The sequence below is a fragment of the Equus przewalskii genome, chromosome 15 (genome assembly GCF_037783145.1).
Source record: "Equus przewalskii isolate Varuska chromosome 15, EquPr2, whole genome shotgun sequence".
Taxonomy (NCBI): domain Eukaryota; kingdom Metazoa; phylum Chordata; class Mammalia; order Perissodactyla; family Equidae; genus Equus; species Equus przewalskii.
The window spans coordinates 27,634,871-28,122,457 of record NC_091845.1 but is presented as its reverse complement, the minus strand read 5'-3'; the positions used below and the strand labels follow the sequence as shown (position 1 = coordinate 28,122,457).

The following is a 487,587-nucleotide window of genomic DNA, read 5'->3' as shown; positions in this document are numbered from 1 at the left end:
TTGGGCAAGTTACCTCAAGCTTTCTGACCTCAACTTTCTCCTCTATAATGAGGACAATGACAGTCCTCTCCTTTTAGGGTTGTTTTGAGATTTAAATGAGGTGACCCATACCGAATGCCTGGCATAGAATACTTGCTCAATAAATAGGAGTTATTCTTGTAAATCCGCTGAAGGCAGGAAGTACTGTTGATTTGCACCTGCAGACCTCAAGGAGTAAACAGAGTGGGCTGTGCTATTTAGAGGTGTTGGTTTGTAGAGAACAACTGGTGAGCATTCTACTTGATCCTATTGGAAAAATAGGCATTTCTCTAGAACCTCATTCAGCCTCAAGGACAGGTCGGCTTGATTTAGTGACAGACACAAATAAAACAGCTCAGGCTACAAGCTTTTTGATTTCTTTCAAACCTAGGTGATTATATTGCTGACAAGGACTGGGGAGAGAGAAGAGTACTCCATGTCTTCAAGAATCGTGTAAAATGCTTTAACAAATATATAAGAATCATATATAATTGGCACACGCTTTGTTTGAATACAAACACTGCTGTTAAAGCGGTGCTTAAAAACAGTTTGTTGGCCTTCTCTTCGTACAGGAGAAACATTTCTCTCGTTTACACTACTCTCTTGCTTAGCAAACTCTTATTTATCCTACAATGCAAGCATAATCCGCCCAACATGTCCCAATGCCCACAGATTCTGAATTAGTGGAGTCTGAATTAATGGAATTTTAGGCTGTGTCTCGTGGAAACAAGCATTTGAAAACTACCCACTCCAACAGTTTCAAGAACACTCTAAGGAAATTATCTCTTCCCTCCTCTTTCTCATCTCTTCCTGCTTCCTGCGTTTTAGTTCTGGCTTTCAAAGGAGACAGAGGAAAAAAGATCAAAAGTGTATTCTTAGGACATTTGAATAGTTGTTTATTGAGAAGCCACAGTTTCCCACACTTTCATAACTGTAGGCTTTATATAAGGCAAAAGCAAGATGGATCCACTACTTTACACAGAAAGAAAAAGCTGTGCAGAGGACCCCAGGGTCGTGCAGTTACAGATCAAAATGCAATGTACATGACAGATATAAAAAACAGTGTGGAACAAAATAATTTAAACTATGGTTACAATCTACTGAAGGAAATATCCATATCTTATTATAAACATTTATAGTCTAGGGTTGTAATTTAAATATTCAGTTTTTTTACATACACAGTTATTGAAACGTAAAAGCAAAATGTAACATTTAATAGGATAAACTTTGACAGAAGACAGTTGCTCTGAACTGTGCTTGATGTTAAATCATGATAAGATTGCCCTTGCCGTGGCAATTAAGAGGATCAATCCATTGGTATGTAGCCATCCTTTTTTGGCTAACTAGATGGATAAGTGAAAGAATGGGTTAACAAGGACACCAGGGGTTGATTTTTAGTTTCAGGGGAACAGAAAGAACCAAAAGTTGGTTGTTGGAAAGTTGCCTTTTGATTTTCAAAAAACAAAGCGGATCTATGTGTCTTAATTAAATTAATTTATAGCACTCATTTAAATAACTGGCATCCACGTATGTGAACCAAAGAAGTGCAAGTACTTGGTGTACTCACCCTCACATCCATTTACCGTCAATGCATACACAGTACATTAATGAAGCATCATTTAACTTTGCTGATAACAGGGACACACTTAGCAGTTGGACTATGTATTCTCCATGAACGGTATTTAAAGAATGGTGTTCCATATTGCTTGTAAACATATAGACATGGAATCAGGAAATTGTGGATTTGAAGGTCTTTTGCTAATCTTGGTACCACATAGCTAAAATGGCAATTGTATTGGTAAACATCTCATGGGCATGGTAGTTGACAGAAAATTCCCTAATGGGGTTAACTAACAGACTAAGGACATGCATTGATTACAGACTCCATCCTAGTGGACTCTAGGCTCGAGCGTTCTAATCGTCTTCTTCATCTTCCTCATCACTGTCCTTCATGCTGATCCCCTGCAGGCCCCCACCCTCGCTCACTGATGCTGTGGCTTCCTCCACAGTAAGACGGTTCCGGATGGTCTCGTAGGTCTTGCTGTTTAAGGTCGAGTCCAGGACCCCTTGCAATCGGAAATCTCTATAGGTTTTCTAAGGAGGGAAAAGATGCAGTGATAAGAGAGCTCTCATCTCCATGAAGGGGAGGGAAAGGCACAAAGCGAGTGTGGGGGTAAGAACACTGACCTTCAGCTAAGTGTCACACTTCATGCATTGTCAAATGAAAAGCCACCATGCTCAGATTTCACTTGTACTGAAAACTGAGATTCATTGAATGACAGAAAACGAGAAATTGTGACAGGATAAACTGTATTAGATGAGACAAAGCAAAGAACATAAGCTTGTGTTTATTCAGTTCTGTAAGGGAAATGTTCCATAATTGTTTTGGTTCTTTTTGTTTTTTTTTTTTTTTTTTGATCTGGTTCTTTCTCTTAGGTTAGTATAATATGATAGACAGTGTAAGGGGCTATAATGCATAAATAATGGATCAGCGATTTTGGTTTTTGCGATTTCTGTTGCAGTCTGGTCTTCAGTATTTTTAAGGCTTGTAATTGCATACCCCTCTGTCTCATTCACAAGACAGACATATGTATGTCGGTATATGAAACCTATTACGGGCAGCAACAATTAAGGGGGAGATGGAGTGCTAATGCTTCATCAATATGTTGCAGGCATGTGACTCATTTCTCCTCTCCTTGGGAAAGAAGTGTATCTATTCAGTTCACAACTTGGTCTCAAGGAAGAAATTTGGCTCTTTTTCAAGAACAATGGTTTGGGACTACTGTACCACAAATTCTTTCTTTGTTCCTTCAGGCGATTTCTCTCAGATTTCTTTAGGTATCCCAGGGACTGTTTTTCTAGAAATCCCTTAGTGTTAATTGAACCTGACCGGAAGCATCTGGCTGTTGTCTACTTCACAAAATTTTTTTTTTTGAAAAAGGTCTCTCTCTAACTACAACTCTTCTCATCACGCTGCATATCATTTCAGCTACTGATTCTGCTGTTTGCTTCTCCTATTGATATGGGAAACTTGCTAAGGGAGCAAAAGAAGGAATGTTAACATACTTCAATACCACTCCCATAGTGATTTCTATTTTTTGCAGTCCGTCTAATGCAGTCATAGTGTCAACAATCACAATGTCAATCACTCTTGAAGGTCATATGTTGTAATGACTGCAGAGTTAGCTAGTGAATGTAGTTCAGCTCAATGACGTCCAATAATATAAGATTATGGATAGGGTGACCACATATTCTCTTGGCCAGTTTATACCTGTTGTCCCAGCATGATTATCCAAAGCACCTTCTTCCCCTCTTAAAAGTAATTGGTTTTGACACTAAATTAAAAGGTCCTCCTAATTATGATCAAGCTGCAAGGCTTTCCTAGGTGGCTAGGTAGCTACCTGAGGGGGAAGGGTAGGAGGCTGAGTAAATGCTAGGCATAGTGTAGACCAGATATCCAGATGATTAACTTCATTTTTTTTTTGTACCTTTCAATCAGTTGTTCTGTTGCCACTTAGAATAACGTAATTGTTGCCAGAATGTGATGGGAAAAAGAAAGATAGAAAGCACTTGAGTATTTTCCCTTTTATTCAAATTCCAGAGTGGTGCATTCCCCAACTAGACTCTAAATGCCTAAGGGCATGGGCCAATATCTAGCCATGTTTAAATCCTTTATCTTGTAATATACAAGTAGGGGCTCAACTAATATTTATCCAATGTTGGATGAATGAATCAGTGCTTGCTGAATAATGAATTAATGGATGAATAAACAAAGCGGACATAGAGGGAGGAAAGAGAGCCAATTATCTCTGGAAGTTTCCCTCAGAGAAGGAGATTTCTGGGTAATGTACTTGGTAAAAAGGTGATGAATTCTGCTTCATCCCTCAGTGTTCTGGCACTAGGTAAGCTGGGCCTACCTTTGACAAAAGTAAAGGAGTTCCTTTGGCAGTGAGGTTTCTGTGTCCCTTCCCTGTGGTTCATGTCTGTAGTTTTTGGCAGAAGGCTAAGAATAAACCTCGTCTCTGACATATTTTTTCTTAATAAAATACTGCTAATTCCAATATTCTCAACAATGATCTGGAAACATCAGTAATGACAAGATATTTAAAAATATTAAAATTAATGTCTTCCTTTCATATCTACCCAGTAAGGGTCAAACAGAAAAATTCCCCCAAAGAGTATTTATACCCAGAAAATGGAATTCAAGTGATCAGGCAATGGCTAGTGAGCTAGCCTTAAGAAACTGAAATAAAAAATATGAAAATTAGACTGGGTCCATAGTCCGAGTGCATACATTTCTTTTTTAAGAGCTGCAATATACTGCTGTCTGTAACCTTCCTGGGAAGACTCTTTGTGAGATCAAATGCAGACGATAACAATTCTCTTTAATTACACTCAACGGAACAGTAATTGGGTTCAAGTCAGCGCTGGGGTAGAGGAGCACCTTCAATGAGATGGTGCTAATCCGAAAAAGCCTAAGAAATGGGGCGGAGCGGGTGGGTGGGGTGGGGGATGGCAGGGATGGGGGGCACTTTTGGCAGACTGTTAAGAAAGAGAAATTCAGCTACGTTTTATTGTTAAAATATCTTAAAAGAGACTTTGTACTTTGAATGAGATTTCTGCATACGAATGTTTTAAAACCCTCTATGCTGAAGCATCAAATGGAAACTGAAATGATCAAAAACGTATTTACCCCCTTCTGTGATCTTATTATTTCATGTAAACCACTGAGATTTCACACTGAAATAATTATCATTAGTCCAAGGCGCACACACAAAAACAGGGAAAAAAGCTACTTTCAGGGTATGTTATCTCACCTTTGTGATCCTGTACATTAGACTGTATGCACGCATTGTAAGAGAAACTACTTCAATTAACTAGGAGAACAATATTGATTTGCATCCTGATAATGATCACAGGACATATTTAGAAATAGCTGAAGGTAAATATTTCTATTAAATTAATTGTGGTAAAATTTTATTCAATTAAACCTTAAATGAAATTCGTAATTGATGTCATTAGCATAGTGGTACCAAAAGCCAGCTTTTGAAAGTCTAATGCAAAGGGCGTGATAGCCCCTGCAGTATTTTTGCACAGCAAATTCATGAAGTCTTTTTCCAGTCTGGATAAAATATCAAATTCCTTTTTATTAAATTTTCCTTTGACGTCTGAGCAATAAATTAACCATGCATCCCAAAGTGATTTCGTAGGTTTTTCTTGCATGAGATACTGTTTTAGAAATCATCTTGTTTTATATGTAACTAATATTCTTTGTGTTAAGGCAGTTCTGCAGCTTGCCAATGAAACGTATTTCAATAAGCTATTTGCAAAGAAGAATAATTATTTTTTTCTTTTACCTTTACCATCCTAATTAGTGTTTTCAACTGATAAATGTGAAGCTGTAAGTCCATTCGGTCCGTCAACCAGGTGCAGATCACGTTCATGGAGCTGTTGTACCATTGCTGAAAAAAGAGACAAAAGTTCTCCAGCCAACACATCATGGAGCATTTATAGAGCAGACAGGGAACAGGCCACATTTGAGCACCTGCTCTGTTCCAAGAGGAAACAAAATGGTTAAAGAGGATTGGAGAGCATAGAGATCATGAATGCTAATCAGCCCCAAATCACAAGGTACCAGGTCAGCCTAAAAGAGATCCGTTTGGACTTGGAATCTAAAACAGAACTCTTCCACTATAGACATCTCATATACAATCATTTCATTAAGATCATCTTCTGCTCTTCTGATTCTCCTTTTTGTTGGTTAATTGTACTCAGTTGAGATTCAACTCACTGTTTATTTTCCCAATACCATTGTGTCAGGTGCCCAGGAAGATGGCCACTTGCTACTTACCTTTTGAAAAATCCAGACCCCGTCTGCTAAGGACAATTCTGAGAATCAGGCTGAGTGCCTTAGAAATTTATGGGGACGTTTACCTTCATTTACCCTATTGGGGCGTTCAGATAAAGACAATGGAGGAAGGCTTCTCTTTAAGGGCCAAATTATACTCTGGGCAGCTTATATGCCCTTACATTGGCTGTGCAATCTGTTTTAATCTTAACACCAAAAAATTATGGAAGATGAGAGAAAAAAACCCATCTACAAATGAGCTCATTTCAAGCTGTTGAAATCATACTTCCCCGTAAGGGGGTTAAATTTTGCTTCTTGTCTGTGAAAAATGCTTGAAGCTGTGTCACTTTAGACTGCCACCCCTGTGGTGCAGGAAGTCTCTGGTGCGGTATAATTTTGCAGTACTGCTCATATATTCATAAATCTCGGAGACATATGAACAGTGTTATGAAGTGTCAGTATGAAAAAAAAAATCTAATCTTTTAAACTTCACCAGGTTTCATTACGCATTGCCGCTTATACTAAACAATTTACAAATAAAATGAAAAGGTGTGGATGGACCTATATATTTATTTATGGGGCATCTACATGAACTGTGCACGGAAAAGATGTAACAAAAAGAGTGGTTAGAGAATTGAGACCATGCATTCTCTCATGCTAACCAAGACACACACAACACATGCACACACGCACACGCACACACATTGCACACCAGTGGGGATTTGAAAAGCATAAATAAAAACATGTTTCTGATGGTAACTCCACCCTTTCTCACCTAAAGATCATCCAAAATCAGTTTATGCCTAACACTCACAGTTTTTCTGAAGCCTTGTTTCTGACTTAATTTCTTTAAAAAAAAAATTAATTTGGGTTTTTACTTGCAAGGTAGAAGTGCCAAGTTTCACCTTGCAAGAAACGACACAGTCTCAGCCACGGCGTTCAGAAGCCCTCTTTGCAATCTTTCATTTCTAGGCTCCCTCCTCATCAGAGCCAATTGTGGCTCTCCTTGGAGCCAGCCGCAAACAGAGACCACACTACCCCAATCAAGGCAGCATTGCAGCCTCACAGCCAACTTCTGCTCTTTTAAAGATCATGGAGGCAAAACTGTCAGTTTTAGGAACCTTCTGTCCCTCCCCAGGGAGCAGGCGTGGTGGGAGGTGGGGATTTTTTCCTGGAGATTTGCAGTTCACTCGTGGAGGGAGGGGGTTTGCCCGGGTCAAGCTGCTTCAGGCATGGACAGGTTTTCCCCTCGAGGAGTGAGAACATTTTACTGAAACTTTTGTGTGTGTGTGTGTAGTGGTGGTTGGGGGATGTTTTTGGCACCTCCTGCCTTCGGATTCTGGGGCTGTTGCTGTTACTGCATCTTCATTTGTTAAGAAGGGCTCCGGGGACAGGAACAGCATTGGGTCATTTGTGTTTCTGCAGCCCTACCTCCCTCTTGGCAACTGGGGGCTCTCTTGTGTTCACCCCAGGCCTCAAATTCCACATTTACTGGCTGGATCTGACACAAAATCTGGGGGCTCAAATAACCAATTTTGAATGTCATGAGCAAACGCCACTCCCTCCCCCACCTCCTGGGGTTGGAAGACGACCTTCGAGGAACCTGGGTGACCTCCTGGCCAAACCTATAAGCCCAGGGCCTCATGATGGGTGCATCTCAAGGACACAAAAGAGGAATGTGGCACGCTGGCTTCTAGGCAGAGGTGGCATTTTGCTTTGGCTGTGACAACAGGCAAACCGGCGCTGGCTTCTATCATTGCCAGCAAGCCTTGTGCAACATGCCTTTTTCTCTTTGCTGAGAGACGTGCCACCTTTCAGGGGAGAAAAAATAACAACCCTCCCCGCCTCCCCATTTTATATAAGTAATTCCCATCCTTGTAAATGGCTATTGGATAGTAAAAAATAAAAATAAAAAGGTAGAATGCTATCGCTAGTCTTTCCCTGCTGCTGAAAGGGTTAGGGAGGCAGGAAATGCATGGAGCAATGGCTCAGTGTGTCACACACACAGATTCCCACCCCAGGAGAGCAAGAAAGCCCTGGAACATCCATGCCTTTCCTCCTGGATCGCACATCTAGCAAAAGAAGTGTAAAAAATGTATGATGCCCCATTGGCTAAGCATTTAAAGAGGCAAAAGGGAGTAAGTCACTCCTTTCCAAACCTTATGCTCAGTCGATGAAATTGGAGGCACTGTTGGATACAGCACAGCGCTAACTTGGTTTTCCATAAAGGCGCTTAAAGGCATTTGGATGTTGGAGAAAGCAGGAGTCACTGCCTTCTAGAACTTTAAAATGTTGAGGGGAAAGGGACCTTTCGTATTACCCTTTGTAGAGGAGGAAACAAAGGTGCAGAGAGGTGAAGTGACTTGCCCAAGGTTGCACAGCTAGCGAGTCCAGAAGTGGCATGGCACTGAAATAGCTCATCATCTAATTACTCCTCCCTAAGAGGGTCTAGTAGTGTGCTGGTCATGAGAGCTGATCTGTGCATCTCTTCCCAATTCTACATTCAAGGATATCACACCGATGGGTAGAAACAGGCCATAGTGGGAGTTTTCACACCACGGAAATTGGCCATCACCACAAACCGGGCATTCTCCCTCCCAGAAAGCCAGTTGTTCAGCATTTCTCAGTGCGCTCCTAGCTGTCTGGGTGTTCCTGCTCTTCCTCATGCAGTGCGCAGTGCTTATCAATCAAGTTTGTTTCATTCGAGATCCGTGCTAATACAGCAGATTTGTTATGATTCGTCAAAAGAGGAAATTAATAAAACATTTTAAGTTCTCCCCATTTTGTTTTCTCTTTGGTTCTGATATGCCTTTTCCAGAGATATCCTAACACCTGGGCACTAAAATTTTGATAAAATGTACTCTAAAACCTTAGAAATAAAAATCGTGAGCTGATGACATGTACTAAATAGTTAAATATAATCATGACTCATTTGCTGCTTCCCCTTAATTCAGGTATATTAATTGGAAACTTCCCAAATAAGGTTACTTTAACCTTAAAAAAGTCCTGGAGAAAAAATCCCCAGTACCCTTTAAAGGAGGCCCTCTGGGGATAATCCTATAAGGGTTTTGGGGTTGGAACCCAAAGGATGCCCATCACAGCTATGGCCTGCAGGATAATAGGGCTCTTGGAAAGCTGGGAACTTCTCCAGTAGCTGCAACCAGATCTGAAGGCTCTATTTAAGAGGAGCTGGGAGACTGATCTCAAACTTCGCCGTTTAATTCTTCTTTCTTTCTTTCTACAATGGAGTCATTAAGAGCATAGGCCTTACCTGTGCTTTTCCTGGGTTTGTGATCTTGGGCAAGTTACTTACATTCTCAGAGACTCAGTTTCCTGATCAGACATGGGGATTAATCAGCCTTTTATAGGCTTTTTGATGACTAAATGAGTTAATACTAGTAAAGCTCTCATCACAGTACTTGGCACATGATAAGGCCTCAATAAATGTTAGCCACCACTGCCACCATCATCATCATCACCCATCACCATCAACTCTCCCCTCTTTACTCTCTCTCTCAACCTAAGAAATACCACGAAACAAGGGAGAAAGCAGAGCAAGGGACCCGGGAAAGCCATGTGGCAGTGGAGGGAATTATTCCTCTCGGAGTGTCTCTGGAATGGTATGCCTCAGTCTTACAGGACACGTGACTAGCTCTTAGCAGTGCAATTTGGTTGTAAATTTGCTTTTTCGTAGATCACCACCCAAAGTTATAAAACCATCCTGGGTGCATAAAGCACATTTTAAACTGTATTGACCTAGATTTAAATGTCGGATTAAAAGGATTCAGACAAATAACGGGTGATTTCTCAAACCCTGTGTGTATAAGTTACAGCTTCAGCTTGGGTTGGCCACTTACTAGCTGGATAACCTCAAGCAAGCTACTGAACTCTCTGACTCTCAGTCTCCTCTTAGGGTTAATACCAGTACCTACTTCGTAGGATTACTGTGAATGTTAAGTGAGATAATTATATAAAGTGCTGAACAGAGTGAATGTCGCATAGCAAGCACTCAATAAAATTTAGCTACTATTGTTATTATTACTCCCAGAAACATAGCAGATACACTTTCAATATGCAACACAAAGGAATTTTCTTGACTCATTTCTAGGAGAAGCTTCGGTAATTAATATGCCGATATACTCAGGTCACACATTCTGCCCTGCAAAGACACTGACTTTATGTAGAGACATCCTTATACATTACACGTCTCCTCTGTAATATCAAGGTTCACTAATCCTAATCACTCCAGGATTAGCTGGAGGCAATGGGGCAGGATCTTGCAAGTGCAGGATTGGAGACTGTCTTTAATATTTTGATCATGTATTTTTTTGCATTAATTCTGATTTTTTAAAACATTGTATTAAAATATTATCTACTTTGATTACTATATTTTTTGGAACTGAGAAGTTTCAAAATTTTGCAACTGAGAAGTGACTCATTCACCTCTCCCTAGTCCCTACCCTTGGGTGGACTGTTCCCCCGGAAACTATATCTCCTGGAAGGTTGCAGGACGTAGAGATAAGATAAATAATCCCCACTTCACTGGACAGTATAGAGTTCACAGAAAATGGACTTTCACTTCGATCTGGATAATCCCTAATCAGCAAGATTGAGCTTTCCTACAGTAATCAGGTCATCTCCACCTAGATGAATCTCAATTCCAGGCCCACCCCTGCATCTTGATGTTAATTTGAGGTCCTAAAGAGACCTTAGTGTTAATGATTCATCTGTTTTCAGAGCCAGCCACACATCACACATGCGCGGCAATGGAAAGAGGGAATAGGGGCTGAAAGGAGACGGAACTTTCACTGTGTTTCCACCTTCACTGATCAGAAGGGTAACCTATCCACTTAACTTATGCAGCCCTTCATCAGACCAGAACATTCTATAAGACTTTACAGTCTACTGTTTTAAACAAATACTATTTCGTCCAGGATTCCTGACGTATACACACACACACATACACAATTATTAAAAATAGTTACCTACTCATTGAACGCCGAGCCCTTACAATGTGCAGCCACTATGCATAGCATTCTACAGGCATTATATAATTTAATCATTGAGTTGAACTCTTAAGAGGTTGACGCTATTAACAGCCCAATTTTATACATGAGAGAAAGGGGCAAAGTTAAGTTAAATAAGTAGCCAGTGGTCACACAACTAGTAAGTGGTGGGACAGCTTTCATGTTTGTTATTTACCACTAAATCTGTATGAGTTGTGGCATTCACCTCAATAATTTAAAAAAGTAATGGATTGTTTATATAGAAACAGCTTTAATTCTAGGTGTTTCCTAAGCAAAGTCATTCAGCTCTGAACTTCTCAAAGGAGAAGTGCGTGGGTAGGATAATGCTGTGGAACCTATCTCAGAGCCTGAGCTCAGCTTAGTGTTGATAAAATTTCTACTTTTTATGAGCTTAGCCAGTTGCTAAGCAGAGTATGGGGAGTCAGGAGTATTCCCATGGAAAACCACTCAACAGCCTCAAAGAATTGATGGAGGAGAGTCAACTATTACTCACTCTTAAGGGAAATGATTAGAAAAAGTTGGATGGGGATGAGGGATGCCATTTCTTAGATAGAATCAATGTTTTTTTCTTCTCCCCTGTAGCTCTACCTGACCTCTTCTTCTTGTCTTTGGGGTTGGTAACTCAGCAATTGATACTAGGAGAAAGTTCTCACTGTGGGCGGTTTGAGTTATCAAGGCGAAATAGAACTAGAAAAGTTGCCTTTATCACAATAGATTGAATTTCCCTAACAGAGTTTTGGAGATAAAAAAGTTACAATATTGATCCAAATTTCAGTTCTTAAAAATTATACATCATAAGCTTTAAAATTTTCAGTGAATAAGGAGAGTAAAAGAATAGAGCCTTGGGTAAATTTGATTTCATGTGAAACTAAAGAAGATGTCATCAGGAAGTACTATAAGAGAAACAATTTTAGGCAGGGTCATAAATCCGATGAAAATAGCCTAGTACGAAACTCACTTCTTCCTGTGTTGCTTTTTTCTTTAAAGAAAAATTTTATTGAAGTGTAACATGCATACCATAGCATATCACTTTTAGCAAAACAGATGCACATACACACACACTCCCAATGAGACATGTTGCCCCATGCATTGTTACCAAGGGTAATATTTAGCCCAGTATGGTAAAAATGAGCTCTTTTAGAAATTATGGCGTTTGGCTTAAGGACCAATAACCACACCATGCACAAACACACATCTTCACACACCTTCTTTGATTAAAAACTTGTGACTTAGTCCAATATATCCTAAAGCATGGATGATAGTTGAAATGCACAAGGATCTGAGTTCTATGGTTAGTTCATTTTTAAATATGTATTTCCTTTGAAATTGGGATGTTCAAGCCATATATGCCAGGCAGGCAAAGCACTAAAGGCCTGGGAAGTTCATGGCTAAATTCTAAACAGTTGAGTCTTTATCATCATCTATAGTCTCACTTCACATTTGAGGAAACTGAAACTCAGAGAAGTACACTGGTCCAGCAACTAGCATGAGATGGAGCCTGTACTCCAGAGGCTGAGAGGCAGTGAAACCTAGTGGTTAAAAGAATGGACTTGAACCAGACTTCTCCTGTGTTTGAACCTTGATAAATCCCTTAACCTCTCTGGGCCTCAGTTTTCTTATCTGCTAAATGGGGATAATAATAAAAACTACTTAGGGTCATTATGGAGATTAAATGGAGGGCTTACAACAGCGCCAGGCACATACTAACTGTTAGCTGTTATTATCTTAGCCACACTGTCCTACCCAGCTTCACAAATAAGAAACCACATCTCTCTAAGTGCGAGCTATTCAGGGTTGAGCAAAGCTTTCTGAGCAGCTTCTATTCTTCTAAAAGTGTCTGAGCAAACAGGTAATTTCTAACCTTGTGGTAACCGACCTGTATTTCTGGACTGAAGAAACACAGGGAATGTTGGCGGATTTTTATCTTTTCTTTGGAAAGTACCCTTTCTCCAACTCAACACAGCCGTACATCAGAGAAAGTGCCTCAGCACCTTGCCTAGAGGGTCTGGTGAAGAAAGGACATTGTGTTTGTTGGCAAGGAGTCAAAGTGGAAGATAATATTTTGACCACACCCATGTAACTAAGTTCTTCACCTTGCTTTTTGTGACAAAAGTGGGTTATTATTAGTTAGGAAAAGAAACCCTATAGCCTATTTAAATTGCTGCATTGAAATACTGTAAGGAAACCTTTTACATTTGAAACTTTAAATGCATATTTCCTCTTTACAATTTGGGTAATTTAAGAGCATGTGAAAAGCATCATCCAAGGTTTCTTTATACTTCTACCAAAGTATCTGTAGCTTCGCCAACCTGAGCTACAATTCCACAGTCCTTTGGGTCTCTCACGTCCAAGGATCACCAGTTGTTGAGCTGGCGATCCTTGGAGCTGGTTGTATTCAGTGTTCTAATCCAGATTCAGAGAGGGTTTGACAAAGAAACTGGCACGTTCAAGCCATCGACGCCAAGTGGGCAAAGCACTAAAAAACTGCACGGAAGTGTCAGGATTTGTCAAAGCTCCCCGAGGGCTGAATAAACACTTTCTAAAAGGGCATATCATCTGAGTGGTTTAAAAAATGGGTACATAGTTGAAAGATGGATCTTTTGCCTTACTTGGGTGTTACTGTAATTCAGGAGTTGATTCACCAAAACAACCGCTCCTAGAAATGGGTATTTCCCAGACACAGCTTCAGGACGCTCAGCTAAAAGCACAAAGACGCCAAAATAACCACACACCGAAATCACAGGATATAAATCATCAGGATGACCTTCCAGTTTGTCCCAAGTATCATTTTAGTTGAGGGTGAGTTTTTTTTTTTTGAACATCTGTAATTCTTTGGATACCTAAAAACTCATGTCATTGAAGTCTTTGCAAAGCTGTCTTAGTGCTGTAGCTCTTCAAGGTTCTAAACTCTGGGGCATCCCCCTGAGAGTCTGATGCAATCCAGGCTGATGGAGAAGTCAGAGGCATCTTGCTGAAACCATGGTTCCAGAGACTATAGTTACCTACAGCCTGGTGCCGAGAGCATTCAGCTACTCTTTTGCCTTTAGTGTCCTCTCATAAGGAAGAGAGAGTGTGAACGAAATAATAATTTTTTTAAATAGTTCAAATTGTTGCTGCTTAAAAGTTTTGCTTCTTCTATTGGAATGTGTACAGAATTTAGCATTGAGAAGCAATATTATTTAAACCTCTTTAGAAAGGGCTTAAATAACACATTAATATTCATTTATTAGACTAAGGAGTTATCTATTCAAGACCAAATTTCAACTCTCTAAACCTGAAATGTGGAGAAATACCCAGCAGCGAGTGTCTGCAGTGTTGACATTTCAAATGAATGATCAAAATGATGACTCCACCCCCGGACTCCTGACCTAACGCTTTGCAGCCTTCTAAGTCAAGTCAGCCCCAGCTCTGTTAGTTGCCTGGGGGAAAATACAAGGGAAGTAGGAGTCCTGAAGGATCCTTTCTGAAAACAAATCAAGCAGGAGGGTTTAATTCAAGGCTTAGCTTCCACAGGCTATACAGGGATCTCTCTCTAGAAGACAAACTCTTTGCTTTTTTTAACGGTTTGATTAACTTGTTGGCAATCTCAGTAAGATATCCAAACTATCAAAGCCAGAATGGAAATGAGTTTGTTGCTTCTGAATCAAGCAGACTATGTGAAACACAACAAGTCACCAATCCCCTCACGTCCTGCCCACCCCCATGTCTCAATATGGCAGCGAGATGTGATGGTCTCTGAAAGGCTTTCTTTCCTAATACTTATAAGATATGGCTGAAAATAGCTTACCATCTCTGAATGAGAAAACTAAGTCAAGATCAACTCATCGATATTTACCTAAAGACAGGAAGGCATATGATGGGAAAGCAGAGGCACGAATGTGAATTTTCAGTTGTGAATGCTATCTCAACTCAAATGCAAATACTCCTCTTCCACCATTTCCACAACCTGAGTAAGTGCTCCTACAAAAAGATGGAGATCTAGCAATTCCACTTTTGAGTATAGATGCAAAAAAATTGAAAGCAGGATCTCAAGGAGATATTTGCACACCCACATTCATAGCAGCATTATTCGCAATGACCAAAAGGTGGAGGCAACCCAAGTGTCTATTGACAGATGAATGGATAAACAAAATGTGATACATACATGCAATGGAATATTAGCTAGCCTTAAAAAGGAAGGAGATCCTGTCACATGCTACAACATGGAGGAACCTTGAGGATGTTATGCTAAGTAAAATAAGCCAGTAAAAAAAGACAAATACTCTATGATTTTACTTATATGAGGTATCTAGAATAGTCAAATTCATAGAAATAGAAAATAGAAAGGTGGGTGCCAGGGGCTGGGGAGGAGGAAATGGGGAGTTATTGATTAACGGGGCTAGCATTTCAGTTTTGCAAGATGGAAAGAGTTCTGGAGATGGATGCACAACAGTGTGAATGTACTTAACACTAACAAACTGTACACTTTGAAGTGGGTAACATGGTAAATTTTTTTTCACCACAATTAAAACCAAAAGAAGGGAAATGAAAAATCACTTCTCCTAATGAAAAGGAAACTTTGCTTAAGAAAGCTCAGATACGTAGCAATGTACATATTCTAATCTGGAACACCAAACCGTGTTTCACAAAAAGCCAAAAAATTCTTTGTAAGATGAACATGGGCATTTCATTTAATACCAGGACTGAGACAATTTCTCAAGGCCGAGTTTCGAGACTGTGAAGAACAAAGAACAAATCTGGTAGCATTTGCTCAGTCATTTATTTGGTTTATTTAAAACATGCCACGGGGCCAACATTTCTAAATCTGTGAAATAGAATTAAATGAAGCCCAGAGATGAGAACTGAGAATCCTCATAGAGGATTGGGTCCAAACAACAAAAAAAAGGATGCATTTTTCACACTGCATGACACGTCACCCCATATGTTTTCACACAGACCTCCCTGGCCCCTCACCGACACCCTGAGCCCTGATTTTCCAACCCCAGATTTGATCAAGCTGCTCTCAGCCCTGAGACCCGGGTCCCTCTGCCCAAAAGGGCAGCAGCTCCCGCATCCAGAATCGCTCCCACCACAACAGACTTATTAAGGTTTGGAATGTGTGTTCAGGAAGCCCTTATTTTAGGAAACAATTAAGTGGAATTAGGCTAATAATGCAAAGCAGGCAAAGCTTTTGCCCTTTGCTGAGAAATAACTCCTAGTGGAACAGTTATACTAATAAAAATCATGTATTTCTTAAGTGCCTCAAAATGATCTTTGCACCAAGCTTGGCAATTAACACTGCCCCACTGAGGAGCATTTATCCCCCAGGCTAAGGAGGATTAATCTCTATGTGCTCAACCAATGTCTTCCTTTGGTGAAAATACAGTTATGAGGCTTTGGGCTGGGAACAGAAATTTCTGTAAGCAGAAATTTCACAGGAGGCTTAATTCCCTTCTCATCTTAGAGGGTGGGAAGGTGGACAGGAAAGACTGGACGCCCCCTGCCAGGCCCAAATGGAGGCCCATGCCTAGGATCTCCTTGGAACTACCTGTTCTTGACCTTGAGGGAGGATGGAAGGCCTTTCTTCAGATGGCCATGGGCCTTATCTACAGAGGGGATTTTCCCCACCACCCCCAAGCCCACTCTCCTCCTTAGAGTAGCCATTAATGGGCCTTCTTCTGTGCCCGAAGCAATAGATTTCCCACCTCCTAGCCTGGCCAGGAAGTGACCGCTGGGCAAAAGGGGGACACAAACCCTCCCGTCAGACGCTTTGTCTCCTTGACAACACCCCAGCTGGTGGCCCGAGGAACAGACTTAATTTCTTTTCTTTCTCTCCCCACCTTCCCCGCCTCATATTTCTTTCCCTCTTTCTCTAGACGCAAACGTACGACATCCAACATAAAGTTGCCGAAATAGCAATCTTGTCTCTGAATATATAAATTGCAAAAATTGATATGAATAAATCTGCAAGTAGCACACTGATTGTGGCACATTTTATCAAAAAACGGCGCTCAGTTGCTCAGTGGCTGGGGTGGGGGGTGGTGTCATTACACATACAGAAAAACATCTGCAAACTCCCAGTTTCTTTACTTAGAACTGAATGGAGGCATGACCTCCTGTTCCTTGCCATGAACCCTGAGTTCACACTCATATTTTACATGTTACAGGAAGCCACAGCTCGCCCCAGGGGTGCTGCAAACAGACACGCAGAAGCCAGATGTAGCCCCCCCTACTCCTTAATGCACCTGAAGAAGCCGGCAACTCGACATTCAAAAGCTGACATGCTCGTAGCTTAAGGTCACTTCAGATTTTGTAAAGAGGAGGACAAAACCAGGAATGCTTCTAGGGCCGGGCTGTCAGCGGGGAGGCGGAGGGATTACAAGAAACCTGTGACTCTGCCTCTTTCTGCCTTTGCTGGTAGTTTTTTTGTGTGTGAACAAGTGCCATACAACAGATTGAGCCTCGTATAAAGGCCTGAGACTGTGCAAGGGCTCCCCGCTGGGCCTCAGCTGTGCTTGCAATTAGCAATAGGCACGGAGTGATTATTGTTGGGGTAGCGGATGGCAATGCGAAGTGACAAGTTTTATGGGGGAAGTTGGGAGTGGGGATGCTCTGCAAGTTTCTCTTTCTTTCTTTTTTTTTCTTCTTCTGCAAAATCCCTTCCTTGGGAGGCTGCGACCTCCCGTTTCGGTGAAAGCTACTTTTCTTCTGTCGTCATTCAAAAGAGTCTTAACAAAATTGTTGAAAGAAGATTTTTCTCCATGCTTCAGAATGCGGGTTTTCTAGGTCAGAGCTTCCTTGCTGCCCTATTTAATGTCAGAAATACCCATTTGCCTCAAATTAGCAGAGATCTTGGAGTTGAGGGCAGGAGATTAAGCATACAAAATTACTCAGCAGGTGACAGTGGGGTGGATTTGGGGGTTGAGAAGTCTTTAAAACTGACTACAAGACATTATATACTTCTGACAAAAGAACATAGTAATCCTACCTGCTTGCTTTAACCACTGTTGTTTGCCTATTATTATGTGCTTTAATGCTCATGAGAGCAAAACTATTGCTGATACTACTCAATTACCATAGTAACTCACACCAGTGACCTCTTATCGCAGGGCTCCCAGCCCAGCTGAACCAATCCAGGGAGTTCATGTCTTTTTATTTACTGAAACGGTGACATATACTTGGACTGGAAAGCTCCCGATTGAGGCTACTCCTCTCTTTGTCCAGGATAAGAACTTGTTTTGAAATTTTGAGTGAGGGCCTTTCCCCTTTTGTATCCAAGGTGGTTCTGAAGTTTATGGATTTGGGGCTGTGGGCTGCCTTCAAAAACATGATGAAGACACAGAACAATGCCCAATAAAAAAGAAAAGAACATGTGTGCATCAAAGGCCAGCAGCCTCCCAGCTGCGGGGAAAGGCGTGTTCCCCACTTGGGCCTCCAGCTACGGTCTCCAAAGTTTGGGAGGAGGAAACTTGGAGGCTCTTCATGAGGAACGGTCACTATTTTATCCTCCCATGGGGGCTAAATGCAGACAGGACAAAATGACTACCTAGAGGAATTTAATTGCAAATTTTTATAAAAGTAACACTAGCATAAACTTTTCTAGCTTTGCATTTTTCGCTGGCTTCGAATGTGTATGTGAATACATATACACATACAGTCTATACTGAGTACTGTTGGCGACTCTCGTTCATAGGGTTATATTAACATATTAAACGCTCTGAGAAGTTCTGTCATAAAGAAACCCATTTAACTCTGTTTTGGATTTTCCAAAGATATTTGACTAAAGAACCACTTTTCATGAGCCACCTATTAATATCTCTCAGGGTACATATGTCCCATTGAATCCACTTTGGAAAAAAAGTTCTATAGTGACATTAATAATAATTAGCAACAAAAATAATAAAAATAATGAGAATAAACATTTAGTGAGCACTTCTTACGTGTCAGGCACCATTCTAAGCAGTTTATATGGATTAAACTCACTGAATTCTCCTAAGAACCTCAAGAAATAGTTACTTTTTAAACCCCATTTCACATTTCTATAACAATATTTATGAGTTCATTCTCTATGAAAAAGAGAGAAAAAGAAACGTAATAAGCCATATGTAATAAACAGCTTTTAATTTTCCTTCTGTTTTCCTGCTTCTGATGCTCCACAGATCCTGAAGCCCATAGGCTCCCTAAATAAATAATTTTTTCTATAACTCCATGCCCTATTTAATGTCAAGTAAATGAGGAGCGAGACAGGACTTCCTGCAAAATCCTTCCACCTTTGAACTTCAGGTACCCAAATAGCGAAATATACCTTTCCCCTCTATCTCTTTTGATTAGCCACCAACGCCCTGCTGTCCTGAAAGAAAGAATCCAATTTAGGTATCAAAATTAGATCTGTGCTTGCCTGGACACAACATGACTTCTGAAACTGCTGGGCGTCTAAGTAATTGAATAAAAATGTAACTAGTGGTCAAACCCTGAATGAAAGATGGAACCTGGCCCCAACACCTGCTGTTCTCATACCCCCTGGCTGATCAGCAGGACCTATCGCAGCAAATCAGGACAAACTCGAGTTTGTGACTTCTGTTAAACGGACAAGTTTTTTAGCAAATGTCAGAGGCTGACACGTAACTTTCGGCAAGCTGACTGGGGAACTGTGATATTTAAGAGAAGGGGAATGGCTCTCTTAGGTACCTGGATTTTCTCAGTTCAGACTCTTTCTTTCTCCAAGAGACATAAATAATGAGCCCAATGTGATTAAGCCCCAATCAGCTTCTAACCGGGCCCTTTCTGCCACCTGGGCCTCTCAGGGCAGGTGTGCAGTTTGGGCATTAACAAACTGACCACTGTTAACAATACCTTTTTCTGGGACCTATTTTTCTCTGGATATGTTGGGGATTTAGTCCTAGGCCTCCCTGTGCATTGAGAAAATGGACCCCCATGCCTTCAGCCTCTATCCTCTCAAAGGAGCCTACTGTTTGAGAAAATGTATAGTTACAATCCAAATTCACACTTTCAAGTCATCTCAATCACTTAAAGCTCAATTATGTTGAAAACGAAATTCTAGTTTTGGTGGCACATCCTACCACTTATTATCCACGTGAGAAGTGTGAATAATTTATCTGAAGACTGATCTCTGATATGCATACAAGGACTTTAGAGGTAGGAGAAGGATTCATCCTATGAACTGAATTCAGATTATTCATGAACAGCATCTGCCCAGCCCCAAATGCTTCTTAGGTACGGGAAGTGCATTTAGAGTTAACTGCATTAATTCGCAAGCAGATTGACGTAAGCAACTGAATAAGAAATTTGCATATCATATAGAAATGATTATAGAAATCATACTCTAAAATAAGGATTGTAACTCATGTACGGAACGGAAAGATAAAGTGGAGTGCCAACTTTGTCTTTTTAAAACAGGGTTGGTTAATCACATTAGGGCTAATTTCATAATGTGCACATATTCAACTTTCTATAGTCATGAATCATGAGAGTTTTATGAGTCAAAGTTGAAGTTCTTATGCAGGAAAATTCGCCTTGACTTCAGGGAGTTGTTTTCCTAGGCTGAGGTTGTTTTAATCATTATTCTCAATATAAAAAAAACATGGTCTGTACATTCACATAATTTCGACGCTGTTACCTGGAAAGAAATCAGGTAAACAGGTAAATTGGAATGCTTTAGGTCAAACCACACCACCAGTTTCCAAGCAGATGCTGAGAGGACACTAATATACCAGACAGGAGGGACTGTCCAGAGCCCCAGAATTCCAAGAAAACAAAGACCAACAGCTATAACTGGGTCCAGAACCCTTTTCCAAAGTGCTCTAAGTGGTTTTAAAATTACGTCTATGTCAACTTAGCGAATGTGGGCTCTATGGGGAATGATTTCTCACAAGGATGGGGTATGATCTTTTCAGGAGCCAGAGATGGCATTGAGAGATTTCCAAAAAGCAGTCAACAAGAAGGCTTGGGTGCAGGGACGATACTCAGATGCTGACCCAGGAACTGGAAGGGAGTATTGGGTTTCAAAAGAGAAGGCAGAATGGCATGAAGGCAGGAGAAAAGATGGCAGGAGATCGGGCAGAGCATGGTAGCACAGGTGGACTGGTGAAGGCTTCTTAAAATCCTAGGAGGAAACATTTGGGAGTGTGTAACAACTGCCCCTTTAAAGGAGGCCAGAAAACAGGTTCTGATGCCCGGGGCTCAGGGATGAGGAAAAGAAAGATGAAGTGCTGCTTTTTCAAAGTTAACATGTGTTCTCACCATGTACAGCTGGGCTCTGCCTCCCAATGGCGCCCTTTCCTCTTGCTTTATTTTTAATCTCTGGAAACCATATTCCCCTCTTACTCCTTCTCACTGCGTGTGACTCTAATTTCTTTTCTCTTTCCGGGAGGGGGAAAAACCCTACAGTTGCCTCATCACTTACCCAAACCTTATCCTGGGGAGCCCGCTGCCCCATCTCTGGAAAAGGTGTAAACCTCAGACCATTATCCTTACACAAGACACGCATTTGACCTTGGTGGATGCCCTTGATATCTCCAGATGATTTTGGATCCACCAGCCAAGAGATAAGAAGTCTGCATAAGGTCCCCCACTGAAGCATTCAGATGGCTCCAGGACTTGAGCACATAGATTTAAACCGTAAATTAGCCATGACTTAATATGTGCGCCCTGGATCACCCTGCCTCGCCATTAACACTTCCCGTCCACAAGCCTCCCTCCCCCGGCTTCTCCATGCCTTCCCCCCTTTTGAGGCGACAGAATAAGAAATTAAACACTTGTGGGTTCATTCGAAAGAGTGAATGAAATTGAATAAGCTCTCAGTACTTGAGGCGCACAGCGAGTGCCTGAATGGGGCAAACCTCCTAAGTTGAATGGAGTGTCTTTTGGGACCAATTTGTCTCTTTTCACTCTTTATTCTTCCCTTTTTGCTGACAGATGTACAAAGGCGGAACTGCGCCGTGCAGCTTATCCGCATGCACCCACAGCAGCTGTCACTTTTGTCGAGCAAGTTAATCAAGCAAATGCCACCATATCCCACTTTCTATAAGGAACAACATGTTATAGACAGTAGTCTTGCTAGAAAGAGACTTTATTTTAACTTTGATTGGCTTGGTTCCCTTGCCCCTCCCAACACTTCCCCCTTTTCCCCCCAAAAAGGAGGGGGAGTGGGGGATTGTGCCCCAGCCAACGATTTGGCTATGATCATGTTAGATTTAATAATAATATTGTGTGTGAGGCTGAAGACTCATTTGGAGTTCTTTCCTAGGGACTGAGGGATGCCCCGGGGCTGGGTTTTTTTTGAGTGTGCTATTGTTTGTGCTGGACTGTTCGGCTGCACGTCTCAAGTTATAAAAAGAAAAGCTGAGGGCAGAAAATAGTATTACGCCACGGATGTCTTGGATTAATTTTATTCTCTTTTCCTTTGTAAAGCAGGTTGTGTTATTTACATATTTCTTTTGATAAACTCCCTTGCCTGGCCACGCTTACAAAGACTGGGCTAAACACATGATAGCATTTCTTTGTACATCTTGCCGTTAGTGAGTTCTTTAAGCTGAATGCACAAATTTATTTCTAATGTGCACCAACAAATGCAAACAGGCCTCCATTTCTCTAATTCCGTGTAAGCCAAGTGGGGAGGCTTTAAAAGAATTCCATCACGTCCATATCCATGTCCCCCTGTGCCACGGTCACCACTATTTGATGGTGTTCAGAAACCACAGGCAGGGGTGAGCTTCATTATACGGTGCACTGTGCTGACCTTACTACTGCCCCGAGCCCCCACTCGCTTAGGAAACTGAATGCCAAAAGCAGACATATTTTGAATAAACAAACTCTTTAGAAACAATACATAGGGACCACTTTCCACTGGCTGAGGGATTTGCCACTTTCAAGGGTCGCTAACAGCTCATGTTCTATCCAGTAAGCTCTTTAAAGCTTTAAGAGAAAAAAACAATTCTTTTTTTCTTTTTTCTTTTTTTTCTGTCTTTCCCTTTCTTTCTTTCTTTCTTCCTTCCTTCCTTCCTTTCTCTTTCATCCCCTTGTCACATTGTTTATTGTAAGCTTTGGGTGGAAATAAATCAAGGAAGGACTTTGGTGACACCTGATCGCAAATTTTCCCATCGCTGACACCCTAGGCATGATTGGATAATGACCACTCAATGATTTAGTTGCAACTACATTTGTATTATGCACAGATTGTATAACCATGTCATTCTGTAATTTTGGATTACTTTTCCCCTCCTGCAAAGTATTGCCGATTTGTGAAACCTCATAGTGCAATTGAAAACTTAGCTATGTGGGCAGGTTAAAAGAGTCAACAGAGCCTCCTAGGAAAATCTTGGGCATTGATGTTTAATAATACCACTGTGTCGAGTTCTGCTTAAGGAACTAAGCTGTCACCCTAAACCATTTATCAACTGTCTGGGATGTAATGGTATTGTGTTACCATCATTCCTCCTGCCTCTAATAAACCACAAAACTTTATTCTTATGCGATACAAGATCTTAGACAGAACGCAGAGGGAGAGAGAGACTGAAAGCTGAAACGCACCCCTTAGTTGGGCCTAGGTAGATGTGGTTTCTGCAGCACATATGGTGTGCAAGATTCCCCACTGTGCTGTGGGCCCTCTCTGCCGAGGATGGGGTTTTACCCTGATGTGGGTAAAGTAGCGCTTCCTGAGATCTCCCACTTTTAGGTCTAGGTTCTGCTGGTGTTTGTGGAACTCCAGCCCAGTGACAATGTCCTCACGTTCAGAAGGAGGCCTGCCCTGGTGCAGTTGAGTTTTCATTCAGGCGTCTGCCGGATTAGCTGTGCAACTCCCCTCATTGTTAGTGGACCAGCCATGACTAACAAGCCACATTCTACCAGCGGGGCACAGAATCTCAACTTCTGTCTCGTATACTGCTGGGGTGCCATGTAGGAAACAGTGACTCTGTTACAGGAAAATCCCCAGGGGATGAATTTGGGATGCAGAGCACTCAGTGGAGTGGGAGTTTTGGGCCACATATTTGAACAGTGTAGGGTTTTTTCTAAGACATTATGGTTTGGTGTCCACTCTACATCAGAAAGAAAGGAATTTGATGTAAGATTGATCACTTCCCAGGCTTCTGAATTTAGTGAAGTTAAATTAACTCTCAGGGACCCAACTTCTTTATCTGTAAAAACCTGCTTCACAAGGAAGTTATGAGAATTACAGGAGTTATTACATTTATGTGCCTAGGAGAGGACCTGGTACAGAGACAGTACCTAATAAACATTGGCTCTCATCAGTTTCCATAGCTATACGATGGGAATCACTAGGTACCTACCTCTCAAGGCTGCTAAGAGGATTCAAAAGAAATAAGACCTTGAACAAGATAATGCTATCATCTCCGATGTACAGTCAGGAAAATATACATAAAAGAAACCCTAAATGTCATCATTGTTGTTATTATTAAATAGCCATGTATTAAAACCCTCAAGTAATGGGAATCTTTCTCCCTGTTTGCATTTCTTTTTAGGAAAAAGCTGCCCTTGGGCCTGCCCAGTGGCTCAGCGGTTATGTGTGCATGTTCTGCTTTGGTGGCCCGGGGTTCGCAGGTTTGGATCCCGGGTGCAGACATGACACCACTTGGCATGCCACGCTGTGGTAGGCATCCCACATATAAAGTAGAGGAAGATGGGCACGGATGTTAGCTCAGGGCCAGTCTTCCTCAGCAAAAAAAAACAAAAAAAAAGAAAAAAAAGAAAAGGCTGCCGTTTTCCCTCTCCCTAAAAGTCCTCTTTGGGAGTGAATCAAAGAGCAGCTTTCAGATTGTGCTTTGGGCTGACAAACATTTCAGCCTCGTCTTCCTGAGGCATGGGGTATGGCAGAAAGGATACTGTATTTGGAGTCTGGGAAGTTATTAGCCATGCAATCCTGGATAATTCACTCTTTGACATCTTCGTGAGTGGATAGCGACAGTTGGGGTTAAGGAGGGTAAAGTCAGAGCCCAGGACAGTCTTGACCCGAGACTTAGATTCTGTTTCATATGCTCAGTAAGGCTGAAAACAGAACTGACATTTTAGAAATTGTTTCAAAAGTAGAAGTTGAAACAGAAATGGCTTTCCAATAAATCTTCAAATAAACCAAAAAGTCAAATGGACCAAAACAATTCATTCTCCATTAAATTAACCAGAACACTATATATTCAAGGCTTCCAAAAAAATCAGGTAACAATTGTAAAAATTCATAGTGAGATACTTAAAGGCCTTAATTACTATTTTTGAGTTACAATTGGAAATATAAAATATCCTTGAGAAGGTACACAAGATACTACGAGGGGGCTAGGGATTCATCAGGATCTGTTTAATAAACAGTTATTAAGGGTTGACACATGCCAGAGACTGGGGATGCAGTGATGAATAAAATAAGACAATATCACTGCTCTGGGGTGGTAGGGGATGGAAAAAACATAGTTTCAGGAGATGGGGCCACTGAGGCTTTGGGGTCCTGGGCAAGCTCTTTCTGGACCTTAGGTTCTTGTCTTAAAAATGGAAATAATACGTTAGCACTTTTTTCTATCTCTTTGTACTGTCACTATTGACATAAAAATGAAAAGGTTGGGGGCTGGCCGGCCTGGTGGCCCAGCAGTTAAATGTGCATGTTCCGCCTGGGCGGCCTGGGCTTCGCTGGTTCAGATGCCGGGTGTGGACATGGCACCGCTTGGCACGCCATGCTGTGGTAGGCGTCCCACATATAAAGTAGAGGAAGATGGGCATGGATGTTAGCTCTGGGCCAGTCTTTTGGCAGCAGTTAGCTCAGGGCTTATCCTCCTCAAAAATAAAATAAAATAAAATAAATAATAAAATAAAAAGGTTATAAAGTTGTTTTGTAGGACACAAAGTAGGAAAGGTATTAAAAGAAATAACAGAAATAAACATGTCTTCAGTATCTTTCATGCCCTAAATCAGGAATCATCAATCTTACCACTATTGACCTTTTGGGCCAGGTAATTCTTTGTTGTGGGGAGCGGTCCTGTGCAGTGTAGAATGTTTACTACTACCCATTAAATGTCAGTAACATCCACCTCCACTTGAGCTGCAACCATCAAAAATATCTGCAGACATTTCCAAATATATCCTGGGTGACGAAATCACCCACAGTGGAGAATCGTTGCTCTAAATCGATGGTTCTCAATCAGATTAAATGCTTGGACTTGTTTAAAAAAAACAGATGCCCGAGCCCTACTTTAGATCTATTGACTCAGAATTTTTGGTATACAGCTGGGATGAGTACATTTTTAAAATAAAAAAAATATGTAAGTCATTCTGATGCACACCCCTGGTTAAGAAGCACACATCGAAAGACTAAACAACACATATTAATAGGAGAAGAATTTAGCCTTAAGTTTATGGAGTAGCTCATGCCTATAAAGCAAATATCCTGATGCCTAGATTGGAGTCATCACATAACCCAGCGGAAGCGATCCCTTATCTAAATGCTGGAAGGAGCTCTCCAAAGAGAAGCTCTGCTAAGGCTAATGAAGACGTGGTGTTGGTGAGTCAGGGATGCTCCCAGAGGAAGCAATAACGTCTCCTTGCTTGGTGCCTGAGCACAGAATCCTCTCTCTTTCTCCTCCTCAAATCCTAAACATCTGTAGATCTGGCCTAGGACTGCCTCCTCTGGGGCACCACTGCTGAGGCTCCATCCCATTGGGATCTTGTTCTACTCTAAAACAGATTTTCTTTAGGGATCCTGCAGCACAACTGGGCTTTTTGCTACTTGCTATCATGTTCTCTGACCAGTTCTTCTCTGGCTTTTGTGTGAGGAAGATGGGCCCTGAGCTAACATCCGTGCTAGCCTTCCTCTATTTTGTACATGGGACACCACCACAGCATGGCTCGATGAGCGGTGTGTAGGTCCATGCCTAGGATCTGAACCTGCGAACCCTGGGCTGCCTAAGCAGAGCACACGAACCCAAATATTATGCCACTGGGCCAGCCCCCATCTCTGGTTTTTAAAATGCCTGTTGGCATGGAATATATCACTACTTTTCTTCTCCCTGCTGCAAAGCCTACCTTAGCATTAGACAAAGGTGTGTGTTAGTTTTTACACTACAACCACTACTGATAGAGATGACAACAACAAGAAGAGACATTTGTGAAATAATTTCCATGTGCCAAGCATTGTGGTTTGTGCTTTACAGGCCTTGCCTCATTTAGTCCTCCTAATCCAAACAACTGGATACTATTTCTACTTCCATTTTTACGGAGGAGGAGACTGAGGCTTGGTAAGGTTAAGTAAGTTACCCAAAGTCCCACAGCTATTAAGTGGTAGACCCAGAAATTGAACTTGGGAGTGTCTCACTGCAAAGCCGATGCTCTTAATGTCTGCTTGATATAACGGAGCCAGTCCCTTAAAAACTTGGAGAGGCGCTTTCTAGTAGAAGGATGCTGCTGTGGTTCATTTAACTGACAAGATCAGAGTTTTGGTTGAAGTGCTGGTGCTCCATGGGAACTACACATGGGTGAGTGTCAAGTTCAAGCTGAGAAGGGTTAAGTGTTAATGATTACTTGGTTTTAATTTTCTAGACCCTGAAAAGATGTTTTTGGATGAAGTGTGTCAAAATGATTTTTTGAGACTAGTTTCTGAGTTTGCCAAGTAGAGAATTCTTTAGAGACACTCATTGGAATCCCTTGGTGAGGAAACTACCCACAGATAACGCTCAAGATTGATACCAAAATTTAAACTCAAATAGCCTATACCATTAAAGACAAAGGATTCTTTTAACCTCCACACTATTGACATTTTCAGCTGGATGATTCTTTGTTGTGGGGCTGTCCTTTGCGTTGTAGAATGTTGAGCAGCATCCCTGGCCTCCGCCCACTAGATGCTAATAGCACCTTCCAGTTTGTGACAACCAAAAACGTCTGTGGACATTGTTGAATGTCCCCTGTGGGTCAAAATTGCCTCTAGGTGAGCAACACTGACTTAGTTCTCCCAAAACTAGTGAGGCACCTCATAACTGGGTTTTTTCTCTTTAACAGGATGTTTTCCTAAGCCAAATAATGAATTTTCTGAACAAAGGGAGTGATAGTTCTCTTCCTTAAAAAGCGATTTAGAGAATGTCATGAGAAAACTCATGAATTCAACTTTGCTTACTTTACATATTATTTTACTTTTCAAAAAAATTTTTTTACACAAAAAATGAGAGGGGCTTTATAACCTGGTTGGCATGCAGATCTGGTAGTTAATAATACCCCCATCCTGGGCAAGACCTAGAGGTTTGTTGGTATAGACTGACGTTAGTCCAGGGATGGTTGGAGAGAAAAATCCTGCCAAAAGCAGTCAAGGCTACCCAACATGGCAAGTGACACCATCACTGTAAGCCTTCTGATGCGGGAAATTCATAATAGAGGCGAATCACCAGATTCCATTAACCGGGTTTTTAGTCAGCTCGGCAGGAATTTAACAGAAGAGGAGGCTGTTAACTGTTCTCTTCTGAACCGGGAATTTAGAATGAATGAAGTATTCAACTTGAGCCTTCTTTTCAGGTTTTTGGACACACAGAAATAACTTGTAGCCACCTGGTGGAAGCAACAACTTTTTTTTTTTTAACCAAACTCCGGGTGGAATTATAAAAAGATAAGAAAAGAAAGGCAATTGAGGGAGGCCAAAGCGGGAATCTGTACTGCTGATCCAAGGCACCACTCCAGATCCTTCCCGTGGCCCTGAGTGGGACTACTCTGGGGAGATCCAGTGAGAGGGGCGAAGAGGCTTGGATGTCGCATAAACTTTTCTTGTGATTGAATGAAGCTCCCTAGACATAATCTACTTCTGAGTCTGGCACCACTCCCAATCTAAATGCCGGGGTGATAAATGGACACTTTGTTGCTGTTGCTATGATACACTCATCACCTGTGTGTGGTGGTGGTGGCAGAGGGACATCTGACATGCAGAGAGGTAGGACTCCTTAGCATTAACCTCTTTTCTGGTTCATCCAGATCAGTGATTCTGCCCCCCTCCCCCAGGGCACATCTGGCCATGTCAGAAGACACTTTTGGTCTGTACAACTGAGAGGAGGTGCTACTGTCATCTAGCGGGTAGAAGCCAGGGATACTGCTCAACATCTTGCAACACATCGGCTAGCATCCCACAACAAAGAATTACCTGGCTCAAAATGTCCATAGTGCCAATGGGAAGAAACTTTGCTCTAGGTGTGCTTTTAAAACTGAAGGTTGTGACCTATTAGTGTGGGGTGAAATCCTTTTATTGGTTACCACGGATAGTTTTGAAAGATGGAATAAAAAATATCAGGCTGCATCACAGAGAGGGTAAATATTGTTTCATAAACTTTAGTTTCACATGTACGTGTGTGTACACACATAATGGGTTGCAAAGTAAAGCTTGTTTCTCACTGTGAGCTGTGGGCAAATAAGTTTGAAAGTCACTGATCTTACCCAGTACTTGCCAAACTTTAGTCTGCATTTGAATCAGCAGAGGATCTTGTTAAAATGCAGATTAAGATTCATTTGGGCTGGGGTTAGGGCTGAGATCCTGCACCTCTTACAAACTCCCAAGTGAGGCTGATGCTGAGGGTCCACGGACCACACTACGAATAATAAGAACCTAGATGACATTTTAAATTCATTCATTAAAAAAAATCTTAGAGCAAGTGACTGACTCTAGGCATGGATAGACAGTGAAATCTTTTGATAGTAGCCTCTACAGAGCCTGGCAGCCTCTCTCTGCCAGGATGTACTAAATTTGAGGATTTAGTACATCTCGTATCTTGCAATGCAATGTGATAATGTTTGTTCCACAAAATGTGCCTTGGCTACTCTGTGTGTTTGTGTGTGTGCGTGTGTGCACGCATGCGTGCACGTGTGGTGTGTGTAAGAGTCTGTCACTTACTGCCTCCATGCCATAAGTCTGCCACAAGAAAAAAAATAAAAACCTTTTCTAAGACACAAAAGTATTGTGTGGGTCACGTTAGCAAGGATGCTGCGACCTTCATGTAACACAGCAATCAGCCTAGCTTCTTAGAATGATTATTGGAACATTCTCCTCTGGAAAAGAAAACAAATTAACTGTATTCACCAAATGTCTCCTGGAACACAGAAAGCTGTTCTGATAAAGACACTTAGCAAAACTCTTCGTTGCACACAAGCTCCAGAGAAAATTCAAGACTGGTTTTATGTAAGCTTTGCTGAAAGAAAACGAGACCTATTTCTATGAATGGCTTTAGAAGGAAGCTGCTAGATTAGAAAAGAACTACTTGAAGAAATGCCACTGAAATATAAGTCTGTAAGGATGATGCTAACCAAAAATAAACAATTTCTTTTGGATAGTAATAACCCATTTCACACAATTAATACAAAGATTACAAATCTACTAATGCCCCCTTATATTTTCTGCATGCAGGATTGCTAAAAGCTCAAACCACCCATGCTCGGAAAGAAGCATTACTTTGTCCGTGTGGAATAGAAATGTGTTTCTATACCTGAGACTCAAAAAGCAAAATAATTAATTATCATTCACTGGCTGTGATGAAGGCCATGCGGCAAGACAGGATTCGTATTTGAATCTGAGATTCATTGCAATAGGGCTTCAGAGGCCTCAAAACACTCTCCTTTTGATGCCCTCCCATCCTAATAGAGCTGCCTTTCTGTCCTATCAAAGAACAAAAACCTCAATTATTAATGTCTTATTCTTTTGGCTAAATACTCTGTTAAAATTGCAAATATCCCAACAAGGGCAGCACTAAGCCTTCTTCACTTTAACAGGGGAGGAAAGAGCAAATCTGCTAGAGGCAGACTTGGATGGTGAGAAGTAGGTGGGGGAAATCATGAAGACACTGAGTCTTTGAGGGGCACTGGAGGGTAAAAGCCATGAAGACGCATTTGGATTGTTTTATAATTCCAGATTGGAAAGTTCTTGAGTCTCAGGTTCGCTTCCAAGAACCTAAACCCAAATCCTATGTGTATGTGTGCGTGTGTGTGTATCTGGTAATATATATATATTAAAACGTCATGACTCATGGTGAGAGGGCTAGGTCTTCCACTTCTCTTTTCCCTCTGATTCTGTGTCCAAGTTTCCGTACTCTTGGGAAATGACCCTCCTCTACCGCCCTAAGGCATGGCCCAAGACATGGCTTAACTGCCAGAATTTACTTTGGTACTCAAAATTAGGTGGAAAAATCATCTATCTCTTCTTTCCTAACTCTATTTCCTGATACATTTTGGATTAGTTTTCCTGTTCCAATATCTATAATCACACAGATTCTACAGGCTATCCTAGTTGACTGGAGGATATGCTCTTTACCCTATAATTGAGGATGATAGGGACGAGGTCATAGTTCAATTAAAATTTGATCTGAAGAGTATTGAAAGCTCAGCTTCAGACTGATTTGAAGGGCTTAATTTCAGACTGATAACCTCAGGGAAAATCCTAGTAGAATTAACAAAAGAACCTTCTTAATGGTCTAGGGGTGAGTATGACAAGACTTGGTGCGTAGTCCAAGATTTCACCAAAGCAGTTACAGTGACATAAGAAATACTGGACCGTGGACCTCAGATTTACCCATCTAGCTCAAATCTCTATGACTACATGGAATAAAATCCTTGTGGCTCTTCACATCGTCAACTTGTACCCTGGTCTCTGGATTTCTTGCTGTTTAAATTTTTTTTTAAAGTAGCTTCAGAAATTTTCCTTACATACAGAGAACAGCTTTAAAAAACCCCGATTGAATTATGCTGAGCTACTAATTATGTCTAAAAGAACTACTTGGTTGAATTCAGCTAGAATTTTTTTTTCCCACCCCAAATCAGTTCTATGTTTAGATAGTAATAAACTCCTCCAGTCTGCAGAACAATTCGCACGGCGATCCCTTTAACAAGTCAGGATCGTGAAAAAAGGGCCAGTGCTGGGAAAAAGAAACTCAGCGTGCAGCACAGCCAGATGTAGTGTGTGGCCCTGCATCCGATCCTCGTTTGCACAAACCAGTTATAAAGAATATTTTGAGGACAAGTGGGGAATTTTGAGTATGTGCAGTATATTAGATGAACATTTCTTGACATGGAAAACGAAGATCATTAACTGAAAAAAGCAATTTTGCTTACTTACTTTTGTAAAAAGTACATAATGTTTATAAGTACATAGAAAAAAGATCCCCAAAAATAAACACTCAAGGAATAATCTCTGGGTGCTGGGAACATAATGTTTTCCTATTTTTGCTTCGACGTGTTTTCTAAATGTCTAGAAAGTACACATACTACATCTGCAATAATAAAGGGCATTAACCATTCCCCCCTTCCCCTCCAAAAAACCTCTCAAGTTCAGAGGTTGACTCTGATTTATTTGCTAATGGATTGCGGTTTCATTGAGGGGGTAAGGCTAGATCATTTCAAAATCACTTGCAGGAACAAATAGTTCCACGAGATGATGATGATGATGATGACAATAAAAGACCTGCTGAATTTTTAAGTATACCAGTCTGCAGTCACTACATTATTTAGTCCTTACAACAACTAAGAAGCAAGTTTCCTTATAGATGGGGAAATCGAGGTTCAGAGAGCCTGAATAATTCCCCCGAAGTTAGAGAGCTCAGAAGTGGCAAAACCAGGATTCCTACTCCTGTCTGGTTCACTTCAAAGCCCCAGTTCTGACTGTCGCTGTTCTGCCTATTTCAGAACTATGTTATAAAAAAAGGAAAAAGGTACCAGGCTGCTGTAATTCTAAGAAGCTTGGGGTTAACGTCTTAAAGTGATAGCGAGACTCTTACAGCACCTTAGGACGGATATGGAGTTTTGTTTAACAAGAAAAAAAGAGATCTTGGAAAAGCAGGTCCACTTCAGTGATGATGATGAGGAGGAGGATGTGATGGTGATGATGGTGGCCGTGCTGGCTAACTTACCTAGTGCTTCCTCAGAGCCCGATGCTTGCACCTGCGCACGGCATTTCACCCTCATAACAATTCCGCGAGAAGGTTCTGCTTATTATCATCTCTGTCATATAGATGAATCAGCTGAGGCTCTGAGAGATTAAATACCTGGTCCAAGGTCACCCAGCTTGTGAGGATCAGGGGTGAAGTCTGAAGGCTCCAGAAGCAAGGCCCATGACGACTACACAACAGCTCCCGTTTGGGGCAGTGCAACCTGCTTACTGCTTATAGAGGACATAACTCAGTAGCTCAGGGTCTGGAATGCCATACGCCTTTATTTTCTTTAATCAGTCCCCTAGAACTGCCACCTGTTATTCTGGTGAGTCTTGTTCCCCTCTCCCCACTTTGTACTTTTGGAAGGCGTTTCCCTCACCTGGACAGTTGGTGATATACCTTCCAGATATAATAACAATGCTTTCCTTGTAGACTGTTCTTCAGTGCTCACTTCCTCAAGGAGGATGAGTCCTACTCTGATATATGTTCACATGTATAGTGCTTTTGTAATTTAATAAGGTTATTAAAATAAGGTTATCTGCGTTTCATATATAAATATAGCAAATATATTTTAATAGGTAGAGGTTTCATTTTTCAAATTACCCCTTTAAAGGGAAATATTCACACTCAATTATTGGGCTGACACGTAAAGTGGACAAATATATGATTTGATAATGGAACAGTGAATTAAAATCTGTGCAAAGCAAAGAACACAGAGCAGCAGCCTCAGCCGAACCCGCCCGCACTGCCTGATTAAGTGCTTACGAGGTGGTTTGGGAAGGGGCCCTTTGCTGATCTGATAACTGCCACGGAGAAGCCAAATGCAGAGTCAATCTGCAAAAACTTAATCCTCCAGAAGGCAGATTAAGTGTATAATTGACCTATATAATCCATGTATCATCTCCAGTCCAATGTTCCCCGGGCCTGGTGCACAATGACACGGGGCCCAAAGAAAGCCAGTGCGGATGCGGCATTACCACCAATGTGGATTCCGTCCAAGTTCGAGATGGCTTTTTAATCACTCATCTCCGAGCCTGTGAGGTTTAAGCAGATGAATTCACCCTAAGCACATCTCTTTTAATCCCGATTTTCTTCTCAGTCTGTGTCTTCAAGAAGTACAAGGAGGAAAGAAAATAAATTAATTTTTGTTTAGACCTTGAAATCTTAGGTGTTTCTCTTGATGATCTGATCTCTAATTTCAAAAAGCATGTTTTTGTTTTGGGGAAGATGTTGAATTAATCACTAGAGAAGGGGGGAAAGCCATCTGCATGATTTATGGACACTCAAGTTAAAACCACCGTCTTCAAGTTATTTCTTGGGTTTCTGTGTTCCTGCTCAGCTGCTGCTTTAGGAACATGGAGATTATTTCATATCCATGCTTTATATTTTCTTTAAAAGTCAGCAATAATTTTCAAGGAGGCCAAGCTTCCACTTGAGTCCTCCAATAGCATTCTGATTCTCTTTTAAAAATTCAGCATCTTTAATATAATTTAAATTCATTGTTATTGTTCGTATTGGAAGATTCTCTAGCTTTAAATCTCTGAATCTTTTGTTTCAAAATATTATAAACTGTTACTTGGTAGGAACTGAAACCAGTTTGTAACTGCATGTCAGTTTCTGGAAAAAAATTGCAAAAACGCAGATGAAAAAATGCACAGCTGCATATCTGAAATCCTAAGGGAAGAAGTTTGAGGCTTCTTTTCCAATCAGCACTTAATTTTGGACTGGTTAGCTCTTTCTTGGGTGCATTACCAAAATGTTGATAGTATCTTATAGACGGTCTATGGAAATCAATTATATTAATAAGCAGAGAAACTTCCACTGTATTAAAAAGACCTGGTTAGGCAACGTTATGCCTGAATGTATTTCTTCAGTAAACCTAGAGAAGGCTTGTTTGAAAAAAAAAATTTAGTGAAGATGAATTTGGAAAGCTGCTGTTAAGTTACATAATAAAATAGATAAAAATGCAGAACATTAAATATAGAGCCCCAAATCCTATTGCCGATAATCTCCTACAAGCACCCGATTCCAGCCAAAAGTACAATGACGAGGCAGAGAGAAAACCAGCTCAGAGAAAGCGCCGAGGTAGCGTCCTGGTTTACAACGGAAGATGCACTCATTAAATGACCAGCTATTAGTCCAAACATTCTCAGACGCAAACATGATCTAACGCCATCCAGCCTTTTTTATAAGGCACACTCAAAAAGGCAAAAGAAAGGGAACAATACTAAATAGCAAGAACTTAAAGGATTTATCAGGTAAGTAAAACGGAGACTTTGAAACACAGCTAAAAACACAACAGGAACTCTGAGAATAAGCCTCTGAATGACAGATGCCAGCAGGAACTAAAAACCAGAGAATGACACAACAACCAGAATCAACAACCCCCAAACAGCAAACAATCTCCGAGAGATATATATTTTTCCTCATTCAAAATGCTAATTTTCTATTATTCATTTTTGCCATTTATCAAAATGCAACAATTTGGAAGAGAAACTTCTCAGATCAACAAGTTTTTCTCAATAGATTTCTGCCAATTGTTTAGAAACCTGCCCTAGGACCACGATCACTAAGGAATGGTATTTAAAGAACAAGTTTATTGTAGCAAGAAATTTAGGGTGGCAGGTTTCACAGACCCTCCTGCCTTAATATTTCTAGTCCCTTGTTTAGCCTGGTGGACACGAGAGCCTTGCAGAGCATCTACTCAAAGAAATAAACACCATGCTTGAGGAAACAGAAGCCGAAAATAATCAAACATGTTGGTAATCTGATGTTTTGCTGCGAGATTATAGAAAAACAGTAAGTACTGAATTAAATTACTGAGACTGCATGGTAATGAAGCTTTTTGAGAAGCTCTGGGTTTTTCAAATGACAAATGTTTTAAATCCATGACAGATTCAATAACTTTTTTTGCACTACATCAGTTAGGTTGCCTAGCACCAATATTCTGTAAATTAGGGGAGCAGGTTATTTGGAAAGTAAGAAAGTACATGGCAAAGAAATTCATTATCTCTAAAGAAGCTACTGAAAAATTTTTTTGCACAGGGGTGGGAGAGACATTCAGTGAATGCTTGTAATGGTTAAGTCTTTAAAATCAGATACTCAGGGAAGTATAACTATGACTCCCTTAGGAAAACATAACTGTGATAATAGGAGCCTGAATTGTGGCATTTACACAATTTACTGATGACCGTTTCATGCTGGTCAGTGTAATTCAACAAGGGACTAGAAATAGTTGTGAAGTTTTGAACGACCCTAAAAGTAATTTGCTTCCTGAAAAACATATTCTTAGTAATATCTCTTTTCGTTATTAATTCACATTAAAGGCCAGAGGGCTTGAATTTGCTTGTGTTCTTCAAAGTCAGACAAGGCCAGTTTTGCCATCTGTGCTAGTCAAGATTGTACTCTTGCTTTTTAAATAAAGATTCAGTTGCACTTTTCCTTTAAAAAAAGCCATAGAAGTGGACAACTTCAACAAAGCTACCTTAAAAATTTTTTCTTTCCTCGTACTTCTAATTAAAAAAAAAAGAGGGAAGGGTGGGTTATTTGTCAATGAAGCCACAGGCTAAACTGCAGATTAAACATCAAATTCAGCAGTGGGTATCTTCAAGTTTTAGAAAGCACGAGGTTATTCGCACACACACTCACACAGGAACACACACGCACACGCACGCAAGGGCCACACAAAACTGAGAATCAGAAGATACTGATCAAAGGGAAAGAAAAAAAGGCAACCTAGGCATTGAAAAGAACAATCCACAGGCTTCTTGAAAATTTGTGGTTTGGAATTTAATTCAGCGGAGATGGGCAGGACGTCCACACTCCTAACTGCAGACCGGCGGGTGCTGCCTGTCTGTTTTCAATGCCTATTGGATGGGTGGTTGTGCCCAGACATTCTAGGCTTGGTACTTTCATAAAGGCACGCATGCAGAGAAGGGAGAGGCCCCGCTGGTGAGCTTTATGCATGTATGAGGCATTCTCAGTGGATGTGGGTCATGCTAGAAGATGTACACAGGAAGATTATTTGATTCTAATTCATGCCACTTGATATAATGTGATAAAACATTTGACATGAGAGATAAGTTCCATTTTAATCTGAGAGAGGACGGGTGGGAATTAAAAAGTAAGAAGGGTTTTCTCGAAGAAAGGTGATGCAGAGGCAAGAGCGATATTGAGCACAGAAAGGGGATGACTGGAAGAGAAAAAAAGAAAGGAGCCTTTTCAACACACGACGAAAGCAAATGAGCTGGAAGACAAAGCATATAAAAGTCAGAAGCTGCAGACTCGTAAGCGGTGCCAACAATGAGCTCACTTAGCTATGGAACAAACACACACACACACACACAAACTCAATGTAAATTGCTGAACACAATCGCAGAAAAAATATAGAAACACGGATTCCATAGTAGACCAAAACATTAATGTTCGGGCTGGCACTAAAAATACAGAAACCTGGACAGGAGGAGCTCACGCTTCACGAGACAGAAGTAGGCTGCACAATTAGAGCCACACAGAGACAAGTACGTCAGCTTCCATGCACTCTGGCCAGGTCTACACTGGCAAATTCAGTGGAAACTTGAAGGAAAATATCTGGCTAAATTAGGCAGCCCCATCTGCTTTGGCCTGAAAGAGGCAGGCGATTTGAGACCAAAGCAGATTCCTTTTTTTTTTTCTTTTTGCCTCAGTGGCTTGCTTTGGAAGTGCAGATGTAGTCACAGTGGAAATAAGATGGCTTGACAACTATTAACCCTCAGAAATTTGCATTGTCTGAAGTTCCATCTGGGTCTGGCAGCCTGGTATACCTGCTCTCTGTACATTTGCTGCTTCTCCCAAATTTTCAAGTGGGTGGGTGGGCAGGGGGCACCTCAGTTTAGAATCACTACTGACCAAGCAACTCTAACTTAAGTGTTTGCCAAAACCCAGGGCTAACTAAAGATTTCTAGTCTTCCAGAAATAGAATCATCTTTGAAGTGATAACAACGCAACATTTACTGCACATCTGCATTCCACAGCTGGCGTCAGGGAGGTACCACCCCCAGGAGAGGGAGCTGGCCGCAGCCTCCCGGACAAGAACATCTCTCTAAAGCAAGGCCAGATTGCAAGGAGGAGAACCATGACCAAGAAGGGTCTTTGCCAGTTAGAGAAAGCTGCCTCACAAGCTTCGTGCAGGAACGAGCCTGCTTGCTGAGAGGCTCTGCGCCGTCCCACGGATCACACAGATTGGGACTGAGACACGGCCACACCAAAGTGGGTTCGGAACAGACACACAACAGATAAGAGCCTAAGGCAGAGGGAGAGGGAAAGATTTTGTTTGAATCAGGACCAATCCATTTTCTCAAAATGTGACTTATCCTCCTGTCTCTTATTTTGTCACATTTTGGAGGGTCTCCTCCTTGGTCTTCAAGGAGGAGAAGGCATTTACTTACATCAAATAACCTTTCTATATACATCTCCTCATTGACCTTATCACGAAGGACATCCTGAGAGTGGCGGACGAAAGTCACATAGGCGTCGGCCACGTCCATCCCGGGTTTCTGCAAAGAAACAGGAAAACATGAAAATGGAATTTTCAGACAGTGACTCTTCCTTGACCACACATGCATCTTTGTTTTCCCCACCCCACCCCACCCCATCTCACGTTGCCTTTGCTGGTGTTCGAAGCTATCCACAGGAGCTGGAAGCTGTCCATGGTAACAGTATAGCTACCCACAGCCCGGACTGGTAGGAACTGATATTCAAACCTCCTGCTCTTTCCAGAAATAAAACCTGGCTAAGAAGGCAGTTGGGATTATAGGGTGTTATAGATATTTTTTCTAGTATTAATTTGTTTTTCCAGCAAAGACATTCTAATGGATAAATCTTCACTGGATAACTCACTGACATTTTCTGGCTTTTCTTTGGATTGAAACCCCCATTTAAGAATATTCAAACATACCCTGTCCTCCATAGTCTGTCCTTAATATAACATTAGGAAGGTGACAGCCTTCCCCGATCCCCTTTTCCTCTTTAAAAAATAGAGAAAGTGCTAAGTAAAGAAATCATATCTCAATCTACACGCCCTCTTACCCAAGTCACATTTTTTTTGGTTTGTTTAACCTGAGTATGTAGTATTTCCTAATCAGTTTACTCAGAGGAGACGTTCAACCATTTGTCTCTTTGCTTCCCAGCCTTGTAGCCCAGGATTAAAAAATCGGGAGAAGGGAAAGGATTTGATTTTTAAATAAATTAAATTTTCTGGAAAGGTAAGCAGGTGGTTCATCCAGTAGTTAGGAAATGATTTATTGTAAGAAAATAAAAAAAAGAAACTCAGAATGTACACTGCTTGAGATGTCGCAATCAAAGTTATATCCAAAGAAACCAATTAAAACACTATAATGTGGGTCATTAGGAGAGCTGCCACACACCCCTTAAATTTCCGCAGTAGATATGTATGTTTGCTAATAACTGAAAAGATTAGTTTTCATTACTGTGATTTACCTTAGATCACAAAGTATCATTTCTCTACAAGACGTGACTGTCATGCACTGCAAATTGAAGTTAGTTAACACTGCTGTGTAATTTCCAGGGTGAAAATGAGGAAGGTTTGGAAACAGTAGGACTGTATTTTTTTTTTTTCCTGATACAAAGCAAACAATTATCAAGCAAAGGGCCAATGCTTGGCCCCTGGGATGCTAGTAACATTTCTTAACACCTGCTGAAACAATGACAAGGTATTAATTTGAAAAACAATGAGGACAACTCAAAGCCACAGTAGTCAACTGTTACACTTTCAAGCAATTTTCAGCAAATGGATTGAGCAGGTTCGGTGATGGTCCCATAATTGTTGCAGTTTTATGATACGAAACAATGGAGTTTCTCCAATGAGATGTAAGTGATAGCTATCAGTTCTAAACTGGCACCTCTCTCCTTCTCTCCCTTTGGCAGCCGCACATCAAAGGGTATTCTCAGGAGGGATGGGAGCCCTACCTGGGGGACGCGAGAAACTTATTATTATTGTTTCCATTTCTTCCCTGGTGATGTTTGTGGTGGACACAGCCTTTTCCTGGACACATGCAGCCATCTTAGAGCTGAGATTCAAAGCCAAATTCAGCAGGCCTATTAGTAATCAGCAATGTTAGAAATGGTGATCCACAATAATGGTTACTTTCACCACTCCTCTTTCCACTAAGTTTGCTGTCCTCAAGGGGGCATTTAATTTAATTTTTAAAAACTTTGATTAAAAAGAATATATCAGTGTGATTCATCTCATCCAGGTAGTGAAAAAATTCCATGATTCTCTATCTTTTGACTGTTTTACTTTTCTTCGTAGCACTTACCAATATCTGACACTGAACTTTATATTTATTTGTTTATTTTTTGTCTGTCTTCTTCCACTAGAGCATAAGCTCCACAAATACAGGGACTGGACTTGATCTATTTTCTATTGTATCCTCAGCACACAGAATGATGCCTGGCACGTAATAGGTGCCAGTAAAGATTTGCTGAATGGACAAATCCAGGAATGAATAAGCCCCTGACCCACCTCCTTTTTAAGCTCCTTAGTCACACCACATGGGTTTTTATTGGATCCCTCACAAATTGGAACTTGTGAAAATCATTTAAATATCTTTGGGCCTTAGTCACACCGTCTGTAAAATGGGATTAATAATAGCTCCCCTACTTACCTTCAAGGATTGTTATGATCGTCAGCTAAAATAATGTATGCTAAAACACCTTAAAAGCATAAATTGCTATACAAACATGAGCCACTGTGATCCCCCCCACCCCCCACTCCCAATGTTATATTACTTCATAGCCTTACCTTCCTTTGGAATTTACTTTGGAACCAACAAGAAAAAAGAGGTTTCAGGGAAACCAACATCAAAATAAGACAAAGTCTCTGCATGAAAATGTGCACAGTTTTCTCACAATAGAGCCCTCAGGCCCCGACTCACAACTGTCTTTCTTTTTAACCAGCTTTACATCCAAATCCAACACGTTTGCTTTCCATCCTTTGATGGACCAGGAAGGGGAAGTAGGGACTTGCTCGAACAGGCGCACTGATAAAAGATCGCCATCACTTCTCCTGATGCCCTGCGCTTCAGGGGACGGATGCCAGATTGTAGGACCAGACATGTAGACCAGCTGACCGCTGCAGCCTGGGACTATCAAGGGAAGAGGCAAACTGGCTCTAGGCCTCAGGAGGCCCCGGGGAGAGGGGTCGCTATGTGGCCCCTGGGGAAAGACATAGTCACAATGGTGATCCTCAGTTATCCAGAAATGGTTAAAGTACGGTCAGTTCCCTATTTAAACAGGCAGCGAAGGATGTGTAACGCAGTCTAAGAAGATTTCCAACCAAAATGGTTAAAATAAAGACTGTTCACAGACAAACTACCTAACTTGCAGTTATACGCGGAAAATATTCTTGGCTAAATGACTGGTTCTATTAGACAAATTAGGCTTTATACCACATTGCCATCTACACACAGTGGAAAGGACTCTAGGTGATTGTTTTAATATCTCACAATTACATTGTTTATTTTAAACATGGCTTGGGCAGACTGATGGAATACGATGTAGATTTTAGAAGCATATTAAACAAACAACAAATAAATAAATCTCTGCATAGTTAACTCCATCCACGTGTAGAAGACAATTTGTGAAGGGGCCACTCTGTGGCTTAGGAAAAATGGGACATTTTAATCACAGGTTGCTCCTACCAGGATACTGTCAAGCTTGAAGAAGACAAATTTAAATTTTCAGTATCCTAAGCAAGCCCTAATTAGGGATGCAAATCTGCTACATATACCAAAGAGTTGAATACTACATCTAAGAGAGAGATACGCTTTGGGGATTATGCAATGTTCTGAATGACTGGTAACAGCACTGCTCTCCATTAGTGTGGATAATTAAGAGACAAATCTCTAAGGTTACTAACTACTAGTCCCCACAGGGAACTAAACCAATAAACTGTATGCCAAAAACCTCACAGGGCAACACAGATGAACTCAGAGTCTTCAGCGTAGAAACAACTTGAAAGATGATTTTATCCAATGGTTCTTAAACCTGGCTGCAAATAGAAAGGATCCTGGGAGCTTTAAAATGCTGATGCCGAGGCCCCACACCCCAGAGATTCTGTTCCAATTTGACAAGCAAGCTGGCACTAATTCTTATAAAAGCTCCGCAGGTGTTTCCAACAGGTAGCCAAGGTCTCGAATCACTGATTTAGTCCATTGGTTCCCAAACTTGCACTACCTATCAGAATTACATAGAGAGCTTTTTAGAAAGAGATTTCCAGGCTCCACTCCAGAACTACTGAATTAGAATCTCTGGAGGCAAGGGGCTGGAAATCTCTATTTAAAAAAACAACCGAAAAAACCTTGTCAAGTGTTACCGCTACTCATTCTGGTTTGGGGACCTCTGATCTAATAGGTGATAGTTCCTGCTGTGCTGATAAACTGGCTCTTCAAAACAAAAAGCACGGACAGCAAAACAAAACAAAAAACCTTGATTTGTAGTGCTTGCCCATTTCCATGGTGTAAACGCTCCCTCCATGGCTGTGTTTGAGCTACCAATGTGCCCCCACTGAAGGCAGAGTTGGAAAGAAAGTCACACAAGTGACTGTTGTGAGCCAGCAAGCTCTATATAGTCAAACTGCTAGCACTTTTCACTCCTGCTTACTCACCAGGTGACCTTGGGCATGCTACTTAACCTCCCTGTGCCTCAGTTTCCTCAGCTGTGAAACAGGATGATCATATTACCCCCTCACAGGGTTGTTTCGAGAAGTAAATGATTACTATTATTATATGTAAACAAGGTACATATAGCACATATGTGTATTATGTACTATTATTTTCTAAAATATATTTACTAAAACCTCTATTATAATATTACTATAATATTATTTGCTATAAAAATCTACTTTAATCAACTTAATTTTAAAGTTTAGCTTTGTCCTAAGCCATAATAATTGGTGAAATCATGGGTTTGATGGACTACTCATATTTTTTCTAATACTTACCATAATAATTACTCAATTACCCAAACAAAGATGTTTGTCTATGTACTAACTAAAATCATCTTGCAGATGGCAGAGTGTTTAAGAGCGTTGGTTTAAATCTCAGCTCAGCCACTTACCAACTGTAGGACCCTGAGCAAGTTAACCTCTCCGTGCCTCAGTTTCCTCACCTTTAAAGCGGAGTTGTCGTGAAGAGTAAATGTAAAGTGCTTAGAACAGTGACTGGCACATAGTGAGTGCTATATAAGGTTTGGCTTATCATATTGTATATCATCAGTGGTAACTGTACCACATTTTGGGACTTACTGCATCTTTTTCTTCTGCCTCCCTAGAGGGTAGAAACTCTGCTAATTCATTTTTGTTCTCTCAGAGCTGAGAAAGGCATCTGATACAGCAGAATTCATCCATAAACATGCAATGACTACAGATCAGGGTACCTTTCATGTTGATGTAGAGTCCATTTTTTTCCTCATCTTTACAATAAATCTAAACCTGGCTTGCAGAAATTAGGCTGAACCACATGAAATTGCCCATATTTGACTTTTTGACCTCCCCCCAATGCCAATTTCAGTTGCTCATACCAATTGCCAGATGAAATTTCTCCAGATATTTGGGTCTTGCCTACTAGTCACCTGTTCCAGCCTTGCTGGTGAGCTCTCCCCTCTGCTTTGAGATCTATAGAAAACAGACCTCAGCCACCAGATCTTTGGGTTGGGAGCCTCAAATTTCAATTTCTCTTACTGTTGAAGACCAGTGCAGGCCAGGGCAGATGTCAGCAAATTCATCCCCCTCCCCTCTTGTGCCATAGAGTGTGGGTGTCACCTCTCTCCCCACTGTGCCCTGCTCCTGCCTCTGAAATGTCCAGTGAGTGCCAGATATGGTGAGGAATGTTCCATATATGTGTGCCATTTAATCTGCATGGCAAACCCATGACTTGGGTATTATTGTCTCTATTTTAAGGAGGGAGAAACAGGCCCAGAGAATTTGAGTCGTTTGTTCCCTGTGAACTGAAAGTTTATACTTTGGGGGTTGGAAAAATAAATTACTTAACTTCTCTCCTTGCTGCATTATGTGAGTTTTTTCTCTTCTCCATTATAAGCACTATCTACGTGAAGGAGTCTGAGGTCCCTCGATGAGAAGTATTATATAAATTCAAAGCACAATTATTGATTGTACATTCTCTCATTAAACAAACAAAATATATGCTAATGCTAAATTCACTCCAATTTTCCATTTTGCCATCCTTTGAGAAATAAGCCAATAAACCATTACACACTTAGCTTCCTGGGGAAATGAATTTAAATGTTAATATAAATCCTTTTAGAAAAAAACAAATTTTAACAAATAAGTATTTGAACAAGGAGGGTACTTAACCACGTTCAGAATGAGAAACGTTCAGTACAAGACCCTTGGTGGCTGTTGAGATAAGCTCTCTAAATTTAATATTTTATAATAGACTCATACCTCTTTTGTTAGAAATGGAGAAACAGAATCATTTTCTTTTCCCCTTTATTGGAATATATTTAAATCTCTCCAATTTTATTTTGCTAATAGGCAGGGCAAAGTCTGTCTATAAATGTATCCTGGTTTATCACAGGTAATCCCACACTCTAGCATTCATGTGTAGTCCTTAACCTCAATTTAAATGTAAATTTTGGGCAACTTCGAGGGCTTTATCTGTGAACTTTGAGAGCTCTCTTCATTAATGAGGTCTGCACTAATTATAAGCAGTTTTGTAAGGTTTCCTTAAAACAATTGCAGAATTGACCCCAAAATGAACAAATTCAGAATTTATTTGTTTTTAAAAAATACTGGCACCCTTGTGCAAATTTCCAGCTCACCAAACTACTCCCAAGGTGTGCATGCTGGAGGCGAGGTGAGCAGAAAGATAACAATGAAACATACCAGCGAAACCAAGGAAAATGAAAGTGAACCGGGTTTACCCTCAAACAGGATCTCTCTTCCTGATGAAAGAAGCCATACCCTCTTCTCATCTCAACAAAACTTTACCACGAAATAGTCTTGGCTTCCCTTCTCTGGTGATTAAAGTCAGGAATATACAATTGAACAGCAACTAATGAAAACAGCACCCTCGGAATTTTCATGGAAGCAAAAAACCCCACAGAAACAATTTTCAAATACTCACGGGTACATCCACATATTTGGAAGCTGCCTTCACCTAAGGAGGAAAGAAGAGGATGGCAGTGAGGCTGGTGTTTATGTTTAATTGTTCACAGCTCAATGCTGTAGCACTAGCAGAGTTAGAACAATATGCTGGCACATGGAGCTGACCAGGAAACATAGAAAGGTACTAAAAAATAAAATCTGTTTTGCTATTTTTTCCCCAAGCCATAGCACTGCTTTGGAGAGAAAGAGAGAGAGAGAGAGGAGGGAGGGAGGGAGAAAAGAAAGAACAGAGAAGAAAGCAAGCAAGTGAGGTTTTACCGACTGAGATTCTGCTTCTGTGTGGAAGATGTGCATTTTCCTCCCTGTCTTGAAAAGGGAGGAAAATGACCGTAGCTAAACCCAAACTGACTAGTGGAGGGCTCACCAGCCCAGAAAAGAAACTGAGGCTGCTGTCGCTTCTTGGACTTTGGGTCTTTGTGTGATATGGCTGTAGGTTTGTCCTAATGGCAACTTCAGTTCTCAGTTTCAGGCTCTTCAAGAGGAGGGATGGGCATCCTTAACTCAGAGGGAGATAGGTGTCTGTGGGTGGGAGTTGGGAGGGTACCAGAGGCTTTCAGAACTATCCCAAGGCTGCTGTTGTGTCACCTGGTTTTAAATACTAAAATACCCAGAAGGGAAGTGCAGGAAGTGGTTATGAAGCTATTTTCAGTTTTTGGAGATGGATTGTGGTAGAGTATAGTGTTTGAGAGTGTGGAGTTTGAGTGAGACTTGGATTCAAATTCTGACTCTACAACATACAAGCTGGGTGACCTTGGGCAGGTTACTTCATCTCTCTGAGCTTTAGTTGTCTAATTTGTGAAATGGAGATACTAATAGTGCTTACTTCAGGAATTTGACATAAGGGTGAATGTGCGTCAAGTCCTGGGACATAATAAGCATGGAACAAATGGTAGCTAAGGTGATAAATTCATAAGTAAATCTGAGTGGACTCTGGGTGCTGTAAGAAGTCAATGAACAGCTGGGTTTGAGGAATAAGACCTATGGGAGCACATCTGCTATTCTATGTGTTTCATTTTGACTCAGGTCACACAGGTTCCTCTAGGCACAGGCAAGACAGAGGGGCTACATTTGGGGTCAGAGAGGAGTTCCCATTTTGTTGGCAACTACAAAGACTGCGATGCACACAAAGCAGTTAGGATGTGTTTTCACATCTCAGGTGGGCTTCCTCTTGCCATTTGGCTGAGGCCAATATTGGGAATCACAACCTCTACCCACATGTCTCCCAGGAAAGTGTTCAGGGGAGCGTTTTTCCCTATTGCTCTTTTCTCAAAGGCACCTATCAAAATGTCAGTTCTCAAGGGAGAGAAGCCAGTGAACCAATAGGGTGAGGTGGAAAGAATCCAGGATACAGAGTCAGAAGTTCTGTAAGTGACACAACTAGTTGACCCTAGGATAATCACTTCAAGTTCCTTAGCATTGGTTTCTAGATTTCTAGAAGAGGGTGACAATACTGTGTACTTTACAGGGCTGAGAGCTTGATCAAGTGAAAACATGAGAAAATGATTCACAAATTTTAAAGGGCTGAACACACATTGATTAATTATTGAGAGGGTAATGCATTCTATCTTCTGGAATCATTGCCAGCACCCAAAATGATTCCTAGATTCACCTGTTACAGATTCTCTTAGAACCCTACATTTTTTTCTTTGCAGCACTGATTGCAATTGCAATTCAGTAATTTTTTTGCAATGTCTGTCTCCCACTGAACTTGTTCATGGCTGTCTCCTCAGTGACTCACTTGGTACCTGGCTTAGAAAAGGCCCTCAGGGAAAAGTTGTAGAAGGAAATCAAGCCAGTGCCCAGTGCTGGCTTCAGGATGGTTGAGGAATAAGCAGAGGAATGACCAGTTTGAGAAGCCATTGCATGAGTTAGTCTGAAAGCCAACATAGTTGCACACAGAGCTGACCACCTGCAAAGGCTGGTGGGCAAAGGAAACTACTCTGGGCCATCAAAGGGATAGAAGAAAACTTTCCAGATTTTGTGCAATTAACATTTCTGCTAAATGATTCCCAACCTGAAATCTTTCTTCTCCATTCCTGTTCTAGAATTTAGTTTGGGCAAGAAAGTCTTTCCTTTCTTTCAAGTCTCCCACACTTAGAATAATACCTAACATTTGTATGACTTTTTTCACTTTGCAAAGCACTTTCATGTACAGTTTCTTCTTTCAGCCACCCTGCAAAATGGGGGCTATTGATCGTATCTACTTACAGTTGGAACATCACAATGCATAGAATTTAAGAATTTATTTGATCATGTTCTGAGCCAAAAGGCAGAGAAGCCAGGACTCACGTGTAGGTATCCTGAGCCCATATTTTTCCTTTTGAACTCCTGATCTCCTCACCAATAATGGAAAGTATGAGGAATTCAAGCATCAGTGGTCAGAGCAAGTGCTGGCAAAATAATTCTTCTCAGCTAGAAATTGCCTCCTTTGCTCTGTAGAGTTAGTGCTTGGCAGTTGGTAGGAGTTTTGCTACAGCTGAAATGATCAACCTTTAAACACGCCTACTCTCCGTTTACCACTAACATGCAGTTCCAATTTGGAGAATGATACCAGTCAAGTTCTATTCCTTTCAAGGCAATTTGGGAAGATGAGATAAGCTGTGTGTCATGAATGAAAACCATCCACTGTCCTACACGCACCAGCCTTCAGTTTGTTAGGCTTGTTTCTTTATCTGTGAACTGCTGACTTGCACTTAGTCTTATTGATCTTCCTCCCATCTCATAATAACAGGAAACAAAAGCTCAGAGTAAACTGCAGTCCTATTAGTATTTAGAAACATGTGGTGTACCATTTTTGGTTCTGGCCATTGAACTTTAAGAAGGATGTTGACAGTGAGGATACAGGGGAGTCTGGAAGTGTCTTCTACAAGGAAAGTGAAGACAGAGATATCTTGCCTGGAAGAGGAAGGGCTAATGGCAAAGAAAATGACAATCTTCATATAGTTAATAAAGGAGCTTCAATGTAGGAAGATTGGACTTTTTCATGGTGGTTCTAGAGCATGGAATAAAGATGAATGAGTAAAATAACAGGGCCCCAGAAGAAGGTCCAAACAGTAATCTGAGTCCAGGTAGGCACTGGCCGTCTCTGGTGGTTGAGACCTCCTCGCTGGTGTGGCTCAAGCAGAGGCTATGTAGGATGCTCTGGACGTGAGCCTTTCCACATGGGACAGGCGACCTCCAAGGCTGCTTCTTGTTCTCGGATTCTAGTTTCCTTAAGAGGTAGGAAGCTGTCACTGGTTCCATTTTTCATAGTAGACATGTTGAGATACAGCAGAGTGAATAAACTTGCAAAGCCAGGGTCAGAACTCTAGTCCCTGAATCCTTTCCTCCCTAATGCCAACAGTGTTACCTTTAAGCATCACATTCCTTTCAAGCATCCATAAGAATATGTCTTTTTGCTAGCTGTACTCTAAGTAGAGTGGAAGGACCAGATCCTCCCAACTCACTAGGGCCTTGGAATTATTGCCAAGGGCCAGAATATCCAAGAGCACACCAGGCACTGTCTCTAGATCAAATAAACAACAGGCCTTACAACATACACAAGACTATTTTCCATTATATGTAGATGTTGTTTTGATGAATAAAAAAAATTTCTTTAAAAGTACTACCTATTTTATAGAATTTTGTCATTACGTATTTTTTACCATCAATAGTTCTCAAAAGTGTATCTATGTAACTTTCTTTTCTTTTTAACTTTAAAAGACATCTTCCTTGTGAAGTGGCTAAGAGGATGGGCTCAGGATTGACGGAGTTAGAAGTCTGGCTTTGCCCATTTTCTAGCTTGGTGACTTTGAGCAAGTTACTTAACTTTTCTGCAAATGGGACAATAAAAATGTTATTCAAAGGGATACTGTGAGGACTGAATGTGGTAATCCACCTAATGTGCAGAACAGTGCTGGGCCCATGGTAAAAGATACTAAAGGTACCTGTTCTTATCGATTACTAGAAATATTGGCTACTTGATAGAGATAAAATACACGCTCCTCATCCTGATGGCAGTCAGTTTTACTTCCCACTTCTAGCCCACAGGCGATTTCTTGCCATAAAAAGGATGCTGGAATCTCCCCAGGTTACCAGCAGGTATTTGAGGTGATTCTCAGTCTCATGCACTTTCTTCCAATTCTGCAAACACCCTACACATTGGAGAAATCACCCTCAAACACTGAGGCAGGCAGCAAAGACTTCTGTTCCCTAACTCAGGATGGCTGAGTTAGGCATGAGTGAGAGGGCAATTCCCCAGGCCAGTGTGCTCAGTTATATTCAATAAAACATACCTACTACTCTCTGGGACCAAGCCATGGTGCCCTGGGGCACAGGAGACGAGGGTGAGGGAAGGGGTTTGCCCCAGACACCTGGTCTGGCACCCTTTCTAAGCAGGGACTATCTGCTTTCAAGGGAGAGGCAAAAACTGTGACTTCACTTCCTGAGAATCCTTGCATTCTGACCGTCCCTCTCATGGGACAAAGAACACTCCTTCTCTAGCAGTATCCGTGAGCCTCTCTACTCAACCTCCCAGACAGAGCCAATTCTGGGAAAGGAGGTTAGAAAAAGAGACACAAAATAGGAGAGGCTGATGGAGACCGAGGATGAAGGGAGAGAGACAAGCTTTCAGCGAGCAACTTCTTCATGTTTTCACATGTTTTCACAGTTTCTCTGCCCGAAGCAGAGAACGCTTATTATGTATGAGGTGCCATATTAGGGGCTGTAGATGAAGGCATTTGCTCCTTGATTCCTGGCCCCTTTCTTAGATGATGTCTAAATACACAGAATGAGTCCAAATACTCGGAAGGAGTCACATCCATTCAACAATTTGTAACTGTAAGTAACATTTCTGGAGAGATCACTCCTTGCCAGGTGACAAGTTAGGAATACTGCCTTTATTACATTTAGTTCTCACAAAGCCTTTGGAGGTGGTACTATTAATATTCCTATTTTACAGTTGAAGAAACTGAGGCTATGAGAGATAAAGCAATTTGGCTTAAAGTCACACAGCTAATAAGTTACAACTTTAGACCTCACATCCCCTAAGCTGCCTATTATTCAGTTTTAAAAAAACTAACCACCTATCAAACCACTTTGAATGACCAGTCATATTTAAGTCTTGTTTTCTTTTGTGTGTAGACACAACCTGAAACGGCTTCTCCAGGAAAAAGGTATGAGAGATTTGAATAATTATCTGCACTGACTCAGTCAGGGCAGAAGGTCCAAAACAGTTTCTCTGGCCTGAATGTCCCAGCTAATTACCTCGACCCTCCACCTGACTTAGTGAGCGTCGACAGGCTTAATGGTTTCTCTGTTGAGCTCTTCCATTATTTTTCAGGTGCCCAAGGTAATCTTTTCATTGAACACTCACCATTCCGGGATTTCACAATGCTGATGACTAAGGGATTTTCTTCTGCCTGGTCCTAATAAGGGGACCTGCGTTAATCATTGTGTAGCTTTGATAGGGAGCACGGCGGGGGCTTAAACCACTTCTCTTGCTTCATTAGGGGAAAAAGCAACCCAGGTGCAGACCACGAGGACCTCAGGGTTTGATACTATTAAATCAATGCACAGACAAAAAAAAAAAAGTGGATTAAGCCCTTTTTGCAAACAGAAATCTGGTGGGTAAGACTCAAAGATGGAAGAAAAAAGAAATCTGAACAGATACCAGTGCATTAGTGACTGCCTGAGCCTTCCTTTCTCCCCATGGTCTCCTAAAAAGAAACCAACCAAGGAAACAATTGATTCTCTGCACGAGCTGACTCCACCCCTGCCTCTTTGACTTCACAAGAGCTCCGAGCTGATTTCTCTGCCTTTGCCTAGAAACCGCCGACCACACCACCATTTCAAGGGGTCAGCAAAATTTACTTCCATGTTTGGCTTTTGAAATTTCTACTGTAAGGATAACGATGCTATTTTGTTCCTTTATGCACTTCTCTAACCCTTATCCATCTTAGAGATCTGGATTTTTTTTTTGAGATTTGAGACAGTTTAGTATGTAAAAATGATAATTAGTGCTACTACTATCCATAAAATAATTTTATCTCTATTAGTTGAATTTCATCATCTGTCACCATCCTCACATCTAGAATGTAGGTCCTAAGGAATGATATAACTTCTCTCTCTCTCCTCAGTATCTATAATGCCTGGTGTATAGCAGGGGCTCAATAAAAATGTGTTGAATGAATGAATTTCTGAGTATGGAACTCTTTACTTAAGGTAGAGTACCCAAGGTAGAGGTTTCTAGTGCTTTCCTGAAGTTGGTTTCTAAGTTATAAAACTCTTAAAGGGATATTTAAGAAAAGTGCAGCCAGGCACTATCAATTCAAAAGGAACTGGTGTTTGTTGCCTCTACGAGAAGAGCTTAAGAGATGTCTTGTTTCTCTACATCACGGGCAGTACAGTGTAGAGGTAAGAGCTTGGGGTCAAGAGTCAGACGCCTGGGCTGGCATCTGGTTCTATCACACACCAGCTGTGGGCCAGGTAATTAATCTCTCTAAGCATTAGCTTCTTCCGTGGAAAATAGAGATAAGGACAATAATACCTCCTCACGGGGTAGTTGTATGGATTAATAATAAAGACAGATGTGCAGGAAACCATTCTAAGCATTTGACCTGTATTAATTCATTTAGTGCATGTTCAGGATTAAGTGAGTTAAAGTACGTGAAACCCTTTGCACAGGGCCTGGCACACAGTATGTTTTCAATAAGTGTTGGCTATTATTTTTACACTCTCTCTTCCTTCCACTTCCGAAGCGGCTGATTTGATTGGTCTTGTTCCAGGGCACTGGTTGGGCTATGCTTGCTAGTGGGTGGGCTCATCAAACCTCAAATATCCTCACACTTAAGTACGGTGCTTCTGTTTCATGGTTAGAATACTTCAGGTGACAGCGTGTGACTTATTCTGCAGTGAGAGGTCTGGTCATCTTACTTCTTCTCTTCTTGGCTGGCCCTGTGCCAGGTTGTGGTCTAGATCCTCTCTCTGATTCTATTTCTCCCTGACTTTTCAGACCTAACCTCTTAGAAAGAGATCCCTGGACTGTACAGTATAACACTGTAGAGTTCTCTGCATTGGAATGTGGGCCCCAAACCCAGTTCACAATTTGGTAGCTTGTTTCCAGAGATGCTTGCCATCAATTGTTTTGCTCCCTGCATGGGCATGCCACTCCCTCATTGAGAAGTAGAGTTTATTCCTCCATCCCCCTTGAGTATAGGCTGGTCTGTGACTTCTTTGACCAAAAGAATATGATGGAGAGCATGCCATGCCAGTCCTGAGCCTAGTCTTGAAAAGGGCTAGCAGCTTCCACTTGCTCAGTCTTGAAAGCCAGCTGCCCTGTAAGTGTGACTACCCTGAGACTACCATGCTGCAAGAAGCCCAAACCACGTGGAGAAGATCAGTAGAATGAGACCCCACATAAGGAGAAAGAAGCCACATGGAGACACATCAAGTTATCAGACATCCAGCCCCAGCCCAGCTCAGCCACCTGCTGAACGCAGCTAAGTGAGTGACCACAGTCAGCCACACGGAACCAAAGAATCTCCTAGACGAGCTCTTCCCACATTCCTGACCCACAAAATTGTGGGCAAAATAAAATGATTGTTTAAGCCACTAATTTTGCCATAGTTTGTTATGCAGCAATAGGTAACCAAAACATTCAATAAGGCACTAGTTTGTCTCATATTCTCCTAATGTTTTCCATTGCATGCATTTCCCTGGAGGACACTGTGGGGAGGGTGGGGAGGTCCCTGATGGTTCCTTAATATTCTAGGACAGGATTTGGGTAGTCCTGGGTCTCTCGGCTATAAAAACATTAACAAGCAACCTGATTTTCACCTGATCCTTAATGATATTTATTGAATGAGGTACTGTGCTAAGCACCTTATGTATAATTAGTTCAATTACTCATCACTGTAGAACCTAGGAAGGCTCATTTCACCAGCCCTGCTTCACAGAAGAGGATGCTGAGGCTCAGAGAGCTTAAGCAACTCTCAAGGGGTGAACCAGCAAGTGGTGGAACTAGAGTACAAGCCAAATCTGGTTATAAAGTGCAGAGTTCTTTCATGACATCAAATTGTTGACATGCTGAAAATGATGTGTCGTCCTAATGCTATTTCTTACCTACTGATCACTGGGGATCTGGGAGAAGGGGAGCCTACTTTGAGGGAGGTATTGTGTCTTTGGGTCAGACGGCTCTTGATTTGAATTATGCTCTGTCACTTACTAGTTGAATGACCTTGGGAAAAATTATTGAACCTCCCACAGCTTCTATAATCTCATCTGCAAAATGAGGACAGCAACAGAATCTTCTTCAGAGGGTTCTTCTGAGGCTGAACAGGTGGATATCATATCAAGTGCTCAACACAGTGCCTGGTATGTAGTAAGAGCTCAATAAGCATTAGCTAATATTATTACTAGTGTTTAATTCACTTGTGGTTAGCTGGGAGTCGACTGTACCAAGTATGTTCCCATCAATAGTTAACAGACTAGAACAAAGGTTGGCAAACTATGGTCTGTGGGCCAATTCTAACTTGCTGCCTGTTTTTGTATGGCCCACGAGCTAAGAATAATTTCACAATTTTAAGTGGCTGAAAGAAAATGAAAAGAAGAATAATATTTCCTGATGTGAAAATTACAGGAAATGGACATTTCAGTGTCCGTACGTAAATAAAGTTTTATTGGAACACAGCCATGCTCATTCATTTACATCTTGTTGATAGCTGCTTTCATGCTGAAAGGGCAGAGGTTGAATAGCTATGACAGAGACCATGTGGCTTACAAAGTCAAAAATATTTACCAACTGGTCCTTTCCGGAAGAAGTTTTCTGACCTCTGGACTAGAACATGCTTAAACGGGAGACAGTGGAGTGGAGGTGGGGGAAGAATCAAAAACACAAATTTCTAATCCTAATTTGACCATTAACTAGTTGATTGACTTCTGCTACTTGCCTAACTTGTTGGTTGACCTCATATCCTTATGTATTATAATAGGGCACTGGGCTAAGTGTTTTCCTGTTTTCTCTTGATTCCTTCCAGAATTAAAAAAATGTCTGTGACTCTCGGGTGGTGTATGAGGCAGGTTTGTTCTAGGAAGAATGAAGGATGGAAACACTTCCCGCACCTTGAAAAGGTTATAAATACTCAAGCAATAAAACAAAGGGTATTAGTATTTTAGTATTAATAAGAGCTCTGGAAGTGAGGCTCCAGGAAAAACTATAGTAACAGAGAAAGGGAAAAAACGTTAGAGAGAAGTAAAGACCATTCACACAGGTACCAGATAATGTAGCATGGCCCGGAGGGTAGACGTGGCACAGAGACGAAAGGACTGCAACAGGGAGCATGTGCTGAGTATTTACTCTATGCTAGGCACTGTTTCCAGTGTTTCTCATGAACCACCTCATTTAACATTCCCAGCGCCCTTTCATTGCACCCTCCTCATCTGTATCTCTTCAGGCTGTTGTGAAGATTAATGAAGATGACACACATGAAGGGGCATAATGAAGGGACATGGAAGCCCTCCGTACGTGCTGGCTGCTATACTACTGTTGTTGGAATCACCCGGACAAAGGGACAGCCTTTCTGTGACTGGGCAGTAAGCCCTCTGCTAATTTGCCCTGAGTCCCTACATCTGCCCATACCTTCCCTCAGCCTCCAGTTTTTATGCTCTCTTTTTGTGGCAGAAATGGGATGGGGCAGGGTTTACATCTAAGTGTAATAGCCATTACGATAAGCATCGCTCAGGCCCATAACATGGGAGAAGCCGTGACCACATCATGGATCAGCAGATTGGAAGTATCTGAAGAAAGATGTGGGAATTTCTAATGGGGACTAGAGGCAGTATAAGGAAGCGGTTCAGACCATAAACTCTGGAGTTGGATCTCATGGGGCCAAATTCTAGCTCTACCACTTACTAGACAAGTGACTGAAGTTTTCCATGCCTCACTTTCCTCATCTATAAAATGAGGATAACAATACTCTTCATAAAGTTGGTGGGTTATTAATTAAGTTTCTAGAACAGTTTCCAGGGCATAATAGGTAAGAACTGTGTGTCAGCTATTATTATCATTTCTGCTGGAAAATCAGGTTGTTCTAGGTAATCAGACTTGTGTATTAAGCTTGGTCTGGCCCTGCACTATGCAACAGCTATATGTGGCTACTTAAATTTAAGTGAATTAAAACAAAATACAATTAAAAACTTGACTTTTTAGTTGTACTAGCCACATTTCAAGTACTCATGAGCCACATGGCTCATGGCTTTTGGATTGGACAGGTCAGATATAGAATATTTCCATCATTGCAGAAAGTTCTATTGGACAGTGCTAGTATAGACTCAAGAGACATTCATAAGTACAGTTCTTACATTTTTAAATGATAAGAATGAAGAGATGTGTCATTCAATTTCCGAGTTAGAACAAGAGATCCATTGGAGGCGGAGGCAGGAGAAGGGCAAGGGCATGGGTGTCAATAGCCTCCACTCGTGGATGAAACAAGAGCTCAAGGTGGACGGGCATTACTTAAAGTTATAAAGGTGCCGTGAGGAACAATAATGCTACACAACGTCACAATGTTACAACTGTCACGGCGGGGAGGGGAAGTGGAAGATGGTGAAGTGGGCTAGAACTCTGTGGATTACAACAGGGAGTGAATCTCTAAGGTTGATAAATCAAGAAACAGCAATATAAGAACAGTGCTTAGAGCTATGAAGACAAAACATAGTTTCAAAGGGTCCCTTCTGGGGTAAGAGATCCAGGGTGTAAAGGGGTAGACAGACAAATGTTGCTTTTCAAAAAATTATTATGAATGTCTCTGTACTATTTCATTTTTGAACCATGTATATTTCTTTCATAAAAGGCTATTAAAAAAAGAACAAAACAAGTGATAGAATTTTCAACATGCTAGCGCAGAAAAGCATTTTGCAGGAAGAATGGACCTTCTCCTGCGTAACTTCTTCAAGGTTTCTGTTTGACTGACATCAGGGTTCTGAGCCATGTCCTCTACAAATGGCAAAAGTAAAACCTAGCAAAAACCTCCCTCAACACATAATCTGGATACTCTAAGTGCATCTTGGGAAGATGAATAAATTGTAAGTGCCAACTGGGGGACTGACTGCTTGGGGGAGACAGAATGTGCCAGTGGGTGGATGTACTGGGACTGTGTGTGCGGGTGAGCAGTTGAGCAAACCTCAGTGGCTCCTGCTTGAGGCCAACTGACAATTACAGTGACAGCCCCTTCCAACACTTTCTGAGGATGGAGAAAAACATAAACCTTGAAGTATGTCTGGAATCATAGACAGCATGATGGATTCTCAGAGCTTGGTCACTTGAGGGCTGAAATGTCTTCTTTGCTTGCCAAAGATCAGTGGGATTTCTGGCCAGTTGTGAAGCCCTGTGCCCACTAGGCACCCTGTAAATGCTACATTGATGCACACTGGCACTCACATTTTTTTTTTTAAGAGGGCTCCAGTTTATAAATGCTGTTTTTACAGATGTGGGAATTGTGACACCATAACTTTTTTATGAGAAGCTCATCAGATGTTCATTGCTCAGAAAAATGATCACTGGCTTTCAAAATTTGGTTCATGTTCAAAAGAAAAGAGTTAAGCATTGAAATGTTTTAAAATAAGGTTTGCATAATTTGCCAGCATCAAATGGAACGAGTGTCAAAAAAATTTCAGATAATCAAAAGAGAATACTTGATTCCAAGTCTGGGCCCTCACTCCTGCTCTCTCAACCAGTGGCTATGTGACTTTGGGAAAAGAAATTATTTAGTTTTCTCATAGACAACACAGAAATATTTAACACCTGATACATGGTCATATATAAAAATATAGTGCTTTTACCAACGATTGAATGCCTATTTTACGCTATCTTATTCAATTCTTATAAGAACTTGTCTTCTCATTTTACAAATGAAGGAACTTGGCTCAGAAAGGTTAAGTTGCTTCCCCCAGGGGACACAGCTAAGAAGTGGTAGAGCTACGATTTGAACCCAAGTGGGTCTGACTTCAAAGGATCTGCTATTGTCTTATGCTGCCCCTACACTCCCCTACCTTTTTCACAAGATAATTTACCAAAATCTGAAGATAAAATCCAGACGATGACTATGGAAGTATTTTGAAAAACAAAAAGTGTTATATTATGATGATATTCATCTATTACCACAAACAGGACCTCACATATAACTATCTATGTACCCATCATGGATATTCTGAAATGACTCTTGAGGACCACTCTAGAGCTTTAGAGGGGCGGGGGAAGGTGGGAGAGAGCCCAGACTTTCCTGGAAAGCGCCCATAGGCAAGAACATGACAACCCTGAGTTCCAGGGCTGCTGGTTGATTGCACGGCTTCTGTGCATGTCCATAAATATTGATTGTGATTAAACTATTATCATAGTAATGAGGGTAATAATACCTCCTACAGCCCATCCCACCACACTACTCAAAGTCTCTACCTTTCATTAAACAAAGAGCTGCTGGCACTGCTGGGGAGTTGGGCAAGAGGCAGGGAAATGATCTCTATTAAGCAAAAGCATTCTGTTCCATGCACCGATTAGGAGCCGCATCCTCATTAATGAGGAGAATTGTTCGCATCTCCTGTTGCTCAGGGTACTGTGCTCCAAGACTGGGTCCAGGAAGTGTATGTTCTCATCTCTCTTCCCCTCCTGGGGCTTCCGAACAGATGCCCAATTGAAGGAGACCTGTTTTTCCTTCCAGTTTTCCTTGTTTCTGTCTCAACACTTCATTCTCAGGGAGGATTTCTGCAAGGCTCAAAGGCTCCTTCAAACCCACCCTTTTAATGCTACTAAGACTTAACTATGGTTGCATGCTTATTATTTGCCTGGCATGAGGCTAAGCAATTTCTAAGTCATTAACCCTCATAATGGTGGGCATGAGGATTATCATCATTTACAGATGAGGAAACTGAGGCTCAGAGTTTTGTTTGTTTGGTTTTTTTTTTTGAGATAGAGATGAAAACATTTATCAAATTTAAACATTAAGTTTGAAGTCAAATGGGCATTACTCTTTAATCTTACAAACTGTAAAATAAGATAAATCAAGTCCAGGAGCTTCAAGCTGACACAAAAGACAGGTTTCCCCGACTCCCTCAGTGAGGTTTAACGACTTCCTAAAACACCCAAAGCTGGCGGCATCACGGAGCTGGTATGTGACCATGGGTGTGTTGGACACCAGGGTTTGCCCTCTTAACGACGCTGTACTGCTTTTCCATCTGTCTATTTACGTGGCATGCTCTCACTTTAGGAGAAACTCGGAAGCGCAAATTGGAAAGTTTTAAATTTGTAAAACCTCCAAGAAGGCATGAAGGCTTATTTTTGATTCTAAGTGGGGGCTTCTGCCCGCCTCTGGCATGTTTGGGTTTCGCTTTGCCTTTTGAACATCTCTCAACACTAAGAAGCTCAATAGAATGCAAGCTTGAAGAAGGCAAGGGCCACGTCTTCCTCGTGTCTCTGGCTTCTGCATGGCCTTGGTGCTGAGTCAACGAGGGCTGCAATGTCATTACTGAATAGTCATGTTTCTCCACGAAGGGCTCACCTGACAGCCCTGAGGGCCTCCCCTTCTCCCTGCAGCTGCCTCGGCCTGAACTGGAGGGTACAGATTGTTTACATCAGTGCTGCCAGTGACAACTTGTCTATCAAGAGTCAGCCTAGGTCTACCACACAGTGGAGAGGTTTCTTTTCTTCTTCTTTTTTCTCCCTCATCTCAGATAAAGAGTGAGGAAAACAAACAAATGGATGAAATAGGAAGTCTGGGTTCTGTGACCTAACTAGCTGTTCAAGTCATTTTCCTTCTCTGGTCTCAGTTTACACAACTGCAAAATGGGGCAGTTAGAATGTATCACAACTTCCCAAACCTCCGGCATCAATAGCACCTCCCTGATTTTGGCTATTGCCCTTGTGCCATCAGTACGATACTGACTTATTTACTTAATATTCTTTATTGGCTCACTTTTTAAATACTTAATTACAAAAGGAAACTTTATATCACTGCCATAAATGGAAAATCAATATTACTCTCAATAAGAGAAGGCAAGGGTAAAAATAAATGCAATATAAATAAAATAAAGTCATTCCATTCTAGGTAGACAGGGTTGCCTGCTCGCTCTTTCTCTCTTCGTTACACGTGAAGACATGAAATTTTAGAGAAGTGTGAGAGACAGACAAGCACTCAGTGGAAACTTTCTCCTTGATATAAGGATAAGGATGAAAATAAAATTAAAAAGGGAAGAACCCTCTCACCATGTGATTGGCGTTATTTAATGTTGAGTTTTTGCAGCATCTAACATCACCTCAGGTACCATGTGGTACATAGCCTAAGCCTGGAAACTCAGTGATATGTTGGTAAAAAGGCTTTCAAAAGGCAGCAGCAGCCCCCCTGGTTGGTAGTGTTTGTGATTTCCGTGGTGCAAATACTTCGATCGTAGTCAATTTCAAGCTACCAATGGGATATCATTAAATGTGGAGATGGGAAGAGATGTGGAGAATTGGTTCTCAACAGCAGGTAGAAATTGAGCAGACTCCAGCACTTCACTGAAACACTGGACCAGAATATCTCAAAAGTTCCTTCTGTTGAATGGACTCTGGGGAGTAACTTCCAAATTAGAGATAAAATCTTTTCAAAAAAAAATCTTTCCAAATCTACTCAATAATTTACATACAGCAGTCATTTAAAATACGGTGGCTGATTAACTGATTCTAATATTCAGTATTCAGTGACATAAACATAGTAACAACCACAACGAGAACAATATCTAACAAGCATTGAATCCTTACCCCATCCCAGGTATATAACATTTTCTCATCTAATTCTAATAATACCACATAATGTAGGTCTTATTATTATTCCCATTTTATAGGTCAGTAAACTAAGGTCAGAGGTCAGTTAATCTGTCCCACATTATACTCTAGTAAGGGACAGAACTGGACAAACAAGTAACCTAGATGTATACTGAAATAAACCTGATTCAACCCAAAATATGCTTGGACAATGGAATATTCAATTCTGGCTAAGCAAATATTTTGACTAATAGGTATTCTAGAGAACATGGATGAATGAAAAATTCTTGAAGAATTAAAATTAAACACTAAATGCTAAAAATATACGAAACTTAATGGAAAACATCTTTGATGAATCAAATTTTTGAATATAAGAATGTGCTGAAATAGAAATCATAAGTGAGTTTTGGTTGATCCTGTTATGGATAATAGTTTGGGTTGCTTAGGAGAAATGATTGCTGTGCCAAGAACTGAACGAGTGAGAAAATGGTTGGTTAAAAGCTCTAGGGTCATTAAACTTTCTTACAAGTTTAAGTGGAAGGTTAGGTTAAGAATGGCTATTTGTGGAACACCCACAATATGCCAGTGTCATGCAAAGCCTACGGCTCATTTTATTTCTAATTGTCCCCTCAGCTCTCTGAAGCAGATATTAGCATTCCCACTCTACAGTTGAAAAACAGAGGCCCACAAATGGTCAGTAACTTGCCTACATTTTGGTTGGTGTGGGCTTCACAATCATGTCTTTCTCTCTTTCTGCTCATAAGCTTCCCACTGCATGTGGCTCAGAGGTCAGGTCAGAATCTCCGACTTTTCATTTCAGAGCAATTATATTCTGTTTGAAGCCACATCCACGTTCATTAGGTATTTCTGTCATAGCTGATGTTTCTGTGACTCGGTTGCTCAGCCCCTCACAGCCTGAAGAAAACACTGTGTCTGTCTTATGTTCACTTTGAATGATATTCATCTGTCTCCCAAAGAATATTAAGGGAAATGGTTAACTTTAGATGCTTATTTTTTTCTTCTGAAAAGCTTCTGAAGAGTTGCTCTGGACAGCAGGTATGTTAATTGTCAACTGTGTTTTCAAGGCATGAACTGGAAACGAGGATGATGTCCTACTAGGTGATAAAATTATCTGTCATAGACCTCAAGGTGGATGTCAGGTTCTGAAACGCTGGGGAGCGGCTGATGAAAGAAGTTGGTAGAAGACGCGGCAGGTCAGTGCTTTACAGTTCTTGAACATTTCAGAGCATGTTGTTTTTGTTGGTCCATGTGAACAAAATACATTAGATAGAGTAAGTCTTGCCTTCCAATGTGGCTCCCGGTTTCAAAATCAGAAGACCGCAAATCCACCACTGGCTTGTAGCAGGAAGCTGGTCTCTCTGTGACCTCTCTTAGCTTCTCTAGCTGAATCAGTTTTGATAATGTCCCTGTGTAAACCCCTAAATTCCGTAGCCATGGGCAAGCTCCTTTCTGACCAGGCTGCTGACCGGCTCCTTAACCCTATCCCTGTCACTTTCTTCCTTCTGCTCTGGTCTCCCCTGAGTCACAATGAACCTCCAGTTCCCAGAATGTGCTAGACCCTCCCTTTTCCCTCCAAGTCCTTGTACCTTGGAACATTCTTTGTTTTCTTCTTTACCAGGTGAAATTTTACTTATCCGTTAGATCTCAGCTCAAATGTCATTTCCTTCATGGCCTCCCAGATAAGCTTGGGTCCCTTTGGGCTATGGTCCCACTGTATCAGCTACTTCTCTCTCTCTCTGAACAGCTGTCACCCTTGTATATTACTTGTTGAGAATATTATCTCCCACATGGGAATATACAATAGGAGCCATTGTCCTTCTTATTTGTTGCTAAGCCCCCAGTGCCTCGAACATAGTAGTCACTCAGTAAATATGTTTTGAATGAAGGAGTAACATGAAACTGAAGATTATCTGGAAAGGACGAAGGATGTGGGGGATTTTCGATGTCCAATTCCTTCGGTTTTACTACAAAACTGATTGGCTGGTGGGTAAATTACTTATAAAATATTTTGGTGGTAAGACGTGAAAAATAGATGATTCTTTCTCCTAGGAATGATATCAGTCAGTGGATGGTTCCTAGAAGAGTCGCTAATTGACTTCATTTATGGGTTTCTGAGCTTCTATGGGGAGTAACATTCTGTGATAATAAAGCAGTAAATCTAAGGTGGGATTTTAGTACCTGTGCAACTTTGGACAAATAACTCAACCTCCCCCATCTGTAAAATGGGGATAATAATTGTATCTATGCATAGGATGATCGTGAGAATCAGATGATAAAATGCATGTGAATCATTTAGCACAGTGCCTGATGCAGAGTATGTGTTAAATAAACATCAGCTATTACTACCACACTTGGCACCTCCACTCTGACATGTAGAATCCAATTGACTTGAATCTCATGAATTCAGCATCTGATAATTTGATGGTGGTACCCTCTGAGATTGGACCAAGACTTCTCTGTCTGCACCACCATCACGAGCCCACACTATAAACAGCCATCTCTCCCATGCTGGCCATTCCCTGAAGCCAAAGCCAAAATGGAACATCATCAGAGATAACACTAACAAACTGCTATGAACATTCACCCCACTCTAAAGTTTGAAACGCTTCATGACCAAAATGTTCTGGGGACAGAAGTGAATTCCCTTGAGCCAGTTCCGGCTTTTGACCAAGACTGTGGCCTTGTTCTCTGGCGTGACAGCAAGAGCTCTGCATAAGAGCATTCGATGCTGCTGTTTGATCTACGCTGGATTCTAGCAGGAAGAACCATGTCTACTTTGTTTCATTTCTAAGGGGCAAAACAATTACCATGCTGGCAAAAGGAAAAAAGGGTGAACGAGGGTAATTTGAGACCTGTGAGACTGGACATACAGTAGGGTTTTGGTCACTGACAGCCCTCAAAAGGGCCTCATGCTTCCTGCCCCGACTGGCTTCTATGTTATAGTGTGACCATCTCAAATGGATTTGGTTCATAGGGGGATCTTGGGTGAATTCTAGGGGGCTTCAGAGGATTTGATGTAATTGTTCTGTCTGCCAGAGGTGGGGGTGGGCTCCTCCTACGTCTTCACTCCTCCTTGGAGGCTCCAGAGTTTAGAGGAAGGGAATACACTGGTCCAGCTGGAGGGCTTACCCTCTCTGAGCCTTGGTTTCATTATCTGCAGAAGAGCGTTGTTGGAATGGGATTGTTCAGAGGATTCAAAGAGAAAAATATATTTAAAGCAGTTAGCCCTGTGCCAGGCACTTAGCAAGTGCTTAAAGAATAGGAGCTGTAGCTATTTTAGACTTCTGAATTCATCTAATATAACTGTCGTCATATTACACTGAAGGGAATTAAAAGCCAAAACGTGGTCTCGTGTTCCAGGTCACACGGCTCCCGGGTCAGGGGCAGAGCTGGGGTCCCATGCCAGGTCTCCCCACTCCGGGCTTTTTTGCTGTACCCCATGGACTCTCAGGACTCATTCAGCACAGCTGAGCTCTTCAATACAGCACGGTTCTCGGGCCTTCCACCTTTGCCCCTTCCAATCAAGTCTCCACCCCCAACATCCACTCAATCGCTAAATCCTGTTCATGCTACTTTCAAAATATCCTACAAAAATGCTTTCTGCTTTCCTGCCTCATGGCCAATGCAGTTGCTGTTTTGTCCAGAAGATCCTCCTCTCCTCTTTACCGGTGGCTGACTCCTCTTAGTTTCAGGTCACGTGTCTCCTCCTCAGACAGACCTTCCAAGACCATCCTAGCTGCAGTAAGGCCACCCTCCACTTTCTCTCTTGTGCTCGCTCCAGTCTGTGGCCTGTTGGTGCTTTCCCCACTCTGTAATTTTCTTTCCTTTATTGTCTGTCTCCATTCCTAAATGCAAGCTCTAAAAGGACAGACAGCATGTCTCTCTTGCTCATTGCTGTGTTCCTAGCACCTAGCACAATACATGACAATAAATGCTCTGTAACATTTGTTGGGTGAATGAATGAACGAAAGAATGAAAGGATTTCAGAAGCAGCTATTTGTTTTCACCTGGATAGGACCAAGGAGAGGAATTTAGCTTGCTGGGAGAGGGACCGGGGCACCTGCTTGTCCCCCTTCTTGGCCTCCTAAAAGAACAGCGCGAAGCTACCCACAAGACAAGGGCTGCTTCCAAGCAGACAACCCACACAAAAGCACATCTTGTAGTCAGGGGAAATGGGCGGATAGTTGCTAATTGTGACTTCCAACTGGGCTGATCTTTCAAAAGTTCGAAAGGCGCCTGCCTCCATAAATCCTAGGCTGCTACTGCTGCTGAGGCTGGGGAGGGAGGAGAGGAGGGGTGCGCTTGGGCGCTTCTCGGGCTGGCACGAAGAAGCCACATCTCATCCTCCCTCCTCCCCCCAGCTCCTCTCCAAGAGAGGAAGCAATGCAGATGGAGACGAGAAATAAATATTCCTGCCTGCTCTGTGCCACTGCAGACGTTTTCCAAAATGTCTGGCTTGGACCATGAAATCAAGCCCACCCAGGAAAGGAGGCGCTCAGCGGGAGAAAGAGGGGGAAAGGGTGGCATATTTGTCGATACTTGTCAGCTTTCTGGGGGGCAGAGCACATGGCTCATACTTGGCAGCCCTGCTGAGGTGGGGACGTGGTAAGTGCACAGTAATACTTGAAGAATTGAATCAGAAATGGGAGCAGAGTTAAGGAAATCCTGCCAGGGTGTCGGCACTATCACCGCGCCTTTGTCCGGCCTCCCAGGACTCACAGCTGGTTCTCTCCTGATTGATTTCAAGTATCTTTCCACAATACCTGGTGCCTCTCCTCAACCCTTTGACCTCCACTCCACTCTGGGATAATTAACACAACTGGGCTGCGGGAAGTCTTCGAAGGCCCTTTTGAAATTTGGGCAGGAGCTCAGAATCCACGTGTGGAGATATTCTCTGCCACCTCGAAGCACAGCTCGTGTTCTCCAACACTGGAATACCAGCAGGAGATGAGAACATAGGCTGCAAATGATAAGTGGGTGCTTTTGGCCTTGGGGTGGCCAAGTGTGTGGGAGAAGTGTCACTAAGGAAGGGAAGTTACGGGCCCAGCAACAGGCACTGAAGCGTTCTGCAGTTACGGGGACTTCACTAGGCATGCTGTGTGGCTGCAAAATGTCTCAGAAAGGGGAGTGGAGAGGATGAGAATTTCAGCTGGAAAAGTCCCGCGTAGGATACACTAGGTTTCTCATCCTCCCACGAGAATCTCCTGGTACCATGTCCTTGCTACTGCTGCCACTCGACCACTTTCACTAGTTCTCTTGGTAAGTCAGTAAGTAGGGTGGGGCGCCTGGTGGGTTGAATTCTGTTCCATAAAGAGCAGAGGGCCTTTCCTAGTTTTCACTGGTTCAAGTCCAGTGCAGTCAAAACCGTTGCTCAAAATGAAGACTCAAAGAAAGTTATATTTTTTGTGGGTGTCAAGGGAACGTTTTCCAGAAATGTTGCATTTAATTCTGCCTCTTTCCCCATTTCCGTGACTTCACTGAGGAATGAAAGATTATCTAATATTTCCCACTCACGTGCCCTGAATCCTTCTTTATGAATCTTCCCCACTCATTTGCCCATCTGCCTTCTAGTGCCAGGCAATTGCCAGCTGAATCCCACTCTCTTCAGGAAGCCGTTCAGGGGTGGGGGGAAGCTGGCAGAAGACCTGGGTTCCTGTCCCTACTCTGCCCATTGCTGTGTGACCTTAGACAAATCACTCCCCCTCTCTGGACCTTGGTTTCTTTGTTTGTCAAAGGAGTGGGTTGGATAGGTTTCCTTTCAGCTGTGACACATTATGGGTGGTTCTACAGAGTAAAATCAGATAGAATTCCTATTGTCAGCATGCTCTTCCTACCCCACCTTCGCCAATAAATTCAGCGTCTGGAGTCATCACCCTCTGGGGCTGAGTTCAGTCCTTGTACCTGGAAAGTTTAGAGCTGCATATGAAAACCAGCAGGGCACGTAGATACATGGATGTTATCTAAAAATTGTTTTAAATGTTTTCTATCTACATTTTCCTTAAATCCCAGGAAATCTAACATATGGGCTAGGGAAAGACCAAAGTAGGGTATATCTGGAAGGAACTCCTGTGCGTGTATGTTTGCATCGTGTAGTAATCATATTAGTTATCTTTTATTAATAATAGCTGCCATTTAGTGAAGCCTACTATGCACTAGGACTATGCTAAGCTCTTTCACTCATGTTGTTCTCCTCACAACAGCTCATTATGGGGGACATTATTTTACTCTCCACTCCTGGATGACATTGGTATTCGACCACAATTAACACACACACACACACACACACACACACACACAAGCAAAAACCAAAATGACACAAGGGCACCCCTCCCCCAAACCCAAACCAAAATAAAACTGAGGCTCAGAGAGGGTGAGACACCTACTCCAGATCACAAATCTGGTTAATATTAGAAATGGGATTTGAACCCAGTTTTGTGGGATTCCGAAGACAATGATGTGCTGCTCCCTACCCTGTTCCAGGCCCCAGTCCTGCATTCGCTGCCTTTCTAAGAGATTCTTCATGCAGTAAGGCTGTTTCAAAACTCGTAGATAGTGGGTCCTAAATTGACTGCCTTTCCTATGGCATTGTCAGAGGAAAACAGCTGGTCTCAGAGCCAGCAAGAACCCTTGCTGTCAGAAATGGGGAGAAAGCATGCAGCTTCAGTGTCTGCCCAGCAACAGGAAGGTGGGAGAACCAGGCCCCCGAAGCAGCCTATTTACAGTGACCATCTCCACTGATCATTTACCTACAGAGAATTAGGCCGGCTTCCGCCCACCATCTAACTCACTTCTATGCCGGGGCCCAATTCTGGCACAGAATTAGAGCCTCTCGGAATCTATACAGTCTCGATCATCTGCTCCAGAGGTTGTAAACTCAAGTGTCCCCAAGCCCAGACAGGTACGTGAATGAGCAAAACAGCCAGGAGGGGGCTACAGTAAACAGGCCAACACATGTCTGGCCTGTTGGTGGGCTGACTGGATGAGACTCAGCCCCAGCAGCACACTGTTGCTGTGCACAGATGCAGGCCCGGTGCTGCCTACCGTCCACTTTATATAAAGTCCCTGGAATACGAACTTCTCTGTGAATTCGCCTGATTTTTAACCATGGGCAACTAACTCAGTGAAGAAAAGTGTACCTGACGCAGGAAGGACCAAAGGAAACACCTTGCAAGCTCCATCTGACCTGCAAGTCTCCGTTTGCAACCTCTAAAATTAATTTCCCTCATTTACAGATGAGGAATTGCTAGCCCAGAAACATTAAGTGATCGGCCTGGGAAAGCTGAGTTGGGCTCAGGCCGGCAACAGCTTTGAATACACACATATAGAGAGGTACAGGTGCGCGTGTGTACGAACAGCTAGATACATACATACTGTATATTCACAAACGAGATAGAAATGAGCTTGAGTTACCTGCCGTTATGAAATGTCCTGCGTATTCTCCTAGTGTTATTATCACACATTGGTAGTTGACTGCAATTAACATATATACACAAACCAAAACCAAAATGACACAACAGCACCTCTCCCCTGAAACTCAAACCTAAACCTAGACTGAAACAAAAACTAGGAAAGAAAGAAGATCTTTACTTACGGTAAATGACAAAAAAGAAGAAAACAAAGTCCCTTCATCATATCTGGATAATTTTGCCAGGACTCCTTCCAAGATAGTGACAAACTAGTAAAACAGCAAAAAAGAAAAAGAATTATTATTTCGAACTGTAACTGTTCACAATAAAAAGCCACATTTCCCGACCACATAGAGACCAGCATTGAGCCCTCAGCTCATTTTTGCATTCTATTATTTGATTCCTGCCTCTGGGGAAAGCAATAGACTGCCTTTACACAGAAATATTTGACTTATCCGGCTTTCTCTTCATTATTATGTGATTGCAAATATAGAGTGTTACAGAAGTGCAAAGTGACAAAATATTATTGAGTTGCATATAGCATGCGATAATATTAAATGCACTTTTCAAAATCCAAAACTGCGCAAAGCAGTTTTTACGTTACATATTAGCACTACATTTAATCCAATCTATTTTTATTTGTATTTTATCAGTAATTTGGGGGAAACAGAAGTTTCGCACTGGCAAATATAAATGTCTTCCCATTCAGCATTACTTAGTTAAAATTCTATAATTCATGAGGGTGACTGAAATAGCTTTATCTGACTTTTCTGTTTTATTATGACTCTCACTGCATGTGAAACTAGAGGAAAGGGGGTTTTCATGATGGCAGAATTCCTTATTACCGTTTAACTTTCTCTATTTAAAAATCTAACTTTGTCAGTGCTGGAAAACAAAACAAACATTTTCTGCATAACCTAGTGCAACGTTTGGGGACAAATTCTTATTAAGTCAACATATGCCACTTCATCAATTCATCTTCACGCGGCTCGAAATCATCAGAAAAATCACTCTGAGCTGAGGCTGGGTGACGTACAATCTTGTTTCCTGAGAAATACGAGGATCCAGCTCAACTTTTTAACGTGTTACATTTTAATGGGAATGCAGACATCACAAAGCAATGTTCACAATGAAACATTTCACCTGAAGCTGAAGGTTACCTTTGCAACCAAGAGTGTTATCATTTCTTTAACAGTTTCTTCAATTAGTTCGTCTATTTTTGAATGGTATTGATGCTAAAGAACACAGAAAGACAAATATTAGCATGTTTGGGAGGTGATGGCACTGCATCCGTCAGTAATTTTTAGACGATGCAATTTATAAATAAAGACTGGCCTGCAGACCCAGTGTATTCCCATCGTCCCCGAGGCAGCCGTAAGATTCTGACTCCATGTCTTTGATGACAAGAGATCTGAAGCTCTTAAAAAAATTACCAGGTGCATTGTTCCCCACCCAAGGCTCTCAATGGCTTTGATATGTGTAGACACAAACACACATTTACACATAGCAAGCATGGATGGCTTAATGGCTTAGCAGTGTGTTGTGTTGATCTGGGTCTTACAAAGCAGGATACCACAATAATTTAATACAGGGCATGAGAAATTACCTTTGGAAAACTGCTGGGGGAACGCAGCTTAGGGAGTGGAATCCTTCCCAAGGGAATTTGACCAGGACACTGTGACTAATTTTGCAAAAATTGTTCTAAGACCTTCAGATATTTTGGGTGAATGACTCAGAGCTCCCCCAGGGATTGACTTGGTGTTGAGGCAAAGAGTCTGTTTCTGAACCCCTGTGGCAGCCACTCGTTTCCTCCATGCATGGGTAAGCAGACCCAGGTTTAGAGCCTCTCCCTAGACCGCTGCTAAGTTTTTCAATTTTTCTCACTGCCGCTGTCGATTACATTTAAACAGTAAAGTGAAAACAAACCCCCACACAAACAAAAATCTTCTGCAAATGCCAGGAAAAAAGGAAAAGTGATTTCAACAGAAAATACTGTATGCCAGCTCCTTGACATTTATTAGATCATTTTACTATCCATTTGAATTATTCCATATTTCCTTAATAAAAAATAACAATGCAAAACACTGCTATTTGAAAAGGAAAATGCACTTACCCACTCTTTAGCAAACTTTCAGAAGGATGATTAATTAGGAATAGAAAAAAAAGGAACAGTGCAAATAAAAATTAGGACAAAAGGACACATGACAAAATAAAAATTAAACAAATCATCCAAAAAGCTATGAAAACATATAAAAATAATAAGCCATAGTAATGTGGTTTGATATTCTGATAACTGGCAATCAGAATTATTGAAAGAGAACCATTGGATGTGAATTAGGTTAATTCATTTAGAGTCACAGGGGAATTTTGCTTGTAACTGGAAGATCTGGGTAAAGTCCCAATGCAAAGCTGGGAAGTAATGTTGCCTAAGAAAATATAGCTCAGTTTCCTCATCTGTAAAAAAACAGTTAATAATCCTACTACCTAGGACCAACGAGGTGGGAGGAAGCCAGAACGAATTACTAATTTTTGAGAGGGAACGATGCAAACCCTGTATAAAGATTTTTAGCAGGTCTGTTCTATTATTATTATTACTATTATTATTATTATTTAAAAACCAGGGTCAAGTCCTTTCCTGGTAGTCCTCCTCCCAGACTCATAGATCTATTTTGAAGATTAAGTGCGGGTCTAGAGGTGAAAACATTTTGTCAACTCTAATTGCAACTCAAATAGTGTTATTTGTTCAAATTCATAAAGTAGAAGATAAGGGTAGGGAGAGATGGTCTTATTGCTCAGTCATCTCATTTTAGTTTCCTTTCAGTTGATTAGGGGAAAAACAATAAAGCAAATGGCCCATGTTGTATAGCCCTGATGAATCAGAACCCATGTTGGCTTCACGAAACGATTTACTAGTAAGTGGCATAAACCTGAAGCTAAATGCAAAAACTATCTGCAGAATTCTGTGCTAGAAACACAAAGAAAGATGTCAGAGCAAAAGAATTCAGGAATATTGACAGGGCTCCAAATTCATTTTTAGGTCTTGAGATAAGATCCAGAATCACAGGCTTACTTTCCTTCCTCATGTGACTGCCTCACTCTGCTAGCTTTTCTTTGGATTGCTATAAACGATTCACATTTTATTAAATTAATTACGAGATTTAACTCACTCAGAAAAGCTAGTTGTAGGCAAAATAATACAATATAAAATATTAAATGAGGGGCTTCTAACCAAACAAAGAACATCATTGAGGATAGAAACATTCTCTTGAAAAACTTGGCTGCAACGGCAGAGTCAAGAGTAATTGTTCTCTATGTATCAAGAAAGATTTAGACTCTTGGTCTGAGGAGTTAACAATGTCATTCTTTCTTGGAAGACAAACAAGCTTTCTCTTCAGAAGCAGGGGACCTCAAACCTTTTCATTCTCTAAGGCATCCGAACTAAAGTATATGGAGACGTGGTGGTTTATGGGAAACTCTTCCCATCTTCAATTTTCTGGGCCAAACTTGGCCCTGACTTCTCTCCAGGTAGTCCCATGGGCTCTCCCTTTCACTCTAGATGAATATTATGATCTCCACCCCTGTCCACAATTCTTTTTTTCTGCTTATGAACAAAAGGGTTTTGATATGATTATTCTGCCTGTTACTTCCAAGGAAACTCGAGCATGTCAATCTCTGTTGGTCTATTTCTTCGTCTCCTCAATGGGGCTAGAATTATCCCTGTTGTGAACACAGAAATCACATTCACCTAACGAAGTATGACACGTGCATGGAAACATAGCTTAGAAACTTAGAAGCTATATGGTAGTATTACTGCTACTATTACTAATTGATTAGCATGGTGGTTACACGTGTGTGTACATTTCTCTAAACTCATCTAAAATCCATATACTTTATTGTATGTAAATTATAATCTGAATTAAATAAAACCTACTTTGGGAAAGATAGTAGGGCAGGGTAACATCTACTCTGCTTATCATGTAGGAAAGGCGTACGTATCCTATTCAAGCTCCCTTTCCTATTCAAGTAATTACAAAATGCATGAATTGCTTTTACCAGACTCTCCTGAGACTTATTTGATTAACTTGCTTTTCTGGAGCAACAGTGAGTATTCCGCCTTAACTCTGCTCTTTCTGGGGAGATACATTGTTCTATGTAGGTGCGAAGCTCCACGAAGGGGTATAAATACTACCAGGGCATCTTTTAATTACCATCCTTTCCAACTAGATTATTTTTTCACAAAATTTCTTGCAGGCAGATGTATACTGTCCAATTCCAACTGCATCTCACAATGGGTACAAAGAGGGACCTTTCCTATATTTGCATTTTCTAGTTCCCTCTGCTGGTCTTCTTGGACTGGCTTGACCTTATTAATAATAATCATAATATCCTTAAATTATATTCTGGGGCACTAGATCATGATGAGAGCAAGGGAAACACTAATCTTCAACAGTATGGAAAGTCTGGGGAGTTCACTTTTGCTTCGGATGAGCTACATTGCTGCAAATTCACAATCACTGCGTGAAAATCATTCCACTCGACTTCCTGTGCTGCACATTTTGCCTTGTCATGGAACAGATTGTGTGTATGTTGTCTTTCTGTTAAGACCATCTGACCTTGGAAATGAGATGAAAACACACTAGACCAAGTGAGAAACTATTTAACACACAATTTCCTCTCTATTGGTGCTTCGCAAATTTTAATGAAAAAAATAAATATTTAAGATGGAAAAGTATGGTTAACAAATGTTTCAACAGCTGCCTTTAGATGAGACTTTACGCCAAGGATGGAATTCAGGAAGTGATCTTAAAATTGGAGAATATTGTATCACCTGGCCAGTATCTCATCTAAAACACCTTGAAAGAGTTGGAATCCAGGTGGAAGCAGGTATTAGTAACTAGATCTGTAATATAAGCTTAATAGCCAATACTCACAAAGTGAAAACTGTATAAAAACGTTGGACATCTATCTATTTTTCTCCCAATTTCAGGATGTTTCTAGTCATCCTTGACCAATCTCTTCTTTTTTTGTGTGAGGAAGATTAGCCCTGAGCTAACATCCATGCCAATGTTCTACTTGTATGTGGGATGCCTCCACAGCCCGGCTGATGAGTGGAGTAAGTCTGCACCCAGCATCTGAACCTGTGAACCCCGGGCAACCAAAGGGGAGTGCAAGGAACTTTAACCACTTGGCCACGGGGCTTGCCCCTTGGCCAATCTCATTATAACAATTCAGTTTTACTTTGGAGTCAGTCTACAAAGTGAGAAAAGTTAGGGAGAGACTATTTGCATGAAACTTCCCATGGAAGTTCTACCCAAGGTCATAGCCATAGGGCTTCAAGGTCCCTCAGAGGAAGTGTATATTTATAGACAATGATGTCTGGCTTCATTCTGACTGTTCTCAGTCACTTGGCACTCTAAGGTCAGAAGAGGCCTCATTTCCCACAAGCTGGTCCCTTAGGTGTCTCTGATTCAATTATACTAGGGAGGAATAGCATATCAGGTCTCTCTAGCATGGCTTGGGAAACTGACAATCTTAGGATAAGAATCATAAACAAGAATACAGTGTTGGACGAGCTTTTAATAAAGATCATTTAGTTTGGGGGTGTGTGCACCAGTTAAGGAAAAAAGGGAAATGTTTACAAACCTCTGTTATTGTTTTCCTTAAAAAAAGTAATGTTGAATCATTCGTAGGGAATACATGAAGTCTTTTCTACTTTATCAAATAGAACAATGTCCAGAAAGAAGTAGGCACTACTGGTTAGCCTCAAAAATGTTACGATTTGGGCATATCCAAGACGACTTTCTAATCTTATGTCCAGAAATTAGGGAGCTTTATCCCTAATTTTGACGGGCTACATAACTCTCAAAGGTTGTGTGTTGCATGCTCTGTTTCTCATTTGACACATGATGACAGGAAGGCTATAAGAGTAAGTGACTTGCTCAAGGTCACACAGTTTGGTAGCTAAGGGGTGGGGGGTCCATAAGATATAGTTATTAAGGTACTAGAGAACTTGTTCTTCTATGTAAACAAGACTTGAAGGTTAAACCAAGGTCATTCTATTCTAGTGTAGAAGTGATTAATTGTAAAGATAGGAGAAGTGTCCACTGCGACAAAATCAACTTGTTATTTCTCATCATACGTCTCCAACTGGGGTCTATAGTTTGGCCTAACAAGGTCCACAGGTCCCCTGAAATTGTATAATAAAATTGCGTGAGAGTATTTTTCTTTCATAGGAAATGGCTCCATAAATTTCAAGAGATTTTCGTTGAGGTCTGTGACAACATCCCCCCTCTCCCATGCCCACTACTCTCCCCAAACCCCAGTTCAAACAGAAGAAAATTAGGGGTTGGCCTGGTGGCATAGTGGTTAAGTTTGCACACTCCACATCAGCAGCCTAGAGTTTGTGGGTTTGTATCCCAGGCACAGACTTGCACACTGTTCATCAAGCCACACTGTGGAAGCCTCCCATATATAAAATAGTGGAAGATTGGCACAGATGTTAGCTCAATCACAATCTTCCTTAAGCAAAAAGAGGAAGATTGGCAAGAGATGGCAGCTCAGGGCCAATTTTCCTCACAAAAAAAAAAAAAAAGGAAAGAAAAGAAAAGAAAAGAAAAAATTAAGATCAGAGTGACTTGGCTTGTTTGGAAGGATTATTTAGCCATCTGACCAGGTATGTAGGAGTTCTTTAAACATGGCCACAACTGAGTCAACCTGAAGAGGGACTGCAAAAGCCAGTGAGGGAAAAGAGAGGCTGGTTCTGATGTCACATTTCTTCCCCACCCCGGAAGGGTGTCATTCATGTGAAATTTATTTAAAATGGACATCTCAAGAAACTCCAAGGGGAAATAGATAAATCGGACTTCATAAAACTTAAGAAAACTCTTAGGCTTTAAAGGATACTATCAAGAAAGTGAAAAAGATAACCTACAGAACAAGAAAAAATAGACGCAAATCATATACATTGCAAATATATGGTTGCAAATCATGCTAATGGTCTAGAATCCAGAATATATAGAGAACTCTTACAACTGACAATAAAAAATAATAATAATAACAATAAAAAGACGATTCAATTTAAAAAATGAGCAAAGGATTTAAATAGGCATTTCTTCAAAAAGATATACAAACGGTCAACAAGCATACAAAACGTGGCCAACATCACTGCAAATCCAAACTACAATGAGACACCACTTTACACACACCAGGATGGCTATACTAAAAAAGACAGACAGTAAGAATAATCGGTTAAGTTGTGGAGAATTAAGATTTCTCATCCATTGCTGGTGGGAATGCAAAATGGTACAGCCACTTTGGAAAGCAGTTTGACAGCTCCTCAAAAAATTAAACATTGACCATGTGACCCGGCATTTCACTCCTAGGTATATATCCGAGAGAGTTGAAAATAGGTATACATGAAAACTCGTACACAAATGTTCATGGCAGCATAGCTAAAAAGTGGAAACAACTCAAATGTCCATCAACTGATGAACTGACAAGCAAAATGGTATATCCATATAACAGAGTATTCTTTAGCTATATAAATGAATGAAGTATTGATACATGCAACAACATAGATGAGTCTTGAAAACATTATGCCACATGAAAGAAGCCAGTCACAAAAGGCCGCATATTATGAGATTCTATTTTTATGAAATGCCCAGAAGTGGTAAATCCTTAGAGACAGGAAAAAGAGTGTGGTTACCTAGGGCTGGGGTCGGGGAGCGTTGGGGAATAACTACTGATGGGTCTGGGTTTACTTTCAGGGTGATGAAAATGTCCTGCAATTGACTGTGGTGATGCTTGCACAACTTTGTGAATATACTAAAAACTACTGAATTGTACACTTTAAAAGGGTGAATCTTATGGTATGTGAATTATATCTCAATTCAAAAAAAGGAAGTTCTAAAGGGAGAAGAATTCAGGAGAGAAAGGATTCTGGAAAGTTTGAACTCACAGGGATCTTAACGAACGTTAGAAATCACCAAAAACAGGGTTTTGAAAGTGGGCTCTGTGAAGCCTAAGAGATTGTTCAGAGTCCCCCAGAGAAGGGTGGGCGGCGGGTAGTGGGCAGTGAAGAAATGCAGAGGTGAAGAGGAACATGGTAGCTTGGGCTTTGGGCTCCCTCTTCCTTGACCTCTGCCCCCGACTTCATCCAAAGCAGTTCTAATTTTATTTGTTTCACATGGTGGCCTTCTAGGTAAGGAATAAGGAACCGATTCTGCAGTTAAAAACAGCCTGAGTAAAGCTAGAATAGCGCTATCATTTTACCAACGAGGAAACTGAGGTCCAAAGAGGCTGAGTGACTTGACCAGCTCCAGTTTGCGGCAAAGACAGGGCAAGAATCCGGGTCTGGACACCCAACCCAAGCCTTCCTCAGGAGGCTGTCCTTTGTGCCTGAGCCCTTCTCCTTAACCCATTTTTGCACACGGATCCTCCAGACCAGTGGTTCTCAAAGTGTGGTCTCCAGACCAGCCAGCAGCCTTAGTATCACCAGGGAATTTGTCAGAAATGCCAATTCTTGGACCACACCCCAGACCTATCAGAAACTCTTGGAGTGAGACCCAACAATCTGGGTTTTAAGAAGCTCTCTAGATGAGTCTGATGCACGCTGAAATTTGAGAACCGCGGCTCCAGATCATTCACGTGCAGCAAACGGAGCCAGGTAAGAGAACTGAGGGCCGCTTACTTTGACCCTCGTGCCTAGAATGTAACCCCTGGAGACAGGTCCCCAACAAGAAAATCAGTCAGGAGTAGAAGTAACAGGGGTGGCTGAGGAAGCTGATTTGGAGGGGAAAGAAGGTTAGAGATGATCTTGCCAGAAAGAGAATACCACCAACCCACATTTAAAAATGGAAGGCGCTGAAAGAGAAAATAAATAACGAATAAGGAGCAAATATAATTTAGTGAAAATTCTGAGCATGTAAAGCTGGTATCGAAAGATCTGATTTAGGAGCAATTGATGCCAATTGGCAACAACATGAGAGTTGCCAGAAATGTTTCTGAATTAATTCTAAATTGGTATATGAATATCTAGCTGGCTTAAGGCCATCGGAGAAAAATGATCATGATAGTCTTTAATCAAGCCCAAGTTGCTGTTTCTTTCTCCTTTACATTTTAAATACCACTTTGAAATTGGAAACTTAGCAAAGGACTAAACTTTTGGTCAGGGAAGATTCACAATCAACTCAATCTAAGGGAAATCGAAAGTGTGCGATTTCTTGGAAATTCGGAACCTGCTGGCTGCCGGGGAGTGGATAGCAGGGTGATCTAACATTCTATGTCCTGGAAGATGCTTGAGGCAAGAAAGAGAGCTCTCCTGCCATCCAGATGTTCAAAATGATAGAAGGCACTTCAAATGTGAAAATGACTTGCATTCTGGCAAACAGATCTGTTGGAGATACCAGCCTAACAAATAAGGTCATTAAATGTCATTTGATTTAAAGGAACTTTACAGCCATCCCAACTCCAGCCAAGAATGATTTCCAAGTGATTGGCATTCTCATCAGCACAGGCCTTAGAAATTTTCTTAACAAACAGATACCAATATTCATCTACGGCTTAATCTACAACGTTAGAGTCTATTTCTGAAACTAGCAGACCAGTGTAGATGGAAGAAATTTGCGAAGTTTTCTTCTACATGATCAATGGAGGGGTGAAAAAAATCTGTACTTTTTTTTTTTTTTTTTACCTCTTGGCCCATTTCCATGCTGCAAAGTTTTGTTGATTGAGCTTTGGCATCAACCATAACATTAAACATGGTGCATATTGACTGTGGGACTCGAAAATCTGTTGATCGACTGGTTTTTTGCAGCTTAACTTCAAATGCAATCCTGGTTCTATTAAAACAAAGTAGGAAAAGACCAATTCAGCATTCAGATGGCAGCAGGTGGAGAAGACATTTTCTGAGAGGTCAGTGAAAAAGAAAATTGAAGGCTGTAATCAGTTTCAATCGACAATGACTTCACATGTGTTCTTTTTAAAATGACTTTCCCAACTAAGGAAGGCCTATTCATGGAGACAGCCACGCAAACCCTTCCTTTCTCACAGTACACGAACACCTGTAGCTCGGCGTATTTCTGTCTATAGTTTATATGCTATGGAGAACCCTAATTGCAGGAGAATGAATGAATTAACAAAAACCCAATTATAGCATTATAGCATATGTAAGTTCTCTCACATCGGCAACTGCCTACCTTGAATCACTTCATTAAAAAGCCAAAAAACAAAAAAGCAGTTTCTAATCTTCAAAATCTCATGGTGGGGAAAAATCTTAAATGACATTTATTGTTTTTTTTTTTTCTTTCTGGTTTTGAGAGACTGAAGTAAAAAAAAAAAAAATCCCACAAGCTTATTATATTGCTTTAAAGACTAAAAAAATAAGATGGCTTCCTTTGGGGAGGAGAGTGACACTGGGAGGGGAACTTCCACTATGTTTGTTTGGCTTTTTTTTTTTTCAATGTCAGTGTATTATTTTGCAATAAGAATCTATTATTTTCATAATTAAAAATGTCATCCTATACTTACCAATTCAAGAATTGTGTAATGGTGGAAGCTTAATGTAACATAATTCTGATACAGGTCAAATTATGATCCCAGCAATGAGCTAACCGCTCACAGGAAAAACCTAGTCCGACAGGGCCAGCTGGTAATCCAGGTGTGAGATCTAATCCTTGATATCAGCATTGTAAAGGGGCCCAGTTATGTTTTAAAAGGTTTCAGAGAAGTGGGTCACATCATCACATGTCTTTAAAGAAAAGCACCTGGTTAGCAAGTGGTTTTATTAAAGCTTCTTTCATCCAATGCATCTTTTCAGCATTGTTCACTGTCAGGTTCTGGAGCTCATGCAGCCACCAGGAAAGCATTGCTTTAAAAGGTATTTGTAGCAGTTTTCTAACAGCGCTTAGGAGGACCACACAGCTAGTTAGCTCAGGAAAGGATGCCAGCTTGCTAACACACCCTGGGTGCATGCAGGGAAGCCAAGTATAATTTCTAAGGTTGGAAGCCCAGTTCTTAAGAAAAAAACTTAAAAAAAAAAAAACCCTTAAAACACTCCTATATATTATGTGATCATGTTAAAGATAAATGTATCTTGGCTTCTAAAGACTCGGTGCACTGAAGTAGCTTTCTAATCATGATGATCATTTTAAGCTATGCTGAAAATACATCATTTTCTGGTTTTGTGAAAAGGAAGCCTGATGGGGACTGAGTTGGACAGGGCCCTGTGCTGATCTTCTGAGGCTTGTGTGCCAGTTCCGGCCCAATTTGAGAAATGGAAATGCTAAATCGCTCGCTTACAATGAAGTAATCGTCTTCTGTTTTCACAGGAGAACTGTTCATAGCCCTTGGAGTGTGGGGCTGTGAAAAGAGGAAGCTGAATGCAAAATTAATGTGACTGAGAGGGCTCTGTGGGACCAAAAAGCCAGGAATGGAGAGGTCACTTAATCCAACTGACTCCCCTTGAGGGCAGAGTTAGGGTGCCTGAATTTGCGTGGAGCACAGTGCCTGACATAGACTAGACTAGAGGCTTTGTTAAGTCTGTCAAATGAATGATTTAAATTTCTTCAAAACGTAGAAATGAGGAGTGCCTGATTGACTTTCTGGCGTTGCATATTTACATCTGTGAAATAATGTCCTTACTACTTTCTCCTTCTAGAACAAGGGCTATTTATTCTGTCCCAAAGAGGAAAGTAATGGTTCTAGCCTCTGCTAATGTAGACTCTAGGTCTTAAAACATCCAAGGATTTCTTCATGTTTTACCCTCTGAATCTAGAGGTCTGGGGATGAGCACATGTCGTGTCTGGGGCCTTAACTGAAAGGCTGTCAGGAGATTTAAACGTCCAGGACCAGCTGCACATGTGCAGTTGGCCAACTTCTGTTAATAAATGGTTACTTAACAGCTACTATGTGCCAAGCATGATGCTGGGACCTGGGGAGGACAACAAGCTCAAAATGAACAAGATACACTCCCTGTCTCTGAGAGGCTCACACTCTTTGACGTGGCTGACCCATAAAGATATGTGGTAAGAGGTAAATAGTCATTGTCTACCTTTCACATTATATGTCTTCCCTTTTCCTCCCAGCTTCTCCGTATCTCTTACTCCCTACTCAGAAGACTGGCTTCTCAGAGAAGGGCATATGTGTCTTTCTGTATAATTGTGTACACAGACCAGAAGCCAGTAAGTGTTAATTTGAATGCATTGCAGCCCTTAGTACAGATCAGGGAAGAACTTTTCACCATAGGGGAAATGCCCTGCAAGAAATTTTTGGTGGAATGGTTTGGCCATAGGAAAAGAGTTGCTTTTCCTAAAACTGATATAGACCATGTAGGAAATGGTGGAATTCAAAATCCTAAGGAAACATTTTCACCTTGGGTTTGAGAAATACACCGCCTTTTGTTCTAAGAGTGGGAAGAAAAGAGCAAAACACAAAATCTGGATCACCAGGACTTCAAGCTTCCAGAAGTGCTGTTGAACACCTGCGCAGATGCTCCACGACACCCAGCTCCCTTCCCAATTCCTGTTGAGACGCTCACCTCCTTGGGGCTGTGTTGTTTTTTTGCCCTTTTGGCTTCCAGTTTTGATGCTATTATTTCTCTTTTCCTCTTCCAAGATATAAAATAATGAGTTCAGATCACTCCAAGCCAGACCCAGCCCCCATCACCCACAACTGATCCATCAACTAAACTGCAAAACATCTGGCGATCTGGAGTGGCCCGAGCTGCTTGTGGTCTTTTTTATCTTTTTTTGAGTGAGGAAAAATAATGGAACAGTTATGAGCTGGAAAAGGAACTTGGATGTGTGTCTCGGGATACACAGGCTGATGATAATGATGTCAAATCAGAGGAATTTCATTTCTGTATCTGATATGCAGATATAGATACGCCACGAGGGAAGGGATGCAGTCTCTCATTCTTCATGGTATGCGAGAACTTAGCACTGTGCCTGGCATACAGGAGGAGCTCACACAATTTTTGTTGAATGGATGCATATTGTTCTCATTTTCTTCTCTTCACCTACTCAAAACAGTCTACTTGGGAACTTCAAGCGCAGCATTCACACCTCAATCTTATACGCCACAGTGACAAAACAAGCAAGTCATAGGAAATCAAAATGTATATTTAATGTTTCATGCCCCCTTGTTGACATCTAGTTACATTTTGGGCAAGACAAGTAATTCTTGGCACGTCATACGTGCTCAGTTCATACGTGCAGAATGAACGATGCTGCTGAGGTTCTGCCTACATTGTTGGAAAGTTATTAGATTCCTGCTACCTGCACCAGATACGCCTAGAATTATATGTGTTTCTCTTTTTTCCTTCAGCTATCCACCCATGCATTCACTCGTACATTTAACAAATATTTATTAAGTAAATATTTGTGCCAGATACTGCTAGATATTGGAGATACAGAGACAAGAAGGAACACAGACCCTTTCCTCATGGAGCTAAATGAAAAAAAACTGGCAGCCTTATTGTGCTGGGTTTGGGACAGATGTGGGGCAGGTGAACAGAAGCTAGACTTGGGTGGCCATACCTGCTCCAAAAGAATCCAAATTACGGCCAATTGAAAGAGTGGCCATCTACCCTCCCGTGAGTCACGCACAGCGGGAAGGCATGCAGAGCCTGTCCAGCCACTTATGCTTACCTTTTGACACAAGATTCAATCATGTCACTTGCCATCAGCTTCAGCCGTTGTTCCAGGTGCTTTCCAAACTCTTCTTCAGGCCAGTGCAAGTCCCGAATGAAGGTCTGAAGGGCATCGAGTTTCCAGAACAAATCTTCTGAAGTGCCTGATCCATTACTGGCAGGATAAAAATGAGAAAACAAGAGTCACCCACTGGCCTCGGGTTCTGAAAAAGCTGACACAAAGACATCTGGGCACTTGAAGGCTTAAGGCAAACAGTGGCTTCAACATACAAAACGACGCGTGTTGGCGGTGGAGGTGGGGGCAGTCTCCACCGGCAGATTTTGAGTTTTACCATACATGAGCTAGTCGGCTTTGTTCAGCCAATTATTCCAGATCAGGGAGAAGTCTGAGGAAGGTATTGCCCCATAATGACCAGGAGAACGATGTATGGTAAAAATCAGCCTTCGTTTAATAACCACATTAACACATGTGATGATTCAGATGAAGGCCACGAACCAGAAGGAGAAGTAAGTCTCAACGGATAATAACTACATGGCAACATGCAGTTATTAAACTTCAGGGTTTCATGCATTTCCCCAGCGCCCCTACAGAGGGGAGGCCTCTTGGAGATTGCACAAGACTTTCAGTTTTAAAAGGACAGTGCTAACAAAGTGGTGAGCGAGGACCTGCTTTCTCTCTTGAAGAGCTGGAAAGAAATTGGGGTGACTCAAATCGAGACGAGTACACCTGGATACCTTGAATCCAAGATTCTTGTTCAGTTTGGTTATTATTCCAATTTTTATAGACCAGCCCGTTGCATAGGCAGCCCCAGGAGGAGGTGAGGTGTGGGGGGGGGCGGTGAGTGGACAAGGGATATTTGGAAAGCTTTAGGGCTCAAAACCTGAGCTCTTTTACCATTGCACCATCTTACCCAGTCCTCTGTACAGATGGAGAAATTGATCTTGATTCCTTTCTGTACAATGACATCTAAGCAACTTTTACCTGGGGCATCCTCGAAAGCCTGTGTATGGGAAATGCTCCATCTCTCACCCTCTTGCCCTTCTCTGGCTGGCTTTCTCTTTTGTAACAATCCCATTTGGAGCTCTGAGGAGTGGCCACCCTCCACCCCCTTCCTCGCATACCACTAATGCTAACACGGTAATTTATAAAATGTCCAACACACCATGCATTACCACTTGTTCTGACATCGTCTATAGAAACAGATGAGAGTGGGTGTTTCTATTGTGACAGATGCCAGCTGCATTGAATTAATGCTTCAGAGGGAAATATAGCTAGTGCATAAATGCGTACACAGCTACTGCGGGGTGGGGAGGGGGCGAACTCCCAACATGCCGAGGGGGAGCCTACAGCCTGGACCAACAGGATAATGTTCTCAAGGACAGACCAGTCTGAGGTCAGTACGTAGATGTATCTGACACGAAGGAGCAGGTAACATGGAAACACGTCCTTAAAATGAAAGGTGGCAAAGGAGGAAACTGGAATTATGAAAAGATATAGAATCAGGCATTTCCTGGTGGGTGATTGAAAATCTACGCCTTCTTTTCAGATACTGCTATAAGCATTGTTCAAAAGTGGGAGAATGCATCGTTTCTCCATGAAAGTTTAGCCTTCCGCCTGCCCCATCCTATGCTTGGGAAAAAGAAACCCCAACTTTGTCTAGTCTAAACCCCGTTTTGGAACTGCATGGTTGTATGTTTTAAATCATTAAGTACATATGAATGCAATAATTGGTATTTATTACAACAACATTTTGACACCCATCTGGTTTCAGAGTTTCAAAAAAATTCTTCTAGGGTTTTTTTTTTTTCTTTGAAGAGCTTATTATTAAGTTTTGACATGAGGAAAAGAATATTTTCTTTTTATTTTTAAGATAAACTGTTAATGTTAAGGCAATAGCACCAAGATTATTTTGATTGCTGAGCAGTTACCAAAATGTGTTCCCACTCCTGCCTTAATTAATTGAACGGAGACCATTATCGGCTTCATTGCAATGTCTTGATTCATATCTTTTCAAAAACAATGTCACAGAGCATGCACAGGAGAAGGTAAGAGAAGCTTTCAGATATTTATTTTTAAATTTTTAACAGATACTACCTAATCTAACTTTTAATACAGTCATCTTAGCATGAATATGATCATTTTTTTTAGAAGGTTTTTTTCCAGATACAAATTTTTGGAGGTTTTCATTCGTCTTTAAAAGAAAATCAGACACGTTGACGATGTGATTTCATCAGGAGCTTGTAAACGAATATAGGCTTTTAAAAATCTCAGGCAGCTTTGGAGGAGCCAAGTAGAGCAGTCATTTAAATGTCCTGTTCTCTACCTGGATTACTGTAAAAATAAAAATGTTGAGGGCCATATTGATGAATGCGATTTCGAGATTTCAAAACATCACTGCCAGTTTCAGATCATTTTTTATTCCTTTGATAATAACACTTCCCTTTGAAAACGTGCCAATTTATTCTTTCAAGTAAAAGCTTATCTGGCCTATAATTAGCTGCGGTCTAAGAAAAGGATCAAAGGAGGGTTTAGAACCGCTAACCCTTATTTCACTTATTAAATCATGCACGTGGTTCTAATTCACTTTCCCTGAGGTAGGATTTCGGGGTGGAATCTTAGCTGGATCTTCTTGCTAAGGAAAAAAGGAGAGAGATTCTTTTCTAAGCTCGAAGGAATGGCTACTCAACCTCCACGCCCCTAAACTGCTGGCTTATTTAAAGGGGTGGCCCAGCCTCAAAGAACACTCAAAACTATGCCTTCCTGGCATTTGCATGGATGAATGTAAAGGATGACCCTACACTCAGACTACAGATGATACAGCTACCAAATAAATTTAATTATTTGTGACTTGAATCTTGCATTCTCAAATTTAGATTCGAGATCCTTGCTACCTAGATCCCCATGCTCCATATGCATTATAACCTTGGAAAGTGTCTTTACATACCATTTACATTGCTAAAGCTTGATCCATTCAGAAATTTTCACTTAGCCCTGAACATACTGCTACTATATTCTGCCATTTGCTGACACCAGAAATATGCTTTATGGTTTAAACAGTCTCTAGACATTTTTTTTATTTAAAAACAAAACAAAACAAAACCCAGCTTCTGGGTAGGTGTACTTCCCTCTTAGATTTGGATCAGGCCAGAGATAACTGGCCAGTCCATCAAAGAGGTTTCTTGGACTGTTTTTGGATGAATAACTCCTAAAGTCATATTACCTGCATTGAGGAAAAAAAAAAAACACCAAAAAAAAAAACCCCCCAAAACAGAACATGGGCAGAATTCTCTTGCGAAAGAATTGAGGAAGTGAAACAGTCCTCAAGCGCTCAGTGGGCGTAAGACAAATTGTTAGTGCTGTATATATAGCAAACGTTGTACAAACACGCTGCATGCCAGAAATAAACAATATTGTCTCTGTATGATCAGCAAAATATGTCTAATTATCCATCTCCATCTCTGTTATATAGGATGTATAGAAATAAACAATACATATCCATGCCAAGATCACTTAAATTTAAATTAGATCTAATGTGAACTGAATACACACTCAGCATCATATATAGCAGCCATCCATGACGGTGCCGAAAAAGTAGGCATTTGTGGGATGCCTAGAGGGATGTTAACTGGTAGATTTGGTACTTTGGGAAGGTTCACATTGGGTAGGTTCACATTGGGTAGGTTACTGGTTAAACTCCTGTGGAAGAAACAGACAGAAAGAAAAAATACCATCACAGTGACAATGCAGATGTGGCAGAAGCACATGACCGTTGTAAATAAATTGGCTAAATCCACAGCAAGACAACAGCAAAAACTCAAGCAACACACTTCAGAAAGCAGCTTACGGATGGGGAGCTGTGATGTGGCTCAGTATTCAGAGAGAAATGATAAAAGTTAACGGAAAAAAATTAACCAGAGTGACTTAAAAGTGTGGACCCTCATGGACACCTACACATAATGATCACATTATTTAAATGCATTTGGGAGGGGCCTTCCGTTTCCAAATCCACTGCATGAGAGTCTAGAACTTGTCTCATACTAACAACTTGAAGTTCATGGAACTCTTGGCATTGCTGTGGCCAGGGCCGTTGCGAAGTAGCTGGGATTGATAGCAACAGCGGAGCACTTCAATTTTCTTACTTTTACTTATAAATTATTTCTGACAGAGGCACATTTCTTAAGTCAGAAAGTGGATACAAGATGGAACACGAAATTCACCCACTTGAATGCCCACATAATAGTATAGAAACGGAATTCTTCCCAACTGCTACTTCTGGAGACAGGTGTGTGCGCGATGCAGTGTCAGAGTTGATGGCGAAGATGAAGGAATTGTATCAAGAAGAATGGTCATAGCTTTGAATAACTTCTAGAACACCTAAAGAAAACGGAAACTTCCCCTCCCAAACTAAGTCCAGTTAAAATGGAGAGATGTCTACACACACACAAAAGAAAACAAAAGAATCCTAAATTCAGCTCTTCTAGTAAATTCTTCAACCACAATTGGGTTTAAAGTGTGGCCTCGTGTTACAGTAATTACCATTGATAGTGAGACAGAGACGGGAAGAAAGGATGACAGGGGCTTCTGGGGTGGTTGGGGATGTTATGTTTCTTGATCTTTGTGATTGTTACATGAGTGTGTTCCGTTTGCGAAAATTAATCAAGCTGTGTGCTTTTCTGTAAAAAGTTAAAATTTAAGTTAAAAATTCATAAGTAGTTAAATTTGACCTTGTATCAGCTTTTTGTTTTTGAACAAAGACTGATCACCTGACGTGATGAAAGAGAGATGAATGGCTTCCTGAGTAAAGAGAGAAAATAAAACAAAACAAAAACCCCACCTCAAATCAACCATATCTCTTTGGAGGGACTGTGTCATATACTGCTCCACAAGCTGGCACCGTTTGTCTCTGTAGTGGCATTTGAAGGGTGTTCCATCCAGCCAAAGTCACTGGCACAGTAGAGCCCAGCCTAACTCTGCATCTGAGAGGAGCCTTCCTGTTTAAGTGGAGTTGACAGCACTTTGGCAAAGGAGTTGAGGTTTTCTTTTTGGATCTTGCAGGAGAAGAGCAAGTTTTGCCAAAGCAGCTCTGCCCCGGGCAAGCTGTGTTTGACTAACAGAACTCTTGCAAGGGCTGGAGCTGCCTCTGGGCTCGCTTAGTGGGGACAGGGTCCCTGAGAAGTCAGAAATTCTGGACTGTGTAGACAGTCTGGACACCTGTCTCCCTAGAAAACAAGTTACCCTTTCACGATGGCAATATAGCCCCGGCTCGTTCATGGAAAAACCTAGAATGCAAAATTGCCAACCTGGCATTCTCTTCCTTAAGGGAAACAGGTGTCTCACAGGTTTCTCCTTTATACTTCACATTTTGGGAAAGCCAATTATACTTCTGACCTTGGGAATAAACGGTGCCCTTGTGAGAACGGTCAAGAGAAGATTAGCTAAATATGACTATTAAGTAGAAAGGAAAATGGAACTTTTCCTTCCATGTTTCTCTGTTTGCTGGGGAATTTGCCTTTGAATTCAGTCCCTGGTGGTTCTCAGCCTTAAACATTGCCATGTAACAAAACCGTTGGCGATTTCCACTGAGACATGTGTAAGCCTATATAAGCAAATGTGATCATTAAATGATACACACACTGAATAATGATCAAGGCATTAGGAGATCTTTAGAGATGGCAGCCTAGAAAGTTAAAATGTCAATTCTGAGCAAATTAAAAGTAGCTCGCAGTGAATAACATACAAATGTATGCAAAAACAGCTTAAACATATTAGTGGATGATGGGTACACAAATTAGAAACGAGCTTCGTTTTGCACACGAAAATTAAAAAAATACTTATATTAATCAAAACATATTGTACTTGTAAAATATGACATTTTGGCTGGACTAGGGCACTGGACTCATATAGAAACATTTCCTTCACGTGACATATTATCTACTTTTAAAAGGCTGAAGCATGCTTGATATTCTGCTTTTAGCAAAATAATATAGTGTATTACTAATGCTACTAATATTTCATTTGGATATTATATAACTTATATTAATAATCAAAGAGGCAATTCCAAGCATTATATTTCACTTCTACACATGTGAAAAGGGGGAATTTTCTAGTAGCACTCAGGTCAGATCTCACTCCTGGAGTGGCTGATGGATAAAATGAGGGCCCTTTAACAACTACCTAAAAACAAGTCCCTCATGCTTCTCTGTAAGAATCATAATTGGATATCACTGGATAGTATAAGCAGTGTCAATTGCAATCCTAACAACTGATATATGTTAAAAATCAGACATTCATTTTGGGGACTCTGCTGAAAAAGGATAGCTCCCATTCAAGTCAAAGGGCCCATCTCTGGAGCACTGGATTAAAAAATTCTCAGCTGCTCAGTCTCACATGGATGAATGTTACAAATGTGTGTGTGCCTCATCTAGAAATTTCTACTGATGGAAATAACTAGAGGCAGAGTCATTTCTTACTTCTAGAATTAATTCTAAGGAAGACTGTGCCTCCATGCAGAGAGGATATGGTTGGGTCTTCTCTCAAAAACCTCTGCTTTAGATTTCTGAATGGGATTAGATTTAAGACACCAAATGCCTTCTACTATATGAGCCATTTGCTGCATAAATATACGTAGCACATCTTAGCTTCTCTTGGTGCTCTGGGCACTACAGCCTCTCTCGGGGCTTATTCTTAGGGCTGATTACTACTTTGGGGCATAGGTACTCTTTGCTGTCTTCCTCGAGTTTAGAGCAGTGTTTCTCAATCTTTTATTCATTATCACCACCAGACTCCCCCACCCCTACCCCAACTGCCTTCCCCATGAAAATTTCATACCACCAACATACTGTATATCTGTTTGTGTACCGCAGAGAGATCTGGCTTTATACACATACATAACAAGACTAAGATTTTTTGTTTTGGGCCTTCTCCGCTCCCAAGAACCAATTTTCACTTTGGGCTTTGGCATCTGTAAGGCCCCTTTTAGAATGCACGGCCTAGAGAATAAAGTTCCAAACTTCTTGGGACTTTAGAACCTTCCAATCATCTCTCCAACCTCATGGCTTGCCTCCTTTATAATCTGTGCCGGCCCAAACCAAGTGTTCACTGTTTCTATGGCATATCTTACTTGCTCCCATATTTCTATTTTTGCTCACGCTTTTTCCCAAGCACCCATATCCCTTTTGAAATCTTACTCTCCAATCTTATTTCCTTCATGACTCCTCTGTGGAAGTTCATCGTCTTCTACTCTATGCTCTCATAACTCGTCCTTAGGTTATTTGTACATTTGTACATTGGCAAATATTTAAAGTCATTTTTCTTGTGTGTATGTTTCTCAGACCCAACTAGATAGAAACCCCGATCAGGGGAAGGTATCTTTTTCTCTTTCCCCTCCCCATAGCTTTCCTATTATATCCTTCCCATGTTCAGCCTGTATGGCTTCCTTAATAAATGTCACTTACTTAACACACATTTAGTGAGCACCTATTATGTCCAAGGCCCTGTTCTAGGTGCCAGGGAGGCAGTGGTGATCAAATGTGGATATGAGGTGAATATGGAAAATCACATTTTCTTGAATGTTAGTGTGGGAAAAGTCTTGGGTAGTCAAAGTCCTTCTTTTACAAAGGAGGATACGAGGCTCAGGAAGGTGTTCTGACTTGCCCGAGGTCACCTAGCATATTACTGGCAGAGTCATGAGTTCTGACTCTAAGTCCAGTACTCGTCTCTTTCATACCAGCTACCTACATATTGCTAAGGTGTCTTTGGTCTGACAGTTTATTTTCGTTAAGATAATGATGTTGACAATCTGGAAAATGACATTATTTTAAAAATACTTTTCATATGTATATCTCAAGCAGAGAGAGATAAAGTGCATTTTGAAAAACGAGAAACCCAGAGTTTTCAGGGTGCATATATTAAGAAGCAGTGTTTACTTCTGCCATTCAGAGCCATCCTATCCTGAAATGGGCAACAGGGATTCCCTGTGCCTGCAGGTGATTAGATAGAGATTGAGAGATGATCTGTCAAGGAAAGAGTAGTCCGGAGAGGGTACTAGACTTGGCAAGCTTTGGATTAGACACTTTCTAAGTTTTCTTCCACATTGAAGGTCATGATGACTTGACCAGCAACAAACTGACTCTAAAGAGCTGGTAGAAATGTCCATCAGCTAATTAGGACCAAAAACTCACATTCAGGGCGACTGGGAGGATTGTGAACAGCCTGCCCGGCTGTGGGTGGTGGCCCTATGACATGTCCTGATGGAAACCATGAGAGGACTATAGGCTCCAGCTTGGACCTGACCTGGAGAGGCTGACTATCTTCAGCTATGGTTAGAAGGTATGTGATGACATTTTCCACCAATGCTTAGAGAGTCTGATCATGCCTATATCTGGCTTAATGGAAACAGAGATGCAGCCTCCTTTTTCTCTCCTTGCAGACATGGAAGGTCATCTTTCCAGAGAAAGGCAACCATAGGACTTAGCCATTTTACCCTTTCTGTCAAATAACTTCAGTTGTGTCAAACCCAAATGATGATTATATCTCTATTTTCTTTCACATGGCCATATTTTGAAATAAGATAATCTGAAGAATAAAACGTATTTAAAATCTTTTTGAGCAAGCTCAATGTATTGGTAGCATTTTGCCAAAGTGTTGTTTTTCTTGAACATTTTTTTTGAACACTAGTTTTTCTTTTACAACGCATTTCTCAGTCATTTTATGTATAATCACGTGCCTATACACATGACTTTTGAAAAGTGGAAGAAGAGAACTATTTGAGTATAACAATTGTTTGAGAGAAAGGCTGTGGTGTGTGTGCATGCGTGCGTGTGAACTGAAGGTTCATGTGGCAAAATTAGAGAAGACTGAGCAAACTAAATCTATTTATCTGAGTCAGTTTCTTGTTTTTGCGTAAGTTTGATGAAAAACATTCCCCCCTAAAATCATTCTATTTTTTTTTTTTTGAGGAAGATTAGCCCTAAGCTAACATCTGCCGCCTATCCTCCTCTTTTTGCTGAAGAAGACTGGCCCTGAGCTAACATCTGTGCCCATCTTCCTCTACTTTATATGTGGGATGCCTGCCACAGCATGGCTTGACAAACGTTGCGTAGGTCCGCACCGGGGATCCAAACTGGTGAACCCCGGGCTGCTGAAGCAGAACATGTGAACTTAAACCGCTTCGCCACCCAGGTGGCCCCCAAATCATTCTTTACTTGGAAAACAAGTCCAAAAAGAAAAATGAATCTCTGCTTCTTTACCAACTAGTTAGTTTTATCTAACTAGTGGTCAGATAAAAGTTCATACTCTGCTTCTCTTCATGTGGTAGGAAGCATAGAGAAACTCATTCCTTTTAGCACATAAGCATGTCACCAAGCTCTTTGTACCCTTCATTTTGTGCCGGCCATGCAAATCTGTCTCATGGTATCCACATTCTGTTTACAAATCAGCTAATAAAATGTGTGCAGTTTCAAAGAATTTTAATTTAGCTTATGTTTTAGTTGGCACTTTCAAACATCTCCACATACGCCGAAAGGCACATACTATTTATCATGAATTGAACACACCACAATCATCTTCACAAACCAACAGCACAGTTTGGGACAGGAAAAAGCTATTTAAGAAAAAACACATCTACATAAAATATTCTCAGGTTATTGTTTGTGACTATTAATCTTTCATGAATGTTTAGATCTTTAAATTACTGACCCAAGAGTTCAAATTTTATTTTTTCAGTCATTCAAAAAATCTTCCACAAAACCTTCTGAGACTAAGACTTCCAGTTGTGAACAGGATTTTGATTCTAACTATACTTCAGATGACATCAAGAATATTTAATGCTTCAAAAGGAACAGCAGTCACTTGCTTGGTTTTTGAAGAATTTAACAGATTATAAAATGACTTGAGTGACATTGTCACAGAGCTTTATGACGATTCTCAGACGCTGAGTGGGGACATTTTAGAAAATCAGTTTTGTAGATGAGAAAACAAATTCACAGAAGTCAAACCCTCGTCTTCGGGCTAAAATGGTGGTCAAGGCCCTAATTCAAGGGTTCTTTAAGAACTAGTGAAGGAAACCAATCATTTCTTCCCATGTGTGTTGGTAGCAGCAGCCTCCACTTTAAACCCAAGTAAGTAAAGGCTATTTCAAGACCACTGCTATTTTCAAAATGCGAATATTACTCATTTTAACCTTTTCCTTTTCACAACTGTTCTCCACAGTACAACTGTCTTGATTACAGTGATCATTAAAAAAAGAGTCCCTCGTTAATGCCTTATCATCAAGGGACACAGTTTCACTCATGAGTTACAAGTCAGCAGGCCATATTAAGAGACAAGTTATAAACCTGAGAAGAACAAGCTAAAATTTAGATCTCTTGGTACTTGTAAATGAAGAGTTACTTCCTATTAACCTGCTTCCAGTAGGGTAAATCCAGAAACTTCTCTTGTGGTTCAGATGTGGAAAGTGGGCTGAGAAAGCTATTTGGCATTAATTTCTTTAATCAGTAGGAGTCTTATACGATTTAGCATTAGAGGGAGGGTCTCAACTCAGAAGACTGCTCAACGACAGGGCACAAGTCAAGGCTTCCAAACTGAGGAAAAGTCTCCTGAATATTTGTTCTGGAGTGCCTGGAAAGTCGGCTGGTCCATACCCCCATTTTGCTCCTTACTGGTTGATACATCCCAAAGGTGTAAAGGACTAGAAAGAAGAAAATGATTTTCTTATAGAAAAAAAAAAAGAATCTAACATGGCAACGTTAATACCAGGCTTTATTGAGGCTGTTCAAACCACACCAGAGAATTCTCTCTGTCTAGGAGCCCTCTACTTTGCCTGAAAGGGGAGTCTGAGATCGACCCTCTGGCACCTTGAGTCACAGCCCTTCTCCTTGCTGGGGGATGGAGATGGCACTGAATCTGCTAAACATTTTCAAATAAGATCTAAGATTTGCCAAAGTTGTGGAAATTGCCAAAGTCACAACTCACAAGATTTCCTGTAATCGTCCTACAGGATAAATAACTCATTAAAAAAATGAGTACCGTAGTGGAATACATTTAGGAAACTCTGGTTTAAGCAGAGTTAAACAAGGTTCTGTATTACTATTTTCTCAGAGTTTTGAAATATGCTGGCGTGCTCTGTGGCTTTCCAGGAGACAAAAGTGTCAGGTGGATGAGTGGGTATACAGGCATACCTCGAAGATTTTTGTGGGTTCATTCCAGACCATCTCAATAAAGCTGATATCACAATAAAGTGAGTCACATGAATTTTTTGGTTTCCCAGTGTATATAAAAGTTATGTTTATACTATACGCTAGTCTATTAAATGTACAATAGCGTTATGTCTAAAAAAAATGTACATACCTTAATTTAAAAATCTATTGCTAAAAAATGCTAGCCATCATCTGAACCTTCAGTGAGTCATAATCTTTTTGCTGGTGGAGAGCCTTGTAAAAAACTCAGTATCTGTGAGGCGCAAGAAAGTGAAGCACAATAAAATGAGATATGCCTGTATAGAGTTTCCTAAACATATTTGGCTATAGAGTCCTCTTCTTGAGGTGTGACTCAAAGGCCTAGACCAGGGAATGGAAAAGCACGGCCCACAGGCCAGCCTCCTGTTTTTGTAAATAAAGTTTATGGGAAGACAGCCACACTTGTTCCTTTACGTATTGTCTGTGGCTGCTTTAGCGCTACACTGGCAGAGTTGAGTAGTTGTGACAGAGATTGTGTAGCTCGAAAAGCCTAAATATTTACTATCTGGCCTTTTATAGAAAAAGGTTGCTGACCCTTTGCCTAGACTCCTACGGAACACAATTTAGGAAACATTAATTTCTAAGGACAACACCACTGCAGTAAGATACACAGTACACATAGCACAGTTAGGTTTATACCCCTTATTCCTTATTTATCTTGTGCAATGAAACAAAGATTTCATTTCATACAACATTTCTCAACCTCTTTCTCTCTCCCCACTTTGGACAAGGAGCCTTTGAGCATCATAGTTGGAAATACGTATGGTGTTTGCTCTCTGTCCATGCTAACAATGAAAACCATAAGATGCCATTAATCCATTTCTGTATGACTCTCCAGCCATATGCACCCAAACTCCGATGGTATCAAAAGAGGTTTCCTTACTTGACTGGTTCCCATGACTCCCGCTCAAAGCCCCTGTGAATGGATTGTGCAATTGAGGACTCCATCAAATCCACATATCTAACCACAAGTGGGGCAAACAGGTCTTGCAGGTGTTTGTGAAATTTTCCATTGCACAAATTATCTAGAACAGATAAGCAAAAGCCTGGTAAGAACCCACAGTTGCTTTATCAGCATACAATGTACACACAGAGGGGATTGTCTTCTACGTTAAATATACTGCCTCTATGGGAGCCAAAAAAACAAAGAGAAGAAAAAAATTACATGAACAGCATCAAAGCTCATGCTTAAATCTGTGTGGAAGGAAAATGGAATTTAAAGACATTTTACCCATTTGTGTCTCTTGTCTAAAAAGGAAAAATAATCAAGCCACTTTAAAACAAAAATCAACACTATTTTTTAGGTTTGTCTTGCACCCACTCCCCTTCCTCCCATTACATTACCAGGAAGAAAGAACATTCTGTGCCCCTCCCCTGTCATCACTCTCTCTGTGGCGGAAGGTCTATTTTATGGCTATGTGTTGCTGTAAGATACTCTGAAATGCTTGGGACGTATTTAGCTAGAAATTCTTTTTCATCTAAACAGCATCTTTTGATAAAAATTGCAAAACGTGAAGAGATTAAGTTAATTAACTTGTTCAAGAGCAAATAAAACACACAGGTACGGTATGGACATCACTTCTCACGCTCTCTGGGGTTCTTCTGCCTGGTTAAGACAGGGCTTTCCTGCAACAGGACACTTGTTGGAAGAAAGAGAATGTCCATCAGCTATAAGTCTGGTTTTTTTTTTTTTTTTTAAGTAATAATAAAACTATCAAGAGATATAACTGGCCTGTAGTCTGCCTGGGATAAAGATGGCTTAAGCAATCTGTTTATCTGCACACGACTTAGGAAAGTCTAATAGTCAAAGATGATACATACAGTCGGTACGGAGAAAATCATTCAGCAGCTGAAACAGTGGAAAACTGTCCCACGTGTCTGGGGGCTGCACCTCTAACGCTGCATCCATGTCCACTGCAAAGAGTGACAGGAACGTCTCGGCATGCTCCACCATCAAGTCTGACCACCACGCAAAGGCCTTTGAAATTTGGCAGAAAAACAACAGACAAAGAGCAATGAGCTTCTCTCTCCAACATAAGACATGAAGTCAAGCCCCCACTGTTCAAGATTAATTGTGCATCCAGCAGGGTTTGGTCATTTTATTGTAAAGAGAACAGTATTTTTGGTACAATTGGGCCTCTAAAGTGTCCCAAGGCAATGCTTTTCGTGATTCCAGGCCTGCCTTAGAAAGTCTTTATTCTGACGTGCTGGTCAGAGGGTGCAGCTGTAGAAATGACAGACATGGAACTTCTGTTCAATTTACAATAACCTGGTATATTTTGAGTCATGCTCTTTATCACTGTTGTTGGCTAGTTCTTGCTCTAAGATATTAGAATTTGGGAGTTTCTTCACTGTGTTTGTGGGTTTTCTGCCAGTCTAACTTGAAAACTTGTAATTATCATTCACTTATATCCAGACCTCCGGGGCTTAATTGTCTGTGGTCTCATACAAGCTCAGTGACTCATGTTTCCCTACACATTGGAAATGTTACTGCTATTTCATACCAAGGAAAAGGAAACCATTGTTGCAATTGTCATAAAACTTTTGAGTCAAAATCTCTTTAAGCAAGGAGCCTCTGGTTTTGCATCCTGTCTATAAAAAAGATCAGGCTTAAGCTAGGAAACACTCTGTGAGATTAGGACTTACGTTTCTGGGGGTTGGACACATATGTACATTGAAAACCAAAAAATATCAGTGAAGTAACTCATTTTCATGCACGTGGGTCCTTGGAAATCATTGTGCAGGGTCTCAGGGGCGACATTCACATCGGACTGGGCCAGATGTGAATGGAATTCAAAGGCATGCATGCATGTTGACTAATCATTTCTGGCAGGGAGCATGCAGAATGAGTGGCAGTGTCAACAGGCCCTTTTTTTGTTTGCTGATTTCAAAGAGAGCAGAAAAACAAAAACAAATCGCCAGCCCCTTCTTATTCCCCACCTCCCCACCCAATGCCGTAAAGTATTTACATTGGAAACACTTTCCGGAGCATTCACCGAAAAAAAGATGGGAAGGCATTGGAAACATGAAAGATGATTATGGAAATAATTCCATAAATGAAAGAGTTTGTTCAATGACCAAGCTCTTCTGTGATCTATTAGTTATCTGGGGATATTCTAACAGCCACTAGGAGGCAGAATAGGGGTCTACCCCTCTTCTTTCATGAGATTTCATTTTACTTACTTCTCCTTTATCAACATGTGGCTGGTTTGCAAATTAAATGGAAAAGATCAAGTCATGGACCATTCTGCAAGGTCAGCTTGGCTGGAAATAGACACCTGCTGTTTCCATTTTAATTTACAGTAAAACCTCACTAATTCAGAGTAATGGGAGATGAGAGACACTAGTCTGGCAGCACAAAAGCCTAAATTATTGGATTTTCTAAAAGGAGATATCATTTTGCTGCTTTCAAATGCAGTTTGTAATTGAGCACCAAAGCAAAAGGTTACTGGTTATCATAGAGATATATCATAAACGTAAGAGTTTTTTTTATCTTCTAATAATAGATAGATAGATTACCAGTAGATAAATTAACCTGTAAAATGAAGTCACAGAGATAGAAGCTTTAATTTCATAGGTTCTGGAATAAAACTTGTAAGAAGAGCCTTTTGAATTTGCAGAGAAAGTTGAGTTCATGTCGAACGTTTTACTTAAGAAAAATTAAAAGAGACACATCATTAGTTGAATAGTCACAAGTATTTGGGTCTGAATTGATGAGGTTTTATTGTAGTTTGACCACCTGGGCATGAGAGCCCTGGGGTTTTGGGTTTGCTCCGCTGACTCCCTGGCTAAGTCCTGCAGAGGAAGAAATCCTCCATCCCACCCCCAGAGCTCTCCCAGCCACCTGCCTTTTAGGCAGAGACCTAAATATCGGAACTCGCTAGAGTCCCGTTCCCATTCCCCACCCCTGTATGGAAGGATGACTCATCAATCTGATGCAGATATTTGCAAAATTCACAAAGGAGCACCAAATATTGGCTGGTACTTATTCCTTAGTTATTTGGTTAACTTTATATCTTCACGGTGACTCCCAGAAAACAGTTACTGGGGAGACTGAGTTAGTTGCCTTCCCAGACATGATTTTGTTCTAGGATGACAGGAAACAAAACAAAACAAAACATCAACGCTAAATGCCTGAAATAAAAAATCCCTTAGACCAACCTCATACCTGGTTCTTACCAGCTTTATTTAAAAGTTGCAAACCAGAGGCCATGAGACATATTTACTTTTACTATCTATAGAGAACTTAGTCCTTTGGAATTTAATAAATTATTAAGCAATTATCTACAGTTGTTGCATTAAGAATCCCGTAGATAGGTAGCCCTACAAAGGACAATGACTATTGTGATGTGAATTATTGCCACTGAAGTCTGGCAGAGGAATTTAGGATTCTAGTAAACGAAGAGAATTTAAATATGGGGGCTGGAGGAGAAGTGAAGACCAAATCTATTTCTATATACCCAAGGCAACTCTTTCAGAACCTTGTAATGAAACCTGACTCTCTGAGAAGGAGAAAGAGATTCTGGCAAAGGCGGTAACAACCAAAAGCCAAATCATAACTTCAACCAAATGAATAGAGTTTGTGTGACTGGGTTGGGCAAGGTAAGGCTTCAAAATTAAAAAAAACCCCAATACTATATTTATTTATGACAAGTGAATAGAGGTGAATGCTATTTTTGTACACGTGCTAACTCAATGTTTGTGGGCATCTAAAGTCTTTAGAAATCTTTTCCAAAGACAATAAGGAGTTATATTCTGGCTTCTAAATACTTACCCAGTGCTTTTCATTATTTAAAGGCAAAGATATATACTTTAGGGGTACAGTCAACCACACTGAACACACTGTATATTTTGTACACAAACTACATGTATATATGTACCCCTCTGTATACCATAATACATATATACATATACATACGTATACATAGAGAGAGATTAGGAAGGTGAAGCAACAATACATGAAAGCATAAGTCGTGTGTGTGTGAATATCTTAGGCTCTGAGAACAGAATTAATCTGCAATTAAGAGATAAATGTGACAACTGCTACCATACACTGCATGTGTGTATATATGATGTATTCTAAGCTGATGGGAATTTTTTCTCTTGGGGGCATTTAATTACTTTACATTGGAATTAAAAATGGCTTTAAGGATTATTGTTTTTTGGCGGGGGAGGAAAATCTACTTGTCACTTTCATTTGTGTGGTGCCACGAAACAGCATGGCTGCGTAGCCAAGATCCATGCTTGGGATTTAATGATTTTCTAGAGTTTACTGAGCACCCAGAGAAAATGGCAGCAAGTACTGGCCAGTAGAATAAAATGTTCCTACTTCATCCTTTGGGCAGCAAAACTTCATCTTCTGTGTGCCAGGGCAAATTCTCCCTCTTCGGCTGTAGCCAGTGGTCTTGGTGTGGCTCTACACTGAAATCAGCTGGGCAGTTTTAAAAATTTACCAATTCTTGGCCCCTCCCCATGAGAGTCTGATTCATTGAGGTGGGGTGAGACCTGGGCATCAGCAACGTTTAAGAGCTTCCCAGGTGATTGCAATCTGTAAGTGAACGTTGAGAACAGACGGTGGACCTCTCCGCCTGGAAACAAACACTTTCTCCTTTCCACATATTCATTTGGTACTTTCCACATAGGTTTTGTACTTTTTATGATCATATATTCATATATTTTGCTTCCTTAGCAATTTGTTCCTAATAATACAAAGGCCAAGCTTTGTGGAGTGCATACTATGCTCCAGGCATAACACCGGATGCTTTACTTAAGTGGCCTTCCGTCCTACCAATGACCATCTGAGGTAGATTCTATTATTATCTCCAATTTACAGGGTAAGAGAGGTTAAGTAACTAGGTTGACATCACAAAGCAAGGAGGACGCAAAGCTGGAATTCAAACTCCAGCTTCTCTGGCTCAGAGGCTGAGCTCCTGGCCACTCTGCATTGTATTGCTTGAAGGCCCAGACTGCCTTATGCCTCGTCCTTCAGAAAAAGCACCGAAGTAGTTCCCTTAGGTCTCAGTAGATGGACAGCTTTGGATAGATTAAGGAAATTTTGTGATTGGGTGAAGTGACTAATTCAGGAAATAATCCTGTACATTTATCTAAAATCAAATTGGGTCTCCAAGTCCCAAAATGTGCTGAAGTTTTCATTCCTAACTTCTAAAATTAGTAAATGAAACCAGAACTGAATTTATTTCTCCCCTATTTATTTACCCAGAATGGCTTTGGACATGTAAGATTAAAATATTTTTATGACGTTGGTTATTAGGGCAGTTTAAGCTGATAATTAGCACTTAGACAGTACTTTATGGAAAAGTGGGAAAATGTCTTCTTTGGAACATCACCTTTCCTTTGATACCTCTTTTGAGCAATTTGGGAAAATATCCATCCTTTCTTAGCCTGTAGCAGTCTCAGAAAGTAACTTGATTGTTAATCAAGTGTATCTCTCATTTTTCTTCTTCTATCATTCACTTAAAAGTACGACAGCGACTGAGGAAAACCATCTTCTGTGTAGCCACGTCTTCAGAACTGTGTAGATTCTGTTCAGTGTTGTGGGAAAAGCCTCACCATCCAATGTGGGGGCGGGGCAGGCCAGAACCCCTCCATGCCTCTGGAGACAATTGTGTGGACGCCCGGAAAGAACGTATATACTTACCATCACTTGAACCCCAAATGCCCCCAATCTGAAAAGACCATCATGTATGATGAAGTGGAAAAAATGATAGCCCAACCTAATTTTATATGTCTGGAGGGTAAAGGTTTCCATGTTCAGAGGGGCTGAGTTTGTCCCTCTTCTCACTCCTGGCTGTGCACTGCTGAATGCTGTGGGAGTTAGTTACCTGCCTCAAGGGGTCTTCACCCCATTCTTAGAGCATTTTCAGGGAAATAATGGTTCTTTGGTACTCTCTCTATATATAAATACTGTATATATGATTCACATACAGACAGTCGTAGAGGAAGATTAGTATCACTCTGGGTAGCTACTGGTTACTATGTTTGGTTCCTCTGCTGTAATAAAGGTAAGTACAGACAGACATAGGAAACTACGACAGGCTGAGGACAGAGTCAAGGCAGGTAGGAGGCATGTGTCGGATGTAACCGCAGTCCTCGTTAAGTCTATCAGTTGCTTCATGCACGCACAAGAGAATCACCCACATTTACCCTGCCGTGGAGGGCCACCCATTTCACAAGCAGTCCATCAGAAGTTGCTGTTACATTCCTTGGGTCAGTGTTAGAAAGCGGGAGCACTGGGGGAAAGTCTCATTAGAAGACATGGTACTGGAAGGGCATGCACAGACTATGACAGCGGGTGGCTGGCTCATTCGGTTTAGTCACATACCTCTTTCCCCTGCCACGATCAGCCAAGATTGAGTGGAACAGTAGAAAAACAGGGAGGAAATTTAAATATGCAATCAGGCATTAGTCGGGACGACTGGATTTATGGTGTATTATATATTATTTAACTATACTGTCAATTTTCATTTAGTCATGGGAATGATCGTTTTAGGTGCTTGAGAAATTACTTTTAAGGAATGCCTTCTTTCTCCCTTTTGCTGTAGAGTCGAATGGAGAGGAAGAGTGAGAATTTGTGCGATTTTCAAAAAGGTTATTTTAAGAGAGATGATTTTAAATCTCAGTTTTGAAACAAGCAGTGATAAAACAGTTTGACCATAATGGAATCTTGGAGCCATTTCTTGGAAGGTTTGGGTTGTTTAAATCCTTACAGGTTTGGGATTTAGTTAGCCTTGAAATCCCTTGGTTTATAATTATTATCAAAACAATCATTTTGACAGTGGTTTGTAAAAACAAGTAAGCTCTATTTACTTAGATGTATGTTGGAGAATCGACAAGTTGAACAACACAGAATAATCTGCCTCTGTCACTGCATTTAGCAACCCGGGTCATGTGAGGTTTACAAATGAAGACCCTAGTGTAAGCAGAATAAGTTACAGAGATAAATTCAAAAACATGGCCTGTGACCCATACACCAAATAAAATAAATAAAAACAACAGTGGCGGCAACAAAAACAACCACGAAAGACCAAAAAGCATTTCATGTGTTCCGGACAATAACCATATGCTGCTTGAATAATTATCTTTAAAACACACTCACCTCTTTTGCTGGTTGTTAGAAACATCTGAAAACTTAAGCTGAAACGTACAACACGTAACCACTTTTTGGTTGTTTTAAACAACCTTCCAAAAGCTTCTCCTTGCAAAACTTCCACTTTCATTCTCTTTGCAAGGCCAATTAAAAGAAAACGGGTGTTAAGGCATCTTATTCACAACGTCGCCGGTAGATTGGGTTCTGCAACCTCAGCTAAGGAACACCAAGAGACATCTGCCCCCACGCCTGCTCACCTCTGCGTGGTGCTCCTCATTTTGCTGAAGAACTTCAATGACTAGTTCGGCAAGACGGATTGTGTCTTCGAGCTTTTTGGCAGGAGTGATTAACCGGCCTACATTTTCTGTAGTACAAGAATTTGTGTTAAAATTCAGCGAAAGCATCAGGCTAGTTTTGTGGCCATTAGAACTAGTGGATAAGAAATTTTGAATAGTTACCAATTTTTAAAAAAATTTCATGCAAATGTTAAGTGCCACGTAATTAGTAGTGAGCAAACCATAAAGCTGTTTAATTATTATTATTATCACCATCATTATAATACATACTAAGAAAAAGCAGTGCTCCAGCTTCAAATTTGCGTATTAAGCTATATTAAGTCTATGACAGCCCATTTCAAATTTAGTGACATTTCGTACACACGTTCTTTAAAGACAGCATAAACGTACTATCTTATATCACTCTCTAGACTGTTGGAGCTACCTGAAGTGAAAAGATGGAACAGAAGCTTAATCTTGATTGCTGCTATATTTGTTTCCTGGATTTGTCTCTAAACATTCAATACTACAGCATTGTCTTTCAGTACCGGTCTGCACGTTTAACAGGTATTGGAATGTTCATTTTAAAAAAGCAGAGTCAAAGGTCTGGCTGTTTTAAGTTGTCCCGGGAGGAGACTGAAAATTAATGGACATTCCTGGGCCATTAGGTAGAAGGCAGGATAGAATTATTAAAAGGATATTGGGGTAGATTATTGGTGGTAGTTTGTGCCACTGGTTGGTACAATGGAATTTTATCAGTTAAGTGGCATTGATGTACTTAAGTGTTTTCTTTGTTTTTAGTTTTTATTGTCTTGGAAGTGTTGTCTTCTTATCTGGCTCAAGAACAAACTGAACCCTGGTTTATGTTGCATCCTTTATAGAGCTGAATTCATGAATATTTGGCAATGTCATTATGTTACCAAAAATTACAAACTTTTTTCCTGGGGTAGAAAGAGTAATATTTAAAATATAAAGGTTTTCTTAGCCAATGAAATTGTCTGAATTCAATCAGTTGGGACCCACAGAGGATCTTGACTTTCATACTTAGACTGCTTCAAACTTTGAAGACTCAGAGTCATTGGTGCACATGGAGTATAACGACAACAAGGAGCATTTAGCATGATTCCAGGGGTAGGTAAATATGTACGCAAAAGGACTTCAAAACTTATTTTCTTCTGTTCATCTGAAGTAGATTATGTTTAGGCTTCAGGATTTTTCTTGCTAAAGAAAATTGCTTAATACTCGCAAAAAGGTTTTATTGTTATTGTTGTTTTTGGGGGTGGGGTTTCAACAAAATCGTAGGCAATTGCTAATTTGCAAAAAAATTTAAAAGTACCTTATAATTTTTCCCTTGTGCATTTGTTAGATAGGCGATGAACATATCAGATGACTAGTGATTTAGGATTTTAATAATGAAAAACAAATTCAGTGAAACACTATGCAAAAAGAGTGTTCTAGCCAATGGGAGCTAAGAGTGATGATGGGACAGGGTGAGACTCTTGAGGTGCTGAAGGTTTCTGTCCAGTAAGGCCTGATGACTTGTGTGAAAATGGGCTTTCTGGATTCAGGCCAATGGAATGTTCCATTGTCTCTGCCATGGTCAGGTGGAAAGGTGGTAGGGTATGGATAGGGCACGAAGGAGGAGCCATGGGGAATATAAATACACAGATCAGGCTGAGCATATCCAACATTCAGAGTAAGGAGATGTGCAGAGTTTAGGGGCTGACAGTTCCTTGCCTGGTCCAGAGCAAGAAATATTTGGAAAATAATGAAAGAAAAGATTGATTTCTTTGCTTTTGGGGCACCTGGCCTGTTTATAATTTCATAAATGGACTATCATAATTTCATTAGTAGGCTTTCAGGCATTTCTACAAACATACTGTGTATATATGTTTGGGTAATATATGTAGAGTGAGGTATTTGCATTTTGATAGTAAATATGCACAGGCTACTGTTTTTTTATTAGTTGATATTCACATTTACACATCAATTTGCAAATTCCTCATCCTATGCTTTTTACCCATTCGACACATACACCCACATACACACATCACACACTTACATACATTTTCTAGTAACCAGACAAGCCTGCACATTAATACAAATCTGCAGGAAATCCCACTTGGGGCACATCTTTGAAATCTCTTTAAAAATAGAGAGCATTGTCCTTTTGGGTGGAATACTTACCAAATGTAGGGGAATTCTAGCTGTACATGACACATGATATAGAAATGAAATAATTCCCACCATATTATTATGTACTTTGATTTAAAAACTGTGAATGACTTTTATGTTTAGAGAAATCCAAGATGCTTAAGCCAGGACCACCTGAAGATTTGTTTTAATATGCAGTACTCTGAGATTGACTACAATATATATCAATAGATACACATAGAGTGTATATATGCACGCAGCCGTTCTACGAGTGTGTGCACATGTACTCAGATATGTGTATGCCTGATGTATATATACAGACAGTATGTTTAGTAAAACCTTTTGCAATTTTACTTTAACACGCAACCATTAAAGTATGCAGGTTCAGGATCCTTTAATCTAGAATGGTTGATCTTCCAATTAACCCATGTAGCCAGACTTTCATTTACTATTAATTAGCTGCAATTCCATTATCTGTAGATCAAGCTGCTTTATTGAGACACAACACTATTTTCCTCTTCATTTGTGTAAGTAACTTACTAGCTGAATGGCAAAAATGGTACTAAAGCAACTACCCTAAGATGTTGTCTTTAAAGAAAATATTGTGCAAAATCTTCCAGCACCTCCTCCCTCCCCCCAACAGAGGTCAACAAGAATTCATGCTTAGAAATGATTTTTTTTGTCACTTCTGCTGTCTTGAAATGTATTGCAATATTCCTATTCCCCAATCTTGTACTAGCTGGAGCACTGACAAAGGGGAACTAAAAGTACAATATACTTATTAAACATTTCATACGATAGAATTGAAGCTCATAAAATAGAAAAAAATCGTCATGCAAAATGTTATGCAACAACAATGTTATTTTGTGCTGACATTGAGATTTGAAAATGTTGCATATGTCAGACATAGCTAGACAAAAAATGTGGACATTTGGAAATAAATGCTCTCTTTTGAGTCTCTCAAAACCTAGTGTCAAACTCGAGAGCCTGAGCCTCAGCTTCGTATTCCAAACCGAAACAAAATTTCAAGAAAAATAATGAACAGAAAAGCAAACTAAACTAGAAAGCTGCCAAGTAAAGGAATGGTAGGAGTTTACAGTACTTGATTTTGGCCTAGGCATGCCTTTGAGCCTCTGATACAACATGCTGGTCTGCGTTTGGGTGGGTGGAGGAGGCCCAGGAGGTGGCGGGGGAGCTGCTCAGGTAGGTGAAGAGAGACATTAAAAAAGTAAAAAGACAAAGTGACTTTCACAAAGGGTGACAAGTAAGATGACAAACTCTGAAAAGAACAACCAAACATGCAAAAACAATAAAACACAAATGGAGAGCTGCTGCTTTGTTGGCGTTACTGCAACATTACAGAGGTGTGACGCCATTTGACGAGGGACGGGACTCTTACCACCATTACCAGCATCACCTCACAGAGACACTCAGAGGCTGGATGCAAACACTGGATATCTTTATCCAGATGAGTACACATGAATGATGGTGGCAGCATCATTGACGGAAAGAAGGTACACTTTTTGTGCAATAAAGAACACCTAAATGTTAACAGCTGCCTCCTACTTCCAGATGACCAGAGATAGGACTTGTATTCACAGTTGGAAGATCTGGCTTCTCACCCTCAATATGGTACCTAACTTTCTATGTAACCCCGCGCCTTCTACTTAAATGTCTCTGTGCTTCCGTTTCCTCATCTATAAATTGAGAACATTAATACTTTTCCTGTGTACCTTGCAGGGCTGCCAATAAGACTAAATAAAACAATGCATGAGATAGATCTTTACAAAGCCTAAGGTGCCTACAAATGTTTGTTGTTATCTCCAACATTGTGAGAAGGCAGGAATTAATTGCTTTGCAAAAGCAGATGAAGGGCCATTATTAGTTCAAGTGAGCTAGGGAATATTCTTGCTCCCTTTGTGGAATTTCAACATGTCAAAATCTGTCATTTGGGGGAAAAAAAATGTGTGGTATCTGATTGTTTCCAGCTCATTTAATTATTTTCAATTTGGAATTCTCGTGGCTTTTATATTGTGGGTTGAATCATATATAAAAACTTGCCAGCTTATCAAATATGTTACTTGCTATTCCAAATGTTAGAATACCGTAATCAGCACTTGACCCATCTGTCATGTGGTTTACAATATCAGTGCTGCAAACATCCTATAACAATAGCCTCTCCTTCAGTACAGGCTCGGAGCACGATCAGCTTCCACAACTCTCTCTCTTTAATGAGTCTCTCATTAGCCTTGGACCTGCTCCTTTCTAATAGTTCTCGTTTACAAAGCAATCTGTATGGTGAGGGGGACGCACTCCATTGCCAAGTTTGCTTCTTGGTTTGCTTGAATTTTCAACTGGGAAAATGAATTTTACTGCAGGCTTATAGGAAATGGGATTCTAGCGACATTAATAAAAAATATGAGAAATTAGGGTAAATTTAACATTCTGACAAAACCATCTATTAAAAGCAAAAGATGATGAGATCCTTTTCTTACGGGACCTCCTCAATGTTTTGAATGCAGGGCTAAAAAATTAGTTATCAGTCTCCTCTTATTTAAATCTTTTGTTTGAGAAAGACTATGTAAATAGAATTTGAAAAAATCAGTTTTAAATGATAGCTAAAGGAAGGCAACTACTGATCGTTTCTTAATAAAAAAGCACTCTATATTTTACATAGTGTTAAAATCTCATTGTCTACCTACAGCTGTGCCAAGTGAGGTACATCTCTGGTAACACATCCTCGTGGCTCCTTCAATGAACGTGTGTTACCTGAGTTTGCAATTCTCATGGAAACTCCACACTCATTCTCACCCAGATAACTTGAACTTGTTTCGAGAAACACTTGATCTGGCGGTTTATAAAACAATGAAATGTCCCCAGGCTGATCCATAACCCGTGAAGCAGCAGACACATATTTCAGCTCAATGGGTCTTGAAAATTCGTAAAGGGATTCCCTCCTGCCAACTGTCTGTCCAGAATTCTGACAGTGAGGTTTGCCACCATAGAAAAACAAGCTCCCTATTTTTTTCCCTCACAGAGCAAAACAAAAACATCATACCTTGGTTTCCAACTTCATTTACCCAATTACCATTGCTCATGTTTACACAATTAAATCTGTTTGGCTTCCAGAGAGAGAGTTAAATGTGACTACAGAAAAACAAAAAGAGAATTCCTCTACATGCTCAGCTAAGCCAAGGAAGAGAAGCATCCAGGAGCAAGAGACACTCCAATTAGCCCTTAAATAACCTGACCAGCTCTGGTTCCAGGCAGCGAATTGCCAGTCCCTGAAATATCATACGAAAGATGGATATGGTTGATGGAAAGCCCACTTAGTACCAAGTTCCAACCTATTGATGTTGCTGAAGATGCCAGTGTTTGTATTATGTTATTACTGAAAATAACTAGCCTGTAGCAATTTGCTATGATTTTGGGGTAGGGGTGGATAAAAACTAGAGTAGGAACAGAAAGCTAAGCAGATAGCCACATCATGCTTTCCAGAGTACGCTGCCTCCCTAAAATGATGGTTACATGAGCCATACATTTAACGGAGGGTTACAATTCAACATAATTTCTTTAGTGGGGCTGTCCAATATATATATTTGATCCCCTTGCATCTTCATCACTCCCTTTCAGAAGATTCCATCTTTAGGACAGTAGAAAGTATAGGGTAATGAAGATTGTTGGATGAATCATGGATCGTTTTCTCTACTCTTTTCACTGTAGCCATCTTTGTCTCTTCCCCATAAGGACTTGGGTGGCATGGCCTGTCCATTCTACCTCCAAAAAGGCTCTTGATTTTATCCCCCCCTGTACTAGGTCATGTGCGCACACTCTTGCCAAGGGGGTAGATGTGCAACTCAAGTCTCATCATCTCCACCTCAACTGTTGCTGGCGACTCCAAGCCAGCCTTTAGTCCCTTTCCTCCTCGGCAATTCATTGTCCATGCAACAGCCAGAGTAATTTCCACAAAGAATACATCTGAACCTGTCACACTTCTGCTCAAAAGCCTTTCAGATATTCCCTTCATAACAAGAGTTATACCTTCATATGCCATAACAAGAGAGCATCTTAATAACAAAGGCCCAACTCCTCTGTTGATATCTCTAATTGAACACTGATGGCTCTTAATAATAGCAAATTATATACATGTCTCCCCCTATGCTCAGTGAGTTCTGTATTTCTAGGGGCTAGAACAGTGCCTGGCCCAGGGTAGGCCTTCAAATATTGGTGGAAATCCTCAGTGGGTCCTGTCCAAAGCCATGCTTTCATGGAAAAACAAATACTCTGTGGTTGCAATATGCATATAAACTATACAACAACTTTTATCTTTTGCCCAAAGCCCCTTGTTAGTTAACAAATCTACTAAGCTGAACTGCTGAATAGTCAACATTATAACTTAAACTTCCAAACCAGAGAACAACTTCAGGTGTCTTAATGCAATTAAAAATGATTTACGATAATTAAAAATACTTTTTATTTAAATTAAATTATAGGCACAAGGAAGAAATAATGTTATGATAGTTTTCTTCTCCAATTTCTCAGCTTTATATCCCAAGTCAGGCTTTGTCCTTAAGGCTAACCTGTCGCACCAAAGAAAAGTGAGCTTAATTCTGGAAAGACACAGTAGTGGATATCTATTATTCTTGTATGTGCAGTACCCTTTCTCAAGAAAAGTTCCTCTCCTCCACTCCATGTGGTTCTGGCAGGAATGTCAAGTAATGAATCCTACAGGGCAGTCATGTGAGCCAAGCCAGGCCAGCCACAGCACCCCACACCACCATGCGTATTATGATTCGCTCAGAGATTAACATGTGACCCAAGCTGGGCCAATGAGACTCTTCTCTGGAATTTTATACAGTTGCTTGGAGACAAAAGCTCTTTTTCCTCTAGGATCATTAGCTAGGATAAAAGCCCAGTGCTATGTATAGCCATGTTGCTCTCAACTCCCTTACCATGACCCCCAGTCACATTAAAGAAGCCTGTCAGCAGTTGGAGAGATCAAAACACACTAAAATTCTTTATCCCTGAGTCCATTTCCTTCATGTATTTCCTAGCTACATGGGTCCAAAATTGCCTTGTCTTGCTTTTGAGTGTTTTGTTTGTTTGTTTTTCTTTTTGTCACTTGCTCCAGCAAGAATACTGTTTTAATAGTACTATTAAACATCCACCCAGTCCCTACGTCAGTTTTCATGTATATGGCCACAAGCTCTCTGGGGCAGGGTCCTGGGGCACCTGGAAGGATGATGACTAGAGGAAACACTTCAGCAAAGCCAGGGAACACCCCAGACAGTTCTTCCTGGGGAGCCAGCCCTTGACCACCATGATGTCCACCTCCCTGCAATGCATCAAAGACCCTGCCCGAGGTGAAATCCCCTTGTGCTGCACTCCTGTAGCACCTTCATTTCCCTTTACCATGGTCACCAGAATGTAATTATTTGTTTTATGCCTACGTTCTTGATTTTATTGTAAGCTCCCCGAGGGGAGAGCCCACAGCTGCTTTTGCTCATTGCTCACTCCCTCGGTGCCAGGCACAGCTCCCGGAAGTAGGTATTTAACAAATATATGTAGAACTATATTGTGATGTTTTACTTTGAAATTTATGATAAAGATAAATCAATCAGTATTCCATTGGCATCCAAATTGCAATCCTGGATCCACAGTTTCAGTATGACCTGGGAATTTGTTAGAAATGCAGATTTCCAGGCCCCACCCCAAACCTACCGAATCAGAATCTACGTTTTAACAAGATCCTCAGGGATTTGTATGAACTTTAATGTTTGAGAAGCATTGTTTCATATTCCACGTCTGAAATCAAATAACACATCTAGACATATTTGGATTTGGAAGTTTCCTTTTAAATAATAATAAACAAATAATAACAGCCTATATATATATATATATATATATATATATATATATATAAAATATAATGAGTGTTTACTGCATGCCAGGCTCTGTGTTAAGAGTTTCATTTGGAAGATGAGTTTTAATCTTTGCAACAACCCTTTGGGGGAGGAATCATTATTAGCCCCAATTACACGAAATAAAAGTGAGGCTTAAAGGGGTTAAAAAACTCGTTGGAGCCAAGATAGTGATTTAAATCTTTTGTATAACAAATCCTGAGTGCTCAGGCTGGTTCTGAGGTGGTATTTTCTGGGAGCTGTACATATAGGATTCTGACATGTGGATGCTGGACAGCACCAGCTGTCATATTGGAAACTCAGGCGAGTTAATGGATTATGGGGGGGGGGGCATTATCTCTTGGCTGGAAGGTAAGGCAGCCCGGTTGGGGGGTGAAGGCTCCTGAAGAGTGTACAGGACCCCAGACTAGAGTCACTAACTGCCCATCTGATTTTGAAACTGGCTTCTTTTCTCTTGGCCTCAGTTTCCCCATCTGTCAAATGAAGGTTTGGGATTAGATGATCGAGAAACCCCTTTTTTGGTCTTACAATTTTAACACTAATAATCACAAGTGCTTCACAGTATGGAAATTGAAAGTGGGAGCTTTGAAATTAGGCTCGTATTAAAATTCTGTCTGTGCAGCTAACCAGTGTATGACCTTGGGCAAGTTACTTTACATCTCCCTATTTCTATCTCTCTGTATTTCTGTGTACATAAGAAACACTCTTATTTCACTGAGTGTGAGAGGCACATTTTAATGTTTCTGAAATTGGATGCATCGTACATTTGATGGCGTGTCACAATTTAGTTGGCAGCATGCTTTGTTCTTAGGAGTACATAATTAATGGCACATCTTATAATTTATGGCCATTTAGATTCAAGGAAATATGGTAATAAAATACTTATCTCTTAGAGTTGTTGTGAGAATTAAATGAGATATGTATGTAACTACTTAGCACATAGGAAACTCTCAATAAACGACACCTGTTAGCAGCAGCAGCAGTAGCAACATCATTTCTTTTTTCTGATAGAAGAGACACCGATTTCATATTTTTTGGTTCAGGGTATATTTTTAACACAACCTCTCTTCCTCCAAGATGCTCCCTGGTGACAGTGTTTGAAACCTGTTTCTCCTTACCCTCCTCACTTTTCATAAAGTATAGATGAGGTAATAGTCTACAGAATAATTTGGACTTGGAAACCCCCATCTACACTTCACTAAAACAAGAACGATGAAAAGAGAAACATGTAGCCCCTCATGTATAAGACACAAAGCATGAGATGGTCCCCATTTTAGCATGACCTGGATCTTGCTGAGATGGGATTTTCTCTCACTAGTCTCCTGGGTTGGTGGCTCCACATTACGTGTTGCGAGTATTGCAAGTTTGGTTGTCTCTTTTTTTCCTTCAACTGGCCTTGGACCTATAGGAAGTTTGACTGGAGACAGAGAAAGACACAACCTCAACACTACGGAATCTGCTTGGAAGTCCTCTGAATGGATGTGACCTGCTCTAGAAGGTTTCAATCAGTTGGGGAGAAAAAAAGTTCTAGGTTCTTTGTCAATCTCAGGGAATCTCAACTGCCCTTGGGAAGCCTTCACAAAAGAAAGATTTTGACAATAATCTGGTCCCAGAAAGGACCGCTCTGTTTTGTAGTGGTCTTCGTGGATTAAAAGTTGTAGATTCTTTTGAACTTATCCATTGAATGAAGGGATATTGTCCAAGTGCCCTCCACATCAGCTGGAAAGGCTGCATGGTGGAAAGAGACAAAAAACATTGTGTTTGAATTTAGAAAGATCTGGGTTCAAAACCTGCTTGAGAAAGTCACTTATCCTGTCCAAATCACAGCTCTGTCATCTGTAAAAGAGGCAATAATAAAGCCTTCTCCATGGGACTAGGTAAAGATTGAGTCAGATCCTCCACGTAAAGTCCTTAGCACAGTGCCTGGGCCCGTTGGTGGGCTGGCTATCTACCTACCTATCTATCTATCTATCTAATTTTTCAAATTCTTGGCATATTTGAAGGAAAAATTGTTTTATTTCAAGTTCCAGCAGAATCGTTATGATGCTCAGAAAATTATGCAAGTATTTAGCCAAGAATTGAGGCAAAACAGCAATAGGAGCGTAGACGTTCTCAGAGCTTGCCGGGTTCAGAACGTGTGATGGTTTAAATGGAAATGTATTTAAAATAATAGAATTCATTTGCAGGAGGCACAGCTTTTCTTTCATAGAGTAGCAGCCTTTTACATCTTTTTTTTAAGATACTGTAATTAAGCTGAACATTTAATTTTTAATAATGCCACCAGACAGAAAGCATAAGTCCACCAAAATGCCATCTGCAGAGTCCCATAGCCTCTCAAAGCACAGGCTGACTAAAGGACTCCGGAGCTGACTGTATTCCACCCCAATCTGCACATGTAACTCCAGCTGTGCCCTGCCACCTCCATGCAGTTGGTTTTGCATATCCATCCATGTATTTGTGCTTCGTTCTCTCTAAGGAAAATTGAAAGGGAGGGGAAGGATAGGAAAAAAAATGTAAAGGTCAAGAAAGAAGCAATTATGAGTGATTGTGATTGAGATCTGCTTGGCCTAGAAGAGGCCTTGGACACAACAAGCTTCAAACCCATCTCTGCTTTAACCTTAACTTTTAGGTCCAGTTTTCCTCTACTCCTCCTCCTCAGTCCTTTCTCTCCATCACTGCCAGTACGATTTTTCTGGAGTGCAAATCACCAAGCCATCTCCTTGCTTGAAGAGCCTTCAATGGCTCTCTATCACCTTTGGAAGTGAGACCGTGGGATTTTTTCCTTTGAAAAATCCATAGGCATGTTGGCACAGATTCTAGGTTGAGAAACTTTGGACCATGAGAAACAGTCTGAATTCTGTATTATTAAGGCATATAAAGGCCTTTGAGATCTTGCCTCCTGTTTACATTGCTATCATTAGCACTCACTACTGCCATCGTTCCACCCTGTTTTGCAACCACATTGAACTACAGAGTAGTTAAGAGTGTGGCCTCTGCTTGGGCTCAGATTCTGGATCTACCACTTACTTATCTAAGAGCATGTTATTTACTCTCTCTGTGTCTCAGTTTGCTCATCTCTAAAATGGGAATAATAGTAGTATCTACCTCATAAGGGGTTTTGAGGATTAAATGAGTTCATACATATAAAGCACTTAGAGTTGGACCTGGCACATAACACACTTTGAAGAAGCATTCACTATTTTTATTAGCTATATGGTTTTACATATTTGCACACATTACTCTCTCATCTAGGATGTGTCTCCGCTTTCCAGTCCCAGCTCCCTTTCATTGATTCTAATTCATCTTTCGAGATGCAATTCAAGCTTACCACCCTGGTGAAGACTTCCATGGTTTTCTCACAATGCTCTCTTACACTTAACTCTATCAATTGGTGCTGTTGTGTACTGAATTTGTAATGTACACTTATGCATCCATTTGCACATATGCTCCATGAGGTTAACAGCTGTTTCCCTCTTGTTTGCATAGTTTCTGGCTTTTACCACTGTACCTGGCACGTGATAGGCTCCCACTAAGCACTACTCAATGAATGAATGAATGAATGAATGAATGAATGAATACCTTCCCTTCTAGGAAGAGAAAGGCTTGTGTGTCTTGAATATAGGTTTATGAGTTTCCAAATACTTATTTGCTAGCCTGTTGCTTGGCATGTGCTCAACAATGCTTTCTGAATTGGTCTGAAATCATTCAACTTTGATTAAATGAAATTATCTTTTGAGAATCCTTTAGACCTTAAAAACAAAGACCAATACCTATATATTTATTAAAGTTTTAAGTTACAGCCTTCCTCAAAATGTGCTCAGAAGTGTTGGGACCAAAGAAGAAGAAAATTTCAAAGCCAGGGAACTTTCTAAGAGCTTTCCTCTCACGAAACTTCCAGCAATGGCCCCCATTCAGCCACTCTATGCATGTATCCTGCCTCATCACACAATACATACAAGAACAACATGGACACAACTTCTTTCTGTCTTGACTGATACACATTCATTGAAGAACACAAACTTCTCAGTCGGGCAGAAAACAGAAAAAAGAAATGAAAAACAAAAAGGAAGATTAGTTTGGTTCAACAACTTTTTTTAAAAAAGCACATGAGGCCAAATTACTGGAATCCTGAAACCAAAGATGAAATGAAACTCCATAGCAAACCAGAATTCTGTTCCTTCAAAGCTTATGCCTTTACGGAAATTCTACTCTATAAAGGTCAACATCTAATGGGCAGGAGGTATATTTAGACAGCACAAATTAACTCCTTAAGTATTATTGCAACTCCACATCAGTCTTTGGGAGTATATACATTAAGGAGCTATTAAAAAACAAAAACAGAAACAAAAACTAAATATAACTCAACAGTCCTGATAGTTTATAATGCATATACAATTGGTTCACCTGCGTCCTTTTGATTCTCTATTTGAAAGAGAGAGCACAACAAGGAGAGAAGAGAGAGAGAAACAAGAACACATATGCAGGATTAATGAGCAAGTGGACCAAAATGCCCCCCACGTATGTGTGATACATGATATTGGAAAGAAAAGGTTGCCCTTGGGTTCCCACCGCCCCGAAGTGTGGGGGCCAGCAAAAAAAGGCTCCTTCACAGAGGTGGAAAATGCTGCACAAATAGAAAATTAGTCAAAGTAATTTTAATGTGAAATCAAGCTATGAAACATACACGAACTCTCCAAGTGACAATTAAGTCATGTGTTCTAGCCAGCACTTAGAGGACAAGGACAAGTCAAAATCTCCAGAAAGAACAAGGAAAAGCTTCCCAGCTTGAGAGAGAACAGACAGGAGGCATATGAGATCTAAGTTTTATGGAGAATGGACCACCTTGTGTGATCTTATACTCACAATAGTTGGATATCTTAAACATGGAAAAGAAGGCATGATTTTGCCCCAACTGTCCTTTTTCTGACACCTAAAGCATTGTTCCCAGTCTAGCTGCTACCTTTTGATTGTGTACCAGTGACAAGCACTTTACAAATTGGGGTTACACACAAGCAAAGTAAAAATGCATTCAGGTCACAGACAGAGAATAACTGAAAAACTTACAGACAAATCTGAGTTTATCACAAACAAATGGCTTAATTGTCTAACCTGTTTTAGGCTGATAAAAAGTGACTGGACTTCTCACACTGGGTTTCACAGACAGAATCAACAGACAAGCCAATGCTAAAAAACTTGAAGCAAGGAGAGTGAGTTGGTTTGGATCTGGATTTTCTTGAAATAATGAAAACAGAAAGAGTGAAGACAGCATGGCGAGGAGGTGGTAGGTACTCACGAATGGTTAAATCCATCACTTGGGAGGCCAAGCAGAAGACAGGATGCTCATACATTTCTCTCTTTTTCCCTATAAAAGAGGATTTGGGCATGCAAGAGGCTTAGGTCAGAGGTAAAGAGGTTAAAGGTCATAGGTTAGAGGAAAACGTTACATTAGCTCAAAGGAAAATAGCCACAGAGTATTTTGGGATAAACACAGGATAAAAGAAAAAGGAGCTTCAAAATTGGAGATCTACTGGATTAACCATTCAGCATGCCGTGAGTCACGAGAGAAATTGTGACCATGATTTTACACGTCTCTTTAGAATTGTTTGCAAGAATACAATGACCAAAAACATCATGGGTAAAGGGAAACAGAATTTCATTGATTTAAGGCTCCAAGATACTAAGGATTTCAGACTTTAGTATCTAAGGCTCTTGAGGTATTTCTTCATAAACATAGTCTCCAGCAATATTACTACAACTTCTTTCCAAAATTCTCAGGGAACTAAGCTGTTAATGCTCACAGAGGAGCTCAAATGCACAAATGGAAGATTTCTTTTCTGAGCATAGGATCAGAGCCTTGTAAAAGAAAGGTGTCTGGTAGTAATATCTTTTAAGCTGCAATGTGGACTATGTTCATGAAAGAAAACCTGATACATGCAGCCAGAGGATGTTGGGTTGTCTGAATTAACAATCCCAGCATGCTTTGAAATTGGTGTCACAGCCACTTTTGCAGAGTAACATCAAAAAGTGGCTGAGCCAATCACGGACAAGGAAGGAGAGAAGCGGAAGAGAGCAGGTAGTGTGGAATGAGGTACTTCTCTGAAAAGAGAGTTGGAAAAAAAAGATTGGTTTCTTCAAAGAATCCCCAGACCTAAAAGTCACAGTGCAAAAGATAATTAACACAACCAAGAAGAATTGAGGCACAAAAGGAAATTACAGACTAGCTGATCTACTTTGGAAATGAATGCATTTTTACTTACAGATCTTAAAGTTTGTTTTTGGATATATTTATCTGAAAGAAGAGAGCAGATCTTACCAAAAGACTAATAATAGCTAGACCAAGACCTACGAGGCAGCAGCCATGGCAACCGAACGTTTCTTGATTCCATCCCATCTCTGGCCTTGCCTAGAATTATTAGGTACCCGGTTGACTTTACCAAATACAACCAATCATTATGTCCTGGGAAGGTAAATGCTGGAACAATTATTTGCTAATATATCCCTTTAACGATCTTCTTGTTCCTCTATTTTTGTCACTCATTACCAAGTCAAGAGTTGATAAACATCCTTTTAGTGCCCAATTCTTAAGTGTTTCTCCCTGGATGCATAACAATGAATTCATTACCACTGGTACACAATTTGCATTGTCAGACAGACAAAATTGAAAGAGGGAGGACATGTAATGTACAGAACACTGAGAATTTGACATGATCTTAACCTAATTCTCTAAGGAAACAAGGACTTTGGCAGAGTAAGTGATGGGGTTTTGGTGGTGGTTAGGTCTTTTTTTTTCCCAGTCATGTCCTGAAGGCAGACAATGGGCATTTGCTGGTTCGAGTCAGGTGTTTCACATGTGAGAGAACATCGGATTCCAGAATGCGGACACACTGAGTTTTGCACACAAAACTTCCACATTTATACACTTACACCACTGGTCATGTTGGGTGTGGTTTTCAAATCACCCTATAGCAGCCAACAGGGTAACAATGAAAAGTGATTAATACCTTTGCAGATGAATAGGTCCCAAAGAACCATACCTCCTCAAGTAGAGTTTACTCAAAGTGTCTTTTGGGTGATTACTTGGTCATCAGTGACCCCTTCCCTAATACTTGAGAGGGCAGTGGTAACAACCATCCTATGACTAGAGTAACAAGAGTGAATGAGATCTAAAGCAAACCAGGAGCCATCAGAGTCAGGGGGACATTAACCTGCCATCAAGTTTGAAACGCTACCAGAAGACAAGATACTTTCAAGGGGCAAGAAAGAGTTAAGAAAAATCTTGACGTTGCTTTATTCAACTCTTGTTTTACTTCCAATGCTAGCAACAGTGGACCACAAACTGCTTTGTTTTCCTCTATTTAAAGAAGGTAGCAATTCTGCAGAACTCTTTCATAGGAAAACATTAGCCACAGAGCAAACTTAGAGCCAACACAGACTCTCAGAAGGAGGTTAGTTATCTGATAACATCCTATATTCAATACTCTTCCCCCACAAAGACTTTCCTGAGCCCCTGTTCTTTCATGGATTAATTTGGCCACAGCCAAGGAAGCTTTCACATTTCAAGAGCTTTCAAGTTTCCACTTAACATATTCAGATGGACCACTGTTTTCTGGTGCCCATCAGGAAAGAGAGAGACTTCCCCAGGGAGGTATACCAAAACTTAAATGAAAAATCGGGGGCAGAAGGGAGCCTTACCTTCGATTTTGGCATACTCTGACAGCCGAGAATAGTTGACTAAGGCAGCCTGCTCTAGACATTTACGGATGACTGTTTTTACCTCCTCTTGTGGCACGGGGGTAACAATATCTTTCATCAAAACCTTTAGGTGGAAAAAAAGATTATTAAGATAGCTCAACCAAAGGTGTTACTCATTTATCCATCTTAAGAGCTCAAGCTTAAAATTGGTTGTGAATGCCTCCTTGTGACGTAATATTGACCAAGAGCCATCGTTAAAGAGAAAACACAGAAAACTGCAAAGCACAGTTAGGATGGCAAACCTTGTTCATGAGTCAGGGATGGGTGAGGAGCGTATCTTCAATATCGCCTAAGTTTTAGGGAGTCTGGAGAGAAATTATCTAGAATTTTGGCAGTTTCTTCACGTTTATTCTGATATTTGATGAATGGTAACAAAGCCTTAAAGAATTCTCAAGTAGGTCATTTAACCACACTATTTCATTACCATTATGTTCATGTCTTGGCATCTATGTAATCTTTTACTTCCATTCTTACCCTTTCCAAGAGTGAGAGAGTAGCTTTCAAAGCACCTTCAGGTCGACCAAATGGAAAGCAATACCTAAAAAAGACAGAAAATTCTTCAGGTTGCCCAAATCGATTACATTTTAGCATGAAATATGCTGCAGTTTGATTCCTATAGCAACTCCCTCTGAGGAACAGAAAATGCTTTTTATTTTGTCACGTTGTGTTATGTTAATCTGAGTTCACACCATATATGTGTGTATATAATGTATATATGTGTATGTGTGAATAATGACTAAAGAGAGACTCTGCAAATGTCTGCAGCAGCAAAGAATATTTAGAGTCATGACATAAGGCTCTGTTTAGATTTCTATTGTGGAGAAGAACCATTCCCTAGCTGAAATGTGACCTTATGTATTATTATAGAGATCATCATTAAAAAAATATTAGTTGAAACAGGCTAAAATTACCTAAGACACTGACTTAAATCCCCAAAGGATTAATACAGGAAATAAAGGGTGTATTTTGAGCAAATTCATGATTCTGCTAACTGTCCTTCCTTGATAGTGGTAATTGCTGTTGTATCTTTTGTTAGTGGCAATGCATCTTGCATATAGTGTATGAGCAATAAAGATTTATCCAGGAAGATTGTGATGACACAGATAGAACTATGTCAGGTACCACCAAGAATTCTACTGACTGTCTCAGGCTGTCACAAGCCCTTGGGGATGCTGTTCCTTGTGATACAGAGGGACCAGCAGGGGCTACTTAAACTCAGACAATCCTATGTATTTGTCCTACTTCTTCCACTTGCCGGCTGGGTGGCCTGGGGCAAGTTCCTTACCTCTCTCAGACTCAGTTTATTCCTTGTTTAAATGGGGATTATAATAACTACCTTACCAAATTGTTTTGAGAATAAACAAGTGAGTTAATGCTTATCCAGCCTCTAGTGTGGCACATAGAAAGTATTTAATAAAAAGGAACTATTTATTTTGCTATTATAAATGCTCTTACTATCTTTGAATTACTATTTTAGTATCACTGGTCCAGAACCACCAGAGTAGCATGAGAAATGTCTAATGCGCTCCAAGGCAGAAGTGGGCTACGTGGTGCAAGGCTCAAACATCAGCCCTGCTGCCTGTGTCGCGTGTGTGGGGAAGAGTCAATGTGCCAAGGCTGGTCCAAGTTTTTCTTTCTCTGTGTTGCCAGCTCGGCCTGTTTCTGAGGTAACAGAGAAGGTGGAGGCTCTCCTGTGAGGACTACTGCCTCCTTCCCTGTTCATGTGATCTGATTCACAGGACTTTTCAATATTTTACTTAGGAATCTTGAAGTAGCTTCAATTCAACTTTTCAATATATTTTTAAAAAATAAATTGATGACCAGGGTCATCTTGCATAAAAGCAGGGCTTTGTTCTTTTAGAGAAATAAAAGGAACTTAGGATTTCAAAGTCTGCTAGCTATTGTGGAAGCCTGTCCTATTAGTTTGCTTTTCCATTCAGTTATTTCTAAATATCCAATGCATCTCTGATAGAGTCACAGTTTTAGAAAATCAAGCGTTTTATTTGTCCCTCCTCAGTCTTACCCTCCTAATTAGCCCCTCAACCCCAGGTCCTTACCTAAAATGTGTAATCTGATTCTCCAACAGAACTCGGAGTCTCTCTTTGATTTCTTCAAAACGTTCCTTTTCTTCAACAGTCACAGTTCCGATTCCATCGGGCCTGAAAGAAGACATGTCATGAAGTGACGGGAACCTCATATGCTGACACCATCAAATCAAATCTCTAGCAGGAGGAAACTGTCCATTGCAGAAAAACTACTACAATGATCGATATGACCTTAGGAGAAGTCCTGCTTTTCAGTGCCAGCTACTGAAGTGGATGGGGTATTTTGGGGTTATCGTTCAGAGACATTTGCAGAACTGTCGCTCATTTATTGTGAAATGGTAAAATGTACAAACTGGTGGCTTGCAGGTCCAGCTTCGAGACCTTCTGTTTGGCTCATTGCTTCTTAAAATTTTGAACTACTTGCCAACATTTTAAACATTAGGTAAGTTTTATAGTACAATTCTTTTGAAAATTTGGAACAACTGGCATTAATTGGCGAGAGTCATCTAACAGCTTCTTCCTCAGCTGGGGCAGGCACTCACCCGGTCCACATCTCTAATTTGCATTACCTATCTCTCTAATAGGCACTCAGGTTTGGGAGCCCTGAATTGTATGCACGAACTCCTAAGAAAACCAGCTGCCTTATAAGCACTTGTTTTTCCCAGTGTTAAATGTTCTTAAATGATTCAATTTCCAGCTTATAATTATATACGTTCAGATTAATGTAAGCACACATGTACTAAATGAAGAACAAATTACAAGACATTGTAAAAATTACAAGACATTGATGGAAGAAATTGAAGAAAACACAAATAAATGGAAAGATATCCTGTGTTCACAGATTAGAAGAATTAATATTGTTAAAATGTCCATATCACCCAAAGCCGTCTATAGATTCAATGCAATCCCTATCAAAATTCCAATAGTATTTTTCACAGAAATAGAAAAAATAATACTAAAATTTGTATGGAACTAAAAAGACCCGAATAGCCAAAGCAATCCTCAGAAAGAAGAACAAAGCCGGAGGTGTCACAATTCCTGATTTCAAACTTTATTACAAAGCTATAGTGATCAAAACAGTATGGTACTGGCATAAAAACAGACACATAGACGAGAGAAACAATATCAAAAGCCCAGAAATAGATATTTACATGTGTTATATTTTCTTGTTGGATTGTTCCCTTTATCATAATGTAGTGCCCGTCTTTGTCTCTTATAACAGTTTTTGATAAATCAAAGTCTATTTTGTCTGATATAAGTATTGCTACCCCGCTTTCTTTTCTTTGCCATTTGCATGGAATATCTTTTTCTATCCTTTCACTTTCAGTTTGTGAGTGTCTGTAGGTCTGAAGTGTGTCTCTTGTATGCAGCATATACATGGATCTTGTTTTTTTATCCAGTTGGCCACCCTATGGCATTACTAACATGTGACAAGGGAGCCAAGAATATTCAATAGGGAAAGAATAGTCTCATGAATAAATGATGTTGTGAAAGCTGGATATTCACATGCAAAAGAATGAAACTGGACTCCTATCTTACACCACTCACAAAAATGAACTGGAAATGGATTGAAGACTTATATAAGACCTGAAACTGTAAAAATCCTAGAAGAAAACATAGGGAAAAAGCTCTTTGATATTGGTCTTGGCAATGATTTTTTCAGATATGACACCAAAAGCACAAGCAACAAAATAAAAAATAGGTGGGACTACATCAAACTAAAAAGCTTCTGCACAGCAAAATGAAAAGGCAACTTATGAAATGAGAGAAAATATTTGCAAACCATCTTTCTGATAAGGGATTAATACCAAAAATATAGAAGGAATTCATAAAATTCAATAACAAAAAAAACAAACAATTCAATTGAAAAATGGGCAGGGGACTTGAATAGACATTTTTCCAAAGAAGACATACAAATGGCCAACAGGTACATGAAAAGATGCTCAAAATCATTAACCATCAGGAAAATTGCAAGTCAAACCCACAATGAGATATCACCTCACACCTGACAGAATAGCTATCACCAAAAAGATAAGACAACAAGTGTTGGCAAGGATGTGGAGAAAAGGAAACCTTGTGCACTGTTGGTGGGAATGTAAACCAATATAGCCACTATGGAAAACAGTATTAATGTTCCTCAAAAAATTAAAAATAGAACTACTATATGATCCAGCAATTCCACTTCTGGGTAAATACCTCAAGGAAAGGAAGTCACTATCTTGAAGATATATCTGCAGCTCCACGTTCAGTGCAGCATTATCTACAATGGCCAAGACATGGAAACAAACTAAGTGTCCATCAACAGCTGAATAGATAAAGGAAATGTGATATATACATGATGGAACATTATTCAGCCATAAAAAGGAAGGAAATCCTGCCTTTTGTGACAACATGAGTGCTAAGTGAAATATGTTACAATGGCAAATACGGCATTAGGCTAAGTGAAATAAGTCAGAGAAAGAAAAATATGTTTTTTTTTGTATATGTTCTCACTTATATGTGGAATCTGAAAAAGTCAAACTCACAGAAATAGAGAGTAGAATGGTAGTTGTCAGGGCCTGAGGGGTGGGTGACATGGGGAGATGTTGACCAAAGGGTACAAACTTCCAGCTATAAGATGAGTAAGTTCTGGGAATCTAATGTACAGCATGGTGACAATAATGAATAGCACTGTATTATACCTGAAAGTTGTTAAGAGAGTAGATCTTAAATGTTATCACTATGCACAAAAAACAGTAATTATGTGAGGGCATGTAGGCATTACTAATCTTATTGTGGTCATCATTTCACAATATACACGTGTATAAAATCATGACATTGTAGACTTTAAACTTACATATGTTAAATGTCAATATCTCAATAAAGCTGGTGGAAAAAAAAGAACAAACCACATATGATGTTTTTCAATCTTAGTGAACTATTGCTCATTTTAATAAAAAGAAGGACCCTAGCATAAATAAGTGAATTTCAGTTTAATCACAGTATTCTCATACTTCTAATCACCATTAGGTTCACACCCATTTTCCCTAGTTGCTTTGAACCATTCAAGTCGAAAGTACAAAGGGAGGCTGCATATTTATGGCTCAAATTTATCTGTGCCAAATTAGGATAATCTGACCCATTCAAAGACTTCAGCTTCCCAGATCCCATAGTGGCTTGTTTTGACTACTGGCTGAGCCAGTTTGCAGATTGGTGCGTCACCATGAAACTTCTATTGGAACATTCTCCAGTTTGCAAATGCAAGTCATCTTGAGACCAAACAAATGGTCTTATTTATAGGCCTTCTCAAGGATCCAGCATAAGTTGGGAAAATCCTGTATACTAGACCAGTCTGACTGCACAAAAGACTTGGCAAATGATAGCAATGTACCTCCTGTTAGGGGTTAATTGGTCAGCTTCCCTTCCTTTTAAACATTAGAAGTGCCCTACTCTAAAAAAATGAGAAAACTTCCCCTCCTCCACTTTATAAAAAATACCCCTAAACAGTAAAATCCTATATAACCCATTTCTTCACACTCTCCTGAACTCAAAGGAAGTTTAAGAAGGCAGAATGGTAAATATCAGGTAGGCTGTTGGAATTTATGAATGTGCTCTTATTTTCAAATTTTCTGGAAAAATCTCCAATGTTAATTTACAAAGTTTATTAAAAAGATTTTTTTTATCACGAAATGTCCCTGAATCTGTAAATAAATCTCAGGATGAATTCATTGGCCCCCACAAAATACATGTGACACTTTCTATGATAAATTCTCATGTTTCTGTTATAAGCTACAACTTCCTCTAGCTCTGGCTTTCGGATTTTGTTTATACAAAATTCAGCTTGCTAATGCACTGAACACACATTTATAGGAATGCATGCACACACTCAATTTGGGAAAAAGGGAGCCATTTTAAGCATTTCGTTTCTTAGCAGGGACTTAACCCAGAGAAAAATGCTATTGAATATAAATTTAGAGAGGGCTTTATAGATCACAGGGAAAAGATCATTCAACATGGGCAGCCCAGAGCTGTCTGTGGCCATTAGTAGGAGATAAATCTCTCCAAAGAAAATCATTCATTCCTTGCCCAACAGCCTTCTAAAGCAATTACACAATTAGGAAGCAACTTTTAGATTTGTGTTTGAGATGATAAAAATGAAACATTTAGTATGTACCTGGCCTTCTTAGTTAATTCTCACTACAAACAGTATTATTACAAACGTACAATTTGATTATCTATTTTTCCTTTTGTTCTGATGATTCCTGTTTGTAATTATTAAAGGCATCAGACAGCAGCTCCCACTTCCCCCACAAGCCCGCCTTGGACTACCTTCTGAACACCATTAACCTCACCATTCAAAAACAAGTAAATGACTAAAAATTACTATTGCAGTCTTTTCTTAAATTTGCATCTTGATCGCCCATGTTAGTGTGAATAGTTTTATTTTAAAATAAGTGAAACTGACTTTACATCTATAAGGCACATAGTACAGAGTTCACCAACAAAAACAGGTGACAAAAAAAAAAATCACAATTTTGACATTGAATGCAAATTTGTTTATAATCGCCAGAATTCCTCTGAAATGGTACTGGTAATGGGGGATGCTATTTCACAAACTGAGGAAGAGACAGACAGGAATAATAGTTTGTCAAAGATCACAGGTTGTAACAATATCAGTTAAAAGGCAAAAATATCCTTTTTTTGGTTTGATTTCACTTAATTAGTTTTGAAAATTTTGTCAATTTCTTTTCCACTGACCCCTATAATTTGTTAATGCTAATTGTACAGGTTTAGATAGATTTCTAGGAAGCTACTAACTGAAAAATCCTAGTTCAGTATTTTGGGGAGCATTGTTGTCATCACAGAAGCAATCAAATACTTTTCCCGGAGCAGTGGTTCTCAAATCAGAGCATGCCTCAGAATGACCTGGAGGGCTTGCCATGACCCAGATTGCTGGACCCACCCCAGAGTTTCTGATTCACCAGATCTGGGGTGGGGCCTGAGCATCTGTATTTCTGACAAATTTCCTGGTGCTGCTAGTTCTGCTGGTTCGGGGACAATACTTAGAGAACCACTGCCCTAGCGCAAGAAAATATTTGGTGGGGGGCTCTTACAGTGGCTGAAAGGGTCTGTTTGGTTCAGCGTTCCCATTTCCCTCGGATTGGAGTGAATTTGCAACCAGACATCTTCTCCAAGTCTATGGTCCACTTATAAAGCTAGCAATCCCTTCCAAAAGTGGTGTTTGCACTGTTTCCAAGGTGCCATTCCAAGCAGTGCTGGTTGCAAAATAAATACAAGAACTGTACTGGTGTCGCTCAGAAGCCATACTTTTGCTTTTGTTTTTTTTTTTTTTCCTGGAAACATTTAGGGGTGATTCTATAATTGTCATAAAACTGGCTCTGCATCTTGTTCCTTTCTCAATACTTTTAACACTTCAGGAGTCACAAGGAACTGAGAGAAGAGGAGGGAGGAAGCTGGATTTTAAATTCCTAGCTAGTAAATCCTAGGCTGAGCTGAGCCTTTACTCAGAACATGTGTAGGAGCCTGAACCCCCTATCCTTTCGTGTCCCGACTGGTGCATTTTCTGCCCTCTTGTTTTCTGGCTTCTTGGCATCCACTGCCACTTCCTAACAGCACCTGAATATCGTTTGGAGGAATGACCTTGGCCACATTGTTGGCCACATTGTGGGTTCTCTTGGGGGAAGGTAAATTCAGGTGACTATTTTCCCTCTGTTAATGCTGAAGGGTTTCCTACAGACCAGCTCCTCCCTTTCATGGTCACTGTAAATCTAAGCTGGACTATGACCTAAGCTCAGCCAACTGAACACTCTTTTCCAGAAGCTTTGTGTGGAGTATGTGATGCAGGGATAGAAGAAACAGGTGGAATTTGCTCGCCCCTGTGGCTCTGCCCTGACCAGATTGTCCTCCCAGGTCAGTAGTTCTCAATCTTTGGCTGTACATTAGAATCCTGGCAGAGCTTTGAGAGGTCCCCTCCTCAAGCTCTGATTCAATTTGTCTGCAGTGGGGCCTAGACCCTGTCATGTTTAAGGCTCCCCAGGTTACTCTAATATGCAGTTAAGGATCGACAAGTGCTGCTGTGGTCCTGTTTCCTACTTTTCTGTAGCTGCCTTGATTCCAATTTTCCCCTCCCTGTCTTTGAGGCTCCCAGCATCATCCCACTAAACTCCCTTTTGCTTAGATGATCTGGAGTTAGTTTTTGTTACTTGTAATGAACTGATGTAAGTTCATAGGCACATATCCCTCCTTTCCCACGCTCCCAATTTCAGTAGAAGTGGCGATGGCTTTAAACCTAGCTTTAGAAACACACACACACACACACTTGACAAGGAAATGCGGCCCCTGGTCTCTAGTTCCACCTAACTGCACACTGGCTAACAACTCACTTCTTGTATATCATGATCCCGAAAACTTGAGACAATATGCAGGTCAAGTGCAGTCATTTTTGGAGCCCTGCTGAAGACTGGAAGCTCTCCCACCTGCAGGCCATCATGGGAGCCAGAAGTGGGTCTCTTCGGCCACAAGAGACTATATTGCATCTGACACAGCAGGCAGCTCTGGAATCCACCTTTCAAGTTTTCGGCAAACCATTTTCTCACTGTCCTTCACAAAGTTGACATTTTCGGCAGCATGATAGGAAAGATGTCATGTCGGCTGCTCTTCAAGTTCTTGTCACAGTGGTTAGCACCAGTTCTGTCATCTTTACTCTCCTCACAGTCTCCCATCTTGAGCCATGTCACAAATAATAATATATCTAGAGTTGTTTTTCTTTTTTTTTTTGTCAGATTGAAACTACCATAACCCAGTCGCCCAACCCTTAAGTTACTAGTTATGCAAATTGTTCTTCCTTTCTTCAAATGCTTCTGAGCTAGACCTTATTGATTACTGTCTATTTTAGGATTAATCCAATATAATTAATTACTAGGCTTTTAGTGTGAAACATCTTATTTTGATATTTGAAATTAAATGTGAAGAATCTGGTCAAAGAAATTAAGCTGCTATGTGTTTTGTGAAAGTGAATTTATCTCTTTGAGGTCGTTAAATTGTTCCTACACACCCAGATGAGCACACAGTTTCCTAGAATTTAATCATCCTGCTAGCACAGTTTTCCATGTTATGTTGAAAGCTGGGCCACAAAACCCTCCTTTGGAAGATAAGAGATCTTTTCAAGAAGGTCAGGTTGCTAAATTAATTCAAAGGTTGTAATGATTGATGTGTTCTGATATTGCATTTATTTGGTGATCAAGTGCAGAATCCAGGTGCAAAAAAAAAAATTATGGATTCAATAAAAGAGGAAAGACTGTCTAGTCCACTTCTATGCATACAGCTAGCTTTAAGCTCCAATCACTACCAACAAGGGGTAAAACTCCAGCTGAAGTGGGAATATACTCTCTCTCCAAATGCAAATGTCCACATATGCCGGTACAGGCACCGTAAACATGATATATTCTCTCTCTCCAAATGGATGCATGCCTGCAGACCGCATTATGGATCCACGAAAATGTCCTTAAACAAGCATGATAACTGAATCCTACTTGCTACTAAATTGTTCCAGCCCAGAAACACGAGAGCTTAAAGGGCCAGAGTGGGACAGAATATCTTAGATGTTCCTTGCAATGTTCCCTAAATAGAACATTTACACCAAACACACTCTCTTAACCTCTCTCTCTTTTTTAACTGGCTTCTCCTAGCAATTCTTTATCTTGACAACTTTTAGAACGACACCTTTGAATTTAATTCTATTAAATTCAAAGTATTTCCCTTTGTCTCTTTCACTGGTTAATAACTACAAATTCAAGATAGCACCAAAGCATTATCGTCTCAAAAAGAGACATCTCTGCTTGCTCATCTGGATGGTTGGTATAATCTCTAGGTTAATTATAAATTGTAATTAGGACTCTCACATCCCATAGTCACTGCTTCATTAGGAAAGCCCAGTCTTAGCCTTTCCTTCTCTCGCTCCAGCCCATGGCCTTTTCTAATTATGCCCTGATGCCCTGGGGCTCAGACACGCTGCTAAAACAAATCTATCAAAGTGTTTGTATCACAAAGAGTAGGATTGGAAGCAACAACAAGCAGTTTCCACCACATTACAAATGTGCATTGGAGCTTCTTGAGGTTGGCTATTAGTCCATTTGGAAAAGAGGCTCGGAGAAGGCAAAAATATACCAGTGAGGTCTTTTCTGACTTGTTTATTATTTTTCTAAATATGTAGCTATAACCCAACAATATCAGAAGGTGTCTTCACTCTGTTATAAGGATGGGAGTGATTGAGAAGTCTCTCCCTACTGAACAATCTCAAAGATATAGATTCTATTGACATAAGGCCATTAGTCAAAGTGGCTCAGTCTTGGTCCTGGTGCTGAATGAAGCGAGAACCTAACAGTGATTAGAGAAATGGTACAAAATGCATGCACTGCAGGAAAGCATATATTTCTTTCCCCAGAGAAGGACCAATTTCCAAAATTGGTACTACATAGATTTTTCTCTTTGAGGAATAAGAGGAGACGAGATGGGTTCCTTTACTTCCAGACAAACACAGAAAGTTAGGCTTTAGATGCCACCCTGAACACCATATTTTAGACTTCCAAGTGGTCAGGCCACTCAGAAGTAAGGTTTTTTGGTATCATGCCCATCCTGAAAAGGGTATGACATCTGAAAATACATTTTTGCACCAGTTGAATCCAATGACCACAGGATGAGGACACACTGTGGAAATTTTAAAAGGAAATGCACGTTACTTGATGGTTTGTTGTGGACCAGAAAGACTACACCAATGGGAGAGATAATTGAGCACATTTTACAAGATTGTACGTCTGAGTTGAAAAATCTGTTGTTCTCATGAAGCAAATTTCCTTCAAGAAGACAGTCACATGGGTTAAAAGTTAGAATACAAGTTCTGAAGGGAATTTTTCCTTGGGATGCAGACTTTTACTTAAAATGTGTTTGGACTTTCCCTTCTTCTCTTTCTTACTTCTCATTAGGTGAAGCTGGTTCTTTAGAATTTAGGGAGCATGATTCAGCCATATGGAGGCCAACACCTGCTCAGAGCTAGAAGGCCAACCAGCCATGTGCTCACGTCCACAACTGCAATAATGTCTTGTATCAGTGTGTAACATGAGACCAAGAATGTGGGGGTCACTGTCATCTCCCATCCATGCCTGCCTGCTACTAAAGCGCTGTATACAGAGGTCAGTAAAACAGAGCTATCCCTGCTACACAGGTTTTTTTCCTCTCTCTTTTGGGGAGGAAGAGTTAAAAAGCACCAGACATAATGTCATAATGAGTGTATGTGTGTGTGGCAGAGACAGAGGGAGAGAGGGAGGGAAGGTGGGATGGGAAAGAGGGAGAGAAAGAGGTGAAAGGTGAGACTGGAATGAAAGGAAAAAAATATACATATGCAAAAATTAGTCATTTACTTCCAGGTAAGCATTCATAAAAGAGAAATAAAAGAAACCATTATGTGACATGGATTGGGGATGAGGGACCAACATTGGAAGCAGAGATGTAGTCAATAAGGCAATAGCTGTGGTCTTGGGGAGAGAAGATAGAGATCTGAACTTTGGTAGTGGTATTGAAGAGAGGGACAAGGGATGGACTTGAGAGATACTTAAGGGCATTGATACAGCACAGTCATTGAATCCTTGCGATGTGCTGAGAAAGAAGGAGGAGTCAAGGGCAGCTCCCAAGGTTTTATCTTGGGCAACTGGGTAGATGGAAATACTTATGACTTAGGGACCCTGGTGGAGTAACAGAGAACAGTGGGTTCCATCTGATAGTTCAGTTACTCAAATCTAATCCACAGGGATCACATGGTTTCTTGCACACAAGCAGCACCTTGGCTCCAAACACATCTCCCAAAAGACTTCTTGGACACATTTTCAGAGATTTTTAGGACTCATGCCCTCTTACATCTGCTTGCAGACTCATTAATCTATGCAGCTTACTTTGGATTGGGGCGGTTGGCATTATGGATTTGTTAATTGCTGATACAATGTACTTTCTACACAGGCCATATGTGAAGAGCAGCACTGGCATTCAAGAAATGTTAAATAATAATGTAAATGAGAAAAATTTCCAATCCCAATAATAAAGGATCCAAGGAACATTGACGCAACTTGCAATCATCAGAGCTGTTTGATCGCCTTGTCACTGTGGGATAGTGACCAAAGTGATGCTAATCTAAATGTCATCTAGAAAGAATGCTAAAAATATTGTGGTGAAAATTAAGTACTGCAACCTTAGGAGCTGATTTAAAAATTAGAAGATATAGCAATTTACATCTGTGGATTTTATGATCGCCAAGTGCAACCAGATGAACGTACTCACATTTTCCTTTTCTTTCCCTCTCTCTTTGAGAAAATGGGTTCAGTTTTAAAGAGCTGGCTCAAACTAATGTTCCCTCAATCAGTGGTTCTTAAACATTGTTACATTTTAGAATCACTTGAGGAGATTTTTAAAACATAATACTTAGGCCATATCCCAGATTAACTAAATCAGAACCCCTGCAGGAGCCAAGACATCAGCATTTTTCAGGCTCTCCAAGTGATTCCAATCTGCACCAAGTTTGACAACCAAGGTGTTAAATAAGTGGGATCTGAAGATCAAATGCCTTAGAATTACCTGGAAGGAACAGATTAAAAGTGCAGCCCAGCTCCATCTAAGACTGGCTGAATAAAATTATTTGATGATGGAGCCTCCTACTCTCCATTTTAACAAACTCCCCGTGTGATTTATATGCACACTAGAGTGTGAGAACTACTGCACAAGTTGAAAGTCAGTGGTGCTAACTGTTATGCCTTTAGACCCAGAATAAGTCTGTGTAAAAGACAAAAAAAAAAAAAAAATCCAAGTAAAAGGGAGAAATTTCAGCCCATCATTTGGGACTTTGGTTTTGGGGGCTTTGTTTGCACGTGGCTGTCCTCTGCATTGTAGGAAATTCAGAAACATTTCTAGCCTCTACCCACTAGATGACAATAGGACTATCCTTCCCCAGTATGACAATCAAAAATGTCTCCAGATATTGCCAAATGTCCCTTAGGGGAAAAGATCACCATTAGTCAAGAACCACTATTCTAAAAGACGCCAAACATGTGGATGGTTCTGTGTCTTTAAGTACTTGGAATTATGCCAGCAAACATCTTCCTGATTGACCAGATGTGTCTACTTTTGATTAGGCGTTTTGGATTCACATAGGCATAGTTTTTCACAGAGATGTGGCACAGGCTTCCAGAGAAGGTGGGGGAAACTGGGTCATCAGCATCTGAGCGGTCACTAACGATTTCCAGCTGCAGCAGAGCAGGGCTCTGCCTCCACCTCTGGAGCTGCTGAGTTATTAATAGGTAAAAAATTAATAAATTAGGTAAAAACCTATTTTTTTAACCTAATCTGAAGCTGGTTGTGAGATGACAATAGGAATGGGCTCTATCATTCAGTTAAATTTAGGTTAAAGGGTGGAATTTTGTTTCCATGAGTCATGAATTCCTTAATAATTTGGGTCAAAGAATAGATAATGTCTCCACATGAAAATAGTGTTTATTCTGGTGAAAGAGGTTAGGAAAATGGTTTGTCCAATACCAAAAGGCTGTTAGTGTTCAAAGGAGACTCTTCCCTCAGTGGTCTAAATCTCCAGATAGACTATGGGTTCCTCTACAAGGCCAAAATTACCAGGAGGGCCAAACTGATTTTGGACATTGTTAGGACAAAAATGGAAAACTTTTTAATTAATTCAGATGACTGCTATAGTATTTCACCTTGAAATGTTGAAATTCGTATCAAATGGCTGAATCTGGCCTCTCACATCATACACAAGTGCTACTATTGGTCAGGCAGTAAGGCAGAGAGGTTGTGAATCTAAGCTCCAAAGTCAGAATCTCCATGTTTGAATTAGGCTCACACACTTATTTGCTATGGAGCAAGTGACTGAACTTACCTGAGCCTCAAACTACTCATCTGTTAGATGAGGATAATAATACTTATCTCATAGAGATGTAATAAGGATAAAATGAGAGAATATACGTAAACATCACTTCACACAATGCCTGGCATATAGCAAGCACTTATTAAATGGTAGTGATTATCTTTATTTTAATTAAACTTTACGAAATCTGACAACGGATGATTTCATTTGTTATTATAACCCATAGAAGATAATTTCTGATGTTGATGGAATATTAAAGATGTTATGATTCTATGTGCCCATTTTGCAGATGAGAAAATTGAGGCCCAGAAATGAGATATGATAATCCTAGATTTATGCAGAATAGGCTCTAATACTCAGATCTTTAGAATCTACGTATAGCGCAGATATAGTGCAAAGAGGAAGAGCTTTGGACTCAGAATATCTGGGTTTGCCACTTAAATGTACAGATATTCAGTTTCATTATCTGCCAAATGGATATAAAAATAGGTAACCTGAAAATGTTATAGCAAATGAGACAGACGATATGAAAGCACTTTGTAAACTGCAGAATGCTCCACAACTGATACTTAATATTATGATTTCTTCTTCATTAAAAAAATTCAACGCAAATAGACCCAGAAACACACATAATCCTCTCAAAGTACCATTCAAAATCCTTTTGGATAGTTTTTCAGGCACAGGAAATAGGTCAGGCTTGATCAAGTGTGGCCATTTACTCTCTGCTCTGTTTCAATGCCAATCACACCAAAAGCAGCACCTTGGACAGCAGCCAGAGAGGCTTCCTTCCTGCGCCTATGACATTCTCTCCCTACTTTCTTACTGGCTGCCAGTAACCGTTGCCTTGTAGTCTGACCCTCACAGGGAAACACAAACAGAAACTCCACTTCATCTTCATCTTTACATACTCCAGGCTCAGAAGATGGTTGTGCACATAGAATCAGGGTTTTCTTTGACCTTCACTGTTCGACCTGTATACACTGACAGCCTGCCACATTCCCTAGGAAGTGAAAGCTGGCATTTTCATTTGGTCTCCCCGCAAGTGAACTCCGTATATTTCAGAACTTAGAAATATTCCAGTGAATAAATTCATATTGAAGCATAAAGCATACCTGCTTGTGAACTTTGTGTAGCTTGACAATGCCAGGTCAGAGCATCAGTTTCAAAACCTCAACAACAAAACTTTAAAATGTCAATGTTAATTTGGGGCAAGAGTAGGGAAGATGAAGAAAGACATAAGGATAACATTAGAGGTAATTGTAAATCTAGTTTAAAACGGAAAAAAGCCACCAATTTGCCATTTTATCAATTCCTGAAGACAGCATTCTCAAAAGACCCAGGAAACAGGAGAGGATAAACATAATATTAGAACTTAAAAGAGGCTTCAAAGTGACCTCATTACGTAAGTGATTCTGTGAGGAGCCACGAATTTAGTGATAGGCTTTATTTTGTGTCTTTGTTATAAATCATTATTTGAAGATAGATTTCTTTCATGAGATAAATGTGGAACTGAGGGGGATTTGCTGAAAACGATGAAGTTACTATAAATGTATAGACTCATCTATGCCAACCCATTTTATTTGCTCTTTAAACATAATTTCAAAATTATAAAGCACAGGTTGCTTATTATGAATGACTTGGTAAGGTACCAGGCTCCTCACTAGATGCCACTAAAAAAAGCAATCTGACTCATGATTCTATTTACATACTGCTCAATTAGTTTTTTCAATATGAACATGTTTTAAGAGTCACTAGACACCTGACTCAAATTCAGTCCTAATACATGGTATTTTTGCCCATTGCTAGGATTTTTTTTTAAAGTGTGCCATTGAAAAACCTTAAAGAAGCAGAGACTCCAAAGCTTGCTGTTTGTTAAAGTGGAAGTTGTGGTCTGGATGAGGGGATAAGGCAAGGAAGGTCACAGACATTGAAAAACACAAGCCAATATACACGTAACTTCTTACCTTTTGGGCTCTGGATTTGCCTGGGTTTTGAAATCTTTTCTTTTTTTGGATTCCTTTTTGGTATCTTTTTTAGCCTCTGGTTCAGATGGGGAGGGAGTTTTGTTCCCTTCAGGGTCTGTATTTGGTGGCAGCCCACTAAGGTACACATGCATTTGTTGACTTTGGAGAGGGGGTGGTCGCATGGGGCATGCAGAGAGTGTGGCCAGCCATGGGAGAATCAAGAGCACACATACATGCACAAACAAAAGAAAGAAAAAGAAGGATGCATCAAACAGCAAAAGCAAATGCACTCAAACTAAAATAATAAGCAAAAAAAAAAAAAAAAGATGCAAACTTGCATAAGGAAAATCAGAACTGAAAAGAAAATAAGAAATCCAAAACTGTTTCCATGACAAGATGTATAAACCTAACTGTGAATCAAGTGGCAGTCTTACAATATGAAATCCAGACAATGTGTATCATAATTCATGATGATGTTTACCAGGGAGTTTACAAAAACACTTCATTATTTTATAACACTTTCTTATTCAGTAACATATGTAGAATACAGTGTGACAACCCAGAGAATATAATGCAACTTCTCTCTCTCTCTCTTTAAAGAATTCAGTCCAAGAGGCTGTAACAGATAGTCATCAAAGTGTACATATTTATAAAAAGCAGAATTATGCACAGATACTCCCCAGGTATTAGAGTTTTCATGAGTATCTTTTATGCAAATAAAAGGTCATGTGCTGGGGTAGTGAACCTTATAACAATGGGAGGTGATGAAAACCTTGTTGCCTGATAAATATTCAAACCTACAATGCTATTATTATCTAGCTCTAAATGTTGAAGTTGCATTTCATAACATCCACCAGCACTAGAGAGAGGAAAAGCACAGAACAAATCCCACAGATATTTCAGAGTTGTATAGCTTGTAAAGGTGAAGATGACTGACACAATTCTGATTTAAAATAAATGTAATCAATTCTGGATTCTCCCACATGTGAATTTGTCCAGAGTAGCAACTTTTGCATCAAAGGCTGGGTTTCCGAAGCCACTTGGTTTTTGCTGGGTGTGCCTTCTCTGGTTATTGGTTCGGGTGCTCTGGGGTAATGTAGGCTCGTCTTTATAGTAATGGGAGGCTGTATTCATTGGGGATAGTAAACTGGCTGCGGCAGTGTGGAAATTTATTCCATGTCTTCAGAGCCAAATGATAATGTTCCTAAATTATTTGCTGCTTTGCATTATTCAGAACATGGATCTTTTCCTCCAGGAGCTGGGCAAAGTCTAAAGAGAGTACTTAGTACAGAGTTAGGAGAACTGATGTTCTGGTCTTGTCTATAAAATTTATAAAACGATGGGGTTGATTACACTGTGATCTCTGAAGTTCTTTCCAGCTCTATGGTTAAAAGATAAGTGTTATGATTATCTTTGCCTTCCAGCTTCACCTAGCCTGTTTCAGCTCTTAAAATGTACTTGGCTTCCTCCCTCTGCAGGGCATTTGTACATGCTGCTCCTTTTGCCTGGAACCACTCAACTCCTACACATGCTTCAGTTCCCAGCCCAATCATCACTTCCTCAGGGAGGCCCTCCCTCCATTCTGCCACCCCATCTGAGTCCTGTTCCTTTATTAAACGCTATCATGGAATTGTTTCCTTTTCCTCAGAGCCCCAATCTCTATGGTGCTCTGCCTTTGTTTGGGGCCTAGTGTTTGCTCACCACGTATGCTGAATGTGTACTAGGGTGCCTGACACTCAGGATGTAATCATTACATATTTATGGAATGAATAATAATAACAACAAAGGCAAGCATTTATCAAGCTTCTGCCATGGTCCAGGTATTGTGCTGAACCCTTTAATCCTCTCAAAAACCTCATGAAGACACTATCGTCCCTGTTTTACAGATGAGAATACTGTGGCACAGAGTGTTTAATTACCATCTAGGCTCGTTGCTAGTAAATAGAGGAGCCATGAGTTAAACTTAGATTGCTCTAACTTCAGAGATCACTCTAGAAGTCCTGTTTGCCATTTCTTTTAAAAGGAGAAGAAATTAATTTAGGCCTTTGTGCTCTTTGTGTTTGTGTGGCTGCTGTGTGTGTGTGCGTGTGTGTGTGTGTATTACTGAAGGAATGGGAATGGACAGAGAGTTAGAGATGATCCTAAAAGCACGGCCAGTCATAAAACCATTGCCAATGCGTTAAAAACAATTTTTTTGAGGACTACCTCCAGACATGTGCTTACCTGTTCCCGTGGACATGGGATGCACAGAAGGCAAAGCTATAGTGAAGGAGGGTGGGGTCAATCATGGCGCCGTTTTCTGCCCGTTCAAGCAAATCTCTGAGGTAGCAGAGATGTCGGTGACACCCTCGGACTCCATTTCGGGCGCAGTACTCGTCGAGTACAAACACCTGGCCAGGACTGAACCAGCCCTGTTGGGGGAATAAAGGAGAGACTTTCTTTTAAATACGGGCTGTTTTTTGGAGAGCTGCTAGGGTTGAGGGTGTGTGACTGAAGAAGGCGGTTAAAAAGCAGCCAGAGCGAACACTTACTGATTGCTTCTTAAGTGCGAGCCACTGTGCTACACGCATTGTGTGCGCTATCTGGTTTAACACTCATAATAGCCCTCTGAGGTGGGTACTGTTATCCCTATTTGATAGATGGGAAAATCGAGCTCAGGGAGGACATGGGATTTCCCTAGTAGCCCAGAGCTAGTAAGTGGTAGAGTCTGGTTTAGCAGACTCCATGATTCCAGAAGCAGAATCTCACTCCCTGCTCTAACACTGAACCACCTTTACAAAGTATTGGAGTGGGCAGGGCAAAATCTTAGTTACTGATGAGAGAAAAGAATAACATTAATGCCTTAAACTGGTGTAGTGCTTTACACTCCACAAAGAGCTTTAGGTTGAGCCCCATAGCAACCTTGTGAAGTCACCAGGGCAGGTTTATCTTCACTTCACAGATGAGGAAATGAAATCCGGACTGTTATGAGACTCACAGATAATGCAAAACACAGGCAGGACTCAAACCCAACTCTGCCTTCCTTCAGGTCTTCTGTTTTTTTCTACTCTGGAGCATTAAGAGATATTAGGATTGGCCTACATACATTCTAGGATTTCATAAATCCTTTCACTTTCGAAGAAAAAATTTTTTAAATTTTAAAATGGCGATAATAACATAACTTTCCAAGGAGAACAACGTGACTCAGTTTTCAAGTTGTGAATCAGATACGATTCAACAAAACCGACAGGAGCTTCTTGTGCCCTGGTTTAGCATTTTATTTTTCTCTTGGCAATTATTTGTTTTCTTATTATTTATTTGCCTGCTACAGGACCCGATGAAACTCTGCTATAAAAGAGAACCTGGGTGGAATCTCCGATTCAGAGCAGATTGGGAGGCTCGATGGGATAGAAACTGCTGCCTCCATTGCGCACTTAAAAAAATAGATGCTCAGAAAGGCCAAGTGACTTGCCGGTCAAGGTCACCCTTGGGCCACGCCTGATGTCAAATCACTTCTTTTGGTTTCAGCGCCTTTCTGAAGCAAGAAATAGACCAATTTAGGTGGTACTTTGTAAGCTGGGAATTTAGGATGTGTTAAACACAAATTTAATTTTACTTTGAGGGTCTTCTCTGAGTCATCTTTTGAATATTGCTCCATCTTGGGAGAGAAAAGGCAAAACGAGAAAGTGACTGGGGGGCAGGTAGTGGCCACTGAAGTGCAGGGAGGGAGGCCTCTGAAAAACTCTAACCTCGTATTAGTGATCTGGGGAATCTTCGATTGACAACACGCAGCTCAGCAATGCATCCAGCGAAAGACGGCATCTTTCCTATTTCAAATTATAAGTTACTGCAGAGGGCGGGAGAGTAGTCGAGGCAGTGGGCTGCCCCTATAGGCAACTTCTTTGCCACTCCATCTGCTACCCCAAATGCTAAATCTTAGAAACAACACTGCTGTGAAAGATTAAAATATATTTTCTACGACTCAGATGACACCAAGTCTTTTGTAGATGCCAAAATAGCTGCTTTGAAAAGAGTTGAAGAAATATCAATTAGGAACTCAGTCGAAGACACAGAAAAATTTATGTATCCCTGCTGGTCGGTCTCCAAAACTAACTGAAAAAAAAATTGTAATAATGAGAAAATGGAATATATAGAGGCAGGAGATAAGGTCCTTTTAATTGCTGTTATTTTCTGAAATTTTCAGATGATGATTAATAGACGCAGGTATGCAAATGGGGAAAGAAACTATTTTATGCTATTTGTAATTAATTTTGGATTTTGGACGATATTTTTAAGCCTATACAAGACTAATAGGAAGCAAGCTTCAAAATTTACTTCTGGTTTAGTTTTTTAGAGGGCATTTACTAACTCTCCTTAGTGATGAATTTCTTAGTGAAAAAGAAAATTATTTTAAAAATGATGATGTGAGAAAAATCTTGAAAATAATATACCTCAAAAAATTCCTCAAGAGAATAGGAATTACGCATAAAAGGGAATGATTTAAGGTCAGAGACATATTCTTACAAGTTTAATGAATGCAATTTATAATTACGTGAATAATCACATAATCATAGGAAACACATTTGAGAAAAATTGCCTTGCAATGCAAGGTAAGCTTTTTTTTTTTAAGTCAAAGTGATGTGTTTCTTTCCAATTTGGCAAAGTTCAGATGCTTCTGATAAAGTGATTCTAAACCTGAGATAATCAATGAATCTTTTATGAGATGAAGATTAATAAATTATTCTACATAATACCGCTTCTGTTTTTAAGAATATTTTATCTACTATTTTTAATATTTTGGCTTCTGGTATATAAAAAGGAATTTAAAATAAAAATTAGTCAGAATAGATTTAGGATGTAGTAATGTCATTTAGAAAAGAAACAGATTTTCATTATATTTATGTTAATATCACTAATATGTTAACCATAGTTAATTATATAATATTAATAATACACAGATATCAGGGATGAAGCTTTTCCTCTGTGTAAAGTCATTTCCTCATTCTCCCCCACCTTTCCCGTCTATAAAGTGGGATTAAATCATTTACCTTTAAGAAATGAAGTAATAATTTACGGTTTACAGAAGGAAATAAATTGAATCTTTTACAGGTTTCTGGATTTAACAGTATAAAGCCCAAATGTGTCTTTAAAAATCCAATAAAGACATAATAGCAATTCCTTGAATTTAAATGATTTAAATCTAGGCTTAAAACAGGATTTCAAGAAATGTTGATGCTCTTGCTAGAGAGCTGGACTTCCGAACATCTAAAGCACCATAAAAAATTCCCCCAAAGGGTGAAAATGTTTTGAATACTACAAAGAAAAAGAAGCCACCCAAACAAACCCAAACCAGGTCAGCTTATGAAAAGTGAAGCGGAGTTTATTTACAAATCATTTTAATATTCAAAAAATAGACAAAAGGAACATATTTGTATCTGAGACAGGAGAACCGAGTCTTATCATCTGGAGTGGAGCGGGAGGGGGATCTTAAACTCTAAGAAACCGAGGCGATTTTTACAAGTTCTCCACAAGCAGGTGCCAAACTCGATTACCCTCTTGGGAATAGTTCTCGTGTAGCAGCTGAAAAGGGGGAAGCTCAGATAGGGCAGCTGGGGAGTTGGAGCCTTCTCTACTGATAACTTCCTCCGCTCTGTCTTCTTTCTTTGGTAAGTAAAACTATCTCAACCCAGGAAATGCAGAAACACATTTATAATTGTTAAAGGGGCTCTGTAACGGAGAAAAGAGCTTCTGACAGAAAGGTAGAGAAACATTCGATTTTAAAAAATGTTATCATGTTTAAATTGCTGTAGACCAAAGAATATACTTGCCAGGCAAGAATAGGAATCATTAAGTCTGTGATCCAAAGTAAGGCGTTGCACCATCTCAAAGAGGGAAGCGTGGTCAAAGTTACAGGGGTTGGAAGAGATAAATTCATCCATGCCATGTTTTTGAGCTCTATCTGCGTCTGTTCATTTATACATGTAGAGAGAGACACAATTTAGAGAAACACATCACATTTTCTTTGACATTTCAAATACACAGGAATTCACTAGGCATGACGAACGCTAGCTGTTTTCCCGTTGCTTCCCACCAACATCCCCAAGATATTCTTTTTACCTCCCATTGTCAACTTGCATCACTTACTGGTGAGTTTATTGCATTTAGGCAAAAATATATTGGCATCAACATGTTTATCAAATGATCACAACTCCAGTGCATTTATGTTGTTCTTTAAAAACTAAGCACACGCCGGTAACTTCGCCTGCATTTCACCAAACACTGAAAGCAGATCGGATCTTTGCTTATAAAAGCCTATTTAGCTTTTTAGGTTTTTAATAGATTCTGCCATTCCAGTGGTTATGTCTAGAGCAATTTCTCTACAATTATTGGGGTTATCTGGAAAAAGGGTTATGCTGATTTTCAGCAAAGTGACAATATTCGTATCCTCCCCTTCCAAATCCCCATGGCCAATTTGGTTTCACAAAAGGTTTGGGTCCCCGCCCTCTAAAATTAAAAAAAAATAATAACAAAAGATTTTCATTGAAACCTGGAGAATAAGTTAAATGGGAATTTAGTTTGTGATAGCCAAGAACATTGCCTTATAGTGTGCTTACTCAGTCAGCAAAGCTTATGAAAGAGAGAAATAAATTTACTCAGCGAGGGCTATGATCTGCCATTTATTGTGCATTAATAGTCTCAATGTATTCACACTTTTCCTTACAGGGTGAAGGCTGGAGGAAAAACCTCCTAAGGGCTAACTAATTAAGCTCAATATGTGTAACTAAAATACTCTATACTCAATCGGCAAAATAACTCGGAGGATTCAACCAAACAAATCCTGAAGAGGTAGGAATGAACGTCCCAGACATTACAGGAATCGGCTCACTCCACCTCATATTTACTCACTCTTTTGATGTGCAGACTGCAAAGAAAAGGAATCTTATATCAAATCAAGCAAGAACTTATGCATCCCCTTGCATGCAATACTCTTCTGGAATACGGGGACCTGCCAGGGAGCAGCGATGCTGTCAGGTCATGGGGGAAATCAATTTCTGACTTGAGAGAGTGTTTGGATAGTATTTTCATATGTGGCCTTCAGCCCAGGCAGCTTCTTTCCCCCCCATGCTTGGGGTATGGCTGAAAACTGGGGTTATGGTCACAGTGTGACCTTAAGATGATGAATTCTCCTCAAACTATTGATTTTGTGTATCATTCAAATATAAATGCATGGTTGTCAGATTTATGCCCCTTTATTGTTAGATTTTTAAAATCTTCAGTCATTTTTTATAGAAGCAGCAAGTGGTCAGTGTTTGAACAGGATGTGTTGTTTATGCCCAAGACACACAGAAAGAATGGTTTCCAGAAGGCAAGCTGAAGAATGTGCATTTTAATAGCCAAATCGCTCCATTAGGATGATAAAACACAAGCTTTTGGAAGGGATGTCACATGTGCAGGAATTATTTTAGAGAATCTGAAAGAATCCTTTGGCTTTGTTAATTGCCTCAGATTTGTCTTCAGCAAAGTGCTTTCAATTTGAGGTTAGGTGCTTTATCTCAGAGGATTCTTTTGTTGGGTTGTTTGGTCTCCAAGCTACATTTCTCCTTTGACTCAAGATGGCTAGTAAGAGAGGTGGCCAGGAAGATGGTGTTAGGGGAAAAATGTAGCTGCTTCTAGTGTGTGTGTGTGTGCGTGTGTGTGTGTGTGTATTGCCTTTGGTCCCAGGCAAGTGTCTTAAACCTGCTCCAACTTGAGGTCTCCCTGGGCAGAATGGGCGCCCCTCCAATCCAAGAGGCACCTCTCCATCCCTTAGGACAGATTCTGCCCTGTCACCTCCATCCTGTCAGTCCAAGGTCAATTTAATTCAGGAAAATCTAAGAGTGGGGTACACGAATTGCTCATCCTGTTTCATCTTCATAAAAAGCCTCACCCACCCCGTGCCTCCCAATTTGAACAGATAGATGAGGCATTTTGGCTAGCACTAGCTTCTTGCTCTAGGATTCTCAGAATAGGCTGCAAGCTGACAAATCGGCCACGGCCTTCTTTGCCAGATTGGCTCGGCTATTTTATTGCTCTTCAGTTACGATGGTGCAACCGGTCATTTAGCTCAGAGAGAAAGGGGCTCTTTTGTAGCTGCTAAAAATATGGCACATGTTTCAAGTCTCTTACTCTTTCTTTGTTTGTTGAACCTCTTGAAAACTTTGCGATGAACTATTTTGCCTGGCTGCCCACTCAGGAAATGGATCTGAAAAGGCGACTTGGCGCCTCTGTGGAGACCTGGATGCAGACCCACTCCCCGCCTCCTCATTCCATCACAATACAGATTCACCGTGCTAATTTTTGGCTTAGAGTAAGTCTAAAGAACAATTTCATTTTCACTTACGCTTTAAAGCAGGCTCACAGAAAAATATGCTTCAAATCAGCCTGTTTTCCTTTTCAGAAAGTAATCCTATCAACATCAAAATTCCTTTTCCCTTTCTTCCCTCTCTCTCGGTCCACATGTAGACTGAGCCTGGTTCTGATTTAGGTCTGGATTCTGGTGTGAGCTCTGTTTTTAAATGGCTGTGGGATGCTGGCTGAGTCGTTGATCTCTCTGAGCCTCAGTTTCCTTGTGTGTAAACTGAGCTGATCTTTCAGTTCCCTTTTCGCTGTCACCGTCACTTAATGATCCTTACAATCCCTTGCACACCTTCTATTCGTGTGGGACAGAGCTTAATGCAGTGGGAATTGCCAGCAAATAAAACAAGCAGCCCCTGGATTTTGCTTCTACAAAATCAGCATTTACTCAGAATTAGGCTCATTATCTTAATGGTTCCAACAACTTAAGAGTGCTTAAAAGGGTGGCTGGCTCCCTTGAAATCTTTGAGAGTTTCATTGAGCTTATTATATTCAGAAAAAGAAAGAGGACTGGGAGGCCGGGAATGCTATTTTAAGGTGTCAGTGGAAGGGATATGATTTTTCAGCTCCATCCAAGCAGGGATTTTGCTATTTTTGTTCTCTGCTATATTCTCAGCATCTAGAACGGTACCTGGTACACAGCGGGCAGTCGATACATGTGTTAAAATAACGAATTTATTTCATCAAAATGCATAAATTCAATCTTTGAACAAATATTTTCTATTTCTTGATTTTACGGAATGTTGATATACCAAATTCAACGGGAACAATTTATTTTGGCTAGAATAGCAGGTGCTTAAGTGGGTGGGCTTAGGGGATCATAAAGACTGAATTTGAGGTTAGCTTTGCCATTAGTAGGTATGGGACGTGAGGCAGGTTGATTCGTATTTCTGAGTCTCATTTTCCTCACTTGTAAGTCGAGAAGAGCATTCGAGTTTACCCTCAGAGGTTTGTTGAGAGGGTCTGATGAGAAGTACCTGCACAGCCCCTGAGCACCTGGCACATGGTGAGTGCTCAGCAAACCTGAGCAATGAACAGGCAGGCTTCTCAATGCTCCCAAAGTCAGTTTGTTTAATGTTCTTAGGGATCCAAGGATGTTTCTACATTTATAGCTAATGTTAGTCGCTTCTCAAACCATATTGTTTCTAGGAAGCTGGGAGTCCTTCCCAATCTCTGCTTTATGCTTCTCCTCTGCCCCTGTGTAACCAATTCCTACATCCTCTCCGTGTTTTTGCTGGGTTATGTTCCAATTTCTCTGTGGTCAGAACACACACATACAACTGAATCCCTTGGTAGATAATATGTTCGTTGAGGGCAAGTTTCTGATCTGTTATTTCCCCTGCCAGCTCCCAGAGGAGCCAGGTTCTTAGGAGTTAGTTATTAACTGACTTACTCTGACACCTCGATCCCAGGAAACTTCCCAATGACTTTATTAAGGAGTCACACACATGGGGATTCAGATGGTATCTTGCAAATCCAAAAGTGGGAACATGTGCTCTTAGGGGAAAAAAATCTTATAGAAGGAAACAGAATTCTAGGTGCAGGTGTCTTTGGATACCATTCAGATTGTCTGCCTGTGTCTCCATACATGTCTAGGACCATATGCAGTACATATGTTGTCTATTTTAAAATAAAACACTGCAGTGGTCCAGCTGTTCCAAATTCTGTTTCAAAGAACTTGTGGGTGCTTCCCAAGCAACACCACATAGTCATTCTTGCACTGTCCCAGTCTGTTCTTCTGCAGTGTTGAACATTAAAAAATAAATGCTCCTCACAACCCCATTTTCCCTTGTACAAACAATTGGAATGGATTGGTTAAAGAAAAGGAAACTCCAATGTTGACATTAGCAGGGGGCAAACAGCCCAGAGCAAAAGTAGGAGAAAGGCAATTCCTGAATTCAGGACACCTTGGGATCACTTCCTTTGCCAGTGTTTGGCATGTGTCAAGAGAATGAAAACGAATTTGAATTAGGTCGAGCAAAATAGAATTAGGAGGGTAAAGTGGCTGCTTAAAACTCCACTGATGCTGGGATTATCCTTTGCTTTGGGAGACACATCCCAGTGCTCTTTTTCATTGATATATGTGTTCCTTTTTCTTTGGAAATCAAGGATTGACTGCATTTTAAAAACTGACTTCAACCCTTACCTTTTCTAGACCTGGCTGAATAGTTCCTGAAGGCCTGCTTGGTCGGCAAGGGCTCCAGATGCACTGAAAACGGCCTGCATCGTTTTAGAAATTCTGCAGGTAGGGCATAATTCAACACATCTTCCAAACAATGCTACTTGTTTTACTTCTGGGGTTTAATTGCATAAAGATTTTGAAGTCTTTTCTAGCAATGGGCGGAAGAGACTAACTTCAGACTAAGCTTCGATGAATAAAACTTATACTTAAATGGACCTAAACTACATTAAGAAACTTAAAGCACTATGAGTGGTACCCATGACACAAAAGTGGGCTGATGGACACACAGACATATGGAAGGCTGGGACACTTTCAAGTGGAAACTAATCAAAACCTTTACCTCAAGTTTGCTCAGATATCATTTTGATTTGGCATTGAAGGAATGTTGGCAAAATACCAGTTCCTAAAGTCATAGGTTTATGTGGGTTGTATACTCTCATTTAATCTACTGCATTAAAGTTCAAGCGATGTTGCTAATTGACCACCCTGCCACTAATGTTGTTCTTTAATTAATCATGATGTTTGGGTTCAGTTCATGTTTGATATTCTTTTTCTTCTTCTCCCTCACAAGGGGAAAAAATATATAATATTTTTCATGATCTCTTGTCTTAATAGCAAGCACATTTATGTGATCTTGTTTCAGATATGAAAATCTTTAGATAAGTTTACAATAAGGTCTACCAAATAAATGTAATTTTCTTGGGGGTAACAATATAGCTTTCAAATTATCATTTTATTGAGATTTCCCTATTATTCTAACAACTAAGGGAATGAAGACAAAAGGTCAAATCTCTCTTTTTATTTTGTAATATTACATTTTGGAACTTTTTATAGGCTAGGGAAAAAGAAATTCTGCTGTTGAAAATGACTATGATTGTATTGTTAATAAGTTGTCTGAGCGAAGCTTCTTTCTCTAATGAATCCCTTTTATAATAAGCTAGAGGTAGCTGTTTTATCACTGAAATTTAGAGCACAGTCATCGTTGTTGTTACTCCTGATGGATGCTAGAGGCAAGAGAATAGCTGATGTAACTCTAAAGTCATTGTGAACTCAAACTGCAAATTAAAAGGTGACTTTGTATCTTTCTTATATGGAAAATGTGTGCTTGTCATATCTGCTTGACAGTACAAGAGTGAACGTATGGTTTGGACAATAACGAACAATGACAGTAGTCAACCTCATCAGAAGACATGAAATAAAGAAATGACAATGATTGATGGCAGCTGGCTGTTTATGGATTTTTCTAGAAGAGTTTTTCTTGGCATGATCAAGTAACCAGGGGATGTTGTCCCCTGCCTAAGCTTTGCACAGCAAGCAAAAGACTAGGCCTCCTCTGCCTGCTGCCCTTGAGAAACAACTTAATTCCTCCACAGTCCCTTTGACTAAATCAAGCTAACTTGCATGGCTGTGAGAGGATGGCGTCTTCAGAAGCTACCAAGTGCCACATTGTATATTGCAGAAATCTTGAACCTAAAACTATTATAGCAATACACTCAAGGGGATAAAACACATGATGTTTATTTCAATGTTAATTTTATAATTCTTTATAAGACAGCTGCTTTGAGTAAAAATCTTAGAGATTTTGTCAATGATCTCAAAACAAATAAGTGATTTGTAATTTTTCCTGCAGTAGTTATTATATTTTCAATTAATTAATTAAGAGTACTTGATGATGCTTTTATGTTCCCTGCAACATGAACAAAAATAAATTTTCTTGAGTTGACTAATAAATAATGTATCTTACTGTAAATCACTATATGACATGAAAATACTCAGATGATCAGTGAATAATACGTTAAATGTGTTTGAAGTAGTTAACAAAAATATAAACCTTCATTTAATATGGTCTTTAGATCATATCATGGTGTGTGGAAAATTTTGGACCTCATTGTGGGAGTCTAGTCTTTTAAGAAGTTACTTACTTTTACAATGAGAAGGAAAGTGATTTGCAGTGTGGTTTGGGGCCATGGAAATTAAGTTAATGTTGAATTAATTCTTTGATATTGCATTCCTGCAATGTAGCAACTGCAAGTTGACAATACAAGAAGATATAGCAAAAATCTCATGAGATAAAATTACAGAAAGGAATTAAGGCAAACGACTACTTGGAAATCTACTAGGATAGCAAGGCGTTGTTGTGCAAATACATGTAAATTCGCTCAGAACAAAGTTCATTCAGTCATCTCTTCATCCACCCTTCCCTTCATTCTTTAAAAAAAGTATAGCAAAATCCTAAATTCCCACTAAGTTCACATTCTATGGCAAGCTTTTAAAAATGCCTCATCAGACATTCAAAGGAAAGTAAAGTTAAATTAAGTATCTGCTTGGAGTGGCGAAAAAAAATCTGTCTGCTGGCCAGGGGTACATTTATGCAAAGTAAAAGAAAAGAGAAAGAAAGGGGAAAAGAAAGCAGATTAAAGAAAGAAACAAAAAGAATTAGAAGAAAGGACTATTATTAAACGGTCAGGAGAAATGATACAACCTACGACTTCTAAATTAGCATTCAGAATATTCAAGTACATATTTGCCTGCTCTCTTGACCAATTTTTCTAGCTCCGTCCAATGTCAAGTCTTCCCTCAGCATGTTTTTGGTGGACAGCTTTTTCCTACATGAATAAAGGAACTGTATACTCACTTTTATTAATAACTCAAGTAGTGAAGAGAAAGATTTTTTTTTTAAATTCAAGTTTCTTTTTTCTCTTACAGGTGTATTTTTAGAAAAATTAATACAAATACAAACGATGCCAAAAAGTTATTGTTGTCATTGTTCTTGGGGGAGTAGCAGAGAGACATTTGAGACCAGAGGTCAAAACCCTCCATGGCATTGTGAGATTGTGAATCCAAAGCTTTTGTGAATAAGCTACATGGACTCAATCATGTCCTGAATTCCCTGTTTTTGTGTGTGGCGGTCCCATGTATTAGAGCTCTCCTTTTAAAAGTAATCCTCTATTGGGTCTCACTTACAGCATATCCTCAAGCCAGGTAGAATGAATTCTTTAGCGTTCAGATAATGCATTTATTTTATTAACCGTATTCTGTAATTTCTTGAAGTCTTGCTCAGTTAACATCTTTGGGTTTCCTACCCTACCTTTCTATTTGTTAAGGTATCCATGGTTACCACACCTTTGGGACATGACCATTCTAATCTTTGGAATGGGAGAGGAAAAACAACAACAACGCATTATCAGAGTGCAAAATGATCTGTTTTCAGGCATTAAGCAGTCGGGTAGCTGTGAATTCCATGAAACAAAGGCATTATTTGCCATTTCGTTGTAATGTTAATTAATATTCTTGGAATGAAAAAAATTAGGAGATGTTACTGGTTGGCTTTACTCAGAGGATCATTTGATGCCAATATGAAAGCCAAGGAGAGGAGGCAATTATGCACACATCACATGCATCCTAGTTTCAGTATGGAAGCTTACATTTCAAACCTAAGGTCAGGAAAATAACATGAAAAGTTTTACTACAAAGTCTAGACATGAGGAAGATTTAAGAGGAGAGGGAGGAAGCACATTGCAGGTGTCAGATAATCTAGTCTGATTATCTGAGCTGTGCTAGCTATGGGGGAACACTTACCCTTCAGTCCAGCTAGAAGTTAGCAGGGTAAGAAGGAACAAACCAGAATAACATAAAGACTAGCAACAAGGCTCAGGAAAGCAGACAGGAATCGAACCTAGCAGCTAAAGTTCTTGGGTTCGAGCAAAGATTGAACAAGGAAACTTAAATGAAACAAAACAAAACCAAAACCAAAATCAACCCCCCAAACCAACAGTAACCAAGACCCCCCTAACTGTTGAAAACTGTTCAGGTGGTAGCAAAAAGAGAACAATTCTCAAAAACATCCAACTTTGGGGATCTATGATGTGATTAACAGTTATTAGTTGAGAAACAGACATTAAAATGAGACTCATTGCAGGTGATATATCAAATAATCATTGACCAAATAGCAAAACTTAAAATACCCCTTCCCCCAACTCCAAATGAGAACAGAGGTACTGATTGGACTAGGACCAAGGGTCTCAATGAGAGGCCACGTGGCATAATAAATCGTGGCGACTCTCAACTACAGATTTGGACATCGTTTCCAAGGTAAGCAACATTGGCCTTAAAAATTGGAAAATTGAAAGTATTTGTTTTAAAAAGTTGTATAGGTAGGCACTGACAATATTTTCAAGTTTTCACCAAAAAAAGGGAAAAAATTAAATCAACAACAACACACACCTAAAAAACCACAAAAGAACATAAGTTTTAAAGTTTGGTGGAACCCTCCCAAAATCATTGTAGAGTCACATAGAAACGAATGAATAGCAGGATCTATTTTTTGTTTGTTTGGTTTTACAATTCCATATAAATACTCCACTCCACTCTTTCTTAGACGTGTCTTTTCATTTTGAAATTGAGCTTTTGAAATCCAAGAAATAAAAGCTGCACCCAGAAGTCTGTTACACTGAATTTAGAAAGACTCAAATAAACTCACAATTACTCCCAAGCTTCCCAAGCTGTAAAATATTCCATTCTCAAGGTCCCCTTGAGCAGACAGCGACATGACAAGACTGGAGTGTTTATTTTTCTCTACCCAAAAAACCTCTCCCATTTCTCTGTAGTTTCCCTTTGCCATGGAAATACTAATAAACTGATTGCAAAGCTGACTCATTGAGAAGTTGTTAAAAATTATTCACTTGCGAGAATGGCAAATATTCAAAAACAGGATGTCATGAGATACGTACAGAATTAAGTTTTTGAAAATGACCCTTACCTTTTGGAAGTCAAGGTAACCTTTTTAAAATGCAATACTTGACTTCGTTTTTACTCTTTTTGTTAGAGAATCGTGGTGGACTTAATGTTTGCGATGTGACAATGAAAACAAATCAATGTATAGACTGAGAACCGAAGGGAAGTGAGGGATCAAAGTTTGTTATTTATTACTATGTTGTGATTGTTTTTTATATTTCTAGAACCTTGCTTTGTAGTATCAGGTGACCAAGCTATCCCAGTTTGCTCAGGACTGAGGGCTTTCTGGGGACACAGGACGTGCAGTACTAAAACCAGGGAAGTCACAGGCAAATCTGAATGAGGTGGTCACCCTAAGTATGAACCGACACTGTAAGTTTGATTGAGTTACCATATAGAAGGCCTCATCTGTTTAATCGTGGTAGTTTGAACTCAACAAATTAAATACAGCTGTGAACTAACTGTGCCATAAGCACCATTCTGTGGCAGACTCCACCAAAAATTATGATATACTCCCTTCCCCCCAGCCATTTTTTGGTTGTTAGGCATAACTACTCAGGGACACCACAGAATGTAAAATTCCTGGTTCCTTTTTTGATCTTTCTCATCATTTTTCCATATCCCTAACTGCAAATGATCAGGTGCAGAAGGTTGGGTTGGTTAAAATCGACTGGTTTCTTCTCCTGGTTTCTAAATTACTGGAAGAGAAATCTCACTTGCTGGCACGCTGGCTGCAGTTTTTATTAAGTGCCTAAACTAGCAATAGATAGAATCTGGAGCAATATTGAGGCTCTGTTTCAGGGGTAGTAAAGTAACCATGGGATTATTGGGTTCAACACTATTGGATTGAAGCTCTGGGTAAGGATTGTCATTTATTACAGGATTATGGTATACAGTTGTGCAGACTGGGCACTGCACAACTCAACCAGGCATCATTCCCATTTTTGTCTATGTGAAAAGTGCCTCCTGCAGTGCACAATCTGCAGAACTGAAAGTGGTGGCCTTGGTCTTGTAGAATCTGGTAGGTGTACCAGGGCCTCACACTCTCTGGAGAACCTCTGTTCCTGGGTAGTGATTAAGGAGACAATAGAGAAGAAGGTGGCTCCACCACGAGGTACTGGTAAATCCCAGAGGCATGAATGATCTGACCGTCTCAGTCATCTCTACCTCACACGTTCTCCATGGATAGTATCACTCATACTTCAAATTCTAACCCCTAGAATTTTGCTTTGGACACCCCGTTTAATAAAAGTTCCCTATGTCAATCAGGGTAGTGACATACATCCAGCTTTAGTGTACTCAACTGACTCTTCCTGTTGATGGTTAATGACTGGTATTTTAATTTCATAGCTAAATGAATCCTGTCCACAGAGAAAAATCTAAATCAAGAGCGCTTATGTATTTCCATGAAGAGACATCCATCCCCTCTTCAGCAGCCTCTATCAGTAGTCTCCTTTTTGTTTTTTTGCTGAGGAAGATTCACCCTGTGCTAACATCTCCTGATAATCTTCCTCTTTTTGTATGTGAGCTGCCACCACAGCATAGTCAAGTGGTATAGGTCCATGCCTGGGAACCAAACCTGGGCCGCCAAAGTGGAGTGTGCCAAACTTAACCACTAGGTCACTGAGGCTGGCCCAGTAGTCTCCATTTTTTAATCAGTGTCTGGTCTCCATTTAATTTTACCCCTGAATGTCCTTCCTCTTCCCTATACTACTGAGGAAAAAGTGGGGCCAATCACAAGCTACATAGTAATTTCTTAATCTGGGCAGATGGTCGGACAGAGACACTGAATGTGAGCTGAAATGACTTCAGAGGAAATGGAGATTTTTTGGAAATAAGACTAGTATTTTCAAATACCACCTGAGACATGTTTTATGAGGTTGATTTGGATGGTGATTATAATTAGGAATTTTTCCCCCTGATACACAGATCCATTTCAGAGGGATATGATAGGAGGTATTGTTTCCAAATTTATTAAAAAGGAGCCTTTCAGGCAAGGTGAATGGCAAGATTCCATCACAGAATTATTTTTTTTAAAAAATTAAATAAATACAGTCATGTGTCACTTAACGATGGGGATATGTTCTGAGAAATGCATCGTCAGGCGATTTCATTGCTGTGCAAACATCACCAAGTATACACACACAAACCTAGATGGTATAGCCTACTACACACCTAGGCTCTATGGTACTAGTCTTATAGGACTGCTGTCACATATGCGGTTCTGTCATTCACTGCAATGTTGTTATGTGGCAAATGACTGTATTGGGTATGCTTTATCTCAACCAATGACTAAACCATTAGAAAAGAGATGTTGCCTTCTTTCTTTATTGCTCTCAAATAAACCCACATGCCACAAATGTTAGAGAAAACAAGAAGAGTGGGAACTTGGTGGCTGTGGTCAGGAAGGCTGTCCCTTTTCCCCTGAGTCCCTCCTCAACCTCTTCCTCATTCTTTCAGGGCTTTCTGTGTGGAAACCCATGGTAATCGCGTGATTGTCTACAACGTTCCAGAGGGAATGCATCTTGCCATTCACCTTGCCTGAAAGGCTCCTTTTTAATAAATTTGGAAACCATCAGTACTGGTCAGGAATTCCTGGGAGCTCCTGATAGACAGTATCACCCCAAAGAGTTTTTCCCCATCAGCAAGGGTGTTACAGGGTTTAAAATATAGTCTGGTTAGACAGAAATGGACATGGCAGTGGAATTCATTGAAAAGAGAATTTACCTCTGTTTAGTTGCTGTAGCTACAAAGCTACATCCATCTCCATATTTTGTTTAAGAGCAGCAGGAGAGAGGCCATGTGAAAGCACTGTGTTAAGGTCAGGTTTCTGCTGCGCGGTCTTTGTACTTGCTTTCCCTTCTGCTGCAGTTCTCCTTCTGCAGATATTTGCGGGGCCAACTCCCTATGTTTTGGGCTTAAGCTCAGATCATCTGTCTAATATCCCCTCTCCCCACTCAGCGACCATTGCAAGACATTCTTTATGGTATTTCTCAATATCTGAAACTTTCTCTTTCACTTGTTGACTTGTTTGCTGCACCACTGGGGTGCAGGTGTCCTGAGAGCAGGGACCTCGTCTGCCCTCTTCACCAGTGTGTCTCATAGCCTAGAGAGTTGCTCAATGAACTAGACTGAATGAGTGGGTTCCATGCTAAAGTAAGGAACCACCATGATTACTGCTAAAAATTATTTGTCCTTGAGTTATCGCTAATTGACTTGATGTTCAGTCTGAGGCAATGTCTCTATTTAGGGTTAATGTTTGTAACTAAAATGAATGACGTTATTGGATGCTTTATGTTTCCCTTTTCTTCATGTTAGCAAGTGTCTCCAAGGATATGCTAGCTTTCACCTTACATTGTGTCCCAAAGTGTTGGGAGATAAAAACCGTCCTAGGTAGGAAGAAGACGTGGCAAAGGGGCCAGAAATTCAAACAGACACAGAGATAAGATGAGAAGAAACTGGAATATGATTAAGAAGATGGTTTCGTATTTGGGTCCTGGTATTTTAGCTCAGAATGGGATTTTAGGTAGCATGTGAGTTTTTTTGTTTTTTGTTTTTTTCCCACTACATGTGATAATGCCATCATTTATTTTTAAATCGTTCAAGTTGCAGATTTAAATTTATTTCACATCAATCCCTATTTTAAAATTACTTTTAATAGGAAGAAACGAGGCAAGGACATACATAATCTACTATATTTGAAGGACTCAAACAAATATATGTCTGGCTGTGAATTCCAAACTTTCGCCAAAACCAAGAGAGCAAAATCCACCTAAATTATACTTTCCTTTGTTTAGTCCTTGGGGGAAAATGTCAAGTATTGCACTTTAAAATTACTTGCATCTAACATTTTTGTCCCAACTTTTCCCCTCTGAATTCACTATTTTTTTTTTTTAGCAAACACGATTTTATGAATCCTTAATATATAAAAGCAACTAGATTTTCTAATTCAATTTTGGAAGAGTTACTTTACTCTACAGAGCTATTTCTAACAAATGGCATATTTACTTACAAAATTGGGAGATGGGGGCATCCAGCTGAGGCACATTCCCTCCCTTGGCGTTGAGTTTCTGGACTTGGGTCGGGGGCACCGGCTTGTGTGACTGCCCGGTGGCCCGATACATGGCCTGGACCCACAAGATGCGATCTTGCTCGTCATCACTTGCAAATATCACTGTGTCTCCTTCTTTGACTGCATTGAAGAAGGCTCGGCCACCCTCCAAACCTAGAATAAAAGGGAATAAAAACTACTAAGCTGAGCAGCAATGTTCTCGGCAGGACTGAGCCCTGAGAAAGGTGGTTTCTGCTGCCTTTCCTTGGGCAGGAGAAGGGAGGAGCAATTTATCTGACTCTAGGATGGAAAGTCTGATACCCACTCTGATCCACAGAGTGGAGCCATGATGTGATAAAAGGCCTTTTGATTCTTTGATTGGCTCTTGTTTCTGTCTTTGTCTTGCTGGGGACAGAACTGTCCGCCAGGCTGCTACTGGCTAGGTAAACATCTGCCTATAAACATACTATTATTTTTCTCATCTTTAAAAACAAACAACAGCAACAAAAACATCACTTGACCCTACCTCTCCCTTCAGCTACTGTTCTACTGTTCTTCTCTCTACGATATAAGGGGAATCTCTGCCAGGGCTTCTCAAATTTTAGTGCACATGTGAATCTCCTGAGCATCTTGTTAAATTGCAGCTTCTGATTCAGTATGCCTGGGGTAGAGCCTGAGATCCCGCACTTCTAACAAGCTCCCAAGTGATGCAGATGGTGCTGGTCTGAGGACCACGCTTCAAGTAGCAAGGGTCTCTCTCCTCCTATTCTGCCTTAAAGCTCTTTCAATCAGGCTGCTTGCCCCACTGACACCTGTTAAGGTCACCAATGACTTCTACGTTGCTGACTCCAAAGATCAATTCAAGTCTCCGTTTGATTCGATCCATTGACCTATCAGCAGCATCTAACACTCTACTCTCTTTGAAATACTTTCTTCACTTGGCTCCAGGTCACATGACTCCCTCCTCCCTCCCTGGCTGCTGCTTGTCACTCTTGTATGCTGGTTCTTCCTCCTTCTCCTGACCTTTGAAGGTTGTAGCATCCTGGCGTTCCATCCTTGGACCTCTTCTCTTCCTCATCTACACCCTCTCCCCCAGTGATGCCATCCGGTCTTAAACACCACGAATCTGCTCATGCTCCCTACATTCCTATCTCCACCCTGGACCTCTACCTTGAACTGCAAACCTGAATATCTAATGGTTTTCCTGACTTCTCCACATGGATATCTGATAGACACCCCAAGCTTATCATATCTGACACTGAACTCCTGGTCTTTCTCTCAAACTCCTCTCCATCTCAGTAAAGCTGAGCTCATCGCTCTAGTTGTTCAAGTCCACAACCTTGGGGTCCTTTTTGACTCCTCTCTTTCTCTCACTACCCATCCAATGGAATTCTGATGGCTCTGCTTTCAGGACATAATACCAGAATTTGAACCCTTCTTCTACCTCCAGGCATTCCTATCACGGGGTTATTTTAGCAGCCTCCTGTCTGATCTGTCTGCCTCCATGCTCACTTTCTATAGTAGATTCTCAACACGGCAGCCAGAGTAATTTCTTTAGCACAAGAATCAGGTCATGTCACTCCCCTGCTCAAAACCTGCCAGTGGCTCCTCACGAAATAGTCAGAGGAAAAGTCAAGGTTTTGACAAGGCCTGCAAGGCCCCACATGAATTGACCCTCCACTACTTCTACCCTCATCTCCTCTTCCTACTCTCTCTCCCTAGTGTGTACATACATGCACTTCACAGTAGCCACACTGGCTCTTGCTGTTCCTTGAACACTCCAGGTACGTTCTCACCTCAGGACTTTTGCACTTGCTGTCCCCTGTGCCTAGAATGCTCTTCTTCCAGATATCCACATGATTCACATCCTCACCTCCTTCGTGTCTGCTCACACATCACCTTCTTGTGGAGTCCTTCCCTGACCTCCACCTTTTGTTCCCCATCTCTCTTATCTTGCTTACTTTCTATCCATAGCTCTTATCACCTTCTAACAAACTATATAATTTACCTTACTTCATGAGGACGGGCAGTTTTTGTCAGTTTGGTTCACTGCTGTATCCCTGGTACCTAGCCTAGTGCACGGCATTTAGCAGGGGTTTAGCAAATGCTTGTTGAATGGCTGAATGCTATACAGACCCATCTCTCTTCATAGGCAGTTCTCTAGGTTAAAATGTACAGAGAGGAAGATGGAAGCTTCTCTTTGGGCTCAGGCCAAAGCTACATCATATCTGTCAACATATTCCAAAAGCCTGTATTTTGGGGTTACTAGGTACTCTCTGGCCAGAAACAAAGCTTCACATCTTTATCAGGTCCCTCATCATTCTCTCAGTTATCAGTCAAATATTGAGAGGAGAAGGAGTGGGATGATTAGCATCCCCAAATTTTCAGCAAGGTCCAGTCACTAACCTGTTTGACATTTGGCATTAGAAACCAATTGTGGTGACCTTAGTCTCCACGTGCTGATAATATTAATTCAGGAGTCTATTCCACAAGAGTGGGTGTGTGTTATTGTTTCACACAGAATTGCCAGGAAGTCTAGAACAGCTACTTCGTATAAACAGCTGCTTCTTGATATGGAGGGTCTAGCGGTACAGCATTTTTAATAAAGGCTTTCTGGTGGTTATGATTATGAGAGGATATTTTGCCTAATTTCTTAGGAAAGGTTTTAAAATGTGTGATTTGGGTAGGGAAATGTGCAGTTAGCAAGCTGGGAAAACCTGAAGAAACAAATGGATGGTATGATAACAAGGAAAGTTCTGGAGGGAAAAGGAGGAAGAAGAAGAGCTCTGAGGGATGCTTTAAGCCCTGAAAAGTGAGCACTAAGGAGATAATAGGAAGAGTGGGTCAATAGACCTTCTGTAGTCTAGCTTCATGGGAACCTTTGGGATCAGCTACTTTGATACTGCCAGTGAATGCCAGGCTCAACATCTCTGGGTGGGTACCATCCCTCGCCTCACCCCTGCCCCCTCCCCCAGGGCCTGCAGCTGGGACTGGGGATGCTGTGTTCCTGGAGCTACTGTCAGAAAGTCAGTTCATGGGGTTGCTTCAGAAAGTGAAAGGTAGAGATAGAAAGATGCTAAGAAGTTTTCAAATGTTTATTTAGTCCTCCCAACAGCCCTATGAAATAAGTACTATTATTCTCATTTTATAAATGAGGAAACTGAGTCACAGAGAAGGTGGTAACTAACCCACGAACACAGAGTAGGATTGGAAGCATCATTCTAACCCCCGCTGTCTGGCTCCAGAGCTGATGACCATCGAAACCACTGTGCTACACTCCTGCAGAGCATGGAACAGCATGGCCCGGCACACGGTAACAGCTCTCTGAGGGTTAGTCATTAATACCTTAATAAAGCCTAATCACGGGGTGAGAGGGAGGCAAAGAGACACATCTAAAGCAGCAGAAGCCATGGTAATGACAGCAGTGGAGAGTAACAGAGCCTTTTCAGAAAGCGCGGGAGACCAAGGACACACCTATGAGAGCAAGAAGAGAGCAGAGCAACTCAGCTGAGAGGAAAACAAGGGAGGAGAAAGCAAAGTGGACAGTGACGCATGCTTCAAGGTAGCAGGGTCTCAGACAAAGCAGCAATGCTAGGAACCGAGTCTGCAGAATATGATGTGTGACAGTGCACAGGCTCTCCATCAAGAAAGCGGAGCACAGCCCCACAGGGATGACCTGGCAAGAACAAGGGGACATGTCTGGGAATGGACAGAGGCAGACCAGGCAAGGAATGTTGGCCAGCTCCCTGGACGGGGGAGGAATTGCTGTTTCAACAACCTGCATGGACATAGTTGACATAGTTGATTCATAATGGTAAAGTTGTCTAAGATATAACGTAGTCATTTAAATTGTGTAAGTGAACTATTTTGAGTGAATATCTTTTTATTTAAAGCCTTAATTACTTAATCCAGTGGGAAGTGAGAGATTGTCACATACTTTCCAAACCATACCGAGGGGAAGGGAAAGTGAAACAGTTTCATTTTTAGCTTAAAATGAGTTGCCTGTAGGTAAAACTTACATACAATTATTTACCAATTCCCTAAATTAACATTGCAAAGACCCTAAACAGGTAGAGTGGTGGATTTAGTACAATTGCTTGTATCTGGGTGACCATTTGGATCCCAGGCTGGCACAAAGGCAAGGACATCCACGGCTGCGAGGCTACCTACTCATAAACATTTCCACCAGGGGGTTCCATTGACAACCCGGACAAAGCCAGCACAGGAGGGGCAAGATGGACTCAGAAGTCCTTCTCCATTTGCACACTCACCTCTCAGGGAGCCGTTGGGGAGACTCCTCAAGTCTCTGAAGACATTGGCTAAACTGTGCATTGCTTCCATCTCCAGCTGGCAAACTTTACCGCACAGGAGAATCTCCCACCAAGCTTATTTAACTAGGAGGATTCTGCCCTGCCCCTTCTGCTTCCTGGGTTAGGAGCAGGGTCCAGGAACTTCTATTTTGAACAAGCACTCTTTAAGAAATTCTGAGTTAGACTTTTCTTATGACAATCGGGAGTATTTTAATCTCCATTTTCAATCAAACGTTACTTTGGAAATAAATAGGACTTGGCACATGGAAAAGCAGAGAAGAAGCTGCTTGTTATTCTCAAGAACATAATCAATTTACTTTTCATTTACATCTTCGGTAAAGGAATTCATAGATGCTATCCCACGGGATCAATGTGAAATAAAGGAAAGGAGCTTTCATAGTATACATGCACAGTTACTCCTCTTGCATAGAGAGAACAGCTTTCTCCCGCTCCTGCCCTCCCTGCCATAGGAAGAGAATTCTGCTTTCATATGATAAAATAACAGCTCGAGCTTTGCTAGAGCTGTACACACAGCTATGTTTTACTATAAGTACCAAAGGGTGACATGGGTTAGACCCTGAGTCCCAGCTCTTTTTCCTCCTTTACAAGGCGAGATGGTAATCCTGGTCCTGTCTACTTGGTGGGATTCAGTAAGGTCCACATGCAATCACGTAGAGGAAAGGAGGAGTGAACAGGCTTAAAAGGAATTGCTGTCATACAATGCTATTGTTTTTCCTTCTCCTACTGGCCCTTCAGCTTCCCACTTTAAAACGCAGGTCTGGGAAAGTGGAATCTATTTCTCTGAAGAGAACTTAATGCTTTGAGAAGAATGCAAACCATCACAGAACACCCTGAAGGGTGTTTTATTAATGCAGGAGCCACATCCTTTCAATGAGATGTTGCATGAAATTATTTCAAACTTGTAAGCTCTATTTATTATGAAGGATTTCCAGGCAGAGCCTTTAATTCACGCCTTACATGGTCAGCTTTGTACCACGGTCTGGCAGGATGCTAATTACCTGTGGAAGTCCAAGGGGCTGGTCCAAGTCACTCAGGGCCGAGATTCCGGAGATGCTAATTTTCCTAAGTGGGCTGGGGCTTAGGCCTCCTCTGCCCCACCTTTTCAGGTTAACACTCCGTCTTCTCTCAAACTCTGTTTTTCTTTTATGTGTATTTTGTTGCATGTGGAAGAGCAATATGGGAGTAGAAAAAAAGGTTTTGGGCCAAATAATGCAGTATGGTTGGAAATGCTTCCCTTGTGCAGATTTGGCATAAAAATAAACTTCTCTGGGAGAGGGCTGTTGGTGCTTGTTGTTCATTAATATGCTGAAATGATTTCGCACCCCCCCCCTCCCATTTTGAAGGTTCTTTGAGGCTGATTTCTATTCATTTTTTTCTGGGAAAAAGATAAGATGGGTGGAGGGGAGAGGTGTGAGGGGGCAGGATATAGAACTCATGCAATGTAGAACTTATGAGAAATACTACCATTTGTGTGGGTCTCTTAGTTACATAAGGCTTAGGAGCTCGGATGTCTATGCTTGTGGACTGGTGTCTTCTTAGGAAAAAAGACTTTTGGGGGGCATTTCTTATCAGGTGCCATCAGCTAACCTTGAATTGTAGTTAGTGGATATGGACATACAGGGCGGGCTCATTTGGACTGGAGACAAAATATGTACCTGCCAAGCTCAGATATCACCGATGAAAAACAACACACACTAACACACAACACACACACGCACACACGCACACACACACGTGGTCCTTGGTGTACATACAGAACTTCTTTTTCAGGAATTTCTTTTTCAGTATTCTAGGGTGGGGCATATACTTGATGTGGGCACAGCTATGTAAAAGAAAAATGTATTATATTTTCATTTGGGTTTTACTAGGATCCCTTGAGTAAAACCGAAGCTCTTGGTTGGGATGGTATTTACTCAGCCAGGATAGAAATTCCATAAGATCAGGGACCGTGGTCATCTGTGAAGCCCCAGTAACTTGGCTTCATGCCTAGCATGGGGTACGTGCCCAGCAAATACTAGCTGTGTGTGGATTTGGAAAGGGGGGGAGTTTTGTGAGTTCATGGCCTTTAGGATGAGTGGGTACCTGGCTGGGGGTCGGTGTAATCCACAGTGTAGCCATCCAGCTGCAGAAGTTCCTGAGGCTCCGCCTTTTTCTCCCGATAACTGCACATGGCAAACGTGTACTGACTGACCTGGGAAGGAAAAGCACAGACTGTGAAGTTGGTCCCTGAGAGCCCATCTTCCCTGAAGAAACCCTCCCATTCAACCAGATCCCTTTCCCTGAGGCCCTGCACCCAGGAGCTGGGTTCACATTGAGTTTGGCCACCTCTAAACTGTGTGACTTTGAGCAAGTTACTTAACCTCTCTGGTCCTCTGGTACCTCATCTGCAGACTGGATATTATCTGCAAACCTACCTCCTCACTGGCTTATTCTAAGGAATGAATGAGCTCACAGGTGGAATGTGCTTAGACTCTTTTTCTGGTACTTGGTAAGTGCTGGATAAAAGTTAGCTATTATCATTATTGCTGCTGTTTTAATTGGCTTAAATTACATGAAATCGCCATTTTTGTAGGTCAAAACTGATGGAATAATGGCATACTTGTAGGTTCTACCTAATATGACCATGTCTTTGTCTGAGACTGCCACACTCACAGACACAACACAGGCTTTTTGCTCAGAAGTTGAGACTAGCCATTTATTAATTTATGCCCTGTTTTTTTTTTTTTTTTTTTTTTAGCATTTTATGCCTTGCAGGCCAATTCTCAGCATCAAGCATACACTTTATTTTCCCCCCTCTCTTCTCCTGCTGAAGGAGTGCTTTTGGTTGCTTTGAAAAGTCTTCTCTTCATCTCAGACAAGTGCAGGAATGACATGCTGTCACAAGCAATGAGTGCTTGATCGCTAGGTGCCAGTCATAGTAGAGCCATCCTCAGCCCCTAATGGCACAGCCGTTGTCACTGGTGCCGCCCTGAATACCAGTACGCACATCCATGCCAGAGCCAGGTGCGTGCTCCGCAGCTGCAGGCCGGCCTGCAGGACCCTGTCGTCATGGTGCATCTAGACGCAGCATCGATACTTAGCATTTCTACATCTGGCTTGTCTGCAAGGAGCCCAGGGAAGAGCAAGCATCCTTCAGGCTTTGGGCTAAAAGCTCATGGGCATATTTACCATCCACGGATGTCAAATGTCTTGGCGAAGGAGTGCCACATCCCTCATCTCTTAGTTCCCTTTATTACAAATGACATTTTCTAAGTGAACTTTGATCCTTGCTAGGGACATTTTTAGTTTCCTTCTCCATGGTGAAATTTGTCTTTTTTTTTTTTTTTTTTTATGGCCATAAGAAATTGGCACTCTCAAGTCCTGCATGTATTTCCTGTGCTATCAGTGGCCTGAACATCCCAGCGGCGAGATAAAGGGAGTTCAGGGGAGAATGTTTTACTGGTTGGTTTATCTATTGCTGCCCTCTGTTGGTTCCTGATGAAAACTTTCTGCCTGACTTGGGTTTCTTTATAATGCACATGCTTTGTAGAACCTGCTCCTTAAATTACAAGACCTTGATGGGCGTCAACGGAAACATAAGGTCAGATCACTGAGTACTTTCATAAGTGGACACGTATTATTCTTTGCAATAAGTACAACAACCAATGACATACTCTTTTCCTAAAAAGGAAGGTTAACAGTGAGTGCAAGCTTGGAAGTCACATAGGCCTGGGGCCCCATCTCAGCTCTGATAAGCTGTCACCTATCTGAGTCTCAGAGTCCTCAACTGTAGTTTACCTGTATTTTATTGTTGCTGGGGGATTAACTGAGCAGTGGAGGGCTGCGCACAGCCTGCATGACACTCACCTCGCAAATAATATATGCAGTTATTTAAGCAGTTTCCTCGCATGTGGCACTACTATTGTAATATAGAGTAGCTGAGTAGGTGTGTTTGCCTACTAGATTATAAATCCTTTGAAGGCAGACCTAGGGAGTCATACATCTTGGTTATACGCCCCTCTCCATAAGCAAAATCTACCTTATAATGGGATTTCACTAATTGAGTCCAATTGGTTCTACAAAGTTGAGTATGTAGAACCCAATAAAAAGAGGTTTTCTCCCAAATTTACATGTTACTCCAAGCACAGCACCAGGCCTTTCCACCCTGTCACTGGTCCCATGGAGAAGTGATCCCCCAGGCCCCCGCATGATAGTGATCACAGATGCCACTGGAAGGGTTTTGTGGTGATTTTTAACTGTCTCTGGCAACCCAAGAGATGACATAGTTGGTTAATGTGATGATTAGCTAAACAGATAAGAGAGTGGCAGACAGTCACTTGAAATCAGAAAAATATCGCAACAGAATGGTGTTTTTCAAGATTCATGCATTTACTATCACTACATGCTTGGGGCTTTTGTATTTCTCCTTTTCTGTTTCAGGTGCTACTTTTTAGAGCGCTGTATGCTGCTGCCCTCTTCTGGGAATAATGCTGAAGTTGTTCCTGACTAACTTTGGGCTAAAATAAACTTGGTTTGGTTTATTAGGACCATTTTAATTTGGGATTTGGCAACTTACTTTAGGAAATAAAGGAGAGGAGAAGAAATGATTTCTGTTTGAATAATTCTAATTATGGCAAGTTTTTGGGGAAACTCAGTTTTTCTAGGGTGCTTGAAGGGTGGGGGAATAGCAAAGGTTTGGAGCTTCATGGTTTTCTTTTAAGCTTCTGCAAGACATCACTAAGTGAAAGCTATTTCCAATGAAATGCATGTTTCTTTGTCACAGCAGAATTCTATTTAAACTGTATTTTGAGGAAAAGTTGAGATAGTGAGTGCTGTTGTAAGAACGGCATAGAAGAGCCTAGAATACATGTTAGAAGTCAGAGAGTTGGCTACCTGTGCCAGAGAGGCTGGACTAGAACAACAGAAAACAGAGAGATTTGATGATCTTGAGTGACCAGCAGACATCTGTGATGAACTTTGGAGAGACGGGCTTAACCGACTCCAGTTTTTACTCTTCGGGATTTTCAGCTGGTATGTAGCTTCTCATGGAATCAGGGGACGGGCTGTTGGGACTCCTGAGGGTCTCGTCTTCGAGGTTTTGTTTGAATGGTGGCTGGACCTCTGATATACAAGCAACCCCCCAGCTTATTTCCAAAGACTATTTAAACTAGAAAAAGGTTTGAAATAATGTTTCTTAAAGAGCGGACTGAGGCCACTTTCATTAGAGTGTGTGTATGTTGGCGGGGGGGAGGTTATAAATATGCAGATTCAGACCAATTGAATCAGAATCTCCGGTCAGGGAGGGCCTCAGGAATCTATATTTTTCATCATTGCCACAGATACCTCTTAAGGAGCATTAAAGTTTGACAGCTACTGTTTTAACATCGACGAACTGTCTAGAAACTTTAAGGCTGCCTGGAGTTTCAATTATATTTAGGAAACGAGAGTCCAGTTATGAGATAAGAAGGTCAGTCCTTTCCTGTCCCTGACTCTACTCTCTTCGTCCACCTACCACCCGTGGAAGACCAAAGTACCTGGACACGTGACTAGCGATAGAACACATTTTGTCTAAATCCCCTTTCCTTATCTTTCTTTAAGAATGACTTAGCTATTATTTTTACCGAGCCCTAGTCACTAATCTTGTCCAAAGTTAGTGGCATATGTTTTAGAAAAGTTACATACATTTTAGAAAAGAGTTCGTTATTTATGACAGATTCATTCATTCATTCATTTAACAAAAACTTAGGTAATGTGTTTGGTGTTAGGAATATAAAGATGTGCAAAACCAGATATGATTCCTGCCCTCATGTCTTGTGAAAAGTTGGACCTTAATCACATTATCTCAGGAATGTGTAACTTTAATGGTGATAAGTATAAAAAAGAAAGATATATGGTAAGGTAAGAACTTGAGATTTGGTCTAGCTGGGTGGTTGGGGAAGGCTTCCGTGAGGCAGCACTGACTGATGAAGCCAAGATCTGAGGATGGAGAAAATTTTTATGATGTGAAGCACATAATTCCTGGAACCAAGGGTCATTTTCAATGTGATATGGTTGTGAATGCAAGATCACAGAGTCTAAATCTCAGACTCCTGATTGACATTGACATCAAGGCCACTTGGTGGAGCAGAGGAAGAACAGGTTTGGAGCTATGCAGACTTGATTTGATTCTCAGATCCGTTATGTTCTAACTGAACCCCAGGCAGTTCGGTTAACTTTGCTGGGACTCAGTTTCATCACCCTTAAGTGGAGATCATGATAACAACTGTGGGACATTTCTTATGTTTGCATGCAGAACATTCATTTCGCTCTGGTAACTGAATCCTGATTTTCCTTGGGGAATCACCCTCCTCTCCACTTTCAGCCCATTTAGTTTGTGGAGGGCTAACTGTGCCTCTAGCTGGAGGTAGGGTGGGTGGGATATGTAACCCTGGCCTGGCCAATTGGCCTCACATCTCCTTGGCTACAGTGATTGGTAGAGGGATGGGCACATGACCACATTGGGCCAATGAAAGCTGAATCAGGGCCTCTGCTAGAACTATTGGGAATGAAAAGCTGCCTTTCCTCTGGGGCTGCTAAACTGACCAGCCAGAGCCCACTGCTTGGAGAGACCTTGCTAGAGGGTGAAGCTAGCTCAGAGGACAGCTCAGGCAAGGGATGGTATAGATAGAGAGAGTGAGTCTTGATAACTTTGTTTAAGCCCTGGACCTACCATGCCAGAAACTCTTTAGTTAATTACTAATTTAATTACCTAACCAATACAAGTCTTCCCCTTTTAAAATTTAAGCTAGTTTGGGTTGATTGCTGTCATTTGCAAACAGAATATAAACATAGGCAGTTGCCTTAAGGGCAATTGTGAAGTTGAATGGGAAAAACGGACATTTGTTCAGAGTTACAAATCACTCAAATACTTACGACTTACAATTGACTTTCATGGTTAACTTATTTTAATACTGTTTCCTGGGTGACAACTGTTCTAGTACAAGGCATTTTACATTATCTGACAATATTTTATCTTGTTCAGATTTAGTGATTTTTCTGAAAGCTGGAATAGTCAGAGTTTTCAGTCATTATATTATCTGTAGGGAATCAGAAATAGGATACGGATTTAGGGGCCACATTAGTTCTATCTGATGCAAGGTAAGTGAGTTCTAGAACATTGTACATACATAATCTCTTTGAGCACCAGTCCCACCTAAGTGTTTGGAATCATGGAAGGCATTCGGAATCAGAAGACCTGTGTTAGCTTTCACCTTGGCTGCCTATGAGCCATTGACCTTGGGCAAGTCATTTAACCCCTCTCAGCCTCAGTTTCCTCCAATGTGAAATGGGGATAAGACGTGTCCTCACTGTAGAACAGAAAGGTTGTAAATACCAGCTTGATGACTACTTAGTAAACTCTGAGAGACCATATAAGTACAAGCAATTATTGGCATTATTAGAGGAACCATAGACTATTATGATTCATATGGTACTAAAAGGGTAAAAGTATCTCAGAAATACTTTGGCTGAAGACCAATAAAAAATTGATTCTAACTAGAAATCTTTTAGCGTAGAAGAAAAATATTTTAAAATAAAAAGCTGGTAGAGATGAGATTTTCTAGCCTGTTACAGATGATGAGTTGGCTGTTTCCACTCCTCCCCTTATACACCCAAGGGAGGGGCTCAGGGGGAGCAATATGGAACTGGCACCTTCTTCATTAGCATTGGTTTGGTCACAGTTCCTGACAATGGTGATCAATGTGTTTGGTCCCTACTATGGCCCCTGGGGTTTAGAATGAGTTTACCCAGAGATTTCTTGACTTCGGGTGCTAAGGACCCATTGCCCTTTAATCCTCGGGTCAGAGTCTGAAGGCACGTTCTTAGGGCATATACTGGAATTTCAAGGAACACGATGAGGAGGCTTTGTCATATCATTTGCATACAATCACCTGTTTAGCTACTCTGATGCTCAGCCCCATGGAGAACATAGACTCTGAGAGGCTGTGGTCCTAAGGAAATGGGAGTCTTCACTTTAAAAGGGACAATGACCACTGAGGCAATGTTTCTCCAAAGGTGGTCTCTGGACAACCTACATGGGTATCTCCTGGTGTGCTTGCAAAATATACAGATTCTTGGGCCTCATCTCAGACTGCCTGCATCAGGGTCTTCTAGACGGCACCCTGGGATCTGTGTTTTAAACAACACCCAGTGCAGGGGGTCCAGGCCCCCACTTGGAGATTACCATCTCATGGTGTAGGACACTTAAGTCTCTGGCCCAGAAATCCCCTGCAACTGCTGCATTCCTTTCACAGTCAGTGGGGCGGACTCCAGCTACAGCCATAATAATTTAAGCCCTGATCCTTAAAAACGGAATTGCCGCTTTGGTTTAGCACCCCTCTGAGACTGTGCTTTGTCCCTGGCTTGTAGGAAGTCCATTTAAAATCTATCTTTTGGTAGTAGCACTAAAAGGAAATCTCAGGGAGAATTTGAACAGTTCTGCATTACAGACAAAAATGTAGACTGTGTGTGTGTGTTTGTGAGAGAGAGACAGAGACAGAGACAGAGAGACAGGGGTGGGAGGGGAGAGATTTTGAGCAGGCTGGTGATGGATGTGTTCTCCTCCTTTTAGGACTTTCAAACAATTTCAAGCATTCATGAAAGCAAAGATTACCTCTTGCTTATAGCCAGAGAGATACATTTTGCCTTAGTGGCACAGCAGAGACTTGAGTGTATCTGTAGAAAGTCTAGTCTTAGGAGCTCAGGGTGGGTGGAACTTGCAAGACCATTTAGACGAAAGAGGTACTTGCTTTATAGTGAGCGTTCAGAACCGATAGCGCTCTAAATACTAGTCAGTGCTTATAGCCAACACGCAACCCAAGAAATACCTTTAGTCACTAAATTACACGTTGACTCACTTTGTGATGTCTTTCAGAAAACGGCATAAATTAAATTTTTGAAAATTGTATTATAGTTTACATGCTCTGGTGGAGCCTGCAAATTAAAAAGAGGCAATGGCAAATTCCTTTGTAAACTGAAAAATCCTGATGCAAAAAGCAAACAACCTCTCCAAAAAGTGATGAGGGGAGATTTTCAAGGACAGCTACTACTGTTTCTGGAAATTTTTTCTTAAAGAAACACTCAAGAGAGCAAAGATACTATTTATATATTTCTAATGTATTACTAATATCAATATCTGCATCTACATCTACTTCCGTGTATACATAGGTATTCCATGCTGCTTGGTTAATAATAGTCCCAATTGGGGAAGTCTAGAGGCCCACAAAAAGGAAAATTCTAGTTGTTAAGCAGTTCAATCATAAAAGTTCTCATCACAAGGAAAAAAAGAGGAAAATTCTACGGGTATTAGAGCCAGAGCTCTATGTGCAAACATAGAAAAATGTCTACAATGAGCCATTTCTTAAAAAAACCTGGTTGCAGAACAACACGAGAGTTTGGTTATCTTTGGCTAAAAAAAAAAGAGTCTATCTTGAAAGATTCCAGACATTAAACATAGTTATAGGAGGTCAGTTAAGACTTTTGAAAGCCCCAGGCATCAAGAAGAGTGGAATGCTCTTTCACAGGTAGTTAAAAATCAAGCATACTAAATGACAAAATAGATGTAAAAAGTCCAACTAAATTGACTTTTCTCATATTAACTATCTTAGTGCCTTTTAGAAACAGCAAGTTCTTCTACAACAATGTTAATGTCCCTATTGCCCTAATCAGGCACAGGCTTGCTCCCTCCCCGTGGTCCTCCATCACTGGCAGGGGTGGGGGTTTATTTCTCCTACCTATCTCATATAATTCTGTATTCTTAGAATTAAAAAATAATGAGCATGCACTAATTTTTAAAGGGATATAAAAATAGGAAGGGGAGCACAAGGGAGCTCTCTGGGTGCTAGAAATATTCTATATTCCTCTGAATGGTGGTTCCATGGATATATAACCTAAAAATTCATCGAGCTGAATGCTTGAGCTTTGCGCACTTAAGTAAGTTATACCTCAATTAAAAAACATTAACCAAACCTATCAAATCTTTAAAATTTATGGCTCTTAAGATTGGCACTAGAGTTGAAGTTACCTGCACCAACACAAAAAATCTTTTCTTCCATCTCTTCCAGACATTCTTACCGATGGCCCATAAATACCTAAGGAAAAGGAAAAAGACCAGAGTCCCATTAATGCTTGAGCGAGCATGTAGTTTAATACACTTTACCATGAAGCTTGGTACTCCAAAACAAGGAAATGCACAAGGCTCAGAAGCTGAAAGCAGATCCTGAAGCTGTGGGGTTGGGAATAAGAAATAGCGGGCAAGGTTCATTTCCACTTACAGAAGGAACTGTGGCCCATTATCAGACTTGACTTAGATTCCTTGACTGACTCCAGAAAGTGCCTTGGAAAATGTTACACTGTGACTTAATTTGGATATGTGCTAAAAGTCTTTCAGGGAGGGAAACTCCTGAAAGGTGTTGCACAAGAGAGAAAAAAGAGTGCTAGATCTCGCAACTGCAGCTCTTTCACCTCTTGTCAAGTCTCATTCAGTAAAACATTCCCTCACTTCCTTTTGTTGTAATTCTGGCAAATGCAGGTGTGTTACAGGGAGGAAGTTTCAAGTTGACATAGACGGTCCTCCCCACACCCCTCCCCACAAATGCTCTTCTGTTGAGGGGAGTTAACCTTTGTACAGAAAAATGAAGTAAAAAGCAGGGTTAAGAACTACAGAGGCACAGCTCGAAGCTTTCTGGGGATTTTATGATCAGCGTTACTAATTCATTCATGAATTACCCCTTGGCTTTGTGGATGGCTACATGTTGAAATGGCCTTGATCAGAAAAGTGAGGCTGGTGGTTTTTACTCTGTTGGACCAAGTGAGGAGAGATGTGGTCATCCTCAAACGCACTCAAATACTCAAGTTCCCAAACTGGCTTTCCCTGCCATCAAAACCACCTGGACAACTTCCGAATCCTCACTTCACCTACAATCAGACAGAATTTCCTCTTTGGGACATAATGAAGAGTGCGTCTAATTAAAATTTATCCTGTTTGATAAATTGCAGGGCTCTTAGGAGTGGCTGGTGATCACAATCTTTCAGACCTTTGAGCCAGAAGCCCAGGAGTCATCCTGGGTCCTTCTGCGCATGCTTCTTCCTCAATCGCCAAGTGCAGTTGATTTTTACCTCCTGGAAAGTTCTTCACTCTGCTCAGTCTGTGCACTTCACACCTCCACTATTTCAGTCTCAGCCCACACATCTGCTTCCACGGATAACTGCAGATGACCCTCTTAATGGGTTTCAGGGATATCAGGGTGATTTTCCTCCTCCTCCTGGTCATGAGATGGACCGTACCATCTGCAAGTCCTATCATCCTTTCCCTGCTGAAGTTTTCAGTGGGTCTTCCTTGTTCACATGAAGGGAGCCCCAAACTTTGGCCACTCACATTCCACTTTCATGACTTGTTCCATATCTGTCCACCTATTCTATGATTTACTTGACATTTTTCTTCAAATTGACTTATTTAACATGAGCCAATTTATTTTGAAAGGAAACTTTATATTATAGCTGGGTATACTAAATACACATTATGTAACACATTAAAATACACTCATAACTATTTAACTAATACATGCTTGTCTGTATATCACTAAAATGATCTTGTGTACCATCAGCGCACTCGGGGAAATCTTGGCCTATAGAGAGAAAACCAGCATCTTGACCTGGCCTAAAAACCTCTTCATCTTCTGGCCCAGCTTAACCACACCGTAACGTTTTACATCTCTATAACATTGCATGTGTTATGCTGCCTGGAATGCCTTCTCTTGGCTGCTGAGGTTTGAATTTGTATTCTTCCTAAGTTTAAATCCTTACCTTGACGTCACCACCTCCTGGGCTCTGCAGATAATTCTGCTGTTGCAATGATCACACTGCTATAATTTATTTGTTTTCATATTTATTGTACCTATTGGACTGTGAGCTCCTTGAAGGAAGGAACATTGTTCCTTCTTTCTGAATCCCTGGCATAGGACCTTGTTCTTCTTTTATATTCCTAGCACAGTTCCTTATATATGGTAAGTGGTCAATAAATATTTGCTTATTGCTATATTTCAATTGCTTTTTTTTTTTTTTGAGGAAGATTAGCCCTGAGCTAACTACTGCCAATCCTCCTCTTTTTGCTGAGGAAGACTGGCCCTGAGCTAACATCTGTGCCAATCTTCTGCTATTTTGTATGTGGGTCACTGCCACAGCATGGCTTGATAAGCGGTGTATAGGTTAGTGCCCAGGATGCAAAACCGCGAACCCCGAGCCACTGAAGCAGAGCATGTGAACTTAACCACTATGCCACTGGGCTGGCCCCTCAATTGGTTTTGAATGCCACGCTCTTGGGAAACCAGAGCATCTTTATAAAGATTTCTGATGAAATTTTAAAACATTGCCTAAAGACATGCAATCCATCACCAAATTCTTTGAGTTTTCTTTCCAAAATATATCCCGGCCATCTCTAGCTGTGCTGCTACTCCTCAGGTAAACCACCGTCATCTCCACCTGGGCTATGGCAATAGGCTCCTAATTGGCCTCCCTGCTTTCACTCTTCCCCCTACACTCCATTCATTACACAGCAGACAGGGTGATCTTTTAAATGGGTGAATCAGATCATTAACACACTCATTCTAAATAAAGATGGAAAACTATGGAAGGGTTTTAAGCAGGAGATTAACATGATTGTATTTCTATTTAAGATCATCCTAGTGGCTGCTGGGTGGGGAATGTGCTATAGATGGAAGGGGCAAAAGAGAAGTCAGGGAGACCAGTGAGGAGATGGGTACAGTGGTACAGACAAGAGAGAGAGGATGGTGGCTGGACCGAGGCTGAGGCCATGGAAATGTTTGGATGGCTGGTAAGTTCATCAGCCCTGAGGTCAACATGGTCAGCTCTGTTGTTACGTGGAACATCCAGCTGTCTTGGACAACACTCCAAAACTTCTTGAAATGATATATTAATGTATTCATGGCAGAAATGCACACAAAAGGGAGGCTTAGCCAGGACTAAGGAGAGAGAGGGTTATTGGCTTGTACTGGTTGAGAGTACTGTTTTCCAATTCTAGTTCTGCTGAGATGTTAGGTAAGATGCTTAACCTCTCGGTGCTCTGGAAAAAGGGGCCAGGAATGGTTCCTCCCTTGCAGGGTTGTTGTGGGGATTAAATGAGATGATGCTTGTGAAGTATAAGTAGGAGGCATGGCAGGAAGTAGATGCACAATAAATGTCAGGCTTATTATAAAATATCTCTGTGTAGAGAGGAAAACGTATCATTATAATAGTGAACAATGGCTAAATATGTGAAAAGAAATCTCCTTGGACATAGGTACATAGGGAAATAGATGGAACAAAAGATCAGATAAAGAAAGTGGGGGGCTGGCCCCGTGGCCCAGTGGTTAAGTTCACGCGCTCCACTGCAGGCGGCCCAGTGTTTCGTTGGTTCAAATCCTGGGCACGGACATGGCACTGCTCGTCAAACCAAGCTGAGGCGGCGTCCCACATGCCACAACTAGAAGGACCCACAACGAAGAATATACAACTATGTACTGGGGGGCTTTGGGGAGAAAAAGGAAAAAAATAAAATCTTTAAAAAAAAAAGAAAAATTTTTTAAAAATTTAAAAAAAAAAAACAAAAAATTTTGTTTTTTTAGTAATGACTGGCAAGGTTCTCACAGTCTTACACTTTCCTGGAATCATATCTGGCACTACTACCCATTTTCTCTTTCCTCTTAACTTGAATCCACAGAAAGACATTCGAAACAATGAACACAACTACTACACCTAAAGTGTTTATAGTTTTAATTGACGAGAATGGAAGTAGGAAAAAAAGAATTCCCTAGAACTCATAGGATGTAATTCATATTGAATCATTCATTTCCTTTCACAATAAAAATACTAATTACTACACAGTGAGGTTTTACCAGGCTTCTGCACTGTGCCAGACACTTTACATGAATTTATTATACCCACCTGGAGGGGTTAAGAGCTTGAATCTGGAGCCAGGCTACCAAGGGTGCTGTGTAACTTGGGCAAGTTTCTAGATTTATCTCGACCTCAGTTTTCTCATCTGTACAATGGGGATAATAATCATGGTATCTACTTCAAGGGTTCTTGTGAGGATTAAAGAAGTTAAGGAAATATGAAGTGCTTAGAACAATACCTGGCACAAAGTAAACATTTATTATTAGGTATGTCACTATGCTATTATTCCTACTTTATAGTTGAGGAAACCAAAGTCCAGAAAGTTCGAGTAACTGCTGCAGGGCTCCTCAGGTGGTGAACGACATGGCCAGAATTTAAACTCAGAACAGTCTGGTTCTAGAGCCCTCTCCTCACTGTGCTATTCTTCCTCCATTCTAGGTGACAAAATGTGTTTTCTTTATTGAAATAAGAACATGAATTGCTACTCCAACTGATCAGAGAAGATTTCTGGTTAAAGGCTTCTGAATAGGAAAGCCCAGTGGAATCAGAGAAAAATTAACAATCATCTTTTGGAAAGTATCACTTGGTTTGTGTGAAGGAGGGGCTTTCCCGCTGAGGTTTTCCTCAGAATTTATTACTAATTTGGCACATACCAGAAGGTGTTAAAACCGAGAAAAACTGAGGGCAGCCATGTACGGTTTCTGTCTAGTCAGCTCTGGCTCTGTATTTTCTGAGGTTGAAACATGCTCATTAAACAGAATGCAAAGTACCTGGAGCAGATGGAAGTTCTGTCATTGCAGACATACAGGTGGCTTTCCCTCCCTCTAGCTCCTCACACTACAGACAGATCTATGTGTGTGGGCATTAGTGGCCCTCAACTCTCTCTTCAGGCCATCCAGAGATGCAGCCATCTGGATTTACGAATAGATAAATCAGCTTCTAGTGTAGGGAGCAGAAGTTTAGCCAAGTGGTTATATCTCAGACTCAGAGTAGAAACATCTAGGTGGAAATTCTGGCTCTGTCATTAATTGCCCTTTGGCTTAGCTGCCCTGTACCTCAGTTTCTTCAGCTGTAAAATGGGGAAAACATAGGATCTACTTCATAGAGTTGTTGCGAGGACTGATGGAGATGATGCATGTGAAGTGTTTAGCCCAGGACCTGGCACATAGTAAATGCCAGATAACGTTAGGCATTATTGTTGTTTGTTGTTACTCTTAGTAGTCATAGGAGTAGAAGCCATAGGTCCAGGATAAAGACTATTAACTACTAACTTTGCAAAGGATTCATCTCTGATTCTTTATTTGAATTTGCATTCAGCTTTGGTCACACAGCTTTATATCTGCTGGGATATAAAGGGAGGTACGCACGTCTGGGTTTGGGGCTCCAGGTCATATTTTGCATCATGATTCTATGTATCCTTGTTTGTAGTGTTGTTGCAAAACCCATGCCAGTGGGTCACTGACATCCCTGTCATTTGCTGGGGATGTTTTTGTTATATGAGAGGCCAGAGTGAACTACAAAGGACTAAAAAGATGAGGAAGATGCACTTGGGTTGAACTTAAGTACCAGGGATCTCAAACAAATGCTGAGCCATGGAAGACCCCCTGGCTTCAGTGTCCCTCTGCCCTGAGTCTACTTGGCAGGGCAGCACCCATAGCGATGCGTGTAACTTGTCATTTGATTAAAAAAGGACCGTCTTCCTTCATGCGGTATTTGTGAATGTAAATGAATTAGTAACTGAGCTCTGTTTATGAAGTATCTTCTGTGCTTAGCACTAGGGGTGCATATGGTGGGTGCTCAATAGCTAGTCATGGGGAAATTTTTTATTGTGTATCTTCTCCCAGGATGCTTGGGGATGAGCATCCAGTGCAGGGAGAAGAGTCCATGCTCCCTCAGGATATAGGCCAGAATCACTTGCCGCTGGACACCTTACAAAGGGGTAAGGATGGCTGAGAGGGACATGGAAACCAGGGACAGGCCAAGGTTTCATCTTGGAGGGCTGTGGAGCCAGAAGTCACTGAAGAACCTAGAAAATGAGGAGTTGGTGCTGCTTGGGTCCAAGTGGAGAGTGAGGCTCAGCCCTAAGGGAGGAGGTGCCGCACTTGTTCTCCTCTGTGTCTTATGCTAGCAGGGTGGTGCCTATCCACATGCAATAATGAAGCTGAAGTGGTTTTTTGGCCATAAATTATTCATGAGAATTTCTTCAAAGAAGAGCAGTCACAGTGAGACAAGAACCATGATTCCCACTGCGATGTTTTCCTCCACTCCTTGGAAGTGAAAGAGAACAAGGAGGGTGCTAAGATTCCAGATACCTTGGTCTTCTTGCAGCAGCCCAGCAGGAAGAAGCATGGGCTGGGAAAAGTGCAAAGAATGGATGAAAGCCAAGAACATCGATGATGATAACCACAATCACCACCAATGCTTCTGTAGCTGTAGCCCTTACCACGTACCTGTTCTAAATGCTGTACATTTAATCCTTATAACAACTCTATGAGGCAAACACCATCATTACCTCCATTTTATGCTGAGCAAAATGAGGCCCAGAGAGGTTAAGCAACTTGGCTATACCTAGTAAGTGGTAGTGCCAAGGATTCCATTCTAGGCAATTGACCTAATTGGCATTTGTATATAATAACAAAATTAAGAAGATAAAACAGAATCATAAAAATATTCAATTAACGCAAAAGAAGGAAGAAAAAAAGGGAAAAGGGAGCAAAGATTAGATGGGACAAACAGGAAACAAACAGCAAGATGGCAAATAGCAATTTAATTTAAATGTAACCATATCAATATTTACATTAAATATATATAGGCTAAATATCCAGAATTTTTAGATTGGATTTAAAAAGCTAGACCCAATTCTATGCTGCCTACAAGAAATGAACTTTAAAGACATAAACAGGTAAAAAGTAAAAGGATGGAAAAGGATTTATGATGCTAACACTAGTTTTAAAAAAATCTGGATTGGCTATATTTATTACTGTCATGCAAAGTAAATTTCAGGGCCAAGAATATGACCAGAGGATAAAGAAGATCATTTCATAAGATCATTTTATAAGGTCAATTCATCAAGAAGACATAATAATCTTAGATGCTTATGCAACTAACAGCAGAGCTCCAAAATACATGATGTAAAAATAGACAGAACTGTAAGGGCAAACAACAAATCCATAATTATACTCAGAAATGTCAATACCTCTTTCTCAATAATTTATAGAAAATCAGTAAGGATTTAGAAGATTTGAACACTATCAACCCACTTGATCTAATTGATATTTACAGAAAAAATATGTCAACAAGGGAGATAAAATGGAATCCTAAAAGTATTCAATTAGGTCAGTCTAGGTAGCCTTGTTGGAAAGTCCATGCCAGTGTGAATGGTGTCTCGGACACTTAGGAGGAGAGAGGAGTGTGATGGTTTTGAAGAATGAGAAGTCTCCAGCAGCAGAACAGCTAAGAAAATGGAAGAGGAAACAGGATTTTAAGAAGCCTGGCTAAGACTTACAAACTGTATACCCTTTACGGTTTGTTAAAACATAAAAGGAAAATCAGAATTGCTGTCAGTTACTCCTGGTTAGTGGATTGTGGTTCACTGAATGAATCCAGAGTGGAACCATGGGGCACTCTGTATTTTATTCAAGTTTCAGGTCCTCAGCTAAAGTTAAACTGAAAGGGATAACACAATTCTAGACTTGGCTCTGATGCTTTCTCTGACTTGGGCAAGTCTGTTCACCACTCTAAGCCTCAGTTTCCCTCTTTGTAAAGTGGGGATTCATTCACTCGCTTATTCATTTAGGCAACAAACAATTTATTGGACTTTGACTACACTCAGGCCTGATACGGGCTACTTTGAACAAAGGAGACAAACGTCCCTGCTGAGAAGAAACTTACAGTCTAATGGGGAAGACAGAAAACAAACTAATAAAACAAGAAATATGTGATATGTGAGATGGCGATAAGTACTCTGATGAAAATAAAGCAGAGTAAGGGGTTGGGGGGACAGAGGTGGGCCAAGAAAGGCAGGGACATGCAGAAGGCAAGGTGAACCATGTGGACATCTGGGTGGCGGACAGCGAGTGGTCATCCAAGGCAGAGGAAATGGTGGGGACAAGAGCCCTGAGGAGGGGGTGCACTTGGAATCCTTGAGGAAGAGCAAGGAGGCCAATGCATCTGGAGCAATGATCAAGCTCAGATAGGTAGTGGAATCCTTGTCAGGTAGGGCCTTGTAACCACGGTAACGACACTGGCTTTTACTCTGAATGAGATAGGGAATCACTGGAGGTTTTCCAGCATTCAAGTGGCAGGATCTGACTTGTGTTTTTAAAAGAACTATTCTGGCTTCAGGGTGGGAAAAAAGACTAGAGGGAGGCAAGGACAGCAGTGGCGGACTGCTTATGAGGCAAGTGCAACAGGTGAAGGGGAGAAGTGATGGTGGCGTGGGTTTGAATGGTGATGGGAAGGTGGTGAGGAGAGGTGGAACTCTAGATTTATCTTGAAGGTGGAGTCTAGAGTTGAAGGTGGAGTCAAGAGAATTTGATGATGGATGAGATGAGGGGTGAGAGAGAAAGAGAAACGTGAAAGACGACTCGAAGGATCTTGGTCTGAACAACTGAGTGAAGGGAGAAGCCATTTATTAAGATGGGAGCATAATAATACCTAATCCTTGTGAGGCTGTTTCAGGGAGGAAATGAGATAATGCATGGGAATGCACTTCCTGAACTTGAAAACACCATATGGATGTAAAAGACGAACAATTAGAAAGCCACCAAGGAAGTATTCCCAGATACTAATCTCTTAAGGCCAAAAAGCAGTGTTGATTTTTTCACTGACATTTTTCTATTCAATAAAGAAAGTGATTTTGAATGGCCCAGTAGCTCATTCAAGGAACCACATCCACCAACAGGGAGTAATTCACAGTAATTCTGCTTTTCCTTTTATGTTTTAATAAACATTGCAGTGGATACAATTTGTAACTTCAGTCAGGCTTCTTAAAAATTCCTTTTTCTCTCTCATTCTCTAATTTATGACCTTGTTCTGATATTTCTATCCCCCTTCCCCACATGATGGAGCTTCAAAAAGCTATTTAAAGTTTAAGTTAAAAAAAAAGTAGCCCAAACATTTTCGTTTTCCCTGAATCATCCCTCATGCAGCTAAGGTTGCTCGCCCCTGATTTAGGCCACGGGGTCTGAGAGAGTTATTACGGCATCCATTGTCCACTTTTCAGAGCCACTTTAGGCCCTCCTGGTATATTTCCTGGCAGGGGTAATTTTTAAATGGCAGCCTAGTGATATGAAACGACTGTAAAACCTGTCAGAAGTGAGCTACATATTTCTTCTGTCATCCGTAGGGTCAAGAGAGCCTGAAATATGGTACTAACTTTACAAATGAATCAACAGAAACAGTACTGAACCAGACCAGTTAGTTCAGTTTCCAGCAGAGTAAATGAAGAGAATGTGGGAAATGGGAATTTGTCCAATGGGGAAAATAATATGTCAAGTGTTTGGCATAGTGATTAAATAAGAGAGTATTTGTAAAACTAGTATAGTGCTTCAAAGGGGCCTAGAACGTGGGCTGAGCTACTGATCCTTTTAAGGAAAATGTTTTTAAAAAAGCAGTTTTGAAGATAGATACTTTCACATTTTTGTTCTCTCTCTCTCTCTTTGGTCTGCTCGACCCTCCTTATTTCTCTCTCTCTACCTCTGTCCTGCTCACTCAGGCTCTGGTTCCCTTAGCAAATATTTACTGAGTATTTATGAGCCAGTATTTTGCTAAAATGCAGAATCTTTTCCTGGGTGCTATAGGAACCTCACAGAATTTGCAAACCCTTTGTCTTGAAACAAGGATGTTTACATTGAAGGGGAAGAGATAATGGGAGAAATTCCATTTAACATTTTGGAATAAATGCCAGGAGTAGGATAAGAAGGAGGAAAAGCCGACCTCAGAAACATTTCATGAGACATCTTCTTGAGTCGCTAATTTAATTGAGGAGAAGCTGGCAGCCTTCACCATGGATGGTTGAAAAAGGACTGAGTGTGTAGCAAGGGCCTGGTTCATTCTCCCCTGGCCTTCTCCTGGCCGCAGGCAGAAGAGCTTTGCCATAATTCCATCTCAGGTTCTGGGAATAGGTTGGCCTCAAGATAATGCCATGTAAATTTCCCAAATCCAAGCTGGAATTCAGATTCAGTAATGGGTCTCCGGCTCGTGGGCGACCTTTGCTTCCTCTGGAGTTCCCCATGCCTGACCCCCTCCAGTGCCCTGACTGGTAGGTATCTATCGTTCTCTGGAACCTTGAGCTTTTTTTGCCCCCCAGAACTCTGTGGCACCAAGACTAGGGTGCTCTTCCTTACTGTCTAACAGCATGCTGCTGTGGTCTGCTCATCTACTGAGATGTGTACTTCCTGTCCTCGTCACTCCCCCTGGGACCTCTCATGGGCTTCTGTCTAAATCGGTCTCAATCAGCAACTACTCACTGGTGCTGGGTTTCTGAATTCCCCAAACCTCTAGCACATAACCAATCCTCAGTTTTCCCACTTTAAGCCCTCTCATAAACACATACAAAGAGAAACAAACACAAACAAAGAGAATTACCGAGACGTTTCTACTGACGAGGGGCTAAGAAGAATGATGGCTGGTTGGCAAACGGTACCTGCAGAATCCTTGAAAAACAATCCATTCCCTACCGTTGGCTAAACACTCTCCTATTCAGAGTTATATGGCCCAAATTATTTCTAAGTGATCACATTTTCTGAGATACCGGTGTCCAAGCAATTTAGTTTAATAAGCCATGGCTCAGCATACACCCAGTTGTCAACAAACATTTCCTGTACAAATCATTGGTTTGATCTGTAAAATAAAACTATACTTTACCTAATCTTTTTATCGTACTTGAAATTACTTAATTGGTCATTCTTCTCAAACCTTAAGAAACTGAAAATCATCATAAATTTTCTATTTCTTGGTCATTTATTTAAATGTTACACCGAACACTAAAACTGATTTAATGTGAATTGATTGTTTGAAGGTTGCCTACAGCAACTGCTCACACCTCCTGGATGTGGCTGTTAATGAAGGTGCAAGTGAGTGATCCTCAGAGTCTGAAAGATCTAGACGCCTTTGAGAAGGTATTAGAAGCCAATAAAACCCCCTAAACCAGAATCACCCAGGCTGCTTCTAGGAAGGGTTTGAATTACACTAGAAATCCAATTAGAAAAGGAGAAGGAACTTATTCTATTTTGACAGCACAAAAGTAAATACAGTAATCATAAGAACTGAGGGAGCTTATAGTAAATATCAAAGTCAAGTATTTTAATAATCTCTCATGAATCCTTTGTATTTCCTTCCATGTAGTTCTCTGAAGATCAGTTTTTCTTTTTCTTAAAAAATATTTTAAGAAATGAAATGGAGGTGTGTCCAAAACTGTCACTCAAAGAAGAAACACTTACCCAGAATGCTTCATGTTTTGAGGCTTATCCATTCGGACAGCAAGTTTGATTTTGAGGTCTTGATCGGGGCAGTTTTTGGAGACTGTCATTTTGTGCCATTCTGACTGTTTGGGGCTGTTTGGAGTGGGATGGAGAATAACCTGTTGGGGAAAGGCACAACCATTTTAGCCAGAAAATAGAAACGCTGTTATGGGCATGTTTCTATAGATGAGAAACTTTGCTGCTGAGAAGTTGTCTTGTCCAATTCCCTTAGCCAGCAGGTGGGCAGTTAAATGAAGTGGAGGCCTGGCCAATGGACTCAAGTCCCGGGCTCCCTCTACCAGCCATGGCTGGCTCACACCAAGCTGCCAGGCCTGAGGACAGAAATGGCATTCTCTTGCTCTCCTCTCCCTCCCTGGCTAATTCTGTAAAAGTAAAGATCACAATTTCTGTGATCCAGCTTTTGTACTTTCTTAATGCTCAGAAGGACTAAAGCAACCCAGAACAGAGCATGTTTTCCATGCATTATTCTCTTCATATAAGATGGATGTATGAAAGGAAGAACTATCCTTCTGTATTAGAGAGCACTTCTAATTCACTCTTGTTTCCGTTCTTCGGGATTTCTTCTACTATTTCAAGAGGAGAAATCCCTCAAAGGTTGCAGGGGAAACGGAAGGGGCCTTATTCCATGGATGAGACATGTGACATTTAGAGAAGGAAAGGCACTTGCTTATAGTCACACATTTTAACCCGATTTTACCTGATCTTGAAATCTTATCACACAACACCAGACTTTGACCTGGTTTGGAAGGAAGCACACACAGCTTGAAGAAAGACCAGCTCTAGAAAATGCCTTTCAACCGTGTGTTTCAGAGAGGGTGCTCTGATTTGGGTCTTCTGCCTCAGTTCTCATCATCTCAGATGCTGTAAGTGAAGCCAGAAGTGGATCCACTTTTTTGTTTCATGATGAAAGAGTTCTCAGGAGCCACATGGGATCTGGGGAACGTGCACTTGGGGAGGAGTGAAATATTTTGAAAATCCCCTAAACTAAAGGAACATGAACTAAATATAAGCACAACAAAAAAAGCTGGGCTTGCTAAGATCTGCTTCTGTGGTGGCAGCGTGCCCTGGTTTGTTGCATGTTGTTTGGGCTCTGTTTTCAAAGCTTCTATTTCCTCCAGGTGCAGGGAAGTCAGGCTCCTTTCCTGGGCTTCTTTAACCTCTGGAAGGGACAGGAGGGGCTCAGAGTCTCAGGGGTGGACACACTGGCTTTCCAGATGCTGCATCAGCCTCACTGCCATCAAGCCAACTTGGCCCGTGCTTGGAGGGTAGAAACATATGGCTTCCCGTGTGATTGTGGAACAAGAGCTCTGAGAAGAGTAGGAACCATGACAGAAAAGCAGAACTGGCCCACTGTGACACGCCTGGCTTGTGCTGATTTTTCCACCCCTTCCGATTCCCGGTCTGACCCTCATTTTTCCAGTAAATTTCCTCTCTTCAATGAACGAAAATTTATGTATTCTCTCTAAACACAAAATTTGTCTTCTTAAGGTCTAAGAACATGATTAAAATGATTAAAAGAAGCCCTGATTTTTCAGACCAGAGGCTGTCCAAATTTTTTTGATTATTCCCTTCAGTAAAATATTTTTGAGCAATTAGCCAAATATCTGTAAATATATCACTATCAATATAAATACATAAATATTTATATAAGTATATTAATATATACCCATATTTTACGTTATGTATTTTTACTTTGCGTTAATATATTACATTATTACATATGTCATAAAACATACACAAATATATAAGTTTTAAAAAGATGGGCTAAAGATAAAAAATGGTATTTTTAAATATCTTCCTAATTGTGGCTTTGTACTACTATTAGCTATATTTCAAGGTACCATCTATATTTAGGGCAAGGCTCATTGTTCATGATACTGGATGTAAACCCATAATTCAATAGTCTTGTAAATAATTTCATAATGTCTTGACTCACATGCCATCCTATCCAATTACATGGGTATGGTTTTTATCTCATGATGAGGATGACAGAACAGCTAGTAGGACCTGTGTCAGCTCCCCCATTTTCATGCTGTTTGCCAGGCTTGCAATTCCAGTATTATCTTCAAATCATAGCTCTTCTGTTATAATTTTTTTTAGGCCATTTGCTCATTTTGTGAGGGTTAATTTAGTGAAAATTCTATCATAAAATGTGTAAATTCCCTTAACAGGCACTAGTGAACTGTGATATGCTATAGGACGCTGGAAGTAAACAAGTAACTCAGGGTGTCATCGGGTTGTGGAGACTTCTCCCTTCCTCAAGATAACACCTGTCCCTTCATATCACCCATTTCCCGGAGACCCCAGCCTTTGGGAGACGGAGAGGAGGAGCCTGCTGATCCAGGGACGCTGACCCTCTCTCCCGGGCGAGTGTGGCCTGAGAGGTGAAAGGCGGGTGATGGGCTGGGACGCAGGGAAGGGGAGCGGCTGGGAGGAGAAAGCCCAGCCCGGACCAGAACAGCAGCAGGAAGGCCCTGAGCCCCCTTCTGGTCCCGCCTGTTTGGGGAAATCAAAGTAGGAGCAGTGGTCTGGGCACCCGGAGCTCGTTAACTGGCCTTCCGCCGTATGGATGCCGGGCGTCTTTCCCACTGGCAATATGGTGTCCATTTGTTGACGTAAATGGCCGCAGTTCATTACTGGCCGCCTCACAAAGACTTCTCCCCACGTGGGCACTCCCTGGGGGAGACTCTCCAGAATGGATGGAGAGATGAGGTGACCGCAGTTCTCTTTCGTCTTCATCCCCACCCTGCCGTGCACCCGACCAGCCGACCAGTCCTTTGTATGTGTCAGCCCAGCTGAATTATTAGCGTCCTTCTGGGTGCGCATGAGGCCTGAGCAGTCCAGACACCTCATCTGGACATTCCAGACTGCTAATGGAGCATTCTGTCATCTCAGCCCTGGCCCATGTGTGCTGCGCTTTGATGTGGTGATGCTGATGTGGGAACAACCCACCCCATGCCGGAAGCGCCCCGCCGGCCACCCCGCCCCCCCCCTCCCCGTTTCTCGTAGTTACCAGCCCATGTGGGCAGGTCCTTCTGGGGCACTGCTTTCCCTTGAACCTTTACCAGGCTGATCCCTTCTGAGACTCGGGCTGTATATCTCTCCCTACCTCTGTAGTCCCCCAGGAAGACATCCCTGCCCCTCAGACTGTGTCATGTCCCCTTGCTATGTGCTTCCCAGCAGTCCTTTCTCTAACAGAGCACTTGCCACACTGCACTATAATTTCTGGTTTTATGTCTGTATCCCTTAAATTTTGAGGGGGTAAGGATTTTTGCCAGTCATTATTCCCGTTTGCTCTGGCCTCCGACGCATGACCAGATACAGTGGGCCCACAATCATCTTTGATAAATAAGTTTGATAACATTGCAGTGTTGGCAATGGTGTGGGGAAACAGCCACTTTCTTCTGCCTTTTGTGGAAGTATAAATTGGTGTATACTCTTTAGGAGACAATTTGGTGTCTGTCAATATTGAAATTTCATTCAGCAAAATATTTCTTTGATATTCATCCTATACATATACACACATATGTGCAAAGAAATAAACTTAAAGTTAGTTGTTGAAGCGTTGTTTACACAGCCAAAGGCTGGAAACAAGTTAAATAAGTTATGATACAGTTACCGAATGGAATACTATGCAGCTATGAAAACAGGGAGGAAGTCAGAATGGGCTGATATGAACCAACTTCCAAATATACTGATGTTTCAAGCAAAATGTAAAGCGGTATGCATACAGTAACTTCCAGTTGTGCTTGCTTGCTTTCTTTTTTTTTTTTAAAGAGGGATATATACGTGTATGCCTACATATGCTATGCTTGTACATGTAGAGAGTATTTTGGGAAGAAAGCACAATAAACTGAAAACAAGGTTTTTCTCTGGGAAAGGATACTAGGGTGAGGTGGGAGGGATAAGCAGTTTTCACTGTATATCTATTTTAATTTTTTTTTACAATATGCATGAATTATTCTTTCAGTTCAAAGGGTTAATAAAAAGGAAGCATACTGAAAGTGGAACAAAGTAAGTATTGTTCAATGAATGAACATAGCACCGGGATTTGAATGTGGCTGTGTCCTGCTAAGCTGGGGAAAAATTAGCACGTAGAAACGCTCTGGTGAAGAGTCCAAGGAATCGCTTTGCTTTAAACAAGGAGCACCTTTGCCCCCAGCTGCGGCCTGTGGAGGAGCTGCCAGCAGAAGGCGCTCCAGCTGGCACGAGGGCGCGGCAGGCCAGCCCCACCGCAACTGGTGGCAAGTTTCTTTGGCAGGAAGGACGAAGACCGTAGTATCTGAGGATGTATAGAACGGGGCTGGAGGAGAGAGTGATTTATTGTGAGAAATGAATGACTGCGTGGGACTGTGGCAAGCTCATGGCCTCCACCGCCACAGCAGAGCTGAGGGTTTTATTTCTGCCTAGAGACAACGTGGTGTAGTGAAAAGAGCCCTGGGACTGAGGCCACATCACTCCTGGCAAGTTCCTTTGCTGCTCTGGGCCCCAGTGTGCCTGTCTGTACAGGAAGAGTCATAACTGTACCGGCCTCATGAGGGTTCTGGTGCAGAATCAGTGAGGGGCTTAGGACAGTGGCCTGGCCCATGGGAGATGGACACAATGCATGGGCCCCACCTCACTGGGCGGCTCCGGGAAGTGGCCTCCCTTCCACAGAAATCAGTTTCCTTGTCTACAAAAGGAAAGAGTTTGACTAGCCCGGTGATTTCAACTTTTCTGAGTGGAAACAGCTTTGAGAAGCTGGTGAATGCTTTGGACTAGCCCAGAAAAATGCACATATTTCCCCCTCTGCCAACATTTGCAAACAATTTCAACGGGCTCCTGGGTCCCATGGAGCCCTCTGTGGACTCGGGTTTCTGGACTTCTCTCTTCTAACACTGATATCCTAGGTCTCTGAGTGTCATATGATTCTTGATATGATTCTTCATGGAAAAGAGAAGTTTGAAGAAAAATAAAAAGCAGGTTCCTTCCCCCACTCTGTGTGTGTCTCTCTTTCCCCAGGGACAGAAATGAATACTTGTCATTCTAAAAGAAAACAGCTAACTCTCTTCTTTCATCCCCCTCCTTTTTTGGGGAGCACTCTTTTTGCTATTAGCCTTGTTTACTTTTTGTTTTACTTCTATCTGTGATCTAGGTCTTAGTAATATGATTCCAGGTTAGTTCTAAAGATGAAAGCCAGATTAAGGAAGCAAAAAACAAAGGAAGAACAAAGAAAGCATGGTTAATGTGTTCTTGCTGGCATTGTTAGAGGTGTGTGTGTCTGTGTGTTTGTCTTGGGGTGGTCTCTTATTATTCTATAGATGATCTATCAGAGGCTCAGAGAGATTAAGTGTCTGGGCTAAGGTCACACAGCTTTTGGAAAGGATCATTCATTCAATCAGTATGAAATGAAATTTATTGAGTCTATGTGCTAGGCTCTGGGTATAGGGTGATGAACAAAATCGCTTAGGTTTCTATCCCGATGGAGGTTTTACAGTCCAGTGGGGGTGCCAAAAGCCAAAATTTCTGTAAATTCCTCTCTCTCTCTCACTGGTGGTAAGTTCAGTGGAGGACGTGAACAGGGGGCTGAGGTAGCAAATGAAGGAGGATGGGCAGTCAGAAAAGGGCTCTCTGAGGAGGAGGTGGCATTTATACAGAGAAGGAGGTAGACTTTGGAAGAGCTGGGTGGCGGGGAGAGTGTTCCAGGCAGAGAGCAAGTCCCCTGAGCTGGGAAAGAATGTGGTTTATCTGAGGGACTGAAATTTGGCCAGTGATGCGGGGGCACAGTGGAAGAGGGGAAAGGGGGCTGCAAACGGGCTAAGGAGGTGAGCAGATGCCACGTCACACAAGTCTTTGTAGGCCGTCACAGAGTCCAGATGGTATTAAAAGCAGTGTGGAGCAATGGGAGCCTTTGAAGCTAGCAGGTGACAAATCCAACTTACGTTCTGAAAATCCTGGCTGTTTGATGCAAAGTCAATAGCTGAGATGCAAGAAGAAATGTCTTTACTATCTCAGTGGTACTCAAAGGGATTGGTACCACCTCTCAGGATGTTTCAAAAATTTGGGGGACATTTTTGGTTGACAAAATAATTGGCATTGGGTTCTGTCGGTGTTGGAAGGGTGGGGCCCAGGGATCCTAAACATCCCACCATGAGCTAGGTAAGCCTTCCCAAGGAGGAGTTGTCCTGCATCCCACCTGACTTTTGAATATTCCCAGTGGACATAAATGGAGGTGGAAAAACCAGTTTATAATTAACTGAGTCCAGATCCTAAGTCTGTTTTACAAACAAAGTATTTTTGATAATTTTTCAGGGAAATCACGGAAACTTTTGTTACCAACACTTGTTTACTGATTCAAGAAATCAGTTTACTGATACTCAGGCTTTTGAGCCACCAAGCTCCAGGGCGGACTTCGTAGCTGTCACCTTCTTGGTGATTCTCCAGATGGGCAAGCAAAGCATTCCTTCTTAGGTCTTCTAGGGCAGTCGTCTGAATCTTTACATTCTGAAATTACGTTCCTAATTAAGTTCCTTTTATTTCTCCTTTATGTTATGTCATGTTGATTTTAAAATTGTGAGGTAAGTCTGTTTGTTAAGTAACTAAGAATTTCACTTCAGGATGGTGAAGGGCATGATAGATCTTTGCTCTGAAGGTTGTTTGGGTCTGATGGTGTTGAGAACTCTTGCTCTATCTTCTGCAGTGCTCACTATTGGTAGCCTAGATTTGAAGAGGGGGAAACTGAGGCTTGGAGAGGTTGAGAGATACGCGCAAGGTCACACAGTCAATGGAAAGTGGAGTCCAGGATTCAAATCCCAAAGCCGGGCCTTTTGGCACTTGGCAATGCTGCCTCTTAGGACCCAGGGACACCGGTTCTCTAGAGCCCTTTGTGATGGATCATCCTTGTGATGGAGAGAGCTTACCCGTCCGAGCTCCTTGTCCTCCAAGGCCAGGACGCCTGTGCTCTCTGTGAACAGCTTCACCTTCACAGCAGGCAGCGCATGGGTCGTCGAGAAGTCACCCTGGGTGCCCCAGCTGCAGAGAGAATCAGAGAGGTCAATGTGGAGACCTTCATCTTGACAATGCTAAAGTCAGCTGCCTTCTTCCTTGGTTGGGTGAATGCAGGGTTAACCCGAGGCAGCGTTGGCTGTCACATCCCCCTCCCTTCCCCTTCAAAGCTGCCAGAGTGACAAAAAGTGTTAATTAACTTGTTAGGCAAAGGCAAGACAGATGCTCAGAAAGTTGCCACGGGTCTTCACAGAGAACTATAAGGAATCACTTGGAATTAGCATGAAGTCAAGTTGGTGAGAACTTTCCCCCATGCATTTGCTATACCTACAATCCATTCCTGGATAACCACTAATATTTCCTTGCATCCTTTGAATCCCTAGTTCTTGGAAACTGCAGTTGTAGATTTTGAGATGGGGCTCCATTTGGTCCGAACCAACACCTGACCTTAAAATGAGACCTCAGTATTAGTGGGGAGGCAGGGAGCCCCATTCTACTGGCCTTCAAAGATGAGCTGAATAGAGGAATGGATGGAGTTCAGCTCTGTCAAAGAGGAATGGATGGTAGAAGGATGTGACACAGGAAATGCCCTTCCCCACTCACTGTCTGTGGGAATCTGAGTCTTAGATCTCCCCAGAGGACAGCCTGGCTTACCTAGCATGGAGGTTGAGTGCCAGGCTGGGCTGACAAGGCCTTGATGGGTGCTTCAGATGTGGCCTCTGCGTTCACTCATCATTATTCTTACAGAGCCTTCTCTGTCCACTCTATACCTGGAATCAGCATGATCTTCCAGAAGTGCCAACTAGATTGCATTGAGTCCCTGCCCTAAACCCTACCATGGCACCTGTCCCACTGCACTCAGGGGGCAATCCAGACCCCTTGGTAGGGTCTCCCACTCATCTGCTCCAGTGTCATGGGCCTCTCAATTGTGCCTCCTCAGGGCTGTTGTATGCACAGGTCCCTCTGTTGACCAGGCTTCTCCCTGCCCTACCCTCCACCAGGCTACGTCTTGAGGGCTCAGCTTAAATACCACTTTCCTGGAGAACATGTCCTTTGATCTCCCAGTTCAAATTTGGTTCTAGCTTTAAACTCTCTTGAACATACTCTTTAATTTTCCATCCTAGCAATCATTGGATTTCTAATTATTGATTTGTATAATTGTTTAATAGCTGAATCCTCCAATATTCTGTAAGCTCCATGAGCACAGGGAGTGTGTGTGTTTTGTTTATATTGCATACCTAATACTTAGCACAGTGCTTAGCACATAGAAGATACTTAGTAAATATTTGTTGAATAAACAAATGATGCCAAATACATATTCTTTTACAGAACAGGGAAATAAGAATAGATATAACTTTGTATAGAGATATTTTTTCATTTTGCCTTCTATGGTGGCCAGTTTCCATATTGTAAAATATTCATTAAAATATGATTTTTAATGACTCTATAATGTTACACCTTATGGATGCATCATAATTTATTTAGCTATTGTTCTATTGTGGAGATTGGGATGGACAGTACTTTTTTACTTCATCTCTGATTATTTCCTTGGGATAGAGACTTAGATGGAAAATCATTTCTTCATTTATTTATCAACAAATATTATGGTGCTCTTACAATGCTGCAGGAACTGTGCTCATCAATGAACACTTTCAAGGCTTGGGACACCTATTCCCAAAATGCTTTCTACCAAGGTAACGAGTACCCTCCCACCATCTGGAAATGAGAGTGCAAATCACAGCACTTCTTGCCTCACCAGTTGTCCCTGTTTACTTTTTCTTGTGGCCTATTTTCTTGTTGTTTTCATGGGTATTTCTTTGACTAACAGCAGGCTTGAATATTTTATTCTGTGTTCATTGGTTGTTTGTATTTCTTCTTTTGTAAATGATGAAAACCTGACTGCTAGTCTCACTGTTGCAGCCAAATAAATCCTGGTAACTAAACTCAAAGACATGAGGAATGTAGAGAGAGTTGACAAAGAGCACCAGAACACAGAAGATGAGGGGAAGCCCAGATCCATGGGAACCTAAGTGCATGAAAATCATTGAAGAAGCATAACAATCACAATAGAGCAAAGGAGAGGACATGCTTGGTCATGGAGATGAGGAAGATTCTTGCTGGGGACCAAAGAGTTCTGGAATGAGCTGCTTTAACACTAAGCCACAAAGAGGCCTTGATCCCAGTGCCTGGGGGGTCCCCCCACACTGCATCCCCATGATATTGTCCTTGGTTCTGGTTGTAGGGATTTTCGGGCGTGCTCAGTGGGCACTAACCCAGTCTGCCTGAACCCCCACTGCTACCAAAGGATGCTCAGCTCATAAGGTGTTCGATAGGACTCAAGACTGTGAAGCAGGGCAAGGCCTCTGAGACTCCATCAGCTGGATGGAATTCAAGCTGCTGGAGGCTGCCCTGATGACCCCCATCCAGTTGGACAGTGAGTTGCTTTTCCTTTCCACCAGGCCTGCAGCTGTGCTTTTGGCTTCCTACCATGACCCTTGGCTCAACTCAAGTTGTTAGGTCACTACTGAATCCCAATTTATCCATCAGATTTCAAAATGGTAACCTGGCCCAGTGCAGCAGGCAAAAAGAGAAAGTGTCCAGTCTAATCAGGACTGGCTACGTCACTTTCAGGGCTCAGTGCAAAATGAAAATGTGGGGCTCCTTGTTCAAAAGGCTGGAAAAAAGTGCCATTAAAGGAACTAACATAGAAAGCATTTTCCTTTCTCTGAGTATTTCCTCTGCTCTACTGCATGCTCCATTGTACCATTGGACTTCACTTACAAACACAAGTTCAAATATAAAATTATTAAGAATTTCATGCTGGCAACAGCAGAGCATTAAACCAAACATAGGTCCTGTCTGCATGGGGCCTGTGCAGCTGCATGGGTCACAAGTTCATGAATCAGGCTCTGAGTCCAATGCCACCCCAGTCTGTTCAGCTGGGACTGAAGATGCACCATGCAGTGGAGGTTGGCTGCCACTGGTGTTGACATGAAACCTTTGCCCCTTGCTGCAGTCAATGGACTCTGTGAGACCATTCCCAGTTTCTTTTTGTCAAGGCTTTCTATTCTTGGGAGTCCCAAGGAGGTTTAATTATTAGCACCCTTACCTTCCCCTTTACCCTTTGTGAAAAAAGTCATAAAAATGTCCACTCTTTGTCTTTTTCCAGCCATGGAGAGACCTGACTATCTTTATGATAGAAATAGCTCATATTTATTCAAAGATTACCATGTGCAAGGCACAAATTCCTATCTCAAAAATGTTATACAGTCATAGATGGATTTTTTTCTTTTTAAACCATCTTGACTGTTCTGTGAAATGCTTACAATTATCACCCGCATAGTTACAGATGAGGAAACTAAGGCTCAGAGAGGCTAGTAATGTGCCCAGTATCACATGCAGGGAATAAATGGCAGTTTGACTCCACAATCCAAACTCTTAACCATGCCGCTATATTGCCTCCCTCATGCGTTCCACCACCTCACTACTCTGTGTCTTGATCCAGTTACCATTAGTTCCCTTTGTAACTCAGAGAGTTCTGTTTCAAGACTGAGGGAGTCTGGGCTACTCTGGCTTCTCAGTTTGGATTTATTTCATATGTTCAATATACTTCACACAGTGCTACATACCCTATAGCCAAATCAGCTAGCGGAGGAAGCATCAAAAACCTTGGCTTTCTGGTGGAGCCACATAGGAAATCTATTTCTCACTGTTGCATTAGTCTCTGCTCATTTCTTTTCCTTTGCTGTGCACTGATGTGGGTATTAAAATGAATACCTCTTCTCAAAAGTTTCCCAGAACTGAAATAAAATTACGCTTTGATTTGAGAAGACCAGAGGTTGATAATATTTATTGCAAGCAGCAGTTGGGAAGATTAACTAACTTCTCTCTGAACTCAAGGCAGATAAAGTAAAGTGGGTGAGGTGTCCCTCTTCTGCAATCCCATCAGATCTACCACTGTACTCACACTGTACAGCTATCTCACAAAAACACTAAAAATAGTCACCAATTATCAATTGCTTATGGTTTGCTAGGCCTTGGGCTGAATGCTTTTCATGGATTATCTCATTTAATCTTTCCTTTTTTTTTTTGAGGAAGATTAACCCTGATCTAACTACTGCCAATCCTCCTCTTTTTGCTGAGGAAGACTGGCCCTGAGCTAACATCCATGCTCATCTTCCTCTACTTTATCCGTGGGATGCCTACCACAGCATGGCTTTTGCCAAGCCGTGCCATGTCTGCACCCAGGATCCGAACTGGTGAATGCCGGGCCGCTGAGACGCGGAACGTGTGAACTGAACCGCTGCACCACCAGGCCAGCCCCTAATCTTTCTAACAGCTTTATGAGGTATATTCTCTTATTATCTCCACTTTATAAATGGAGAAACTAGGACTCGTAGAGGTTAAGTAACTGGGCCAGGGTTTCAGGCTACCACAGAGCTGGGCTTCAAATTGAAGTTTCTGACCCTAAAGGCCATGCACTAAACCACAGAGCTTTACTGCCTTTCAATAACTTACAACACAGTGTTATAGTGTAGTTTGACAATTATCTGTGTGTGTATCTGGCTCTCTTTCTAGATGGTGAACAACTTAGGGGCAAGGATCATAGCATAATTACAAAAAAAATCTCCTGTACCCATCACAGGGCCTGACACACAATAAATATTTCTTTAATGACTAGGAAGAAGTGACAAATTCAGAATAACCATGTCATCAAATTCAGGCAATTGTGGAGAGATGCGACACATGAGATGACCAAGGGTGTGACTGCCTCCTTTAAGCCAAACTGAGGGCTTTATCTCCTTGAGAATTAGATGGTTTTTAGGAGCACAGCAGCTCTCTGAAGGGGACGCAGTTGCTGGCAGCATGTGGAGGAGACCCAGCATACACCGCAACAAGGACAGCACTCTGAGGAGCAAGGCGGAGGTCCTTGAAGGTCAAGGAGTGGTTAGCTCACGAGGCCAAGGGCTGGAAGCAATGTGAATGCCAACAGTATAAAGCTGGAAAGTGCCACGAAGTCATAAAATGAAGTATTATTATTACTTTTGGTCTTTTCAGCCATAAGCGCACACACAGACTATGGAAATGCAGTTACCCACAGTAGCACCTCCAAATATAAAGGAACATGTATTGAGACCTGTGTCCATGCCAAACCAAATATCTTCCGCCAGAAGGTGGGGGACAAAGAGATGAACAACCAGCTGACTAACCTACATGCACTATGTGGCATTGGATGAAGCTCTGACTTCTACTGCTTAGGCATCAATCATACCTCCAATTAGCCCTTCATTTAGAAAACCCTTCCTGAATGTCTACCACACACAAATCACTGTGTTAGATGTTGCTGTGGATCCAAAGGTGAGCGGGATATCAGCACTGTCCTTATGGATGTTATATTCTACTTGGGGAGATGCCACCTGCAGAAATGATAACACTTACTAGGTGTTGGTTTGAACCTTGGCTTTCACATCTATAATTGGAGATAAGAAGAGGACTGACCCCAGAGGGTCAATGGAAGAATAAGTAGGAGATAGGCTACTGCATATACAGTGTTCATCTCAATACCCAGCACATGTGAAGTGCTAAAAAATGTAAGTCTCTCCTTTTAGGATTATAGACCAGAGGTTGGTAAACTATGGCCCATGGGCCAAGTCTGGCCAACTGCTGAGCTAAGAAAGGTTTTCACATTTTTAAATGGCTGAAAATAATCAGAAGAATAATATTTTGTGACACGTGAAAATTATATGAAATTCAAATTTCAATGGCCATCTATAAAGTTTTATTAAGACACAGCTACGCTATGCATTGACACATCCCTACGCTGCTTTTGCACTTGAAAGGCATAGTAGAGTAGTTATGACAGAGACCATATGGCCAACAAGCCTAAATTGTTTACTTTCTGGCCCTTTACAGAAAAAGTTTACTGACCCCTGCTCTACCCAGTTATATCGCCAGCTCAGTCTAATGGGAATACTTATATTTTCACTAGCAGATTAGAAGTCTGCTCACCCAAGCACATCCACACAGATGAATCTTAAACATGCACTTACAAGGGCAGCTCACTCCATAGTCATCCAATTTGCTGCTCTAAATTCTTCATGGAGTTCTTTCCAGCACTCTTGGTGTACTGGAAAATTTGGGATTGTGTATCATAGCATTTCAGACACGTGGTGCCCAAATGCTGCTTCCAGATCCACTTGAGCTGGCTGACTCATTTAGTCACACTACATCATTATTAATATCAAATAATAAACATGAGTAGCGGCTAATTCATAATTTGGGGGGTGGAGATGACTTCTAAAGTCACAGCACATTATTTCTCCAAACCTATCCCACAACGCTACCGCTTTGAAGGTGAACTCTTTGATCTGGGGGAGAAAATAAAGGAGAGTAATGCACACTTGGATGGAGGGAAGGAGAAATTTACGGGCAAAGCAACCTTATACTGTGTTTGGAGAGCATCTGCTTCATCGCAGTCACATCTCTGTTTACTATTTAAAGCCTCTTATTTGCGGAAGCCTCCTCAGACCATATGTTATCAACAAATGTTGCTAATCAAATACACACAGTAATTTTCATTAGAATTTCCCCCACCCCCATCACGGACAAAAAACATTTGCCACAAAGGGAATATACCTCCCAAAATGACAGTAAACATCCACTGCAAATCTTTGACAACAGAGTGATATTTACGAATGCATATGTGAGTAAGCCAAGAATTCATCCATTTAGGCAAATAAGGACCCTTGGAGAATTGGATTTTGTGCAGGTTGGTGTTGGGGGATGATGTCATTAGTTGCCATGGTGATGCTCAGGATAAGGCCATAATTCATGCCACAGAGACTGGATTTGCATTTATTCAAGGTATATGGCTCATGTGAGCTGGGTGTTAAATTGGTGTGGTTCATAAAATTAACTGTGGGCTTTAACAAGGGAGAAGTGTCATTTCAGAGAATGAAAGTGCCTTGGTCCCGTTGCTAAGAGGGAAAGTTAATAATTGCCTGGAGACAACTGCATTAAAATCTTTTGGTCTGCCTTTCATGCAGACTGCATGATATTCTACACCAAGCCAATCAATTGTGCCATCACAGTGTGTTTCACGCAAACTAATTGATAGGATGTGATTTGGGGCCTTTAATGTACTGGAAAAGCTAAACTACCTCTTATCTACATAGATGAGGTGTTTGCTTTATAGGAATTGGGTTGTCTGGGAGGCAGAGAGATAAAGGGTCTGGTTCACTCGCTTGACATTTCCACGCAATATCTCCTCTCCAGGAATCTGAAATGAAATGTGTCCAAACTTTAACTTTCTTCCCTCACATCTGCTCCTCTAAGGCTTCCCCGACATAGTCAAAGCAACAGCCAGGCACCCGGACATCATTCTTGTTTTCTTCTATTCACCCCACATCCACTTCATCACCAGATCTTTCAAACCTCCTACATATATCACAAATTGCTATGAAGGGAAATAAGTCAGAATGGGGAGGTTGGAAGTGCCAGGAAGAGGGTAGGTGGAATATTTAAATAGAGAGGCCAGTTCAAACTTTACCAGGGGAAGCAATTATTGCCTGTACTTCTTTACTAGTTTTTCTGTTTGTCTCCTCCCACTAAAACGCAAACTCCACCATGGTAGACATCTATGTCTGTTTCCTTCCCTCTATGTCTGGAGGTTGCTGTATCGCCAGCATCTAGCACAGTGCCTGGCACATGGTCAATAGGCATTTGCTGAAGGAACAAATTTGAATTGGGAATTCCCACACACACATATGCACATGTGGAGATAAGATACAAGCTGAAAGTGAAATTTAACAATGTTTGATTATTATGGACTTACGTTCTTTGGCATGGTTAAAGAGGAAGTGCAGGAAAATTCTGTACTATAAACTTCATAACGGCAGGAACCAAGTTTGTCTTGCTCACTGCTGTATTCCAAAGTTTAGCTCAGTGCCCAGTGCAGAGGAAACATTCAATTAATGCCTGTTGAATGAATGCTGGAGGGAATCAAATATACAACACTTCATTCAAGTACAGGAGATCTGTGTATCAATTCTCATTTTCTCATTAGCTTGATCTTGGACAAGCTACTGTCAGAGTCTCAGTTTGCTTAGCTGTAAATGGGGGAAGGGGGGCTAATACTTTTTTTTATCCTGAAGACGAGAGCCTGGGTATTTGATTTCTAGCATTTCCTTTTGATTTCTTCTTAGTGTCCATCTCTCGGCTTATACTACCCATCTGTTCTTGCACGTTGTCCACTTTTTTTTTCCATTAGAGAACTTAGCATACTAATTATAGTTGTTTTAAATTCCAGATCTGATGATTCCAACAGCTCTGCCATATCTGAGTCTGGTTTTGATGCTTGCTCTCTCTTCAAATTGTGTTTTTTGTCTTTTAGTACGCCTTCTAATTTTTGTTGAAAGCCGAATGTGACGTACCAGGTAAAAGAACCCATTATGGCTTCCGCAGCAATTTCTGCTCCTGGCCTTCTGCTCCAGAAGAAGCCTGTCTGTCTCTCTCATTTTGGGGGCAGCAGTTTGCCCTGTGACCTAAATTCTCTGAAGGATCTAAGAAGAATTGCTGATTTTCAGTTTGTTCAGCATCTTTCTTGTTGCGAGGATGGGAACCATGACTTCCGAGCTCTTTACATGCCAGACCAGAAAACAGAAATCCATTAGAGCCTGGATATTTCAAAAGCCTATCCAGCTGCGAGAGCTTAGATTATATTCTTCATTGGAAGTTGACTCATAAGAAAATATATAGGTGGTCAAAAGGAAAATCTAAATGAGAAACCCAAAGTAGAGGCTAAGTAATAGGATGGTGTGGGATTAGGGTGGGTGGGGTGGGGCTGGGTGTCATGGGGTTTGTGGGGCTGGGGTGGAGTCAGGAGGAGCTGTCAAGGGCTGCGTCATAGAGACGACAGCACATCACACAGCTGGAGTGTCAGTGTTGTCTTCTCTGAAATACAGTTTACAGCATGGCCCAAAGATGTCCTCTATCATTGTGAAAGAAGGTGAGGTTTTTGTCATTGGAAATGATGGCTGCCTCCCGAGTCTGAGCTTCTTCTGCATCTCCATCACCTGGCTGCCTTCCTCTAATCATCTGTTTAGTCCAAGTTCCTTTGGAGAAAATGAACTGCTCGCTGCATGGCAGACAAAAAAACCCAGGGAGCTCTCAAGAGGTTGCTGAGAATGCGTTCATTCACTTTCTCCTCTCTGTGTCTCAGCCAACCAACTCCTATTTAATTTCCTACACCGGGCTTTTTCCTATAATTGTTCTTGTAACCTGAGCTGGTTATTATGGTTGCAACCTGTGATTCTTATAAACAACTGGGAAGCGCTCTGGTTAACTGTGTTTTTAGTTCTTGACTCGGCCTTAGCACACTTTGCAGCCTCCAGAAGACTCACGGGTATCCAAACCCACACGGCAGTCAGCTGGACCAAAGCTGTCAGGAGACCTGGGCCAGCGGAATTACAAAATGCATTCCAACCACTTCCACTAAGAGCACGAAGCAAATGAGGAAAAGCAACTGGGAGAGACAGAGCCACAGACTCTGAGCTGAAAAGAGCCCTGAAGAGCACTTTGGCCACGCCCCTCATTTACAAAAGAGGAATCTGGTGCAGTGGGGAGGAATTTTGCAGTCAGACTGTTTTATTTCTATCATCTGAGAGCTTTATTATCTCATACAAATTTATTAGCCTCTCAGGTCTCAGTTTTCATGTCTATAAAATGGGCACACTAACATTATCTATCTTATAGCATTTCCTATCTGCTTGTCCCTCAATTTTAAATGGGAGAAGCACTGAGTACAATGTAGGTTCATTTTTTTTTTTTGAGGAAGATTAGCCCTGAACTAACATCTGCCGCCAATCCTCTTTTTGCTGAGGAAGACTGGCCCTGAGCTAACATCCATCCGTGCCTATCTTCCTCTACTTTATATGTGGGACGCCTACTACAGCATGGCGTGCCAAGCAGTGCCATGTCCGCACCCGGGATCCAAACCGGCAAACCCTGGGCAGCCAAAGCGGAACGTGCACACTTAACCGCTGGGCCACTGGGCTGGCCTCAATGTAGGTTCTTATAAAGGGCAGTTCGTATTATTTGGGGAATTCAGGATTAAGAGAGCAGGCTCTGGAATCTGGCAGCCTGGGTTAGCTGCTCCAGTCTCTACCTGAGTGACCTGAGCAGCTGACTGAATCTCTTGCAGCCTCTATTTTTTTTCACCTGTAAAATGGTAATGTTATTAGTGCTTCCCTCTTAGCATTCTCATTAGAATTAGACGAGAAAATGCTTCCCAGCCTGATCATCAATAAGGCCCCCGTAATTTTTCACTGCCATCTCAGAAATACATGTCAACTTAGTCCAAGTGCAAACATCAAGATGTAAGTTGACCTCGCAAATGTTTTCAAAACCATTTGAGCAATGGCTTTTGTGTTTTCTCAGTCTGGGCAAAATCAAATTGGGACTTGAATTCGGGTTTGATTTTTGGGCAGCTATGACAACGGAGTAAGTGCTGAGAACTCCTTCTTACTCTCGTGGGCTTCGTTCTCTGAGCACCGGAAACTCTTCCTCTCGCCCCATCCTGCTTATCTTCCTTCTCTGGACTTCTCTTGACTCTTGGGGATAGATCAGATTATTATTCAAAGAGAGTCACTCTCTTCTGCCTTCCCCGAGAGAAGAGTTTTCTTCCTGCCTCGTAGATGTTGGGTTTGTCCATATGACTACTTGCTTTGGCCTCCTTCTGGGCAGAGTATATATCCCCACAACTTGACTTTCTTGAGTCAATGGGGTATTAGCAGATGTGATGGGAGCAGAGGCTTGAAATGTGCTTAGTGGTTGGGCTTGCTATCCTGTGCCTCTGCCATCACCACAAGCAGAGCTTCCTCCAGCTGTTATTCTTTCAAATTGGATCCCAGAATGAACTATGTGGAGCAGGCCTGAGCGCAACCTGCAGTGAGGACCCAAGCCCCACCAGACCCACAGCTTGAAGCAGAGCCACCCAGCCAAGGCTAGCATGAATTAGCCAACCCCCAACCAACTTGCAGATGAGTGAATGAAAGAAATGACTGTAGTTTTAAACGATTGCGTTTTGAGATGGTTTGTTAAATAGCAATATCTAACTGATAGAGTGCCTTTGTCTGGTACTTAATCACATCATCCTGGTTTCATTCTATGTCCTATAGATTTGTCTGGAGTCCTTACTTAGAATAGCACATCCTGGAGAGTCCTCATATATTTTATAGTCCTTTCATACTATTAAAAAGTCTATTGCAGTCACTCAATAAACACCTGCCTAATGACCTCGCTGGCCTGGAAAAATAGTTTCCAGTTCATATGTCCTTAGAGAACAACCTCTCTGTTTGCCAGCGTCAAATGAGGCAGTCTCTCTACAGTGTGAGAACTGGACTGAGGCCTGATTGTGCTGGCTGAGGCTGCCACAGGCTCTGTCTTGGTCCCTTAATGAGCAAGAATGTCAACACCTCCCAAGGTCAAGGCAAGCAGCCAATGTCTCTCAAGCCACTCATGGTCAAATGCTCCCAGGGGAAGCCCTAACCACATCAAAGGTGCTCTGGATCAAGCCTCCAACATGGAAGGAGATGAGCATTAAGCCAACCTCAGTAGCACTTGAGTGCCCCCAACATTTGTGGCTCTGTCCGAGTGAGCACCCAAGCTGTGGTAGGCACACAGTAGCAGCACTTGGGGGTTCAGGGATGGCCATTCAGAGCATTGGCTGCCCTCCAAGCAGCCAGCCCCATCCTGTGAGACCTCCCAGGTTCCTTTAACAGAGGGAATTATGGGAACTGTTGTTGGTTTTGTTTTCATTTGTTGGGTTCCCATCATCCCACACAGAGGGATCCTTGAGGATACTATTGTGACCCATGCTTGTCTCTTCCCCTAGGGACTGGCTTGTGGATTTGTTCTTTTTCTCTCTGTTTAACATTTGTGAGAAACCACAGGGAGTGGTCATGAATGACAGGAGTCTCAAAGCGAAATGGTGAATGGGCCAGCTGGCCAAATGCCCTTCAGTAAGGACTGAGGTGTTGTCTTAAAGCATTGGGGAAATTGTTCTTGAAGCCAAGTGCATGGCATAGGCCCAATCTCTAGCCAGAGAGCTGTTCTTGAAAAGTGACAAATCTCAGTTGAGAAGTATCACCACCACTCAATCAGACCATGGTATACTGACATCATCTCAGTGAGTAAAAATGCTACCTATGTTCCAGGTCAAATCTGGCTTTCCCGGCACTGACCACCAGGGTCCACCATGGGGCCTAGCTACTCTTACTTTGGAACTCCCACCAACATAATATTAAACATGCTAAAGGTTCTCCAGACCATCTTATAAAACATGTCTAAAAAATTGGATGAAAGTTGAATTGAGTTGCAATCGACTCGTGGATGTAGGTTAAATTTAAAAGACATTTACTTCAATATTATTTTTGATTTTGCTGTTCTCTCTATGTTAGAGTTCATGCATTTCTTTTGGAGGTTTAGCTAGTTTCCTAGGCTCTTGTAAAACATCTGGGCCCCAGGCACTGTACCTGCTTAAGTCTAGCACATAAGATGACTCTGCTGGCCAGACTGTCTTGGGCCCAGATGTAACTAAAACTTCATCACTGGCACTTGGTTTTCACACTGAAATAATAAATTTGAAGGCTTACTAATTGACAAGAGCCAGAATTAACTTTAATTTCCTTCAATTTTGACTTGCACACGTCTTTTCAATAAGAATCAGTTTCATATGCTTTGCCCAGCCAGGTACAGTAAGTGGGCAGGTATTTCTGCCACACACTTCTCCCCGCAACATCTGTGTACTCTCCTTGTCTCAGTCCTAGGGGAGACATACACTTCAAGGAGGGTCCTTGTCCAAGTGTACCTGAAATGCTCAACGCAAGGGCCAATCCCGTACTTCTGGACTAAGTTTTCTCACTTGCTACGGAACTGATAGTAACAAAATTTGCCTTCTTTAGCCCCCTGGCTAGATAATGGTCATAAAAACCTTTAGTACTTCCAGATGTTAGTTATCTTTTTACGGCAGAGCCTTTTTGGTCACATCAGCCTGCTCCTTCCTTCCTGCATCCTCCTCTTCCTTGTTTACAGATGGGTGTAAGGCACGCAAGCAAATCCACTTGGAGCCCATCAACTTCTGGGTACCTCTCCATTTCTGCTGCTCCTGCTTGTCAGGTGCTCAGTTTTGCTTTGTAAGGTTTCTGCCATGTTGAGGCTCAATGCCTTGGAAAATCAAGTGGCAGAAAATGAAGCCAGGTACAGGCTGTGAGGAAATCTAAAGATGATGCAGGCTCTATAGGCAGACGGCCTGGTCTGAATCTTGGCTCTGCCTCTTCAGAGCTGTGTGATTGCGGGCAAGAGATACCCTCCCTGAGCCTCAGTTTCCTCATCTGGAGACTAGAAGTAAGCAAAATACCTACCACATGGATTGTTATAAAGAATAAGTTATATAATTCAGGTAAAGCACGAGCACAGTGAACACAGGATATGGTTTGGCTGAATAAATGTTAGCTACTGTTATTAACAGGGTCCTGGAGGTGTCAGGGGTTTAAAAGAAATTTAGAAATCCAAATGGTTGAATTTGGAGCCTTTCCTGAAGAAGGCGGTGACTAAACTTATAAAAAAACCTTTCTTCGGCATAGCTGGGTTGTTAGGACCAGCCAACTTACCATTAAATTCTACGTACCTTGATGGACTTCTCTGCAGAGGTTTTTATCAAGATAAATACTTAGAACGATTCAGATAGAAAGTGGAGTATGAGTTCCCTCCCCTGGTTCTCCTCCTGGCTCACTGGTCATGCCTCCTTAGTCCCCTTTGCTGCCTTTCTTCATCTTCTCTCTAGACCTTAGCCCAGCCCGGCCTCAGTCTGCAGACTCTTCTCTGCCTACATCAGTGGTTCTCAACAGGAGGGATTTTATCCCCCTGGGATACATTTGGCTATGTCTGGAGACGTTTTTGGTGATTACAACAGTGGTGACAGCGTGTGTGCTGCTACTATCATCTAGTGGATAGAGGCCAGGGATGCTGTTAAACATCCTACAATGCACAGGACAGTCCCCAACAACAAAGCATTACCCAATTCAAAAAGTCAATAGTGCTGAGGTTGAGAAATCCTAGTTGACATTGACCACACTAATGATGTCTAATAGGGATCCCCAACTTAACATGTTCAACACTCAACTTCTAATCTTCCTCTCTTCTCCTGAAGTCTTCCTCAGGTCAGCAATGGGAAACTCCATCCTTTCAGTTGCTCTGGTCAAAAGCTTGGAGTCATCTGTGACTCCAGAAAATCTGCTGGTCTTATTTTCAAAATATAGGCAGAATCTGACCACTTCTCACCACTCCATTGCCCCCACCCTGGCCCAAGTCACTCTCATCTCTCCCCAGATTTGCAACAATAGCCTTCTATCTTGTTTCTCTACATTTTCCCTGTGTCCCCCAAACCCCCAGAAGCCAGAGTGATCCTTTAACACGTAAGTCAATTCTGATGGCTCCTCTGCTCAAAACCCTCCGAGGCTTCCCCATCTCAGTCAAAATAAATGACGAAGACTTCACTATGGCCTCCAAGCCCTACATGAGTTGGCTTTTTGTTGCCCCTGACCTTGTCACTTAGATTGTTGTTCACTCAGGTCCAGCCACACCAGTCTTTTTGCTGTTCTTCAAAAATGCTAAGCATGCTTCCATCCTAGGGCCTTTGCCCTTGCTGTTCCCCATGTCTGAAATGCTCTTCCCCCAGCATTCTAAAGGAACCCCTCTCTCAGCTTCTTCCAGGCTCTGCCCAAAGTCACTACCAGCCAAGCCTTCACTGACTATCCTGCATAAGGCAGCATCCCCGGCACTTTTTCTTCTCCCTCTCGACTCTATTTTTCTCCTTAGCACTTACTGCCAACCAATATATATTTTCCCCTTGTTCCTGTCTGTTTATTGCCTGCCTCCCCACTCCAGAGGCCAGGCTCTGTGGAGGGCAGGGGCTTTTGCCTGCATTATTCTCTGCCATATCTGTATCCAGACTAATGCCTGACACATTTTAGACCCTTCACAGATATTTGTTGAATAAACAGTCAATTTGGAAATAGTGCTACTGAAGAGTTCTAGTGTCAGAATAATTTTCATTCATTATAAATAGAATATTGCAAATGTGCTAGGCCAGCTGGGAATCTCTTCTTTGCTGCTTAATATGTTGTGTGACCATGGGAGGCCACTTAAATTCTTTGGGCCTCAGCTTCCTTATCTGAAAACTCAACAGAGTTTCAATTCCTGTTATGAAGTTAAATGAAATAAAACACACAAAGTATTTGGCAAATTGGCTATAACATACAAAGCTCTGGATAAATTGTAACACGTGCAGTGATAATAATGGGGCTATATGTGGGGATTTTCTCTAGTCTGTACAGAATTTCTCACTCTAAGAATTCCTCCTCTAGCTGCCCAACTTTTTGAAGACTCTCCCAGAGCATCCCCACTGGCCTCTTCCTTACCTATCCCCTGATAGACTTTCTAGGCCAGGTCCAGGGTCCCCTAGGCCTCCGAGTCCTCTGATTCCATTTATTTTAATCCAAATCAATTCAGTAGATAAGAAACCTAATTGCTGAAGGATACTGTTATGTCTACAATGGAGACGAGTCACTGGGTGCCAGGCAAATGACTTCATCCCTGGACTTGTAAGATGAGAGGCTGAAGCAATAGTAGAGAATTGGGGACAACAGGGAATTGATTGGAGCTGTTGTTGCTGCTCCCTCTGAGTTTTGCAGCCAATGAGAGCAGGTTTATTGATATAGCCTCAATAGTCCTCATTCATTGTTGGTTTTCTTTACTGTTGTTCATTTGTTCATTCATTCACAAATTCGCCCACCTGTCCAATCTATGTTGAGTGCCTTATGTGCCAAGCTCTGTTCTGGGCTCAAGGCCAGACTCAATGATTAAGACAGAGAAGGTCCCTGCACTCAGGAAGAAGTTCTTATCATTTGGTCAAGACAGACAATAAGCAAATAAAGAAACCTGATGATTTCTGAGAAGGATAGGAGCTACAAAGACAGTAGAACATGGTCATGACACAGAGAATGGCTGGGGCAGGGCCACTTCAGCTGGGGTGGTCAGGGGACGTCCTGTCTGAGGACGTGGTGCTTGAGCTGAGACCAGAGAGGAGGGATCCCTTTCAAGCTGCTCACCTCCTTCTCTGTTCCCTCCTTTAGTGGAGCAAAGAGAGAATGAGGTGGGGGTCACAGCTTCAAACCCACCAGAAGAGAAGGTCCTAAACTCTTAGTCTCCACTTTATTTTTCATGCCTAGCATCCCGAAAATACTCATTGAGTGAACGAATGAGTCTGGTGTGATACCCTCTCTTTTTCCCTCCCTCCTTCTCTCTTTCCTTCCCTCCTTCTCTCTCTCTTACTTTCTCAGCCTTCAGAGCTCCAAGGTGAAAGTTCCTGTGCAGGGGTAATTTAGGTAGCAGATGTTATGAAAAAGAAGGGTCTCATGATGAAATCAGTTTAGGAAATGCTGGTTTAAACAAAGACTGGTTCCTTTACGCAGGATTTCTCAGAGTCTCTATTATGCTAATGTACATTCTGAATCTTCAAGAGGGGCCACAGCACAGCACAGCACGTAGCATTTCCCAAACATACGTGACTATAGAACGCTTCTTCCCTAAGAGCATTATGAACAAGTAGTGTTTAGCGAGTGATACCTTGGGAAACTCTGAATGAAACTGAGCAATGCAACAAGAAAATTCTTATTAGCTAATAATTTGGTTCTGGATGACCAAGGTCATCTTTAAGGGATGCTGGGACCAGGGTATCCTCCTCCTGTCCAAATATTGGTGTCCTCGTGTAATCAGGTAAAACGGATTGCTACTATGTAGAAGAAAATAATCAATTCACTTAAAAGTCTTGGTTAGAACAAAGGAAGACAGATCATTCGATTTGCTGTGGGTAGCATTGTTGGTGGGAGAGGTCTGGGGGATGTGGAGAAAGGAAGACGTTAGAGGAGGGATCACTGTCTATATACATTTTCTTTTCTACTCCCCTCTGTCCTCCCTGAGTTATTGCCTATCAACATGACCATGAGAGAATATCCCTTCCCCCGTCCCAACTCCCTATCTGCCATAGGTGGAGGGCCTAGGGAAACGTCAAATTGTTATACTCTAGGCTGAGTAATGTCATCATATTAATTATCAATCACCAACATGGTCATCAGTTCATCCCAACAGCTACTATTTTTGAGCACTTACTATGAGCCAGGCACTGTTCCAAGTGCTTTCCGCATATTATCTCATCTGATCCTCACTATGATACTATGGGGTGGTGAGGGTTGCTAGCCCTCTTTCACAGATGAAGAAACTGAAACTTAGAAATATTAAGTAATTTGACAAAGGTCCCACATTTGCTATGTGGTAGATGCGATCTCCTCTTTCTGAAATCTGAGTCCCATTCTTAGCTGTTTTACTCTGATGAATTGACTGCAGGATATCTGGTGGGTCAGCAGACCCTAGAGTGCTCCCCCCGCATGTGGGTAGGTGGGCAGGTGGTGTAGCAGGGGAGCAATGTAATGATTATTGTGTACGTATGCATGTAATGTGTCCATAATGATACCATCATTATTATGTAACATTTAGGAGCTGGAACTCTGAAATCAGACACACTTGGGTTTCCTGTGTCAAGTATAGGTGTAGACACAGATATGTCAGACTACTAACGAGCTATTTGATCTTGGGTAAGTCTTCTAATCCCTCTGAGCCTCAAATTTGTCATCTGTTTAATGGGGACATAACAATGTCTACCTCTCTCGGGTGTTGTGAGGATTAAATGAGAGAATGAATGTCAGGGGCTCAGCATAGTGTCAGGCACCACTGAGAGTTCTTGATAAATGTCAGCTAGTTTGTAATTTAGCATGATAATTGGTCAAGAATGTACAGAGTAGATGGGAGCAAGGAGAGGCTGGGAGCAAGATAAGGGTCTCAAAATCATGGGTTGGAGGGAGGATGGGTGAGATAGTGAAATAGAGATTTCCAGGTTCCATCCCATACTTACTATGCAAGAATTTATATAGAGAGTAGCCTGTCCAGAAATGTTTATTTTTAATGATCTTCCTTGGTGATTTTGCTGCTTAGCTATGTTTGTGAACTACAAAGAGTTCACAGAGTCTACAGTCCTTAGCAGAGTGCTGTACAAACAGCAAATAGGCCTACAGGAAATACTTCTACTGAGATTCACAGAGATAAACAAGTGGACAGGCCATGGTCTCCCAATCATAGACTTCCCCTTAATATTAGTGGCTCTTGAAGGAAGGAAAGAGTAATTACTCAGTTTCCTTGAGATATTGACCTGAGGCAAACTGTCTTTTCTAGTTTGTGAGCCATTAATGGGCACATTGGAACAGTGGCTCTTGGAATGATGACTTTGTAAGAGTTACTACGATAGTGACTCATAGTTGGAAGTTATAAGAGTGACTCTCCTACTCCTCAGCAAATGACGATGATAATAACAAAGCTCTGCTTGCTATGTGCCAATCACTGTTCTACGTGCTTTTACACGGATTATCTCATTTAGTACATTAAGGATTGAACCTGAGTTGAGTGAATGTTGACTATCACATGCCTCAGTTGGATGAGGTCAGCCAAAGTCAAGCGGGCTTGACTCAGGGAGCATCAATTTACACTTGATTCCTGGAAAACAGATCTACATGGAGAAAGGATGGTTTGCCTCAATGTGACCATCTCACAATATTGTGGGAATAACGAGCAAGCAACGGCTATGAGGCCCACCTTAGAGAGAGACAGAGAGAGGGAGGAAAAAGATGAAGAAAGAGGAGGAGAAGGTGGAGGAGGAGGAAGTGAGGGAGAGAAGGCAATTGTCTCTAAGTAAAACATGTAAGTAAACTTGCTGAAAATCAGAATTCAGTAACCATTAGTGTTTTAAACCTTCCCGTCATAGTTTTCAGATTTACACAAATAATAAGACAGCTTCATGACCTTCTGAGTACTGCCACATAGCTTCACCTGCTTTCCATGATGGCGGAGAGCAGAATCAATACTAGGCAGCCTTTCACTTAAGCTCATCTACATCCCCTTAAAGAAGTCTATGTGTTTTCTCCTGCCTACAAATGCCCTCCTTCCCTCTAATCTGACTGTCAGTAGCTTAGGCTCTGGCAGTTCCTTATGAATGCAATAAAATGAAGTTATTCCCTCCATCAATCATCCAAGAAAATTCATAGAATTGTGGTCATTAATTTTATCACTTTAAGTGGGGAATGATAATTTCATTATCTATTATGATTGCTTATAAATTTTTATGAATTATTTGCATCATTAAAAATTCAACATGTGCCTAACATGAAAATGCAGAGCTGTTTGGATCAGACAGCTTTTTTCCCCTTCTCCTTCTGTCCTATGTCAGGCACAAATATTGGTGACATTTAGGCTGTTGAGACTTTCTCTTCTCTTTCATAGAGGGTGAAAAAAACAAAGCTATGTCCTGGGGGAGAGTGAGAGAAAATGCCAAAAAATCAGATAAGTGAAACAAATGAGTGACTGATACATAGTTTAGTCCTTCCTACAGCAATGTTATTGCGAGAAAGTTTAAATGTTTGACTTATAGTCATACCTTACCATAAGGAGTTAGATTGCAATTTGATGGTCATGTCCAGGGACTTTAGCTGGGTCAATGCTTTATCTGTAATAATGGATCATGTTACAGCACATTTTGGCTGTAATTCCACATTTTTGTGTACTGTCAATGTCCTTGTCAGCTTGGGCTGCCATAACAAATACCATAGACTAGGTGGCATAAGCAACAAACATTTCTTTCTCACAATTCTGGAGACTGGGAAGTCCAAGTGCCAGCAGAATCAGTGTCTGGTGAAAGACTTCTTCTGGGTTATGTCCTCACATGGCAGAGAGAGAGACCATCTTTCTTGTGTCTCTTTTTATAAGGACACTAATTCCATTTATGAGGGCTCCACCCTTATGACCTAATTACCTCCCAAGGGCCCCACCTCCAAATACCATCACCTGGGGGATTAGGGCTTCAACATATGAATTTTGAGGGGCATGCAAACATTCAGTCCATAACATTCTGCTCCGGACCTCCAAAATTCATGTCTCAAAGGCAAAATATATTCATTCCATCCCAACATCTCTCAACAAAGTCCAAAGTCTCATCTACCTATGACGAGGAACTTGGCTTGGTCAATGCTTTATCTGTAATAATGAATCATATCTGTACATCTTGTCTATAATTCCGTATTTTTGAATACTGTCAAGAACAACATTTATTAATGGCTTACTATGTCCTATACATGATGCTCAGCACTGCACAGACATTATGTGGTTGAATTCTTACAACAACCCTATGACGTAGCTATCACTATTTCTATTTTACAGGTAAGGTGTCCTAGAGACTCCCTAAGGCTGAGGACAGTTTTTGAATGTCTAATAACCCAGATATTTATCATAAGATATTGTCGACTATATATTGTTACGATGTCCAAATTTGATTAAATTGTTTGTAAATGTAGGCATATTTTTTATTGGAAATAATTTTGTATTCAAATGTCCATATAACCCTGTAAAAAAACCCTGCAGAAAAGGTAGATATCTTGAATTTTATGATTTTTATGATACCCTGGCACCCTGGGAAAAGATGCACAATCAATCTCTTGATAAACGTTATGTAATGGATATGCTACTCTTTGTACATCACCGGGTTAAGTTTTGAGGCGATGTAAAGATGCCTGGCTCCCAGTTTCTATCCTAGTTCATTTGAAGAACTGAGTAATTACCTGAACAATTAAAGAACTGCAACGAGGAACTAAACAGCTTAATATAGTTCAAGAAATGTCCCAAGGCAGAATACAGTGAGCTAATAAATGAATGATAGAGGTAATGAGCACGATGGTTCAGAGGAGAATGAGAATGATGGCAGTGGTGGCAGTGATTTGGGAGTCCATGATGGTGGGGGATTCTGGAATGGGTCTTAAGAATGGATAAAATCTGGATGGGCAGAGGGAGTATATTGGGGAGGGGAAGGTGAAAGCAATTGAAAATCTTTAAGTATTTTCCTTTGCTTTTACGGTAAATGTCAAACTCTGTGTTCATTTCTTCAATCAATAAATACTTATTAAGCACTGGCTGTGTTTGGAATTATTGCCGACATGGTCCCTGCTTTCATGAGCTCATAGGCTGGTGGAGAAGCCCAAAATGGAATGAGGGCATGTGTGATGATATTTACGAAGGAGGAAGCAGAGGGGCTAAAGGATCACGTAATGTGGGCTAGTCCTTAATATGGGGATGAGAGAGCGGAAGGCTGTTCATTAGCTCTGCCATGGTGTCTAACAAACATGGAGTCAGTTCTTCACTTGTACAGAGAAGTGTTGGCAGTCATGGAGGGTGGATGTCTTAGGCTGCTGGATAAAGGGTAGAAGTTTGTAAGTTTGGTATAATGAGTGAGCTATCACAGGGCAGGCAGAGTTGGCCCAGGGAAAATTGGTGAAGTAGGTAAAGTTCATGGACATCTGTTATTTTTGCTTGCTCAGCATCCTTGCCCCTGCTTCTAATTATAACATTCCAATTCTTCCTGGAATTCCAATTCCTCCTCTTCTTGACCTTGGTTCACATGGTTTGGGTGAGGTTGACCCCGCTCCTGAATTGAGAAGGGGCCATCCTTGACATTGCGTTTCCTAGCCTATGACAGCTAGTTTAGGGGTGGATACCTGACTTAGTTGATTCAATGAGTCAGCCTCAGACTTTGGCTAAAACCACAGGAAAGGCGAAGCTTTTTCTGTTGGGATTGCTACACTCAGAGAATGTAACCCATGAACTATCAGCAGCAACCAGTCTGCCTCCATAAGGAAAGAGGCTGCCTGAGAATGAAGATAACCACACAAAAAGAGCTAAGAGAAGAAAGACAAACTCTTGATAACTTCATTTGAGCGTCTGGATCCAGCCATGCCTGTAGCCCTGGAAAAGTAAAGCCTCCTTCTGTCTGTATTTCCTCATCTCCTTCCTCCCCTTCCATTTACTTCTCATATTCCAGGCATCTCTTCCTTTCAGATGCCTGCTGCCTCATACTCAGGAGTCTGACATTTTGCTCTTCCAACTGGGCTGGCACTACTCCATTATTTGGACATTTCTTGAGAACTCCTCTTAACCAAACCCTACTTGTCCTGAGTTCTATTCCTTCAGGTTCTTTTTTTTTTTTTTTTTTGCGGACGATTAGCCCTGAGCTAACTGCTGCCAATCCTCCTCTTTTCACTGAGGAAGACGGGCCCTGAGCCAACATCCATGCCCATCTTCCTCTACTTTATATGTGGAACGCCTACCACAGCATGATGTGCCAAGCGGTGCCATGTCCGCACCCGGGATCCGAACTGGTGAACCCCGGGCTGCCAAAGTGGAACGTGTGCACTTAACCGCTGCGCCACTGGGCCGGCCCCTCATTCAGGTTCTTAATAGAATACAGACTAGTCTAAAATCCCAAAATTTCCTTTATCTACTCATTCAACTCATTTATTGGCATCTAAGAGGCCCAGGCATTGTACTACATACTTCGAGTATTAGATAAGAAAGGTCCCTGCTCTCACGGAGCTAATATTCTAGATTAGTTGTACAATAATCTAATCTTACTTAGGTATTGATGGACTAACCCAGAGAATGCAAAACGATGTCCTGTGGGCCAAGTCTGGCCTGCTGCCTGGTTCTGTAAGTACAATTTTACTGGGGCACATCCATGCCCATTCATTTACACAGCAAATGTGGCTCTTTCACACTAGAATGGCAGTTGAGTAGTTGTGACAAAGACTGCATGACTTATAAAGCAGAAGTATTTGCTGTAGGCCCTTTACAAAAAAGGTTGCTGACCCATGGTCTAAGCTATGTTTCCTCACACAGGTACATGCAGCATAAATGGAATCCCAAGAGATCTGGTGTTTCAGTTCAGTTCTTTTTAGTGGTGGAGGCAAATAAAGGATACTTAAACTCTTGGGAGCCTGGTGGTACTGTCTAAAACACCACCCTGCAAGTATTTATTCAAAGTGTTCTGATTTTAAAATCTCTCCTGGCATTCCACCCCATATCATGGTTGGTTGTTTCAACATAAAAATAATGGTTCCCATTTTGCCAATAAGTTGATATGACAGGAAGACACTCCCTGTTGAACTCTGTGACTTCCGGTTCCATACATGTTCCAGCTTGAAAAGTAGGGCCTGCATTCAAAATAATATGCCTTTGACGCGGGACTTTTCAAGTCATGGCTTAGAGGAGAGGACTCTTTCTCTAGCCCTGCAGTCCCTCTGCCCACCCAACCCCGGTCGAAGAGATGACAGCCATTGGGAAAGGCCAATGCTTCTAGCTGACTTTTGGGCCCAGCATCTGTCCCTTTTGCCTCTTGGGAATACTGAGAATTTACAAGGATCTCAAAAAAGTTTTCAATGCATGACTTTTTTAGGTTTTCTGAAGCATTACAGTTTTCCTAATAAGAGGAGACATTTAGATATTATTCACTGCACTGTTTTATGCCCTTCTCCCTAGTGAACTCTGTTTGAGGTGCTCTGTTGAAGCCCATCAATATGTTATTTGTGGCTGTTTAAGGATGCATCCCTTGGTTTGAGGTGATGATTATAGATTTTTTTGTTGCCTTTATTTATTTGTTTGGCATCTTTAGTGGTAGGAAGATTGTTCTGTGAGGTTGGAGCACTGCATTTGTTATTGATGTACAAAAAAGCATTCATTATTTATTGGATGCTATTGATTTTTGTTTTACTCTTGGGGAACTGGAATCTGTTCACATTATTAGGTTTTATTTAACCCTATTGGAAAGAGTCACTTAGCTGAACAGACCCAGCCCCCTCCTCTTGGCAAGGCAGAGATGGCGGGTAGGAAGGACTGCTACCAATTAGGGGTGCCTAATCGTTCACTCATTAAAGACATTGACTGAGGTCCTACTGTGTGCCTGGTCTGTGCTAGGAGCTTTACCTGCAGGATCTCACTGAATCAGTACCATTGTGATTGTAAGGTGGAGCTTTCACCCCTGTTTTACAAATGAAGACACTGAAATTTACAGTCTTCAAGCAACTTGATCAAGGTCAATCAACTGAAGAACAACAATAATAAGTTAACATTCACTGAATACTCAATATGATAGGCTCTGTGCTAAACACTTACACATAGCATCTTGTTTCATAGTCACAGCAGCCTTATGGAGCGGGTACTATCATTGCTGCCATGTTACAGAGCAGGAAACTGAGGCTCAAAGACTCAATTAGAAAATCTGCTGCAGGTCACTAGACTAGCAAACAGTGAAGCTGAGATTCAAAGCCAGACAGTTCGACTTCAGAGGCATTTTTTAAAAACCCTGTGCTAATCCACATACCCCTATTGGTTGGTAGTGAAACTGAGATTCAAAAAACGTTGCACCCTCTGAGACCAAGGCCCCCGGCCCTCTCATTAGTGCTGGCCTCCACAACCTGCCAGAGCCGGCCTCTGGACCTGTGCCTTTGGCAGAGGGCCCAGCCTTCTTAATTCCCAGCAGTAATTCTGGAATGGAATAGGAACTCTGCCTCTCCATGCCTCCCTTGGGATGCGGGGTGGTGAATCAGAAGAAACACCGGACTGAGTTCAGAAGCCTGGCTTCCAGGCCCCACTCTAGTCCTGTGCAACTCTGAGCAAGCTCCATCCTCTCTCTGGCCAGTCATTTCATCTGTAACGTGAGAAGATTGGGCTGGATAAGCTCAACACTCCCTTCTGCGTCCAGTATCTTTGTTTTTGTCATTTGGTCTCTGCCCAAGGTGTTGTTGATTTTCTGTGAACCCTGTGTGAATACAAGTATAGACAGATCTCTGGATGTGGGGGAGCCACAGAGTCCTCTGGGAAGTGCATTTGAATGTCGCATTCTGGGAATCTCCTGGAGACCATTCCTGTGTCCAGAAGACCATTACCTGGATGGAAGACAGGTGCAGAGGAGCAAAAACAGGCTGCTGGTGAGAGAAGCAGCGTACAGGAAGTCAAGAGTTGTGGAAGCCACCTAGGCAGATCAGAATGCCAGCCTTCAAGGCATGGAAATGGTTGCTGGGTTGGTAGAATCCAAACAACCAAACCTCCCTTTTCCTCACTCCTAATGGTGACCTCATTTCCTGCAAGCCCCATAGTCCTACTGACTTCTAAACCTTTCCTGAGGCCACTGTCTCTCCCAGTAATGGCTCCTTGTTCCTCTTACCAAATCCCACTCACCCCACACAAGTCTCATCTCCTCTGTGCCCCTCTCCCCATAATCCCAGCCCTTGCTCGTCTCTCCCTCCTGCAGTCACCCCTACCATGTGGAGTTTCTTTAATTGGTTCCCTTGCACTGGTTTTGGCTTGGAGCTGCTGTGTATCCCCAGGGAACCTGGTCCCGGGATGGATGCTGAGTAGATTCTCCCCATACCTCAGAGGCTTTGTGGTTAAATGGAGTTAAATTGGAGATAAAATGGGGTTAAAGGTACCTGACTTCTGGATTCCTTCTACTCAACGACAAATATTTATTGCATTTAGACTATGTGCCAGGTTGAGGGCCTGGTGCCATGGATATACACAGGTCACAAGATGGACACAGCTCTGTTACTTGTTCACCAGGCCTCTGTTTGAGTTCTTTTCTAAGCCACTGAAACTTCTTCCGAAAGATAAACAATCAGGCCTAGATGCATATGCACATCTGATTTGTTTTCCAGAACATGGTAATTGTAGGCTTTCTTATTTTAGCTGGGATTTTAAAGGTAGAGAGAGCTGGCCTTGATTAAGTAAGAAATATGAAAATATAAATGGAAAGGGTCAAACATTAGGTACCGGTATTTTTAGGGATCCTGGTTCCTTCTTACGGAATTCTTTGTTATTTATTCCAGAGCTGGGCTATGAGGATGCGCTGGCCCATTTAATCATTTGTTCACTGATCAGACACACTGAGACACAAATGAAATATTCATGAAGCCCAGGGAAAGAGGAAGTCATGGTAGGATTTCGCCACTAGATGGCAATCCCAGGCTGTAAATGCTTTCCCAATTTTGGCAAGTGCTGACTTCTGAAGACAGTGTGGCTAAAATTCAGCCACAGTGCATTTTAAATCCTGTGTTCCAAGCACATTTTCATTTGCTGCAGAAATATTTCAGCTGATCTGGAAATGTTCAAGAACACATTAGGTCCTTCACATTCTTAACTACCTTGTTAATTCTACCAAGTAGAGTTAATTTATAATAAAGAGCTGGGGTTACGTGTAACATTCAAATGTAATTTAAAAATGTACCTTGGTTATTTTTAAAAAATGGACCTTGATTCTGCTTTATACAAAAGCATAATAGTGGCATGGAAGGTAACTGTATCTCAAGAAAATTCCATCTCCTTTCTCTAGGAGTGGGCACCCGTGTACTGGGTGGAGACGGGGCTCTAGTGGTTGTGTCTATGCCATGTGGCTCTGTCCCTTGTCCAGAGCTGACTGTGCCAGAGGAAGAGACAAGGTTGAAGCAGAACTGTTCCAGGTCTCATTCTTTGGAGAATCCGAACCTTTGATCAGGGAGACAGAGAGGCAGGGAGCTGAGGTTTTGAATGGAAAGCGCCTCTGGATTATTCTTTATTGGTGTCTGATAACTCCCTAGTATTTAATTAATACTGAAACACAATCCCTTCATCTCCTCTGATTGAATCATTTTAATCAGGTTCCATCCCTGGACACCATCAGGAAATGGACTAGACTGGAATGGATTTCTGTTTATTTTTGGCATGTAGGAAGATAACATGACCCAAGAATAAAGCCCTAAATAGACTTAGAATAAATTCCTAGCCCTCTTGCTTGCTAGCTGTACCTTGACCACTATTTGGCAACGATATGAGGAGCATTAGATCCTGGACTGGCCATTTTTCTGAGCTAACCGCCAGGCTGCCGACTCTCTGATGTATCTTTCATCGATGATATTGCCCACATGGCCAGTGAACACAAACTGGAACTTCCCGCAGCTGAACAATCATTTTCTTAAACCACTGTTTCTGTTAGTGGAGATAAATTAAAACGGTTTGATATCACAGATAAAATGGATTACTGGCTAAATCAATGATTCTCAGCTGGGGTGATTTTGCCCTCCCCCTCCCAGGGACATTTGGCAATGTCTGTTGACATTTTTTGGTTGTCACAATTCAGGGTGGGGATAGTGTAGGCATCTACTCTAGCTTATATTTATGCATTTTGTCCTCTTCTCTTCTTCTTTTTATAACTTTTAAGCACCCTTTAGAACTCTCTAGATTCAAGGGATGCTGCTAAACATCCTGCAATGACCAGGACAACCAAGAATTAACTGGCCTCAAATGTCAATAGTGCTGAGATTGAGAAACTCTGGCCCAAATCTTTCACCTTCATTCAGTGGTGTGGAAATTTCAGGCACTTCTGGCAGTTACACAAGTCAGTAAGAGGACTGATGGGGCTGCCTTTGACTGTTTGAGTAGGACACAATGTTTGGTCCCTGAATCTCTGTCCTCCCAGCACTTTCTCCCCATCCCCAGCCCAGCGTATCTGCATATCCTTCCCAGCTCCAGCTGTTTGAGAATTACATCAGACCATCCATCTGTCTCTAGGAAAAAAAGAATCCAAAAATGCAAATAACTTGTTCTCTGCTAAGTACACAGCTGTGCAAAGAACCATTTAAACCAGGACTGGTAATATATATATATTTTTTAAAGGAAACTATTCCAAAACTTCCCAAGCCTCTTAAAGAGTCTCTTAAAAAATATCTCTTGTTGAGAAATTAAATTGCCGTTCTCTTTTTAGATGAGCTTGCTTCCTGCTTTATTGAGAATTTGGCAATTCCCAGAGACAGATTTGCTTAACTTCTTTCCTTTTTACTTTCGAGTTTCTTCCCATTCTACAGGGCAGTTGCCCAATGGTTCAGAGTCTCGGTTTTCCTTATCTGTAAAATGGGGATGATTATACCTACTTTACAGAGTTGTTCTGAGGTGGGTGTATACTAGTGTCCAGCTCAGGTTAATCCTTTCTCTCTGGCCGCACCTCCACCCACTGGTTTGGCCTCCGATAGCCATGTCTGTGGTATATGATTGTGCCCTCTTGGCCAGAGCTGACTGGTCGAGAAACGAGCATTTCCCAGGCTGAGCCGATCAGATTACCGCATTGCAGAATTTGAAACTTAGAATGGGGAAGCCCAGAAACAGGCAACTGCCTGAGCTGGGTCATGGCGAAGGCAGTTCACGAGCATTTTCTCCACTTTTCATGTTGTCCCTTCTAAATATCCTTCTTTCTGTAAGTTCTTTCCCTTTTGTTTAATTTTCAAGACTCTTTTTTACAGATTTCATTCTCTTCTCTTCTTCCTTTTATACCTTTTTAGAACCTATGTTCCCCATACAGTTCTGCACCACAGACTGTGGGCTGTGGTGGACACTGCTTCCTTCTGCTGGAATGCCCTTCCCACTCGCTCTGCAATTGCAAGGGCTCCATAGCCAGATTCAAAGGCCACTTCAAAAGCCATCTCCTCCAGGAGCATTCTTCAGTTTTCCCAAAAAGGAGGAAACTGCAGCTCGCCTCAGAACTTTCTATTTTATATTCATTATTAATATACATGACTTATTTCCCCGTGAGTGTGCATGCATCCTAAGGGCAAGGTCTTTGCTTTTCATTTTCTCATCTTTGGCATCTGGTAGTGTTTTATGCAGTGTAGATACTCAACTGAAATTTATCAAATTAATGAATTATTCCTTTTATTTATTTGTGGCCTGGGAACTTCTTCAATAACTGTCATCTTATCTTTTTCAAGGCTGCAAAAATACATGAATGTATATCAAAATAAAATTCAGAGAAAAGCAGGGGCCTGTTTCAAATGTTTTCTTCCCCATGGAGCTTTCTTTGGTTTTCCCATCAAGAATTAACACTTTCATTTGATATTTCATTCAGATAAATCAGGAGACAAAGCCAACTGTGGGGGAAAATGTTTTCTTTCTTTTGTCATAACTGTCTACATTCAACAATATCACTAATTAAGTGTTTCTCATTCACTTCACTTTGCAAGCTGGCATGGAGAGATTTACTAAGCTTAAAAAAATCTACGGAATGTTCTAGAAAAACCACCCAAGAGAATGAATGCAAACCAGAGAAATCCAGAGCCTAGTTAAACCATTCAACAAACAAAGATTGAGCATTGTGATTCTCAAAAGGCAGATCTTGTATCCAGGAGGTGGTTTTAGGTTGCGTAAGGTTGGGGCATCAAATGGCCATGTGAGACAGTCATTCTCGTCCAAGCCTTCTGATTACCTCAGGAAGAAAGTCTCGCTGTGGCAGAAGACTGTCTTAAATTTGCTCATGCTCTTCTGTTTTAAAGACAGGAGTTTTGTTGACATTCGGAGCCTCCTTGTACAGCAAACAGAACTATGGAGAATTTACTAAAATTGTTTTGTTTTCACTAAAGTTATTTTTATGACTATTCTCTATTTACAATAAGACAAAAAGATTCCCTTTAAAATCTTAGTTTAAAAATGAGAATAGAAAGATTTTAAGTATTAAAGAAAAATATAAAAAAATAGTGCCACTATACACTGTATATTTAACTGCAGTGGAATGTTAAAAATAAATCAGATTTGAAAAAGGGGGGGCGACTTACAAGGAGATATAGGTCCCAATTCTGCTGAAAGCCATATTTGGAATAGAGTTTTCTATGAAACCTCATCATTAATATGTATATATGAGGATTTGTTTCTACATAATGTTAAGTCCTTAATTCCTCGGAATCATTTCCATGTTTCATTTTACCTTCTTTCCAGCTTTTTTTTTGTGTGTGTGCATCCTGCTTTCAACAGAACAGCAAACGTTAACTGTCATATTCTGATTCTGACAAACTATGCAAACCTCTGTCTAATCCAATTATTCTGTATAATTAAAGCAGTTAGGTTTAAATTACAACTGAGCTCAATTTTAAGTGGAAAAATAAATCTCTCTTTTTAATTTTCTAGTGCCTTAGTTTTATCCAGCTTTGCAAATTGTACTTATGGCCTGTCTATAAAAATAAACCTAAATGTAAATTATGATTTAAATCCCCATGGGCAAGCTGTTCTGCCTTATTTGTTAGAAAGCAAATAAGGCCTACTTTATAGTGTGTTCACGAAACTGAAAATTTCAAACCAAAGGATTTAAAAGACGTCAGCTATATTGATGCTATAATTATAGAAATTACTAAACAGAGTCACACTCTCAGGATAATCTGAGAATCTTTAAAACAAACCATTATTTGATGTTTTTCTTGTAAGTTATACGGTAATATGGAATTAAAGAAATGTATATATACACCTTACTTATGTTCACCATTTAAGCTGTTGTCTAAACAATCTATAGATTTGGAAAACTCTAACCTGTGAGTGCTTTGGTAATTTAGTTTTGATCACGCGAGACTGCTCAAGCATGCGTTCACTCCCCTCCTGCCTCATCCGGACTGTGGCACTATCAATGCTTTAAAAATCAGTGGGAAGAAATAGGATTCCCTGTCTCCTTAAAAAGCCATTATTATTTGAGGTCTCAAGAATATTCAGCCTCACACTTCATGTGAAGTTCTAACTGAGAAACCCCAGGGTATGCAGTGTGTTCATAAATCATTTGATCCATCCCTTGCCTCAAAGGAAGTTTTTGCAGGTAAAATTTTTTGTGCTAATAATCTCTAAATATTTAGGTCTTCTCTATTGTAGGTGAAGTAGAGTATTCCTCCTCCTCTGTTCAGATTCACAAATTAGGAAGAAACAAATTAGGAATGTGTTGTGCAGTGTGACTTGCTCCCATGGGCATGAGCAGATTAGAGAGAAATGCTCCCTGACAAGTGCAGAGGAGGAAAGCGTGGCACTAGTTCACACAGCTACACCAGAGCATGCTGCCTGCGCTGCGTTCACTCGGTGGGGGCCACGACACAGGTATGGCAGGACGCAGACTGGGTGCAATTCCCTGTACGTATTAGCCATCAAGCAATCATTTTCTACCAGACTCAAAAAAAGCATATCCAAGTATAAGAGAATTAGACAGATCTTAACACAGGGACAACTCTGAATTTTCTCTATTTGATTAATTTTTGTGGGTGCCATATATAGTAACTAATTACTAGCAACATGCTTTGTATTCATCACCATCAGTTAACCTGCTCTTCTGCAACTCAGAAAATGGCACCACAACTGACTGGTGGCTCAAACCCCAAACCTGGATTCCTCTTGCCCCTGCTACTTACACACACACACACACACTCTTAATTCAAACATGAGCATTTTGGTAGCATTCTCCAAAGTGTATCTATTTTTCTTCATTGTCAATGCTGTCTAAGCCACCATCAGATCTCTTGCTTGGAGAGCTGCCATAGGGTCTCCCAGTGTCCGCTTTTTTTTAAAAAGAACATATATGGAATGTTTTTTCTCCTGATAATTTTTTAAATAATGGCTTTATGGAGGTATAGTTTACATACTATGAAATTCATCTGTTTTAAGTGTACAATTCAATAATTTTCAGTAAATTTACAACACTGTGCAATCACAGCTATAATTCAATGTTAGAATATAACCATCATTCCAAAAACATCCTTTGTGCCTCTTGGCAGCCAACTACACTCCCACCCGCAGTCCTAGGCAACCGCTAGTCTACTTTCAGTCTCCATAGATTTGCCTTTTCTGGACATTCCATATAAACAGAATCATACAATATGTGGTTCTTTGCATCTGGCTTCTTTTACTTACAATGTTTTGGAGGCTTATGAGTGTTGTAGCGTGCACCAGTACTTCATTCCTTTTTATTGCCAAATAGTATACCCATCTATGTAATTTCTGGAGCATAATAATTAAACAGATAGCTGGGAAGCCATCCCTTAACTTTGAATTAGAATATTACAAAGGCATTTAGTGTTCTGCTTCTCTCTCCAATCTACCACCCATGTGGTAACTGGCATCGTGACCATCCTTTGCTTACAACTTTCCCATGGCTTCCCGTCGCCGTTAAAATTAAACCCAAATCCTTTCATGGCCCGCGAGTCCCTACCTGATCCGGTCCTTGCCTATCCATCTTATTATTTTCCTCCTTGCTCACATACTCCAGACACAATGTTCTTTCTGTTCCTTGAACATCACAAGCTATTCCCACCTCAGGGACTTTAAACTTGCTTTTCCGTCTTCCTCGAATGTTCTTCTGCTGGATCTTCAGAGGATTGGATCCTCAACGCTGAAATCTCAACTCCAATAGCACCTCCTCGAGGAGGGCTCTCTTGACCAGCCAGTCTAAAGGGAATTTTCCCCCTATCTGGTCATTCCCAATCAGATCACCCTCTTTAATGTTTTTCGTCATATTCACTGCTGTCTTAAATGATCTTATTTGTTTACATACTTATTTTATGTCTCCTCCCCTAGAATATCAGTTCCCTGAGGGCAGGGACTGTGTCTGTCTTCTTCGTTGTTGCACCGCTTGTGCCTAGAGTAGTGGTTAATTCATCTTTTTATGTAATCAACTATTTGTTGAATAAATAAGAAATAGGTTAAATCAGGATGTAAAGTGGATCTGGAGACCTGAAGCAGCCGGGTAGTAGAGCTGCACTAAACCATAGTTTTTATTTTGGTTGAATCATCGATATTTTTGGATCTGTACTTTCCCATTTTCTTTTTAAAATAAGTATTCTTATGAAGAAATTTTAAGCACTTGTTCAGGTTTAATCTCATGCAGAGAAAGTATGTACTTCTGATCAACACTTTGGGTCTGAAAAATCAGTGCAGATACTGCTGCTTTGGAGTTTTGTGTGATTTACCCTCACTTTTAACAAGGTGTTTGATGTCAGTTTCAAGAGACTTGTGGTTTTAGTCACCCTGGCAACCTAGCTTTAGAATTAAGCCCTATTAACTGCCTCTCTATTTAGAGTGTCCTCAAGGTTACGTAGGTTTCTCATCTTATTTCTTATGTGTCTGAGTATTTTCCATTTCATCATGGGGTCAAGACTTTTTCTTAGTTTACTTATTAAAAAGATACAATAAAAGCCAAAAGGAAGAGAGAATCCTTTCATATACAGTCATGCATCTCGTAATGACGGGGATGTGTTCTGAGAAATGCATCATTAGGTGATTTTGTCATTGTGTGAACATCATAGAGTGTACTTACACAAACCTAGCTGGTATAGGCTACTACACACTAGGCAATATGGTACTAACCTTATGGGACTACCGTCTATATGTGATCCATCGTTGACCGAAACATTATCAGGTGGCACATGACTATATACATACATATGTATTCCTCCAAATTATATTTATATTTATACTTGTTTTTATATTTATACGTCCATTTTTTCTCTATATAATACTTTTTCCTAGACCCTAGAAAAGTTTAGGTGTTAGGTAGTGAATTTGGTAGCTGATCTGAGGTTACTTTAAGTAAAGCTGGTGGTGTTAACCTTGGTCCTAAGCCTTGCTTACCAGACCCATTTTCCCTTAAACTTAACACCTACAATATGGATTTGGTGTCCTGGTCCCTGGTAGGTTAAAAAAAAATTGGGAAAGTGGCTGGCCCAGTGGCGTAGTGGTTGGGTTTGCGTGCTCCACTTCAGCGGCCTGGTGTTTGCGGGTTCAGATCCCAGGTTCACCTACACACCACTCATTGAGCCATGCTGTGGCGGTGTCCCATAAGTAAAGTAGAGGAAGGTTGCCACCGATGTTAGCTCAGGGCCAATCTTCCTCACACAAAAAAACAACAAAACAAATGGGAAAGAGCTAACAAAAAAATTGAACAATTAAGTCTTTTTAAACTTAATTTAACTTTTTAACTTAATTGTTAGCAATTATTGCAAAAGACCTGGAAAATTCCTGCAATGAGCTGTGTCTGTTTCAGTGCATTGTCTCTCTCTCTCTATTTTAATCCATGACTTTGTTTTTTCCTGATGCTTTAACCATCCAAGATCCTGCACAAATATAACTAGACGTTAATTGTTCTCAATGTACAAAAACCACAATGTAATCTGCTTGCTTAGTTACAGGAAGTATCACTCTGTGTTTATATAATAATTCTAAATCTGAAGCTTTTTATGTATCCAGACAAATGGGGCAAATTGAGATTGCTCAGTGAGGCCGGAGGATGACCTTCATTTGAGCACAATGACTTGCCTGCCGTTTGTATACAAACAGCTGAACCGCATCTTATTTCCAGGTTCAAGTTTAAAAGCTGCAGTGAATTCTCTGAGGTTGCCAGAGACAAAGAGGACATCCTGATTGTGGAAGCTGGAGAGACAGAGGGATCCCAACAAATAAATTTAGCAAGTGACTATCACCCATACAGTTTCCCCCAACATACAGGATGACAGAGGTTGAATACTAGTGTTCACTCAAATAGGAAGACCAACTGTTCCAATTTGCCCCAGGACACAGGACTTTTAGTGTTCAGATTAGAAAGTCCTGGGCAAACCAGGATGAGTTGGTCACTCTAATCACCAATAAGGGGTCATAACTAGCTGTGAATTAATAACACCATTTCTAGGAACGTCTCCAAAAGAAGCAAACATAGATGAGTATAAAGATTTCCATACAAGGTTGTCTGTCAGGTGCATATATCTGAGGGTGTGTCTGTACACACACTCATAAATACACAAGAGCGAAATGGAAAACAACACCAAAACATTTACGATCATTATTGCCTGGTATTGGGATCATGAGAAATATTTACTTTTTCCTTACACTTTTCTTCAATTTTTGGCAACAGCCATATTAATTTTTTGATCAGAAAACATCAAATCTAATTTTAAGAACTAAGCCAAGCACAGTGCCTTGTATAAAATAGACACTAAAAACATATTATTTGAAGTATATGTACAAAATATGTATTTCCTGCCCAGATTTTTCAGCAGCTGCATCTGTTAGAAGAATCCTGGGTCTAAGATTCCACTGTGAAGTTGGAGTCAAGCCTGATTTGCTTAAATGCAATTAAACGTCAAACTCATGAAAGACTTCAAGTACCCAACACTCACATTATCTACAGAGAACCGCTTACTCGCTCGGTGAGATTGGATCCGCTGTAGGTTATTTCTTGAAATCTTTTCACATTAATACCTCCCTACCAGCAGCAAGCATTACCACAAGCACAGTGCAATCCAACTTTTAAACCAAGCAGGAAATGAAATCTTGAGGGGGAAGTGAATGTGTTAATTTTCTTTTTTGGTTTGGTGTCAATGTCACCCTAACGTCAGCATGTAACATTCTGTAAAAGACACGTCTTTGCTAACGTGGAGAAAGAACAAATTTGGTACAGCTTAGAGTAATCCTTGCAAAGAATAAAAGACCCAGCTAGAGAACCGAGAGTCCCAGTTCCCAGCTGTACGTCCATAACCCACAAGGTTATAAGAGATGTGGGGCTGGCTTCAAGTCACTCAAGGTCATTCACCGAGACACAGGAACTACAGATGACAAATGGGCAAGTGGTCCGTGCAAAGCAGGCTTTGGAGGTAATAAAACAATTGCAATCCCATGAGAAAAGAGCCAAGAGTTGTCCAGGGCTAGAATGCTCTTTGGAAAAGTGTAGAAAATGGAAACAAGAAGGAGAGTCTTGGCTCTAGGTCCCAATGTATCTTAAACCTGTCCCTTTCACTCCTGTTCCTCTGCCACCACCGGCCACCATCATTTCTCACAGGACTGCCACAACCTCCCAATTGGTGTCCCTGCTTTCACTACTGCCCATGCCCACATAATCATTCTCCGTGCAGCAGCCAGGGGATCTCTTAACTATGTAAATACTGTCATTACTTTCAAGCTTAAAGTCCAAACTTGTCATCTTCGCCTCCAGACCTATGGGATCTGGCTTTGGCCAGCCTCGCCACCTTACCTCCACCGCCCTCCCCCGCACTCTGCTCCAGCCCTCAGGCCTTTTATCTGTCCCTCCAACGTGCCAGGGTAACTCCCTCTCACCACAGGGCCTCTGAATTCTCTATCCTCTCTGCCCAGCACACTCTTTGTGTGATCAGCTCCTTCTTGTTTAGGTTTAATGTCAATTGTCACTTCTTGGGGATGCTTTCCGACTAACCTAATTAGAACAGCTTCCTCTCTCCAGCTTGGTTCCTCTCCACCGAATCGCCCTGCATCTTTGCTTCACAGCAGAGCTGGAGGTGCCCTGAATCTACATTTTGGCTGATCTCTAAATGAACTGAGGGTTACAAATAAATATTTGGCCAAAAGTGAGTATTGACATCAAGAATGAGCTTTTGGAAATACAAGAATTAAATTAAATTATTAACAATTTACTTATTATTATAATTTTAATAGTCAAAATGTAAACTTCTGTTATTGTAGTGTAGGGATAATAATTTCTTAGCACTAACAGTTAGAAAGTTCCCATCAACTCCTCTATATGGCACATTTAGGATGGACACCAAATAGTTGTTTACCTTACCTTGAAGTTGATGGAAGAGTGAAATATTTTTGGGCCAGCTCTGCCAGTGTGGGAACTGTTAACAGTGACAGCAAGTTATTAAGCTTTCCTCCTTTCCAGATAGGAATGCATTAAGGTAAGCTTTATCTTATTTTGCTTAATGTGATGAACACTAGTACACCAAATGAGTCTACAAAGATTAGAATTATGATATAGCCTATTCTCTACTTTTCTGCCTTATACTGCTCTTTAAATTTTATATACGATTTCTTGACTCAGAAAGGAGATAATGTACATCCTAAAGATATCAAGTTAACACATTCTTTTAATATTCATCTACTTATTTATTTGAAAATCTTGATCATTTTTCTTACAAAATAAGCAGTTTTATAATTGTCAATGTTACATGTGTTGACAAACCTATGTGTATATTTGTAGTTTAACTGACTGATAGAATTTCAGCTTATAAAGCACATATAAAGATTTTGCCTCTAATATGCATTTGGATTACTCACTTATATTTCAAAATGAATATTCAGTTATTAACAATAAAGCAGAATGATACACCTTGCTTGTATTACAGACATTATCACACTGATTGGCTATGATGGTTATTTATGTGATTATATGATCACTGAGCACACTCAAGTGCAGACACTAGAAATGACTTTGAAATAACACTTGACTATTAGGCCTTCCAAAGGCAAGGTTGAAGTAAAGCTACATAATAGATATGACTGAATCATACGGCCAAAGCCAAACTTGGATGCATCTATAGCCAAGGATTCAAAATGGTCTCCTATTGTTTGTCTGCCCCATTAGGTTGTGGTACCATAGTGGCAGACTTTTTCCTTCTTTTGTTCACTGCTCTATTCCCAGCACCTGACACAGCGTTTAGCCACTCATATAAATGAGACAAAGGAAGGAAGGGCTGACTGAGTGAATGAAGGGGTACAGTGAACAGCATTTTAAGCTCCTTTCTCTGCGATCTGATTCTCTCCCTGATTTATAAGTTTTTGTGGGGTCAGCGGGTAGCAGGCCTATGGGATGAATTCAGATCACAAACGACCAAGGGAGCACCATGAGTTCTTCCAGGGGCTGCCGTTTCCAGAGACCAGGCTGGTTTTGAGATCTGTTTTGTTTGGGGTCTCTCTAAAGTAAGAAATTGAGAAAGAGAGAGAAGCGGTTTCTAGGTCTCAAGTCCTGATACATTTGACTCAACAGAAAATCACTTAGTTACGTTCTTGGAATAGAAATAGTTCGCATGATTTGACGCAGTAGAGAGAAAAACAAGGTGACAACACATGGAGGGCAGAACTGGGAGGTCAGACGCTAAGATTCCTGCCTCCAATTCCTCTTTCCTAATAGTCCTCAAATACTCATATTACAACTCTATTCTACTATTCAATGTGTAAAGTAATGGTAGAAAAGAGCTCCCTTTTTATTCCTTCTATCTCTCCAGTAAATCTACAAAGAAAAAATATTGAAACTACAAAACCCTGCCTTAATTAGATTGTGTGACAGCCTATTTGCTAAACTTCAAGATACCCCTAAATTTACATAGATTTAGTTTAACTTGTAATGCACTTACCGATTCTTTTGTCTGTGTGTGTGTTTTGTTCATTATTTCAAAAGTGACAGTGGTTTGGTATGAAGTTGAGCTCACACATGGATTTACTTTATTTTTCAGACTTTTTCTGTTCTTTTGGATGTGGAGCATTTATCTGAGTGGAGAAATCTCCCCCATAGTTATCAGCACGTTCATCAGTATTCTAAAGAGGCTTTCAAGCCCATGACATAGACCTCCTTCTTAGCTTTTCTCGGAGCCCTTCACTGTTGGTCATCAAGGCTCAGCTCTGAGTCAATCAAGACTTACTGACCATCTGTTACATGTAAGGCAGTATAAGAAAACTAGCAGGATATACAGATTTTTCTGAGTACAAATAAGGAATCTACATAGGGGGAACACGTTCCAAGGGAAACTTAAAAAAGGCATCTAATTGAGAGAGAAAGTATCTTAAGCTTCTTCAGTTCACACCACCTGACTTTCCTGGTTTGTGCCACTTGTTTTGCTTTTCATCTTAACTCCACGGATGGCAACAATAATTACAACGATCAGAATAACAGCTCTTATGTTTGTGCCAAGTGCTTTGCATATGTTATTAAATTTGAATCCTCATCCACAAGCCTATGGCATAAGCATTAGCAGCTCATTTTATAGATGAAGAAACTGAGGTTCAGAAGGATTTAATAACTCACTCAATGTAACAATGTCAGTGGAGCAATTGGGATGCAAACTAGGAATTGCCTGCCCCCTAAAGATTTTGCTCTTATGCCTATGCTGAACCTTTATTTTTCATATAATCACCAAACGTTTCCAAGCAGGTTCTGGCTATTAAACGCCATTGAAATGGCTGCTCCACCCCAAACCCTCCAACCCAGAAGCTCTGGGGGAGGGCGAAAGCTTTTAAGTCCTTACCAAGGAACCCAGGGAAATTTGAAGGTCTCCAGAGCTTAAGCACCAGAGCCCCAGAAGTTTCCAAACACCCTGACAACTGGCATCATGCCAAGAAGAGCATCTGTCTTCCCTGGAGGCCCCACATTCATCTGCATCCCTGCAGTGAGGTGAGCTCTACATCACAGCAAGGGGGTTTTGCTATAAAACAAATAAGACACTTCGGAACACACAGAAAGTACTATAATCTCGGCAGCCTGCTAGCTTCTCTTGAACAAAGGCTCTGATCCAGAAAGCAGCTGGAAGGATGGGCTTGCAGAGACCCAGGCCGTAGAGGGTGGGATGGTTTGGTGTGTTGTGACTCTGGGTGAGGACTCAGGGAGGACTGCTGTCTTTTTCTATTCCTCTCTCCTTTGGGAACCAGCTCATGTATCCTCAAATTGATGGCAGCCCACCCTGAGGGTCTGTCCTCTGGCTCTGGAAAGCGCTTTGGCAATAGTGCCCTTTCTCCTTTGGCAGACTCAGCTATTTTCTTTCCACGTGTTGGAGTCATAGAGCCTGGGTTTGAGGCATTGTTGGATTTCAGGGCAGGCCTCCTAACTTCTCTGAGCTTCTTTTTCCTTACATGTAATGAGATAGTGGGTATCTACTTCTTAACAGTACCTTGTGGGATTCCATGAGATTATAGCAGAGTTTTAGGTATTAATATTTCTTGAGAGGTTATGATATGACTTTCACTGAACTCGGCCACTAACGTGGATCATATCATCTTTCAACACCAACCCCACGAGGCAGGTTGCGTTATTGTCTCCATTTCAAATTTGAGGAAACTGGAGCTCAATGAGAGAATCCACTTGCCCACGATCACCCAGCTGGTGAGTGGTATTGCTGAGATTTAAACCTGGGTCTGTCTGACTCAGTCACATGGTACCAGCTAGCTCACTGCCTGACACCTAGTAGATTTCAAGAAATGGTAGGGGCAATTATCATTGATTTCCATGAGGAAGGATGATGATCACTATCATTAGTGGCTCTCCTGGAGTTTTGTAAGCACCTCGAGGGCATGGGCCACCTCTGGCTCACCTTTGCAGACTCACATGTATGGCACCTAACAGTGTTGCATGTGGGTTGAATTACGCCTGCTGGGCTGAGTGTCCACATTGAGGTGGAACACTGTGCTAGTGCTGATGTGTGACAGCATGTTCATCATCATTCAAATAGGGGCAGTGCTTTAACCCACAAAATAACTGAATTTATGGAAAGGACATGAGCCCTGTAAGATAGTTTTGCTAAGTAGTCAATGCTAATTAAAATACCTTCTTTGAATGGAGTGATTTCTTTCAGAAAGACAGGGTAGCAGAATGAGTCAAAAGTAGAGGCTTTGGGTTTGGCTCCTGGCTCAGCTGTTTATTATCTGTGCAATTTTGACCAAGTCACTCAACTTTTCTGAATCTCAGTGTTTCCATCAGTAAAATGGAAATAACAACAGTACCTATCTCATGGGTTTTGGGAGGGCATTTACTATGTATATAGTAAATTTGTACATATGTATATATTTACATAGTAAATAAGACATTTACTATGAAATACTTAGTACAGCGCCTGGCCCACAGAAAGTGTTGAATCAATGTTGGTGATTACTGTTTAGACCCAGGTTGCTTTCTTTCCCCAATTTCTCCCTCCAAATAAGAATGAAACTATAAAAATAGCCAACATGATTAACATGTGACAGGCACTGTTTTAAGAATTTTATATATGTGAATTCATTTAATTTTCAAAAGAATGTAGAAAATGAAGCACGGAGAGTTAGGTAACCTGCCCAAGCTCACATAGCTGAGATATGGACCCAGTAGTCTGGCTTCTGATTCTGTGCTTTTGTCCTTGACCCTGTACTGCTTCTATGCATCAGTGAATCTAAACCAAGTCTCTCTTGTTTTCTTATTAGTGAGAATTTAGAGTTTCCGGACTGCATCCATTGTCAGAGGTAAGTAACTCTATGGCATTCCTTCCTATTTTGTCCCTGATCACTAAATAACAAATATAGTGGTTTTTCACAGCTGGGGAGAAACGTATTGAGTTGGATTTCCACTGAACAGTGAACGGCAATCAGTCCAGTTCTTAGATTACTTCAGCATTAGATATAATTGGCAAGTAAGCTCAGGCAAAGTATTTGAGGAACTGAACCAGAAATAAAATGGACCTACTGTCACTTAGTCCTTAAAGGGCTATTAAAAAAATACATTCTTGTGTCAAACCTACCCAACTTCATACTATTCTTGAAATCAGAACTTTCATGGATTTCTCGTATTTGGATGGAGCCTCACTGTCTAGCTCTCAAACTCCAGCTGCCACTCAATTATCCAATTCTGGAACTCCTACCAACTCTAGAAATTCCACCAACTTGATGCTACTTGCAATTCCTGAAAAGTCTGTCTTAAGTTTTGCCATTATGGCTCTTCTCTGGATCAGCTGGGTGAACAAACTATAGAATTGTTGGGGGAGAAAGGGTCTTGGATACCACTTATCAAGACATTGTGAAGTTGGAAATCTTGGTGACCTATACAAGACAGGGTGGCAAATTTATGACAGAGTTAGGTGCAGCACTTGGAGCTCCTTCTCCACAGCTTGTTCTTGGGCACCCTATTCCTTTCCACCATCTACCCTACTGTTTGTTGTTTTACCAGCCAGCCTACTTTCACCCTTCAGTACACAAACAAACATAAACTGGCTTTCAACAGAAGTTGTGGCTTCTGGACCAAGCTTTCTGATCTGCAAGGCAGGACAATCTCTGAGCATCCCAAACTCTGATTATAATTTTGCTTCCTCCCAACCTACACATCTTCTGGGAGCCTTGCAAAATTGAATTTCTGGGTCACTGTTGGCTTTTACCATTTATGATTTAATTAACTCTGAAAGAAGCTAAGCCTTTTTTCTCAGAAAAGAAAAACCAGAGAAACAGTAACCAAGTTCCCACTCAGTACTACGTAAGTGTGGATTGTGGACTGTGACCTTGAGCATTGAGTTCTGAGAAAGGTAGACAAGAAAGGAGCTGATTCTCAGGAGGCATCTTCCTTTTTCTATTTTTCTGTGGCTTTCGCAGTTCTCAAAAGCCATAGTGGCTCCTGAAGAATTTGTCACTCTGTGCCCAGGCACTCAGATTTTCCTAGTCAGCTTTTTTCCATGGTTCCACAACATCAAGGGTCACGTCTGTGTTATTCCCCACTCTACCACTAATGCCTGGCAAATAGCATGTGCTCCGTAAGTATTTGTTGACCAACATACCTGTCATTCAAAGTTTACTCTGGTCCTTAAAGATGCTTCAGGTTTCAAGATGGAAATTCGATCATACATTCTCCTGGCTTAAAAATTCTCCAATGTCTTCTCCATGTTCTTGGAATGAAGTTCAAACCCTTTATGTGGTCAAAAGGTCCTGAGTTGTCTGGTCCTAGCTTGCCCTTTAAACTCTTCTTGTAGCATGCTCCCCGCTACTGTCTAATCTCTAGTCACATTTCTTTCCTTTCTGATTCCAGAACACATCAAACCCCTTCCTAGCTTAAAGCCTTTGCACTTGCTGTTCCCTGTGCCTGGAATGCTTTCCCTGGCTCTTCTAATGGCTGGTTCCTTCTCATCCTTCAGGTATCAACTCACACATTACCTACTCTGAGCATCCGTGGCCACTAGAGTACCCTATATCCCCATTACTTTTTACTACAGCAGGCTGTTTATTTCTTTCAGAATCAAAATATAATTTATCATATATGTTTATTTGTTAATTTGTTTATTGCCTATATCCTTTACTAGAATGTATGCTCCATGAGGCCAAGGCTTGATCCATGTTAGTCATGGCTGTAGCCCCAGCACTAGTTGGACCCAAGTAGAACATTCCACGTACACTTATTGAGGGAACGCAAGTGCCCACCCTTCCTATCATTCACTTACGTCTAAATTTTAAAGGAGGCATTCAGGAAAGATGTTCTATTTCCACTGAAACCATTCCAGGGGCCAGTACGCAGAAAACATCCTTAGTTAAACTGAGAAGGGAAGTACCATTAAGAAGATGATACATGAGGCAAGGAATTAGAGGACACAACTTCCTTTTCTGACTTGGTAACTGACTTAATGTGGGGGCGATTTAACACCACTCCATTTCTATGAATAATTTGGGCATAATAAGCCTGGCGCATTCTGAGTTGTACCATTAGGACAAATAATTATTCCACAGAAGAAAAATGTTATAGAAAGTCACCGTGTTTTGTTTTTGTGTTTTTGCTTTAATGTGGTCTCATCAGATAAGGTGCCATTGAAAAATGCTAGGGCTACGGCCAGATGTACCAGTTAGAGCATTTTATTTTCTTATTCCCTTGGAAAGTGGCAGGAAACAGTTTGATTGTGTTTTCTAATTCCTGACAATAATGAAATCCATATGTCATGAAGCCCATGGCTTGTCAGGGAATAATAAACTTGTGAAATAATCAAATGTTAAGTGGCGTCCTTGGTTTCAATTCAGAAGAATAGAATTTCAGATTAGTTAGCACAGTACTGGGCTGCTAACTGAAGCTGCCTTTCTTTTCAGCAAAATTATTTAAATTTCTCCAGTATTTAAACCTCAGGGGATGCTTTCTTTAGAGGGTAATTTACACTGTACGAATCCACCAAGAAAGCCACTCATTTTGGAATCTATCTTCTGCTCAGGGAATATGTGAGGTTTCCTTACATCAATTTTCCCAAATAAAAGTAATTTGCATACCATCTTCCCAATCTTTGCCATTTCCACATACCAACACAAGATACTTTCATGATTATTTTTTATCATATCTAGGTACCACCTGTGCTATTATTTACTTAATATATTTTATTTAAATTAATTCACTTTTTAAATGATATATTTCTTTAATAAAGGAAGACTTATGTCACTGCTATAAAAGACAAGGCAGCACCACCAGCCATGAATGGAAGGTGACACGAAGTACAACCTGCTATTATCTTATATATTTATTTGTTCATTTATTCTTGGCCTATGTGCTTTACTAAAACATACACTCCATGAGGCCAAGCCTTGATCCACGTTATTCACGGCTGTAGCCCAAGCTCTGGTTGGACCCACGTAGAACATTCCATGTACACTTGTCGAGGGAACACAAGTGCCACCCTTCATATCATTCACTTACATCTAAATTTCAAAGGAACCATTCAGGAAAGATATTCTGCTTTCTTTTAAACCATTCCAAAGGCCAGTACACAGAAAACGTTTTTGGTTAAATGAGATCTAAACAATGCTATTAAATTCTAAGTGCAGGCTCTGAGACTGAGGCCTGTGCAAGTGTTGCAAATTTACTAGAACCAAATCAAAACATTCTCCTTGACTTGATCAGAAGAACTGAAAATGAATGGAAAAGAAATAACTTCCTTATTACATGATTTGACGTTATTCCATGTTATGTCTTGGTAATATCGAACATGATCTCTGTTATCAGCAGAAGTAAGAGTGCCATCCTTTGAAAATCACTGCCTCAGGGCAAGAAAAATCTTCTGCTCTATTTCAAAGGAGGTGGAAAAATATATCTGGGTTCTTGAATCCACAAAGTATTTCCCTTCTTCATTCCCATGCCTGTCTGAGATTGCTCGCCTAAAAACACGATTTTGGTAACTTCTGCCTCAGCATCCCCATTGGTTTTCCACCAGAGGCAGAAACAATGTGCTGCAAATGAGAGCAATATTTTTTTAATAAATATATATCTTGAAAACTTTTGATCACATGTTCTTCTGGCTTTCCACCTTAAAAACCCAGGAGAGGAGGACAGTAGAATTGAAAGGATATATAGTCTGCTTGAAAATAACCAATGGGTACCAAAGAGATTGATAAAATAAAGGATGAGTGGGGGCTACACACACTCTCTCTCTCACACACACACACACAACTTTTTCCAACCACAAAGTATATTTAACTCATGAACATGGCATTCCTATATTACGTACCTGATCCATATTATGTACCATGCTGGGAAAGACCCTGGTTGTAAGTGAAGTGATGGAATTGATGAAGGAGGTGAGGGAGAGCTTGGAACCTCCATTACTAGGTTTGGACAATGTAGATCAGCATTTCCAGTGAATGTTAATAAGTGTTAGTTGAAATAACTTTAGGAAACTCATGGATAAACAAAGCTTAACAGGTTTATTACTGTCAGAAATCATCAAAGCCTTTAAAATGCCAATGTATACTGTGAATAACTTGGAAAGAGATGCAATGTCTTCCATTTCCCAAGCTTACTTGACCATGGTACCACTCTCCCTGTCTTTCTTTTTCTTAGAGTATTCCACACATTAAAGTTCCGAAAACACTCTTGGACAAACAGGGTTATGTAATGTACTCCTGAATTTGTGACTGTACTTGCAAAAAAAAAAAGAGACAAACGCTAAATTCCCTGTAGACACAAGAAAGGATAAAATGTTAGTGTTCCAGTTACTGGGTGAAATGCTTGGTAGCAGCAACAATAGAATTTATGAATAATAAATAAAATAAGCATGAGTGGAATTTTGGTTTTAGAGTATACAATAAAGTGTGGGCATCAGCTGGCTGTAAGATTAGTCAAAGACAAGATTCAGAGGTGAACAGGGCAGAAAAATGGCTAATCTTTTCAGACTACGAAGTGGAGTTATCGGGACAGATGAAAGATAACCCCAAAAAGGACACTTTTTGGGATAATCAAAATCAAGCAAAGATGACAGCTGGAGATTAGTAATGGGTGAAATTGTAAGTAGAAGAGGAGAGGAAAGGAGAAGAAATATAAGCTTCAAAGAAAAGAAAATGATGGAGAGGATTCCGAGTAAGTCCAAACTAGGAAGAGAGGAAGAAAATGGACCTGCATCAACAGGCTCATTCATCCTACCAGATAAAATTGGAAGCAGAGGAAAACTACCAGAACTATGACAAAGAAAAACGTAAAGAAGAGAATTGGGAAAAGAATTGTAGATTTAGAAGGATGATGAGTAGAGGTTATAAAGAAAATTTATATAGAAAGGATAAAGAAAGAGACAGAAATATGAGCATTGGTAGATTTCCAACTCTGGATATATCTCTTTGGGATACTATAGAAATGGCAAATAATGGCACTTGTACCCATTCCTCTCCCACGGCAGACATTACAAGTTGATCATGGCACTATTTCCCTCTTAATGAAGATTTGGCCTCAGAATCCTTCCCAACACAGCACTCCATGTAGCCACTACCAGCTGATTTGACTTGACCCTCGTCATGAAACTTGCATTCTTACTGTATTAAAAAAGAAAGAAACAAACCCTCTGTGGGGTTTTGGTAATACCCACTTGAAGAGGAATAAAAAAATTATACTTCTGGCTAGAAAAGCAAAATGTTTCAGTGTGTGATGTTTATTTATAGGAACATAATCATGCACGTGTATGGAGAGGAGCAAATATATATGTGAAATATGAGTATTTCCAATAGGTAGACCCAAGCATTTCATATTTATTTGTAATCTGAAACCCTACTTTAAACATTCATGGGTGCATGGGAATCAGTTCATCATTTACCCTGGCAACTGAAACCTTTAAATCCAATAAAATATGAATTATGTTTTGAGTTAAAATAGCCCATATGAAACAACAGCCTGTTAGAGTAATCAGAGCTTTCTTCCTCCTTCTCCAACTTGTGACACTATATCGGGCCCAATATCTTAAAAGGTGGGCAGAGGGGCTGGCCCGGTGATGTAGTAGTTAGGTTCATGTGCTCCTCTTCAGTGGCCCGGGGGTTCATGGGTTCAGATCCCGGGTGTGGACCTACACACCACTCATCAAGCCATGCTGTGGTAGCATCCCACAAACAAAATAGAGGAAGCCTGGCACAGATGTTAGCTCGGGGACAATCTTCCTCAAGCAAAAAAAAAAAAAAAAAAAAAAGAGGAAGATTCAAAAAAAAGAGGAAGAGGAAAAAAGAAGTTAGCTCAGGGCCAATCATCCTCACCAAAAAAAAGGTTGGCAGAAACACCAAATACATGACCTACGTGACACATTTTTAAAAAGCACATATAGGTGCCGGCCCCGTGGCTGAGTGGTTAAGTTCATGCACTTTGCTCAGGTGGCCCAGGGTTTCACTGGTTCAGATCCTGGGTGTGGGCCTAGCACCGCTCATCAAGCCATGCTGAGGGAGTGTCTCACATACCAGAACTAGAAGGACCTACAACTAGAATATACAACTATGTACTGGGGGGCTTTGGGGAGAAGAAAAAAAATGACTGGCAACAGATATTAGCTTACGGCAAAACTTTAAAAAAATAATAGCAATAATGAAAAATAAAAAGCACATATAAATAATCCACCATAACATAATAGCATTGATAATGATCAGGCCGTGGTGCCAGTGGGGGGAAAGATTGAGACTTCATCAATGGCATTCATTTTCAGTTTGAAACTAAGTTTAAACAAAGGGAGGAAGGATGGTGTGTGACCAGTTGCGCTGGTTTCCATTTCCTCCTGCATACACTCATTAATTTCATCCAGCTTCTGAGCATCTGAGGCCTTTGCCTATTCATACAAAGAACCACTTGAAGGCATACAATGCCCTCAGATTTTCTCTCGTCCAGGAAACATTCAGTGCTTTCTTTGAACTGCTTTGTTTGAACATCCTGGTAAGTTATTAATGTTCTGCCAAACAGCTCATAATGCTCTAGGGGAGGAGAGGCAGTGAGCTGCTGTTAGGAGTTATTCTCTTTATGACTTTCTTATGAATTTACACTAATAAAAAAAGATGCTCATTAGTCTAGGCTGGCTTAATTGAGATAGAAAAGGAAGAGAGAGAGGCAGTGGGTAGGGAGGGAAGACAGCAGTGATCTTTCAAGGATCTTTGAGGCCTGAGAGTCTATTGACCTAAATGAACTAATCATCATCACTCCTGGGAAACACTGCAATAGAATCCTAACTGCTATCCTGCATCAGCTCTGCCCCCTCCACTGCAGCCAGAGGGATCTTTTCAAATCACACATCTAACCATGTGTCCCCATGCTTTCTTCTCCATGGCCTAGCAAGGCCTTTCACGGTGTGGCCTCTTCCTGCCTCACTGGCAACTGATGGCATATCTTGGTCTCTGAACTGCAGCCCCACTGGCTTTCTTTCAATTTCTCTTTGCTACAGGGCCTTTGCACAAGCTGACTCTGTCTGGAACGCTCTTTCCACTCCTATGCCCCTTGTTCACCTTTTATACTATTAGTCCAAATGTCTTATAACCCCTAAAGAAGGCCTACTCTGACTTAATTCCCCCTACTATCTCCTCTCAGAGTGCTCTTTCCTTCTCAGCATTTACAACTATCTGTAATTACGTTTCTGTGAGATTATTTTTCTGATGCCCCTACTCAACTGTAAGCTCTGTAGGGCTACAACAGTGACTATTTTCCTTTCTACTGTGCCACAGTAACTTGTACACACACAATGAGCATTTGACAAATATGTATTGACCTAATGAATTAGTGTATTATGTCTAATGTAACATACTGCTTTGATGATATATTCATAACTGTGGCTCATAAAGATTTTGAAAAAAATTGCTTATACTGCAAACCAAATATTATTTAGAAAATATAATAAATTTATACAAAACTCTCCTGCACACCATATTGAAGGATGGAAGTTGTGACTCTCTAATGCGAATATATAAAGCTTCCAGAAAGGAGATTGTTTCTTTAATTTTCTTCTGTTCTCTGCTTTGAAGGAAGTCTTTTTATGGCTGCCAAATAAAAATGTAGTCAAGTCATCTTGTTTGAAAAATAAACAAGGTAAATGTCTCCTAGAACATTCTGGGGAAACCAGACCTTTAACTTGGAGTTCGCCAAAATGGAGCCGAGAGAACAACCTTCTGGAAGATCAACTGTGGAGAAACACAACTTACGTTGGTTTAGAAGCCTCGGCCTGGTCAGTCTGTAGTTTCTCTCCTCCTTCCACCTCCATGGTGCAGTATACAATGCGATTTGGAGCCAAAGATTTGAGGCCTTGGACTTCCATGATCACCACCTAGAAACAGAGTCACACACAGTAGAGGTTACTGCTAAAGCCCACGGGCAGCATCACCCAGAGGAAAATACAGAGATGAGAAGAAGTTACAAAAAACGCCAACACGTGTCTGATGGCTTCTATCAGGTTTCTCCGAGTCATGCTGGGGTCAGTCTAGCATGAAGATGTAATTCTTCACAGTGTAGCTTATTGCCTCCCAGATGGAAAGACAAGGCTCACTAATTCAGATGCTCATAGGGGCCAGACAGGTAATGGGCTACTCTTTTCTGCTTTAGACACATGGAGTCATTTTTCATTTCCATGAAGAAATAGGTTTTCTCCTATTTCTTCAAAAACAGTTCAGCTTTTAATTCAGCACTTGGCAGAGACATAGTTCCATGAATTCACTTTTCTCTTTACAATAAGATAAGTGATAAGGCAAGTGCTAAGTTAAAGGGCAAGTAGCATTCAGCATTAGAGTCAGAGATGCAATAGGGAGTAGTGGGGACTGTGGCAAACTGGAAAGCACATGCTCCATCTAAAGGGAGCAGTTGTTATTCAGTTGCAGCCCATTGTTGCCCTGTCTTTCCCTGGTCCAGAGTTGCCAGATGCTCTAATTTTTTCCTACCAGAAAATGGAAATCTGGTTCAGAAACAAAGTCAGAAATCTGATTTTGAAATTTTGACAATAATCCAAAAAGCAAGGAATAAAATACACAAACTTTGTGCAGGCCAACATTGTTGTGTCAAAACAAAAACATGTCTGCAGCTGCATATACTCTGTTCTAGACTGAGAGAAAAGGCTTATATCTTGATGGACCTGGTATTTTACAATACCTGGCACTTCCCACCAGTACACTTAAACTCCATTCAATCACCTGCTGTTCTCATATTCAGTGGTATGCCCTGTCACTTACAAGATTAAGGGGGTGGGGAGGGGAGGGCAGAGATATAATTTAAAATTCTGAAACAAATGATCTACATTGTGATCTACAGTGAGCAATGTATATAAAAATAATCACTCAATTGTACTCCAAAAGAAGTAATGACATTCCACAAGGAGAAGGATGTGAGTGTGCAAAAACTGATGTAAACTTCTGTAATGGGCTTGATTCAAGGAAGTACAACAGGGCTGGCATTGAGCCTGGATTCACAAGTCACAGTTTTGCTGCTGGATAGCCCAGTGGTTCTCAAACCTAGTGTGAATCAGAATCATCTGGAGGCCTTGTTAAACCAGGGACTCCTGGACTCCACCCTGAGTTCCTGATAAGTAGGTCTGGGGTGGGGCCCCAAACTTTTCATTTCTAACAACTTCCTCAGTAATGCTGATGTTGATGGTGGTAATCCGGGAGCTTTGAGAACCGTTGTACTACTCAAATGACGTTGGGCAAATGACTTGACCTTGAAGTCACTTGACTTTTCTTTCAAGTCTCCTCTGCCTCGGTTTCCTCATCTGTAAAGTGGGGACAATGATATATGTGTCCTCTCTCTCTCTCTCTGAGGCTGTTGTGTGAGGATTAAATGAGAGGATCTATGTAATTGAAAAATTTTACACTGAGAAGAACCACACAAATGAAAAGAAACAGGAGGCACTTGAAAAAGAGCACAATTTTGGAATTTAAATGATCTGAGTTCAAATCCTGAATCTGCATCTTCACTAGCTGTGTAACATTTGCAAGTTTCTTAACCTCTCTGAAGCTTTATTTCTGTATCTGCAAATTCCTCAAAAGACTGTTGTGAGGATTTGCTGAATTAGTGATGGCAAAGCAGGCATAATGGCATTCTACAAACACCTGTTGCTCTTTATCAGACCACTACCCCTGCCTAAGGCCACGCCCCTGGGCATCCTGGACCTTGGTCCTCTTGCAGCGTTAACTGCTCCTGGTGTCCCCTCCAGTAATGCAATTCTATAATTACATAAAATATGTCTGTACCAACCTGCAAATTCAAACCCCAGTCTGCTTAGATGAGACGACACAGTCCTCTCTCTCTGTCTTCTTGCCCATCCCCCTATGTTTTCCCAAACACATTCACAAATAGAGGCACAATGATTTTTGCTGGCAGGTTTAGTATGATGTGCAAGTAAGTGTTATAATTAAAAAGTATTTGGAAACCCTAGGTCACTTCTTTCTGTACTTGTACTTACAAGTTAAAGCCTGTTTGAATCAATGTGCACATGGGAATATGGCTGGGGACTCGCCCACATCTATATTTCAGATAATCAGCTGCATAATATTGAGTACCGATAAAGAATTAGAAAATTACAGATTTAAAAGCTTCATGAAAATCAATAAACCACTTTTTTCCCCTTGCTGTAGGAAGATGAGGCAGTAGGGATAAATTGCCACTTCTAATTGGCAATAATCAAATTCAAAGACACCTAAGAAAAAGCGTTCAGTACCTCAGGTGGCAGCATTAAAAAAGAAAGAAAGAAAGGAAGTTTCTGTGAAATTACACTGATGATTTTTTCACACACCAAGTGCTCTATATTTAATTAAATACTGCCTCTTCCAACTGCAAGATACTCGTTGAAAACACTGTAATGTGTCTATCTCAGTCCAAACTGAGCACAGTAAAATAAATTACCTGCAGTTAATTCACAGCAAGCCTTAATGATGTTCTAGAAAATTAATTTAGTCTTTACAAATTCTAATTAAATTTACAGAAATTTTATCTATTCTCTTGGTCTCCCCACATCTAGAGTCATCTTAAAATCCTTGTGGGGTTTTGAGCTTTAATAAGTTATGAATGGTTCTCAAACTTAGTGTAAGAAGTACCACGGTAGCTCATTAAAATGCACCTTCCAGGGCTGCATGGCTCCTAGAGATTCTTTTTTTTTCTGACAACTTTATTGAGGCATATTTTACATATCATGTAATTAACCCATTTCAGGTGTACAATGCCGTGATTTTAGTAAATTTACTATGTTGTGTGACCATCATCATAAATTAGTTTTAGGATATTTTAATCTCCTCCAGCAAGGTTCCTCATGTCTATTTCTATCCCCTGCCCTAGGCAATGCTAATCTACTTTCTGTTTCTGGATATTTGTCTTTTCTGTACATTTCATATAAATGGAATCAAACAATATGTGGTCTCTTGTGTCTGGCTTCTTTCAAGAAGCATAAAGTTTTTGAGGTTCATGTAAATCAAAGCATGTGTCAGTGGTCTGTTCCACTTCATTGCTGGATAGTAGTCCCTCATATGGATGTACCACGTTTTGCCTATCCATTCATCAGTTGATAGACATTTAGATTGTCTCCATTTTTGGCTATTATGAATAATGTTACTATAAACATTTGTGAGCAAGTCTTTGTGGGGACATGTGTTTTCATTTTTCTTGGGTAGATATCTAAGAGTGGAGTTGCTGCAACATATGGTAGTTTTATGTTTAACTTCTTAACAAACCACCAAACTATTTTCCAAAGTGACTGCACCATTTTAATCCCTACCGCTAATGATTTGAGTCAATAGGTCTGGGTGGTACAGGAATCTGCATACTAAACCAGCGTTCCAGGTAATCCTAATGTAGCTAGATCAGAACCCTTCTTTAGATTATATGTATAAAAACAAACACTTGAATAGAAGTTACAGAGAAATTTATTGACGTGTTGAGCCTTCTGCCACAATTCTGGCCTAAATGAGTTCTTTCTTTGTGTTCTTCCCACCAAGTGGTGGACTGAAATGGTAAGATCATGTAGACTCATGGTGGCTGCCATAATGGACCAGGTGAAGGCAGAGCAAAACACCTGACAAAGAAGAGACTGAACTAAAAAAGTCTTCCCCACCAGAAGGGGCTCTCTACCGTATAGCCAACAGGAGAGATGATGGGTAAGAAAATTTGCAACTCACCATGAAACGATGCTAGATTGTTTCTCTCATCACTGTAATACAGGTTGCCAAAATGTAAACTTTCTAAATTGCATAAGGTCTTTACAAAATCCTTGAGCACAGCTTGAAGACAGGGAAAATAATGCAAGATTAAATTTAGTAGGTGGTTCTTAAGACTGCATTTCCTTAAAAAAGTATGGGCTCCTGGAGATGGGAATCACTTGCTGATTAGCTGACCTATGCTTAACAAGCTGTTATTTTAATAACTGCTCCTGGAGTGCAAGGAGGAAAACAAGCTGATTGTGGTGCATCTAATCACCCATGTCCTGCTTGCTGTGCTAGAAAACTTTCAAGAGTTGAGAGCTTTTTACCTCCAAGGAGAAAGACAGCACGACATCTGACTTGGAGAGCTGGTTCTCGCTCTCCTCACCCATGTCGATGATGGAAGCATTGTGGCTGCGTTTGAGTTTCTGCAGCTTGAACTCGCCACCTTTGGACACGGGCATGCTCTCCAAGTTGGCCATGAGTAGGTTGACAGATGACTTCAGCTCCTCAATGTACATGTTTTCCATTTCTTTGGATACAAACTTGGGAAATTTGCGTTCCTGGTAAAGGAAAAGAAAAGTATGAGCAGAGGAGTAAACAGAGACCTAATTTACATAGAAAGTTTTTGTCTTGCAGCCCGGAGTTACGATAACTATTGAAATTTGTCCATAAATTGTGGCATTGTGCTAGAAAAATGTTCAGTCTAGTTGGGTAGACAGCTGCCTGACTTCTAGTTATTTACATTCTCCAACAGGTAAGAAACACATACATAAACATATAGTAAGAAAGAGTCAAGTGTTTTATTATAGTTATATTTTTTCCCAGTTTTCTCCAGCAAATTTGATTTGTGGAAAGAAAAATGGGGTGATATTTTTCAAATCTTGTTTCAGTTGGAGCAGTTCTTCTTTTTAGCAAAATGCAGTCAGTTGCCTTTAAGTTATGGAGACAGAAAGACATCCTATTTCTGGATCTCTATAGAGATTTTCTCACATGAATAATTCAAAAGGAGCTCATTTGAGATGTTTCAAACATAGCTCATGGCTATTTCTAAAAAGAATAGTTACTGTTTTCAAGAAAAATTGAAAACGTTAATAAAGCAACGAAAACATGATTAAAATTCTTTAGAAAAGAAGATAAAGCAGTTCAGTGTCAGAACTGACCTCTCTTCTTTTCCTTCCTTGCCTATGCTTTCAGTTATAATGGCAACATGCTTTGGCCATGCTCTTTGTTTCTTCATATCTCTAAGTTGACCAAGTGCCTTGAATATACTTTGGATCAGTTACCACCTCAAAGAATCATTTCCCACTTGAAACATGAATTTGCCCTCCCCAGTCCCGTTCCGTATATGATCACATGAGGAGCAAGTCAAATAAATCAGTTTGATTTTTTTGCAAGTGACAGGAAAATTCAACTTGAACTGGCTTAAACAATGAAGGAATTTATTGGTTTGAAAATATCCTGGGGTAGATCCAGCTTCAGGCAAGGCTGGAATCAGGATACATATGATATCACCACAACTGAGTTTTTCCTCCAAATTTTGTTTGGGTTTCTCTGGGTTTACTCTATGCTCAGCCTGGCTCCCTTTAATGTCACAAAAAGATTGCTAAAGATCTGCACTTCACAATATCACATCACACTATCTAAAGGAAGAGTGAACATCCTTTTGTAATGCCCACAGAAGAGGGAGAGTCTTTTCTTTCACAATTCTCACCCAAAGTCAGACTAATGTACATACCCTGAATGAATTTCTATGGCCAATTATAATATGCTGTGCCGAATTGCTTAGGCATGGTTTATGTTCTCCCTCCATGTGGCTGGGGCTAGAACTCCACCTCGATCACTTGGAACATGAATTGGTTTGCCAATTCTGGGTAGCAAAAAATAAAATGTCTAGTACATGGGCACCTGACTTAAAGTCAATCAACTAATTCTATTAAGTGGCCAACAATCAACTGGAGTTTAATCTCTCAAACAACTTAACTGAGAGATATTGAGATTGCAGTCAGTGGTGGAGCTGAAACAATAAGATCATATAGGCTCATGGGTGGTTGCCATATTGGACCAGGTGAAAGCAGAGTAAGAAACTTGACAAAGAAGAGAAAGAGGTAGAGAGATAGAGAGAGGGAAGGAGGGAGATAGAGACAGAGAGAGGGAGGAAAAGAGGGAGAGAAGAGAAGAGGAGAGAAGAGGCTATCTGTATTCACAAAAAGGAGCTTTGCCTTTTATTGGTTTTTGAATCCCCACAAAGCCTAGTTATTCCTCCTGCATTTTGGATTTTTGAGATTCTCTTATTTTCCTTTCAACAATTCCCCCCTACCCACTGGTTAGCTACAAAGGTTTTTCTTCCTTGCCACCACAGAAACTTCACTGAGATTCCAATAGTGGATCCTCTCTATAGGGCTTGGAGATACCTTTGTGCTATGCCAACCTTCTTCCTACCTGGGGTCCATCAGAAGTGTTCCCCTTTCCGCCTGCCACCCTCTGTAACTCTCTGCCATCTTGTCATCTTCCACTTTTTACCTTAAAACTTTACTTCCCTAGGTTGAGTCCCCTGATTGAACTTTCTCGCAATACCTAGCTCAACTTCTTGGTAACATTTATTATAATTAATGAAACAATCGTGAAATTTATTTGTTTAATGTCTGTCTTTCCTGCTGGGCCACAAGATAGGACTATACCTATCTTGAAACCCCTGCTGAATTCTTGTTATCTAGTATAATGTTTGGCACATAGTAATTGTTCAATACATATGAGTTGAGTGAAGGAATGGATGGCTTGCCAAAATGTCCATATTAAATATCAACACAGCTAAAACTTGCTGTGAGGAGGAGGTGGAGAGATGACGAATTAAGTTCTGGAAGAACACTGAGATTCTGCTTTTCCATGTAAATGAATAAGGGGGTCTGAAATCCACTCAGCAACCTTAGAGAACCGGTTCCTTCTGGCACCTCTTGGTATAATCATTTCCTGCTTTAACACTGGGCTCAGCCCACTGCGTGGTGCTTTCTAAACATATTGTGGGTGAATGTGAGAGGAGAAGCAGGATGGATGCCTCTGAAATGAGAGGATAGGTTGATGAGCTTGACAGGAGCTAGTAATGATTTAAAGCAAGAGTTTTATTTCTTCAAAACTCTTGCATAGTGGGCTTGCTTTTTGTCATTCTTAGACTCAATCGGGGACAATTGTGAGCCTCAGAAACTTGGGCATCCTTTATGAAAAAGGCCATGGAGATGTAAGGACTTGGCTGCTGGGCCACCATCACTTAGTAAACATTTACTGCCAACCAATACTGTGCCTGCAGTAGTGGTAGGCATGGGTGGATCATGATTAAAGGATGTGTACTGTTCTCCTGGAGCTAACAGTTAGTGAGGAGAACAATCTATAAAGAAACATCAAGGTAGACACTGTAATGGAAGTATATGGGATGTGGACTCTTCCTGAGAGAATCAGCCTGCCTTTTCTGAGGAGGTGATCCTTGTGCTGAGACTCGATGGATGAGGAAAAGTTTGCCACCAGGCTGAGTTGGCTAAGACAGGGCCACCACTGTTTTCTCCTTTCCATGGAAAATGTAACAGGTAACCATGAATCCAAGAAGGTCTATATAACTGTATGCAGTCACAAAATATTTCCCCATCTCCTTTGGGACGTGGCCCTTCTCAGGAGTGAAGAGAAGAATGAAGCAGGTTAATTCATGGTCAAAGAGTGGTCCCCAAGGCCATGTTAAAGGCTGCCAAGCAGCATAGGTTACATACTAACAGCCTGAAGGCCGTTACACTAACCTATTTCTTTCCTCCTCATGTTGGGGCCCAAACCTCATAACTACATAGGATTCTTGGGGAGCTGGAGAAGTGGTAAATCTGATTTTTATTGGCAGCTGCCGGCCTTGCAGTTGCCACGGAGTTGGAGAGAAAAACCATCATGTCCGTCAAGTGGGTTCTTTCCTGCTAATCAGCCTTGAGAGATTCTGCCATTAAGTGCAGTCCCTTTTATCATGCCATCTTTGGAACTCACATGGGGCCTGTAACTCCACAGTCCTGAAGTTTTGGAAGAAGACCCGGTGGTTACAGACAATACCACTCTGGCCCAGAGATAGCATCCACCCAACTTTATACAGCAGAATACTGGAAAAATCCAAAGAACGATCACCCCTCCCGGAACTCGGACAGTTCCTAATGACACCATAAAAAGAGGCTCATAAAACTGAAGTCTGCAAGAGAAAACAAGGCCATCTTTCTGCCCTGAGTATTTAAGCCTTGAGAAGAAATACCATTCTGTCAATCTAGGCTGAAGTTCTTGAGGGGAGTTTTCAGCAGCAGACCCATTACAAACACATTTCAAAGCTGCAGTTGTGCCAAAATAAGGAAAATGTAGTCGTCCATCTCAATTGTTACTTTCCTAGGCATAAAGGTAAATTAGCCTTGACAAAAGGATGGTTTATTCACATTGCTTTATGAAAGACATAGCATCCGGGTGGACAAAGTCTTCCAAAGAAAATCTCCACTGGCCATTTATTTTTGTTTTGGGCTGATAAGAATCCTCATGGGGACGGCCTCCCAAGGACAATTCCTACCAGGGTTATTTATGCTTGGCCACATTGAGGGATGTTTGGAACATCTTGAAAAATAACATTTGAAAGTCCTAACAGCTCTGTTAGCCATTTACTTTTCTTCTTTGTCTTTGCATGTTTACCCATAGAGGATGAGGTGGGTATGCGCATAAAAGCTGATAAGGATACTCCCACTCAGAGAGAGGATCTAGACCCCAAAGGCTCAAATGACATACTGGTGGATGATCAGAAGGAAGGATGTGGCAGCAGGACACTTTCTAGACATGGCGTTCACTGACAGTACTGTGCCTATTCAATACAATCTTTCAAATACTTCCTGGGCTCCTATCATGTGTCAGATGGCATGGTTGTCACTGAGGATGAGCCACTCAAGTAAGTGGCAATGGTATGGAGTCGGGGGAATGCCAGAAAGGAACCAGTTAGATACCATGTGACACATGAAGTAACAGAGGCAGGCGCAGAGTACAAAGGGGTACCAAGGAACCTTATCCAGTCCACATTAGTGAAACAGACTCGACTCTGAATCCTGGTCTTCCACTTGCTAGTTGTGTGAGTTTAGACAGGTGTCTTCACCTGTCTGAATTTTGGTTTCCATGTTTGAAATGGGGATAATAAACCTCATAGAGTTATTGTGATAAGTAAGAGATAATAACAAATGTTAATACTTTTTGACCATTGACTATCTATATACTATGTATATGTATACAAACATATATGTATACAGATACATATATCATATACATATACACATACATATATACACATACACACAAACATATACACATATCCATATCCATATATATCAGGCACCATGCTACCACCACCACCACTAACAATGACAATAATAGTAATGATGATGGTGACTACAGTAGAGATCATGATGCTAGTTGGCATTTATGAATGTTAACTGTTTATTGGGCATTAAGCTAAGCAGTTTACGTGCTGTACCTCATTTAATCCTTCCAAAAACCTATTGAGACTAGTGCTGTTATTTATTCCCATTTTCTGGAGGAAAATGAGGCATAAAAGCTAAATCAATAATTAGTAGAATTGAGTTTGAAACCTAAGCCCGCATTCTTAGCTACCATATGATAGGGCAGAACTGTCTGGCCCCAAATGGCAATCAACAGAGCCAAGGTTAACCCTATGGGGCCTCTCCACATGGTGCACCCTCTAGGCATTACTTCATCTCACGGTGTTCAGCAGAGGGCTATAGTCCTCCATAGCAGTGGCTGTTCCACGAGGACTGTGTGATGGTGGGTGTGGGAGAAAGTGTAGGGAGTGATGGGGGAAAAGAAAGAAAGAAGGTCTTGGGAGTAATTTGTCAAAATCAGCATCACAAAAGGCATTTTGGGCACAGGTGTTATAGTTTCCTGGATTGGCTTCTTTACTCAAACCCATTTTTAACTGGCTTGGTCTTACTTCCTCAGCTTTTATGAATTAGATGGACTTCCCTTGGCTTAAATGAACTTCAGACGACCTCCTTGGCATTTAGACTTTCCCTTGAATTCAGATTTCCCTGGGTTCTGAGCTACCTGACAAAGGCCAGAGTCAGGGAGATGCTCACTACACATATTCCTTCAGGCAAAAAATTGAACTGAACTCTGCTGTGTGCCTGGACACTGTGCTATTTCACGATGCAGGGTGGATGCCAAGTACTATAAAATTAATTTGTAAGCTAGGGGTAGTAGCATTCTCTGGTAGAAGAGGACTCCATTTTTGTCTGATTTTTGGCAATGTATGGAACAGGACTTTTCCATCAGGGAAATATTTGGATATTATGTCTCTCCTGGGGCATATTCTCATCAATGTTTGCAATAGGACCATGAAATGACATGGTAATTTTGCTCTGCAGGCAATAGAGGTCTAAATGGCAACTCCACATTTAAATGATAGCTTGAAAAACCAATGGTGTTTCACTTCCAGACCTCTGCCACTAATACTGCAAAAGCTGTAATATTTGTCTTATATAATTAGCTCAAGAATTTTTGAATTTTACCCCAAAACGTGGCCAAAAGAATTGGCAAATATCACAGCAGCACTAATGCCACAATCTGCCTGCTTAAGCTCTAATGTCAACTTCTGATCGCACAATTTAAATAACTTAGACTTAATTCCTGGGTGAAATTTGGGGACACTTTAATATCAACATGACAGGATTTGGGAAATGTTTGAACATGGATAAAGAAGTCTTTTCTACCAGATTTTTAAAAATGCATTCAGATCTCTTCATGGAACTTTTAAGGCAGCATGTCTGATGTTCACAGTGAGGGCTCGTGCAGCCGTCTGTGTTTGATGATTCATGGGATGTTGGGGTGATTGAATTGATAGGTTACAGTATAGGGTTGCAGGTAGAAGAGATCTGCCTTTTACTTGTCTCCTTTCTCCCCCAGGAAGAAAGGACAAACATACGCCTTTCATAAGCATGTGCTAATGAGAATGCTGCTGGAAGAACCACCAGGGTCCCTATAACCTCTTTTCCAGAGTCCAAGGGAATCAAAGTGGAAAGGATTCAGAATTCTCAGAGCCAGTTCTGCCTGATACTGTTGCTTCATTTGGCCTTCTGGATAAACTGAAGGGAATCCAGAGCAAATTTTAGTGGAAGAGAGAAAGCAGTTTCCCGGAGGAGCAGCCATCAGGAAGAGAGGACATGGGGGTAGTCCTGTCCTGGTGAAACTTCCTGCCTGTCATCTAACTGCTCAAAAGAAAGAGCCTGAAACTTGGAATCAGAGTACTGAGCTTCTACTTACTAGCTGAGTGAACTTGGGCACATCACTTAAATTCTTTGATGAGCCTAAAGTGGAGAGAATTACTGCAACACCCAGAATTGTTCGTCACAGGTCTAAACGAGAGTTCACGTGAAATTCTACAGCCAGTGCCTGACGCTTTTAATAAAGGACTGATTGACAGAAAGAGAGAGAGGTCAGAATGAGGTCAGGTAAAGGCTTGGGTGAAGGACATGTCGGATCCTTGGATGAAGTGATGAGGAAAATGAGGGCCTGTATTTGGGGAGGCATTTTGTAATGGTAGTACACATAGTGGTTAAGAGTGCAGATTCTGGTCATTGAGTGGCCGTGGCCATGTCCTCTCATGTCTCTGCCTCAGCTTCCTCTATAAAATGTGGATAATGATAGCACCTTTCTCATAAGGTTGGGTGGTGGGTTAGCTAGGTTATCAAATGTAAAATGCTTAGAAGAGAGTCTGCCACACAGTAAACACCATATAAGTGATAGTTATTAATTATGAGCACATCTTGGGGCATCTCTCAATTCAAAATTGCCACTCCAACCACGACTCTACCCCTAGGTACCACCCACACCTTTAGTGATGTATCTCTAGCATCCGTGTGTTCAATGAGACCCTCACCCCCTTCTCCACAACGGATTGATTGATTGCTTCAGAGCCTGGCCCTTGAACCAAGTTGGGTCAATCAGAGGCATGACTCTTGAAATTGTGAATTTTAAAGGAGTAGTAAGAAAAGTGGAAAGGGGAGATAGCAGAAAGATTTGAGAGAGTTTGATTGGTTGAATGATTCCCTATTGGCCATATTGGAAACATGTAGAGCTGTGGAGCAGTCATGTTTCCCATCTGAGAAGCAAAGAAAGCTGGTTTGCAGAGAAAGAAAGAATAATGAATGGGACACACAGAGATAAGAGGCGGGGGGAAGTCCTGACCACTTGGCAGCCCTGGTTCCAGTTCCCTCCTGGGTCTTGACTGTGTCTTGCACTTAGACTCTGTGAGATATTTCTTGATCCCCAGAGTCAATCCTCTCTTTTACATAAGCTTCCTTGAGTTGGTGCCTCTAATTTGCAATCAAAAGTGCTCTACTCATCTTTTAATTCAGAGAACAGAGTGAATTATGTATGATGGATGACATCTACATCCAGGAATTTCTGGTTATGATATTTACAGGAGCTGATGTTCAGCCATATGGGTTGAAATGCACACCCTCACTAAAATCCACTGTGATGCCAGAAATAGAAAAATCAGGGCATGCTAAAGGAAGATAAGCAGAGGTGCTTTGTTTTAATATCTTTTCACGGACTAGCCAATATCTGAGATCTCGATATTTTATTTAGTTTTTAGTAGATGAGATATTTCTCAATTTTCCTCAGCATTAGCCAGGCTGGTTTAGACACAGAGAGAATTTATTTTCCTTGGAACCCAACTAAACTGATGGAAAAGTAGTTACGTAGCTGACGCTCAAGAATAAGTGGAACCATGGACTTGAACATCCTGAGGATCCCAGTATATTATTCCCTGTCTCTGTCTCTCTCTGTATGTTGGCTTCATTCTTTCATCTTTTCCCTGCATGGAAGAACTGAAGGTGGCTGCAGACATCTTTCTAGCACTAGAAACACAGCCCTGTTGACCTGAAGTCCACAGTCCCAGGGAAGGGATTCATTGGTTTAGTCTGCATCAGGTATCCATTTCTGGACCAGTTACTTGTGGCCAGGGCAGGCTGGGAACTGTGACTGGTTCTGCTTGGGTGAAGAGCTCCCTTCCAGGACCAAATAGCTGTGGCAAGGGGGCCACTGGCATGAATAAACATTGCAGAAGAAGACAGTCCATTTCTAGGAGGACGGGAGATAGTAGGGGGCAGACCCTCTCATAGAAATCCTCAATACCCTAAATGTTTGTGGGTTCCTCCACATAGTTTGAAATTATTCTCTGTTCTCTGTAAATAATAACCAAGATTCACTTTAATTTTTTATTTCATTGTCCAAGAAAGCCTAGTTCTAAGTTGTTAATAATATCCTACTTGGTATCAGAATATCTAGCGGTGTGGGCTGGGGGATAGTTCCTAGATATCCTGTTCAGAGATGGGCAACTTGGCTCCCTATCTACCAGTTGTTCATCCATGATCATTCAAAAATTAAAATGAGCTTACGGTAGTTTCTTAAATTATCGTGTAAAGTCTCAAAGTAAACAAAACAAAGGTGCCAGGAACTTGTTTTTGAAGTATGTGTGTGTATGTGTAATTTTCTTTAAATGGGATGAATACCTCCTTGTTGGGGTTGTAAATAGTTGCCTAAAGGCAGGAAATAGACCAAATGACCTCCGTTTTCTGGATAATCCGCTGAGGAGACACTGAGTTTACAGAAGTAAATTCTAAAGCCTCATTGATGTTTACTCCCACATTAAGCAGGATGTTCAAACATAAGAGCCTTTCATACTACCTTTAGCCAAATCCATAAGTGCATACTATTTTTAGCCACCAGACTAACTCTACTATAAAATTTGAAGGTGTCCAAAAACAAGATGCAAAGCATTTCAATAAAACTGCTTGAGCACAAATGGGGCTTTTTATGCTTCTTGGAATCTTTCTTCTGTTTCTCTTCTAGTAGAATTCCTTGTGCCCATCCTCCCTACCATCTCCCACAGCCCTCTTCCCTCACATACACACATGGCCTGTGGCTACTGTAGGAATAAGTAGGACCCTGTTTTTTAAAATTTTGATAATTTGTTTTTCATGACTTTTTTTGCATCAATTATGAGTTTTTAAGATATTGCATTAAAATATTATTTATTTTGATTACTCAATTTTTGGCCCCCCTCTTAAAGTTTTCCCCAGAGGAGCACACCTCACCCTTGTCCTAGGCCTGATATTTAGACAGACTTGAACTTAGGGTCCAGTGTAGCCTCTTAACTAGAATCTATCATGCTCAGTCTGGATTTCCCCATCTCTAAAACAAGAATGATAACTGAAATGTCCTTCTAGGGCTATTTTGAGGATTGAATGCAAGGGTACATGTAAAGCACTCAGCATGTTTGATACAGAGTCAGCACTCCATAAATACTACCGGCGTTACTACTGTTAACGGCAACACAAATGACAACAAGAACGACGGGTAACATTTCGGCTCATCAATGCTAAGACATAACCCCAACCCTAGAGAAATCTTATATACTGGGAGGCTCAGACACATAAATGAATAGTCCCCGTTCGATGATCTGTGGTAATAAAGGTTTATACGTGGCAGGAAGAAAGCACAAAAGTGGGGAGGACTAACTGCTAAGCTCTTAGAGAAGGGGTTTTAAGTTGAACACTGGAGGGTGAGTAGGACAGTTTGCTAAGTGGAGGAGAGAAGAAAGGTCATTCCAGGTGGAAACACCAGTAGGCACAAAGCCACCGAGGCTGGAAAGGATCTGGAATATTCTGAGAGAGACATTCTCTGTAGCTGGAATGGGGAGTTCTGGTGGGAAAGTTGTGGGAGGTGATGCTAATATGGGAGGATATGGTTTGTGGATTAAAAGCCTTGAATATCCTTCTAAAAAGGTTAGATTTTGTTCTGGGGGTGATAGAGGATTCTATTGAAGGATTTTGAGGCTCTGTTGTGAGATATTCGTATACGAGGCTTAGAATGGCAACTGTGTGAAGGATGAACAGGAGAGCGGGAGGGAGTGGAGCCAGGGATGCCCATTAGGAGCCTATTGTAAGATCCAGGCATTGAAGACGAGGGCCTGAATCAAAGCCCTAGCAGCGGAGCCGGAAAGCAGTAAAGAGCTCTGACCCACATTTAGGAAGTGGAATCAATGAGCTGGGTAGCTGATCGAGTGCGGAGTATTGTAGGAGGAAGGAGAAATTGCGAATGACTAGGAGGTTTCGTCCATAGTAATTGGATGCAGAACACCCGAAGAGGAGTAAATGTAGGTATGGGGATATAGCGGGAGGGAGAAGATAAGGAGCTAGATTTTGAACACATTTAACTGGAAATGCAGGGGAATATCCAGGTGGAAATGCTCAATAGACAGTTGGAAATATAAGTCTGGGACTCAGAAGAAAGGTCAGGCTGGAGTTTGAGTATTGACTGGAGCATAGGAAATGTACATGCTATCTTCGGGAGAGTTGCACTGAGAAAGGAGGGCTGAAGGTCCAATCAGGGCAATTCTCCTCATCTTTCTTCCTCTCTGCTTCCCAGTTTTATCTTTTCAAGGCTCTTAATAATCAGTGTGCTTCCTGTGTAGGACTTTGGCCCGGACCCCCAGTGAATGTCCCCAAAGTTTCCTTACCCTGGCTATTTGGTCCGCCATTTGGAGACGTCCATCCAGCTCTCGTCTGATCTGGGCTGCTTGCTCATCTGGATTGTCCAGCTGCACAAAAGCACAAACGTGGAGACTTTCAGTTTGGTCACCAAAGACAGTAGACTCATGACTTTCCATTTTACATCCTCTACTCTGTGCCCCTATGGATATACTTTACTAAAAGTTAAGAATCTTGAAACAGACAAATCTAGTTTGAGTGAAATCCTAAGTTCAATCCTCCTCAGCAGAGCGTGATGTGGTAGGCAGTTGCTAAGGAAGACATTTGAATGAGCTTGTACAAGAATCACTTCTGAACTGCTAGGCAGCAATGCTTCTAATGAGGGCCCAATGCAGCACCTCTGTTTTGGCCCAAGGAAGAAAGTGTTTACATGGCAGACACACAAGGAAGGACGTGGTAACATAACTCTTAGAAATGTATGAAGCAGACATAATGAGTATTCATAGTGCCTACATGGCGCATATCCTGCTGCTCTTGCACCGCCGGACTGAAGGTTAATCCATCATCACCACCCTTCTTATTGAGCCCAGAGACCTTCTCAACCAGCACTCCAGATGGCCACCACCATGCACTTGGTGTTGATATCTAAGTTGAAATCTATCCTTTTCTTCCCTGATGGTGAGTTATTAGAATATAAGGATCAAAATACCCAAACATAAATAAACCTGGGCGATTCCCTAACTTCTCTGGATTTAGTTTTTTCTTCTATAGAATGAAGGGGCTGGTTATGTAATCTCTGTCCCATTCACATCTTTCTACGAATCTATGAAAAGACATTGGCAAACATTTCCATAAGTGGCCATATAATTAACACTGTAGGCTTTGAGAGCCGTAAGATAGATCTCTGTTGCAATGACTCACCTCTTCCAATGAAGTGTGAAAACAGCCATAGACAACATGTAAATAAATGAGCACTGCTGTGTTCCAATAAAATATTATGTGCAACAACACGCGGTGGGCCATAGTTGCTGATCCCTGCTCCTTAAATTGAAGTTCTCTCTTTATTTCCAAGGAAGCCTAGCTCTATCCTTCAAACTGTAATTTAGTCTGTTTTCTTTAGTAATTTATGATTTACTTTATTCACAGAAAAGATTAATAAGTAGGAAACAGTGGCATTCAAATAAGGTGGGCTTTATTCCTCTCTTTAGTACATATTAACTCACAACAAAAAGTAGCTTAAGAAGTACATGGGTTTCCCAAGTCCCTTTGTTTTAAAAGCCATTTTTATTCAGAAATTTGAAAATGATGAAATTTTTATTCAGAAATTTGAAAATGAAAACCCAGCTCCTTGCCTAAAAAAAAGTATCCCATCTATGCTATGAAATGGTTTAGAAAATAAGTTATTTTTAACATGATATAAACAAGAACACTAAAAAAAATTATGGTCCTACTTTTGAAGCATCCTGAATAGTCTTCTTCGGTTTGTTTTACAAAACATATAAAACTCCATCTGGCTTTATGCTGTGCGCGTTTATCACCCTGCTCAATTTGGGAGTTGCCTTATCTTCTCCTTTCCACAGTTTTGAGGAACAGGACTATTTCCTAGATCATAAAGACTGAACTGCAACTTTTGGCCATATATTCTAGGGTAGCATTTCCCAAAGGGTATTGTGCTGAACCACAATCTTATTAGATACTCAAGAAGAAAGGGATCCAGAAGGGCTCCAGAAGAATGGTCAGATACGTTTGGGAAACGCTGTCAAAATGCACAAAGTCTCTGAGAAGTTCTGTAGAAGGGAATCTGTTAGATTTGACCAACTCAACTGTATTTTAACTTAAGTTTTTATTTTTTGGAAAATTCCCAGAGAACATGAGTTGGAAATCTTGTTCTAAATAAATATAAAGAGAACCACCAGTTGATCCAGATGACCAGTGGTCCATGGGTCACCATTTGCCAAGTGGGAAACGTGGTATCCTCAGTGTCTTTTTTAAGCTCCAATGAGCTGTTTTTATTCTATTCCCTTGGAAGCCCAAGACTTCTTCAGATTCAGGTGCAAATGCACTGGGAACACTCAGACTTGTCTTGTTCACAATACGTATGCAAATGATGAAACATCTGACTGCTCCACTGAGAAGCAGAAAAATGACTTGGTTAGGAGCTTAAGTTGGAAATTTTGTCAGAAGATGTGGTGTTCACAGAGGTTAAAACTGAGAAGACAAAACACAGCCCAACAGAACCATCCCCATCACTAAATTTTGCACAAGCATCTGAACGCAACTAGAAATAGCAGAGAATGCCAGCAATGAAGATGAGCTGGCTAGGTCTACACCAAGCTTCATTCATTAATTCATTGGATCAATCATTTACTTAGTCACGATTTTTATGGAATGTCTTGATATGCCAAGATACTGGAATACAGAGAGGACAAGACAGACCCAGTCCTTGCCTCTATGGAGCTCAAATCTAGCAAGCACAGATATGGTTATTTGAACAATTGGGTACAAAAGAGAAGGGATTAGCTCTTATTGATCCCATATCAAGCCCAGGTACCCTACGACCTATGTTACAGCCTTTTCTAAAGGGTCCCAAGAAATAGATGTTAATGCATATTCTCCCAGGACAAGGACTCTGGGGTCAGGAAATGCTGCCCCCTCCTGAAAATTTATAATACATATTAGCATAATTAAGATTCTGAGGGGCTGGCCCCGTGGCCGAGTGGTTAAGTTCGCGCGCTCCGTTGCACGGCCCAGGGTTCAGATCCTGGGCGCGGACATGGCACCGCTCCTCGGGCCACGTTGAGGCAGTGTCCCATATGCCACAACTAGAAGGACCTACAACTAAGATATACAACTATGTACCAGGGGGGATTTGGGGAGATAAACCAGAAAAAAAAAAAGATTCTGAGAAATTCTAGAGTAAATAAGCCTATTTAACTGCATTTAACTTTGTCTTTTATGCAACCATTTCACTGAAAACAAATATTCCACAGAGCAGTTTGGGAAATTCCACATGTGCAACAACTTTATGAGGTAGGTACCATTATCACCCCCATTTTACGGATGAGGAAACTGGCTCAGTAAGGTTCAGGAACGTGCCCCGGTTCCCATGGCTGTTAAAGTGGTACAAGCCCCTTGAACTGGAGTCTGCTGTACCTGGCTCTGGAGCTCTTTCCTCTGTATTATGCTGGCTTCCTTCTTAAGTGCCTTGTTCGGTTGTCTAATTGGTTCTGACAATTAGCAAACTCAGGGCCCTCAATTTGTTCCTTGCATACATAGGCCTATTTAACACATAGAGCCACTAGTGGAGGGCAGAGAAATGCCTATCTTCTGCCACCTGTCGTGACTGGCTGATTTCTTCCAGACATGCTGTCGCAGGGCCAGAGCCTAAGAAATGATAGCCACAGAAACTTCTTCCTCCCTGAGAAATGATGGCAATGGCGTGTCGTTATCCTGGCTTTGCCACTTAGGAGCTGTGTGACCTTCAGGTCTCTTCATCTGAATAATTAGGAGAATAAGTCTACCGAAGGCTGTCATGCAGATTCACTCCAAGACAGTGAATATAAAGTGCTCAGCCCAGCGTCTGGCACGCAACAAATACTCAGGAAATGGTGGCCATTGTTTGAGTTATTAGAGTAGCCCATGTTGGCTGTATTTCTGACATGGGCCACCATGAGGCATCAAAGATTCAGACAAGAAGTTGCCAGATGGTACAGCGTCCCTCCCTGGCGCAAATGTGGGGTCGTGGGCTGGTAGTCTGTGCACTGGAAAGAAAGGTGATCAGGGGATCCCATCTCTCAACAAATTTCCCTGGCTTCTCAGCATCTCCCGCTTTCTCCAGGGTCAAGACTCTTTGCTCTGTCAGACTTTCATTAGCAGGAGTGACCAGAAGGTGGACACTGCTGCCTGACAGCTAATGATCTAAAGGGAGGATGAAAACAGAAACGCAACTAAAGCTCCTTAAAATAGCCTGGCATGATAGAGAAGGCCATCCTCAATCGAGAAGCTTGACAGCCCCACTGTATGAAATCCAAAAATACAAAGAGAAATCAAGTAATTACCTTTTCAAGTGCTGGAAAGAAAAAGCCAGAGAGTGAGCTTCCATGGAAACAAGGTGCTATTTACTGCACTGGGCTTTTCCATGAGGAAAGGAAAGATCAGCTAGCAGACCAGGCCAGGGGCAAACCTTTCCCGTTGACGGCTCATTAGGGTTAAAATATGTACATGTGCATGAAGACTTTTTACCTAATTAGACAGATAATCTTCCTACTAGCAGAGGTCAGGCAGAGGCAGCTTGGATGTGTTGATTTGCCCGCCGAGCAAAGGGGACTATTTCCCTGGGCTTTTCTTTTAAAGTGATGGAGAACTGAGCTCAGCACCGCCTAAGTGCAGACGAGGATCAGCCAAGCCTGTCTGAGGCTTGGGATTCTCTCCAGCTCACGGCCACGCCCTCTTAGTCAATGCAGAGACAAGAACTCAGACTGGCGTTAGTGTCGGGCTGATTTGTGCCTGCAGGAACGCTGTGTGGCGGAGGACACAGGCCTGAGAATCTGGTGAAGGGATTGGTGCCCAGCTGTCTCAATCCCTGTTGCATGACCTCGTCAAGCCTCTTAGCCTCTCTAAGCCTGAGTTTCCTCAATTGCAAAGTGGGGATCATTTTTATCTTTCATGGCTATGGAGAGGACTAAAGGAGACCATGTGTTGCATACTTCAAGGAAATTCAGGCTGACTTGGCTCCAAATCTTGACTCTGCAACTTCCTTACTCAAAGGGATTGAACAGTGACTGAACCTTCCCAAGCCTGTTTCCTTCTCTGTAAAACAGGGTTAAGATACCTCCCAAGGATTAACTGAGATGATATGGGTGCAAAGCACTTAATGTGCTTTAGTAGTAGGCACATAGTAGGTCCCATAGTTTAGCAAATAGTTTCTAGAATTATGTCTATTTTAGGGTGGGGATCCATGAGATGTTAACTCCCCTCCCTGCCCTTTATGATTTATCAAAGAAACCAGACACGGGGCTGGGGGAGTCCTGGAATGGACATGAGGTGCCTGTGTTCATGTCCTTTCACTTGCCTTTAGCTGGGGGGACTGTGGGCCAAAGTTGTGACCTCTCTGTCCACAATCCTCTCATTTGAGAAATGATAAACTCTAGGCTGTTAAGCTCCGGGAGTCTTTGAAAAGCCTAGATGAGCATTTCTCAAAGTCACATTCTAGGGAACACTAGTCCTACAGATCCTCCATGAGAAAGGGTTCTGTGGCAATAAAGTCTGCTCCTTTTTTCCCCTTCCTGGAGAGCCGCCAGCCACATGGGTGAGCAGCCCTAGACCAAGGCAACCTCATGTGGCCCCACATTTCCCAAGTTTATCTGACCACGTGTGCAATACCTTTGAACAACCCAACAACAGATTTTGGGATTTGCTCACCTAGGCAATTCTCCTGTGTGCTTCATTTTTCTCCCGTCCATGGACAGAAGTTTTTCTTGGGGGGAGGAGGGTGGGTAGAAGCAACCCCACTATGCAAATGGGTCTATATCCCCACTAAACGGACCCACATGTGAACACTCTGTCTGACCTGTGATGGAGAAATCATCGTGGGGCCCAGGCTTGGATCCTCCTCATTAGCTTCAAAGCCCTGGAGGATTGGCCTTGGCAGGGTCCCTGGGAGACATCCTCGGGTTCCAGCTTTCCCTAGGGTTGCTTGAATTCTCTGGTGCTCACATGCTATGATGATATGGAGGCAAGTCCAACTCTAGATTGTTCCAAAGTCATCATTGTTACTGCCTTCAGGCAGCCTTTGGTCAAGCAAAGAGAAGATGTGATTCAAATATGCAGAACATTTAAACAGAAACAGGCAGATTACTTTATGCATTATTTGAATAATTGTTCTGTTTTTTGGAAAAATCTGTAGTACTCAGCCTCAGAGCAAATGGACCAACTTCAGCCTCAGGACTAAAATGAAAAGGATCCAGAACTGTGGCTGGAAAGAGCTTTAGAGATGATGCGGTACCTCAGGCCAGGCTCTGAGGCCTGCTGAGCACTGTGGCCTGTCGGGCGCCACGTCCCCACTCAGTCTGTTCCACGGGTCCCCAGCCGAGGCCTTTGGAAGGATTGCTTCCTCCTGCTGCCAGGTCTTTGCACGTGCTGTTCCCCACACCTGGAGCACCCTCCTTTGTCTCCCCCTTGACTGGTAACTCTTTCTTATCCTTCAGCCTTCAGCTTGGCAGCAAACTCTTCTCTGACCTCCCCAAACTCGGTGAGCTTTTCCTGTGATAGGCCCTCCTGGCACTATGCACCTCTCTTTTACCGGTATTTATCACAACTGTAATTCTCATGTCCTCATGTGATTATCTGATGTCTACCTTCTAGAGTGTAAGCTCCCAGGGGACAAGGATGGATGGTTTTGCTCACCTGTGCGTCTCCGGCACCCAGCACAGTGCCAAATATTTAGTGGGCTCTGATGATTGCCTGACCAACTAAAGGACTGAGTTAATTCCCAAAGAGGGACAATGACCTGCCAACAGTCACACAACAATCAGTGAGAGAGCTGGGACCAAGCTCCCAACCTGCTAACTTCTAGTTTGCAGCCTTGCTGCTTAGTGACTGTGTGTCGGAAGCGCCATTCTCTGCAGAAATAGGGAACGACTGAACTTTGCTGGCCTATAACCAGTCACATTCCTGATGAAGCACCCTTCATTTTGGGCTTCAGGGGACAGAGGCAGGTGTGCCATAAGCAGCTGTGGCACAAACCACCTGCTGGCCTGGGTTTAGCTCAGTCCGTTCATGCTGTTTCCTCTCCACTTCCTGGCCTGGTCCCTCGGTTCCCAGGGATTAGTGTCTGAGAGGGAGGGTGCCAAGACCCACGGCAGAGCCAGGCAGAGGCGCCTCCCTGTAAAGCTCTCCTTTCAGCTGGCACTCCCCTCCTTTTTTCCACAGACCCATGCTTTTATCCTCCTTCAGAGACAAATTGCTCCTGCGGATGCTGTCTTCCTGGCGCACTGCAATCTGAAAGTTACAGCTGGGATGGTGTCCGTTCCAGCTAAGGGATGTGGGCGGCCAAGCTCTTGTCTCAGGGATGTGCCGAGGTTAGGACTGTGGCTACGTTACTGTGTTTAAGGCCTGGCTGATGCCTCCAAACTCCTTTCCTCCCATCCCTTCCACCCTGCCTCCCCTTGGTCCACCTCTAAAGCGGAGGTCGGCAGGCGCCCCCTCTCGACTGTCCGGATTCAAATCCTTGCCTTTCCATGTTGAAGACGAGAAACGTTGAGCAAATTATTAGAGCTCTCTCAGCTTTCACTTTTTGTTTTTTTTCCAACTCCTTAACTCTAAAATGGGAATAATATTGATAATACCCACCTCCCAGGATTGATGAGAGATTAAATGAGATGGTAGGTATATGACACTTTGCAGAGTGCCTGGCACACAGTCACTTTCCATAAACCTTAGCAGCCATTAGAACTTGGCATTCCGCAGCCTGCACACTTCATCCACATGCACGTTCTGATGCTAATAACACTTAAAGTGTCAGATCAGGTTTCCCCCGCTCTCAGGTAGGAAACCAAACTTCAAAAGATTAAGCAGCTTGCCAGTAGTTTCAGAGATAGCTGGCTCTGCACAGAGGGAATAACTCTTAGGGGGGGAAAAAGAAAAGCACTGTCTTAGAATCAAAAAAACCTTCAGATCAAACCCCACCTTTGTCATACACTCACTGTGTGACCAGGGCAAGGGCGCTCAACCTCTTTGAGCATCTGTACCTGTAACTCTAAAATAATACCCTTAGAGGACTATTGTAATGATGATGATAGATATTTTCCCACTCTAGGGGTTCAACACATTGTAGGTTTATTATTACTTCTCTTATTATTACCGGGAGTGAATGGTGAAGGCTGAAGCCTTGGCTCCCAACTGAGTCTGTTACCAGGGCTCTGGTCCAGGGCTATTTTGTAGAGAAAATGTGGAGTTAGGCGTCCCGTGAACACTCAGTTAAATTCTGTTTTTATAAAAATCGCCCAAGGAGACACCACCTCATTTGTGGAAGAGTTAAAATAAGATCATTAGTGTCTTTCTTTACCACACCTATTTCCTCTCCAAGAGAAGACCTTGAGTAGGTCAAAGTTTCCATTCTGAAGGATGTACTTTTTTTTGATTACAAAATGCAGGGTTTAGCTCCCAGAGTTTGTCAGCCAATGAGAACACCCTCTGCATTTGAGTCACCAGTTTTATGTCTTTGCTGGCTTCTGGCAATGCAGTAAATATAACACAAGAGCTCCAAATGCAGTAGTTCTCTGAGCAGGCAGCAAATAAATACATAAAAATACCCCAAACAGAAAACCAATCCCTTCCTTTATGATCCTGCAGTGCTCAACCATTCCCACCCCCGTCCGGGAACGACCTCTTCTCCTCTTTCCATCATTTCAAATCTGATATATCATTCAGGCTCTGGTTTCAGACCCGCTTCCTTCAGGGAAGGCCTTCTTGATTACTTTAGCCACGTATCAACCTGCTTTTATAGGCATCACCAGCCAGCCCACCATCTAAACCTTCTATGTGTCATATGTCTTAGGTTTCCTTCCCTGCCAGAACAGCTGGAGGGCATAGTGGTCAGGGACCCAGAAACTGGAAACAGATCTGGGCTCAAATCTTTGCTCTGCCACTTACCAGCTGTGTGACACTGGATAATATAATGTACTCTCCCTGTCTGCAGCCTCATCTGCAAAGTAGGAGTCCTAACAGTAACAATGCCAACAGCAGAGGTTTGTTATGAGAATAAAAGAAGATGGTACTTGTAAAGCACTTAGCATGATGCCTTGAATATGATTCAGGTCCACAAAGTCAAGGCTATAATTTAGTACAATTGAGGCCAGAGACTATGAATTTTACCCCGCATGAAGGACACGGCTTTGTTTTTTATGGATCATCTTAATGATCTTCACAGCTGGGGTGGGGAGATGGTCCAATTCACCTGCACTACCCTGAGGACACGTGGAACTGAAGCCATTCAAAGAAGGGAGTGGGCATTGTCTTTCTGGGTGGGAGTGCAGCAGACGAAGCCCAGGGTATAGAAGAAGCAGGTGGTTTTGCGAAGAGAGGATGCTACGGAGTAGGTTGGGCTATCTTTTCTTAACTGTGCATCACGTCCTAAATATCCCTTGAATCCATCTGTTCCGTTTATCCATTTCCCTAGGCCAGTCTGCCATCGTCTCCATCCTGGACCACTGACCTGTTTACCTGCATCCTCTCTGATACAGCAGTTCTCAATCCTGGCTGCATATTAGAATTACCTGGGGGAGATGAAAGGAAATTCTGATGTCCGGGCTGCACCCAGACCAACAAAATCAGACATTTGGATCGGGGCCCAGGCATCAGTACTTTTTTTAACTGTCCAGGTGATTCCAATGTGCAACAAGGATTGAGAACTTCTACCAAAAGCCAGTGGTTCTCAAACTATGGTGCACATAAGGATCAACCAGAAAACTTGTTAAAACACAGAGTTGTGAGCCTCACCCCTGGAGAGTTTTGATTCAGTAGGTCTGGGGTGACACCCAAGATTCTGCCCTTCTGATATGTTTCTGCGTGACGCCAATGCTGCGAAACCACACTATAAGAGCAAGGATCGAATTCATGCTCAGCACTGCATTCTGCTCATCTTTTTGGAACATGCATTTGCTCGTGTTACTTTCCTGCTTGAGATCCTATAATAATGCTCCATTTTCCCTGGCAATAGGAGTTTGAGATCCTTATCAAAGCTTACGGAGCTGTTACCATCTGGCTCCTACACAGCTTTCCAGCCTTATCTCCCACCACTCTGTCCTGCCCTCCAGGCGAAGGCCATTCTGTGCTTCTAGATTCTCAAACATGACGTATTCTCTCCTAGCCCCAGGCTGATGCACATGCTCTGCCCTCCTCTGCCTTCCTTGTCTGGCTAACATGTACTCATTAACCCAACTTCTAGCCTGGATGTTGCTTCCTTAGGAAATTTCTTGGCTCCAGCCAAGATCGCTTCCTCTAGATCCCCTAACATCCTCAACCTCCTCTTTTGTCACTCCCATCATATTTGCATTATTTGCTCTGGGTCTAGCTCTCTGCAAGACTATAAATGCCTCAAGGACAGGGACATTGTCTGTCTTGTTCACTATAAAATCTCCAGTGACTAATGCATGGTAGGTGAGCAAGAAATATTTGCAGAATTAAATTTGAGATGGAGATAATAATATCTACTTGGCAAGGTTGTTTTGATGTGTTAATAAGTTTTTCCAAGCACTTAGTGTGGTATCTGACACTTAATAGGTGCTCAAATCATACCTAGATAGAAATCTGAATGCAAATGGTTTAAACTTAAATCCTTGTTGAATGTGTAAATGAAATTGAGTATTTAAGTGCAGAAAGGACAAAGAATAACTGACTAAAGTGGTGTGAATGCTAGAGGCGTGAACTGATTAAACTCTGGGAGCCTCAGTTTCCTCATCTGGAAACTGGGAATATTAACACTCAATTCACCCTTTAAAAATATTCATTAAACACTTGCTTTGTGTCTGGCATTGTCCTAGGAGCTGTGGGAGCAGGATGAAGGAGAAATTGCCTTCTATGAGGTTATAGTCCACATGAGAGCTAACATATATTGAATAGTGAGTATTACTATGGCCTGCCATCATACTCAGTGTTTCACTCGTTCTCTTGTTTGGTGCTGGAGGTGGGTATTACTTTCACAAGCAATATCACTTTCAGATCAGGAAACTGAGGCTGAGAGGAATTAAAGAAACATCTCAAAGAAATGGTAGAGCTGGGACATGAATTCAATTCTGCCTGAATCCAGAGCATATGCTTTGAACCAGTTTGCTGTCACAACACTTGGTTGGGATAATTTTCAGAATACTTTCAAAAACAAAAAAGAAGGGTTAATGTTCAAAATCAGTAAAGTATTACAGAAATGTTAATTATTCTTATTGTCATTCATTTTGAATTTGTTTTTTACTAATTTCTGAAACTCTGTTCAGGCCGCCAATTTGATGGGAAATGGTCACTTTTCCAAAATGAGCCATAGGAGATTTTGAGATGAATATTATAGAAAATAAAATGCCGTTTTTTGCTGTTGAATAATTTTGATATCTCAGCAATATTGAGTCATGGTGAAAAGCAATTTATAATTGGCAAAAATAATGCACTCAACAGGAAATCCAGAAAACATGCAATGATGTCTAAAACACCTTTATACACTAATAAAATCAAACGCTTTTGCTAAAATGCCCACTCTTTACTTTGAAAGGAAGTGAACTTCATTTTCAGATATTGATAATGCAGTATAAAAATTACTCCAAGGTCAAAATGAAATCGAGTTTTCCAGCTTCTGCAATCATGGCTTTAGTGAAGGTGTATGTTCATGCAGATGAGTGTATATGTGTGTGTGTACGTGTGTGCGTGTAACAGAGATACCAAGCAGTAGGAAACATTCAGAGCTATAAACCATAGAGCTGCCTGTGTCAATTAAAACCGAGACAAAGTAGTTTAATTTCTAGGATACATGAGAACTGCCATATGCATCTCTGTTTCCTTTGAGCGGCATGTCACAAATATAAGACACACTTAATTTCTAGTCCCAGGCTGATCATTACACAAGTACCTGGTAGGAAATTGGGTCTATTCATAAGTCTACCCACATATATCATTATCTCATTTTGCCTGCCCTGAAGAGTGTGTCTACCTTTGTGATACCATTGTTCAAAGCCAAAAATATTTATAAAGGGCGTGTTTCACCTTGATTAAGACCTGTCAAGGGAACAGTTCGTTCCTGGAGTCAAATCCGTTACCAAGTAGATACATATTTTATTAGTTATTTTAAAAGTGTCTGTGGGCAAGAGGAGGATGTAGTAGTAAAAAAGAGTGAGGTCTCAAATTTTCCAACAGATGGGAAAAAAGAAATGACAAAAAAACCCCAAATTACATTGTCAGCATTTGTTAAATTCTTCCTGCTTGCAATATACTGCACCATGTGCTACAGATGAGCAAAGGCATCAGGATATCATCTATTCTAACACAGGTGACAGTTCTTAACTTACCTGTGGGAATATATTGACACCTACTCTTGTCATATTCAGCAAGTTGGAAGTGGTTGGGGGGATTCAGAGGGAGAAGATTTTATATTTTTGATGAAGTTGGGGTCAAGAATTCATGTCAACCATAAGCAAAAATAATCATACATTATACTGAAAATATAAGTAAACATTGAAAAAGTAAATTAAAAAAGAAGAATGAATTCATCAGGATAGGCTAATTTATTCCAGGGTGATAAATTAACCCTGAAATCTCAGTGGCTTAAGAAAACAATGGTTTATTTCTTGCTTACCCTACACATCCAATGTGGACTATGGGGGACTCTATTCCACATGGCCACTCAGGGAGCTGGGTAGATGAAAGCAGCACCATTTTGTGACTCTGCTATCTTATGTGGCTTCCAGGCTCACTGTGACAGGAGAACAGAGAGCGTGGAGAACTCTAGCCTGTTTATCGGAACCAGACATAAGGCCCTAAGTTAATTTCAAAGGAAGCTAGAAAATGTAAGGGAACACATAAAATATTTTGAGAGCGTTACTGACTCTGCCACAAAAACTACTGTGGACTCTGGTTAAAGTGCTTCTAACAAAAGTCTATCTTGAGAATCTGGAAATTGCTCAATTCTCTATTTTACCTGAACTGTGTGGACAATTCTGCATCATTTCAAATTAATGCAAGTGAACATGGCATAATATAATTAAATATGCATTGTGAAAGGCAAATACAGCCTGGCTTAGAGGAGGGAAATAAAAGAAAGAAGGACTCTCCTCTGAGAGAGAAACCTGCAAACAAATAGCATTTTAGCCCATATAAATTAAAACAATATTGACTGAAATACACAATTACGGTACTGGAGAGGTTCAAATCAAGATGGCCCTAGGGTCTCAGAATCTAATTTATTTCTAATATACCCACAATTGCCCAGGCTAAGAAACACTTTGAGTAGTTGACCACCATCACGACAGATGATTTCTTGTCTCTTGAAATTTTATTTGCAATTCATATGCAAGACTAATCCTCTGTGAAACTGTTTTTAAAATTAGACAGATCATTTGCTGATGCTTCCCTTTCATATTTGCAAAAGCACCTGAGTTTTCATAGCAAAAGGAATGCTTTTTAGGGCCTTTAGAGAAAAAACTTTGTAGCAATTGTAGTAAATTTCCCCCCTCATAGATTACTGTAAGATCTCAAAGGGAACCAAAAATTAGCCAGGGACCTCAGTGAACCCTCTTTGAAAAAGGAACTTTCACAAGGAAAGGAAATTCATAAAGGGGATTGTGTTTTTAAAAAGCAATTATTAAATGTATGTATCAGGTGAACACCCTGCCCCTTTTACGTAGTGTTCCTGGACACAGAATTGATTTTCAAAACGATGCCTTTCAGCAAGATATCTGTCGTATTCTAAGGCAGGGGAATGGAAAAACATATTTTTGAGAAATAGTTTTAACATGAAGTGAAATCCAAATGCTTTTCAGCTTAAGAGCTCAGCTAATACCTGACACAAACTAGGTGTTTAATATATATTTATTAAGTGATTGCCTATGAATATTTTGTCTTCTGTGTAACAGGGAACTCTGAGTATTCTAAGCTGGTCTATGCTTTTTTGTTTTTTGGTGAGGAAGATTGGCCCAGAGCTAACATCCGTTGCCAATCTTCCTCTTTTTGCTTGTGCTGAGCTAACATCTGTGCCAATCTTCCTCTATTTTGTATGTGGGATGCTGCCACAGCATGGCTTGATGAGCAGTGTGCAGGTCTGTATCTGGGATCCAAACCTGTGAACCCTGGGCTGCTGAAGCGGAGTCCACAAACTTAACTACTAAGCCACCGGGCCAGTCTATATGTGTTTTTTTAAATTAAAAAATTATCCTCAATGCTTTTATCATTCAACCTATCATGGTCATCCTTATCAACTCTATTGATTAAGAGATGATTGGCTCAGCTACTTATTCATTTTATTTGCTACAAATAAGAGAGTGATCTAGAAGTTTAGGGTTTGGAGAAAATGAGATACTTAATAGATATGAAAATCCTTTGAAAAGTTGAAAGGACTCTACAGAGATTATTATTATTGTTGTTGTTATTGTTGTTGGTAGTGTTTTACTTCAAGTTCTGCAGGCATTTTGCTGACATTTTAGCAAGACATGTACTCCTGTAATTTTTTATTTTGAAATTATGCCATAGAGATATCAAATCACGATGCCACAAGGCCCCTGCTGGTTTCACATACTGCTTAATGGATTCTGTCTCTATGGCTTGACATGTGCAGATGAGTTGGAAAATGGCTGATTAAAAAATTTGGAGTCAACATATGCAGCCAGCCTGCACAGAACAAGATAACGCCCTGGGTGACAGCCTGTGGCTTTGATGTAGGACAATTGGAAGGGATCTTACGCTCCTAATGGGAAGTCAGACTGCTGCACCCAATGAGGAAAAAATTCTGAAAAATTCATAAGCTTCCCTATCATGAATAATTAATCTCTAAGTCAACAAGCACTGGCAATTTATATTGTCCAGCACTGGGCAAAAGCCAACGATTGGAGCTATATCTCCCTTGGCAAACCTCTCTTTAGTGATTAATTTCATGGCAATCTTCAGTTTCTTATCAGAAAAATAGGCCTGCAGAAATTCAGGAGACAATCTTCAATATAAACTATGACATTAGCCATCATAATTTATAACACGAAGGCATCAGACCTCTCCTTAACCACAGACTCCTAAAGAAAGGTCTGGATTCAACAGAGATCCCGAGTGGGATTTTTCATGACAAAATTCCATGATAGGCCAGTGGTTTTTAACCAGTGGAGGTGGGGAGCAATTCTGCTCCTCAGGGGACATTTAGTAAGGTCTGGAGACATTTTTGGTTGTTATAAGCGAAGGAGAGAGCACTACTGGTACCTAGGAGATAGAAGCCAGGGATGCTGCTAAACATCCTCCACTGCACAGATCAGCCCCCTACAACAAGGGATTATCCAGCCCAAAATGTCAATAGTGCCAAGGTTGAGAAACCCTGCTGTAGACGCTGACCTCCAGGAGACAAGCTGTTTGCCCTGACAACACTTGATCACGGAGGCAGAGAAAACGTTGCTGAACTGACATGGAGGCTTAACTTCCTAATGTTAATCCTCTAGCTGTGAAACTCTTCCCAATATTACCAGCTGGGCTGAAATCTGAAATAATTTGAGGAAAGAAAGAGAGAAGAACGAGAATTTCGGCAGTTCATACAGTGGTTAATAAATTTCAACTAGGTGCTAGGTTAGCAAAAATAATCTGGCCAGGCACTTGTGGAACCCTGCTTTAGAGGCGATTTCACTGATGTATGTAAGACATGGGGGTCCAGTTCCTGTGATTGTGCCAGGAGTGTTCTGAGCACGTCAGCCCCACTATGTGCTACGTGTGTTCTTACGGCAAGCTTTCTTGTTCCAGGAGAATCACACATTCTTCTCTAACATTCTGTCAAATGTATGCTGACCACAGCATACTCACGAACCAGGACCCCAATCTGTCACTCAGAGGGAAAGAGTGATGCAAACATACAACTACCTCACCTTGATTTAAAAGCCTGAGTGAGATGCATCCCACAACCAAGTCAGAACAAAAGAAGTAGAAACTCTGGGCAGGATGGCAGCAGGGGGAGGAGGAGGATGCCAGGCTGGTGCTCCTTCTATACCTTTATCTAAAGCACCTCAAGATAAAAGTAGAAAAACTCCACTCCTATTCCCATCTGGGAAAAGATTTTGCCCCCCTTCCTCACTAAACCATTTTCAGTTATCTTTTTAGCTTTCCCAATGTCACTATTTCATAACAAAGAAAAATTAAGGCTTGATTCTAAATCTGTGTTCCTGGGGATTCTTTCAGTGAAACAAGAAACCACACTAATCTTGTTGAGAAGAAAGGGCTTGCAATGAATTCCTTTTACTGAAGAACATCTTAAGCCAGTTTCTCTTTCTTGGTAAGCCTCTGTACAGTGAGTATAAAGTTGAGATTTCTGGGGCCCAGGTTTATATCATTCTTCCCTTCTTAAATATTTTTCTAAGCATAAATTTATGCATATTTTTACATACAATTTCTAAATGAGCAAAGCTGCAAAGGAGAAACACATCGACCCAAGGAAACATTTGCAATAGGGTGTTGAATGGGATTCTTCCTGCTGTTCAGGAATGAAAGACACGATCTTTAGAGGGGGCTTTACACCCTCCAAGGCTCATTAAGAGCCGTCCAGTCTGACCTGAGACCCCCAATCATCATCCCGATGACCCTCCCCAGCAATCTTGTCCCCATGTCTATAGAAGCAGAAGACTGGGAAAGGAGAGGAGAGGGCCTGATCAGAAAGAAAGAGAACTGTTGGGGTTCCTGGGACATTGGCCAAGGGTGGACTGCTGTGGCTTTTCTTTCTGTTCCCTGTGGGGCTACTGCTGCTTCTCCTCCAAGAAAATAACCTGGAGAGATTAGGTTGCCCGAAAGAAGGAGGGGCATCTCATTTTTCTTGTTGGATGTCTGCTTTGCAGCCAACCAACTTTGGTTGATCCACATCAAGTTGAGCAGACTAGAACATCAAGAGAACTGGAAGGAGACAGCAGAGAGGTGGTGGGGTGCACCTGCGGCCTCTTTTTACTATGACTATTTGGTGTGGCAAAGATGCATGGGTTTCTCATGGGCCAAGTGTACACTGAGGAAGGTAGCTGAGCTACAGCCGTCTTGCTGGAACCTCATCCTAGAGGGTGGATGCTGGCCCAGGGAAGCCCAGCAACAGGGTCCTCTAGAATGGAGTTCCAGAAGTGGAAGCTGATGTGTGCTTGGGAGACAAGATGCTGAAGAAGGTCTACCTCATAAGAACACATCTGCATGACCAGGATCTCCCAGGCTGCAGAGCCCACCTCAGATGTGTCATTGCCCTGTCTAGAATGCTCCCACCGCACTCTATCCTAAGTCAATCCCTGCCGTCTTTCCTCTCTAGGGCAGGCTTTCTACCACATCCTGGTCCTGTCTTTCAGACTCTGTTCTCAAAGGCTCTCTTAAAACCATGCACTTGCCATCACACAACTCAGGTTAGTTTGAAATTGTACACCCATTAGTGTGATTGTTGATTGATGTCTGTAAGTTCTATGGGTTTTTGTTTTATTTTGGTGAGGAAGATTGGCCCTGAGCTAACATCTGTTGCCAATCTTCCTCTTTTTGCTTGAGGGAGACTCTCCCTGAGCTAACATCTGTGCCAATCCTCCTCTATTTTGTATGTGGGATACCACCACAGTATGGCCTGACCAGCAGTGTGTAGGTATGTATTGAGAATCTGAATCCATGAACCCCAGGCCACTGAAGTGGAGCATGTGAATTTAACCACTATGCCACTGGGTTGGCTCCATAAGTTCCGTGGTTTTTCCTCAACATGGTCACCTTAGAGACTGACACAAAGCCTGATCTGTTAGGGGTTTAATAAATTCTTGAGGAAAGAGAAGGAAACGAGCTTTCTCTACTTAGCCCTCCTCATGGCCCCTCTCACAGCATTACCACTGTAGCATATGGTATTATTGTTATTTGCACACATATCTAATGCTCCCACAAGACTAAAAACTTCCGAGGGCAAGAAATATATCTGGTTTCCTCCTGATCTCTGATAGAACCTGAAGAAAGAAAGAAATCGTGGGCAAGATTTCTGTTTGCCACATCCACTTGAACAAAAACCTACACTAGATTCTTCCCATTCAAATCTTACCCTCAGAGTCCCCACTACAAGATCTTATCTTGAAGAACTCTGGTTCTTCAGTCACTGGCTCAACGACTTCAAACTGTCTCCCTGATTGCCAAGATTCATCTGCTTCATTCTAAATTCCATTCCAGACTGACTGACGCGATAGGTGGGGAGGCACAAGGGGTGTTGGGTGTGGATGACAATAGAGGGAAGAATGACACTTTGGGCCTTTTGTTCTCCGGAGGAACTTAGTTGGGGAAAAATCATATCGAAAGAGACACATCATGTTTGCACCTGTAGAGGAATTAAAAAGCATTTATTGCGGGGCTGCCTTATTAACTAATGAATTCAAAGGCGCTAAGAAAAGAATCAGAAGGAACGATAATGAGCTATTTTCAGCAGTGGAAGGGATGAAGGCAATTCAAAAAGTGGAGGTGTCCTTCTTTAATAATTGAAATCCTATTTCACAGTCCACAGATTTTGCGGTTGTGCCTTGATACCACAATAAAAGTATTTCTGGAATCAAGGAAAGAGCTCAGCTTTTTTTTTTTTGACCTTAAAGATAAGTGCAGGAGCTATTTTTTTCACTGTTTATTCTACTTTAGCCTAGGAAACCTATACCCCTAGGAAGCCAGGAAATCACTAAATGACCAGAAAAATGCCAGAACAGACCCGCTTGGTCTCAGTTATGTGAGACACTTGAATTCCAAAGGAGCTTAATTGGGAATCTTTGCAAGGAAGCCGCAAGCACCAGAGATGGCAGCTCTTCACAACTGACTTGTCCCCTCCCTCTGCAAGTACTATTTCCCACTCTAGCTGTTAGTGCTTCAAAAGTCATCTCTGAAAACTGTTAGCGTCCAGCAAGTCAAAGGATTATCAAACCGGTCCATTTTAATACTCTCCTTCACTTTGCTATTCCACAGAGTTGGAAGCTAAGAAGTCAGCAAACTAGTTTAACATTTCAAAATTCTTATTTAAGAGATCTGGATGACAGGGAAAAAAGTTTCTAAAGGGGATTATAACAGAGGCGGTTCATTCTTTCCGTCCTTCCTCTTTCCCTTCTTTGCACAAATATTTATTAAACATAGATTGTGTCAGGCAATGTGCTGGATGATAGGCATACAATGGTGAGCATAAATGAACTCACTGGTCCTTCCCTCATGGAATTTATAATCTAGTGAGGGATGCACACACTAGTCAAGTAATCACGCACATTAACGTAAACTTATAAATAGATAATTGCTCCAAAAGATGAGGACAGGATTCTGCCAAAGAAGTCTCCCCTAGCAGCACTTGAGAACTAAAGACAAGAGGAGGTTAACTAGGCAAAGAGTGGGGAAGCGCATTTTAGGCAGGCATAGAGCAGGAAAACGGCCCGTGCGGGAGGGAATGTGGAAGTAGATCAGTGTGGCTAGAGTAGAGGGAGAGGGCAGAGTTATATGAGATGAGGCTGGGGAGTCAAGCCATGCATGGGGTCATGGAAACTGTGCATGGGGCCTAACAGGTCACAGGAGGGCCACTCATCTTTACCCTGGAAGCAGTAGGAAACCACTGGAAGATTTAAAGCTGGAAGGCAGGGTGGGAAACGTGGGGGCAGGGATGAGAAGCTCAGATTAGTGTTTCATATGGCTCATATGGGCAATGGATTGGAAGAGTTAAGGGTGAATCCTGCCAAGAGCGGCCAAATCTACTAAATATACAGAGTGCCAACATCAGGCTAGGTGCTTTATAGTATACACAGACTTACTCCATTGTGATTATAACCCCAGAAAGAAGGACTTTTTTATATTTAAATAAACCTTTTGTTTTAGAAAAGTTTTAGATTTATGGAAAAGTTGCAAAGATAGTACAGAGGGTTCCCATATACGCCACACCCAGGTCCCCCTATTGTTAACATCTTATATTACCATGGTACATTTCTCAAAACTAATGAACCAATACTGACACATTATTATTAACTAAATTCCATAATTTATGTGGATTTCCTTAGTTTCCCCCTAAGGTCCTTTTCTCTTTCCAGGATTCCATCAAGGATACCACACGACATTTTGTACTATGTCTTAGACTCTTCTGGGCTCTGAAAGCTTCTCAGACTCCCCTTGAATTTGATGACTTTGACAGTTTTGAGGAGTACTGGTCAGGTATTTTGTAGAATGTCCCTTGATTTGGGTTTGTCTAGTGTTTTTCTCACGGGTAGACTGGGTTTCTGGGTTTGGGGGATGAAGACCACAGGAGTGAGGAGCCACTCTCATCATATGATATTGAGGGGACACGCTATTGCCGTGACTTATCACTGCTATCAACATTGGTCACCTGGCTAAGGTGATGTTTTCCAGATTTCTCCACTGTGAAGGTCCTTCCTTTCTCCCTCCTCTCTTCAGAATGCTTTCTTTGGAGGCAAGTCACTAAGTGTAGCCGAAATTATGGGGCAGGTTATTCTCCACCTCCTTGAGCAGCATCTACATAAATTATGTGAAATTCTTCTGTATGGGAAACTTGGCTCTCATTTATCTCTTCTTTTCCATTTATTTATTGTCATTTATTTATTACAGTATAAACTTAAGGATACTTATTTTATACTTTGAATTAGAACCCAATATGTTATTTAATTTCTTGCTTAAATTGTTATAGATTTGGCCATTGGAGGATCTTTCTATTGGCTCCTGTGTCCATTTTACATATGTCCATTATTGTGAATTTTTCTTCTTTTGAGCGTGTCCTTACCTTTTGGCACTACATGATGCTCCAGGTTCATCTTGTATATTGCCTACCCTAGCCCTAGAATTTAGTCATTTCTCTAAGGAGCCCTGGTTCCTTTTATGGGACAATAGTATTAGAAACCAAGACACAGGCATAGGATATGCTCAGTTCTGCTGGGGAAAGAAGGATTTTTACCCTTAATTCATATGAGAAAGAACACTGATGCTTAGAGAGGTTAAATGACTTGCCCAAGAAAAGGACGTAGCCAAGATTCAACCAAACACCCTTTCCTTCATTCTCCTTTGTAAGAGTACTCTAAATTTCATTCCATACCCACCATTTTCCCAGTTGGCTCATGTACTTGGGGGGGAGCTGATCCCACTCTCAGCTCCAGATGAGGGTCCTCCCTGGCTTAAGTCATTTATCAGAGCTCATGCACCTGGCCACAGTGATTGCATCAATTACATGATACTTTGGTATGAAATGTATGCACCAATCAGATGCAAGATGACATTTTCTAGAGGGTTTCTGGGTAAGAGACTTTCTCCCTCTTCTGAGAGAGATGCAGGGGGAAAATTGTGTCTTCCTGCTGGATGTCAATGGAACTGTAAGAAGAACCTATTGCAGGATAAGACTGTGCAATCCATTGTGAGGGAAACAAAGAAGGCAGAGACTCTGTCTCTGAACTCAATAGTTTACAGTAAAAGTAGGGGAAAAGATCATATAGAGTTGAAAATTCTGCTCCAATTAAAGATGGTGGGTGATTCACCTGTTCGTTTATTTATAACTTATAATACACCTACTTTGCTTCCAGAAAAGGAGTAGGTATTTTCCAACATGGCATGGATGAATCAAACCTCTATAAACAAGGTTAAAAATGACAAGAATCAGATGAAAAACTGGGAATGGTAATTTCACTCAAAAATCTAGCTAAGGAAACTTACTGAAATTGAGCAAAAACAGGACTCTGAATTCCTACTCACCAAAGGCAAAATGAAGAACGTGATATGCTACTTTGTTTTCATAATCAAATTTCAAAACTTCTAGTTCTGAATTCTGAGAGGAACCTGTCACTGGACAATTTATAAAGGGGACACTGAACTCCATAACGGTTGGTTTCAGTGACAGCAGTTTCACAAACAATGCAGGAGCATTCCCCTTAAGGCCATTGCTTATATCCGTTCTCAATAAAAGCCAAAGGTATAAAGAGCAGTTCTGCAAAGACTTCCAAAGAAACCCAGGGTGAACTGCCAAAGTGTGTAGCTTTCTAGTGAACTGACTTTCTATGGGAGGACATTCCAAAGAATCTCAAGGAACAAAATAGTTAACATGCTCTTGTCTACTCCCATCAAACATCAGTTGTTTTGGTCTCATTTCTAAGCAGAGATTCACAGCAGATGACATGGAAATTAAAAGGGATTTTGAGCTCAGGAGAGTTAAGAATTCTGACTATGGAGTTGAAGAGACTTGAGTTGAAATATGCCTTATGATCACTATATTAGTGCTATTCACAGCTGAAGCATTAGTAAACTAGGATTACTTTTCCTTTCTTTCACAACTTTTTGTGTTCCTTGGAGTAAACAATTGCTTCTATGTGCTCATTACTAATTCAATCCCAAAGTTTTCACTGATCCTAGCTTTCTTCTTGAGCTGTTCAGATTCATCAATCATTCCATCAGTTTCATCTTCCTAAAGAAACTTGCTTTGAGTTTTCTCATCTGCTCCAATCGGGACTGGTTGCCTTCCACAACTGATACACAGATTTCATCCTGGGATTCTCCCTTCACAATCCTCTGAGGAGAGGGGACTTCCTTTACTTCTCCTGTCCTGTGTTAGCTCTCCCTTTTCTTTATCTTAAGCATTCCTCTTTCTTGGTTTACATCCCAATTTTGGTGGGACACTCCCTTCAGTAGCTTTCAAAAAGTGGATGCACGGGAAATAATTTTTTTTTTTTTAAAGATTTTATTTTTTCCTTTTTCTCCCCAAAGCCCCCCGGTACATAGTCGTATATTCTTCGTTGTGGATCCTTCTAGTTGTGGCATGTGGGACGCTGCCTCAGCGTGGTTTGATGAGCAGTGCCATGTCCGCGCCCAGGATTCGAACCAACGAAACACTGGGCCGCCTGCAGCGGAGAGCGTGAACTTAACCACTCGGCCACGGGGCCAGCCCCAGAAATAATTTTCTTAGAGAACCTGCATGTCTGAAAATACCTTTTTCTTTCCTTAAACTTGGTTGATAGTTTGGCTGAGTATACACCTTTCTAGACTGGAAACCATTAATCTCTAGAAATTTGAAGGCTTTACTCACCTGGTTTCTAGCTTCCAGTGCTGCTGTCAAAAAGCCCAAAATCATTTAAATTATTCTTTGTTGTTTAAGCCTATTTTTCTTTCCTGGTCCCTCACCCACCTCTCTGGAAGCTTGAAGATTCCATTGTTCCCGATGTTCTGGTCTCCTTCCACACTGCTCTGGTGCGGGTCTGTTTTCAGCCATCATGCTGGGTACTCAGTGGGATGTTTCAATCTGGAGCCTCATTTCCTTTCGTTGAAAGGAAACTTCCTTGAATCCTTTCACTTGTGATTTCCTCACCTTCATTTCTCTTGTCTTTATTTCTGGAATTCCTATCATTCTGATGCTGGACCTCCTGAACTGATGCTCTTATTTTCTTATGTCTTCTTTCCTATTTTGAAAATCTCTTTAAGTCTTTGCTTCATATTCTAAAAGATTTTTCTCAATTTCTCTTCCAAACTTTCTATTCAGTTTTTAATTGATGTTATCCAAGTTTTTCTTTCTGAGTGTGCTTCTTTGTTCTCCAAATTCTCTCTTTTTGGTGATACATTGTTTTTGTTTCATGGTTGCAATACCTTCTCTGATCCCACCAAAGATTTTAAACATCTGTTGATATTTTCTTCTCCCTCATAGTCTATCTTTTCTCCAAGTTGCCTCAGATTTTCCTTTGGATTTCTATCTTCCATGTTAGAGCCTTTTCTCAGACATCCGGTAATCTTTGCTTTTTTTTTTTTTAAGAAGGAAAATGGGAGCTAAAAATCTAGTTGGAAGTATCAAGAATTTGAGGGACCTTTTGACTCTGAGCTTCACTTAGGATGACCTGCGTGGTTTATTTGTGGGCAATCTCCAATGTTGCTATCTTCGGATTTACCCTATTGGGTGCTTCACATTCCCCAGAGAAGATACTTCCTGTCTCCTATTTGGAGGATAAAGGCCTAATTGTCAATATCTGGTTGCTATGCAGCAGAAGAAACCTGAGGATGTCAACATCCAGTTTGCATCTGTCCTCTTAATCCCCTTTCACTATATTAACTACACTCCCAATGTGCCTGCTGCACCTCATCCAGAGACCCTGTGTCTTATCCTCTTCAGTCCTTTTCCAGGCAGACTGTCGTTGACTCAGGATAGCAATGCTTCTGAAACAGACTTCCAACTAATCCCTATTTTTAGCTCCCCTCTTTTACCCCTACTTTCAGAGAAACACAGTGCTACGAATTCTGAAGCCATTTAAGGATACATATAGTAGGGTTCTCGGATTTCCTTATTGCCAGTTTAGGATTATGTTTATTTGGGGCTGCTAAATCATTTACCTCTTGTCTAGCTATTATCCAACTTAAATTATTTTGTCATTATCTTCTGTCCCCACCCTCCTTAATTATCAGTTTGGAAAAGTTGTAGGAGGGAATGATGGTATTTATGGGTGTTCTATCCATTATCCTTTAGTCAATTGTGTTCTACCAAGTCCTGGGTTTCCTGTAGGTCCCTCAGGGGTCACAGAGGAGGGCAGTGTAGAGGCCAAGGTGTGGCTCCAGATTTTCCACCCTCTCTTCAGGCAGAGCAGCTCCAGACTTTAATCCATGAAACATTTCATATGAAAAAAGGATTCTGCTGCTAAAAACAACTGCAGGCACTTACAAAAATCTGTATTTGACACTGAAATATCTCCATGTACATGCATAAGGACAGAAGTAGTGGACACATAGATATCAAAATGTTAACTGTAGTGAATAGTCTCCAAATACGGTCTCTAACAAGTCCCTCCTCCTTGGATTCATGTGCCGCTCTTGGTATCAGGAAGTGGAATTTATTTCCCCTACTTTTGAATTTGGGCTGGTTTTGTGACTGGACCTGGCCAAGAGGATTTAGCTCAATTATGTTCTGGCACTTCTGAGCCCAAGCCTTAAGTGGACTGGAAGCTTCTATTTCCTGTCACTTGGTGCTCACCTGCTGTGCTATGCAAAGCCCACCACACAGGGTGGGGCCATGTAGAGGAGCACTGAGGCATGTTGTGGAGGCTGTCAGCACCAACTGCAGGCTGTCTGAGGAAGCCATCATCAGTGCTCCAGCTCAGTGCACACCACAGATGGCTGCAATCCCAGCTGATGTCACATAGAGCAGAAGAACCACCCATCTAAGTCCTGCCAACCCATAGAATCATGAGAGATAATAAAATGGTTGCTCTTTTAAGCCAAAATTTGGGGTAGTTCGTTATATAGCGATAGATAACTGAAACAGAACGATTTTAGGGGCTGTTTTCTTCTATGTAATTTTCTGATTCTTTAAAATATTATTTTGCAATAAGCATGTTATTTAATCCCCTTCCCTATTTAAAGATGAGTTATAAAAATGTATAAGTAGAGAAATGATTTATCTTGCCTTTATGATTACTTGGTTTGTCCAGTTTTTATGATCAATAGGATGTAAGACGGCCACCAAGGCGTGATGTAATCATGAAGCAGAACAAAGCTGAGCAGTTCTCACAGGTATTAAACCTGACCTGCTAACATATACTCACTCACACACACACTCACACATCCCTGACACAAGTGATCAAGACTAAAGGAATGTATAATCAAAGACACAAACAATTAATAGACTTTCTACGGAAGTGTTTGGTGAAGTATAAACGTACCATACACATCAAAGAAGTAGTGATAATGATGCTAATGTTTCGGAGAAAAGAGGGACTTAAAAATAGTCTAATCGTAACAATTCAGCTTAGAGGTTAGTAAACTGAAGTCTCAGATGTGAAGTGACTTGTTCTATAGCTAGAAAGTGGCGGTCAGAAGAAGATGACAGGGGCTGGCCCCGTGGCCGAGTGGTTAAGTTCATGCACTTTGCTTCGGTGGCCCAGGGTTTCGCTGGTTCAGATCCTGGGCGCGGACATGGCACCTCTCATCAGGCCATGCTGAGGCGGCGTCCCATATAGCACAGCCAGAGGCACTCACAACTAGAATATACAACTATGTACTGGGGGGCTTTGAGGAGAAGAAGAAGGGAAAAAAGAAAAGAAGATTGGCAACAGTTCTTAGCTCAGGTGCCAATCTTAAAAAAAAAAAGAAGAAGATGACAAATGAAGAGCTAAGCTAAGAGAATAAGTTAACTGCATTCCAGTAAATGAAAAAAAAAAAAAAGCCTACATGTTTCTGGCAAACAGAAGAGCGTTTTACTTTTCTCCATATAGCATTTCAGAAGCATAAAATACCTGTGCCTTTCTACACAAGGAACACAACAATAAAAAAAAATTTATTCAAAGTTATTTCAGAAAGTCAGGCGGGGGAGGAAGTTGATGGATCAACTGACATCAGTGGGCAGGAAGGCATCTTCGGTCTCAAACAACAGAAACACATTTATGTGTTTTAACTGTGACCCTGAGAGATATTTCCCTTGAATTTCTGAAGCTTTTTTTTTTTTTTTTGGCAATTGGAGTTAATGTACATTATAAGTCATGATGTAAGAAAAAATAAAAGTGCTTAGTATGAAGACAAGCAGAGGCAAATAAAATCCCCAGGTTTCATAATGGCATATGCTTGAGGATTTTTATCATTTCCATTCTTTCTGTGTTTGCTTTTTTGAATGTCCTATATATTTCGCGTGTACATTTCATGGAGTATATTTCATGGTGGTACCTTGCTTGTCTTGTATTGGCGGCTCATAACAAGTGAAGTCTAACTCATTTGCATTTTAGTTTGTATTTCAAAATGACCATTTATTTAACATGCATTTTGATAATATCTTCCACTTAGGGAGCATCCCAGAATGCACTGGGTAATTAGGCAGGAATATCTTTTAAGCCATCAGGGACTAGAGAATTTGTCATCACTGCACATCCGCTTTGGTCTCATGCTCCTCTTCATACAATAATGCCCAGAAGATGCTGGCCTCACGCTCCTTCTTAATAACATAATCGTGATGATGGTGAGAGCTGTGGGCTGCCACCATGTAGCACAGCTGCAGCAGCTGTCCCCACAGCCTGAGAACTGCCATCAGGAACGGGCTGCTTCCTTCGTGGCCAAAGGCTTGCAGCTCAAAACAGCATGAGGAGCTTTGTTTATGGCAGAGAAGAGGGATCAACAGTCCTGTTTGTGTAGATTAGGGTTGAGCGGGGACCGAGAGGGGGGCGGCAAATCTCTCCCATCTGTTCTTGTTTTTCTAAAGGGCTGATGTCAGTGAGCAATTTAAAATGGCTAAAATTCCCCACTCACTGCCCTCAATACCAGTTTATAGGTTTGTAACTTCGCACTGACCTCCTTGGGGAATTTGTGAAAAACTCCCAAATGGGGCAGAAATACTGCGAAGTACTATCTAATTCAAGTAGAAATGATTTCCAGCAAAAGCCAGGGGCATTTTGTTAGAGACAGTTAATAAATTCTAAGAAAAAGTACGTAACTGCTGCCAACTAATGGGATTTCTTCTTGTTTTTAATTAAATGCCAAGAAGGTAAATAATCAGAAAGGGAGGCCTGTGAGACCCCAGGGGACCAGGAATTTAGGACCAGGAAGGATTGGCTTGAACATTTTCAATTTTGGGGGCTGAGTATCATGACTGCTTCATCTTTCTGTTAATATTATCCATTGTGTATTTTGAAATCTTGTCCTTAAATTTCAAATTGTGCAGTAAGAGTGTTTATTGCCGCTTCTTGGTTATCCTTCACACTTTTTTCACTTCCACCTTAATTCATCTATGGTAAAAATCCCTATTATTATACATTTCTTTTTACAATTTACAGAAAACTTTCAAAGATATTCTCTCACCTGAACTGCACAACAAATGAGCAGTAGGCGGAAGTACTATGACTGTGAAGTGCGTGAAACTAAGTCATACCCATTTTACAGGTGAGGAAACTGAGGCCCAGAAAGGTAAAGGAAAACTCCCAAAGTAAATCATTCATCTAATCCCATTCTGCTTTCATTTAACAGCTATTTCATAAGCATGCACTATGCTAGGGGTGGAATTATATTACATTGGTGAGGGGATAAAGCAGTGTGGTTAGGACAGTATGTTTGGGAGCAGAGATCAGGATTCAATCAAAGTTTTCCATCAGTTCATTAAGGTTTCTCAATCTCAGCACTGCCAACATTTTGGAATGGATAGTTCTTTGCTGTGGGGCCTGTCCTATTCATCGTAGGATGTTTAGCAGCATCCCTGGCCTCTACCCAATAGAAGCCAGCAGCACTCCTCTCCGAGTTGTGATAACCAGAAATGTCTTTAGACATGAGCAAATGTCCCCTGGGGGGCAAAATTACCTCGACTGAGAACCACTGAGATAACTGAATTTCATGGCCCTCAGTTCGTCACCTCTAAAATGGGTATAATAGTCTCCACCTAATAGCGTTGTTGTGGCTAACAAATTGACCGAAAGAGACCAGTAAGCAGGAAATGTTGCTGTATTATTATTCTTATTCAGGTCATCCCCTATTTATGGAGTGCCCACTATGTGCCATGCAAACAGGAAGACGGAGGCAGATTGGGACCTTCACCTCCAGGCCTTGCCTTCCGTAGACAGTGCTCCATTTGCTCCACCAGCTGGAACTCTTCCAAGCCACCCGTTTAGCCAAAAGTCTCCTTTTGTTCTTGCTCTCACCATCTGTAAACATCTTCCTGTCCTAGTCTGTCACCATCCCTTGTCACCTAAGTTGTGAGGAAACTTTCAGGTTTGAAAAGGCTTTTCTCAAGCTGACATTTTAGAACTCGCCCTGCTCAGAGGCTCCGTGTCATCTTGCTCTCCCTTCTTGTGAACAACTCACACAATGGGTCACGAAGCCCTCTGTATGTCTAGCATCAGAAGGAACTGGGACTATTGTAACCCACCGTCCCCAAGGTGTCCAGGAAGCAGTGGGGGTCACGTGGGAAGAGAGAAGGAGGAGAAGTTGAGTTGACACTGTCAGCAATTTTCTCTAAATGAATTCCAGAAAAAAAATCTTCCCAGAGTGTGAATAAGAATAGAGTATGACAAATGATGTTTCTTTTGACTTCCTTTGTTACTAGGCTGGGATTTGACAGCTTTCGTGAGTTTTAGTCATATTTATTTGTAGAAAAATTTCCCGCTCGTGACAATGAATACATCTTGAATAAGAAAGGGTTGACGTTTGATTTCACCCAAACAGTAAAGTATTTTCTCTAGGCAAAACAGGGCAATTAATTTTTCCATGCTGCACCTGAGATGAAAAAAAATCCATTCATCATTCCATTTTTTTCTGTTATTACCTTAGGTGGCTTATAAACACTTTTCCTGTAATAGGAAATGTGAATCTAAAGAGACTGTAGACAATGAACTTTAAAATCATAATGTAAACATAATTAAGAGATAATGCCAAGAGAATAGAATGCCATCTTGAGATAATGACCTCCAACTGCTGTAAAAGTGTGGAAGGAGAAGAACACCAATGCCCAGAAATATAGGTTGGGTGTTAGCCAAGACCTTCACTTGAATGTCAGTGCCCTAGGGCTCCCTGAGTGACAACAGAATCTCTGCTTTATAAAATGCAGTCAATTCTTGGTCATTCTCTGGAGGGGGTTGTAAGACATAAGAAAACCCAACAACATATTAATTTGTGTTTGGATGATGTGTTCATATAACCATTCGGACACAAGTGTACTTGATATTATAGAGTTTCTTTCTGCCAAGTCACCAAAATTAGATCCTTGTCCTAATCCTTCAAAGCCTTAGGTTCTGCTTCTGGTTGATAAATCAATTCATGCAAATGTGCTAAAAGCTTCTCGGGCCATCTTTCCCAGGAGGTACATTTCCCTTTTAATACCTGGGAAAGCTTCTAGGAAGAAGTCGCTCCTGACATGGGCAGGATGGGCGATATTTCAAAAGGTTCAATGGGAGGTGAGATGAGAGGGGATTCTAGGTGGAAGAGCAGCAGAAGTGAAGTAAGGTTGTAGGAAATCTCAAAGCGAGGATGTGGTTTGCTGTGTTTAGAGTGAAGATGTGCTTTGATTGTCCTATGAAAAGTATTTTTTAATTGAGATTTTTAGCTTCTCTTGAAATTCTGGAAGATCTGTCAAAAGTGGGCCTATGATCCTTCTGGAGTTGGAGCTGACTAGCAGCTGTCCCCACTGGGTGAAGTGTTCATTTCCCAGTTGGTCACAGTCCCCACCATTCCCTATTGTGCTCAGAACACACTGAGGAAAAAAAGGAACTTGTGATTTGCTGTCAAATTTTTCTTATGCTAGATAATTATAATCTCCAAGAAGATGAATAGCTGTGCTATGTTTTGTTCTTATACTGAGGGTCATGAAAAATAAAGTTGAATTTTCTTACACCAAATTCTCTTCACTCATTTCTACTAACTCTGTCAACATTTTGAGATCATGACCCCTCCTTTTGATAGGCTAAGACTTTAAAAGTTTAAAAGTTAAAAGGGCAGGGAGTGGCATAATCAGAATTACATCTTAGTTTGGGTGTGAGAGGCCACACTAGACGGAAAGGAAGGAAGAGTGCGTGAAGACAGAGAGCAGGATTAGTGGGGGACTGTAGTGCTAGAGGCTCAAGATTATGAGGGTCTGAACCAGGCTAGAAGCAGCAGCACCATATTGGGCAGTAACTCAGATATGGGGCTGAAGGGGCTGAACCCCAAATGATGACATTTGGGGTTTCTATTCTAGCTCCCTAAGTGTATGACATCAGAAATTGGAAAATTGGAAGAAGGAGCTTTCAGTTGAGGTGAGTGTTGAGCTCGTTTGGATATATCAAGGATACTGGGAAGATTAGTTAGAAATATGAGATTAGGGCATAATAGAAAGACTGAAGCAAAGGCAGGGAATTGGGAATCACCTGAATGGAAAGAGCGGGGGATATCATTGGAATGAAAGTCACTACAGCTGCGAGAACCACGAGTGGAGCGACATTTAGGAGTGTCTTAGTCCTTTCAGGTTACTATAAAAAATACCGTAAATTGAGGGGCTTATAAACAACAGAAATTTATTTCTCACAGTTCTGGAGGCTGGGAAGCCCAGGATCAAGGTACTGGAAGATTCTGTGTCTGGCAAGAGTCTACCTCCTGGTTTATAGACAGCGGTCTTTTCACTGTGTGCTCACTTTGCAGAAGGGACAAGGGAGCTTTATGGGGCCTGCTTTATAAGGGCACTCATCCCATTCATGAGGGCTCCCCTCTCATGACCTACTCACCTCCAAATACCATAACATTGGGGGCCAGGTTTCAACATAGGAATTCTGGGGGGACACAAACATTCAGTCTATGGCAAAGAGCCATGAGGAGACCATGAAGGAGTCAGAGAAGGAGCAACCAGAGAAAAGGAGGAAGACGGAGAGAGGAAAGCACGATGAGAAGCAGGGAGCAGGGAAGTTGGAGAAGGGAGGGCACGGCCTGCAGTGTCAACACTGTGGCCGGAGGCAGGACCACCGAATTTAGAGGACTCCACAGGGGCGATGCCAGATTCAGGGGGTTAAAGGAGAGAGTTGAGGAATGATGTACGTTAGTGAATCTATTAAATAAATTATTTAAAAGGTTAATCACCAGGGTTTCTGAGTAGCAGAGGATAAGAAGTGAAAAGTGAGTATAGAAACAAAACAATCATAAAGAGTTAGTTTAAATAATCCGAGTAGGTTACTAGAATATGCCTAGAGAGAGTAACCCGTCCTTCTCATTGTGCTCAGTGACATTCTGAAATATGGCATACATACTAGAAATTTTCAAAATGACAATGCTTGTTTGGGGCTGCGTATGGATGTACAGCTTTTTGTTTTATAAATCCACCCTGCCATTTTGACATCAACCACTTGGACTTCTCAAACCACTGTCACACGTTTGCATGATACAAAATATAACATCTACAGTGGAAATCTGCTATTTTTGCTTGTCCCACAGTGGCATCCTTTTCTTCCGGCAATGGGGCACTGCTTGTCTTTTAAACTCCCTAATTCCACCTCGTTCTGCTGGAATGGCAGTCTCAAGCAAGATCCAACCTTCCCACCACTGTCCTACTCACCCCACTACTCGTGCCAAAACACGGGCATAAGACCCAATAAGGCCTATCCGACCTTCTGCTGAGAATCTTAACTGTAATTAGAGGAGTGCAAGAACAGAATTAAATTGGAATCGAGTCATTCAAATGGCGGCACCTTGAAGACAATGCCCAGCAGCATCTGCTGCTGTCACCCTCAGAGCGGCCCTCTTCCTGTTTTTCTCCAGGTCTGAATGCTCAACTGTGTCTTAAAAAAATGCTGTTGAGTTAGCTGGAATCAGCATAAGTTGCTTGCTATCCAAGTATTCTCACTGCTATATATCTGCGTAAGGAGACATTATTGCTGAATTTTACTGATGATATGATTTTAGAGATCGAGATGAGTGACCTGGAGATTTGCACGATTAACTATGAACATTGTTTGGAAACATACCATTGATGTTAACTGCTCTCACAAATCTTCCTTAAGATACTCTTCTATTGCTCCATGGGAACAGGATCAGGGTCTGCTCTCCATTGCTATAGCGCTAGTGCTTGGAATAGAACCTGGCACACAGTAGGTGCTCCTTAAATGGGGTGAGTGACTATATACAGGAGTAGACCCTCACTGCCATCACGTAGCCATACAGGACTGTACATTTTCCTCCTCATAAAACACATCCAAGGTGAGCAGCATGCTCCTTTCTTCACGGACTGGCAGACTGAAACTAAATAACTTTCCAAGGCCACAAGGGATGTCAGTGCCTGACTTGGCAATAAAATGCAGCAGCTCCAGGAACCATTCTCATCTTCTCTGTATAAATTAAAAAGAAGTACCTGGGCTGTCTCTCTGTTCACGGCAGCATCATAGTAAGCTGACTTCCGCCCACCAAATTCTGCTCAGTACCTACAACCCTCGCTGGGCCCTGGACCTTAGGGCTACAGCTTGGAAATGTAAATTGGTGGTTAGGCTGTATTACTACGTGAGTCCTAGAGAAAGAGAGAATCCCACCTGCCTTGTCATAGAATTTCTTAAAGGCATGTTCACCTGCACACAGAGTAAGACATACTTCAAAAAATGATGCTTCTAATAGCAGCCAGTAATGGTACTTCCTCTCCTGGAAGTCCCTGGATTAAGACAGCTAATGAAAAGATAGTATGATCCTTTTGACAACATGATGTTCTCTTACGAAGTATATATATAAGTCCAGATGCATAAAGAATTTCTTTTATAAACACTATCTGTCGCTTAGCACCCATCATCTGAAATTCTCAACCCCACTGTCATTACAAAACCTCCCAATGCTGTGCCTTTTAGAATATGGATGATGGTGTTTTAGACTAGGTCCTCAAACTCTGGTGTGCATCAGTATTGCCTGGGAGTTTGTAAAAAAATATAGATGCTCAGAACTCACCACAAACCTTTGGTTCAGGATGTCTAGGGGATGGGGCTCCAGTTTCTGCATTTTTGCCCCACTTCCAAGGAAATTCTTATATTCGACAAAGTAAAAGAACCGCTAAGTAGAAAGGAACCATCTGATCCAGAGAAGGCAAATATCTGGCACACTTACTACCACATTTTTCTCCTGCACCATAGCAGACATCACCATTTCATCTCTGCACTCTTTCCCATTGAACTGCAAAATTGCTTACCACAACAACTACCACTTGCCCAGAGCTGGCTCAGGAGACTAACCTATTTGTTGACCCAGGAGATAACCTATATATTGTTCCAGCCTTCTGGAAATGGGGTGGAACCAATAAGTCCACATCCCGTTGGCCTATTGCAAACATAAACCTGATCCTGTAACCGTGTTTGTGGAGGATGCCATTCTTTTCTTCCTTTTGTAATTGAGGTATAATTGACACATAAATTGTAATATATTTAAAGTGTACAACATGATGATTTGACGAGGTAGACAAAAGGACATGTTATGTCCATGTCAGTAAGCCTTTTCCCTAGTCCCCCTACTGCTTGTTCAATGGGCCCACGTGCAAAGTGGCCATGATGGCGAGAACGGAAGCTATGCATGGGCTCAGCAACATGGACTTCCTCTCACCAAGGCTGACCTGGCTAATGCTACTGTTGAGTGCCTAATCTGCCAACAGCAGAGACCAAGACTGAGTCCTTAGTATTGCACCATATCCCAGGGGGATCAGCCAGCCACCTGGTAGCAAGTTGACTACATTAGACCTCTTCCATTAAGGAGAGGACAGAAATTTGTCCTTACTGGATCGTATTCTGAATAAGGATTTGTCTTCCCTGCCCATATGATTCTGCCAGCATCACCATCCATGGACTCACAGAATGCCTGATCCACCATCAGCACGTTCTGTACAGCATTGCATCTGATGAAGAAACTCATTTCACAGCAAAGGCAGTGCAGCAATGGGCTCCTGCCATGGAATTAACACATCTTACATCACATCCTCACCCATCATCTGGAAGGAACTGGCCTAACTTAAAGTTGGACTGGTTTACTGAAGACTCAGTCATGTTACTGGTTAGGAGACAGCACCTGAAAAGAACAGGGCTCTGTCTTACAGGATGCAGTAGATGCTTTAAATCAGAGAATTATATGGTGCTGTCTCTTTCAGCACCGGAATTCATGGGTTTGGGAATCAAAGGTGAAAATGAGACTGTCTCCTCTCACTGTTACACCTAAGAAGCCACTCACAGCATGCTTTCTTCCTGTCCCGGAACTTTGAGCTCTTGGTTTTTCCTTCCCCTCATTATTTTGTAAGTTTGTTGGAGGTTAACTTTACAATTTAGTCTTTAGATAACAGGAAACCCAGATAGGGTGGGGATTGAATTTTTGTAGGAATTAACAGAGTCCAGAGATGGATATGACGACTGCGAGGATTTTGCATCCGTTCCTTTTGGAGATAGGGTGAGAATGTTTTTGTTTGTATGAAGCATCCTTACATCTTGTGAGGTGGAAATGGAATTGTTTTGTTAGTGTACAGAAGTTCAAGTATGCATAGAAGAGTGTGTTTAGATGCTCAATAGCAAAGAGGTGAATTGGGCCAGTAATTAAGTTATTGTCTCTCAACTCCAAACTCATCCTTCTATACTCTGCTCTGTGATACTGGGACTAGGAGTCTGAAAACCGTTTTTCTGCTTTGCTAGCCACTCCCTGTTAGGCTTTGCCAATAGGGGGCGCTAGGGAAGGCTGCAAGGTGGAAGAAGGAGAAGGAACTTGCTCCTTCCTGTTTGCTTCCTCTTCTCTAAGTTGCACCCCAGCAAAACTTTCTCCTGGCAGCAGCAGTGCCTTCCCTCAGCAGCAGCTGAATCCAGTGGGCAACATTCTGAACACTTGCAGAAACAACCTCATTGCACCTCCCTCAAAGAAACCAATACCAGCCACGAGTGTGCCCTCCTCAGGGGTCTAGATACCAGACTCACAGGGCCCTGCCTCTGAGCTCAGAAACACCAGCATCAGCACCCAGCAACCTACTCAGAGGTCTGAGTTTTAGCTTTGTGTGCTCCCTCCCTTAAGCTTCTAAGTTTGAATAATTCTACCCCATTCTTTGTTCCTTTAACTCTAGGGGTGGTGGCTGCTTCCTGCAGGTGATGCCTCTATGACACCTTCAAGTTCTCTTTTCACATTTTCAGTTGCTTAATTAATAACTTTATAAATAGCTAGCAATCCTTTACATTAAATCATCTCAGTTCAAATAACTGGTTTCTGTCTCCTGACTGGCCCTGACAAATACAGGCAGGCAGACAGACAGACAGCAGTGGGCACTGTCACAGCCTAATAGAACAGATCTCAACCTTGCTTAGAGGGGAGGCAGTACAGAAAGAAGGCCTGATGACAAAGGGGGTCAGTTCACTTATTTAACAGACTGCCCAAAATAATGAGGGTGACAACCCTATTAATGACAGTAAAGGCGTTCATTGGCAGGAGAGGGAAGACAGAGACCTGGCTACATAGAGGTAGAATGGCCTGCTCATTGGTAGTGCACTGTGAAGACAGGGGCTGTACGTCCATCTCTGTCTGTGTAGTGACCCAGAGAGGCATCCCCATCAATCGCAGGGCATGGGGCTGGCTGACCAGAACAGGGCTCTTTGCATGCGAGGACATGCTGATGGATAATATTTCCAGAGCACCACTCACTGATATTCTTGAATGTGACCTTCTATAACAATGCCTGACATATGTACAGTGCGTTAGAGCTTATAACACATTTTCATAAATTATCTGATTCGACCTCAAGAAACTTGAGAGCTACAGCAAGGCAGTCAAGTGCATGGGCTTTAAAGACACAAAGACTTGGGTTCAAATCTTGGCTCAATCCCTTCCTAGCTATGGGATCTTGGGGAAGTTACTTAAATATTTTGATCCTTAGTTTCCTTTTCTTCAAAAATGGATATCCTGGGGCTGGCTCCGTGGCGGAGTGGTTAAGTTCACGCGCTCTGCTGCGGCAGCCCAGGGTTCGGATCCTGGGCGTGGACATGGCACTGCTCGTCAGGCCACATTGAGGCGGTGTCCCACATCCCACAACTAGAGGGACCTGCAGCTAGGATATATAACTATGTACAGGGGGGTTTGGGGAGATAAAGCAGAAAAAAAAAAAAAGAGGATTGGCAACAGTTGTTAGCCCAGGTGCCAATCTTTAAAAAAAAAAAAAAGTGGATATCCTAGCATTGCCCACTTTATAGGATTATTCTAATAGTTAGGAAAGAGAAAGTACATAATGTACTTACCATATTGCCTTATACAATAAATGCGAGGGGTCCAGGCCCCTGGCTTCCCCAGGTATGTTCTGTGTAGGCAACATCTTACACACATTTTCTGATGTGCAAATACCTGCTCAAATGCAGCTCCCTGGGACCCCTTTTCCTGGTAAGCATCAGTTAGTCCAGGCACTGCCACTCAATGTGGCTGTGATTCAGGGCTTGACTTTTCACCCTGCCGGACCTCAATTTCCTTAAGTAGAGTGATCACCTCTTATGTCATTGGTTCTTAACTCTGGATACACTTTGGCATCACCTGGGGAGTTTTGGAAAAAAATACTGATATCTGGGTTCTCACTCCCAGAGATTCTGATATCATTGAACTGAGGTGTGGTCTACATGTTGGGTCATTAAGAAAAAGTCCTCTTGAGTCTTCTGTAAAGCCAGAGTTGATAAACCTTGTCTAGGCCAGGGGTTGACAAACCATAGCCCATGGGTCAGATCTGGCCAATGGTCTGTTTTTATAAATTAAGGTTTATGGAACACAGACACACTTGGTTTTGTACATATTGTCTATGGCTGTTTTTGCAATATCACAGTAGAGTTGAGTAGTTGCAACAGAGACCATATGGCCCACAATGCCTAAAATATTTCCTAATTGACCTTTTATAGAAAAAGTTTTCCAGCCCCTTATTCTAAAGGACTGTATGTTCTCTACGGGTCTTCTACCTCTACCATACTTTGGATCCATGATTCCTACCTGATAAATTAGATAATACGGCAAACCTAGAGATGTGACTTTCGAACTTTTTAGACCACAACCTAGAGTAAGAAATACATCTTATACCTGTGGTGGTTTTAGGAATATGTCTATAAAGTCTTTGATAGTTTTCCCTTCAAGAGGTGGAGCCTAATTCTCCTCCTCCTGAGGGTGGGCTGGACTTAATGACATGCTTCTAAGGAGTAAAATTCAGTGGTAGTGATGATTTGTGACTTTGGAGACTAGGTCATAAAAAGGCATTGTGGTTTTCATTTCGGTTGCTTTCTGTCTTGGTTTCCTCCAGGGATTAATTTAGATAATGCAGATCATGCATTTGGCATAGTGTCTGGTACACAGTAAGCTCTCCTTACATAAATCTTAGTTCTTATTATTACAATTATCATTACTTAATCCCTGAGAGTGGCTCACTCCTATTAGGCATGATTTTTGCATTTTAAAGGAGGGAATTGGGGAGCTAGTCCTATGGCTCATTGGAGTCGTTGAAGTGGATCTAGGACCAACACTATTATCTCTATTCACCTCTTGCCATGCCTCAAGCACTATGCTTGCACTGTCCATGCTTTGTCTCCCTTCATTCTCACAGTAACTCCACAAGGGATGTTCCATGATTATCCTCAGTGTATGGCTGGGAACACAGGAGCACTGAGTTTTTAAGGAATGTCCCCAAGCCTACACAGCTAGTAAGTGGTAGAGGTAACATAGGAAGCCTTAGTTGGACCCCCAAAATTGCAGTCTCACACACATTATTATCTAGGATAAGAGACAGCAGCTATTTTGGGGGAAAGAGATTATTATTCGTGTTGGTAGGTGTGGGGAGTGGGGGTCCAGGACGAAAAGATCCCAGTATAGGGGCCCAGAGCTACTCCACTTAAAGGCGCAGGTATCAATAGAATGTGGATAGAAGCATAGCTCCTGGCCTCTGCCAGGGGACCATGAGGCCACTGAGGAGTCTCTCAGAAAAGCCCAAGGGCAAAGTGTTGCTTGGCAGGGATGCCCTGCCTGTCATCTGATTTCACAGCAGGTACCTACAGTCTCACTCCTGTAGGCACTGCCTCAGGGCACAGAAGCGGCTCAGAGAAGGGTACCTTGCAGAATGACTAAGAGCTAGCTACAGTTTCCTGGTCCCTGGCAGAGGAAAGTGTGCTCCTGTATTCATCGATTTATCCATTTGTGCAAACATTTGAATACCTACTACATGCCAAGAACTGTGGAAGACACAAAAATAAATAAAACATGGTCTTTGCCTTTGAGGATCATGAAGACCAAGGGCCAAGTGACCAGTCATAATGCTATGGGATGAGCCTGGCAGAGGAGGGATGAAGAAAGTGCCGTGGGGCTCAGCCTAGGGAAGCTCAGGAGAATGGCCCAGAGGAGGAGAGACATCGGGAGACCAGTTGAGCTGCATCATCAAGGAATAAATAGATTGGTGATGATGAGAACAGAGAGAAGGGAACCCACATGAAAACTATGGACTCGAGAGTACCTGGTGACTGACTGGATGGAAGCAAAGGAAATGCAGGAGTTACTGGGATGATTTTAAGTCTGTTTCTGGCAATCACTGTCCAGTAGAATTTTCTGCGAAGGAAATGTTTAATCTCTGTTGTTCAATATGGTAGCTACAAGTCACACATAACTATTGAACACTTGAACTGTAGCTAGTGCAACCAAGGAATTAAACTTTAGGTACTTCTAACTAATGTAAATGTAAAGCACTTTAAATGCATTATCTCATTTAACTCTCGCAATAATTCTATGCAATGGATGCCACCGTTAGCTCCATTTCATAGATGAAGAAACAGAGGCACAGAGAGGTGACATCACTTCACCAGTATAACACAGCCAGTAAGTGGAATCTGAGCTGAAATAGTCCAGCCGTAGAACCCATGTTCTCAACCACTCCATTATTATGTCAGCATTCTATTCATACAAGTATTTTTGCAGAGATAGCCCCATTATATAACAAACATATTAAAAGCTTGTGAGATTTTGACAGTAGAATTCTTTACAAGGTATTAAGGCAGCTTGCTCCTTAAATGAACTCGTGTGAACACCCTGATTCAAACTTTTGGTAAATTTATAGGAGTTTGCTGAGATTGTTCACACCTCCAACTGAGTGACCGTACTTAATGAATTCTGAAAATGTATTAAACTGCTTCAGGGACTCCAAACCCCTTTCTACCAGAAGTCACTTAATCCAGGGAGGGGTCCCTCAATGGGAGTAGAGAATGCTTCTGTAGTTAATCTAAGGGAAACTAGTGGGCATTTTTTAACTTCCAGTGTAGAGAAGTGGCATTAGAGCTCACAGCTGGAGACTCTGTTATGTGGATTTGAGAAAGCTCCTGGGTACATCTTTCTACAGTCCTCAAAGATTGCTGACATTTGGCCTGTCCCACCAGGAAGCTGAAATTGAATTCTGATGCCAGTTTTTCTTCAGTGGGATTAATGGCAAGTTGAAGAAAAAAATCTTAGAAGTGTTAGACCCTAGGGAGGAACTCAGAATGAATTATGGGGCTCTAAGATAGATTTGAAGCAGTGGCTCCTTGGATAATGTGACAATAGCTACAGGAGACCAACAAAGGTCACACAATGTGTTACTCCAAGACGAAAAGCAGGCAAATCATACTGAGATGAAATGCCAGGTCATATTTTCCCGGAGTTGTAAAAGGTGCAATTTCGAAAGATGAGTAAAGACCCCCAATGAGCCAGTCGGTGTAAGTAACACAATGTTCAATCCAGTTGACCCATTGTCATAGCAAACACGTTCCTCTGCAAGTCCCCTCATCTAGAATAGGGTGTCCACAAGTGAATTCCTGGCGACAGGAGGAAGTTTTTTTGCTAAGCGACACCAGGTCATCATGCTCTAGGACTTAACTCTGACTTCATTCATTCCTTCCACCCATTTATTGGACCCTATCTCCATGTCAGACGAGATTTTAGATCCTAGGGTCACAGTACTGAAGGAATCCAGTGAGGTCTCTGCTTACTTGGAGCTTACATTCTAGTGGGGAAAGAAGATAATAAATGAAAAAGCTAAACAAAGAAGACAATTTCAGATCATTATACCTGTCCTGCAGAAAATAAATGTTTTGATGTTTTGATACCATGGTTTAGTGGTATAGGGGCGTTTTTCCTGGTCTGAGTGATGAAGGGCAACTTCATTCTTTACTCTCAGAGAATATTGCTCCCTTGCTCTCTGAATCTGTCTCCAGTCACTCCTGGTAAAGCGTAGCTGGGAGCTGCTTGTCTGTGCTATACTCATGTGAGGGGGAACTTGACTTTCATTTGACTCATTCTATTTCTCACTTGACTCACTTATAATTTAATGATATCTAAGGAAATTTGTGGGTATCCTTTGGGGTTCTATTTATTTCAACTACTGTTTTCTTCACTTTTTTGCTCCCAAGAAAGATCCCTAATTTGGTCTTCTTTTCATCTGCCAGGCTTCCTTTCACCTGCCCACTCTGAATTGGACTGATGATTGGCTAATGATGATGGATTTGTTCATGAAAGTTAGTTATCACCATTGACAAGTGCTGGGGATTACTGAGGACAGTTTTCTCCTCTTGTACAAAGCTTGTACCAGCCAGACGTAGCACTCTTGAACTTCTAAAAAGGTGCCACCAGATTTCAGCCGGTATAGAGAATCCAGTATTGACAACATTTGATTATGTCCTGCTTTTACAGAATGTGTAGATGTTCTGTAGACTGACAACTTTTCAATCAGTTAATAAACCACAGCACAGAAAGATCCCTTCCCCTCTTCATTGTACCTCTTCCAGAAAGCCCAATATGGGGAAATACCTCTAACAGAGTCAGCAAAGTGGAAGGATCAAGAGCACAGAAAGTCCCCACATAAGTTAATCAAGCCTAACATATTTGCATTTTGATGATGTTTGGGTTTCGAGTTTTGTTAAAAATAATCCACGACAAAAGTAATATTACTGTGAATAAGATGGCAGAGTTGCTCTAGGAGAAAATTGGTAAAATCAGCCTCCTTTGCTGTTTTTCTCCTTAATTTGCTGATGGATTTTGCAGGATTCCTTCACCATTTGTCTGCCATGCTCTAATGCAGGAAAGTTAACAGCGGCTGGGGTGAAGTCATTTGGGTTGCTCTCTCCTCTCCAGAGCAGCCACCTTGGCCTTACAGACAGCTGCCACAGAAGGCAAACTGAGGAGTTCTCTGCTCACAGATACTCATCTCTCCCCCTGCTCACTCTTCTCTTCTCCGTTGCTTCTGATGTCCCATCAGAGAGGCACAAGAGGGGGTCTCCCTGATCCCTCCTCAATTCATTCTGCTCTCCGTGGCCAGAGTGTTCTTTTAAAACAATAAATCACATCCTGTCATTCACCTGCTTAAAAGCCCTCCTACTGCACTTAGAATAAATCTGCGCTGTTTGGGATGGCCGGCGAGGCCCTGCGACACTGGCTCTTGTCTTCTCACACATCCCTGTATCACGCCACCTCTATCTTGCCTGCCACACCAGCCTTTGGGCAATTTCTAGAGTGTGCCAGGTGGTTTTCCCTCTTAGAGGCCTTCATAGGCAGCTCCTTCTGCTTTGAATTCCCCACCTCATTGCTTCCTTCAGATAAAGACTTGAATGGCACCTCCTCCGTGAAGCCTGGCGTGACCTTCTTATCATAGCAAGTTTTCCTTCACTCCAGTATTGTTCTCAGTCACTGCACTCAGTAAGTCCAGTTTGTAATCATGTACTTGTGTCTTTACATTACGTATTGCCTACGTCCCCTATTACTTTGTAATTACCTTTGTTTTCCTCCTTAATTTGATCACAGACTTTTCAGTGGGACTCTTCACCATTTGCAAAGGTAGAGGCGTCCCTATCTTGTAACAGGGGAAAGGACTGTATTAGTTTGCTAGGACCGCTGGAACAAAGTATCACAGACTGGGCGGTTTATACAAGAGAGATTTATTGTCTCACAGTTCTAGAGTCTAGAAGTCAGAGATCAAATCGTCAGCAGGCTGGTTCCTTCTGAGGCTGTGGGGGAGAATCTGCTCCCCGCCTCTCCCCTAGCTTCTAGTGGTTTGCTGGCAATCTCTGGCATTCCTCAGCTCATAGAGGCATCACCTCAATTTCTGCTTCTGTCTTCACATGGTGTTCTTCCTGCACGTCTGCCCAATTTCCCCCTTTTATAAGGACACCAGACATACTGCATTAGGGCCGACCCTTGTGACCTCATTTTAACTTGATCACCTCTGTAAAGACTCTATTTCCAAATAAGGTTACACTCACTGAGGGTTAAGACTTCAGCATATGACTTTTTGGGGGACATAATTTACCCCATAACAAGGACTATGCTGCTTTGCATACATAACACTCAACACAGCGCCTGACACATACTAGGCACTTAATAAACACTTTCTGAGTGAATGAAAGAATCAAAAGCTGATAGTGGGGCCTGAAAGGGAAATACTGGATTGTAAGTTTTCACAAAGAGGGGTGATGGGGTAGGGCTTTGCTGTCCATTACATTAGCCCCATGTGGCTACTGAGCACTTGAATACAGCCAGTCCACATTGAGTTGTGCTTAACCGCAAAATACACACCAGGTTTCAAAAACCCAGTGAAAAAAACAAAAAGTAAAATATCGTCTTAATTTTTATGCTGATTATATGTTGAAATAATAATGTTTTGACTATATTAAGTGAAATAAAATGTATTACTACAGTTAACTTTATCTGCCTATTTTTACGTTCTTTAATGTGGCTACTAAATATTTAAAATAACATATATAGCTTGTATTATATTTGTATTGGACAGTGGTGGTATAGGAGAGTTACAAGCATAGAGTCAATGTTGAAGCAGGGAGAGGAAGTAAAAAGCGGCCAGAAACAACAATAATTATATTTGTTTGTGTGTATCTTGGTTTGCATGTATATATATTGCTGACATATGTATTGTATATGTATGTGCATGTGTCATGTGTATATATATATATATATATATAAATGTACATATGTATATTATTATGCATCTATCATTGTGCTAAGTAGTCTATATGCAAAACCTTATTCATGATCCGATGCAGTATTAGTATTATTTTTATTCCCATTTCACAGATGAGGAAAGTGAAGTACCCAGAGGTCAGGTAACTTGCCCAAGGTTACTATAAGAGGTGATTTAAACCCAGGCATCCTGTCCTCAGCGTCCACTCCCTTACGCACGGCTTCCTTTTCATGAGAGAGCTAGCTATTTGGAGAGGGCAAAAGCATTGAGAGGAGCCAGAGGCTGAGTCGGGGTGTGTAGAACCTCTAGGAAAATTCTGCCTCCTTTCAAGTCTTTGTTAGGACTGAGCCTAATCAGATGTAATGAAGAAACCCAGTTGAGTCACTTGTGACCCTGTGTAATTGCCTCCACTCTTGGATCGATGATGAAGCAGAAAGCTGAGCAGCTGTGGCATCTGCAGTAGCTGAACAGGATAAAGAAAGGGGCAGAGGTGTAGTAAGGCCATTTTGACTTTCAGGGAAGCCTGAGGGACTGGGAGTGGAGCAGAAAGCAAGTGAAGACAGAACAATTAGCTAACAGCCTCTCTCTTTGCCAGGGCTCCCCCTCAGAAGAAAGCTCTGTGGGATGTGAGGAAGTGAGCTCCAATGAAAGAACACCTTCCCTTTCACTGCAAAGGCGTTTGAAGGTATTTGCAAGAGCTAACTCAGAACTTCCACATCCCACCTTCCAGCATCTTACAGTTACCACTGGCTCCAGTTAGGGCATCTCCAGGTCCCACTCGAACAGAGGGGTGTGTAAGCACTAGCCTGACGGGTCCCTCCCCTTCTTCCCTTCCCATAACACTAGCCCCTCCATTCACTTCCCTGCCAGGAAAGAAACAAAACAAAACTACATTTCTTCATGAACTTTCAGACTTGAGGTCATTACGAAAAGACATGCTTGAATCCCCATTTCCCAACTTATTAGCTATTAGATCTTGGACAAATTGTTTAACATCTCCAATTGCAGTTTCCTTCTGTGTAGAATTGGATTTTATTTAATGCATACCCCCCAGAGCGTTGTTGCATATTATTAAATTAGATACCGTATTTGAAATGCTTGGTCTAGTAATTCATACACTCAATATTTATTAATTGCTCTCTTACTATATGCCAGACCTCATGTTATTTATTGTTCCTTAGGCCCTAGTCCAGACCTACTGAATCAGAATCTCTGGAGGGCAGTCTGGAAACCTTCTTTTCATCATGCTTCCCAGGTGATTCTGAGGATGACACTGAAGCTGGAGGACCACGAGGTCGTATGCTAACATCTCAATAGTGGTAATCATTACTTTATTTCACTTAATAAAAAGTTGCGAGAACAGAGATTATTTCTCCCTATCCTTGCTACTTGTTAGCACTCAAATACGTCTAAACTTAATGACTGAGTGAATGATTCTATCCCGTGATGCTTCTAGGTGGTTCTCAATCCTGGCTGCACATTGGCTCAGTTGAGTAGGGGCAGGGGAAACTTTTGAAGAAATACTGATTTCAAGGGCCTACACCAGGTCAATTAAATTAGACTTTTAAGTGGTGTGGCCTGAGGATTGCTATTTTTTTTTTAATTGTGGTATAAGAGCACAAATCTTAAATGTGTAGCTCAGTGAATTTTTATATAGGAATACATCCATTTAACCACCACCCAGATCAAGTCATGACATATTTTCAGCTATCTAGAAGGTTCCCTTATGCCTCTTCCAATCAGCAACACATATCACCTGTACTGCCCTCCGCTGAATTTTTTTTTAAAGGCTCTCCAGGTGATTCTAACGTACAGCTAGGCTTGAGAAACACTAATTTAGATCCCTAGAATATTGGACTTTCCATCTTTGCCCCCTCCTACCACATATGTGAATTTGTCTTTGGGCAATTTCCTCATGTGGTGATAGAAGATAGGAAATAATGGGATAATCTTAATTAAGTTAATTATCAGGGCAAAGAGGAAATGAAACACTTTTAGTCTAACTCAACCTTATCATTGCTGCCTACCATGCTTAACACTTCTTTTAATTCCTGATTTATGATTTCCTCTGTGCCTGTTCCTTCATGCCACCAGGATCCCCCACTGAACTGCGTCTTTATGAGGTTTGTGCCCCTCCGCAGGGAGCCATTCACTGGTTTCGGCTGCAGCAGGAAAGCAAACAAGAAACAAGGTGGAGGTTCTTCATTTCTTTTGTGCCAACAACTCCTTGGCACAGACTGGTGAAGCCCATAGACCCCTTCTCGTCGTAACGTTTCTAAATGCATGAAATAATATATGTAGGATTACAAAGATAACCAATTCTATAGATACACAGATATCAAAATAATTTCAAACATCTTTTTAATAATATGTGCTTAAGAACATTAAAGAACAAGATCTAGCAACAAATCTAATATCTATGGTAATTTTGACATAGTGATGATTGTAAACAATATTTCAAGGTATCTTCAGCAACTACTACTATGATATAAAAGTATCTGTTAATATTATTATAGTTTGTTGCCCACATTCATATTTGAATAAAATGCTAAATTCCAGGTAAAGGCTAGTAAAAATAAAGATGCATTTCTTCCCAATTGAGTTCATGGACTTCCTCAATGCAATTTATAGTCTCCCCCCCAACACCTCCCTAAATCCCTTGCATGAGACAGTCTCAAATTCTATAAACTCTGGACATCAAAAATAATTATATAGTGAAAGAACAATAACAAATTCTTATCTTCTTGTGACTTTCTGGATCATAAGCCATTAGCTGTTGAGGGTGACTGGCTCGGCCAGCTTGGCTGTGTTACCTACAAAGAAGCTGAGATATGGAGGGCTCAAGGGACTCCCCAGGCTCCTGCAGGTGGTTGCTGGCATTGAATTCCAGGTCTCCCCCATGTCAACCCTCCTAGCATCTTGAAATGACCTGATTGTTCTCTTGGTTAGTACCAGGTTTGCATCATATTTATAATTTAATTGTTTACTCATAGTGTTGCTTTATATTCTAATAGCTATATGCATGTTTATTATTTCTCTCCTATTATGATGTAAAGTCTAAGAAGAAAGAATTTAATCTTATTTTCTTTTGTGACTTCGCTAACCACATAGTGGCTGCTCAATAGCGATTTAAAAAACCAACATTTTCCTGCGTAATAGCTTTTTAGTCCTTCAAAAATATCTAGAAACCACATATTTACAAAATGAGATCACACTCTCAATTTTCTGCAACTTAGTATTTGCAGTTTAAAATGTATTTTTGATATCTTTTCATGTCAGAAGATAGATACACTTCAGTCTTTAATGACTGCAAAAAATCCAATTGTATAGTTTAATCAAAATTTTAAACAATTCCTCAAATGATGGCACTTTGTTTCTAATTTTTAGCTATTAAAAAGAATGCATATTCATGTATATACCTCTGATCACATATATGAATACTTCTGTAAGGCAGAAGTGGAATTATTGGATCAAATGGCATTTTATGATTTAATTTTGAAAGGTACCATCCTATTTGTCCTCCAGAAAGTTTGTGCTAATTTATAGTCCTAATGGCAAGGTGTGAGGATGCTGGTTGCCTTCTCCCTTGCCACACTAGGCATTGGAAGTCTTTATTTTTAATTGTTGCCAATATGATAGGTGAAAAATCTGACACGGCTGTCAAACATGCATTTCTTTGATTATTAGTAATGTTGAAACTTTTTTCCGGTGCTTTTTGTATATTTGTATTTACGCAGTGTTTATGCCCTTCACCCATTTTCCTATTTGGGTTACAGACATGTTTCTTAGATGATGAATTAAAAATGAAGCCTTGCTGCTCACCTCTGAATTTCATTTCACCAGTTTGCATCCTTAACTTGATTAGGTAAAAGTTGAATTATTGCTACTTGCACAAAATTTTAGCAGCCAAAAATCCTTTTGGAATGAGGTAGAGTTATAAATAAAAGACACTTTTTAAAATACATCACCTATGGGTTTAGGCAACTTGCCTCAGTTTTTCTTTTTGACTCCACTGGAGGGGTTTGGAGCTAAAATCCCTCTCTATTTCCCTGAGTCTTTGACAACTGGTCACAAATGGCGCTCTACAGCAGTTCTTTGACATAACTTGGTATTTTCACCACCATTTTGTACAAGGAGGAAGTAGCCAAAAAGGTTAAAACTCAAAGACAAATGTTAATGGATACAAACTAGCCAACGTCAAACCTGGCCGATTCTGAGAATTCTATAGTTATCATATCAGGGCCTTCTAATAGTGAAGAAATTGCTAATAATTGTATAGCTTTGTATCATAGCCCAATCATTGCTCATTTTCTCCTTTATACTGTAATAATAATACTGGCCACCATTTATTGAGCTTTTACCAAATTCCAGACACAGTGTATTTTATACATGTTGTCTTCTTTAATCCTCATTAAAACTCTGTGAGATAATGTGTTGGGCATTGTTTTGTTTTGTTTTGTTGTTGTTCACACAAATCCACTTTCTCCTGGCAAAGGATTACGATTTCCTTTAGAGGGATGACCTCTTCCTCACTGTGTTTAGTTGTGATGGGACCTGTCAGTTGAAGAGCCTTGTCAAGGAGGGATCTTGTGACCCAACCCTGGCCAGTATCACTCTACAAGGACTTGGAATCTTTCCTGTTAGAGCTGATCCTTCTTAGGGGTTGTAACCTGGGGAGATTTTTTTATTAGTTCCTGCTACTTAGATCCATATATCCACCCATCTGTCTACCTTTTCCTTAACCTAGTTTTCCAGATATTTCTTTGATTCTCTGAATTCTCCATATCCTTCCAATACCTTCACCTTTGGTTAAATCAACCAGAGTATTTATAGATTATTATTAGTCCCGTTGTACAGATGAAGTAATTGAGGCTCATCCAACTAGTAAGTTAAGAAGCTGGGAACTATCAAAAAACTATTCTATACCAAAAAGCTCTTAAACACTGATATGTAACTAAGGTTACAGTTGGCACAGAGGAAAAGCAAGCAAGCAAACATATAAACTTTGGGTGTTTCTTTTAATTTCTTTGTTGCAAAGTAGTTGAGTTTAAAAATCTTTTTCATAATGAATTGTATATATAGCATTAAATAGCTTTATATCATGGTTAATTAATTGCTCAATTTTGCTACCCAATACTGCACAAATTCCTAATTTTGAAGAGTTCGTTTGGGGAACTAGAATTCCCATCACGCCAACTTTGGGGCGCTAACAAGGGAGGCTTTGCCCTCTCAGTTACTGGTTTGGAATGGCTGTTCAGCTGTGGCAAATGGAGACTAGAAGAAATCAGGGGAAAGTTAACCACCCCAGGGCTGCGATTGCAATGGCAAAGGGAAGAAACGGAAAGAAAGAAGAAGAGGGGAGGTTCTTTCATGCAAAGCAAGAGTCTTCTAAGACAAGAAGGAGAAAGCTGCCTGCAAAATCTCAGGTAGGTCAAAGAAACCAATTAGATGGGTAGAAAAAACGAATTTAAAAAACCTCCAGTATTTGACAAAATTCACAGATCTGAGCAAGATATGGTTAGGCTAGAGTCCTAAAGAGAAGATGCCCAAGAGCACAATATTCATGTCGTTTAAGCTTGTGCTGATGCAAGATCTCCTGCTATGTAGGACACTGATTTTTTGGGGGATCAGCAAGACTTTTATTTTAAAAAATAAAGTTTCTACTTATAGATTAAAAAGAGACCTGAGGGATAGAGTATGCTATTACATGTATAGATCTCATTTGTACAGCAATTCAAGCAAACTGTAAGAAAATTTATAGATGCACATACACAATGGGGAAATGTGACCACGTTTGATATCACATGATAAGCAATATTTGTAAATTTGTTTAAGGTGTCATAACAGCTTTGTGACAATTATTATTTTTTAAAGAGTTCCTTTCTTTTAAAGATACATGCTGAAATACATACAGATGATAAGATGTTTAAATCCTACTTCGAAATCACCTGAGTGTAGAGAGTGTGGATGGGGACAATGATGAAACAAGAATGATCATAACTCATTGGGTGACAGGTGATAAAACCTGGAGGATAGCTACATGAGGGCTCATCATACTATCCTTTTTGCTTTAGCATGTGTGAGAGATTTTCCATAGTAAAAAGTTAGATAAAGAGGTAAAGTGTACTTCTTAAGCTAAGTGTGGGTGTTCATTTTATCACTGTTCTTTAAATTCTCTATATACATCACATGCACTGTTTTATATATATGATAGATCTATGTCATGAAATTAAGTTTTTTGATTTAGCCAATGTCTGCAATATTTATTAGTCTCTGAATAGCCTTTGCATGAGTCTCATTTCTACCCAGCTTTTGGGACTTAGACAAGTTACTTTAACTCTCTATATTTCAGTTTTCCCATCTTTAAAATCATGGTAATGATAAAGCACACTTTATAAGATTTTTGTGACTATTAAAAAGATAATCCCTATAAGTTACTCAGCCTACTGCCTAGGATATTACAAAAACTTGGCAAGTGTTAACTCCTAGTATTATAATTATTAGTAATATATAAAAAATATATTGAGGTATTTATTTACTCAACATTCATTGAATGCCTATTATGTTTTCAATATGTTTTGGGGAGCTTGCTTTTCCTCCTTAGAACACTATACACAGAAGGAATTTAATAAATATTGGAATTAAACATTATATTACATTTGTTTGAGTCACAAAGACACCATATCCGTGCTGTATTTCAGTAAAAGACAATTTACCTGAACCTTAGGAATCAGTGCCACATGTTAACACATGTACATTAAACACTATAAATGCTACTTGAAGATATACAAGGTCTTTTAAAATGAACCATAAAGACATTCTGCTTAGTTATTTAAAATTCAGTGTAGCATTTAAAATACTATCAGACTATGCAAATTCACATTTATCTCTTATTTATAGATATATTAAAATGATAGATTGCAATACATGGTACAAAATTTCAATTTACACTATTGTGTAATTACACTATTACACTAAATCTAGATCCAATTGAGAATGGTAGAAGAATTTCTGGGAAAATCTAGAAAACTTAGGGTTCAGGTCCCTGAATGATAGTTTCTTAAATGTGAAGCCAGATTTTTATGCACACTCAGAACATTCTGTATCATTTGCTTGCTACACAGCCTGACAGATCAAAGCACTTTGCCATTTTCCAAGGTGGCATTACATTAGATACTGTCACCCAAGTGGGAAGACTTACTGTTTTTTCCACCACTTGTCTATATCAAAACCAAACCTTTACAAAATGACAGAATCGGGGCAGAGAAATGACATGATCTTTATCTTTTATATCAGACTTCTGGGGTATCAGGATAATTAGCTGAAGAGTATATTGGTCTGATCATCTGCTTGCATTGACTATCTAACTTGTATTGACTTTTTGGCTAAATTAGTGGATATTCTGGAGAGTCAAAACATCACAAAGTCTCGAAAATCTAGTTCTTATGTCCCAAATGATCCTATTTTTCTAATCTCGTGATGGCACAGATGCAAATTCTAGAAACGTTAATGGTTCGTAAGACCAACTCTAGGTAGGCAGAGATAGCTAAAAGACTAGTGAAGCCCGCAATGTAGGCATTCAAGCCAACACCTCAATCTTGTTTCAGAACTTCTCAGTGGCAGGGCAATTTGCTCCTGCAGCAACAGCCATAGAAAGTCTACAGATTGGAATTGATTGATTTTGTGTTTTTCTTCTTATATGCCAATATCTCCAATTCATTCACTTCTCTCTCAATATACCCATTACATCAAAGACTAGACAGATAAAACAATCAATGAAGAGTTGTATCACTTGCCTGTCACAAATCAAGATGAGATTGAATCTATTAGAGTTCAGTACAGAATCTCACACATTATCGTAGTAAACACATTATTTTTGAATGAAAGAATAGAGAAATGCCGAATGATCTGTTAATGATGCAAATTAGTCCTGTGGTATTTGGCATTTATTATACAACTGAATACCCAAATGGTATCTCCAGCTCTGAGCTCCATATATATTTGTATGCCTCCTACACATGTCCACTTAGATATCTGACGGAAATATCAAAGTTAACTTGTACAAAAGAGAAATCTTGGCTCCATCTACCGCTAAACCTCTTCTCCCATTTTTGAAAATAACGCCTATATCCATCCCACTGCTTATATTTAAAAACCTGGGGATCATCCTTATTTCATCTTTTCCTCACACTCCATATTCAGTCTAGCAGTAATTCTTATTGGTCCTATACCTGTCTTTCTGCTGAATCTGACAGCTTCTCAGTATCTCCAAACCACTATCATCTCTCACTTCGCTGCTTAGATTCCTGCAGCCATGCTTGCTCACCATTCAGCACAGTTTCCACTAAACAGCCAGAGTAATCTCAAGGCATAAATGAAATCTTATTACAAACCTGCTTAAAATTCACCAGTGGTGTCCTGGTGCGGACAGGACAGCCTCCATACTCATTATCACAGACTACTAGACCCCATAAGATCTGGATCCAGTCTACCTCTCTGACTTCCTTTTTTACCACCTTCCTCCCAGTCCTCCGCGCTCTTAGAACATCCCACACTCATTTTCTATTTGCTATTCCCTCCCCCTGGAAACTTGTGTCTATCTAGCTCATGGCTGCCTCCTTCTCATTATTTAGTTCTTGGGCCAAATGTCACCTCTTAGAGTGATTTTTCTCCTGACCACTCCAGTTAAAGAAATCATTCCTCCACTCCTTGACACTCTATCCCATAATCTTGTTTATTTTATTCATAACAATTACTACCATCTGCAATTATCTTATTTAATTATATACATGCTTATTGTCTATCTTCTCTCGCCAGAATGAAAGTTCCACAGAACAAAGAACACATCTGCCCTATTCACACATTTAACATTCCCAGTGCCCAACACAGTATCTGACTCATTGTAGGCGCTCAATAGATGATGGCTATGCTAATGAATGAATTAATGCATTTTAAAAAATCCATTCATTTAAATGTTTGACAGCTCACTATTAACCAGGGACTTTTTTCTGAAGGTGCAAAGGTTAAATAACTTCCATCTTTATAGTTTCCAAACTAGAGTCATGCATCGCTTAATGACAGGGATACATTCTAAGAAATGCATCATTCGGTGATTCCATCGTTATGTGAGCATCAGAGCAGAGTGTACTTACACAGATATAGATGGTACGGCCTACTACACACCTAGGCTATATGGTACTCATCTGATGGGACTATCATCGTATATGTGGTCCATCATCGACCAAAACATCATGTGGTGCATGACCGTATATCTTTCAACTGAAAGGGAACTAATCAGAGAGCTTACAGTTTTTCTGACCAAGTCTGAAGGGCAACATCCAGGCTATTTCTTTCCTCTAAGATAATCATGGCCAGGTGAAATTCTTAGAATACTAGTTTGAGAATCCTGGATGCCACCCAGTTGAGGAACTGTTGCTCAGTTCTTCTCATCCATGAAAGATGTAGACCATAAGACTGGGTGGGCTCAATGAGTCAAATCAGTTTTGGCAACAGATCTGGAAACTCCAATCCTCAAAGGTTAAGGAGGTGACACATCCCAACCCTCTGTGTCTAAGATCGAGGGCAATCCACATTCCCAGGAGGGAACAACATACTGCCAGTCATATTAGGAGTGTTTTGCACTGCTATGAGTGGATGTGTCATTTCCTTCTAAGAGTCTGTGGGAGGCCTCCTTGAGCACGAGAAGTGCAAACAGAGAGGGACACATTTTTTGTACAAAATCTGGCTCTGGGGTTCAGGTTTGGAGAGAGGTTCAGTGTACTTGCTTTAAAATGCTGCAGGTAAAGGTCTGGACTTGTGATTTCAGAACATTTCTGGTGAGGAAAAGGAATCAGGAGGCTTCCAAACACAAGGACTCCCTTTGTAAGTTCAAAGTTCATGGGCATGCCATCTGGGTTCATATGTCAATCCCTTGCATTAAGTCCTTCAAAGGCTTCAGCTCACAGTGGAGATAAAGAACTGGATCCTGACCAGACCTCACCTGGGATGTGCATGGCCTGGTCCCTGCCTGATGTTCCTGCCCCATCTGCTACCATGCTTCTCCTTGGCCCTGCTCTAACCACAAAGACCTGCTTTCAACCCCTCATATTTTCAGTTCCTCTCCTGGCCAAGGGCCATTGCATATACTGTTCCCTCTCTCCTAAATGTTCCTCACTCCCTCTCTACTTCAACTTGTGAATGCCTACTCATCCTTTACATATCTAACTCAAACATTGGTTAAGCTACCCCGACCCCCTAACGTACATCTGATTCCCCCACAGAGCTCTGTTTCTTTCCTTCAGAGTTTTTATCCCAATTCATAACAACAAACTCATTAGTGAGATATTTAAATTAAGTTTAGTCTCCCCCAAAGTTCTATAAGGTACATCGTGTAGGAATTTTCCCTGTTTTGTTTGCCATTATATCCCCAGTGCCTATAACAGTGCCCACCTTCAGCAAGTATTTGTTAAATATAAATAATTGGGTAATCTGTGAATAAGGCATTCCTGGAACATACACATTCTGAAAAATGCAGCCATTGCCAGAAGAAAAAGTTCATCCTACCATTATGCTAAAGGTCTGTGGCCATCATTCATCCTGTTAGTAAAACATTTCCAGCTCCCTACCTCAGCTAACATGATAGGAGTCAACTTCCTATAACTTTTGGAATTGGGTGGGATTATGTGACTAGGTCTGGCCAATGAGTTGTGACACATGTGCTATGCATCCATTTGAGGCTACAAATCTTATTTCTTGGTACAAGACCCACCAGAGTTTTCTTTTGTTCTGGCATAGAAAGAACATCATTGAAATGGGGGCTGCACCATTGGCTTGAATCGTTGACTAATTATTATGAACAGAGTTCCCTTGCCAACCTATGGTGGACACACAACCTAAAAGAGAAATAAACCCTTGTCTTTTGCACCACTGAGATTAGGGGCTGTTTGTTGCTACAGCACAATGTAGCTTCTCCTAACTAATGTAACAGCTGAATCCAAACTTCCTTACTCAAAAAGTAACAAGAACAATAATAATAACGACAAGAATAATAATAAACATTTACTGCAAAGTTACCATGTGTCACATACAGTTCTACAAGCTTTATAGGAATCATCTCACGTCAATCTCACAAGAATGGCATAAGGGAGGTAATATTTTTGTTCTCAGTTTACAGACGCAGAAATCGGGCTCAGGGAGGTCAAGTAAATTGTGCAATCATCTTGTTTGTGGGAGGTGGAGCCTGATTCTGCCTTACTCTGAAGCCCACGTGATGTTACTCCCTGAGAGAGCAGGTCTGCCCGCTTAGGCATAACCACATGTGAATGGCTTTATCCAGCCCAGGTTGCTCAACACCAGCACTAGCGATGTTTGGGGCTGGGTAATTCTTTGTTGTGGGGACTGTCCTGTGCCCTGTGGGATGTTTAGCAGCATCATGGCCTTTAGCCTCTACCAGATTCCAGTAGCACCCTTAGTCCCTTAGTTGATCCAAAAATGTCTCTAGACGTTGAAATGTCTGGAAGGGCTGGGAGTTAGGTGTCAAAATTTTCCCCAGCTGGAAGCACTGGTCTAACAGCTGATATCTCTCATTGGCCGAGGACTTCTCATAGCTACGCCCTAGTGCAGGGTGGTGATGGGCAAGTCAGAGGCTGCAGAGGTCTTCCGGGAGCTTACAGTTTTAAGAAAATATCCAGATGTTAACCACACAATCCTGTGAATAATTCCTCGTGGAAAGTGCCACAAAGGAAAAGTAAAGAGCCTTCAGCTGGGATGAAAATCATTCTTGGACCTGGCTGCAAACAGGCAATTCATACTGACTAGATTTTTATCAAGAGAAGATGTTGAAGGTCTCCAATGAATGCTAGCAGAGTCTGCTGAACCCAACTGTGACCAGCTCTAAATCACCTTAAACTCTAAGGCTTTTCCAGTTCAAGGGACCCTGACGCCAGCATTAAGTATGACAAACAGGTGGAGGAAAGGGGACACAGTGTCCACAGCCCCCCTTTGGCAACACGAGCACGGCACAAGACGGGTGTGGGGCTGGCCTCTGCCATCTGAATATACATGAGCTAGACTCTGCTGGGCCTTTTATCTATCAAGTGGCTGTCAGAAAGGCTCAGCAGGTCTGGGGATAATGTACTCAGATGTTTATCAGGCCAAACAGAAAAAGCATCCGCTGAGACTGAGGCATGGGGAAAATATATCCCTCTAAAAATAAACCTGATTTTAATTTCAAACTGGGTCAGTTTGGCTTGGGAATTATTGGGGAGTGTGGCTGAGCTGCTCAGGAGATGAAGTGGAACCCTTGCTAATTTAATTTGCATATGCTGTTTAAAATGCTAGAAGCCTGCTGCTCGGAGCCTGGCAGCTCTCTGGGCCTGGCAGTGCCCTTTCCTGGCTCTGCAGGCTCTGTCTGAGAGGCACTGTGGTGGCCATTGTCTCAGCGAGGTGCAGAATTCACTGAGGTGCTTTGGAAAGTCTTCTCCTGGGGGCCACATGTCCCGGATAGGTGAGAGGAAGGGCACAGGGTAGAGGGTGTCACAGGTCAGGTGGCCTCACTTGGGTCCTGTGGTTATCAGGGAATTGTGTCTGTGGCTTCCTGGTGCCATGAGATGGGAGCCATCTGTTTGCCCTTGTGCACTTAACCTTGATGCGTACGTGCTCCGGATGAATGCTCAGGAGCTCCCAAGCATCAGGGGTGGAACAGAAGTGAAGGTGCTGCGGCGGGACTTCAGATTAATGCGCGCTGCCCCCGCTTCCTTCACGGGCAGGGAGAAACCACAGTCTCTCTGGAGACCACTCTTTCCTTTACTCCCTTCTCCTTATTTTGGTCCCATCCACATGTCTGCTGGCTTATCTCAGCCACTCTTACACCCACCTCCTCCTTTCCTTAACTCATCACATCTCACCTGGGCACCACTGCAATGGTGTCTAACTCAGCAGTTCCCAGATTTTGGGACTTCATAGACTGAGAAATCATAATTAAAAACCAAGTAAATCGAGGCATGGATGCACAGTTTATTTTGTCTGGTAAGTACGTAAAAAAATTCCTACTACCTACTATGATACTGTGAGCATTATTTCATGAACAAAAGGCATTTTAACACCAAAAAAGTAGCAAAGCAGTAAGCTCTAAATAATCAGGCATTTTCAGGAAAGTACAGTTGAAACGGTTGGAATTCTCACATACATGGTCACCTGCACGACCCCCACACACGCGATCTTTACCTTCCTCCTTTCTCAGTGGATCAGTGAAAACTGCTCAGAACTGTCACCACTCCAAGAGCCCACAGACAGGAACCAGCATCCTAATTTATTTCCCTGACTTGTAATTTCTCTCTTTCATCAGTCCTCTCCATGAAACCTCCAAAGACATCTTCCTAAAAGGCAAATCTTATCACACTCCTCCACTGATGAATACCCTCCAACACCCCTCAGCCCTCCTCAGGACAAGGTAAAACACACGGGGAAAAATAGAGAAGAGAAGTGACTTGCCTGAGTCACACAGCTAGTTCTTGGCTGAGCCTGGGTTTGAAGCCCAGGCACGCATGACAGCAGATACTGCTGACAGCCAGAAAGCTACATGCTCCCTTCGTGGCCACCCTGTCAGCCTGCTGGAAGATTTCATTTGTCCACCTTTACTCCCTTCCCGTCTCGCATGAACTACAAACATCTGAATTCCTGATCTTCTCCCCAAAACCCAATCTGGACTTCTCTATCTTGCTTCCTTTATTCAGAATCTAAAGTCCAACAGAACTGTCTATGATAATGGAAATGTTCCATATCTGCGCTCTTTCCAAGATGGTAGCTAACTGCCCCATGTGGCTGGTGAATACTTGAAATGGGGCTAGGATGACAGAGGAACTGACTTTTTATTTTTAGTGGATTCTAATTAAGTTAAATAGTGACATGTGACTAGTGGTTTCCATACTGGACAGCACAGGTCTAAACCTTTCGCTGTGAATTTCATTCTTAACAATAACCTGGAGCCCATATAAATTATCCCATAAATGTTCAAATGGAAAAGCAGAGCCAGACTCTCTGAGTTTGAACCCTAATTCTAGGACTAATTAGCTATGCAAACTTGACTAAGTTTTAATAACTCTGTGCCTCAGTTTCCTCAACTGTAAAACAGGGATGATAACAGTACCCACCTCATAGTGTTGTATTATAATTAAATGAGTAAATATCTGCAAAATGCTTAGATACTGCATGGCATATAGGAAGCACTGGGATGGTTGCCATCATGATTAGTTCATACCATGTGTGAAGCCCATGATTAAGCCTAGATTAGCTCCTAAAGACAAGACATTGCCCCTACTCCTAAGGCAACACTATGGAGGAGTCACCCTTGCAAAGACAGACTATCGGAACCTCGGCAGCAGGGGCAAAACTCTCCACAGGATTTCACTTGATACTCTGCTAGGAGATACTCCCCATTTCAAAGAGAGGGTAACTGAGGCACAGAGGCATAAGCAGTCTGCCCAAGGTCACGCTGCTAGAACATGTCAGAGTCTGGATTTGAACACTAGACTCTCAACACAGTGCCAAACTGCCCGCTCTCTGCCCACTGAGAAGGAATTTGGATGCATCTCTCATGAAGAATACTACTCTGACAAAAGGCATAGAGGGAAGAATGGGCAGGGGAGAAAAACAGGCTGAGGGAGGAGCAGTGAGGATATTTTTATTAAAGCTCGACCCTTGGATAATTGGGGCCGTCAGGAGTTGATGGACAGTCACTGTCTGCAGCTACTTTTGGTAACTCTGGCCTGGCATAGATCCACCTGGGGCGGGTCGGTGGAGACGGGGTGGCTTGTGAAAGAAATGATTGTGGAGGTCTATGGAGGGGCTCTTGAATTCATTTGGTTGGAGGAATAATCACACCAATTTCCTTCATCACTCTTCACAGCATAAGTAATGCATACATACCTCTTTCCTGAAACTGAAACTCTTGACTCTCCTATATTCAAATTTGAAATAAAACTCTGGTTCCAGATGAAATGAAAAAATCATATGCCTCAGATGAAACAAAAACAGCCCTGAGGTTCTCAGTGGACCAGGCCTTAGCCACAAATATCAGGTGGACAGAGTACTACTTATTGCTGGCAGGAACCGTCAATCCAGCCCTGACAGGAGGAGACACAAAATTATCTTATGACATGAGATATACTCCACTAGGAAGGCTAATTTTCTTTATCCTTAATTACAGAGATCCAAGATTGCTCAGTTTCTAGTTATGCAGGGGATGCATAAGATCTTCAAGTGACCCATTAAGGGTATTGATCAATGGCTAATGATAAATAATACAGGATTCTGGCAAAAGAAAGTACAAACAATATTTAGCCCAAAGTAATTAACCCTTCTGCTTCCTTTATATTTTTCCTACCAACCAACAAACCAGCCCTTGAACAAAAACCCTCTTCCTTTCTTAATGGCACAGTAAGATCAGGAAAACCATCCACATGAGAGCCAAGTTCTTGCTCTATTCATGGTTCTATCTGGTATTGGAAGGCATTTGGGAGAGTTATATGGCATTATACAAATTTTTACAGGCAACTCTTTTTTAAAAAGTCATTGCTTTAAGATACATAGGTAAGGCCCACTTATGGGTGAAAATGTGAAGTACCTGGATTCACTTACATTGCTGGTAGCAGGGTTTACCGGTAAAACCACTTTGGAAAACAGATTCGCAGTATCTACTGAAGATGAACATCTGTATATCTATATCTCTATAACTGTCTCATGATCCGTAATTCCACTCCTGGTTACCTACCGCAAGAAATTAGTGCTAACACCCATCAAATAGCATGTTTAAGAGTATTCAGAACAACTTCATTCATAGTAGCAACAAACTGGAAACAGCCCAAACTTCATCAACAATGGAACGGATATATTTTGGTACATTCACACACTGGAATACTACATAGCAATGAATGGGAATGAACTACTGTTACCTGCAACAATAAAAATAAATCTCCTAGATGTGAAGTTGATAAAAAGAAGGCAGACACAAGAAGGTATATATGTACTTCATAATTTCATTTCTAGGAAGTTCAAAACAGGCAAAACGAGTCTGCAAGAATGGTTTCAGTTGGTGGGCAATCTGGGAAGAAATGTTGATTTTAAAAGCCCAGTACCTAGTTTTTCTCTGATTTCACAATTGTCTCCATAGCAATAATCACAGACTCTAAAATGGCTTGCATCTTCAACAAAAGAGACATTGTCATTCTCAACAGCTGCCTGGGAAAGTGGCCAGTGCCCTGTTAAAGTAGCACCTGCAGAGATGTGGGGCTTCCTACACTTTTTCCCCTAGAGAAAGGTTTTGCAAAGGATAATGCTACCACAACTTTGAATGAGAACACCATGGAGGCCTTTTATGATCATTCTCTTGAGGGACAGGACTAACATTCCTTGAGAAGCTACCATTGTTGTTTCAGTCCTGGGAACCTGTGATCCATCTGGTGGAAAATGGACACAGAAAATGGAAATCCTGATGAAGCTTCCTCCCAAATGCTTAATTTGCTTATATCTGGAGTGAAAGTAAAAGGAGAACATTCTGACTGCTGGTCTTGTTCTTTTCCTGTGAGTTCAGGAGCAGAGGTGGGTTCTAAGGAGTGGCATCAAGTCAGTTTTGGTTCAACTTGTGCTTGCATAGCTCTCATCAGTTTATAGATGGCCATCTATACATTACGTGCTTCGATTACACAGATAACCCTACAAGGCCAATGGGGCACATTTTACTGTGTTTATTTTGCAGGTGGGGAAATTGAGGCTTAGCAAGGTGAAGTCGCTGCTTAAGGTCACACAGCTAGTAAACAACAGGGCTGGAATTTAAATCCAGAAGGGTCTGTCTACAAAGTCCATGTTCTTTTTACTACATTGGCTGTCTCCATCTGGCGTGGATTGGCCTCTTCTCAGACTTCTGCAGGGAGGGAGATGTTATACGCTCCTTATTACCTTTAACAATCTGTTTCCAACGTAATTAGGGAAGTCTGTCTTAAGTCTAACACTCATCTCACTTTTTCCTTAAATAAGTTCATTTAAATTCTTTGGGAGATAGTAAGAGATCTAGCTGTCAGCTTTCTCTTTTCCTTCTATATCCTCATTACTTTAACAATAATTATTACCAAAGATCATCAACAGCCCCTCAAATATGGCACTGAAGGCTGGAGTTTGAGCTTGAGGGAGACTTTGGACCCAGTGTCATTTCATACCCAAATCTACAGGTTCTCTCAGTGATGCTAACTTGGGTAAATGGCTGAGTTATATCATTCTGAAGGCTGCTTGGGAAAGCTAAACTGTGGGTATTTAGAAATTTAACAAGTCTCAGTAACCCTTTGGACCAAGGGAAGAGGAAAGTAAAATAAATCTCTCTTTTATTCCTCTTTCTCTTTGAAATAAATATTGTAAGTTTGACTTGGGGGTGGGGAAGACACTAGAAAGAGATGTGTGTATATATTTAAAACGTTAAGCAACTTCATACATCCATTAGTGTGGATAAATGCTTGAAATTTGGAGTCAAACCTGGAATCCTTCCAAAAACCTGCTCTGTGACCTTGACTAGTTAACTTCTCTCAGCTTCTATTTTCTCATCTCAAAATTGGTTGGATTAACACTATTAATCTGCATGAGATAATGCATACTTACAACAATCCCTAGCATAAATGTTAGTCATTTTTATTATTGTTTGCTTTTGTAATCAACCCCCTAGCCTTAGCATCTGAGATCTAGAAACACTAGGTGTACCTGGGCCTGCTTCAAAGGGAGTGCTCACGGCATCCTAAAGTATTCATGTTGCTGAGTCCACTACCTGATTTTAGCGTAGGGGCCTATTTTCTTTTTCTTTTTCTTTTTTTTTGTTTAGGAAGATTAGCCCTGAGCTAACTACTGCCAGTCCTCCTCTTTTTTGCCAAGGAAGCCTGGCCCTGAGGTAAATCCGTGCCCATCTTCCTCTACTTTATATGTGGGACGCCTACCACAGCATGGCGTGCCAAGCGGTGCCATGTCCACACCCGGGATCTGAACCGGTGAACCCCGGGCCGCCGAGAAGCGGAACGTGTGAACTTAACCGCTGAGCTATGGGGCTGGCCCAGGAGCCTATTTTCTTAGTATCCAAATTGATGTGGCATTCAGGGCTGTCTCTGAATGTCTGGAAACTCTCTGAGCATGATCACCCCATGATGGAGTGACTGAAGTCACGTTTCCAAATGCCCTAGGAAGGGTGGGATTCATTAAGAAAAATTGTCAGGGAATGGAAGGATGGAACAAGTTTGCAAACACATTTCAATCATGCCTCTAACTTAAACCACAAAGTCACAGAGCAGGTTACAGGAGAGACAACTTGCTCATTCCACTCCAATACTGAAAGAAGAGATTTGCACAGCAGCCAAATTGATTTATAAAGCGAGGTTTATGTGCTCAGTCTTTAATGTCAGAGAGACCTTGGACCAAATCTCAGTCCTGCTACTTACTACTTACTATGTGATTCTAGGCAAGTTACTTAAGCATGCTGTGTCTCAGTTTCATAATCTATCAAATGAAAAGAGTAGAATTACTTTCTTCCTTGGGTTGTTGTGTGAGAATTAATTTATAGTCATGTGTTGCTTAGTGGACAGGGATACATTCTGAGAAATGCGTCGTTAGGCAATTTTGTCATTGTGCAAACATCCTAGAGGGTACTTACACAAACCCAGATGGTACAGCCTACTACACACCTAGGCTATATGGTGCTAATCTTGCAGGACTACCATCATATATGCGCTCCATCATTGACTGAACATCACTATGTGGGCCCTGACTGTATCTGACACATGATAAGCACAATCCAAATTGTAGCTATTATTACATCAGTGTTGTTGTTGTTGTTGTTTTTTCTGGAAGTACTGGGTAACCTTGTAAATCCTGCCTTTGACACTTTCTCATTCTGGTCAATAGGGAAGGGAGACCTCCTTTGCATTTATGGTGGTCATAAAAGCTGCTTGTCAGATATTTCTAGTTCTCCTCTCTGCCGGGCCCGTGGTAAGGCTACACTTCCTGGTCTCCCTGTGGTGGGTCTAGTTCTGACAAATGGGTTGTGAGAGCAGGTGAAGCGAAGTGAAGCTGCTGGGATGAAGCGTTGAATTGCTGGTTCAAGACTCCCCAGAGCGCTCTGTTCCCTCTGGCTCGATAACTCATTGGAAATGCTGGCTGCTCCATCAACCCAGCCTCTGAGTAACCATTGAAGTGCAGAGCCCTTCTGTCACCCCACAATGGTCATGTAGCAAGAGCAGGAAACAAACTCTTGCTCGTTTTAGCCGCTGAGATGTTGGGGTGGTTTGTTACTATAACCCCTCGAGCCTATTCCAACCAAAACCACATCCTTACCCAAGTCCAGTGGTTTCGGCTGCTGGTGATTTTGCCACCACCCCCCAGGACATTTGGCAAGGTCTGGTAACGTTTTAGTTGTCACAAATGGAGGCGGGTGTATGTTACTGGCATCTAGTGAGTAGAGGCCAGAGATGCTGCTAAACATCCTGTAGTGCACAGGGAAACCCTGCACAAGAACGAATCACCCAGCTGAAAATGTCAACAGTACTCTAGCCCAGTACCAAGATTCCTCATTCTCCTTATACTGAGCTCCTCGTATTGCTCACTCTCTTAGACCCTTTCCCCGCAGATTCCACTTCCCATCATCAGAGAAAGTGCCCATAATGCCTGTGTATACCACAGGGACAGTGTTCATTTCTCACTATACTTGGTTACCTTGGACCCTGAGCTATGTTGGGAGCAATAAACACTCTGCCATGAGTATTCTTCAGTGAACCCTTGCAAAGCATAGCCTGGGGGTTGAGCCAGATCTGAAGTCCAGACACTGCAGGAGAAACAAACCCTCTTTCTCCTGAAGAGGCTTCTTTCTGTTCTTCTGCTGTAAGCTGCCACTTTTGCCACTGTTATACACTTTCCTGATGTCTTTTGGGAAAATCTAAGAAAAATCCATACTCTGGCTCATTTAACATTTCAGTTTAATGGCCTGGAAGGAAAGGAAAATTTGACACAGTTATGAGATGTTTATTTGGGCCCAGACTTCTGACAGTCTGATAACTGTGGGCAAGGCATAAGCTGCAATTCTAATAAGCCTCCTTCAAAGAAACTGACTACTGTATTTGACAGAGGTTTAAAAATGACGTGTCTAAGGTAACACGGTTAGTGGCATAACCATTGCCAGAACACAGACCTGTTCACTCTCAAACCTTTAGTCTTTTTATATACGTTGGGGAGGGGAGCGGGCTTGGTGAGCGTGTGATGAATACACTGATGGCAGAATTAGCTTGACCTTCAAAGTCTGGCTGTCCTAAGTTTTTCATTTTAACTTATTTGCATCTCAGTCTCCTGTATAAAAGTTGTGGCAAGAATTGAGAAGAACATATATAAAACTTTTAGTACAATGCCTAGCATGTAGTTGTTACTCAATAAATGGTGGCCATTATAACACTGGAAAATGTAGCCCATGGGGCGGGGACAGAGCTGAGAGGGATGGCACAGAGGACTGTAAGGCTGTTGGCTACTTTAGAGGCATGAGGAAGCCTAGAGGAAAGGCCAGAGAAGGGAGTTCCCAAAAACCGAACACAAATGTCAACATCGTAGTGCCTCAGTGTCATCTCAGCTCTCAAACTTAGCTAATCCAAGTTTGTCACTGCAGTGCATTATTAATTTGGCCCCCAAAGATGGTTTGTTTTGTTGGGATGCACACTTTCAATAAAGAGTTCCCTACCCTGGGACAGCTCTGTTCTGATTCTAAACCCCTGGGAACTATTACAAATACGATGACTCCAACTGGCCCTAATTTTATAAAGCAAATAAATTACAACAGGATAGAGTAGTCCAGTTTTTCAATACTTATTAATGAGGCACCATGTGAGGAACTGGTAAGAGAGGAGAGGACTGGTAGGCTGGCGTCTTGCATTCGGGGAGCTTGCTTTCTAGTGGAGGAGACTGACAATAAGCAAATAAAATAATTATGGATGGTAATGTCTGCTTGAAAGGAAATAAATAGGATGCTGGCTTAAAAGGATGGCTCAGGGATCATTTTTTAATATTCAGTAAAGGCCTCTTGGAGGTGGTGGCATTTAAACTGAAACATGAAAGATGAGAAGGACGTGGGGGAAGTATGCTCAAGGGGAAAGAACAGTCTAGGAAGAGCAGGCAGCAAGCGTATCCCATCTTTGCCAGAGAGTCTCGTTCTGACTTCCTCATCGTCTTGTGAAGTAGGCATTTGCGGTAGGCTGCTTTCAACATGGCCCCCAGTGATCCCCACCTTGGTATTTATACCCTGTGTAATTTCTCCCCTTTGAGTGAAGACTGGATGTAGTGACTTGCTTCAAACAAATCCAACACAGCAAAAGCCACGGTATGCCACTTCTGTGATTAGGTTATAAAAGATTCTGACTCCTGTCTTCCTAGCAGACTCGCTCTCGTGCTGGAGTAAGCTGCCACGTTGGAAAGTCCCATGTGGCAAGAAACTGGAGGCTCAATCCAACAGCCCGCAAGGAACTGAACCCTTCCAACAATGACTGTGAATTTGGGAGCAGATTCAGCCCTAGTTCGGAGGCTTGTGACTCCAGCCGACACTTTGATTGAGAGATCCTGGAGCAGAGGATCCAGCTAAGCTATGCCCAGTTTCTTGACCCTCAGGAACTATGAGATAAAAAATGTGTATTGTTTCAAGCTACTAAGTTTGGGGTAATGTGTTAACACAGCAAGAAATAATGCAGCATTCATTCATTCATTCATTCATTGACTCACTCACTTATTCAACAAATTATTTTGAGATAGCCTGCAGGCCAGGCGGTGGCCTAGGTGCTAAGGAAACAAAGATGCATTTCACAGTCTCCAGATGCTCACAGTCTCAGAGAGGGAGATGATGTGCATGGGACTAAATTATAGGACATCTTGCTCTGTGCTGTTCCAGGGTCACAATGTCTTAGAGCGGGAACAAATAGAAGGGACACAATAACTCTTCCTGGCAGAGTCAGGGACGGCAGAAAGTGAGGAATCTGAGGCTCAGGGAAAGTAAGAAGTTGCCCAAGGTTACACAGCTCTTCTGATTCATTCTCTCTGTTCAAACATGATGGAAGGCATGTATTTATCTGCAGTGTAAGACTGACCTACAAGTCTCACACTGCTTCTCTCTTATGCTTCTTGCTAATCTAAAACCAAATAGATGTGGAAATGAATTCTTTATTGCAAATGTAAGATAGGCAATGGGTTAATCAAGTTTCTGTGACAAAGATTAAAGTTACACTTCCAATTAGCTTTCGTAAACCACAAATCAGACCACTGTAATGGAACTCATTACCCTGCATACATTTGCACATGTTGGGGGTCACGCATCTCTACACAAACAAAGATGCTGGTGTTGGATAGAAAATGATTGAAACCATGCTTCACGCTGGAATCTAATTAGCAACATAGATTAGTCACATAGAAATGTAACAAAGGCAATGAAGCCAGAAGAGCAGCCAGGGACACTGCAGAATTTGAGGAAACTTGCTGGAGAGATGAGCCGAAGGTTTTTATTTTTTGTTTGATAATTTGCTAAATTTGCAAATGTAGAAGGAGCTTAATTAAAGTTAATGAGAAATAATCTCCATTTAAAAAGGCTTATTAATTTATTTTTGTACCAAGCTCTTGTGCTTTTTTCTCCTGAATTCATGTCACATATTACATTCAAAATTCAAATTTAAAAAGCCCTTATTTATAAGATTTTGTTTTTGTTTTTTTCCTCTTTTCTCTGGTCTTGTTCTCTTTACTCTCATTTTATGAGGCATATTTGTTTTGAAGCATATTTTATTTCTGAGGCATACATATTGTGAAGCACAAATTTTAAGAGCACAACTTAATATTTACGTATGTATACTCATGTAATCACCACCCAACTCAAGATACAGAACAGTGCCGTCCAAAAGAACTTTGTGTGAGGATGGAAATGTTCTGTCTGCACTTTCCATTTTGGCACCTGCAAGCCATATGTGGCGATTGAGCTCTTGAAATGTGGCTAGTGTAACTGAGAAACTAAATTTTTAATTTTATTTAATAAGGCTAGTGGCTACCATTTTGAACATTACAGATATAGAACATTTCCAGCATTTGACTACCTTTAAATCAACACCTTCAAAGCCTCTCTTCCTTCCTCCAATGATGCAATCACTATTCTGATTCCTATCACCGTAGATTAGTTTTTTCCTCATCTTGAATTTCATATAAATGCAATCATAGTGTGCATACTCTTTGGGCTGGCATATTTTCTCTCAATACAATGTCTGTGAGAATCATCCTTTTTGTTGAATGCAGCAGTGTTTTTCTTCTTTTTAAAAAATTGCTTGATATTCCATTATAGGAGAATACTATAGTTTATTTACCCATTCTACTGTTGATGGATATTTAGATTATTTCCAGTTTTTGGCTATTCGGAATGAAGCTGCTATAAATATTCTTGAGCATATCTTTTGGTGGACAAATATATTAATTTCTCTTGGAATATGGACCAAGGGGTGGAATTGCTGCGTCTTATCCTCCTCACAACAACGTAGGAGAGGTACAGTTGCTTCATTAAAATAAAATTTTATTTTTCAACTATGGATATTTGTAAAGAGTACAGTAGTTACTTATATACTGTCCAAGGGAATGTACAACTAATTGAAGCATTATTTGGTAATATCTAATAAATTTAAGATGCAATTACCTCATGTCCCAGTAATTATACTTCTAGATATGTTCCCCAGAGAAATTCTTATACATGTGCACAAGGAATATTTATAACGGCATTTTTTTGTAGTAGCAAAAAAATTAGAATTTCTTTATTGAGTAAATAAATGCAAATATATTCATAATGGAATATTAGCCAGAAAATGAATAGAACTACAAATGTCAATATGAATGAATCTTTCAATATAATTATGAGCCAAAAAAAAGATGGCAAAAAAATCACAGTTCAATATGACTTACATAAAGATTAAAAATAGTCACAACAGGGGGCCAGCCCAGTGGTGCAGCGGTTAAGTTCGCACGTTCTGCTTCAGCAGCCCGGGGTTCGCTGGTTTGGATCCCAGGTGCGGAGATGGCACCACTTGGCAAGCCATGCTGTGGTAGGCATCCCACATATAAAGTAGAGGAAGATGGGCATGGATGTTAGCTCAGGGCCAGTCTTCCTCAGCAAAAAGAGGAGGATTGGCAGCAGTTAGCTCAGGGCTAATCTTCCTCAAAAAAAAAAAAATTGTCACAACAGTACTAGACCTGTTAAGGATACGTGTGTTGGCAATGAAAGTACTAAGAAATGCATGGAAGGGATAAACAGCAAAAGCAGAAAATGATTGCTCTTTATTTGGGGCAGGGTGAGAGATTGAGACTTCAACTGCACCAATAAGATTTATTCGTTAACCTGGGTAATGGGTATGCAGTTGTTGGTGTTATTCTATTTTCAATCATTTTGCGTGTCTTAAATATTATACTGTCATGTGTTGCTTAACAACGGGGACACATTCTGAGAAATGCACTGTTAGGCAATTTCACCTTTGCACAAACATCACAGAGTGTACTTACACAAACCTAGATGGTATAGCCTACTACACACCTAGGTGATATGGTACTAATCTTATGAGACCACCATTGTATATGCGGTTTGTTATTGACTGAAACGTCATCATGTTGCACCTAACTATACAATAACAATGAAAGAATCTGCCAAAGTAGTGGAGACTGCTAAGCATGCCCTAGTATGTATGCTCACTTTCTTCTTATCAGTGCATGAATCTCTGGATCCCCACAAAGTCTTAGCTGGGCGCATGGCTGTCCAGCTAGAGACTACTCCTGTCAGGCTTTTCGTAAAGAGACGTGGTCAGATGACTAAATTATTGCAATGGGATCTGAGTGGAGGTGAGTATAACTTCTCGGTTACATCCTTAAAAAGCTACTTCATTAAAAAGAAGTAGCTTGCCTATCACTTCCTCTTTCTTTCTTCTCGTGGGATGAAGATGAATGAGTTGGTGGTGAGACAGCTTGAATCAGATGCACACAGACAACATCCTGTCTTGCCCATTAAATTTTAGCTTCATGAGGGCAGGAATCTTGCCTGCCACATTCATGGCTGTATCCCCAGTTCCTAGAATAATATCTGGCATATGATAGACACTCAATTCATGTTGAATAAATGCGTGATTGTTTTATCATTAATGGTATATCCAGTCTTACACACCGAATTTCACTTTCACCACACGTTTTAATTAAGTTTTGCTGATTTTATTGTAATCAAGACACTATTTTAAGATGGAAAAGCAATGGAAGTTCATCTCAGAGTGACGTAACAAAGTGGCTAATGGTTCTCAATGACTAAAGCATCAGAAGAGAAAATACGTTCTTTTCTCTGAAAGGCATTTGCAATGTTGATAAAAAGCTGATGACTCTCCAAACTGCTAATTGAAAACATTATCAGACTTATCTTTCTACATTTGCTAAGTTTCCCAAGAACAAAAATGCTTCCTGGGCTGGCCCTGTGGCCGAGTGGTTAAGTTCGTGAACTCTGCTTCGGCAGCCCAGGGTTTTGCCGGTTCAAATCCTGGGCACAGACATTAGGTCATGCTGGGGTGGCATCCCACATGCCACAACTAAAGGGACCCAAAACTAAAAATACACAACTATGTACTGGGGGGCTTTGGGAGAAAAAGGAAAAACAAAATCTTTAAAAAAAAAAAACGCTTCTGCATTTGAAAATTTTGCCTCACTTTTCATTAGGGGAAGTCGATGACCTTCAGGTCTCAATTCCTTGTTATATGTGGTGTTTATTTTTACTATAGCAAAAAAAAAATAGTATTTTCTAATAAAACATGGCCTATTCATGAAAAGAAATTGATAAAATATGTTGGACATATATTGGCTTTAAACAGTTGAATACTGGGGCATGTCAACAATAATGATGTCAATAACTCAAAGATTCAAAGATAGATTCACAGGTGGCCACAATTCTTTACTTGTAGCCACCCCATTTTCAGTGTGACTTTGCAGCTCCTCCCATTAAGAGATGGAGACTGTTTTTCCTCCTCTTGAATCTTGACTGAACTTGTGAATTCTCTTGGCTAAGAGAGTGACAGTGTGACATTTCTGAGCCAAGATTTCCAGAGGCTTTGCACTCTTCCATTCTCTCACTTAGTACCCTGTCTAGCAGCCGTGTGAAGAAGTCCAGGGTGTGAGACCTCATGGAGGATAACTGTGTCATCCCAGCTGAAGTCATCCTAGATGAATTTACAGCCAACTGACCCCCAAGTAGAACAAAACTTCCTATTACACCCACTGCTGACGACAAACACATAAGTGAGCCCAATCAAGATCAGACAAGTCCCCCAGTTCATTTGCAGACTTGTGAGAAATAATAAATGCTTACTGTTTTAAGCTATTGAGTTTGAGGGTTGTTTATCACGGAGCAATAGCTAACTGATACAGGCATCATGGCAACAGTAAAATAGATATCCTTAAATGGCAAGGGCTTTGCAGATTTCCACAATCCTTGTTAAGTTTCCTTGGTTTCTCTAATAAATAGACATTTCAAACTTCTTGATCTCTCGTCCGGTTCACCAAACTATTCAGACTCTATCCTCACTCTTAGATAATGAGTAAAACCTAAATATAGAACTAAAATATAGTTCTCAAATATTTACCCCAGTCAAGCTATCTTCTCCTTCTTTCCAGTTTCATAGATGGTGCCCTTTAAAGTTAGCACCTTAGCATTGATGCCAGGAAGCCAGCACATAAGTATAGTCCAGAAAAGTAGACAATTCAGGTTTAACACAGGAAACGAGAAAAGCAAAAGAAGAGATTCTGGATTAAGACAGTTGTAGTAGTAAAGAGAAGCTGGTAATTAACCCTAGAATCCCACTATACCTGGAGTTCTATAAGATACAGTTATACTGGTATTTTACTAGTGGTTTACTACTTATAATGTATACTTATTTCAAATGCTGTTTGTGTTAGTCAGCTACTGCCACAGTAATGCTGCATAACAACCACTCCCAACTCAATGACCTACTTCAATGAATATTTCTTGTCATGTTTATTGGTCTGTGAGTTTGCTGGGGTTCTGCTGATCTAGACTGGGCCTGGCTGTAAGTTTCTGACTGTGGCTTGCTTTAGACTGAGGGTTGGTTGGGCTTGGTTCCAGGCTGTGTGCTCAGTTCAGGTCTCTTCCATGTGTATTCTACTGAGGCCCAGGCTGGAGGATTAACAACCACCTGAGGTGTGTTCTTCTCTTGGAAGACCAACAAGTGCAGTGGCAGCAAGACCACATGCACAAACACATTTTAAGTCCTCCACTCTTCAAGTCTGGCAATGGCCCATTGACAAAGCAAATGTGATGGCTCAAAGTGAATTGGTGGATAAGTTTACTCAATGCACCATAAACCATGGCAGGGTTTTTAATTCTAATATAGGTGAGTGAAGAAGTAGGACAAATTATTTAATCAACCACATTATCTTTATGAAACAATTTGTTCTCTGCTCTGGTCCATCAATGGGCAAGATAGGTTAGTAGACATCTCAGATAATCTCTCTTCATTCAGCCTAAACTATGTCCTCACCATTCAAACACAGCTCAACCAGTACCTCCTCTATGGAGTGGCTATGGAACAATCTAATCCCGTTGTTACCTGACATCTCCAAAGTCTTCCAGCTGTTAAAGTTTACACCACCATGCTACCACCCCCACTGCCTCCATCGCCAGTGCTGCTGACTACCATGACCAACACAGGCTACTGTTTACTGAATCTCTACTATGTGACAGGCTCTTATTTCTACCTGGTAGCTATTATTGTCCCTATTTTACAGGGAAGTCAATGAACTTGCTAAAGGTTACATAGATAATGTGTAGCTGATCCTGGATTCATATCCAGATGTATCTGTAAAACATAATATCGCTACCAAATCACGCTGCCTCTATACAACTGTCTACTCTGTTATACATTGACTTTGTATTATAGATGGATTTTGGTTGCATATTAGTTTTTTCCCTTCAAACTACATTGTATACTTCTTGAAGGCAAGGACTTTCTGTTACACTTCTTCAGATTTTTCCCTAGCACAATTTGATTAATTGTTTGATTTCAAGAACTGATTCAAGAGAACCAGCCCAATCCTAAACATCACTATTCATCAGAATGGAACTTTCCCAAGACACAGGAATTTGATTAATTAGTGGTGGCTAATAATAACTAACACCAACCATCTTATTAGGTGGGTACTATCATTATTCCCATTTTATATATGTAAAAAGTGAGGCTCAGAGAAGTTAAGTGAGTGGCTTATGAACATACAGTAAGGAGCAGAGCCAGAATGCAAATGCAAATCTCTAACTTTAGACTCCTATTTTTCAACCACTGGTGTTCAATGTTTAATTTCTGTACAAAACTAGAGTTAAATTTTAACTCTGCTAAGGGTTTTAACTGTGAAATTCTATAAAGACCAATCTTTGGTATACCCCTGATCATGGACCAAGTCTTGGTTCAAGTAGCAATAATAATAAATAATAATTATAGTTTATATTTTTAAAAAATATGTATATGCCAAGAGTGGTGCTAAGTGATTTATTCATTAATTTATCACAGTCTCACAATAAATGTAGTGAAGTACAATCTGTCGCTATTCCCATTTTACAGACAAGCACACTGACACTTAAGGAGGTTAAGTGACTTGTCCAAGAGTTACAGTGGTATAAGGGGCAGAGCCCGTAACGAGTCTAGTATATTAAGAATCCAGGAGCCGGCACCATGGCTGAGTGGTTAAGTTCGCAGTCCATGTTTTCCGTGCCAATGTCAAAAAGAAAAAAAAAAAAGAATCTGAAGCACATGCTTGTCTTCTGTGTTACATAATAACTGTCCTCATTTCCAACATTGTAAACAACCATCACTTTCCACTGTTCATAAAATGGATGGGCTAAGTTTTATGTAAAAACCTTTCAGGTTGAAAAGGTAACATCTTACATCCATGGGGAATTTTTTGGAAACTAAAGAATTCTTTCTGTTATGATATGTGATATGTTATTTAATTCTGGGACTGACGAATTGCAGCCTTTGGGTCACACCCGCCAGCTGCCTGTTTTTGTAAATAAAATTTTACTGGAACACAGCCATGCCTATCCCTTTCCATATTGTCTATGGCTGCTTTCGCTACAATGACAGAATTAAGTAATTGCTACAAAGACTGTAGAGCCCACAAAGCCTAAAATATTTACTAACCCCTGGTTTAATTTTTCATTTAAAACCTTTGTAATGTGAATTTTCATGCATGCTTTTGTGGGTTTTCTTTCTTCAAAGAGCAACTTTGTTTTATCTCTGGGGTCACTTGCCCTCATCAGGTAGATGCTCATGTAGTAAACACAAAGTAACCACTTTTTAAAGTCATCCAGTTGGCTTGATCACACACTAGCAAGGACAAGACAAGAAAGACAAGCATTTCCTGTCCTTAACTGTCCTCTGAACACTGTGGGGCTTTAAGTATGTTTTCAAAAATTAAATCAGGAAACACTTGTATTGATGTGGCAGAACCTAAACGAGTGAAGCAAACATAGCCCTCATCGGTATCCACTGAATAGACAGATCCATTAAAATCGTCATTGGCCAATACACAGAGCTGAGTCCTCAGGTGACCCTTCTTTTCCTCCAATAAATTTTAGGGAAAAAAAGGAGCAGGCTATATAAAAATAGACTCCTAAAGGATTTAGTAAAACACACACATACCTAACTTCCTAGAGCATGGGCAGGATCGATAAACTTTCTCCTGACTCTCCAGAACCTTCCATATTGATAGAAAATGACTATTTTCAGCAACTGAGTTAAAGAGCTTATTTTGGAGTCGCACAACCTTGAGTTCAAATCCTGGTTTTGCTGCTGACTGGCTGTTTGACCTCGGGAAAACTGTTTAACTCTCTCTCTCTTTTTTGGGTTCCTTATTACAATGTGGGTAAAAATATCTACCTTATAGGCTTATTATGAGGATTGAACACAACATCTGTAAAGTACTAAGCTTAGTGTCTGGCACATAGTAAAGGCTTCCCATTTGGTAGGTGTTATTACTATTCAAACTGGAGATCGGAACATACATCATGAGGCCCCTGACTGAAAGCTCACCACCATGAAAGACATGCAGAATTATTCACTAGCCAAGCAGCAAACAGACTAAGATATGTTATGTGTATTGTCAGAAAGGGTTAAAACAAAAAGGGTTAAAAAATTGTAATCAGTACATTACGCGCTGTTACTCAAGTTTCTGCTAACTGTAGGTCTGAATCCTTGAAGAAGCTAGAAGGCTACATGTTGGAAGAAGAAGACAATTCAAATTATTACTTTGGGGAGTGTGGGCTGGTGAAACATATCAGGAGGCTTGTAAAATATCTCTGTTTGCAAAGCTGTGTTGGATGGTTTATAATAGCGTCCATCATTTGCAAAAGGTGGCAAAAGTAGAAAATACTATTTCTGTATGTCTGTTTCGGAAGGTATACCTCTTCTACGCCTCTGATTACAATTTTGTGGTCCAATGCTTGTGAAAGGACTTCGAATAAAAGAGCATATTTATGATTTATTTTGGCAACAAAGGGAAGAGATTGCTAAAATGTCTATAGCAGGTTTGAAGGCTGCATAGAAAATACCCAATTCCCTGTTCTGCAGACGCAGAATACCCACTGTCTCTCAATTTCAACTTTCCTTTGAAGTTAGTCTCTCATAACAGCAGGTGCAGTCAGATAGAAAGATCTGGCCATGTGTTCTAGGAAGAACTGATAAGGAAGTAAAAGAAATCATGATGGAGTCATCAGAAAATTGTTGCTCTAGGAAATTAAATATTGCTATCTGGCCCTGTGCCCTCCACATCTTTAAAGCCCTCTAATTTCCCCCCTACTGACAGTGTAGAACATGTTCATGTGGTATATGCATCTTGAGCTCTTTCCACATCCCAAGAATGCTGAAATTAAAGTACATCTAGCAATCAAGGCCATTGAAAACCAGCAGCCCATCAAATAGCTAATGACTGTTAGAGGCAGCATGTGACTTTGAGAAGACCAGATTTAATTTCTCTACCTCTTCCTTCAACCCTGTGATAGGCGAGATGGGTTGAGTATGACCAGAGGGAAAGATGCACTGTGAATCTCAGGTGAAATCCACAATGTAAAATAGGAGTATTGGCAGGTGGATTCAGGTCTCAGATTGACATGCCTGCTTCATTGCTGCACTTTGCCTAACCAGAAAAAAATGACCAAACACACACCTTTGTGGAAGGTGGGCATTTAAGCCCAGGAGGCCATAAATGCCTGGGGCATTTACTGATTTAATCAATATTTAGTTGAACGTCTATTTCATGCCAAGCATTGTGCTAAGTGTTGGCTATATAGTGGTGAATGCAAAAACCCTGGTCCTTGCTTTTAAAGAGATAAGCTAGAGAGAGAGATAGACAATAAGAGAATGAATAAACATGCAAGGTAATATGAGATCGTACAAAGTTCTATGATGGTAATAAACAGGGTACTGTTACAAAAAACAAAAAGAAAAACAAGGAGAAGCCTATTTTAGACAGGAGGCCTTCTCTAAAAAGGTTACATTAAAAATGATAATTAAAGGAGTCAGCTATATTGGGTATATTATAGTCTTTCTATTACAGTCTCTTCCCCTTTGGTGTGGACAGAACTTGTGACTTGCTTTTAATCAATAGTATATGACAAGAGTAAAGAGATTTTGCAGATGTAATTAAAGTCCTTAATCAGTTGATTTTAATAGAAAAGGGTGATTATCTTGGGTGGACCTGACTTAATCAGGCGATCCTCTAAAAAGAGAGTCTAGAAATCAGAGACTTGAAGCACCAGAGACTCTGTCTGTCTGTTGCTGGCTTTGAAAATGTCTACAGCTGCGGGGATACGAGATGTGCCAACAACATGAGGGATCTTGGAAGTAAATCCTTCTTTGCTGAGCCTACAGATCAGCCTAGTCAGAACCTTAATTCCAGCCTTATGAGTCCCTGAGCAGAGAAATCAGCTAAGTAATGCCTGTACTTCTGACCTACAAAAACTGTGAGATAATAAATGGGTGTTTTCTTAAGCCATTAAGTTTGTGATAATTTGTTACCTAGCAACACAATAAAAACAAATACGATACTCTAAGCAGAACAAAAGCTATAAAATCATTGGGAGGTATGTTGTTGTGAGCAAGGAGGAAGATGAGCAGGAGCCAGATCATGGGAGATTCTATGGCAAAGAAGGGACGTATAGGCTTTATCCCTAGCATCTGACATGTGGTGCCTAATGCATAGCAGGTGCTTACAACATCTGTGGAATGAATGAATGAATGAATGAAAAATGAAAGCACTTTATTAAATAAAAGTGTTTAATACTAAACTGCCATTGCCACCCTCCTCAGATTTTAAAACATTTCTTCAATAGATATTTATTGAAAGACCATTATGTGCAAAGAGCTGAAGTGATATTAGAAGTCCAAGAAAAAATGATTAAGAAATAGAGCCTGTCCCGGGGCTGGCCCCGTGGCCGAGTGGTTAAGTTCGTGCGCTCTGCTGCAGGCAGCCCAGTGTTTCGTTGGTTCGAGTCCTGGGCGTGGACATAGCACTGCTCATCAGACCATGCTGAGGCAGCGTCCCACATGCCACAACTAGAAGAACCCACAACGAAGAATATACAACTATGTACCGGGGGGTTTTGGGGAGTAAAAGGAAATAAAATCTTTTTAAAAAAAAAAAAAAAAAAGAAATAGAGCCTGTCCCAAGAAGCAAATTCTCAGCCAAGAGATCTACTGGAAACTTCTGGGTTAAAAACTCTTGTAATGAGGTATGGAAACAACCCAGTAATCTGGGGTCACAGCTGAAAGCCTGATAATTTGAGGTTTCTCTTCAGAGTCTAATAAACTATCTGAAAAGCTGCCAAATGCTATTCAAGTCCAAGGAAGATAGCACCGTAATAAGATACCCACATCATCAAAGGCCACATTGATGATGGTCTGGAGGAAAGAAAGTAAAATGTTAAGAAAATTAGTAGTTCAGTAATGATGGGGAATTCAATATTGAAAATGCAAAGGTGTTTATAGATTGGGAAATTATATGCCTTGTAGCTTTAGTCAAGACTTCCAGATTATGTGAAAAAATATCTAGAAATTCAGAGAAGACAGATGAAGAGAACACTGTCATCTTCTATTAGTTTAGGAGCGTGCATGTTATCCCTGCTGCCCATTAGGCAAAAACGATGGCTGAGGAGCAGGTTAGAGTCATCCTGCTGACATTTCCAGCAGCTATGAGTGAGATCAGTAACAGCACAACCAGAAATGCCATTCTAAAAGCACAGAATCGAAACACCAGGAAACACCTGACTTCCTTAGCTCGTACTCATCCATATTCCCTTGGAAATTAGCTGGGTTGCTTCTCTAAGAAGAGCTTATTTACATTTAAAAATATATGAAGACGGGGGCCGGCCCAGTGTTGTAATGGTTAAATTCATATGCTCCACTTCGGCAGCCTGGGGTTCACAGGTTCAGATCCTCAGCACGGACCTATGCACCGCTCATCAAGTCATGCTGTCGCAGCATCCCACATACAAAATAGAGGAGGATTGGTACAGATGTTAGTTCAGGGACAATCTTCCTCACCAAAGAAAAAGGAATAAGACATAGGTTTGCCTCCTAAAATATACCTGAGAGGTGTTTTTCAAGGGAAAATGTCCACATATTTCACAATGAAGCAGTTAAGGATAACTTGTAAAGTTAAGCAGAGGGATAGGAAGTAGCAGACACTTGGTACCACTGGGCATTAAATCGACTCTAGATTTAGAGGTCACTAAAGGGAAAGAGGAGAAATGATGCTCTGCATTTTTTAAACTTTTAAAATACATCACCGTCATCATCATTATAATTAGCTTTGCATTTTACGAAGATGGAAAGCAGGTCTCTTAGTCTCATTTCTCAGATGGGGCCACCCATTCGCAAAGAGATCACCATACTTTTTTTGAGTTAGGTTTAAAATTCAACTCAGATGCTCAAATAGCTGCATAATTGACTGCTTCCTCCCAAGAGTTTAGGAAAACAAAAACAACACTGATTTTATAATAAGATTTTTCAATTATTTTACACTGACTATTATGTCGAGCATGAGCAAACTCTTCTGTGAGATAGAACCTTGCATTCTCAAATAAACAAAATGGACTCTACAAAATGTGCAAATGTGGAGACATTTGTTAAACCTCCTTGCTTTTTTTAACTTTCCATAGACATGGTTCACGCTACAACAGACAGCTGATATGTAACTGATATAATTGCTCTTTGATAAATGTCATTTCTCATTTGAGATGAAAACTGCAGTTACTGGCAGAACCTCATAAAGAAGCTTCAGAAAGCAGCACCAGCAATCAGATTACAGCTTCCCCTAGAACGCGGTCAGCATAAGAAGAAAATATTGTGCACATTTCTGGTTTGGGAGCACCTAGGTATTGCTTTGTTTCATACTGAGAAGAAGGTCCAGAAAATACAAAACAGAACAAGAAACAGTTGCAGCAGGGAGGGAATGAAAGTCATATGATTTTCACTTCTGTATCTTTGCTCCTGTGAGTTGATAGAGTTTGGCAGAGCTGAGTGTAGTCTATGAGAAAGCGAGGGAGTGAATCCACAATTTCTGAAACCTGATTGCAGGGCGTGAGAAGTGCAGACTTCATTGAAAGCTATTCTGGTCACTCTGGGCTGTTTTCAGGGATGGCATCAGAGGGCTCTGTCCCACCAACCTCAGTATGTCACCCCACTGGTCACCCCAGCCATGCGTCCCATATCAGTGGTAGTGAGAAATGATTTAAGAGGGCAGACTGATGAAGAGCTTCCATTTTAATGGTTATGTTGCACCTTAATGCATATTGTTTAAAAAAAACCCTAGTACTTTAAAGCTGTGATTTCACATATATTATTTCTAAAGATAAAGGTAAGTCTTAAAAGTGAGTTAGGGGTTGGTTTAACTAGAAATATTAAATAAATAATCATATAGGTAGGACTTAGAAATGACAAAAATCATGAAGATGGTATCTTAATGGCTGAAGTCTAGAAAACAGTGCAGAAAATAATTTTCTTCTTATCCCATTGTTTTAATAGTTTCTTTGTTGAGATTTTTGCTATTTGTTTCCCTTTACAAAATACCTATATGCTTAAGGAAGAAAATTTGGAAATTCAGAAAAGCACAACTGAAAACCATAAAAATAAACCATAATGCTATCCCTAAAGATAAGCACAGTTAAGATTTTTTTTTTTGCCTATCCTGTACTTTTTCTACAAAAAATGAGATTATGCCTTCATGCTCTGTTTCGTAGCCTGATTTTCCACTTAGCAATGTCTAGTGAACATTTTCCCAGGTGGCAACCCTTCTTCCTCAACGGCTGGAGGGTATTCTCTCACATGGTTGAATGGAAATCTAATTAATTCATCTCCTACTGTTGGGAAGTAAAGTTGCTTCCATATTTTCACCGCCGTATAAGCACTGCAATGAACACCTTTGGATTTAACACTCCTCTACACGTCTCTGAGTATTTACTCAGAACAAATTCCTACGGGTAAAGCTATGAGGGCAAAAGCTTTGCCCATTATAAATGTGTTTTGCTGCAATTTAAAAAAGTACAGAAAGGTTACAATAATAAATTATTCCAATGGGAAATCACGATAAGTCCCATTTCTATAACATTTGTGATGTACTATCATTACCAATGTTATTTTTCTTTTAAAATACTTTTATTGTTGCCAATACACTTATATAGCTCAGATTACTGAAGACATGGAAATAAAAATAATTATATATTTAGACTTCATTTATATTTTTTTCTTTTGTGAATTACCTACATATGCTCTTTGTTCTAATTTCTACTGACGTGAACCCTTGAAGCAATAATCAGACTCAGGTGTGAGTATGGAATATAATGGTAAATGCCTTGAGGATTTCTGTCCCAAGAAGTACATCCTTTACGTTTCTTAGAATTCTCTTTTAGCTAAGGGGACAAGTGTTATTCTTGGGAGACAGGACAAAATTCTTTTATATTACTGTATTTTTTTTCCAACTCACAGAAAAGATGTTAAAAATATGAGTTGAATTAATTCCTTTTTTAGGGAAAAACAGTAAAATATGGTCCTGCCACTTCATCCCATTCAACAAGTTCAAAAACACTGAAATAAGCAATGGCATAGCAATGGATTCATTCCAATGATACTGATGTTTGAGCAAGAACAAAAAATACGCATGATAAGCTGTTGCAATAAGACGAAACATTAATTCCTAGAATCACTTTGTGCCCAGCAGGTTTAAGAACACTTGACTATCTCTGTAATTTTGAATCTTACCTTTAATCCAGGTGGGTTATTGTCAATCTTTTTGAAGTTATGACCACCCATCTTCTTGTGGTGGAGAAGATGGTGGTGGTGGTAGTGATGGTAATATCACCTACCTACCCTATTCTAAAAGTGCCACATGGGATGCAATAATATTTTAAATAAAAAGAACAATTAAATTTAATTTTATATTGAGATTTATTTGAGAATTTAAAAATACTTCTTGACCTACCAAAGAAACCATCTACCTTTGGGTTGGCAGTCAGTGTTCTGAATAGAAGTTGGCTAAGAAGAAAGTAGGATGTCAGGAATATCTCTGAATGTAATGTATATATTTTATTAGGAAATGCTAAACAGACTCCTACTTACTAAAATATTCAGAAAGTTCTGGGTAAGCTATAATGGTTGATAACAAGACCCTATCTACTAGTAAAAATAATCTGCTATTATCCATTTATTAACTCAATAGTCAATTTTTGAGCACCTACTATGTGCCAAGAATTGTTTCATGCACTGGAAATATTAGCAAATAAGGCAAAGATGAATGCATCCTCATGAGGCTAACATTCTGGTGAAGGATGGGCATGGAGGACAAGACAGGTAATAAACAGGTAAAAATAGATGAACAAGAAATGGAAAATAGTGGTAAAGGCTGTGCTGCAAATAGAACAGGGGGATGGGAGAGAGAGTGACTTGGTGAGGTGTGAGGCAAGGGAGAACTTTCAATGGGGTGGTCTTGCAAGACCTCTTGGAGAAGTTGACATTTAAGCTGTGCCAGTCATGCAAAGGTCTTGGCAATGAGCATTCTAAGCTGAGGGAAGAGCAAATGCAAAGGCCCAGAACCTATTTGATATGTTGGGGAAACAGAAAGAAGGCCAGTGAGTAAGCATGTGGAGAAAAGGGTCTGAGCAGGGCTGCTTCATGTACTGCCCCAAACGTGAGCGAGGAGTTGGGACATCATTCTAAAGGCAATGGGATGTCACTGGAAGGTTTTAAGCAGAGAAGTGGCATGATCCAATTTACATGTTAAGGAGATCCCTCCAGCTGTGTGTGATGGGTGCTTTATTGTGTGGCAAGTGGAGAGCCAGGGTTACTAGTTGGGTAGACCCTGTGGTCACCCAGGTAAGAGATGTTGGTACCTTGAACTAGGGGTGAGCCATGAAGGCTCAAAGAAGGAAGCCTCAAAGTCCTGTCATTCTCAAGTTCAATGTTTAGGGCAGTTCTAATACTGTCTGTTGACTTTTTGCCTCTTCTTGTAGACTATATTTTAACTGCTACCATTTATAAAGTGCCCCGTGTTGCTCTGGGCTTTATACACATTGAATCCTTATAACGATTTCATCCCAAGCTCATGTGTGGAGAGGTTTACTAACTCCCCAAGGCCGCAAAGCTACTGAGGGGTCATGTTAAGATTTACCTAGGTCTGTCTGATTCTGAGCGAGGAACAACTTTTAGCCAACACACTAGCATGTCTTCCTTTAACCTACCTGAGGGGCGGAGCCGTGCTGGACAAACTAGGGCACAGCTGAGTTTCTCTGATGGTTCTTAGAAGAGGAAGGGCAACAAAACTACCAGGAAAGGAGGCCCTTGTTTCAAATGCAGATTCCTGGGCCCTATCCCAAGAATGTACAATCAGAATCTCTAGGTTTGGGGGCTGGGAATGTGCATTTAAAAAATGCCCCCTAGTGACACTCACTAAAATTTGCAAAGATTGCAAAGGAGGCGCTCAATATATATTTGTTGAATGAATGAATATAATGGAAAGATTCACAGGAAATGAAGATCTAGAGTGTCTCACACCCTCACCTCACTCCTGATCCAGAAAAAAATATAGGCCCATTTTGGGGTGGGCCCAAGCAGAGCTGTAGCTAGGCCCCTCAGATCCACTCGGAAATTGGTGATGTGACAAATATGTGGTATGATATACTCAGGGCTTCTGGAAGCTTTTGATTTTAAATAATTACTCTTGATGACCAGGTGGGAAGTCCAATTGTCTCCCCAGCTGAGAAATTATAAGTCCCTCAGCTGGTAAACACCACCTATTTTAAAGGCAAAACAATCTTTTAAAAAAAAATGATTCTTGGGGACCGGCTGCGTGGCAGAGTGGTTAAGTTCACGTGCTCTGCTGCGGTGGCCCAGGGTTCGGATCCTGGCGGCGGACAAGGCACCGTTCATTAGGCCATGTTGAGGCAGTGTCCCACATCCCACAACTAGAAAGACCTGCAACTAAGATATACAACTATGTATGGGGCGGGAGGGCGGGGGGTGGGTTTGGGGAGATAAAGCAGAAAAAAAAAGAAGATTGGCAACAGTTGTTAGCTCAGGTGCCAATCTTTAAAAAAAAAAATGATTCTTTTGAACTTGTAGCACTTTCGACACATGGAAGCCAGGCCTTACTCACAGGGCCAGTTTACCCATGAGACACAATACGCACAAAGCCTATGGCCCACGAGACTTTCAGGGGCTCACAGAAGTCTTTTGTTTTTTAAATCAGAAGAAAAATATGAATATATTCTAACCTGAATTAAGGTCAACTTTTGCCAATGCACTTGTAAAATATAATTTGTAATGTTTTTTTAGCAAGAGTGGCCCATGAAGGCAACAGTGCCTAGGGCACACAGAAGTCATAATCTGATTATGCTTACTCACAGCTCTGGGCCCAGGTGATTGACACCTTACCTGGCAGGCATTATACAGGAGCTGATGTTCAAACTTCTTGATCCCAAGAATGTTCTGGAACATCTCATAGAGTTGCTCTTTGCTCAGAATCAGCTCAGAGGCTGCGCTGGCCGTCATCCGGGCCTGCTGCTTCCTGGGGTCCTCTTCCCCACGGTAGATGGCGTCAAACTTGGCCATCCAGGAGCTCAGCACAGTCTCCTTGCTGAGGCCATCAATCTCGGGCAGGCTGCGCACCCTCTTCTCAATGTGCTTCTTGAAGACCTCCCGAGAGTCGTTGGCAGAGCAGCCCCCACTCTGCACCATGCGGGCCACACGGTCACTCTTCAGGAACACCTGAGCAAGAACACAACCAGGAAAAACATTAGGAAGTCAGCCCTGGAGATATCAGCTCCCTGGGGCTGGAGGCTGAGCCGATCTTATCATGGGCATCCCAGAGGGCACCGGTGTGGGTTACATCCTGCCCTACCACCTCCTAGCTGTGCAACTCAGAGAAGTCACGTACGCATTTTGCTTTTGTGTCCAAATCTGGAAAATGAGAATAACAATAGTAATTACTAGGCTGTTGCAAGGATTAAATGAGATAGTAATATCTCAAGAGGCAGCATATAGTTTACAGACTTTGTGCTCAGACTGTCTGGGTTCTTTCTCCGCCACTTAGGGGCTGTGTTTCTTTTGGCAAATTAACCTCTTTGTACCTCAGTTTTCTCATCTATAAAATGGGGATAATAGTGGTCTCTACATCACAGGTATTTTTAAGTGAGGATTAAATACATCATAAGCACTTAAAAAAGTGCCACAAGGGTTGTGGTTGTGGTTGTTATTATTATTCTACATAAAATACCTGGCATGATGTCTGGCACATAGCACTTAAATGTTAACCACTATTTCTATCTCATTTTATTCTCTCAATGATACACATCACAACTGAAATTGAACACATCTTAGGTAAATACGTATTTAATGTCTGTCTCCCTTCCAAAAATGTAAACTCCATATGGGCAAGGACTGTGCCCATCTTGTTCCCCACAGTATCACCCGTCCCTAGTATAGAGCCTGGCACTTTGAGAGTGAATGTACAAAGAGGCTAGGCCTTATATGCAGTCCATTTTGTAGAGAGAAAAACCAAGACTCCAGAGAAGGGAAGGGACTTGTTCTTTGTAACTGAAATTGGCTGAATATCAATGTACGATCTTTTGACTTCACCCTGGTTCCTTCCTTTCCTGTGAATCTCACCTGCCTGGTGGAGAACTTCTTCTGTCTGGTGGAGAACCTTGGTTGCTTTGCTGGTGCTTCCTGGGTGCTGGGGCCAAGCCATCCATTGAGAATACTTTACTTTCGCCCCAGTGCCCAACATTCGGGAGCTTACACCAGCTACATGGTTCCGGGTGTAATACAAGGTAGTGAAGCTGCTGCTTCATATTCAGAGAGGAAACATCTGACACTTTTGAGCTGTGTCCTGGTCACACTTCAGAAGGTGCATAAATACCCTTCCAGAGGCAGAATAAATGTTCCCTCGCCTGTCAGATTTCAGGAAATGCCCTTGTTGGCCATGAGACGGCATTGCTTGGGGGGCATGTCATTGTCTCCTGCTTCAACACAAAGCCTTCCTCGGGGAGGCGAGATGTTAGACAAGTGGCTTCTGCTTATCATCAATTTAATGAACTAATTTAGAAAGAAGGAGGGCTGAGGGTTTGCTTCGTAGGCTAGAGCTCATCGTCCACTCCCCTGTGCCTGGGAACTGGTACTCAGTTGAGACCTTAGAGTTCATTTAAAAATCAATTACAGAAAGAAGTTTCAAATAAATCCTCAGGCCTTAATGAGTCTTAATGAGCTAAAGAATTCACCTGAAAATCTGTAATGCTTATTGCAGTTTTTTCAGGTACAATGTACCTCAGTTACAAGTCCAGATCTCAAAGAACATCAAAGGTTTGGGGAAATTAGAGAAAATTTCTGGAGAGGAAGTATAGCATTGTGACAGGAGATATAACCCATGATCCCAGGCCAATTCTGCCACTAACTCACTGTGTGACCTTGGGTAAGTCACCTCCCATCTCTGATTTGACAGTTTCTTATCTGTACACTGAGGGAATTGAACTATAAAATTGTGGAGTTGTCCTTCCAGCTGCAACGTTTAGACTCTTCTTCATGAACCCAGTCATCCTTTCCTTGGGCACTCACGATGTGGAAGGCATTGTGCCAGGTGCCAGGGATATAGAGGTGAGTAAAACAGGTGCAGATCCAGCCCTCGTACCTCCACGACATCATCCTATAATCTCATCCAAATATCATTACAATCTGGGACAAGTGCTGTCAAGGGAAAGTCCACAGATGCCTAGAGCCAGGGGCCTATTCTAACATGTAGTCAGGAAAGCCTTCCTGGAGGCAAACTCCTTTGAGATGATATGGGAAAGATGGATGCATAAAGAGAGAGTGAAAGAATATTTCAGAGAGAAGCATCAAGATGTGCAAAGCCCCTGAGTGTCTGAGGAAACAAGGAGAAGCTAGTGTGGCTGTGGCTGTGAGGGGTGGGGGAATGACCAATGTAAGATGGGCAGGAAGGGGCCAGAGGGCCAAGGGCATGGGGGGCCACATTAAGGATATTGTCTACATTTGAAGGGCACTGGCAAGCCATTGAAGGTTTTAAGCTGGGACATGGCATGATCAAGTTCACATTCTCTGACTTTAATGTGGAAAACAGACCCGAAGGGGACAAAGAGAATAGGCAGAAAACCTGGAGCAGGACCCCACTATAGACTCTCAGCACCATATTCCTTTCCTCCAAAGTCCTTCCATAGCTGCCATTTGTCATTTGTCTTTGTGACTGTTTGGTTAATACCTGAGGCTCCAGCTAGACTGTAAGTCCCAGGAAGGAAGGATTTGTAACTGTTTTTTCCTATTACTTCTTCTGAGTGCCTAAGACAGTACCTGGCACAGAGTTGGTGCCATGTTGAAAGAGTGAAGGAACACCACAAACAAAGCAGACATCTCAAAGCAGAGATCCTATTGAGCTTATATCTGGCTGGGGGAAAGAAGGTAAAGGAGAAACCAGCAAGCACGATATACTGGTCTCTCAAAACAATTGACTGAGGCTAGATTTTCCATGGGACCTGATAACACAGGGTAAGAAATGAAAATGTTGGCCCCTTGGTCTCAGCTGGCATCCATAGCTGGCTGGGTGACCCATGGATCCTGTGCACATCATCTGCTTCACACAGTCTCTTACTTTGTACATAGTAGCTACTCAATAAATACTTTTGAACTCCTAGTGGATGGCCTTGACAAGTCCCTTAACCCCTATCAACCTCACTCTCCTCACATGGGGTTAACCCAGCCAGCCTTCTTTGATGAGGATGAAAGCAAGAGGACTTTGAAGAATGGAGGGCTCCGTCTGTCCAGAGGTTAGATGTGACTGCCAGGCCCCAGAATGAGGGGAAATGAGTGGAATGTCAAGAGTGCGGAGGAAGGAGGCTGAAGGTTGAGAAGACAGCAAAGACGAGGTGACATAAGGAGGCGAGACAGCCATGGGGAGAGGAGCAGGTAGCAGAAGCTAATTTTCCAGGCAGATCATCGGTCTTGGCTTCTCAGTCTGTCAGAAGGGATGTGGGGACTGGGCCAGCCTCGCCCTGTAGTGAATACAGCCACAGAATACTGATGTGCTTGTGTGTCTCTAAAATGATCCTTGAAACTCATTTCTACTGGGAGCTCTATCTGGTGCTTTTGCTTTTGTTTTCTGTTTTGTTTTTGGTGGCTGTCGCAACAGACTTCAACCCCAGGCACAGCTCTATGCAGCACGTCCATAAATCCTCCCCACTCCTCTTCCAACTTCCAGACAGGTCATAATGGGAGATGGAAGATAAACAAATAAATACGGAATGATGAAGGGCAGTCAATTCAGAGACTCGACCTCATCCATCAGTCCTTCCCTCCATCACCAGAGCCAAGCAACCTCAAGGTTGTCCTAGAAACACACAAGCCCATAGTACTTAACTACTGTACATGGTACCAGATAAAGCTGGTCCAGCTCCCACTTCCTTGCTGATGGGCTGAAAAACCAAGACAAACCCTTTCCTGCTCTAAAAAAGCATTGTCATTCCAATATAAACAAGAAATAGACGTAGATGTTAGAGTAAATAACATTAAAAAAAAAAAAAAACAAGACCTGGTTGCTGCTCATGAATGGCACATAGCTAACGGGAAGAACAGGCTCTAGTGTCAGACGGCCTGGGTTCAAATCCTGGCTCTACCAGCTGCTAACTTGTCACCTGAGCAAGCTACTTAATCTTTCTGGGCTTCAGTTTCCCCATCACTCAAATGGGAATCATAACAAACCTCCCTTGTAGGATTTGGGTGAGGATTCAATGAGACAAGGCATGTCAACTGGTGAGCATGGTGCCTGCTACAAGAATGGAACAAGTTGGCTGTTATTTTTCAATAGAATATCATGCAGACATGAAAAAAGATAATATTTTTTTCATTAGCATCCAAAGATGTCCATGATATATTGCTAAACCAGAGACTTCCAATGGCAGGGGTGAGGTGGGGTTGGGTGATAGGAGCATGACCCTGGATTGAGAAAATCATAGGTAATAAAATGGATGAGAGCATGTCACATGTGTGACTTTTGCAGAGGTAGGAAGGAGACTGAAAACCACAGGTGCTAAATGAAACAAGCGGGATATTAATATTTTGTAGTAATTTCCCTGATAATCTTAATATGGAAATTGAATAGCTATCTCTATGCATATAGACACATCAAAAATACTTGAAAAGATATATGCCAAAATTTAATAGTAGTTGTCTAGGATCATGGGATTACAGGTATTTTTCTAACCACTTCATTTAGATTTTTTCTATATTGTCTATTTTTATAATTTACATATATTTTTAATAATATATTTTACTTTCATAATCACTTAAAACACCTCTTTCTACATGGGAAAATTTTACCTCCTTGAGGCAAAGTCCACGTTAATTTCTAAAATAAAATGCATCTTTGGATCTAAAAGATATTCTTCATCAAAAAGTCAAGGATGCTGGGGCAAATTGAGAAGCAGATCTGGGCCCTGACCTGTGGTGGGTGGTGGTAGGTTAAGAGCGAAATTAGGTCACTTTGCCCTGTCTGTACCCTCTGCCTTCCTTGGCCTTGCATCTCTTTTATCCCATGTCAAGGCCCTGAAACAAGGGAGTGGATGGATTCTATCCCTTTAACTCTCTTCAATTCTTTCCATGAAGCAGATGGACACTACAGCACCAGGCTCCCCTCTCATCTTAATATATTTATAATGGCACTGTCTGGGTACTAGATTTAGGGTGAGGTTATATGGTTGTGTGTGCGTGTGTGTGTAATTTACCCTTGACAACAATTATGCCAGGAAGGTCCTATTACAGATGAAGAAACTGAGGCTCAGACTTGGCCGAGGTCCCACAGGCAGTGTGCAGCAGAACTAGAATTAGAAGGCAGAGGTCAGAGTGCTTAGGAGGATGAGTTTAGTGTCTGAAAGACGTGGGGTTGAATTCTAGTTGATCTTTTGGACACTAATCCATCCTCCTAGCCACTCTGACCTCTGTTCCCTCCTTCCCTGCCTGGCTTTTCCCACAAGAACAAATGCCTTTAGAATGGGTAGCTACGCCTCTCCCAGGGATATATCTGTTTTCAGGCTCCTGAGGAGTTATAGTTTTGCTTATTGAAAAATAGATAGCTTCATTTCAGAAAAATAGCTAGATAAGAGCTGACTTCTACTTTTCTTAGACTAAAAAACGGTTCAATCATAAAGACTAAACAAAGTATGTCAAGTTTATCTCCCAGAGCAGAGGATACCTCTAGGTTTTGCGGGCCAAATTGTCCTTCCCTTCTGATAACAGCGCCTCAGTCCAAGAACGTCTTTGCCGTTGCACACAGTTTCAGTGGGACTGTCAATCATGGGATCTTGTCCTTCCTTAGCCAAGTGGTGGATTGGGACCTGAGCTTGGCCAATCGGACTTCTCCTTCTGGGATTCAGACCCCAGAGTGGGGTGGCCCAAGGATGGAAGGGGTTGGAGCAGATTCATACCAATGATAAGGTGTCCATTATATCCTGCTACCTGGCTTCCTGAAGTTAAGCTGCCTTACTTTCCATCTTTCATTAAGCTTGGTTATTTCTTTTAATAACAAAAACAACAATTATAAAAAAAACCAATAAAACAATAAAAAAACCCCAACAGTTATTGTTAATTTAACCACAGTTTCTGTTGCTAGCAACTGAAGAATTCTGTTGGACACAACATTCAAAGCTAGTTTGACAAAAACCAACAGGGCTTTTGTTAGAGGAGCTCAGCAAAAAGCAAACCAAACCAAACAAAGCTCAATCAGAGCAGTTTCACTGGCTGAAGCCAAGGTCTCAGCCGTAGTGTTCCCAAACGATTGCTTGTACGTCTTTCACCTCATCCTACACTCCCACTTCTCACCAAACCCCGCCACGTTCCCTTCAGGCAGCATCTGAGAAAGGTTTTGTAAAACTTTTCCATTTAACTCTTTTCTCTAATTTCAGGACCAGCATGTGAAGGAACCAAAATGAAGCAGAGAGATGGGAAGGTGAGAATGAGAATGGAGGGTGGGAGGGCTTGTGTTTCAGACATTTGTCTTAAAAGAGCTGAGAATTAGAAAAGACGTGAGGGCCATGGAGAGATGGGTGGGCTCTCTGACGCATTAAGACGGTGGCTGTGGGAACAGGATAGGATTGCTGGACACCCACCTCAGCACCGGGCACTCAAAGCTGTAATGGAAGAGATTAAAAGATTACTTTGCTGACCTGCTTGATCCGCTTTGACAATCAGGGCCACCGGGAAAGGACAAAATTAACCTGCATGCTCTCGAGAGCATTAAGGGACCCTGACCTCCCTTCATCCCGGCCACGCTCAGGACTCAGGTTTCATCAGCTTGCGGTTAATGCTGGCCAGCTGGGTTCAGGCTGGGCTGGATAGGCACAGATGGAAAAAGGACAGTGCCTTCCCCACTCCTTTTCTTTTTGAAAAATTACTCTTTGCTACTCTACTGTGTTGACAAACCATTATTGCCTTAGCAAGACAAGGCAATGCCTGAAACTGATTTCTTTAGTGTAGTAATCTCAGAACTTTTTGAAAAAAAAGCTTTTTTCTTTTTTAATGACAGCACTCTTGGTAAACTGGGATGTGAAGGTGTGGTATGGTGGTGTGGATTGTGTGTGTGAGTGTGTGTGAAAGAGAGTGAGTTTAGAAGGAGGGTGTCTGTTGGTTTTGTCTGCCAAGCATACATTCCCCCTTCTTCAGTAAAAAGAAGCTAATTTCTTATTGGAAAACCATTGTATTTCCAATACAAATGGCTCCAGTGGGGCTGCGCCTGGACTCAGGCACAAGAGGTAGTATTTGTCTTAGGTCTTATCCCCCAGTCTATTTCACCCCTCATCCATTGTGACTGGCTCAAGAAAGGACACATAACCCATGTCAGTCCAACCAAGTCACCCCCGGGCCTTTTACTGGGGACTATCAGTAAAGACGTATTGCTCCTGGGGTTGCTAAACTGGAAGGATGTGACCTGGTGCTGCCAAGGTCCTCCGCATGGAGAGAACCTGCCTAAGAATGAAGCCAACACTGGCCAGGGCAAAGCTGACGAATGGGGAGAAAGATACCTGTCCTGCTGGCATCTTCGGAGTCTCTGGATCCAGCCACAGCTGAAACCAGGTCTACCACTGGACTTTTAAGTTGCTTGAGCAAATAATCCTGTTTTGGTTTAAGCCAGTTTAAAGTGGGTATCTGTCACTTGTAATCCAAAGAGTCCTGATCAAGACAGACACTGACAGGGAAGCAATTGGATCCCAGAGGAGGGTGGAAGAAGAGACACTAGCATCTCCACCACCCAAGGGTGAAGGGAAAGGGAGAAAAGGTGGAGTAATCACCTTGCAGCTCTCTCGGGGAAAGAGTTCTTCCTGATCCCTTGACTGGGGGAACCTTTGCCCAGAGGGTTAGGCTTTCCAGGAAACATGAATCTCAAGACTCTCTAAAGCTTTACTAGTGAATATGATAAATAATTAATATTCCACATTATTTCCTGTTACTCAAATCTCAGTATCAAATATTCAGTGATTTCTCAATGCCTAAATTCTTACCAGACTAAAAAGAAGTTCTTTCAAATAAACTGGCCACTAGAGAAGAAAATATCAAGATCACTACAAATATAATGGTAATTTCCAGAGACTCATTAGCATGTTGATGACTACTAATTTTCAAATTTAATTAATAGATAGAAATGGCACTTTCTTTTAATTTATGTCATTAGTCAGATGAGCTGTCTAATTAAGATTTGCAGTCTCCAAATTTATAAACTGGTGAATGACTCTAAACATGGAGAATTATTGATAAGGGTCTGCCTGGTCTGAACTAGCTTTCAGAACTTGAAAAAAAGGGGGGAAATTAATTTCATTCTCTGGTAGTTTTAACAGAATCTTTTGTTAAATATATTCAAGTTATTCACTGCCACACCATCACTGTGATTCCAAATCTCATTTCCACTCTCGATTAAACTCAGCTGAAAAATTGCACCACATCAGATAAAGCAATAAGTTCAATACTAACTGGCAATAATTAACACTATTTGTGAAATGAAAGAAAGCTTAAATTTGAAAAATATAAAAATGAACCTGACACCTAAAATAGATCCAAATAGAAATTTCACTGAAGAAATGGTGTATAAGATGAGTTTGTGGCTGGACCCAGCAAACATCACAGAGACGAAGCCTGTTTACTATTAAACATTCATTAAAAAATCAATCGATAATATTTTCACAAGATCTAATTGCAATCTTGTTCCACTCTCTCCATGAAAGGAGGAGTCAAGTGCTTTCACAAGTGGGAAGGAGAATTTAACTGAATCAACCAACTAACATTTTTAAAGCATCTGTTGAGGACTGGATCGCCCAATGGGCAGAAGCAACAGGTGCTTGGAGCACCAGAGAAGCAGGAGCACCAATGTTTTTTCTTTTGAAATAATTTGCTAGATAATAATTAAAAAACAAAAGGAAGGAAGGAAATCAGTGAATCCATCCAATGTGGGAAGAAAATCAGAATTTTTTGGATTTCCTTACACTTATTTTACAGTTTATTGTTATCACTCTGAATTGCAGAAGGCAGGATGCCATGAGTTTTTCAGTGCTTAAGGGTTGGTTTCCAATGATTTTAATCTAGCCTTGACAATGGATAAGACGTTTTGGGCACAGGATTCCAAATACAGAGAATATCTGGTTCACATAAAAATAGATTAATATAAAGTAAAATGTCTTTCAGTGACCAAATAATCATTTTGTTTTTCCTGAGGAAGATTTCCTCTGAGCTAATATCTATGCCAGTCTTCCTCTATTTTGTATGTGGGACACCTCCACAGCATGGCTGCTGAGTGGAGTAGGTCCATGCCTAGGATCCGAACCCGTGAACCTGGGCCACCAAAATGGAGTGCATGGGACTTTAGCCAGTCAGCCACAAGGCAGACCCCCAAAATAATCATTTTTGAAAATATGCATGTCAAGTAGACACCACCAATAGGAAGGTATGGCATGTCTACCTCATTAGTGGTGTACAGTCAATAGCCAATGAGCACATCATGGAAGAATAATTATAAAATTTAAAAATACTAGTGGAATTCCAAATTCACTTTACTGATAAGTAAACCTCTGAGGTCTATAGGTGGGCATTTACTTGTGATATGTACACAGGATATATTATCTCATTTACAGGTTTTCTCCTGAGAACAGTACTGCATCTTGGACAGTGTTCTAACTTGGAGGAAAGAACTCACAGCACCATTTTAATAGAAAGAAAAAGGAAGCTAGTGAAGGCAGCATCCTTAGCAGGTGTTAACAGCCTTTAGAAAGGGTGTAAGTGGTGGGAAAATGCTCTCGACTCAGTTCAAGTCTTAGCTTGTGGAAGTTAAAAGCTGTGTGACCTTGAGTAATTGATCTAATCTTCTTCATCAGTAAAATGGGAATAATATCAGGACTTAACTCATAAGACTGTTGTAGAGATTAAACAAGACATTGTATGTAAAGCATGCAGCACACTGCCTGGTATAAAAATCAGTTGGTAAACAGTAGCTTCCGTTCAGTTTTCCCCGAAACAAAATGCTGTTGGTCCTTAAAATTGTAACCAATCACCTGCCTCTTTGCCTCAGGCAGGATGGCCCTGTAGAAGGCCAGGGCTACTGTTGCCCCTGGCCAGGAGTTCAGAAGCCCAGGGCTTTAGGTTTGAGCAGTCTTGGCATCCTTCTGCCTGAGTCTTACCTCATAGTAACTCTGGACAGCGTTCATGAAGGCTTCATCAGCCACGATCTGGGTTTCCCCATTGAGAAAAGCTTGAAACCGGTCCTTGACTGTCTGTAGCTGCTGTTTGCTGATCTGTAAGAAACAGAGAAAGAGGGGACAGTGACAAATTGTTCTAGACCAGGATCATGGTTACTGAAGGATCATGTATGCTGAAGATGCCAGTCTCATTGGCATGCTGGAGCCAGTTTGTATAGGCACATGTGAGCTGATTGTTAAATTTGTAGGAATTTCATAAGGCAGTTGTTAAACACAGCCACTTCTAGAAAATAATATGTTATATAAATACAAATATAAATTTATACTATAAATTATTAAAAACAAAGGAAATACATACTCAAAATTCGTTGCTTTCTGATTATTTTATCACATTTTACTATTATCTGCACTTTTGAGGTTACTTATATCTATTATATTTGTTTTGTGGATACACAGTGGGTGCCAGCACACACCTCTTCCCAACTCCACAGTAAGTGATGTCTTATTGGAAGCTAGATATCGGCCAGGATGGGAGTAGTTAGTTACACCATGGAAATTGGTAAATGCTACAAATCAGGGGTTTGTTTTGTTTTTTGAGAGGTGGTTTTTAGAGACACTACTGACCAGGCCCCTTAGGTGGTCTGAAACATCCTGCTTTATAGAGCTCTAGTAATCAAAACTGTATGATACTGGCATTAAAACTAACACATAGAGCAACGGCACAGGACTGAAAGCCCAGAAATAACCCACACATATATGGTCAGCTCATATTTGACAGAGAGCCAGGGACACTCAATGGGGAAAGGACAGTCTCTTCAATAAATGGTGCTGGGAAAACTGGATAGTCATACGCAGAAGAATGAAAATGGACCCCTTTCTTATGCCACTCACAAAAATTAACTTGAAAGGGATAAAAGACGTAAGACCAAAGACTGGAAAACTACTAGAAGAAAACATAGGAAAAAACTCCCTGACATTGGTCTTGGCAATGTTTTTTTTGACACCAAAAGCACAAGGAATGAAAGCAAAAATAAGCAAATGGGACTATATCAAACTAAAAAGCTTCTGAAAAAGAAACAATCAGCAAAACGAAAAGGCAACCTACAGAAGGGGAGAAAATATTTGCAAATCATCTATCTGATAAATGGTTAACATCCAAAATATATAAGGAACTCACACAACTCAATAGCAATCCAATTAAAAAATTGGCAGAGGACCTAAGAATACGTATTTCCAAAGAAGACATACAAATGACCACAGGTACATGAAAAGTGCTCAACCCCACTAATCATCTGGGAAATGCAAATCAAAACCGCAATGAGATATCACCTCACACCTGTTAGAACGGCTATCATCAAAAAGACAAGAGACAAGTGTTGGTGAGGATGTGGAGAAAAAGGAACCCTTGTGCACTGTTGGTGGGAATGTAAATTGGTGCAGCCACCATGGAAAACAGTACAGAGCTTCCTCAAAAAATTAAAAATAGAACTACCATAGGATCCAGCAATCCCACTTCTAGGTATATATCTAAAGGAAATGAAAACAGGATGTTGAAGAGATAGCTGCACCTTCATGTTCACTGCAGAATTACTCACAATAGCCAAGGTGTGGAAACAACCTAATGCCCATCAACAGATGTACGAACAAAGATGATGTGTGTGTGTGTATGTATATGTATCTGTCTGTGTGTTTGTGTGTGTGTAACAAGCAATTAAATATTATTCAGCCGTGAGCAAAATGGAAATCCTGCTGTTTTTCAACAACTTGGATAAAACTTGAGGGTGTTAATGCTAAGTGAAATAAATCAGAGAAAGATAAATACAGTATGATATCACTTACATACAAAAGCTAAAACAAGCTGAACTCAGAGAAGCAGAGAGTAGAGTGGTGTTTACCAGCCACTGGGATTTGGGGGAAATGGGGAGATATTGGTCAAAGGGTAAAAATGTCCAGTTATAAGATTAAAAAGTTCTGGGAATCTAACATCCAGCATGGTGATTATAGTTAATAACACTAAATGGTAATTATGTGAGGGGATGGAGGTGTTAACTAACTTTATTGTGGTAATCATTTTGTAATATATATGTGTATCAAATCACCATATTACACATTTAAACTCACATATGTTATATGTCAATAATATCTCAGTAAAGTTGGGGAAAAAGAGAAAGAAATATCCTTCTAAGTGCAGCATGGCAAAATGCAGAAGACTGCAAACTTTACTGTTGTTATTTCACTTATGACCACATGACAGATGATGTCTAGGTACAGGATACACTTCCGGGATGTGGCATAGACAATTTGGACAGTAGCTTATGTGTAATTCCCTGCCTGATCAATTTCACCTTTCTTTCCCACTTCGGAAAGCATTCCTAAAACACTCCTACTTATTCTCTCTCCTCCATTACATATGTAGCCATATCCCACGGTCCTTCCATCTCAGCATGAGCGGTACTGACTTATGAAGCTAGGTCTTCCTGCTATGTGATTCCACAGCACACCATTTATGCTTACTTGTTAGTTATGATTAAATTTGCTAGACCATCTGTCTCTTCTTGTTATTTTGTTCATCAATGTTGCCCCAGGGCCAACTTAGTGCTTTTACACCTGGCAGGCACTCCGTAAGCGCTTGTTAAATGAATAAATGAACGAAGTATACAAAAGAAAAATTATTTTTGCCAATCCTTGAATCAGTCCTAATTTACATAAAAAGATAGTCAGCTAAAAATTTTGCTCTTCTAGACATTCTTTATAAAAAGTTGTACTTCATTATTGATAATGGGCCACTGTGTCTGAGAACCGCTGTTCTGGTGTCAAGAGTCAGAAGGTCATTCCAGTCCCAGGTCCATCGACCATTCTGTCATCTTGGAAAGCCATTTATATTCTTTGAATTGGCCAGAGACTTAAAAGCCTTTCTGGAACAGATCCAGTAGAAATAAATAAATGTTTTGTCCTCCTCAGATTTCTCCCTTGAAAAATGGATAATTTTCTCACTTAGAAAATGGTGATAATTCTAATTACTTGCTACTTTGGGATAGTTATAGCTATTCAATGACATGATATGAGGGGTTTTTTTTTAAAGTTATGAGTTTCTATATAAGGTGCTTTCATCATTAGAGTCAATACAAGTCTTGCTAATAGAAAATAAAGCTTAAAGCTAGAGGAGACTGAAGTTTTGTCTCTATCAGGAAACAAAACAAAACAAAACAGAGTTTTGAGAATGGACATAGACAGAAGCTGGGTGCCTTAGCTAATAACTTTGGGAGAAGTGGGGAATAATGAAGTAGGGGGCACATACAAAGGTGTTGGGTTTCAGCAGATTCCTATTTGTTACATTCTAGAACAATGCTGTCCACTGTTAGCCACATGTGTAATTTTACATTTTCCAGTAGTCACATTTAAAAAAATAAAAAGAAACAGGTGAAGTGAATTTTAACATACTTTATTGAACCCAATATGTCCAAAATATTATCATTTCAACATGTAATCATTATACAAATTATTCATGGATATTTTACACTCTATTTTTACACTATGTCTTTGAAATCTGTTGTATTTTGACTGCATTTATCTGGTGTATTGAAGTACAGATGTATTTATCTCATGCATTACAATACATCACAATTCAAAATAACCACATTGCAAGTGTTCAATAGCCCTGTAGAGCTAGTGGCTCCCGACTGTGTTGGACAGCACAGGCCTAGAGAATGGAATGAACTCACTTCTAAGCTGCTGAAGGTTTCCTGTTCTGACCCCGGGATATTGGTATCAGTGGAGCTGTACAGAAAATCACATTACTTTGTATGTGCTTGAAACCATTTAAACCGAAATATTAGGTAGTAGTTGATTTGCTCATAAAAGTGACACCATAACATGAATTTCTTTTAAGCAGGCCAGCCTTAACCGGCCTAAGTAACAAATCCTTACAGTTTAGTACCAACTGAGGCATCTCACAGAATTTCTTGCTCAGAATTCCTTCCAAGACTGGGTCAATACCAATTCTGTGTGATTTTGAGGTGGAATGGAGTAGAGTGGTGGGGCAGGAAAGGGAGGAGAGACCAATAAACCTTGCTTTTGCCTTAAATGCTCAAGCCGTTGAAACAAAATTAGGCGCACACCATCTGAATGATGAAGATTGACTGTTGACCCGGACGAAATCCGTTATCACTCTAACCTTTTGTTAAATAAGCCTAGTGCTTATTTATTTAAGAAATATTTACAGAGTACCTACCGCCCGCCCAGCCCTGCCCCGGACCCTGGGGCTTCAACAGGCAACAAACCCCACTCAACCGCTCATTTGTTGACCAGGGCTAAGCTCTGGGGAACCAAAAGAAATAAGGGATTGATGTCAGTGACCTCAGAGTCTAGATGGAGAAGAAAAGGCATGCAAAAAAAAAGTGCACAAAAGTATGTTTTAGGATTTCAGAGGAGAGAAATTGCAGAATATAAAATTCTCAAAAAGAGAAGGCCTCCAGGAACATTAATTTAAGTCAAGTTCAGAGAGCACACATCATGAAGATGCGCAAAACATCCCCCACTTCCCTGGACACCTCCAGCTCTCAGCAGGAGAGTTAGGGGCGTGGATTCTAGTGGCAGAGCTACGTTTGTGTCTCCGTTCTGATGCCTGCCAGTCCATGTTCACAACTTTTCTCACCACTAATTAAATAGTGTTTATTTATTTACGTTATTTCATAAACAGTGTTTATTATTTAGTGTTTATTTAGTCACCTCCCTACCTGTGTCTCACTGGGCAAATGACTAACCTATCCACATCTCAGTTTTTTCCTCTGCAAAATGGGCCAGCAGTGACCTCATAGGTTTGCTGTGAGGATTAACTGGGATAAGTAAAATACTCACTGCAGAACCTGGCATAGCACGAACGCTCAATAAACCTTAGCCTCCGTGATGATGAATCCTCACCATTGAGTCTTTGCACATACTGTTCCCTCGAGAAAGCACGCCTGTGGGAAAAGTCCATATGTGTCTTCAAACTCCAGCCCATGCGGCTCCGTCCCAGACCCTCCAGGTGGAGTTTGCTACTTGCTCAGTACTTTATTCACAATCCTAAGGGTATATGTATCACGCTGAGAGGTAGTTATTTATTTAGACTCCAGTGCTCAGAGGCAGGGTCAGTAGTCAAGAGTCGAGAAAGCAGGCTTGTGGTCAAAGGGATGTAGGTTCTAATCTTGGTTACACCACCTGCTTCCAAGCTGAGTGACCTTGGGCAAGCTACTTTCCCTAAGCCTTGCTTCTTCAGGCATAAAATGGGGATTATAAGACTTACTTCCCAGGGTCGCTGGAAAAATTAAAAGGAAATGAGAGCATGTACCTAAGGATCTTAGCACACTGCCTGACACAAAGGAAGAGTCAAACAATAAGGGGCAGACCATGAACGAAATGCCCCCATGATTCTGCATGATGTGGCCTCTGCTCACTCCTGGCTTTGTCTTATCCCCTCTGCTCTTCACTTGCTCTGCTCCAGCCACACTGGCCTTTCTCCTTCTCCAATATGCCCCAACCTGTTCTCCCTGCCTGGGATGCTCTTCCCCTGCCTTTCCCCATAGCTGCCACCTTCTCACCCTTGTAGCTCAGCCTAGCCAGCATCTCACAGGAAGGTCTTCCTTGATCACCCTGTGTAATGCAGTGCCCTTCAAGCTCATCTCTAGCATCTTGCCCTGCACCCTATGCACTGCCTTCAAAGCCACTATCATAATCAGCCTTTATCTTCTCTAAGATAAATTTATTTAATTGAATTATGACATACATATAGAAAAATATATCTCATAAGCACAGGGCATGAGAAATCTTCACAAAGTAAACTTTGCAATGGAACCAACTCTCCTACCAACATAAAGAACATTACCTGGATCCCAGAAGATCCTGCATGTCCCCAAAGTCATTGCCTCTCTCTACAGGTGACTCCTAGCCTGACTTCTACCATCATAGATTAGTTTTGCCTGTTTTTGAACTTGATGTCAGTGCAGTCTGCACTATGAAATTCTGCCACATGATTGGGGGTAGCAATAGCTTGTTCATCCTCATTGCTGAGTAGTATTATATTGTATGACTCTACCATTATTATCCACTCTCCTATTGATGGACATCCGGGCCTTCCTTCTTAATTTTAAAATTGTGCTTGCTTCTCATTATCTGTCTCTCCATAAAAGCATATGTTTCACATGTACAAGAACCACATCTATCTTGTTTACTGCTGTGCTTCTAGTGCCTGGCACATAATGAGCTCTGATCAAATATTTGTTGAATGAATACACAAACTTACAGAGTGTTTGACACATGGCAGGCACAGTGTTAGGCTCTGGAGATATAAAATGACCAAAGCCCAATCTTAGCTCCCAGTTTTCTTACAGTGTAGTCAGAGATCACATATTCATCTTTGATTCCTTAGCATCCTTTTGCTGACTGTATGAATGGATGAAAATCTCCCTTGGGAGCACAGATAAATACCCAGTCTAAGAACCAATCTGCTGCACAGAATTTATCTCTGGGTAAAAGTTAACTGACCTAGATATGATTGAACCCTGAAGGTGACCTTGCATGAACATGCTGAGATAATTGGCCCAGAGTAGCTGACAGGACAACTCTAAATAAATAGTCAAACGGGCTTCTATGAGCCGCTAACAAACAAAACCCTCCTAAAATAGAAGTCCATGTAAAAGCATTCAATATGTATAGAAATCACTTGTGCATCAGATCGGAATTCAGAATTGAAGTAATGAGTTCCAAGAGCAGAAAACCTGAAAAGATGAAAGGTAATTATTGCAGAAAAAAGTGCTGCAGCAGTGTTTGCGAGAACTATTCAAGCATTCTTGGTTCAATCTACCTCATTAAGCAAGGCCTGAAAATTCCCACAGCATTTCAGGCAGCTGGTAATTTACTGCAGCCTTCTGGAGAAGTGCGAAATGGGATCCACAGTGAAGAGAAAACCACGCGTTCTAAGTGCTGGTCTCAGGAGAGGCGATACCGAAGTCAAAGCAAGCTCAGGTCAAATCTTGGCTTTATTACAAGTCCTTGGGCAAGTCGTTAACTTTGGTTTTCTCCTCTGTAAATAGGAGATAATCTTATCTACCATATCGGGTTTTTGTCAGGACTACATGAGATAATATATGTAAGGCACATAGCATAGTATCTGGCACAGTAAGAACTCAACTAATAAAAACAGCAATAAGAATTCTTATTGTTATGACTAAGTTTTTCCTTTTCCCTTTCATTCATCTTTTACTTCTTGCAATGCTCCTATTCCCTTGTTTCTTCAGCTTTTGAAGTTACATAGATGCGGTAGTCTTTACCCCCTCTTTCTTGGTCCTCACATTTTAGGTGCTGACAAGACGAGTACTCCTTTCCCATCTCCCTTGAATCAATGAAGAGCCATGAGACAGAGGCAGAAAGCTATCGAGGGTTTTCTGGAAAAGCTTTTGAAATTCTCAAAAAGAGGAACATACCTACTGATATAACCCTTTCTTTTCCTGCTGCCCTCTTCTTCTGCTGAGAATACAAACACATATCTTCCTTTACTTATGATGGAGTTTTGTCCCGGTAAACCCATCATAAGTTGAAGGTGCATTTAATACACTTAAACTACTGAACATCACAGCTTAGCCTAGTCAACTTTAAACGAGCTCAGAACAATTACATTATCCTACAGTTAGGCAAAATCATCTAACACAAAGTCTATTTTATAATAAAGTGAAGAACATCTCATGTAATTTATTGAGCACTGTACTGAAAGTGAAAAACAGAATGGTTGTATGGGTACGGAATGGTTGTAAGTGTAGCAATTGTTTACCCTCATGATCAAGTGGCTGAGTGGGAGCTGATCATCAGCATCACTGCCCAGCATCATGAGACAGTATTGTACTGCATATCACTACCTCAGGAAAAAGATCAACATTCAAAATTTGAAGTAAGGTTTCTGCTGAATGCATATTGCTTTTGCGCCATTGCAAATTCAAAAAATTGTCAGTTGAACCATCATATGTCAGGGACCATTCATATATTATCCAGAGTTGTGGTGTCTATTATGTAACCATGAAGGAAAGGCCAAGAGCTTCATTGAGATGTTGGTCCTTACATTTTTAAAGAGCTGAACAAATGTTTGCAAACACTCATCTTTGGCCTTTCCATTACATGAGAAAAAATGAATTTCTATTTGTTCAAGTCATTGTGTTTTCTCTTACTTGCAGCCACATGCTTTCTTAATGGATATAGGTGGCTTTCTCTAAGCAGGAAAGAAAGCAAACCTGCCAAGGGGCTTATTGGTTAGTATGCCTCCTATCACAGCAGCAACTGTATTATGAAAGAGGGAGGAAGTAATGTCTACCCTAAAAGAATGAATCTAAAATGGCAGCTTTCTAAGCATAGGCAATAGGTAGTACAAAATTGTTTTGGAGTGTAAGGAGATGTTCCAATTATACACATAAGTGAAGTCCTTCTCTAAAGTATAAGGTCAGCATGATATATTGCTACAATCTAATAATAGGAGCTGTGCTTTTTCTTTTTAAAAAGAAATCATTACTCAAGAAAAAAAGTAGTTTTTTTTTAAAGATTGGCACTTGAACTAACATCTGTTGCCAATCTTCTTTTCTTCCTTCTTCTTCTTCTCTCCAAAGCCCCCCAGTAGATAGCTGTAAATTCTAGCTGTAGGTTCTTCTGGTTGTGCCATGTGGGACACCACCTCAGCATGGCTTGATGAGCAATGCCATGTCTGCACCCAGGATCCGAACCAGCGAAATCCTGAGCCACCGAAGCAGAGCGTGCGAACTTAACCACTCACTCATGGGGCTGGCTCCAAAAAGTAGTTTTTCAAACTCTCCATTATAAAAACTGATGAAAATGTAATCAACAAGTGCTTTAAAAGCCATAAGTTAGTCTAGAGAGATAAGAGCAATGTTTATTTGATTTCCTTTCCTTAAAAGTTATCAAAAATTTATATCAGCCCATTAATTTTATTGATAAATAAAATATCCTCCTCCTACAACCAGATTAAAATATTTTTTACCCTAAATGAAGTCTTGATTTTAGGAAATTTAGAAATTATATCATCCTAACCAAATAGTTACTTGTTTACATAAAATTCTTCTCCCCTTCTATATCACGTACATTTACATTATTATGTATTCTGAAAAAGGTGTTTTAAGTGAGTGTTATTCATTTGGCTTGAGCAAAAAAAATCAATTTGAAAGACTTCATCATGGAAAAATATGACTGAATAATTCTGAAATAAAAGTTGAAGGGGCAAAAGTATTGAAGGTGGGAGGAGTTATGTTGAGGTGGTAACCCTGGACTTCTCTTCAGAACATGGTTTCCCAAAATTCAACTGTTCAAGTAATACTTTCATGAGTATGCCCTCTCTACATACCAACAATACTACTTTCGTTTATGCGAGTAATGTTACATTTATTGATATGTACTGTAATAGATATTAAAACTTGGGAGTTGAAAATACTTATTAATTCATTAAAAATAACAATAAATTCATTATATATTAACCTAGATAACCCACTTTTATGAAGATAACTATATTTTCCAAAACAAAAATTAGTGAAATGACTGGTACCAATTTATAGTATTGCAAATCTCTTGTAGAGATTAATAGAAGGCAGCTGGAGCAGCCGGTTTCTCCTATCTTTTCTGTAGTCAGTCTGTTGTGATATGTTCTTTTGGTTTGTTTGTGAAAAAAAATGGCCTCCCACAGACATGTTATTGGAAAAGGGAAGAATATTTTAATAGTCTTTTCAGATAGATGTGGATAGTCTTCTCTGATACTATACCAAAGCTCAACCAGTGGTATTTCTTAAAGGTTAGTAGCAATATGAAATTGGAAACCATATCAATGACCTTTTTATACCCCATTACATTAAAATCCACTGGTCTATCTTTCTCTTTGAATGAATTATTTACCCATGCATGATTTTAGAAATAGTATCATATCTCACTCATAAGTAGAAGATACAAACAACAACAAGCAACCACATAGTGATGGAGATTGGATTGGTGGTTACCGTAGGAGAAGGGGGGAGGGCAGAAGAGGTGATTAGGCTCACATGTGAGGGGAGGGACTATAATTAGTTTTTGGGTGGTGAACATGATATAATCTACACAGAATTCGAAATACATTACAATGTATATCTGAAAGCTATATAATGTTATAATCCAATGTTACCACAATTAAAAAATAATAATAATATCATATATTGGTCATATGTAAGATATTAGTTCATTGAGTTATGAAAATATTCCCAATGTTGATACATTTCATTACACAATTTGCAAAAAGTCACACGAATTTCCTTTTTGTTTTTTTTTAAATCATACGTATTTCTTAATATCACCACTGGTATCACCAAAAAAGTCTTTAGGTGTCAGAAACTGTCAAGCTATAGTGGTAGATTAAAAGCTCAAATTTTATCATTGGCAAAAAATACTGTCAGTTGCTTTTCTTGAAGTAATAGGCTACCTCCATTCATTTTCTAGAAAACATCTGCTAAATGCCTAAGTTTGAATAATCTTAGTTTGTCAGTTGTTCTGTCAAGGGAAATTGATGTTTCCTTAAATCACTAAATAATAGACCAACTAGCCATGCTATTCCTAAAGATCTGTTTGGGCAGGAGTGCCAGCTCAATCAACAAGTCCCTCTCCACGAGAAAGCCACCGCCCTTAGCTAAGCAGCCTAAGTACTTTATGTATATTTACCAATTCATCATACAAAATATTGAAAGGGTGTGTACTCAGGGTCAACTTTTAATAAAGTTAATAATTTCTACTGCTTCATCAAGAAGAATATCCAGTGAACCTGGAGGTTTTTAAACAGCAAGTGTGTGGCTGTAAAGAACATAATAACTAGTATGGTTTGGCACCACTGCCTTGGTTTATGCTAATGCACCAGCAGTACCATTTACTCACCATTGCTTTTGCGCTATTAGTGCAAATGTCAACACAGTGGGGAAAAAAAGCAAATAATGTCTTAGTATTATTAGGAAAACCATCTTGCAGACCCTCAGGGGTTTTTGGACTAGACTTTGAGAGCCACTGATCTAGTGAATTACTGAACCTGACCAGCTAGCTATTAATGCTGCAAGGAAGCCAGCCAGGAGGTGGGGGATAGGATGTGATCTTGTGGACTGGAAGGCAGGGAACAGAGCATGGTGCAGGGCCTTGTGTGCCAAAGCGAGGAGTTGGGACTTAATTCAAAGCAGGACGGGAAACCACTGAAATGTTTTATTCAGGAGAGTGAAATGATTTCAAAGCATACAGGATCAGGAAACAGTAATGAATTTTCGGGTTCTGTGTGGAATGAGAACGTTTCATGCAAGCTATGGCATCTGAGGAGAGGAGGGTCTCGAATAGTATCCAGACTTTCAATTGGCAGAGAGAGGAATAGCTGGAGGAGAAGACGAGTGAGGGAACGTGGGGGAAATGTGAGCAGGGCATTCCAGGATGGGGGCGAAAAATGAGTGAAGAGAGAGAGAGATGAGAAAATATGCGGCCTATTTTGGGGGACATAGTAAGAATTTCTTTTGTCAGTTTGTAATTTATACCCTGCAGACTAAAAAAAAGAATTAGAGGCAGCCTCAGTATGAGCATGCACAGCAGGGTAGTCCAAAGATAGTTACAACAACCTGTGGGAAATGGAATGGCAGATAGTTCCATTTGGCTGGATCCCAGACTAAAAAGACGAGCACAGCAACATAGGAAATCACGAAATCACTAAGCACCGTCCTAAGTCTTATGAGGCTTAATAGTGAGCTTATCAATAGCAATTATTTCCAGATAGAAAGTTGAAAAAATCGGGATGCAGTCTATGTACAGATTATAGAAGATACTTTAATGTAACATGTCACAAACCATGGCTGTGAGCTTCACTGAAATTGATGTAGGTAAGAATCTTGTCCTGTCAGTCATGAACAGGGAGAGAAGGTACAACTGATCGCAGTTGCTCTTCAGGCTGCTAGGGTATTTGGAGGGATGTAGAGAGCTGGTTGAGGTCTCCAGTTACGTCTCCTAACTGTGGAACCAGGCAGGTTCTAACAATCTCCATTCACGATCCAGAATGGCAGAGAGAAGAAATGAGACGTGAGAAAGTACACTGAAACTGGGAAATACTAAAAACACAAGGGAAAATCCTAATGTAAACGAATGGACTTTAGTTAATAATAAGGTATCAGTATTGGCTTATCAATTGTAACAAATGTACCACACTAACACAAGATGTTAATAATAGGGGAGATTGCATTGTGGGAGGGGGGACATCTAATACGTGGGAATTCACTGTACTTTCTGCTGTTATTCTATAAACCTAAACTGCTCTAAAAATAAAGCAAATCAATTAAACATACACACACCCGTGCAAACAGATTTTCTATAAAGAGACCCAAATATAGCAACACACACAATGCAGACCTAAGCCTGCACAGGGGAGAGCAGAAAATCCTGCTACTCAAGCTCATCCTGAAATTCAGAAGCAGGAAAGAGTAAAAAGTCATCAGTGTCCTCGAGTTCCATTTTCCAATGCCTTGTGGCAATACAAACCAGCTAGGTTCTACAGGTTTCAGGGACATTTCTGCACCCACAAATGAGTTCTAGATTATTAAAGTGATGTTTATCATTGACTCAGTTCCCTCCCCCAAGATTTTGTGTTACTCATATTTTAAAGGCATTGATGATTTAATTACTCTTGCTGCATCTGACAAATAGTTTTAGTTCCCTCTGAAAGCAGCTGAGAGGGTGAACGTCCTTCCAGTTGAGTGACACCTGTTGTCCTACCAATGGACAAGCAGTATTTATTTCATGCATTGGTAAGCACATGGGTAAAATGCATGGAATATTACTGAAATCTCTTTGAGGAAAGTTCCTTTTTTACCCTTTGAAATATGTGTCTGTAATCAGGGAACAATATGCTTTTACGCTGTATCTAGAACATTGCCATTGTGGTTGATTAATAATAATTCGAACTTCATTTTCTGCAAGTCCTCACAACTCCACGGATGCATTGTTTTTTTTTTTTGGTTATTAATGCCATTTAAAGGCCTTTCCTTCTGTCTTCTCTCTTTCTTCACTTGGCTAAACCTTCCTTGTCTATCAAAATGCTGTTTAAAGCCACCTCTCTCTGATGGTTCCTCTCAGTCCCTAAGCTAGAACTTGTCACTTTGTCTGAACTTGCTCATCTCCTGCCTCTTGGCATTTATTATATTAATATAAGAACTCTTGTCTGTCCTTCCTACTAAACTACTCCTTAGGAGAGGAACCTTCTTTTGTTTAATCCCTGAACCCCAGATCCTAGTATCAGCCAAGAGGCTCAATAAATTTGGGGGTTCATCATTTATATCAGCATACCCACAAAGCTTATAGAAAATATCAGTGTCTGTGGCCCCTCCCCAGACCTACTCACTCAGAATGTCTAGGGCCAGAGATCCAGGTATGTACAAGTTTAGAAACATCACAAGGATTTCTGATGCACAGCCAAAGGTGAGAGCCACTGCAAGAAATGCCGGCTGAATGAATTGAACTATGGTGTATTTTTATAAAGGATTAAAGATATTTTCCTATCCTCTTTAGCATGGATTGAATATTCTGCAACTTTGTGTGAAATAGAGACTAGATTTTTTTCTATGCACTTCCAGAAGACTAAATGAGTACTAGGTAGGAGGTACAGAGAAGCCAGTGTAGGGGCAACATGAGGAACAGGCTTTCTATTATTTGGGACTTTTAAAAATGGAGTAGGTTGCTCTCTGATGCGGAGTTTCTCATCACTGAGAGAATTTGGTTGTTGAGAGGGGATCCATCCTTGAACCGAGAGCTGGACTATGTGGCTACCACAGCCCCTGCACACAGAGGACAAGGTACTTCACTCTAAAGAGGTATTTTCCAAACTTAGAAATGTGGAATCAGGGGTGATAAGGAGCAGTTAATTATCCTCCCTGTAACGATAAACAAATTCATGGGTTTGAATTTCCTCCTGGGAAAGTTTCCTCCTGGGAAAGTAACAACCAGATCTCTGGGAGGGGAAAAAACCCTGATTTGTAGCATTTGCTGGCTTCTGTGATGTAAATATTTCCACCATAGTGGATCTCAAGCTACCAGGGTGACATTATCTGGCTCATAAAATCCCTGAAATCTTAACATTTGGTCCTGAGAGCTAAGTTGGAGCACACCACTGGAAAGCTGTCCCCTTTTTCATCCTTCCCTCCTATGTTTTTCCCCATTTCTTCCTCCTTCTCCATCCCTCATCTTTTATCATATAAGTTATGAGTGGGAAGAATTTAAGTTGAAAGTCCAAGAAAATTCATCACACTTCTTCAAAATCTAGAATTCTTATCCGAATCAAGCAACTAGGAAATACTCATTCAGATACAGACTCTGTCTCAATGCAGAGCTTTACTGCACACCTGCAAGGCTTTACTTCCCATCTCCCAACCCAGCTTAAATACTAAACTCAAGCAAAATGTCACTTCCTCCAGGAAGCTGTCTCTGAACATCCAGATAAGGCTCTATGTTCCTACGGCTCCTTAAAATTGCAATTCTCACCACTCTTGTATTTATTTGTTGAATGTGCATCTTCCTTACTATAATGTACCCAGAAGTGCTGGAACTGAGTCTGTTCCACTCACTGTTGAATTTCCTGCACTAGCAGAGTGCCTGGTACATAAAGGTGACTTCTTCAATACTTGTTAGATAAATGAACATATCATAAAATGCAGCTGGATATACTTTTTAAAGCCCTATGTGGGGAGGGAAGACGAATGTGTGCTCTTCCTTGCTCTACCACCTCTGAGCTATGTGACTTTGTAAATCTTCTAAGTTTGCTTCTTTTAAAATAGGGATACTGGTATTTATATCCTAGGTTACTGAAGATTAAATTAGATAATTTATTAGGAAAAATTACCTAAAACTTGGAAATAAAGCCAAAAGATGACTGTGGCACCTTTCTTGTCATGCAGGGCATTATCTAACAAACCTACCCAGAGGTAACCTCCATCTCAGAAGAACTGTATGTTTCTTTGATTTACTTGTTTCTATTGATTAGGGCCCAGACTCTGTGAAGCTAGAGATTAACTTGTAGAATATTGATAATATTGTAGAATATTGCAAATGATTTGTGTCTGGTGGAAAACAATAATCCCCAAAGTTACAGCTTTATTGACCTGCAGGACGCTAACCAATTCTGAACATAACTTAGAAAACTTAGCTTTCCTTTGCTGGCTGACTATATAAATCTCTCACCTTCTAATGCTCTTGGAAACCCTTTTTTCCATCCTGCTAGTACTTTCAATAATAAGTTAAATAAACCTTTGATAAATCCTCTTTAAATATTTATATGTGAGCATGTTTTTAACTTTTTGAAAAATATACTTTGACAATATATAAAGACTTATCATAGAGCTTGGCAGTTAAGTGCTACCCAGTAATTGTTAGTCCTGATGTCTCTCTCCAGGACTTAGTTTCTACATTTATAAAAATAAAAAGTTGGGCTGATGCTCATTAGGGCCCAATCTGCTTCAAGATCTATGACTCTGCTAAGGTGAACGAGACCTCTTGGAGACAGGCAACCCTGGGTCACAGGAGATGTGTTTTCCTGGGGGTGAGAGGACAGCCTACTGTATTCACATAACCCATAACCAGAATGCTTGTCCCGGGGCAGACTCCACAGTCTCTCTCAGGAGTGTGTGTTTACTGCCCTGAGAGCTCACAGCTAACAAAGCCACCAGCTCTTTTACAGCTGAGTTGGCTGCTACCAAACACAAGAGCATTGAATCTGCTGGTAGGAGAAACTTGAGGGTACGTCATGACGTGCGCTCCATTGACACACGCCCATTCAGAAACACAGAAGCCATTTCTACACAAACCTCCTCCTTTCAAAGAACAAGCAGCTTTGAAGTTGGGTGTGGAAATCCAGAGCACAGCGTATGTGCTGGGTCAGCCTCCTGGGCCTCTGACATACCAGGATGAAGGAATAAGGACACATTTGACACCAGCATGGGCAGCTGAGAATCCTGGAGCAGAAATAGAAAGGGGGCAATGTGGGACAAGCTTTCTGGTAAAAGAAAGGTAAATTTTGCTGGGAGAGCTGGAGTGTAGAGAAAACCATTCCTGAGAACCAGGACACACTATGCTAGTGTTGGGGGGGCAGATGGCAGCAAGAGTGATCTGAGATGCTCTGTGGAAGCCAGTACACAAAGCCAGGCAGACCACCAGATGGCAAGGATGATACAGAGGCTGGGCATTCCAAGTCTTTGCATCTCAGGGACCACCTTTCAGAAGCTCGCCTCTTTGATTTTAAAAATTAATAATAAGAGACCAGAGCAGGCTTTACGTCTTCTACTTCACTGAAATTCTTCAATTCCTTTGGGTCCCCCAAACCCTTGAAATTAGATTGAGGTGTTTTAGTTCCAAGAAGTGTTTTTAGAAGAACTAACTATCAATTTCTAGTTATTCATACCCTAGTACTCGCCCCTTTGCCTAACCGACACTAAGCTGACATCTGCTCTATTGAGTGATCTGGACTTTGGGTGGGGATATGGGAGAAGAGAAGCAGCATTCTGGAAGTGGTTGAAAATCTCTGGAGAAATGAGAGAATATCCAAAGGTGGGAGACAGAAAGAGAAGAAAAGTACGAGGGAAAAAGGCATTTCCTCCTCTTGGCAATTTTTTCACAAGGCAGACTCTAATGAAGCATCTCTAAAGTTTAACATCAGTGCTTACCATTCAAATTTATGGAGTCCAAACTCATCCACCCATCCATGCATCCATCCATCCATCAATCCGTCCATCTATCCACTCAATATCCATCCATCCATCCTTTCCTTCAATTACTTATTGAGCATCACTATGTGCCAAGAACTGTTGTAGGCATCGAGGATTCAGTGATAATTTAAAAAGTAAAAACCCTTACCCTTTTTGAGCTACCATTCTGGTTGATCCTCATAATGCCCAATGGATGGTATGAATTCACATCCAACATTTTACTTAGTGTGTAATAAAAGAAGAGGTAAATTCTGATTCACAATTTTCCATGCGGTCACCAAAAGGAAAAATGTCTTCATGGGTCAAATTTGGCAATGAAGAATGGCCAAATTTCTTTCTCTAGAAGGATACACAAATTTGTATTGTGTTACCTGGAGGCCAAATCCTGGACAGGAGGAAAAATGGCATGAGAAATTGTCTTTGGTGCTTCAGCATTGGATTCCAGGAGTTTTGAACATAGTCTAGACTATTATCTTCCTAATAGCACCATCTTCCATCCTTCTAGAATATTCCCACGGTTCCAGAAAGAAAAGAAGCAACTAAATGTATGGCTCTCCTTGAACAAAGATGACCTACGTGACCAGTCTGAATAAGAGACCTGGGTGAGCAGTCTGATTGATGTGTACTTCTGGTTTGTGCCCCAGTAAAAAGTCAACTCAGTTTCAAGCACCCCAGCTTTCTCCACCATCAAGAACTTCTATTTTTATTTCCTATGGACCCAAGTTTCAAAAGTTGTCCTCTTCCTAAATCTCTGCATTTATCAAGTAACAGTTGTTTCCTCCCTCATTTATATTAACCAAAAGCAGAGTAAACTTTAAGCTTCAGATCAGCAATACCTCTACACTGAATTAATATAATTCCAGGTCCAGTGTTTTAGTTATCCTGGGACAATAAAGAGAGAGCAAATAAATATCTAGGTTCTGGAGCTAGACAACAACATAGGGTTTGAATCTCAGCTCAGCATTTATCAGTTTTCTTACCTTAAGCAATGTACTTAAGCTAATAGGCATGATTATAAAGTTAGGGAAGATGAGTTAAAAAAGATTTCGGCACAAGGCTACTCATTGAAGTATTACTTCTAGTAGCAAACATCCATTGTTGAGGACGGGTTGAATGAACTATTGTATCTCCGTACAATGGAGGACTATATAATTAAAAAAAAAGAGCGGAGAATAGCTTTAGATACTGATATGGAGGGCCCTCCAGTATAGATTGTTAACCGAAAAATATAAGGCAGAGATATGCATGTATGTCTAAGAGAAAGGGAGAGAAACACACACACACACAGCTCATATTTTAAAAATGGAAGGTGAACCAAAGCTTCAAATGAAAATGATTTCTAGATTGTGATCTCTGAATACTCATGAAAATTGTCAGGCCTCCTTGGCTGGTTCCCTGTCTGACACGTGAAATGTACAAGATGGTCCTTATATTACCAGAAATTAAGGAAGCTATCAAAGATTGCTGGGAGCTTGATACAAAGACTCAGGAACCAATTGGAGGAGGCTCCCACTGACAATAGGTGATTTGAGAATCAATAAAAATAATGACTAAACAGGATCTAATGTCAAATACATGTAAATCATAACAGTACTCAAACCAAACAAAACAGAACAGAAACCTTAACTGGTTACCTTCCAAGGATGCTCAGAAACCAACTCATTATTTTGATGATACAAATAAAGTATCAAGCATTTCTATTTTTTTTTGCCTTTGTCTGAGGATCTGTACCTCAGACTAAATAAACAATTGAGGAAAGAAACGTTCTCTTTATAGAATTGTTCCAGCTAACATATGAAAAAAGAATGATAGAGTGTCACTTTGTTGCAACCTGTCATAAAATAGGGGATCTAGGCAATTGCTTTGAAGGCTATTAAAATCCCTGAAAGAGAGAGAACTAGTCATTATGTGACTACTAATAGAAGTACAAATACTGCCTCTGAGGTATTCTTGTAAAAGAATCAAATCTTGGGTCTGGCCTGGTGGCATAATGGTTAAATTTGCGTGCTCCACTTTGGCAGCCTGGGGTTCCCAGGTTCAGATCCCGGCCGCGAACCTCTACACCACTCATCAAGCCATGCTGAAGCAGCATCTCATATACAAAATAGAGGAAGATTGGCACAGATGTTAGCTTAGGGCCAGTCTTCCTTACCAAAAAAAAAAAAAAAATTGGAAACAATTTTATAAACCTGACTAATCAGTTTTCAGAGGTTTTGAACTAAGACTTTTAGTAAGTTTTAAACAAATTTCAAAAAAAATGTAAAGATGCAACGTTTGTTGAATAACAACAGATTGACACCAGAAAAGATGGTAATTTACTAGCTGGATTTCAACAAAAATCTTTGCATAATTGGTGGATAGAGTTGAAACATGGATATCTTGATTTCAAAAGTGCAGCCAATGATGCCCATCTTTCATTTGGATCTAAAGATCTTTCTGAAGTGTCTTGTCCAGTTATGACCAAGTAGTGGAAAAAACTCAGAACTGTGCCTTTGAGTTATTAATCCAAAATCATTAAATGAAAATTTTCAAATATTGAAGCATATTACTTTCATGAAAACATTAATTATAATTATCTCTTCATGAGATCAAAAAACTTTTTACCTTTAATATAATAAAAAATTATTTCAACATTTGTTCTTCCTTCTTAATTCATACTTTTTATATATATTTTATTATGTATGTAGTATGTTAGTATAGTATTAGTCATTAATAAATAAGTATAAAGAGGGAGTATCCTCAAAATGTTTTACTGATGGGGTAAGTGTTCAAAAAGTTTGGAGACCGTGGATACAGTGATTAAGGGTCTTCATTTTGGAACTAGACTGTTTGAGTTTGAATTCTGGATCCATTGCCCACTGGCTTTGTTGCCTTGGGTCAATAGCTTGGCTTCTCATTTTGTTTGTAAAATACTGTTGCAAAGACTAAAGACTGGGGCCGGCTCCGTGGCCGAGTGGTTAAGTTCGTGCGCTCAGCTGCAGCGGCCCAGGGTTCGGATCCTGGGTATGGACATGGCACCGCTCGTCAGGCCACGTTGAGGTGGCGTCCCACATCCCACAGCTAGAAGGACCTGCAACTAAGATATACAACTGTGTACAGGGTGGGTTTGGGGAGATAAAGCAGAAAAAAAAAAAAAGATTGGCAACAGTTGTTAGCCCAGGTGCCAATCTTTAAAAAAAAAAGGAAGATTGGCAACAGTTGTTAGCCCAGGTGCCAATCTTTAGGGGAAAAAAAAAAAAGACTGAAGACTGTTGTAAAGACCAAATGAGATAATGTACAAAGTTGTAGCTCTGCCCTTGGCACATGTAAGTATACCAAAATGTTAGGTACTATCATCATAGACATCGTCGTCATCATCATCACTGTCATCATTATCATTATGGTGCAACCAGGCTGTCTGTTGAGTACCACCCATGTTATGCTCTAAATAATAAAATACAAGTAACCTTCAGTGTGTCTTTGAGAAAATCTCACAGTGGTATAAGAGTTCCATAACTTATTTTGGCAGTGTTATTAAAGGCATGGCTGCCCAACTAGGTCAGGTGTCCCTCAAGGCTCGCTTGAATGACATGGAATGTGCCCCACACAGTCAACTCAGAAGTAACTGAAGGGCAGAGAATGCAATACCTTTCCTCACTAGTTGCCTCCCTTAATTTGTTTACAAAAGGCATAAATGAAAAATCAGAGGCCCTTGGAAGAAACAAGACAGGGCACAATGCCTGCACTTCTCACCATAGATAACCTTTCTCCAGCCTCTGCTCAGGTTTTGCTTGTATGGCTGCCTCATACAGTTTCTGGATCCCTAGATTTCTTTAGATGAGAACAAACTGAGTTAAGAGGAAGATGAGATAAGCATGCACTTTATTGTGGGGATACCTAGGAAGTCAGTGACTTAGAAACTTATGCATTTCTCAATGTCCACTTAAATGCATGCCTTCAATCCACGTATTTTAAAGACCCATCTGAATGACTAGGAGACCCACACAGCTGCATTTAAAAATCCTGCAAAGCCATTGCATGTGTACTTCAGTCTCTGCTCCAGCTCCTGACTCAATGACATGACTTGTTGCTAAAGGGCCTTTCCTGCGGACAGGGTTTCTCCTAAATAACAAGGTTATTAGTGTGCTTTCAATCAGAGGACTTGTTTATTTGAATAATCTGCTGTCTTGCTCCTCTTTGTGTGCTCAACCAGAGAGCTAATGACTACAGGCAAAATAAATCTCTTCTTACAAAGGAAAGCAGGATTTCACACAGATATAATATTTCACTCCAAGAAGACTTGAAAAACAAATTCCACTGAACTTCAAATTTGAAAGGCCAGTGGCTTAAGGTATTTTTCACTGATCTTAAGTAGGACTGCAAATAGGAAACAGAGTTTAGGTTCTAATAGTGATCTGGCTACATATTCAATCCTGGTGATTTGGCAGTCATTTCAATGAGCAGAAAAAAATATTCTGATTTCTACTGAGAGCAGGGAATAGCTGCTGAATGGCTGGGTTTTACAGAGCAGATTTTGGTGGTTAAAAGCAAAGGTTTGGGCTCTAGATAGAACTGGTTTCTGGTCCCAGCTCTACAGTTCTGAGCTATGTGATCCTGGACAAATTAATAAATTCTCTCAGCTTCTGGGAATAATAGCACTTATGTTTGTGGTTGTTGTGAGGATTAAATGAGATAGTATGTAGAAATGCACACTGCCTGGCCAGAAATAAGCACTCATTTTACACAAGCCTTCATCATCACTGTGATGATCATTACTACCACCAGCACCGTTTGCATGATTATCATGAAGTGGTCTGATACTTTGATGTGGGAATGGAGATGCTTTGGTTAACGTTCCAGTTCCAACATTTTTCTGGATCTCTGGCATGCCAGCAGCATTTGCTATGTGACTTTCAGTGTTATTTTTTCCAAGTGGAAGATGAACTCAATAAAATCTGCTGAAAGATTTTCCCAAGTGGTAAGCTCAGTAAAATCTAATGCACTAATCTCTTAGAATTTGGAAACAAATGTCAAGTCTATAAAATGTAGCCATGGGAACATAAAACTGTACACATATTCAGTTCTCAATCACTGGCGGTAATGAAGTTCTAGTAACAGTGGCCATCGTTGGCTGGGTTCATTCTGAGCTAGACTTAGTGCTAAGAGCTTTACGTGCAGTGTCTCAGGGCTCTTCTTGAAGACCCTAAGAAGCATGCACTGCTATTAAGACTGAGGACACCAAGACTTAGGAAGTCACAGAGCCAGGATGGCAGACCCCAAGTTCCAACCTAAAGCCAATGTCTTTAATTACCCTGCTATATTCCCCCATAAAAGGGAGAATGAATGTGTGAGTCCGATCGGCAGACACGCTAAAAGGCACTTACATGGGGGATGGCATGCCTGTTACCGTTTTTTTTTTTTTTTTCATAAATTCAATAGTATTTTGCTCGGCTAATTTGGCCCAGTGAGTTGTATTCTTTGAGCCTGAGCAGACATCAAGCGACAGCAAGGAAGAAGTTTTACAAATATGCTATCAAAAAAAGAGAAAAGGCAGAAACGAGGTCTACACTAAACGTGTTCTAGAGATACTCAGCAAAGGAGCAGTCCACATGAGAACACAAAAAGGATTCAGTTGGAATTTTATGTTTGTTCTTAGACATAATTCCACATTAACCTATAAAAATGTTGCTTTGCAGTGACAGTGTGTGTGCAATGAGAAGAATAACAACCTCAAAGAAAGTAATAGTTGTAATTAACATTTATGAAGCATCCTTACGTACCAGGCTCTGGGCTAATTAACAAATATTTATTGAGGGCCTACTCTGTGTTAGGTACTATTCTAGGTTCTGCGGATAGAGTCTGGAATAAAACAGCGATCCTTCATATCCTCAGGGAGTTTTTTTTTGTATATTTTCTCTTGGGTACATGAGTGCAAGCTTTTTGGGGGAGCTTTTGAAAATTTGTACCAGAAGTCTTAAAATCTTTTAAAACATTTGACCAAAGAGTTCCATTTTTAGGAATTTATCCTAAAAAAATTTATGTCAATTTTTCATACAATGATGCTTATCATAGGGTTGTTTATAGTAAATAAAAAGAAGTTACCATGTAAATGTTGAACAACTGTGATTCAAATGGCTACATTTTGATATTAGCATACAATGGAACATTACTGCAGCCACTACAAATGACGTAGAATCTTATGAAATGATTTTGGAAAATATTCATGATATTGCAAAAGAGTATGTGATATATATTTATGAATCACATACAGAAAAATAAGGCTATATAATCATCAAATTTATAGTAGTATCTCTGAATAACTGTGCCATCAGTGATTTAAATTTTATTCTTTTTCCTTATTTGTATTTTCTAAATTCCCAGTGAATAGGTACCACTGATACACAAATAAATTACTTTATAAGTGTTGTGGCCCTACTCATTTCCTTCCAGACAATTTGTTTCTGAATCGAATGTCTCCATGTATGCTTCCTTTTGAATCTAATGTCTCCAGTGATATCTTTGACAGAATGCAAAGAGAGCAAAGTAAAAAGTGTTATAGTTCTGTCATCCTTCGTGTCATTCAGCAGATCATCCAGTGGGGAAAAAAGAAAACTAGATTTAAGTCAGCGCAGCAAATATCACTGTGCAGCTAAGATCAGCTCTAACTAGCACTAACTGCAAATTACATCTCCTCTTTGAGCCTTTGTTTACCCATCTGTAAAACGAAGAGATTTGGACAAAATGATTTGTAAAGACATGATCAACGATCAAATGATTTTCATTATTCTGTTGACAATGCCCATGGCCTCTAGACCCCAAGGCACTCATGGAAGTTCAGTCCTTGACGAAGCTGCATGTGGAGAAAAGTCCTAGTTGTGATTAACGAGGCCCCGAGAGGGCTGGGTTTGCAGATGCACTCTCATATGTCTTCTGAGTCTAATGAGAACAGTTTCAATAAAGTTCTGGTGCTTTTGGAGTTGTGATAATCCTGTAATTTGTTATTTTAAAAACAGTCTTTTTTTTCTCTCAAGCTCATGTGTGGGATCCCAAGTAAAAATATATATATATATTTATAACTATTCTTTGTGCAATGTTGCCATTTCCCGTCAAAGATTTGGGTATCCAACGTACGAATAGGATAATCTAAGAGACACTGAGAGAAGAGGCTCTTCTTCAGGCCAGTGAAATGAGATATGGGACTCATAGAGTAGATTATTTTCCTACGTTTCCTGAATATCCTATAGCAGTGAAGTCCAAAACGACTTTTTATGATGATAGACAGGCTCTATAGCGGCCTCTCTCATATGGTAGACAATAGCCACATGTGGCTGCTTAGCACCCGAAATGTGACTAGTGTGAATGACAAGCTGGATTTTAAATTGTTTTAAATCTAAATAGCCACAGGTGGCTTGAGGCTACCACACTGGCCACCTCAGGTTAGAGCTTTGTAATGCAAAGTGTGGCCTGTGGGCCAGCAGCATCAACATTACCTGGGAGTTTGTTAGAAATACAGAATCTCATTCCCTACCTGAAACCTACTGAACCAGAATCTGCATTTTAACAAGACCCCCAGGTGATTCATATACAAACTAATGTATGAGAATCACCACTCTAGAGACAACAGTCAACTTCCCATTTCATTCCATCAGTCAATCAAGCAACCAAATGATCTTTCAACCAATCAGCAGATGCTAGTATCTGTCCATGTCACCAGGCACTGGATGAGGTACAACAGGGAAAATAGAGAGGATATGAGAGTGGGCACTAGGCCATATGGCATGGAAGATAAGAGCCGAGCTAGAGATTAGACTGTTCTGGCAACACCCCATTCTAAACATGTGATCTTGAACAAGTGAATTTACTTCTCTGAGACTCATTCCCCATCCTCTAAGCAGAAACCGTTTGTAAAGAATAAATGAGAGAATGCACATTAAGTGCTTAGCACACGTCTGGCACATAGCAAGCGCCCAATAAATGGTCATTGTTGCTGTTGTTTTAACTATCAAGGCTCTTAGAATGCAGCTGCAGGAGATTCACATTCTGGAACCATTTGTTTAGACGGACCCGTGCAGCAGATAAGAGTGCAAACTGTAAGCCATGCAGAAAAGATGCTGTGGCTTCTCATGTGGCTTCATTCTCAGGGAATGTCACTCTTACCAAATTCAGCAGGTAGGAAGAGAGGGATCCTCTGTACATGGACATATTTTTCATTAAATAAAATGTCATAAGGTAATCAATTCATGTGAATAATAAAGATATTGTTCAGTTGTTAAAGGGCATGTCCTCTGCCACAGGACCAATTAAAGCTCACGGGATAATTCATTTATTTAACAAATATTTATTGATAGCCGCATTTTGGGAGGCAATATAGCACAGAGATTTAGAACTTGGATTCTGGAGCTCGACCACCTGGATGGGAGGCCCAGCTCTGCCACCTACTAGCAAATTTTTCTTATGCCTTAGTCTTTTCGTCTATTAAAATGGGAATGATAGTAACATCAACCTCATAGGGCTGTTTAAAGATGAAATGAATTGATACATTTATAATACTCAGTTAGAGGGTCGGGTACTTGGTAGCTCAGAAATACAAGCTGGAAAGACACCCGTGGTGAATAAAACGAAAACATGCATGTACCTAAAAAAACCCAACTCAGTAGCCAAGTGACTTTTTAAAAGGCTGCCTAAAGGTTATGAGCCTAAGAAGTGTTTGGAAGACTTTTCTGTACAAATTAGTTCTATCTCTACTTTGCTCAGCTTTCAAACCAAATGTTGCAAGAACTTGTGAATGCCAAGTGACAACAAGCATTTACAATGCTCGTTGAAACATAACACACAATATTCAATACCATGTAGAATATGGCATCTCTACTTATTTGATTTCTTAGAACAAGTATATTGCTTGGTAGCTGTCCTCCACGGTAGCTTCGAGGGTCGATGCTGCTGTTAAAGGTGAAACTGAGTTCTATATGAAGCAGGGTCCTTTTGGTATTCTCTGCAACTGAGTCTTCTTGGAAGGAATCCAACATAGACCTGAATTATACAAGAATCAGTTTCAGTGGTGCTGTTGACCAAATATAACCATGAACTGAATTAAAAATTATGGAGGAGGTTGGAGAAGCAAATTCGGCATTTGAGCTGATGATATATGCAGCAGACCATCCCATTAAGCATCCTTTCTCATTTGCCAGCATTACCGTTAACCCAGAACATGGACCTTTTGACATAAACCATTGCTAGAAAATGACTACACCAAATAACTGGGGTCCTTTCCCCTGACGTATCCTGACCCTAGCTACGGAAGACTTGGCTATCTCACATTGATTAGGGAGAAAACTTGGGTATCTCACATTGATTAGGGATGGGGTTATTTTCCGAGAGTAGTTAATCTGGTTTTCAGAGAATTTCAATAGATATGTTTACGAATTTCCAATTTTCAGAGAAAATTAAAGGAAAAACTGAAACCATCCTAGCATGAGGGGTGTGTGTGTGCATACACACCTATGTGTTTAATGACTTTGTCCCTTAGAATCATTATTATAAATTGTAGATATCACTGTCTAAAAGCCTTTGAAGAGGAGCTCTAATCAACATCTAATTTATTGTTTGGACCTGTGGACCTAATTTGGTGTATGGACCTGTGGAACTCTGGGCTGATCTAGGACCATAAGTCTGAGCAAGACCCAACGCCCTTGGATTTCCAGCACACTTATGCCTCTTTTCTCTTAAAGCCCTACAAACAAACAAACAAACAAACAAACAAAACTTACAGTCAAATCTGCTGAAATAAATGTATGAATAAATGGGTTAGTTTCTAACCCAGATGATAACTCTACTTTAAATAAAAAGTATGACAGAGCGATGATTAAGACCTTGGGCTCTGAAATCACTCTGGTTCAAATCCCGGCTCTGCCACAGACTAGCTAGTAAACCTAGGCAAATTACATAAAGCCTCTAAAGTTTTCTCATATGTAGAAGGGAGATAGCAAACTTACCCACCTGATAAGCTGGTGATGATAATTAAATTCTGTAGTGATGGAAACTTGCGTTTACATCAGCATGTGTAAAGTGCCATTTAAGCACTTTTAGTATATTACCTAATTGCTCCTCACAATGGCCCACTGGATATGTGCTATTATCTCCTTCTCCTCCCATTTTACAGCTGAGGAAATGAAGGCATACACACTTGGTAACTGGCCAAAAGCCACAGAGCTGGTAAGTGCAGGACGTAGTATTTGAACTCAGGGAGTCTGACTCCAGAGCCCATGTGTTAACCATTGTGCTATGAGTTGCTTGGCAGTCACTGGCATAAGTGATCATTGATATTTTATTAGTTTTTACTGTTATTGCATTTAGGCTGGGCAGTAATGAAAAATAGAGCAGAAACCATTGCTAATGTCCCTCATGCCATTACTTGTCCCTCCCTAGGAAATGGAGGGCCCTGCTGATATATTTTTGTGGGCTAGATCCTCTGTGGTTTCTGTTAACAAGGCAGAGGCAAAGTGCTAAAGAATGCAACAGCCTTTCCTAAGGAATGTTCTGGTCCCAGTAGTTTAGGGGAAGAATTTTCCAAAATCTAATTTCTCCCTTCTCCTCTTACACATCAGTTTATGGAGTGTGGATGCTGGAATTAGCCTGTGGGAGGGTCTCCTTCAGAGGCTTGTCACCCTGTCAGAGCCCCTTGAGCTCAAAGGGGTCCTTTCTCTGTAGGCTTCTGAGTCTTCTGTCTCAGAGTTACTGACAAGCCGCTGTTACTTTTACTGACCATCTTCCTTCTGAATTCAGGCCCTCTAATTCTCCAACCTGAGTTCTATATAATGATAGACTTTCTCTTCCTCAAATTCTTGAACTTTGTCCCACCTCAGGGCCTTTGCACACCCCAGAATACCCTCCCACCAGCCCTTGGCAAGGCTAGCTCCCCTTCTCACCTTTCTGGTGTCGTCTCAAAACCATCTTGTCAAAGAGACCTGCTTTGACCATCCAATCAAGATGTCTCCCCTTACTACCCTTTCATCACCTTCATTTTGTTTATTTCCTCATAGCACTTACCTTTTTTTTTTTTGGTAATAATCTATGCATATTCCCTAGAAGCTCTGTGAAGTAGGGTCCTTATTTATCTTTTTCATCACTGTACCTCCTATGTTAGCACATGGATGGTCAACAAACATCAATTCAACAAATGCATATATTTGCTCTTCTTTGCATTCGCTGTATCTCTCAGACTTGTCTTCTTGCCTCCCTAGAATAGTATTTTTAAGGTCTTTCCTATTTTATTGACTTCCCTTCTCAGGTTCTTCCTCATGGGCCCTAATGCATTCATTTAGTTATTCAACAAACGTTTATTGAGTGCCCACGAATTCCCAGACAATGGGGCACAAAGATGAATAAAATACATTCTGGCCCTTGTGGAACTTTCAGTCTATTGGGCGAGGCAGATGGTTTCAACAGCAGGTTCTGTCTTCCACTGGCATTCTGGAGTGCAGAGGGGCCCTTAGCCAAACCTATGCAGTAGCAGGAGACTTCCTGCAGGACAGGAAAGAGGCACTGATTTTTGAAAGACAAGCGGGAGATAGTCAAGTAAGGAAAGTGGGGACAGGTATTCCCGGTGGAGAGAACAGCCCCAGTAAGGATATAGAAATCATGATGGTGGGGAAACTCTAAGTGGCTAAATATTCGATGGTTAAGTATGAGGAAGGGATGGCATGGAACAGACCATGAAGGGTCAAGAATCACATGCTAAAAAGCTTGAACTTGATCCTATAAGCAATGCAGAGCTATTGAAGGCTTTATTTAGGAGAGTGAAGTCTCCAGGGAAGGTATTAAGTTCTTTAGATTTTTTAAGACGCAACCTCAAAGTTTCCTTCCCTTGAGCTCCTGAAAAGCAGCAATTTGTACTTGGTCAAGTTAAGAGAAGGAGTGATGAAGCCAGTGAAGGAGTTACATAATGAAACAAATGCTATGTTGAAAAGACATCAAAAATTTCTCTGCAGAAGGCCGATAGCAGAGAGAGTCTAGGTACGAGCATAATTGCAACTCTTTTTTTCATACTGGCATCATTTGCTTAAACTGAAAGATGATTTCACTCTGATTAGAAAGCATTTCTGATTCAACTTAAATGGCCTGCATAAATATTTCATAACCACTCATGATCAGCATATTTGAGAATAAGCTAGCCTACTTAATAAACTTGTATGCTTTAGTGCTGCAGAGAAAAAACAAAATTTGAATAAATGTAGCGAATGTTGGAATCAAAAAGATGTGTGATAGAGATTCTTCGGATAAACAAACCATTGCTATGAAAACATTCGTTCCCATTAATTTAACACTTAGTAATCACCTACTAATTGAATAAATCCTAGGATATTTCTAAGCTTAACTCATCATTTTTCTTAAAACTGTAAGAATGCTTATATTTAAAATTTCGCCAACTGCAAAATTTTTCCTTTATTCTAAGAGAAAAATAAAAGTCAGGTGAGGGTGAGAAACAGTCTGGGGAAAGTAATAATATACAGAGTTAATCTATATTATCCAATCCAAAAGTTTTCCTCCAGAAAATCAAAATTTGATTTTTTGAGTTCTTCCACAGGGAATGTCCAAGAAATAGCCTTTTAACTCCTTTTTTTTGTCTTTGCCGTTATGCCTCTTTGTTTCTTCGTTCTCACAAAGTGTGCCTACAAACTGTGTCTCCCATGGCTATGATTGATTTCCTCAGGAAGAGGGATCAAGCTGCTGGCTTCTATCCGACTGCTTAACATCCAGCACTTTGCATGTAGTAGACACTCAAAAGACATTTAATGAATAATGAATGAATCAGTCAATCAACTCTCATTCCACTTCGCCTCTTATCTTGTATAGAAGAGAGATATTGCCATGAAGGCAAATTTAAGAGCTTTCCTGAAAGTTACTTATAACAAAAGAATCTTTTGGCACTGCAAAAAAGCACATATGTATTTTTGAAACACCATCATGAAGAAGACAAGCAAAACAATGTTTAACATTCATTCAGCAAATACTTAGCATCTACTGTGTTTCTGGCACAATTCTTAGGAGTGTGAATACTAAAGTGGACAAGAAAGACATGGGAGATAGACAATATACAAGTAAGTGTTAAATAAATTAAACATTCCAGGTTGAAATAAGTGAAATGAAGAACATAAACAGGGATATCAAATTTCTACTCAGTTTTTAAAGCTCAGTCCAAATATTACCGATGTGATGCTCCCTGCAGAGTCCTTGGGATGCATTGGCTACTTTTTCTTATCTTCTCCCATCAAACTGTCTACATAGCTCCCTTACAGGATGCATCACTTTGTATTCTAGCAACAGGCTTGCTTGTCAGTATTTACACCAGACTAGGAACAAAGATATCACACATAGTAGACATTCTTTAAGAATTGGTTAAACGAGTGAATGAATGAATTAATGACCTGCCCTGACTCTTAAAGTATCAGCATCTCCCAGGTGCTGATGGAGAATCCACTGCCATGAGTGTCTGTGGACATCAGAAGATATTTCGACCTTAACCTCACCAGCCACTGCTAGTGTTACCCTATAGAACTGCTCACCCAAGTTGCTGCCTGTCTTTTTCCAGCATCCTGTTGCAGTGGTCCATCTCTGGACAGCCCATGTGGGTCATGTGTTTCTAAATTGCCCACATTCTCCAGGAGAAGAACAGCATTTCATAGATAGCACACCATTATTGACAACACTTTAACCCCTGTGCTTTGAAGGACTGTGCATTTCTTAAATAGGAGGTTAAAGCATCAAATAAAGGGGCCAGTTGCCAAGACTTAACTCAGGATTCTGACTCTTGTAACTGAGGGTTCATCTGTCCAGTGTTGGCCACATAGCTTGGTGGTAAAGTGCTCCGACTTTGGAGACAGACTCCCTAGTTTCAAATCTGGGCTCCGTCACCTACTCTCCCAGTAAGTTCACTTGTGAAACACTCTTGTTGACACTTGGGAAGAAAAAAGATTATACATTTACAGACCCAATCTAAATTCTTTCTATCTTTATACAGCAACTTGTTTCCTCCATGGCAAATATTCAGGCGTAATTATATTTTGTAATACCGCAAAATAATGTTAGGATTAAGAGCACAGATTCTGGAGTCAAATAGACCTGCATTCAAGTGTTGGCTCTGCCACTATCTGCATACATGACCCTGGGAAGGTAGCTAAATCTCTCTGAGTCTCCACTATGTTTATGTATAAATGTGAATAATACCATCAACTTCGAGGGCTGAATAAGATTATGTATATAAAGGACGTGGCCCAATGTCTGGGAAATGGGAGTTCAATAAATGTTAGCCACCACCACCACCACCACCACCATCATTATTGGAAAGCGATTCTCCTTGGTGTTTCTACAATTCTTGTGACAGCTTTTGTTCTTGACTACCCTTTCAGGGATGTTTATGTTTTGGAAGACTGAGATAGGATTTCTCTGCAGGGCAGAGGGAAGATTTGTTTCCTGACTGGGATAATAAAGATACTGTCTCCCTCCAGGACAAAGATTGGGTAGGTTTGCTGGCAGCACCTTCTAAGAGTGGGGTTTCCTAAGCTCGGGCTTCCTCAGCTATGACACAGACCCACTGAATGTGTAGTATCTACCTGGGCTCCTCCATGTCACCCCATGGGACTTGAGACCGTGGGGAGCCAGTATAAACAGGAAGCACATGGCCCTGCTGTGCCGTGAATAGGAAAGTCCTTCGTCATTGACACAGGAGCTTTGTGTCATCTTCCAGCATCTACGAAGCTCTATCAAGTTAAATTCTTTGCTTGCAACTAGAGTAAAATCTCTGACCCTTCACAGTTCTTGACAATCATCATCATCATCATCATCATCAACATCATCATCACTCTTTTGAGGAAAGAAAATCTTGAAAGCAAATATTAAGGTCTTTCTCCTAAGTGAAATTCTTTGTCTGATTCAGGGGTATCACTCTCCTTGAAGCCACTAACCATTTACTTTAATATATGGACTGTGACTAATTCATTATAATCTCACTCAGAATCATGCAGGAAAATGAAAATTAACTTAACTGAGAAGATATTTTAAATGCCAGTTAACTTTGAATGTGTTTACTGGACATGAGTTAACTTGACTGATCAAATATAGAACTACATTTAAGTTACAAATTACGTATTTGTGTTTTCCTCATTAATATAAACAGGTTCATTTATTTCTGCTTGTTTTGAAGGAACAGAGTTCAAAACAGAGTCATCCATGCAATTTGGTGTATATACTGCATTGCCACGATCTTGTGGAATGTGTTTCTTAATATCCTTTTTATCTATGTCATTTTAGTTAAACGATTTGGAATAAACCAGAACAACAACAACAAAAAGATTAAAACATCACTCTCGGAAAACTCATTTACAAAACATTCTTCCTTCATGTCTTAGTAATAAAACAATTTTACACCTACAGCCCCTAATCTAATTTTCCCTTTTTCTGTTTTTATACAAAGCCCTTTTATTTTTCCAGTAGGGGAACACATCGCCTAGCTACATTTGTTAAGGCGGCAGGCTGGGGTAGAGAAGAACAGAATTGAGTGAGTCAAGAGGACCTTGGTCCAAGTCCTGGATCCATCTCTGTGAACCCCAACTTCCTCATCTGAAAAATGGGCAGTATAACATACCTCAAAGACTTCCTTAGAAGTCTGAGAGAGAGTGCTTCAGCAACACTACTCAAATGTGTGCCTATGAAATAAAAAAAAGAAAGAAAAGATGATCTTAGTAAATGCCACAGATGCAAGAATTTTTGGGCAGATGTAAGGCTGAGTTAAAAATAATTCCTGCCAGTGACTGCTCTTTGGCTTTATGGTTTTGGCTTACTATGAAAGATGACAGAGGGAATAAATGCATAGAATTTACGTTTCTTTGCCATGGGGATGATGCTAATGATATTGTCTCCTACATTGCTCAGTGAGCTCAGTGAAGACTTGGGTAAAACATTTCTTTCATGCCTAACTTCCCAGATAATCTTGTCTTGCCCATGGAATTTCTATGCTTTTACTTCATTAACTCTATCAATCAGGTAACTTTCCTGTTTTGCTATAGACACCAGGAAGCTCTAAGTGAAATCTGTGGTTCAGTGTTTAAAATCCAGCAGTTCCAACTTTATCACATTAACCTTAACAATGGCAGTTACAGCTTATTTAGCACCCACAATGTGCCGGGTGTTTTTCGTAAATCATCTTTACTCCTCATGCTGATCCTATGAAGTAGGTGTCATTATGCCAGTTTATGGATAAGAAAACAGGCTTAGACAAGTTCAGGGTTACACAGGAGATGAGGCTGAGATTAGAATCTGGTAGTTCTGACCTCAAAATTTATGTTCTTTCCGTGATGTCCTAATACTTCCAGTTTTGATCAGCTATCCTGTCTAGATTTTCCAAGATCCTGATTTTTCTCTCTTTATAGTTATTTGTTTTGTTGGACACAATCCTGTGGGCATCACTCTTCCGTCTCACTTTGCTTGTGTTAACATGTTATTTTATGGTTTCTATCCAGTGAAGCTTTCATGAAGACAAAGATTCAGACTGCCAAATTTGCTTTCCAAAGTGAGCTAAATAGCAAAAGTCTATTGTGTGCACAAATAATACCTATCAGTGGAAATTCAACACGATTACACCACAGGACACATGAATTTTGATTGTAACCTAGTACTATGCAGTGTGGGCAGCGGCCAATGATACCAAATTAAAATACACATGCACACATGTGCACACACACAAACCTATATACCTGTAAAACACACATTCCTGGGCTTCTTGCGATAAAGTCAGCCTGTCTGCTGGGCCTTTGCACATGCTGTACTCTCTGCCTGGAGCACTTTCCTTGTCTCTACTTTCTTGATATAATTCATGTCTACTCATTCTTCACATCCCTGAACAGCCTTCACATCCACTGAGCAGTTTTATTCTCTCCTCACTCCAAGACTTGGTCAAACCTCCCTAATAGGTACTGAGAAACCACCCCTTCAAAGTGGTGGTCAGAGTTGTCGGTTGATGTTTATTCATGTAGCTCTTTGATCAGTTTCTCTCTCCCCTAAGACATCTTAAACCCCCTGAGGACAGAGAAGGTGTTGCCTAGCCAATGACAGACCCCCAATACATTTTCATGGAAGGAGTCAGTGAATGTTTGGTTGATGTACTTTGACGGTGGTAGAGTTAGAGAGCCTGGGTAAGCGGGGGTGGTTTTGAAATGAAAAGGGCTCAAAACACCCACTTGACATCCCAGATGTTGAATGAATTGAATGAATAAATAAACATTTACGGACACTTATTAAGTGACACTCATAATGTTAGGAGGCACCTTCACACTTTCCAAATCAAGAATCTAAAGCTAGCTCACTATGGTACATCATATTTTCCAAAAGTAAGTCACAGCCATCCTTTCTTTCTTACCATTCTCTGGTCCAGAGTGCTGATCCAGAGAAAGGATGCACTCTTCTGTGTCCCGAGACTAGTTCATCACTAGCCACACCCCTGTGCTGCTAAAAGGCACTAGTTGTGACTCAGAAGTGGCACTGCCTCATGGTCACCTAGTAGTGCTGAATGGGCTTGAGAGGAGCAAGAACTCTCATGAATGGAGAGGGCTATCAGGCAGAAAATGCTGGCCTCCTCCAGGACCTGCCTCCTCTGAACACAGCTCTATTCTTCCACCTTCAAGATCTGCTTTAACGCTCAGGAGAGCAGAGCCATGCAACTCCACATCACTACTCTCACTGGGTGATTTATGAGTGGGTCGGCCCATGGGAGCCAAGCACCCACTAGCTGGGGAAGGAGAAACCATTGCTCTGAGGTGGTTGATCTTTACAAGAATCATGTTTTGAAGTAAACACAGAGAAAGCTTAGAAAGGAGCCTGGAAGACATCAATGTAGTCATTACAGGGAGGTGGGATTTGAAGTGTTTTAATTTTTTTCTCTTTCTATAAAGCAAGAGTTCTCAACCAGGGACAATTTTGCTCCCCTCCCCCAAAGGGACATCTCACAAAGTCTAGACATGTGTTTGGTCATCAAAACTGGGAGGAGAGGGGAGATTGCTACTGTCCTCTAGTGGGTAGAGCGCAGAGTTGCTGCTAAGCATCCTACCATCAACACTCTAGTCCCTGCCCGACATGTCAATAGTGGTGAGGTTGAGAAACCCTGCTAAATAGCTATGTGACTTTGGGTTTCTTAACCTCCCCGTGCTCTGTTTTCTCATCTGTAAAAGTGGTCATAATAATAGTTCTTATCTTACAAGGTAGATGTGAGTATTAAATGAGTTATTATCTATAAAGTGCCCTCAGCCCTTTAGAATGTGAATTAGAAAATGATTTAGAAAATGCACACTGAATGTTAACAAATATTAAGTCGCTGCCCTGCTTAAAATGCCTCCATTTTCCCACTTCTTTCAGAATAACTTCAAGCTTCTCACTGACCCTACTCTCTTCTCCAGTTGATCTTGTCCCACATCCTCTCACCAGTGAAGCCTCACTCACCAATGTTTATTCCCTGAACATATCCAACTCTTGCCTGCCTGGGGCCCTTTGCACATGCTAGCCCTTTTCCTAGTGTGCCCTTCCCCTGCCTTGCACTTGGAAAGCCTCCTCTCTTCCTTCTTGCCTCACCTTAAATGTTACCTCCTCAAAGAGACCTTCCTTGATCAGATTGCCTAAGCAGTACTCTGGTTTTGCTTTCTGTCAGGGGCCCTGCTTCTTTTACAGCCCTGGTCGCAATCAGAACTTACTAATTTGTCTGCTTATGTGATTAACGTCCCCATCCCCCAGTAGATTGCATGCTCCACGAGGACAGGGAACGTGATGCTTGTTCCACCTTAGCCAAGACTGGAGTAAATGCTTGATGAATAAATGAATGAACTGGAGAGCTGGGAGGACCACTCTTCCTTTGAGGTTGGAGGAAAGGAAACAAATGGTGACGACCCAGAGCTGTCTTGAGGTTGTGGGGCATTCTGCTTTAATAACCTTAACTTTCTCAAGAGGGAAGTCTACTGTTGCCAGAGGCAATGACTCTGGATAAAATGAGGCTGAGTTGGGGGATAGAGAAAAGTAATAGAGAGAGAAAAAAACACAATCAAACTATGTTTAAGGGTGGTCCTTATTTAAATTAATGTTTAATTCCACTGACCTATTTCAGATTTATTAGCTTTATGAGTTTGTGGCTTTTGTTTCCTATAAGAAAGAGACTCATCAGAGATTAGAGCTGCAGAAATAACAACATGTTCCAGCACACTGCTCCCTGGTGATTTGAAATAGCACTGTATTGTTGTTGCCTTACAAATCTATAACCTGTATTTGACATAAGTACTTTAATATTGGGTAGTTGTAGTTCAGATTACAACATACACAGTCATTTCTATTTTTCCTTATTTATTTAACATAGTGGAAGGACAAAGTAACAGAGTGTTGAAGTGCTATATACATGATATCCCCTCACCTTGTCATGGAGGGAGAGGTGGAGAGAAATCTCAAATTTACTGAGCATGAACAAGGGAATACTAATCATAGGTCTTAAGAGCCAGGGTCAAATAATAGAGGCCCAAGGATGGAGACGCAGCTATGAAAACAGTCTCGGCCAGAGTTTCTCAACCTTGGCACTATTGACATTTTGGCTCAAATAATTCTTTGTTGTGGAGGGCTGTCCTTGGCACAGTAGAATGTTTAGTAGCATCCCTGGCTTCTACTCACTAGATGCCAGTAGCATCTTCTCAGCTATTGCAAACAAAAATGTCTCTTGACATTGCAGAATGTTTCCTGGGGGTCAAAATTGCCCCTGTTGAGAATTCATTTGCTAACGTTTCTTTAGCATTTCTTTCTGTGCCAAGGTAGTATATACATCATCTCATTTACTCCTTAAAAAGCAGCCTATGAAGTAGATATTAACCGTATCTCCCGTTCTCTAAGGAGAACTGAGGCCGACTCATTTTAACTGCCCTTACTTGTTGAGTTGGGAAGACGTAAAGGCTGGGTTCAAACTGGGTTTGGTCTGATTCCCAACCTTACCTCCAAATTACTATGTTATTAGGAAGACTCTTTCTCAATCTACATTTCAAAATGAATTTGTCAACATTTTGTCAGCCACCTTCCATCAGTTTTCCTTTCCTTTCCTTCCATAAACATTGTATGGACAGCAGCTGTATTAATTGACTGGGCCAGGGGACGCTCTGCTTCTTGCTCTCCGTTTACTTCCCAGATCCACTCCTTTCTCCTCCCTGCATTGTGTTTGGGGATGTTGATTTCTACAGACTGTCTTAACCAGCTTCCTTGTCTTCTGGCTTTCTGCTGGGCTCAGCCAATGAAAGTCACAATCAGGGGATCAGAGGCGGGATGAGAGAGAGGTTGGAGTATTTATTCTATTGGCTTCCTTCCTGTCACATGGCAATTTGGTACTTCTCCATCTGAAGTCACAGCTCTTGTTGGGTGGCCCTCCTCCCCTGCCCCTTCAAGCTTTGGGTACTATGGCTTCCCTGCTGTAGCTAGCCCCAGCGTGCTTCTTCATTCCTATGGGTTTCCCTTATTCTGTCCACCCTTCCTTAAATAACCCCTTTATTCAGCACACCTCAGTTACCCAGTCTGGGTGAGCCAGCTGCTTTTTCCTAGGATTCTGATGACTGACACAGAGTAATGAAAGGAACTGATGAAGGAAGAGATCCTAACCCTTGTTTTGGAAAATCTTCAGCCTAACTGGGGGACAAATCATTCAAACCAAACAGCTAGAGTAATTACACAGTGAGCATACAAAATGTGCAATGAACTAATAACAGTGGCAATAGTAAAGACCACAATTTATTGAGCATCTACTTTAAGCCAAAATTTTAAAAGTCTTCCTCTCACTTATTCTTAATTAATAATAATCTTATGCTGTGTGAGTGTTACTGCCCCCTTTTATGGTTGAGGAAACAAGGTTTGAGAGATTAAGTGACTTGTTTAAGGTCATACAGCCAGGAACGGGCAGTGCCTGTTACTGAGTTTAGTGATCAAAGTAGTCAAATTTGACTAATGTTAACCCCAACTGCAACGAAATACAATTAAAAAAAAGAAAGAAAGAAAACAAGCATAAGAACAAACCGGTATTTTAGAGAGAATAGTTTCCAGTTGAAAAGGCACTAATTCAGATGACACTAATTCAGAAACCTTCCTTGCTCAGGCAAGGAATCTGCAACTCTTCCTAAATAAGACGCTGGAATAATTATTTCCTCTCTAACATTTACAGTCTTAATTGAGACAGCAAAGGCTGCAGTCCCAAATCAAGGGCTTCGAAAACAAGAGTTGCTTCAATGGGCCTTTAACTTCTGCAACAGCAATTAATTTCTGCACTTCAGAGACAGTTGTGTTCGTGACGTATTATTGCATAAAATGAGCCTATCCGGGAACAAGACATTTTGACCCCAGAGTTTGACTCTGCCATTTCAATGCCCCAAATGTTTTGATTATAAACATTAATCAGATTTAAGTCGACACTGGAGAACCTTCATCAAGACCGTAGTTTCTGGGGAAATGACATTAAGCCAATTTAATTCCATCAGCAAATTTCTATCAAGCACAAGTGAATCATCTCCAATTTTTCCATTTTCACTTTTATTTTATCAACATTATTTTCATAGGCGTGAGCTCATTTCTTTGGAACTTTAACAAACATTTGCTTCTTCCATCAGACTTTTTTCAGGACTTCAAAGATTTTTTGAGACAGTGGATTTTTTCACAGACTATTATTTCTACCACGGCTCATTTTCCTGGGTCGACTTTTGCAAAATCCAAATTTTGTCAAGAAGATGTTATTTCCCATCAATTTTTGGCAACATCAGATTTTATCATGTCCAGTTTTAGGTGTCCTCAATTTTACTTCATCATGAATACTTTTAAATAGAATAAAAAGTCCTTCTTAAGTGGAGATGCTGCCTACTCGGGGCTCTTGTGAGGACTCAGGGCCTCAGTGTGTGTTAGATGCCACACACAGTGCTCGGTGGGTTGAGTCCAGCCAGACTCCCTTCTCTCCTTCCATTTCTAATGAGCCCAATTCAAAAACCAAAGGAATTAGAAAGGGGGAACCAAACCCAGATTTGGGGCATAGTATTTTATGTAACCATACTCCATTAATAAATCAACCCTTCTTCACCTGGAATCATGACATTGTGAGTAAAAAATGTGGATATTGACCGATGAACGCACACAGCCTTGCATGTGTATGGCGGGGGGAGTGGGCCCTCAGTTTTCATCAAGTTTGCAAGCAGTCTGATGACCTGACAACAGCTGAGAGTCAAAGATGTAAATTCCATAACGAGATGGATGTAAGGCATACTTGAATGCATCAAGTCAAACTCTCCACAACATCTTTAATATTTAACTGAGAGAGTGCCCCTAACATTTTTACCTAATCGCTCTCTCCTGTTGATTCCACATATCCTACCCACTCCTCCTACCAGGCAATCTTATGAAAAACCTGTAAGACAACCCTCTCCTGCACCCCTTCAGTGCTGTGCATAGCATAATCAACACTAGAATGAGTTGCTTAGCATTTTGCTCTCTCAGAAGTACACACTGTCCACACTGCAAGCTTCAAGAAAATGCATGCATTTAGCAATAAGGATTTACATCTGTTGTATTAAAATAATCACAAAAACCAATATCTGCAGATAAAGGGATATGCCACGTGACTGCCAAAAGTCCTACATTACACAGACTTATCTCAATCCTATCCCATCCTTCAAAGCCCAGCTTAAGGTGCACCCAACTCTTTCTGAAACCTTCTCTCACAGCTACGCCTCCTAATGCTTTTGCCCAAGCACTATAATTGGTAATTCACGATTCTTGCATACAGGGCAAGGACTAGTGTTTAGTAAATACTCATCAGTTGATTTTTGCTATGGTGTATTTTTCTCCACCAAATGAGGACATTCACTATCTCTGAGTCCCACAGTTGAAGCAAATTAATTTATAATCTTAAAAAAATAAAAAGAGGGGCTGGCCTCGTGGCTGAGTGGTTAAGTTCGCGCACTCTGCTGCAGGTGGCCCAGTGTTTCGTTGGTTCGAATCCTGGGCACGGACATGGCACTGCTCATCAAACCACGCTGAGGCAGCGTCCCACATGCCACAACTAGAAGGACCCACAATGAAGAATATACAACTATGTACTGGGGGGCTTTGGGGAGAAAAAGGAAAAAAATAAAATCTTAAAAAAATAAATAAATAAAAATAAATAAATAAATAAAAAGATACATTATGTTGGAGTTTGAATTAAACTTTTAAAATACTATATTTGTTTTGTTTTAACATTTTAAAATTGCCTTTTATTTACCTAAACATCCTCCAAGTTCTTAAATATCTCTTGTTTAGCTAAAAGTCCTCCAAACGATTACATAATATATGTTCATCCTAGGAAAAATCATATATCAAATCAAAATTATGTTGTTAAAATATTTTTTATTCTGAAAACAGTTTTGCATGATAATATTTACTTAATAATTTCATTCTAAAAATACACAATAAAGTCAAATGAAACAGGCAGGAAACAATCATATAAATATAACGTGACCTTAACTATGAAAAAATAACATCCAAAAACAATTAGGAGGAAATGCACAAAAATGTTAACATATTTTTCTTTGGTGGTGGGAATACAGGTGATTTTAAATTTCTTTTCATATCCTTTTCTGCATGAGCACATTTTATACAATGAGCATAATTTCACTGGTATAATCAGATAAATGTCACTTTTTAAAAGCCCTTTTGCTGTCATATGTAAGTAGGCCTTCCACGGTGAGGTGATGATGCCCAGACAGTCCAGCTAATATGCCTGAGTTTAATCAGCTAGTGAGTATCACAGCTGAAGTTTGAACAGAGAAACTGTCACTCTTTAGAAATAATTCCTTCCTGCTAGAAAACAAGTTAACAAAAAGCCATCTTTTATATTCTGAATCAGCATAAAGATGCAATCACACATGTCTCTCAGCTTCAGATACGAGTGCAATCTCATTTTAAAGGCAGCAGAGAAAACAACTGGGGGTGCTGCCTCAGGCCGCACATGCTGTCTAGATGGTTCTATGGGCATTATGCAAATCCCTCACAGGACCAATTAAGTGGTTTAAAAGTATGCTGTCCATCATCTGAAAGAACATACGCATGCTCTTTTAGGAAACTGATGCTGGACTTCTTTCTGAATTATGAGGGATTAAGTGGATTCTCCATCACTCCATTTGAGACAGTGCCCCAAAGCATCAGCCAGAGGCACAGTTCAGCCACAACTGATATGTGTACCAATATGTAAAACTTCCTTTCCAGAACACTCTTGGTTGTTGACCCTCCTGATCCTCTGACTTCCTGGTGGAAATTAAACCAGCTTGTTTCTGTGGAAAAATAGCATGGGAGTCGAAGAGCACTGGTCAAAAGTATCTAAAGCAGGTATTTTGATTCTAACACCCAATCCCAACATGGCCGTACGTGGTTGGAGGTTTCCTACACCAAGCAGTTCTTCATGACACCAGGTGGGTGTCCTATAATTTAACTCAATTCTGACCCTATCTACCTAGAGATGGCATCAGATTCCACAGTTTAAGGGCTCAGTCTCACCAGACTGCCCTCCTCCTCCATTCAGATTCCAATCGCAAGTCCAGGTTGTCACCTGGGTTTCTGACTAATGGACTCTAAATCAGAGGTTCCTACGACCCTCTCCTTGGGCTGGATTAATTTCCTAGAGCGGCTCACAGAACTCAGGAGAACAGTTTAATTGCTGTTTACCAGTTTATTTTAAAAGGATATGATAAAGGATACAGATGAACATCCAGATGCAAGAGATGTGTAGAACAAGGTATGTGGGAAGGGGCATGGAGCGTCCATGCCCCTTCCGGCCTGCCACTCTCCCAGCGCCTCCGTGTGTTCACAAACACAGAAACTCTCCTCACCTGGTACCTTTGGGATTTTTATGGAGACTTCATCATGGAGGCATGATGGATCATTAACTCCATTTTCAGCCTTTTTCCCTTCTCATGACAGCGGGAAGCAGGGCTGAAAATTCCAAGTTTCTAATCATGGCTTGATCTTTCCTGTGACTAGCCCTTATCTAGGAGCCATGCAGTTAACTACTGGAAGTCTCACCAGAACAAAAGATGCTCTTATCACTTAGGAATTGACAAGGGTTTCAGGAGCTCTGTACCAGGAACCGGAGGTCAGAGACCAATGCATATTTTCTATGATCTCACAGCAGCTCATACTCCATCTGCCTCTGCACTCCCACCAGGTCTCTCCTTTCCACACACTCACTCTGCTTTCTTGTCTCTCTCTTTCATTGGTCCCTAAGCTCCCTTCCAGGAGAAGCTGTGCCTGGTTTATCACTAAATCCTCCATGCTTTGCCTAGGTGTCCCCACACAGTAGAAGCTCAATAAAGGTTTATTGAATGAATGAATGACACATATGGGGCTTTTATCTTCAACCAGAGGCATAGCTGTACAACATGTCTCTCTTATCTCTGCACACAGTTGGCACTTATGAAATGTCTGTAACATTCTGATAAAAACCATGAAAGAACAAGGTAAAAGATAGTTGGAGCTGAACTAAGCCCACACATGCCATGGAATCTGCAGTAGACGTAGGAAATGAGGACTTAGAATGTAAGCACACTTGAAAAACTTATTTCTCCAATCCTGTCAAACTCATTGTTTTCTGGGCCAAACCATCAGCCTTTGGAAGGCAATGCGAAGGTCTCAAAACACAGGAGAAATGTAATGTGAGTCATAAATGTAATTTTAAATTTTCTAGCAGCTGCCTTAATGAAGTAAAAAGAAATACATGAAATTAACTTTAATAATATATTGAACCCAATATATCCACAATATTATCATTTAAAAATGTAATCAATATAAAAAGTTATTCATGTGATATTTTCTTTTTTTATGATTCTTCTAAATCTGTGTGTATTTTACACGTACAGCACAGGTTTATAATTTTCCAAAGTGTCTAATCAAACCTGAGGAAGAAGTTAGACTGAAGGAGAACCTAAACTAAGGTTGTTCTCAAATTTACAATTCCTTTGAAAATGGCAAGCCATATTTTGAAAATGCCAATGTGAGTTTGTTAAGGAAAGAACATGTTTTGAAGGAGGCGGGAGTATGCTGGAATCATTAGGGATTTCTCTGTGAAACTTAATTGTCGAGCACAGAGAGTACCCACTCTCTTCCTCTTTCAACTGTTTTCATTACTTTAAAGATCAAAGCAATTAGTCAAAGATCTGAATCACTAAACAAATTTTAACATTTTAAAAGCAAACGCAATTCTGAGGGCTCCTCCGTGTGGAGATACAAACTTCACAAAACAGGTTTTGCTTTATTTCTGTCTTCTTTTTCCTCTCTCCCTTAGTAGAGCTAGTCACTCCTTTTGAAATTGTTCTGTCCTTCTCTTGAAGATGTGTACAGTTTTTTTTTAAACTTGCATTTCTGTTTCTTAGGTTTTTTCATGAGACTGCAGTTCTTAAGATAAACGGAGACAAAATATCTATCTATACATTTACCAAAAGGTATGTACTAGATTGATGCTGGGGACACAAATTGTAATAGCTCCAAACTGCAAACAACGGGAATGCCCATCATGAGTAGAACGGGTGAAAAACCATGGTGTAGTCCATGGAATCTACGCAGAAGGAAATGAATCAACTATCATTACACGCAACAACCTAGATGAACCTCACAAATGAATCATTGAAAGAAACCAGACACCAGAGACATCGCACTCTACGATTCTGTTTATATGAAGTTCAGAAACATGCAAAACTAATCCATAGTGTCAGAAATCAGAATAGTGGTGACCCTCAGTGAGGGAAGAGACTGGGAGGGGGCTGGAGGGAGCTGCTGGGTGCAGGTAACATCGTTTTCCTTGATCTAGGTGCAGATTCCACGAATGTGTACAGGTAAGATCTGTGCAATTTTCTGTACGTCCATTATACTTCGATACCATTTACATAAAAATAACTGGCCATATGAGAAACTTAGAAGCTTGGTGTCATACACTCCTAACTTAGGTGTTTCTATTAAAGATCGGTCACTTTATGTTGCCTCACGCTTCTGCCTTTTTGAATTTCTAGGTAAGCTGAGATAAAATAACTGATATGGCTTTTAAGTAAAAGACATTTTTTTCTCAGTGTGTGTTTGCGTCCATGCTTTCTTTCTATTTGTCTGTCTCTGTCTTTCTCTCTGTCTCTTGGGTCTAGTCTCTTCTTCAGGTATGCAAATTCATTGAAAAAAAGAGAGATTAGTAATAACCAAACTTTTCTTAGTGAACCAGAACAGCTATGGGCTGCCTTGGAAACCTTCAAGTTCACCTTTCCATGATGATGTGGAGAGCTAGAACAGTTAAAGTTCTTATTGTCAATTTCTCATTTCATTTTCCAATTTGAGCCAGAAGACAGATGAGTTCTTCTCTACCCTTCTAGCTCTCACAGAGTGACCATGGAAGACGCACATATTTTTATAAAGCTTTAAATTAACAACCACATGATAGATACTCTGACCCTGGCTTGCTATGAATACCTACCATATTTTTAAGATATATAGGTAAGGCTGAAAGGACAAAAAAATGTGTTTCTACACCAAAACCTATTTACATGTGGTTGGAAAAAAGCCTTTCCCATTTCAACTGTTCCTGGACCAGTGGTCCTTCAGGAAAAGTGTAATCTAGCTGCAGGCTTAGGATGCAGTCCCCAAGGAGCTGACTACCCTCTTGGCTTACAGGTTATCCCCACTCCCCACTCCTGCCCATCCTCTAATGAATTTGTTTACAAAGGTGGGTATTTTATTAGTCTCTGCCTTCCACTAAAGTGACGTGTTAAAATGACCTCATCTCAAAGCATCATATGGAAATTATAGCACAGAACTTTAAAAAAAAATTCTATTCGCAGCTTAAGACAGTCATTTAGAGCATACACATTACTCCAGGGTGAGAAAAAGGAAGAAATTTTCCCTTGATGGCAAGTTAAAAATATAAAAATAAAATAAAATAAAAATCAGGCATGGTTAAAGAAAACTGCTGGATGAGATGACCCTACCCTCTCTGCAGAAACCTGCCTTAGAGCAGAATAGTATGAAGCTGTGCATTCAGAAAGCCTCACATTTTTCACAGGAGAGTTTTAAAAATGCAGTTTCTCCTGGAGTCATTCAAACAGAGCTGACACATAGTCATCGCTCCTTTCACATTTCAGCATCTTGTGCTAATCCTCCCAGCTTTCAAACCTCCACAGTCTGCCGTGACAAGAATCACAGTAGTGACAAGGAAAACTACTAGTGACCCAGAAGCTGCCTCGAAGACCAGGTTTCCCCCCACCTTCTCCTTATCAAAATGTTCCAGCCACAGTTGCAAATAAAGTAAAGGACCTGGGCTGAACTTTTCTTGGCCTTTCTCAGCCTTGACATAATGGGAAAGGTCCAAGGTCAGGAAATAAAAACAAAGGCAGGTGAGGTTGCTAGAGCAAAGACCATCTGGAATCTCTGAGGATCTGAACATCTTCCTTCCCTGGGATTTAAAATACCTTCTCTCACTTAACATGGAGAATCAAAAGTTGACTGATGAGCCTTTCTAAACATCAGGATAGCAATATTTGATAGACAGTGCATAATTTGTTTGCTTTTGCTCTCTGGCTAACTTCAGAACTTCATGTCTTGAAAGGTCAAGTATGTGGTTTTGAAAACGGTACTCTTTCTCAGGGATGGTGGGCATCAGGAATCCACTACATCCCACTTTCCTAAGGAACAGGGGAGGAAGGGCCTCTGCATGACTCCAGGAAACCACATCAATCAGAATTTTCATACAAGATGAGACCTACCTGCCATCTTGGTATGAACTTATTAAGGCTGTAGGACTCCCTGGGAAAGAGAAACAATCTACTGGCACATTTAAGCTTGTAGAAACTTCTTGATTCCTTGAATACTATGATTCTTTAGCCTTTACTGCCCTAGAACCATGAATCAAGGGTCAAAACAACTTCCAAATCTGGAGTTTCCTTTAAAGAGAAAATGTCTAGGGTTTATTAAATAATTGGGTGGAATTCATTGAATCTTTTCTTTTGAGGGTAAATAGAAGTCCTTAAGCAGATAGCTTGCTCAATATACTCTGTGAATCAATATGAAGGTTTAAGGAATTATTGAGTAGAAGCCTAACATTTGGGGTCAGGAAGGTTGTCTGCTAGACAAATTAGTACAATATGAGCATTAACACAAGGTTCAAGTTGTTTCCAAGCCAGTTTTACTCAGGGAAGAAAGAAAATTGCATACGGGCTTCCAAGTTCAAATGTCTACCTACGTTACCACATTTCCCTTTGAGGGAGGAAAAGCAGGATGCAGTTTTGGATGCTGCTACAACCAGATTCAAGGGCCCTTTCACAACAACACAATACCTTGTATGTAACACACAATCAGTTTAAGTGACCGTGTCCAACCTAGGGATTTTCTAGCTCAAGTTTGACATAAAAATTCAGTGTCAAGTCCAAAGTGAGAAGGAAACAACACACTGGAAATCAGTTTTCAAATGGTTTTCCCTGAAAATTTAAAATAATCACCAAGTAAGCCAATGGATGGGAAAATCTCAAGTTACAGCTGCCCAGGAGAGTTGAAGTCTTAGCATATTCACATGAGGAATTTGCAGTGGTCCTCAACTTGTCTGCACTTCAGAGTCACATGGGGACCCACTCTAGGCCTATTGCATTAAAATTTCAATAAAGGCTCAGCCAGGGACAGTACTCCTACAACTCAATAATAAAAAGTCAAACAACCCAATTTTCAAAATAGGCAAAGATTTTACAAGATACTTCAACAAATAAAGATGTACAAGTGGCTAATGAGCACATGAAAAAGTGCTCAACATCATTAGTCATCAGGAAAATGCAAATGAAAGTACAAGGAGACCACTATACACCTATTTGAATAGCTAAAATTAAAAAGACAGCCAACCAATGTTGCAGGGGAAGTGGAGCAACCATAACGTTCATACATTTCTGGTAGGTGTGTAAAATGGTACAACCACTTTGCATAATGGCCTGGCAGATAAAATAAACATATATTCTTACCTCACAATTCAGCAACTCTGCTCCTAGCTGTTTACCCAAAAGAAGTGAAAACATATGTCCACAGAAAAGCTTGACTGGTAATACACACAACAGCTTTACTCATCATAGAATCTGGAAAGAATCTAAATGTCCGTCAAAGGGAGAATGGATACATAAACTGTGTTATAGCCATACAGTGGAAAGCTACTCAGCAATTAACAGGAACAAACAACTAATACACACAACAACATAGTTGAAACTCAAGAGCATTATCCTGAATTTAAAAAAAATAAATAAATAAACAGATGCAGAAGACCACACATTGTATGTCTTCATTTAAATGAAGTTTTAGATTAGGCAAAACTAATTTTTGGCGAGACATAGGAACAGTGACTGATTCTAGGGGACAGGGATGGGGGTGGGTGGCAGGGATTGACTGTGAAGGGGCCTGAGGGAAGTCTCAAGGGTGATGGAAATGTTCTGTATACTGTTCTATATACAGTTCGATATGTTCTACATGGATGTACGGGTTACATGGGTGGATGCATTTGTCAAAACTCATTGAGCTGTCCACTTCTGTGCATCTGACTGGATACAAGTTATCCCTCAATAAAATTAAATGGAAAAAGAAGGGTTCCCAAACATATTTACAATGTGAATCTATGACTGTAAAGACTAATGCAAGGAACATAAAAGACTAATGCAAGCACTGCAAAATAATTTTCATGTTTTGCTATGTTTTCAAGAATTTGGTAATGATGCTTTCAACATTTGATGGAAGCAAGAGTTGGCGTTAGGGTTAAAGTAATGACTCTGTGTGTGCGTGTTACAGTAAAGGGTTGATTCAGCTGGTCAGTAGTACTCAAACCCTGTGCATTCTGAAGAAAGCTATGTCCCCCCTCCCCTTCACCAACTCCTGGAAGATAACCTCTAAACCCTTGGAATAACCTACTTGAGAAGAGTATCCTTGTTTACCTGGGCCCCTGAGCCATGCCACAGAGTTTATAAGAACACAATGATTAATGGTGGGAGCCTTGGGCCACACTGTATCAGTTTGACCTCTGGAGGGAGTGGAGACTGAGTAACTAAGGTCAGCCATGCAGGCACTCCAGGCCTACCTGAATGACCCCCAGTAAAAATCCTGGACATCAAGACTCAAGTGAGATTCCATGGTTGGCAATATTCTGCATGTGTTGTCACACATTGTTGCTGGGGGAAGTAAGCGCTGTCCATATGACTCCCCTGGGAGAGGACAACTGGTAGCTTGTGCCTGGTCTCTCTTGAATCCTGCTCTATGCACCTTTTTCCTTTGCTCATTTTAATCCGAATCCTTTTGCTGTAATAACTGTAACAATGAGTGCAACAGCTCTTCTGATGTCTGTGAGTCTTGCTAGTGGATCATTGAACCAGAGGGTAGTCTTAGGAACTCCTGAGATAGACGGACAGGCACACATACATACAAACACACACATGATGCAAGGAAATTGAAATTAAAGAAGCAAAGAAAGTCTGCAGTGCAAATGGGAGCAGAGGGTTTTGACGATGGTTAAATAAAAGCCCAGTGCTCCTGGATAGGCTATAACTGACCATCTCAGGAGCACAATCCTGTGTTAGGTTAGGGGAATGGTCTAAAATTTTCTCTGCTGGCCTCGATCTGAGAAGGTGCAGGTGTCTACTGTACAGGATGCTGAGATTATTATAACAGTATGATTACTGTGCATTTTAGTAAGGGACACAGTGCTTTCCTGAAATATTGCACAAGTAGAGAATCAGACAATCACAGCATCCTCCTTGATCTGGTCTCGCCTGCCTCTTCAGTTTCCTGGCACATCAGTCTCCCTCTCCTTTTCAATGTTCCATTCAGTACTCTGGTTTTCTGTCTCAGTCCCATGTGTTTTCCTTCACAGCCCACCTTATAAATGGTAGTTATTATTTCTTAGTCTGATTATGGGTTTTTAATCTCCCTTACTAAAACCTGAGTTCTGTAAGGACAAGGATGATGTCTATGGCCCCTGTTTTACCCCCAGCACCTAGTTTAGGCCTGGCATTGATAGCAACACTATTCGACGGGTGAAAGCCTAAATAGTTTAGTTCTTTGAATGCAGCTGGTTCTTTAGCATCTCAAGGCCTTTCATGTGTTATTCCCTCTGTTTGAAACAATCTTCCCTTTCTCCTTTCAGCTAGATAATTCATACTCATTCTTTTTCTTCATCTTAGACATCCTTCCCAGACAGCAGCCCTCGGATTTGATAGATTAGGTACTTTTTTCATGATCTTCTATATTAGTTTTCTATTGCTACATAACAAATTACATCAAACGTAGTGACTTAAAACAATCCCCATTTACATCTCACAGTTCTGTCGGTCAAAAGTCTGGGCAGGCGCAACTGGGGTCTCTGCTCTGTTTCTGTATTCGTTTCCTAAGGCTGCTGTAACAAAGTACCAAAACCTAGATGATTCAAAACAATAGAAATTTATTCCCATACAGTTCTGGAAGCTAAAAGGTGTTGGCAGGGCCATGCTCCCTTTAAAGGCTCTAGAGGAGAACCTTCTTTGCCTCTTCCAGCTTCTGGTAGCCCCAAGCATTCCTTGGCTTGTGTCAGCATCACTCCGGTGTCTACTTTTATCTTCAGATGGCCATCTTCCCTCTGTGTCTGTGTGTCTGTGTGCCTTCACAAGGCATTCTTCCTGTGTGTCTGTATCTGTGTCCAAATTCCCCTCTTGTTATAAGGACACCAGTCATTCCGGATTAAGGCCCATCCTAATGATCTTATCTCAACTTGATTAAATCTGAAAGGACCCTATCTCCATAAACATTAATAGGTACTGGGGGTTAGGACTTCAATATATCTTTTTATAGTAGACAGAATTCAATGCATAACAGTCTCCCAAAGCTGAATTCAAGCTGTCAGCAGGGCAGGACTCATATCTGGAAGCTGTGGGGAAGAATTCACTTCCAAGCTCATTTAGATTGTTGGCAGAATTTAGTTCCTTGCAGCTGTAGGAATGAGGTCTATGTTTCCTTGCTTGCTATCAACCAGGGGCTGTTCTTGGCTTCCAGAGGCCACCAACATTCTCCATCACATGGTCACCTCCATCTTCAAGCAGTAATGGTGCATCAAATCCTTCTCATGCTTGGAATCTCTCTAACTTCCCCTTCTGCCCACAAGCTGGAGAAAATGCTCTGCTTTTAAAGGGCTCATATAATTAGAGGGCCCACAGGAATAATTTCCCATTTGTCATCTAATTTAACATAACAAAAGAGTGATATCTTATTATATTCACAGTTTCCACCGAAACACAAAGCAGAGAGAATTACACAAGAGTGAAGGTCACTGGGGGTCACTCTTATGATTCTGCCCACCACATCTTCCTGACCAGTCTCCTTTGCAGCTTTCCTCAGGTGTATAATTACTTATTCAAAATTTGTCTTTCATGTTAGATTGTAAGTTCCAAGAGGGTAAGAAATAAATGCTTGTTATTCACAGCTGGTGTCTTGAGCACCCAGCAGGAGACTGAGAAGGCTCTTGTTGAATGAACGAGTCAACAAATGGATGGATAGATGGATGGAGGAATGGATGGGTGGATGGTTGGATGGACGGACAAGTGAATGGAAAGATGGAGGGCTTTCTCGCAGTTCAATATAGTAGCTAATGCATTATCATGTTCGTTAGATACAGAAACATTAAGAACCATAGTCTCAGCTGATGGGACTTTTGTTTTCAGGCAGGACAATGGTGGAAAGAAATTGGGTTTGCTGATTAAAAACCCAGATGTCAAGGTTAAGATAATGAGCCCAGAACCTTGACTGATGACAGAAACTTGCAAATGCTTAAGTTCTGTCACCATATAAGAAATGGCCTGCCATTCATTCTGCCACTTTCTCTTGGTTTCTCCAGGGATACCTATTACCTTTTCAAAAAATTAATGGGTGCAGACAATTGTTTGACAGCTAATGAGAAAATAGAATGTGCATTTTGAGGCTGTACTAACCCAGCTGATGTGACTGAAACTGATAGGCATACTCGTGTTGCTAAGATTAAAAATCTACACTCAGCCCTCAACTGAATTGCTAAATGGATAAACAGTGTCCTGGAAAGTACAAAATCCCAAATGGACTGAAATTTTTTTTTTTCAATATGCAGTGCTGCATTTCTGATAATAATCAGACTCATATATTCCAAAGTTAATCATACTTGCCAAGTTTGTCCTCACTGAGGGTAATACAAATGGTTACCTTTAATTATATTTCCCTTTCGGGTGATTCAGTGCCGTACTATTTTAAGTGAGTTTTTTAAATCTCTCTTTTTTTTTTTAATGTAAGAAAAGTGGTCAGGGGCAGAGAGCCTGCAGCCAATAGAACAGCTGACTTCAAAGAGGAGGCAAGATCAACGTGTAGCCCCAGAATTAAAATACACAGCTGTAGTTTGTAAATTTGAATACATTTTAAGGCCAGCTCCTCCCTCGACCCTCTAAAGGCCTAATCCTTTGACTGACAGGTACAGTCCTATCAGGAAACCAGACTGCATTTATTATGGTGCATTGAAGGAGGTAAGCCTTAATCTGTTTAATCGTTTCATCCATGATTTCTTTGACTAAAGGAAAGCAATTACTATTTCAGTTCCTGCTGGTTGCCCTTCCTAGGATTGAACTGATCAGGGATCAAGAGTCCTGTCAATTTCATCTTTGCTGGACCTTGGGGGGCTGCAGGTTTATAAGTTGCATGACAGCCTAAGGGAACACTGCCCGTGTTTTTCTGCCGTGCCTCCTGCTGTTATCCTCTGTCTGACTTCTCTTTGCAGACATTACATAATGCACAAGGGGGAAATGGCCTGAAATAATCTCAGATTAGGAGGACAAAGAACCAAATCCAAATTGACATCCAAGGCTGAGATTGCCATTGCCATTCCAATCTCCTGATTCTGAAACATTTTGCAGCTTGTGTCCCCCACTCCCACCCTCAGGAAAGGATTTGCCCTGAGCTAACATCTGTTGCCAATCTTCCTCATTTTTCTTTTTTCTCCCCAAAGTCCCCCAGTGCAGAGTTGTATATCCTAGTTGTAAGTCCTTCTGCTTCTTCTATGTGAGCCACCGCCACAGCATGGCAACTGACAGATGGGTGGTGTGGTTCTGTGACTGGCAAACGAACCCGGGCTGCCAAAACCGTGAGAGTGCTGAACTTTAACACTAGATCATCAGGGCTGGCCCTTCAGTTTGTGTTTTGGTACCTGTTGCTATAACCTCAAAAAAACTGGTATACCTTCAAAAATACATTTCAAAGTATAGCCAGACATTTGATACAAAGCTAAAGCTACTGATATTTGTATAATGTATGAATATTCAACAGTTGTCATCTGCTAAACATGGAGTCAATTATACCATTTGTTGCAGCAATGAGTTCAATAGCACCTCAAATCTGGAAGTCAAGTGTGAGGCTTGGCAATGAACCTGAGTTTTACCATAGTCTGTGAGAATGTTCTTTCCAATGTTGCAAGTGAGAGCAAGTAAGAAGTGTGGAGGGTGAGCTAATAAAAAGAAATCAAGCATTGCATGCAATGTCAGGAAATTAAGGGCACCAAAGATTATTAAAATAATCCCTTGGGTGCACATCTGGGGTTCCCTCTCCTGCAAAAACATCCATAGTGGCGAAGAAAATAACATTTAGAGTGATTTTCTTTACATTGCTCACAGCGCAAGTGAAATATATCAGTACTATTTTTCTTTTAAAGATAATTTTATAGCCTGCAGTTTATTCTATCAAGAACTGAAGTGATTTGGTATATTTAAAGAGAATAGCCCAGCGACTGAAATATTTTAATTTGCCTCTCTAATGAGAGGTTCCTTGCAGCTCTTCTAAGAACACTTGTTTGCCCAAGCTTCCTTCTCCCACATTCTCTCCCACATACACATGCCAAAAAATAGCATGTAAGGTAGGCCTGCCTGGTGAAAATATTGCATGTTGGGGGTGAAACTAGCACTCAAAAAGCCAAGAAGTATGAGTACATAGTTGCTTGCAAACACATACATGTGCACATACATCCAGCATGAAACCCCTAACCCTAAATTTGCTTCTAGGGGGAGAATCACTTTTAAACTGGGAATATCAAAATTGGCTATGTACTCTTGTCCAATACAGTTAATCATTTCATAGTCTTTTGTTTTACACTGCTTGTTAAGACATTAACTAGGGGGTCAGTTTCTGGAAAGTCCGAGAACTCAGGTTTTGGGGTGTTTTTTCTGGGGGAGGGGACACCTCATTCCTTATTAGCTTGGAGGGGATCAAGCTTCCCCCGTGTGACTACCAACAGTCAGGTATGTTATTAGGCACTTTATGTTCCTTATACTAGGGGTTCCCAAAGTGTGATCACACAGGAATCACAGGGGTTCATTCTCAAAGTGTGATCCCCAAGTCGGCAGCAGCAACACCTGGGAACTTGTTAGAAATGCACATTATCTGGCTTCATGCAAGGTTTACAGAATATGAAACTCTGAGATGGGGTCCAGCAATCTGTTGGGACAAGCTCTCCAGGTGATTCCAATGCATGCTCAAGTTTGAGAACCACTGCCTTGCATCATCTAAACCTCACAAACCTCATGAAGTATGAATTGTCATCTCCGTCGCCAATTTCTTACAGATGAGGAAAGTGAGGTTCAGAGAGGTGGGGTCATTTGTCCCATAGCTGGGCAATGATGGGGCTGGGATTTAAATTCTAGTAATTCAGGCTTCTAGCCTCAAAGTCTTTTCATGCAACTTTCAGTAGAGTCAGTCACTGTTGGCTATAGAAATAGCTTCAGACTTTGCAAACAGCTCTGCCCAGCCTTGCCAGAAATGAAGCAGCGTTCCAGGCACGGAGGTGCAATGGTCCTTCCTGTGCGTACACCTGCAGTCAAAACACTTCTTCTACCCTCAGCACTCAATCTGACAGACACAGAATCAGACACTTCCGCTGTGAGGTTTCAGCAGCAGTTAAAGCATGAAGAGGACAGCCCAGGGTGGAGACCAGATCTTCACATTTCTTGATCTCAAAGAACTCAGACTTTATTCTCCCGACTATACACAGGCCGTGGGCTTACAAGTAACTGAAACATGGGCTGCTGTGCCTGATCCTAAATCCTAACACGACCTTGAGACAGAGCTCTTCACCCCATCCCAAGAATTCTGACTCAGGTGTTAGAAGAGACAGTGGAAGTAGAAGAGTGAGATTCTTGTGGCGTTATTGAGACATTTCTGAGACCATTTTGTCCTGGCCATGTTTTCAACTGATCAGTTATGAAGAAAGATTTTTTAAAAGGAGCTTTTGTTGCGCTAGGTTTATATTTCCCTTAAAATTGGTATCATAGTGCATGTAAAACTGGTAAGATTTAAACAAAGCTGATACATTGTATTAATTTCCTGGTTATGATATCGTACTACAGCTGTGCAAGATGTTACTATTAGGAAAAACTGGGTGAAGGGGATGTAGGGCCTCTCTGTTCTATTTCTTACAACTGCACGTGAACCTACAATTATCTCAACATGAAAAGTTAAAAGAAATTGGTGTCATGGAGTGGGGAATGGGGAGATGTTGGTCACAGGTTACAAACTTTCAGTCATAAGATGAACAAGTTCTGGAGATCCAATGTATAGCATGGTGACTACAGTTAACCATACCGTATTGTATACTTGAAATTTGCTGAGAGATTAGATCTTGAGTGTTTTCACCACACACATACACACACACACACACACACACACACATGCACACACAAATTAACTATGAGAGGCAATGGATGTATTAACTTCATTGTGGTAATCATTTCACAATGTATACATACATATATCAAATCATTACATTGTAGACCTTAAAAACATCATGTTGCACAACCTAAATGTATACAATTTTTATTTGTCAATCATCCCTCAATAAAGCTGGAAAAAAAATTGGGGTCGTGACAAGAAGGGCTGGGGAAAGTAACCTGCGGCCATACTATTTCAGATCCTTAGATGTCATTCCATCCTGGACCACAGAATCCCTTTAGCTCTTGAGCAGATGAACGGGAGGCTCTCATAGCAACTTAGCCCTTCACAGGAGGAACTGAACCCAGACGCTTTTGCTCATTGCTGAAGCCACACTCTGAGGGAGGGTCTCCTCGATCTGGTAATTAGTGGACATGTCTAGCATCCATCCTTAGGCGTGATTGCTAGGTAACATGACCACTCTAATATTTTGGTACAGCATCTCTCAACCTATTCCTTCCTTGAAAGGGGTGGACAGGTTGCAGGGAAGGAATCTTTGTTGGAAAAAAAATCTGTTGGTTGCTGCCTATTCAGTTGTTTTTTTTCCTGAGCTGCCAGACGGAATATTTAAAAATACACCTAAGTTGTTGTTAGGAGCCAAGAATGTCACATCAACTGACTGGCTATTAATGGTTTTGATGGGAAGCTTGATACGACATACCAGCATATCAGGTAGAAAATTTGATTGCAGACAATATCAGACAATATGCTGATGGGAAAGGTGGAGGCAATTTCTTGATTTTTCCCCCGTTCTATGATGGAATCTCCCCACCCTATAACTGGAAATATAATATAGTCCCTAACACATCTTTCCAGAAGTCTGAAAATGGGATGAATGCTACCATTGTAGTGAGGTGTGAAAATCAAAGTGGGATGGCCACTTTGCAAGCAAAATGTTGGGGGCCAGACAAGATGAAAGTGTATTTTATTTGTAACAGTCATTAAGCCAAAGATATATCATTTAAGCCTCACAACACCTATGGGGTTAGTATTTTAATCCCCATTTTATAGGTCACTGAGGATTAGAAAAGTGAATTCATTTGCCAAGATCCCACAGCCAGTGCAGACATAGTGGGGTCAAGCCTCAAATTGGATGCCTTTGGATTTTAAATTCATGGTCCTAGCAGTTACGCTGTTGTATGCTATGTAGACTTTTCCAGTTGTAGATTTTTCTAAAACTTATGAATAATCGAGAAACTATTCTTTTGAATAGCTTTGATGTTAATTAGATACTGGTAAATGATCATCATAGTTGACACTTTCAAAAATAAATACATCTTGTAACTGAGGGGTTTTCCTAAGAGTAGAGAGAACCAGAAGACCTTAATAGATCAAAACAACCCTCTTGGCCCAGATGGTCCTGATTAAGCCATGTAAAAAAAGAGGGAGATTATAGAGCTGTACAGTTCATAATTTGTTGTAAAGAGCTTTGCCTCTCTTTGCCACTTAGAGTAATCATTATAATACCTCCCACGCATACAATGCTTTAGGGCTTACAACGCACTTTCACATATATTATCTCATTTGATCTTCATAATAATCCTATAAGCTCAGTAGGATATTTCACAAATGAGGAAAAGGAGGTTCACAGAGGATAAATAAATTGCCAGAGCTCTGTTTCTCAAAGGAAGAACTTCCGAGTTTTGGCAGGGACACCGCTCTATTGTGTGGAGCTGTCCAGTGCACTGAAGGATGTGTAGCAATCCTGGGGTCCCACTCATTCAATGCCAAGAACTCTGCCTAGTCATTGTCACAACCAACTCCCCCACCCAACCACAGTTCCAAATGTACCCTAGAGGAGTTGAACCCCTCCACATGCTAAGAAGAACCACTGATATATGGCAGGGTTCAGAGTGGGATCACACTTTCATAAGTCATGGAGCAGGGACTCAAATGTGTCATCTGGTCTCGAGATACAGCTCTCTTTCTACCATATCATTATTTGAAGCCATCGAATATGTAGTAGCCTAACCAGGGTTAAGTGGTCTCCATAAAACACTGCCCATCTTGTCAGTCACCAGGGAGAGTACTGTAAAGTAACTGGGTAGAAAGTGAGGATTAGCACTAAGGAACTGAACAAATGACCAATTTGTCATCAAGATAATCCTACCTTTGCCATAAAAGTTTTTTTTAAAAAACCAGACATTACTGGAATCTGAGCCAAAAGGCAATGGATGCAGAAGAGCCTTATATAACACAAGGATTAGGTCTAGATTTATCTTGCATATCAGTAACTTAAAAAAATTCCATTTAATTTAATGATATGTTTACAGTTGGGGGACCTTTATTTAAGTATGTTTTTAATAACATGTAAATATATATCAACAGATTTGTAAAAATTATCTCTTCTATTTATTATTTTACTTAGGACATATTTTATATTTCAATTTTTCTGTTGAGGTTGCAAATTGGCTGCTAGTGAACCCAATCCTACCAATAAATGCGGGTATTTGCTTTGGCCTACCTGTGTTTTTTACTAAGAACTTGATTTTGGTTTCCTTTAGTTGATAATATGCATGCTGCATTTCATTACACGTCTCTACTACTCCCAATTGTTTTCCATTTAGTTTACTTTAATCTGTTACCTTATATATATAGTTCCTGTAGGCAACTAAATTTGATGGGCATGGAGAGGTACATAATCTAGAGCTGATTATACAGGAAAACAAGTCTGAGGATTAATGAAAATGATGGCATATCAAGATTAGGGGCCTGCTTGATGGCTAATGGTTTAAAAAGGTTCAGGCTTTTTACCCTTTGAGACCTTAGTTTCTCAGCATAAAAAATGAGACTAGTATTATAAGTTCATCCATGTCACATGTTATTGTGAAGATTAAATGAATGGACAAATGTGAAAACACTTTGATAAAGCTCAAATTCAGCATCTACCGATCCAGGGACTATTTACCAAGGGCCTATGATTTACTAGACACTCTTGGTTCTTGGGTTCTGGGCCAAGAATAATGAACACATCAAGGCTTCACGGAGCAAGCATTAGCTCTTTAGGCTTTATACTCAATGTTAATGACTAATCTACTCACTTCTGACAACCATCTCTTTGATACAAGACCAAAATAATTCATGTTGAGAAGAATGCAAGATGGAGACAGGAAAAGTTGGAGGAGATGCTGAGTTTCAACTGCCCACTTGATTATAACATTCAGGAGCTATCCCTGCCTAACAACCGTCATCAATAAACAAGGGCATCTCCTCTCCCGAAATTTTGATCTTGTCTTCTGCTACCACCACCAGGTGGGTGGGTTCCCCCTCTCTTTGCTCCTATAACATTCTGTGCTTAGCTCTATTAAGCTACCTATCACATTATATTGAAATCATTCCATTAAGGAAGGCCATAAGCATCTTCACACAATCCCATGTCACAACTAGTGGGCCATCATCTTTGAGGTCCATTGAAAGATCCAACTAGTGCTCATCTTTGAAAATCATTCTCTCTCTCATCTAGCCCACAGAAAGTCACCAAAGTTGCCTCTCTAGATTCTGACATTTTTACAAATCAGGATCATCTTAAACATAAAAGAACATTTACCCCCACCTGAGTTCAAAGCCCTCTCCTAGTCCACTTTAATCATAATCACCTGCTAGCCATCTTTTTTCCCCCCTTGGATATGCTTATCAGCCAAAGTGGTACACCAAGTGAGGGAAATGCTGAAAAAACTTGTGCTACTGTCTTTGTTGTTCTCTCCTCATTTTTCCCTAGAAGAGTAAACACAGGAAAAGCAAGGTGAAGAGACAATGGCTAGGCTGAGTTCTAGCAACTAAATCAATTAGAAACCCCACAACCCCACTCAGGCATAAATAAAGTCTCCCTACAGGAAATTGGTTCTATAGCTGCACAGACATGATTTAAGAAATCTTCCAATACACGGCCTTTTCAATGATGTTAAAGCTATTACACTGACTGATGGGGAGTGCTGGACCTGGACATTTCTCTCCCAAGATAAGACCCTGCATGTTCTGTGGAGACTTGATTAGATTATTCTTGCATTAGGAAAACACAAACACACACGAGGGAGCATCTTGTCCAAGCCAAGGCTATAGATGCCAAGGATATTTCTATTATCCAGTCAGTCTTTTTATAAATGGATGTGTAACATCCTCACATATCCTCATGCAAATTGTGGACTTTACCAACCATTGGCCATGGAACAATTCCAACTTGCTGGGGAGGAGTTATCCCTTTGGATGCACAAATGTCAGTATCATTGCGTTTCCTAGACATACAATTGTAGACAAGTATGTACATTTCAAACATTATAACCAGGATATTTGCTTGAGAATAAACCCCCACTATTTTAAGGGCAGCAGGGCCTGGAGCCTCCCTAAAGTCCTGGGGAGCTTTTCAAAAGAGACTACTCACTCACAACCGTAGATATAATGATAAGCATCATAATAGCTAACATCTATCGTGTCCTATATGCCAGGTACTCAGCAGCACTTTATATATACTTAATCCTCACATAAACTCTTCAAAGTAAATATTATTATCTTCATTTTCCAGATGAGGAAACTGAAATGGTGATAGGTAAAAGAACTTTTCCAAAGTCACACAGCTAATAAGTGACAGAGTCTCTAGTTATACCTGGGCAGTCCACAATCTTATTCCCTATATAAAGCTGCCTCTGTGACAACAGTCCCATCGTAGTCACTGATTGGAGAATCAAGATGGTGGTTTTGTCCTTTGGAATAAGCATTGGTACAAGTCTTAAAACCAGGATTGCAGGCATGGCTCCATCACCGAATGACTATGAGACCTTAGATAAGTCATGTAATTTCTCTTAACTTTCAGAGTCTCATTTGATTCAGGCATAAGAAAACACAGGTGTTTGTAAAAATTAGATAAGGTCATAGAAATGATCTTCTAGAATGTAAATTCCATGAACATATTCTCCTAAACACCTAGAGCCATGGTAGGAAGTGCTAAAAAAAATTTTGTTGAGTGAATGAATGATGGAACAAAGGAAAAATCACTACACAAAAAGCATTGAATTCAGCAAACATTTATTGCATAGCTAATCTGAATTGACTGCCTACTAGGTGCTACAAGCCTAACATAAATAATGTCATTAACCCTCAAGACCACCCCGCAGTGTCGGTATTTGTATTCTCATCCATGTGGAACAAGTAAGGAAACAGATCCGAAGAGCTAAGCGTCTTGCCCAAGACTAAACAGCTAACAGGTCTTGGAGCTAATTTTTGAATCTGGGTTCCCTCTGGTAAAGATATGGTCGGACTACAAAGGTGAAGTATGCATCTGTCTCTTTCCTTAAGAAGCTTACAGTTCATCGTCGGTAGGTAAGCTACGTGCAAAATTAGAAATTGAGACCTGTTGGGTTAAGAGTGAGGAAAAGAAAAACAGAGAATAAACACAGGAGGGAGCGTAATTTGGAATGGGTTTGTCAGGGCTAGCGTTTCTAAATCCTGGCTACGCTTTAGAACCATTGGAGCTTGGTACTGCTAATTTAAAAAAATACCCCAGGTGATCCTAAAGTGCAAGTAGGGTTGAGAGCCAGCAATCCATGCAAATCTCTTAAAGAAGTACTTTATGTTAAGCTTTAGGGGATAAGTGAAGTGGCATTATGATCGTAGAGGAATAGAGAGCTTAAATGACTTGCCCAAGGCCGAACGATATAATACGTCAAAGTTAAAACAGAATCCAGAAACCCAGTGCCTGGATCTTAGGCAACATTTTGAGATAAAGATGCTTCTGCTACCCTAGACAGCATAAAATGTAACCGGGAAGGTGGTTTTGTTCCACCAGAAGACGCAGAGAATAAATTTCACCTTTGGAGCATAGTTTTCACCTAGCACCATAAATTCCAGCTTGAAGTACACTTGTTACCAGTAGGACTAAGAAATGGAGAGTGGGACAGAATCTGTTTAACTCAGGCTCTCCTCACATCGCTCATCATCAGCTTCTGATGCGAAAACACGAAGCTTTGCTTAGTCCATATCTATAAAACCTAAATGTAAAAAGACAAGCTGCTGCCGCTGAGGCGTTGCCTGGTATGATAGATGAAGCCAACTATTGCAACTGCTGAAAAATCTCCCAGTTTCACAGGCACAAAACTAAAGGGCAGAGAAGAAGGGGCCATCTGCTTCTTGCTGGCTACGGATTCATTTCTGCTTGGATGGAATGAAGAGCCCCTCTACTTCTTTAAAACAACATCAACAACCAACAACTTCTTCTTGTTCATTTTTGGAGGAATTGCTTCTTCTAGGTAGGGAATGTTTTAAATACGTTTGCATGTCTAAAATCAGGAAAGAAGATGAAAGCCACAAGTTACCTTCTTTTTGTCCCCACTTCTCTTTCAATGTTCTGGAGGGAAAGTCCAGGCCACTTTTCTAGCCTGGGAGAAGACAGTACAGATTTTGCTACTATTCTTAGATTTTTAACAAGTGATAGTTTCAATGATAATGGCTACTAGTACCTTTTAATACTATTTTTATCCTGGCAGACATATTCATTATCTAAGTTCTGGGCTTCGCACTGGTATAAAATAAAATAGGATCTTAATTCATATTAAAGAAAAAGGTTTTCAAACTGGTCTCTGAAAGCCCCATAGTGCTTCAAGATCCCCCGGGGGGCACAAGGAAGACAGAGAGGAGCTGAACATAGGCTCATTTTCCTCCTTCCACACCCCTTCCTCCAAAGAGAACATCTCCATTTCTATCTGTACATTTACTGAGGTTCTGCATAAGATTATTTTTGAGAAAACTATTTTAGTTATTAAAAAATATTAATTGGGGAAAAATCAGATCATTTACCACGTGCATGGTATAATCTGATTTTTCAAAAAATGTACATATGTGCATTTATAATGCACAGAAAAAAGGTACTAGAAATATGTGCACAAAATATCTTTCTGATGTTATTAGTAATAATTCATATTTTCACTGTTTTTCTTATTTGTACTTTCTAAGTTCTCTGCCATGGGTTTTTGTAAGAAGAAAGAATCATGAGTGTAGGTAAAAGAAAATTCATGTTTTCAACAAATTTGGACCTTTGAGGACCCCTTGGCAGTGTGAAGTTTGGTACAACATGAAGAGATGCTCTTCTAGACACGTCGGTGGAGCACAATGCCCTGCTTCTGGTGTGGAAGCATTCGCTTTGGGGCATCTCTGCAGCTTACACATTCAGAAATGGGGCAAGCTCTTGGCTTTCAATGGGCCCTACCCACCATCCCTCAAGAATTATCATTTCCAACTGGATGGAGATGGTATATCCAGTAGCAGGCAATTCGGACTTAAAGAACCATCTAACACACTTGAGCAGACACTCTCCTTTACAGAGGCAAAAGCAGAGCAGAGAAGTGATGGCTGAGGTCCACCACACACTGGTTACAGAAAATCAGGACAAGATCCTCAGTCTTCTGAGTTCCTCTAAATCAACTGGGCATAGTTAGTGCTTCTTTAATGACAAGGTGAGGTGGGAGCATAGGAGTTAAGGGTACCAACTTTGGGGTCAGACATCTGTCAGGTCCTCTGCTCCATGCGTAACCAGCTGTGACCAAAGCAAGTCATAGGCAAGTTGTCCAGGCTTCAGCATCTTCATCTGAAACATCAGAGCCATGATATTACTGTACAGGGCTACTGTGAGGCTGAGGTCCAGTAATCTCATGTATGTTGGCGAACAAGAGCCAGACCTAGTCTGGGCTCACCAAATATTTATTAGTATGATAACTATTATCATATTTCCTTTGCTTCTGCCATCTATCTGCTTTTCCCGAAAGCATCAAAACTGTATTTGATTTTAAGTCCAGCCAAGTTACAGAGGATGAGCTAATGATATTGGTAAGGGGCTTCCTTGGCATTTGGGAGAACTAAGGCAAGAGACTGCAATGTCCTCCCAATGACAATTCTCTTATATAAATATGCCCAGATAACGGTGAGTAGTATCATAATTTGGTCTGTTATCAGAGTTCAAATATGAAAGTTTACATCCATTTTTCATTTGCTTAGAGACGGGATAACATTTAGAGGAACTAGTTTCATTGTTTGGAATATGAAGCTGATGAAGCAGACACCTTCATATTATTTAATTTGAAATTTTTCTAAATCTTTGCAAAATATAAATCCATTTTATAAGAAACAATGCCCTCCTGGTAGCTTTTGAATTGAAGAAAAGAAGTTAGACCACATCTTTTTAGTTTCATGGAAATAACTGAAGACATACAAGATAAAGTTATCTTTCCCCATTAAGTACTATCTTGAAATAAAAACAGAAAGAGCTGATATTGTAGGCTACCTTGCAGTAAATTAAAAAAATCAGAAAACAGTTAGGACGTTGGTGTGTCTAATACAGAAAATTCCATGTCTAATGCCACACTTCAGCTGAATTTTTAAAAACCTATTTTGATCCAGGTATTCATACAATCTCCAAATTCAACTTTTTTTGCATTATGTCTGTTAAATGACACCCAAACACACTCTCCTTGTTACTTTTCATTTTTGAGTCTGTGATTGTTTGTGCTTGGTTCTTTATGAGAAAATAAGAAGCTTGTGTAAATTAAACCAGTTTCCTTTATCATCATGCTTATATACACCTTGCCATCATGAATTATGCAGGCCAGTGTTGGCTGTCTTATTATGAGAGAGAGCAGCTGTGTGGACTTCACAAAGGGGATACAGGAAGTCAACAGAGAGGATACAGGAAGTCGTAGAAAGGGCAAAACTGAGCCATGCAGTCTTGACAGGAGGAAACATCAGACATTCTCCTGGTTACTGTGATGTTTACCAGGAAAAACTCACAACATTTCGGGGAAACTCAGCTTTCCTATCCCAAACCTAGACCTGACAAAGCCCAACAGAATTAGAAATGAAAGAGGAAGAGGAAGCTGAAACTATTTATACTAAACAATTTTTGAAAAACATTTTGTATTCCTGGGAGGAGTCAAACTCATGAGGTGACTCAATCAAAAGCTAATACTGCCCTTATTCTCTCTTGCCCTTCCACTCCACGCTTCTCCTGCCCTTCTTTATCCGCAACTGCATCGCTTTAGACACACTGCTCAGGTGAGACATTGATGGAATGATTCAATCACTACACACTTGTTGAGTACCTTCTGGTTAAGCCAGTGTTTCTTAACCCTTGCATGCACATTGAATCAGCTGGGGACATGGTAAAATGGACTGATGCCTGGTCTTCTGGATCTTTTAGAGCTCTGGGTGAGTCCAGTGTGCATCCAAGTTTGAGAATAACTGGTCTAAACACATCGATTCAAACATAAATCAGGCATTTCCCCTGATCTCCAGGAATTTACTAAATTGTCAGGCAAATTAGGACCCAAATAAACAAAAAACTAAGCTAAAATATCGCTAGCACCCCTTCTTCCTTTATTCCTTCTTTCTTCTTTGCTTTTGTTAAAATATTTATTGAGTATCTATTATGTGCCAGAAACTGAGGCAACAGAGAGTATCCCAAGAGTTCATGGTCTGAGAGACATAGGCAGTGAAAATAAAGTGAGGAGAAAGGTAAGCACTGGATTCAAAGGGATTCCAAAAGGAAGGTCCCTTGGCCAGCCAGGATGCAGGTCTAAGGAAAAATCTTTTCAAGGCGATAAAACGTGACCAGAATTCTCAAGGTTGAGTTGGAGTTAGCTGGAGTGTATATATATATATATAATATATATATACACAGACACACAGACACACACATATGTGTGTATACATAACAGCAAGGCATTCTAGTTAAGAAAACAGCACGTGCAAAGGAACAAAGACGAGAAAGAGCTGTGCATCTTTGGAGCCATGAGTTTATCAAGGAGGCTGAAGTAAAGAGCACTTTTGGGAGCAAAACAGCAGAAGCTAGATTCAGATTACAGTCATACAGGGATATGTTCTGAGAAATGCATCATTAGGTGATTTCATCATTGCGTGAACATCAGAGAGTGTATTTACACAAACCTAGATGGTATAGCTTGCTACACAACTAGGCTATATGGTACTCATCTTATGGGACCACCATCATATATGCAGTCTGTTGTTGACCGAAACATTATTCTATTGTACATGAATGTCTAAAAAAAAATTGTTTGCCATGCCCAGGAGTTGGAACTTCATCCTGAAGGCTATGGAGAAGTTTCTGGAGAACTTTAAACTAGTAAGGTTTGGGTTTTGAGATAAATCCTGCAACTTTCTTTTGATAAAAGAAGGAATGAGGGGCACATTTGTTCATCCTAGGATGTCTACAATAAACAATTTCTCTGCACATCTTTATGCCAGTGTGGATACCTTGCTGCTCGGTCTGAATTTATTAAATATTTTTTGTAGATAACTCTTCACAATGAAGGGGGAATCCTCACACCATATCTTAGTATCTGAAAGACACCAAAGTCCTCTTTCAGGTAATACAACAGTCATAATAATATTAATATTGATAACTTCTACCACATTCCATGTGTCAGGGAATTTACATTCAGTCCTTATAGTAATTCTTCTTAAGGTGATATTATTATTCTCATTTTACACATGATAAAACAGAAGCTCAATGAAGTTAAGTAACTTGCCCAAGATCACACAGCTTGTACGTGACTAAGCTGAGGAAAAATACATTTAACTACAAAGTTAGTTAGTTAGCTCTTTCATCTTACACTTTTCAGTTCCCCAACCCACAGAGAGAACACTCTTTGCTCCCCCTGGCCTCACAGCAGAAGGAAAGTTGAGAGAACTACAGCCAAGGCACTTACAACAGCCCTATGAAAATCAGTCCAAAAGGAAAGATGAAGAAAGCATAGCATTCCTTCCTCTTACAGAGACAGAGCCTCATTCATGCTAATTAGGGTCCAGGCACATGGACCAATCAGAGCTTATCCTCAGGGGAGCTTTATGTGCTGGATATAGGTTCCAGAAGCAATGTGGAACAGCCCCTGATTCATGGCTTGGGCTACTCAATATTCCAACCTCTTTATACAGTTGTTTCTTTTTCATCTTTTGAGCTGCCCTACATCATGTTTCACAATGAATTATCTGGTGACTCAGTGCCAGGATATGAAGACATAGCCGAGTAATAGATATTTATTAACATGAGAAGATCACAGAGCAAGCCATCATAGAGCAAAGAGTATGGACTTTGTCAAATACACATTTAAATTTCTGTTTACCACTTATTAACTGGGTTGACTTGAAGCAAAAGACTTCCGCTCTCCGGGTCTCATTTTCTTCACCCGTAAAATGCAGGGACATCATGACCGCTAGACATAATGCATGAAGGTCTAAGTCCCGCCTCATAGCGAGCCCTCAACAAATGCAGAATTTCCTTCTTCTGATGTGACTAATGATGGGTTAATAAGCATTACTGAAACAGCCTCCAAAAGGGACATGCTAAAGCTGATGGAGAGGACTGGCTTTGCATGAGTGGACTACTTTTTGGAAAAAGAATGTCACTTTCTGATATAGGTGAGAAACCCACATGCTCCATAAGTATTTCACTGAGGAGTGAGTTCTGAGCACCCAGGATCTGTGCAGACTTGAAAAGACATGGCTACTTGTGGGGTACCCCAGAGACCAGCCCAGAGGCTGGTTTCATTCGCTGCTTCATCACTGTCCTCACAACAATCGGGGACAAAATGGTGAGGCTTGGAGATGCCTCAGAAACGTGTGGGTCTCCTGGTTTGACAGAGGAGGGCAACACAACTTAAAGTGTAATGGAAAGAAAACACTTGGTTTATAGAAGGGAAATTAAAAAGTCAAAGTCAGGAGGCAGGAGGGAATGGGTATGAACCATGCAATACCTTGAAGATCGAAGAGCTTCGAGATAGTCTAGAGGTAGGAAAATCCAGTGTTAGCATCATTTAGCTGGGGTCTCAAACAAGGGATTCTTATATGGTCCTTAGGGAATCTATGAAACCCCTAAAACTGTGTGCAAAATAGCGTATGGGAACACATACTTGGGGGCAGAAAGTCTACATTGTTTGGATTTTCAAAAGGGTTAAGAGCACAGACTGTGTTCAAATCCTGGCTCTGCAAATTTTGAACTGTGTAATTGTTATGAAAATTGCTTAACCTCTCTGGGAATAATAAAACTTATCCCACGCTATTATGATAATTAAATGAGTTAATATTTATAACGCACTTAGAAAAGTACCCAAGACAGAGTCAATGTTCATTAATAATAAGCATCATCCTGGATGTAGAAGGAACTACTTAGACCCTAGATTTCTGGGGCCTGGACAAAACTTGCTCTAAAATTAATGAACAAGTCACTGGAGAGAGCAGAGCATCAGATGTCTAATATAAGACGAGATGCCTCTCAGCTCTAACACTTTTGAACACCTGCTTTGCTCCAGGCACTGGGCAGGCCCTCTTAATATAAGGGGCAGGAAGATAATGCCCCTTCGCTGGAGGAACTCAGGGTCTGGGATGGGCAGATAAGTATAAAATAACCATAGATAATTACAAATAGCTGGCAAGTTCAATAACTAAGTTATATTCCGAGGATTATGGGGACACAGATGAGAGATGCTAATTCAGTTGTGAGGACAGGTGACCTTCAACATCTGTCCCGGAAAGCTTTGCTCAAAGAGGTGATATTTTAGGAGGAGGGAGTGGTCTGGGTCTTTGAAGCAGAGAGTATTAGCAAAGGCCAAGAGACAAGAAACAGCACTGAAGTGTGAAGGGCCATGGTGGATTCCAGTTACTGGAGTCCAAACTATGGGACAAGAAGTGGTGAGAAGGGAGTAGCAGGTGGGGCTAGACCATGAAGGGCCTGGATGCCTTGCTGAGAAGCTACGACTTATCCTGTGGGAAACACTATAGGGCTTACAGAGAAGGGTGAATCTGGCAACAAGTGTGAAGAACGGGTTGGAGAGGGCCAGAACTGGAGGCAAAGAGATGAATTATAAGAGGTTGTGAAATACACAAAGAGAGAAATGAGGATGGCAAGAACTAAGGCCAAAGCATGAACTGGGTTCTTAGCTGAGGGGATACTACAAGGAAGAAAGATGCAGGAAACATTTAGGCGACAAACATGGAGTGACCTGGTGATTGAGACACATTCAAATATAACCACTGAGATTTCTAGCTTGGGTGACTAGGTACGCGGTGATTCCAACATCTGAAATGAGGAGAGCAAGGACGTCTAAAGCAAAGGTTTAGGGGGATGGGCAGGGGATGATGAGCTCAGTATGGGACATACTGAGTTGGAGCAAATTGAATAGGATATATTGAGTGAATCCAGACTAGGTCTCTAATAAAGATTAAATTAGATAATGCACATGGATTGCTTTGTGAACTACAAAAAACTAATTATCCCCATTATTATTGCTGTTAGCTTACAGCATGAGCCTCACCAGTTCTTATTTAACCTCTCTCAGCCTTAAATTTCCATCCACTTCAATGGGGATAATAACCACCTATCACCCTTAACTCGTAAGATATTTGGGTATAAAATGAAATTAGCTATGAAACATCGAGTTCTTTGTAGAAAAGACACATAAATCTGACACAAGATTATTAAATGGCATGAAATTCAAAGAGATGAGACAGTGTACAACAATGATTTCCACAATATTTAATAATGAGAAGACAATTATCACTCTGAAATGCATGGCTTAACACGACAGCCAGATCACCATATTTTTAATTACGTAAGTGAAAACTTAGTTTTCCTATCAGTTATATGTCTATCTTGAGGATTATTTTCCAGAAAACAAAATATTGTGTATGTTTTTCTATGTGTGAGGTGTGTGCCTGTGTTTGTGCCTAGAAGTGTGTATCTCCCATATGTACAGATGAGAAATAAACAATTAATGTAGTCAACAGCCTGGGTCTCCGGAGTTGGTTGGCAAACCAAAGCTGAGGAAGTAATACTTTTCATAAAAGGTTTTCATGCTTTAAGATAAACCCTTGATATTCTGACCAGCAGAACTGATCTGTAGGAAAAAATCAAAAGTCAAAATTAAGGACTGGCAATTATCCAAGGTATTTGGAGAAACCCAGGTCCCAAATCATGAAGATTCTTGTTTGCCTGTCTAATTTTCTGGGTTACTGCCAATCCTTTATGATATATTCACCAAGTCAGGAAATCACAATAGAATCAGTTAGTTGAAATCCTGTTTTGTAGTACTAGCCATCTTGGTGTCTCCAAGCACCAGAAAGTCTTTGTATTCATTCCTCTAAAAGTCCATTCGCTTTCCAGCAACAGGGATGTCACTTACTCCATCCCTCATCTCCAGGCAGTAAATGAGATCCCTGAACTTCTCCCTGCAACACATTCTATTTTTTAACAGCCCTTATTGCTGGCAAATATCTCCTTTGAGTCTCATCTAAATCCATTGTTAGGCAGCAACTAGCAAGCGCAATGTTGAGAGGAAAACTTATCATCTAGCAAGCGTGTAAGAGAAGAAAGAAAACCTTTCCATGGAAAACAAACAAAAGGAAGGCCACCAGCCAGATTCTCATTGGCTGTTCCTTGGAGCGACAAGTGCAGCAAATCAATCGTATTAGCAGAGTACTGTCCTCATTGCATGTGCAGTTTGAGTACAGATTCCAAACCTATGGCCAAGTTTCTTCTAGTATGACCAAAAGGTTTTTTTTCTTTGTTCTGAATAAAGGTGAACTGTGGGTTCTCTACAGAAAGTGGCATTTTGGGCTTTCCCTCTTTTTGTAAAGTGATTCTGCCTAGTTTATTGTCCAGTTAACTTTAGTTTAGTGACCTTTTAAAAGTTGACATTGTAAATAAAGCCTGCAAAAAATTTTCTGAAAGAGAAAAAGAAACAAACAAAAATATACACTGTATGGGGTGGCCTCACAGGTATCTTCTTGGAGAAGGAGCAATCCTTGTCTCCTGGGTACTCATTTTGGCACTTGCGACTGCAAGACATAAAATAATTCAAAGCAAAAGGGAATAAGATAGAAAACCCTCTGTTCACCTGGCATCCCCTTGTAATACTGGGACTTCTCTAAGAGGGCGCTTTGAAACTATGCCTGCTAACTATAATGTCCTCTCCCAAATCTGTCAATATATTATGTTCCTCTGCCTTATGGTTCTCTCCCCCTACAAGTGAGGGTTGAGAAAAATGATTTATTTCCTTTAAGTGAAAGCCATTGTTCACTTACTAAAAATGTTTCCATGACAGTTCTCCTATTCATGGATTTTAGCCACAAGTCTAGATTTAGACAATTTATATCCTCAGATTAAAATCAAACAGGAAGAAATTATTTAAACCACATCTAAGAAGCAGATAATCCTATTTGAAACAAACCAAGATATCTGGAATGGTTTATAGAGAAGACAAAATCTAAATGGATCTTGTTCATCATGGGTCAAAAGGGCACAGTGTTCACAGATTTACTTGGCAATAATAAGAGCTGACATGAAGATAGCACTTAGCAGTATCAAGGCATCATTCTAAGAGCTTTACAAATCTTATTTCATCTAATTTTCACAATAACCCTGTGAAGTAGGTACTCTCAACATTATTTTTCAGATGAGAAAACAGGCACAGAGAGGTCAAGTAACTTGCCCAAAGTCATATAGCCAGTATGGGGTAGGGATGGTACCGGTACGCAGGTAGGCTGGTTCCAGAGTCTGTACTCTTAACCACTATGGAGCGAAGATTTTCTAGAGTAAATCTGTCCAACATACAGCCAAGTGAAAATAACCCTATGTTTAATTTCACGGCAAGACCGTGTGTTTCATTTTTTGCATGATCATCTCAATTATCCATTTAATCATCATCATGATAATATTATCAGTAACTATAATCATAAATGCTTTTTATTGCATGTCAGTGACATGCCTAGCACCAATATGGAAACATTGCCTTGATTATCTCATTGAATTGATTTCTTATAAAAATCCTACCAAGGCAGAAGTTAGCCTCATTTTATAGGTAAGAAAATTGAGACTTAGAGAAGTTCAGTGCCTTTCCCAAGATCAAAAACACGGAGGTGGAGAGTCAGGCACCTAGACTTCGTGGCCCAATGGCCTCCAATAATGATACATTGCCTCCATCTCACTCTATAGACACAGCCTTTGCTTAGAGTTACGATAATTTACAAGTATTACACTTACTTTCATGATGCCTTAGCCACACATATCTGTGCAGTACAAACACAACTTTGCTGCTTAACACAGGCTCACCCGGAAGGTTCTTAGATCCATACTCCATGAGCCTGGTTGAGAGTTCACGTTCTTCCTGGCCGCTGGGAAGCACGGTATTTTGTAAAGCACATCACAAAAGTGTTTAAAATAAAAATGGTGATTAATCATCAAGTTTAGCATCACTATCAGGCCCTAGTATAATGAAATGCTTTTTCTTCTGTGTTCCGTCGGATAATTAATTTCCGATTTTTTTCCTGAGTTGCAAAAACATTAACAGGTAATTCTATCACAAATGATCTTTCCCATGAGACAAATGATACAGTTTAAAGTTGAAGTGAATTAATCTTCCAAGTATTATACGCAAATACTCTTTCATTTCAGTGATTGTTAATAATCGCTATTAAATAGGAAACAAATCCACATTATTTCCTTAATCTGTTTATGACTAAAACCACATGCATCTTCCATTATTAGTGAAATTAATAAATAATGAAGACTCATGGCCATGAAACAGATACATCTGAGGTTTCTATGTTAAAGATAGACAACATCTCATGTTTGTGTTTTGAAGACAAATACAATTGAATTGTAAAATGCTCCCAAATGATAGTGACATAAACAAGATAGCAGCTGGTGTGTGTGTATACTCGCACACATACACATGAAAACTAAAGCTGGAGGAAAGCAGTACAGAGTAGGACTCAACCTCATCTGGGCCCTGGTTACTTCCATTTTGTTGCTCCACTCTTTTCAAAAGAAAAATTCTGCCTTATTGTCCAAGATGGCTGCTTAAGCACTAGCCATCAGGTCTGTTTTCTAGCCAGCGAGAAAGAGGAAAGAGGAGGAAGGGAGGGGCCACTTCTTTAAATGACACTTCCTGAAAATCACTCAGACACCTGTGCTTTCATCCCATTGACCAGAACTTAGTCCCACTGCAGTATCTAGCTACAAGAAGGAGACTGGGAAGTGTCATCTTTATTATGTCTCCAGCTAACAAACAAGGCTCTATTATTAGGAAGAGGAAGAGAATGGATATTAGAAGACAAAAGTTTCTATCAGACCTTAAGAATGTAAAAAGATTAATACTCTTTTCTTTTAAAATAAGACATTACCTTTGGGCTTTGTAGGTATTCTCCCCCCAAAATCTAGGCCCTTGGCAACTGTATAAAATATAAACCCTTGAGATCGCATAATCCAGAGCTAAATGTAGACATTTTACTTATGGGAGTGCATGCTATTGCTATGCCCTTTTCAAATGTCTTTCATTGAGCCTCTCCTACCATTGTCTAGGAAAGGAGTGGAAAAGCACGCAGCCACGCCACAGTGCTATGGGTAGACCTCTTCTGATAGAGTTAACAAGCATCAATGCCACCTATTAGCACAAACTTTGGTTCATCAAGTTTAAAACACCAGTCTGACAAACAGAAATCTTAGACTTGACAAAACTGTAATGAAAGGGAAAATACAAAACAGCAAAACCACCTTGTTCAGAACAAGAATTCAGGCTGGAATGTGCGACCAAAGAACAATTTGATTCAGGTGCATAACATTCCATTTTGACCTAATTGCCTGCTCCTCTGGTTTATTTCAGACTTTTTCTTCTCATGTTCAATTTGTGGGAAGATTCCCAAGTTCTTTTTCCTTTCTTTTTTTACTATCCTCCTCCAATTAATGCCTGTCAAAGCTGAGGGCACCCCGCATCCAAGCTTAGGAATAACAAACAATATAAGTGTGAATACAAATTTAAGGAAGTCATGAGGACCCAGAGTTACCATGGCCTCTGAACTATTTGAAGACTAAAACTAGAGACTTAAAGATCTCACGGGGTAGATTATTCAACAACATACTATCACAAATGAGAAAATGCATTCTTAGTATAATATGTAAACTAGAGAAAAGAGCTGACTACTCTCTGACTGTTGGTCTGATTTAATTATGTGGCAAAGTTGCAGGCTCAGTTTCAGAAAAACTTGTGGCCAAACTCTAGCCAAGCTGATGAGGGTTCTTGCCTGCAGACAAAAGAAATTAATTCTGGTTTACTTAAAAGACAAAAGAACTTGTTGGAAAAATATGAGGTAGGTCCCCAGGTCTTCAGGGAGGCAGAACAGGTTTGGAAAACAGGCAGCAACCAAAGCCGGGCTGCTGAGAAAAGGGTTAGATCATACTTGGAAACAGTCATGGATGCTCCCCAGCACAGGGTGGGGCTTGTAACTCTGCCACCTTTATTCCTGCTGGACAGGGGATGCTATTGCTGAGGGTGGAATAAATCCTAAATGTTTCCTGTTCCTTTGCTTCGACTGTTCCACACTTTTCATCTCAGAAGGAAATATCCATCAGATTGGTCAATCTTAGGTCAGATTTTCAGGCCCTGTCAGAGGTCTGGTCTCTTGAGTTTTCGTCACAGAAGACTGAGCCCTATATCCAAAGACTCACATTTTTACAATTTTCCCCAAATAGAAGTGTCCAGATGTTGAGCAGCCAAATACGTGGCCCTTCATATAGAATCTGCAACTTACCAGATGTGTGATCTTGAGCAAGCTACTTTAACTCTCACAGTCTTAGTTCCATTACCTCTAACAAAGCAAATAATTAATGCATATGTCATAGGGTCATTTTGAAGATCAAATGAGATTATATATGTAACTGTAAATTATAAGGCTGATAGTAAGCACTCAATATATTGGCCTAATGTGCAGTTGTGAGAAAATACAGGAAAAATGCTTTATTCCATCAACATTAATATGATAATATGATTTTCATGACTGTTATTAAATCATAATTATCAAGAGTGGGTTGTGAGAATTTAAATTCCAAACTCCATTGAACCCCTGCTGCCCTGAAGTATTTGAGATAATTGGTTGATATGTCTCTTAAATTTCTTTTAATCTACCAATGTTTCCTCCTCTTCCCCTTTCTATTTCTCTCTCTCATCTATTTTAGTTACTTATTCACATGTCTATGTAGCATTGAATGAATGAACAAATAACTACAAACTTAAAATAACTCAGATCAGAGCTATACTACTATATTCAATATGCAATTATTCTTTTATTTAAAAAAATGTTTAAAGGATGTTGGACTGATAATACCTTCTGGCATCTTTTTCCCAATTCTCTAGTGATATGCAAATGAGCTGCAAGCCCTAGGAAGCCAACCTAGCAGTGGTTCAAATGCTTTATCTTACACTTGACATATTAATTTTGCACAAAGGGAATGAACTAAGTTCCAAAATGCACAGCAGAACAAATGGGAAAACATCTCTGTGATCACTGCCACTTTTATTACCTCTTTCTGTAGGCAGACTAAAGAGAAGAATGAACCTCCAGAAAATAAAATATAATTCTTCCAGGTCAAGTCAGAATGGATTCCATCATACTCAATCACATTGTTTTCAGTTTTTATGGTCTATAGTCAAGAATACAATGATATGTCATGAGAGAGCATCTAAAATATATATAACAACATAAGTAAAAGAACAGATTGAATTCTCTCCTCTTGGTGTCATTTTATGCTCAACCTACTGCTGCTCCACTGGCATGCATCTCAGCATTTTGGGGGCCATTTGTTAAAAAAAAATTTTATTTAGAATGAACTAAAATACGGAAATCTCAGCCTACAAAGTTTTAAAAATGACTTGCTTGTCAATACTCCAGCACATAAGTTTGACACTTCTTTAAGTATGTAAATTGAGAGATAGCATCTCTGTGGCTGGAATTGATAGAGTAAAATTACTAATCTCCCTGTTAAAACAATAAGTTTCTCTCCATACGTTCCTTTCATAGTTTTGCCCTGTGAAGGTCATAGCAAACAGTCAATGTATCTAGCGGCAGGGACATTCATCATTTTTGGTGCAGGGAATTCTATTCTAGAGTCTCTAATATAAAGAGTGCAGTTTCAAGCTTCAAATTGCACCTTTCTGAGGGAGGATCCTCATTAATGATAAAATGAAAAGGAAACCTACAGAATGGGAGAAAATATTTACAAATCATATACCTGATAAGGGGTTAATATCCAAAATATATAAAGAACTAATATAACTCAATAGAAAAAAAATACGGTTAAAAAACGGGCAGAAGATCTGAATAGACATTTTGCCAAAGAAGACATACAAATGGCCAAGAGGTATATAAAAAGATGCTCAACATCACTACTCATGAGGAAAATGCAAATCAAACCCACAATGAGACATCACCTCATATCTGTTAGAAGGGCTATTATCAAAGACAAGAAATAACAAGTGTTGGTAAGGATGTGGAGAAAAAAAAGGGAACACTTGTGCACCATTGGTCGAAACGTAAACTGGTGCAGCCTCTATAGAAAACAGTCTGGAGGTTCCTCAAAAAATTAAAAATAGAACTACCATATAATCCAGCAATTTCACTTCTGAGTATTTATCTGAAGAAAACGAAAACATGAACTCAAAAAAATGTATGCACTCTCATGTTCATTGCAGTGTTATTTATAATAGCGAAGATATGGAAATAATCTAAGTGTCCATCACTGGCTGAATGGATATAAAAGGTGGTATGTATATGCAATGGAATATTATTCAGCCAAAAAAAAAATGAAATCTTGCCATTTGTGACAACATGGATGGACATTGAAGGCATTATGCTAAATGAAATGTCAGACAGAGAAAGACAAATACTGTCTGGTCTCACTTATATGTGGAATTTAAACAAATAAGCAAATAAAAATAAGCTTACAGATACAGAGAACAGATCGGCAGTTACCAGAGGCAGGGGGTGAGGGGTGGTCAAAATGGGTGAAAGGGGTCAAAAGGTACAAATTTCCAGTTATAAAATAAATAACTTATGGGGATGTAATGTACATCATGGTCACTATAGTTAATAATACTGTATTGCACATTTGAAAGATGCTAACAGCAGATCCTAAAAGTTCATCACAAGAAAAACTATTTTTGTAACTATGTATGATGACATATATTAACTGGACTTATTGTGGCAATCATTTTGCATTGTATACAAATATCAAATCATTATGTTGTACACCTGAAACTAATATAATGTTATATTTCAATTATGCCTCAATAAAAAAAAGAATTTAGTGTATTTGATAACCATTTAACATAACTGGAGAGCAAATAAATTATTTAACCTATGATGTTGAGAGAACTGGCTAGATGTTTGAAAAGAAAAGTAAGTTGGTTTCATACTTCACTCATTACAGTGTTATAAATTTCAGATGAATCAAAAATATAAAGGCAAAACATGAAACCCTAAAAGTAGTAGAAGAAAATATGTGTGAACAGTTTTACAATCTTTTGGTGGAAAAAGCATTTCATTACATGAAACCCAGAAACCATAAAGGAGGAAAGTGCATAGATTTCACTACACTAAAAATTCTGTTCAGGGGCTAGCCTGGTGGCAGAGCGGTCAGGTTCATGCAGTCTGCTTTGGCGGCCCAAAGTTTGCCAGCTCAGATCCTGGGCATGAATCTACACACTGCTTATCAAGCCATACTGTGGCGGCATCCCACATAGAAGTAGAAGGATTTACAACTAGGATATACAACTGAAGATTGGCAACAGATGTTAGCTCAGGGTCGAGCTTCCTCATCAAAAGCATACCTTAAAAAAAACTCTGTTTAGCTAAACATGAATAGGCCAGCAACATAACAAATAAACATAGAAAAGGTCCAACAACAAATGACAAAACATAAATTGCACACATTTGACAATGTTAATACCATCAAAATAGAAAGAGCTCTTAAAAACAAATAATAAATAGAAAAATGATAAGATTTAACAGGGAATTTGTAAGAGAAGACATATAAAGAGGCAATAAACACGTCAAAAGGAAATGCAAATACAGAATTTTTAAAATCACCCATTAGGTTGGAAAAACTGAAAAAAATGATGTCCAGTTTTACCCTGGGTAATCAGACATTCTCATGCCCCACTAGTGGGAGTGTAAATATTTACAGATGCTTTGGAAATTGGTAACAAAATTTAAATGAACATACTCTTTACATTAAGGGCATACGCACTGGAGAAGATGCTCACGGTAGAATGCATGTGGTAGTAAGAAACAGAAATCAATAGACCACTGGTTGAATAAATTATGGCACATTCATAAACTGGATTGCTACAAGCCATTTAGGAGAAGACATATTTTTGTATTTACCGACACGGAAAGATTTTCTTTATATACTGTCATGCAAAAAAAGCAGGTAGAAAACATTATGTATAGAATTATTACTTTTATAAAGAATATATAATATTGATCTCTCTATATACATATATCTATATATCCGTCTAGATAATATAAATATATTTTACATGTAGAATGGATGTCTTTGAGTGGTGGGATCAGGGGATTACTTTTAATTCTACTTTATATATTTCCATATTATTTGGCTTTTCTGTAATAAACATGTTTTATTTTTGTTTCCAGAAAAATATATAAAGCAGTTAACTAAGTCAGAGTGAGAAGACTATTTCACTGAATCCACTTTATCTTTTTACTTATAATAAATGCTATCCCTGTGCCAAGACATGATTTACATCCAATCAACAAACTTTACTTTTGGCCAAATGATACGTAGGGTTAGAAGGAAGTCATTCTCATTTTGCTTCTTACATGGTAAATAGGATTAGATTTCTACCTAGATCCGAATCTAAATATGCAAAATAAATTGAAGAGTTAAGTCCTGAAAATTCAAGTCCCAGAATTCCTCTTTTGAAGAGAAATACAACATGAGGTAGACTAGTTTGGGCTGGAAGGAAAACTTCAACTCAAAGTTACTTACCCAACAAGAGAATTGACTTCATTATTGGAAGTCCAGATGAAAGGTGGTCTCCAGATCCGGCTTAATGTTGTGGCCTATTACTGTCATCAAAAACTCTCAAGTTATTTCCATATTTCAACTACTTCACTATCTTCAACTTTGGCTTCAGCCTAAATTGGGTCTCCTCATGGTTCTAAGATAGCTGCCAGTAGCATCAATGGCACATGCCTCCTTGGTATGTCCATCAGGAGAGGAGGAAAACTTTTCTCCCAAGCATGGAATCTTCCCTTCGATCTGATTGGATCAACTTAGGTCACATGGTCAGCCATGAACCAATTGTATTTCCAGTACAGTGCCATGTGCTGATTGGCATGGACAAATCTGCATCTATTTCTGAGGCTGGGGATGAGGAAAATTAACTCCCTGAAAAAAATGTAATTCTGTTTGAAATTGGGGCATGAACAATAGGTAGGTAACCAATACTGTACACTAAAATAGGACATATAGTTTTTTTATATTTACAAAGTACAATTGAAAATTTTCTTTGAGTCATCTCAATTGGCTGCTCATATTGATTAAATTCATTGGTAATTTGGGGGATTATCCATATCACTGTAATGATATGTTGCTTATATGAGTTTGGGGTCTTGGAACAAGTGTTAAATTTTCATCCAACTTTAACATAAATGTCTCATATTGCTGTTGTCCTCAAAGATCTGGCATTTCAAGCAGGCAGGTAAATTTGATGTAAATAAAATCAAAATAAATTACTGTATTCTCTAAATATCTTTGTTGCTATCATATTTGTAGAAAATATTTGTTAGGATTTTTGGGGGGGAGGGGTACGGTGAGGAAGATTGGCCCTGAGCTAATGTCTGTTGCCAGTCTTCCTCTTTTTGCTTGAGGAAGATGTCACTGAGCTAACATATGTGCCAATCTTCCTCTATTTTATGTGGGATGCCACCACAGCATGGTTTGAGGAGCAGTGCTAGGTCTGCACCTGGGATCTGAACCCGTGAATCCTGGGCTGTCGAAGTGGAGCATGTGAACTTAACCACTATGCCACCAGGCTGGGCCCAGGATTTTTTTTAATCCTAGGAATGAGTTGCTTTTGCTCTGAAACCACAGTTCTATGACAAAGGGAATATTGAATAAGAGATTGTGCTGGAAACAAAAGAATATGCCAAAGGATAGTGATTAGAGAAAGCCTTATATAAAAGCATTTGGATAAGAACACAAAACAGAAATGCACAGACTTCTGCGAGTGGAGATGAGGGAAATGTTCTAGATCATAAATCTCCCTAAATTTTGGCATGTACAATATGTATAATGTTGAACTTGGTTTTCTTTCCGACAATTCTTTTCTCACACTTTCATTTCTTGCCAGGTCATGAGGAAGCACAGACACTTAATTTGGCATAATATTTAACTTATGCAGCAGCAGACACACATTTCTTTAGTGAAAAGTGATGGATTGTTTTCCACACAAGGTGAATAGAAGCGAGAGAAGTGACTACGTTTTGCCCTCTGTAAGAGTTCAATATGATGGCCTTCTGACTCAAATCCTAATTGAATATTGACTAAAAGACAGCTTTGAGCTCTCAGCACATAGAAATGGAAGGAAGAATATGAAAAGCTCTGTAGATTAGACAGAATATCCACAATTGCTTAGAACTGCTGCTTCGGTGAGGGGGGTGGAGGGGTGGGGGGGGGGGTGCAGGAATGTGCTTCTGATTAATTAAAACGAGTACAAATCTAACCAGTGTCTGTTCACTTTAAAGGTCTATAATGCTGAATCATAATACACAGTGGCACTTAGGTTGCCTGTGGGAAGTAGATAGTAGAAAGAAATCCTTTACTTTTCTCCATTGCCAGGCAAACAGGAAGGCTGGCAAATGATGTGGGGCTGTTGTCAGAGCTCATAGGAAGTTGTTCCTAACCTGGCCATAGATAAATGCTGGAGCAAATCATGTCCTTTGCAAATAAGACATTCTGCTTGTGTTGACAGTATTTTTTGGAAATTTTGAAGCCTCAAGTGCCCTATGGGAAAACACATCACTTCATGACAAGGTCAAGGCCAATCACCCCTCATTTGGCAATCACCCAGATATCTGCATTATCTGTGATAGGCCCTGTGCCTTAGTTCACTGATATTTCCATCGGAGCTACTCAGGGGTATAGGTCATTTTCAGAGGCCCCTGACTGCCTACCAAATAAAGGAAAACTGACAAAGTCTGGTAGTATTCAATGTTTACCAGTATCTGGGCCCAACCTACCTTTCTGATCTCACGCATTGTATGTGCTCTTTGTTCTAGCTTTGTGTGGCTTCTGTATCTTTGCTCATGCTGTTGCTAGAATACCCACTCTCCTGCCTCCCAGTGTTCAAATTCTACCTGTTCCTCAGCTGCAGTGCAACCACCTCCAGGAAGCCAGCTGTGACCCTCTGGTAATTGATGTGGTGTTCTGAAGCCTTTAAGATGGTATAAGGACCTGGTGACCCAGGAATACCTGAATTTATCTTAGATCAAAGTTACCCATCTTCTCAGGAGAACTACGCACAAATAACAATGATAAATGGAAGATAAAAACCCTTTTTACTATTAGAGCTTTGGAAGAGTGGGCTGGAGCATGTAACCTTTCTCTACCCCTATATCCACATCCAAATCTTACCAAATAGGGATTAACAGATGAAAGATAGAAAAGATGATGGTACCCAAGACTGTGCAAGAAAAGAGAAACTATTGGGAATGCTGTTTCCCTTTTAATATAAGTGACTCTGACCACAGATAAATGTGGTCCAGTAACTTTTCTTGAATCTTACCACTAAGATCAGAATCCTTCCATTTGAGCAGGAGTGAGGAAGGGCAGGGGCTATGAATGTATCCTGTCCCCCAGATGCCTATGCAAACCTAGGTCAATGTTGGGGATGGAATCCTATGGTATTAGGGACAAATCCAAGAGTCTCCTCTAGTCTGGTTGGGCATTCAGAAATTTTCTCTCCAGATCCCATACCTACACCACAAGCTAGGCCCCCTCATCTGTCCTCCTGTGGGCTTGATATAAACCTGGGGTTATTGTGGGGTTCATGCCCTCTTGGGGACAGATTAAGCTCCATTTGAATCCTCTAGGTCAGCTGGAACTGAAATGGAATCACATGTACATTTCCTGAAATTACACCAGTTCCAGCTCCATGTATTTCGTCCAAGAGTCATTATATTCTCCACAATGTGATGCAGGAGAGTTTTTGCACCTGTGCAGGATATCAGAATATTGGTCACCAAAATTAAATATAATTTAAAGGGCAGGCACCTTGCTTCACATTTTTAAGATTTGTAAGAAGAGAAATGAACACTCATACCCTACAATATGACAAATACATAAAAATTACTCTAATAAAATGAAGACATGGATCAACAATTGTTCTAATGAAATGCCTTTGAACTACTGATTCAAGACGATTCTACATATAAGCATTAATTTTCTGAAATTTTCTGCAAATTTCCCCAGAAAACTATAAAGATTATCTGTGCTGGATAAAATGTTAAAACCTAATTTGTGACCTTTTTTCAGTGTGAAGACATTTACACTCCTTTCTCTCCCTTTTCCATGCTTTCCACACACTTCACTTACATTAATCTTCTTAAAACACTGCATTGTTCATATCACTGCCCAGCTCAGAATTCTTCAGTGGTTCTCCATTGCCTACAAAATAAGGTCCTTCCCGCGCCAGCCCAACCCCTTTACTCTGGTGTTGAAGGGCATCCACAGTCATGAATAAACCTTTGTTCTCATTTCTTTTATCTCCAATATTGGTATCTTGTACAATCATATTTGTTCAGAGGTCCTCAAACTCACTTTGCATTATCTTAGCTCTGAATACTTGAAAGTATCTTTCCTTCCCCCCAAAATATAGCACATCCCTATCCTTTGATCTTCTCAGCCAGCTTGAGGCTTAATTCAAATGGCACTGCTTCCATCAAGCCTGAGCAAAGGCTATTTTACCAGTTAAGCAACATAAGCATGGTAACCAGAGTCTTGAAACTTTCCAGGAGCCTAAAAAAGTCAAAGATCTTAAATAAAATGTATTGTCTCCAAAACGTAAAATCAAAATTAATAAATGTTCCATTAAATGACTTCCAAACATATGTCAGCTTCATTAATTGTTAAATTTAATGTTCATAAAATATCGCTACAACTGAAAACACTTGGTGAGGCTGGTTTTTTCAGTTGGCATGGATTCCTGTGAATGCACCATGATTCCTGAGAAATCATAGTCATTTATTAACCAAGCTATATAGACAAATAGTTTTAAAAGCAAGATTGAAAAAAAAATCCTTCCAATGTTTTAATAATAAAAAAGATAAGTGAGGGGCCAGCCCAGTGGCGCAGCAGTTGGGTGTGTACGTCCCGCTTTGGCGGCCCAGGATTCGCTGGTTCGGATCCCGGGTGCGGACATGGCATCGCTCATCAAGCCATGCAGTGGCAGGTGTCCCACATATAAAGTAGAGGACGATGGGCATGGATGTTAGCTCAGGGCCAGTCTTCCTCAGCAAAAAGAGGAGGATTGGCAGATGTTAGCTCAGGGCTGAGCTTCCTCAAAAAAAAAAAAAGATAAGTGAATGTGAGGTACATTTTAATAAATTTGTTATTAGATGGGTGGACCTTCTAAAAGTCTGAGTCACATGACCTTTAAAGTCTGAAATGGCCTTGGCCATTCTTAGTATGAACCCAAGACTGACAGCATGGCAGGGAAAGCCCTAGATTTTGCTCAGGAGGCCCAGGTTGGTGTTTGATAGCTCTGTCTGGCCAGTGGGACTGGCTGGACCTCACTTTTGCCTACCACAAAATGTGCCTCACCTACTCACAAAGTTTGTTTTAAAGAAGAAATGAGATCATCTCAGTGAACAAGCTATAAACAGCAAGGAATATTTATTACTGTTCTCTAAACAATCATGAATTCAGCAATCATGAATTCATGTATCAGCCATTTATTTACTGAGCACCTATTACGTGTATACATTATCTATCAGACACCAGGGGATACTAAATGAAATCATCTCTGTAGAGTCAGGAGAAAGAAATAGGTATAACTGAAGTAAGATGTGCTCAGTGCTCTCTGCTCCAATGTAGTTAGCATAGCACATGGTTAAGAGATGCTAGCGTCAGACTACCTGGGACCCAACCCAGCTCTACCATTTATTAAATGTGTGACCTAAAGCAAGTTGCTTAACTGCTTTGCCTCTTGGTTTCCTCATCTAGGGTTGAGATGATTAGTACCTATCTTAGAGAGTTACTGTAAGGATTAAATGAGAGAAGGCTTACAAATTTACAGAGTAATATCCTATACTCTACCATCCTGTAGTCATTATTTATTCCTGTTCTTTATAATGACTGGGCTCCATTTTCTACCTAGGAGAGTGATGGAAGGCAAGGTGGGGAGGGCTTTTTAAGCAGGAGGAACAGCATGTATGAAGACATGGAGGCACAAAAGAGCTTGCAAGAGTGAAGGGATGTTAAGTGGTTTAACAGGCTGAAGCCAAGGATGTGTGCAGAATTACAGGAGCAGAGGCTGGACAGGGAGGGAGGACCCATTTATGCCATGCAAAGCTATGCCATGCAAATGAGTTTAGAGTTTATCCTGTGTAGACACAAGAATTCTGATCAGGGAAAGGTCATGATTGGATCTGGGCTTCAGAATGATCGCTCTGAAAGCTGGATGGAACATGGGCAAGAAAGGAGGCAGAGAAAATGGTTAGAAGGTTATTGCAAAAGTCCATGAAAACAATCATGAGGACCCAAAGCTGAGCACCATCGATGAAGATGAAGAGGAAGAGAAAGAGATGAAAACTTTCTCAGTGGGAATATCAACAAGATGTGTGCATCCTTTCGTGGTGAGGATGGACAGCTGTAAAGATTTGAAATTGAGTTCTGTACTTCTGCCTTAAACAGCTTGGTTATATAGCAGCACCAGGACTGTAAGAAAATAAATTTGTCTTCATTAAGTTAGAAAATAGAGGGGAAAAGCTTCCTGGTGAGCTGTATTGTTGAGTGGTCTGAGGACATGCTAGACGACACATCCTGGAGGTCCCTGCTCTTCCAAGTGTAGTCTGTAGACTTGTGCCATCTGTGAACTGTTTGTTATTGGTCTTCACCAAGATAAGGTACTAGTACTGGAAATTACATCAACTTCAACATTAAGCTGTTCAATTCAGCTGACAATTTTTTGTAGCAAGACTTTCTTGAAGAAAGCAGTGAGTTGTTTCACATTCTAGCGCAAGTTCCTTATGTCATTGTAGATGCACGACAAAGTGTTCACTGTCTTGCACCAGTCTGAGACCACACCTTCAGCAGCACTGATGTAAATGACTAGATGTATGGGTTTGAGTATGGTGAAAGCGCTATGCTGGAGATAAAGATTTGAGAACGGGAAGTGTGGAGATGTCAGTAGCTAAAGCTATCATTAGCGGTGAGGTTGCAGAGACATGGTATAGAGATGACAAGAGGGCTGTGTTAGTTTGCTAGGGCTGCCGTAACAAAGTACCACAAACTAGGTGGCTTAAACAACAGAAATGTATTTTCTTACAGTTCTGGAAGCTAGAAATGTGACATCAAGGTATTGTCAGGGTTGGTTCCTTCTGAGGGCCTTATGGGAAGAATATATTCCATGCCTCTCTCCTAGCTTGTGGTTGTTTGCTGGCAATCTTTGGTGTTCTTTGCTTGTAGAAGCATCACTCCAATCTCTGCCTTCCTCTTCACGCTCTGTTCTCACTCAGTACAAATGTCTCTATGTCCCAACTTCCCCTTTCAATAAGAACACTAGTGATAATGGATTAAGATCCACGCTAACAACCTTAACTTTAACTACATCTGCAAAGACCTTATTTCCAAATAATGTCATATTCTGAGGTACTAGGGGCTAGGAGTTCAGCAAGTGGATTTTAGGGGGACACAACCAATCCATAAGAAAACCAAGGACGGAGACCTGGAAAACACCAATATTTATGATTCAGACAACCACCATATCCTGCCTTACCCCATAAGTTATGTTCTATGTTGGTGCACCTCAACTTCTCAAGCAGATTGATAGGTTTTTCAAGATCAGAAATGCTGTCTAAAATGTCTTTGCATATTTTGCCTACAGGATTTAGTGACTTTCTTGTATGTAGAAGTGGCTCAAAACAATGTTGTCTGATGATGTATAACAAACAAAAATTGAATATGGAAGAGCCCCCAAGAAATGTTTTGAACACAGTATGTTATGACACACTGCCTTAGAGACAACAGTTGCTGTACTTGTCAGAAAAATCGCCAAAGTAATGTTCAAGATATATTTTAACTCATTTACTTAAACAACTCTATGCCTACCATCCACACCAAAAGGCTGTTTTTCTGCATGGGCAACAGAAGGCATAATTATTTGCAAGAATTTTCAATGTTTTTCTTCTGCTTTCTTAAGTGGCACAGTGGGTTCTCTGTACCACTCTGCATGTTTGCCAAAATCCCATTGTCTTTTTGAAAGCACTACAGCCCCTGGGGGATTTGTAACTTAGCATGTGCTTCTGGAACACTTAGGGATGAAAAAAAAAGTTAATTTCAAAGTATCTCCGAACTTTGTTACTGCGCAGAAGTGAGTCTGAGAAATATCACGTGATGGGTTGACATTTTCCTCCCATAGGCTACTGAGAGGACATCACCACATCATCAGTTTACTCCATAACTCTCAACTTTAGAATAGCAGCGGAAGCTTGGAACACTTGGGGAGTTGATAATTCACTTTCTTTTTCAAACCTCTCAATGTTTCCCCTGCTTGTTAAAATGAAAGGAGTGGCTTAGCAAAGATAATTTTCCCTTGACTAGTGAAAGGCATCAGAAAAATCCATACCTAAGTAGTTTTAGTTTTTTGTAGATATTTCACACCCATGATATTCTTATGACCACATCCAACGTGCAACTTATTATTTACTTATATCCTAACTTCACTCAGAAAGAACTTTAGATAACTTACAATAAGAGAGAAAATAGTACCAAAATCCCATAAGAGAATAAAAGTAGAGAAAAGAAGCATAGTTATTTATGTGTAAATACGTAGAACTTATCGATTCTATTATATAAATTTGGCAGCATTGAGACACATGATATTTTAAACAGCCTAACTTTCACTATAAAGCTGTTGACTGCCCATTCTTTTTTTTTTTTCTTCAGAAACAGCTAAGTTAAATAAAACACACTAAAGAACATATACCCAATATGGCAACTTAGTTCTCACCTTGGCTCTTTCTGACTGAATGTTTGGCTACTTAAACATGCACTATAGTGATTCAAGTTCAGCTGGAATCCAGCCATTGCAAAAGCTTCACAATTGCTTCTGGTGTTTAAAAGAAGATTTTTCTTTATAAGGGGTCTACAAATGTGTTAGTTGTTGGTATGAACAAGCCAAGTTGGAAAGCGATTGATGGTGTGTTTCTGCAACATAAATTAGTTTGAAACCGTTTGGTAAATGGTTTATCCTTCATGTTTTTCACTAAGAATTTTCTATAAAGTGATAAGGTTCATAGAGGTAGACTGTATTTAAAACTCCGCCACTTCCTCTCCTTAGAAATTCCCGAGGAAATAAAGCACCAGTATGGAATTTCAACAGTCGATGTTTACGAGAACCTACTATGTGCTAGGCAGCATTTTAGGAGATGGAGAATCAAAGAGGAGGAAAATGTGATCCCTGTATTTGGGGTTCCTACAGTCTAGTGAGAGAGAGGCACACACAGGAAAGGTTATTTAAACATAATGTATAGGAGATAAAGCGGAGATAGAGCAGGGCATTATGGGAGCATTTAGCTTAATATAAAGGTTTGGGTAAGGTCTCTTGAAGGAGATAACGCCTGAGTTAATTAAAGGAGGAACAAGAGCAAGTCAGGTGAGAAAGACGTTCTAATATAAGGCACAGCATGAGCAAAAGCATGGTAGTATGAAATAACATGGGGGCATTTGGTGGACAAAAAGGCAAGAATACTATTATTACGGTTACCAATAACATTTGTTCAACATTTACCACATATTAAGGACTTGTGGCGCAATTAACAAGCTTTATTTCTCATAATCCTCAATATTATTTTTCCCCATTTTACAGATGAGGAAACTAAGACTTAAAGAGATTGGATAAGGTGCCCAAGGTCACCCAGCCACCAGGTCACGAAACTGACAAGGGATTTGAAGCAGAGACTGATGGCCTGTAGAATTAGTGAAGCGTCTCAACAAAAGAAGAAGAGGGATGTATTGTATCCTCGACCCCAACTATTCTCTAGACAACGCTAAAATGGTAACAATTACCCTCTGGGTCTGCTTACCATGTCAATAATGATGATCATGACGATGATAAGAATAATGAATATGAAGCTTGCTATGATCAGTACTTTACGTATATTAACTTGCTCAATCCTTTCAAGGATAAAAATAACACATTACACATATCAACTTAGCAATAGGAAGAACTAACACTTACTTGGCACTTACCACACGCCAGGCATTATTCTTAGAGCTTTAGTGTATTGTCTCACTTAATTTTCACAAGAACCAAATGATGGAGATACCATTACCCATTTTATTGATGAGTAAACTGAGTCAGAGGGAGGTTAAGTTGCCCAAAATTACGGAACCAGTTAGGGGTACAGACAGGAAGCAAACCCAGGCATTCAAGTTCGGAGTCTATGCTCTTAACCACTGTCCATCATATGGCAAAAGCAATGACCAGAGACTCGCTGGCTTCATTCCCCTTTCTTTACCTGCTAACAGCAGAGAAGTAATTCTATCATATGCTGAACCTGACAAATAAAAAAACAACAAGGTAGGGGCCGGCGTGGTGGCGCAGCGGTTAAGTGTGCACATTTCTCTTCGGCGGCCTGGAGTTCACCAGTTAAGATCTCAGGTGCATACATGGCACCGCTTGGCATGCCATGCTGTGGCAGGTGTCCCACATATGAAGTAGAGGAAGATGGGCACGAATGTTACCACAGGGCCAGTCTTCCTCAGTGAAAAGAGGAGGATTGGCAGCAGTTAGCCCAGGGCTAATCTTCCTCAAAAAAGCAAAAACAACAAGGTAATTCTGATCATCAGCCCTCCAATTCTGCAGTAACTATAAATCTGATCCTAACAGGGAAACTGTTGCCAGAGATAGGGAACATAGAGTTCCAAATTCCAGATCCCTTTCTTGGATACATTACAGGGGCCAGGGTCAGACCATCAATATCTGCACAGCAATGGCAAGAAGAGATGGTGTTGGCAGGAACGAGATAGCTCATGTCCTACCATCCAGATATATATCCTCTTAGAACAAGCATAATTTTAGTTAACAGTGATTAAAATTCCATTATTTAAGTGATGGCTGGGTAGTCTTATTTCTATTGCTTTTTGCAGACTCATAAAAATTTGGGCGCAGCTTTGCTACATCTTCCAATTATAAGAGAAGCCAGAAATACAATTTTTTATGTGAATTATCTTGATAGTTTTAAATGTTGCAAACTAATTCAAAAATTTGAAAAACGCATTGTGGATAAAACAAATACATTTGTGGGTCAGTTTCAGCCCATAGGCTACAGTTTACAATCTCTCGGGTAGTCTGCAGCCTTATAAGCTTTTAAGATCTTACCTTCTCATTAAAATTTAGATAGTCGGACAAAGTGAACTCTAACTTTGTCTTTAATTATCTCAGATTCTTTGAAGACAATGCTTTATTTTGTAATGTAAAAGCATACCAAATACAAGTTTGAAGGATGTTATGTCTTGATAATGAGTAACCTCATTGCCCAGGAAGAAATATCAACTATTAGATAAAGAGGAGACAGTAGAGACTACCTGAAGCTTCCTCATCCTTCTCTTCATCTGCCAGATGAAGAAATCATCCCAGAGACAGAAAATGACTTGCCTATAACCAGTGGTTTATCAATGGTAGAGTTTGAGCTCAAACACAGGTTTCAATATATATCCTTTCTTCTCATCAACCAGCTTTCTTCACTCTATCTAGGAAGTCGTTTGAACTCCTAGATCCAGCCACACCTGCAGTCACCCTGCACTGGATTTTTCAATTACAAGCAACAATAAATCTTTCCCTTCCCCCTTATTTTCCTTTTGATTTAGCCACTTGAGTTGGGTTTCTGTCACTTGGAACCAAAAGAATCAGACTAATAGTGTTCCACAAACAATGACTCCTTTCCACATTCCTGCTACCTCATGCTCTTCTCCAGACTGGAATATCTGTCTTTCCTTATGCTTGCACGAATCACACAAATTCTTTAGGACCTAACCCTAGTCTACTTCCTCCATGAGGATTTTCCCTATTATTATATCCAATCCTGTGTGGGTGCATGCGCACACACACCCTCTCTCTCCCTCCTCTACTTTAGTATTTGTAATCAGCATCTTAAAATGAAACACTTTCTCATTTTTAACTTATTTGACATGTATATATGTAATCTTACAGACTAGGACAGAAGCTCCCCAGGTCAGGAGCACATCTCACACATATCTTCTGGTCTGCCACCAAGCCTGAGAGAGTGCTTGCTGCAATGAGTAACTGGTCATTTATTGAGAACTTAGAACTAAGCTACAAGAACTCACCTAATCATTCCAGCTTAAGTCATATAGACACCTGGCCCCAAGTCACAAGTGCCGGTTACATTTCAGTGTGATAGCTTACGATTGTATGTTCAATTTCTTTTGCAGGGACAAGATCTTGGAATCATTTGACTTTGACCACTTTACGCAGTACAATTCTTCAGGAACGAATGTTTAATTTCCTTTGTTCTTCAGCCCAGTTTTAGGGAGGCATAAGGCTATTCCAAGTGTGTAATGAGGCAAGAACCTCTCTGATGACTTTTTTGGTATTCTGCTCCTTCAGAATGTCTCTGCGAGTACCAGTGCATAGCAGTTCCTGCCCATTGCACCAAGGAGATTGGGGGGGGCGGGGGGGGGGGGTGGAAATGCCAAAAAGCATATTTAAAGAATTTAATTCTTTCCCTGATGAAGAGAGAAACACATAATTCTTTTTGAAGGAATCCTGGCTTAATAGTCATTTAGTTCTCTCAAAAGGTTAGAATATTTTATTTTTTTAAATGTAAATCATATGTTGCATTGACAAAGCAACCCTTAAGAATTTTGAATAGTGGAGCTAACCCAAATGCTTTAAAGCATATCCCAATAGATGAATCACTATTATTGATTTAAAATACACACACACTCACACACATATATAGTTAACCAGCAGTAGGTCTTAAATTTTATGTAAGGTATGGGCTTTTGAGTCATGACCAACTAACAAATCACATACATAAATGAATAAAAATGAAATTTCTATAGCTAAAAGTGACTCAACATTGGCCATAATTTCCTGGTAAGATATAAGCTGAATCACATGGAAATGAGTACCTTGAACTTACCACACATTTGGCTTCATCATAAAGTCCTCTTGAATGAAACAGGAGTTCACATAGAACAGACACAATAGTAGGATTGCCCCCTTCTCTTATCATATACAGACACACACACACGTACACAAACTACATATGCACACGTAATATTTATTTTGAGCACCTGTAATCCAGGCATTATGAATAATTCCTAGCCAATGAAATCAATTGGTCATGTCGGTCTAAATATTACATAGAATTGTTGACAGTGCCTGCTTGTACATTCCCTCAGTATCAGCTATAAGTAGCTCGTTCACATGAGGTAGCCACTCAACACCGTTACTACAGAATTTAGAAACATACGGCGGAGCTCTGCCATGCCAACTTCTAGGTATTCACTCTACCATTCTGACAAAAGAAGATTTAAAAAAAAAGCACAGAACTGTTTTTCAGATTGTCATTTATCAGCTGCTGAAACATACACTGTGACAGTCTGATGGCTAGGTTTTTGTTTTGGTCATAAATTATCATTACCAGCATGCTATATTTAGATTCACAGTAAGACAAGAAAAATACACCTATAAATGATAAAATATGTTTTCACATAGTCTGTTTAAAATCCTCTCTTTTAACTGGGAAGATTATTGGAAAGTCCAGGCATTCTTTTTCCCAGTAAAAGTGAAAACAAAGTAATTAGCTATCAGAATGATCCAGCAATAGCCCTTTCTCCCTCTGCTCCCTCCCAGTTGTTCTTAAAATCCTTTTTTTCCCCCCAGCTTGAGCCACATAGAAAGACTGACGACAGTCTGGTCTTCAGATCAACCAGCTACCAGCCCATCTTCCTCCTTCATACTCTGTATGAGGTTAGGACTTAAATGTCCATTTGCTTGTGTTGACTATTTGATAGGTGCCCAAAGGGAGAGGGGTAGGCCTCTCTCAACTCAAATAGAAATAGCCCTGAATAAAGAATTACACCTGACATGCTGTGGATGCTAGGGCTCTATTTTCCACTCCAGAATATTTCTGGTGAGTGTTGCATGTTAAATAGATAGACTTGGAATCAGAATACCCCATGCCTCAATTCCCACTCTTTCACCTATCTATGTAGTGCTTTAGGCAAATTACAAAACCTCTTTGAGTCTCAGTTTTCTCTTCTAAAAATAAGGAGGGTAATTCCTACATTCTTGGGGTTATTAGGAGAATTTAAAATGATCTAAGAACAGAAAAAGGAATTTAGGTTAAAACTAAGGTAATTTGAATAAACTACAGATTTTAGTTAATAGTAATGTATCAATATTGGTTCCTTAATTGTAACACAGTTACCATACTACTGTAAACTATTAATAATAGGGAAAATTGCATATGAGGCATATGGAAGCTCTGTACTATTTTCTCAATTTTTCAGTAAGTCTAAAACTCTTCCTAAAAAATAAAGTCTATTTTTAAAAAATGATCTAAGTGAAGTGCCCTGCATGCAGTAGGGATTTGAAAAATGGTAGCCAGTGTTATGATATAGACTATTTGGTTTCATGAAGTCTATTATACTCTGTACAATATTGTCTTTTCCTCCCCCTGCCCCCCACTGCTTTATTGAGATACAATTCACACACAGCACTGTGTAAAAGGTGTACAGCACGGTGATCTGCCTTGACAATACGATATTTTCTTTTCCCCAGTTCAGCACTTCTTTTTCACAGGCAGTTCTCTCTCTGCCCTCCATACCACTCTATTTCCTTTCTCTACATCATTTTTCCTCTAGCTTTTTCTAGTTCATTCACTTCTATTCCACCACAGACTCATGTTTCATTTACAACTAGTTTATATTTCTCCACGACTAGTTTTAGTTGACCAATCTTTTTGGTAGGCTTTACATTTCACCACAATGATTATGCAAACTTCTCAGTTACTTTCAATGATTGCTCATTTAAAAAGAAAATAATCAAAGTTCCAAGCTTTCTACTTGGAAAAAAATAGCATGACATCCTTTTCCAGGAAGGCACTAAAAACTTAAAGATATAGCAATGGAAAAGCTTGCTTTCTTTTGTAGTAAGGAGACAGATATTCAGCTTCCTGGTACAGCCAACAGCCCCGAGGGAGCTTTGCCAGAATATGTATTTAGCACTAGTTTGCTGCAATAACTAAAAATAGTGTGACCAAATGCCAGTGTTATTAGTCTGTCCTGGAGTCTCTCTGATGTTAAGGTCATGTGTAAAAACAGAACTCACCTACCCCTCAAAACCACAGCTTTCAATGGATTCAGGTAAAACAGACAATCAGATCAGAACAACTTAGCCTCACATGATGATCCTTCTCGGTGGTTCAAGGTTTGTTTAGAAGAATGGTGTCTTTGTGAGAATAGACTTCCTTCCCCATTCTAGTGCTGGATTTAAGCATCTACTTGAAACATAGAGTTCTACAGCCTTCGATTGATAAAGGGAAGTTTGTTTTTTATTTTTTCTTTAAGTCACAAAAGTTTTCATTGCCAAAGGAATAGGAGATCTTTGGTTGCTGCTGTTATTAACAGGATAGATTTTGGAGATGGAATTTCTCCTGCTCTAAAGACATAATCATCCTAATAATTCCAAGCTGAAACTGGAAATATGAGACCCTGTGGACCCAACACCCAAGCCTAAAAGAATATCCAAAAAACTTTTACTGCTCTGAGGATACTTTTGCTCTCTGTAGTCCAAATTACAGGTTGAAAAAGCAAGGGGGCACTCATGAGGGTCGAGAGCAGAGTGTGCAGCCCACCTGTTATTTCTCAACCAGGAAATGAGTTTGATTTTTAATCAAACTGATACCCAAGCTTGTGACTGCTGAAATAAACATCAGTGATGGGTGGTGTGTGTGCATACATAATCAAAACAAACAGAGGAATCTGTGCTAACTCAAGATAAGGGTGGAGAAATACAGGAAAACCGAACACCCTACTACAGCAACATATAATTCAGTCTTAAATGGCAGCAACCGAGAAATTCACTATTTTAAGAAACTGGTCTCACCACCTCTACGGGGTTAGAGCTGGTTTCTCACACTGCCCCTCTGGGGGCTTCACTGGCTTTTCTGATAGCTCAAGAGCGGCAGATTGATTTAAAAGAGACAGAGCAGAAAGCAGACTTTCTTAACTCACTCCCTCCAACGGGGTATCTGACCCCTTGTCTTCTGGTCCCCCATGGCTGCCCCTCATCTTTCAGGAACCGCCCCCTCCTTTCTCTGGCTGGAGAACAGCTGGTAGACATAGAAGCTTTATTTCACATCAAAGGCAGCCCGGAGCCGCCTCAGCTTTGCCCCAGCCTCAGACACAAAAAGCTTTTGATGCTTATAACTGCGAGGTTTTTTGCAGTTGCACTTTGTCAAGGCACCAGCGGCAGGGCTTGGAGGGCCTCAGAGAGCCAGAAGGTGGCGGCGAAGTCACCTTGGGAAGAGAAGAGAGTCAAAGAGAAGAAGGCAGAGGGGCTGACCCCGGCAGGACCAGAGGGCGCGCCCCTGCTCTGGGGTCAGTGAGGAAAGGGAAGGGAGATTGGAGAGAACCCCGGCCAGAGGGAAACGGTGCCAGAGGACCCCCTGGGCAACCCTAGTCAGTGATCAGCTGACCCGGGCGGGGAGGAGGGTGCCTTTCGCAGTGTGACTGGAAGCTTCGCCTTCCGTGCTTGCCTTCTCCCGCCTGCCCCAGCGGTTGCTCTCTGCCCAGACTAGCCTGAGCGCAGCTCGGAGGCGCTCTCCTCGCTCCACACCGGCGTCCCCGCCCGCCGAGCGCACGCCCAGGAGGGCGGGCGCGTTGCTGAGCGCAGCCGCCCGCCGCTGGAGAGTGCTGGGAGCCCAGCAAACGAGCAAGGCCTCTCTGGGCGCCGCGGGCTGCAAGTCACTCGCCGAACCTTCCGGGCCACAAAGCGGGACTTGCCCACCTTGCTCCCCGGCGCTCCCGAGAAGGGGGGCCCGGTTCGCGACGCTGCGCTCCAGGCCCCTTGCCGGTCCCAGGCAGCTCCTGGCGCGCTCCAGGCTGGGCTTGGCTGGGCCTGGCCACGGAGAGGGGGCCTCGTAGCCCCTTCCCCAGGGCGCGGTCTCCTCCTCCTCCTGCTCCTCCTCGCCAGCTGCGCCGCCAGCTCCTATTGTTCGCCCCGCCCGCCTGGCGACGTCCCGGCGCTGCTCCCTGGGCCTCCCAGGCGCACCTACCTTCTGCTGCCGGCGAGCCATGTCGGTGGGCTGCTTGGCGTTGAAGGGGTAGGCGATGCAGCGCATCACGAACACATAGAGTTGCAGCCTCTTCTTCCTCTCTTCCTCCTCCTTCTGCAGCCGCTCCAACTCCTCCTTCTCCTTTTCGCTCACCACCGACGGGCTAGGGCTGGAGGGCCGGCCACCACCAGCGCGGCTGCTGGGCTGCAGCCCCCCGGCCCCGCCGCCGCTGCTCGCTCCGCTGCCCCCTCCGCCGCCGGCTCCCACTCCGGCCCCGGCGCCGGCACCGCCACCGCCCCCGAGCCCGGCGCCGCCGCCCGAGCCTTCGCTGGTGCGGCTAGGAGATAGGCGCGCGCCGGACGCGGCCGAGCCAAGCACCTCCTTGCCACTCTCCTCTTCCACGATCTCATCCGATTCCTCTTCGCTGGACGAAGGGTCCAGCATGGTGTCGCCTGGGGAGGGGGTTCCCTGGAGCCCCCGGCTTGGGGTGCAAAAGGTGGGAGGCGCTGGAGGTGGCTGGGAGTCGGCTCTCCCGGATAGGCGCTTCTCCTGAAATCAGGGAGCGAGCGCGCTGCTGCTCAGTCTCGGCCGCCGCGACTGCTTCCTCCGCCCGGCGATCCGGAGCTGGGCTCAGACCCAGGAGCGCGAGGGGAGGAGGGAAAGGGAGAGTGCGTCCGTGGACCCGAAGTGGGCAAGGGGGAGAATCAATTGAGAGCCCCGAGCCCGCAGCCGGATGCCATCTGCAGCCGCTGAAGGAGGCGCCTCCAGAAAAGATGCCGAGTGTTGCAAGCTGTCGATGCAGCCAAGAGCCGAAGAGGCATCTTGCCGATTGGGGAGGGAGCGGCGCTTACGTGTTTATTGGCTTAACTCTCCCGTGTCCGCGGCGTAAAGGGTGGCTGCAGAGGGCTGGAGGGGGGAGGGCGCGGAGCCTCCCCAAAGTCTCAGAGCTTCAGAACTGACCCGAACGCTTTACCACCCTCCTTACACCCTCCCTTTTGTGGATAATTTCCTCCTCGATCCCCAGTTCTCATTGCCTCGACCTCTCTCCTCCTCCTGCAGACAGAAAGTTCTTGGGGGAGGAAGAAATAGACAAACCAGTGATGAGTTTTTGTCAACGAAGAGTGGACTGTGTGTCTGGAGACGCTAAATCCAGAGGTCTCACTAAGAGGACGTCGGCGAGATCCCATGCGGGAAAGCAAGAGTGTATCTTCTATCACCAGGTTTCTTCACACATGGAGCGTGGGGGCAGTGGGGCTGGGCAGCGTGTTTGTCTCACCTGTGTAAACTCTGATTCCAGCAATTTACTTTACATACGTCCACTCTCATTAAAATACAAGTGAATCAAATTGTGAGCGGGTTGGTGTACCGACCATGCAGCTCAACTATTTAAGTAGAACCCTCTCCCTTGCTTACCCTGAAAAACCTATGATGAACATTCTTCAATTCCAAGAACTGGGAATACTTTCTGCTGAGGTAAGCCTACCAGAGAAATAGAAGGGTTTCTGATTGCTCAGCCCTTCCTCCATTCTGGCTCGCTGGAAGATCTGGGTGGAGGGGAGTGGGGACCCTGAGATCAGACAAAGACACCCCCAAAACTTAGCGACATCAACATCTAATGTGTTGACTCTGCTGCACTGTCTTCATCTCTGCTCCTCGGTTATCTATTAATTCAAAGCAGCAGATGGTGCGTTCCTTCCCCCTGCTTCTTTCACTTAGGCCAATAAATCGGGCGGACTGGGGAGCTGGCCAGCGTGCTGAATCTAATCAGCGACCTGCAGATGGATTGAAAACAAACCAACACCAGCCACCCTTGGATCTTAGGCTGTCTAGAGACCTCTCTCCACCTCTCCCGGCCCCATCTTCTATATTTATGTATTTTCGAATGCTCTAATTAATCGTATATACTGCTAGGATTTACTGTAAACATACAGCATGAATTGAAAGTTTACATCACATCTGTCGTTATGTATTTTCAAATTTACCATGAGTTTTACTGTAGGCTTTGGTATTCAAGTGAAGCTTTCTAGCTAATCTGTTTGAAAGCTAAAAATGAACTTAAAACATCTAGCTTCACATTAACTCCAAAAATCCTGTTTGATTTCTTAAATTAAGTAATATTTGTATGGCTTTGACTTCACCACCATACTCACCTCAAGGCCATGACTTCTGTGGCCATCATGTAAATAATCCAGCAATGTGAAAATTATTACAATTTGGCAATCTTCACTTTTTAATTCTTCTAAAGAAGTAAAAAATGTTCAAATCATGTTGTACCAGTTTCCCTGGAAAAGAAAATATAGTGGGCCAGTCGATCAATTAATCAACAACCTTTACTCAGCACCTTTTTGTGGAGGGAACGTTGTTCTAGGTGCTTGTGGTGGATGGAATTTTTAGAAGACATTCTCTTAAAGACTGTAATCTCCTTTAGAAGATACAACATAAACATGTGAAAACAATTGACAGCACTTATTTCAAAGCAACATATCAAGAAATCCAAGTTAGTAAACTGCTAAAGGCTTGCTTGAATGAAGCAACTGGGAATGGAAGAGAATCATATATTTCTCAAAGAAGAGAGTTAAATTTTAAAGAAAGGAACCATGTGAATGGATGATGAAAAGGGAAGGTGTTGCAAGTGAAAATGTGGTTTGCAAAGCCATAGTGATAGGACAAGGGACCAAGTAAGGTATAAGTGTTGCATGGGTGGCTAAAGGGGAATTGAGGAGGAAAAAAAGAACTGAAATAATAATCCATTTGGCCAAATTGGGAGATCATGTTTAGGACACAAAGAAATGAATTATTAACTAGCGAGCATGTGATTTGTGGAGGGGGTGCTCTTTAAGGCCAGACAAAGGCCATTTACTAATTAAATATTTCTTCTTTAAGCAAGATTAGGCACTTACGTATTATCACATTAGGCATTAGTAGAAGAGTGACCATGAATTCTGCCCTCAGAACCATTTGGAATTTCTCAATTGCTATAACAAATATTTGTTTAGTTTTGTATTTTTACACACTTCCTTTGTGGATATATGGCGTTCCTTTTCTAATAATACTCTTTAAAACATAAACTCAGTATCTGCCTTTGGTTAGTCATATAAACCTATGATTTGGGTATTAAATAACACACTGCTTAGAGAAATCTACAATCTTCTCAATCTCCCCATGAGTGTTCAGAGACTTAAGCAGATTTTACCAGAAATACTTATAATTTTTTAAATGGTGTGCATTTCTGTCTTTTAAAATGTTCATCCTTTCGAAAATATCTTTTACCTTAGCTAAAAGTTAATTCAGTGTCCTTGGAGATATAACTCTTTGCTACTGGTGAAGATAAGATATGCCACCCTGAACTCTGTAGGCATCTAAACTAGGAGTTATGGGTTTCCTAGATGCAAATTTTGATGAACAAGGAAGAAAATAACCCCAGAACACAATCCACAGGCTCTTAACATTTGTTCGTCTTTTGTTACCATCCATGTTCTTATTTTAAAGAGTGCAATTCTACCATAGATTCTGATACATGTAAGTATTTACAGCCTCAAACAAGCTATTTTAGGTGCATGCATCTTTGCCCCCACCTCCAGTTATGCTTTGTAGGAAACTTGAATAACCTCAAGGTGATGGAATAAATTTTAGTCAGCCATCTGGAGACCATATCATGAAAGTAGAAGTTTTAACATTGAATTTTTAAATCCCACCCACTAAAAGCAAAGTCTAGGGGAAATGGAAATGACTGAGACACTAAACCAGGGTTTTCTAGTCTAAACTTGATTATCTCCAACCTCCTCCAAAGCATTTGCTGTGATTGTGTAAAAGGCCACAAGTATGAGGGAATAGCTGATGAGTTGGCAATGGATAGACACTTTGATGAAAAGCGATCACTCTTTATATCACTCATATAACATGTTTCAATCAAATAAAACTGAGTTTAATGCCCATTTTAATGTTTTGTGTGTTTGTTACTAGAAGATAGTTTGCCAAGTAATTTTTTTTAATCTCACAAATCTCATATTATCTAGATGTAATCATCTCATACAATCAACATTTCTTTTATTTTTTTTAATTTTAAGAATAGCTCACAAGCACCACAAAGGAAAAATTTGAACTTTGTGATATGCCTGTGTCAACTTAAATGCTTGGACTTGCAACCTAAGCAGTTCTGTCTCTGCCACTTAATAGCAGAGTTATTCTGAGAAAATTATCTAATGACTCAGACTGTTTCCTCATCTATAAAATGAGGGATAGTAACACTCAGTTCCCTTGGAATAACAATGAAATTAAATTAAATATTATATTAAAAGTGTTTTTCAAAAGATTTAGGTTGAAACACATTTTCAACTGGTCGAAGAGGGACTTCTTATAATAAATGAGATGACCAGAAATTAGATACAAATAATTGGAAGGAAAAACAACATTAAAAAGACCAAATAATCCAGAAATAGATCCTTGAATAATAGAATATTTGCTTATTTGTTTAATCCCTGTCTTATTTTAGATAGTATTTTCTGGGACTTAGAAAATGGTTTATTTTGCTTGAGAAAACTACCCTTCATCATTACTTTTTATCATATGATAATTCTTGCTAAAGTGAAATGAAGTGAGTTAGGATGGAATTAAAGGATAATCATAAGAGCAAAAATAATAAAATCAAGCTACACAAAACATCTACTTTCACTCCAGGCAAGAAAACATGTTTTGGAACGATAAATAATACTACTTGCAGGAACCGGTCTTGGAAAACCACCTTATTAGTTAAGGAGATGAAAAAGCAAAATGGAATAAAATGTTTTACAATAAATATTTAACTTGAATTCTGAAGACCAACTATTCACAAGGGTAATCACATTTCTTGTGTATACAATTTCCTTTCACAGAAGTGGGAGCTAGCTGTGGTATAGATTGAAATGCAGTTTATGTTGGTCTTTAAAGGGACAAAGTGGAGGATTGAGTCTTTTGCATTGGCTCTGGGATACAGTAACATGCAAGTAAATAAAAGAGAAAAAAGCACCTACATAGCTGTTTCCATATGTTAAGATATTAGGTAGATACTTTGCCCAATTAGCCCAATTCTTCAATTGGGCTTACTTTGGTAAATGCTGCTACCCTTGTATCTTCACCTTCTCAAAAGTATTTTCTGGGTTGATTATCTGGGTTATATTTAATTGTTTTTACAAACTTCACTGATTTTACACTGAGAGGCTTCCTGCAGATTGTAAATAGCAATGACTGAAATCAGGGTATTTTCATATTAGCAAGTTTGTTTTCAATTTTAAATAATTGAAAATGGTGAATTCCTTCAATTCAGGTTACTCTAAAACGTAGGGGTCTTTTGGATATGTAATCTTCTGGAGGAGGAAAATGAGTAGGAGAAAGAAGGTGAGAGAGGCTTGATGAATGAAGGCAAAGTAAGTGAAAATGTAAGGATGGGTTCTATCAAGTGGTAGATACTATCGTCTGGGTCGGGGTTCCATAGAGGTAGATGTATTGGGGGAAATGTTCTAAACGAGGTCTGCTCATTTACATGCCAAACCAAACTAGCCAAGGGAAGTTGATAGATTAAGGCTTGGGCTCTGCTCATAAGAGTGTCCTTCTTCTTCCTTTTCTTTTATGGGTGGCACTTCCTCTTCCTCCATAGTAGAGTCTACTCTTCCAGCCCATTGTCCGTAAGAATGCCATTACTCTTCTCTTGTTTCTTTCATCCATAAGAACTTTCTGCCCAGTCTGGTTCCAAAAGAATATTTAAGGAGATGCTGATGTCCTATAATTTTTCACTTACAAATTGTTCCTACCAGTTTACCACGAGGAGCAATGGACTTCTATAAGAACTTAGGATTGCATTATGATGGAGTTTGTTATATTCCAACCAGGTACTTATGAGTGTACAAATCTTGTTCGTTCACTGTCCTTTATCCTTGGGAAAGATATACAAGGAAAAACTGCAGATAAAAATCGCAATGCTATTATGATGATAGCTAGCCCAGGGCTCAACACTTCCCACAGAACTCTGATAATGTTTGAGTGAAACATACATTTTTGGCTTTATATTTAAGCAGAAACTCTGCCTTTATCATCTAGGATTCATATTTTGACGTTTTATCACTTTTTGGCCAGATGCAAGTTACAGGAAACTGGAATAACAATTAGTACAATTGTTAGCAATTAAGCATGCCTGCAAAAAGAGAGAGAGAGAAAGCCTTGCCCCAAGACTCCATGCCTTGAATCCACTCACCCCAGTCACAAAAGAGAAGAGATATACATGAGTGCCACAGCCCTTCAATGCACAGTGACCTGCCTACCCATAAACATGCCTCCACTGGCAAATATCACCTGATAAATCTGAGTAATATGCCCTCTTCTTGAGGAGGAGATAGAGGAAGGCAGCAAAACAAGCTGGCAGAGAGCCAGAAGCTTGCCTTTCTCCCTGCGAGATCATAACCCACACTACTGTCTTTCACCAAGTGGCTCAGGCCCTCAGATCCCTTATTGGCCTGCAACCAAGAATCCGGATGAATCCTTGTACTTGTTCCTTAAGGGTGGGTCTCTCTCTATCAGTTATACTTGGAATTCTGGCACTTTTCTCGGCAGTATCTTTGAAGGAGATAATGAGCTATTGCATGTGTGCTTAGAACAAAGCCTAGCTCATAGTAAACTTCCAATTAAAGCCAATGGAGATGGAGATGCTGTTGATAACTATTATGAAAATTGTATTCCAAATAACAAGGCTAGACCCTATTTTTTGGAAGGGGGGCAAGGCGTCATGGTTTACTAAGGCTAGTGAGAAACCTCTTGCCCCTTAAGAGAAGGGCAACCTAGCACTGGAAACCTGCAGGAGGCTATGAGAGTCAACACCAGAGCTACAACACAGGTCTTGGAGGGGAGCAAGTGTTGCGTTCTTTCAGTGTAGATTAAATACCTCCTCCTTTTTTACCCGCTCTGATATTTTGGTCTACTTTTAGATTTTGAGAAGGTATACCAACATAAGGAGAAGAGTTAAGTGAAGGACAGGGGCAAAATAGTAAAGCTGGAAGAGTTGGTTAGGAGTCTAAGGGGAACCTTTGGAGTGTATTTGAGCTGGCACATCAGCTGCCATAGAGATACTTTTCTACCTTTTCTTTGCAAGGCATTACTTCGTCCCATGAAAAGACCAGGATACAGACCTTCCTTGGATTGGTGAAAATCAATCTCGATTTCAATCACCTCATTATAGGAAATGCAATAAATGTTTAAAGAATATTCTGTACTCAAAGTCAACTCACAGTGGAGAGACTGCAAAAAGTTAGACCTAAATCATAAGGCTTTATCTTTTCTTGCATTATTATTTACACTGCACAATAAAATGAGACTCCTATGAGTCACCAAGTCATTTGTACTGTCAGCCATTAAAACAGCACATTTACCATGCAGTGGCCATAACCCATTTGATTGCTTCAGAAAATGGTGTGGAAAAGGGAAAAACTTACGTTGTGATGTTGCCTTCAGGCAATAGGTTGAGTAATCACATAAAACTGAGTACTTATGTTTTTCCACCCCTACATCCGCATAACTTTTGGTGAGTTTATAGGTGGTGGGAATGACTTCATTGCAGAGCACCTTCATCATGGGGCTTAATTATGTACTCAGGATTGTTGAGGGCAACTGAGTCTTCAGTTCCTTGTTGACTAATTTTACTAGCTGGATGATGAAAGTGATGAATGTTCAAATTGTGCCCAAATTCATGATACAAAATATATGACTTTAAAATTAATCTCACACAGGAATAACTAGTTAAAAGAGAAGAGAAATTGTAGCCTGTTAAGAGTTTGCTATTTTTCCCTAAATTTGTCCAGGTTAACTGACATCCAGGTGATAAAGGCAAATTTCTGACATCTCCATGTTAACCTTATACTCCACAATTATTGACATAGTCCCAAGGTCAAATATTTGATATTTTTGTCTTCATAATTACCTTTGTCATTGCCATGGTTTGTATATTGTTTTTCTATTCTTATAGACGGGACTCACTGGGTAAAACATGTTTAAGTACCTCCTGTTTTGTTAACTGAGTTGTCTCTAGAAAGAAAAAGGATACTCAAACCAAGAACCTGAAACACCAAATTTTGCATAAAGGGTATGAGCTGTGCCTTTGGAATCAGACTCGTGTTCAAATCCTAGTTCTACCAGCTGTGTGACTTGGAAAAAGAGAGTTAATTCTTTGATCTTCAGTTCTTCAACCTTGAAATTGGCCATGAAAGTACCAATAATGCACATGGTTTTTATGAAGGTGAATCCAGTTCACGCATCTAAAATGCCTAGCACAATGTCTGGCACGTGTTCAGGAAGTGGAAGCTATTACCAACATTATACATGAATTTGTGTCCTGCCGAATGGGCTAACTAAAAGACATGTCCATCATTTGCCTTCTCTAGAAAGGACAGGTCCTGTTGAAGAAGATTCTACAAAAATTCTACTTTGTTATCAAGAATTTAACCTTCTTTCCCCAAATAAAGAACTTCATTTGAGGTAGCTTCTAAAGACACGTGAAGTTATCATTACATAGTTTATCAAAATTCATCTCAGGAAGAACTTATTTGCCAAATGACCACGAAATAAGAATATTATAACCAGACTTGTAATGAGGTTGACATTCCTGGAAGAAAAAAGAAAGAAAAGGCCATTCAAACATTGCTTTTTGAAGGCTCAGCTAAATAGCTTTCAGAAAGAGCTTCCACTTGCTTGTATTTGCATAACAAAAAGATTCCCCCACCTTCCTATAGTCTTATTTGCAGATCCCAGATAGAATATTTATTAAAGTCTAGATGCAATTAAACCTTTTGTGAAATTTGTGTTTGATCATGAATAAGGGTGAGTCAGAAAGTCTGTGAACAAGACTGAAACATAAAGGGAAGTATACAAGAAAGCGTTCTCATCTTATATTTAGCAATAACATTCAAATAACAAAAAAAGAGATTTTAGAGTAAGATGAAGTTTTCCATTGAGTGCGTTCATCACTAGTCTTGGTTTCTTTGTTTATTGCTCTCATTAATTCAACTAACTAACATACCCTGGATGTTGGAAGATTTGCTTATAAAATGGTAATGGGAAAGGTAGTCTTGCCCTAACCCAATCTGTCTCGTTTCTGAAAGTGCTTTTGTATGAAAGGAAAATATAGTGAGTCCTCTAACAGTAATGTGTGTTTCATTAACATAACAAAAGCTGTGTTTCAGATTACTACAAAAAGATGCCATAAAATCTAAGCTTTTTTATTTCACTCCAGGAACTTACAAGGAAGTCTGTTCTCCAATTATTGTTCTATATTAGGAATTCTTTTAAGATGGTCTAGATTTTGCTATGATTATTTTAAAAAGGTGGCTCCTAAAGAGGTTACCTAATCTGGAGATGTATTTGGGGAGGTCAAGCAGGGTGATTTTTTTTTTTAACATAAAAGAGGGCTTAAACTAATCAAATAATTTGTCCATAATTCCAAGGAAACCAGAGCAGAGTTATGCGTTTGGATGGTGTGCCTGAATAAGAGAGAACACATTTCCTTTCACTATGATTTTGCAGATTTACATTTCCCAAAGTAATTTGCCTGCCACCTGACCTTATTTTCTCTTGCAAAGGCAAAACAAATCAACTGGAGAGGAAAAGGGAAGGAAAACAATAATCTATGTTTTCATGTTCCTGGATTATTTGATTCCCTGGTAGGCTTGTCTCGCTTACTTATAATCATACCAACATATTCATAATTTAAAAATTGGCAGGAAATGAAACTGCAATCCTTCTGTCCCTGTTGGAACATATCAGGGAATCAGGATTTTCTTTTACCCCAGAGATTCCTTTCAGCGTGTGCCAATTTTCAAGCTTGGGGATGCTAAGTGACAAGAATTACACGTGAAACCTACAACGAGCCAAGAGCTCTGGTGTATGCACCCTGAAAGTGCAGTCCAGGACCTCAAAGGCATTTCAATTCTGCTAATTGAAATGTGGGTGTGTTTTTAACCTCTGAGATCAGCATCTCTTGTCATTTTAGTTAGATTCTGTGAGCAGAGGCTCGGATAACCCTTATCATTTATGGCAGGTATATGGGGACTTCTAATAAGGCTTATTAAGCAACTCTTGATTTTAGAGTTCAATTATTTTTTCATTGATTTAATAAACACACATTGGGCCCTTATTATGTACCAGCTTCTGTGCTAGATCCTGAGCACACAAAGTTGAATGCACCAAGTTTTTGCTTGCAAGGAGCTCACAGTCTAGTTGGGAATATAGTCAATAAAAGAAAAATGATAATGTCCTCTGGAAGGTCTAAGGATGGAGCTATAGGCCTCGAATGTTATAAGATCAGCTAGGAGGATTCCTAGAGTTGGGATGTGAAACAGTATGAGGAGCTAGACAAGTGGAGCTGACAATGGGCTATAGTCCAATATGTCTGAAAGATGGAGAATGTACCAAGGAGGGTGATCTGGGGAGAATCTCTATTTTGAAATGTCTATGATACTGCCAGAAAGGTTTTAAGGTGATACTTTTCTAAGAGGAGAAGGAAGACAGAGCGGGTTTTCTGGGCAGAGAGAGCTATGTGAGCAGAGGCTCAAGGGCAAAAGCAGAAAATGGTACATGGAAGGCTCTGCTCAGAAACTGATATCAGATAGGCCTGGATTCAAATCTCAGCTGTTACTCTCCAGATAACATTGAACCCTGTAGAAATTTCTTAGAGCAGCTGAATCTACTCACAACCTGCTTTGTTATTCTATTTTTAATTTAGACTTCTATTGTTAGCTTTAGAGAAGTCTAAGATTAAGTAACCTTTAAAATTTGTCCAATTTGCAGAATAACGGTAACAGTCATAACGATAAATATTGTTGATAGTAATAATGAGGATGAATACAATGTTCATTTACAGGGAGCTTGCTTGATCTGTGCAGACACTAAGTGCCTTACATGCTTTCTCTCCTTTTTTTTTCCCTAACAAATGACCCACAGTCTTGATTCAAACTTGTGCTCTTAGACACCTCAGTAACTGTAGGCCAAATAAAGTTCTAGGGTTGCTTCTTCCTTGTAGTCTGAATTCCAATCATTATAAAGATCGTCATTAAAAGATTTCAGAGTCAAATCCTTTACCACAGGAAACTGGATTCAATTCCTGGCTATACTACTTGATAAATGCATGTGTCTTGGGCAAGTTATTTAATGTTTCAGGTCCCAAATTTGCTTTGTTGTGGTATTTCATTCATAAGATCATTCTGAGGATTAAGAAATAAGCCTCAAGCAGTGCAAATGTTAGATTTCATTACAGCCATCACCTAGTTTTTTCTCCATACTTGATGGGTACAGCTGCTACAAACAAGAGCATAGTGCAGGACTTCCTCTTTGGTTTGTTTTTTTTCAGTCTTCTCACTTTAAGGGAGGGCTCTTGAATAAAGCTATTTGATCTTGTGGGGTCAGTCATCATTTTACCACCTTTATATTGCTTCTATGAAACACCATTCAAATACCATTATGGACAACTCTGACCTTATCTTTTCTGCTCCCTAGAAACCTCCTTTGGTTCAATTTGCATCTGTTAATAATTTTGTACTCCATATCCCATTGATAACTGCTAGTCTCTTATTTCCTATCCTTTCCAAATTCCAGTTAAGAAATCTTGAAATAAGTTTTTCGTTTTTCCTTTGTCCCTCCCATGGGCATTATTTAATCTCAGAGCGCAAAAGACGTGGCTGTGAAATAATTACTGTCCCCATTACCAAAAATGCAGGCTCTGGTCTGAAATATTATCATTTTCACAGCACATTGTCATCTCTGGTGGCATGAGGGACAGACAATCCTCCAAAGTCCACAAAAGAACATTAACCACAAACTTGATGAAAGTGAATTTGTGTTGAATTTAGGAAGGAACTTGGATCTTCTGAAATTTTCAAGGTAAGTCTTTCCCCATGAACTAGGGAGAAACAGGACCTATTTCTGTTGTCCTATTTCTGTTTCCATTTCTTTGACAATGAGGTGGGAAGGAAAATGCAGAATTACTCTACTTCCGTCCTTTCTCTTTCACTTTCCTCCTCAGTCAGGTTTGAACACCACACCTTCCTGTCTGAACTTCCCCTGGAGATCAGAGGGCATATGGTGATAGGAGGCTCTACTTTGCACCTGCTCCTGGCAACTCAAAACATCTGCTCTTATCATGGGGCCATGATTTTCAAATTTTAGTGTGCATAAAGGATGCCTGGAAAAAAATCTTAAAGATGCAAATTCCTGGGCACCACCCGCTACGTTTTTGATGTATTAGGTCTGTGGTGGGTTTCTGGAATACGCACTTTTGTCAGGTGCCCTAGGAGGAATTGGTGCAAAAGGTCTATGTCTTCCCTTTGAGAAATGCTCTTTAGGGAATTTCATTCCTATGACACATGGATGGAGGAGATGGACCCAAAGATCCTAAATTATTACTTGTATAGGAAGTAAAGAGCTGGACAGAACCCAGAAGAAAGAAAGATATTTTCTTCTACGTAGGTAGAACAGAGAATCCTTGGGGAAAAAACAACCAGAATGGGGTCTTAAAGAGGGACCCCATTCTGAAGGAGTCAGAATGAGGAAGTACCCAAACCCAAGAAAATGACACTGTCCACAATCACAACCAGTCCTGAGGGTTTGCCTTTTTCTGAGGATCAGTTTCCTGCCTCCCTCCTCTCCACTCAGCTCCAGGAAATCTAAGCAGCCACTCCTCCCAGAGGACTTCCCCGCCCTGTTCCAAGTTGTCATTCTCGGCACTCCAGACCTTGCTTCTTTCTTTCGGGTTCCAAGTTTCAGTTTGGTGGAAAGAGGATGTGAACACCAGAGGCATCCCTCTGGGCAAAGCGATCTGGGGGAGCCTCAACAGCCTCGCCCCTTTCTGCACCTGAGGGAGGAGGAGCTGCGCACCAAGGAGAGCTGGGAAACCTGCGCTGGAGTCTCCACTCAGGAACGGAACCCCTGCCCACAGGATCCAGGCGAACAACTGCCCAGCACCCCAAAGCTTCTGTCTTACTCTGTTTCAATCCATAGATAAATAGTCAGGGCTCAGATAAAATTTTTCTTCTGGTTACTGCTCGATAGGAAATATATTTTAAGAAGGGAAAGCTATTTTTAAGGATTACTTTTATTAAGGTATTGAGTCCAAAAATGGGTCAGCTCTCCTCGTGTGCTGCTAAAAGTATTTTTGAGAAGTCATTAAATAAATGCAAAGTCACTAATTTGCCACTTGGAGTCCTGACCCACTCTTCTGCTCTGCCGAGGATAAGAGATGATTTTGTTCTTAGCCTATTTTTCTGTCAGCCTATTTCTCATTCACTGAGAATCTCTGACCTCTCCATCCAGGGTAGGCAGTCAGGAGCCCCAGTGGGATTCTCAGACTCAATCTGCAGTTATTTTAAGAATTTAAATCACATAAGCAAGGCCCTTTTTAGAATCCCTTCTTAGGGTCAGGCCCAGACAGGACATCCTTAAAATTGCTGCTGTGAGCATGTGAGCGGCTTTTGCCATTTGGTCTTTTATGATTAGGGCTCCAAAGGCTGCTACCATGGGAAGGAGAGTGCAGGTCATCTGGCCTCTACTCGTACAGGGTTGCTGGGAGTAACACTCTTAGCGCTAAGGAAATGGCAGGGGGAAAATCCTGCTTTGGTTACAAGAAATAGAAACTCAATTCAAGCTGGCTTAAGCAAGAAAGGGAATATATTGGCTCACAGACCTAAAGTCAGTAATAGAGCTTCAGGCACCATTGATCCAGAGCTCAAGAGAAGTCATCAAGACCCAGTCCCTTTTTCTTTCAGTTCTGCTTTGCTTTGTGTTGACTTTACCCCAGGTCAGGCCTTCTCCCCAGGCAACTCCAGACAATGTCCTTTCAGTTTAAGCCCTTTGGAAAGAAATATTCTTTCTTCCCAAGAGTCCCCTAGAAGTTTTGATTTGAACGTCATTGGATTGATTGGGGCCAAATGCCACTTATACTGGATTGCCATGGCTAAGGGCATGCGGTGCTCTGATTAGCTAATCCAAACTCACATGCTCACTCATAGAGTCAGAATCACCCATAAAGGACATGAACTGTGATGAGTAGGAGTGGTTCCCCAAGGAAAATACATGTTCAGTCCTCAAAAGACAACCAGTAGACATTGGGGAAAAAAATGCCAACAACCCTACTACATATTACTTGAGTAGACAAAACAAATGATGATTGTGAGTCCCTTGATGGACTTCCAGATTTGGGGGAGTACCCACTGCCCCCAGGGCCCTCATACCCACAGATCTCATGGAGCCTCTGAAATACAGTTAAGGAAAAAAAGCAAAAAAGCAAACCCTCTCGTGGTATGACCTGCTTGTCCTGCCATAGTCCAGTATGCAGGAAACCAAGATTGCAGCAAAAGTGTGGTCCATTCTAGTTCTGTATGTCATGTAATCTCACCTAACAAGACAGAAATTGCTGTTATTTAGTGAGTGCCTATCATGGGCCAGGCTCTGTGCTAGGTGCTACACACACACACACAGACAACATTGCCAATCTCTACACACACTGTTTAGATCCATACCACTGATCTATGCGTACTATTTAGACTCATTGGATCTGGGGCAGTGAAATAAAAATGCTAAAGGCACAGTGGTGGTAAAAAAGCTTCTCGAGGGTAGGGAATATAACTTGTTCGTTTCTGTATCCTTATCGTTTTATCATATTCTGGGTGCTGCGTGAAGTACTTTTAAAGCTCTAACTAATTTAATCCTCACAATAACTCTATGAAGTAGTTACAATTTTTAATCTCCATTTTACAGATGAGGAAACTGAGGCACAGAAAGGTGACACAGGCAGTAAAGGGAAGAGCTGGGATTCAAGCCCAGGCAGTCTGACTTTAGAGCCTCGCCTAGAAAACATACTAATTCTCATGAATGTAAACACGGAAATAGGGATCTGGCTCCTTACTCACAATTTCCACAGAACTGTAATGGGCAGCAGAGAGATGGTCTATACCTGCACCATCCAATATGTTACTGGCCACATGTAGCATTTAAATTAAAATTAATTGAAATGAAATAAAACGAAAATTCAGTTTCGCAGTTCACTAGTCACATTTCAGGTGCTTATTAATGACATGTGGCTAGGACAGATATAGATGAATTCCATTCTTGCAAGAAAATTCTATTGGGTGGCAGCAGTAGATGAATTCTAAATGTCATTTCCAATCTTGATATGGGGAGTGGGAACGGACTGTTTTCCATGGAGCCTCCCTACCCAGCATGCTGGCTGCCATTCCCCATTTGCAGTCTAATCCCTCATCACTCTGAGCAGCCATCGCCTTCCATGCACCCTCCCTTTACATGCTGACTTCTCTGGGCATCTCTACAGTCACACCAGGCAGGGGTCAACAGCTTGTAACTGCCACCCCTTCCCCAAGTTCTACTTGAAGTTTTAAGGCAGGAAATCTGGCTGCATTGTTGGCAGGGAACTCTGGCAAAGGTGGTACTGGACTAAAACTCTGGGTCTGATATGCTACAAGACACTGCCTGTGTGGTGAAAAGTCCAAGCTTAGGAGACATACAGACCTGGATCTGGATCCCAGATCACCAGGTACCTACAACAAGACCTCAGATAAGTGGCTTCAACCTCTGATTGTCACATATAAAATGGAGTTAATGCTGCTTACCTCATATCAGCATTTATGTCCTTGACATAGTGTCTGGTGGCCAAGAATGGGCAGCTGCTGAGGTTGTGCTGATGATGATTACATAACTCAGATGATCCTTAGCTCTCCAGCCTTCTAGGGGCCACCCTTCTGTTTAAACCCAACAAGACAATACCTGAACCAATTTTCAATAGACCATGATCTCTCCTCCCTAGGTAATTTCTAGGACACACTGAAATCTGTCTTGGACGCTCCATGGCACCCCCCAAATCCCTCTTTGCTCTGGACAACATCTTCAGAGCAACATGGGTCAACTTTATCATCTTGTAATGTGTTTCTTTCTTTGTTTTATTCACTCCAAGCATGACCACAGCCCCTTCTCTTAGACCTTCAAAACACAATGACAACCAGGCTGTGATATTTGACAGACTTAAGGAAGGGAATTACAAAACAGAAAAGGAAAATTTAATATTGGATGATAACTATGACTATTTGTAGAGTCTGTAGATTGTGCACCTCCAGAGGGGTCTCCTAGTCCTCTCATCTATCGCCATGTTACAAGGGCCATCCAACCTCCCTCATGCAAGAATTATTTTGACCTTGACCTTCTTACCCATAGCCTAAGGCGAGAGCTGCCTCTTACCCAAGAGCTAGTATAGAAGGATCCTGCCCCAACCCACCCAAATACAAATTGTCTTCCATTCTTCTCCTGGGGTGACTGATTCAGGCAAATAATCTCTACATCGTGATCTTGAGGGCAATAAGTAGCAGGCAAGATGACATGGCAGCTACTGAAAGGCTGTCGATGAAAATAATCCGTAACCAATCTATAAATGAAAATTTGGGAGAGTTCATTCTGAGCTAAAATCTGAAGACCATGGCCCAGGGCCTTTCTTCTCGAAGGAAGAAAGGGCACCAAAGAAGTGAGGTATAGAGTGGTTATATATCCCCATACAGGACGTTTCACATATGATTGAAATGTCCCTCCCACAATAGTCACAAGATTGCCCTGTTGGCACAGCGCTTGATGGACACAGCAGATAGTGGGTCTGCTATCTTGGCGGGCGTGGCAGAAGGCAAGTCTATTGTCTCGAGCTGGGTGGTCACAGGTGAGCGCAGCAATCAGTTCAGTTCAGTTCAGTTGGGAGGGGGAGGGAAGTTGCACCCTTATCTCAAGGGCCTTTGTTCTTGCCATAGAGAATATCTAAAGCAGATATACAATGCATGCTCAAGGGCCATGGTCAGGCCCTTTTGGAAAGACAAGGTCAGGCCAAATTAGGTTTACACAAAATGGCTTCCTCATATACTCCAATATATCCTATTACTTGCCATTTTTATTTGTCAAGGCCAAGGCAAGGGAATACATTTGCTGATTCCCAAACCCACATACTTCGTCTCAATGTGGATGGAAGGAAATTTCTCTACTTACATCCAGAAGTATTTGCTGCTCTTTGATCTCTGGGTTTGTTCTGCGATGCAGAGCAATCAGGAGTTAATGTGGTATTCACGCTACTGCCTGCGTAGGTGCCCGGGGGCTCCTGAGCACTTGGCTTCCAAACAAAGCACAAGCTGGCTCTCATGTTCTCAACCCTTTTCTGCAGTCTTGATTGTAGCACCAAGGCCCTATTTTTCTCTCAGAGACAGGGCAAATGGACCTTAACAAGAACAGAGGGCTCAGGAGAGGAAGGAAAGCAGCTACTGAATGGAAGGAAATGCTTAAGTGGCATCAGAGAAAAGCTAGAGCTCCCTTAAGGAATTAGCACTTGAATGGCACTTTACAAATAGTAGGCTCATTCTCTGAGAGCTCACTGTGTGCCAGGCACTGTGCTTGCACTTGTGAAGGCATGATCCCATCTCATTCTTCAATCAGTCATAAAAGTAGGTATATTATTGCCTTTTTGGAAGCTGAAGCTCCGAGGGCAAGTAGTGGGATGAAGATTACCTAGTAGTAACCAGGAAAGCCACAGTCAGAGGCTGGTTGACTCCAGAGCCTGTGTTCTCAACCTCTATCCTGATATTGGCTCCCTGGTTCTTCCAGGCATGTTGTTTCATTGACTTCAGGGATGTAAAGAGAAAAGGGGCAGTATTAGCCCCATTTTGCAGAAAGAAAATGGAAACTCATGAGAGTTGCTCAGTGTTACCTAGATCTCCTGAGTTCTAGTCCAAGTAGCTTTCCTTACATTGAGCAGAAGTGACTGAGGACTTTCCCCACAAGTTCTTCTCCACTGGGGATTTAGAAAGCCCTCAGGGGGCTGATCGATTTTCACAGCCATCTCTGTGCCAAGGCTTCTGTTGAGGTATGATGTTAATAATCATAAAGGAATTGTTATTCATTGTAAGGAATTTAACATCGCAATTGGGCTCCAATTTAACAGAATGACCTTCTCCCCTTTCCCTATCAAGCTTTCTTGACATCAAAGAGTGCTGCACAAATAATGGCTTTGTTTTTGCTATTTGTATTGCCCCTAACTAATTATTTAGAAAACCACTGCTATTTCCAAAGGCTGCCACAGCCCCTTCCCCTCTCAAAAGAAAGGTCTAGTCCTACTTTTTTTTTTTTTTTTTTTTTTTTTTTTATCATTTAGGTACCTTGATTCTTCAAAATAAGAATAATTAGTGATGGACAAATCTTGACATTCCAAAGAGGACATAAGCACCCTGGCCAAGGAATTATTAGAAACCTCTTTTCCTATTCTCTTTACTAAGAAGTTGTCAAGGTGATGAGAAGAGGCCATGACGGAGAAGGGTCTTGTGAAGTTACCTTCACACTTTGGTTTATGAAATCTCTAAAAAGCTCTTTCCATCAAGCTCATTTGGGGACTTTGCTAGGTATTGTGATGTAGAGGGTGTTTGTACCAAAAAACTCACTTTGGGTCCTGCTGATTATTGTCTTCTGATGTTATTGTATGACCCTCAAGGGGGTTCCAACTATTAAAGAGGGAAAATGGACAGTTGTAGTTAGAATTGCCTCTATATCTGGACTGCAAAGTGGGTTGCTTCCTTGAGACAATAATCTCATTTTTGGGGTATCTCTCTTACAGGAATAAAGCATCTATGCATATCTATTTATACAAAAATGTAGGTATTCGGCCAGCCCTGGTGGCCTATTGGTTGGGCTCGGTGTGCTCTGCTTCAGCAGCCCAGGTTCAGATCTCAGGTGAGGACCTACACCACTCTGATAGCAGCTGCCTTGTGCCGATGGCCCACACACTAAAAAAAATAGAGGAAGATTGGCACAGATGTTAGCTCAGGGCAAATGTTCCTCAGCAAAAAAAAAAAAAGCAGGTATCGAATATACAAATAGATACAGATACTTATTGTAACATTGTTGTCATAGAAAAAACTAGAAACAAAATCCATCAATAGAGGGACAGATGATTAAATTATGACACATTTATGCTATGAAGTACCATGTGGCTGTAAACAAAATATAGTAACTTAGATCTGTATATATTTGCCTGGAGGGATGTTGATTATACAATTGTCAAATAAAAAAACAAGTTTCAGAGTAGAGTAAGGGACATGATCCAATTTTTGTAAAATATTGTGTCCAAACTCTGTCTATGAGCATTTATATTTTTACATGTTTGAATGAGTATAGATAACATGTGGAATGATATCTACTAACCTGTCAACTTTGGACTGATTACCTGGAGGGTATGGGGAGGGATGCTTTGAGGGAAGGCTATATTATTAACTTTTGTTTGACTTGTTATGATAAGTACACATTTTACTTACACTTCTAAAAAGTCCGATAAGATAAATTCAATAATAAAGATGAAGGCGGGTGCTTTAAGGCAGACTGTGTCTGCAATGTCATTCCTGGCCAGAGTTATCTGGAAGGCTAGCCCAGTACTGCTGAGATTCTTCTGATCTTCAGAACCAACATCTTACGACTTACAAAAAAAAATAGCAAACCCCAAGAAAAAGGAGGGGATGGGCTGTTATCTGTAAAAGTTCTCCTTCATGATGGCATTTTCAATGAAACCAGTAGAATGGTAGCCGTCTAACAAAGACCACATAGACAAATCTATTATTTTTCTTCCCTCTTAGAAAGCATCATATAACTGTAGGAGTGTTTCCCAAACTTAGTATTCCTGGAAAAGGAACACCGTTTTAAGCATTTTGAGTGGGAGAAGAAATGCTAGTGTATTAAATTAAGCCTCTGGCAGTATCCGTTTTTAACAGATCTGTTCTTCCCTCCCCGCCTCTCTCCTTCTCTCCCCCGCTCCCTTCTTCTCTTGCCTCTTTCCTCTTTCTCGCCCCCTTTCTCTCTCTTTCTTGTTTTCCTTCCTTCTTTCATTTAAAAAAAAATTATTTCATTTATTTAATATTTCACACTGAGATGATGTTAAATTAATCGACTCCCAATTACTGGCTGGCAGGTAAAGAACTGGGCAATTTAGTCTTTTAAATAATTTTCTTCATTGATTTGTAGTGAGAGTTATAGTAATAGATATATATAGATTTATATATATATAAAGAATAATGAAGAGTATGCATCTGCTCTATCCCAGACATATTAAAAAAGAAGCCACAGAATATTCTCAATCACATTACATTTAAAATCAAAAGTCCATTTGGATGTCTATCACATGTTAGGACTTACACATTTTCCTCAGTTTATGCTGAATTTAGCTCACGTCATAGTTTGTTGTTTTATCTCACATTTTGGGGCACCACATACATTTCATCAAGTAAGTTACCTCTGTTTGGCAGTTTACTGTAGACAATTTTTCTAAAAAGTGTTAAGTACTCTTTAAGCAAAAGAAATTATGTACATACATGAGCGCAATTAGCACGTAGTGGGGATTTACTAAGTAACTAGTTGATGTTAAGTAATAGAATTCTCAGAAAACAGCATCCAATGTCCTGAATGTTTTTTGGATTTTTCCCAGTTGTGAGAGCTCTTTGTGTCTTTCCTCCTCTCTCGAAGAGAGTTCGAACTTGGCCAGTAATTTTTTTTCTTTGATCTCTAAGTTAGATGCCATAGTAGTTTTCTAACTTTTGAGATCTCCATCCGTGGTTAGGGCCTTCCCACATTGTCTTTTTCTTAGAAAGCTTGGCCTTTCTCCTTCTGGGATGTATACATTTATGTAACATAAACATTTTTAGGATTGTTGATTCTTGAAACCAGGAACAACACTTACGGACTAAGCAATATCCTTAAATGCCAAGAAAATCAGAAGCACAGACTGGAATACTTCTCATGTTCATGGGCAGAGGCGTTACATCCCAAAATACCACGTACAGACAATAAAAAGACAAACTTGCTGGAGGAGCCCTCAAATGGGCAAAGTCCCTTGATTGGGAGCCAGGGTCACATTTGCCAGCTTGCTTCTTCCTCTGCCCTTATGACCGCCCCCACCTGCCCCCGAAATGTCTTGTGATGCAGATTGCTATGGTGATAGGGGAAGAGAACACTGAATTAGAAGACCATAGCAAAAATACTGGAGTGGCTTATAAAGGGTATTTTAAATTAACTTTTTATTTTTGCAATAATTTTAGATTTACGGAAAAGTTGCAAAGATAGTTACAGAGAGTTCCCATATAGCCCTCACCCAGTCTCTCCCATTGTATCCTACCATGGTGTACTTGTCAAAACGAAGAAACTGGGAGTCTAAGCTCCAGACTTTATTTGGATTTCACCAGTTTTTTCACTTATGTCCTCTTTCTGTTCCAGGATCCAATTTAGGAATCTACATTGCATTTAGGTATGATGCCTCCCGAGTCTTTAGGTACGCTCCCAAGTTTCCAGCATCCTGTGACAATTTCTCAGTCTTCCTTTATTTTAGAAAGGATTTTAATCATCCAGAATTTTACCAAAGTTTACTTCTTTGAAGTGGGCTTGAGGGATTGCTTTATTGCCATCTTTTGTGTTTTTAGTGGCTCTTAGGGGAACAAAATGTTTTTCAGGACTCTTATGACGTGGCATATAAAGTTTCTGATATTGTCTTCTTCACATTAATCCTTTGCAGGAGGTCATTATCACCAAGAAGGGGATGTTTCTAGCTAGTGACAATTTCTTTCTGCAAGGCACATCATCTCAGTTCTGGTTTAACTAATTTTACAAATAATTTAAACCTCCAATTCCAAAATATTCAAATAGTTTTACACTATCATGGCAGATTGTGTGAAATAGAGATTTTTTGCTCCTCTCCACCTTGAGTGCTCTGCAAATAGACTGTGGTTTCCTTTAACAAGGTTCTTTCAACAGTTTGTTTGGTGCCACCCTATGAGCTCCACACCCCAATCTGTGGGTTTAGATTCAGCTATTTATGTCCTTGCCAAAGCAGAGTGTCCATAATCAATCTTGCTGCTTGATTTTTGTCACCACCTCTCCATAAAATCTGTTTTGAATTCTAAATTGAACACTTATGTTGGAAAACTTTCTGTTTTATCCTCTTTACATTGAGTAAGAGTACACAGTTTGAAGGCAGAGAGATCTGAACTCAAATTCCGGCTCTGCCACCCACGACATGACCTCAAGCAAGTTACCTACATTCTCTGAGCCTCTATTTCTTCATCTGTAAAATAGCGGAGATAGCTTTTTGCCTGGATTTGATTTTCAAAGCCCTTAATATTTTCTGACTTTTTTCCTTTTTTAGCTATTTGCTGTTACTACAAGTTTAGCCAGAAATGAAACAATCTAAAAATAGAGTTAGCAGCTTCTGGTTCTTTTCTCCCTTCACCACTCTAAAATACCTGGAGAATAAAAAGAGGGGTAGAGGTGAGAGGGATGCACGACTGATCCAAGGCTTTGCAAAGGATGGCTCCATATGGACAAGCTGGAAAGGGGCTGGGGATGCTGCAGCGGGAGGTGGACAGGAGCAGCATTTTGCAGTTAATTTGGAGGAGTGGAAACGGTCAGCAGATCTGCTCTATCTTGTAGAAGCTTGCTTCAAGTTTGTATCCATTGCCATTGGGTTAGACATGATGTGGAAAACCTAGTCCCTGTGTTTGGATTCTCTCCCTAGAGTGGTGGCTCCCTTCATCTCTTCATGCCCATGGGACCACTCCAACCATCATCTCTGTAATGTGAAACCCCAGCCTTGCCACATAATCCATAAAATTTTGCTCTGAACCCTGTCGCAGATCCCACTCATACTTCATATTTTCACTGACACCCTTTTGGCTATTATTTCTGGTGATCTATAGAAGTAAATTTCAGCTACCTCTACAGTCTAAAAAACATATTCACACTTTTACATTGCTGGTTTTCTGTCTAACAATCCATGTTTGTGAAGGATATTTTCACAGCTCTCCTGATTGAGAGATTGAGTCATTACAAATTTTGTAGAAAGTAAAAAGAGGGGGCTCTTTGGGCAGCCCCCCAACCTCCAGATCTGTCACCTGATGCTCCCTACTTTGAAGAATTAGTTTGGCTGTTTGATTCAACAGATATTTAGTGGGTACTTACTCTGTGGCAAATACTGTGTTAAGGGCAGTGCTGGTGTGTTGGTTAAAGAAATAACTATGAAAAGCACTTAGCACAATACTTGATATATGTTTCACCGCTAAAAGTTTGCAATCACTCCCCTTCTCCTTTGCCAACATTCGTTGATCTATGATCAAAGTGATTAACATTTCCCATTGCTGTGGCTATCCATGTTTCTAGAATGAATCAAAGAAGAATTGTTGAAACACTCTCTTGCTGTTTCTCTTTCCAACTCTCTGCCACTTAGAGAAAATATGTGAGGTCAATATAGCCAGAGATTAAGAGAGCAGGCAGTAATGTCACACAGCTTCTTTTTGAATCCTATTCTGCTCTTTGCTATGGGAGTTACCTTGGGGAAATTTCTGAGCTTCGGGTTCCTCATCTATGAAACTGGGATTACAACAGCATTTACTTCATAGAAAGATGAGGATTAAGTAAACGGATAGATGTAGAACTTTTAGCATAGAGACTAACCTACAAATAAGTACTCAATATATGCCTGGTGTTATTATTATCATTATTAAGAATAGCATGTTCTGGGTAATGGTTACTAACTATTTCATATGGTCTTAATAGTAGAATAAGCTACTCTAAGAGAGTTGTGCAAACCTTAGCTTTTCATGAGAGTCAATTACCTTAGTCCAAATGTTCTATTTTCAAAGTAGCCACACACATCTATTTTCCTAACATATGCCAAAGGGGGATCTCAACATGCTGGATGATGCTATTTGCTCCTGGGATCACCATTCTCCTCCTAATTGTTTAAATTGCTTGTAATAAAAAGAGAGTGAAAGGGTAAATATATAGTTTGTGAGGGATATTTGTCTTTCTGGTCAAACAGTACATTTCGAAGACATTTCTACCTGGGGCATAGAAATCACAACAGTTACCTACTCCCATTGAAATGGAAATATTACACCTATATAGAATATTATTATTGTCTAATTGAAATACTTGATGAATGAGTTGAGAAGGTAGGAGAGATAAAAGAAATGATAGGTGGTGTTAGGAATAAATTAATAAAAGATTAAATTTTAAGAAGATTAATTTGGAGGTGATTTGCAGTAGAGATTAGAAGGAGGAAAATTCATAGAGAAAGATTATTAAAGTAATTATTTGCAATCTAATCTGGTTTCCTTTTCTTGAGAGAGCTGCTAGAGTGGTAAACTGGGGATTTTAGTAAATTATGTAATATTCTGCCTTGATCCTTAAAGCATTCATAGTGGCTTAAGACCTGTAATATTGTTCTCATTGGAAACTTTGGGTTTTATTATAATCTCATTCATTCATTCATTCATTCTCCAATCACTCATCCGACACATATTTATTGATGTTCTACTGCATGTCAGCTGCTGTGTTGTTATTGAGTATATGTTGTACATTATCTTCTTTCCTCACCTGATTTCTCCCTTTTCCAACTAGTATCTCTTGATATTTTGAATATCACTTTAATCATACAAGCAAAACTTCTTTCTAGGTAACTTACCAGGATAATCAAAAGAAAGAGGCCAATGAATGGCTTGGTGAATTTGACTACCTCCTTTGGCCAAAGATATTGGAAGAAAGTTAGAAAATGAATAAATTACTAACATAAGGAAATATTATTTGTTGTGGCCGCTATAGCTGTCGCTATCACTTATCGAACACTATGTGCCAGACACCGTGCTGAGTGCTTTATGCACAGTGTCTTGTTAATGCCCAAGAAAATTCTATGATGTGGTATTTTATTTAACACAGGATACATTTTAGGTAAGAATTTGAAGCAAGTTGTCCAAAGTCATACAGCTTGTAAGTGGATGTGGAGGGATTCAAACCCAGGTTAGTCTGACTGCTGAGACATTGCCAAAGTATTATATACTGCTTCCCTCTGTGGTATTCCTTTTCTGCAATCTTCTTCTAGGTATGGCCAGTGGATTTTAAAAATTTCCCAATCTAACATTTGTTTAACTCCTAGATTCAGTAACATACTTGACTTGAATGACTTCCAGTTATTAACCAACGTTAATAATTGTTCAGGGGATGGAGGGCTCAAGAGAAGTCTAGGATGGCTACAGGGAGGAAGTAAGACTTGAGCCAAGATTGGGAGGATGAACAGTGCTTGAATGGGTGAGAGGGAAGAGGACAGCACTGCTCCTGGGAGCTGAGATGGGGAGCCACAGAGGCAAAGATCACAGCCTGGGCGAGCCAGGGTAGAAGGCTTATGTTGGAGAAGAAAGGCAAATAACATCAGATTAGCAAGATGAAGACAGAGTCTTGAAAGCCTTGCATGCCAGGAAGAGGACATGAATAAAGAAGGGAAAATAAAAGTACCTGTGGTAGATTGATTATTTTTTAAATTTTTTTGCAGGGAAGGATTTGCCCTAACATCTGTTGCCAATCTTCACTTTTTTTTTCCTCCCCAAAGCCCCAGTGCATGGTTGTATATCCTAGTTTTAAATCCTTCTAGTTCTTCTGTGTAAGCCACTGCCACAGCATGGCAACTGACCAATGGGTGGTGTGGTTCTGCAACCAGGAAATGAACTCAGACCACCAAAGCGGTGAGAGCGCCAAATTTTAACCAGCAGGCCATCAGGGCTCACTCTTGATTGCTTGATTGAGTTTTGACCTTCTATACATTGCCCTGGCAGCATCCCATCAAGAGATAGCGTCAAGTTTCCCACCCGTGAATATGGGCTGTCTCGTAGTCAGCTTTGGACAATAGTACGTGGCAGACTAAGTTTCTGAGTCTGGATTTATCAAGACAGCTTATGAGCTTCCACTGCCTCTTTTGGACTCCCTGTCATGCCTTGAGAAAGAGCTCAGTCTAGCCTGTTGGAGGAGGAGAGATCACACGGAGGAGAGGCCAACCTAGACCATCCAGCCTCCAGCTAACTCACCAGCTGACCTCAGACATATGAGTGAACCCAGTACAGGTCAACTAAACTCAGCTTAGATCATCGAACTACCTAGGCAACTCATAGACTTATGAGATCAAATGAATGTTAATTATTGTATACCAATGTAGTTTGGGGGTTGTTACTTTGCATTGTTGTGGCACTAGATAACTGATATACTATAGTTCTTTATGGATAAATATGCAAAACTATAACTTCTTTTCCTTTTTTTTTAAATGGAAACAGTCTAGGAAATTAATAATTGATTTCTCTTTCCAACCCTCTGCCATTTGGAGAAAATATATGGGGTCAATATAGCCAAGGATTAAGATAGCAGGCAGTAACGTCAGATAGCTTCTTTTTGAATCCTATTCTGCTCCTTGCTATATAGGTGATTTTGGGCAAAACACACAACATTTCTGTGCTTTAGCTTCCTCATCTATGAAACTTGGATTACAGCAGTATTTACTTCATAGAAAGGTGAGGATTAAGTAAACGGATAGATGTAGAACTTTTAGCATAGAGACTAACATACAGATAAGTACTCAATAAATGGTTGGTGTTATTATCATTATTAAGATAGTGTGTTCTGGTAAATGATTACTAATTATTTCATATGGTCTTAACAGTAGAATAAGCTACTCTAAGAGGGTTGTGCAAAGCTTAGCTTTCCGTAAGAGTCAATTACCTTAGTCTAAAGGTTCTATTTTCAAAGTAGCTACACATATCTATTTTCTGGCCATATGCCATAGGGGGATCTCAACATGCTGGATGATGCTATTTGCTCCTGGGATCACCATTCTCCTCCTAATTGTTTAAATTGCTGTAATAAAAAGAGAGTGAAAGGGTAAATATACAGTTTGTGAGGGATATTTGTCTTTCTGGTCAAACAGTACATTTCGAAGACATTTCTACCTGGGGCATAGAAATCACAACAGTTACCTACTCCATTGAAATGGAAATATTACACTAACATAGAATGTTATTATTGTCTAATTGAAATACTTGATGAATGAGTCGAGAAAGTAGAAGAGATAAAAGAAATGATAGGTGGTGTTAGGAACAAATTAATAAAAGATTAAATTTCAAAAAGATTAATTTGGAGACAACTTTTAGTATAGATTAAAAGAAGGGAGGAATCCCAAGAAACTCTATGAAGGCCACTAGTCTGGAAGGTAAGAGGACTATTACAGGTATAGTATATCTGGATTGTATCAAATGAATGTGACAAAATTTTTTAAGAAATTCAGAAAAAGGAAAGAAAAAAATGGACAGGACATTAATAAGGTAGGTGGAAAGGATTAAGCATATGCTTCCAAAAGTGTTGTTTAATTGCATCTGTGCCAACCTACAAGTCCATGTATACATACATGTCTTTACTAGGATTCTGTCAACACTTTTGTCAATGACCTGTAACTGTACAAATCCATAGATGACAAAAACTAGGAGGAATTCTGAACAGGCTAGTAGATGCTGATCACCTGAGAAGCTGAAATCAAATGTGTTTTAAATGAAGGTGATGGAAAGTCCGTTAATTGGTTAAAGTACTCAATAGAAGAAATGTTGAGTGGGGGTGAATTTGGCTACAACCATTCGTATGGTAAAGATACATGGCATGGTTCAGCGAAAAGCAGCAGGCTGGGGTCTCCATGAGGACAGGGCTTATGTTCAGTCCCTGGCACAGTACTTGGTCTATTATAGGTTCTCAATAAATGTATATAGTGAGGAAGGAAAGAATCTGTAAGACATGGGAGTGGAATGGAGGAAGTAGTATAAAGAACCAAATTGAAAGTGATCAAGTTCTAAACTGAATGTTTAAGACAATTAAGTGGAGTGGATGTTGTCTGTCCTCCACTCAGGTCCCCTAGAATCTTCTTTACCTGGGCCTCTTCTCCTGTCTGCTGTGTGAACCAGCACCTGCGGCTTTGTTTGGCCTAGAGCTACCAGAGCTGCTTCAGACAGAGAGGTGGAAGTTCCTAGGGGGTTATTTCACCCCCAGGGCACACTTTAGCCCAAGACTGACTGATGTGTGGCATGGAAGCCTAGATCTCCTGCCTCCAATAGGGACAAACGTTGAGAGGTAATTTAGAGTCCAGATCTCTTTGGAAGGAGCATTCTGAGGCTGAGATTTTGCCTGAGATGGTACTGTGATTGGCTTTTATCCCATCCCCTAGCCTGAGTCCCCTGCCCCTTCACTGATTTCTCCTAAGAGAACAGAATAAATCTCTTGCAAGTGAATCCTGGTCTTAGGGTCTCTTTTGGTGAGTCTGACATAAGACAGGCAGTCATCTCCTAGGAGTCAGATTGTGAAGTTTTCATCACCTCATCCCCAGAAAGTGATAGAGTGCCAGGCATATGGTAGGTGGCTCATAAAACGATGGAAAAAAGGAACAAAGGAAAGAAAGAGGATAACCTGAAAGACTGCAAAGGAAAATGCTATGCAGTCATGCAGAGCATAATGACATCTTGGTCAACAACGGACTGCATATATGACAGTGGTCCTATAAAATTATAATGGGGCTGGAAAATTCCTGTCACCTAGTGTCATAGCCATTGTAACATCTTAGTGCAATGCATTACCCTCGTGCTTGTGGTGATGCTGGTGTATAAGAACTTACTGTGCTGCCAGTCATATAAAAGTATAGCACATACAATTATGTACAGTACATAATACTTGATAAGGATAATAAATGACTATGTTACTGGTTTATGTATTTACTATACTATACTTTCTATTGCTATTTAGAGTGTGCTCTTCCTGCTTATAAAAAAAAGTTTACTGTAAAACAGTATGCATGTCATGCAAGCAGCAGCGTCATACATTTTGTGTATACCATGTCTCTTGATGGCATCATTTTCTCCTGTGCTTGATTTAATCTTGTGTTGTTTTGTTCATCATAGTCCCTAAGCATATGAAAGCCACTGCTAATGTTGCCAGTAGGAGACCACATTGAGTGATTGACCTAGAAATGAAATGAAAAGTGATTAAGGAGTACAAAGGTGGAAAATCAGTGATGATTTTTGCTCGCCAGTCAGGCATGTCCTGTTCCACCATAGCTACCATCTTAAAGAACAAGAACAAAGTGATGGAAGCTGTTAAAGGATCTACACCATTGAAGGCAATGAGGCTAATAAAATTCCAGAAAGGCCTATATCAGACATGGAGAAACTTCTAATGACCTGGATTGAAGACCAGACACAGAAGCATATCCCTCTCAGCACCATGATGATCACAGCCAAAGCAAAAAGTTTGTTTGTGATGTTGAAGGAAAAGACCAGACTCAACTATAACATTGAATTTACTGCTAGCTTTGGGTAGTTTAAATGATTCAAGAATCATTTATTCATTACATAAAATGAAAGTGAGTGGTATGTCTGTGAGTACTGATGTCAAGTCCACTGAAGAACTTTTGGAAACGCTAGATAAGCTGATTGTGGAGGAAAATTACTTGCCAGAGCAAATATTCAACATGAATAAAACTTCCCTCTTCTGGAAACAGATGCCTGAAAGAACTTTCATCCATAAGGAGGCCAAATCAATGGCAGGTTTCAAGGCTTTTAAGGACAGGATGACAATATTGCTTGGCGGCAATGCTGCAGGCTACAAATTGAAGCCCTTTGTGATCTTTGAAACCCTGTGTGTCACAGTTAGAACCCCAGAGCCTTCAAGCGCATCAATAAGCACACACTGCCAGCGTACTACGGGGACTATGAGAAGTCATGGATGATCCAGCTCCTCTTCCAAGATGCTCTCCTGAATTATTACGCCAGCGAAATGAAGAAGTACTGTTTGGAGAATAACATACATTTCAACATTTTGCTTACTGTTGATAACATTCTGGACGTCCTCGTTTTATTGGTGATTTTCACCCCAACATCAAAGTGGTATTTCTCCCTCCAAACACCACCTCTTTGATCCAACCAACAAATATATGTGTTACAGCAACTTTTAAGGCCTACTACCTGAGGAGGACCTTTGCCCAGCCTATTGCTGCAATCAAGGAAGACACTGAGAAGACACTAATGCATTTCTAGAAGGATTGCAACATCTATGACTGCATTAAGAACCTTGCTTGGCCTTGAGTTGATGTTTCCAAGGAGTATATAAATGACATCTGGAAGAAGACACTCAAGAGGTTCATTCATGACTTCAAAGGATTTGTCCAGCATGAGGAGATTACAAAAGTCAACAAGGTTGTGCTCAAGATGACAAACAACTTCAACCTGGGTGTGGATGAGGATGACATTGAGGAGCTCCTAGAGGTGGTTTCTGAGGAACTGACTATTGAGGAGTTGTTGGAATTGGAACAGGAATATATAGCTGAAGAAGAGGCAAGAGAAAAGGAAACTACAGGAGAAGAAAAAGAAGAACCTTCAACAAAATTTGCAGTGAAGCATTCAGCAGAAGCTTTTGCAGACTTCAACAAGCTCGGTAAAAAATTTGAAAGTGCTGGGCCAGTGGTGTAGTGATTAAGTTTGTGTGCTCCACTTTCGCAGCCCAGGGTTCACAGGTTCGGATCCCAGGCACAGACCTACACACCGTTCATCACACCATGCTGTGGTGGCATCCCACATACAAAATAGAGGAAGATTGGCATAAATGTTAGCTCAGGGACAATCTTCCTCACTCCTGCCCCCTACAAAAAAGAAGTTTGAAAGCATGAAATGCAACTCTGAAAGGTTTTCATTCATAGAGGAATGTTCATGACATATTATCTGCTTACAACCAAATCAATGATGAAAAAAAGAAACAAATCAAGCAAACCACCATGGGCAGATTTCTGAAAAAAGTGACACCTTCTCAAGAAGAGCCTCAGGCAGGTCCTTCAGGAGATATTCCAGCAGAAGGCATTGTTATCATAGGAGATGACAGCTCCATGTGTATTATTGCTCCCGAAGAACTTCCAATGGGACAAGATGTGGACGTGGAAGACAGTGATGTTGATGACCCTGGCCCAGTGTAGGCCTTGGCTAATGTGTGTCTTAGTTTTTAACAGAACAGTTTAAAAAGTAAAAAAAAAGAATTTTTGATAGAAAAAAGCTTATAGAATAAGGATATAAAGAAAATATTTTGTACAGCTGTACAATGTGTTTGCGTTTTAAGCTAAGTGATATTACAAAAAAGTCAAAAAGCTCAAAAAAATTAAAAGTTCAAAAAATAAAAACGTTACAGTAAGCTAAGGATATGCTATGGTTATCTCCACTATAGAAACTGCGAGACAGGGAGGTTAAGCAACTCACAAAGTTCAAACAGCTGGTGGGTAATGGAGGAGATACTTGAGTCCACGGAACTTGGTGGCAAAGTTGACGTGTTTAACTACTGTCCTACTGTTGTCACCAGTTTTTTTGCCTTGATTATCTTTCCTCTTATCAGTATTCCAACTGTAAAATGTAGCAGGGTTTGCTCTGACCTTTGATTTATTCTCTTTTAGCTCTAGATGATATTTAACAGTATCATCTAATACTAACCTGCTAGTAAACTAGTTTAATTGGCACACATAAACACTGTGCAGTCTTCTGAAACCAGAACACTAAAACACCACAACCAGCCTAGCAATTACTTTCTAAACATATATTGCACAGGAGCTACATAAAATTCCATCAGGAGTCCCATGAAGGATTGCTTTTTGGCTCAAATTGCTTGAAATTTTGTTCAGAGGGTCCTTCCAAAATATCACAGCATTTGGTTCATTGGCACCCCACAATATAGGACAATCCAAATCTCATTGGGTTGAGCCATGGGCAATCAATTCTGTAATAAATGTTCTCTCGGTTTCCAGCTACTTCTATGAATATGGTGCACTCCCACAAGTTTCTTAACAAGTAGCAATTTATAGTACTGATATTTTGTTGGGAGAAGGGTTGTTACTTCCAGGAGCTCTCTGGGAGCTCCAAAATTGGTCATTATCGCCAGACATTGAATCACTATGTGGTTTTTATTCTCAGATTTTCCCAGTAACTTCATCCAAGAGAGGCAGAATTTTGGGTGTGGAAAGAACATGAGACTGGAAGCAGGAACCTCAGGTTTAGTCCCAGCTCTGTCTTTGCACAGATCAGTTCTTTCCAGTGGGTCTGTTTCATCTTCCATAAAACAAGGCCCTTGACAAGTCACAAATCTTACACACTGGCATTCTTTCATTCAGTCAGCAAAAATTTAATGTGCATTTTTGGGAGTCACTTCTCTCCTGGACAAGGGAACCAAAGAGAGCACAAAACTACATAATTTCTTGCCCCCATGCATTTATATTCTGTAGCCAGATTGTATTTCCCCAGAAGGGTCACAGCAATATTTCTGGTCCCACATGTTCTTCCAGAACTTTGTCGCTCCTCTATCCAAGATGGAGCTTGTTTCTCTCCTTTTGTACCTGGGCAGGCTTGTGACTGCTCCAACCAATAGAGTGTGGCAGAAGTGATGCTGTGCGACTTCCAGGCCAGGACACATTGCCTGGTACTGTCTCTCTCTCTCAGGAAGCTTGCCCTTGGGACTCATACACTTACACAGTGAGGCAGCCCAAACTAACACATATATAGTAACCACATGGCCTGAAATGTATTAAGCGCTTACTAACTATTGGCTATTATCACCTTAGCATCAAGTGGACAAAAATATAATATTTTTAGCAAAAAAATGGAAATGTCAGATACAACATAGTCCCTCTTGTCTTACACCAATATTGCATCCCAGAGAGGTGAAGAACCAGGATCAGAGACGTTAATTAACTTGTCCAAGGTCATACAGGTGGCAAGAACAGAATTTTGGTGCAAACCCCAATCTTCTCGGTTCTAAAGGCCCTTCCTACTACACCATGGAATTAACTGACCACAAGTAGGCTTGTACTTTATTTTACAGGTGCATAATTCCTATGCCTTCACTTGTACGTTTAAATTTTCTTGAAATACCTAAGAATCTGCTGAAAGTGACATTTCAAATATCCAAGTGGAAATCTAGCCGTGGACTAAATAAATGAGTGGTGTTAGTAAATAGGAAAGTTGAGCAGCATGTTACTCAGTAACTGACAAAGAATAAATATTTAATATTCCTCAACTCAAATATGGCATGGAAATGATATAAATGCATGGCGTTCTGTGCACTTAAAGCAAACAAGGATTTCAGAGACACTGCCAACACTTCATCAGAATCTGTCGCTAATTAAAGACATTTTCTGAAGGTGTATCCCTATGCAGCGTGCAAGCCGGCACCAGTCTGTTGGGGCTGAGTAACTGGCATTTTCCTTCCTTTCTGCCTCTCTGCATGCTTGAACTTCATTTATCACCATTTCTCATGATCGGCAATAGAAGACACAGGTAAGCTTAAGAATGGGGAGGGTATGGAACAAGAGGAAGTGTCCTGGATTGGGAAAGAGGATTCTTGGCTTCTAACCTAGGTCTGTCTCTGACTCACCCTGTGACCTCAGACCAGTCATTCCAGCTTGCCAAGACTCAGCTTCCTCATTTATCAAATGAATTGAAGTAGATTAGACTTGAGAAAGAAAATATATTTATCTCATGTGCCAACTCTAATTAATGAATAACGGCTGCCCTGCAGGCTGTGTTGAGAATTGTGAGGTGAATCCAGGTTCAGCAGGAAAGAGCTTCGTGTTGTCCTGGGTGAGGGATGATAGCAGGAAGCTGACGGGCCTTAAAGTAGCGGTATGATTAGACAAATTGAGAGAAGCTGGGGGCAAGGATCTCTGGGCAGGGGAAATTTGGTGAGCAAAGGCAGAGGGTAGAAATTTGCTGCTGGTCCTTGAGGCAGAACTAGCAAACCAGTTTGAAGAGATTGCCCTGTTTTTCCATACTTCCATCATGAGACTCTCCATTTGCATTCAATTATATTTACACATCTATTTCTCCTACTACAGAGTGAGCTGCTTGTGGACAGGAACTGTGTGGATCTCGTTCTGAAGATGCAGTGGGGAACAATAGCTCAACATTTAGATTCTGGAGTTAGAAAGATCTGGGTTTGAATGTTGCCTCTGCCATTTAATAGCTGTTCTGCCTTTAGGAAGGTCAACATCCATTAAGTTTTGATTTCCTCAGTTATAAAATGCATGATAACAGTACTCATCTCCTACACTTATGATAAACATAAAATTGGTTAGTGCAAATAAATCCTAGTAACCGGCTTGTGTTAGGCAGTTGATAAATATTAGTTATCATTATTATTAATTTTTGAATGCCAATGCTAGAACACGGATGGCACATGGTAGGAGCACAGTAAATGTTCTCTGCACAAATGCATATATAAATACACACACACATGAATGTATAGATGAACTGTAGAATGAAAGTTGGGAATTCTTACATCTGAGTTCAGTTTTAGGTTCTAGAGGAACCTGAATATCATACTAAGGATGTGGATTGTATCCTGCAGGAAACAGCCACTAAAGATTTGGAGCAGGAAGATAGTACACGGTAGCCCTGGTTCCTCCCTTATTTGCCATCAGAAGGGGTGAGGGGAATGGCCACAGCACTAACTGGACCAAGGGGATACATGAGGGCCAAAGGGTTGACGCATTATGCACCAGGACCTTGTTAATCTTCTACGTGGACCCAGTGCAGAACTGAAACCAGCAATCAGAGAAGACAAATCACTTCTAAAGAAGATTTTTTTGTAAATCTGAATTGTGTGACTTGACTGTTGATCAAATTAATTGTGTAATCATCATTTCCACTTCATTTGGGGTGGTAAGGAAACAGTTTCGTGCTGCAAGATTGATCGACTGCTGTCAGGCTGTAAGTTGAAGAAAGAAATGAAAAGGGAAAGTGCAACCCAGCTAGAGTTTGAACTGCTTTCAGAGTCACAGGGCTGGGGATCTCATCATCTTAGCGTTATCTTTGCCCTTCACTGGCTCATCAAGTGATGTAAAGCACGACGAGTGGAGGATGAGGAGCCTGGGCAAATCCTTGCTGTCATTTCCCAGTAAAGTGACCCAGGATGATTTCCCTAATCTCTTGGAGCTTCAGTGTCCACATTTGTAAAAAGTATAGAAACTGTAGAGTCGTGGTGACAATTCACATTATGGTGGCCATAACCAGTGGATTATCCATCCTACTGTTTCTGGGCACAGAGAGGCACCAAATAAATCAGTAATAACTATAATTATTATTATCAGCTGTCAGGCCCGCTTAGTAATTTTGTATATCTCTTTCCCTCTACTTCCACAATAAATATTTACTTATCGATGTCATCACTGTCCAAATAGTCTGCCTTAGTGAGAGACCAGTTGGTAACAAGGAACTGGACCTGGTCCAGCTTGCTTAAGAAAAAGGGAAATTTATTGCAAATAAAAACACACAGACACACTAAGCAATCTCACAGACATCCAAGGGTGAGAAATAACAGTCTGGCCACATAGGGACTGCAAGTGGAAATTTGGAACACAAAAGTACTCTCTTTGTCCATCAGTGACTTCACTAGGTTTCATATCTCTCCATCTCTTGGAGACTGGGTGGTCCCTCTCATGCTTACTTCTTCCCCTCTCAGTGGGAGAGAACCAGTTCTTTAGAAGGTGGTGAGCACAAGGCAAAGAAACCAACTGACTCATCCTCTGCATAGATCAATGGCGTTCAAACATTTTGGACTGTGACTCTGTAAGAAGCACATTTGACATCATGACCCTTCAGACAGACACAGACACACACACCCCAAACAAGTATTTATTAAAGCAACACTTAAGTGTAATGATTGCTGCGATATACTCATATTTCTTAATCTGCTTTTTTCTTTCCATTCTTTAAAAGTGCTGGTCATGACCAATTAAAGTGATTTCACAACCTGCTGAAAAGCTGTGACCCACAGAAAAAAACTGACATAGATCATTGGAATAGGCTTCTAATTGATCTTCCCTTTCTCATCCATTCTATAGACCCCTGTCTATATGTTAACCTTTGAAGCCCAGATCCTGTGAAACCTTCAGAGTCTTGCCTGTACCTATGGAACTAATTAATCCCAAATGCCTCAGCCAGCTGTGGCTTCTGTACTCTGGCTTCAACACCCCTTTTCAACTTTATGTCCTTGACACAAAACCAATTTCTGGTGAACTAAATATGCTCTATATTTTTCTGTCTCCTCACCTTTTCCTCCTACTTGGAGCACCCTCCCACATCTTGCATATTCCAAATCTTTCTTATCCTTTAAGGCTCAACTCCAATTCCACCTCCTGCATCATCTTCCTTTAGTTTTTCAACCAAATGTGGCTTCTGCTTCCTCTGAAACCACTTCCTTAGTAGTTCCATTGAAGTAATGCTCATTGTCCAACCGGTATTGGAATTATATTATTATTGTACAGGTACTTGCTTTCTTGCCCCACTTAGGATTGCTAGATTTAGGGGTGGGGGGAAAGCAGGATATGTAGTTAAATTTGAATTTCAGATAAACAATAATAATCTTTTTAGTGTAAGTACATCTAAGTATTGCATGGCATAGACTTATCTGACATTCAACTTTTACTGGGCGTCCTGTATTATCTGACAACATGAGCCCCACTGGATTCTATCTTCTTGAAATTAGGTACTATGTTTAACTCGCCTTTCTATCTGCCTTTCAGGAACGAAAGTGGCCTTCAAACCCCTAATAGAGAGTAAATTCTCCTTGGGTGTCCTCACTGTTCCCCTGGATGCAATTAGAATCCTCTCATGTATTGAGGCAGAAAGCATTTCAAATTTGTCACCAAATTACCCCAACAGCAGAAAAGAAGGGTATATAATGGGAAATGATTAGCTCATCTCAAGAATACACACACACACACGCAAAATTACTCTTACAAGTCTATAATAGCTCTGTTTTTAATGCCTTAAATTGCTCACCAAGGAATAAAACTTGGTGCTTAAAAAAATTTAAAAGGCTCTTTTTACCTTGCAGCTTTGCATAACTCCTGCAGACTGTTGCTTGTCTCTGGAGAGATCCCAGCCGGAGAAGTACCAAGTAGGTTGGATTGTGTCACAATCGAGGGTTGGAACAGCTTGGGGGTGGCTCAAAATAAGATGGAGCTGGGCGGGGGAGGGGGTTGAGTCCCAGCCACAGAGCTCTGTTTCTGAGTGGGAGGCAGGAAGCAAAGTCAGTACAGTGTCTCCCAAACCTGCTTTACCGGGGCACTGACCTGTATATTAACAATGACCATTAGGCGACTTAGAGACACATGGCATGGGAGTAAAGAAGCGCAGGCTTTGCAATCAGAAATGGATCTGTTTCTTGACTCTATAGCTTACTAGCCAGCCGTGTGGTCATGGCCAGTCATTTCACCATTCTGAAACTCAATTTCCAATAAAATGGCTATTAGAATAATTTTTTGCAGAAAAGCCACCGCTAAGAGAAACCCAGACTCCCACAGGCTTTCTATGGATCTGCTTGTTCTGGGACAGTGGTTCTCAAAATGTGGTACTCCGACTAGTATTATCAGCATCACTGGAGAAATTGTTAGGAATGCAGATTATCAGGCCCCATCCCAGACCTGCTGATGGAAACTCCAGAGGTGGGGCTCAGCAATCTGATCTGTATCTACAAGCCCTCCGGGTGATTCTGATGCACAAACGTTTGAGAATCACTGCTCTGGGGGGGTCTTCTGATTTAGCTGATTCTAATCCAAATTATCATGTGCAAATTCTTGCTATTTTCCACATTTTTGAGGAATCAATTGAATGTACTAACCTAGTCAAGATTTTAAAATAAAAGGTCATTTTTTGATATCAGCATCTATTTGAATTCAAATCTCTTTACTGACAAGAATGAGGAAGTAGGATATTTGAAATAGTCAGTCTGCGAGGAAACAGCCCTCTGAATCATTTAATGGCATACTCATTTATTCAAATACCTCATTCCTCAAAGTGATCCAGGAACTGTGCTGGATGCTGGGCAACAGCGGTGGAAGAATGAGAACCAAAACAAAACACGCCTGGTCCTGGTCCCTGTCCTCATGGAGCTTACAGGCTAGCAGGGTAGACAGTGATCAAAAACCCCCACACAAATATAAACGTTCAACCAAGACAAGAGTGAAAGAGGAGGGGCGTGAGGTATGGAGAGTGGCTGTAATAAAGGAGGAAATCCATTAAGGGAAGACCTCACTGTCATTTCCCTGAGGAAGTGTCATTGAGTGAGTGCTGAAGGATAAACAGGAGTTAGTGTGCAAAGAAGGGAAGGGAAGGTCATTCCACACAGAGGCCCCGGCTTGTGCTAACCCTATGGCACAGGCAGTGTGGCTGGAGCAAAGAGAACAGAGGATGTGTTTGAGATCCAAATTGACAAGTAAGCTGTGGCCAGACCATGTTAGCCATAAACACCATCTTCCTCGAGAGCAGTGGGAAACACTGTTTTGTTTGTCCCCAGTTAAAGGCACTTGTTAGGTTCCCACTATGGAAAAGCCCTGTGCCTTTTCTCTTGGTCAGTGGTCCTCAGCCAGGGGTGCTTTCCCCCTTGGAAACATTTGGCAATGTCTGGAGATATTTTTTGGTTGTCACAAGCCGGGAGGGGAGGAGGAGCTTAATTGACATCTAGTGCGTAGTCCAGGATGCTGTTTAATATCCTGCAATGCACAGGATGGTCCTTTACAACAAAGAATTATCTAGCCCAAAACAGCAATAGTGCTGAGGCTGAGAAACCCTGGACTGGTGAAGAAAAGATATGTAGGTGTCTAGTTTTGAAAAGCAAACAAACAAACAAAAGAAAGGTTTTCCCCAAAGAGAATACCACTGTGGTATTAAAAACAAAAATAAAAATAGAAAACATACTTGATCCCAGTGGTTCTTTTCTAAAAGGTAGACATACTCTGGCTCAGAAGGAAAATTTGTTCTAATAAAACACACACACACACACACACGTGGCTCAACATTTAAGTCTTTGCCTTTTCCGGTTCTATAACTGATAGACAGATATTCAGTGTAGACGTGATAATGTATGTGACCCTGCTTCTGCAGGGAGTTTGCTCGTTGAAAACATAGGCACACAAATACATTAAAAAATACTCTGAAGTTTGAGAAAAAAAAAAAGAAAAAAGCTTCCCAGGCACTTCCCTGATAGAAGAATTGCGGTTGATAGAAATAGAGTAGCAACTATTTGCTGGCAGAGAAAGACAGGAGGATGGGGGATGGATTTGGGACGTAATTGCCCATTTCTTCCTATCAAGGTAGTTTTGGTGCGGCCTGAAAGCTGTAACCGACAGTGTTCAGGAGGGTGGGAGCCGGCATCATTCGCCACAGGAGGCATGAGAGGGAGACCATCTCCTTTAACTCTTCAGTTTGCTTTAGGTGGACTGGCCAATGCACAGTGGCCGCAGGGGACTCTTTATGCTGTCCTATTTCATTTCACTTCATTTGGCAGCTTGTTTTCTGTCTGCGTTTGTCCTCCCTTCCCTCTGAAGGCTCAGTGGACTCACCCAGACATAATGGTCTTTGACCAGACCACAGAGATCCACAGGCCTCCTCAGAACCCAGCACCAGCCGCTCAAAGAGAGAACAGAGAGAGTGGAGCATCAGAAGGAAGAGATCCCAGCAGCCACCGCAGCAAAGACTAAAAAAGCCCCAGACGCACGTCTGCTTTTGGCTTTGGGCATCAGCCCAAACTCCTAATGCAAATATTCCGGCAGCTGCTGTGGCCCCAGCTGCTGCCACAGTTGAAGCTGCCACAAAGCAACTCAGACATTGTACCCACAACTATTTCGTCCTTTTCTATTTTGTGGGTAGTATTATTATGTTGCCACAAAATAAGGAAAATGAGAGTTCCAAGGCAGGAGAGATCCTGCAGTAATCAGGGAAGTGTTCCTGGATGAGGGTAACATCACATTTTAAGTTCAGGTGGAATCTGAATTGGCCTTTCCTGTTCCCCTTTTACAATCAGGGATCCAGGTTGGAAGAGTGAGACCTGAGTGTCATTGTCATCTATACCTCTATTGCTTTGCTCACTCCATTTTCCCAACCTCCTTTTGGAAAGAAGACCCTACTCCAGACTATCCTTAGAGTCAGGTAGTTTCTTTGGATCTGCTATGTCAATTTCACTGAGGAACACCGTCCATCCTTGGCTTTTTGTTTGTTTGTTTAGGGGTTTAAAAATTACTCCAGTCTTATCAGGGATCTGAAATACCAAAGACAAGCAATAGCTTCACCCCATTCCACTTTCTGAATGGTACCTCTCCTGAGAACACCTAATCTTTGTAGGGGTTAAGAGTGCAAACTGTCTCTGCCTCAGTTTCTTCATCTCTAAAACGGGGAGGATACTTCAAAATAGGGGCCTACTTCATAAACTTATTATTAGCAGTACACAGGATCACGTAAATAAGGTGTTCAGAATAGTGCCAGGCAAATAGTAGGGGCTGGCACATATTAGCTACTGTCTTATTAATACACAGAGACTTCGGGGAAAACCTGGACTAAGCACATCCTCCTTTTCTCACTACTGCCACAGATGAGGGGGCAGCCTTAGGCCATGGAGATTTCTAAACTGTATGTCCTGGCTCTACCACTCCCCCAAACTCTCCCCAACACACGCACACACTACCCATAGTTGTTTGGACCAGGGATAAGCACAGCAGTCAATCCATGGTCTGGGCAGCTCTGTATGAGAGGGCTTCACAAAAGAACCTACAAATAAACAAAAAAACTTCAGCCCAAGTAAAGATGAGCTCAGGCATCAAACTCTATCTCCAGGACTTTGAATTGGGAAGCATGAAGCCCATCAGGTTTGCTAATAGTCCAGGGGAAGTTGAAAGGTACCATATAGAGGAGCTGGGGTCATGAGGAACATAATGCATAGGAGAAGCTATAAGTAAGCAGAAGTCACAAGAAAGCAGAAGCCACGAGTAACAGAAGCTATCAGATAGAGAGAAACATAGAGTATGGGCAAGAAAGCTAGTTGGCAGTGAGAGGAGAAGCAAAAACACAGAAAGATAAGACAAAGAGTAGTCAGGTCACCTTCTGGATGAAGCATTGGTGGGAAGATATGCACAAGTGCGCTGCCGAGATCTCGAGCTGCTCTGGCTTCCCCTTGTGCATTTCTGAGGCCCCTTCACACCTAGGTTTCTGTTTTGAGATCCCTGTCTCCCTGACTGACCATTCGCTTGCTTTCTTAACTCCATCTGCGTCTTTTCCTTACGGCCAAAGAGCTAAAGTAATGCAAACACCAGTATAACCATACAACTGTATATACACTGTGGCTTTGCATATACTATCTTCTTGTCTTTATTCTTTGCTCATTTCTTGTTCATTGCCTACATTTTTCAAAAGTGTGGGCCTTGTTCTTTGTTCTTGCTTTGTGCAAGTTATGACAGCAACCGTGTAGGCTTTTACAATCCCCGGGTACACAAGATCATAAAGAAATAGGCACTTACTATTCAGCGCTTTAGAGGGGGCAGTGATATATTTTAGAAGCAAGCAACTGTTATCACATTTTATTTGTATCCTTATAAATCACAGACGTTGAAGTTCAGCTTTTGAGCAATATTTCTGAGTTTTTTTCTTTTCTCTTAGTTCTGAGGTAGATTTCAGCACGATGTAAGAAAGAGCTTGAGCTCTGGATTTCAGGAGACTGGAGTTGAAATCTTGACTGCTCCAAATCACTTAAATACTTTGAACTTGATAGTCCCAGGGATGACATGAGAATTAAATTAGTAAACTTATATAAATGTCCTAGCAGATAGTAAACATTTAATAAATACTGGATCCCTTCCCCATTTCTTACAGGATTAGGATACTTTGGGTTGCAAGCAAAAGAAAGCAATTCCAGCTATCTTAAACACACTGGGAAATACATTGTAGAGATACAGGGACAAATCCTAGAACTCAAAGGAAGAGATGCAAGGATGAGGGATTTGAACTATTGGAAAGCCAAGAAAAACATGCGTAGTATTTGGTTGATATATAATGTTTGTAACACTTAAATGTAATGTGTAATGACTAAGAAGCCACTTACAAAGTTTTATAATAAAGGAAAAGACACTACATTTTAAAAGGGGACCCTAAGAGAAAACAACAAGTTAAGTGTCAGTGCTTTTTCAGAATAAACCCACAAATAAGCTGCCTTTGGGACTGCTAACATGAGTTAAGTAAAGTGTCAAAAATTTGAATTATAGACACAATAGTGAAGCAAATAATAGGTCCATGACTCAGTAGCATTGTCTAATTTATCAGATTATACAGATTTTCTTAAGTACTGAAATAGTTGTACTTATAAAAATCTGGGAAAGAATCTCTCCAACATCGCTATTACCATTGAGGTTGCCATTGATTCCTTGTTTTACCAAATGCTATTTAAACAAAGTCAAAAATGGTTTGGGAAACGTGTAAAATTTCTCTTTGAGTATCTTCTTTATTCTTCTGCCCTCTGCCACCCAAGTTTTGCTACTACTCAGCCCTACATCATGTAGAGAATATGTCCACTCAATACTTCCCAGATTATATCTCTTCCATTTTTTGAAGCTAACATAGACTAAACAGCAGTCTCTTAATCTCAATTCCAGATACTCAGAACTATCCCATTTAGTCCTTCATGGATGTGTTATCTAACTCTGATAATAGTAATCATGATATTGGGTCACATATGCCAAACATGACTATCAATGAGCCATCTTGAATGAGAAAGACAGGTAAAGGGATCTGCAAGGCTATATAGTAATTGAACATGCGTTCTAGAATCAGACTACTACTGGTTTTGGTTTCTAGTTTCATCATTTATACGTGTGTGAAGTTGGGAAAGCCACCTGATGTTGAAAGTCTCAATTTCCCCATATATAAAATGGAAGCAATAAAGCCTATGTCACAGGCTGTTGTGAGGACTAAATGAGCTTATCTATGTGAATTTCTTAGTGTGATGCCGCACCTAATCAGTAAAGGGTGGGAAGCAGACACAAGAAGGTGTCTATTACAACTGCATTATAGTACATTTTGGTGACTGAATTTTAACTCCTCAAAAACATGCCATTAAAAAGGCAAGACTATTAACTCCCTTAAAATACAGAATCTTTTGTGGGGCCTGTGATAGTTGGAGATCCGAAGGGCTAATTTAGAATTTCATTGAAGAAAATAATGTAATTTTTCCTTTTATTTTCAGTACGTCAATGCTAATATAGAAATTGCAAATTAAATGAGGTTATTAGTTCCAGAAGAAAGCCTTAAACTCTGCTCAAAGCATTAAATACATCTCAGGTAGAATAGGAGCTTGGTATCAATGGCAACCATAATCCAGTTCTATAAAGAGAATTTTAAATAGAATTCACACACTCTTTGCCTTTAATGTAAATTTTGGATCTGAATTTGAAAGTGACATTCTTGCTTTAGATGCATCCTGGATTTAAGTGTTGACCAAGGCCATTTTGTCCTGCCATCATAACAAATATCTTGCCTTGTGAAACATAAGATTCCATTCACCCTGGAGCTGGAGTCACTCTTTTATACTACGTTAGGCGTTTAGGCAGGGGCCTTAATTCTTTCGAGTCAATTCTTTTCAGGCTGCGATATTTTTCATCTGCTGCTCAGGGAGACATAAGCCTTGGGGAGAATTAGGTCCATAAAAGCTTCCTCAGAAGACTCATTTTTTATGGGCACTTGGATATAAAAAACGTGACTTAAATCTGGTGATATGCATTTGTCAAATATATATGTATCTATGCATGGATGGATGGATAGATGGCTGGCTGCCTCTCTGGCTGGGTGGGTGGATGGACGGATGGGTGGGTGGATAGATGGGTGGGCAGGCAGATGACGGGATGTTTGGGAGGGTGGATGAGAAGGTGGCTGGTTGACTGGGTGGGTGAGTGGATGGATGGATGGATTGATGGGTGGATGGATGGGGAGAAGGATCATATAATGGATATTTATCTGTTCTTTTTTTTTTTTTGATTGTCCAGCATCCAATCATGGCAAGGTTCTGTGACTATTAGAACTTATTCTCCTGTTGGAAATGTGCCATTGTGTGTATTCTTGGGAACTGGAAAGCAAGTGGGGCCAATTCCCCTTTTTCTCCATTCTGATCAGTTCAGGGGCAGGTGTTTGACTTCAGCTTGGCCAATCCAACAGTCTCTTGTAGCACATGGAATCTGAATACATGCTGCAGGAGGTGGTGGCATTTGGAAGAAATCACCACCTCAGCAGCAGAGGTGGCTTGTGAATCTAAGGATGGACCTGTTGCTGCTGGGAGAACTGCTACGGTTCCTGATGCCTCGCCCTCTAGAGGTGGCTTGCTCTGAGCTTATTTTCTAAGCCTGTTTCTACAACTTTCCTGGTCCCCCTCCTAAATTCTCTTTTGCTTAAGTCAGCAAGATTTTGTCTGTTGTAACCTAGGACTCTGACTGATAAAGGTATTGAGAAGTAAATAAGTTTCAGGCATGGTTTAAGCTCTTTACAAGCATTAATTTATTTGGTAGTCACAGCAATGCTATGAATATTTTCATTGTTTCTGTTTTATGGAAGAGCAAACACAGGAAACTTACATAATTCCCCAAGATCACATAGCTACTAAGAGCAGAACTTACATTTGAATCCTGGTAGTCTGACTCTAGAGCATAATTAACTCTGCATTCTATTTTGCAATATTGCTTCTGCAAAGATGATAGGGGTGGTGGGAGGCAGGGACTATGACCTGTTGACCAAAACCTTTTCTCTTCTGCTCTTGGCACACAGACTCTATTTCCCTGCCTCTTTTGCATCTGGATGTAGATATGTAATGGAGTTCCAGCCAACGGAATGTGAAGAGAAGTGATCTGTGTCATTTCCAGGCCAAAGTGGTTAAGACACCATTGGTGTGCTTTTCCTATGTCCTCTTTTCCCAACTGCAGGCTGAAGAGGCCCTCAAGGGTCTAGAGGAAGGTGGAGCCTCAAGATGAAATGACCAAGTACAAGGCTTCCTGGACAGGAGCACTCCAATGGGACTGTGATGTGAAGGAGAAATAACCTTAATTTTGTTACACTAATATAATTTTAGAGTTATTGAACAAAGCCTTTGACCTACCCTGACATGTGTATACAAGTAGATGGTGGATAGAGAGATGATAGAGCAAAGTAAACTTGGATTCCAAAGTGGGGAGATCTCTGTCACTTTCTTGGGGATGTACTTTTCTACCTGGAGGTGAAATTCCAATTCCCTTGAGATTTCTTCCTGCAATCTCCATTGCTCCATTATAATTTCCATCAGTGATTTAAAGAGTCCTGGTTTTCTCTCGTCCTAAATGACTTCTTTTTCCACTCCATCCCAAAGCAGAAGGGATTTAGAAATTGAGTCATATTTTAAAATCTGCCTTTTGGAACTTGTCCAAAACCTTTGATTAGCCTGAACCCATACTCTCACCTCTCAAGCACTCTTTTGTTATAAGTCATAGCTTGCATTTTAGAAGTGAACATTTTTCCTCCATGCCCACAAATTTTGGTACTAGGCAAGAAGAAAATATGGTAATTTCATGACATTGAGTTTGTTAAATTATGCTCTGATGAGGCTTCATATTTCTCTTTCTAATTAGAGGGTAAGATTTGAGTAATAGCGAGTAAATTGCTGCACCATGTCTAAACGTATTATTTTATTTTGAATGACACCCTAGTAATAAAAAGGACTAGTTTCACAACAAATCTCTTATCTCAAAAGGTCAAAATATTATATATTTTCAAAAGCTTTCCTACCTGTAAAACATCTTCTGGGAAATATAACACGCTGCCTTATGGAAAATAATTAGCAGGGGATATAGATGCTGTCTATCAAAGAATTGTTAAACTATGAAGGATTACATAAAAGGGCTTTTTCTTTGCATTTGCTAAATTGTACAAGAGGAATTTCATCAAATACATTGGAAACTAAAGTGGATAACTACCAGGGTTATTCATCGAATGGGGGTGGGAATACCTAGGATCATGACATAGGCTGTGAATGACATCTTTGATTAAGTTAACTCAGGCATTTGCCCTTGAGCTGCATCAAAATGAAGATACCGTGTATAAACCAATCTTCACATATTTTCAATTTAGATCAGAGATTCAGAAGGAGGACTAGATGACCTCTGAAGACCCCTACAATTATGATTACTGTACGATTCACCTTTTTTATCTATGAAGACAGCAGAGGCGGTCAACACCATTTATTTTGTCAATTGAAATTGGGTCCTTCTAAGAAGTCTATCAGTGGCGTCACTAAAGCATGGTCAAACACAATGCTAAAAAAACTGTAAGATTTGAAGTCTAGTCTGATGCCTTTATTTCATAGACGAGGATATTGAAGTCCAGAGGAAAAAAAGTGATTTACTCAAGGTCTTCTCTCAAGTTATTGCTTGATGTAACTGAGAAGTCTAAGAGTGAAATCGAACTGAGTTCGGTCACAGCTGGATCCAAAGACTCAAACATGTCATCAGGAATCTGTCTCTATCTATCACTTGGCTCTTCTTTTCTCTGCGTTGCTTTCTTCTCATGCAGTGCTAAGACAATTCCCGTCTTAGGTCTTTCCATCTCAATGGCTCCAGCCACTTTACTCTATTGGTTCCAGTAAATTCAGCCCCGTTCAGGTCACGGTCTAGTACTGGATGAACCACTGGCCGGGGCATTTCACATTCTGATTTTCTTGGTCTGGATCAAGGTGCCCGTCAACAAGGCAAGGAATCAGATCAGCCTCCCCTAAACCGCATAGGACTGTGGCTGGGAGGGAGTAGCTCCCAAAAGAGACTCCAAGCAACATTGCCAAAAGAAGAGGAAATGAGCCTGAATGGACAGAAGCAGCAAACATCCACTACACACAGCAACGCTTCATGAATCCCCTTGTCAGGTTAATAAATAACTTCATTCTTTCTTTCATGGCGTATCAAGAAGAAGCAATTTTATTCAAAAAGATATTTGGATCTATATTGCATAATAAAATACAATTTAAAATGCCATCAATAGTAATCACTTTATAGGTAAAACAAAATGCCAACTTTTCTCCTTTAAAAAAGGAAAGACACTTGTTAATCTACTTGGAATCAATTCTGTCACAAAAATACATTTTAAAAGGACATCACATCTTATTTAGTTTGAGGGTTGAATGGTTATTTAAACAGAGATTGGGACTTAACAGGTGTTACAGCATCAGAAATAGATTTTTTAAAAATGGCTTCATGACTTGGTTGTTTGGAACGCTTGGATTTTTCACTTTAAAGTTAACTGGTTTATTTTTAATGTTTTGCTTCCAAATGACAAGTTAATAAAAACTTCCAGGGCTTCTACTTGCAACATTTCTCTGCAAATAACCCATCACGTGAGTAGTTATTATTATCTCCAATAAATCAAAAGCAAATTAACTACAATCGCACTGAAGTTCTTCTACTGAGCACCAGATGTCAAGGCAGTAGAGACATCCTTTCATGTGCGGTTTACAAGTTCTGATCAGATAAATCAATATAGAATCCAGAAGGTATGAATCTGAATCTGAGGGGAAATTGTAGATTTATTATCATTCTCATGATTGTCAATTTCTTGCTTTTCTCATTTCTCCTATCTTTGTCTTGTCTAGTAAGAGTATAAATTAAGCCATATGTGAATAAACAATAATAATCAAAACCAAACAAAACTGTGTCATGTACACTCCCTGTTTTGGTCAACAGTATTTAGCTGAGTGAAAAGTGGCTATATACCTTAAAAGTGCTCATGATAAGAGCTGCAAGTCCACAGACTATTCTGTTCTGTTCTGTTTTGCTTTTTTTTTTTTAATGAAAAAGCCCTTTACCTAGTTATTTTATTTTATAGCCATAAAAAAAAAGCAAAAATGAATGCAAATATCCCAACATCTCTAACAATGTCAACCCTCAGAATATCTCCAGAGACCCCTGGGAGTTTGCAAAATGCAAGTTGGCAAATATTGGCCTACTCCTTGCTATTTTCCATGTCTCTGTGAATACTGTGACTTTGTCAGGATGGCTGCTCCTTGACGTGTGATAACCAGTTGAGTACTTCAGTTGGTACTACTGGGATCGTCACTTCTCCACTTTGCAATTACCAGGAAAAATCCTAAGGGTTTGCCTCTTGTGGGTGACTACATCATGGGTGCTCAGATGGTGTCACGGATAGAAAACAGCATTTGGAGTCAGGCAGAACTGGGAAATGCTAGCCTTTTCTTTTGACATTGGTTTAGCTTTACACCTGATCTGAGACTTAGACTCTGCACCTGTGAGAGAGCCATGAGCTTCACTGTAGTGGGGAGCTAGACAGCTCCTGACTAGGCTGCCTAGACTTAGACCCCATCTCTACTACATGCCAACTGTCAGCAGGTGACAACCTCGCTAAGCTCCAGTTTCCTCATGTGAAAATAGGATAGTGGTAGTACACTTCCCTAGGGCTTTTGCAAAGATTATATAATGAGTCCTGTGTGCAGGCTAGAATCACTTCCTCTCAAATCCTCTTTTCACCCTTTTCTACCTTGTTCAGTAACTGGAAGGCTGACCAATATGGACTACATTGACAGACTCCCTCTACCCTCTGAATTCTGCTTGACAAGTAGAAACACCAGCAGGAGACTCAAGGGCTAGAAGTGCGTGAGGTCAGGTCATTGATTTCTCCAGCTCCCTCCCTTCTGGGTCTCCTCTAAGGAAGGCCACAGCATCTTTCAGTTGACTGTCTTCATACAGTTGTTCCCAGGTTCCTGTGACCCATTTCTTCCCCTGGCTGTTTCAGGCTTACCTTCATCTTTGTAAATATATCTTTATTAACATCTCTTCACATCTGAATGTGCCCTCTCTTTCCTGTATGCACAGCATGTGTTTCCCAGCATACACACCATCAAAAGTGCTTGGCCTGGTACACAATAAGCACTTGCATGATTATTGGGAAGATTAAATGAAACTATGTGCATAGAATGATTGGTGTGACATATGAGTCAATTCATGATAATAATATGTTATTAATAATGAAAATATTATTAATAATATAATAGCTATTATTTCTAAGTGCTCATCACAGATGAAGCACTAGATTAACACCGTATATTCACGATTTCATTCTGCTCCTCAAACTCCCAAATCTACAAGTAGTTACTGACTTCCCCAATTTATGAAAGAGAAAATAGACTTAGAGAATTTAAGTAGCTGGCCCCAGGACGCACAGTGCGTTTGTCCTGACTCCAAACTCATTCTCCTAACCACTTCACTGTCCTTATGAGAGTTTCTACTTCTGCTTCCTGATATGGATGTTTGTTTTTAAATAGCAAATGATTTCAATAAAAGATTAAAACGAAAGGGCAAAATTAACACAAAAACTTGCTTAGCTGACAAACATTTGCTCCAAGTGTTTTAAAGGTCCTCAGAAGAGATCTTGCGATCAAATCTCACAATATGAGTTTTCTGCACCATATTATAGAATTTCCCCAATTTAACTTCTCTTACCAGATGTGACTTGGGTGTTGCTGTATATGTAATCCTACTTCCATTGGAGATGCTCATACACGTACACAAAGTTGCGTGTGTACCAAAACTCATCATAGCGTTATACATTATTGCAAAAATAGAAACAAATTTAATTCCATCAATAGGTGAAATGTTAAATACATTTTGATGTATAGTATGCACTTTGGTATATTCATACTGTAGAATATGGTGTAGCTATTAAAAAATAAAATACATTAACATATACTGGCGTGGAAAGTCCACAAGACATTGGAGAAGGGCACATAGTGGGAATAACATAATTCCATTTGTATTTTTTAAAAATCCTATGTATGTGTCCACGTAAGTGTGTAAGTGAAGAGACAAAGATCTGGGAAAACATGCCAAACTATTTATAGTTGCTACTGCCCGAGAGGGAAGTTGGATTGAGAAGGGATATGAAAAGAGGCTTTCAAGTCTTATTCTATATCCTTACCGTATTGCTTGATCTTTTTACCGTAAGAATCCAGTTGTTACTTGGATAATAAATAAAGTAATAAATTTAAAAAATTACGAGATTAAGGGGCCCAAAATGCTGTCCTACGAGGTACTTTATGTGTTTAGTGTGAGGACAAGAAGCCTCAGGGGAGATGTGACATCAGTCTCTATTTAACTATCTGTGGAGCTATGACATGGAAGAGAGTTTGGGATAGTTTTGTGTGGCCTCAGGGGACAATAGGAGGAGAATCTGGAAAAGTATGGAGAACCGGGCCACACAGGACCTTGCAGCGCATGTAAATATGCTTAAATGTTCTTGTAAGTCCAACCAGGGGTCACTGGAGGTTTTGAAATAAGAACACGACAGGGTTTATATTTATTATTATTTTTTGAATCCTCAACTAATGTCGTAATCAGCTTGGACTGTTCTAACAAATACCACAGACTGGGTATCTTCCTCAACAGACATTTATTGCTCATAGTTCTTGAGTCTGAAGTCTGAGATCAGGGTGCCAGCAAGGTCAGGGTCTGGCGAAAAAACCCTCTTCCTGGTTTGCAAATGGCTGCCTTCTCACTGTGTCCTCATGTGTAGTGAGAGATTGCCAGGGTCCTCATCTTCTGCTAGGGCATTGATCCCATCATGAGGGCTCCACCCTCATGATCTCGTCTAACTCTAATCACCTCCCAGGGGCCCCATCTCCAAATACGGTCACACTGGGGATCAAGGCTTTAACACATGAATTTGGGAGAAACACCAACATTCAGTCCATATAGTAGCTTGGTGGAGAATCATCCTTTCAGCAAGGATGGGGGCTGTGGGGTGATGGCAGGCCGGTCAGTTAGAAAGCTGCTTCAATGGCCCAGAGGTATACAATGGTTACTTTGACTTGAGAGGCAGCGGCAAATAATGAGCAGTGATGGGAGGTTGGAAATGTTTGGTGGCAAAGCCAAGAGGACTTGCTGGAGGATTAAATGTCTTGCAAGCCAAAGAGAGGAATTAAGGAGGTCTCCTAGGTTTGAGACTTAAGAATTTGAGTGGATGGTGGGTCCTTGACTGAAAGGAGAAGACTGGGGAACAATAAAATAGATATATAGATCTTATAATGGATTAGTATTGAAAATATATAAAGAATTCCTCTAACAGGAAATAAACATATCCCTTTATATTTTCTTCTAAAACTTTTAAAGAATCGTTATTCACTTTTAGGTCGTTAGTAAAATTTGTCAACATTCCTTTTTAAGGTTGGTGACTTTTAGATTTTGTTTTTATATACCCCTGTGTTAGTTTCCTATGGCTGCCATCACCAACTGGGTGGCTTAAAATAATAGAAATTTATTCTCTTACATTTTAGAGGCTAAAAGTCCAAAATCAGGGTGTCAGCAGGGCCATGGTCCCTCTGAAGGCTCTAGTGAAGAATGCTTTCTTGCCTCTTCCTAGCCTCTGGTGGTTGCTTGCGCTCCTTGGCTTGTAGCATCATAACTCCAATGTCTGCCTTTTTCCCTGTCTCTCTGTGTCTCTCTTCCTTCGTAAAAGAACAGCAGTGGCTGGATTACAGTTCATCTTAGTTTAACTTGATTACATCTGCAAAGACCCTTTTTCCAAATAAGGTCACACTTACAGGTACCAGGGGTTTGGACTTGAACACATCGTTTTGGGGGACACAATTCAACTCACAGCAGTCCCTAAGTGTATTTCTTCCTTTACTATTGTGTTATGTTTTCTGTCTATTTGTCTATAACTAAAACAATACCATGCTGTCTTAATTACTATATATTTATACTATGTCTTGTAATCTATAGAGCATGTCACACTCCTAACCTTGTTTTTCTTTAAAAGTGTCATGGCTTATCCCTATCCCCTTTTACATAAATTTCAGAATCATTTTTTAAAGTACTTTAAAAAAACACCCAGAAATTTAGATTGGAATATTACTTAACTTATAGATAATTTTGGAGAGAGTCAACAACTTTATGATGTAGAATCTTCCTATCCATTAATATGGTGGTAAATCTTTTAGTTTTATTCCCCAGCATCATGAAAATGTTATAAATGGAGACTTTTAAAATCAATTTTCTACATGTTTGATGCTGGTGTATAGATTTATTTTTGCGTACTGATTTTATATACAACCAGCTTTCTTAAACTCATCAATTCTAATGATTTCAAGATTTTTTGAGCTTTTTGAGTTTTTATCATTAGTGAATGACACTTTCATTTTTTCCTTTCTAATCCCTATGTTTTGGATTACTTTTTCTTGTCTTACTGCAATCACTAAAACTTCCAGGATAATTGAAGAAGTTAGAGTGGGTACCTGGGGTTTTCTTTGATTTAAAGAGGAACATATCACCATTAAGTATGGGGCTTGCTCTAGGCTTTTGGTAGGTGACCTTTACCAAGTTAAAGATATTCCTTCTGTTCCAAGTCTCTAACCATTTTCTATTATTGTCCTTTGGTGAAACGTTTTCTTGGTTTACCAGTCCTGTTATAGATACTTAAAAACATCTCTTCTTCATTTTAAAGTATTTAGGAGAGAAAAACTAGTTAGACTTGTGCCTTCAGTCAAATACATAGATACTTTCAGGGTTTAGCTTTTGAAAGAAGCAAAAATAAGGGCATTAAATATATGTCAAGAACTCCTCACCAGCACCCGAAAAAGGAGCATGATTCAATGAAAAAAGTTCTATACTTAGAGTGCGGAGGTCAATATTCTCATCCTGACCCACTGATGCAGACTTTTGTCGAAGGCCCATTTGCAGCTCACCTGTTTCCATTGTTGTTGCACCACCATTTGGGAATTCATTTGAATGATTGAGAAAGCTGAATGTGTTGGTAACTGGGCCTCCACTTCTAGTTTTTCTCTGAGATATTATTGCATGGAAGATCCAGGATCCACAGTTGTCAGGAGACCCTTTCTCCTCTCTCATCGGGTGAAGGTGAATCAAAGCCCTAACTGGAGCTAGAAGGAGGAAGCAATTCCGAAGGAGAAGGACTCCACGCAGTCTGAGAGGAAACACAGTTCCCAATATGTCAGACTCTCCATCTGAGTGAGAGACAATCCCACAGGGCACTGTTAAGCATGCTGGGATCAATTCATTGTGAGCAGGAAAGAGATGTTTCCT

The 487,587-nt window shown here is 40.8% G+C and overlaps 1 protein-coding gene and 1 long non-coding RNA gene across 33 annotated transcripts; one reads left to right on the top strand and one right to left on the bottom strand.

Annotated features, from left to right (window-relative positions):
• Positions 1–897: 897 nt before the first annotated feature.
• On the bottom strand, positions 898–438,688 carry CADPS (calcium dependent secretion activator). Of its 32 annotated transcripts, XM_070576926.1 has the most exons (32): positions 434,760–438,688; positions 340,822–340,935; positions 330,539–330,871; positions 248,488–248,568; positions 237,233–237,466; positions 232,932–233,053; positions 184,130–184,241; positions 177,189–177,328; positions 165,878–165,944; positions 157,921–158,029; positions 151,469–151,681; positions 137,975–138,111; positions 134,391–134,578; positions 132,168–132,326; positions 118,299–118,400; positions 116,716–116,779; positions 116,182–116,305; positions 113,783–113,851; positions 112,894–112,911; positions 100,397–100,503; positions 95,216–95,236; positions 93,854–94,010; positions 92,916–93,057; positions 84,348–84,494; positions 80,796–80,951; positions 76,841–76,988; positions 68,310–68,384; positions 67,335–67,418; positions 44,912–44,944; positions 38,195–38,302; positions 5,376–5,480; positions 898–2,112 (listed from the first exon to the last, which is right to left on the bottom strand). In XM_070576926.1, the coding sequence occupies exons 1-32, from the start codon at positions 435,201–435,203 to the stop codon at positions 1,933–1,935; spliced, it is 4,293 nt and encodes a 1,430-aa protein (XP_070433027.1). In that variant the 5' UTR covers positions 435,204–438,688; the 3' UTR covers positions 898–1,932. The 32 variants fall into 32 exon arrangements, with proteins under 32 accessions (XP_070433027.1, XP_070433030.1, XP_070433037.1 ...); XM_070576929.1 differs by lacking the exon at positions 44,912–44,944; XM_070576936.1 differs by lacking the exon at positions 84,348–84,494.
• LOC139076142 (uncharacterized) lies at positions 118,380–129,003 on the top strand. The gene is made up of 3 exons (XR_011527435.1): positions 118,380–118,728; positions 127,268–127,474; positions 128,295–129,003. It is a non-coding gene; the product is annotated as an uncharacterized lncRNA (long non-coding RNA).
• Positions 438,689–487,587: the final 48,899 nt, after the last annotated feature.

What these genes read in the sequence shown, in the direction of transcription:
- CADPS (XM_070576926.1), bottom strand. Translation starts at nt 435,203, where the DNA reads ATGCTGGACCCTTCGTCCAGCGAAGAGGAATCGGATGAGATCGTGGAA. An exon ending in ATGAGGAGCACCACGCAGAG is followed by an intron (nt 95,237 to 100,396) that starts GTGAGCAGGCGT and finishes TTTGCAAACCAG; the next exon opens with CCACATGTTGATAAAGGAGA. An exon ending in CTTCTTTTTTGTCATTTACC is followed by an intron (nt 44,945 to 67,334) that starts GTAAGTAAAGAT and finishes TTTCCTCCTTAG; the next exon opens with GTGAAGGCAGCTTCCAAATA.